Here is a 576,716-nt window from a genome sequence, read left to right as displayed (position 1 = left end):
TTTATGTAAAGCCCTTGGAGATCCTTTGTAGAAGCGGTGCTCTCGAAACTTACCCGGGATTATATTTAGTGGGCGCATTTTGAAGTAATAGCGAGATGGCAAAGAGTGCTTAATGGGGGAGGCAATGGATTTTTTTTTGCATGCACAAGAGAGTAAACACTAGGGAAACAGCAAGCCCCGCAAACCCCATCCCAACATGCATCCGAATATATAAGATGGAAATGTAGTTATAGTTCGTTGCTGTGTGGCGTTCAGCTATCCTTTTCCCATTGTGTATCCCAACAGGATTTTTTACCTGGCTGTATAATCTTCAAAATTACAAGGCAAAAAGCTTCCATTCACTGCACAGTGATGTAAACAGCTTGATTTTTTTCCCTCGAGGGTCACAAGACAGTTATGTTATGCCATACAGCAGTTACATCAGGCAACAAAGCTCCCCAGGACTAAAAGGAAACCTTGTCTTTTAGCATATTGCAGTTGTACAATTTCAAATGCTGCAGTTCTACCGAGGGCCCACCATTTTGGAAGAGCAGCATTTCAGTCTGGCATTCCTAATTTGTTGTAGCCAGAATACCAGGGAGATGTGTGTGTGTGTTGTGTGTGAGGCATAGGATTTAGCATTGCTATAACGAAAGTCAACTCTAGATTGGAAAATTCCTGGAGATTTGTGGGTGGGTGGGGATGGAGCCTGTGGAAGGCAGGCCTTGGGGAGGAGAAGAGAGGTCAGTGTGGTTTAATACCGTAGTAGTTCCCTCACTGAACAAGCCATTTTCTCTAGTTCTCTAGTTCTCTAGCTCCACAGGGAAACTGGTATGTGATACAACTGCCACCATTATGTCTCACAAACAGAGGTGGAGCGAGAAGAAACTGCACTTGAAGGGCGTGCACGCCATGTGCCCCTGCAGTGGTGCTGCCCACGCCCTGCCCCACCCCGGAATGCTCCCACCACACCTCCAGTGCTGCTCTGCCCAGAGCATCGAGCCCCCCCCCCCCCCGTCCCATGGGTGCCTCCGCCACTGTTCACAAATATACCCTTTTAGAATCTTCAGCTTGTTCAGTTGCTCAGAAAAAGTCAGCTAAATCTTTGAATGCCTAAATCTGGTGACTATTCATTTTGTTTATATTTTATTACATTTATACCTTGCCCATTTCTGGACAGAGCTAGACTCAGGTCAGCGTACAGTAAAGTTAAAATACTAAAACACTATCAATAACTTAAAACCTAAACAATTACGATGGTGCACGATGGTGCACGTTCTGCAAGATTATGATGCTAAAACTGGATTTTGATACTTTACACGGTAATCTGTTGTTATTATTCCCTTTGGACCTGCTCACAGGTATAATCATCTCTGACATATAATGGTACTTCTCTTCCTTTTGTGGTTTGTCTATATCTGAAATAGGTTATACCCCTCAATTGTTATATTCTAATCATGAGACTTATCCCACCAGGTTTCATTGACTTACCCCAAGGTTGTTTGCTCCACAGTGAGGTTTCCCTGTGTTTCTCAGTTTACTCACAAGGAGATGCCCTGATGATTCCTCCAAGCCCAGCCACCATTTTGTCTGCACCTGCTATCCAGTTGGGAGGTTGTTTGCTGCCTTTCCTTTCCCCCCTTTTTTCTTACTTAAGTGGTTTTAACAATCTATTGCTCCTGAGGAAGATCAAAAGTGTCAAAATTTAAAAACAAAAAAGCCCCATTGTTCTTCCGGAAATGCAGGTCAAGGGGTAGGAAGAACTGCTTCTGCATATGCAGGGGAAGGCGTGGGAGGGGGACTGAAAGCACAGAGGAAGCCAAATGCATACTGCTTTGCTTCACTTTCCCTGCGCAAGCAGGGAAAAAGTAGTACTTTGCCCACTTTCAGAACCCATGGGATTTCGCTGATCTGCAGTGCTGTGAGTTCAGGAGAGGGGAAAATGTGTGCAGAACCACGAATCTAAACGGAAGCAGTGGCGTTCCTGCCTAGGGACAGGGGGTACCCTTTGTCCCCGGGCGCCCCCCATTTGGTCACATGGGGGGGCGCCAGCATTCTTGTAAGGTCGTTTGTGTGTTTTTTAATGTGTTTTAAGTGTTTTTTTTTCCGCGTTCCGGCGCCTGCAGGGGGGCGCATTTTTTAAGGCTATTGGGTGGCAAACCAAAATTTCAGGGTACCCATCCGAGGAACTGCCCTGATAATTACCACCCAAATTTGGTGATGTTTAGTCCAGGGTAGCAAAGTTATGTACTGGACCCCGAAGCATTCCCCTATCCCCATTGTTTTCAGTAGGGAGCTAACCTGGAGATGTAGGGGCTACCCATTTGAGGGACCATAACTTTGGTCCCCCCTTGAACATAACTTCACTTCAAACTTGGGTGGCATCATGGGAAATAGTTAACAGATGATACCGAGGAACATTTCAGTGTCACTAACTTTAAAAAATACGCCTTCCAGGCACCCCAATAAATTTGCCCAAAGATTCTTTGTTTTGCATTTTGACTTTGCTCCATTGTAGCCAATGGGGAATTTCACAGATGTGTAGGCAGTCTGCACATTTTTTGAAGATAGGAGGCACCAGGACTTCTTCAGGGTGAATTGCTCCAGGAGGGGCCTCCTGTTAATAGCATCCAGAGTTTGGAAACCTTTTGCTTCTGGGGATTTCAATTTTATGGGCCCCTGAAAAGGCTTATTTTGTTTCAGCTCTTGCAATAAGAAAGCCTGTGGGCTGAGTTCTCTCAAGAACTCTCTCAAACCCCCACCTTAAATTCGCGGAAGAAAGCTCACCAAGCTTGGATGCTATTACTCAAGTGTCCTCTTGGAGCCACCTTGAGAAAGTCTGGCACCTCTATCTTCAAAAATGTGCAGCCTTGCCTCAAGGGGAATTCCTCATTAGCTAATGTGGAACAAAATCTACCGCAAAAGCAAAGAATCCTGAAACAAAGCCTGAGATACCTGGAGAAAGTGTATTTTAAAAAACTAGTGACACCAAAATTCTCAGGTATCATCTCGTTAAGTATTCTTATTGTGGTGACTCCAAGTTATAGGAAGAGCGTTCAGAGAGGACCAAAGTTATCGTCCCTCAAAGGTATCCCGCGATCTCAGGATTATTTTTTCAGCTCCGATGGCAACAATGATGGGAATGAAACATTCAGCTGGGCATCCATAACCCTGCTGCCCCTGAACCAAACATCACCAAGCTCCCGGGTGGTATCATCAGGAGGACAGTATCTGGATGATGCCCTGGTATCATGGTGCCGCTTAACTAAAATACGCTCCCTGGAAACCAAACTCCCCAAAAATACCCCCAAAACCCCAAATACCTTGCAGCATTAGCATTTATGTTCATATTTGGGCGGGACATAACCGGACAATTTTTGTCGAATGTGCTAAATTTGCTTGAATTCAAGCCAAATCTGCTATTTGTTTCATCTGAATCTCCAACCCTCAAAAGTGATGATGCTGTTTCAGGGGTGGGGAGAATCCACCCCAAACAGCATCACTTTCAATTTTGTTACAACTGGGGACCCCAGATTCTCCTCTTTAAGGTAGATTTAAAGAAGAATTTGACCTAGTTTAAACAATTGCCACCATTGAAAGTGATTCTGTTTGGGGGGTGGATTCCACTGGAGGTGTTTCTTTGTGAGAGATGATGCTGACATTTTGTTTGGTAAATGTTTTACTGGGGTGATTTGTGAGAGATTTACATGCTTAATTCCCACTTGCACTGGCTTGCAGTTGTTTCTCAGGCTAACAGCCTACCTCATAGGGTTGTTGTGATTAGGAAATTAGGAAAAGAGTTGGTGGGGAGAGAGCCATGTATGTTTTGATGGGAGTGGGAGGCGTTTTGTGAGCTGGTACAAAAATCATTGTTTGGTCATGAGGTGGGGAGATTGACGCCATTACATGGCTGGAAGGAAGGCCAGCTCGTGAAAGTTTTGTCCTCGAGCCAGTATTGCTTCCAGGGTAAGCCCTGAGCGAGGAAGGGAATGAGCATCACTGTGGGGCAGATTACAACTGCATAAATGGCCAGTATCTGCCCCAGGTTACCCAACAAGTTTTATGACAGGGTGGGAATATGAATCAGAGTCTCTTCCACCATTATACCACAATGGTACTTCTCAGTTGCTCAACTCTGCCTTTTCAGCCACAACTGTAAGCTTCTCCCATAGCTTTTAAATATGTAAGCAATTACTCATTGCAATGATAAAAAACCAGCCCAGCTGCCTGTTGTTATTGCAAGTGAAGAAGCCATGACATATCAATGCCTTAGTTGATTTCATGGAGTAAAGCCACTGCAAGCTGCCATGGAATACAACATTTTGTCAAATAAAGACGTTCTGCAAGATTATGATGCTAAAACTGGATTTTGATACTTTACACGGTAATCTGTTGTTATTATTCCCTTTGCGTCAAGCCTTTTCTGGGGATTATGTAGCAGAAAACATACTCTGAAAGATTAGTGGAAATGAAATTGGATGTTCTTGCTGCTTAGAACCTGCTCTCTGCATCAAGTCAGTGATACTTTCTTTTTCTTCTCTTCACTTCTCTCACTCTCACAAGTCCACTGCCACAACATGGAAATTTACAAATCATGCAGCCATAATTTACAAATCATGCAGCCATAACTACATGTAGTAGTTGGGACACACAGCAACACTTTATAGGAAAATTGGCCCAGAGAAGAGTGATGATTTCAGCTGGGCACATGCTGTTGCCTTTCTCAGTTGTGACTTCATCAATAGTAACTGCAACTCAAGAATAGAACAGGTGGGTTGATGTCAGCCTTCCCTGGGCTAATCAAAATCTTCTCTATAGGGGACTTTATAGGTTGGGGGAGACAAAAATTCACAGAGGAAACTAGTATGGCCTGTTACCAGACCAACCCACGGTGGTTTGGGGAGCCCTGTCTTGGGGTACCTGGCAGTACAATGCCAAAATGGGGTGCCATTCTCTGCACTGGCTCAGTGTTACCCACAAGGACAGAAAACCTGTCTGGACTTGTTTTCCCCAGCATCTGCCTTGCAAAACAGCCTGCCTCTCCCTTCCTAAAGGGATTAAAGGGGGGAAAAAACGTGCCTTCAGCTGGGAAAGCCAGTTCCCATGTCCAACCTTGGTCTGCCTCCTTGAGACAAAGACCATGTAATGTGGTTGCATCAAGGAAGTTCCTGCCAGATATTCTTCAAGAAAACTCATTTCATTTGTCTAAGCTCTATTTATTATTGCCTTACAGCTATGATTGTCAGCTTCCTCCCTTTCTTGGGATCTCCTGAGCTTAGCCCATTAAGCCAAGTGCCCAAATCATTAGATTAACTACCCCAACACTTAACTTCAGCAAACAACCTCCTTCCCCACAACAAGGGGATGCCCGTGAGGGGATGAGTAGTAGTAGTAGTAGTAGTAGTAGTAGTAGTAGTAGTAGTAGTAGTAGTAGTAGTAGTAGTAGTAGTAGTAAAAAGTGGTCTTTTGACCATGTTTAGACTATCTTTCTCCTATCCCCTTCAATAACAATAGCTTGATTTTATTCATCCAGTAGTACAACCAGTCCTAATGTTACCTTTGTACTAATAGGGTCCACCACATGCTACTAGGAATATATTCATCAAAAATAATAGTATAGATAGTATAATGAAAGCAAGCCTGGGAGAGCCAATGCTTGTTTCAGTAAAGACCTGGGACCTTTTCTCCAATAACTCCAGTTCTCAACGATTTTACCGTAAAAGTTCAAAACAAAGAAATAAAGCTTAAATGCAATTACTCAGCTGAATTCAGTCTTATTTGGAAGTTCTTTGTCCCCATTCCAGGAACCCATGGCCCAGAGATCCTTCTCTGACCACGCCTCAAGATGGAATCCCAAATCCTTTGTTTTCCCCCTCTCAGGAAAACTCTGTTCAAGCCACGAGGTAATTTAGGCCTTTGAAGTTGCATCCTGGCACCTCTGCATAGTTTCCTGTTCTCCCTCCAGGAGATGAAAAGGCAAAGATGCTTTTCACAGTCAGGTGTGATTTCCCTCTGCTCTAGCAATAGCATCCTTCCATGACACGCCCCTTTTAGAGATGAAGTCTGTAAACTCCATGTCCACATACTTCAGCTTCCTAATAATACTGGTTACATAATATCACATGTTTCTAGCTAATACATAGTTCAGCTAACTATTTTCCATCACAGATAGTATGAAGATTATTGCACATTCCAGTTCTAATATCCTTCAGCTCATCCTTTCTTGGATTTAATTGACAGCATCAGCCATTCTAAGGATGGCTTAAAGTCCAGTTTAGAACATTGTCTGTAGTACTTGCTAAAGAAGTGGTCAGATGCAAGGCAGTATGGCAGTGGTGTTTACCCATGGTTATCATAGGGAAGAACTCATAACTCTCTTTTTGAATAAGAGACTTTGAACAGAAACCATCTTTTCCGTAAGCACCTACTGATGTTCTATGCTTTTTCTCCCTTTGTAATGATTTGTTATTTGATACTAGATTAGATGAACCGTTAAATTAATTTCACTCCAGCACTGAACTAGATGGAGGGGGGGGGGGCTGTGTATGGCTCAAAAGAGGCATATTTGGAAACACCTTACAAAGAACATTGTTATTGCTGGTAGTTTTGATGCTACATTTTAGCATTTCTCAGCAATGTTTGTTGTATTTTTGCTTGCTTCCTGGCTTTTAAAAATCTCCACACCACTTCTCTGTCTTTCAAAGGACAGCTTGTACCAGTTTTACACCACTTCTAATTAAAGACAATCTAAAGTATAATTAAAATGAAGCAAAACTGCAATTTAGCAAAAAGTTCAAGCCTACATTTAATGGAGCTAAACCTTTGCTGGGTGACAGGACATCTTCTGGATCTTTGTACGGTTGGCTGCTGTGAGTTTTCTGGGCAGCCTGTGTCCCACCTGTGAGGTGGACAAAACATATACCCCACCATAACCCAATTGTTGCCAGAAATGTTAGGGTCTGTCCTTTTTAGAGTGGGGAATTAGCAGGACAGATCTTGCTTTGCAAGAGGGGACAACCAGAAAATCTTTACCAACTTTTGTTTACACTAGGTTTTTTCTCTTTTGCAGGAGTTGTAAGTGAAAGTTTAACAAGTTTTATTGAAGGAATAAAAATAATAAACTTACTCAAATGGTAAAACAAGCACACAAAGAGTTCACACAGTCCTAAGATATACAAAGGGCTGAAGGGATAGGTCTGGAATAAGTCAGGGTTTTGTGGGGAATGCTATAATTACCTTATCTAGAAGAAGAATGGTCCAAGAGAAGCAGAGTTCAATGTCTGTACTGAGCTCCAAAGAGATGGGGGTGAAAGGAGCTGGCACACAATGTAATAGATACTCTGGGCACTGACTGCAAGGTGGGTAGCTAATTTATAGGAAAATCAGACCCTCTAGCAATGTTAAGAGAGCTAATCTTCCCAAACAAAGAAAGTACTTGCCTTTTGAAGGAGAAAATGAGGTGGATACTTGACTTGATGGTTCAACCCCGGGGAGTGTCCAGAAATTGTTATATTTAAGGTGGAACTGATGCAATCAGTTCCAGGCCTTTTCCAATTCAAAATGAGGTAGTGTTTCCCAGAGGTTCATCAGAAGAAGGGAGATAGAATTAATGTATTGAAGAACCTAGTCGGAATAGCCTTTGTTGAATCTAAGGCAGGGAGGTTGAATCTTTGTTGAATCTAAGGCAGGGAGGTCCTGAGGCAGGGACTGGTTTTTCAGGCAGAGGCTTTTGTATTTCCTGATTGCTTTAGGAAAGGTGTAGATGGCTGTTAATGATTGACAGGGAGACATGCTCAGGTAGGTCATTCCCCCTATTGGTACCATTGAGCCAATACATGAGATGGCTTCCATCTTTAGCCTGCATTGCTAGGGCACCCAATAGGGAGGTCTGACAGACAGAGAAACTGCTTCCTAAAAACAGCCTCCCATTCCACATCAGGTCTGCACTGTGCCATGGAGAGAATCACATCATACCATGACATGCCTCTGAAGATGGCAGTCATAGATGCAGGTGAAACATTATGAGCAAACAGTACCAGACCATGGCCACTCGGCCCAGAAACCCAAAACAGTCAGGTTGTGCCGTGTATTATCAAAGAATTTCATGACCAGAATCAGCTGGCTGTTGTGGTGGTCTGGTAGTTTTTGCTTTACGATCATGGCCACACAGCCTGGAAAACTCTTTGCACAATGTCCAAGTGCTTGGGGCGAGGGAGGAAAGGCTCCTAATACCGTTTTCTCAGCTCTAGTTTTCATGGCCATTGGTGTGTGACCATCAAGCTTATTCCTAACTGCCTGCATGTACCAAATGTCAGCCATATGGCAACTGAAACCCAGCACCCGAGTAGCAATGTGATTACATTCTATATTTATGGCATCTGATTAACAAAGCCCTGTTCTTAAGCATATTTTGTCACAAAATTGTCCTAATATTGATATAACATCTGTACAGAAACCAGATTCTCTTCTTCAAAGGTTTGTGCTATACAGACGAAGGCGGCTAAATGGAAACAATCTCCCGAGCAACATCTGAGGAAGTCATTGAGCAGAATACCGGTGAGTTGTACTGCACAGCTTTGAAGCCATCTTTCTTGGACAGCAAAGAAGAACTTCAATATTCTTGTATGAATAATAGATGAGGTCTAATTCTCTTGTTAAGGGAGATACAGTGCAATTTCCCCCCCCCCCCTCCCTTACCAAAGATCCTACCCTTTATTTAGAATGCAATTTTGCATGTGCAAACACAAATGATTTGCTTTTTGGAAACCTTCTGACTGTCAGAGATGTTTTCAGTAAACCGTCTTCCTAGGCATTGTTTCTGTCCTTTTTGTTCTTATTGATAATTCAGTGTGTTACAGAGATTCTCTTAATCTGGAAATGAAGTCATGGCTTTTAAACAATTAGTTTAAAAATGGAATTGATTCAAAAGGGAATAAAGGCCTATAAAGGCACAGGAGACAAAACCAAAAATTGATTCCAAGGGACAGTTCCTAAAGGGTTCAGACATTTTGGTGCCTCAAATGAAGCATCCTGAGACTGTCGGTACAAAAACATAATGCTACGCGGTGAGCAGATCAAAGGCTAGGAGTCATCGCTTTGCATTCTGAGCTTCACAAGCAATTTCAATTACATTCTGTTTAGTTTGCTTGCTATTACCTTTAGATCTAAACAATGCTCTCATTATGGTTTAACCTAATGGTACAAAGTGATACAGAAGTCTGGTTCCACCCTATGCCATCCGATGATGTGCTAATGAGTCCCACATTTTCATATCCAGATAGCAGAATCATTAGGGTTGAGTTTTTTAAATGAAATATTCTCTCTCTCTCACACTCTCTCACTCACCCTCTCTCTCACACACACACTCTCTCACACACACACACACACACACACAAACTAACTACTGTTTCTTCTGCATTCTGCTAAATCAAGGGTGCCCAACCTTTTTGAGCCTGCAGGCAAATTTGGAATTCTGACATGGCATGGGGACCACAGCAACAAAATGGCTGCCACAGGCAGTAGAGCCACTCATAAAATGATTGTCACAGTTTTACTTCAGTGCTACAGTGAAGATCAGACTTTCTGAGCCTGTGGGCACATTTGGAATTCTGACATGGTGGGCACAGCAACAAAATGGCTGCCACAAAATGGAGGGGGAGTCCGTCACAAAATGATTGCCACAGCTTAACTTCAGTAACACAGTGCAGATCCTTATGTTGTGGTGGCAGCTGCTACCAGAGCAACATTTTAAAAACATCTGCACAGCCAATCAAGTTTCCAATAGTTAATCAGAAGCCTTGCTGAGCAAAAGCCCTACTCACTTCCTAAAAACACTTGGCAGATATCAGAAAAGACATTATGGCACCCATAGGCCCCACACCTGGTGATCTCTGGTGTTGATCCTTGTGTTGCGATGGCAGGTCCTAAATAGGCTTCCAAACATTCATCAATGAAAATCACAACATGATAACACATAAAGCCTCAAGCAACATTTTTATACTCAAACATATTTCAACTCATTGGTCTTCTTCAGTGGCCAGAAATCATGTTCCAAATATTACAATCTGACAAAGTGTTACAATATTGACAAGAAGTGCCTTTTAAATGACCGAGATAAGTATCTGTAAAACAAAAAGCAGAAATTAATTAATTAATTGTATGTGTAATCATGAACTCATAAAAACAAATGAATAATAATTTAAAAAAACTTACTGAAAAGTTTAGCAACATTTATACCCAGGTCTTCACTATGCAGCCATTGTTCATTCAAAAGGTATGAAATTGTGTGCCAATATTTTCAATCAGGTTCAATTCTTAAGAAAAAGTCAGACAATAAAATAAACTATAAAAGTATTTTGTTTAAATCCTTCCTGGAAAACCTAAATGGAAAAATGAATACCTCTTTAAAATGATTGTCCTTTCTAGACTCACAGGTCAATAACTTCAGCTGACCCTCCAGATGTCCTTGGATCATTGTGTTCCCATAATCCCCTGCCAGAATGATGCTGGCAGGGGATGATGGGAACTGTAGTCCATAACATCTGGAGGGCCGTGGGTTTGTCACCTATGTTCCAATCTAGACAGTTGGGGATTGAAAACCCTAGGGAACTTCTGAGCCTCTCAAAACATTCTAAGCATCTTTCTTGCCTATATCCTGCCTGAGTTTGCCACTTACCTTTCATTCTGTAGATACCTTCACCCTTCTTCTCCAGGATATTTGGTGCCCTACCTTTATTTGTCCTACTCTGGCTTACCTTGCAAGTCTACCATTAGTGGTAATTCCCCAACAGCCATGCATATTGAGGGCAAGTTTTACATTTCAAACTCCCCTGAGTGCTTACATTAAATATCTGTACCTTTAAATTTCTTTAGGAAAATAATAATAATAGTTTTTGAATTCTCTCATCCTTATCTCTCCAGGACTATTCCTAGGAGAACCTCAGAAAATAGCTTTCTGCAAATATCAAGGCCACCTTTCTGCTTCACCTGTCAACATATTGGGTATCTTGCTTATTTGCTAACCATTCCCTGGATAATTCTAGCAAAGTCAGCCAAGTAGTAGTTAACATACATGCTATCAGTATTTTCTCTATGACTTTTGAGAACCAGAGAAGACATGGAATTGAGTGTAAGGTTTGTTTTTACCCCTAACAATAAAGAGACATTCTCAAAACCCCAAAAAGAAATAAAAAGCATGGATGTGAACTTTCCCACCCCTCATGAAAATGTTATTAGAAAAAAATTATATTGCATTCTTTATGGAAACTAACAAAAGGAAATATAATTCAAAAATGCTTCTTCTAGTGGTATCCCATGATCATGGTCAACTAACTTTTGTATTCGTTTTATTTCACCACCATTGCTTGGCGTTCACTCTCAGGGTCATATAAGAACAATTTTTATATCTCCATGTTGCTCACAGACACCAGTCCTGACATAAGAACATAAGAACATAAGAACATAAGAACAAGCCAGCTGGATCAGACCAGAGTCCATCTAGTCCAGCTCTCTGCTACTTGCAGTGGCCCACCAGGTGCCTTTGGGGAGCTCTCACATGCAGGATGTAGAAAGCAATGGCCTTCTCGGCTGTTGCTCCCTGGATCACCTGGTCTCGCGAAGGCATTTGCAATCTCAGATCAAAGAGGATCAAGATTGAGAGGTAGCCATAAATCGAGCTTCTCACTCTCAATAAAATCTGTCCAAAGCCCCTTTTTAAAGCTATCGGGTTAGTGGCCATCCTGCACCTCCCTGTGGCAGCACATCTCCAAACACCAACTCACACGCTATGTGTGAAGAAATTGTTTCCTTTTATTAGTCCTAATTCTTCCCCCAGCATTTTCAATGAATCCCCCCTGGTTCTAGTATTGTGAGAAAGAGAGAAAAATAACTTACAGTGAGGTCAAGTGCTGTGTAGCAGCACTTGAAATACGTCACAGGTTGGTCTGTGCAACACAGCAGGCTTAGTGACGTGATACTTACAGTCATTTAGTAATTTTATTATCAGAAAGAGCTTGAGGGAGCAGCACAACCTTGCACAGTCTCGCCGCCTATGTGGCAGCCTGATGATGGTTCCAGGGAGCAAATGCGCCATGGCATCCAACTATCCCTCAGTTCTGTGATGACGACATCCAGAAATTGGGGCCACTGCAGAGCAATGCTGGCATCTGATTGGATGCCAGCATGGGGGGGGGAGGGCTGGAGCATTCCTGGGGGTGGAGCCGACATTAGTAAGCTTCCTACTGGGGTTTAGGGTTGGGTGTGCAGCATCTGAGCCCTTGGACTTATATCACTCAAAAGCATGGTTTAAGTCCATTTAGTCCCATGGATGACTTTCCAGTGTTTTCCCTGCTTCCCTCTGGAGGCGTGACATAGTGGTAGCTCTGTCCTGGCCGCCTTGGCCTCTGGATTGGACTGACTATGTCAGTGATGGTGAACAACTCTTTGCACTTCCAGATGTTATGGACTACAGAAGATTCCCATCCAGCCTCACCAGCGTGGTGACGTGGCGGCAGGGAATACTGGCAAGTAAATCTGTATGATCCTCTGCTATCTGGAGATGCAAAAGGTTCCCTCCACCGTACGGAGAACATATGTCATTTTATACCTATCCTCTTTTTAAGTTTTTTACCCCTTTAGTACTTTTGCTTTACTGTTTTAATATGTTTTGTTCTTTATGATATATCCTTTATTTAATTTACCTTATGCTAGTGTATGACCGTAATAAAGATTGATTGGTTGACTGAATGGTCGACTAACACACTGAGTCAGCATGACAGGATCATCAAGTGAATCGTTACTATCTAGCACACAAACAGGGTGAGATAGTGATCACATGGAGGCAGAGGGAGGGGCCAACACAATTGTGCCTGTTCTCCCCCTCTACGTGTCGGAAGGAAGAGGCTGTGCATGGAGGGCTACTGTGAGCTTCAGGAGTGAATTCAGACCTTTGTTCTATGACTCTGTAAATCTCCTTGTGGCAGTTTGAAATTAAAAGTAAATAGATTTCAGCAGCTGCATGAAAGACATCAGTGGATGAATTAACAGGGATTACTAACAATAACCTGTATAAATTCTTCTCTTGTACACTGTCCAGTAAATATCCTTGGGATAAGAGAGAAAACTGGGTTTAGTCCAAAGGGGGCTACACTGTATTGCTTTAAAGAACTGGATGAAAGTCAGTTTTGTAAGTTTGATAGTTATCCTTCAAGTGGAAAGAAAAGGATTCAGGCAGATATGCTTTGCCAGGTGAACTGATATTATGTATGGCTTGCTAGTGAACTTTTGCAACGCAAGGATATTTTAACAAAAGAAAATAATGAGATGTCAAAAGATTTCTTAAAACTCAGAAAACGAGTTATTCATGAGTAATTACTCTGGAAGCAGACCTAAGCAGATACGACACCAATATAGGGATTTTACAATACATATTAAGGCCGACTTTTTGCTTGCTGGGTATAATTTGAGAGGTGACACTATTACAAAATCCTTTTGCCCGTGTGAAAAAGTCAGAATTTCTCAGTTCAGAAGGGAGATGTCACTGCAATTAAATTATATTAAGGATAGTTCTCATTTCCATTTAACACTTCTCTTACTTCAACAGTCCTGGTTGTATTAACCTGAGTTCTCAGTTGCCCTTGGTCAAAACTCTTCCCAAATTAATTTGTGCATGCAATTCCTTCTTGAACTCTTTAATATACATATTAGATTTAGATGGAGCATACACCCCCCCCCCAAGCTCCTTACTGCCCCTTTGCAGAGGAGTTTGTGTCCCAGCATAGGTCACAGTATCCGGGTCAAATATTTGAAGCTAGAACTAAAGGAAGATTCCTCCTTTTAAACCCTCTGCCTGCTTAGGTGGGAAAAAAAGAGTTAGGGATCCTATCCCTCGTGGGAGATACCCCCAAATTCTCCTAATCAGGCCATCTCTCATGTAGTCTTCTTCTCAAGTTTCATATGACCAGCTTTCATCTTCTCTATTTGCAGTGGTGAAGCCACCAGGGGACAGGGGTGCACAACACACCGGGTGCACCATTTCTAGTCACATGGGGGTGGAAAAATCCCCCCTCCCCTCCCCTCCCCCCATGCCGCCGTGGTGCCCCCCGTGGTGCCCCCCCATGGCACGCCCCCCCTTGTGGCGCACCACCCCACTTACTTTTAGGAATGGAGTAGGCCAGAAGCCTGCCTGCATTGCCTGGGCCTGGTGGGAACTACATTTCCCAGGGGCTCCTGGGAAATGTAATTCCCACCAGGCCCAGGCAATGCAGGCAGGCTTCCGGCCTTCTTCTCTGGCCTGCTCCTTTCCTAAAAGTAAGTGGGGTGGTGCACCGCAGGGGGGCGCCATGGGGGGCGCTGCGGGGGGTGGGGGTGCTGCGGGGGGGCGCCGGAGGGGGGCGCAAAAGCCAGATTGTGCACCAGGCGTGCTCTAGTCTAGCTATGCATCTGTCCCTTTGGCATTTGATTAAAATGGGCTAACTCCAGAGGAGCCCAGTTCCTGTCACCTGACTCTTCTGGGCACATTTAAAATAAATGTGAAAATAAACAATTGCCCTGGTTTCACGGTCCATAGTCACAAGTCCCAGACCAAGCATCCCTCTATAATGGAGGTGCCTATTTCCAAATGGTTGTCCCCTGGGATCTTTCAAAGCACTTCCTACTCCTATAGTGACATTTAGGACTGGCTCTTTATTTTGCAGAAGAGGGGCTTTGAGAACAAAGCAAGATACTGATGGATGCCATGGTGACCATAGGAACAATGTGAGGAATAACTGTCTTATATTATCTCAAATGCTATTCTTTTCAGTGTTTCTGTCACCTCACACTCATTCAGCTGCAAACCATCAGGGACTTGACTATGGTACATTTATGATGACTAACAGCTGAATGTGTGAGCTGATGAGAAGCAGGCTGTGCCTCAGTGTTAGAGCATCTGCTTTATATGCAGAAAAAGTGACATTTGATTCCCGACATCCCAAGCTGAAAGGATCTGCAGTAAGTGATATGAAAGACCTCCATCTGAGACTGGATAGCTGTTGTCATTCGGACTACACAATACTGGCATTTGATAGACCAAAGGTCTGACACAGTATTATTTAGTCAGTTAATTTCCATCCCACTGTTCAAATGCAACCCAGGATGGGTTACAACCATCCAAAAATGTTTCCCTCATTACAATAAAAACAGCATCATAACACAGATAAAAATGCCTAAAAACTTACCTAAACTAAAAACAGTGGAAGGGCAACCTCACTCCAAATTTCACCAGATAATGATCTGTCCGTGACAATGGTTGTACAGCACATCCCTCCGACCAATCAATCACTCCCTGCCCAGTCAGTGGCAAAAACCAGGTCAAGGGTACGTCCTGCTGCATACATGGGGTCTAAAATATACTGAGGCAGCTCCATGGTTGTCATGAGTTTCCAAGACTATGAACATGAGCATCCTCAAAGTGAAGACTGAAGTCCCCCAAGATAATAATCCTGGGAGCCTCCAACACCATCTCCAAGAGTGCCCCTGCAACTCAGACAGGGATGCTGCTGGGCAGTGGGGTGACTGGTAAACCAACATCAGCTGTTCTGTCTCTCTGTCCCAATGTCAGGTACAATCCCTCTATCCCAGCTATAGAGTGGAAGGGATAGTAAACACCTCTTTATGAACTGCAGTGACCCCTCCACCCCATCCCACCTGTCTAGGTTGGTGTTGTTCAGTGTAGCCTGGTGGGCAACGTTGAGTCAGTGCAGGACCTCCCAGCTCTCCCACCCAGGTCTCCGTAATGCTCACCAGGTTGGCCTCCTCATTCATGATTAAGTCATGGATGGTAGTTGTTTTATTTTGGACTGACCTCACATTCACCAACAGATCCACCAGAGCTGTGGCCGATTGACATGTCACCCAAGACTCTGTGAGCTGAGTGGCAACCCAGACGGGGCAATAGCATGCAGGCATCTCATGCCCCTTCTCCAAAATTTATTTGGCTGCAGCCCATCACCAAATCTGCCCCTGCCCATAAGTACTAAGATGCTACCCCCATCTGCCTTGCACTCTTCCCACCCAGGCACATGACAGCACCACCAGCCACTGAACTGTCCCCTCTCACTCCTTTGGCCCTTTTATGGTAGTGCATTTTCCAGCTCTCACCTAGGGAACAAGTAGGGGTTCCACAATCCCAATCAGAAACAGGGTGTCCACTCTGACTGCCACTCAGTGTGGTGCCTGGCCCTCAAACTGATCTCCCACCTCAACCACTGCCTTCTCAATTTCCAGGCCCAACCTCCCAATATTGGAGTTTCAGTCCACTCTTTCCCATAGCCAGCTAATGCAATATTGGAGTTTCAGTCCACTCTTTCCCATAGCCACCTAATGCTTTTAAAACCCCACTAATACTATTAAAGCCCCAGTATCGTTCCATTATACCACACTACTCTACTAGAACCCAGCCTGCTACCATTTTTTCACTCAACCAAGCCAACTCCTGATCCTCTCTTCAGCCCCTAGCCAAAGCAGCCTCCAGTTGGAATGAACAGATAGAAGAAGCAGTGTCGTGTCCTTGGTGGCATGGCGTCGTGTCGTCTACCTGCTCTGCTCTGCAGATTTCCTCTCCTAGCAGCTCTTGGCCTCATCTGCCTCCAGTTGGAGGAGGCAGTTGGTAGAAGAGGCAGTATTATGTCCTCTGCCTGAGCAGTTCATCAATCCAGCAGCTCTCCTCTCCTGACAGCACAGTGGGTAAGCTTCATGCATTTGAGAAGACATAAGATATATCATACTTTGGACTGGAGGAAGTTCCTTTAACCCAGTGGTTCTCAACCTGTGGGTCACAACCCCTTTGAGGGTCGAACGACCTTTTCACAGGGGTCACCTAAGACTCTCTGCATCAGTGTTCTCCATCTGTGAAATGGATAAATGTTAGGGTTGGGGGTCACCACAACCTGAGGAACTGTATTAAAGGGCCGCAGCATTAGAAAGGTTGAGAACCACTGCTTTAGCCTAAGAAACCTTCCTCAAACTTAAGTGCTGGTTCCTCCGACTGAGGGAGATGGAGATGGCCTCTGGACAAAGAGCCACTGGATGAGGTCGTCAAATTTTGCTCAGGATGCAGGCCAATATGCAACTTCTACTTCTAGTGTATGAGTTTGTGAGGGCTTCTTTGATGGTACTGTCACCAAGCCACAAGCATGCATGTATGAATCAGACATCAGTATGACACAGATAGGGAAAAATGGTTTCACCTTAACAAGAACAGGTATTATTGGTATCTGATAATGACAAATGTAGAGGGGAAAGGGAATAGCTCTTGGGAAGCAGTTTTAATGCTCAACATCTCATGCCAACAGCATGTCAAATTATCGATGCAAAGCATTTGAAAATGGTCTTTACGAGTCTGGGACATGGGCTGTCTAGACGTGATCAGATATCAAAGCCTATGAGTTTCTGCAATCTGATTGTTTTGTTTCTCATTTTATGGAAGTAAAGAGGCATCTGTCAGGATCTGACAGGCTGCAGACACAGTGATTATAACAACCATAAGAATAACTACTCTAAATAGTGCTATAAGCACTGGAATAGTTTTGTGTTAAGAACGCTCTTGCCCCTCAGTAAAATGAAATCAAGAAATAAATTATTTGTAGAAGGAAATACTTGTAATTGGTGTTTTTTAATGTACAATTATTAGAAAGATTTGAAATAGATAAATTATCCCATGGTTTTGAAGACTCAAAGACTGGGTTTTAAGTTAAACGAAGCATGAATAATAATCATGTTATTGATAAAATGTAATACACTGGACAGCACAGTGATCGAGGACAAGAAAATGACCATCATCGACATAGCAGTACCCGGTGATAGCAGGGGCATTGAAAAAGAACATGAAAAGGTCACTAAATACCATGATCTGAAAATTGAGCTTCAGCATCTATGTCACAAACCAGCTGAGGTCATCCAGGCCTTTTTTCATGGCCAAATTTCCCCCTCGTAGATCCTGGATCTTACGTGCCACGGTGCTTTTCCCCTTGTTTCTGATTCGCCACAACTCCCCGGTTCTTCCCAGAAGTTGAGGCAGGGCTGGTGTGTTATACTCCAGCTGTTTCCACGCGAGCCCAGGGCTTTTCCTTTTGCACCATGAGGGGGGGTGGAGGGTACTGCAAACAGGAGTGTGCTCACTCTCCCAAACACACATTTTAGACAGAGGGAGGTGGTAGAGGGTGCTGCAAATGGGAATGCGCCCACTCTCCCAAACACACATTTTAGACTGGGGGGGCGGTGGAGGGCACCACACGTGGGAGTGAACTCACTCTGTCAAACACATATTATAGACAGGGTGGTGGAGGGTGCTGTGAACAGGAGTGCACCCACTCTGTCAAACACACATTTTAGATGGGGGGAGGGTGGTAGAGGGTGCCGTGAATGGGAATGCGCCCACTCTCCCAAACACACATTTTAGACCAGGGTGGGTGGAGGGCGCCACAAATGGGAGTGCGGCCACTCTCTCAAACACACATTTAGGTGGTCGGCCAGAGCAGCGAGGCAGGAAAAATGCCCCCGGTTCTGCTGCCATTGTGTTTTTCATGGTAGTGGAAGCACACAGGCCTGTTCTGCACAGGCCAGATAAACCGGTGTGGGGCCAGTAAAATCACCATTGTGGGGGAGGACTTCATTGTCATGACCATGGGGGTATGTCCCCTGGCCTCTCCAGTGTGACTGCAGTCAGTAGACAATGTAAGAGGGATCTGGGCCGGTGTGCTCATCCGTACGCGGCCCCATGGGCCACTGGGGCACTGGGCCTGTTTGCAGGGCACTGTGTGAACGTTCCTGGGGGTGCACTGGTGGCAAGCATGTCGAAGCACCCCCGCTTGCGAGGCCCGTGTGGAACGGACCACAGAGGGAAGCAGAGTCACAAAGGGGCATTTCAAAAGAACCTGCAATTTGGTGGGTTTTGAAAGTCACAGGGGAAAAAAGGAAAATGTCAGTGGAACTCAGGTGCAGACCCAATGCAGCTTCGAGGACCATGAAGAATTCCAGGCTGCACTGGGATATTCCCCATGCTAACAATTGTACAATTTGGCTGTGAAAAAAACAGCTCCAGTGGTAATCAGCACCCTGAGAACCATTCTGAAAACACTAGGGCAGCACTTGAAACATCTTCAAATCAACAAAATTAACATCTGTCAGATTCAGAAGGCAGACCTTCTGGGATCCACATGAATACTACACCAATACATTACAACTACCTAGGCCTCTAGGTGAAGCTCAACTTGTAATGAAAGGCCAACAACCAGCCAAAGAACTGGCAGCTGTGAAATGTATAAGCTTTTGTTCAGATGTGCAACACAAGAAGAATGAATGAAAGAGTATGTGACAAAATGGGCCATCAATTTTGGGGATAATGTACAAATGGAACAATGGGAGAATTCATGTCAGAATTGAGCACCAGCTCACAAAAGTACTTTCACGATAGGACAACTGTAAATTTAAGCTACTACTACTGCATCTGAATTATTAATGGCCTAATACTGGTTCCAAAACAGCACATGTTCAGGTGATAGAAATCTGAATTTTACCATAAGATAATGGATTGTGTGAGTTGATGTTTCCTTTTGGCTAGCTTGAATCTACTGCCAATCAACTTCATTGGATGACTCCGAGTTCTAATATTTTGAGGGAAGGAGAAATGGTTCTTGAATTCTCCCCCATGGAAAAAGTTTCCAGTGATAGTGAGGGCTATATTGAACATCCCTCCCAGATGTGCTATTGTTTGAAATTCAGAGACTTGGTTATGCAGGGGAGTGCTCAACCATGTAATCCCAGCTTGCAGTCGGAAGCAGTACAGTCCAAAAATTTGTCAGCTTACTAACTCATTCTGCATAACATGTAGCATAGCTGTTTGAATGACGTTACAGTTATGCATGCAAATACATCCAAATATTAAGTCATTACTCCTAAATAGATCTGACACTTCAGCAGTTAGCAGCAACATCTGTAGAAGTTGCATTCTGCTAAACTGCAGATCTTGCAACAATTTTAGTACGTCATCCGTAACATATTGCCCCTAGCATATTATCTGGGCTATTTACCTCTGATATTTGGTTAGCACTGAAAAATAATGATATAAAGTTTTCCAGCCGCCAAAGCCTCCATATTGATAGTAACTTTGAGTTCAGAAGGCACAACCCCCTTGGCTGTTTCCTCTACAAGCCACATTAACATCAATAATGAGAGACCGGAAACAACTACTGTGAAATGTGTGTAGAAGAGTCTTCCTGGTGGACAACGGGGCCAGACCAAAGGGTGCCAACTCTGGGTTGGGAAATTAATGGAGATTTTAGGGGTGGAGTTTGAGGAGGGCAGGGTTTGGAGAAGGGAAAGAATGGGGTACAATGTCACAGTTTCTACCCACTGGAGCAGGAGCAAAGATTTCTAGAGATTGATTGTTGTAATTCTCAGAGATCTCCAGACCTCAATGAGTGAGTAGCCACAACAGTTAATCCCTGATTCCTGTGAAGGCTGTGATGCTTTGCTAATCTTAGGTTTTTTTTAATGCATGCAGTTTACCAAGTTGATCAATTATTCTTTCTTCTCTTCCCAGGTCTCATAGATTTACAGGTCTATCCTTTTCTCATGAGGGTAGGCTGAACTTTGATAAGTTAAATCAAAGTCAGGATCAAAAGAAAAATGAAGGAGTATGAAACCTGTGTCTGGGAAATATAACACAATCCTCCGTTCACTTTCCTTTTTGAACTATGAGATTTGCGTGGATGGATTCTGGTAAAATAAATGCAGAAAACTTATTTCCAAGAGTCTGATTTGGTTTGAATGATGCTGTTGATGTTATTCAGGTGAATACCCATGAGCAACTGGATAACATTGTTACATACAAAAAAAAGGCATAAGTGATTGGATGTTGAAGAAATACATACATATAAGAATAAACAGAAAACGAAAAGGAGAATTGCTTTTTCTAATTCAACTCTGCACTTAATTCTACCTCATTACTAGTAGGGCTAGGTTTTTCTCTCAAAATCACAATGTAGTCTAGGACTATTTTATGCCTTTGGGCCAGATAATAATTGTTAATATTTGATACCATTATTACCTACTAATATTCTGTTATGATGTTTAGTTGAAACTAGTCACATGGAATGAATAAACCAAGGATAGTTCAGCCCAAGTTACTATTATAAGAAAATGTATGTTTCTAATTTTTTATTGAAATACTCCCTTTACCATTATCTGCTCAAAAAAGATACATTTACTCTGCCATTTTGGAATTCACATTTGAAAAGAGGTATCTCTGCCACCCTCTGGGTCTCATGTAAAAGGATTTATGAACCATTTAGGATTCAGTTGATACTTGTAACTAGGACTAGGTTTTAATGTTTGGTCAGGTTGGCCTTTTGTAGTTGCACCCACTGTCAGGACTACAACTCCCAGCATGCACCAGCTCCTGCCTTTTCCCAATCAGAGCGGGAAAACAAATTGAGAAGCTACATTCCAATGGAGCTTCATGGCCAATGAGAGGCCCAAGACAGGTCGTGGGGAGAAAGTTGATTGGTTGTTGTTGAGTTCAGAAATAAAATAAATACTGGAACTGGGGACACGAATCCTCAGTTCCAGCACCCTGTATTTAGGGTGACGCAAATCAATAAAGTTATTTTCTTTAATTTAACTGCATTTGAGTGTGTTCAGTCTTACACCCACAACCCTATTTCAGAATTCCAAAAGTGCTCACGGACTCAAAAAGGTAGAGACCCCTATGCTAGCTTGCCACTTATACTCTGTGCTAAGAAAAATACTCTTCCCTAATGTTATACTGCTCATATAAATAGACTGAATAAGCAGTGATTTCTGAGAATGTAGCAGATTCTTTACGTTCTGAAACAACTGTCAGAAACCCCAAATTTTATTAACCTAGTAACTGGTCGGCTCCATTTCGCCAAATTCCCCTCCCCCCTTCTGTTTGTACAGAACTTGTTTACCGGCAAGTAAATGTGGAAATTCCTTTTGTGTTGAACATGATAATGCAACAGACTTAAAACTTCTTTTTTGCAGAACACTTTAGGAGAACCTTTTTTGATCTGGCCAAAGTAGAGACTGAATCCCAGTTTACTACAGAACACTGAGATTTTCAATGTCCTTCTGACATCAGATTAATGGCCCAGTATTCCTTGGATGCTTCAATCCAACGTCACTTTTTGATGCATAAAGTTTCATATCTTTTCACTGTTCCTTGTAAATGGATGTTTTGACCCTTTCTTCCATTGGCTAGTATAGGATAAACTCAGGGACCTTCCGCACTTACTGTGTTGTACCGGTTTCTACTCAGGTTCAACTCAGTGTATCCGCACTACAACCGAGCTCGACGTTGTCTTGTCTCTGTTCCCCCCTTCGGAACCGCATTACATCCTCTGTCGCGATTATGAACTGGCTGACTTCGCTGGTGGAACAAGGCGTTACGATATCAGCCGAAAGCTTCGAAATGCGGACGCATCGAAACGACACCGCATCCATTCAACCAATCAGGAGCCGCTTTGTTCGCATGTGCAGAACGGGAGAGTCGTGACGGGCAGAGAGCGCGGCTTTTTTTATACAGTTTCCCTCACGTTTCGAAGCTACGATATCGAGATCGTTTCAAAGTGACGAGGAGAAATCACTGACTGGAAAAATGTTGGCGCCAAAACTTCGTAGCTCCGACTGCGCCGGAAGTAGTACAGAGTGTCAGTATTAACATTAGCTGCGACGTACTGAGAACTGCAAAAAAAACACAAAGAGCGTTCCCGTTTCCCTCCGTAACACAAGCGCCAATCACGATCGAGGAGCGAAACAGGTACCCGCCCACTTAGCTCAGTTCCAGGGGGCCAAGGAAGTTGCTGTGCGGACAGCCAGGAATCACCCCCCATTGAAGGGAACCGAGTCGACCTTCACTCCCTTTTGTAGTGCGGAAACACCCTCAGTCAGCCTTTGCCACATAGGGAGACATCACAGCAGGTGAGGCAAGGACCGATGTAGAGGCTTCTGGAAGGGCCAAACCCATTGCCAGGGTGTGGCTGGAGGAGCACTGGCTTGGGAGATCATGCCTGCTGGGCCCAGATAGTGACCCAGATAATAGAAGAAATCCCATTGGGTTGGAAAGGTCAGTGTGGCATAGAAGACCTAGGTCCTTTCCGTGGTTTTGAGCAGGGTGGTCTTGAGCAAAGATTGGCCAGGAGTTGGGAGCCCATGGGAACAGGCAAGAACCCAATGATGCTTGACAGGTGAGGAAACTAGGTAACCAGGCAAAGGTTGTGGAGCAATCCCCCTGCCCAGAAACAAGCTGTAAGTCTGGGCTTGAGCAAATACAGGACCTTATGTTTCTATTGGGACTTCCTTGCTATGAACGGGGAAGGGGGCCCCTTGCCAGTTGCTTGCTACTTCCATCCGTCTCAGCTCCCCCTGACTGGGCAACGCCCAGAAAGGACCAAGCTGCCACACAACTGCTTTGGCATCATTTCCTGTTTCCTGCTCCTTGTTGCTGTGTGCTAAAGAAACGTATTTAGAGCCATGCTTCAAGCAAAGAAAGAAGAAGATAAGGGTTGTGTGACCTAATCCCATTTCTCAATTTACAGTGAATGTATGTACAATCTGTGTATTGGGTACGCTTGATATTTCCTCAGTATGTGTGTTGACTAATTCTCATGTTGCATGCATTGCATCTATAGCTGAATGTGTGATTGAAACCACTTATTTATCCAGATACTGACCCCTGTTTTCATTTGTAAAGTGAAAACACATTGGATCTTTCTTCCAAACAGATTCACATGCCACTACTGCAAATTGAGAACTTAATTCTCATTAGACAGTGATGGAGAATGTTTGCTTTGTTTTAATTATTACTCCTTTGTCATTGTAGATATTTTCTCTTTTAACCTGTTAGTACAATTTACATGCTGATTTCCTTCTTTAGAAAATTGTTTAATGCTCTACCTACCCACATCCATGGTATGGTCAGTCACAGTCACAAGCACCAGATTCTTAGCCCACATAATATTGGGGTGTCTTTGGGTTTCCAAATAAGAAGAGTAATAAAAAGTGAAATTTCAACTGGTGGTAGATTATAGTTTTTTTTAAGTGAGTTTTGAATCATTGAGTAAACTGGAGGTACAGGAGTTTAGACTGGATGTACTCTGGATGTTTCCAGATGTTCAAGTTTGTTTCCTAACGGAACTCTGGGACCCATTAGGAAACAAAATGGTGGCTAGGGCATGGATTCCATTACCTGCTGTCTACTCACGCAGCACTGCACTGGTCAACAAGAACGCATACACACATGAGACTGAAGGGCAGTTCTTGTTAGGTTGTCTTATTAGGATGGACACTAAAATTCATTATTTATGTTTAGAAGTGGAGTAGAACATGCAGTAGAAACACCGCCATAGTTCTGAGGCCCACTTTTTATTGCTTTCTGCCATTGGGAAGTCACCACAAAGTGAAGTTGCATATCTGTTTCACACACTGTCATTTTAATGTACTTTTCCATAAACAAAGTTCATATTTTAGACCATGTGAGGGGAAGCTCTTAAAATCCTTGTGCTGCCCTGATAAAATAAATGTCATCTGTCACCATGTGAAAGAGCATTTCGTTATAACAACACAAAAGTGATAAAATAAAATTACCTTATGGTATCTTAACCATCTCAAAAAGAAATAATGTGAAAATCAAGATGAGCATACAAATTACTGTCAGTCAGTCATTTAGTTACTGTTGCAGCCAATAGGTCGTAACATCATTAAACAAATACATTACACAGTGCATATTACAAACAGTTAATACGAACGTATTACAAACAGTGAACAAAGCAAATAAAACCCACAAAACAAATCAGCAATCCATGAATATTAAAACATCACGTTTTGACTAGGATTCTCACAGAATTAATAGGTACTGATTTCTTCCTTTCATTAATTGCTAAAAAGAAGAAAGTAGTCACTTTAAAAGTTACCAGTGGGATAGTATCAGACAATAAAAAGCTAATGCATTTTCATTAGAAGAAAAAGAAATTGCCAGCAATTGGCTTGGCAGTTTATGGCAGATGGGCACATAGCATTATAAAACATAGTGGACAATATCTTCAACCACAGGGGCAAAGATATTACTCCGGAGGTGTTTTGGGGGATCTGTCCTGTAAGAACTTAGATGGCATGGTCTGAAGATGTTTGCTGAAGACGGCTTTTCTTAATGAGGCATTGGTGAGATTGGCTAAGTAATGGGAGAAGAATTTATTTCTTAAACCAAGTATACCACAAAAAAAATGATTGACAAGCCACACTAATATCATGAAGGGCATCTTTTCCATTTACAGATTTCTTTTAAATCCCAAAGCTTCACCACTTTTATGGAAGTCAGGGAACAGAACTGCAGAGTTGGAGACAGTAATTTAGACTATTGGTTCCCTTCTTTGAAGTGCTAGAAACTATATTTTACCAGATAGTCTTTGCTGATGCTGTCAAGTTTCCTATAATACTTTAATGATTTCAAATGGGCTCTTGTGGTAATAGAAGGGAGACCAACTTCTAGCCTCAGAAATGCAGCAGGAGTACCCTGGGGATTTTCCTTAAGAAGGTGTTTTGAATTATTTTGAACTGAGCAAGAATTTTCTCATGCCATCCCCAAATTTTAGCCCCAAACAAAAGCTGTGTGATGACTTTGCCCTGAAATGCTTTAATAGCTGAGGCAATGAGCTGTCCACCCTTTGAGTAAAAAAGTTTTAAAATAACTCCACTGAAAGGTGAGCTGTTGATGAGTTCGTATTAAGGGGCGCCTGCCGGAACAAGGATGCATGATAGACTATGCCAGAATATTTAAAAGAAGGGCATTGCTCAGTTTCATTTGCTTTTGATAGTCCATCTGTACTTGCATCTTTTGTTTCCAAAAGCTACAATTTTTTGTCTTATTATAAGTAATTCTCAGCCTTTATGCAATTCATAAATGTAACTTTGTGAAGTCTCAGTATACAGCAGAATGCAGTGGTAAAACCTTGAGGTGATAAAATGGGCTGTACCACTTTGCAGGTAGGAGCAGCAGTGGCGTAGGAGGTTAAGAGCTCGTGTATCTAATCTGGAGGAACCGGGTTTGATTCTCCGCTCTGCTGCCTCAGCTGTGGAGGCTTATCTGGGGAATTCAGATTAGCCTGTACATTCCCACACATGCCAGCTGGGTGACCTTGGGCTAGTCACAGCTTCTCGGAGCTCTCTCATCCCCACCTACCTCACAGGGTGTTTGTTGTGAGGGGGAAAGGGAAAGGAGATTGTAAGCCCCTTTGAGTCTCCTACAGGAGAGAAAGGGGGGAAATAAATCCAAACTCTTCTTCTTCTTAACCACATTTTTATAGGTAGGATTAACACTTGACAGCCAGCATGGTGTAGTGGTTAAGAGTGATGGACTTTAATCTGGAGAACTGGGTTTGATTCCCCACTCCTCCACATGAGCAACAGATTCTTATCTGGTGAACTGGGTTTGGTTCCTTGCTTCTACACATGAGACCTGCTGGGTGACCTTGGACTAGTCACGGTTTTCTGAGAACTCTCTTAGTCCCACCTACCTCACAAGGTGTCTGTTGTGGGAAGGGGAAGAAGTTTGTAAGCTGCTTTGAGACTTCTTACAGTTGAAAAAAGTGGGATATAAATCCAAATTCTTCTCTTTTCTTCTTTTGATGTTCCCATGTAAAATCTCCTGGTTACAAAAAAAAAGTAGCCCATGGGGGAAAGATTCTAGTCTAGCCCTTCACATTCTTTGCCAGTTTTTTTACAACTTATTATGGTATGAGGTTTTTGAAAAATGCAATCCCTGCCTTGCAGTGCGAAGTGCTGTGATTCATTCTACTACCTGGGCGCTTGGCCACCTCATTACCACTTTATTTTGTTGCATGTTTAGACCAGCCATAAGCAAATGCGTGAACAGGAATATGTTGTTCTCTTAGGGTCAATATAGTTGTTCCTCAGCAGCATAACAGACATGGCCCCAAGAGGGCTGGGACTGGATCTCTTGTTTTAATTTTCCATCATGATGGCTAATTTGATGAGGAAAGTGATTCTAGGCAGTCCGGGGGGGGGGGGGGGCATTTTCTTTCCACATCAGGGCTTGTCACACTTTCAGGAGAGCAATTTAGGGAGACTGCTTGCTTGAACCTATTTGGCAATTTCAGCTGCCTTCAGAAATCCTGAAGTGCACGCAGCCACTATCTGAAGCATGCCACTAACATCTGCATCTTATTTATTTATTTAAAACACCACATGCTGCCTTTGCAATGACCTGCTTGAGGCTGTTCTGTCTTCTCAGCTTCTACTTCGGTTGTGGTATACTATAGGCCTTTTTTCGGGCACCAGCTTTTGGAGCTTCAGTATGTTTCTGGTCTCCCAAGATTTGGTTCCGTTATCCCTCTCCCGCCTCCTCTTACTGATTGTGGGTGGTTATGGATATTTTGATGCTTTTGAATGAATTATTTTAAGTCAAATGATCATTGTCAGCCTCCTCAGAAATCTGAGAGGAATTAAGCAGGGAATCGCAAGGGAAACGGGTTTGTTTAATTATCTACTTCATTTATTCCCTGCCTTTCTCCGCAGTGAGGACCCAAAGAGGCTTACATCACAACAACCCTATGAATCAGTTAAGCTTGTAAGGAGGGTGTGAGTGACCCGAGGTCACCCAGCAGGATTCCCTGGCAGAGTAGGAGATTTGAACCAGGGGCTCCCAGATTCTAGTCTGACACTCTAACCACTCTATCATGCTGTCTGTCTGTTAGAGTAAAAGATTTCTTCCATTAGTGCCACTTCCTTAAGAAAATCACCTGCTTTTCCTCTGCTATATATGCCCACTATGACTCTTTTCCAGTGAAAATCAAGAGCTCACACATCATATCTATGGTGACTCTCATATGGGCTATACATTTACAACCTTTCTCTAGGGACTTCATGGTTCTCCCTTCTCCATGTTCTCATCACGGCAACCTTGTGAAGCAGGTTAGGATGAGAGAGAGTGACAGCCCAAAGTCACCCTATGAGTTTTTCCCATCATGGGCAGGAATTTGAACATGGGTCACCCCAGGCCTGGATCCAGGCCCAAACTCTAACCTCTATGTCACCCTGGCTCATTCCGCACATGCAGAATTATGCACTTTCAAACTGCTTTCAGTGCTCTTTGAAGCTGTGTGGAATGGCAAAATCCACTTGCAAACAGTTGTGAAAGTGGTTTGAAAACACATTATTTTGCGTGTGTGGAAGGGGCCCCTGATTCACTGACTTAAGAATTAGATGTGTGTACGTTTCAAGGAAAAGACAACAAGGAGCTAATTTTTTTTTCTCCCCACCTCCCCTCTCCTCCCTCCCAGAAAACCCCTTGTTCATCCAGTATTTTGCTTTTTCACTTTCTTTTCTAACAGGCTCAGAGAGTAACCTTACATCAGCATGTGGCGTTCATATTTTGAATGTTGTTTCTCGAAAGGTTTACAATGTCCTCTGGACTCTTGTCATAAGCAGGATTGTTCGGTATTGTGAGTAACGGTGGCTGAGCAATCGAGGAGAACGTTTCAAAATATGCCCTTACATCTGTCTTCAGGAACGAGCAAACTTCTGTCAGTAGGTATCATCATGTTGTCAATGCCTGTGGAACTACTTAATGGACCAAGACACCTTTTTATTTTGTTACACTCGCATTTCTGCAAGACATTTTTTTATCCAGAAAACACACATCTCTTAGTACCAAGATTTTATTGCTGAGATCTTACCATACAAGAAGCCAATAGGATTGTTCTTTTTTTCCCCCTCCAAAAAAGGATTAATTGAATCACAGGTCATTGATCAGCACCTTGAGAACTGGGACCACGCTGTCATTTATTAAATTTCGCCGGCTTCTTGGGGCCGCTTAGATCTGAGCCTTTCGGATGCCAATTGTGGTGTTCTAATTGAGCTGCCTGGACATAGAGGAATTGCTTTGAAAATGGCTGGCAGAATTACAAAAAAAATGGTGTTATGGGGGAGGGTGTACTTCCCTGCTTTTGAAATGTCATACTCCTGTGCACCAATTTATCTGACTTACATTATATTGCTGCAAATAGCCTATGAGTGCAACCAGGTCATTTTTCACAATAATGCTACTTTCAGAACTGCTATTTTAGTTCTGTAATGATGGTACAGATCTGTTTATTATGTATTTATGTTTTCTTCCTAACTAATACTTTGCTTTTGGCATGCAAAGGAATACATTGATAATGTTAATCAGAGCAGAGCACTTGTTTTCACTGTAAGCACTGAGCTTAGGAAGGAGGGCAAGAGGAGAGTGAACAGTCCAGAAAAGAGATGGGGGAGAATACATAAAGAAAATTAAGAAATATTTTGAGTGCTTCTAATTGGGTATCATTTTCCAGTCTTCTAATGCCTGTATTGATGGCACTGCCAAGACCACACTGATTGGGAAATGCAACATAAAATGGGTAAATGAAAGGTCAATATGGAAAAATAGCAGTTTGGCCGGCTTCTGTGTCAGTGCATATCACATTGCTTTTCGTTACAAACGTGGGCAAAGGTAGATCCACCACACTGCAGGGAACAAAAGGCAATCTGCTTTCAGCTGGCACAAAATGGAAATTCGCTCAACTGACATTAGAACTACGAGTCAAGTCCAGAAGAATTAGGGGAAGAGATTCTGCTTCAGTCTTGCTTGGCCTGGTTTTGAGTCCATACTCCTGCTACAATATTGATAGTGATAAGTCCAATGGCAAGAAACAAACACCTTTAGAAGAATATATGAGCACAAGTCTATATGAGCACAAGAACATATGAGCACAAGAATATATGAGCACAAGAAAGGATCTAGGAGGGACCCGGGAAATTACAGGCCAGTCAGTTTGACATCTGTCCTGGTAAATTAGTAGAATCTATAATTAAAGATAAAATTATTAAACATGTAGAAAAGCAAGACCTGCTGAGAAAGAGTCAGCATGGCTTTTGCAGAGGCAAATCCTGTCTTACAAACTTACTAGAGTTCTTTGAGGGTATAAACAGGCATGTGGATAAGGGGGAACCAGTGGACATTGTCTACTTGGATTTCCAAAAGGCTTTTGACAAAGTTCCTCACCAGAGACTATTGAGAAAACTCAGCAGTCAAGGAATAAGAGGGGAAGTCCTCCTATGGATTAAAAACTGGTTAAGAAACAGGAAGCAAAGAGTGGGTGTAAATGGGAAGTTCTCACAATGGAGAGATGTAGGGAATTGGTTGTCCCCAGGGATGCGTTTTGGGACCAGTCGCTAACTTTGGCAACCTGGTATTACCATAAATGACCTGGAAGTAGAGATTGGGGCTGTGGAGATGTAGCAGTGGTGGCCAAGTTTGCAGATGATACCAAATTATGTAGGGTGGTGAGAACCACAAATGATTGCGAAGAGCTCCAAGCGGACCTTGATAAATTAGGTGAGTGGGCTAAGAAATGGCAAATGCAGTTCAATGTAGCAAAATGCAAAGTGATGCACATAGGGGCAAAAAATCCAAGGGGCAAAAAAAAACAAAGGGGCAAAAAATCCACATACAAGCTACAAGGGTCAGTGCTATCAGTCACAGACCAGGAAAGGGATTTGGGCGTCTTAGTTGATAGTTCCATGGGAATGTCAACTCAATGCATGGCAGCTGTGAAAAAGGCAAACTCTATGCTGGGGATCATTAGGAAAGGAATTGAGAATAAAACTGCAAAGATTGTCATGCCCTTATATAAAGCAGTGGTGCGACCGCACTTGGAGTACTCTGTCCAGTTCTGGTCGCCGCATCTCAAAAAAGATATTAAGGAGATAGAAAAAGTGCAGAGAAGGGCAACAAGGATGATTGAGGGACTGGAGCACCTTCCCTATGAGGAGAGGCTGCAGCGTTTGGGACTCTTTAGTTTGGAGAGGAGACGACTGAGGGGGGATATGATTGAAGTCTATAAAATTATGCCTGGGGTAGAAAATGTTGACAGAGAAATTTTTCTCTCTTTCTCACAATACTAGAACCAGGGGGCATTCATCGAAAATGCTGGGGGGAAGAATTAGGACTAATAAAAGGAAACTTATTCATGCAACGTGTGATTGGTGTTTGGAATATGCTGCCACAGGAGGTGGTGATGGCCACTAACCTGGATAGCTTTAAAAGGGGCTTGGACAGATTTATGGAGGAGAAGTCTATCTATGGCTACCAATCTTGATCCTCTTGATCTGAGATTGCAAATGCCTTAACAGTCCAGGTGCTCGGGAGCAACAGCCGCAGAAGGCCATTGCGTTCACCTCCTGCATGTGAGCTCCCAAAGGCACCTGGTGGGCCACTGCGAGTAGCAGAATGCTGGACTAGATGGACTCTGGTCTGATCCAGCTGGCTTGTTCTTATGTTCTTATGTTCTTAAGTCAACAGTCATGAGCTGAAGAGTAGTGTAATGGTTGCAGTCCCAAGGCAGCTTGCTGTGAAGAAATGGTGAGGGAGAGATCAGTGCCATCAAGGACACTGGAGGAGGCCAGGGGAAAAGGTGTGGCACAAGGACCAAGGAAAGGAGGGAAGAGCACAGGAGCAGAATAGAGGGAAGTCATAGGGAAGCATAGGACAGCACCACCAGCTGAGAGGAATCAGGAGTGGAGCAGGAAATTGGGAAAGCAGAGAGGTAAAAAAAAGGAAATGCCAGATGGCCAGGGAGGATGGGCTGAAGGGTTTGTCAGAAGCAGCCACATTCGGTAGCTAGGGGAACCAGAACTTCTTCTCAGCAAGTCTGGCCACCATTCTGAGGATAGATGAAGACTCCAGGGACCGCAGAAGATGGTCAGGGGCTCACTAAGCCCAAGAAAGCACCTTACATTTTTTATTGTAATGTAGTTTTTGAGTTGTTGGCCTTTTCTTACATTGTAAGCCAGTTCTTGTACAGTATTGTAAGCAACTTTGAGGAGGAAAAATGTATGCAAATGAACTAAATAAACAAATTGTATGCTAACATCAAAGGCCTACCAATTGGTACCTTTGTCACTGCTGAATAAGGTTTGTGTAACAAATAGTCATTGTCTGACAACCAGCAGAAAAACAGGGAACGGGGGAACAGGAGGATGGCATTGTGGCATCATCGTGACGTCACTTCCGGATGTGATGTCACCTCGTCAAAGAGTTTGGAGGAGATGCTAGAGCATCATGCCAATGTGTTGACGTCCCTTCCAGGTTTGTGCCACAAATGACATTGTGAAATTTTCACAACAACTCTCTTCCCCCCTCCCGCCATTTTCCCCTACCAACCTACCAAATAGTGTCAGAGGTGAGGATTGCTATTACAGGTCTGCAGGGATCTTGTTGCTGCATGTGGTGATTGTACCTTTTAAAGCTGCTTCCAAGAAAACACAGACAAACCACATTATAATCTTATACTTTACATGAAATGAAAACAGTTATCTGATAGTACCAAAAACATGCGCCGGGTACTTAAAGCTCTGCTGCTCTGTGTGTGTCTATGTATATAAATTAGACATTTTAAAATAAACTCTGGGAAGATTCCACAGATTAATTAGCAAATAAAACAAGTGGAAAGTACCTCAGACTATGGTTTTGTATGTGAATAACATCCTCGTTATACTTTTATGCTGCAGATGTTCCTAACATATTCTTAGGGATGGCCTAAGGGCTCAGCCATTCAGCAACTGCCATAATAATAAATATGAGGGGAAATTAGAGAGGGAATCAGCAGAAGCTGAGAAGAAGTCACCAATAAAGAGGCTGTCTCTTTCTGAGGGAGCTGTGCATACTGTTCATCACACACAGCGTATCTGTCTACCAGAAATAACTCCCCTCTGGTAAATTATGCTCTGGTAAATGGGCAAGCATCATAATCAATGCCTCTGACTCTGATAGCCTTATGAAGAAGAATGGGTTCTAGATTACACTGGAGCGGGAGAGATTATTCAGTCAATCATGGAAACAGTGTTGAGTCATCTCATGGGGATGCTCCATATTGATTTTTATCTTGCAACTGGAATGCCAACTAAACTTGAGAAGGCATCGAGAAGTCCAGTGTCTACAGAGGGAAGAGTTGTTTGCCGAGTGACCCACGATTAGGTGTTTTATAGCTTTTATGTTGAGAGAGAGCACATGGCTGGATCAACAATTGCATCTGGGATGAATGTGCTCCACACAGCTCTCCCAATATGTGCAATCACTGTTTCTTCAGAAAGGAGCTATACACTTGTATTCCAGCTTCGGAACATGTGTGCCAAACCACAAAACTCATAAGTTGCTCTTTTCAGAAGGAACAGCGACTGCTTAAGAACATAAGAACGTAACAACAAGCCCGCTGGATCAGACCAGAGTCCATCTAGTTCAGCTCTCTGCTACTCGCAGTGGCCCACCAGGTGCCTTTGGGAGCTCACATGCAGGTTGTGAAAGCAATGGCCTTCTGCAGCTATTGCTCCCAAGCACCTGGTCTGTTAAGGCATTTGCAATCTCAGATCAAAGAGGATCAAGATTGGTAGCCATACATCGACTTCTCCTCCATAAATCTATCCAAGCCCCTTTTAAAGCTATCCAGGTTAGTGGCCATCACCACCTCCTGTGGCAGCATATTCCAAACACCAATCACACGTTGCGTGAAGAAGTGTTTCCTTTTATTAGTCCTGATGTCTTGGAAGGACTGGATTTAGTGCATCCATTCTGTACATAGGATCCCGGCGTCAGGAATGTAATGTCTGAAGAGGGCTGCTGTTATGCCTGCTTGCCATTTGAGTCAAAATAATTCCTCTTTCTGCTCCTGCTGTCAGGTTGTGGGCAGGTGTGATTATAGCCATGCCTGCTGTCAGGTTTCGCATGTTTCATCCATACGCTTGATCTGCTGTTCAGTTTGGTGACAACATGAGAAAACATCCCAAGGTGAAAAGGAGCAGCTGTCTTAAATTGCTTCAAGCTTGTCCACTATTACTACAGGATCCAGCTAACCACAATTCAAAATTTATTAAAATATATTTAATTGGTGTACACATTATACAGAAATAAAAAATGGATAATTAAAAACAGAGGTTCTAAAAACCAAATCCTAACTTTTTTTTTACTTTGGATTTATATATATCACACATAAATCACATAAATCACACAAATATACAACACAAGTGCTATTATAATTGATGGATATATCAAATGACCAGCAAAATCCGATGCATTTTGTCCCTTGCTGCCTTCCTCAGTGGTCAATAACATAACATTTCAAAAAACATATATTCAACAGTTGATGCATAAATCCACACCAGGAGTTGGTTTCTGAAAATTCAACAAATAAAAAACAAAAGGGGGGAATAAGTATAATATGAATCTGTAATTTCTATTTAATAATTTTAGAAGAAAAATAAAGATGTTTCTACCTTGTGCAATGGATAAGGATTTACAAAGTGGGCCTATGTCAAGGCCCAGGTCTGTAACTCAAATCAGACTCTGCAACTTGATGGTTTAGAAGTCTTTATTGGCAGACATCAGCTGGCCAGAGGGGAAAAAGGCCAATTCTAACTGTATAACCAAGCACCCCCAATATATCTTTCAGAGACTGTCAAAATGATATGTGTAGATGGGCAAAATCTACATGACAGATGTGTCCACCCCTAGTCACGTGCCAAGTGCAAAATCAGTGTTGTGTGCAATGTAGTAACGTGTGTATCACTGATAAGACCCGTGCACCTGATTGATACCTGTTTGTTTATAGTGGGCACAGAGTACACAGAGGAGTGTGCCTGAAAACACCTGTTGTTTGGCGGAGCACTTTGGTAATTGTAGCAATAAATAGAACTTCTGCACTGTTGACTGTGTGTCTGTCAGTTGTTTCTGCATTGCATGGTCTACTCCAGAGTATCCGCTGCTTTAACAATATCAACCTGTGTTCTCCTCCACGCTCCCTTTTCCCACTCTCTATCCCACACCACAGAAAGCAGAGAGGATAGGAATGCAAAACAGAATCAAACTCAGGAGACTGAGATACAGGCACCTGGCCCCGGGCGCCTCTACTTGGTTGCCAAGGCAGAGTGAAAGTAGTTGTCCATCAGCCCACCCCTCCTGGTGCTCCCTTGCTTGATGCCAGACTCCCTGCCTAAGACCTCTTTCTATAGTCATTACACAAGCAACTGGGATCTTCAAACATTTTAAATCTGAAAAGCCCAAATCCATTCAAGCTGGTTCAGGCCATGGGAATCCTGAACTGCCCATAACAAGATGACAGCTCCTCATGGAGAGCAGGGGGAAGACACCTGTTCCACCCACAGAATCCTAAACGTACTGATATAAAGACTACAAGCAGTTAGGTGATCTGCAGTTACAATGAATGGCAATAGACAACAGACTTTGGCTATTTATGCCTGCACTATTTACCCTGCATCTGAGAAGCACTTGATTCTCTAACTTTTCTTCCTGTTTTTCCCCCCACAGTTTTTTGTTTGCCTATCTGAGCCATTCCACCATTTTGCCCACCTGTCTCTGTTTTAACCTGCATTCTGGGAGGTTGCCTATCACCATTTTGGGTGGGGGCAGTGTCTAAAAGACTACTGATAGTTCATCCAAGTCACTAATAAAAACACTGAATAGCACTGTGCCCAGGACAGACCATGCGGCACCCCACTAGTCACTTCCTACTGGATGAAGAGGAGCCATTGGTGAGCACCCTTTGGGTTCTGTCATTCAATTGGCTACTAATCCACCTAATAGAAGCCTTGTCTAGCCCACATTTTACTAGCTTGCTTGCAAGAATGTCATGGGGGACATTGTCAAAGGTCTTACTGAGATCAAGGTATGCCACATCCGCAGCATTCTCTTCATCTTCCACAGAATCATGATTGGAATCATGATTGGACTTGCAGAAGCCACACTTCCTTCACTCCATGTGCTACTCCTGACACATTGATTGTCATGCTCATTCATCATGAGTAGAAGCTGCTAAATACCTGCCTGGGGACTTTGGTGATAATGGGATATAAATTTACAGAAATAAACAAAAAAAATAAAATCAATGCATATTGAATAGCCGCATCCAAAGCCTTCACCATTGCTTGTAGTGGGTTAATTCAGTCACCTTACAAGCAGGGATTCTCATAAATGAGGCAGACCCAGCAGGCCACTTAGATGCCTTGGACCGAAGTCACTAAATCTAGACAAGTGACATAGCTCAGATCTGGGCATGTGTGAAAAACTTTTATATTCTCATGCATCTCACGACAGCCTTTAAGGTGAAGGAAATTTTTAAAAAGTACATCACAACAGGGAGTGCTTACTTTAACTAGCTCTTGATGGGAATGACAGCCCTATTTTTGTTGTTAAACAGTGCATAATTAAAAGTCAATACATCCAGATCATAATGAGATCTATGCCACTAGTCAACCTCTCCCACTACACACAGGGGAGAGAACCCGATATACAAACTAGTAATGTGAAATTTGGAAGAAGAAAAAAAGCAAGCTTATATTTGAGAATATAAAGTTTCAGTCTTATATCAGAGCTTTAGATTAGTATCCATAGGCAAGTTCAGTGTAAGGTTATCTAGCCTGCATGGGGAGCACTATGCAGAGGAGATAAATGGTTGTAGTTTGCTTCTACAGGTTTTTTTTGTAGCATCCTGTGCAGAAACTATCTTAGCTCCTTTGAGAATATCTGTCATATTCAAACAGAAAAGACTGTCTTATTAGGCTGTGCCCATTTCATCATGAACAGAACTGGAGAATCTCCAGAGACTAGAGTGTTTCACTTACAAGGTCTAGAAACACTTCCAAGAAGATAGGTAACCATTTACAGAAAGCAAATGTAATCTATATATTGTCCATCTTGTTTACTGAATGCACCTCCCCCCCCCAATTTGTATATCATTTCATTAACCTTAAACGCTTCAGCCAAAAAAAGTTTTTAAAGTATTTTCATAAGAAGAAGATGTGTGTCAGAGTCAAAGAAGCTATGCAAGTCAGACAGGAGAGAACCGAGGTGAACCCTCCCGCAATCACATTATGGGATTTTGCAGTTTACTTATCTGAAAAATGGCAGAAATAGAGGCCTGGTATTGCAAACGTGACTTGTATAATTGATTGAGGACAGCAGTCTCCATGACAATGCCATAGGCTGTATGGCACTCTAAAATGTGCTACCAGCTACTTCTTCCATAATGTATCTCTTCCACAGAGCAGAGTCAATCCTGTCTTACATCCATTCCGGCAACACTAACAGAGGTCGTTTCCCCACTCACCATTTGCTGTGTGCTATTTGCATCAAATAACGCAGGGGCCTGTCGCAATCCGCACTACCTCAGCGGCGACTACGCAGTTACCCCGATTCTGCCGCTCTCCTTCCTCCTCAGCGCACAGCATTCTGGCTCCTGGATGGTCGAGCACCTTTTTGAAAACCCCGCACTGAGCGCGGGGGAGTGGAGAAGCCCGGGGGGTGACTCCAGGTTTGATTTTCCTACCGCTGCTGGTGACGTAGAGTCATCCGTCCAATTAGGACTGGGTTTTTATTTATTATTTTAAACGCTTAAAATGCACATCTGGAAGTCATTTTGAGCACACATGGGCATATTGTGTCTGCTCAAATTTACGTGGATTCCTCGGCAAAGCATGGAGACGTTGATTCGTCCTTTTCACAATAAAAAATTTCCTGCCTCAGCACAACACAGCAGCCAATCAGGACAGCCCCTGAGCGGATCGTGGGGAGTCCTGTGTAGCTGCTGTGCGGCTGCCGTATTCATTGGACCAAGGGGGCGGAGGCTGCGGTGGGGACCATGAACCCACGCTCAAAAGGTCCCGCAGCAAAGGAAACCGCAGCGTATGACCTCCATTTTGTAAGTGGGAAAATGTCCAGAAGTATAGCGTCCAGATCAAGTGAAGGTATCTCTTTCCTCTGCTCTGGTTAGGCCTCACTTGGAGTATTGTGTTCAGTTTTGAGCAATTCAGTTTAAGAAAGATGTTGACAAGCTGCAATGGGAGATCAACGAAGATGGTGAGGGGGTCTGGAGTCCTAGTCCTATGAGGAAAGGTTGAAGGAGCTAGGTATTTTTCACCTGGAGAGGACACGACTGAGGAGTGATAAATATTTGAAGGGCTGTCATATAAAGGATAGCAACAAAAGCAAGAACCGTGACTTTACCGCTTACTTAAGCAGATTTAAGTTTATATAAAGGATAGAGCAGAGTTGTTTTCTGATGCCCCTAGAAGGTCAGTCCAGAACCAATGGGTTGAAATTAATTCAAAAAAGTTTTCAGCTAAACATCAGAGCCCTCCGGGAGTGGGCGGTATAGAAGTCAAAGAAATAAATAAAATAAATAAATAGAACAGTTCCTCAGTGAAATAGGATTCCTTGGGAGATAGTGGACTGTCCTTTGGAGGTTTTTAAGAAGAGTCTAGATGGACATCCAGCAGCGAAGTTGATCCTGCGAACTTAGGCAAATTTTGAGTGGGAGAGCAGGAAGTGATGAGTCATTTCTTCAGTCTTGTTGCCCTTTCTTATGTGGAGGGTAATGCCGATCATCACTTTGGAGTCAAGAAGCAATTTTCCTCCTGGCTAGATTGGCCAGAGATCTTGGAGGGTTTATGCCCTCCTCTTGACATAGAACAAGAGTCACTGGGAGAGTGGGGGGAGGTAGTTGTGAATTTTCTGTGTGCGCAGAGTGTGACCCTTGAGTCCTTTCCAATTCTATGTTTCTATGTTTCTTTGTGCCTGCAGGAAGCATCCGTTCATAAACAGCTGCCTCCATCATAGGGGTATGTTGGAATTAGAACAATACTTGTCAACCAGCAACACCATTCAATGTCATCAAGTTCTCACAACATATAGAACAGAGTCTTACCCAAAACGGTAACTGTTTTAACCGAGGTAGAGAATAATTTGAATAGTATTATATGACAATATACAGTAATCTGAAGGCGCTCTCTCACAGAAAGAGTTCTCTCTCACTCCATTGTGTTGACCCTTAATGACTCTTGCATACCTGAGTTTTCCCCATTCTCTTGCTGTAGACTCTCCAGTGAGAAGCAAAACACAAAGACCTAGCCAAAAGTATATTATGAAACATATAAAAAGAGACTGAAACCAGAGAACCTGAAAGAATAATTAAAAGTCAGTTGGGAGAATTGGACGATGACACCATATTTATGCCGAAACTGTTAAATTTCCTGTATTTTATACCCTGTTTGATAATCCAGCTAGTTGACCACCCTCCATGAGTTTTGTTCACTGCTGTCGTCATCTTGATCTGGATTCAGGGTTGGATATTGTTCTATGGTTTTAACTGGATTTTAATGTTAATGTTTTGCTAGATTGGTTTGTATGCTGCCCAAAGCCCTTTGGGGATGGGTGGTCTATTAAAGAAAGAAAGAAAGAAAGAAAGAAAGAAAGAAAGAAAGAAAGAAAGAAAGAAAGAAAGAAAGAAAGAAAGAAAGAAAGAAAGAAAGAAAGAAAGAAAGAAAGAAACAAACAAACAAACAAACAAACAAGCAAGCAAGCAAGCAAGCAAGCAAACAAACAAACAAACAAACAAACTGCCCAGAGTTACTTGCAATTTGCATGCTTTGCATTCTCGGTTCCTGAATTTGGTGAAATATGATAGACAACAAACAAGGACGCATAACCCATACCTGTACTCCACTTTAAATGGGAGACAAATTTATTTTGCTAAGTCACAAAGTCATTTCATATATATGAATGTATGTATGTGCGATCAAGTCACAACTGACTTAATCCCAACAACTGACTTAATCCCAATGAGGAGATTTCCAAGACAAGCGCAAAGTAGAAGTGGTTTCCCACTGCCTTCCTCTGTAGAATCTTCCCCATCCAAATCCTAGGCCCCTTCCGCACACACAAAATAATGTGTTTTCAAACCACTTTCACAACTGTTTGCAAGTGGATTTTGCCATTCCGCACAGTTTCAAAGAGCATTGAAAGTAGTTTGAAAGTGCATTATTCAGCATGTGCGGAATGAGCCCTAGTTAGTTTCCAAGAGCTTCTGAGAATGAACTATGTCATACCATTCCATTTCTCCCCATTCCATACATACTTTCTTTTGTATTGTCGAAGGCTTTCACAGCCGGATTCAACTGGTTCTGGTGGGTTTTCCGGGCTGTGTGGCCGTGGTCTGGTGGATCTTGTTCCTAACATTTCGCCTGCATCTGTGGCTGGCATCTTCAGAAATGTATCACAGAGGGAAGTCTGTTACACACTGTGTCCAGTGAGGAGAGAATGTTTAGTGGGATATATATTGTCCATGCCCCACGGTGGGGAACAAATCAGTAAATGTTTGGGTGGAACTTTATTTTGTTGGTACTTTCTTTACCATTCAGTAAATGTGTCAGCAAATTTACAACCTGAGCCTGCCTTTTACAGGGGCAGTGTTGTTATCTGTGAGAAGGAATCTATTTTTAAAAAGATATATTTTCCCAAAATGTACCTAGCAATTAGTTGGCATCTTTATTATAAAATGAACTAATTTTATGGGGCTACCTTCTGGTTCTCATTTATGGCCATTTAAAGTCTGCCATTATAATGTATCACCAAAGGAAAGAGAAGGGAGCTTCTGGTATTCCAGCGTGCTAAGAACCTATTTAGGTGTTATAAAGCAAAAAGCTGTGCACAGATTAAAATTCAGGTGCAGTATAAGGTCAGCCTTGAATTGTATGTGTATTATGTTTGTCAGGCACCCCAAGCATACGACTGACAGCTCTTAACTTTCTTGCCACAGGCTGTTTTGTACAGTTGGGAATATTCTCACTTTTGGACCTGGGTGATGTACACATGAAAAGAAAATCCTTCTACACTGAGAAATCTCACCGAGGTAGATCATATCCAGGAAGGAATTACAACAACAACGTATCTAACTGAAGGGATTAAAAAAAAACCCAATTAATTCAGCCAAGAAAAAACACAGAGCATACTGAAGTCAGAGACAATTCCATTTTTGGCTGTCAAAGATGAGGTCTTTTTTGTGGAGGGAGAAGGAATTTGGTTCAGACTGTGAAGGGTTCATGAGGCCTCCTGCTCCTTGCCTAAGGCGAGTGAGCATTATAGAAATGGCACTGTTATATTTATTTAAAGCCACAACAGGAAAGAGTTCTGAATAAGCCTTAAAGAACTTTTCCATAACAGTGAGATGAGTAACTCAGTAGGTGTGACCAAACCTTGCGTAGGGCTCTATGATAGGCCCTCATAGGACCTGGACATCAGCAGCTTGTTGCAACAAATTCTGTAAGCCAGCTCAGTGCCAACACACGAAATGCTGCTGTAGTCTAACAAAGGTATTCTAGGGCCTTTCCCCACTTACCGTAAGCCCCGCGCTACTCTCCTCATGTAGTGCGGAGTTCCAGGGCACTCCCCACAACAGGGGCGGCGACAACGCAGCCGCCCCGATGCTGCCGCTGTCGCACCCCCTCAGCGCGCGGCATCCCAGACACTCTTCTTAACGGTGCCTTTTGATGACCCCTCACAGAGCGCAGGGTCGTGGGGACGCCCGGGCGCGCACCTGGGATACCGAGCGCTGAGAGCAGTGCGTGGCATAGGGGGGATCAGGGTGAGTGGGGAAATGCCCCTAGAGTAACCTGAGTAGACTTGCCTCCATGGTCATCTCTTTGAGTTCAGTATTCTCTTTACGACACTTGAAATCCACAGGTGAAGCAGCTGGACCTTTCTTATATTAACGCCGGTGATCTAAAGTCACTTCTGGCCTTCTCTTGTCTGCCTCGATACCTATGCTACCAGTGGGATTGCCATGATGAGGCAGAGAAGCACAAATTATTTATTTTGGATTCCTCAGACCAAGTCAGTCATTTCTTGTTCATGTGGAGAGCTTCTTATCAATAAGGAGGGTGTGGCCTGAACATAAGAGGTATGCAGCTATACTATACCAGATGGAGGAAAAATATATTCTTGGACAGCTTTTGATTGGTGTGCATAGGGGGTAAATAATTTCTTAGAATCATAGAGTTGGAAGAGACCACAAGGGTCATCAACCCCCTGCACAACCAAAGCACTCCTGACATATGATCATTCAGCCTCAGTTTAAAAACCTCCAAAGGAGGAGACTCCGCTACTTTCCGAGACACTGGATTCCACTGTCAAACACTGCTTACAGTCAGAAAGTTCTTAGGTGGAATCTCTTTTCCTGCACCTTGAATCCATTACTCTGTGTCCTAGTCTCTGAGGCAGCAGAAAACAAGCTTGCTCCCTCTTCGACATGGCATCCCTTCAAATATTTCAACATAGCTATCGTGTCCCCTCTTAACCTCTGCTTCTCCAGGCTAAACATCCCCAGCTCCCTAAGTCTCTCTTCGTAGAGCATGGACTCCAGACCTTTTACCATTGTGGTTGGCCTCCTCTGGACCCATTCCAGCTTGTCAATATCCTTCTTGAATTGCAGTGCCCAGAACTGTACACAATATTCCAGGTGAGGTCTAACCAATGCAGAATAGAGAGGTACAATTACATCCCTCGATTTAGACCAGAAGCGTAGTGCCAATGGGGACATCCGGGGCGGATAATCCCAGGTGCTGCGGAGGCGGAGTGTTGTCAAGCCATGTAGTGTTGTCGCATGTAGTGTTGTCAAGCCAACTGCCACCCATCCTATATCTGTGCATTTCATTTTTTTCTACCTAAGTATAGTATCTTACATTTATCTCTGTTGAAATTCATTTTGTTTGTTTTGGCCCAGCTCTCTAATCTGTCCAAGTCATTTTGAATTCTGGGGTATTAGCTACCCCTCCTAATTTGGTGTCTTCTGGAAATTTGATTAGCGTGCCCTCTATTCCATCATCCAAGTCATTGAAAAAAATATTGAATAGCATTGGGCCCAGGATAGAACCCTGTGGCACCCCACTAGTCACTTCTTTCCAGAATGAAGATGAGCCATTAATGAGAACTCTTTGAGTTTGATCAGTTAACCAATTACAAATCCATCTAATAGTAGCATTGTCTAGTCCACATTTCACTAGCTTACTTGCGAGAATATTATGGGGCATCTTGTCAAAAGCTTTACTAAAATCAAGGTATGCTATGTCCACAGCACTCCCTTCATCTACCAAGCTTGTCACTATAAAAAAAAAGAGATAAGATTGGTCTGGCATGACTTGTTTTTCAGAAACCCATGCTGACTTTTTGTGATTACAGTGTTCTCTTCTAAGTGCAGGCAGACTGTCTGTCTAATGATCTGCTCCAGAATCTTCCCTGGTGTTGATGTTAGGCTGACTGGGATAACATTAGCCCTCCTCCAGTTCACTGGGACCTCTCCTGTTCTCCAGGAGTTCGCAAAGATTATAGCAAGTGGTTCTGAGATCACTTCTGCCAGTTCTTTTAATATCCTGGGATGTAGTTCATCAGGTCCTGGAGATTTGAATTCACTTAAAATAGCCAGGTATTCTTGGACTACCTTTTTCTTTCTTTCTTTCTTTCTTTCTTTCTTTCTTTCTTTCTTTCTTTCTTTCTTTCTTTCTTTCTTTCTTTCTTTCTTTCTTTCTTTCTTTTTTCTTTCTTTCTTTCTTTCTTTCTTTCTTTGTATATGTGTGTGTGTGTGTGTGTGTGTGTGTTTGTTTGTTTGTTTGTTTGTTTGTTTGTTTGTTTGTTTGTTTGTTTGTTTGTTTGTTTGTTTGTTTGTTTGTTTGTTTGTTTGTTTGGCGCTTAATTTCTCCTACTGAATCTTCTGTTTCATTATCTCCTAGATGAGCACCATTTCCTTTTTGGGAAAAGACTGAGGCAAAGAAGGTGTTGAGTAGTTCTGCCTTTTTTCCATCCCCTGTTAGTATTTTGCCATCTCCTCCATGCAGTGACTCTATCCTATCATTTTTCTTCCTTTTGCTAGGGACATTACCAAAAAAGTCTTTTTTGTTGTTTTTACCTCTCTGGTGAGGCTCAGCTCATTGCAAGCTTTAGCTTTTCTGACTTTCTCCCTACACATCATGGTTATTTGTTTGAATTCCTCTTTGATGATTTTCCCCCTTTTCCATTTCTTGTACATGTCCTTTTTAAATCTTAGCTCAATTGAAAGTTCTTTAGACAGCCAATCTGGTTTCCTGAGACTCCTCTCATTTTTCCTCTCATTGGAACTGTTTGAAATTGTGCCCTCAAGATCTCATTTTTAAGAAACTCCCAGCCATCATGCATTCTTTTCTCCTTTGTTATTGCTTCTTTTAAAAGCCGCCTATTCTCCTCAAAAGGGAACAAGTTACCCAACAAGGTTTGCCATAGTGCATGGTTATATACCAAACCAGTGTCACAACTAGATTCAAGTGAAACCTTCTCCAAGCACTGTGATGCAGGCAAGAGTTTTACAGCCCACCTCCATTTGCAGTCCCAAATATACTTTCAACGTTTCACAACTGAGAATGGGTGACATTTGTAAGCACCAAGCACCCTAACCCTCTGTTGGATCTCAGTTACACTTTGTTATCTCCATTTAGTCTGCAGTACTTCACCCTGAACTGTTTTAAAAACTGTTATCTTTTAGGCATTAACTGGTCTGGATGTCATAGACCCCAGGCAGAGAGCAAAGGACCAAGAGTCCTTTGGATCTTGCCCTTTGGCATATGGAATGCAGAGACCCAGATGAAATTCCTACATGACATGAATTTGGACCAGTCATTCTCTCTTAGGCTGATTCCGCATGGGCCAAAAACAGCAGTGTGAAAACAGTGTGAAAACGGTGTAAAAGGGTTTAAAGCAGTGTAAAAGGGTGTATACTGTTTTCACACTGTTTTCACACCGCTGTTTTTAGCCCATGCGGAATCAGCCTTATCTTAACCAGTCTGATAAAGTTGTTGTTAGTATAATATGGATCTAAGCAGAACCCTGTTCATCCTGGATGTCTTGGGGGATAAAAATGCACTAAATAAGTATCTCACTTCCCTATTGTTAACCTTAGAAACTTCATCATTCATGGCAGCACCTTGTTGCTTAGGCAAGCCTTAGCTGCCCTAGCCTTGGCTCATCAGACTTGCATGTACACGGCATGACTCTGTTCTCCCTGATCCCATTTCCATAATTGTTTGTCATTCCTTGGTCTCTTCCTTTCAATTGTTCATCAAAAGTCTGTTGAAAATCCCCTAGCCAGAAACCACATAATCCTGGTACTGTGCAAAGCCCAACATTCATAGTAAATAAATAGAAACTTACAAAACGAAACTTCTGGAGGAATTCAGTGGTTCGTAAATTTGCGCTCTAGAGCTTTGAGAACATTTCAACATTGCATCATGAATTCGACTTTGAGACAGACCCTCTCGCCTTCCTAATCACTGTGGCAGGATAACCCCTCTCTGGCCATAATCAGATTTTTCACCTTTTTCAGGGACTGAGTTGCTTCAGATGGCAACATGAAGTAAAATATAAGCACTATCTCTCTGCCCTATTATTCTCCCAGAAGGTAACAGAGCCTGTTATTTTACTTTCTTGAAAAACTCCTTAATAAGGCACGCAAAATAATATAGAGGCAGATTCAAACAAAATAGAATAAAATATTTATTTAAGAGAGAGGAAATGGGAATAGCAGATAAATAACTTGGGGGGCAGAAAAGATAAGGCAAGGGAAATATATTTACCAGAGCTTTGGCTTAAAAGTCAGTTTTTATTATTCAGGCACAATCTTAGTGCTCATTACTCATGGAACATTTACCTCATGCCTTTTATCTGTGCAATGGGGCTGAAATGTGGTCTCCTTGCATTTCTCTGTTTACACATGAGGAAGCAGTCCAGTTTTCCCCTGCAGCTGGTTTCAACAGGCCTCTCTTTCCTGGTTCTCTTAACTCCACCTATCTTAAAGACATAGAGCTCATTTTTATTTTATTTATTTATGGGATTTTTATACCGCCCAACCCCCAGAGAGCTCTGGGCAGTGCACAACACAGATTCTACATATAATATATACAAACAAAACCCCATTAAGTTAAAATAATTTAAATTTAAAATTTAAAACACAGCGGTAGATTCAACAAGAAATGGGGTCAGCAAAACCCAAATTAAATTAAACCCTCCCAAGGAGGGGGAAACAAAACAAGAAAGTGGGTCCCCTAAATGGCAAGGGGACTCCGAAACCGGAGGAATAGAAGGGGCACCTCAGTCAGGGGCACCTCAAAGTCCCAATAGTACAGAGCTGTTATTCTCTCAGTCTCTCCTCCACAGGAGAGGCTTGCTTTATAAAACAGGTTTGTCTGGAAAAACATTTAAAAACCCTTGTCTGGAAAAAAAGTTTTAAAACTTTAAAACTATGGCTATCATTTACTATCAGTGGGAAAATTCCTGTAATAAACCCTGACCTCCTGATATAAAGGTTGTCCGCCTGTAATCCACCTGTTAAAAGCTGGTGAGCACTACCACCAGATCTACTCAGGAGATAGACAGCAGAGGAGTATCTTGGGTGGGGCCTTGTGACCTTGGTGCCAGTTTTAAAAGTCATGTGAGGTAAGTAGAGCTGAGAAACTTCTAAGAGAACTCACCTACTATGCTTCTTGGGGAGGAGAAGGGATACAAACCTGGTTCAGCAGATTAGAGTTTGCCACTTATGTGGAAAAGTGGGGAGTCAAATCTGGTTCTCCAGATCAGAGCAGGGGCGTAACGAGGCAGCCCTGGGCAAACTGTAGCCCTGGGCAAAACCTGAGTTGAATGCCCCCCCCCCACTCCCCTATGGGCGGCCACTCCACCAAGACCAATTTTTTTTGCACCAGGACATTGGTGCCTGCAGGGGGTGCATGTTTAGATATAGCAGCACCAATATTTCAGTGTATCATCAGGAGACTGTCCTTATGCTACTCCTCAAGTTTGGTGAGGTTTGGTTCAAGGAGTCCAAAGTTATGGACTCCCAAAGGGGGTGCCCCATCCTCCATTGTTTCCAATGGGAGCTAATAGGAGATGGGGGCTACAGTTTTGAGGGTCCATAACTTTGGCCCCCCTGAACCAAACTGCACCAAACTTGGGGGGGTGCCATCATCTCCAGATGATACCCTGAAATTTTGGTGCCAATACATCCAAAAATGCACCCCCTGCAGGAACATCCTAGAAATTTGCCCAAGAATCTTTGTTCTGCATTGAGTTTACTGCATTGCTGTCAATGGGGGTTGCAGGCTGTGGGGGGCACATTTCTGAAGGCACAGTCTCAAAGCTTTCAGAGTCTCATCAGGAGACTGCCCTAATGATACCCCCCAAGTTTGGTGCAGTTTGCTTCAGGGGGGCCAAAGTTATGGACCCTCACAACTGTAGCCCCATCTCATATTAGCTCCCATTGGAAACAATGGGGGATAGGGGCACCCCTTTTGGGAGTCCATAACTTTGGACTCCCTGAACCAAACCTCACCCAAACTTGGGGGGTAGCATAAGGACAGTCTTCTGATGATATGCTGAAAGTTTGGTGCCGCTAGCCTAAAAACTGCGCCCCCTGCAGGCCAAAAATGGAAAACCACTAAAATACCCAAAAACGAACCCAGCATTTTGATGCCCCCCACAAGGTGATGCCCTGGGCAGCTGCCCACCTTGCCCAATGGGCATTACGCCAGTGGATCAGAGTGTACCACTCTTAATCACTATACAATGCTTGCTGTCTTTCTTTTGCGATTGCTCTGAAATACTTCTTCCTCTGTGCCTTGCTAGTGCAGTTACTCTGTATACATCAACAAAGAACACTATAAAAAATCAAAATAAGCTGTGGACAGCTTAGTAGGTACATGAGAGAAGAAGAGGGTTGAAATTCAAAGTTCTGGTATCTAAGATGACCTCTGAGTCAGGGTGTGGAAACCACTGGGAAAAGTATATGGAGACTGTGGCAACTAACCCTACCTGTATGGTTGCACATATTCACATACACTTCCTGGTTGGGGGGGGGGGGCATGGCCCCACAGCAGAATTTTTTTTTAAAAAAAATGCAGCTTCATGGACTTATTGGAAAGTTATGCCAGAAGTGTCAAAGGGTAGCTCTGTTGATGGAGGGGGTGCAGCCTCTGCCCCTGTAGCTCTGAAGCATTGTTTGGAGGTGTTTGCTGGATGGTTGAAGCAGAGCAGGTTAAAACTTAATCCAACAAAGACGGAGATCCTTTGGCTAGGTTGCGGGGAGGGGATCAGGGATTTTCAGCCGCCTGTGCTAGAAGGTGTTCCTTTGGCACCAACCTCTTCGTCCCGCAACCTGGAGGTCCACCTGGATTCATCTCTTTCTATGGAGTCCCAGGTGGCCCCTTGTCACCCAGGCTGCTTTTTTCCATCCTTGCCAGACCTGGTGTCTGGCCCCCTACCTCTCCCAGGCTGACCTGGCCACGGTGATCCATGCAACGGTTACCTCCAGGTTAGACTATTGTAACTCACACTATGCAGGCTTTCCCCTGCGGCTGATCTGGAATTTGAAGCTGGTCCAGCATGTGGTGGTATGTGTCTCCTTGCAGGTGGTTCTATTTGAGATCACATCTCCACTATATTGAGCTGCCTGCACTGGCTTCCGGTGGAATTCCGGATCATCTTCAAGCTGTTGGTGTTAACCTTTAAGGCACTTTGTGGCCTGGGGCCTTCATACCTTCGTGAGGAATCCCAAGAAACCTTGAAAAGCATCTGAAAAGCCTAAACTTGGGCAGAACATCAGTCAGCATGCTGCAGAAAGCAGCACTTCTAGGAAGTGCACACATTCTACGCAAATACCCCTAATTTCCTATTGTTAGCATGATCTGGACACAGGCATTCAAAAGGGGGTCAGAGCAAAAAGATTATCCACTTGATTTAACTTACAGAGCAAAAAGATTATCCACTTCATTTAACTTACAGAGTCAAATATCCTGTTTGTTAGCTGACAGGTGCTAGCTTGTGTTAGCCCCATCCTATGACAGTTTCCAAGAAGATGTCTACCTCTCCTGTTCTTTGCAGTACTAAGAAAAGTTCTTTGCTCTGTAACATTCTGGGTAGCCCCCACCTCTTGGACATCATAAGTTGCTATGCAGAATAAGTATTAACCTTGCTAAATTAGCTTTTGTATGGAACTGTTTACCATATAAGGTAGTACTGGTGACATGGAGATTGGTAGGTTAACTGAGCTAACTGCACCCACTTGTATTCTCTATAAAAGTTTATGCATGCCTTTGATCTGGGTCCTGAACCCTCAGGTACCCAGATAGCTATCTGTTGCTGTTATCAGGCCTGAATAAAATATCTTCCTGACCAAGAAACGGTCGTGCAATTGCTGTTTGACCTTGTCTTGTTCGTGACGGCTTCCTTGAATAGAGGTAACACTATAGGGCATAACTTGACATGATATCCTTATGGAGCTCCATCCTCCCCAGACTATACACTCCATGGCACTAGCACCAAAATCTCTAGGAATTTCCCCAGTCAGACTTGGCAACCTTGGGTACTGTGAGAGGGACCCTGGTGCATCACTGCCTGTGGATTGGATAGTACCAGTCTAGATAGACAATGGACTCAACTTTACATTTTTCTTTGTGGTCCCCTCTTTGCGTGCCCACTCTGCCATTGCTAAACTGTTTTTCTTTTTCCAGTATTGTTCCTACAAGTAATGCATGAGGATGGGTCAACAATCCTTCATCATCAGAATGAGATGCATTTGCAAACTTCTATCATGTCGTCCTTAAATGTGCTCTCAATATCTTCTAAGCACCTTTTAATTAAAAAATGTACAACCCCTTATCATCCTGCTGTATTGCTTTCTCTAAACGGAACAGGGAATGCATTCTCTATGGACAGCAATCTGTTTCTACAGTAAACATTACTTCATTGTAGGGTACAGTAGTTATCTCTGTTGTTTTTAATTAACACCATGGTATGATTCATCATTCATCTATGTGAAATAAAGCTTCTTCTAAATTTGAAAGTTAACTTCAGTTTTGACTTGAACAGAGAGAGTTGTGATCGTTGCATAAAAAATGGTGACTTGGCCAGTAATTATCAGTGTATCAGCTTAACTTGTATTGTTGACTTATATACTATTGAACCATCAAGCCTACTATTGCTTTCTCTCACTACAGTTCTTCAAGGCTTCAGATCCAAAAGCCTCTCGAATTGTTCTAGTCAGGGAATTATCCTTCTCCCTCTCTGGCCCTTTTCGCACACACAGTTTGTTCTGGATTAAATATTTGTGGTCGTCATGGTTTCTGCTTGTTATTCACACATACTAGCTCTGGAATGTGGTTCGACCCCTACTCTGTTGCCCATTTGAGGCGTTGCCTCACATTTTTCCTGTCTCTCGGTGCCTCTGCAACTTTTTCCGATAAAACAGTTTCCCTCTGCATTTCTGCCCCATGTGAGAAACGTCACGCTATCGAGCAGGTTTTAAGAATCATGCCCCCGCAGTGATGCGATTTCTCCCAGCCAATCGGGAGGAACAAGGAATTTGCCAGTTGCGCATGCAGATTTTACTGTTCCGTTTCCATCTCACTCGCCTCCCGCCTCTCCTCACGCTTGGTCAGGCATTGCATTGTCTCGCTGCAGCAAGATCTTGAGAAAACGAGATCTCTGCGCAATAGTACCATGAGACTGTGAGATAATGCTTAATCAGTAGCTCATTGGCTGCATTACATCCACGCACGGGGAGATCAAATGGATGGGCCAAACAGCTCAGCCGCCAACTCAGACAAAGCTCTTGGTAGGGGTGTGTCATGGTGGAACAACGAGATGAGGGATCTGATTGCAGTACGGGGGAGGAGGAAGTACAGCGCTCCCTAAAGTCCAGCTACAGAAACTTAGATGTTTTGAGAAGGTGGCGGCGGAGATGCGCTTCAGGGGGCACAGAGAACTGCCCTTGAGTGTAGGATGAAAGTAAAACGTGACTTCAAAAGAGTTAATCAGCACAAGACTTCCGGTAATGGTCTTCGGACCATGCCTTACTTTGAAGAGCTGGAGCAGACATTGGGGGGAGACAGAAGCGTTAACCCGCCACACCAACTCAGAGCAATGGAATGTGTAGTGGGTGCTTCTGCCAACACTGTGTCGAGGAACAGCGCCATCATGTGACAACATGATGACGGGGCCAAACGTCACGAACGACACGCCCAGGAACGACCAAGCAGCCAATCAGAACTCTTGTTTGCATCGCATTCCGCAGCAATGCAAACTATCAGGGTTTCTGGATTCAGATGCGGTTCCAGAACAACAGGCCGAAGTGTGAATGATGTCGAGCGACGAACTGGTAACAAAAAGGTCGGGATGTCGATGTGCGTTGCAGTAATTCCAGAGCAAACCTTGTGTGCGAAAAGGGCCTCTGTGTCATCAAGCTATTTAAACCAATCAGAGTGCAGGATTGTGCAATCAGTCAGGTGGCTTCCCCTTTTCCTAGGCCTCTATGCCTCACTCTGAATGTAAACCCACGGGCTATGACAGACCTGCGCTTTTTAAAATCACACTCATTCTGTGCAGTCGATGACAGTTGCCTTTATAGATAAGCACCCCTGACCATGAATGGCCCAATGAGTTGCTTAGCAAGTTGGGATTTGAAGCTTGGTTCCAAGTCCTGATGATCGACTGCTTACAACAGCTCAAAAAGCAGAGAGAGGATTGATGCGTATCCTACAAGTGGGCAAAGACATGGTGACCATCCCAACTTGCTGTTACAATGAAGAACTACTCAGTTTACCTTAACATTGCTCCATTGCTCCAATAGAGGATACTAGCATAGATGGCTTTTTAATGGGATTAGGCAGCTCTGGGCATATAGGTTCATTAACGGTTATTAGCCATGCTAGCTAATTAGAATTTCCATACTGAGTTTCTCTGTATCCTGGATACTAAAGAACAAACAATGGGAGAAGAATTCATGACTTGCTTGCAGGCTTATATATTAAGGGGGGGAAACCCTCAATGAGATAGACCTGTTAACTGAACCCTTATTAGATTTTTCCATACTGAGTTTCTCTGTATCCTGGATGCAAGAGAACAAACAGTGGTAGAAGACTTCATGACTTGCCTGCAGGCCTATACATTAAGGGGGGAAACCCTCAATGAGACAGACCTGTTACCTGAACGCTGAGAGTCTGCATGGTGTAATGGTTAAAAGCAGGTGGACTCTGAGCTGGAGAACTGGGTTTGATTCTCCTCTCCTTCACATGAGCAGCGGACTCTTATATGGTGAACCAGGATTGTTTCCCTACTCCTACACTTTTACTAGATGACCTTGGGCTAGTCCAGGGGTAGGGAACCTGCGGCTCTCCAGATGTTCAGGAACTACAATTCCCATCAGCCCCTACCAGCATGACCAATTGGCCATGCTGACAGAGGCTGATGGGAATTGTAGTTCCTGAACATCTGGAGAGCCGCAGGTTCCCTACCCCTGGGCTAGTCACAGTTCTTTGAAACTCTCTTGGCTCCACCAACCCACAAGATGTCTGTTGTGGGGGGGAGGAAGGAAAAGGAGTTTGTAAGCTCCTTTGAGTCTCCTTATCGGAAAGAAAGGGGCTATAAATCCGAACTCCTCCTCCTCCTCCTCTTCATTCTTACTTAGACACTGTGCTTAACGCTGTTACACTAATAGAGATGATCTATCCCAGATATTCAAGAACTCATCAGCTTGAGTGCACAACTGAAATATGTATTTATTTCTTGGATTTATATCTTGTCCTTTCCTGACTATTATCAGGCTCTTGGCTGGTAGCAAATCAAACCAAAGTCAGTTAAAATAATATATATATAATACAATTTTAAACATCATGATAGTACACCCAAAGGCAACCTGAGCCCGCAGCCTGGTCTTCACCTGGCTTGTGTATCATGAACCCTGTACCATTTTGACAGCGAAATTATCTTCCCAACCATCATATTCAGTGGTTCTCTGAGTCATATTTTAAGATGTGCCCCCCCCTCACCTGACGTGGAGGAGGACCACAACTGCACAGATGGCAAGCCATTAGTCATGAAACTATTTTAATAATAAAGAAGAAAGAGAAACAAATGCACCCTGATTTGTTATAATGAAAAGGTTAGCTTCCCCCACACAGATACATATTTATATTCATTTCATGAATTCCTCCCGAGCAGCCCCCTTTCATGCAGTCCATATTGTCCTCCAACACAGATCTATCCTTTGAATAAAGTGATATAATAATTCTTTCTGCCTCCTGTGGATACAAGGTGTGGGTGCTGGATCTTATGGAACAGTTACGTTAACATTCTGAGGGATAAGTATGTTGGTAATATTTCATCTTTGGCAAATGTCTTGTGCCATTGTTTAAAAGTTTCACAGGAACTGGCTTGTGCTTTCAGAGCCCATATTCTATGGTATTTAGAACTGGGAACAGTAAATAGCTGAATTTCTTCTTATACCGTTTCTGTGCTGGAATACAGTATACAGTGACAAGCATATGAAAGAAACTCCTGCAAGGGCTACAATTTGGAAAGCTATTCAGATATCAGTTTGAGTGCTACTCTTCTTAATCTGGTATACAAGTGCTATCTTGTGGGACTGCCAAGAACCCACTGGGGACAGAAAATCTCCCACTCACAACTTTCTTTGCCCATCCCCACTCTGGTGGTTGGTGGGAGAAAAATAATTTAAAAAATCACCACCAACGTGATGGTATTATATCATTTCTGAGGAAAACATGGAAGTGACATCGTGTCTTTCTAAGGATCTCTACAAACTCTATGATAAAACTACCAGGTTTCTAATGATTCCTGCAGAAGCGTGTCATTTCCAGGTGTTCCCCAGAAATGATGTAATACTGTTGCTCTGACAGCACCTCCCATGTCCCTCCCTACTCAGAGTCCCACAAACCACACTCCCAGACTCCTGCTACCTCCCACTTACTTCTTTGTTTCTCCCAGAGTACAACTCTCAGGCTTAATTCCTACTTCTCTTTCTTACTTCTTAACAGCCATGTAATAGAAATCTCTTTATCTATCTAGTAGAATAACATCCCTAAAATAAAGTTGTATTACTCTTTAACTGCAAAGCATCTTCGGCACATTTCTTTACGAGCAAAGACAACTTTCAGCCCTACCAACATTCTCAGTTGGGAATGATTCAGAATTTTCCTTTGTTTCTACCCATTCTTCTTCTTCTTAGGGCCAAACCAGGTGACACAGCATTCCCAGAGATGCATTGGGGACACCACCGTCATTGGGGACATCATCATTTCACTGATGACCGATTTCATTTTACAAAAACTATGTGGATCCAATCCTGCTCAGGGACATGGTGTGTGGGGTGGCGGTGGTCTCCCCTACCACACCATTTCCAAGAGCCTCAGGAATGCCTTATTGTCTATTTTGACCTGAGATGTCAGGGATTCTGGGAACTATGTTTCTGAGAGGACACCTTTGCTTGGACAGCCTGGGCCTTATTGCTTCTGCCCCACTGCTCCTTCTTAGTAGAACACCTGGAGCAAAATGGGAGGGGGAATTGGTGTCAAAACCATACAGTTTTGGTTGAATCCTAACATGACACTGTGAAGGTATGGGGTAAAGCCCCTGTAGCAGAGTAGCACAATACACTGGAACGCAGCAGGAAGTCAGATGCACACAGCAGCTCAGCTTTACATTAGCGGTCCTACTTTTATTTGTTCACAAGTATAGCTCACACAGACAAAGTGCTCCGCCAGGCAATGCGAAAACAAGTGTCTCACAGACCTCAGTACACTGCAGCCTTATATCTGGCTTACTGGCCAATCACAGTTCTTTACCAATTAAACCCAGAATGAGGCTGTGTCATGTGATATCTGTCAGTTAGATTTTGATGATCAGACACCAGTTACAACAGTGCTCTGACAGACACTCCCACGTGGTGACATCAATTCCGGGTTTGCATCAGAAGTAACATCATTATGTTGGCAGGGAGCTGATCATGAGGATTCCATCCCTCCAACATCTTCCCATTACTATGTCTCAGACAAAAAACATAGGCTGTTTCCACACGGGAGGAATACAGCGTCCCAGGGAGGCTAAAAACAGCGTCCCTGGGGAGGGGTTCGCACGGCATTGCAGCAGTGGTGGCCTCGCAACCCCCGAGCAGTGCGAAGCCGCTGTTTCCAAACCTCGGTCTTTGAGCAAGGTTTTTCAGAAACAGCAGCTTCCAACTGCTGCCGTGCGAACAGCAGCAGCTGGAAGGCTCCATTTACCCCCCCTTCCCGAACGCCTTACCCTCCCTCCGACCTTACGGTGCGTTGCCCAGGCCAGGGGACACGCCCCCCCCGCCCTGCGACTCTAGAGCTGTCGCGCAGGGCAGGGGGGCGTGTCCCCTGGCCTGGATGACGTGCCGCAAGGTCGGAGGGACGGTAAGGCATTCGGGGAACGGCGCAGCCTCTGCACAGGCTGCGCCATCTTCCCCGCCCCTACCAGGACGTCCGTGCGAACGGCCCGGGGGGGGGTGCGTTGGCGTCATTTACGCCGACGCACCCCCGCAGCATGGCCATGCAGAAACGGCCATAGTTACCACTGCAAGGTAAGGAGCCAGTGAGGATGAAAAGGAGCAGGAGAAAGTGGGGAGGAAACGAAAAGTGTTATATGCCTGCTGAAGAAGGACAAAGAAATGGAAAAGAAGGAATATGAAATGTGACAGGAATGAAAGTAGAAAATGAAAGGAAATGAACATATAGAAAATGGAAATGTAAAAAGTAGGGTAGGGTTGCTGGTATCCAGGTGGTGACTAAATATTTCCTGGTATTATAACTGGTCTCCAGGTTGCCCTGGGGGAAAAATGGCTACTTTGGATTATAGAGTGGCATGGGGGCATGGTGCCCCACTGAGATCTATCCCCTTCTAAAACTCCTCCCTCCTCAGGCTGTACCTTCAAACTCTCCAAGTATTTCTCAACTCAGAGCTGGTAGCTTTAGATGGGAGGACCTGAAAAGGGATAACAAAGGCATGCGGAAGTGTGGCAGGAAGTGGGGGTGGCAGGCAAATATCAGGAGACAGACCAGTGGCTGCCTTCTGCTTGGTTAGAAGTTACACACCATGAGTTGTCTTCTTTAACTCTGCTAAGGCTGCCATGATATCTTTTTTTGTTGTTGTACATTTATCTCCATTTTGAATTGAATGAACACAGGCTGCTCATATAGGCTGTTATTTGGAGAGGAAACAAGACTGTACCCTTTTTTCATTACACTCAACACTAACCCCAATGAAGAAGGTAACAGGGAGAGAACAAGGATACAAACGTCCCTCAGTCCATGTTAGTGGGGAGGTGAGAAGGGGCAGCCCCTTTGACCCATTTTACTGGATTAAGGCCTGTAATCTAGGCTTGAACAGCTCAGGGTCTCTCTGGGAACTTCTCATCATTCATTTTAACTGCTGACTTGATTTAGACATCACAGCAAGTGTGGTTCCGCAGCAAAAGGACTTGCCAGGATTCCAGGTTAAGCAAATGGTTAATTTGAGTGATTATGGATTCATAGAATGGCTTTTTTCCTTTTATTTCATGAAGGAATTGTGGATTCTTTGTCGTGTGTGTGTGTCTAAACATGTGTGGAGCTCAGAGCAGATCTTTCCACCCTTCTTAAATAGGTTCTGTTCTTGTGTCTGCACCTCAGCATCACCAAAGCCATGTCAGCGTCCTACTTTCTATGGACACCTCTAGCAGGAAAACTCCAAATGTCTGACTGTTTTGGCCTGCAGAGCCTCTTGCATATGGCTTGGTGCAGTTACGTATAGAGAGATGGTGGTCAAGGGGTCAAGGAGGCAAGTAGAAATGCAGATAATTAATGAGGAGCCTGTCCAAACACCTTCTTACTTCCTTTTGTTTATTTGCTTATGCTCAAAAAAATTGCATGTGGACAAAAATAACATTAGCAGCTGCTTGGTTTCAGCTTGAAATAAAGAATACGCAGAAGGCAAAACCACCTGTGTACACCTAATCACAGCTCCTCTCAATCTGTTCCATGGCTACTGAGTAATGGGGGCAGGGGAATCGTGGATGGCAGTTTTTATCCGAGGATCACAATGAGCTTTACAAACAGGCATTTGTTAAACCTCACAAATATCCAAATGAAGACTGCTGGAGAAACGGCGCTTCATCAGGTCTCAGCTATTAGCAGCTCCCTGTCACACATCACTGAAAAAGGCGATCTCACTGGCTTGCAGAGCGACTGTAACTCAGCTCTTCCCTCCCCACGATCTGGGGATCTGACGAGCTTAAATTCGATAGGGAGGCTAGTTGGGTTTTGTTATTAGACTCAATAGTTCTGGAAACACCTAGGACAAGCAGTGTGCGCAAGATATCAAGCTCCTAGAAGTTGCTTTCTCCCCTCTTTTTTCGCATATATTTTTTCTCTAGTCTCTCTCTCTCTCCCCCTCTCTTTCTTTTATTTTTTTTATGTTTGGGGTTTTTCTTCTTTTTCTGTACCATTTCTATGGGTAAAATAATACAAAAAACTATTTGATATTCAGGTGAAGCAGCCACAAAGGACTCCAGGTTTGCTTTGTCCCTCCCTGTGCATCGGGTGCCTCTGAGAAAGCATCATGCTTTAACAGGTAAAAACTGAGACACATAAGCCATTCTAGCTTTAAAGAGGGCTTGGACAGATTTATGGAGGAGAAGTCAATCTATGGCTATTGGCTACCAATCTTGATCCTCCTTGATCTGAGATTGCAAATGCCTTTGCAGACCAGGTTCTTGGGAGCAGCAGAAGGCCATTGCTTTCACATCCTGCACGTGAGCTCCCAAAGGCACCTAGTGGGCCACTGCGAGTAGCAGAGTGTTGGACTAGATGGACTCCGGTCTGATCCAGCAGGCTAGTTCTTATGTTCTTAGTAGCGTAACAACGAAACACTATGATAAAGCAGCTATAGGACTGGGTCATTCTTATGTATTTTACCTTACATTTTATGGGACATATGTACAGAGGTATGAATATATTACTATACATAAGTATGGCTTGTATGGTAAGTGTACCTTGATAGCCTCAACAATGTCTTTAAAGATCCCACCACACCTATACATGATATATTCTGCACAATGGGAATTACATCTTCCATGATGCCAGCTGCTTTGTATAGAATGTGCATATACAGGTGCATCTGAGGCCTGTGGTTCTTTGTCCATAAACAATGCGTTCTTTCCTAGGTTAGGGATGGAAGCCTCTCTGCACACTCCCATCTTCAGTTGGTGAAATGAAAGGGAAACAGGAAAGTAGAGTTGCCAGGTCATGGTTGGGAAATATCCAGAGATTTTGAGGGTGGAGCCTGGGAAGAACAGGGCATAACATAGGGAGGAACCATCGCAAGGTGTAATTCCATACCCTCCAAAGCAGCCACCTTCTCCAGGATCACTGATTTTGGTCATCTGGAGATCAGTTGTAATAGTGAGAGATCTCCAGGTGCTCCCTGGGGGTTGGTGACCCTATATTCAAGTCCCCCATGAGTTTGGCTCAAAGCATGCTCTTCAGCTGCAAGCAGGAAGCCAACTGTGTGGCTACTCATGAAGGGACCTCTGAACAAGAAGGAGCCCCTTGGCAGTCTTCTGGTATCTCTCCTTCCTCACAGACCTTCTGCCATGGTGGGAGAGGTAGGAAGCATTCTGAGAGGTAAACCAGGATAGCAGGTGAGGGAGGCAGAGGGGACCTTCCAAGCCTAGCAGTGGTGGCAGTAACAGGTGGGTGAGATGATGGGGACTTGCCATGGCTGGCAACAGCAGGGACCTAAGAACTGTACTATTCTTGCCTGCCACTGGCAAGTTCACCTGGTCCACATCCACCTGCCTGTCTGTAGCTGCTTGAGGTTGACTGCAGCAAAATGGAGACCATGGGCTGCCATAGCAGCTGGGGATAGTATGCCTACAAGAAAAAGAGATGAGAGAGGATTGTATGCCCAGCTGCTACACCTCTCTCCAACAAAATTCACAGCATCTCTATGAGTGACCCTTAGATTGCAAATATGTTTCCAGAATAGAGATGAGACTTCAGTTCTGGAGACCTGAAATGAAATGCTAGCTCAGCTCTGAGGAAATCATTGCCTCTTAATTTCTATTCTCTGATCTGCATAAAGGGAATCACTGCACAGTATGGATACAGAGGCTTTAATTAACTCTGCACAACTGGTCTTTAATGTTGTATCCAATTAGGCACTCTTGAATTCAATTCATGTTAATTGGACTTGGTTATATTCTAATTCTACCCTCTCTGATAATGGTCAGTGAAACCAACCAGGGGTGATCCCATTTTATCCTTGTGAGTCAAAGACTTGGCCAAGATTACTCAGTCAACTTTAGAGTTGAATTAGCTGGGTATTTACAGGGGCTTGCAGAGGAGGGGGTGAGTCTCATCTGCTTGCTGCTATTACCACTTTCTATCATCAGCTCATGCAGCTTCTTCCCTTTCTCTGTTTCCATTCTTCTCCCACTTACTCTTCTCAGGTCCTTCCATATGGCACCTTACCTCCATTTAGGGTTGCCAACCTCCAGGTAATTGCTGGAGATCTCCTTGGATTACAGCTGATTTCAGCTTTGATTGTGTGTTCCTGCGTGGCAGGGGGTTGGACTGGATGGCCCTTGTGGTCTCTTTCAACTTTATGATTCTATGATCTTCAGGTGATGGAGATCAGATCACCTGAAGAAAATGACCTCTTTGGATGGTGGTCTCTATGGCATTATATCCCACTCAGGTCCTCTCCTCACCAAGCCCCACCTTCCTAAGGCTCCATCTCCAAAAGCTCCTGTTGTTTCCCAACCTAAATCTTGTTACTCTACCTCCAGTCCTTCAAGGATCACCAGCTTCAGGTTGGGAAATGCCAAGAGCTTTTGGGGATGGAGCATAAGGAAGGTAGAGATTGGGGAGGGAAGGCACAATGGGGTATAATGCCATAGATTCCCCCTTCCAAACTGGCATTTTCTCCAGATGAACTGAACTTCGTCATCTGGAAATCTCCAAACACCATCTAGAGGTTGGGAACCCTAAGGCCTTCCTTTGTTAATCAACAAAAGTGCTCTCCTTTCCCTGCTTCCATTAAAATCTTCAGTCCATCCCCCACCCCCATTTTACTCAATTTTCTTTCCTCCCTCCTACTGTAGCTTCATTTCGGGGATGGGCGGTATAAAAGTCCAATAAAATAAAATAAAATAAATAAATTTCATCTACGCAGTAGTGGCATAGTGGTTAAGAGCAGGTGCACTCTAATCTGGAGGAACCGGGTTTGATTCCCCGCTCTGCCCCCTGAGCTGTGGAGGCTTATCGGAGAATTCAGATTAGCCTGTGTACTCCCACACACGCCAGCTGGGTGACCTTGGGCTAGTCACAGTTTTTCGGAGCTCTCTCAGTCCCACCCACCTCACAGGGTGTTTGTTGTGAGGGGGAAGGGCAAGGAGATTGTAAGCCCCTTTGAGTCTCCTGCAGGAGAGAAAATGGGGATATAAATCCAAACTCTTCTTTTTCTATCTTTCTCATCTTTCTTCCTTCTCTCCCCCTGCAACTCACCACCAGTTTTAAAATGAAACTGTGGCAGCCATTTTTTAATTATCTAAGCAATACAAAATGGATCTCATGAAGAACTCTTACAAGACTGTAGAATTCATTCACCCCACCCCCCAATACACACACTTACTTTTTCATATGTAAGATTTTTTTTCCTGCAAACTTGGTTTGCAAAAAACTTCCCATGGCCCTATTTTGTATGTTTTTATCTGCAGTTTGGTGCCACTAGATATATAGACAAGGATCCATAGATTTTGATATCCTCAGGTAAATTGTTGTGCTCTAGTAGCCCTTTGCCAGCCTAGCTGCCTTTGGCATACATACAGTAACTTTAGACCTTAAGCTTAAGTGAATAAGTAACTAAGGGACTTTATGCATACTTAAGTTTTCTAGAACTACCTCCTGAGAACTTGTGTGGGGTAATATTTAGAGTGTCTGATTAGGGGTGTAGAAACCTGGGCTATAATTTCTAACTAACCATGAAGCAAACTGGTAGCAGTTATTAGATTCAATTCATGATAAGGGCAACAGAAAAATGGAAAGGCATAAAATTGCTTCACTATACGTTTCTGACTGAGTATTCATAATCTCAGCTGCAAGAGATATACCCTACTGTCTAACAGTGCCATCCAAAGTAAAGTTATACCCTTCTAAATGCAGCAAAGAAAATGGTCTTAGAAGAGTGTAATTCTGTGTAGGGTGGCATTGTAAAAGACTGAGATATAGATCAGAAAGTTCCAAGTTAGAATTGTACTACCCTGTTTCCCCGAATATAAGACATCCCCGGAAAATAAGACATAGTAGAGGTTTTGCTGAAGTGCGAAATATAAGGCATCCCCCAAAAGTAAGACATAGCAAAGTTTTTGTTTGGAAGCATGCCTGACGAACTGAATACAGAAATATAAGACATCCCCTGAAAATAAGACATAGCGCATCTTTGGGAGCAAAAATTAATATAACACACTGTCTTATATTTGGGGAAACACGGTACTCATAATCTCAGGAGGCAGCCTTAGGCAAACTATCCTAAGCAGTGTGTAACAGACTTCCCTCTGTGATACACCTCTGAAGATGCCAGGCACAGATGCAGGTGAAACATTAGGAACAAGATCCACCAGACCACGGCCACACAGCCCAGAAAACCCACCACAACCAGTTGAATTCAGCTGTGAACGCCTTCGACAATACATTATCCCAAGCAGAGTTAATGGTTCTCTCACCATCTGCAATATAGGTATAATGATAGCCGCTTGTGTGTGTGAAGCTCTGTCAAGTCATAGCTGACTTGTGGCAACTCCAGCATGGGGCTTTCAAGACAAGTGAAAAGCAGAGGTGGTTTGCCATTGCCAGGGGCGTACCTAGGCGAACTTGAGCCCTGGGCAAAACCTGAGTTCGATGCCCCCCCCATGGGTGGCCACCCTCCCCCACCATGACCAAACAATGATTTTTTCCACCAGGTCGTTTCAAAGTCACCATCACATTATAGAACATCTCCCAACTCACAAATCTGAACATAGCAATGGGCCATGCCACACAGCTAAAATAATATTTGGAAAACATTTTCAAAATGCTTTCAAAATGTTTTATTACTGCTATGAAAACATTTTATGGTGTTGTATCCAGTCCCCCCAATTGGGGGAAACAGTATCACTTTCAATGTTATTTAAACTGGGGGGGGGGGGCAGATTCTCCCATTAAGGTGGATTTAAAAGGAGAATCTGGGCTCCCTAGTTTAAACAAGTGATGCTGGAATCCACCCCCAAACAGCATCATTTTAAATGGTGTTTAAACTGGGGACCTCAGATTCTCCCTTTAAATCCATGCCGACGGGGGTAGATTTAATAACAACAACAACAACAACAACAACAACCTTTATTAGGCACTGATAGAATAAAAGAAAGAAAGAAAACAAGCATTGGTGGGAAGGGAGTGAATTTAAAAAGAGAATCTGGGGAAATTTAGGGGGTGCCTGTTGTCAGGGGTGCAATTATTAAGATAGCAGCACCTAAATTTCAGAGTATCTTCGTGAGACCCTACTGATGATACCACTCAGATTTGGTGAAGTCTGGTTCAGGGGGTCCAAAGTTATGGACCCTCAAAGGTGTAGCCCCCATCTCCTATTAGCTCCCATTGGAAACAATGGGGGATGGGGGCACTCCCTTTGGGAGTCCATAACTTTGGACTCCCTAAACCAAACCTCACCAAACCTGGGTGATATCATCAGGAGAGTCTCCCAAAAAAATCCCTGAAATTTTGGTGCTGCTAGCCTAAAATCTGCGCCCCCTGCAGGCCAAAAACGGAAAAACACTGAAAATACAAAATCCCTCACAAACCTGCAATTTTGTCGCCCACCACAAGGTGGCGCCCAGGGCAGCTGCCCACTTTGCCCAATGGGAGGTACGCCTCTGGCCATTGCCTTCCTCTGCAGAGTCTTCCTTGGTGGTTTCCTTTCAAGCACTGACCCTGCTTCTCTTTCAAAATCTGACAAGATCCGGCTGTACCATGCTGCCTTCCCTCCCAACAGTCATTTACCTTACCTGATTGTTGTGAGAATTACAACATGATTAAAAAAAACACCTCATTCATTAATTTAATATATTTCTACCTTGCCTTATCTCAGCGACCTGGAGGGAAATAACAAAGCAGCAAAAGCTGCAGAGCACAAGTTATCATAAGTGTCTACCAAATTAAAATCAGTATACAATCGAAAGCCCAAACAGAATTATTATTAAAAGCCACTATATACAATCAAAAACAGATACCGTTAAAACAACCACCTACACCAAATACCATTTGGAATAGACTTCCATGCCTTTTTGAATGTAGCAAATGAAGGGACCTTCTGAACCCACGCTGGTAGGGCCATTCTAAAGGAATGAACCTATCATACAGAATGGCCATCTCCTAACTGTTGTTAAATGGGTAAGTGAGGGTATCACCAGGTAAAGACTTAGCAGACCAGGCGCCTGGGAGCAGCAGCAGCAGCAGCAGGCCATTGCTTTCACATCCTGCACGTGAGCTCCCAAAGGCACCTGGTGGGCCACTGCGAGTAGCAGAGTGCTGGACTAGATGGACTCCGGTCTGATCCAGGAGGCTCGTTCTTATGTTCTTAAAGACTGTTTGAGGACTGCAACTGGAGCACAGGAATACACGGTGAGATGCAGTCTGGGTGTTGGGAGGGCCAAAGGTCATGAAGGGCTTTGACTTGTTACTGGGATCGACTGGGAATAACATGAGGATCCCAAGGTGTTGTTTCACCAATAAACACCCAAGAAGTCATGAAAAGTGTATTTTTAACATTCTTAATCAAGCATTAAGACCATCTGTATTAATGGGCCCGAGACACAGAAGGCAGGGTCGGCACGCAGTCAGCTCTGTTTTATGCTGGGTTGCTCCCAGGGCAGTGCAACATAAACTTTTGAACTTAACCTAATTATTGACCTACTTTGCAATGTAGCCAGAGCTTAATTAAACCATAACACCTATCTAATAGAAAGTTTCAAAGAGTACTATTTTTGCAAAAGCTTTTCTCCTGTCATTATTTTCAGTAAGCAATAAGCTGGGTTCCCCGCCCCCTTCCACATAAGGTTGTTGAGCTGTTAATCTAGCAAACTGACAAAGGACTATTTATGTTTCAAAAGTTTCCAGTCTGCTAATCTGTTAGCTGGCTACTATCTCCAACAAGACAAAGGAATAATGGCTCCACAGATATATTAATACACCTTTCAGCTGTAGACAAGTTACAGTCTTTCCCCGCTTTGGAGAGTTGGTTCATCTTTTGAACCAAGAGTCCATTCTATAAAGGATCCAGTTCAACATATTCTAATGTCATAAGTTTATTTAGAGAAAAGGGAAGAGGGAATCGCTTGGTGATTTTGCAGCGCACAACTACTCTCATCTGGCAAATGTCAACATTGGTCTCATTAACAATCTGCATAATTTCATTGAAGAATGAGCTAGTAAAGTTAGACAACCATACCAAAGAAGAAATCCCATTGCAAATTTGGTTCCTGCCGGGATTGCCTCTTTTGGTTTCCAGTTTCGGAGCTGCCCAGAGGGTAATTGGGACTGAACTGAGAAAGTGGGTGGCAAAAGGACTAGAGAACCGCACCCACACCATGTATCAGGTAACCATTTCTATGCTTGAGACCCACATATATACCAAGCTGATCCATCAGCTATTTAGTCCATTTGGATGCCTTTTGATATCTAGTCTGGCTTGAGCTAGGTGTGATGAGTAATATCCATGGGTATCAGTATTGCCATTTACTATAAAAGTAACATTTGTACTCAGAGATACAACATGTATGCATGAGCTATTTCCGGCAAAATTGACTCATATTCAATGTAATGGAGGACTGACTCTTAGTGGAATTTCCAAGAACCATAAACTCCCCATATTTGCAAGTCAGGTAACATTAAAACTGAAAAGGCACTACATTCTTATCAACTTCCACTGTTCATAACTCTGTAGATAGATAACAGTCAGTTCAAGTTCTTATGTAAGGCCTGAAACAAAATAATTAAAACATTAGAGAACAGAATAAAGACCAAATGGTTATGCCAATAAACAATTTGCACAACACATATGGGGAAATGGAACTATACTTTTTTTGGGGGGGCAGAGTCTCAATGAAACCAGGTGCCACGCTGAAAAGGAAAGCAGAGGTCTTTTGTGGTGTGCATGCATGGGTCCATTATTCCAGATTTAAGCCAGGAGGGCAGAAGGTGGTCTGCAGGGAGGTGGGGGTGATTCAGGCGGGCACTGCCCAGGAGCCAGCCTGCTGCTGTGGTGCCCATCCAGCCACCCCCAACCCCAAGGGCCTAGGGAGGGAAGGAGGCAGCTTGGATGAGCGCCACGGTATGTTGTATGCAGGGTAATTTATATGTAATATATGTTGGGATCTGGTTTCCAGAACTCCTGTGTTTAACTATTCATCATTGTTTTGCATAATGTGTATACTTATTAAATACTTATTTTGAATATAAAGCATTGGGGTTAGCTGGACCTTCATAGAATTACTGACATACCTGGGGTCAAGTTATTCCCCTCCTTTTTCCCCCCTATATATACTGGGATTCAATTGGATCTGGAAGATGAATGTTTCAAAGATCTAAATCCATACAGAAGTATCTGAACTGCATTCTGTACCAATTGAGGTCTTCTAAGAGGTCTTCAAAGTTGGTAGATGGACCCTAGGTAAGCACTCTGCTTTCCTAACCAACATAACTTCCATCTTGCCTGAATTATGTTCCAGGTCTTTCAACCTCAGCCATTTAACCATGGCCTTCAGGTCAGGCCAGTGCCCAGGGCCTTTAAAACTGTCTCTGGAAGTTTGGATTATGAGATACAAAACTGGGTGTCATCCACAAATTGGTGATAACTTCCCTAAAGCTCTTGATGATCTTGGCCAGAAATTTTACTTACAAATTAAAGACAATAAAATAGATCTTTGGGGCACCAAATACAATATGTTCCAACTAACTGCTGCTGCCGTTCCTTTGGAGAGTCAGCTGGGTGTAGTGGTTAGGAGCAGGTGGACTCTAATCTGGAGAACCAGGTTTGATTCTCCACTCCTCCACATGAGCATCAGACTCTTATCTGATGAACCAGATCCTACATTCCTTCTGGGTGTCCTTAGGCTAGTCCAGGGGTCTGCAACCTGTGGCTCTCCAGATGTTCATGAACTACCATTCCCATCACCCCATGCTGGCAGGGGCAGTTAAACTGTTTTAAGCTGTTTTAAACTGTTCAGACCGTTGAATTGTTCGAGCTGATTGAACTGTTTGAACAGCTATATTGTTAAGTTGTTTTAAATTATGTGACTGCTGCTGGTTTTAAGAGTGTTAAATTGTGTTGTTGAGTTTGCTGTCGGAGAACAGCCATGTTGGAAGCCGCCTCGAGCCCCTTGGGGAAGAGGCGGCCTACAAGTTCGAAATATAAAATAAATATAAATAAAATGAACATCTGGAGAGCCACAGGTTGCAGACCCCTGGGCTAGTCACAGTTCCCTCAGAACTCTATCAGCCCCACCTATCTTACAAGGTGTCTGTTGAGGGGGGAGGAAGGAAAAGCAGTTTGTAAGTCACCTTGAATCTCCTCACAGAAGAGAAAGGCAGGGTATAAATCCAGACTGCTCTTGTTCATTTGCTTCATGTCAGCAAAAAATGAGTGAATAGTCACTATAATCCCAAACACTGAATGTAACAAATCCACCAAAACATAAAGTTGATCAAATGCTGCTGATGTACCTACCAATATCAGCAGCGTAGCTTGAGATGCACAAAGATCAGTAGGGTGGTTTCAGTCTCAAGACCCGTCCTGAAGTCAGAGTAAAATGAGTCATCCAGAAATGCCTGCAGTTGCTCTGTGAGAACCTCCTCAATTACCTTGTCCAGAAAGGGGAGATTGGACTCAAGTAGTTAATTGCCCGCATCCCTTTTATCCCAAGATACTTTCTTAAGAAGAGGTCTAATCACGGTGCTTCAAAGTGTGAAGTGCTTTGGGCACTTGAAGTACTATACAAATGCTAATCACTCTTCCATGCTCCAATTCTATAGCTAAATGGTGGCTTGTTTAAGGACCATTTAAGCAAAAGAAAGGTGTAAGTATCTTTTAAAAATCCACCCTAAACTAAGGGGAAATGAAACTGGGAGATCAGGTACATGAAGATTAGAGTAGCACTGTTCAGTAATGTTTTCAAGAAAATAAATCGGAATTCTCCCAATTTTTAAAAAAGGGTGGATTCATATTCTTTACATGGCAGCTGTCAGTTCACCACCTTAACACTGAAATAGCAGCTGTTTTGTTCTTTAAACCATTGGGCAGTGTCCCACCAGGGGTAAAACTTGGGATCCTCCCTCTTATACTATTGTTTATTCACTTCCTTTCCTTCTGTGCAATGTACCTGGGCTGATTTTGTACACGAAATTGCCCCTCTGTTGGCACGGGAAATGCCCCGATGCAATCGGGAGTTTTGCACAGCCTCTGGTGCTGCAGCATGGCTGCCATGTTTCTGCCCCGGAGCCGCCCCACAGCAATGGCTTTGCTCCATGAATTTCCTGAACTGCAAAGGTTGAGGTACCGGTACTTTTGAAATGCCCCTTTGTTGTTCTGGAGGCTTCCACTGGCATGCAAAACTCCTCTTTAGAATAAACAGGGCCAGTCTTCCTGCCTTGCCACTCTGGCCTGCCCCACCAATGGACAGGTGCTGAGAAGCAGCACCCTCCCCCCGCCCCACTGTGAAAAAAAGGAGGGAGAAACATTGGTTTATATAAAGGAGAGAGAAACCTTGGGCAGAAAAATGGTATGTGTAGGCTCCGCAAACAGGAGGATTTTAGATTTACATTTTAAACAGAGGGGGGTGGAGAACGGCAATCCCATTGCACAGGCAAGGATTTTAGACGGGGCGGGGGGCACTGGCATAATGCCCATTGGGCAAGGTGGGCAGCTGCCCAGGGCATCACCTTGTGGGGGGCATCAAAATGCTGGGTTCGTTTTTGGGTATTTTAGTGGTTTTCCATTTTTGGCCTGCAGGGGGCGCAGTTTTTAGGCTAGCGGCACCAAAATCTCAGCATATCATCAGAAGACTGTCCTTATGCTACCCCCCAAGTTTGGTGAGGTTTGGTTCAGGGAGTCCAAAGTTATGGACTCCCAAAAGGGGTGCCCCTATCCCCCATTGTTTCCAATGGGAGCTAATATGAGATGGGGCTACAGTTGTGAGGGTCCATAACTTTGGCCCCCCTGAAGCAAACTGCACCAAACTTGGGGGGTATCATTAGGGCAGTTTCCTGATGAGACTCTGAAAGCTTTGAGACTGTGCCTTCAGAAATGTGCCCCCCACAGCCTGCAACCCCCATTGACAGCAATGCAGTAAACTCAATGCAGAACAAAGATTCTTGGGGAAATTTCTAGGATGTTCCTGCAGGGGGTGCATTTTTGGATGTATTGGCACCAAAATTTCAGGGTATCATCTGGAGATGATGGCACCCCCCAAGTTTGGTGCAGTTTGGTTCAGGGGGGCCAAAGTTATGGACCCTCAAAACTGTAGCCCCCATCTCCTATTAGCTCCCATTGGAAACAATGGAGGATGGGGCACCCCCTTTGGGAGTCCATAACTTTGGACTCCTTGAACCAAACCTCACCAAACTTGAGGAGTAGCATAAGGACAGTCTCCTGATGATACGCTGAAATATTGGTGCTGCTATATCTAAACATGCACCCCCTGCAGGCACCAATGTCCTGGTGCAAAAAAAAATTTGGTCGTGGTGGAGTGGCCGCCCATAGGGGAGTGGGGGGGGGGGGCATCCAACTCAGGTTTTGCCCAGGGCTACAGTTTGCCCAGGGCTGCCTCGTTACGCCCCTGGCGGGGGGCGATTCTCAGTGCCTGATTTGTCATGTAAAACTAAAATAGTGAAAGTGAGTGGGGGGAATGGGGCGAAATTCAGCCAATCCAAATGCAGGAAATGGAGGCTGCTCATGCATGCATGAAGGAGACTACGGAAGAGCTCAGGGTGCTTAAGCGGTGCTTATGGGAAAGGCCTGGGCTTGCAGGCAACCATTCGGGGCTTCCCTCACTGGCCCTGATTCAAGTGAAGGAAAGATCCGGCCAGCAATGGGGAACTACAAGCAGAGTGAGAAGTCCCGCAGCAAGTTTGCTCCCCAGCTAAGCCACGGAGCATTTAGAAAGTGCAAAATCAGCCCTAGTCTCCTTCTAAGTCCAACAGGTCGGGAAGGAAATTATCAACAGGGGTTCATTGGGGAACACAACAGCTCAGATCTCTGGGCTGTAATCTGACAACCAAAGCCGGCAGATGGGATTAGTGTAACATATTTCTTTTGCTGTTTGCTCTTGATGTACCATTGTAATGCTCACAATAATTTTGCCAGATTGGCTCTATAATAGTCTCCCATTAAAATAAATATGGAACTTAATGCCAGTGCAAGCCTAATGCTGAGTTTTATTAATATTATGGATTTAATGTAACTGAAATGATCAAGAATTATAGGTTCTCCAGTCAAAGTTTCAGTAGAATGAACTATTAATATTCATTTGTACATTGATATCATAGTGAATTCTATCTAATTGCTGCTATCCAGACTTTCCATCTGTGAATGAAGGCTGGACTATATTTTAACTACTGTAATTATATATTGATGCTCCTTTCCATGTTCTTAGTCTATGAAACCCTTTTTTGTGTAATAAACTGGGTTGGTTCTATACCATTGCACAAATTTTGTTCCACGCTCTTAGAATAATTTTTCACACTTGCTAACCTTGTGGGGTTTTTCTAAAACTGGACTCAAGTGGTCTTTTCTCAGAGCCTCAGGTAAACAAAGAACAAAGAAAGATGGATATTCTGAAGTACTAAAGTGATTCCAACTTCCTTGTGCCATTTTGACACAGATAATTTTTATCAGGACCACCTATACCACACAGAATATATGTCTAATTTTCTATATTTTGTGGTAGGGGGAATGTATTATTTTGGATCCAGTATTATCCTTCCAGTGATCCAGTGGATCCAGTATTATCATTCTGACTGGACATGGGACTTTAAGGACTCAGGAAGAAAAAAGACTTTCCCGATATTTGCTGTGGCAGAATAGGCCCTATATTTTGGTTTTAGCACAGGATATGGAATTTGCCCTGCAAGCCCAGTGAGTAAATAATAATGAGGAGTTTCCTACTTCAACCTAGTTCCACAAACCCAAACAAAAATAAGAAATCAGCTGATGGAAAAGACAGGTAGGATTATTTCACTCCCTTCTTCTTGTTGCTGACTCAAATGGCTATTTCTTCATGTGGGTCCCAATGATCACAGAAACCATTCCTGGGGGAAGGGAAACAAAGGAAAGATAGATAGCTGCCAGTGTCTATGCCTTCCACAGACAGCTCAACGTCTCTATTCTTAGTTTTGCTGGATGTCTTCTCTTCCCTCACAATTTTGTAGATTGTGAATTTTTCAATGTATGTCCCTTTCTACACAAACGCCCGAAAACATTTCTAAAACATTTTAATCCCCCCCCTTTACAATGATTTATGTCCTCATTCCAAACAATTCCTGGCTGCCATTTTGTGATTTTTGCATTTTATTCTGAGTTCTTCGCTTGAGTGCTTTACAGAAGGGTGCTGCAATTTTCTGCACCTTCTACACTCTCTCCTTCAAAAATTAGCCCCCCAAACTGGTCAAATGCTCCAAAATGCTCCAAGATCAGGCAGTGAGCTCATAAAATGCTGCAAATGAGGAAGTGCAGGGAAGGCAGAGATTCATGGGAAATGTCTTCATGGGGCCACACAGGCAAGTGAAGCTGTTTTCAAAATGCTTCAACCAGAGAATCATTTTAAAAGGGGATTCATTTGAAACATCTTGAGGCTGGAAATAAAATGTTTTGGGGTAAAAACAATGCAGAACTCCACGGAGAAAACGTTTTATTTCCTGCCTCAAAATGTTTTAAAGTGTCTGGGCAGAAAGGGCTAATGTTTAGATTACATGGTTCCTCCTAACGAATCAATCCTTTGAAAACCATGCAGAATAAAATACAACTATGTTATATTTTCATAATAAAAAAGATCCCATTAAAACTATTATGTGGGTATAAAATTATACTGAAGTATCTACTACCCAGATACTTAAAATGTTTGTGCAATTATTTTTAATAATATTATGCCTTTTTGCCGAGACTTTATATTAAACCAATAAATTGGGTGGAGAAAAAATATCAAGCACTAGTAAAGAAAAGGAAATGTATATTCTTCTCATAACTACCATGTTTCATGCCAGTGTGAATTCAATAGAATCAATCTATTTCTGCTAGTCTCTGCCTTGGCTGAAATCAATTTTTCAAAGGAGAAAACAATGAGAAAAATTGCGAATGTTAATGTCTGTTTGAAATCAATACAATTCATATGACAGTCACCTAAGGTACAATAAACCCATACTACTTTTCACCACTTGCTTTCTTTTGCTCCTGATGTGCAGGTGAAAACATTTCTTAGATATGGGTAAGTCAGCAACAACATGCCAAGTGAAAGTCAGTATTGGTGTATGTAAGGAGAGGCACACTGGAACAAACAAACGTATGTTTGTTTAAATATATGGCAATGGGGGCTGAACTTGCTGAGATCAAGACTGAAAGAGATCTGGATGCTGTAGTGGAAAGCTCAAAGAAAATCTGCAGTTGCAGAACATGTCTTAAACAAAACTGGACATAACATTTTATTTGAAAACACTGAAATTCTGGACAATTCAGAAGGTTACTATGTCAGACTGCACAGGGAGGCCATTGAAATTCACAAACACCAAGGCAACTTCAACAAGAAAGAGACTCTGAGAATTAACAAAGCTTGGCTACCAGTACTTAAAAAACAAGAAGCAAAGGCCAAGGGCATGCTAAATTCATGGACAATGGACTCCACCCAAACACAGGATTTGCATTCATCAATTCTGCTGCTGCTGCAGGGAATGCAAATGTGAATCATTCCCTGGACTGAAAACCCCCACCTGCAATACTATACTATCAACCACACCTTTGCATAGCAAGTTCCACCCAAACACTTACTGATTGGTTCCCCACCCAGGGGCATGACAATTTATACCCCACTAAAACATTCCCTTCTCACTGGACACACTGTGTAACAGACTTCCCTTTGTGATACACCTCTGAAGATGCCAGCCACAGATGCAGGCGAAATGTTAGGAACAAGATCCACCAGACCACGGCCACACAGCCTGCAAAACCCACCACAACCACAACCACTCAAGGAAAATGTTTACACAGTGTGCAGTAGCAATGAAAAGGGCAAACTTTACCCTGGGGATAATTAGGAAAGGAACTGAAAATAAAATGATTGGTAGGATGATGTCCCAGTATAGATGCTCCAGTGCAGCCTCCACTGGAATAGTGCATGTGGCTCTGGTCACCATATCTCTAAACAAATATTGCAGAACTGGAGAAAAAAAAACTGTAGAAGAGGGTAAACAAGATGATTAAGGGGCTGGAGTATTTTTCCTGTAATGAAAGACTGAATAATCTGGGATCGTTCTACCTAGAAAAAAAAGACTGCTAAGCAGGGAGGGGGATATGATAGAGGTTTATAAAGTTGTGCGTCAGGTGGATAATGTGGAAGAGAGTGCTTTTTTTTCTGTCTCACGTAATACTCAAAGTCAGGTACCCAGTGAAGTTGATGGGTTCAGACAGAAAGAAGTACTTCTTTACTCAATGAGTAATTAAATTACTGAATTCACTGTCAGGAATTAGTCATGGACAGAAGGGCAGATGGCTTTAAAAGGGGGTTAGACAGCTTAATGGAGGAGAGGTCCATCAGTGGCTACTAGCCATGGTCAACAAAGGGAACCTCCAGAGAAGAAGAAAAATATTTATATTCCCCCTTTCTCTCCTGTAGGAGACTCAAAGGGGCTTACAATCTCCTTTCCCTCCCCCCCCAACAAACACCCTGTGAGGTAGGTGGGGCTCAGAGAGCTCAGAAGAACTGTGACTAGCCCATGGTCACCCAGCTGGAGTGCACAGGCTAATCTGCATTCACCAGATAAGCCTCCACAGCTCAAGCGGCAGAGCTGGGAATCAAACCGGGTTCCTTTGGATTAGAGTACACCTGCTCTTAACCACCATGCCACTGCTGCTCTCTAGGCAGCAATCTTCTAAATGACAACCCTTTGAGGCAGCATCAAAGACAGATTTTGGCCTTTATGTTCTCTTAGCTGCTCATTCGGAGCAAATGGCTGGCTACTGCCTTAAAAGAGTATGTTGGACTAAATGGACCACAGATCTGATCCAGCAGGTTTCTTCTTATGTACTTAAATACTGTATGATTCTGTACATAGAAGATTCAGAATGTCCACCGGCTCAGAGGGACCTGTAACATCTTCAGCTGCTACATTCTTCAGATATATAAAAAAACAGAACATGCTGACTCTGTTAGCAGAGTGGAAGCTTCTGTGCTCTGTAGCTTGGCAAACCTTGCACTGAATTGGACTGCCTATCTCTCGACATGCAAAGGGAGGGGAGGCAATCAAAGTGATAGCACTTGGGTTGCCCAAGTCCCCTAAGAAGACAATTCATTTCATTTAGGAAATTCCCAAGAATTCCTGAATGAAAATGACGAATGAAACCCCCATTGGAAGCCACAAAATGCAGGAAAATCAGACTGCACAGGAACCAGCTCCCTTCCAAATAGCTTCCCCCCCGCCCCCCGAAGGACAAATATACAAAGCTCCCTTGTACCATTGGACCATCTAGCTAAGTATCCTCAGTACTAATTTATGGTGGTGTTTCCATTTCTGAGGCAGAGAAGGATTTTCCTTAATTGCTACCAGGGATCCTTTCATAGGTGTCAAACTCGCGGCCCTCCAGATGTTATGGACTATAGTTCCCATCATCCCCTGCCAGCATCATGCTACAGTTCCCATCATCCCCTGCCAGCATCATGACAGAGATAGAATCTTGCACATTCTGCATGAAATCCATGTGCTCCACCACTTTAGCAATACAAATGTTCTTTACAGCATAACAGCTGCAATTCATCACAGACATCCCAGCGATGAAAAGTCAATGTGTGAACCAGCCCCAAGCTGTAGTATGAAGAATCTTGGCATTCATAAAGACAAAAAACTATAAGGAAGTTTACCTAGGTTGGAGAGTTTAAGTTTGCAGTCTGGCATCCTAATGAAGCAATATTTTTGCTTTTAGCTAGTCTTCCTGCCTTCTAGGACTCCGTGCTGGACCCCAGATTCTTGGTGATTCAGACTTTATCATGCTGATAGGCAGGGCAGGGATCTCAGTTCCAGCCAGCAAGAGTGAGCAGAGCTTGACAAGTTAAATCCCCTTTTCTGTTCCCTTGCAACCTTGATTTGAACTGGGGCTGCATGTGTGCACATTCCTATTTATTCACAACATTTTTCAGCAGTCATCCTCCAAATACAAAGCTTAACCACTGAAGGACTTGACCTTTTACAAACCATTATCTTTGCCACTGCTATTTGTGCTCTTATTTTTATTTCTACTGTTTGATTTTATTATGTTAGTATTGTATTCTGTATTTTTATCTTTTTTTAAAAAAAGCTGCTTTATGTATTGTTTAATAGTAGAAGAAGAGCTGAACACACACCTTAACAGTAAAAAGAAGTGAAACACTAGGAAAGTCTTCAGCTGGTGTAACCCCTATGTTCAAAATGGGACACTGATTGATTTTTATAGCCCTTAACACCTTGTTTAAGGTACCTATATACTCATGTATAAGTTAGTTGTATATAAATACCATATATCCTTGAGTATAAGGCCCGAGTATAAGTCAAGGGAAGCTTTTTCAGCATAAAAATGTGCTCAAAAAGTCGTCTTATACATTTGGACATACAGATGATGAAGAGGAATCCAGTTTTGAAGGATTTTAACTCTTGTGTTTTAGCTTGGTTGCTGATTGAGCTAAGGTTTTTGTACTTTTAAAGTTATTTTTGATACCATATTGTTCTGTTGACCCTCTTTTCCACTTACAGAGCTAGTTTACTGTTTTTTCTTTGAAATAAATATTCAAAAACATTTAACCTACTGATGCCTCAATTAATGTAATTTTATTGGTATCTATTTGTATTTTTGAAATTTACCAGTAGCTGCTGCATTTCCCACCCTAGACTTATACTCGAGTCAATAAGTTTTCCCAGTTTTTTGTGGTAAAATTGGGTGCCTCATCTTATATTCGGGTCAACTTATACACGAGTATATACGGTAACTGCAATGTTGTTGGGAACAAGTGGGAAGGGAGTTGTTTATTTTTGCTATATTGTAAATGTTAGAATTTATTGTTTCAGGGTTTTTGTGTATGTAATGGGTGAAAGTTCTTTTGGAAACCTTGAATCCAGTTCACCAAGCCTCTGAAGCCTTCATGAGCCAACCACCAGCAGAAAGAATGGACTTGGCATTATCAGACTGTAATTAGAAGGACTTGGAATGAAACTTGAACAGGACCTTGGAGTGTTAAGTTAAATGTTAATGTTTGATAAGTGTCATATGTTAAAGAAAGTAAGCCATTTTGTTTAAAATTTAGTTGTTGCAAACTCCTTCCAAGTTCTACCCCACAGAACCCACAAGCAGAGGTTGCGCTGGCATCAAAGAACTAAAAATAGTTGCCTCCCAGAACTGCCTGGGAAAAGTGTCCCATATATGGGTTGGTTAGCACTACTAGGGAGGGGGGAATGTTGGAATGAAGGACTTTGTGCTATCTTCTGCCACTGTGACAGAGGGGGTCTGATCAGTGAATCGGATAGGTAGAGAGGGTTAAGACACTGTACGCCTTTTCTCTACTGCTCTGGCACTATCTCTTTGATGTGTAGATTACTACTCTCAGGGAACTTCCTTCCTTCCTGCTTCTCCTCCACTCTCCTCCATCTTGCACCATGCGTACAGAGAGATGCAAGACAGCATCCCTCACCATCCAGCTAACTTACATGAAAACACAGAACCTGTCTCTCTGCTTTTCTATCCCGAATGCAGTTCACTAATAAAGATTCCTCTGATTGGTTAGAAACTATGACGCTTCTTTTGTTTTCAGCACACAGGTGTGCCTGGGTAAGTTCTGCCGTGTTTTGCCTCTGTGCCCTCTGCTGTGATGAAAAGGTATCTCTTACCAGAGAGAATTACCAACAAAAAATCAACAACAAAAAACTCTCTTTGAGCAGGGGACAGTCACTCAAGTGCTCTGATTCCAAGTGATGTACAGATCTTATGGCTTGTCAAAAGATCTTGCACAGCTGCTCTTTCAGTCCCCCCATTCTCATGGTGGTGTTGTGAGGTTAAAATAAAGGTGACCTAGTTTTATGTGACCTAGGCTAGTTCTTCTTCACACAACGTGTGATTGGTGTTTGGAATATGCTGCCACAGGAGGTGGTGATGGCCACTAACCTGGATAGCTTTAAAAAGGGCTTGGACAGATTTATGGAGGAGAAGTCGATGTATGGCTACCAATCTTGATCCTCCTTGATCTCAGATTGCAAATGCCTTAGCAGACCAGGTGCTCAGGAGCAGCAGCAGCAGAAGGCCATTGCTTTCACATCCTGCACGTGAGTTCCCAAAGGCACCTGGTGGGCCACTGCGAATAGCAGAATGCTGGACTAGATGGACTCTGGTCTGATCCAGCAGGCTAGTTCTTATGTTCTTATGTGACCGGGGGTTGGGGGGGCAACATAGCCCAAGCAAGCCCAATCTTGTGAAATCTGAGAAGCTGGGTTGGCCCTGGGTAGTGTTGGGTTGGGAGAACACCAAGGAATATCAGGGTCTCTTTGCAGAGGTAGGCAATGGCAAACCACATCTAATGATCTTTTTGCCTTGAAAACCCTGTGGGGTCACCGTATGTTGGCTGCCAGTGAGATCCTTAGAGGAAGGGTGAGATTAAAAACTGTACTAAGAAATTATAGCCACTGATTCTCCCCTGCAAATGCCTCCAGGTCCTCTTCCTCCTCCCTTTGAGGCTCAGTTTTTTAAAGGATTATATTCAGAACCTATATTTCTTTTGACACATCCCATTTGACTATTCAGTTGCTGTTCGGGAACAAGGAACTGAAAAAACCACACCACAGCATCTGGAAAAAAAAACCCGACAAATCTTTTTACTTGGGCCGTTTCAAGACGTGGCGGACGCCTGGAGACGGTAAAATGCCCAGGCTGTTATCTGGCATCGGCGCTGTAGCATCAATCAAGGCCACTTCCGCCGCCTGGCTGGCCTGCAGTCGGCGATTCCGAGAACGCTAAGAAGCTGCTCTTTTGGAATACGCCGCCAGGAAGTCACAGCGTAGCTTAACGCTTCATCGGCGCTTCCCCTCGACCTCGGTATTCATTTCCATCCCTTGCTCGCCGTTATGCCTGGGACATGCCCTCTGCCCTGCTGCTCGGTGCGCTGCAGGGTTGGCGTGTCCCCAGGCCTCGGCGACACGCCAGAGGCCCAGGGACAAGCCGGTTGTGCTGGCGCCATGCGTTCGCGCCCGGCTGCCCGCCTGACCGGTCCGCGGCGGACGGTCCCAGCGTTTTCGGTCGGCGCTGAAGTTATTCATTGCCCGCCACCGTGCGGAAACGGCCTTGGATAAAAATACTGGAAAACAGTTGATTCCCTTTTTGATGCTAACGTGAAGTGGCTGCTTGGTGTTCCTATGACCGATGCAGCAAATTTGCTTCCCCCACCCCTTCCTTCAGCTGTACCTATTCTATTTGATGGTGGTTCCTAACCTGAGTTTGTGTTCAAAATGTTAGCAATCTGGAGATGCTGCCTCAGGTGCAGCTACCGGAGACGCATGTTAGCCCAACAGAAACTCCACATGAAACAGGATTGCATCATCTGCACAAGAGGAAAATATATATTTCTCTCTTTCTTACCGGCAGAAAGGCACACTGTTGGCAGCAATATGTCAGTAATGTAGTTCAGTAAATTTTCAAAATGTGGGCAGCTGTAACCACAGATTCAGTTAGGATTAGACAGCAATGCACACAACCCCCCCTGGCTTATAGAGTGGGCCTGTAGCAGTTTCCCGCCTGTGGCAAACAGATTGTCTGGCTTGAGCCAAGCATAGACTAGAATTTTGCATGCTGCTATAAACTCCCACAACGTGGGCTGAGTGGTGGGGTGGGAAATGTCAGGCTCTGCTTCTGATGAATAATCCACTGACCCATTCGCAGAAGCAAGGAAAAACAAAGTTTCTCTTTTGGAAAGGTATTTGCATGTGTCATCCCTGGGCCTGAAGAAAATACAGCATACTCAGAGCAGTCCAGTGGAGAAGGAGACTTTCTGAGTGAGTACAGCATAGAAGAAGAAGAAGAAGAGTTTGGATTTATATCCCCCCTTTCTCTCCTGCAGGAGACTCAAAGGGGCTTACAATCTCCTTGCCCTTCCCCACTCACAACAAACACCCTGTGAGGTGGCTGGGGCTGAGAGAGCTCCGAGAAGCTGTGACTAGCCTAAGGTCACCCAGCTGGCTTGTGTGGGAGTGTACAGGCTAATCTGAATTCCCCAGATAAGCCTCCACAGCTCAGGCAGCAGAGTGGGGACTCAAACTTGGTTCCTCCAGATTAGATACACGAGCTCTTAACCTCAGCCTGAGACCCTGGACAACTGCTGCCAGTCTGAGTACACAACAATGATCTTGATGGACTATTGGGCTGATTTAATATAAGGCAGCTTCATGTGTGAATTCATGTGTCAAGATTTCCACGACCGTTTTAAGACAAGGAAGACCTTCACTTCGAGAGATAATGGTCTTTTCTGCACAGCAGAAATAAAATGTCCTGCAGACGTTTTTAAAAGATCCATTTTGGCTTTTTGTGGGGGCTGTGTGACCAAAAAAAAGACCAAAAAAAAAAAAGCATTGCTAGCCAAACCGGTTCTTTTTCCCGCCTGCTGCCTGACAGGGCTCTTTCAGACCCTTTCCGCACCTACCTTAAGCTGCGCACTACTTTCCTCAAGTAGTGAGGGGTCCCCGGGCACTCCCCACTACAGGGGCGGCGACAACGCAGCTGCCCCGACGCTGCCACTATCGCGCCCCCTCAGCACGCGGCATCCCTGGCGCTCCTTGAAACGGCGCCTTTTGATGACCCCGCCAGAGATGACGCACGCTGAGAGTAGAGCGCAGCAAAGGGCAGCAAAGGTAAGTGGGGGAAATGCTCTCAGTTCCATAGTTGCACCCGCCATTTTCTCCCACTTGTGATTCTCCTTCCTGCCCACTATTTGCCACTTGAGGGCGGGATCAACGATGCTCAGAATCCCTCTGCACTCCCAATAACTACACCACACTCTTATCTGTGCGTAGAATGTTTTGGCACTAGCCAAACTGTTTTATTGACAGCAATGAAAGAAGCGTCAGGCACAGCATGGGACCTCATCTGAACACTGGGCAGTGAAACCTTTCCTCTAACTAGCCTGTTGGAGGAAACCGATAACCTTGATAGTGGAGCTCTGTTGGGCGAAAGGCCTCTTGCCATAGATCTGCTTTGTGCACCACAGCAGTCATGAAACTCAGCTGGGTGGAAGACCTTCTGCTGAAGAATTGTTTACCACTAAGGGGCGCAAACCTCAGTAGCCTCTCCTGGGCATCCTGACTCATGGCTTGCTCCACCCCAAACCTCATAAGGAGATTCCACCAATCTCCCTCACCGTCAGATCAGCTCCCATGCGCAACCTGCCAGGTTGGCTATGACAGAGAATGCATGCATTAACAACAGCAACAAATGGGGGAGAGGTGGGTGGGAAGCTCGCTGGCCTTGTGCCCCAAAGGCCAGACAAGGCCTTATATAGACCCCCAGCTGGCCCTTCCTGATGATGTCACAACGCTGCACTGTCATCGTGACATCCCTGTCCTTTTCAGGCATGGCTGCTGCCAGCCTCCTGCCCTTTCAAGAGTGAGTGCAACGGGGCTTCTCTGCCACCCCCTTCCCAGCCAGCAATGGTGGACGCAGTAAGTCACAGTAGCTCTTTGGTGAAGGTTTGCAATGGAGGTTTGCTCTGTTTAAAGGCTCGTCTGCATGCAATTTCACTGTTAAAAGTACATGAATAAAGTTTATTTTGCCCGGAGATTCTGTTCATGTGTCATTTTTTCCTTTTTTTTAAGGGTGTCTACGAAGCTACGACAACCCAAATATGTGCATATTGCAGATTCTTGTGTTGTGTTATCATAGCTTTGTAAACATCACCCTCAAAACAAAAGGGGGGGGGGTGACACATGAGCAGGATCACCAGGCAAAACAAACTTTATCCATTTATTTTTTTACAGTGAAATCAAATGGATGAGCTGCAAGCAGAGGAAACCTCCTTTGCAAACATTCACCAAATGGTGGAGGCAGGAAGCTCCTGAGGAGGGCAGAAAATGGTGGGCACAACTGCAGCAAAAACGAAAGTAAGAAGAGAGGAGGCAGGAGAAATAAAATGTCTCCTGACTGCTTTTGTTCCCAAAGGCAAGCAGGAGATGTCTTCTACCCTTCTACAGTAAAACCAATCTAGAGATAGGAATGAATTCAGCAACTTAAATTCCCAATGCAGTTCAATGTAGCTAAATGTAAAGTGATGCACATGGGGGCAAATAATCCAAACTTCACATACACACTGCAGGGGTCAGTGCTATCAGTCACAGACCAGGAAAGGGATTTGGGCATCTTAGTTGATAGTTCCATGGGAATGTCAACTCAATGCATGGCAGCTGTGAAAAAGGCAAACTCTATGCTGGGGATAATTAGGAAAGGAGTTGATAATAAAATTGCAAAGATTGCCATGCCCCTATATAAAGAAGTGGTGTGATCGCACTTGGAGTACTGTGTTCAGTTCTGGTCGCCACATCTCAAAAAGGATATCGAAGAGATAGAAAAAGTGCAGAGAAGGGCAACAAGGATGATCGAGGGACTGGAGAACCTTCCTTATGAGGGAGAGAGGCTGAAGCGTTGGGGACTCTTTAGTTTGGAGAGGAGACATCTGAGGGGGATAAGGATATGAACAGGAATCTATAAAATTATGCATGGGGTAGAAAAAAAAATGTTGACAGATAAATTTTTTCTCCTTTTCTCACAATACTTAAAACCAGGGGCATTCATTGTAGAAAAATGCTGGGGGGGAAGAATTAGGACCCCAATAAAAGGGAAACGCTATTGGTGCTTGGAATATTATGCTGCCACTGGAATTGGTGGGTGGGATGGCCACCTCAACGTGGGATAGCTTTAAAGGGGGGATTGGGAGCAGAATTAAGGAGGAGAAGTCGCATGTATGGCTACCAATCTTGATCCCTCCTTGATCTGAGGTTGCAAATGCCCTTAGCAGACCAGCGATGCCTCGGGAGCAGCAGCAGCAGCAGCAGCAAGGAGCTGGCCATTGCTTTCTACATCCTGGGTAATGTGAGCTCTCCCAAAAGGCATCTGGTGGGGCCACTCTGCGATGTAAAGTGGCAGAGTGTTGGACTAGATGGACTCTGGTCTGATCCAGCAGGCTCGTTCTTATGTTCTTATGACTTTCATGGATTCACAAACGCCAAACTGTTTTTGCCCATATTTTTCACTTCCTTTTCCTTTGGTTTAATTGGGGGGGCGGGAGTTACAATTGAAGTTTGCTGTTTAAATTGTATGTCCTGGAACAGGTTCACTTTGGTTTTGGGAAGCTATCTCGCAGCCTTCTTCAGTAGGGTATGAATATTTTGAACACATTTTCCATTTCAAATAAATAAATGTGTCAGTGAGACAGCAGCCGCAGGGTTATTCACTTGGTTTATCCACAGTATTTTTGGTTCTTTGCTTCCTTCCTTTGTGCACCAGAAAAAGAGAATATAGAATTGTATTATCAGCCCAGTACACTGCGCAGCTAATGCATGCATAGGGTTGGGGTTTTTTTTTTGCATAAATACATCACTACTAGTACTTAATCTATTGAAGCCAGGCTCCACCTGGTCTTACCTCATCCCCTTGCCACTGACTCTCAGCAGGGGCTGAAGCAACCAATTCTTCTTGTTCTTTCCCTCAACGCTCTTCAAAAGCATGGTGGCAAGCTGCCTGGATTGTTCAGGGCTTTCTGAACTCTTGCAAGATTTCTTCCTCTTGCCGGAGCCTAGTCACCATTTGGGGTCTCCATTGCAACCAAAATAGAAGCTAAGCTCTCACAAAAAAAAAAAGGAATCTTGTGAGAATTTAGGCAGTTCTAGAGCACAGGTGTCTTACCACAGTGCTTTTAAAAGGGTTTTGGGAAGTGAGATATTAGGCAGTGGAGATGGTCAAGGTAGAAATGGGCAGGAAGGCATGATGGGAGTTTGGCGACAAATGGGATGCTGCTGTCCCCACAACCACCACCTGAAGCGGCTCTGAGTTTTCTTTGTGCTTGCGTATGAAATGTTAGTTTACATCTTAATCCAACTCTTTGACCTAAATGGTGTATGTCCTTGAATTCCCTCATCCTTCTGTCCCTGCACCTCCATTAATCAAATCCAGGCATAGGAACCATATGTACATTAGGAGCTTAACAGGGGAATAACTGGCTCTGCAGTATAGCTTTCATCCTCTTTCATATTGATTTTGGTAGCTTTTGGGGTGATGGAAGGCCAAATATAGCAGTTAGTTAACTGAAGAACTGTTCCATGTTTCAGCCTACAGGCTTTGCAAGTTTCTTCTCCTCTTACAGTAACTTATGCCATTGCTGGAATCTAATTTAAAGTGTTCTATGAAGTTTGATTATAAATTATTCTGTATTATGCTCAGAAGAGTAGCGCTTGTGAAGCTGATTATTCTAAATTACTAAAATTGCCCGTTGACTCCAGTGTTTCGTAACAAAATTATCTGACTTACAATTGGCATCTTGCTGGTGTCTGAATGTAGGCTGGTGGGGGGTGGGGGCGGGGGGTGCTCCCATAGTATGCTTCAGAACTGTGAACATGGAATATTGCATGGGCAGAGACCCTGAGCGAAAATACATGTTACATTTGAGATGGGGCTTTCACCCAAAATATCAGCCTTTTGAGAAAGAAGAAGAAGAAGAAGAGTTTGGATTTATATCCCCCCTTTCTCTCCTGCAGGAGACTCAAAGGGGCTTACAAATCCCCTTTGCCCTGTCTCCCACTCACAACAAACACAATAACCTGCACAAGAAAGAAAGAAAGAAAAGAAAGAAAAGAAAAGAAAGAAAGAAGGAAAGAAAGAAAGAAAGAAAGAAAGAAAGAAAGAAAGAAAGAAAGAAAGAAAGAAAGAAAGAAAGAAAGAGCTGCTAAAATAATCAATGGGTTGTACATGTTCCCTAGGATGACAAAAGTCACTTTCAGTTTAGAAACAACTGAAGGGAAAGGAGATATGATGAAGCTCTGACAGGCATGATATGGAGAAAGGGTGAACAGAGATTTTTCTTTCTCTCTCTCTCCAGATGCTAGAACTTTTCTTTTAGTAATATTCTTGCACAATTTTAATACATCACTTGAATTATAATCCCATATAGGCTTCAATCTAATTCCAGTAGGTAGACTGGAGAGGCTATACCTATCAAGTTAATTGTTGTCTTGTGAAACTCACTCTGCAAGTAGTCTATCTTGCAAGGGTGACTTCCTTGACTTTAATTCCAGGCTTCTGTCCTTGGCTTCTGGCTGTCTGGGTAGACAAAGGGGAAGAAGGAGGAGGAGGAGGAGAAGGAGGAGGAGGAGGAGGAGGAGGAGGAGGAGGAGGAGGAAAAGTTTGTTGTTGTTGTTGTTTGGATTTATACCCCACCTTTCTTTCCTATAAGAAGGTGGATACAAACTCCTTTTCCATTCCTCTCCCCACAACAGACATCTTGTGAGGTAGGTGGAACTAAGAGTGTTCCAAAGAACTGTAACTAGCCCAAGGTCACTCAGTAGACTTCATGAGGAAGGTTGGCGAAACAAATCCAGTTCACCAGATAAGAGGCCACCGCTCATGTGGAAGAGTGGGGAATTTTCCCCTCAATTAGGCTACATATATAGAGATATAATTTTGCACACATTTCTGTCCAATAAGTGTAAGGATTCAGTGCAAGTATTGAACAAAACTGAATCTTGGCAAGCGTGCTGCCATCTCAGAAGAGCAAAGACATATATCTTTTCACTATGAATCCTACCTGATCTTCATGAAATAATTTATTTATTCACCTTCTTAGCCTGGTTGCCATAACTGTTAATACTTTAAAATCAACATTTGGGAGTAATATAGGTCTATAATACTGTGGTGATTCCGGATCATTACCTTCTTTATGGATTAATGTGATAGATGCTTCCTGCCAGTTATAATTACATAATGGCATTTTTTTCTTTTGTTAAATATAACATTAATAAAATATATATTAAATTCAAGAAGAGCAACAACATATCTGCCTCAGAGGAATGAACACTTCTAGGAAAGCACCTGCATTGACCCGCACATTCATATTCTGAAAACAAGATATGCTACTTGCTTTAACTTATTTGTTTCTCCTTATACAAAAGTATGCAAATTTAACCACTTAGGAATCCTCCCTCTTTAATCAGATGCAAATTGAGTGTTTGTACGTGCATCCCATCAGACACTCTTTGCGTGGCATCCTCACCAAGATTTCTCAATCTCTCTCTTCGAGTTGGGACCATATAGGGTCAACAGCACTGGGTAGGTTTGATTCTCCCCTCCTCCCATATATTCAGAAGCTTACACAGGGGAGAATATAATAGTTTATAAAAATTTCTGCTGGTAACCGACACTGCCTTTTTACAAGTCCTGGCACCTTGTAAACCTGTCTGCTTCAGAATTTCTCTCCCTGTCTGTTTTTTTTCATACCAGGGCTCTATTGTCATACTTACAAACTACGTACATGACAGGGACCACATAAATGGAACCCCAATCTGTCAGACTTTCTCCCACCAGCTTGTTGCACATATTCGCTGGGGAAGCAGGGAGGTTTTTCTAGCTGTTAAAAACAAAGACTTTAACCTTTAAGATACACAGGGCACAGAAGCGGCAACACTCAGACCAAAGGTGGAAATGGGGAGGGGGGGGGGGGAAGCATTCTGCATTTATTACAACCAACCCTTCAACATTCTATAAATAGTTCACACATTAAAAGTTGTCATACATATGTGTGTGTGTGTGTGTGTGTGTGTGTGTGTATGTATGTGTATATGTATATATGTATATATGTGTGTGTATCTATGTGTGTGTGTGTATATCTATATCTATCTATCTATCTATCTATCTATCTATTTTATTTTATCTATTTATCTATTTGTTCCACTTATTCTATCTATCTATTCAGGTTCATCTATCTATCTATATTTTCGCTTGTCTCCATAGATAGATAGATAGATAGATAGATAGATAGATAGATAGATAGATAGATAGATAGATAGATAGATAGATAGATAGATAGATAGATAGATAGATAGATAGATGATAGATAGATAGATAGATGGATGTATGTTTCATGGTGAGTAAAAATAAAACTAATTAGAGAAGCAAAGACTGTTCAGAAATGAATTGGTTAAATTGGTGAAATGAAGCAAGTAACATTCATCTGGTGATCAATTAAGCATGTTCTCCTTTTGATCTTTTCATCAAATAAAAGTCCCTTTTGATCTTTTTATTAAACAAAGGTTCCTATCTAATCAGACAGCATTTATATGCATATACACACAGACCTGTATGTCCCCCAACCCAACAAACATGGGTGGCAGGTGTTATCTTAGCATTCTACATCTCTTCCACACAGGAGGTGTTCACCACCGGGGAACTAGAGTTTCAGTAGTGCACGCCAATGCCTTTGTCGTGGCAAGTTTACTTCAGATTTCAGATTTCAAAGATCTTTAATAGGCATTAGAAAAAAGCCAAAACAATTAAAACTAGGGCTGAAAGTTATAGGATGCTTTCCCCCACTCAATTAGGACCCCCCCATGTCAGCAAGGCTGCTCTCAGTGTATCATCCTGAGCAAGACCTCGGGATGCCCCCATCACCCCACTGCTCTGCACTGGGGTCATCAAAGGTGCTGTTTTTCCAGCCAGGGAGGAGTGCCACATGCTGAGGGGGGGCTAAACAGCTGCAGCACTGGGGCCAGGCTGCACTGTTGCCGCCCCTGTCATGGGGAGTCCCGGGGGACCCCGCGCTACTTGAGGAGAGTAGCACGGGGCTTAAGGTAAGTGGGGAAAGGCCCATAGTTAATAGAGCATTATTACAAGGCATGCAAAACACGTATTAAGAATGTTGCTACAGCTTCGGATATTTCTACCACAAGTTCACATCATGCATCAACAATCACAGCCAACATGACCCACCTTACAGAGCTGCCTTTTATTTATTTGTTTGTTTGTTTTCATTTTAGAGCAGGTGACAAATGGGTTCCTCAAGTTAAACTGAAAACCATGTGGTTTTGTTCTTCAAATATTTCTGACTCTCTCTGTGTTCCTACATTCACCATCAAGTCACCCAGTGCTTAAGCAAGTAGCTGGTTTTTCTTCACACTTATTGTTCATATGCAAAATTAAATGACTGATTAATCAATAAAAACATAGGCATAATGGACTAATTGCTATGAATGGAAGACTCATCACCATCACCTGTAGCATTTATGATGATTATTTTAAAAAACTTCTCATTAAATTAGCTTAGTACAAAAGAAGAAAGAAGGCCTGTATCCCATTCCTCTATATGGTAGATGGGACATAGAATTAATGGAAAGTTGTGCTAGCTCAGACCAAAGCTCCATGTAGCCAGCACTACACCAGCCAATGAGAGGCCTCCAGAGGGCTTACAACCAGGGCACAGGGGTCACCAATATCAATATTCAGAAAGATTTTCATCACAAAAGTCCCCGCTTGTATGTTCTGCTTTCTTCAGCCATACGAATACAATGATGCATGCAAGGATGTTGATGTGTGGTGTAGTGGTTAAGAGCAGTGGACTCTAATCTGGAGAACCAGGTTTGATTCCCATTCCTCCACATGAGCAGCAGACTCTTATTTGGTGAACTGGATTTGTTTCCCCACTCCTACACGTGAAGCCTGCTGGGTGACCTTGGGTTAATCACAGTTCTCCGGCACTCTCTCAGGCCCTCACAGGGTATCTGTTGTGGGGAGAGGAAGGGAAGGAGTTTGCAATATGCCTTGAGAGAAAAATGGGGCATAAATCCAAATTCTTCTTCTCCAATCATCTATGATCCCTAGTAAAGGCTTATATGTACCATGTGGCATATGATGTCTCTACATCAATATTCAGAGTTTTATACTCCACTGGTTATATGGATTGAGAGGGAGGATTGGGAGCAGTACCTGGACTTTGTCACTGACTCTATTGATAGGGTTACAAATTAATCCACCCATTGTGCAAGAGATATAGGATTTCCATTCACTTCTTATCTTGCCAAGTAACATTCCCCCCATCATGGTGTATTTCTGCTGGTATTACATAGGTGCCAACTAAAGGTTATCTAATGTTAATGTAATCCCCACCCCCCACCCCAAGAATTATGTTGACCTCTGCTGGTGAAAGGGATTGAAGAATAAACCTATACAGACCTGCAAGTATAACTTGAGCAAAGAATCATTCTGCAAGCTGTTATTGTACAAAAGAACTCTCTTGTTGACACCCAGAAGTGTCAGAATTGGGAAATTGTGGAAGAGATGTAGACTATCATAATAGTACTATTTAGATATTCAACATGATTTGCATCTTCTTTGAAGAAACAGATTTTTATGCTAACACATGGGATTACACAGGCAGCCATAGTGATTTCCTTCTCCCTTTCCTGGTGCTGAAATGTATTCAGAATGAAATTGTAGACATTATTGAGCCACTCTTGATAGACAATTGTCTAATTACTTGCACAATAGAATCATTCAAAAGACAAATTCAAAGGGTGGAGGAAAATTGGATGTTGATTCTTCTCAGGCATGAAATCTATGATTTGGGAAGTGAAAGACAAAGATTGGGATAAAATCCCAGATTGGACTCAGCAGCAAATGACAAGGTAGATGCGTACAGACAAGAGCATTATTGAACAAGCAACAGACTGTGTGCGTGCAGGTCAAATGGAAATCAAACGAAAATAATTCAAGAAACGAAGCTGTCAGGTTTGAAGCATGTTTGGGAGCAGCGATCATCCCACTCAGTCAACGGAGGAAGGCTTACAGCCAGTGCATCTTATGACAATGACAAATGACTCTGACAACATGGTCTCGTGCAAAGAAAATGGATCAGAAACATCTCTCAGATGCTGCAGGAACCAGAAAGTGGGAAATGATGTCGAGCTTCCATTGTCATGCCATGATGCTTGTCAGTCGGGCAATAAATACAGAAAACTAAGTCTGAAGACCAACAACAGGGCACCACTCTGACTCATGTTTGCTTCTGGTATATCAGTTTCACATGTTTGTTGGTTATTTCAAACCCTATGAATCCTAACAGATCACAGTCAATAGTGAGTGGAGGGAGAAATGTATTTCTTCCATACAAGGGAAACCAAACACTTAATGATTGGTTCCCCACCCTGGGACATGGACAATATACCCCACTAAACTTTCCCTTCTCACTTAGACACAGTGTGAAACAGACTTTTCTCTGTGATACACCTCTGAAGATGCCAGCCACAGATGCAGGCGAAATGTTAGGAACAAAATCCACCAGTCCACGGCCACACAGCCCGGAAAACCCACCAGAACCAGAAACCGAGCCTCTTCAAAAACATGTTTCTATCTTTAGCTTAAATCACATTATGAGGGGAAGGCCAAATGGTGGCTCTACCAGAAGTAGTCTCATTATCAGCAAAACAGGCAAGGCACATTCTTCTATTGTGGGCATTAAATCAAACCACACTGCCCCATCAAGGCTGAAATGGGAGCTACAAATCAGGGAAACTATCTGCTCCTGGTTGGAAGGTATGCCAGATCCCTTCACCCTCCTAACTATTCTGGGCAGGTTCAGACTGTCTCCTAATTATGCTTGGCAGGTTTTCCTGTCTTTTCCATTACTGAGCTGTTTTGACCGTAGCCTATGAGGTGTTTAAAGCTTTTCTGCTCAGCCTTAGAAACTCCAGAAGGTGACTGGAGTTCTTCATTATCTATGATCCCTGGTCAAGGTTTATATGTCCCATGTGGTATATGGTGTCTCTACAGCAATATTCTGGATTTTATACTCCACTGGTTATATGGATTGAGAGGGCACCCCCCCCCCCTTTTCAAGGCACTAGAAGCAAGTTCATCAAACAGAAGTAAAATTTATTAAACAAACTAGAATGGATGAAATCAGGCAGGAATTAACTATAAGTATCAGTTTTGGCACGTGCACAGTTCTTAATTGAAGCTTTATAAGTTTTTTCAGTTGCTTAGATGTTATGAGAGGTTCTTTAAGATGATTTTGTAAACTTTTGGATTTGGATTTCTGTGAGTTAGTGTCAAGTTCCTTAACTGTATGTGTTAAATTTCTACTCTGAGGGAATTTCCGTCTGGGTGTGGATCTGACTGGAAATATAATGTCCATATGAGTTGCTCTCAGAGTTATTATCTCTCCCTCAGCAGTGTATAGGGAAAGAATCTTTTACAAGGAAGTAGGGATCCGTTACAGTGGTGGCAAGCAGTAAGGATCCCGTTACACTCAGCTTACCCAATCAGGGTGCTTTCCTGTTCCACCCTGTTGTGATTGCAAATGCCTTAGCAAATGCCTTAGCAGATTGCAAATGCCTTAGCAGACCAGGTGCTCAGTAGCAGCAGCAGCAGAAGGCCATTGCTTTCACGTCCTGCACGTGAGCTCCCAAAGGCACCTGGTGGGCATAAGCATAAGCATAAGCATTTTATTGTCATTGTGCACGCACAACGAAATTTACAGCAGCATTCCTCGATGCACACAATTTCAGACTCATACATCATACTCATACAATTTCATACAATACATCATACTCATACAATTTCAGACTCATACCCCATCCTCACTTTCCCCTTCCTCCACCCATCCCTCCACAGCCCTCTGCTGGTGAAAGGGATTGGGCCACTGTGAGTAGCAGAGTGCTGGACTAAATGGACTCTGGTCTGATCCAGCAGGCTAGTTCTTATGTGATAGAACCTTGTTCCACTGACTGACATGCACTTTTAAACCTCTGGTGTGTGTGTTTTTGTGCAGTCCGTCACAGAAGGGTTAGGGGAGTCTAGAACAGTAATCCAAGTCAATCAAGTCTAATTTCTATAGTGACTTCTTCCTTGCCAGGAGGAATGGTAATTTAGTAGATGTTAGCTGTTGCAGTGGTTGTTGGAGGGGCCTCCAGAAACCTAGACACATTAGACAAAGCCTACTTATGACCAATAGGCTCAACCTTCATATGGACATAATTACTTGATGAACTGCACCAATGATGTCTTGGTGGTCTTGCTGCTATCTGACCCAGCAGTAAAGAATCAATCAAGACATTGTCTCTATCCACTCTGAGGTGTCATTGCTCCCTTCCGTGGAAGACATGTAGCGACTTCAAGTCTGACCCAGTATTGTATTATCTTGTCCCAAGCCTGAAGTATATATGGAGCTGCTTGATTGTCTTAAAGGAAAGGACAGCTACAAATCTACAGAAGAAATGCCCACAGAGGCCTTTGCTAAAGTAATACTGACTTGGTTTTGTACAAATAAGACCTCTGGGTGCCGAAGTAGTAGTTCCCACCATCCAAGCCTTATGTTAATTCAGTATAGAATATACAGTTGAAAACAGGAGTTATTTTTTCAAGCTGTTCTAATGTAATTCTGAAAACTCACTGAAATATGGGACATTTTAGAAATTACTTGCAATAGTGCAGGGTGATGCTTTTGCAACAATGGGTCCTCTCAGTCTGCTTTATTAGGGACACAGCAAAAAGCTCCATGAACATAGTCCATAGTTGAGCTGATTTTTGGTCAAAGGTGTTCATCATGCGTGAGCTAATCATCCAGGGTGGTTTGGTTTGTGCCTGCTGAACAAGTTTTCACTGGATTTTTGCAAATCTGATTATGTGCTACCACTTTGTTGGGCAGCCATTTGTATCTCTAGGGACTATCTGGACAAATATCCAACAGAGCACAGCATTTATGTATGACTGATGGATATGATTTGTGATTGATTTAATTGCCTTTTTAAACAATTGCCTGCTGAGCAGAGCTGATAAGCCACAAGGGGGGTAGTAAACTGTGTGAGAATGCATGTGAACAAAAAGCCAATTGCACTGCAGTGCACACTTCAGAAGTAATATAGTGAAGCAACCTGCCAAACAGCCATTAACAGGTCAATGAACAGCTTAACTGATCATCAAAAAATCAGCACCCTGTTTGTGACTGGTGAACAGAACGTGAGCTGAATTGGTGAGTGTTTAAATAGCCTTAGTTTTGATTATATTCATAACAAGGCACAATTGGAGCACATTGGTATGTCGCACAACATGCCATGATAACCGGACAAGTCAGCTCAAGCTGACATTGGCATGTTAAAAGTGGCATAAATACACTGAGCACAAAGGCGAGCCTATCCAGCTAATCTTTCTAGAAATCTTCTTCTGAAATCTAGGGCTCATTCCGCACATGCAGAATAATGCACTTTCAAACTGCTTTCAGTGCTCTTTGAAGCTGTGAGAGTTTGGCAACCGATCCTTGCAAAACAGTTGTGAAAGTGGTTTGAAAAACACATTATTTCTATGCGGCAGCGGAAGGGGCCTAGGACGTGACTGAAGACCCATAGATATCAAGATCCCCTGGGAATTGGCCTTTTCTGCGCTGAGATGCAGTTGTGGAAGTGGTATCAGCCGTTCTTTAAGATTCTAGTGGAATATTGATCTCGGGCTTCTGAAAGTACACACACGACGATCAGCCATCTGAGCACCAAACAGTGGTAAACTGAAATATATGTTCATTGGTTCCTACTGTGCATTGCTATTGAATTTTCCAGCCATCATAGACCATTTTTTTCTCTCCTTGAATTTATGTAGTTTATTGAGGGAGTAATAGAGCCAGTGAATAAAATAAAAAATATTCTCTCCTATAAGTCATCCAAATGCAATCGGATTTAGTCGAAGGGTGAATAGAGTTCCACTCCTCATCCACAATGTTAACATTCACATCTCCCCACCAAGATTGTTTATCCGATAAAAGCTCCTCCATCTGGGGTCGGATATTAATGCATAAATCCAAAAGATGTGTCTAGAAAAACTCATATAATTTGAGCAAACAAAAAGATAAATAAATTACACAGAAGACTAAAAGCAGGAATAAAGAGCCTTCTGGAGACTCCGAAAAGCGTATTCTTCTTGGCCCCCTTTGGGAATAGGGGCATAAATAAAATTCAGGACAAGGGGAGCAAGTATCAACTCTGCACTCACAAAAGAACATAAGCATGGAAGGACATAGGAAAACCATTACAGAATCTCAGTGAATTAGACAAAAGGGGTATACAGAGGCTGATCACTGGTAGTTCCCATCAGCTGAAGAGAAGGGATAAGTGAGGGGCTTCATGGTTCTCTTTGGGGCCCAGTGCCATTCAACATTTGTATAAATGACTCAGTGAAGGAGTATGGAACGTGCTTATCACATTTGTGGATGATACTGGACTTAGTGGGTTAGTTAATACTTTGGGAGATACAAGCAGGTGCAGTTGGACTTAGATAAAGATGGAGAGCTGGACCCAAGCAAATAAAATGAAGTTTAATAGGGACAAGTGTGAATTGTTGCACTTGGATTGTAAAAATCAATTGGAAAAATATCCAATGGGTTGTATAAATATCACAACTGTAGCACCTCCTGTGAAAAGGATTGGAAGGTAGGCAGATTCTAGCAGACCATAAGCTTAATATGAGTCAGCAATGTGATATGGCAGCAAAAAAAAGTGAATGCAATTTTAGGCTGGGTTAACAGAAGCGTAGTATAAACATCACACAAGGCATTGATTCTACAGTACATTGTCTTGATTGGACCTCACTTGGAGCAACGTGTTCGATTTTTGGTATGACAGTTTAAGAAAAATGTTAGTAAGTGGAATAAGTTCAGCGTGGCGAAGACTGGAGGCCACGTTCCATGAGGAGAGGCTGAAGAAGCTGGGAATCTCTGTTTTGGAAAGAGACACTTTAAGTCCATAGTTGTACTACAAGTGCGCTCTCTCTCTGTGTGTGTGTGTGTGTGTGTGTGTGTGTGTGTGTGTGTGTGTGTGTGTGTGTGTGTGTGTGTAGGGGGTGGCTGTGGCTGTGCTATCAAACCACAGCCCTCTTAACAGCAATGTATTTCAGTGGCGGAGCTACAAGGGGGATGCGCCGTGCACCGGGTGCATGCCTGGGGGCACAGAAAATCGCCCCAGGCCCCTCCCCCTTTCCCCGCCCCTCGCCTCCCGCGGCACTCCTCTAGCAGCTCCCCTCTCGCGGCATCCCACCCTCACCCCCCTTCCCACCCTTATCTTAGTTCCTTTCCTTTTTTTCTTGAACTTTTCCAGGCTGCAAAAGGTCTGTTTGCAGAGTAAAACGGCCTGAGGAACTATTGGTTCCCAGGAGACCTTTGGGGCTCACAAGGTCTCACTGGCAAGGGCATAGTTCCCATCAAGCCATTTTTTACCGTGAGACAGACCTTTTGCAGCCCGAAAGAATGAAAAAAAGTCTCTAGGAAACTAAGGCCTGCAAGTGTGGGAAGGGGGCAACACAGAGGGGGTATGGGGAAAAAAAGAGAAAATATAGGAGCACCACTATAGCCATCTTAGTTGTGCTTCACGCTACTCTGGATGTATTGTCAACGCCTTTCATGGTCGGAATCACCTAGGACAACAGGATTTTTCCAATTGTATGGCCATGTTCCAGTAGTATTTTCTCCTAACGTTTCGCTTGCATCTGTGGCTGGCTACTTCAGAGGATCTGGTAACAGCAACCTTATAAGGTTTTTAAGGCAAGAGATGTTCAGAGTTGGTTTTGCCATTGACTGCTAATTGTGCAATTCTTTGAAGCGGGTCCTGTAAGGAGCTGAACTCTCATTGATTTTAATGCTGTTTCTCTGGCTCATGCTGCAGTTCTTTACATGCTATTCTGGTCTAAACTCGCTAACTCAAGCAGAGTAATTTGGGATCAATGAATCTTGAATCCTAACATGTTCAAGCCTGAGAGCCCTGAGTGTGTGTTACATCCTATTTTGATTGCTGTGTTTTTCAACAATGAAGCATGGCAATGTCAAAGACACTCTGCATAATTTCTTAGATAGAATAGAATAGAATAGAATAGAATCTTTATTGGCCAAGTGTGATTGGACACACAAGGAATTTGTCTCCGGTGCATATGCTCTCAGTGTACATAAAAGAAAAAATACATTTGTCAAGAATCATAAGGTACAGGCACTTAATGATTGTCATATATAGGTCTAGTAAGCAATCAAGGAAACAATCAATAGTAATAAAAACATAAAATGTAAAATCATAAAATAAAATAGAAATGTCAGCACCAGGCTATAGTCCTACAGTCATAATTGAGACGACAAGGGTAATAGGAATGATGAAAACAGTAGTGCAGTAATTATATAATAAATATATAATAAATAGTTTGACATTATCGTAGGGAATTATTTGTTTAACAAGAGTGATGGTATCTGGAAAAAACTGTTCTTATGGTCTTAGTTGTCTTGGTGTGCAGTGCTCTGTAGCGACGCTTAGAGTGGGTGGGCAGAGTTGAAACAGTTTGTATGTCCAGGGATGCCAGGGGTCAGTAAATATTTTCCACCAGCCCTTTTTTGACCCGTGCAGTATACAGGTCCCTCAATGGAAGGTAGGTTAGCAGCAATTGTTTTTTTCTGCAGTTCTAATTATTCCCTCTGAGGTCTGTAAGGTCGATCTTTGTTGTGTTGCAGAACCAAACCACACAGTTATAGAGTGCAGATGACAGATGATTGTGACTCACTAATGATTCACCTCTGTAGAACTGTATCAGCAGCCTCCCTTGGGCAGTTTGAGCTTCTCCTGAGTTGGCTTAGAAGAAAGAATATTCTTTGTTATTGTGCTTTTGATGACATTTTGATATTAGGTGTCCATTTTTTGTCATAAGAAATGATGGAGCCTAGAAATTTAAAGGTCTCTACCTGTTGATACTGTGTGTTGTCTAGTATTGTGGAGAGGGGAGGTAGGATGGGAGGAGTTTCTCCTGAAATCTACCACCATTTCTACGGGTTTTAAGTGTGTTCAGTTCCTAGATTGTCTCCAGTGGCACCACGAGGCTAGTTGTTCAACCTCCCGTCTGTATGCGGTTTCATCGTTGTCTCGAATGAGACCAATCACTGTTGTATCATCTGCAAATTTCAGTATTTTAACAGATGGATCATTTGAGATGCAGTCATTGGTATACAGAGAGAAGAGAAGTGGTGAAAGTACACAGCCTTGGGGGGCCCCTGTGCTCATTTTACAGGTGTCTGATGTAATTTTTCCTAGCTTCACCTGCTGTTTCCTATCTAAGTTAGGGAAGCTTGTGGATCCACTTACAAATATGCTCAGGTACTGCTAGCTGATTTAGTTTGGTTAGAAGAATGTCCGGTCTGATAGTATTGAATGCTGAACTAAAGTCAACAAAGAGGACCCTTGCATAGGTCTTTGGCGATTCAAGATGCTGTAGGATATAGTGCAAAGCCATATTAACAGCATCAGGTTAGCAGCAATTGTTTTTTCTGCAGTTCTAATTATTCTCTGAGGTCTGTGTCGATCTTGTTGTGTTGCAGAACCAAACCACACAGTTATAGAGGTGCAGATGACAGACTCAATGATTCCTCTGTAGAACTGTATCAGCAGCTCCTTGGGCAGTTTGAGCTTCCTGAGTTGGCGCAGAAAGAACATTCTTTGTGTTCTTAGTGAACCATGAACATAATGCAGCGCCTTGATATAAGCATATTGGTGATGAATCGTAGATTTTCATTAGCAATCGAGTTTTTTTTTTTTTTTAAATATTTTTATTGATATTTCGGAATTATTACAGATTTATATTGTATACTTTATATACATCCTCCATATCATTTTTCCCTCTTTCTCCCCCCTCCCTCCTTCTTCTTCTCTTCTTTAGATGCACAGCAGCAGGTCCATTCTTTTCAATCTTCTTATCCATTTTTCTTCTGTAATTCCACTCTCTCGCTTAGCCAGTCTTCTTTGAATTCCATCCAAATCTCCTTCATATCCTTTTTTGTTTTTTCTTGTACATATTTGATTTCTTTGACATTGTGTCATCGAAAATTTCTAATTCTATCTGCCCCCATACATATTCCAACCATTTCCCTGCATTGTCCAGATTTTTTTTGTCCTTCCCACCCTACTTGGCTACTAATTGTGCATGGACCTCGCCTTTGAACTATGAATTTGAAAGTTTTCTTTTTCTTGTTCTATTATAGTATAATCCACTATACCTATGAAATAGTAACTGCTTTATCTTTAGTTTCTTTACCTTTACATATTTTTCTATGTATTTTATCACATTTTCCCACATATTTTTACTTCTATACATTCTAGCCACATATGGGTATATATTGCATTTTTTTTCTCCACAATGCCAACATTTCGACTGAGCCCACTTATCATATACATGCTAACTGTTTCTGTGTTCTATACCATTTTAATATTAATTTCTTTCTCTTAGTTCTGCAAATTTTATCTATTTTATTTTATTCTATATTGTCTATAATCCTTTTAATAAGGCTCTATGTCTTTTCACTCCATCTTGTTGCCATTTTTCCATTATGATTCTTTTACTATGAATTCCTTGATCTTCTATCATGTTTTTGTATATAACTCCTAATATTATTTGTCCCTTTCTTTCTCCTCATATATTTTTATACAACTTTTCATTATACACTCTTCCTCCCTCCTCCTGAGGCTTTTATCTTTTCCCCAGACTCCTCTTGCATTAGTAACCAGTTTTCTTGCACTACCTTTTCTCTATAAAATTTGGAAACGGTATTACATTTCCTTTCATTGTACAGTTGTGCTACCTTTGTATATTCCTTCTTTGTCTGTGTAGATGATCTTATTGTTTGTGCTCCTTCCTGTCCAACCATGTTCTCAAGGAAGTGGTGCCGCACTCCAGTAGCCCTGGCATCCATTTTCCCTTCCATTTCTCCCAGATTTCCATTAACACCTTCTAGGGCCTTTAATTTTTATCTTTCTATTTTGAACAACTCTTGAATATATTCCAAAGCTACCCGTGTTCAAGTTTATTTCATTTTCGAACTTCATCCATCTGTCTCTCATTTATCTATTTGAATTCCCATCAAACTTTTATTTGAAATGCCTCTGCATTATTCCTGTAATTTTGGGAACCCCCAGCCCATTAGTTTTTTTAGAATATATAGACTATTTTATTCATCTACTGTACCTTGGTTTCTTTTTGATTAAAATGCCCATAGTTTAATTTTCTTTTTTTCTTATCCCATTCTTCAAATTGTTTTTCTTAATCTCCGAACGGCAAAGTAAATTTTAAAATAATAGATAGGAAGAGTTTCTTTGGCATTATAATAATATTTTAATGCTACTATTCTCTTAGAAATAGATAGATTCTTTCCCTACAGTTGAATTTTAATTGTTTCACATTTTTTTCCATATTACTGTGAATTATATTTAAACATCTTTCCTTCTTATTTGTTAATGTTATACCTAAATATTTAATCTTCTTTCTTCACCATTTCTTTTCCTCCTAGTAGTTTTTTCTATATTTATTCCTAGGATTTCAGATTTCTCCATACATTAACCACCAAACCAGAATGCTTTTGAAAGTCTTCTTAATATTATTTTCTCTTTTAATTCTTTTAAAGTTTCTACAGGGTTAGTTGTTATTAGTAATAAATCATCTGCAAATAAGTTTAATCTTATTTCTTTTCTTTATTGATTTTTATAGCCTTTGATCCCCCTACCATTATTTCTAATTCTATCATTAGGTATTCCATTGCTACTACAAATAATGATGGAGAAAGCTGGACATCCCTTTGTTTCACCCCCTCTTTCTATCCTAATTTCTCTTCCTGTAATTCATCCATTATTTATCATAATCTTTGCTTTTATTGTTTTTTATATAATTCTTTTTAATATCATTGTTAATCCTCTTTCCAAATCCCGCCTCTGTTCCATTATTTGGAATAAATATGTGGCTAACTGTACAAATGTTTTATAGGACATCTAATTTTATCATGGTGCATATTTTTTTATCCTTACCATATGTCTCCATCACATTCAATACATTTCTTATGGATAGCTAATACTCCCTATCCCTTCACTTTTAACTGCATTGATCTTTGGACCATTCATTTTTTGGTAATATTGCCTTTATTCTGTTCGGCTTATTTTAGTAGTAAATATTTTATAATCCTGGTTTAATAAACTTATAGGTCTGTATGATTCAACCTGTTCTGGATTATGCTCTGGTTTTTAATATAGTGATTATTTCTGTTTCTCTCCATGTTTCTGGTATTTTCTGTCCCTTTTAATATCTTATTATATAACCTCCTTTGTAATTCAGGTATTACTATTTCAAGCATTTCTTTTGTAATAATTTCAGTTGTAAATCCATCTAAAACCAGGAGACTTGTTGGTCTCTTAATTCTTTTATTACTAAGCCTATTTCTTCTTGTGTTATATCTTTCTCCATACCTTTGTTTCTCTCCCTCCTGTGTTAGATCTTTTTATGTATTTCCCTCTATCCCTTCTGTGTCTATCCTTTTAAATAATTTTTTTGATAAAATTCAGTAAACCTTTGTCTAATTCTCTTATGTTTCCTGTTATTCTTTCTTTGTTTTCACTCCTATTATTGATTTGACCTCTTGTTTCTTTTTCTTCTTTTTCTTTTTAAATAATTGGCTAGTTGTTTCATTTTGACTTTATATTGGTTCTTTGAAATTGATTTTTGGACCCATGTGTCTTTTTTTTTTTTTCTCCATAACTCTAATTGATCCAATTCCTCCAGTTGCTTCTTATTTAGTAATTTTTTAATTCATTATAGTCAGTTATATTATTTTTGTTCTTGGTAGTTTGTCCTCTGCAGTCTCTTTGATTTTTTCCACCAATTGATGTCTTTCCTTATTTAATGCCTTCTTTTTTTTTCTGTCTTCTTTTTTTTTGTATTTCTATACAATACCCCTCTCATTACTGCCTCTCGAAAAGTATCCCACAACATCCCGGTCTGAGACTCGGTGTTTCTATTTTCTAAAAAATAGTTTTTCATTCCTTCCTGTAAAATCTTCTTATTTCTTTCATTCTTCATTATAATATTGTCATTAGCAATCGAGTTAAACCTTAATGTGTTCCTGATCATTGGTGTGGAAAGTTAGTATTTGAAATAGTTCATGGCAGATATCTTGCTGTCTGTAGCTAGAACAACAGTGGACTCACTCTCCATCTCCTCCACCAGACAAATAGAGAAGCCAGGGCTGCAACTTGGGTTGAACTGGGCTTGTTTATTTGACATTTACTCTGCATTCTACTTACTGTCCTCTTCTTGATGCAGGCTACCCTTTCTACTGGGTTGCCCAACGGTATCAAGTGTTATCAACAATTCCACTCTGGCTCAAATCTATTCCTATCCTACACTTCAAAGGGCATGTCATGAGGAACAAAATACTCTGTGCCTCCCCCTGCCACCCCAGCAGAAACATTAAAAGTCAGATAATGAATATCCAACAGTAAAGGAGTTCCTACTACAACTGCTGTAAGAACATAAGAACATACGAAAGAGCCTGCTGGATCAGACCAGAAGTCCATCTAGTCCAGCACTCTGCTACTTGCAGTGGCCCACCAGGTGCCTTTGGGAGCTCACATGCAGGAGTGGCCTTAGGTCATTTATGCACTTATGACTCCCCCCGAGTTTTGCATCATATGTTCTAGAGTTTTCCCCCCTCCCCCCCAAAAAGCTTCTCAAATCAATACCTCACTTCTCCTTTCACTACTTCTCCTTGCCTTTTTTCCTGAACCTGTGGTGGAGCATCAATTAATCTCTGCAGAGGATTTAGCTTTTGATTCCCTGCAATCCCACCTCCTCCCCATGATGTCCACTTTAAAAAAATTGCATGAGGGCTTGGTATGCCCTTAGAATGTTCGCAGAGATGGGGTAGAGATGAGCAGTGAAAAACAGTAAATAGTAATAATTGGTAGGTAAGATGAGGAAGTAAAACACTATACACACTTTGCCGCAGGAGACGCCAGGGTGGGGGGTTCCCCCCCCACACACACATGCAGGTAACTTTCACTCTGACCAGGCTCCCACCCAATACTACCACACAACACACATGCTCTCACACACATCCACTTCATTCCCACACACCACTTCTGCTCCCTCCCTCACATCCAACCACCACTTACCCACTTTCACCTATATTCGGCCACAGCTCTCTTTTTTTTACTTCAACAGCAAGCTGAGTTTCACTTTTTTCTTTAAGAAAATCCGCTGGATAGGGGCTTAACCAACACTACTGGCTCCGCTTCTTTGCATCGTGGCTCCTTTTAAAACCCAGGGAGCTGGCTCCTCGATCTGAGCTCTTTCACCACCCTGCTCCCCTGCTGCTTGACTGGGATAGCCTCCTTGCCCCAGTTCTGCTTTTACCCAAGCCTGGATCTGTGCGTGGTCAACCAGCCCTTCATGGACAGTGGGATTCGCACTCTGGACAGTTTTGTTGTGGAATGGTAAAGGTTACCAGATACCAAAACCAAGACAGCACCATATGGACAATGTGAATTGAAAAGGGAAAGGGATTCCATTTGACCACCCCAGAAGAAGAAGAAGAAGAAGAAGGAGGAGGAGGAGGAGGAGGAGGAGAAGGAGGAGGAGGAGGAGAAGAGGGAGGAGGAGGAGAAGGAGGAGGAGTTTGGATTTATATCCCCTTTCTCTCTCCTGTACATGATACCTCAAAGGGGTTTGCAACCCTCCTTGCCCTTCACCTCCCTCACAACAAACAACACCCTGTGGGTGGGTGTGGCTGAGAAAGTTCAAAAGCTGCATCTATCCGGGGTCACACAGCTGGTGTGTGTGGGAGTGCACAGGCTAATCTGAATTCCCCAGATAAGCCTCCACAACTCAACCTGCAGAGCTGGGAATCAAACCTGGTTCCTCCAGATCAGAGTGCACCTTCTCTTAGCCACTATGCCACTGCTGCTCCCAAAAAGCTTTGGTGGGGATCATTGGACCTGCATGGACATCTGTGTGGGTTGCGGACTTTGATGAGAAGGACAATTGCCATAGCAACGTGTGGCCGGGCCCGCTAGTGTATGTATGTATATATATATACAGAAAAAATTAGCTTCAATCCATAAAAAGAAAAACTGGGGAAAAGAATTTGTGGCCCCGTCTGTTTAACTGAATGTTTAACTGAATGGCATTGGATTTTAAAATGTATTTTTAAAATTTCTCTCTCCCAAGCCCTCAGAGAGATAAGTGATATAAATTCAAATGAGAAATAAAATGAGAAAGCCACGCGAGTAGAACAGAGTTAAAACTACAAGTGCATTCTGGCTGTGTGGGGAAAATGTTCCCTCCATTTTGGCGACTTCAATCGGAAAATGGTCGCTGGTCCTTTCTCTCATTGTCTGCAGTGGACACATAAAATTGGCTGTATACTATTTTTCACAATGTGCTTTCTTCTTGTTCTTGGGTGGGATTCCTCATGTGTTCAATCTAGGAATGAAGAAGAAATAGGAGCCAAGGAAAAACAGCATGCCAATAGCAAACACTACGGGAGCTAAGAGTAATGAACAAATTGAACAAAGTTCCATGTTCACATAACTGAAGTTTTTTGATAGGGTGAGAAATATATCTTCCCCCACTGTGAATATTTATGGAGACTAGTCGGTGCATCTCTTTAATGATAATTTATAGACAACAATCTACCTTTTGGAAGACCAACAATCCAGCTAAAAGTCCAATGCAAAAAAAAAAAGTGTTTTAATGAAGTTAAGTTGCCCTCGTTAGCTCTTGTCTTTCCTACCGTGAAGGTTACAATTAAAACCACTTTCTGTTTATACAGCGCCAGCTGCTTGGCTCCTTGCAACTCACTTTATTCTTGACTGTAGGTTGTAATTAATGAGGCTTCCTGGATTATTATTGGAACGGCTGGCTTTCTGCAAATAAAAATTAGTTCCCTACTAAAAATGTCATTGTTGTTAATCAATAGAAGCTTCTCAAAATAGAGCTGGTATCTATCTATCTATCTATCTTACCATCACCTTTGAGCGACTGAGTAGGCAAGCTTGGTAATTCAACAGAATGATATACTGTCCACCCACTTCCAAAGATCCAAGTTCAACACAGAATCAAACTCTGCAACGTTTTGGGTGGATATGACATTATTCACGACGGCTTTCTCTTTTGTCAGGAAATTACTTAAATGTGTGCTGTATAAAATAACAGATAAGCTGTGCCTGTCTCCTGTGAAAACAAATCACCCTCTGTGTGTAGGAATTTAAGAATTTTCCTGCTGGACCAGGCCAAAGTCCTTGCAGCTGTTTAAACAACAATGGAATATAAACCTTTCTGACCAGGAGTCTGTATCTTTCCTGCCTTGAAGCACAGCATGAATTCCATATGTTCGTTTCGGCTGAGGGTAAAGATCAGAAGGGCATAGAAACTGGAGCAAAATTGTCAGGAGGTGAGAGTAGCATCATACAGTAAGAATAAGTAAGTGCATGAACATACATGAAGAGATTAAGCTGCCTTATGATGAGTCAGATCCTTGGGTTATCGAGGTTAATATTGTCTATTCCTGAGTCTCTGGGGTCTCAGGTAGAGGTCCTGCAAATCTCCCACTATTTGATCATTTTAACCAGAGATGCCACAGATTGGCTCTGGGACTTTCTGGATTCGAAAGGTGATGCTTACCACTCAACCACAACCCCACCTTTTAACCCATTGAAATCCCCGTATTCAATTGCACTGCCAACAATATCCACATTAAGATAAGTAAGATAATGAAAAGCCTTTATTTGTATTTCCCCCACCAATAACAGCTAAGATTCTCAGGATACCTAGTTCAGAGTGATATACTAATTGCAAGGTGTACTCATTCAGAATGCATGCATGGAGTGCATGTGCTATATGTTTGAGTCCCTTGAATTCTGTGCCCAGAAACATACATTTGTAATCACAGAGAATTCCACAGATCTTCCTAAATATAATTAATTACCCCCATTTGCTCCTATGTTTATTCTGCTCCTGTTGCAGATGCAGAAAGATATAGATATTGCAAACCAGATTTTGAGTTCATTAGCCAAGATGCATTATCTAAAAAACAAAAGTTGGCTGCAGCTTAGACAGGTGAGTAATGTCTCAACAGGTACACCAGGGTCCCCCTCATTTCCCTTCCAGCTATCCCCAATAATGAGTAATACATTTGTTTGTAATTTTTTTCTACATTTAAAAAGAGGTTGAGGAGGGAGGAATTATTGAATAGGAAATTCACAAAAAAATAAATGGCTGAAGGCAGAAGTGAAGTCCTGGGGATTCTGTACATCCTTTGGAAATTAGGTCAAAGGTATTAGCTGAATACAAATTTGCTCACACAAGAATGAGTCAAAGTTCAACATTTTTGAAGTTGCATTAGTTTTAATGGGAGACATAAGCATGTGCTTAAATCTCGCCCACTGAAATCCATAGAACTTTGGCAGTTCAGTTCTAATATCCCAATATATCTCCAGAGGGCACTACGCTCTGCTAATAACAATCCAACAGATTTTCAGCCCAGACCTGAAAAGTGTCTGGTTGTCTTCAACCAGGGCCAGGGCTTTTATTAACAAATGCTCTAACAAATTAGACCAGGGTCCTGCGGGAATGCTCACAATTCCACAGGGCATGCAAGGCAAAGCTATTCTGCTGGGCCTATCATCGACGACAGCTACAGGAGTTCATTGTCTATTGTGCCTGGCCTCCTTCCTTTCTCCCCTCCCCTTTCTCCTCCATTTTCCCTTTCCCCATTATTGGAATCTGAAATGAGGAACCAAAGTATTGTCCCACCGTTGATACACCATCTTGAATAGTTTTTAAATTGTTTACATTGCTTTTAAAACTGTACATATTGTATTTATTGTTTCATAGTTATATTTATGTAGGTTGTTAGCTGCTCTGAGCCAACCAGGTGGGGAGAGTGGAATAGCAAATAAACAAACAAATAAATAATACATTTTACACCAGAGGCAAAGCTACCAGGGGACTGGGGGGGGGTGCATTGTGTGTGTGCCTGGAGGGTGGAAAATCCCTCCTTGCCCCCCTCTCGCCCCCCCCCCCCCCCCCCCCCCACACACTTGATTCTCATCAACAGTGTGACTGGAGAAGCTGCCTCCAGGAAACCCATATACTTTCCAGGGAGACCCAGAGCTCCTGGGTCTCATGGGAAGTGTATCACTTCCCATGTAGTAGTAGTAGTAGTAGTAGTAGAATTATTATTATTATTATTATTATTATTATTATTATTATTATTATTATTATTATTATTTGGATTTATATTCCCCCTTTCTCTCCTGTAGGAAAGAACATTGTGGAATGAATTACCTTGATCCTGGTCACCAGTGACCCATCCTTATGTGAGCTAGATTACAGGTGTCGGGGAGGATAAGGTAACAGTTTTGGCCAGAACATTGAAGACAGGAGAGAAGTGAGTCTTGAAGCAGTCGGCTGGACCAGTTAGCCAAAATATGATGCTCCAGCCAAGTTTTGAAGATTCGATGTGAAAAACGACAAAGGCAAGCGAGAAACACACGCCCTAGAAATTAAATAAATAATATAAATAAAATGGTGTATTATGGGATAGTGACCACTAGTAGGCATGCATGAACTAAAAAATGTTCCTGACCAATTAAAACTACGTTAGATTGTGTTATCGAAAAGGGGCGAGGGGGGATGACTTATAACATTAAAGTTTGCTTCAATATTTTTTTGCCTCTGCCTTTTGCTATAGTAACTGCCTATCTGTAATCACAAATAAAACGTTAAATGTTTCACACTTGGTGTGTCTTATTGGCTCAAATGACACTAAGTGCTGAACCTGACACCTGAAAATTAAAGCAGCTAACCATTATACTTAAGGATCTTTTCTAGCTCCTTCATTGCTGACCTTTTCAGAGTCAATTTCCATCTGATTTCCTGGTTGCATTGATGGCTGAGCCAAGGAATAGAAAATCTTTAACAGTTTAAATGTTTCTTTGTCAGTCTTAAAGTTGTATAATTCCTCTGTAGTCATTACTTGTCTTCTTGATGTTTAGCTATGATCCTGCTTTGGCACTTTCTGCTTTAACCTTCATCAGGAGTCTTTTCACGTCTTCGCTATTTTCCACAAGTTATTCAGTGTCATCTACATATCTCACATTCTTAATGCTCCTTTCCCCAGTTTGCACCCCTTCTTCATCCTAACCTTTCCTTTTGATAGATTCTGCACATAGATTGAAGAGATAGGAAGATAAAATATATCCTTATCTGTTATTTTTGCTTATTGGAAACCAACCTCTTTCTCCGTAGCTGTCCAAACAGTTGTCTCTCAGCCAGAATACAGGTTGCACAACAAAATAATCAGATATTTGCCATTTCCTGAGTAAAACACTTCATACATTTCTGACTCAAAATGCCCTAATCCAGTCCACTTTAGTACACTTATGCCCAAGATTCCAATGTTTAGACATTTTATTTCTCCTTTTATGATTTTGAGCTTACCTTTGTTTTATAGTTCTCATGTTCCATGTTCTTGTTATATGTGCCAAGCAGCTTTGGGCTTTCTTTTTGCATCCCTTTATTGTCAACAAATAAACTGAGATTCTTTTCGACCTTAATCCCATTGTGTCATCTATATATATAAACGCGAAATACCACTGACTGACTCACTGACTCATCAACAGAACTCAAAAACCACCGAAGCCACAAACATGAAATTTGGCATACCTGTTCCTTATGTACTCCAGGTGCTCACTAAGAAAGGATTTCCCAAAATATTCACTTCCACTCAATTTATTACCTATTTACTGTTTTAACTCCTCATCTCTGGCCATCTGCGCAAACATTCTAAGGGCTAACCAATCCCTCAGTCCACAGACATGCTGCACGAACATTCTAAGGGTGACAGTTACACACCTGCAGCTTCATGTCCTTCACCAACTTCATTCTACCACCACCCTCCACAATGCACATGAACCTATTTGAAAACAAACCCATCAGTCCACAGACAGGCTGTGAGGAAATATGCTGCATGTCACCCCAAAGTTCACAAACAGGCTGCAAAAAAAAAGTGGCGCTGAATGTCACCCTGAAGTTAACAGGCAGGCTGTGAAAAAGTACTCCTCCACCCACCCTCACGTTAACAACACCACTACAGCCAAATTGTGGAAAGCCTAATTGGAGGCAGCAGGGCAGTGCTGCACAGGCGTCATATTCTGGGTTTGGATTGGCCTGCCCACTGTATCAGAGATTTCTAGGAAAACATTGTGCATTTTACGTTGATATGAAGCTATCATGTTGTACACAAAAATATTTTAAAAATATTATTTTAAACCATTAATGGCTTCAACACTGGAAGAGTTACCATGGGGAAGGACAGTTTGGCGTGCGTTTTATGACTGTCAAGCATTAGGATGAGAGACGTCAGTAGACTTCGTTTTCAATATCATACCGAAATAAAGTGATGATTACACGTATTGCCTATGGTTTATTCCATCTTTCCAATGGGTACGACCATGAAAAAATAGCGCAAAACTGGTTCTGGAACAATTTGTTGCTGTGAGGTTTCCGGGTTGTATGGTCAGAAGCCTCAGCAGCATTCTTCTTCTTCTCCTGATACTTTGCCAGCATTCCGTGTTTGCGAGTCTTCAGAGGATCTGATGTTGGGAAAGCAAGTGAGTATATATCTGAAGCGTCCAGGGTGGCGGGAGAGTCTGAATTGTGAGTAATAAAAGAAGTTGGCAACCAGGGTCAATGTTGAGGGTATTCGAATAGAGGTAGCGAGGGTCAAATGAAGACTATAATATTGGCGTAACACTGGAGATAAGAAGGTCACTGGTGGGAGCATCTGAATAGAAGTAACTTGGCCTTTGCTTCTTTTGTTTGTCGGTCATCCCAGGTTTCAGGGTATTGGTTGTATCGGACACTGTCTTGACTCTAGTATTTTTTTCAACTAATACTGGCAGCCAAGTTCTGCTCATTTTCATAGTTTCTTCCTTCCTGTTAAAATTCGTCCATGTGCTTATGTGGATTTCACCGTTTCTCCGTGTAGTCTGGACGTGAGTGGCTTTCTAGAGTGGTCCAGAATTTCTGCTCTTTTTCAAATAATATTCTATGTCCAGGTTGGTTCATCATGTTCTGCTATTGCTGGGATTTTTCTGGCTGGCTGAAAGAAGTCTGCAGTGCCTTCGTGGTTCTTTTGGATAATGTTCAGCGTAAGCCGCGTTTGGTGGTTCCTATGTAGACTTGTCCACAGCTGCATGGTATGCGATAGACTCCTGCAGTAGCTAAAGGATCCCTCTTATCCTTTGCTGAACGTAGCATCTGTTGAATTCATGTGGCTTGTTCTTGGTCTAGCCACATGAACAAAGATAAAGAGCCATCTAGAGGGAAAGTGTTCCTACCATACATCAAGGGAACCACTGATCGCATAGGAAAACTGATGAAGAAGCACAACCTACAAACAATCTACAGACCCACTAAAGTCAGACTACATAGAGAAGCAATTGAAATCCATAAGCACATGGACAATTTTAACAGGAAGGAAGAAACTATGAAATTGAACAGAACTTGGCTGCCAGTATTGAAAAATACTAGAGTCAAGACAGTGTCTAACCAGATCCACACAAACACAGGATGACCATAGACAAAAGAAACAAAGGCCAGGATACTTCTATTCAGATGCTCCCACCAGTGACCTTGCTATCTCCAGTGTTACACCCATGCTATAGTCTTCATTGTTACTCATACTTCTATTCAGATGCCCTCAACTATTGACCTGGTTGCCTTCTTTGTTACTTCCACAGACAAGGTTTTCTCCACCCAATCTGACACACTCCAACAGATATATACTCCACTTGCTTTCCCAACATCAGATCCTCTGAAGATGCCAGCCACAGATGCAGGCAAAACGTCAGGAGAGAATGCTGCTAGAACACGGCCATACAGCCCGGAAACCACACAGCACCCAAGTGATTCCGGCCGTGAAAGCCTTCGACAATACATTGGTTTGAACAATCTTTACACTGGGCACAAACATGTACACAACAGACACCTCTACCATCTAGCTTCCAAGTCCCTAAAAATGTACTTGACCTAAAGGCTGAATCTACAAATGCTGCAGAAGCCAGCGTTAAAACCATCTTTTTTTCCCTTTTGCATGTCAATTCAAATGTGTATCTAAATCTTTGATCTCTAGCCTCCTGATATATGGAGTGCAATCTATTACCTCCTCTGCTTCTGCATGTTTTTTTTTTAAAAAGATATGTGACTTCTCACTCTTGATGGTCTGAAAAGAACGAAAGACTTTTGAAGGGTTGCACTGAAAGATCTTCTAGCTGTATGCTATGTTATGTGAACAGGTATGTGTCTTTTGATGTCAGGCAATGCTTACGCAGCTACTTTCTATGCTTAGAGGAAGGTGCTGAAGAGCAAAAAATTATTTCTAACTTGAAGAAGCCCCCTTCAAACTGACGTGGATATCACTGTTTCAGTGATTCTTATTGTTCATTGTCAGTGTTTGTCACTCAGGGGGCCCCTTTGTGCAGCAAGCCACTCGGAGACATGGAAAGCAAGAATAACAGTGCAGTCGTAAGCACAGTTACACTCTTCTAAGTCCATTGAAATCAATGAAATTTAAATGGTTTCACTCTGTTTAGGATTATACTGTTAAGTCACAATTAATATTAGACCTGGCAAAGTTTCTTGGAACGTCTGTGCACACTCTGTAAATTTTTCAAATATCCAGCAGTTCTGAAATGGGTATGTTTTTAAAACTGAAATGGGTATGGTTCTTCTATTATGCCAATAAAGGGGAATCACAAGATTGGACAGCATCTGCTTTTTACTGATGGAAAAAGTAAGGTGGGGTCTCCTTTGACCACCCAAAAGGCAATGCTGGGGATCATAGGATCTGTGGAAGGAAATCGTGTGAGTTGAGACCCATAGAAAGGAGGAACTGGGTAAGATGGAATGAAAAGACTGACAGGATCCAGCTCACCTTCAAGCACTCCTGAGCTTAGTCCATTAAGCCAAGTGCTCAAACCATTAAATTAATTATCCCAATACTTACACTTATGTTCCTCTCTTGTCTTCCACCGGAAAGCAAGGCTTCCCTTGGTCTTGGGAGTTTAAGGGTCTCTTTGCATAACCCGAGGGCCCATTTCTCCTTATAACTAACCCCTGTGCAGAACACATTGCTTCTTCTACCAGAACGTAGTGTGGGTTGCTAAGCTCTATTCATCAGACAATTTCCCTTCAGGATCAGATAATATAACCCTTTCCCTCCGCTTTTCCACCCAATTCCCTCTGCTTTTCCAGACCTATCCCCTTAATTCTATATATATCCTAGGAGTGTGTGTGCATGCTCTACTGCTTTGATTATTGTGTGTGTATGTTTATTATTTTTACCTTTTCAATAAAATCATTAAACTTCATCTTGTGCTCTTGCAGATTTCTTGTGAAAATCTTTGTAAAAGTTGACAATCAAGATTCCGAGCTTGCTCAGCCTCTTGCTATGCAAGGCCTGCCCTTCGCTAATTCCTCACTCTAAAAGGGGCAGATCCCAGAATTTTGGGTAACAATATGTTTCTCTATGTTTGATTCAGATATAACAAACATCATTGTTTGTGCTTTTAGGACAGAAATAATTAGTGTAGCACTGGAATTGTCAAGACTGATTCCTCTGAAGTGTAACTAAATCAGTAAGTGGCCATTTAGTGTAGGCCATACAGAATCACTCTACCCTTGACAATTTTTGTTCATTTTTGAAGAATGCTAGATAAATAACCCTCCTCACACACACAAAACCCTCAAACATTATTGTAGTAACATTTTGCTCTTGGCAAAATATCACGGAATGCATAGAAACATACTTTGTAGAGCACATTTGTATACTTCCGTTGATAAGATGTGGAAAAACACTAGAGGCATTTTTAGGAATCTTTGGCTCATTCCGCACATGCAGAATAATGCACTTTCAAACTGCTTTCAATGCTCTTTGAAGCTGTGCAGAATGTCAAAATCCACTTGCAAATGTAACCCCCATGCCCAGAATGGGTTGGCCCAGAATGGGTTGACCCAGTAAGGGGTGGAGACTCAGAGCAGCAAGAGGCTGCAGGAGAGAGCTCTTTGGAGAAGACAAGGGTACCAGACTCGGACCTTGATTTCTATAAGCCCTTAACACCTTGTTAAGGTAATTGAAATATTGTTGGGAACTACTGGGAAGGTAGTTGTTGTTTTTGCTATGTTGTAAATGTTGGAGTTTATTGTTTCAGGGTTTTCTTTTGTGGTTGTAATGGGTGAGAGTTCTCCTGGAGACCTTCATCATGTTGCAACCTGTTCATCAAGCCCTTGGAGTCTCCAGGAGCCAACCCACTTGCAAAGAAGAATTGGACTTGGCAATATCAGTAGACTGTAAATAGAAGGACTTGAAATGCAACCTGAACAGGACCTTGAATTGTAACGTTAAATGTTGATGTTTTAAAAGTGTTAATTGTAAAGAAAAGTAAACCATTTTGTTGTTTAAAAATTGTTGTTGCAACTCATTCCAAGTACTGCCCCACAGAACCCACAAGCTGAGGTTACAAAAACAGTTGTGAAAGTGGTTTGAAAATGCATTGTTTTGCGTGTGCGGAAGGGGCCTTTGTCTCCCCTCTAAGAGGTCATATTTGCTTCCAATACCAGCACAAGTGAATAACGATGGGGTGACCACCATAAAAAAGATTCTTAGGGAGGATTATGGGTAGACTAACACTAAAGCCCATTTTAAATTGAAATAAAATGGGTTCAAGAAGGAGGGAGAGGTAGTTCCCCCTCCTCCTCCTGGGTTGAAGGAAAGTGGGCAAGGATGGAATGGAATGTCATGAGTCCTACACACCCATTGGATGGGGGTTTGTCATCAGACATTCCATTCCTCGGGCAATTATGTATAAGGATATATAGAATATATTCTGAATAGTTACAATTTCTGTACAGTGTGGTGCTCATTAGCATTTTTCAGCTTTGCTATTATATACTGCATTCCTTTTGTGTTGTTTGTTTTTGATCCAGACATAACAAGATTCTCTGTAGTTCTGATTTCCCCAGTTTGAAGGAATCTCAGCAACCCAGGATTTACTCAGTAGTACATTCCTAGTCCCTCCAGAGCTACAAGTACTTATCACAGAAAAGTGAACTGGTGGAGGAACACAGATACAGTGTGACTTGTTCAGTAACGCAGATACAAGTTCAGCTTACAGTTAACTTCCCAAGAAAGTATCTGAATTCAGCCATAGACTTCCTGGATGTTAATCATTGTAGTGAAGACATCCACCCCAAATTGGCAAAAACATTCTTGTTCTGGTTGTAGCCAGCTATGGCATGTATTGTTCTTTGAAACTGTAAGCTATTTTGTAAATTGAGGTGGAGTACAAACTTAGTAAATAACTACATTTAAAAAATGTATTTAAGAGATCGCATTTTTTCCCCAAATGCTAGAGTAGTCGCACTTGATTCTCTGACCAAAGCTTTATATTCGTGATAAGCAGTTTCACTAAGAAGATAAAATTCAGTCAAAATAAATGTCTCAAATAAGGAGCATTAAAATAGCGGAATAAAATAGTGGCTGGCTTCTTCAATGAAAGGTACATTAGGAGCACATTATCTAAATTTTATACATTGAATCTTCAGTGCCTTTTCAATGAGCTCCCCATTTTACATTCAATTTTATTCTTGGAACTTTCGAGTGCAATCTGAATCGTCCATCAGTTGTTTCTTAAAAGAAATCCAATTCTACATATGGCATTTATTTTTAATCTCCCTTGCTTTTTCACAGAAGGGGTGGGTGGAAGGAATCATTCCTCACGTACAAATTGACACTATAAAAATACAATAAGGAAGTCTTTTGAGCGCTTCCTTTTGTGCATCAAAAGCTTAAGAAGACCAATCCATATGCTGATTGGTGATTGGCTGGTAAACTTTTTAAAATAAGATTAAACTTGCAAATGCTTTTATTCTTTACTAACGCTGACTGATACTAGGCCAATAGGCATCCTGGAGGAATGTAAGAGAAATACGCCATTTTGTGGAGAATGCTTATACGGAGTTTCAATGCTTTTCCAACAGAGTCACAGAGTGAGATTTTTAATTTGCTAAAGAATGAAACAGCATTTTTTTTCAAAAGTGCCTTTTATATTTTTAACTTATGGTTTAGGGCAAAACTCATTACGTTCTATTTCTCAGTTTTAAAACAGGGAAGATCCATTTATGAGATACACAGAATGGCACTGTAACAGGTGGTTTGCCATTGCCTTCCTTTGCAGAATAACCCTGGTATTCTTTGGAGGTCTCCCATCCAAGTACTAACCAGAGCCAACCCTGCTGAGGCTCTGAGATCTGATGAGATCAGACTAGCTGGGGCCATCCTGTTCTAATCACACATGCAGGCAGATAAATATTTGCATCATAATGCACTTCTGAGGATCCCTTCTGAGAACTCCCTTCTGAGGATCAAGGAAGGCTGTTGAGCAAAATGAAATAAAGGGTGGTGGGGAAAGATTACTTCAGTGGAATCAAGTGACCCACCTCTTTTGGAATCAAGTGACCCACTTCTTTTGCCCTCCCCTTTTGGCCTTTCCACCAGAGTCATATTTACTTCCAACCAGGATCATCAGGATAGAGTCAGTCCAGGCAACCCAAACACATGGAATATTTCATAACTCATCATTCTAATCCAGGGGTCCTCACCTTTTTAGAGCCTTTTGGGGGAATATTTGAAATTCTGACATGTCATGGTGGGAACAGCAACAAAATGGTTGCCACAAAATGGCTGCCACAGGAGGAGGAGCTAGCCTCAAAATAATTGGTACAGCTTCACTGCAGAAACTGCCACTTAGTATAGATTATTATGCTGGGGTGGTATTACAGTTAGGACTAAGCCCTAACCCTAACCCTAACCCAACTTGACTTTTGTCTATGCAGATCCAATGATTACCAGCATAGCATCTTTGGTGGTAAAAGAGGATTCTTTTTTTCCCTTTTTTCACCAGTGGAAAAGCTGGTTACAACCCACCGACATACAAACAAAGCTAACATTTTGCCACTATTGCATCCTTCCAAGATACTCCTGCTATCATAATACATTACCCCAGACTTTTACACAACGAGAACAATAGAAAATAGAATATACATTTCCTACACCATTTTTGAAAGGGCTCCATAGGAAGCGGAAGGTACTGTTTTATTGTTTTTTTGTTTTTCATTCAAGGTCTTTTCTTATACATTGCCATTGTTACATGATGGTTGTGGTGGGGGATCTGGTACCAAGAATATGGAGTCCTTCAATAGATCAGATGGATTGCTGTGTCAAATCAAGGTCACCTGACTTGCAAATGAAATCTTGGCCTAAATGGCAGCCCCGGTGAAATGTCAATAAAAGAGAAATTTAGATCCATGACCCCACAAATATTGACCCATTCATTTTATAATAAAATGTATGAGACCCGAATTTTACATTTTAGTTCACTTTGTATCACTTGATTATTTCATCTTTCTGAGTCACGAATTATGATATTAGTGCATCCTACTCTACAGTGTTTAGCAAAAATGTAGAACAGGTCTCATACCTCAACTGGTTGCCAATTGTCATTCCCCAGCCTGGCGTAGTGGTTAAGAGTGGTGGGCTCTAATCTGGAGAACCAGGTTTGATTTCCTGCTCTTCTGTAATCTGGTAAACTGGGCTTGTTTCACCACTCCTCCACATGAAGCCTGCTGGGTGACCTTGGGCCAGTCGTAGTTTTCTCAGAACTTTCTCAGTCCTACCTACCTCACAAGGTGTCTGTTGTGGGGTAGGGCTGAGAGAGTGCTGAGAAAATTATGACTTGCCCAAGATCACCCAGCAGGCTTCATGTGGAGGAGTGGGGAACAAACCCAGGGAAGAAAAGGCGATTGTAAACCTCTTTGGGTCTCCTTAAAGGTAGATAAAAGAGGGTTATTAAAAATTAACTCTTCTTCATTTTCTTCTAAAAAGATGCACAAATGTTTTGATTGATGGATAATGCACACTGTTGCCAGCCAGACAGGCAAACTTCAGAACACAGGGAAGTTGGCACATCTACATTATGACTTTGAAAGTTGTAACTCTGAAAAGACTTCTAAATGTCATTATAAATTCTGATTAATTCGTTGTGAGATTGGGCCAACTAGACATTACACAGGGGATGCATCAACACTTTCCAACTGATTTTTTTAAAATCAAAAGCAGCCCTGGGAGGCTCTCAGTTTGAGAAGAGGAGCCACGAGATTTTCCCTTCCCACATTTGTTTGCTCACCTTTCTGAAGCTGCTTTACTCCCTGCATTTGTATTTGGGGTGAGGGGGAGTACTGTGAGTATTACTTCAGAGTTGGGGCTTGCCAGACTTTCCTCTTAGGTTCATAGCAAAGCCAACAACAGTGCAAATTGATTGTGATAAAAATTGTGCTTGTTAAGATTTTACAGTATGATTCCAATTACCTTATTGAACATGTGGGTGGGAGAGGGCCTGAAGAACTCTTTCCCATCCTGCTGTTCATCTTTCCTTGCTGCTCATTAGAGCTCATAAAATGCTGCCGTGGTCCCAAGCAGCCTCCCTTCTCCTCGACTCCTCAGCTCCACACACTTACTCCAGCCTGACATAATTTTCAACCCTTGCCCCATCCAAGACTTTCAGGCCCATTCCGCACATGCAGAATAATGCACTTTCAAACTGCTTTCAGTGCTCTTTGAAGCTGTGCGGAATAGCAAAATCCACTTGCAAACAGCTGTGAAAGTGGTTTGAAAACGCATTATTTTGCGTGTGCGGAAGGGGCCTCAGAGAAGTCGGACCATGGCACGGCATCTGTACTAATGAGGCAGTAATCAGCTGAGAAACTGGCAGTGCAGGCCTGAGCCCTAATATGGTGGGAAAGGGCACATAGAAGGTACTCATGGAGTTCTGTAAAGATTCATTGTCTCTTTGCCATATGATGATCTTCCACATGTAAATCTGCTGCAACAGGATGCATGCATCTTTCCCCTTGCATACGAGAAAGCAAACAAAAAGCAGTTTTGAACAGATGAACAAATGGGCTCCCACCCATTTCTCTTCCAATTCCCATCCATTTCTCTTCCAATCTGAGGCTCCATTCGAGTAAAGAAAAACCGGTTGGGAGTTGGTTGTGGTGGGTTTTCCAAGCTGTGTGGCCGTGGTCTGGTGGATCTTGTTCCTAACGTTTCGCCTGCATCTGTGGCTGGCATCTTCAGAGGTGTATTACAGAGGGATGTCTGTTACCCACGGTGGTCTGGACACAGTGTGTAACAGACTTCCCCCTGTGATACCCCTTTGAAGATGCCAGCCATAGATGCAGTCTGAACGTCAGCGTAGATCCACCGGAACTCCCCTAACCACAACACCACAACGCCAGTTGAATCCGGCTGTGAAAGCCTTCGACAATACTATTGGGAGTTCATTTATGCATTCCCCGTGTAACTCCCTTCTTGCACTTTTCCGTTTTCCAGCATCTTACGTGGCAGCTTTCCTCTCCGTACTGTTCTTCAGAAAACTCCTTGCTTTGTCTTTGTTAGATGACCTTTTCTTCCACAATTGCCTATAATATTTTAAAACCAGCTTCTTAACAAGCCTTCGAAGGGATACAGTCACATTTTATCAGTGGCCCGTACGATGAGAAGACATTTTCCTCCACTAGATCTTGCCGCTCAGATCTTAACACTTTTTACCTCCGTGGTCCTCTATTGTGTCTGACAGAAATTCAATAAAATTGTCTCTCTCTCCGCAATATAGAGCGTTCCACCTTTCTGAAACCAAGTGTCGGGGAGACTTGCAGCAAATCTCTCTCAATAGACTGTAGTTCCCTCCTGGCTTCATTATATAGCAGTCCCTTCACCGAAGATAATACATCTCTTTTGTAAATTGATGTGCCGCTTGTACTGTTTGCAGTCAATTCATTTCAATCATAATTACTGAGCTTGTTTCCTTTATATATATATATATATTTGAAAGTTCACAGAGCCTGATACCAAAAGAATGAGGGATTATTATGACTCTCTCTGCTCTTTCCTCTCCAGTTGTAAATCTTTTTTTAAAAAAATAAAATAAAATAACAAAGCAGTTCTTTCATTCCTGCTTCTTTTCGGCTTGATATTTTCTTTTGAGTGTTATTAAGTGTTCACACTGGATGACATCTTGGCTGTCTTGAGGGAGGTGGGAGTTTGAGTCATTGACTTCTGTGAAGATAGGATTTCACTACAGGGCTCTTCAAGGAGCAGCCAAAGGCCACTTGCATACAAAGTTATGTAACGGGTCACCTTATCCCACCTACTGCTACCTCCTCTTCAACAAGGAAATGTTACTTCGAAAACATAGATGTTTGCCTATCTATGGTGGGAGTCTCTCCCTTTTAGAGTAGGGAATTAGCAAGAGCAGACTCTTGGTTTATCAAAAGGCTGGGCAAGCTCAAAATCTTGTTTGCCTGTGGTCACACAAATCAGCTTTTGCAAGAAATTCCACTGGAGAGTGAATAAAGTTTAACCATTCTATTAAGGGATCACGGGGGTACACAAGAATCAAAACAGCAGAACAGACACACAGTCCTAAAATATAGGACTTTGAGTGGATAGGTCTGGAATAGATTAGGGGATTGGGGAGTAAAGGTTATAGTCACCTGATCTTAGAGCAGAATGATCCGATGAACAGAGCTGAATGGCCTGTGCTTAGCTCTGGTAGAAGACCAACATGTTGTGGAACAATATCTCACTCAGAAAGGTGTCCAGATATATTGAACAAGGGTACTGGGAGAGGGGACTTCTTACAGGGAAAAAGGGACCCTCAGTGTTATGCAGAATGGGCTTCAATCTCCCAGGACAAAGAGGAGTCCTGCCTTTCCAGGGAAAGACAAGAGACAGACATCAACCATAACAGTTGGGTAGTTAATCTAATGGATTGTGGCATCAGCTTGATGGTTCATGTTTGGGAGTACCTGAAAAGGGAAAGATAGTTGATTAAATTATAGCTGTAGAACAATGACAATGCAAATGAGGTGGTCATTAGAGATATTAGAGGAAGAAGCACTGGGTTAATACAACACTGGGCAGGAACACTTGGGGCAAATATATTAACATATCCTTTGTCTTTGCAGGGGTGTATGTTCTGAGGCTGGAAATGGGAACATTCACCAGGACAAGGTCATTGTGCTCTCTTAATCCCTTTAGGAAAAGTGAGGGCAAGTCCAGACCAATTTTTACTTACTGTGTGTCCTTGTGGGTACACTGAGCCAATGCAGAGAACGAGCTGCCCATTTTGGCACGGCACTGCTAGGCACTCCAAGGGTTTGCAGAATGGGCAGAGGCATTACTGTATTAAAAACGAGCCCCCATCCCTGACCATGAGTCAGTCTGGTAACAATACATACTGCCTGACTACCGAGATCTCCATGCATCACTAAGGCATTCATGATTTCTATCCAGTCGGTAGATAATAATACAAAACACTGAATAGCCCATGTTCCCCTGCTCACTTTCTACATTCATAACTGGTTAGTTGTTTTGTTTGGCAAATCAAAAGTAAGGTTCCTTACAACATGGAGGAAAAAAAATGTTATGTTCCTTTAATAAAAACCTGTGGTGTAGATATGGGGACATGAAACTTTTTATAGTATGGAGGTAAATGACATACTTGGCCAATAACATCCCCTAAAGCCTCTATTAAAGGGACAGAGTATTGTTTCTGCAGGCTGTTGGCAACCGTAGTCAAAGATGGAAGCAAGTCACCTCAAAACACATCAGTCATGTTGCTAATGAGGAACAGAACCCTGAAGGAGAGCCTTACTCATTTTGGCCTAAAGAATTCCCATTTATGCCATCGGGGCCAATAACTGGGAATCAAGCGCAACTGAGTTTGCTGTCTCTTTCATTCCAAACTGGAATATGGTTACCCAGAAATCTCCCTCTCCCCCCACACAAATATTCTCTGCTTCACTGCTGTAATAGCTGCTTTATTCTCGACATGTATCAGCAGGAGCTCTGATGGCATTCAGGCAACTTATTTATTTATTTCCTTTGAAAGCTCCACGCAGCCCTGCTGGTTATAATGAGTTTGTATTTGTCAAATAGTTTTTATGCTCAAATGAAAGGTTAATGATAAACAACATTTCTTGAACTGCTGGGCACACCACCCATATGCTGGCTATGACATTCATCTCCAGTAAATTGGAGTTCAGAAAAATAATTTATATAAAAGATATGAAAATGAGCATGCTATTTCAGCATTAACATGTACTGACCAGAATAAAAAGAAATGAGGCAAGGTGGGAACAGTGGGAAGGTGGTGGTGGGGAGTAATTGCTCTCCTTTCACAAAATAACAGTCTTAAATTATTTGGAAGGATGGAATTAAAGCTCAAGGTAGTTATCACACCTTCAATGGACTACTGCAATTCTGCTAAACCGGGTGAGGTGTTCAGGATTCAGGCTAAAGAATGTGGAAGGCTGCACTCCTGAACGTATTTGCTTGGAAGGAAATTCTGATTAAATCAGTGGGACTGGCCATTACACTTCCTCTTCGCAGCTATGGTGACCCTTGGGCTGCTCCTTTGTGTAGCCATGGGTTGCTGACAACCTAAAGGAAAAAAGGTCTTACCCCATTAATGTGTCCTAATGGGCAGCTGAAGCTTTACGTGGCATGGGAGTACATAATTTCATCTGGTCAATAACATTTATTAAAGAGGCAGAACACTGGCCTTTTACACATGAGTCTTTTACAGTATTTCTTGCTGCCCGACATTACATTTTATTGTCAGAATTCCACATGCTTTTTTTACATGTTTGGTGCCGGAAACATTTCTACTTAATGTATCGTTGAAGGCCTTCACGGCCGGATTCAACTGGTTGTGGTGGGTTTTTCGGGCTTTATGGCCATGGTCTGGTGGATCTTGTTCCTAACGTTTCGCCTGCATCTGTGGCTGGCATCTTCAGAGGTGTATCACAGAGGGAAGTCTGGACACCAGACCACAGCCACACAGCCCGGAAAACCCACCACAACCAATTTCTACTTAACATTTCTTCCCTTGTTCACAAAGACACTTTTACTATGATGTTTTCCCCTGAACCATTTCCAAGCCAGCTTCCTTTGAGCATGTGACCATATTGAATCAGTGTTTATTTCCCTGCCCCTCCAAACATCTGGCTCCTGTGTAATCATCCAACCTCCCTTTCAGCCCTTGGGTGGCCATTTCTCCCCATCCCCTCCTTCCTTTCATTCCCCCTCTCCTTTAATTTTTTTTTCTGAGAACAGATTAGCGATAGAGCATTAGTGCAAATGCATGGGTCAGCGCTATGCTAAGATTCTTTTTGCTGCAGTAAAAGACTAGGATCTTGGTGGCGAATTGGCCATGCTGGCAGGGGCTGATGGGAATTGTAGTCCATGAACATCTGGAATGCCATAGGTTTGCCACCACTGGACTAGGATCTTAAAGAGTTCCTTGTCTTTCCCATGGCTGCTGGAGTCCACCTCATTCCATATGGACCTCAACCTCACAGCCATTTTCCACTTCCCCTTCAGCCAATTTCCACTTCCCCTTCAGCCATTTCCACCCCTTCAGCCAATTTCCACTTCCCCTTCAGCCATTTTCTCCTTCCCTTCATCCTACAGTTTTGAAAGGAAATTTAAAATTTTTGTTCTCTTTGTCTTATCAAACTAGTGATGCAACACTGAGGCAGCAAATAAAAGCTGGGCAATTGAATCAGTTTTGTTAATTTCACCTAGAGCCTGCGATGTTAACAGTTCAGGCACAGATAGAAAGAAGCAGGGGCGATTGAATCAGCTTTGTCAATTTCTTACCCAATTAGTGATGAAACCTTAAGGCGAAGATACACTATGTCTGCAGTTAGCAGTGAGTGAAATTGACAGGGGACTGCTGCAGTAATAATTGTGTTGCGGCAGCTCTAATTCAGCTCCAAAATGTGTTTTTGGGTGGATGGGCTATGTGTTTCTGTTCCTTCAGGTAGTGGCGCCTGCTCCAGTAGCATTTTTGGCTTCCATTTTGTGTGGGTAGTTCTCAATAGAGACTGAGTCATTTTTTGAATTTCCACATCAGTGTAGCCGCACTATAACATCAGAGCACATGCGCAAAAGGGAAACAAAGGGAGGATTGTCCCTCTGTGTCATGGATGACATCCCACCACCATTGGGAATCATACATTTTTCAGCAGTAGAATGTGGAATAAATGCAACTGAAGAGACAAGGGAAAAAATAAGGGGGAAAAGGAGGTGTGTGGAATAATTTCGAGGAAAACATTTCCAAAACACAAGGTTTGACCACTGGGAAAATCTGTGATAGGCTGTGCATGGAGAAAAGGCCAACTTCACTGCAAGCAGCTGTCAACCTTAATGTTTTCTAGCATTGTGGGTGGTGGGCTGAATCACATGCAGGAAATGCGGAACAATTCCTGACAGCTCAAAATGATCACAAGGTACCAGAGCTGGGCAAAACCTTAGGCCGTTTCCGCACGGCCGTAAGGGAATTTCCGCGCCCGGCGGAATTCGCGCGGCGTGGAAGTGGAAGGCCGTTCGCATGCAGAGCATCGCGGGCGGCTACCTCTGAAAGGACTTGACAGGCGGCAGGCAGCTCCGCATGGAGCCGCTACTCTTCCCCCCTTCCTTTCCCATGTACCTCTGCGTGCATTATGCGCCGTCCCTGCTGGCCTCCTCAGGCCCGCCCACGCTGGCCTCCGCCCTCCAGGAAGTCGGAGGACAGCGAGGAAGGGACAAGCCAGCAGAGCCAGCGACGCAATAGAAAAGGCAACGAACAACATGCAAACGTGTTCCGGTGGCGTGATTGCGCGCAGCTACGCCCGGAAAAAACGCTTCCTAAACAACAACCCTTTAAAGGGTTGGCATTTGTTTTGCAGAAAGCGACTAACGCCGCCCTGGGGAGGGGGACGCCAGTCAGGTCGGCGCTGCTGCATACGCCTGTCTTGCGAAACGGCGGCCTGGAAGCCAGGCGATGCGTTTACGCCCAGGCCGTCGTTTTTGGCCCGTGCGGAAAGGGCCTTAGTCTCAAATTCTGGAGCGGTTCTGACCATCAGTGACCCACATGGTGCGACTGAGTATCATGTACCTTAATACATTCCTAAGCATTTCCAAGATGTTCAGACTGTACATGATGTCTGTCTTTCTCCTTGTTGCTATGCTTTTGCTAAACCAGCTTCAGGTGGGCTTTAGAATAGAGGTACATCCAGCCACTGAATAATTCGTTCTCCTTCATACTCAAGGCTGTGATAGTAATGACACTTTCAATGGAGTAAGTCCCATTGATCAAAATAGGACATTTTAAAGTAGACCTGCTTACCATTGTTCCATCAATTCTGCAACAGTGAACCTACTGCTAAAGCTAGCACAGGTTGTAAATGAATATCACCTATTAAAGACCACCCATTGATGTGAACTAATCCTGAATTACTAATGCTCCCTATGCCCACAAAGATTAACTCAGGTTAGAATTTCCATTTGACTTAGAAAGATGTATTGAAGGGGTGGAAAATTACATCCCCTCCCCAGTAGTTAATAGAATAGGAAATTAAATAATTTTAAGAGATAGTTTATATGAAAGGATCTTGAATACATGCTATAAAAAGCCCCCCTTCGTGTCATGCATCAGCCCAGCCAGCCTGGCAAAATAAACACTTTGGTGTATTTCACAAGAATAGGAAACATGGTCTCTACTTATGGGGTGATAATTACAGTGCAGGGAAAGTGTTGAGTATGAAAAAAGTAACCCTACATTATAAATGGAAATAGTAATTCCTACTGTCAGAAAGTGGCCTGTGTTAGCTAGAAAAGAGTTACTCCCGCCTCTTCCTCCTCATTTTTCTGAATTTTAAAATATTTGCATGCCAGGCAAACATTCAACAGGTATAGCTTTCCTTACACGCTGATAGAGACAAATTCTGTAAGGGCTGCGAGGGGAAAGAGATTTATCTGTAGAATTTCTTTACCACATATAGCAATTTAAGGCACTCGAAGTATACAAGCAAAAATGGCATCCCTATACTCTTTTCAGGATAAAGATGCCACCATTTCCTGGAGCCTTGGGGACAGAACAAAGTAGGCACCAGGACAAAGTGGAATATTCTAGAACAAAAACGGTCCAGGAAATGACAGATTAATTCACAAATCTCCTGTCATCTTTATCTTGAACAGGGTACAGTCAATGAAACAAGTAAAAACCCACACATTTTGCAATCCAGAGCAAAAGTCTAGGCATGTTTACTTGTCTTAGAGATTTCAGCAGGGCCTACTTACCCTGTTTGAGATAAAACAGAGAAAACTGAGGAAAACCCTGAAAGTGATTGACAGCATCACAGTGTTGTGGGGAACAGGGGGGAAAACACTTCTCCAAAGCACTGGACTCAAAGATAACCTGTGCAGTAAACATCTTAGTCTATCAAAGTCATTGCAGTCTACTGAGGCCAGCAGCGGCTCTCCTGGGTCTCAGGTAAGAAGTCTTTCATGTCACCTGCTACCTTTTAAATGGAAATGGGAGTAGCTGAATCTGGACCCTCAGGGTGCAACACAAATGCCCCAGCTACAATTCCAAATCTGCCTCTTTCTATCTCAAATCATTGCAAGCGAGAAAGCAACAGGGTCTTTGGCCATCCTCCTCTTGTACAGATGAAGGTTTTTAACCTTCACCAAGCGTGGATTTTAATTCTCTCACTTCCTTCGGTAAGCTGTTTCTGGGGTTGGGACGGCGCCCTGATCCCCTAATGGGCCGCCAATGTAAAATCCAACGCTCCGGCTTTTGCATGGCGCAGGGATCGGGGGATGCAAGTCCCGAGAAACTCAATGGGATTTACTCAGTGGGATTAGCATGCTAACGATTGCAATGTTGGAACTGATAGCTGCCCGATGCGGGAGGGGTGTGTGTGTCTGCCTCCCGAGCGGCTTCAAGAAGCCCTTTAGAGGTGGCATGCCTGCAGCCCGTCCGGGACGCACGCTGTGCAATGAAGCAAAAGCCAGGCTACCCTTTGGCTGGAGGCTGTTCAAGCCCTCCCTGGCGCTTGCAATGCTTTTCTCGCGGGGGCGGAGGTGGGGCTCCACCCACAGCCTCGCCTAGCTCTTGCTTCGGACCTTCCCCAGCAAAAAGCGGCCGCCTCCGTGGAGCCGGAGCCCTTCCCCTGGGCTGGCTCTGGGCGGGCCGCGGCCTCGACTGCATCACACGTGTGGTTACGCGAAGATGGCGGCTGCCGTGGCTGCTCAGGCCGGCTGCGCGCTGCGGGACTTGTCCGCGCTCAGAGCGGCTCTGCTGCGGAGGAAGCGCAGTGCGGTGAGTGCGCCGGCCTCGATGCGCGCCTCGTGGCTATCCCGCGCCGGGCGCTGGCTTGCGTGGCGCGCTGGCCTGCGTTGCAGAGCGCGGCTGGGTGCCCTGTCCCCTTCGGGAGCTTCGCGGTGTCCTCTGTACCCACCTCGTGACTGGGTGGCCAGCGGGATGGAGCGCCTCAGGCTCTCTAGTTTTCACTGTTCAGCACAATGAGCGCAGTTGTGGATTCCACGTTTTGCTCCCTAGGGCTTGCTTAGCCAGAAAGGGAAGGTTTCTTTACTTGCTCACCAGCTGGGGAGAGAGAGTGCAACACATTCCCAAAATAAATTCAATCAACGAGTAAAAAATGGAGTGAACTGGGAGGACAAAAAAAAAAGGTCCCTTGCTAGAGGGAGGACTGGTACAACCAGTGGCGGCCACTGGTGAAGGAAGGAGTGGCAGTACAGTACACCACTGTACACTGGTGAAGGAAGGAGTGGCAGCGGCCACTGTACACTGGTGAAGGAAGGAGAGGACACTGATGACTTGGTGGGTCCCATGGCAACTGCTGTGCCACTTGCCTGGTAGTGGCCTCCGTGCAGCCTATTTGGACCATCCTGGTTGCTGCCACCACACTGTTTATGCATCAGTGTCCTCCGCAAAGCTTTGCAGTCACTGCACACCTTTTCCCCAGTGGCAATAATGGTCAACCCACTCCTGAAAGGCTCTCTGATTTCAGTGAGTTACAGGGTGGGGTGACTTTCTGCATAGAGAGCAACACAATTTCTATTCTACAACAGTTTCTCTGGTACAACTCCTTGTTATTATTAGCTTGCATATTTTAAGGGTGAACCATAGCATTGCCTGCAGGGTTCTGGGGTTAACCTTTAATGATCCCTGAATGGCATCTAGGGTAATGGTACAAGGTGGTCATGATAACAGCCGCGAGAGAGCATTTTACTGTACCTGGCATACCATAGAGTGGATCAGGGTTGTAGATAGTCAAGACACGAGCTTTCTAATGTTATTTAATGAGATTGTGGAAAAGGAATCTTGCCCCGTTTCTTCTGACATGTGTTCGTAAGACAGGATCCCCAAAGGATAAATCCATAACTGCTTGAAAGGTATGCAGTACCATCTTGCTCCCCCCCCCCCTTTTAAGGTGTTTACCTCAGACTTTCTCTTGCACTAACACTTTTAACACTTTGCCATTAAAAGTCTGCGATTTCAGTGTTGGTTTGGATTGGAGGACATATGGAAAAATAGAGCAACAATTTAAGCATGATGAAAGGATGGTGAAAACTATGTACCACCTGTAGTTGCATAAATATAACTAATTGGTCTTGACTTGCATACAGTTATAAGAATGTTCGAGTCTAGGAGTATATTCAGTTCTGCAAACAATTCTTTTTAAAAAATCTCTTTTTAATTATTGTGTGTGGGAGCTTACATAGGGGTAAATTAATTGTGGCTTCAAGATTTCTTTTCAGTGGTGAAAAGTTTCACCCATTGACCCCAGAATTGTGATTGGCAACAGCTGATACTGTCATAAGAGACTGTAGAAGGTAATGTCCTGTACAGTATTATTTACAAGTGTCACCTCTTGATGTATATGGCACTTCAAGGAACTTAATCTTCTGATAGCTTTCTTGTAGTTAAAATATTATCATTTAAAGACTCCGAAGGTGGGACTTATAATGTCGTATTGAACAAATCTTAAGCATTACTTTTTTTTTAAGGTTGAAAGATGTTCTTGGCAAGTAGTTGGATACTGTGATATTCTGGTTAGCTATTGTGAAAATGTGCATATTTTGAAGGTGAAGAGACAAGAGTGAAATAAATGGGTTCTTCTCTTTTCTGTAAGATGTGCTATGGCTCCGTGGTGTGGCATTGAAGTTGCTGCTCATTAAAATTAGAAGTGTGACAGTTCTGTCCCATTCATGTTTATATGCAAGTAAGTCTTATTTTATTCAGTGTTTCTTCTTAAGAATTTTGTTCAGAGTTTCTTCTTAAGAATATGGACATAGGAAACTGCCCCTGATAGGATGTCTGGTGATTGGTCTATAGTCAGTATGGTCTAAGATGGCAGTCGATACGCACCGGTTTTGTTTGTTCCAGGACCTTTTGAGCGCAGGGTCATGTTCCCCACTGCATCTTCTGCCCCTTGGTCCAATGAACATGGCAACCACGCAGCAGCCAGGCAGGACTCCCCACGATCTGGTCAGGGGTGTTCTGATTAGCTGCTCTGCGCGATTGTTAACTAGAAGCGGGAATTTTTGGCAAAGGAACAAATCAAGCGTCTCCCACCGCGTCCCTATTTGAGCACCGCACTTAATATCGTCGGTCTATGCCTATCGTGCTCAAAGACTTCGATGCAGATGTTGGCTTTTCTGAGTGTTAAAAATAAAAAAAAAAAATTTGGAATAAACGGCATGCTTGGCGCATCGTGCACACCCCGCCATGGCCTGATTGGACAGGAGGGTCCACGTCACTAAGCGGCGGGAAAATTGAAACCCGGAGTCACCCCCCAGGGCTTCTCCACTGCCCCGCACTCTGCGCGGGTTTTCCCAAAAGGCGCTGTTCTGAACCGGAACTGAAATGACGCATGCTGAGGGGGTAGGAGAGTGGCAGAATCGGAGCAGCTGTGTTGTCGCCGCTGCTGTAGTGGGGAGTGTAGCTGGACCCCGCGCTACTTGCCGTGAGTAGTGCGCAACAAAAGGTGAGTGGGGAAACGGCCTTTGATTGGTAGTAGATCTCCAAAGTCTGGGACAGCACAGGGTCTTGGCATTTGAGATCTTTAGCTGGAGATGAATCTATCAACAACTGTTTCGGTTCCTGTTAAGCAGGACAACTTGCCAAGAACATTTTTTCAATTGTGATGAAGGGCTGGAGCTCCTTTCCTATTTTCCTCCATCTCCCAAAGTATTAGAACTCACGATCACCCAATGAAACTCATGGGTAATTGATTCAGGATGAACTTCTTAGGCAATGCTTCTTAGCACATAACTGAATTATGGAATTCACTGACAGAGGACACAGCGATGGTCCCGAGCACAGATGTCTTTGAGGGGGAAATGGATTCATGTAGGATGGATCCCTCAATGGCTACTAAGATGACTAAAGAGAGCATCATATTTAGCATCTGAATACTAGGAATCCTTAGGGGATGATATTGACTTCTGTATCCTGTTTGTTGGCAGGGCAGCTGCTTTGCCTCTATGTGTTATAGGATGCTGGACTTGATGGACCACTGGGCAGATCCAGCAGGACTCTTCTTATGTTCTTACCTTGGACCTTGGGTGTATAAGGCATGTACATCATCACTGATCCACATCAGTTCCACATTGCAACCTTAGATTATAATGTTTTGTAGACAAGTGAAAGATTACCAAATTTTGTGGAAGGTAATAGAATAATGGTTACTGCCTAATACTGTTAATTGGATTAAGCCTTTTTACTAGTTTCTTTTAACTGATTATTCAATAATATGCATGTTGTCAAAACATTATCATAGGTGCCTTTTTGAGGTATTGTAGGACAAGTTGGTTAACTTACAGTTTAATGAACCAAAGCTACAATTAATTTTCAGAAAGAAAAAGTAGTCTTTATTAGCTCCCCTTCCATTATATTCCGCAGCAATACATGAGATTGAAAAATAAACAATATATATAATAGCAGGATTGTTTAAAATTTACCCTCCCTGATCAGAATTGGCTTCCACTGACTAGCCAATTAATTTGTTGATTAATCTACCAATTAATAACTTGCAAGCCTATTAATATTTCCTCCCCTTAATGCCACTTTGGTTAGTTTGGAATAATAGTTGCAAAAATTTTCCATCCTTTTTTGTTTCTGTTTTAGATTCTTAGTTTTCAAGAGCCTTTAGGCATGCCCTTATCTATTTTCTCTGCTAATTAATGAGAAAAAATAATGTTCATGCTTCATCAACTATAGTATTAATATTGTTTTAAAATGAGATTAAAACAGTAATGGTTTTTGGGTAGCATTTATTTGTGATTAGTATTTCATCTGCAGGCTTACTCTCGGAGGTCAATTCCCTTCCCCTTTCTTTGCGAATGCAAAGTTCGGAGGGAGGCTTTATTACAATTAAGACAGCCATTAACTGTTTTAATGAAAGGCAGACAATCTCTGTGTAGTACACCAGTACATTTACTCAGTAATGCAATATAAAATATGTCTTGTAAATGATTCCTTGGTTTCTGGTAAAGTCTCCTTCCTGGGTAGATATGATAGTAAAGTGTGATCATACTGCAGAGTGAGGTGATAGGTCTGGACCCCTACAGACTGGCAAGAGCATATATTTGAATATTTTTGGTGTTGCTTCTCTACCAGGCCCGGGTAAGTTTTTTTTTTGGGGGGGGGAATTGGGAGGCGGGTGGCAGGCCTGGCCGGAGGGTGACTTGGCGCCACTTTTCCACTGGGACTGGGTTATTTTTTGGCACTGTGAGAGGTTGGCTGGGGGAATGGGAATGTGGGTGGCAGGCTTGGCAGGAGGGCGGCTTGGTACTGCTTCTCCACCATATTGGGGTGGGGTGGTGGGATGGTGGCTGGGGGAAAGGGAAGACTGGGGCCTGGCCTGGCGGGATGGGCAGCTGTCTCCTAAATTGGAGGAAGGCGGGTTGGGAGTGGTTGGAATTTCAGGATAACAAGCTCACTTTGCGAGTCCTGTGTGCCGATTGATGGGAAGTGAATTGTCACAACATTCCAGCATATTAACCCTGACAACTATAGATAAACTGTATTTACCTAAGTGGCACAGAAAAATACAGCATTGGAAAATTTTCTCCCCTATGTAATTGGTGTTCAGGATCTGTAGAATACCTTTGTTCCTGTTCTTAAATTATTCCTATATTATAACTATGATGGTTTCTGTCCTAAGGATACTAACATATTAGGATTGGTGTAAGGAATTCCATAGAAGCAGAAATAAAAGGCTCTTTGGTGTAAAAGACCGTTTATTCAGACATCTTAGAAAGCTCAAGTACACGCAGTGGCAGGAATAAGATCTCCCGCCAGAAACACAGGTTATAACTCTGTCCATCCCATCCCCCCCTCCCGGATTCCCATGGGAACGGAGGGCTCATCTCTCGCAGAGATAAGGTCTCCGCCGGAGACTATTGCCCATCGCCGGGCTGTGGAGATGTGCTCAAGAGCCCAGGCTGGCTGCCTCTCATCAACACCGCCATTGAATCCGTTACACTGCTGCCTCCCCCTAAAAAAAGACCCCTCTCCCTCCAGGTTTGCATGCGCGGAAGGCGGTGTTGAAAGCAAGAAATCCCAGAGTGAGGGCGTCAATATTTTCCGGAATAAACGTGATTATACCCAGAGGAATATCTTCCACCCAAGAGACTAAATATTACCCAAAGCGTTTAGCGATTAAAGCTGAGAGTCCAGGATAGGCGTCAGATTTACGTAATGCATGCTTGTAATGCCATCAATAATAGTCGGTGGGGGTCTCTCAGTAGTGTCGTGCCGAAGCATCGGAAGCAGGAGAATATCCTTAGCAGATAAGCTGGAATGGAAGACAGGATAAGATATTACTAAGAGAGTTAAGCAAATCCAATCCGGGCAGTGACATCATTAATCCCTTTAGTAATCTGAAAAGGTCCCACGAATCTTTTGCCTAGTTTGGAAAATTTATACTTGCGTCTCTCACAAAGTTTTTAGTGGAACAAATGCACTGAAGCCCCACACGCAGAGGGAAATCCGGCGTTACTTATCCGCTGCAGCTTTTAGGGAGTGCTTTAGCCTGTTGCTAAAGAGCAGTCTGGACGTTTTCCACCCCTCAACCAGAAGATGGAAATCCATTGTTGAAACTCTGGAGGATCAATACTTCCGCAGATGGATTTCGCGGCTGCTTGGCGGGGAAGGCGCGACCGGACACGGCGAATTTGAAGGGGTTTTGTACTGCTATGAACCGCATTGTTATAGGCGTACTCTGCAAAAAAGCGGGTCGCTTCGCACCAATTTGTCTTGGTGGTAGGTGGTGTAACAAAGTAAATACTGCTCTAGAGGTTCTGTTTACGTTCTCTCCGTCTCACCATAATGCGTGAGCGGCTGGTAAAGTGCGGCGACATGCGGCCCCTAACACAACCCTAGAAAAGCTTTCCAGAACTTTGGGAAATGAATTTAGGGGCGCGGTGCGGAGAACCACCTTAATGGCCGGAGTGCAGGCCGATAAGCGTGCTTCTGAATGAGCGAGACTGGCGCTAGCAAGGAGGCGGAGCGGATGGAAACGCATGGAATAAAATGGAAGCTTGTTTGGAAAATAGAAGTCCGCCACCATAACAAGAGCCGTGTTGCCATGACTTTCTGGCTTAAAATCTGTAATAAAATCCATGGAGATGAAGCTACCCAGGGGTGGGAGGCCACGGGAGAGGTTCCAACAGACCATGGAACTTTCCCGGGAAGCGATCTTGGCTTCTGCACAAACAGACGGCAACCTTTGATGTACAGTCTCAATGTCCTTGCGCATGTAGCGCCACCAAGAATTGCCCGGCCGGGCCAAATGCAGAGTTTTTTAGAAAGCCAAAATGTCCAGCCGGCGAGGCATCATGGCGAGCCTCGAGAACCTGTTTGCGGAGGAAGGCGATACCAACAATCCCCGCCATGGCATTAGCGCCAGTCGCGCCAATTGGGAGTCGCCTTCCTATCGCCCGAGAGCAGCGTAACTGCGCGCCTCCTCAAAGTTCCCGTAGGAAAAGGAGAGACCAGGCTGGGGAGCAGTAGGCGGAGAAGGAGGAGTGAGATGTCTGAGATGGGGTGACAGCCAGCCTAATTGGGAGGGGGAGAGAACAGTCTTGCGCGGAATGTCCCGTAAAGCTGGCTCCACCCCTCGGGTAGAAGCCAGCGCGTATCCAGCCAGTTTATTAGTTGTGGTTTCCGGGGAAAAAAAGTGGACGTGAAAAGAAGCGAGAAAAGAAATCATTTAACCGGAAGTTTATACATGGACGGATCTTGAACGCAGGGTGGAGAGGCCAAGTTCTTGTGATCCGGTAGAAACTTAGAAAGGGGTGTTTAGCCCCCCTCAGCCAGTGGCGCCAGAAGTGGAAGTGCTACTTTAACTTAGCGGCGCAGTCTCTTTATCACCCTACAAGTCCAGTTGAGTTCAGCACCTTTTGGGAGAATTTCTTTGATAAATAAGCACCGCGGAACCAGCCTATCATCTTTATTTCTCTGCAACAAGGCGCCGCTAGCTGGCTGTCGAAGAGCATCCCGTGAGACCACAAAAGCGGGAGATCACGGTTCAGAACGCTTTAGGATAGGTTCGATGGTAAAAGCAGACTATTTAAAAGCTGAAAGGGCTGTCTGACATTCTGCCGGACCAGGAAAGGGGGGGGCCCGGGCTTAGCGGACAGTGGATCTTTTACCCTTAACCAGTGCGTAAGAGGTCTGTAGGTGGGAGGAGTCAGTTCAAAGCCCGAATTGGGGGGTATAAAGTCACGATAGAAATTAGCCAAAACCTAGAAAAGATTGGAGTTCTTTTTTAGGTTGGTAGGGGCAGCGAACCGATGGAGGGACGCTTTATCAATCTTAGTAGGATCCATTTTTAGGCCCTCGATGAGATCCGGTAGCCAAAATGAGTCAATAGAGGTTTGAGGTGAAAACAGCACTTGGAAAGTTTGGCAAAGAGGGAGTTGTTGAGCAAAGCGTTTCCAATGCACTTACCACGGGAACCAATGCTTCATGTTCCTCCATGGGTTTCAATGGCGATAGAATTAAAAGCGTCATCTAAGTACCGCCACTACTCCACGCTTGTTACAATAAATCATGGAAACCTTCATTGATAAGAGGGCCATAAAAGCTCCGGGGCCCCACTTAGCAACGAATGGCATTATTAAGTATTCAAACTGTGGCTTTGTGTTAAAATGCAGTCAAGTAGTTCATAGCAGCTTCCAGCAATTCTAACTCTGTAGTAAGCTTCTCTCAAGAGTCCAACTTAGTGAAAGATGCGTCCGCTTTGCCTTTATCAATGCGTCCTAAAGGTCCTTGATTAAAGGCATAAGGGTACTTATTGGACAGGGAGACTGCATTGAGAACCTTTCGGTAATCTGTGCAAACACGTAGGACCCATCTTTCTTTTACAAATAATGCAGAGGAGCGGCATGTGTGTGTTTGAGTGGCCGCCCGTATTATGAACCCTTGGCGAGGTTTCTTATCCCTAAGAAACACGAAGTTCCCTTCTCCTCATTAGGACTCATAGCGGTGAGATTTACCTACCTTTGGGCAGTTAAGCCCCTGGCTTGTATTAACGATTTTGCAGTCAATTGTCTCTATGGGGTGGCAACTGATCGCGTAATTTCTTGCTCCACGAAATAACTCTGGCTTCTAGATCTTGAGTACGCCCGGTGGTTGGGATGCGGGTAAAGAATCGGAAGTGTCGCTGATGAAACCAGGGGGGGGTATTATTGGTAATCAGGAGAAGTCGAGTTTTCCACCCCAATTCATGTGTTCCCCGCAGGGGAAGGGTCAGTGAATTCCAAGATCCTTTTCTTTCCGAAGGAATTTAGGTTCATCGCAGCAACAACCATGGCATGCCCAGAACTATAGAGTGTTTAGCCACTTTAAGCGCCAGAATAAAACTAATTTTCTCCCCAATGGTGAGCGCTTGGCCCGAGAGAACCGAAACTCGCGTTTTTTTGAAGACTACGGGAAGCTAGTCCTTGGCTCCGAGGAAGCTGCCGTCCATTTAGAGTGAATGGTATCTGGAGCTTAACCAGGGGACTTAGTCTAGACCTAAGCTCGCTCATACACCTGGGGAACTTGCCGAGTAAAGCAGAAATGGGAACAGCCAGAATCCACAAAAGGGGGGGGGGGGGGGGGGGGGGGCTGCCTGAAAATACGATTGTGCTTGGCGGGGTTGGCCAGAAGCGGCTTGGATTAAACCAATGGCGCGCGCTACCTTCACTCACCGCGTCTGGGGTGAACCACACGTAATCGCAGCGAACGGGAACGGAGCAGACAGCTGCTTCCCCTCACTCGAATTCGCCTTCGATGACTACCTTAGCAAACCGAGCCCGTTAGGCCAGGTGGAACCCTGATTTCGTGAGTGGCTTGGCAGATGGGAATTCGCGTGGCGGAAGCGGTTAGTTTCTGTTTTTTCAGGAGCAGTTAGCGGCTAGATGGCCTGGACCTCCGCGAAGTAAAGACTTGCAAATCAATCGGTGGCGGCTCGGCGGAGTGTAGTCTTTCGGTAGAAGCTGAGCTGGACTTGGCTTGGTGGGCGTAATTGGCAGGCTTCGAGCGTGGGCGGCCTCAAATACGGCTTACTGGCGTATTAACAAAGCGAGGCGCCACCTGGGATCGAATTCAATCCAATCAGCAATAGATCTGCGGGGGGGACCCGAATTAAAGAAAACACCGTTCCATGCGGCGTATAACTTACCCGTCGACAGCATCCGGAAGTATTAAGCATTTTCATGCACTCCGAGGCCACTCAGGAGGAAGTGACGCCGCCGCCGCAGCGAAATTCACGGGCAAATTCTGCAAGCGAACTGGCGGTTGCCTTGCTGAATAGTTTTGATGGATGCGGATACAAAGCTTGCGTTTTCCGCTGCAGGATCTTTAAGAAGCGAGCCCTTATGGAAGAGCTTGGAGGAAAGCTTCGAATTTACCACGTCTTGACGAGTATCTTCATCTTACCAGGTTTCAAAGAGTCACAAACCGTGAATTCGGCTTGCTGCCCCATCCAGGACTGAGCCCGATGTAAATCATATTTTAGCTCGGAGCGGTATAATCCGTGATCACCAGCGTCCTCCATGTGGGCATCCGAGTTGCAGGATGAAGTAGGAAGTTTGGAAGCGGTCCCATCGAAAGCGGGCAGGTGTGGAGGTCTGTAGTAACCCTCTCCACGGCCCTTAGCACCCTCAGGAAATTGTGATTTAGCATAGGTTGAAGCGGGTTGAAGGCAGCGGTTTCGCGCAGGGGGGGCGAATGCGGTGGAGGAATATCAGCGCCCGGTGCAAAGCTGGTATTTCGGTGAGAACCCGGTCCCTTGGAAGAGTGGCTGGACCCAGCGGCGCATTAAGCCCCTCTGGCGCCCGGCTGTACCACATTGACAGCGTAGACTCCAACTGGGGAGTTGTCCTGGTCTGCTGCTTCTTCGAGTTCCCTCTCCGAGGCAGCCAGCTCTCTCTGCTTAAGTCAATGCCATCCCACAGAATGCGCATGCAAAGCTTCGCTTTCTCTCGTTCCGTTTGGCCAGTTCGTTCCGTTGAACAGCTGCGAGTAAAGTTCACTTTGAGTGCGCCAAGGGCTGAACACTTTCCGCGTTGGCGAAAGCTGTAAGTTCAGTTTGGAGTGTTCCAGGACTTTATCATGGACCTGATAGATTCTCGCGCATATTGCCGTTGGGCCGCATCAACAGCCTTGCGGTCCAATTCGAGTTGGATTTCTTTCAAACGCTGCTGCATACGGTCTCTCTGCCCAGGTTTTCACGCTCTTACTGCAACTGTTCCCGTTCCCTCTTCCCATAGCTGGCGTTTGGAGCCCATGCTTACGCGCGGAGCATCGCGCCGGAATCCGGCCCACTTCCTCATCCCCGTATACTCTCTTTTCGATGGGAGAGGGAACAGAATCCGGCTGGGGAGTGTAGAGCTTTCTCCGGATTCCTAAATGCGTCTGGGCGGCGAGGCATGGCCGATATACGGTGACTCCAGAGGGCATCTCAACGGAATGCCGCCAGCTAGTCGGGATCAGAGGGGTCGATCGGAGGGCGATGCGGATACCCCTCCCAATCCCTGTAGTATAGTCCCAGATGTAATCGCGATTGGCTGCTTTGGGCCCACGGAGCCCCGAGTGCTTATTACCCGCGGTGGTTCTTTAGAACATCCCGCAAAATCACGAGTCAAGGAATCGTTCGATGGACTCCTGGGTTACGCGCCAAGAAAGGTAGGTCAGGCCCGTCTCCTCCATGACAGGTTGCATCCCGAGGTTTGTAATCCATACGACAGCGGGTAGATATCCGATCCACGAAACATTTCGATCCGCAGATTGGCCGCCCCAAAGCGACTCATGTAAATCCCCATGAGTGCGTCTTCACGTCCCTCGTTCCATGAGGTAAAGGAAGACTTCGTGCTGATCACGAGGGCGGGGAAAAGTCACCAGCGAGACCCGTTCTCCCGCCCGGCTCCTCCAGATCCAGAAAGGGAAAGGTCGAAGACCCTCTTTAGGGAGCTACGCGCAGCTTCCCCAGAAACATCCAACCTCTCCATGCCGAGGCGCCAGAGGAGTCCACTGCACTAGGAATATAGATGAATTAAAGATTCCTGCCACAATGTAAAAGAATTCCATAGAAGCAGAAATAAAAGGCTCTTTGGTGTAAGGACCGTTTATTCAGACATCTTAGAAAGCTCAAGTACACGCAGTGGCAGGAATAAGATCTCCCGCCAGAAACACAGGTTATAACTCTGTCCATCCCATCCCCCCCTCCCGGATTCCCATGGGAACGGAGGGCTCATCTCCCTCGCAGAGATAAGGTCTCCGCCGGAGAAGCTGGCCCATCGCCCGGGCTGTGGAATGTACTCAAGGCCAGGCGGCTGCCCCTCTCATCAACACCATTGAATCCGTTACAATTGGTCTGTAAAATAGTTTGGGATAATTTAGTAAGAATTAATTCAAAGGAATGAAATATTATCCAAATTCATTAAAAGTTTAGTACCAGTAACATACCCTGACCCGGATGGCCCATACTTGCTTGATCTCTTCAGGTCTCAGAACGCAATCACTATCAAACCCTGATTAGGACTTGGATGGGTGACCAACAAGGAAATCCAGGGTTGCTATGTAGATTTAGTTATTTATTTAGTTATTTATGTTTGTCTCTTGCCTTGAGAACTCTGTGATTTTGCCATAAGTCAACCGTGACTTGACATCCCTTTCTACCACCCTGAGGCAGTATACAAGGTAGCTGAAAGTGGTTTGGTTCCTTCTAGGTCAGCAGTTCACAACCTGGGGGTCGTGACCCCTTTGGAGGTCAAATGACCCTTTCACAGGGGTCGCCTAAGACTCTCTGCATCAGTGTTCTCCATCTGTAAAATGGATAAATGTTAGGGTTGGGGGTCACCACAACATGAGGAACTGTATTAAAGGGTTGCGGCATTAGGAAGGTTGAGAACCACTGTAGATTAGGGTCAAAATCATAACATTGCATTAAGAAAACCCTGATTTTGGAAAATAAAATTCCAATCCCCTTAAAGTCTTGCATTGATTGGAACTCTGTTCTCGAGGTCCATATATATAAAATGTGTAAATGGATTTTTGGGGGGTCAGTATCTTAATTGTGCACAAACAAGTCAAGTTGTGATGAAGTTAATGGCAGCATACTGCTCTGAAAGCACACACTTAAGTCCTAGGATTTATTTGTCTTCTGGGACTATAAAGTACTTCTCCCTCCCCCCTTAAATGCTGTAATGTGGTTTGTTTTTATGGAAGAAAACATAGTCCTGTTTTCTAACAATGCTTTATTTGTGCAAAGGGGATGTTATGCTTGGTAAAATTGTAACTAGTTTTTAAAAGTTGCAGGAAGGATGAAGATGGGAAGCAAGTCTTTTAAAATGCATTTTCTTTGTTCCACAAATGCTCCAGAGCGTTTAAAGAAGAGACTAAGATACTAAATGTATTGATAAAACATTTCAATTAATTTAGTGTCTAATTACTCCATTCAAATGAAAAGACTCTCTTGAAGGCAATATTCTTCACTCAGCAGAATCACATAATATGAAAATGTCTATTCTGTTAATCTTAATTTTCCCAATTCCTTTTGTCTAGTTTCTTAAATACTGAAAAAAGTTGTGGGTTTTGTGCCATATCTGAAAGAGCAGATATATGACTTGTACCAAGGAAGGAGATGGTTCTATACACATGAGCTACGGGAAGCCCAGCAATTTTACTTTCCCCCAAATGGAGACCCACATCAGAAATCACAGGAAAAGAATAGTACAGTTTGAGTGCATGCTTTCTTAGTACAAAATCAAAATAATTTGGAAAAAAAGTGCACTCTGTTATTACTTACACGCCATTGTGGGTCTGTGTTCAGTTTCTTCTGTGTACTTATGCAGTTCCTTTTATAAAATGTCACAAGACATTATGTTAGCTAGGTACGCTTGTGACTATGAACTCCGCTTCACAACCCTGGTGTTCCCTGGAGGTCTCTCATCCAAATACTTGCCAGGGTTCACTTGTGTTTAGCTTCTGAGATGTGGCGAGATCAGGCTACTTATGGTTATCCAAGGTAGTCTTTAGACCGTCATTTGTTGGTGGCGTCAAAACCATGGAATTCCTGTCCCAGAGAGATTCATCTCTCCCCTGCACTCATTGGCAGATTCCGCATGGGCCAAAGACAGAGGTGTGAAAACGGTGTGAAAACAGTGTAAAATGGTTTAAAACAGCGTAAAAGGGCTTACACTGTTTTCACACCGCTGTTTTTGGCCCATGGTCTTCTAATAGCAGGTGAAAACTTTTCTGTTTTGTTGGGTGGCCTCTTACTGACTTGTAGACCCTCTTCCTCATTCACATGTCTCTGTGTTCATGTATTCTTGTTTTGTATGGAATTATATACATGTTGTATTTTAAAAGCTTTTAAAAATGTTTTGATTGTTCCCTGCCCTGAGAACCTTTAGTTGGGTGGAAAAGCCGCTTAAAAATGTTTTAAATAAATGTTTTAAAATGATTTACATAAATAATATAATTAGAACTGGTGATCTTTCAGACAACTTTGGGAACCCCCTAAGTTTATTTCTCTATTTAGGTAGGTCAATAAACAACTTTCACTCAGAAGTTGGTTCAGCAAATTGCCAGGAAAGGTCCTCCCTTTTATTTTTCATTATTATGAGTTAGATAGGTGTGATTTCAGCATGGAGGCCTCATACATAGGCTTGGCATGCACCTTTACCAGTGGTGTTTTGGGTTTTGTCTCTGGACTAAATGTGTCAATGCTTCTGTTAGTTTTGCCTTCCCGACATTTTAATAGACTGCAAGATGTTAGTTTCTTTGCCAAGACCTCTGTGTCAAAGTTTGAGAATATCTGCCCTAGCTCAGACTTGCCAGCTGGATGGGGTACTGAATTCTGCATTCAGTTCTCTGAGGACTCACCTAACCCTGCTAACTGAGCAACTGTAAATCTGGACATGAGGTGAATTAATCACTAGAAGGAGAATACTGCTATGGGAATTTTGGCCAACCACACCACCTACGTTCAGCACTGTACCAAAGAATCCCCAAACCAGAGAGATTGCAGATCATATGTAGGAGTTCACATTTGTACAGCATATGTGAACTACAGACCTTTTGCCCTAGTTTGCTCAAGCTGCAATATAGTGTAAGTAAGTAATTGCAATACTGTTTTAGTACTTCCTCATGATAACCCCATGAGAGGTAAATATATCTTGTTTAGCTGAATCTAGATCAAACATGTTCTGTTTTCTTCCTTTTCAATGAATGTATTTGTTGTAAAACATAATCGGAAGGCCTATAACAAGAGGTTTGAGAAAACCTGGTATAAAGTCTCCTGTGAACTCTGCAAGTAGAACATGCGCTTATGCTTTCTTTAGCAGTACCTATACTGAAATGGAATGATATTGTCCAGTAATACTAGCATAGCATTAGGCATTAAAATAGAGTACTTTTAATGTCCTGCTTGAAAATGCCCATGTTCTTTGAATGTGAGAGAATGCTTTGGTCCATTTTCAATCTGGAATAGGCAAACAGTGTAATAGGATCAGTTTGGAACACCTATTCTGAAATGTCCCTGGCCTTTGCAAAATAGTTTGAATTCAGATTTTCTGCCTTCGACTGCAATTTAGCAGTATTTGACCCATCTGCTTGTTAATGGATAGGATTCCCCAAACCTTATTTTGCATTGTGGGATACACTGAATATTCTTGGAGATATGAGATGTTCATTCATGATTCTTGTTGTTTTGGATTGTTCCACCCAGCTCTGAATTTTCACTCCCCCAATCACTGTGGTGGTCATTTCTCCCCTGCTCATAAGAGGGGGGGGGGGGGAGAAGGTAGCTGGTCTGAGAAAATGGTGGACTCAAAATTTTCTCCTTTAATCCATGGCATCTCCAGTTAAAAGATCACACAGGAAATGATATGGAAGACTGCTATCTGAGGTTGTCAGTTAGTCTGAGGAAGAAAATGCCCTGTCTTTTTAATAGAGGTTTAATGTATGCAAGTGGACAGTTGAAGCTTTTACTGGTGTGGAGATAAATATCACCTGGTAAATCATGTTCCAGTAAGCCTCTATTAAAAGTGCAGGACTTTTTTTCCCCAGGATACCACTCTGAGCCTGATTCGCTTCGGAAGAGAGGGATCAAAAAACTAACCAAAAAAATCGAACAAAATCAATTGGCAACTTTACCACTTGAGACCTTGGAGAGGCAGTTGACGTAGACAGAATTGACCTTGATATGTCAAAGGTCTATGAGGCAGATTCATTTATGCATGTGTTTCTAGTACTTTATAACAAGTGGTATATACTATGCTCCAAAATAGAAGAGTTGGATTTATATCCCACTTTTCTCTACCACAAGAAGTCTTGAAGTGACTTTACAACTCCTTCCCTTCCTCACAACAGGCAACTTTTGAGGTAGGTGGGATTGAGAGAGAACTGTGACTAGCCCAAGGTCATCTATACCATTAGTGGATCTCTTTGAAAGTGATACCTTTATTACAGAGACTTGATATTTTTTTCTTTGGGATCCACTTGTGTGTATTAGTCATTGTTTTGTTGTTGTTATTTATAATACGTATACTTTGTTGTTGATTAAGAGTTGTGGTTCTGTTATAAAAATGTTTTAATTATTTTCATTAAAAATCGAATGTTTAAGTTCGCACTAGAGCCAGACAGTGGAGGAGTGGAGAATCAAATCTGGGTCACCAATTTAGAGTCCACCGTTCTTTACTACTACACCACATTGACTCCTTCCTTGATGTTTGCAGATGCACATGTGACCTTCTGGCAACCATTAAAAAATACAAAAATCCTTTGGAAGTTGTTACAGACAAATAGAAGTGGAGGATGGATGTCTATAGATCTTTTTTAATTTTGAGTTATTTGAGAGCCTTGATGATAAATTTTATTAGATGTTTTGGTGCAGAATATGATAGGAAAGCTGTAATGCTGACTAAGTATTTATTAATGGCACAGAACATGATTGTCCTATTTCCTAATCCTTGGGCTGAGGATGAGGTCTTAAGTTTTCACCAAACAGTTGAACACTTTTGCCTGTGCAGATACCTCCTTAAAGTCCGTGGAGGTCTCCAAGACGGTTAAATGAGCATAGACGCAACCAGCAGCCTTGTCTTGCATCTGCTTTCCCCCAGCATTATTTGATAAAGTTGACTTCTTGTCATTGAAAAGAGACAGACAGATGCTCAGTTTAGGAAAGGCAGTCTGTGATACTGGGAATTATTATATCTTTTTAAATATTCTCCTCTCACCCATTTTTTCCTTACAAAATCCATATAGATTGAAACACGATAATATCAGATTGACACGAGCATTAATAGATTCAACTAAAGCCTCTGTATAGGTACACTGCTTAAAACTAACATATACCTTAAGCAAATTTGTGTTCCATTCCTGGTCCTCAGTTAACTCAAAAGAACGTTTTGCTATCTGATTTCCAAATAAGCAGTTGTGCAATTTTATTTCACTCCTCCTGTGCATATTTACCAGGAAGAAAATCCATGGACTTTAATGAGACTTGAACCCAAGTTCATACATGTGACGAATTCTCTAGGCTGAAATCGTGTGCCCACTTACCTAGGAGTCAGCCCCATTGAACCCTGACCCCGATAGCTCAGGTTAGCCCGACCTCAGTAGTGGAAGCTGAGCCTTGGTTAATATTTAGGTTAGGAGATCATTAAGTACTTCTGGGGTGACTGTTCAGAGGCAGGCAATGGCAAACCATTTCTGAAAATGGTTGCCTTGAAAACTCTGCAGGAATGCCATAAGTCAATCAGCTGTCACTTGATGGCAACCCCCCCCCCCCTTTGAACAAAGATTTCAGGTTAAATGTGGAAAAAGTTTGGTTTTAAAATGTCTTAACAATTCATCCATTCGGTGTAGTGTGGTGTATCGGTGAAGAGAGGTGGTCTGTAATCTGGAGAACTGGGTTTGATTCCTCAATCCTCTGCATAATTGACAGACTTTTATCCAGTGAACCAGGTTTGTTTTCCCAGTCCTACACATGAAGCCTGCTGGGTGACTTTGGGTTAGTTATAGTTCTTGTAGAACTCTCTTAGCCCCACCTTCCTCACAAGGTGTCTATGTGGGGGGGTGGGAAGAGAAATGTTCAAGGTGCTTTGATCCTCCTTACAAATCCAATCTCTTTTTCTTCTTCTTCTACTGCCCACGAGGAAGGCTGATAACTATTTTTTTTACGAAAAAACTTGACTGATTCTTATATTTGTTTCTTAATCAGATTTAAAGGTATCTGAAAGCACCCTGTGGCGTTACAATGCACCTATGATTATGGTTTCCTTTTGGAAGATTTCTGATCCTATCTGCAGGAATATTAGAGTTGCAGCATTCTTTATCCTCTTGTTTTCCCTTTCCTATACTATGTGTGTTAAGTCTATACCTAATCTCATAACTGGGTGATGATCACCCAGCAGGAGTTTCATTGTATTATTGTATCAGTTTCTGCCAAGTGGCCTGCAGCTTTTATTTCATGATTAATGTCTAGAATTTGAGATCTTAAAAGTTTTGGGCTTATGGGGGAAGGGAGCAGACAACTTGGAAAACTGCATTCGGTGATTGTATCTACTCGCAGGGACTTAAATGGACCTAAGAAACTTCATTGTTGGCACACCCTTACCTGAATAACCTTTCTTGCTGTTTGTAAAATGGATAAAATCGACTTGAAAACATTTCAACGCACACTCCTTGACGTGCGTCAATGAGAATTGTTACGTGTTAGTGGTACGTGTAATGCCTTAGAATTACAGAATTACCTTAGAATTATAGAATTACCTTAGAATTACAGAATTACAGAATTCACAGATGGTCAATTCACAGATGGTGGTGAATACACAGTGTTACAGGGGTTGTCTTTCTAGCTGTCGCTTCTCCTGCAGCTCTGCAGAATTCACAGCTGGCCAATTCACAGATGGTGGTGAATACATAGGGTACAAACTTGCCAAAGTTGAGCACTTTAAATCTGCCCGTTGAAATCAATGGGATTTTAATATATTTTGTGTGAGCTGGCTTGAGCTCTCAGGTACCTTTTGTTCATACTAAAAAACATTTAGTGCACTTTCAGTCCACTTTCAATGCACTTTAATGATCATTTACAAGTGGATTGTGCCATTCCACACAGTAAAATTTAGCAACAACGTTCACTGCAAGTGTATTATTTGGCATGTATGAAAGCAACCTGTCTCTCAGTTTCGATCCTTTTGGAAACAGCCTGGTAATGCAAGCAAGTGTAATGTATGCATGGTGAGTGCTAATGTAGTTTAGGCCAGCAGACCTGTTCCTTGTGGTCAGAGACCTATTCCGATCTGGTCTGTAAGTGGAGGTGCACTGTTTGGTTTCTTGCTGTTACCATTTCACTCAACACTTTGCAGATAAAATCTCTTGCGCCTGTTCCAACTTGAACTCAACCGCTAGCAATGACAGGGTCAGATGGTGCCAGGGTGCTTACTTGTCCAGCTGTTCCGGATATTTTTCCTGAAGTCTGAGGTCTACCACCATCTTGTGTAACCCTTTCCCTTTTTGGCTACTTAAATCTGCAGGGGGAGGGCTCGCTGGCTGGATCCAAGAGGTAGTTAATGCTTCCTTAGGAGAGAGGTGGATTCCCCAGTCTTGAAATAGATTGTTGGGAGCTACCATGGAAAAGTGTTTGGAAACTTGTGTTGGCCCAAAATGCTGTAGCCAGGATATTAACCAGTGTGGGTCATGCAGACTGTATCATATAATCTTTGGCATATCTATAACTTCTCCCAATCTGTTTCTGGGCACAATTCAAACTACTGGTGTTGACCTTAAAGGCCTTTATGATTTGGGAACAACATACCTGAATGATGGCCTATTCCATTATGAACCTACAAAGTCATCTGCAGAGGTGCTGCTTCAGGATCCCCTGCCTTCTGACATTGTGGACATCTGTCAAAAGGAAAGAGCCCTTTTGGTCATGGCACCAAAACTCTGGAACACATCTCAGGGAGACTTGTCTGTCCCCTTTCATGCCATCTTTTGCCAGTGGAGAAAGACATTTTTGTTTTGTTTGATGTTCCTTCAATAACCCCTCCTTCCTGCCCAATGTTTTGTTGTTGTTTTTTGTGTTTGTATCTATATTTTATTTTGGGGTTTTAGTTGTTTTTACAATGTGTCTTCTGTTGGTTTTAATGGTTTTAAAGATTTGATTTTATAATGTGTGTTTTACTTTGTTAGCAGCCTTGCTAACCCTTAAGTCAACCTTTGCAGGGAAGAGAGTAATACTGTGTATCCCTCCATAGGAGAAGAGCAAAATGTGAATCATATTAGATTGGCAGGAGAACTGCCGTGGGTTTTACTTAATGCTCATTCTTCTCTCTTTGGTATTCTTTTACTCAACTTATTCTGGGGTTTTTTTGGGGGGTGGGGCGCAGTGGAAGGAATACTTCACTGAGAAGGCTTCCAGTTTACAAGTGAAGATTCGAAGTTTCTATGTTTGTGTTCTTATCAGCTTGGTGGAGCTGCACAAGCATAAATGGTAAATGCTGGCAGCAACTTGGCGTGTGCTCGTGCGTGTGCGTCTTCCTTTTGCTCAGCAGAATGAATGTGACTTTTTATATAAAGTGTCCAAGCAGTTTAAGTTAATAACCCCTAGGCTTTATCTTTAAGAGCGTGAGCGGGAAGGAATACTGACCTTCAGAACTCAATGGACCTTAAATGATATCCCACTTTGTCCTAAATTGAATTAGGCTTTTATGACTGAACTGTAAATGAAAGAGTATGTTTGTCTGAAAATGAATGGTTGCTTCCCCGAGTATCACTTTCTGTCGCTTAAATAGAAGCACCCATTTGACTGCAGTGCGCGCCGAGTAATTCTGAACTGATAAGCAAGTTGATGATGGTAATAACTGGGGATGGTGAAAAATGAGAAGAGATTACAGTTTGTGTCGCCCAGAGGGCCAATCCATACAAATGCTGTGCAGGGATGAATAGCAGCCTCTCTGCTTTTTTCTTCTCCTGTTTCAGTGGCACCCTGCTCATGGTGAAGGGTTAGTTGAAGGGCTTGTCCTGATATGAGGTTCACTTCAGTGGGATGGTCTAGGTGCCATATCTGCTGTGAACGTGGCCCAATAAGGACAAAGAGACCAAGGATACGTGGTGAGTCTGTGGGCAGAGCGGGCTTGAACCCGGATCTTTGCAGTCCTAATCCAAACCTTAACCGAATGACATTACATTTTTGCCTGGATGTATTTAAAGAGCACAAGTCAGTCCAGGAATCTTTCACTGACTGAGGCAAGTGAGGCCTTTGACTTGACGGTGTGATATTGCATTATAAATGGTTCCTCTTGTTTGTAACACCGTAACTGAATTAAGTAGTGAGATGTCAGAATGAACAGGGGACACACCGGTTGAGTGCATTAGCCTGTATTTCAACTCAGCTTGGTTATCCTATTTCTTTTTAAGGAGGACAGGAAGCATTGTAAAACATAGCTCCATGTAATATCTTTTTTTTATAGAATCTGAGTGTTAATTACAATTTTGGAAGAAAACTTCATGTATATGCTCAGGACAAGGTACCTGTCAAGTTTTTTCCCTGTACTAATTTCCTGGTCACCTAGGAAAAAAAGATACACCACTTACTTTAATGAGATCTCTCATTAGCACTGAGACATCAGAACAATATTTCATGTGTTGACATGTTTGAATGCCTGTTATCAAAAGGGTGGGGAAGTAGAGATTAGAATACAGTGAGGTACTTGGTGTGAGGCATCTTGAACAGCATGTGTTAGTGTCTGTTTGTGTACACAATTTGTACCTGCTTTTTGGCCCCACCAAGGACCAGCAAGGCAGGTAAAAGTTAAAAGAAGCATTATTTTTAAAAATCCTCATATTTTCATTACAGCTGCATTGAAAACTTTAGTTCAGTTTGCTACATCCTGTTCTGATGTAAAATTATCATGAGATTTTAATGTCAGTTTCTCACTATATTTCTTCCAAATACACTATGAGGTCAGCTGGTATATGCAAAGTGAGGGAGTCTCCGAGGTAGATAAAAATTATCAAGCACAGGAAGCTCAGAGGGGTGTGGATCATAGAATCATAGAGTTGGAGGAGACCCCAAGGGCCATCAAGTTCAACCCCCTGCAATGCAGGAACACATAATCAAAGCACTCCTGATGGATGGCCATCCAGCCTCTGTTTAAAAACCTTCCAAGAAGGAGACTGCACCACACTCCGAGACAGTGCATTCCAGTGTCAAACAGCCCTTACTGTCAGGAAGTTTTTCCTGATGTTTAGGTGGAATCTCTTTTCCTTCACCTTGAACCCATTACTCCTGGTCCTAGTCTCTGGAGCAGCAGAAAACAAACTTGCTCCCTCAAAAACATGACATCCCTTCAAATACCTAAACATATCTATCATGTCATCTCTTCACCAAACTAAACATGCTCAGCTTCCTAAGTCTCTCCTTGTAGGGCACTGATTCCAGACCTTTTACCATTTTGGTTGCTCTCCTCTGGACCTGTTCCAGCCTGTCAATATCCTTCTTGAATTGCGATGCCCAGAACTGTACACAATATTCCAGGTGAGGCCTATCCAATGCAGAATAGAGAGTGACTCCCCTTGTTGAATGTTATCCTTATGATAACCCTGTGAGGCAGCTTGGGTTGAGAGTTTGTGTGACTGGCCCAACTGCACCCAGTGAGCTTCTATGGTAGAGAGAGGAAGATCTTCCAGAGCTCCTGCTCTGTATTCTTTCTTCTTCAGAATAAGCTAAGTGGTGATGAGAGATGAGTGGGGCCTTTTCTATTGTTTCACTTCAGTTCTGGAATTGCCTTACCTCAATGGGTTGCCTCATGCTAAGCTTGCTAAGCTTTAGACTGAGTATTTCTCCTTCCTCCATTCTCTTTGCTCCAGTTGCTGCCCCTCTATATTTTTCCACCTTCCAATTTGTATGCCTTGAGATCTTTTCTCACTCTCTTACGATACAGGGCTTAAGAAAAAAAAAACACTGCTTAAAACATTGCATTTTTTAATGCCAGGTTACTTTTATTGGTATGAGTGTTAATTTTTAACAGGTTGAATAGGAGATTACATTTCAAGTAAATAATTCTGAACGTTGAGCCTGTATCTTATTTTCCTTTTATGTACAACGGTCAGTTTTCAATGGTACATCTAGGATCACATAATAATCCTCGAGAATGTGTGCTTTCACAGTGAGAAGAATATTATTGCTTCAGTGCATTTCCAGTTAGGTGTGGTATAGTTTTCCTTAAGGACTACTGATTCCAACAAACATGTGATTGTAAGTTACTGTCGTGCTATCTGTATCCAACCAAAGCAGGACAGAGTTTGCCAGTGAAAACGATGAAGGTATTTTGCTCCTCAAAAATGTTGTGTGACATGTTAGCCCTACCTGTTTTTTTCTGAAATACCCATCTGTTTTGCATTGTGCTGTGATGGCAGAACATAATCCCCTGTATTACCTATGATTGGTTCTTAATAGATGAGCTAAGAAAGCTTTATTCCTATAAAGGAATACTGTTTCATATCTGTTCCGGTAGAGGAATGAATTAAAGATTGAGTCAAATTTCTTGTCTCGAATTTAATTGGAGTTAAAGTTAGTCTGAGGTTGATAGGTTGTTGCTTCCTAACTTGATTCCAAAATTATTATTATTATTTACCTTATAATTTGTACAGCTTTCCCCTGATTCCTTCACTCCCTCACTAACCACTGTAAGTCTTCCCAGGTCTCTGCTTTTTGTGAGTGACTAGATGAGCTGGTATTTGGTTTGGTGATGACCTCTATTACTATAGCTTGATTTGATACTGTCAGCAGACAGGTCACCTTCAAGAATTGTTGAGTACTGATGAAAGATTGTTCTTTGCTATTCCTTCTACTTAACTGATTTTGCTCTTGCAGTACAGCAGATGTTAGGACGTGGCTAAATAGGTTCAAATGGCTGAGGACAGGCTTGCATTTTTCAGGAAGGGAGACATCAAATATTGCTTTGTTTTGAAGAAGATTTCAAAAACGGACCTTCTGTTTGCTTAGGATGTTTGATCTGAGATGCTGGTGGAAATCTGCTTTAAGGTCAGTCTCTTTGATCATGACAAACAGAAGATATTGCTTATTATTGCTGTCTATATGGATGCTCAGAGATGTGCTTGATCTCAGCTCAGTGCCTTTCCAGTTTGTGATTTTCCCAACATGTTAGATTAGTAGCATGGATAAGGTAGTGGAAGATTGTACTTATAATGTGAGAACTGGAACTAATTCTTACCCCAATTTTTGTCATACTTTCTTAGTACTACTAAGCTACAATCCTTAGCACATTTCATTTGAAGAAAGAGCAGTTTTCATATGGCAGTATGCTGAAAGCTGATGTGTGTGTAAGCATCCAGGTGTAATTGCTTCTCCTTGGATGTTGTTCATTGAAACTAATGAAATTTGCAAATGTAAAATTATATTTGTAATTTGTGTTTTCTTGGTATGTAGCAGGATGGAACTATGGGGTAGGATCCACAATAAATTGCCAATTTCTTCCAGTTCTACTTTTATGATCTGGATTCCCTTCATGCTTTACTTCAGGGTTTCATATCCCTAGGAGCAGCATTTTGAGGCTATTAGTGAGTTGCAGTGAGTGAGGGAAGCAGGAAAGTTCAGTTCTGCTATTGGGAAATTTAATCTGGATCTAGCCCAGAGAGTGAACAAAGTTCATTATCATCTACTGGATTACTGTCAGGATTTGGATCCATAACAGCTCACAAATGAAGATGTTCTTCTCAAGCCCTGTTCTCTGTGCCCTTGTCTTCAGAAGTGAGATGGGTGGTGACCATACAGGGCATTTTTAGTGGTGGTGCCTTGTCTTCAACCCTTGAAGACTGCCTGGCTCCTACCTTGCTGACTTTTAGGTGGTAGGCTGAAATGTTTCTGTTTACTCAGATTTAATTAGAGGTTTTGTCGTTCCAGCTTTTTTTAGTGGTCTGCTGTGGTATTAAGTCTGTTTGATGGTTAGTTTTATGCTGCTTCTGTCCAATAGCTGTTGTGTATTTTAATTGTAAGCCATCTTGAGCAGGACTCTTATAAGGGGACATATTAAGTTCTGGGAAAAGATAAATAATTAATAAATTATACTTGTAGTAAAATTTAGACTGGCTGTTGTGGTTTTCCCAGGCTGGGTGGCTGTTGTCTGTAGTTCTTCCTCTGATGCAGGAGAACATCTTGACTGGGTAATTCCCACCCCTTCCTTCATGGAAGCAGGAACTAAGATCTTGAACATCCCCTCAATTTTTTGAAAGAGACCTCAGGAAGGAATGGAAGAAACTGACTGCTAACAAGAATTTTCCTTCTCTTGTGAAGAAGCTGAGTGTGCACTGTGCCTAGCTTTCCTAACAAGCTCCTCAATACTCCTTTGGTGGATGCACCTATCACAGCCCTACAGTGGTCTTCTTTCTGAAGATGGAAAGGGGAATGTGTATGAGTCTTTGGATAAAAGAACTCAATACACTCTCAAGAAGGCACACGAGGCTGCAACTGTGGCCATTATGGTCTCAGTGATGGCCTCAACAATTTCCCGGGCTGCCATTGTGTGGGCAAGAAAACTCCTACAATTACTGCCACCTGCCAGTCGCAGACTTCTGGAAGAAGCCAACAGAATCTTAATAGCCAGTTCTTTTACTGCTAAGGCTGCTCTGGATGCCCATATATTCTCACCCAAGACTATGGCCTGATCAATAACTGTATGTAGAAACACCTGATTGACAGCCTGGCTCATAGATCTACACACCAAAGCCACTGTAATTGCCTACTCTTTCCAGGGAGATCTGCTATTTGGTGAACAGCTGGCCAAGATCCTGGTTGAAGCAAGGAATAAAAAGTTATGTAAGCCGATCTGACAAGAAAACACCTGGAAATCTTACCTTTCGATCCCAACTCACTCTTCTATGGTCCACAAGAGATTCAAGACACCCCAGATGGGGTTTCTCCCATCATTCCTTTCACTATCAGTCATTATACAGGCAAGTCAACAAGACTAACAAGCTCAATTGTGACCAAAGAACGCCAAAACATGACTATACAGATTTGCCATTTGGGGGACGGGTTCTGCACTTTCAACATATATGACTTCAACATCAGATCAATGCCTGGGTACTAGAAATATTACCAAGGGCTATTCATGAGTGTTTTCCAGAATATCTCCACAGCGATCTCTACCTTCTCCAAGGTGCCAGAGTCAAGTCAAGGAACTCAGAACTGAGATGGCCCTCCAGCACCTCCAGGAAGTACAAGCAGTAAAGGAAGTTAGATTACATGACATTTTCATGTAGAAAAATCCATAGTATGGCACAAACTGACAATTGTTTTACATTTGGGCAGTTTATTAATTCACATTTTCTCTGTATTAAATATGAACATTTCTATATTTTGCTTAAGTGTAACTTTAATGTAGTAAATTTATGAATTCAGGTATTTTTTTTAAAAAATGAGAGCAAAAACATTAATCTTTCCCTTCAGGTACTTAAAATAAAAGGACTCTTTTAATGTAGGTGGCCGGGGGGGAAGGGGGAGGGGGATATTTCATTTTACTTTTTGCGTTAATGCATATTAGATGCAATCATATTTTATTTGCACATATGCTGAATGTATTACAGTATTTTCTGCAATTGATTATACAGTTGTACATAACAGTGAGGCTCTATTTTCATCAGATACTTCAAAGCTCTTATTTTTAGGCCATTCCTATCCCAAAGCTTTGAAGTTTTAAATAAGCAAAATGTTCATAAATTGATTTTAAGTTAATTACACGTGCATAAGAATTTCTCTTGATAGGTTGCTCGTTTCAATTAGGTCTGTATGTTCTTCAGCAAAGGTAGCTTACATTCACAAAACGTGCTTTGGAAATTCTTGAGAATCAGTGTCACTATTGTGAAGATTTCCGTTATGATGTTAGATTCTTGGTTAGGCTTGTAGTCCTCTCACCCCAGTTCTTACAAATGCTAGCTTTCTTGGAGGAAAAAGGTTATGGAGTTTGTTAGTTTAATTTAACAAGGTGTCCCAAAACTTATGTTCTTTGAACTATAGTGTGTGAATTAGTCCTCTTTTATCCTCAGCACCAAAAACTATAGTGTGTGAATTAGTCCTCTTTTATCCTCAGCACCAAAAGATAAGAGATGTATCAGACAAAATCGGTACCCTTCACTTAATGGCATCCTGTGTTTTGCTCAGCAAAATAAGTAGCCCTCATGTGGGGTTATCCACATGAGCGTTCTAGCAGGGGGAAGTGAGGACCCACCATTTATGCTGGTGTTAACTGCAGAACTTCAGGACCAGGTCATCATGCATTAGGAACAGGACACATAAGCCAAAGGATGGTCTGTCGGTCTGTCGGTCGGTCGGTCTAATTTTTCAAAAGGAGAAAACCATCAAGTTATCAATTTGGCCTACAAAATCTCCAAAGTCAAGTTGCCTTTGACTATTATGGTGACTTTGACTCTATTACAGTGACTCATGTATAGGTTCAGTCCCAGGAGCTCATCTCAACTCTTCAGTGGTTCCCTCTACCTCATCTACTGGCAATAACACAAAAAAGAGATAAGAACTGACACTAACAACCTCAGGCACATTCCGCACATGCAGAATAATGCACTTTCAAACTGCTTTCAGTGCTCTTTGAAGCTGTGCGGAATGGCAAAATCCACTTGCAACAGTTGTTTAAGTGGTTTGAAAATGCATTATTTTGCGTGTGCGGAAGGGGCCTCAGTCAAACAGAGGATGATCTGGTGGACCAATCCCAGCCATGTACTCTGTGGGCAATCTTATATTCAGAGGTATTTAATATAGATTTTCCCAGATACCAGTCTCATTGGTTGGAGAGCATCCCCACAAGGTCAGCCAGCTTTTTTGGGGACAGAGAAAGAAAAGAGACGGAAAATCAGTGTCCTGGAAAGCAGGGCTATCAGGTTGGCATTTCTACACTTCCAATCAGCAGCCTGGATCAGCATGTCATTGTCAGGACCAACAACATATCAGCCATGGCACAGATCAACAAAGAGGATCCAGGTTGTCTGCACTATATCAGAAAGTGAAGAACAGTCTATTACGGGCAGAAATGCATCTACACTCCATCTCTGCAGAGCACATCCAGGGACCCTTTAACACTCAAATAGACTGACTAAGCAGACAAACCATGGATGAGAATGAATGATCTACAAAAACAGAGACTTTCCAACTGAACATGAATAGATTTGGTTCTCCAATGGTGGTCTTTTCGCCTGGGCCTGCAATAATCGAATACCAAATTTCTTTTCCAGATACTTTCATCCATGGGTGGAGCAAGCGTATGTCCTAACATCCCTATGGCCATAGGAACTGCTATATGCGTTTCCGCCTCTGCCAGGAATGGACTCTGGTTATATTTGTGACCCCAGAATGGCTTCACAAGCCCTGGTTCCCATGTCTAGTGGAATTTTCAGTGCAAAGGCCTTCACATATTCTTGTGAACCAGGACATGCTACTGCAAGGTCCTTTCTGGCACCCAGATCCAGAATACCTTCATCTGACCACATGGCTGTTGAAAGAAATGGATTGCTAGAATTTGGTTATACTCCAGAAGTAACTGAAACCATCATGACCCCCAGGAAGCTGTCTACCTAACATATATACAACTCTTCCTGGAAGGCCTTTGTGAGGTGGTGTCGATACAAGAAAGTTGACCCTTTAAACCTGGGGCTGGAACAGCTGTTAACCTTCCTCCAGAATTGGGTCCAGCAACATCTGAAGGCTTCCTTGCTATGCCATCAGGTGGCAGCCATAGTGACCATAGTTCCCTGGTTATCAGGAGTTCTCATTACTTACTGAAATTATATATAGATAGAGAAATAGAAATCCAACTTGCTTGTTCTTTACTCTTCACCTAATGCAGAAATGTTAAGGTCATCTGCTGAAGCTGTATGCAGACTAGGTAAATGGCTGAGAAACAAAACATGTCTTTAAGGAGATGATTATATGTTGATCTCTCCTCACTCCTCCATTCTTTATTTGTGGCACATGAGTTCACATTGAACATAAACATAGTTGTCTAGATCTGGGTTGGGATATTTATTTCCTTCCTTCTATTATCTGACCCAAATAGTGAGGAAGTGGGGTAATCTGTTAATATTGATAACATTAATGTTGATGTTGATAACATTAATAAAAATTACATACACAAATAATAATTATTACACATGTGTATTTTTAATATTATATGAAGGATTTGTATCAAAAGGTGCATTTAACAATAACAGTGTGTGTGTGATATTTGTTCGTGGCTTGTGACTCTCAAACATCTGAAGTTTATTCTATGTGGCTCTTATATTTGGCTACTCCTGTAAAAGTATGGCCTGTTGTGCATGGAGAGCTTGCTGTGGTCCTAAATAGATTCACTGTGCAGTCTTTTGTTTTAGGTCATGTTGGTTATTATTACCCACTGCTGTTTTCCCCTGAGGTTTCTTGCCCTCTTTGCAGTGGGCCGGGCTAGTGGGCTTAAGAGGGTGAGGGGATCCGCTATTTTGACATGTCATCAATAGAGAAAAAGCACTAGAAAGCCTCTCCTTCACAAAAAGAATCATAATTTTTCCATTGGTACACTGTGTTTATATTGATTTATTGATACAAAACATTTGAACAAGGGATCACTGTTTGTTCAGCGCTGGGTCACTGAGTCTCTTCTATGGCAGGGAAGGGAGGGGAGAGTAATGGCGGCGTGCCAACTGCAAAGGGACAACACGAGCCTCCTTTCCCCAAACTCTCCAGAGCCCCGACCGTCCCTTCCCTGATGTGCCAGAGAAGCCCTGGCGTTTAATATTGTTAAAAGGAAGGAGTCAGCAACAGGGAGGGGGCTGAGTGGGAAAGTGTGGAAGGACAGCATGAGGGTGTGAGAAGTTGAAGCTAGGCAGGTTGACTGTGGGTGGAGGAAAAATGTGCAGGGTAAAGTTGTGCTCACTGACAAATCTGCCCCGCTCTGGCCACAAAAGACATTAAAGTCATGCTAAGAGTGGTCTCGCTTGCCGGAGGGAGAATGGGGACTGAAAACGGGACTCAGGGAATTATGTCCATACAGGAAATCGTGCTGCGACTGACATTCGCTCCTGGCGTGCGGCAGAGACCTTGTGCGTAATCAGCCTATAATCTTAATAAGATCACTGGGTGTTGTGAACTTTGTTTAGGTTGGTACTGTCAGAGTATCTAACAGCAGTATCTGTCCTCTCATCTCTGTGTCCAAGCAGCTGCCAGAGGAAAGCCAGTTGGCCTCAGAGAAGAGAGAACAAAACCATTACCACCAACATGGCAGCCACCTAGGGGGAAAAAAGTAAGCTGACCCAATTGAGGTGGTGGTGTTTTACTCAGTTTCCACAGCCACCTTGATTTCCTTCAGGCACTCTGTCAGTCTCACTCTCTCACCTGAACTACAATGCCTCACTGAGGAGAGCAGGACCGAGAGAGAAGTCCTCCCTTCACTCCAGATATCCAAGGTTCAACAATTCTATACACATAGAGCTGTGTTTAATAGTAATAATTATATCTTATTGTGGGCTTTGGGGTGGTTCACAGGGCATACACAACTCATGTGACTCTTTTGGTTGATGGTACTTGAAGGTATGGCGTTTGACGAGCTGTGGCGTGAGAACCATTGCTGTAGAAGAACCAATTGAAATGAATTGTCAATGGCACTAGAATGGAGCGCAGCAGCAAAAAACACTCAAGGACCCTTGAAGCTGAAATGTTTTCTTGCAGTAGGAAAGGACCATTAAGTTTAGTACTTATATTTTTATAAATAAGGTCTTGGTTCATTTCATTGTGATCAGTACCTGTGAGTGTATGTGTGTTTCCTTCTCTGACATCCAAGCCTCATTCTTTCATAAGTGATATTTAAATGAAGCAGTTTGCTGTTTTCCATTTTCTTCATTGTTGAGTATTACATTACAGAAACGATTTCTGAAACAGTTCAGAAGCTTGCTATTTGGAATGGATAATTGCCTCGTGGTTCATGACTTTAAAAACTCCTCTTGACCTTTTGGGCTTAGGGCGTCCACTTCCAATATTTCTTTTCAGATGTGTGACTTGATGTCTTTAGTAGAAGTATGTCTATCATAGCGATGGCTGGAGTATTTGTGAAAGGAAAGCTTTTATATGGTAAAGACCCCTGGGGCACACATCTCTCTTCTATGGCCTTTGTCTGTGAAGTATGGCTTTTCATTTCTTGAGTGCAACTTTTCCTCTAGTTGCAACAGCTACACCCAGGAACACTAATATTCACATTGAAATAAGTGGTGCTCATGTATATTATAGAAATAAAGGAGTTTGTGGACAGTTTTGGAATGGGGCTAGACCTGCTTGTGGTGACCTCCTGCAATAACCCTAAATATTAAAAGTCAAACTCCAGTTAAGGATCAGGTATTAGGTGATGTGAAAGATCTCAACCTGAGACCTTGGAGAGCCATTGCCAGTCTGACTAGACAGTACTGACCTAAGTGGGCCAGTGGTCTGATCTTCATTTGTGATCTTCAGTGAACCTTATGTGATCTTTCTGATAAAATGAAGGAGAGCGATCTCAACATGCCTCTGCCTGCACCCACCTCATTTTCCAAGCATAATTACAGTTTTGAAATTGTCTACTATATCAAAGGCAGCCGTTAGATTTAAGTTGTTGGTTATGGAGTTTATTAGTTTACTTTAACAAGGGTCGAATCCCCACTACCATCTTAGCCAGGTTTCAAAACACAAACTAACAAGGTTTGAGGGACCACCTCCCCATGGCTTGCGTGGCAGATTCCATTTCTGGTGCTCGTTCTCCCTGTTAATCCGCGTTCCGGCAGGACCTGGTTGCAAGTGACATAGACCCCATTAACACAGTTCAGAGCTGATCCGAGGGGAGGGATGAGGGTTGAAACCCTGACTCGTTTCCCGCCCTGGAGTGTGATGCGGAATTCGGGCAACCAATCAGCACTGCGATGCACATGCAGCCTTTCCTTGGTTTCTTTTCCACTTTTGTGATCAGCCAGCAGAAGGGGACACAAATGTTAAACAGTCAAACGTGTAACTTTGAATCACTAATGGTTTATACAGGTAACAATTAACTGTTTGCACAGTTAAACGTTAAACTTTTACACGTTGGTTTTTTGATCACGCCCCTACAATGTAAGTTTCTGCTGTGGGAAAAGGTCCCGCCCCATCAAGGCACGCCAGCCAATCAGGGGAGATCGGCGAAGCGAGCTTGCCCAGTAGTGGGGATTGCTAAGAGTTCTGCAACCAGGTGTGTCTGCTGTGTACTTGCTGCAGTGGGGAGGGAGAAACTCCGATGAAGAGGACACGGTTTCACAACGAACAGGTTTGGATCTGCGTGCAAATTTCAAGTGGGGATTCGACCAAGGTGTCCCAAAACTTATTTTCTCTGAACTATAGTGAGTGAATTAGTCCTGTTTTATCCTCCTCTACACCAAAAGATAAGAGTTGTATTATACAAAACCCTTCAACAAGGGGAGTCATTCTGTATTCTGCATTGGTTAGACTTCACCTGTGTACAGTTCTGGGCACTGCAATTCAAGAAGGATATTGACAAGCTGGAACAGGTCCAGAGGAGGGCAACCAAAATGGTAAAAGGTCTGGAATCCATGCCCTACGAGGAGAGACTTAGGGAGCTGAGCATGTTTAGTTTGGTGAACAAAAGGTTAAGAGGTGACATGATAGCCATGTTTAGATATTTGATAGATTTATGATGTTGAGATGTTGCGAATGTAGTTATTTGTACTTGTATCTACCTGGTGCCATGCTGTTCCTCAGAGAAGCTCGGAACAGCTTGCATAGAACTCCTAGTCCATCTTCCATCACAGAAGCTTACTGGATGAGATCTTCTTGTCTTCAGTAGAGTGCCAGATCACTCTTTGGGAGGGAGACCATCCTCCTATGGAGGTTACATTTGCCGACTGGAATATTTTGCTGTCGTTAGTCATGCTCAGTCTAACAGCAACAGCCGAACTAACGAAAAGGGAAGCAGTAACGCTTTTCTAACAGTCCACTTGTTATGCCTCACTTTCCTAAATGGAAGGAGTCATAATTACAACTTACTAGACAAAAAGTCCAGTTGAAGTGTTCAGTCTCTGAACAGTGCAGCACTACAGAGTGTTGGCAGGGAGGGTGATGCACTCTTCACCTGTTCCTTTCGTGTCGTTGGAGAAGGCAGATGGCTCTACCAGATCCTTTTTTTTTTTCAGTGTGTTCTCTCTCCATGTTCAAGGAGCATTTGATATGGGAGATTGTCAAGTTAGGTAAGACTTTGGGAGATAGATGAGTTGACTTTGACATGGTTAACTGGGAATGGGTTTTGGATTGTGACCATGTCATGGGAAGGAAGGGTTTTTCTGTGGTGTTTTCCTGTCTCAACCGTTTTTTTCCCAAGGCCAGGGTGTGATGGGTGGGGGGGGGGGGGGCACAGCCATCAGTATGGAAGCTATGGATTGGATCCAGTGATAATGTTTCACAAATACAAGAGCAGGGGCTCTTTGCGTCCCTCTGTAAAGTGTCTATTTTTCCCCCAGGAGCAATATTTCAGGAAGGTCAATGGAATGTATTGCGAAAGAAACAGGAAGGTTTTGTCATGCTGACTAAAATGCCCCTGTAAGTGAAAAATTACGACTAGATCCAGCCCTAGATGTTTCCCACAAAGGACAAATAGCTACATAGATTAACCCTTCCCCCAGACCCTTGCTCTGTGGCCTCTATCCAAGCCATACCAGCTGCTATTTACCATTAAAAAACTAAATTAGCTCCATTAACAGATCTCCCATTTGTTGTTTAACCCTCAGTTGTCTTCCGTGCCCTTTAAATTGCTTCCTGTCCTATAATTCACTTGTTTATTTTTAAAAATTGAAGACCTAGAAAGTAGGAATTGGTTATTTGCACTGACATTTCTTCAAAGATTTCGCAACTTCACTAAGTCCAAGCTGATCTGGTTAAATTGTTTGTTTGCTAATAAGAGGATAGATTTGTGTAAATCCAAATGTTTTGGTGAATTAGCGCTGAAGGTTGAACAAATGGGGATTCTGAATGGAAGCAGAGCAAATATTTAGAGCATAACATTTTTAGTTGCGATGGAAAAAATAAGCCAATTCATTATTAAATAATATGTTTTATGATGTTTGCTTGTTTAAAGATTTTGAATGTCTAACAAAATCTTCATTTCGTTTTAACAGAGAAATTAAAGTCTTTTTTCAGCTGGTATAACTAGATAATCCAGCGTTTCTCGGGATTAGTTAATACAGTTTTAGCTACATGGATTTTATTTCAACATTTAAGCATTTGTTTGGTAGTGGATATACAGGCAGATTAGCTTAGCTGAGCTTGACATTTGGATTTTTGTTTTGAGCAAAAGCTATATTGTTTTCTTAAACAGAGATTATCCTGTTTTCCTGTAGAATAGGGACAGTGAATTCCATTCCAAAAGACAGTTTCATGTTCTACTGTTATTCTTTTGTTAAAGGGGCTAGCTACTAAAGTGGAAACCAGATAATTTCTATGTTCATTCAGACATCAGATCAATTGGGAATTAACAGACCTTTGCCCATTTTGGACACAGCCAGAGTTATCTACCTGTGCTTGTATGTTCAGCTGAACACAACTTTGTTATGCTCAGGGGTTCCAGTTTCCCCTCCTGTTTTCTTCCTGTTGTTATACACAACACTTGATTTAAACTTCCCAGGTTGCTTCAGTTCATAGTGATGTCCAAAAGCATGTACCTGGCTGAATTGGGTTTCTTCTCCCAACAAGTTGAGATTTTTCAACACAAATAATTTGTGTCCAGCACTTACAAAGCTCAGTGTGTTTCCTGGTTTTTTTTTTTTAGTTTTGTTATTTGAGATCTCTTACTGCTTCTAATAGTTTTGGTGAGTAGTTTGTGGCAAGGGTATTTTGTTCAGTCTTCCAAACCAGAACACTCTACTCATGCGCTGTAAGTATATACCATAGTTACAGATTAAGTGTCAAGGGGCATGATTTTGGCTCTGCAGAAAAAATAGGAAAGACTGATACTACCTGTGGAATTTCTTGGGTTCTGTTTCTTTTGGCGTCAGTGTTCACCTGCAAAATTGAACATAAGATGACAATTTAAAGTTCAGTGCAGAATGCTCGTCAGGTAGAGGATTCTCCGCTGATCCAGGTTCAGTTATCGTAGAGGGCATGCCTACTTGCTTATTGTCTTCTCTTACGACCTAATCATCATCAAAGTTTTTTTGGGTTTTTTGTTGTTGTTGTTTTACTTTGCTGGACCAGCGATGTATGCAGAAAATCACTGTTATGTAACCTGGTCTGTCTCTTCATCTCTCTTAAGTCTCAATATAAGTTTATATATTGAACTTCACTTTTGTTATGCAATCTTTATTGGAGGAGTTTCTTGGTGACCTTTTGTGTCAGATTGCTTCCTTCTCCACTGATCATATTTTTGTAGAGTAATATTTTTGTGGGATTTTCATTTTTCTTTACTTTTTCTTTATCTCATGACCTGCTAATTATTGTGAACTTGCTTTATCTTCTGGATTTTTGATATACTGTCAAGTTAGATGAGATGGAGCCTAGAATAACCAAAATGACTCATCCAGTACATAGGTTTTTCTTGCATAGTGATTTGGGGAAAGTGAAAAAAAGATTACAGCTGACATGTTGTAATGTGTAGTAGGTGATATATATGATTGACCACATTGTAGTGATTAGTAGTTGTGTAGCTACCATTGGATGGAGGGGGTGAGAGGCAAGGTGCTGCAGGGGCGGGGCCTGTGGGGCAAGGCCCGGGCACCATTTTGCCCCAGGCATCATTGCCCTCCCCCCCTCCCCGATGATTAGACCAAGAACCTTGACTTCACTCTGGAACACCAACCCTCTGCCTTTTTAGATGACTTTTAAGTTTGGACAACAAGCATGAATTATTTTCTTGATGATGTGCTCCCTACCTAACTGTAAAAGTTCTGCTGTGCTATGGATTAGTAGTCAGCCAGTCTTTATTACAACCCACAGGCCATTCAGAAGATGGATTAGTTGTGGATAAACTCAGAAGTAGCTGCCTGCCTCTGATCTTATCTGAGGCTGATAATATCACTGGATCTTGGACTGTATTCCCATTGAAGGTAATAGGATTTTCTCACAGATAGTGACCAGCCTTGTAACCCCAGCTTTAGGAAATTGTGGTTTTCTGCCCATGAACGTACAAGTATTTCTGTGCTATGAGAAGTCTTTTTTTCTTCCTTTTATGTGTACAAACGGGTACATTTTGCTGGTGTGTCAGCTGCTGAAAACAACTAGGGATAATCCTCTACCTAGTTTATGAGTACACAGGTGTTTTGTTAGTACAAGTGAAAGGAAGATGAAGAAGATTTCTTCTTCTATCATTAATCTTAATTAGAGTAATGACATCCTTTCTTGAAACCAACTAAGGAACAAGCAAATACTTGGGCGTTACGGATGGGAAGGTTGGACTATTTCTGGGCAACCCAATCCACAAGCCCCCAGCCACCAGGGGCAGCGATGCCGCTGTGCTGCTGCACCATATCCAGAAGGCTTTCAGGTGATGGGGGGAGCAGCAGAAACAAGGCCCCCCTGCCCAGCCACCTGAAAGCTGCTCATAGTGCTAAATGAAGGCTGATTCTGCACAGGCCCAGGGAGTGGCGGAGCACTGGTGTGCATTACACCGGTGCAGCCCTGAGGCCCTTCACACATGGCCTGGGGGTCAGAGGGCAGGAGGCGTGTCCTGACAGAGCTACACAGGGACGAGGAGGTAAGTTTTTTTAAAGCAGCGTGCCAGGGGGACACTACTGTTTTTCAATAGACTCACTCATTTAGCGAGTCAAGAAAACACCGTGGGGGGGCGGGGGAAGAGTGGCACTGCCTCAATTTGGAGGCAGCAGCCATGGAAAGTTCCCCCTCCCAACCAGTGTTTTTACCGGGCCGACAACGGTGATTTTGGCCCATGCAGAGTCTGCCGGAGTTATACCACCCTTTTGAGTGATGTAAATCCAAGGCCCTGTCTGAAGCATCCCTGGCTTGAAAGCTTAGGTGGAGGCCAACTACAGTCAGCTCCACTTCCAAGAATGCTCCCCCCCCACCCACTGGTGTCTACTCTGACACCAGGGTAACTCTGTGGTGGTACCCAGTTCCAAGTTTCGCCACCATGGAGCTGTGGGGCATCTGGATGTTGGTGTCCTTGCTCTCTCCACCAGCAGCATTGCCCCTTATGCTAGGGGAGAGTGAAATACACTGACAGAGCCCCGTGTCACATCCGAGTAGCAATTCGTCCCCCACTCTGGATGGGTGCCATTAGACAGCTAAGTGATAGAACTGTATCTGTTTTTCTTGAAGATGGAGAGCAACAAGGAAATGATCATTTTGAGATATATGAGCTAGATTGTTATAGTAATTGATTTTTGTTGGGAATATTGAAGCAGACAGACGTATACTACGTTGTCATTTAGTGAGTTCGATGCTTTAAAAGAGTGTATACACCTTGCTAATGACTTGGGATATTTCCTGCCAGTTAGCATTCTTTGCCTGGGGGGTAGTAACTCAGAATAAAACACTTGCCATATACCAAAGGAAATTGTTCTGCTCTGGTACTAAAGCCAGTAGTAACCATAAAGATCTATTGCAGTAATAACATTGTTGTTTTAATCAGTTAATCAGCTAGAAGAGATTCCAGAATCAACTTGAATCCTTTTTCCCATTGTATATAAGTATATGGATATTTCTATGTGAATTTTTATGTGCCAAGACTAATCAATTTCCCTTCATAATACTGCAGCAAAAATGCCTGATTTTGCATCTGTAGAGGATGAACAGACCATTGAAATTTAAATGAGAAAATAATGTTTTATCCCACTTGAAGAAATTGCCTGTGAATACATGATAAAAATTTAATTGAAAGAATAATAAAGATATTGCTGCAAGTCATTTTTCTCCACATATGAAAAACCAATTACCTCATCTGTCTCACCTTCAGAGTAGTTCAAGTTAGTCAGATTTTAAAAAAAGATTAAAGAAAGACATGGCAGACAACCAAGGAGGTGAGAGGAATTAATGCTGAATGTCTTTTTGTTTTGTTTTGTTTTTAGGGTTCTTTAAAGTTGCAGTAGATTTGCTAGATTATATGCAACACATATGATTGTGGGACATCTGAGAGCACTTTCAATTTTGAGGGGGAAAAATGTTGCATACATCTTAAGATATACAGCAATGTTTTATTTGTTTTGTTGATTTGCAGTGCTATATGGAACTCTCAGTCCCTTAGACATTTCTATTTGGCGTTTTCTCACAGAGAGGAGTCAAAGTGGCTTGTGACATTGTTCTCCCCTTCCCCATTTTTTCTACGCAGCAGCAGACCTGTGAGGTAGGTTAGGCCAAGAGAAAGTCACCCAAGGTCACCCAGCAAGCTACTGTGTAAGACTGGGGATTTCAACCTGGCTCTCCAGGATCCTAGTTGAAGTGATGATATAATGAATGGCAACAACCTGCATTTAGTGATTTTTAATGGTTTCCATGTATTGATTATAAATGTTGTCCCAGCCTTTGTGGAGAGCGTATGAGAGGAAACCATTTGTAGAACATAATAATCTTGGATAACTATTGGGTAAGTTACTTTATTAGATAACATAACTAAAGTGGATTTTACTTAGCTGTTCAGCTGTGGATCAGCGTATTTGCTGAGTTCTCTCCCAGAGAAGTCCTACTCGTTCCAAGATTCTCCCTTATTCCAGAGCTAGACCCTAAGAAGGAAGTATATTCCTCTGTTGAAGGGGTCACAGTGCTCTTAAAGTGTCACATTTGTATTTCATTCTTTTGTCATCTGTACGTTCTTGGAGTACTGGGATGGAGGCCATCCTGTCATCACGCACAAGGTGGCAAGGGCACATTCCAGTATGTGGAAGAAATTTATCACGGCTGAGTCCTGTTCTGTTCCTTTTTGTTGGTGGGTAACGTTTGGTTGAGTTTGCTCCAAGTATTAATTTCTAGATCACTTGCCTTTGGTGCATTTTCAGTTACGCTGATTTCATAATAAAGGTGATTATAAGTGTGCCAAGTTGTCGATCACTATTAAAATAGGAGTGCAGGGAGGAAACTTAGAGCCTATCCTCCCCCGCCCCCCCCCCACCCACCATAACTTTATGGGATTTATATGAGTTGATAAATCCCTATATGTTTTGTTTGGTTATTTGTTTTTACATATTCCTGCGGATGTTCATAGAGCTCCAGTTCTCTCCCTTACGTGGCCTGGGACCTTCGTACCTTCGGGACCGTCTTACCCCATATGTCCCTACACGGCCTCTATGTTCGTTAGAGGCCAATTTACTGGTGGTCCCTGGCCCCTCGATGATGCGGCTGGCCTCTACCCGGGCCAGGGCTTTTACAGCCCTGGCCCCTGCCTGGTGGAACACGCTACCACCAGCTATCCGGGCCCTGCGGGATCTTGGAGAGTTCCGCAGGGCCTGTAAGACCGAATTGTTCCACCGGGCGTTTGGAGGGGCTGGCCGCTGATGCCCCCCTCCCCTTTCCCCCTCCTTTTCCTTACATTCTGGGTTCTCCGCTTCTCTGTTCTGTTTTCCAGGGTGGATCTATGAAGTTCTGTTTTTACGATTGGATGCCAATGTAGCATTATTGATTTCTGTTTTAATGGGGTTTTATTGTAACTATTGTTTTATTGTGTTGTTCACCGCCCAGAGCCCTTCGGGGGAGGGGTGGTATATAAAACCAATTATAAATAAATATAAATAAATAAATAAAACATGCAGTTAATGTAACAGTTGTATAATTGTACTCTCTGGAACTCAGCTATAACCACCGTGGAAGACTGACTTGTAACCTTGAGGTGAAAATTCCCTGTCAGAAACAGTTGAGTAAACTTTGATAGATTTTTTATTTAGATAAGTTTCTGGTATTTTTTTGTTTCAAATGCTTACTTATTTCCTTCTATATGTCTCTTATTTGTATATTATGTATGCCATGTCCCATGGTAATAGGTCTTCCATACCAAGCTCCAAACGTTAGGAATCATGATGTTCACCTCCAGTATACGTGAATTTAAACATATCAGGTTTGGTTCACCTGGCTCAGCACTGTCTCCTCTGACAAGCAGTGGCTGTCAAGCCTATGCAAAGTAGGTTGCTTCCCAACTTCCCTGCTTCCTGAGATCTTCTAATTGGAGATTCTAGAGACCTTCAACATGCAAAGCACTAAAGTCATGCCTCTTTCCTTTGCCCATTAGATTCCTAGCAATGTTCTGGTTCAAAGAAACATCCTTAAGTATTCTTTTTTGCTTGTAGCAAAAAAAATTAAGTGATGGATACTCTGGGAAGGACATATTTTGAAGCAGCATGGGGCCCATTAGATCTGTGACCGAATGTGTGTCATGTTTGGTTCATGTGAAAGGTGTATCGACTCATGTGACCTTTCCAGTGCTTTCTTTGGCTGTGAACTGTTCTGATAATGGGGTTGTCAGTTACATTTATTGAATAATTCAGTATGCAATAGAAAGGCTCTGCTCCTTATTGATGAATGGTCTGCAGTGAACAGGTGTCCATCTTGGTGTATTTCCTCTCTTGTAGTCTTGGAATTGCAAGAGTGCTTTGTATTACAGGTCATAGCATAGAAGCAAATGGAATAAAATGTGGAACAATGGAGATTATAATATTCATTTACCTTTCTTTTTTGGTGTGTGTGTGTGTGTGCTATTAGTACATTCCCAGTTCAGTTGTCTTTTCTTGTTAAGGCTGCTTTCTAAGTGTCTTTTTCCTCCCCCTGTTCCTCAGATGACTGAGTTTCCAATATGAGGCATTTTAAAATACTCCATATTTATAAACTCCAACGATGTAAATAATTGATAGGTAATTGGCAGATAATTTGCATTTCTGGAGCTGCTTCCAACGCAAGTGTAAGTAAACCCTGTGATCACAGGTTATAGCTATATTAGTTCAGTGAGGCATCATGGGGGTAGAGAAGGCTGCATTTCATTTCTCACATTTTTTTGAATGCTGCTGTCTTGATATTAATACTGGGATGCTGCCAGTCAGGGAGCTTCCTGTGTCTGCATTCCTTATGGCTGCCTTAATTTCATTCTAAGGTAGAAAATTGACTTTGGTGTATACATATATTAACCCAGGTTTGTATACAAAGTGGTGGTAGATCTTCTACCTTAAGAAGGCAGAAATGACTAAACATCTTCTATTTTGCTATTCAGATGTTTACTATGAATTTACACACACACACACACACACACACACACATGTTTGTGTGCATAAAATGGTGTCACCTAGGCATTGGCTACCTCATTACTCTGAATGTTTTTCCGGGTAATGGCACAGACTTACGCGGTTTTGGAAATTAACCCTAAAATGTGGCTTTTTGTCTCTGAGACCAGTTTAGGCAGATCAACCTTCAATGGGATCAGCGTTGACCTTATGGAGTCTCAAAACATTGAGCAGTTCTGTAGTGAAGAGGAGGGGCATGACTTGGTTCCTGGCTATTCTGTTCAGTGTTCTACCATTTTTATTTTGCATGTTGCTAGTATGGCCAATGCTTTAACGTGTGATGTTTTGGTTGCATTAGCCCAGATGCTTGCCTTCATCTGGCCTTCAGAAGCTGCTGTGCTGATAACTTCATTATGCTGACCAAACCTTTGTTGCACATTGCTCACTCTATATTGCTGTTTGTCCAGTGTTGCACAGAAAATGGAAATTTATTTTAACTGGGAATAAAACATCTCCTTACAGTACTTTGGGGAGGGGGTGAGATTTACTTTTCTAGTTCTTGCCCCTCTTGATGATTCCTCTCCATTTTACTGCTTCAATGACCACTGGACCACCTGCTGCCTGCTATGGTGTTAATTAAAAATGGTTTCTTAATGTTCCCATAGCCCGCTGACATGTTATGCTTTTAGGAATGCCCTTAATATTTGAAAGTGCATCCCTAAAAAACTGTGCTGACCTCGATAGGTCAGACTCGTTTGATCTGGTCAGATCTCAGAAACTAACCAGGGTCAACAGTGGGAAGTATTTGGATGGGAGACTCCCAAGAATAGTAGGATTGTGATGCAGAGGCAGGCAATGGCAAACCACCTATGAATGTCTCTTGCCTCAAAAACTCCCTCAGGGGTTGTCATAAGTCAGATTTGACTTGACAGCAAAAAAGATATTAAACAAGAATTCAACATTTGCATGTTAGGGCACACCCTTCAGGGTCCACTCAGTAATATCTGGGAATTGGCTAGTCCAGTAGTGGCGAACCTTTGGCATTCCAGATGTTATGGACTACAATTCATATCAGCCCCTGCCAGTATGGCCAATTTCCAAAACCGTGTAAGGCTAGCCAGTATGGTGGCTAGAGTGTTGGACTGGGATCTAGGAAACCCAGGTGCAGTTCCCCACTCTGTCATGGAAGCTGGCTGTACCACTCACTTACCCACAGCCTAATCTATCACACAGTGATGCTGTGAGGACAAAATGGAGACGAGGAGAATTATATAAGCTACTTTGATCCCCCATTGAGAAGAAAGGTACGTAAACACATAACTTGGTGGCTGACCTAGGTTTTTCCTGTGTAATATAGTCCAGCCCTGTTGGTCCCCAGCTACAAAAGCAGACAGGAATTGTTTGGCAGCTTAAAAATTGAATGAATGTTTATTCTAACATAAACTTTTGCAGAGCCCAGTTCATCAGAAGTGTCCAATGGAATCTCACTATAAGGTTCTGAAGATCTTTGTTAAAACAAACGACGGGTTAAAGAACGGTGAAAAACCAGAAGTACGAAGTGGGATGTAATTATGTGCAATACAAGCTTAATTAGAAAAAGTGCAGAGATAATTCACAGTAGTGCTAATTGGTGATAATGCAGTTTCGCAGTTTTGCTATAGTTAATTGGTGATAATGCAGTTTCCCAGTTTTGCTATAGTTAACACCTGCAATGGCTAAGTAATCCCAGGTTTTGTTGCCTGGCAATCCTTCCACAAATCTTCCAAAATGTGTTGCCTGCCAGTTGATTCTGGGTTGAAACCCTGTTTTTCCCCATAGTTAAACCTGGGGAAAGTTAGAGAGTTGTTCAATGGAAGAGCATCTGCTTTGAGTACATGTAAAGCTTAAGCTGAATCAGACCTTTGGTTCATTGCAGTCATTCTTGTCTACTCAAGACTGGCAGCAGCTCTGCAGGATCTCAAACAGAGGTCTTTCATATCTCCTACTGTCTTGTCCCTTTAACTGAAGATACTGGGAATTGAACCTATGACATTCTCCATTCTAAACAGAGGTTCTTTCGCTGAACCACATGCACCCACCTCTCTGCATGCGGGAGGACCCAGATTCAGTCCCACCTCCAGCTAAAATAATCTGATGGTACGTAACATGGAATAACTCCACCTGACAACCTGGAGAGTGACTGCCTGTAGATAACTCTGACCTTGATAAATCAGTGGTCATGTTCAGTGGAAGGCAGCTTCATGTGAAACTACTCCCATAGTTTCATGACACTTTTCAGCATGCTGAGACATCTCTTCCTATTCCAGCCATTTCTGGCACTTGTGGCAGAAAAATACTCCCATTCATTTACATTTCCCTGACCATCTCTCATTCTTAACAGGCATCCTTTGCCTTCAGTGATGTTGTCTCAGTGACAGATCTCTTGGCTTGTGTAGATTTGTGATATCATCTGATGCCCTGCCTAGTCCCTGACTGGGAGAGTGAACCACATCATCTATTCAGAAAGGAGAAAGAAGATGCAGTGGAATAAAGGAAAGGAAGTCGAGTAGAATACAACATTCAGAGGACACAGCAGTGCTGAACAAGATCAATTCAAGGTCAGGATTCACCCAGCCTGCTTTTTTAAAACCAGAAATCTTACTACCTAGGTAAAAACAGTTGCTTTTGATGGAGAAAAATACAAAGCTGTGACTGTTTGGTGCTTTTAGAACCTGCACGTAAATATCTAAATCCTTCCCTCACAGTATACTTTTTGGTACATCAATTTGCATGGCAACCATGCTCTGCATTTGTTTTGCAAGCCACAAAAACAACCCGTGCTATTAATATTTAAAGAATACACAGAGCGTTTAAAGATTAAAGTTCTTTGCCTTGTAAATGGAGACTAGAAATGCCTCTGAGTTTGTATGACAAGAGCAGCCTTGTCCCCCTAAAACAGCTTCTGCCGTTATCTCCTTTCAAAGCATCGCAGTCACTGCCCAATGAGCTGGCAGACTTTTTCTGTGCCAGGGAAGCTGGAAACTGACTTAAGCAGCCAGGGGCAACCACGGATATGTCAGTCAAAGAGCTTTTTTTTTTCCAGCTTTTAAAACCGAAAATCAGAATTCTTTGGGTGTGAAGCAGGCATATATAAATTAGACTGGGAAAAAATGTTGCCATAAAAATGAGTTGAATGGATGTCTTTACAGAGGGATACTTGTAAGTAAACGTATTGGTAGATTTTGTGTATCACAGTTCCCCCACCCCACCCCCCCACACACACATACACACTTTCCTGGGAGGAGCTCATAGTGACATGCATAGGCCTCCATTTTACCCAAATAAGAACCCTGTAAAGATAAACACTTTTGAGAAAAATAGTCAGGTAGGTCGAAAGAGAGCGCTGGATTCCCCTGGCAATTGTCAGCAGACATGAATGTTCAGATTCAAGCGCAGTAGGCAGGCCGGTTAGGCCAAGGTTATGGTGCTGTAGTTGTCTGACAAAGCCACCTTGCTATGTATATTGAGGTAAGCAGGTCTTGGCTGAGTCAGTGCTTGGATGAGAGATCGCCTGGGAATTTTATGCAGATCTTCCCACTGAGTTCTATCATGGGAGAAAATGTGATATGAATTTAAGAGCTCCATAGAGAGTAGCTCCCCCATCCCCAGCAGCTCTGCAGAATGTTCAGCATTTCAAAAAGGAGAAAAACATGTTTCCTTCTTGCAGCCTGGAGGAGTGTTGTGGTTAAGAGTGGTGGACTCTAGTCTGGAGAACCAGGTCTGATTCTCCAGACTTCTGTGTGATGCCTGTTGGGTGACCTTGGACTGGTCACATTTCTTTCAGAACTCTCTCACCTCTACATACTTCACAGTTGTTTTGAGACTGCTTAGGATAGAAAAAAATAGAGGTATATCACTACTATGACTATTTTTTCTCCCTGGTTCTCTTGTTTCTCCCCTTCCCTCTTTCTTTCTTTCTTTTTCCTTCTCATTTTGAATCCTGGTTTGAGTAAAAACTGCTATTTCTTTGCTTTAGAATGTGAGTCCTGTGGTTCATCCACTATAAAAAGTAGCTTACAGTATCATTAAAATATAATACAACACTTCTCAAAAATAGTCTGAACTTAGTGCTGCCAAATGTTCACTGTCTGGCAGTAGCCCTGACCCCAGACTCATTGTCTCAGACTTCATAGCCTGGCTGAGAGGAGGAGGAGGGTGTGGCAACAGCGAGAGCAGGGCCTGGGCCAGGCTTACTGGGGCAACCCCAACAGTGGAAGAGGAGACATTAGTGGCCAAGGCAGTCTCTTGCTTCAAGGCTGCAGTTCCTTTCTCCTAGGAATGTTTGGTGGTTGCTATTTTCTTACTGCAATAACTTTCACATTACTTCATCTTGACACCGTAAAGATCCATAAAGGCCAACCTAAAGATCCATAAAACATTCTTGTTCACATATATAAAGAGGACACTGAAAAAGGCAAAACTAGGAATGTGTCAGTAATGAGATGGTCACAGAATGATTGCTGTACTGGAAGGGATTAATGATGGCAAACAGAAGCTCTGCTGAAACGAACACTTACAGAAGTGTTAAAGAGTGAAAAAAATGTGTTTGCCTGTGTGTGAGGGGAAAACCTCTAAAGATTTTATTCAAAGACGGATAGCTTTTATTCTGTTTTGAAAATCTAAACCATTTGGAAGTTGATAAAATAAAGGTGTTTTGCTTTGTTTATTAAAGACTATTTCAGACACGACGTGGCCTGGCTTTTTATTTCTCCATATGGAACAGCGTGAAGTGTCATAACTGTGTGTGAAAAGACACGTCATTCAAAGATTTCTTTTTCTAAGTGCAGACATTTGGAGTTCTTTTGGAAAAGGAGTAAAATACTGATTTATGAAGCATTGTATCAGGCAGTATGAAGTGGTTCCTTGCAAACTGTCTGTGATCTACAAAATCCTCCTGTCATGTTGGTAAAAAGCTCTTTCTTTCATACCCTGACTCAGTGTGTGCTTATAGGGCCCATCAAATCCCAGTCAACCAGTCAGAGTGTCAGTAATCACTGTGGGGTGTTCTGAATTTGAGTAATTTGTGTGTTGCGTTCATCACGTGTACAACTGAATGTGTGATTTAAACTCCCCATTTATCCAGGTACTGAGTCCCAATTTCATTTGTAAGGTCAACATGTATTGGCTTTTTATAAGAGTCAGCTACACATGTTCAGATAGGATATACGTACATTCACTGTGTCCTGTCAAATAGAGCTGTTGGCTTAGCACAGCTGAATATTTGTGGACCTGAAGGCTGAAGATGTCCCTTGTACAAATTTCTGGTGTTTGCACAAAGGCATGATGATGAAAGGTCTGAGATGAAAGTATGTGCCCATGATAAGGATTTGCTTGCTTGGTAATTAAGCAAGAAAGAGGCAAATTGTTACAAAACCACACAGGAACCAAGCACATTAATAATCTCTTAATGTTTTATTTTTTTCAGTTGGTAAACATCTGACTAAAAGACACTCCTACAAATATAAAGTTTTCCAGCCATGTAGGAGGACATCTTTGGGTGGTTCCCACCACTTTGCCAGGGAGGCAGGACAAGACTTTCTTCTTCCTGTTTCCTGTGGGATCCACCCCCTACGCTTCGGTTATTTTCCTGCCTTTAGGGATAGAACATCTGAGAGTGAACATAGAAAGAAATCTGCTTTCTTCCTGTAAGCTTTCTTCATTGTCCAACTTTCACACCCAGACATAGTAATAGGGAATATTATGGCATGAATTAGTTTGATCTTGGTTGCCAGGGACACATCCTTACACTTTTCTAGCTCCTTTGTGGCTACACGGAGAGAGATGTTAAAAAGCCGAAAAACAGAGCGCACATGAAACACATGTTCTTTTCACTTGATTTTTTTTCCTTTTTCATAAAAGGGAATTTCAAATGACATCCAATGATCCTTGGTCAAACCCCAGTTTCCCCTGCTGTCCATCTGTCAAGGACTGGCCAGTATGCCTCTGGCATACTGCTACTGAGGAGGTCTGAGCTGTTGACAGCAGGCAACTGTGGCTTGGAGAGGCATTGTCAGGAATGAGCAGTGCAGCTGGCAGCAGGTATCTGGTGCAAGAGTCCGATGCACATGCTGCTTTGATTCCCTACCAGATTTTAAAAGCTGATTTAATAAGGCTCAGGGGAAAAGATGTACTGCCTTGAAATAGGGGATAGTCTCAGAAATCTGTGGCTTCTTTTTCAATTTAGTATTTCAGAGCCCAAATGGATGACTGAAGTGGAATGTCTGTGGTTTTTGCAACATCTTTCAGCACATTGTTGTCTTTTCCTTCCTCCAGGGTGCTCAGGATAGTGTATGTGATTCCGCATTACTCTGTTTGATCCTCACACCTGCTCTGTGAGGTAGGGCTTGGGTGAGAGAATGGCTGGCCCACAGTCACCCAGCAGAGTTCAAGGCTTAAGAGGGAGTTGGAACTGGTCCAGCACTCTTAACCACTATGACACTCATTCTCTGTCATACCTGACATGCTTTCCTGTGGTTTTTTTCTTCATTCTGCTTCATGTTGGTTTCAAATTGCAACTAATCAATTCGAAGAGATGACAGGGATTAGTGGGAAAAAATGCAGTCTTGAGTAGCACAGCATTTTGTGTTTGTGTGTGTGTGTGGGGGGGGGGGGGGGCCGATGGATCACCAATCAAAAGCAACACAACATTGTATAAGCTTTCAAGTTCTACAGAAGTATTGTCGAAGGCTTTCATGGCCGGATTCAAGTGGTTCTGGTGGGTTTTACCTGCCAGAACCAGTTCTACAGAAGTCTTTAACAGGCAGGGTGTTAATGAACAAAAACACACACACACACGCCCAAGGGGTGCCTTTTAAGGTCTTGTCTTGTATGTAATCATCCTGTGAGAAATGCTCAGTGGCTATGTAGACTTAAAATAGGGCTGGTGTCAAACTGTGTCCTTTGCATTCCTCTCAGGATTCTTATATAAAGAGCAGCAGTGGCGTAGTGGTTAAGAAGAGCAGGTGCACTCTGATCTGGAGGAACTGGGTTTGATTCCTTGCTCTGCCGCTTGAGCTGTGGAGGCTTATCTGGGGAATTCTGTGCACTCCCACACACGCCAACTGGGTGACCTTGGGCTATTCACAACTTTTCGGAGCTCTCTCAGCCCCACCCACCTCACAGGGTGTTTGCTGTGAGGGGGGAAGGGCAAGGAAATTGTAAGCTCCTTTGAGTCTCCTGTAGGAAAGAAAGGGGAGATATAAATCCAAATTCTTCTTCTTCTTCTTCTTCTTCTTCTTCTTCTTCTTCTTCTTCTTCTTCTTCTTCTTCTTCTTCTTCTTCTTCTTCTTCTTCTTCTTCTTCTTCTTCGACAAGGTCTTGAGGTCCTGACTCTGAGACAAGTTCCCAATTCCCACTCCTTTTTTGTTGTGCCGTGGAAAAATATCAAAAGCATCTACACTGTTTTGTGTTGTTTGATTGGCCCTGATAAAAAGGAACTTATTTATTTTATTTATTAAAAACCTTTCTGTGCCCCCTTTCCACACATGTAGGGTCCCCAAGGTGGTGAATGTTAAAACATTTCAACATTAAATCAACATTTAAAATTATAAAATAATTCAGTAAAAGCATCTAAGCACACACCAAAACTGGGGAGGAGGACCAATAGTTTACTGGGGGTATGCCAAACAAAACAAAACAAAAGTATTTACACATAGGCAGTAGACAGTGATAGAGGAAGAAACATGGGGATGGGAGGATTTCCAATGTTTTTGCACCATGACCAAGAAGTTCCATCTGTCTAGCCTCAGATGGTGGGACACCTGAAAGCAGAACCTCTGAAAATGACAGGAATGGGCAGGTCGGTATTACCTGGCTTTTGTGTTTGATTTTGGTTTGGACTGAAGTGGATACATGCAACTTCTTTCCAGCGTGCACGGAGTTTCTCTGTGCTGAGGGTGCTTGTGAAGGGAGGGACCTGACAGACCCTCAGCCAAGGCTGTCTTTTCAGATCGGCATGATACTGCTCCATACCAGTACTACTGTGATATCCTGCAGTCTACCTAGAGCTTACTTACAAATCCAAGGGAGGCAGTAACTAGCTACTAGAGCAGGGGTAGGGAACCTGCGGCTCTCCAGATGTTCAGGAACTACAATTCCCATCAGCCCCTACCAGCATGGCCAATTGGCCATGCTGACAGAGGCTGATGGGAATTGTAGTTCCTGAACATCTGGAGAGCCGCAGGTTCCCTACCCCTGTACTAGAGGCCTCTCCCCCACTTGTGGCAGAGACCGCTTAGAGCCTGCAGTATAAAGTGGGAGGCTTATGTGAGGATTCATGAGGTGGCCAGGGAGGATCTTACAAAGATTTTGAGCTATACTGATTGGCATGTAGCTGTATTTTGGCTGTTTGCCTTATCCTCCTCATGCACTCTCTGTTCCGATAAAAGTCTAATGGTAGGAAGGCCAGATGGCATGCTGAGATATCTCAGAATGACCATCCTGCCCTAAATCAAGAAAAGTACTTTTGAGGACAGGAAAATTTCCCTTAGAGTTCGTAAAAAAAATAAATCAGTAGTTAGTATGTGTAGAGACAGAATCAGTGGTGGGATTCAGCAGGTTCACACCACTTCGGCAGAACTGGTTGTTAAAATGGTGCTTGTAAACAACCGGTTGTTAAATTATGTGAATCCCATTACAGCAGGCTCCCAACACAGCCAAAGATCTGTCCATTCCTATTCTGTCCTAACTCAAATCAGTATGACCTAAGACTAAAACATTTCCCCTATGGTACCAGCATAATAACTAAGGTCAGTAACTAGTTCAAACAACCTCCCATACTCCCCCTCGATCTAACAGTACCCACAGATTACTAGCAATATAACAATTCACTAACTAAAATACTGACATACAACCTAAATGATAACTAGCAAATAGGAGGAAAAAATTTACTACAGCTAACTGGAATTCTATACTAACCTTGTAATTTAACTTTGGCCAGAAAGGAAGAGGCTGGACCAGCATGTTGTAGCTTGAATGATAAGTTGTCGTCTATATTTATTCATTTTGTAATTCTGATATTCTGTCAATAATTTTGCTGTTAAGATGTTGTATTATTATTATATTACTAGCGGGGCCCAGCCACGCGTTGCTGTGGCAATTGTCCTTCTCATCACAGTCCGTAACCCACACAGATGTCCATGCAGGTCCAATGATCCGCAGCATAGCCTTTTGGGGTGGTCAAATGGAATCCTTCTTTCCCTTTTCAATTCATATTGTTATATGGTGGTGCCTTGTGTTTTTAGTATAAGGTAACCCTTTCCTTTCCACAATAGAACTGTCCAGAGTGCAAATCCCGCTGTCCATGAGGCTGGTTGACACGCACAGTCCTGGCTTGGGTAAGGCAGAACTGGGGCAAGGAGGCTATCCCAGTCAGGTAGCAGAGGCAGGGTGGTGAGGTGCTCAGATCGAGGCCAGCTCCCTGGGTTCTTAAAGGGCCATGTGCAAAAGAAGCGGAGCCAGTAGTGTTGGTTCGCCCCCACCCCGTGGATTTTCTTAGAAGAAAAAGACAAACTCCAGCTCGCTTTTAGTAAAAGAGAGCTGTGGCGAATATGGGTGAGGAAGTGGATAAGTGGTGGTTGGATGTGAGGGAGGGCAGAGTGAGGTGTGTGAGGATTAGCTGTATGTGTGTTGTATGATAGCAGTGGGTGAGGCACAGAGAGTGAAAGTTACCTGCGTGTGAGGGGGGGAACCCCGCCTGACGTCTCACACGGCAAAGTGTGTATGTGTTTCACTTCCACTCGTATTACTTACCAGTATTACCTATTTACTGTTCCACTGCTCATCTCTGCCCATCTGCACAAACATTCTAAGCCCTCATACCAAGCTCTCAGGCCACGGACAGACAGGCTGCATGAACATTCTAAGGGTGACAGTTAAACAAAGCCAGCTTCATGGCCTGGTGTGCCAGGAAAAAGACATTTTACCTGGCTCAGATATGGACTTTTGGCGATTTGAAGGTCCCATTACCAGCCCGCAACAGGGAGGAACGTCATGTGAAAATTTGGGGGCAATCCGTCCAGCCGTTTTGGCGTTAGGGAGTGACTAACAAAGTCACTGTTTGCTTTTTATATATATAGATGTCATGATGCTATATTTTGTTGTTATATGATACTTGTTTACTTTTGCTGCTAAGATGCTATTGATGTTTCTGTTATGTTATGAAATGTTGTTATTGTTGATATGTTATGATTGGTGATGTTTTCATAGACAACTGTTGTTAAGCCACCTGAGTCCTTTGGAAGAGGGCAGGGCATAAATCTAACAATGAATGAATGAATGAATGAATGAATGAATGAATGAATGAATGAATGAATGAATGAATGAATGAAATAAATGTATGTCCTAAAATCGTCATTGGCGCCCACATAGATTTTCTTCTTTGACATGTTACTGGAACTCTCAAATATGTATATGTTCGTGTCTATAATAAAATGCCCATAAGTCACTAAACCAAAAATCAGGGAGTTTATAGACAGAGAATTCCCTCTTGTATAGCGCTTCTTACTTTACCCCAGCCTATGCCCATTGTGGGACAGGATATATTCCAATCTGCTCATCCTAAACTTTTGCTGGTTGCAGCCTGTGACTTTTCTCTGCTAGAGAATAATTGCAAACAAGCTAATTGAAATTAAATCCAGATGAGATTAAAGAGTGCAATACTGGAATGGTGGCCTTGAGTCCATTGGGTTCAGCATACACTGCAGTTGGCAAGAGGCTGTTCTTTGCCCTGCCTTGTCACCAGATTGATTATTTGATGTGCAGTAAAGAGAGTATATTTCCTTAGATTGTTTGAAGATCAGTCTCACTGGGTGCTAGAGCGGTTTAAATTGTGGTTTGGCTATTTGTTCACCTGTTATGACATTCTTGTACCTCAACATGGTGGATTCCAAGGCAGTTCTGTAACACATTTACTAGGGATAATGATTGTTAGCCAGAAATACATATTTATTCAGAGTACAGATTACACTTACAAACATATTCAAAGCAGTTTATAGCAAAATTTAAAGCCACAATTAAACCTAAAAGCAAACAAAAAAGAAATCGACAAACACCCAAATAAAACACTTTATAATGACTGTTCCAAAAATTTCATGTGATGGTCAATTAAAATCAGCCATCAGACAAGCCTGTTAAATAATCCAGTTGAATTCACTTCAGACCAGCAGGATGGGTCTTGGAAGATGGTGTGTGAGTACTAGTGACTTAGCCAGTTGAGCCTCCAGGAAACAGAAGTTCCATAATATTGGGCAACCACTGAGAACATTTATCTTCCTTCTTCCCTTGAAGAACCCTTTGGAGTATGATTATCAAACTGATCTCAAAGAGAAAGAGTGGCAGAAGACATTACCTTAAGCGGTGATGTTTGGCTGATCCTTGGAGTGGGAGTTGGCATGGACGTCTTAAAATCTTATTTGGTCACTGTGGTTGATAGCACTTCACCCATTAGTATCACTGGGAAATCAGGTTGAACCCACCACTTGGCACACCTGCCACTAGCCCCTATGTGATGACAAATATGTAATCATTGTCTCATTTTCTGATCTGATAAAATAATGTGCTCTCTCAATACTCCCCCCACCCTTTTGTTTGACTAATAATGAAGCCGCGAACCTGAATAGCAATGTTAGGAAGTAGCATCAGGGGAGGCCTTGGCCTCTACGTCCTGTTTGCTTGAATGTCTGTGGCCTCTGGTTGGCCATTGTGCAAAGCAGTATGCTGGACTAAATAAAAACATAAGAACTAGCCTGCTGGATCTAGTCCAGCACTCTGCTACTCACAGTGGCCCACCAGGTGCCTTTGGGAGCTCACATGCAGGATGTGAAAGCAGTGGCCTTCCGCTACTGCTGCTGCTGCTCCCAAGCACCTGGTCTGCTAAGGCATTTGCAATCTCAGATCAGAGAGGATCAAGATTGGTAGCCATAGATCGACTTCTCAATAAATCTGTCCAAGCCCTTTTTAAAGCTATCCAGGTTAGTGGCCATCATCACCTCCTGTGGCAGCATATTCCTAACACCAATCACATATTGCGTGAAGAAGTGTTTCCTTTTATTAGTCCTAATTCTTCCCCCCAGCATTTTCAATGAATGCCCCTGGCTCCAGTATTGTGAGAAAGAGAGAAAAATTTCTCTCTTGTCAACATTTTCTAATAGACCACTAGTCTGATCAAGAAGGCTTGCCTTAAGATCTTATGAGACTTAAAAAATTCCACTGAGCAAGATTTCTTTACCTCCATTCTGCCTGCTTTTGACAAAAGTGCTTTCTCTGGAGCTTGTAAAACACCCTTTAAACGAGGATTATATTACTCTGCAGAGTTTTTAATACACAGTCAATTTTCAGCGATTTCCAAAGTGTTCAGGTAATCAATGACTGTTGTATGCAGTGGTAGGCTGCATTAATTCATCTTCACCGAGAGAGTTCATTTTTCTCAGGGAGTTTGTGTATTCTGAAAAATCCTGATTGAAAGCCTGTCTCAGTTGAAATTCAGGCAGAAACGGGCGGCTGGATGCTCAGAAATTTGTGGCCTACAAAGGGAAATGATGATAAATAAGAATGTCTAGGATGTGTTTGTTTCTTATCAGTTGACAAAGAGTTAGACTTGCAATATTACTTCTCAATGCTATTCTTTCATTCTCTGGAATATTTACTTGCTTTTCTTTAAACAAGTCAAGGATCTGGCTCTATGTGGCTGAATTTATTGAAATATTCTATTGTAAATCTCATTGATGGTTAATATAGTAATCCAATTCATTCATCTTATTAATCAGAAGTGACAGACTGACATTATTTTCCTTGACCATGGAGTCATTTTGTTGTGCAGGACAGACAAATGGTCTTAACCAAATACATTCCCTTGATTGAAGAATGGTACACTTCTTCTATTTGGGATGATTGCCCTCTTCCAGTGAGCTCACAGTTTTGGGAGGGATGCACATGGAGCGGTGAGGGAGGTAAGGGATACCAGCCTCACCATACAGATCAGCCAAATCAACCCAGTGATCAATGGGGTGACAGATATCACATCCAGATTGCCCTCGCATCCAAATGCAGCCATGCCAATCTGTTTCAACCCAAACAGCATCTTACTGCACCATAATACATTTGTTGTGATTTGAACTTTTGTTGGCATGTGGTCTTGAGGGTACTGCATGACTGTTGGCTGGAAGAATCCTGATATGTTCTCTCCTGAGCAGCATTTATATAAAGCACTCACATTCACACAAGAAAACTGGAATTTTGGGGGAACATTGTGGGGTGGGTGGGGGGAGAACTTTGAGGTATTTTTTTCTTTTGAAGCAAGTAACATCCCTTTTCAGATGAAACTCTATCAAAATGCTTGTTTAGAAAAGGTGTTGTATTTAGATAATCTAACGTAACATATTTCCAGCAATTGAATAATGATCATTCTTGTGTCATCTGTAGATGTGTACGGTATACTTTCAAGGATATGTTTAATATGGCCAATTTTGTCCACAGTAATATGAAAGAATCTATGTTTGGTAATAATACACTGTGGGAGAGATCAGTGTGTTCAGTGTAATATCTAGGTCTGCAGATAGTCATTAGTGCTGTAACTTGAGGAAGACTTAAAATAATACATTTTCTTTCAGTTACTACATAATTTATGATTTCTATTTTCAACCCCCCCCCCCCCCCCGGCTACTTATATGGTAAAAATGAAGATATGTGTACTTCATCAGCACAGGGTGAAACCTTTTGCGGCTTCCCTTCACTAGTATAAGGGCTTTTTGCTGTTTGGTTAGAACAAAACTGAGGCATTTTTATTTTCTATAAATATGCAAATGAGTGTCAGTTTATGTGCTAACCAAGTAATGAATTATGCATGTTATGTTCTTAAAGCAGTAAGTTTTGCTGTGCAATCCAAAGGGGGAAGCTGAAGCCACTTTGTAAGCAGTGGAAGGGTTCTGCTGGTACCCATGCCACCTGCCCTGCAAAGTGGATTGGATGCTGACACCAGGGCTGTTTCTGCACAGCCAGGCTGCGGGGGTGCATTGGCATAAACGACGCCGACACACTCCCCCCGGGACCATTTGCACGGACGGTCCTGGTAGGGGCGGGGAAGATGGCGCCTGTACAGAGGCTGCGCTGTCCCCTGAACGCCTTACCGTCCCTCCGACCTTCCGGCGCCTCGCCCAGGCCAGGGGACACGCCCCCTGCTCTGTGCGACAGCTCTGGAGTTGTAGGGTGGGGCGACGCACCGGAAGGTTGGAGGGACGGTAAGGTGTTTGGGAAAGAGGGGGAAATGGCGCCTTCCATCTGCTGCCGTTTGCACGGCAGCGTTTGGAAGCCGCTGTTTCTGAAAAACCTCGCTCAGGGAGTGAGGTTCGGAAACAGCGGCTTCATGCCGCTCGGGGGTTGCGAGTCTGCGGCAGCCGTGCGAACCCCTCCCCAGGGACGCTGTTTTAAGTGTCCCTTGGACGCTATATTCCGCCTGTGCAGAAACAGCCCAAGAAATCTGCCCCGGCAACAGCGTGCTGTGGTGCACAACCCAGAAGTGTTCCTCAGTACCGTCATTCCTGCACTACAGGAGGCTGCACTGAAGTTCCAGGGATGTTCCGGGGGATGTTCCAGGGGCATTCCCAGGGATGGAGCTGACTTTCAGCCTTGGAACACCCCCCCCCCCCAATACTGTCTGGTGGTAGCTGCCTCAGCTGGTGAGCCTGCAGCAAGCTTGTCAGTCCTGATTGGCACTGGTGGAGAGGTGGTTCACCAGCTCAGATTGGGAGTGGAATGGGTGGGTGTGTGGTTCCCTGGACTGCTGAGTCCACAGTGGGAACATTACTTTAGCTGGCTCAAGGACCTGATAAGTTTCTGAAGGTGTTAGATGCAGTCCCCAGGCCATATGTTTGACATCCCTGCCCTAAATAGGTACATCTATGAATGTTCCATTGCAGGAGAGAAACACGAATAGCATCTTTACAGAAGATGTGCTGCAGCTGCAGGCTTGGACATATATTTTTCTAACTCAACAGCAAACTAGATCACAGCCAGCCTGTACACATCATGTTGTCTTCAGAAATAGCTCTTGGTTTATTGCCTTCTTAATCGAGTTCCTTATTGTCCTGTAGTCTATTTACTGATGAAACTGGGTTCTTTTACCTGCATGAACTTTGTAATGAAACTGGCAAGCTAGTGACTGGGATTTTCAGAGCTCCTTGTATAGTTATGTAACCCTTCATGTGCTTACTTATACCAATGAAAGGGACATATGTAATTGGAAGAGTCTTGGAATATATTTAACCAGCAGAGGGACATTTGGTTACTGTTGTACAAAGTGTAGTTCCTTGAACTCTATCTCAGAAGGACCTAATTTCTGATGGTTTTCTGAGGCCATCTATTTTGCAAAATTTGGCAAGCCATGTCTTGTCACTCATTCAAACCCTTGTAACACCTTCAATATCAGTTAAGGAAAACATCTGATAAAAGTAAAATGTAATTGGCTCTGAATTCCAGGGATTGCCATTCAGTGAGAAAGCGTTGTTCCTATTTTAAGAGCATGGTTTGATTAGAAACCACGGCAGTGAACTTCTGTTTTAGTGAAGACTCAAAACTGTACTGGGTTAGTCTGGCAATCTATTCAGCTTACTGAACTATCGCCAAGAGTATTAACAGTACCACAAACTAGCAGAGTGCTCTGTTTCTTACACTATACTCCTGCATTTAGGGATGACTGCTCATAATAGTAAATTGGATGTATTGGAACCTCTCACTTGGGTGGGGCTACCCACAGAAAAGGCGGCCATTTTGTATGCTCTACAGCAGCTGGTCCAAAACAGTGCTCTGCAGAGCACGTGGTGCTCTGTGAAGAATCTTCAAGTGCTCCGCAAAGAAATTGAAATGTGTCAAATAGTTTTGAGAAAACAATATTCAAAGTTCCAATTTTAAATGACTTTCAATAGGAAGAATTAAGTTTAGATAAAAATTTCAGCTATTAATTAATTAATTAAACAAACAAACAAACAAACTTATAGGCTGCCTCATCCCCGAAGGGCTGGAGGCGGCTCACAATACGGCTGTTCTAACGAACAGCAAATCAACAACTTAAAAACTTAAACCCCTTAAAAACCTATGCAGCATAAATTAAAACAACAAAAGTTTTTAAAACAAAAGTTGTTTAAAACAGGCACCCGAACTAAGGCCAAAAGGAGGGAGGGAATAGGCAGGGCCCGTGATGGCATCAGTGGATCAGGCCCAACCAGAATAGAAAAGATGGAAACAGGCAGCCTCAGATTCGGTTTAGATTTTTTTAAAAAAATTGTGCTTTTGCTATAGCTATGATAAAAGACTAACAACTTGAAAAGTAGATAAAAACAGCCAAGAATGCACATATGTGCCTCTGGCATAAGGGCGATGATAGTGCTTCGGGACAAATTTATCTCCTGAATAGTGCTCCGCGACTCAAAAAATTTGGGAATATCTGCTCTAGGGACTTCCCAGGCATGCAAGACAATATTATCCTATTAATGGGGAAAAAAACAAAACACACAAAAATAGGCTTGATTGATACTAAGCATGCTCCTTACTTGAGGAAGCTTAAACTATTAAGGCCTGTTGAATATCAGTTAAGGAAAACATCTGATAACAGAGGGATTCAGGCGCTCACATTCTTGTCATTTTTGAATCATTTTAAGAAAGTAAAATATTGTATAAATCCATTCCCTTTATTAAGTGGAGTTATTCAGGAGGACCTTCCAAAAATATGATTACATGCTTTAAGGGCTAAGGGAATTAAAGTTCTCTAGCCATTTGAATCTTTTGTAGCATATGTAGATTTTAACTTTTTTGTAATCCTAGTTGAGATGTGGTTTTAACGTTCTCGTGTAACTTGTCTTAATCTCTTTTCAGGAGAAAGCTGGTTAAAATGTTGTAAATCAATCAACTGTAAACTGTCATCCTTGACATAGAAAAAAAAATAGTCTCTGACCTGAAGAGCTTACCGTTTCCTCAGGATTATCTGTATTGGATTTCTTGGGAGTGATTCACATCAGGGCAGGCTTTCCATGTCATTAATTCATGGATCCCTTTTGATATGCTCTCTCACATGCGTTTTGATCACTGAGTTTACTATGGTTGAAGTTGTTATATTCTCACAAACGCAGAAGAAAAGTCTCCAGATGCCTGCAAAAAAGAAAGAAAGAAAAGAGAAAGAAAAATTGAATAACCCAGTGCCGGAATGGACCCCCTAGCAAAAGATAAAAGGCTTATGATTGGTTGCAGTTTTGTCTTAATCCCTTCTCCTTATTTCAGTCCCATCATGTTCAGTTAGTATCTGGTCTCACAGAATGAATACTTCTTTCTTTCCTAGGGCACAGGGGCTAGAACAACTTCCCCCCCTTCTGACTCCCATATTTTGCCTTCTTTGGGCCCATTTTATATTTTCCTCAGAGGTACAGGTTCCTGTTGCTTCTTTACTGTGAAATCAGAGAAAGAGCCTGTCAGAAACCCCAGCCCAGCTCTGTGGTGAAGTTGGCTCCATGCCTCAAGGTCACCTCTGACAGCTACAAGCATCTGTGCAAACCCATTCCCTACTGCAACAAAGGCTGGCTTTCACTGAGCAAGTATGTGTGTGATGGGGCAGACTTTGGCAGACAACCATAGATAGACCATAGATAGGTGAAGGATGAAAATTAAATAATGATTTCGGAAAGCTTGAAGAGATGCACTTTGCATCACTTTGTTTTGTGTGCCAAGGAGATGAACTGCTATCTTAAGGGCAAAAAACATAGCATAAAACAATGCATTGATTTTTTTTTACTGTTTTGTAATTTTGCCTTTGTTTTCCATAAAACTTTCGCCCTGCCTTCCCCAAACGGCTCTTACCTCCTGTTCCCTTCCGTTGCGTTGTGGAGGCCAGGGGACACACCCCCATGGCCAGAGCAATGGCTCTGGGGTCAGAGGCCAGGAGGCATGTCCCCTGACCTCCACAACGTGATAGAAGGTGACAGGAGGTAAGAGCCGTTTGGGGAAGGCAGGGCGAAAACGCCGCTTTTGAAAAACCTTGCTTGTTGAATGATGTTCAAAAGTGGCGTTTTCGCGCCATTTGGCTGGCACGAGCTTGATATTCTCTCTCACATGCGTTTTGCTATAGCTGCATCTGCTGTGTGAACAACGCCCCAGGAACAGTGTTTTTACTGTCCCTAGGCACTGTTATGGGGCTGTGCGGAAATGTCACTCTGACATTATGATGGTTCTTCCAACATTTCATCTGATATTAGGAACAAGACCACCATTTCTGACAGCCCATGGCCTGAGGATTTGTGGGACATGAAAAGCATGGCTTTGGAGGGGGGGGGGCGCAGATTTCATGGACAATTCACCATGCGAATCACGTTTGCAGTCTTTGGCACCTTTTTTCATCTTGTGCAGCTTATGCAGAATAGAGCACATCTACCTTAACATTTTTGTTTTGTGTGAAGGTTTGTGTGCATAAAGTATCATCAAGTCACATCCAACCCTATGAATCAATATCCTCCCAAACCACCTGTTGTTAACAACATTGCTCAGGTTTATTCTCTTCAAAATACCTTTTCAGTAATTTCTTTATTTTTTTAAAAAATCAGTATAGGATTCTGCACTACTTTTATTTTTGTAGGAGTTCCTTATTGTAGGCAATGCAACACATCTGTTTTTTGGGGGGCAGGGGATTGAATGGTTTCTACAGATTTATGTGGCTTTTAATGTCAGGTTTCCATTGTATAGATATAAAGCAGGCAGTAGCAACAACAGGAGATGGGTTGGATGTGACTGCTTATTGATATAAAGCTTTAATATTATGTAAAGGCCATACATTTTTGTAATGGTCAGATATTACATTTTTTTGTATTACAAAACTAAAGGAACCATCCATTTTTGTAGGATTCTACAGAATTATCAAGGTATTAATATAATAAATAATTCTGCAGGTGTTTTTTAATCCCAGCTGGTTGACACCAGCATGATACTGTAGTTTTTTCCTTGATGAACAGCTGTTGATTTTAGAGGGTTAGTTGCCAGAGGGGGACTGTTAATCTCTCCATAAGCAGGCGGTCTTCCTTAGAACGCTTGATGTAATTACAGTATGGTTGGATAGCACTACACTTGTTCAAGTTGTGTCATTGTTGTCATTTACTTTGGCTGATGTGACCATTAGAAGACCATTGTAACTGAGCAATGGAAATGGGCAGCAATTAGGGTGGAGATGTCAAGGGAAGAGTTTATAGGGAGAACTGTTGATAACAACCTGTGCGCCTGAGAGTCGAGCTTTAAAGAGGATTGAAATCCGAGGTGGGTCTTTGAAGATCTTTGATGATTTAATTGTTCTGACTGATAAGTCGATGAGAAAATCAGCTCGACATCCAGGCTGTACAAACTGTGGTTGGGTACAGGGATGCTTAAACAGGAGAGACTGAGAATACAAGTAGGGCTGCCAACAGCCCTGGATAAAACTTTTTTGTGCTTTTAATGAGGACTGTGTGGGAAAATGAGCAGGTGAAGTTTTTTGTGGCACAGAGGTAAATAATCTCCCACATCTTACCTTACAGGTCATTTTTTCCCATTTGGGATCCTGTTCCATGTTGCTCTCGGTGTCCCCCCCCCCCCGGGGAGAAATCTTCCTGCTTTTTTTTGCCCACATGTTTTCACTCAGCAGAACACCTACAATCTTGGCACTTTAGCTTACATCCAGAAGGCTCTCTAGAAACCTGTAATCACTCATTATTTAACCCTTTGCTTAACTTGAAATTCTAGCAAGTGCTCTTCTAAAGCAAGATAAAAGTTGTCCAGATAATTAAAGGGTTAAAGCCAGCAAATATGAATTTATTAGCCTTTTGTTCCATTAAGAATTTGTGAGTTCCTTTTCTCCTTCGTCATTGTCCTTCTTAAATTATCATTATCATTATCATTATTATTATTTATTGGGTTTATAGACCACCCTCCCCTGGAGGGCTTAGGGCGGTGAACAGCATTATGTATGTATGTATGTATGTATGTATGTATGTATGTATGTATGTATGTATGTATGTATGTATGTATGTATGTTGGGGAGGGGTGTAGAGTGGGATTTTTCCCAGGGGCTCTCAGCAGCTTTGGTTGGTAAGCATATGCAGTTTTTTGTTGTGGCCTTTAAGTTAGGACTCCATCATCTGTTTTAATGGCTTATTGACTCAGGGATGGGAATGAGTAGGTTAGATCCATGCCCAGGGCCCACATTTTAAGTCCTAGGCAACTTGGTCTTTTCGTATTATAGACAAAGTTTGAAATGAAGCCAGACTTGCAAACCTTTCCTTTGACTACAGAAAATAAATTTTAAATAATTGATATCAAATCACAAGGTGGAAAGAAACCATTGAGATTATAAGTTTTAATTTGGGGACAAGGTGAAAACCAGTGTGACTACAACGTCAGCAGTCCCAATATTATTGCATCCAGTGTGACTACAACATCAGCAATCCCAGTATTACTGGAATCTAGACTGAAGCTTGTCCTCTGTTATAACTGCCCAGGATTACGTTTGCAATTGTAAAAGGTCAGTACCATCATGGCACTATCTATGGATCTTCTGCACAATTTATGAAGTAAGGCACCAGAATCAGAAATATTTGGGTTATAGTGTTTCATCCTCCAGGTACATCCTGGAAAGCTCCCAGAATTACAGTTTATCTTCAGACAACTGAGATCAGTTGCTCTGCAATGTGAACTCTATGGTATTGTACCCCACCAGGCTCCTTTCCCTCCCCAGACTCTACCATCCCCAGGCTGCACCCCCCCCCCCGCAAATCTCCTGGAATTCGTTTACCTGAAGTTAGCTACTCTGTTGGGCTATCATTGTAGTTTGTTGGAGTCATGTACGGTGTGTAACTGCATTTGCTAAATCTTGCTTCCTGTAACATTTATGGTTCTGTGTACTCTAGCTGTATTTTATTTCCTTGTGTGACAGTTCTGCTAAACATGGTGGCTGGTGTGCAGCACTTGCAATGTATCATGCAGTTTTTCATCTCTCCCAACCACTTGGAAGAATGCAGACCTCAGTACCGTTCCACAGAGTGACCCAACTGAGTGATTAACTCAAATCACCTGGTAAACTAATGACTGAAGAGGAATGGTGTAACCTTAGGTGACTGTTCCTTTGGATGTTCACCTTTGGATGTTCATCATGCCGGCAGGGGATGATGGGAACTGTAGTCCATAACACCTGGAGGGCCGCGAGTTTGACACCTATGATCGACAGTTTTATCATACTGGTACTTGTGATATTTAAAATATCTTAATTACAGGCTTTTTGGATTTGTTGGGGGTTTTTTTTCTGGAAAAAAGAAAGCCCTGTAGATTTCTTGGGGAGCTGGATTTGATTTGAAATTCAAGACCTGAACAAAATGTAGTGGGTAAATATTTTTTATTTTTCATTTTTAAAATAAAAAATGTAATGAATGAAAAAGAACATGATTACAGAAAAGAGTAGTAAGTGGAGCTTAACATCTAAAACTTACATCATCAAATATTCTATTTAAAATTGACAGACCTAAAAGAATCGAAATATAACGTTGATTTCTTATCCCTGTGACCATTGTTGTCACTTATTGCCCCAGATTGTGGTCTATATAATCCAAAGAGACACTCCATTTCTTTCAAAATCTATGGTGATCTGTTATGTATCAAAGATGTTAACTTCGCCATTTTTGCGTATTCTGTTAGTTTGTTCATCCATTCTGTAGATTGCTCTGCTTTCTGGTATATATTTATTAGGACTGAAATGATCTACCAGTTTCTCCAGTGCATATCTTGCTGGTATGATTAGGACTTATCAACTTGCAACCACAGACACTGAAGAAGCTGATGATTCTTTTGTAGTTCAGGAGTACATAAAAGCAAAACCATAAATATAAAATGAATTTTATCGAGATGTGCTGTTAAGTTGCAACTCTGCCCATATAATATGTTGGAAAAATTCCATATACTTGTGTCGTTTTAATATCACTTAGGTTTCAGAATAGCTGGCACATAAAAATGCAGATAGGATGGTAGCTGCAAAATATTTAATATTTTTTCCAGTTTTATGTATTGCTGGTTGTGGGTTGCAACCGTGATACCTTAATAATCAGTTGACAGTTGCATGAACTATTCATAAAGAACATTATGCCTTTTTTTTCTTTCTCCCCCATTTTGTTCTCTAGGTTGTTCAGTTAACCCCTAGACGATGGTTAAACCTGCAGGAATACCAGAGTAAGAAACTGATGGCTGATCATGGGGTCACAGTTCAGAGATTCTTCGTGGCTGACACCGCAAACGACGCTCTGGAGGCCGCTAAGAGACTAAGTAAGTAGGCTAGTAATGGGATGAAATCTGCAGTGGCTGTAAACCAGCCTGGAAACTTAAAATTGCTTTGCTGTAAATACATGCATTGTGCTGTGCACCATCTTTAAGTCTGGGGCCGTTTATTCTCAAGAGATTAGGCGTATTCCATAGATAATGAGCAACATTTCACTTGCAATTCTATTCATTTATTTCTGTTTTCATCTCCCTTGATCCCTGAGGCTCTTAACAGGTTATAATAGAATATAATATGCAAATATAGTGTATCCAGCAACTTACCTTATTGATTGTGCGTGAATGCTTTCCAAACCAGACTTGCAAACAACAGTAATAAGGTCCAGAAAGGGAAAATAGTCCATGTTATACAACTATTATGCAAATCTGTTTCACGGGGTTTCTTGAACTGTGTTGCTTCTTTGTAACTTGCCCAGAAGGAAATACTATTTAGCTAAATGGCCAATTGCCAGCGATTAGTTACTAGGAGGGACAGCTTTTTCTAATGTGCAAGGCGAGGGAACAGTTGAAGAGCTGAGTGGCAAAAGCCAGTGGCTAACCGCCAATTTCCCAATCCTGTTGAGAAATTATATGTATCTCCACCATATACTGATAAGTTTACAGGTACTGTTGGTGGATGCTCCAGTCGCTGCCCTTCAGTAATTCAGCCTGGTGTTTGAGAATGAAGACACCGCCCCCCCCCCCCGGCCAGCTACACAATGGGAAGAGTGCTGCTACTTTTCCTATTTTTTTTTATCTTACCTTGCAAAGCAGCAGTGATTGGACTCTTTGCCTTTGCCCCCACCCCCAATACTACACAGTGAAGAGGGTGCTGCTGCTTTTCCTTTAAAACTCACCAATCACCAGAATGGAAAAACAAGACCTTTTCCCACCAACTGGCCCAGGAATCCCAGCACCCCCCCAGATACCACCCCCAAATTCCTCACCACCCCCTTTGTTATTTCCACCGCTCCCAGGGGAGCAGTACCACCCACTTTGTGAATCCCTATTCTAGAAGATGAAGAAGAAGAGTTTGGATTTATACCCCACCTTTCTCTCTGTAAGGAGACTCAAACAGGCTTACAAACTCCTTGCCCTTTCTCTCTTCACAACAGGTACCTTGTGAGGCAGGTGGGGCTCAGAGAGTTTTGAGAGAACTGTGAATAGGCCAAGGTCCCTCAACAAGTTTCATGTGTAGGAAGGGGGAGAAAAATCCAGCTCACCAGATAAGAGTCCGCTGCTCAGGTGGAAAAGTGGGAAACCAAACCCAGTTCTCCAGATTAGAGTCCACCTGATCCTAACCACAATACCATTCTGGCTCTCTACAATTCTATTAGGTGTTCTTTTTTTCTTTCCTCAATCTGTTGCCCATAAACTTTATCGGATTGAAGTTCAAGGATTATGGGGGAAAGAGAGAAGTTCTGTATTTACTTTCTTCAGCCATGTGTAAGTTTATAGGCCACCTTAGTATGTCCTCCCTGCCCAGTTGTGTTTTTTGTAAACTAAAAAGCTTCTGCCTCTTCAGCCTTTCTTCTTAGGAATGGTAATGTAACCCTTTGTACCTCTTGTTTGTCCTCTTCTGTACTTCTTCTAGCTCCCTCACAGCCCTCTTTTGTTCAGACCCCATCAGTGTGTTGTTTTATAAAGATTTTTTGTCTCGTTTTCTTCACTGTGCACTTACATTGAATTTCATTTGCTGCATTGTCGCTCGCTCAATTTGGAGCTCTTAGAGCTTTTTACAATCTGCTTTAGTTTTCACCATCCTGAATGATTCGGTAACATCTACAAACGGAACTGCTGATCGCCCCCAATTGGAGACAATTTATGAAAAAATTAAACAGCATTAGTTTCAACCTAGGGGTTCCATGCAAGCCATAATTTGTTACACACATCCAATAGATTAGTCAGAGTTTTTTTTTTTTTTGCAAGAATCCCAGCATAAAAATTATGTTTTGTGATTTTGGAATTATACCTAAAATTGTTAATTTAAAATGACAATTTAAAACTAATTACTAATCATGGTTTTGGACTGTGGTTAAAACTTCTTATTGCTGCAGACGTCATGGTAATATAGTCGGTGCTGAAAAAGGAAGAGTCAGGGAATTGTGAGGAAGATGAGTGTGCAGGGCTGAAGAAGATTATGTGTTCCTGCATTGCAGGGGGTTGGGGTCTCTTCTTGGGGTCTCTTCCAACTCTGCAATTTTTAGAAGAGGCTATTAGTTTGGAGAGCATCTCTGATTAGTCATGATTAAAAGACTTTGAAATGTTGTTGTGTTCTGTGTTAACTTTGCATTGAGTCAGTGACACAAATGTGGAGTAGGGATTTTATGGGAAAGTGGCATGAGTGGCAGCATAAGGCTGTAGCCAAGAAAACGATGCCAGTCCATATTTCATAGCCAGAAGTTTAGTGGTTAAAATCAAATCTGTGTTGGAAGTCACTGACGACGTTATTCTCACCATCTACAGTATTTACTACACTACTTGATTAATAGCCTGAATAGGATAGCTCAGGCCGACCTGGTTTGGTCCGATTTCATCTGCTAAGCAGAGTTGGCCCTGGTTAGCATTTGGATGGGAGATCACCAAGGAAGTCCAGGGTTACAGAGGCAAGCATTGGCAGACTACCTCTCTTGCTTTGGAAACCCGTACGACAGCTGTGACATGACAGCAAAAAAGAAAGAAACAACAATGAAGCTCCCTTGATTAATGGTTTGCGGGAAACATGTCAAAATGCACTAAAAAGTGAGAAAGGGGAATGAGCATAAAGGATTTGTAAACAAGTTTAAAGTGGCTGGTAGATTTTGGTTCTTTTTCCCCCAGACTAAGCATAGTGGATGCCTAGAAAATTAAAGTCATGCCGTTAATACTTGCTTTCAGAGGGACTTCTGTCTAGTAAAAGACGGAACCCAAGGGATTTTCTAGCTTTATACATTGCTAAACAATTCTCTGATGAAACTGCTTTATAAGAAGGCACTGCTTATGAGTCAACATTAAGTCATTTCATGCTTCAAGTCAAGATGCTGTTAGTAACCAACAAATAAAGCAAAACATATTCTGTACAATGTTGAAAACACTCTGTTATGCCTGATCTCCTTTATGAGGGAGACTCAGAATAAACAAATGTGCCTTTTTTTACATCTATATTTAACATTGAATAAGCCAAGGGATTTGAGAGGCTTTTTATGAAATTCCAATGTGAGGGAACAGCCATAATGTATCATTAATATTTGCTTTGGTTTTATTGTCTGTGTCGAATATGAGGCTGAACTTCAGAGGAGACAGATGGGATAGAGGTAACAGTCTAAAAATAGCAGTATCAGTGTATATTTTCACTGCCTTTAAATAAACAGCTACATTTTCAAGGAGTAGATGTATTTAATATTGGTAGCCCTTCTTCTGTGTGAAGAGTAACATCAGACTTCTTGTCACTTCTTAGATGCACCAAGGGATTCTGGAAGGTGCTTCTTGGAGTCATGAGAACATAATCTTATTGTGTGTTCAGATTCTGAACATGTTTTGCTTCATACTGAGTCAGGCTATTCGTGGCCAATATTATCTCCACTTGACAGGCAGCAGCTCTTTAGGATCTCAGGTAGAGGTTTTTATGTCACCTATTACTCAGTTGGAGATGCCGGGGATTGCAACTGGGAACTTCTTGGTCCCCATCTAGAATAAGTTTACATTCTCATCACTGTCTATTCTTGTGCTGTTATTCTGGGCCCCTCCCAGAGTCGGTCTAGTTTCTCATCACTATCCATGCCTCTTCTCTTTTCTTCTGGGCTCAATCTATCCTGCTACCCAGAGAGAGGAACAAGCTGCCACATGCTTTTCGTAGTGGAGGGAAACACATACAACGCTATTCATATATTACTTTTTATGCATTGGAGAGTAGTCCTCCACCCAAGAATTCATCCCTGAGGTTGAATTATTGTAACTGTTCTCTGCCCTTGGGCAAGAACCCAGCTGTAGATTATACTCTGTCTCACAAAACAATATTAGGAGATTGTAAAGTCCTCCACCACAGAACGCAATATGCTGGACCTTTTTTGTTGTAGAATGCTGTGCCTGAGTCCTAGTGCCTACCTAGCCCTGCTCCCCACCCCTATCCATTTGAAAGTTTGATAATAGTCACACCTAGAGCCATAAATCTGGGAAGGTTGCAGTGATAGAAGAAAAATGCTTCCTTTAGGACAGGAAGATCATCCCAAGGTGGAATGGAGAAAGATGGTATGATCAAAGGCTATTTGAACTTACAACATGAGGAAGAACTCTCTCGTCCATTTTGGGCAGTTTTTTTGGGTGGATACAAGCTGTGATGGACTAAACTTTCACCTAGAGTCTCCATTTTGTCAACAAGGCAGATGACAGTGGAGAGGAGTCCCAAGCAGATCTAAGGTAATGATGAACTACTGCAACTTCAACTAAAGCTGGCCTTTCTAAATTAAATGTCATTTTCAAAGTGTACTTGGTGTAGGGATACTTGGTGTAGGGATAGAAGACTACATGTTTTCACTTTTTCTTTGTTTCATTGGTCAGCCTGGAAGCTTAAACAAGCTGTGTATCTTTCTGAATGTATTTAATAAACTTTATTTGAGCTAAGTCTGCCCTCTGGAAACTCACCAATGCCTATTTGGTCTTGTTATCTGAAATGTAGCAGTGGAGGAGGGGCAATGGTGAAGCTTGTCGTCCATGAAGCGCTACAGTTGTAAATTGTAGTTTTGATCATACATACGCTTGTAGAAATATAGCAAAAGACGTGGCAAGCAAGCTGGAACTCTTAAGTGGAAACATATCTACAGAGTGCTCGGTGATACTTTCTGGCGGGAGATACTCTCAGAGTCACTGTTGGCAGTTGGTGGTTGCCCAGTTTGTAATGGACACCTTTGGGGAATGAGGGGAAGAGGTACCTCATCAAACTGAGACCTTGGGCAAGTGAAGGGATTTTTGTGACCACCTGTAGGCTAGTCAGAAGGGACAAGGAAGACCTTATGAATCACATATGCAATTTCTTCAAGAAGTCCTTTATATCTCAGAAAAAAAATGTGTAAATCAGATATTTGTGCAGAAAAGAGAAATGTTTCCCATCCTTGCCAGTACATCTTGTCTCGTGTCATCTTCACTAGGTTTCCATATACATGATCTTCTAGAGGTACCTTCAAATCAGTGCTTCATTACAGAACTTCCAAGCGATATATCGAACCTGAAGACAAGGATTTTGTGTGCCCCTCTTTGCTTCACCTAGACCAGTGGTGGCGAACCTTTGGCACTCCAGATGTTATGGACTACAATTCCCATCAGCCTCTGCCAGCATGGCCAATTGGCCATGCTGGCAGGGGCTGGTAGTATGATCCTGCTATCTAGATAAAAGTCCCTCAAACAACAAATGTCATATGGAAAAAAATGAGATGACTCATCCCACTTTGTGGGGTTCTGTGGGTGCCCACAGTTTTTGTCTCCCATTTTGGAAATATTGGTCCCCGTTTGAATTCTTGAGGTACTATAACTTGCAAGTAGAAAAACGCAAAGTCTTATTTTGTGTTGCTGATAAGCCTTACCTCCAACTTGTAATATGAACAAGAAAAGGATGCAGAGTAGAAATTTTTATTCAGGAGCGGTTCATCTCTTCAAAATTGGATTCCATTTTGTAATGGCATTGGTTTTTAACTGTTGTTTTCCCCTGCTCCTCAGGTATTTTGTTAGCCTCTTTGAACTGAACTGAATAGGAGGATGATTTTTTTTTTAAAAAAAAAATCAGGACAGTGATAAAAACGTAAAATGTATAGGACAAACAGATGCCACATGATTTCTGCTGTCTTGTCTGAATTAGAATGAGGGCATTTCCCACTTTTTCCTCCCCATTCATCGCTAAGGGAAGTCATTCTGCTCTGAGGGGCGTCACAATTCAAAACTGTATGAACAATACATTCTAAAGAAGGAACGTTAAACCATTTTGGGTATTGTATTAGCATTAAAAATAGGCTGTTCTGTGTGTCTGTCTGACTCCCTATATAATGGTATAGCTCCTGACAGGTAGGACTATGCTTTGTTTCCTGTAATTTTATGTTATGGGATATTTTAAAACACTGAAAGCATTGTAGTGATGAATTTTGAAACAAAGAATGCTTTGAAAAGTCTGTGCATAATATACTGACTTCCATCATGTTGTTACTAATTATGAAAGTACTATTTTACTGATATTCTTTATCCTGCTTTTCAGCCAAAGTTGATTCCCAGTAAAGTTTCTAACATTAAGGGGAAAACCCTCCACAATGACTTTAAAATTCAACATCAGTGTTCACTCAGGGCCCCTACCTTTAGTGGATACCAAGCTTGAATTCTTGAAAGTGGAACAGGACATTATCACAAATCTTATAGCACAGGGAAGTTTGTATAGGGGAGAACATTCTTCCAGATAACTATCAACTCAAAAGTATTTAGGATTTCACAGGGAAAGACCAGCGCCTTGAATTTGGTTTGCAAGGTGTCAAGGAAGTTGGTATAAATGAAGTATAATCCACTGGATTGGCCATAATTTCATAGTTGTAGCTCAACAGAAATTTATTCAGGTCTCTATAGTGGCTCTTAGTTGACTAGGTCTCCATAAATGGTTGCATTTTACGCAAGAGCCCTTTGTAGTCAAAGTAGAGTTCTCTGTTCAAATACATTTCTTCACTTAATTTAGATGTTACAAATCTTCGTAAGATGCTGAAGAAATGTATAGATTAAGATGAAAAAAAACGGAAAGCATTTAAAACTATTTTTACTTCTGGGAAGTTTCACTGAGAATGCCAATGAATAGTGAGCTTCAGCATACCTTTAGTTATTTTATAGCCCTTCTCTGCCACCAAATCTCTTTGAATCAAATAGATTTATAGTAATATGAGTAATGGATTGGGGGCTAGCAAATCAAAATCTCATTTTAGTTGTTGACACTAATGTTGTGCTGAGTTACTGTTTTCTGTGTTGGATTTTTGATCAAATTACAGAAATTGCTGTGTGGAAGTAGGGATGGAGACAGAAAAATACAAACAAAATATTGCTAAAAATAAGTATGAACTTCATAGTTGGCACATGTCATAGAATCAATTCTTTAATCCTAGCTATGTTAAAAAAATTGAGAAGTCTGGAGGCTTTGGCAGAAGGCAACATTTCAAATACATAAACATGATAAAACAAAATCATGTTACGAATAATATGGCTATGAAATTACTTTATTCCTGATCATTATGTGTTTTATCATTCTCCAACTGTAAAAAAAAAAGGTATTGCGGTTGAAGATAAATTGAAGGAACTATTCCTGTTGTAGTGCACAGAATGAGAAAGTATTCCAGATTAGCTTTGTGTGAAATACTGCACATGTTTTGATCAATACTGGTTTAACAGCAGTTAATACACTTTTACTGTCATTTAGAGTTGGCCTAGATGTTTTCAAGCCTATACACCAGCTGCTTCTATGTGGTTAAATCTCTACAGTTCTGGTTTAGCATACACAGGCAACCCCTGTATGATGTAAGATTACCACTGCATTGTCGAAAGCTTTCATGGCTGGATTCAACTGGTTGTGGTGGGTTTTCCGTGCCATGTGGCTGTGGTCCAATGGATCTTGTTCCTAACGTTTCGCCTGCATCTGTGGCTGGCATCTTCAGATCTGTATCACAGAGCTGGACACAGTGTGTAACAAACTTCCCTCTGTCATACACCTCTGAAGATGCCATCCACAGATGCAGGCGAAACGTTTGGAACAAGATCCACCACACCACGGCCACACAGCCCGAAAAACCACCATAACATTATCATGTTTCACATTGTTTTGATATCAGTGACATTAGCTGGTTGTCAGTCCCCCGCTCAAACAATAAAACGCTTGTAGGTTTTCAAGAATTTTATTGAAGACATTTGAGAGACAGAAGTGTCCAGCCTGGAGGCCCATCCCCACTGCAGAACTCCAAGGCCAGCACTGTTGATAGCATTGCACCTGCAAAGGCAAAAGCACTCCCAGACATATCCCCCCTCCCAACAAGAGCATCCTGACACTGGTAATGTATTTTTATTCTGCCCTTCTCTAACAAGCTTATGATGACATACATGATTCTTTCCTCTGTCTTCACACCCATTGATTGGCCCAAGAACACACAATGAGTATTACGGAATGCAGTAGGTGAATTTGGCAGCGTTTTTTGTTAATGGCGGAAATAACGTTATTTATTTTCTTTTTACGTGAAAGTTGTTTGTTGTTGTTGTTGTTGTTGTTGTTTTAACAATGTTAATAAAGATTTCATTTTTTTAAAAAAAAAGTATTATGGAATGCATGCCGAAGATCACACAATGAGTATTATGGAATGCAGGCCTCCTGGTCCAACATTGTACCACTACACTAGATTGGCTCCCTGATAAGGTCCACTCTGTGAAGAGAACCACTTTGTGTGATGTATGTATATCTTGTGCCAGAGTAGTGCAAATACTTCATGAGGAAGCATGGGAGTAATGAAGAATTTAGACCGGCACAGTGGAGTTAAATGAAAGGTGGAAAAGAAATATGGAACCATCTTTAAAGAAAAGTATGTAAACATTCTGTAGCTGTTTCTGTGCTGTCAATGCATAGGAAGTACAAGTCAGTCAAAATGTTAGAGTGAGGGATGTGAGCTAATTTTGGCATTTATGGACAAAATGCAAAAAAAATAATAATCATGGTTTGACACATCAGATTGTATGTTATTGCCATAAAAGGTTATTGCCATAAAATTGCCACACATACTTTAATTGAAAAACTGTTATTTAAGCACTGAACACGCAAAGGATTATCTAGAAATCAGATGTTAATCGTCTGCTGTCAAAAGCTGACCCATCCTGATATGGTTCATCTTACGAGTGATGTGTGTGGCAAACATGGATCTGGGAGTTTGAACTAGAAATATTTTAAAGTTTTTCCCGGTATTTTTGAATACTTTTTGGGAGAGGCTGAAAGCTGATTTCACCCAGTGGGGATTATTCCCAAGTTATTTAGTGACTCGTCTATATTTAATTTATAATGCACTTCAGTATTCTGACTTGGTTCCTTGGTTGGGGAGTCTGATCCCGTTTGCAGAGTAAATGATCCCGTTTACGTTTACAGAGTAAATGATAAGTAAAAGCTATTCTTGAATAATCCTGTTCCCTTTCTTTGATTGTTTATTGCCTAATGAGCAATTATCATTCTGTTCGTGGTGTCAGCCAGCCAAGTGGTTTGTTTATTTATTTACATTATTTATAGTTCACTCTTCTTACTGAGATTGGAGGTGGATTGCACAGTGTAAATCAATACAATCAATCGGATGGGACATCCAGTAAGCAGTGTAATCAGATTAGCGGCAGAAAGTGTCATCAAGATGCAGCTGACTTACTGTGATCCCGTAGGGTTTCCACGGCAAGAGAAGAACAGATAGGTGGTTTGTCATTGTCTGCCTCTGTGTAGCAACTCTGCGTAGGAGCAGCAGTGGCGTAGTGGTTAAGAGCAGGTGCACTCTAACCTGTGGTCCATTTAGTCCAACATACTGTTTTAAGGCAGTAGCCAACCATTTCCTCTGAATGAGCAGCTAAGAGAACATAGAGGCGAAAATCTGTCTCTGATGCTGCCTCAAAGGGCTGACATTCAGAAGATTGCTGCCTAGAGAGCAGCAGTGGCATGGTGGTTAAGAGCACGTGCATGCTAATCTGGAGGAACCGGGTTTGATTCCCCACTCTGCCACTTGAGTGAAGAGGCTTATCTGGGGAACTAAGATTAGCCTGTGCACTCCAACACACACCAGCTGGGTGATCTTGGGCTAGTCACAGCTCTATGGAGCTCTCTCAGCCCCACCCACCTCACAGGGTGTTGTGGTGGGGGGGGGGGGAGAAGGGAAAGAAGATTGTAAGCCCCTTTGTGTCTCCTACAGGAGAGAAAGGATATAAATCCAAACTCTTCTCTTCTGTTCTTCAACTGTGGAATTCCTTGGTGGCCTCCCATCCAAGTACCAACAGGAGATAAGCCAAGATCTGATGAGGCTGGGCTAGCCTGGGCTATCCAGGTCAAGGCATAAGAAGTTTAGGATGTAGAAATTAAAACCAAGTGACAAAACAAAAACAAAACCCAGAGCAAAGCTGAAACAAGCATAAGTATGAACACTGCATATTAAACTATGCAGAAATTACATAATAGAACAACACAAGCAGCAACAAATAGCATGTGCCGTACTGTACTGATGTAAAGTGGTAGGTAAGGTGCTTAATCCTGTCTTTTTTTTTCTTGTGCAGTGTCCAGGTCCTCCTTTTAATGTGATCAGGTAGATACCTGGATACACCAAAAGGAGGATATGTGGATACCTGGAATTGCAACTAGGGGAAAGTGGCTGGGGTAAAGGCAGACTATAAAATGAATAATGCCCCCGCTTTCTCAAACGTTCATGCCCCCCCTCCCCCCGGTATGATGAAATCTAAATTTTATACGTCTCCAAATGTATGACTGGTTGCCAGTGAGCTTTTAACCCCAAGATATTTGTGATGCAAAGCACATACTCACAGAGAGCTGTAACCCCCTACCTCTTTCAACTGGTTGGCTAACAGTTGGAAGAAAGTCATTTATCAGTGAAAGATTCTTTTTGACAAGCAAATGTTGCAAGAGACACCGTCCAACACTGAATGTAGGTCAGGGTGTGCCGAATCTGGTGTCTGTTAGTTCTTTAGGAAGTTGAGCGCTCTCGCCTGCTCACTTTGCTTGAGCCATCTGTCTCGGGTGCGGTATACGAAATGCTTAGTCTGTTTTCAATGTTGCTCTCCCCATTTTTTATTTTTAAAAATGCGTGTGAGGGATAAGACCCCCTCAACGTTATGGATTGTTAGGAATGGAATGAAAAATTAAACACGACCTGTTGCATAAATTTGCAGCTGCTTTACATTTTGCATCCTTAATATGGATTTAATTCCCACCATGTCAAGTAGGACACGGTAGAATAAAAAGGACACCTTTTAGTTAAAGGGCAGCTGAAGTGATCAGAAGATTGGAACACCTAAGAAAAGGGGATCCACTGGAAGGCTGGCAGAAAAAAGATGACCAGGTAGATGCTTGTTAGTGGTTTCTAAAATAGGCAAAGCCCATCATCTAGTACCAGAAGAAAATGGGAAAAAGCATTTCTCCACCAATCACATAATTTATGGAATTTTGTTTCACAGGTGTGGAAATGTTATTTGTTTTTGATGGTTTTATAAAGGGCTGTTCAAATACCAGACAGCTAAGGGCACAATCTGCTTAGGGCAGTAGCAGAGCCCAATTCTGGCATAACTTGACAATCTGTCGGCATAGCCTCCTGTTGATGCCTTACCCAATTAAACTTGGTCCTGGTTCAACTGTGGGGACCAGAAATAGGCTGTGCTAGGGATATATTGGGTGAGGAATAGGGCATAGTGTTTCTAAACCCCCTTGGGCCGAGTGCTGCCTGTAATTCTGGTATATACCCTAGCCAAAAATGGAAGTATGAGCCTCCCGCCCTGCCCCCCGAAAAATATACTCCTCCTCCCCGCCTTCCTTTTGCCTTCCTTAAACAACCATAGTTTAGTTTAAGGTACTAACAAAATCTGTAGCCAATCATAGCTCTCCAAGGCATTGGGTAATCTCCGGCAGGGAGTAGAATCAGTAGTGAACACCGTTCTTCCTGCTGTGCAAAACACCTACTGAACCTACACCACTACTGAAAGCTGCAGGGACCACTTGACTAGTTGTTCTGCTGTTCCTGTGCCAAATCTCTTGTTCCAGCCCAGGGGTAGGGAACTTGCGGCTCGAGAGCCGCATGCGGCTCTTCTGCCCTTGCACTGCGGCTCCACAAGCCAAGCCGCCGGCCCCATCCTTGCCCGCCCTGCACGCAGCAGGGCGTGCGCACCAACTGCTCGCTGTCGGCTGGGCTGCGCCACGGGCTTCCCCTCTCGCCCGCCCCGTTGGAGCGGGGCGGGCGCTTTCCTGGCAGCTGGCGAGGCCGAGCCGCCGGCTTCATCCTTGCCCGCCCTGCAGGCAGCAGGGCGGGCGCATCCATGCGCTTCTCAGAATGAGTGGAGTAAAAGGTAAAAAAAAAACCCAACATATATAGTGTTATCTTTATTTTAAATGTCAAAAATTATTTGCGGCTCCAAGTGTTTTCTTTTCCCGTGGAAAACGGGTCCAAATGGCTCTTTGAGTGTTAAAGGTTCCCTACCCCTGTTCTAACCTGTCTCCTGCACCATTGCAAGCTGATTAACCGACATTTATCTGATTGGTTGGATGTAGCATGAGCATTCAGCGATAAGGTAAGTTTTATCTAAAGTGTCTCAGCTCAGCTTTCAAAGGCATAGGAGATCTGCTAGACCAGTGGATGGACAGACCCATTCACTGGGTTTTCTATGTCCTTCTGTTTCGTTATCGGGATCGGTACATGGAAGGAGGCATTGATAGGCATTGGCTGACTTCTTCCGTGCATGGCTGACAGAGGGGCATCATTGGACATGCTGCTCTGTGATTGGTGGGTGGTGAGAGTGTTACTGTATGCCCCCAATGCAGTTTCTGTGCTCTCCATTCCTTGGAGCTGGGTCTTTTTTGCAATTTTATTTTTCCCACTGAAGGACCATAGGATATCTGCTAACTTCACCAATGACAGTGGTTCTTTGGCATCCACGTGGCTGTGATAATTACAGATGGAGTATGTTTCAGCATCTGTAGTCTTGGATTGCCAGACACTTGTCAGAAGGATGCTTATTTCCATGATGCCCTTGTTGCGAGCTTCTTGTGGTAATCTTGATGTGACGTGGTAGCTGAACATTTTGGTTTGATCTGTTACAGTGTTCTTCTATTCAGGGAACTGAGTGTACGAGATTATTAAGCTTTCCGTGGTGTGACGATTGTTATACTGTCTGCAAGCTGTGAGAAGCCTGTAGACTTTTTAAACTGCTACTTGATCGTGCTCAGTGAAATACAAATACCAGTGACACTATTGTGTAGCCTTATCATGTCTCCTAAGAAATGCATAAGCTGGTGAAAAAAGAAGGGGTGGGGCCATGCTTTCTACAGGAAGTAGAATTAAAAAAGAAAGTGGAGCTTAGACTTTATAAAAATGTAAGAAGGCTAAATGTGCAAATGTTTCATAATCAGTGTTTCTGTACTTTGACTGACAAATGAGAAGTGGACAATATACACATAACTATCTGCTTTGGAAGGTGAATGGGAAACAGATTTAAAAAAGCATCTCGATTATTGCGGAACTTTGGGACTTACCGGTTGCATAAATTTGCAGTTGCTTTACATTTTGAATCCTTAATTTGGATTTAATTCCCACCATGTCAAATAGGACACAGTAGAACAAAAAGGACACCTCTAGTTAAAGGGCAAAGTCTCTGTGCAACAACCATCTGTGAACCATCTGATAGAAAATGGAGTCTGTTTTTTTCTGTAAGAAAAAAGAGTAGAAATTTGGATTTATACCCTGCCTTTCTCTCCTTTAAGGAGACTCAGGGGCTTACAAACTCCATTTCCCTTCCTGTCCCCACAACAGACACCTTGTGGGGTAGGTGGGGCTGAGAGAGTTCTGAGAGACCTGTGATTAGTCCAAGGTCACCCAGCGGGCTTCATGTGTAGCAGGAGGAAAACAAATCTAGTTCACCAGATAAGAATCTGCCATTCATGTGGAGAAGTGGGGAATCAAACTTGATTCTCCAAATTGCAGTCCACCTGCTCTTAACCACCTCATCACACAGAAAGAATCTTATTACTGTGAAGTTCAGTTAGTAGAATGCAATACAGATGAGTGATGTCAAAAGGACTAGTAAACTTGTGCAAACAATAATTTACCTTCATTGAAGATGCAGAGTTTTCAACATTGATATGTTGTTTGAGATGTACTGAACGGAAATATGGTTCAGTTTGGAAGATAGTCGAGGAGCTTCTTAAAGTATTCAGTAGAAAAGATCCAGGAGTCTCTTGACTATTCTGTTTGGCATTGATTGTCTGCTATAAAAATTAATGGCTATAAGTCTGGTAAAAAAAAAAATCCTGGCATTTGTCTCCTGCTTTTATATAACTCGAACTGCTTATTATTTAAGACTGCCCTGTATAAATCATATCTACATTTTCTGCACATTCGATGTCACTGTTGCTACTGTTTACAATGACCCATTATTGAGTAAGGACTGTTGAATTATGGCTGCTCTTAACACCCAATTCCTAATTGTATGAATAAGTGAGCCCCTGTACCTCTCCTTAAAAGATGGAATATCTTCCCCACCCTCTTTGCCAGCATGCTATCCTCAGCCAGAAAACAATCTCCTTTTCTCCATTCAAACACACCCACACTAGTAGTACAGCCCATTTTAAAATGCAGTAAAATAGGCTCTAGATGGAAGAGGGAGAGTACGAATGGGGGACTGGGTGAGGTGGTAGCAGATATCAGGTTTCTCTGCCTTCCTGCCACTTTTGCCCCCCCCCCCACGCTCCTCCCGGGGCTTCTCCTCCTCCTGGCGCTTCCCCCCCACTTACTCTGGGATTGCTCGGGCTGAGCTTGCTTCGCAGCTCATCATTGGCTCCACTACCCCTTTGCCGTGCTGCTGTGGCCCCTTGGACCTTGCAGGTGGGTTGCTGGGGCCAGGGCAAGAGTCTAGAGGCCAATGCCTGGACAGGAAGGGCCAGGTAGGTTTTGGGGGTGGGGAAGGGTGGTTGGGGGAAATGAGGAGGTGGGTGGCAGGCCTGACAGAAGGGTGGCTTGGCCCCATTTCTCTGCCAGTCTTGGGTTGGTTTCTGGGGTGGGAGGAGGGTGGCTGCGGAAATGGGGAGGTGGGTGGAAGGCCTGGTGGGAGGGTGGCTTCTCCACTGTGCACGGGTTGGTTTTGGAGTGAGGGGAATGGGCAGGTGGGTGGGAAGCCTGGTGGGAGGGAAACTTGGTGCCGCTTCTTCTCCAGGTCCTGGTTTGTTTGAGGGCAAGGGGAAGGTGGCTGTGGGAATTTTGAGGCGGGTGGGATGCCTAGTGGGAGGGCAGCTTGGCACCACTTCTCTGCTGGGCGATTTTGAGCGTGACGACCAGCCCTCAACCAGTGGGGGAGCAAGACAGTGTCCTGCACGCCCATTAGTGAGGGTTCATCATCACAACATTAGCAACTGTCTCCCTTTGTTTTTGATACTCCTTCAGTGTTTTGTTTGTTGCAAAGCCTGGCTCTGCTTTCATGTCCAGGGCCAGGGATGGTGAGCACATCCTTGCTTCGGGTTCTTCTGCCAGCCTCCTTGCTCTCCCGCTGGTCCGCTCTTTACAAACTTAAAGACTCTTGAAAATCAACCCTGGCAGGAGGCAGAGGATCAGAAGGCATTTCAGAGGACAAAAGCTTGTTTGGAAGCGCTGGTGTGTTTATTTTGGGGGAGAAACGTAAGGGCAGGTGCACGTGCCAAGGTAGCTGCCACCGCTTATCAGGTGAGCTGAGGAAGGCGGGGATTCTGCAGTGGGGAAGCTGGGATTGGGTGGAAGTGGAAAGTAGGAAAAAAACATATATATTTTCTTAACAAAAGGGGATTCCTTTTTGCTATTATCTCCAGCTGAAGGATTATGGGGCTTGTGATAGAGTTATTGAGGCAGTAGCATGGTGGGAAACTATGGTGGCAGAGCAGGAAAGGAAAATGACAGAATGCTTCATCTGCCTCTCAGTGGGGACTGCACATCAGTTCTGTTTGTTCTCGTTCATCCTCTGAGGAGCTCAGAGTAGGATACATGGTCATCTTCTCCTTCCATTCTAAACACCAGTCTTATGAGGGACATTAGTCTGAAAGTGAGTGACTGGCCCAAGGTCACAATTGAGCAATCCTAAGCAGAGTTACACCCTTCTAAGTTAGTGCACTTAGAAGGATGTAACTGTTTAGAATTGCGCTGCCAGTGCTGGGGTCTCCTTCCTCAGTTCTAGCCCATTACTCTTAACCACTATGCTGCACTGGGAATTAATTTCCTATGGGGCTTGATTTCCTATGGGCTTGTCCTGTAGTATTTCAGTAACAGTGATGTTTTCCACAGAAAGGTCACCCTTCCAGAAAGGGTAGCACTATTGGCCCCAGGTCTCTCACAGTGAAATTCTAAACCTGCTAGATCAGGGGTCTGCAACCTGCGGCTCTCCAGATGTTCATGGACTACAATTCCCATCAGCCCTGTCACTTGGCCATGCTGGCAGGGGCTGATGGGAATTGTAGGCCATGAAAATCTGGAGAGCCGCAGGTTGCAGACCCCTGTGCTAGATTAAAAAGGTATAACTTGGGTTAGAATTGTGTTGTTTGTATCTCAGCAATATTGTTGTTGACCTGACCTGAATAGCCCCAAACTAGACTGATCTCATTATATCTCAGAAGCTGAGCAGGATTGGCCCTGGTTAGTGTTTTGATGGGAGACCTCCAAAGAATACCAGAGTCTTGGCACAGAGGCAGGCAATGGCAAAACATCTCTGAGTGCACTTTCGCACATTCAGAATAATGCACTTTCAATCCACTTTCACAGTTGGTTGCAAGTGGGTTTTGCTGTTTCGCACAGTGAAATCCAGCTGCAAAGTGCATTGAAAGTGGATTGAAAGTGCATTATTCTGCATGTGCAAAAAAAACCCTCAGCTGTGACTTGGTGGCCAAAAAATGCTGTTGTTTTAACTGTGTAACGCATACCTCGCCCTGGTAACCATAGTGGATGTTATATGTTAACTTCTATGGCTTAAAATAAAAAGCAGAGCTACAGCATCTGTGTTTCAGACTTACATCCAGCTTTCTAGTATGATAAAGTGTTGTGTCTTCTGCTGAAACAAAACAAAAACTTGCCTCCTTTCTTGTGGTGTTGAGATTTAAGTCCAGAGCTGAGTGTGGCAGAAGGGGACACGTTCTTTTCTTGGCTCTTGGCTGTTTCCAGATGGGCAGAGGTTTCTGTGTGTAGCCATTTAGGTCTGATTTAAAGCTAAATAAGGGGGGAAATTACATTACACGAATCTATGGGTGTCAGCACCATTGAAGCTTTACTGCTGAAACAATCACTGACGATTATATTTGAATTCCTTGAGGTCTGTATTGCTGTGAACTTTTTCAAGCTAATCTCTGTTCAAAACCAGAGAGCCATTTATAGAGCTAAAAATGTTCTGACATTTGCTTAATCTGCCACTTCAAATCTGAGAAGTCGCTGTGACTTTCAGATCTTCTTTGCATCCCATATTTGTAGATTTTACTTTTTTAAAAAAAAATAGGAAACATTTTTCCAGTGTACTCTTGAATATGATATTTTTTATAATACTGTATTTTTTATAACGCTGGATACAGTTGCAGGGTCCTTTCCTATATTTATTATGGAGTTAATTACATGTTTTAAAAATCTCTGGATGATGGGTAAGCAGAAGGAGACATGCTTCTTTCACGTCTGCTGAATCACGAACAACTGCACTTAGATCTTTTGGCAAAAAAGGGCATATTAATCTAGCTGCTTTTTTAACTACAGGAGAACAGAGGCATGTGTAGCTTGGTATCCTTTTATGTCTCACATAAAAGAGAATGCTGACCAGAAATCCATTCATTTCACAAGTATCTCAATAGAGAGTCCTTCCATGCAAAAGATAGCAAGTTATGGTCTGAGAAGGTAGATTATGCTGCTCGGTAGTATAAATACTGTGTTTATTAGATTAAATTTATTACTGGTTTAGTCTACCTCAGTTTGGAGATATTTCAGTCAACTCTTCACTTATTTGGTTGTGGTGGGTTTTCTGGTGGTCTGGTGGATCTAGTTCCTAACATTTCACCTGCATCTGTGGCTGGCATCGTCAGAGGTGTATCACAGAGGGAAGACTGTTACAGACTTCCCTCTGTGATACACCTCTGAAGATGCCAGCCACAGATGCAGGCGAAACGTTAGGAACTAGATCCACCAGATCACGGCCACACAGCCCAGAAAACCCACCACAACCAGTTGTGGCTGAGAAAGTCTTCACTTAATTGTTCACTGCTGTGGTTGCCAAGAGGTAGGAACTAGGAAGACAGCATGGTACAGTTCTTAGAGTATCAGCTAGGATCTGGTAGATCCAGGTTTGAATCCTATTCTGCCCTAGAAGACTGTTTTACCAGTTGCTCTGGTGAAGGGATTAAGGGGCCCATTGACCAGTTGAAACCATTCAGCTTCCAACTTCACTCCATTTCATTTCTGATATCTTGGAAGAACACTGTGCATTAATTTGAAGGGAATCCAGTTTAGTAGGATTCAAGGATGCTCTGGGATAAATATTCACTGGTCTGTTTCTCCACTAGCCATGCTCAGCAGAAAGAAGCAAAGGGTCATCATATGTATGACCCGGGAGAGGGGCTGCTGGACGGATGCATCTGAATGACCTCTGTTTAATTGCCTGCTCATGCAAGCACTTGGGAAACCACCTGGAAACCTCTGGATTCTTTGGGGGCTTCAGAATGGGGTAAAGCTAGATAGGAAGTGAAAGAGCAGCACAATACTTTCCTAGCTGCCCTTACAGCATATCTCCTTCAAGTGCTGCCCTTACAGCTCTGATTCCTTACAATTTTATCTCTTGCTTTAAAGTTTATGTCTCTCTAGTTTGGTAGGAAAAAAACCTTTATTGTTATCCATTTTTTAAATCTGGATTTTTAGTTGAGGTTTACCTATTGGACATATAGTTATGAAGAAGTTGTATTATACAGACTAGTAAAGATTTTTAAGGCTCCCTAGACAAATGAGGGAATAAGACATGGTAACCACAAGTTATTAAGACCAAAGAAGGCATCGGAAGGAATGGGTTCAGGCATCGCAAACAAATCGACCCAAACAATTACTTTGTTAAATGAATCCAAATTGAGCTTAACAGAATATTTCTTCCTCTTTTTCCAGTTCTGTCCCTATTTATGGTGCAGTGTTTCATAATTTTGTAGGTGTTTTGTAACCGTTGATGTCTCCTAAGAATATTTTCAGCATTTGGTCTAAGTCACAATTTTGGAGACCCCAAACTGAATTTGTTGCTGTTAACATTGCAGATTATGAAACTGCTCTGTTGAAGAGATCAGAAACTGGGTGTGTGTCTAAGAACCGGTCAAGCAAATTGCAAGCTTAGAACTAATGAATTATTAACCAGCTCACTCTCTTTCCACATTTGATGAAGTGACAGGCAAGTCTAAAGGTTTACACCTCAATAACAGCTGACACTGTGGTCGTGTTCCAGTCATACAGCTGCCACTCAAGTCCAGCAAAGCTGAACTTAAAGACCTAAATGGACTCTAACCATGAAACCAAATAAAGATCTACCTCTCAGCTTCTGCCAAGTTAACAACTCATTTGGTTGGGCATCTGGATGAGAGGGTGGTGTCAAAACACTTGGTCCATAATAAAATAAATAGCCCCAGTTCTGTATATGATGTCTTATGAGGATTGTAAGATGGTATTGCACAGTGCTGGGTCTGTGAAAAAGAAGATTGTAGCAATATCTGAACTGTTGCAAGGGGCACAGGTTGAAGAAGAAGAAGAAGAAGAAGAAGAAGAAGAAGAAGAAGAAGAAGAGTTGGATTAATACCCCCCTTTCTCTCCTGTAAGGAGACTCAAAGGGAGTGACAATCTCCTTTCCCTTCCCCCCAAACAAACACCCTGTGAGGTAGGTGGGGCTGAGAGAGCTCAGAGAGAACTGTGACTAGCCCAAGGTCACCCAGCTGGCGTGTGTTGGAGTACACAAGCTAATCTAGTTCACCAGATAAGCCTCCACAGCTCAAGCAGAAGAGCGGGGAATCAAACCCGGTTCCTCCAGATCAGAGTACACTTGCTCTTAACCACTATGCCACTGCTGCTCAGGTTGACCTGATTTGCTTCACTGAAACTTGGCTGGATCACTCTGATGTGGTACTCTGACACAGTGGCTGATTATCAAGTTCTTTACCAACCTCAAACTTGACAATGGGGGAGGGCAGCATGTATTTTCCTTGGACATTTGCCCATCACTAGGTACCTGATGCAGACAGAGACCGGCTTTAATTTATATAGCTTGAGTTGGGCACCAGGGACAAATTAGCTCCTGCTGGTATACCATCTCCCTAACTTATCAGTGGCATCTCTGGCTGAGCTGACAGAGGTGGTGCCAGCCTTGATGCTGAAGAACCCTGAGGATGATTGTCCATGGGGATTTCAACATAAATACCAAGGCTGCCTTGTTGGGTCAGGCATGCTGCCATGATGACTGTGGGTCTGCCTCGGATTGTGATGGACCCAGTGTATGAAAAAGGACATAGGTTGGACCGAGCAGCTTGCTGGTTATCTGATTAGAGGCTAGAGGTTCAGCCTTTGCTGTGGGCGTGTCATTATCTTCTGCAGGGACAGTTAAGCTTGCTAACTTCTCCCTGCAGGGGTGGAGGACTGATTCAGATGGTCCATCCTTAATGGATCTTGCTGGTTTCCAGATGACTCTGGAGGTTTTTTTACATCCCCCTCCCCCAGTGACTCTATGGAGGCCTTTATCGCTGTATGGATGGACTGACCGGGGCAATAAATGGAGTTGCTTTTTGCTGTCCTCTTCCATGCTCTGTGAGGCCTCAGGGTCCTTGGTTTGCTGGGGAGCCAGACCACATGAAACAGACTGGAATAGGACAAGAGCAACTGTGGTAGGATGAATCACACTGAGCATGTCATAAAGCCCATTTGCAGGCCTATAATGTGGTGGTGATGCCAGTGAAGGAGACTTTCTTATCTGCCACCATGATGTCAGCAGTCTCCTGCTCAGTTGTTTATAGTGGTGCACGACTTGAAAACACCTAAGTCTCAACCTTTGGGTGATGAAAATTTGGCTCCCGATGTAAGCAGTTGGACCCTTCCTCCCATTAAGGGGTGCCATGGAGGCACAGGGGCCAAAGACTGGCATCAGAGCAAGGTACTGCTCTCTCCAAAATGGATGTTCCTTAAAAAGAGTTTTGGGTTCCATCTTGAGCAGGAAGTAGATTGACAGCTGAGCTTTTCCCCTAGTCCAAATGTGCGCCTGGTGGACAGTGGGGCTAGGTAATCCCCATTGTGTCACCCTAAGGTGATTTAATGAGTTGTCCAAGCATGCTTTTATTTACCTTATCTCCACCCATCCCTGCAATAAATTAGTATTCAAGAGTCATTGTCTTGGGTTCTGACTACTCATCGAACCTCTCCTATTGTTGTGTTGGAACCCTGGGAAAGCAATCAATTTTTTGTCTCTGGCATTCCTACCAGCTTGCCTCATACTACCTCAGGATCCATTTTGGGCTATCAGTATTGGTCTTTTGGCCATTCTTTGTGCGTGCTGGTTCTGTACACCCGCCCCCCACTTGTACATGGGCTCTTCTTTTTGCTACTGGAAATTCAGGTTGTTGTTTTCTTCTTCAGTATTGCTTTCTCTGGACATCCCTTCAAGACTGGTAACTATCACCCATCCCTGAAACCCTATCCAATTTCCTCTTTTTTTTAGTCAACTCTTGAATACTTAGTGTATGTTTGTTGCTTGAAAATATATTTCTTGTTCTATTATTTTTATTCTATATTAAAAATATTTAATTGTAACTACTCCCTGTTAATTTAAGAGTTTTTATCTGGGACTACCCTGGTCTACATAGCAGCAGAAGAAGAAGAGTTTGGATTTATATCCCCCCTTTCTCTCCTGCAGGAGACTCAAGGGGGCTTACAATCTCCTTGCCCTTCCCCCCTCACAACAAACACCCTGTGAGGTAGGTGGGGCTGAGAGAGCTCTGAGAAGCTGTGACTAGCCCAAGGTCACCCAGCTGGCGGGTGTGGGAGTGTACAGGCTAATCTGAATCCCCCCAGATAAGCCTCCACAGCTCAGGCGGCAGAGCTGGGAATCAGACCCGGTTCCTCCAGATTAGATACACGAGCTCTTAACCTCCTATGCCACTGCTGCTCCCTGCTACATAGGTCATCAATCCCAGTTACCCCCTCTTCCTTTTTCTGTTTCCTGCTAATTCCTCCAACTTAAACGGAGACTGCCCTCTTAGGTAAACAAGAGCCAGTTCGTTAGGGTGTTTGAGGGGGTTTGGAAAGCAGATAGCTTACCTGAGTTTAGAGGGAGGGATTTAGAACTTGTTATTTTACCTTTAGTTTTAGCTGGGGATGTTTTAGCTATTATTGTAAGCACCCTTGAACCAAGAGGAAAGGTGGAACAAAAACGTTTTAATGAAGAAGTAAATAAATGTCATCCATAATGCCAATACAAAGGAATATCTGGTAACATCTTTGCACTTTTTCACAAGTACCAAGTAATTGGCTGTTCTTTTTTTTCTCCCCCAAATTACCGCCAAGTGTCAAAACAAAAAGCTGTTACATTTCTTAAGTGTCTCAAGCTAGTGAGTGTAATGATGACACTTTAGATAGATGTCAACATTTTTTTTCATGTTTGTTTTATAATTTTCAGACTAGAAAAACTAGTGACAAGAATGAGACTCATTCTGAGTCTAGTTTTGTTGTGCTTCCAGGACATTATTAGGAACATTGTGGGGTCTAGAGACATGCTTCTCCCTTTCCAACATTTGATAGTGGTGGTAGCATCACTGTAGTACCTTTGTTAGTATTAGACAATGCTGTAAAGGGATCCACGCCCCTTGACCTGCATCTTCCTGGCCTACATGGCTATTAGTCAACATGGGCCCCTTCCGCACGAAGGCGGAAGGGGTTGGGTCGGCGTAGAATACGCCGACCCGACAACGCTGGGACCGTCCGCATGGATGGTCCCAGAACCGGCTGGGACGACGGCGCCGCGGAGCGCCGTCACCCGGCCAACCCGTCTCTTCCCCGTCCTTCTCCCGTCGCCTCCGTCGCCCTGCTGGCCTCCGGAAGGTTTTTGGAGGCGGCCTGAGGCCGCCCTGGGTGAGGGGGAAGGGAGCCAGGTCGGCGCTGCTGCATTTTGGCAGCACCGCCTGTGCGAACGGCTCCCTGGGGACGGCGTTTTTGCCATCCCCGGGGCGTCGTTATTGGCCCGTGCGGAAAGGGCCATAGATTGTGTGACCCGGGCCCCTTCCGCAGAAGCAGAATAATGCACTTTCAGTCCACTTTCACAATTGTTTGCAAGTGGATTTTGCTATTCCACACAGCTGCAAAGTGGATTGAAACTAGATTGAAAGTGCATTATTCTGCATGTGTGGAAGTGGCCCCAGAGAATACATTTTCCTGGAGTCAGAAAGGACCGCTGGAGAAGGAGGAAAGCAGGAAGACTTGTGGTCCTGGAACTCATGGGTCTTGTGGTCCTGGAACCCCCTCTGAGGAAGCTTCCTGTGGTAATATTCCAGTCCTCGATATGACGTTCTTCTCCAACCAAAGTGCTCATATGGGGAATTGCCAAAAACATTTTGCTTTGTAAAATATTGCATTGCATCATGCATGTATTAGATTTAGGAAAATCATCTCCAAAATTTTAGATTTGTATATTTTCAGGTGGTAGGTCTTTCTTCCCTGGAGTGGGGTGGATATAAGTAGCTGATCCTTGAAAATAATTTTCTCTCCTTAGCTTGATACACATTTCGACCACGTTGAGAACTTCTGATGCACGTCATTTCCTTTTTAAACAAAATCCTTCTTGAGATCCCATTTTAGTGGCATCGTGATATTCCTTTCTGTAGTTTTTGAGATTTTTTTTTGTCTCTGCAGTGTGGCAATTCTGAGTGATTAGTAATTGCTATTTTGTGAATTATTCTACAGTGAATAAATTTCTGAGAGCGTTCCTTTCTTGTAAGCATGTTTTCAGAAAGAACAAAGACAATTGACATTCTTTGTGTATAAATAAAGAAATAGACTTTGTGGGAAGAATGAAGAATCTTTTAATAAAACATTGTTCCTTTGCTTTCTGTTCATCTGGGAAAATCAATTTTTGGTTTTTCAAAGTGCAGAAGAAAGATCAAAAGGAAGAACTGACAATCAAAACAAAGGCCAAGGTGTGAAATGCTGCTTGCACCTCTGTTCCCTGGTGAGTTTTGTGTAGGCATTTTTTCCAACCAGAATACATTTGCCATAGAATAAGAATTACAATACATACTGTCCCCTGAATCAAGCATACTATGAGTACAAGGAACCTGAAATGTACCAAGTGAGATAGAATAATAGAATCATAGAGTTGGAAGAGACCACAATGGCCACCAAGTCCAACCCCCTGCCATGAAGAAATACACATTCAAAGCACTCCTGACAGATGGCCTCTGTTTTAAAACCTCCAAAGAAGGAGACTCCACTTCACTCTGAGGCAGCATATTCCACTGTTGTACAGCCCTTACTATCAGGAGGTTCTTCCTAATGTTTAGGTGTAATCTCTTTTTCTGCACATTGAATTCATTAATCCTTGTCTTACTCTCTGGAGCAGCGGAAAACAAGCTACTCTCTGAAACAACAGAAAACACAGGTGAATTTTGATGTGACTTGTATCCTCCTTGGAGAGGGGAATTGGGCACTTTAATATACCAGACCTCTTCACCTAGGACCGTGGTGGCGAACCTTTGGCACTCCAGATGTTACGGACTACAATTCCCATCAGCCCCTTCCAGCATGGCCAATTGGCCATACAGTAGTCTTCAATCAGGACCTTCAGGTGAGTCAACAGAGCCCCACCTATTCAGCTGTAAACTCCTTTAGATTGGCCATCCTTTTTGAAAGGATGCTAATGCTACTGCAGATGTGTAGGCCTTTAGGGAACCATGCATTCTTCCTGTTTTTTTGTACATGACAATAGAAGAAGCTGGATGACGAGACAAGATCATCATTCAGTGATGGAGAGGATTATTCAGTAAGACAGGCAGGTTCAGAGGCATCCCCCACCACAGCACACTTAAAAGCTTGCGTTCTCTCTCTTCCCCTGGCCAGGCCTTCCTAACTCACCAGTTCATCCTCTTGTTTGTAGTATATAGACCAGTGGTGGCGAACCCAATTGGCCATGCTGGCAGGGGCTGATGGGAATTGTAGTCCATAACATCTGGAGTGCCAAAGGTTCGCCACCACGGATATAGACCCATGTCTCACTCTCAGTTTCATCACTGTGATGCTTCCCCTTCTGGTTATGTCACTCTGATACCATGTGACTTTCTGTCACATGTTTGCTGCTCACAGTCCTATCCATTAAAGATGGATCCTGAACCTGGAATGATTAAAGCCTCCTGATCTAAGACCGTGTGTGTGTGTGTGAGAGAGAGAGAGAGATTAATGTCCTTAATCGCCTAAACACCTATAGAGAACCGTTAAAATGAGGGGGGAATCAGTGTATAGATTGCATTTTGTCGAAGTGTTTCACATGCAAACTCTCATTTCCCTGTCTGGGATTCTACGTTCACCACTATACTCTGTCTCAGAAAAAGATGTTAGTGTAGTCAGTTGAGGTGCAGCAATTGAAAAAATCATATGCTTTTGCATTAGAATATAGTTCCAAATTAATATGAGAATTATCATTCATTTTTACACGCACCCTCTGTCAAAACCATTATTTTGTGCATTATTGAACATCTAATGTTGTATATGCCACTACGCAGTGGTGTAGTTTTTAAGAGCAGGTGTACTCTAATCTGAAGGAACCGGGTTTGATGTGGAGCTGTGGAGGCTTATCTGGGGAATTCAGATTAGCCTGTGCACTCCAACACACGCCAGCTGAGTGACCTTGGGGTAGTCACAGTTCTTCGGAGTTTGTAAACCCCTTACAGGAGTTTGTAAGCCCCTTACAGCAGAGAAAGGGGGGATATAAATCCAACTCTTCTTCGTCTTCTTCTTCTTCTTCTTCTTCTTCTTCTTCTTCTTCTTCTTCTTCTTCTTCTTCTTCTTCTTCTTCTTCTTCTTCTTCTTCTTCTTCTTCTTCTTCTTCTTCTACTACTACTACTACTACTACTACTACTACTACTACTACTACTACTACTACTACTACTACTAAACTGAATGCCAAAACCCATTTTTAACGGATTGGAGAGCAGGGCTGAGTGATAGGGCTGCACTGAATGTTATACTGTCCCTGTCCCTGCCGTAGGGACACAACCACCATGTTAAGCCTCAGAATTTCTTTGAAAAAACCCACCATGGAACCTGATCCTGTAAGCCTCAAGGGTACTTACAGGTCTCACTTCTGAATCCAGATACACCGTGTCATTCTTTTAAAGCCATCGTTATTGAAGTTCTGTGCTCTCCTGTTCAAATTGCGTTTGGACAACTGTAATCTGGGCGTTCTATTTGAGAACTAGCATTCTGTTGTGGGGTGTGTATCTGTGTGCGTTCAGGATGAAAGAATAGCTTGCGGTGTTGTCTGAGTAGTTTCATGCGACTCACTGGCTCGATAGCATCCTTGGAGATCTCAGTAGAAAATTGCCAATCGTGCCCCTTTGGTCTGAAGTGTCAAGGAAGTGGCAATGTAATATTTCATTGTTTTATGTCACTGAGGAAAGTTTCTTTTGGTTTAAAGGAGCCTATTCTTTCTTTTCCCTGTTCTAAATGCTTGTGGAACAAAGAGATGGGACGAGTGGAAACAAGTCTATTCAAACAGAATAAGTAATCAGGAGAGGTGCTGTGGCTCAGTGGCAGAGCATTGGCTTTGTATGCTGTAAAATGGTCATTCCTGGTGTCATTCAGCCAATTGTGGCTTCCTGGAATAATCTATGATGGCTGCTGTTCATAGATCCTGACTTGTATTTTGTATGGTGACCAATTGGCCATGGTGGCCAATGAACATCTGGAGAGCCGCAGGTTGCAGACCCCTGATCTAGATCTATCAGTATTGTTTGATTCATATTGGTTTGTGTGGCGTCCTTCTGTTTCTCCAAGTCTGTTATATTTTTTTGCATGGACTGCTCTGGCTGTAACTGCTGAGGTCTTCTGGGTTTAACATATTTTTATCATGAGTGATACTTACTGCGCACTTCTAAATTTGAAAACCAAACTCTTGCCATGAACTGGGCTGAGGTCTACATGCTATCATGAGCCATTAATCATTACTATCGGAAAGGGGGGGGAGCTGTGGTTTACACTCAGAAGAAGGTTTTAAGTACAGTCTCCAGTTAAAACCAATTTGTAGCTGATCCTGTGTCCCACCCTGTTTCTTGCAGTTGATTTTTTTAAACTGTAGTTCTTATGCTGACTCAAACTTGTCCTAGTGAGCGTGAGGAGTGGAAAATGGCTTCCTCGTGTTTGTAAGAATGAATATTCTGTCTGTATTTTTGGTGTAGTTGTGCATACACAGAACTGTTGAATCTGTGCCTGTGAATGACTGCTCCAGTGACTCAGAGTCTCTGAGTTAACAGTGAGACGCTACCAAACAACTTGGCAGTTTTTCTGAAGAGCAACTTCAAAATGGATTTCAGCCAGCTATTCCTTATCACAGCGTTGTTGGTTGAGTGTTATATTTAGTATACACATTACCATTTTGAAGAGCATTTTTATCATCATGTAATTGGCTGAAGACACTGTCATTTTTGCCTATATGGTCCTTATCTTCTTTTTTTTGGTGGTATGTGAGTGTTGATATTTATGAAGTAATGTGTTAAAGACAGTCTTGTACATGTTCTTTATTTATATATTACATTTATAGTTAGTGAATACTTCTATTTTCAATAATTCTTTGGTCGTTTCCCCACTGCTGCGCACTACTGTCCCCAAGTAGCGCGGGGTCCCCCGGCACTCCCCACTATAGGGGCGGCTCCCCCTCAGTACGCGTCATTCCTGGCGCTCCTCAAAACGGTGCCTTTTGATGACCACGGGGTCGTGGGGAAGCCCGGGAGCACGCCAGAAATGAAGCGCGCTGAGAGTAGCACGCAGCAAAGGGTGGTCGAGGTAAGTGGGAAAACGACCTTTGACGCCTGACCTCTAGGTGGGGCCTGGAGTTCTCCCAGAATTAGAATCCATCTCTTGACTATAGTGATCAGTTTCCCTGGACAAAATGGTGTTTTGAGGGGTTTACTCTACAGCATTATATTTTACTGAGGTTCCTTCCCAAACCCTTCTTTTCCCAGACTTCACTCCCAAATCTTCAGGAATTTCCCAGACTGGAGTTGGTAACCTTACTTCCTTCTCTGGTTTATTCTTATTGTACTTTTTTTTTTTTTACTGTGATTTGCTTTGGGTCCCCATTGTGGAGAAAAGGAAGTGTGCAATGAAATGAAATAAATAAAAGGGTCTGGTAGAAACTGATGTGGAAAACCCTAAAGAGTTGCTGCCAGTCCAAGTAAACAATACATGATTGATTCAGTGTGAAGCAGCTTAATGTGTTGCAGGCCATTCAGCCGCACGGGAAACTGGGAAGATGCAGGTTTCCTTGATGCCAAAGAATGTCCCCCCCAAAAAATGTTGTGGTAGTATAGACTATGTCCGTGGTGGCGAACCTTTGGCACTCCAGATATGGACTACAATTCCCATCAGCCCCTGCCAGCATGGCTAATTGGTCATGCTGGCAGGGGCTGATGGGAATTGTAGTCCATAACGTCTGGAGTGCCAAAGGTTTGCCACCACTGGACTATGTGGTCAACAACAACAAAAACCTTACTATATTGTAAACTGAGATCCTGCAGAGCTGTTGCCAGACAATACTGATCTAGGTGAACCAATGCTTTTCTGATTCAGTATTAGACGGCTTCTTGCTTTCCAGCTGATTTTGCCTTGACTCATAGTCGGGTTCAGAAAGCACCAGATCAATAGCACTGTGGTCCCTTCAAAAAGATGCTATTTGATTTCTTATGCATTAAACTGATAGGGATTTATCTGATCTTGAATTTTATGTACAGGAGCATGTTGGGATGGAAATTGAAGTATTGAGTGTGTATGAATTATCTTATTGCAATCTGAAATGTTGGTTCTTTATGTGCCGGAGTATTTATATTTAATCATAGCAGTTATTAAATTTTCAAATCAGCAGGCACTGGTTATGCTTATACGAGCCGTATTTGTTTCTGAAATCTATGTTTCTGAAAACCATCTCGAGGAATAATATGCTTTCCATTTATTTGACCAGAATTTGATATCTTGCCTCCCTCATTGCCGCTAAGGCAGCTTAGAAAAATAAAGGCAGTCCTTTAAAATCTCTCTGTGTTTGAGATGTGTTAGGAATGCTAATAAAGACTTGAAATATGATTATCTGTAGTTCCCCCTCCTTTTCAGAAGATTCAGTTGATAACAGTGATCTCTGTATCCCTTGCTATTTCTGTGATACAGCTGTTTGACCTTCACTTTGTCATAAAGCCATACATTACGCCCTCCTCGGTATTAAGTCATCCAACCCAGTTCTTTCACCTCATTCCTTTTCCCCATACACAGCTGTAACAATCTTTCTCCCAATGAACCAACAATCTGCTGATGGATTTTGGGAGCCAACGTGGAATCTGTTCCTGGATTTGAAGGTAGAGTTTGATTCCCCACTTTCTCCGCCCGCCAGGCAGAGATCTCTGCTATCACAGCCAGACTGGATTTCGCCACATGAAACCAGATGGGGGTCCTTGTGCCAGTTCTCTCAGAACTCTCTCATCCCCTCCTACCTCACAAGGACCCATTATTTTGCATTAGGAGGGTTTCGTAAGGGCGCGGGCGATGCTTTAAGATATGACTGTGGTTTTAATTTTATTTATTTATTTATTTATTTATTTATTTATTTATTTATTTATTTCATTTTTAAACCGCCCTCCCCTGAAGGGCTCAGGGCGGTGTACATCAACATCATAATACAATGCTCGAACAATCTATAGCAATTTTACCCAAATTAATGGGAATTTAAACGAATTTTAAATTTACAATTTACAGGATAAGGCGACTTATCCCAACCCCATTCCCGCCCGCGGGATACCACCAAGAGATAGTATAGAGGTCAGATTGGTCATCCCGGCTGGCCAAAAGCCACCAAGCCGGAACAAGGTCCGTTTTACAAAAGACCCTGCGGAAACTCTACAAGAAGATCCCCGAGATCCACCGTTATCGCCAGGGAGCCTGTTCCACCAAAAGGTAGGGGCCAGGGCGGTAAAAGCCCTAGCCCACTTGTTGAGAATTCAACCCGGATCTTTCGGAGCCAAGGATTTCCAGCAGCAGCTCCTCCGTGAAGCGGAGGAGGGCCCTATTAAAGACGATGCACGAGGAGATCGCGATCCCTCAGATATGTATGTTTTTAGCTGATGTTTTATCTGTACACCACCCTGAGCCCTTCGGGGATAGGGCGGTATACTAAATTAAATAAATAATAATTATTATTATTATTATGGGAGGGAAAGGGAAGGCGATTGGAAGCTGTTTTGAGACTCCTTACAGTGGACAAAAGCAGGGTGTACATCGAAAACTCTTCTCTCTCCACTCCTCCACATGAGCAGCCTACTCTTATCGGGTGATTGGATTTGTTTCCTCACTCCTTCACATGAAGCCTGTGGGTGCCCTTGTTGTGGGGAGAGGAAGGGAAGGAATTTGTAAGCCACTTTGAGACTCCTTACAGTTGAGAAAAGTGGGGCATAAGTCCAAAACTCTTTGGTCTGGAAATTAAACTTCACTAGCGTACAGGCTGCATAACTCCTGCTTAAACTCATGTCTCAGATGCATGATCAACTAGCTGCTTTAGGGCTTTCAACAATTCTGGTTGCTGCGTTTGTATCTCTCTAGGTAGCCTTGCCTTCTTTATAATGCACACCCCTAAGGACATTTGCCACAAAGGCTGTACTGCCTATGCACTTGGTTCAGATGCCATATAGGGCCTAACAAGATATGGCAGATCCATGGCAGGCCAACAGCATCCTCTACACAGCTTGGATAGGGTCATGTAGCAGGGGAGAGAAGGATTTAAGTTCTTAAACGGTCCAATCTTGGCTCAATTTCCTTAAATGCACTATTGGACTCTGCAAAATTGCATGAGGTGGATTGCTGTTATTATATGGACAGACTGTTGAGAATCATTGCCACGTAACTAGAACTGAACTAAGATACATTCAGAAGTTTTTCTTCTTCATGCCGCTAGTTTTGTGACAAAGATGCAGTGGGCCAAGTTTGGTGTATATGTCTAGCCCAGGAGTCTGCAACCTGCGGCTCTCCAGATGTTCATGAACTACAATTCCCATCAGCCCCTGACAGCATGGCCAATTGGCCTGATTTCCTCCCTCCCTTCATAAATTTTAGTGAGTATCCCTGCTGAATATCTGAAAAAGCCAAGGTGCTTATGCAAGCAGTCGAGAGCGATTTATTTATTTATTATATTTATATGCTTCATTTCAGGTTCAGATGCATTAAAAAACATGCTTCTGGTCACTCCCTGCAGCCTCCCGCCTTCCCATTCAGCTGTTGTGAGGGGGGCAATAGTTGGCAGTTTGAAGAAGAATTTGGATTTGTACCCTATTTTTCTCTTCCTCCCTTCCCCAAGTGATCTCGAGAGCGGCTGACCGGTTTGTTAGCTTCCACTCTCTGCAGCGGGCCGCATGTCTGAGAGAGTTCTGAGAGAACTGTGACTGGCCCAAGGTCACCCAGTGAGCAACACGGGTAGGAGCGGAGAAACAAACCCAGTTCACTCTCCTACAGTCTGTCTCTCATGTGCAGGCGTAGGGAATCAAACCCAGTTCTCCCGATTAGAGTCCACCGCTCTTAACCACTGCACCGCTCTGACTCTCTTATAGCCAGAATATTGAACATAAGAAACCTGCATTTCCTTTGCTCGTTCATATCCCACTTCCTCCCAGGAAATTCCAAAGCCAGTACGTAAGGTACAAAACTTCTGTGGAAAGGCGGGCGAAATGGGATGAGGGGTGGGTCTTAGTGCAGGAGTCATCCTTCAAGCTCTAGGCTGTAGTTATAAGGCTGGAAATGCAGCGTCTTTCTCAGAAGGTGCAGTCTTGAAGAACAATACGGAGCTTAAGTATCTGCAGGCAGATGGAAGAGGACGGCTCCGGTGTTTATAAATCCTGATCGGCTCCTAGTCATGCAGCAGACTCTTCCCCACTCTCCCTGCCAGCTCTTGCTAGCACAGTTCTCTTCTTGCCAAGCTGTCATTTCCCAACACACAACAGGAACTATTGTCCATGACAAACCTACAGGAAACGATGGCCAGGGAACATGACAAGCATAGTCCATGAGACAATGGCTGGTATGTTCTAAAATTAAATGCTCTTCATGGATGCCAGGAGGCATGGTGGTGGAGCCCTGTATCACATCTGAGCCCATCTCAAAAATGGGGGAGGCTTTCCAGATTTTTTGGGGGGAGGGGCTGTATTACGAGCTTTCCATTCAAATTCCATTGCATCATTATTTTGGTATCACTACGGACCCAGCGTGTAGTGGTCAGTTGTGTAGGGGTTAGTGTGTCAACTTAAGATCTGGCAGACCTGTTTTGGATCTCCACAGTTTGCCACAGAAGCTAGTTGAATGGCTTTGGGCCAGTTACTCTTCCCTCAAGCTAACCTTCTCCACAGGTTTGTTGTGCGGATGAAATGGAGGAAGAGAAAATGATTCTGTGCGGGAGAGTGTGTTCCTGCTTGGAAGAAATCTGGGCATAAATATCTAAATAAATCAAGGGGACATCAGTGGGACTCAATCAGGCCCCTCAGTCGCATTTCTTTCATTAAAACCAGTTCAAACATACACGACCCCCACCTTTTCAGGAGAATCAGGCATGGGGCAGTGATAATCCACAATTGCAGACAGAGGCTGTTGACAAGGATTATTGCTGCGATTGGGAGTTCTGCCTTTTCCAGCCATTGCATTCCCCTTTTCGTTACGGTGGGCTAAAACTTTTTCTCCAAGGAAGGAGATTACAGAACTATGCACATTCTGATTTTCTAACCTTTCCTCCCATTTTTTTTGAAGTTACAAATACACAAGCGGTGCTATTTCTCTGAAGATAGCAGTCTCTTAAGCTTTGTTTCCCTCTGATTCAGATTTGGCCTTTACAAAGAAAACTCCTACATTTCATTCTCAGAGGGTGGAGTTTTTCACTGTACATGAGCCATTAATTCTCAGTGCTCCAGGGTTTCGGTTTTTCAGAGAGAAGTAATCCATTTCTCTTTTAATACAATTCCCTTTGTAGAAGAACCAGGAATGTGTTGATACTTCAACTTTGCTTGAGGCTGCAACTAAGAAGCTAACCTCAATTTAATTCCTGCTGTTCACATGTTCCATAGGCAGATGCGGCTGGTCCTGCAAGTGTCTACTGAGTGAATATTGGGGGGAGGGGGGGGGGGTTGGCAGCCGGGCGGGGGGGGGGGGGGGGAGAAATACAAAGCCATTTAGTGTTACAATTGCTCTGGCTCAAGAAAATAACTTTATTGTACACGTTCAGTTTCTGAAGAGCGGTAATGAAGTAGAAGACAATTATTGTGTGCGTTATCTCATTTCATTTCTCATTTGCCCAGCAAAATTGGCTTTAAAACCAGATCCTAAAGGCAGCGTGCTAAATTGGCTTTGAAGAGCAATCTAGAGAGAGAGAGCTCACCAAGACATGTTTCATATTGCCACTACCATAATATTGCCTTTTATTAATTTGGTATCGTTTGGTTAGGGAGGGGGGAACTGAGCAGCTTCAAATCCCAGAAATGATTGAAAAATGTGGAACAGATATACATATTATAGAATCATAGAGTTGCTGGCTGAGGCTGATGGAGGGAGAAGCCATTCCTGTCTGGCATTCTCTGGGTACATAATAGCCTGCCTGGATCATATCAAGATCCAGCTTTTTGGGGCTGATTATGCACAAGGTGTCTATCGTACTGCAGGGGCGTGTGCAGTGGTGGGATCCAAAAATTTTAATAACAGGTTCTGATGGTGGTGGGATTCAAACAGTGGCGCCACCGCACACACGCACCTCCAGTCCCTATTGGGCAGGGAGATTGCTTTAGTAACCCCTTCTCGGCACTCAGAAAAAATTAGTAACCACATCTAGAGAAGTGGTAAGAACTGGTTGGATCCCACCTCTGGGTGTGTATTGCTGCAAGATTTCCTGTACGGATGTATTTTATGGAGCCCTACTTTCATTTGCCATTCTCTCCGCAACAAGCGGCACCAATTCTAGAATGACTTTAGTTTGCTTTGCCACTAGAGCAGGGAAGATTTTCCAGTGAATGCAGCTTTGCCCTGGACATCCACTCCCTCACACTTCCATCCATGCCTTCTCCCTCTCCACCTCAATGTTGCCAGATCCTTCCTACTTGACCTACTAGCCTAATAGCCTACTTGACCTACTTCCTACTTGACCTACTAGATGATTCCCCATTGACTTCCTCTGCAGAGTCTTCCTCAGTCATCTCCCATTCAAATACCAACCCTTCTTTGCTTCCAAGATCTGACTAGTATACCACTAGTATGCCACTCTTCCTCCTCTCCTTCTTTCAGCAGTTCAGTCCATTGTCAGGATGCTGTAATCAAAAGGCAACATAGAAAGAAAGTCAGTGTGAAATCCAGACTGTTCTTCCACAACAAACTTGATTGGCGTGCTGTGCGTAGATAGTTAATGTCCCTGGTTCAAACCTGTAACTTGAATCTCTTTCTGCATTGTCTCAATGATCTTCTAGCATAAGCTCAGGAACTGCTTTTTATAGTGTTGTGTTGTATTTAGAAAAATGGAGAGCCTAGTTGATCAGAGGATTGGCTGACCCGCAAGAGTTTGGAAGTGATCGCAACTCGGAGGCTCTGGGCCGACCTGATAATTGTCAAATTTAGGTTTGCTTCATGCTGGATTTCTCTTTTAGGCATATATAAGATGCAAGGGTTTTTCAGAAAACTGCCTCAGCATGCCACCAGCATATATGAAGACACGTGACTATTTGTAAGATATAACTCCTCAGCTCCTTAGGTGTCCTTAACATTTCCCCCTGTTTTTTTTGTTGGTTAATAATAATTTCAGATCTTTTCTCACCTACAGTGAAATTAATCCTGCTGAAATCAATTTGACAATTGCAGAAACAATTAGTTCCTATTGATTGCGAGGGGATTTGAATTCCCCCGTTCTTTTGATTATACCAAATATCGTTTGTCATTGCTGTGATCTTCGATTCCACTTGCTTATCTGGAACTAGCATTATTAACCCTCTTTAGATTTTGCCTTGTGTTGACCTTGGATGGTTACTCTTAAAAATGGCATGTGTAGAAATGAAAGGGGTTTCCTAAAACATATCTGAAATTCTGACCAAAGTTTCATTTTCTTCATGGTATGAAAACCATTTGTATTTTTTTTTCTTTAGTGAGTGAAGATTAGAAAATTAGTTTTAATTATTACTTATGAGGCACCATATGGCTACTCTATAATTTTGGCTTCCCATGGAGCTTTGTGTGCGTATGGAAAATGAAATTAATTAGTATTCACACTTTGAAATCTATTATTAACTTAAGCTGGCAGCTTGTAGGGTGCCTTCATACACAGTGTGATGTAATTGTTTAGGATAACAAGCCACTATTTATAAAGCCACTTGGGAAATCTGACAGAGGTGGAGGATGAAAGGTCAAGCTGTAAGGTAGACATTTATTCTATTTTTTTATCCCAAGAAGTGCTTGCAATTAAGCACCGGTACATATATCACCAAACCCCTTTCCGCAGATTTGACTTATATTCACCAGTGGTTCCTGAGCAGCTGGGAACTGAAAAGCTCCATTAAAATCCTCCTTTACAGCATTCCACACTGGTTTTTTTCAGACCTGCAGAATTCAGTGGCCTGCAATATTCTTCTAGTGGTGTAGTGGCTAAGAGCAGTGGCTAAGAGCAGGTGCACTCTGATCTGGAGGAACCGGGTTTGATTCCCAGCTCTGCTGCTTGAGTTGTAGATGTTTATCTGGGGAATTCAGATTAGCCTATATACTCCCACACACGTCAGCTGGGTGACCTTGGGCTAGTCACAGCTCTACGGAGCTCTCTCAGCCCCACCCACCTCACAGGGTGTTTGTTGTGAGGGGGGAAGGGAAAGGAGATTGTAAGCCCCTTTGAGTCTCTTACAGGAGAGAAAGGGGGGATATAAATTCAAACTCCTCCTCCTCCTCCTCCTCCTCCTCCTCCTCCTCCTCTTCTTCTTCTTCTTCTTCTTCTTCTTCTTCTTCTTCTTCTTCTTCTATAGTCTGCATTATTTTTCCTAGAGCTTTCCTTCTCTACCGATGTGTGTGAACTTTTACCAAGTAACTGTGTGCACTCATGAGTTGTTTAACAGTTAAGGCATATCTCAGTATAACTCCCCCCCCCCCCCCCCCCCCGTGTCCCCACTGAAGAGGCAGCAGTGACTACCGGTATCCAGTTGGAGGCCACAACAGCACCAACTACAACTATTGTTCCTCCTTCTCCCTGTGAGAGTAAGTGAAGACTGGGCAAAGTTGCTTCGTCCACCTCATCTGTCCACAACACTTCCACTGGTTCTTCAGCACGCAGAGTTGTGAGTGGAATTTCTGGGCAAGTGCAGACAAAAGTTCTCCATTGTGAGGCTTTGCAGCAACCCCCTTATGTTAAGTGTCAGATTTTTTTTTTCCTGCAAGCCTGGAGGGTCTCGCAAGTTTGCAGGAAAATCAGCCTTCTGTGGCAGTGGCCCAGGATCTGCAGACTGAGAGACTATTATGGTCAAAGTTGAAGAGGCTGTCCAGTATTCCACCTTGGCCTTGGAGAAAAGCTTTGAAAAGCTGTAATACCTGGAGGGTAAGTTGTTACCATCTCCACTCTTTCTGTCCATGTTATGGTTTGCCATACTTTTGGGGGCTTTTAAAATACAGCTGTGACAATAAGGATAAAAGATACTAAGGGAATATAATTTGTGCCAAGTGATTAAAGGTAGGTGTGCTTAACTATTACATGAATCCATTATTTAAACGGATTTCTCTATTAATTGCTTAAATTTTAAGGAAATTTTATGTTAGTTGAGAGCATTTTTTTTGCTGTCGTTCGCTCTGACTACACTGTTAAAGGGAGGCAGTTAAGGAAGCAATCTGAAGTTATCACACTATCATGAAAATACAGTGGAACCTCGGTTTTCATTGCCTTCGGTTTTCATCGATTTTTTCAGTGAAAAATTTGTCTCGGTTTTCATTGATTTGCCTCGGTTTTCATCGATTTGCAGTAAGGTGCAGGGGTTTGTGGAGAAAAATCACCGGGGCCAAGCTGTTGCAAGCCGTGTCTGCAACTTGTTTAATGACAATGTCTTGCTCCATTTCAGACAAATCTTAAAGAGGCGTCAGAAACAGACCTCTTTGGACAGCTTTCTGGTGCGACATTGGTCCACTGGCCCCAAAGCTATCCCAGTGTTATTGTTTGTTACCATTGCTTAAGCATTAAACACTAGGTTTATTCACCTAAAAATGTGTTTTTGGTATGTTTTTTGGAGTGTCTGGAACGGATTAATTGGATTTACATTGATTCCTATGGAAAAGTTTGCCTCGGTTTTCATAGGTTTCGGTTTTCCTTGATTCTTTTCGGACGGATTATCAAAGAAAACCGAGTTTCCGCTGTAACTTTCTGAGAACTCGCTACTTCCATGTCCTCGTTTTAGAGATAACCCTGAGATTCGCAGCTGTCAAAGGAGTATAAGGGTGAAATATATTAACTATTGTTGTAGTCAGACAGATTATGGAAGATCCAGTTGAAATTAATCTCTTGAGCTGTAGGAGGATGAAAGGCATCAATAAAAACTGAAAATAAATACTTTGAGCATTAAAATCATGTCATTATTTTTAATCAGTTTATCTCATGTGTGTGTGTGTGTTTTGTCCCTGTTCTTCAGTTCAGTTTTTCACTGTGTAGAAATTGCTGTTTAATTTTGGTAACTGGTGTTAACAATTCTGTGAAACAGTGTTGAAGGTTAAGTTGTTACGATGCAGACCTTGAATGAGCCCTTTTGTCTGCTAGTGGATCTCATAAGTTAAGTTGCCAGAGAAAACTTTGATAAAACTGACTTTGGTTTCATTGGGTGGCTTAGTGCTGAGAGTGTCTGACTCTTATCTGGGAGGCCTAGGTTTGAATCCACACTCTGGTGGGGAAGCTTACTTGAGCCAGTTGCTGTGAATCTAGCCTACCTCACAAGGCTGTGTTGAAAGTAACATATGTTTGTGTGGGGGGGGGAGCACTCTCTGAGCTTGTTGGATGAAGAATGGGGTAAATACATATAAAGGTATATAGGTACTTCAACTAGCAAAGCTGGACCTATCTATCCTGACGGAAAACAGGCCTATGAGACTCATATCTAAATTCCGTGCATGTAAGAAAAGTGTATGACTAGGCGCAAGATTTTAGCCTATTCTTCTCCCTGACATGTTGATTTTCTTTGTGCAAGGATGGATTTTTTTTATAGTGGCCCATTTTATTCAGGTAGACCATACCTAAACTGGTTGAGCCCAGATGCCAATTGACCACTTTAATGAGAAGTGGGGCTTTATGTACCCTATATACTCACATATAAACCTGCTTTTTCAGCACATTTTTTGTGCTGAAAAAAGCCCCCCTCGACTTATACACGAGTGAACGGGTGGCGAGCGGGTGGGGGGAACAGGTGGCGAGCGAAAAAAGGCTGGGAGCTGAGGGTGTTTTTCTGCACCTGCTCCCTGCTATGTGGACACAAAGGGAGCTCCCAGGTAAGCCTTGGGCTGTTGCTTCGCTGCACTACAGGTGGCCAGTAGCTTCATTCACAGTGAATATTCAGTGAATAGGTGTGAATATTAAATATTAAATTTATATGTTACAGAATTTTTGTTCAGACCAGGAATCTCCATGAATGCTAGGGAGCCATGCTCATTGGGAAATCCGCACCATTGGAGCCCATGGTGGCAGGAATCCCCCCCACACACACACACACACATACAGGGTGCCCTGGGGTGCCCCTTAAAAGCTTCACTGCCAAGCACTCTTTCTTGGCTCCCCCACCCTTTTGGAAAGCAGGTGCAGGACTTCTGTCCTAGCTTGAACGACTTGCAGACCTGCAAAAAGACTTTGCTTTGGGGCAGCTTCCATCACCATGCAAGCATCTTCATTGTGTAATGATAAGTTATCCATGTTGAAGGAGAACCTGTAGGGACTTTTTAAAAGGGGGATCTTGTTGAGCATCTTCCCTATGAAACTCTGAAGAGATACCGTCTGTGAGAGTTATATATTCCACTTCAGAACTTTTAAAGTTATTGTTGATACCATACTGTAAATATTTAAAAACATTTTTATTGGTATCTATTTTTATTTCTGAAATTTACCAGTAGCTGCTGCATTTCCCACCCTAGACTTATACTTGACTCAATAAGTTTTCCCAGTTTTTTGTGGTAAAATTAGGTGCCTCGACTTATATGCGGGTCGACTTGTACACGACTATATACGGTACTTTAAAAGGCATTATGGCAAATGCTGAATAATGGGCATAGGCTGGTTATGTCCATCCAAATGTCTCTTAAAAACTGTTCTTTCTTCGAATGTCATTTTGGAGCCTGGCACCGAATGTGCGTTTTGAAAAATAAACTGCCACACGATGCAAAGCCACTCTGCCTTTATGACTACTGCTTAGTTTATTATTGGTCTCAGCATTTATTAAATTATAAAATGGCACGGCATACTTTTGATGAGACTTCATCTCCTTACAGTAGTTAATATGTACCAGTTGCCCGAGGGCCCCAATATTTCTCTCTTGTACTGCTTAATGCAATAGCTTTTAAATGAAAGGCAGGGGAAAGCGGCGGTTGCGGGGGGGGAGGGGGGGGCTAGATACTTGGAGCACTAGCAAGTGAAACCCTTGGCAGATTCTTCCCACCCCCTTCAGTAAACAGGCCAATAAGATGCATTCAGGAATATGTTTCCATTTCCTTCTGCAGGGTTTTCTGTATTTTAATTCATTTTTTCCCCTCCTGCCTGCTGCTAAATCTAGCCAACCCTGTTTCTGTACACAATGATACAGTGCTGTCCACTTCTAGCTTGAATGAACTCTGCTACTTAAATTCTCAATGGCAACAGGGATGAAAATTAGGTTTTGACCAGCAATTTCCAATTATTCAGCCTTCAGTGCACAAGAAAGAGACATCATAATGAATTTCCATCAGACTTCCCCCCACACACACCTTTCCTTTTTATTCCTTTTTTTTGCTTTCTCTGTGTGAAATTTGCTCCTAAGCAAAGGGGTGTCAGCAGAAGTGCAGTGAACCAATTTAGTCTTATTGAGATCATCAAAAGAAGACTTAAAAGGAACATAAGTCACTTTTGTGTAGGGATGGGGTGGGGGAGATCTATCCTTTCTCTGTCATACCTGGCATTTCATCAGATGATGAAGTATTGACTTTTTGGTACAGTGTGTAGTGTGATGGAACTTCAGCTGCCCTGCCTGAAAGAGGCAAGCCAATAAAGACACTGTTTATAAATCTGGTATTGGATCACCTGAAAGCCTCTTTTTCTGCCACCTCCAGGTCCAGATGAATTAGTTGCTGTTAATTTATGGATTTTTTTGTTTAAACAAAAAAAAATCACTGGCCTGTAACTACTGCAGTCCCAGTAACTTAAGGGCAGTTAATATCACAGTTAAAGCCCTTGTAAGTCCAATGAAGTCAGTGGTGATAGAAGAGTGTAATCTGATTAAGAATGCATTGTGTTGTTCTCCAAGAGGTAGGAGGACATCTTGTCTGGGTGATTCTCATCCCTTTTGTTAGAGAAGCAGGATCAAATTTCTCACTTCCTGTCTCCCAGCTTTCAGTTTCTTTCCTACCTCAGAAAGGGAGAGAATTATAGCCTTAGGCTCTCTTAATTATGTCTTATCCTGTGTCTTTTATCCTATTTTGCTAACTTTATCTCCTTCCTCTTCTACCCTGACTTCTTTGCCAGGTATTTCACCTCCCCCCACCACACACTGTGGGTAACAGGTGGCTGAGTAGGAAGAAAGGAGAAATACTCTCATATAGTGCCATTTTCATTAGTGGCTGCTAAAATGGCATGAAAAGTTCAGAGAGAAAGCTTTCTGTCTGAGAAGAACTTCAGGATCCCCTAACTGCTGGCAGACAGCCTCATGCAGGACCTGACTTGGAGGCTTGCCTGGAAACTGGTGTCCTGATTGACCCAGAGGTTGGGATCAAGATGCTGGAGAATTGCAGCCACACTCCCCCCAGCCTATGAGGGATGGCACTGCCATTTTGAGTGGAGAAGGTGACTTTTCTACCTCTTCCCAGCCTGATAATTTGGAAGACAAGGCAGACTTCCCTGATTGAGACACCGATGAGAAACCAGGCAAGGTCCAGCTGACCAGTCTTGGGGATTATTCGATCATGTGTCCCCTTACCTTGCACATGAGTAGTCCATCTATTGTGCAGCAGATTTCTCCCCAAGAGCTGGTGGAGTTAATGAAGGAGATTATGAGGGAAGAAATAGATGTATAACATCATACAAGGGACTTGGGGTCCAGAGCAGTGTCCCTCTCCACTCGTTATTCTCCCTCTCCCTCAAGATGCCAGTAAGCAAACCCTCACCATACCCCATGGTTGACCAGTGCAGCACTGCAGGTGAGGGAGAGGAAGCTTCTGGGGAGATGTGATGCGATGCGATGCATTGAATGACCTAGACCAGTGCTCTCACAGTGAGGAAGAAATGAAATGAAGGAGGGAGAATTCCTCTCTGAGGTAGAAGAAGCTGCTGTCGAATTCCCGGAGCCGGCAGTCAGGGTTTTTAATCAGGAGTGCCTCTTGTATTTACAAGAACCATTGCAGCACTGGACTTCCAGAACTCAACTGCTGCAGAGAAGCCCTGTGAACCCAAGAGGCCAAAGGAATCCAAGAATTCTTCCCACATTCAAAGTCAGATTCTAAACCCTTTCCCCTTCCAGTGTTTTTCAACTGCAAGATTAGGAAAGAGTGGGTCAAACTAATCTCCAGTAAACAATTTCCACCAATTGCTAAGAATTTCTACAGATTCCATTTGTCAGCACCCCAGGAGCACTCTCCAATCCAATGGCTTAGTTTCTCCAGATGGAGAGGGAAACCTGAAGGACCCACTAGACAAGAGATTAGAATTCTCACTCAAGGGGGCTCAGGAAGCCAGTGTCATGGCAATGAAAGCTACAGCCATGGCTTCCATAGTGGCCATAGCTACCATCATGTGAGCACACAAACTGGTCCAACTGATCCTTGACTCAGAGAAATGGATGATGGAGGATGCCACCAGGATCCTCCAGGCCTCTTAGTTCGGTGCTTATGCTATCTGTGATTCCCTAATCTTCTCCTCTAGATCTATGGCATGCTCTGTTGCCACCAGACATAATTTATGGCTATGGACTTGGGAAGCCAACCTACACTCGAAGACCATCGTAGCTGGTTATACCTTCCAGGGAGATATGTTTCTCGGACAACAACTGGAACAGGTACTGCTGGACACTCAAGAAGGCGATGCCCAAGTTTATCAAATCAGACAAGCGCTCCTCCGGGAACGCCACCTTCCACATCTACATATATCTCCCTAGAGCCCCGAGGGATGGTTGGAAGTTCAATTGGAGCCAACAACAGTACTTTTGGAAACACTCCTCCTTCAAACCCTTCTATAATAGAGCTGGCGAGTGACTGAGAGAACAAACTCTCCAAGTTCTGACTATCTGGGCATTCTGGTGGGGGATGACTTCTCAAGTTTTGGGATATATGGAGGCATCACCAGGTGAACTCCGGGACAATAGAAGTGGTGTCCCAGGGATACTCCATCAAGCTGCATGTTTTCCTCTACACTGAACCATAATCTCCCCACTGATCATACAAGGCCCAACACACATTAGAGGCACTACACTTCTGGAGATGTGGACCATAGAGGAAGTGCCAACCCAGGAATGACTACAAGGGGTCTATTCTCCTTTCTTTACAGTCCCCAAAAGGAACGGGGACTGGAAAACAATTTTGGACATGTAATATCTAAGCAAGTTCATCAAACTAAGAAGATTTTGAATGGAAATCTTGCTGTCAGTCCTAGAGGCCGTGAGACCTGGGGACTTCCTCATATCCCTGGACCTCACTGAGGCATATAATGGCCAAGAGACACTTTCAATTCAGAGCAATCCCCTTCAGACTGTTAGCAGCTACAAGGGTTTTTTCAAAGGTCTTGCTGGCCCCTGTTATGAGGTTTTGGGTACAAGGCCTGCATATTCATCCGTACTTAGAGGATCTGCTCATCAGATCGACCTGCGCGAGCAAGTCCATTTCCGACCATTGCCTTCCTTCAGCAACACAGATTCTTAATAAACATGCAGAAGAGCTCACTAAAGCCAACCCAATGCTCAGAACTCTTAGGGGGTTTGATCGATTTGTCGCTCAGTTCCTTATTTCTGCTGGAAATAAGGGGCGAGGGGTTCCATTTGGCTTTGCAAAAGGCACATCCTTATTTGGGACAATAATTTACTTTCAGGAGTCCAATTCATGGTTCATCTACTTAAGTTTAATGGATGTTATCCAAAGATCTGTGTTAGTATGATATGCATGCACAGATCTCTACATGAACAGGGGGCTGCCTCAGTTTGTTAAAGGTCAGGAACAGTTCCATGCACACATGGCAGCTTACACTGTTGCCATGATGAATGGCAGTCTTCTTCTTTGATCATCATTCCACGCTTCCTTTGGAATCTCCAAATGCATGCTGAAGGCCGTTGTCCGGAATTTATTGGAAATCTTCTGATCTACCACCATTGTGTTTCTGAACTCTGGTTTACCATTGTAACATTGTCCCACGTATTTGGGGATGGGGTGTTCTACAAGACTTCTTGACCAGTTGTGGTCCGGTGTATTCTTCTGCTTTGAGTTGTAGCCAAATACTAGCAGTCTCAAGTTCAGCCTCCAAAAACTGTAACAGATATTGCCTTGTAACTAGAACCAACCAAAAAAAAAATCTTCAGACCTCCTAACCAGTTATTTGCATATATAGACAGACAGACAGACAGACAGACAGACAGACAGACAGACAGACAGACAGACAGACAGACAGACAGACAAGAAGAAGAAGAAAAGAAAAGAAAAGAATGAAAAGGAAAACAATAGACAAAAATATTTTCAGGGCATGATATAGGATGTATTCCAGCCAACTGTACAATTTATTCAAATTGAATATAGGATGTATTCCAGATTTGCTTGGATTAGTTACAGCTGGGTGCAAAACTATACACCTCCAGTGGGCAAGATATGCAGCTATCTATCCTTTACCGAGCTGGTGGATGGGCAAAGGATCCTCCTGCAAATACATTTCCTTTAGCCTGCCTTTTGTCTGCCTGTTTGGGTTTGAATCACAGATGTAGATTCACAAAGCAGTGCTCTGTTTGCTGCATGTGGCATTGCACTCTTTCTTTACCATCTATCTGGCAGTTCCGCGATGCTTGATGAAAGAGTCCAACATAGAGACTGGTTCCTCTCTCCCCTCCCCCTGCCCCAAGCTCCAGGATTCTGCACATAATAACAAAGAGAGACATTTTGAAAGCAGTCCAGGAACACAGGTGTGTTCATATTGTTGCAGCTTAGGGGCAGGAACCGTGCATGTTGTTCTTAATGACTGCTTAACTTCAGTACTGCCTGCTACTTGCGGCCTAAAAAAAGTTGTCCTCCAAGCTGCATTATAATAAATGCCATTATGATAGTCTGAATTTCCAGACACAGCTGAGTAGTCTTTCCCTGCTTATTTGCATTAATAAAACGAAAATGCAAAGTGGAGAAATATATACATTCCCCTGTGTATTTTGCCTTTGCCTGTTTTGTAGTTTGACACAGACTAAGACGAATATTCAGGCATACCTTCAGCGACTCAGCCTTGTAAGGTGTAAAGACTGCCATGTTGAATTTGGTGAAAAGACTATCGAGTCCAGTGTGGTCACCAAGAATGGCTAGCCAGATCAACCTATGAAATTGCTGGGGCTGGGCGGGGAGTCGTTGCTGTGGACTGGAGGACTCCTATCTAGTTCTCCTATGTTGGATTTGCAGAACTGCTCCAAAGCTGGAGTATTATGACAATCTTTGGGCAACCACAGCAACAGTAATTTTTTTTTGGGTGGGGGGGCTAATCTTTAAAGCTTTGAGTATACAAGGTGTGGAGAATTGTAGCATGAAGTTGTGAAGCAATGAAGCATTTATTCCAAATCTAGCTTTTTAGAAAGTGTGTGTGTGTGGGGGGGGTGTGTGTGTGTGTGTCACATTATGGCATCCAGGAATTGTTTAAAGGGGATTAGTTCAGACATACATCATAGCAAAGGGGGAAACTGAAAACGTTTTCCAGACGTTTTCAGTGATTTGCGCAGAAAGGGCCATACAATGGAATCCAGTGATCAGCCAGTGGAAGCTGCTGACAGTCTCTTGTTTTCCCAATTGTCCTATCCCTTCCTGCTGCCTCCCCCCACCCTCTTCCCATCTCTTCTCATCACAGGAATGGTGATTCATATGAAATAATAGCCATGTGAGTCAGAGGCATAGCAAGGGGGGGGAATGCCTGGTGCACTGGTGCGTCCCCCGCCCCAGAATGCCCCCACCCTGGAACACCCCACCCCCACCCCGGAATGCCCTCGCCACACCCCCACAGGGGCGTGCCCCTGGTGCGTTGTGTGCCCCCCCTGCCCCCTTGGAGCTACATCTCTGGTATGAGTCAGTGAAAGAAAAAGAGGAAGATAAATTGATTTTGTCCTTTCTTTTAGTTACCGCAGCCCATTTCCCGGCACACATACTATTTGATGTGGGTCCCAAGTCTGGTTTCCCATGGTTGGGAGGGACTGCTGTGGGGAAGCAGAATGTGGGGGCTATATTGCTGAATCCAACCCATCTTATCGCTAAGGTGCCAAAAAGGTAACCACGTGGTCTGAATATATCTTTGTGGGTGATCTTGCATGGGGGCTATTTAAGATTCCAGTTGTCAAGGTAAGCCTTACATGTTTTATTTACCTTTTAAAAAAAATATTAGTGACAATAACATCATTTGTCAGGATCAAGACACTGGGTAATTTGTCACTATAGGTTTTAATGAAGCTTGTAATTTTGTAATAAATATACAGTATTTTTAAGGAGTACTGGTGTTGAGAACATGAAGATTTATCTGTCTTCAAGTTGCGGAACTAGGCAGGAAAAAAATGTGAGGATCTGGAAACTTCTCATGCTTAAAGGATGGCTGCACATCCGGGGGATGGAATTAAAATGGAACTACAGGGATGGGGGGGACTTTAATTTAAAGGTAAGACTCACACAGATTTTGCGGCTGTGCAGAAAAATTCCACATAATAGGTGGTGCGGCTGAATTCTGGCCGTGGGTGGGAGGCTGCTCTGTGTTCTATAGAGAGGCCTCAGTTTCACACTTCAATTTCACATCTCTGTTTACTTGCTTGCTATTTGTGGGAGTGCTGTCTTTGAAACCAGAGGCTGCTTTGAGAGCCGGCGGCTCTTTTTCTGTTGGAAGGGAGAGAAACCCACATTCTTTCGTAAAGACTAGTGAACACATGAAGCTTCCTTAGATTAAATCAGACCATCAGTCCGTTAAGGGCAGATTGTCTACTCAGACTGGCAACGAGTCTCCAGCATCTCAGACAGAGGTCTTTTCACACCACCTCCTCCCTGATCCAGCAGTGGCGTAGTGGTTGAGAGCAGGTGCACTCTAATCTGGAGAACCCGGTTTGATTCCCCGCTCTTCCACGTGAGCTGTGGAGGCTTATCCGGGGGAATAGATTAGCCTGTGCACTCCCACACACGCCAGCTGGGTGACCTTGGGCTAGTCACAGTTCTTCCAAGCTCTCTCAGCCCCATCTGCCTCATAAAGTGTTTGTTGTGTGGGGGGGAAGGGAAAGGAGATTGTAAGCCTCTTTGAGTCTCTTTACAGGAGAGAAAGGGAGGTATAAATCCAAACACTTCTTCTTTTAATTGGCAATGCCTTGAATTGACCTTGGGACCACTTGCATGCCAAACAAATGCTGTGTCACTAAGCCATGACCCCTTGATAGGCCAGGCTTTCTAACATGGCTATGGGCAGCCCAATCCAGGGGGGCTGGACCCCTCTCTGGAGATATGCCACATTTTTTGTGGTGTATCTCCCTTATCCCCGACGGGGGATTCTCAGAGGGTTTGGGGGGAGGGGCTTTTTTGAGCTTCCCATACTGGGGGAAAGCCCTTAGGAAAGGGTGGGGCGGTGCCGGAGTAGCACTGTTTCCTGCTTAGGACTGGACTGTCGGTTAGCCAGTCATGGCTGCCATGGCTGATCCCACACCTGGGCCTTTGGTTGTGTTGTGTGCTGGATGCAGAATTCATTAGGGAATCTTCCTTCTGCCATATATGCCAATGCAGGAAGGGAATCCATCTGTTAAGTGTTTGTGCATCAGGCTTCTATTAAAGATAAAAGATGGCAGCCCATGGGCGGGACAGGGGCACTGTGACAGAGGTTGATGTCATCAAAAAGAATGAGATTGGTGTAATTGTGCTAAAGTGGCAATCGCCAGAAGTGGCACGGAACGGCGAATTCCAATTGAGCAGTAATTCACAAATATCACATAAAGAGGGGCTGGACAACTATGAGAGGTCTGTATTATTATTTATTTTCCACTTTTATCCAAGGTTCTTAGGATATAGTGCATTCGCACCCCTTCCCATTTTATCTTCGCAACAGCCACGAGATGTATGGTAAGTGACCCACAAGCCCCAAGTCAGTGCCAAAACTGGGAGGAGTTAGGACCCAGGTCTACATAGATTTTATCGAATGCTGTAATCACAATGCCATCCTGCTTCTCTGTATATGAAGCAAGAATCCCTGACAATTAGAAACCTAGAGGCTAAGAGGTCAAGGAGGTACTCGTTGAGTTGAACAGAGATTTTGACTGACCAACAGGAAAGTCATATATGCTTTTGGGAGCCCATGGAATTATCAGCAGGAGATCCAGATCCAGTGCCACCTCCTCAACTTCTGAGGCCAAATGGGTCAGCCCAGTAATACAGCTAAGCCCAGCAAATGTTCAAGGATCTCTTAAGCATGGTAGCATTGGTGAAGGAAATATGAGGATCAGTTTCCAGTGGAAGACTACTGGGGATCCCATGCCCATTGCTTTGAACTTTCTTTAATGATCTACACCAAATAAATATTTGAGAACAGGCTGCTATAATAACAGCTTTAAATCCAGGACAGGCTCAGTCTGGGATCCGGGACCTGTGTGCCTTAAGTGTTGATCCATCTCAGGGGCTTGTTTACGCATTCTTGACTAGTTGATCAGAGAAACCTGACTTTGCCTGTTCTAGATCTTTAACAACAGTTTGAACTTTCCAAATCTGGCAAAGCAAAATCCAAATCTGGCAAAGCTTTTCACTGAATGGAGACATGCAGAATTGCCTGTTAATATATGTGGCAGTAGATAACAGAGGTTATAGGAGCAGGTCCAGGTAAAAAATGGACTAACAATCCTCTCAACATGAGCATGGTTTCATCATCTCGAAGGTGGCAACCTATGTGAACCTGAGACCCCGGAATATTTCAGCCGCACCACCTGAAGAAGATATAAAAAGTCATTTTTAGCTGGGTGACCTTGGGCTAGTCACAGTTCTTCAGAGCTCTCTCAGCCCCACCTACCGCACAGGGTGTTTGTTGTGAGGGGGGAAGAGAAAGGAGTTTGTAAGCCCCTTTGCATCTCCTTGCAGGAGAGAAAGGGGGGGATATAAATCCAACTCTTCTTCTTCTTCTCCTTCTCCTTCATTTGATATGGTGATGTCCTCTGTGAATGTCTTCTTGGTGGCCTGGGACTGACTGTTTTTTGGAAGATAGGTATAAAAATATCTGGGGGTTGTGATCATTTGTGACGGTGTTGTAAAACGAGAGTCATAAGAGATTTCTAAACTTTGATAGTTTGTTTGGCTTATGACAGAAAGATTCTGTGAGAACAGCTAAGTGACGCTGTTTGTGTGAGTTGGCATTTCTTTTTGTAGAGCAAAATGTATCTGTTACTATTCTTGATGTTGCCTCCAAACTCCGTCAGGGTAAATGGAATATTAGAACAATTCACAGGTAGGTAAAATTAGCATCCCGCTTCAGAGCTGTAATCGCTGTTCTCACCCAGCCATATTGTTTCGTGATCAGGAATCCAGTAGTTAAATATACACAGCGGTGGGCTGAAAACAAGCTGCTCGTTTCTGCTGCAGGCGTTTCCAGTGGACCAGAGCAATCATCGTTCCTAAAGCAGGTCCCATTTTTTATTGATTCACAATAAGCTTTCATTATGGGATGGAGGGCTGTTGCAATTTCAAGGTGCAGCACCTCCATTTGTATTCACAACGCTAAAACACAAGGAGATGTATTGTAAAATCTAATACCAAAGGTGTTTTCCCTTGAAAGAATTGCTCTTGATATAGATTCAATTCATTTGCTGTTGTCTCGGGCTGTGTTACAAGACTTTTGAGTTGGGCACAGTACCCCGAGCGCCTCTTTCTCCTAGCCTCCACTGAAGTGAATCTGAACTATGGTTTGCAGGAGGCTCACACACCTGGCAGTTTATATGGATTCTCAGCAGGCCAGGAAGGTAGACTATATTGCAGCTGAGGTGAAGGGAGGGTGGCTTACCTAAAGCCACCTGGTCAGTTTGTGGTAGAGATAAGATGTGAACGTGAGACCTCTTCTATCATAGCATACATTTATTGCTGCTGTGCTACTCCAGTTTCTCTTTGTGGACATTCGTTTTCCATGCATGTGTATGTATATAGTGCATCAAGTCGCAGCCAACTTCTAGAGGAAGTGCTTTCAAGGCAAGTGAGAAACAGATGTGGTTTGCTGTTGCCTTTCCTCTGCAAGGTCTTCCTTGGTGGTCTTCCTTTCAAGTACCGATCCTGCTTAGCTTCCCCGCTCTGATGAGACTGGGCTGTGCCATGCAGCCTTCTATCCCTTCTCCATGCATAATTCACTCAATTTTTAAAAATACACAACGTGTTGTTTTGATGTGATGTTTGCTTTTGTCAAAATTACAAAGTGATGTTGAGGGGGGAACACTTTGGGCAATGCCCTGAGACAGAGATTTGACTGAGACGTTGCAGGCCGACTCCAATTTGTCCATGAAAATAATGAATCTGCTCGGTCCTTAGGTTGGTGCGCTACCTCCCCCATTGCCACCCTCAGCCTGCAGAGCTGGGGGTGAAGTTGAGCTGTCCAAGCTTTTTAACAACCTGAAGAAGAGTTGATTTTCATACCCCCACTTCTCTGTACCGTGAGGAGTCTCAGAGCAGCTTACAATCACTTTCCCTTCTCTCCTTCTCCCCCCACCCCCACCAGCAGGCAGAGAACTGTGACTAGCCCAAAGTAACCCCTCAGTCTACATGCGGAGGAGTGGGGAATCAAACTTGATTCTCCAGATTAGATTGTGCCGTTCATTCGAGGGAGAATCAAACCTGGTTCTCCAAATTAGAGTCGGCTGCTTGTAACCACTGTGCAACCCAGCCAGTTTGATCTTGCCTACAAATCAAAATTCTTTATCCTAAATCAGTTTTTCTAGATTTTACCTACAGGACAAAAGATGGCACCTCATGGATCTCCCTCAGGAAGGAATTCCAAAGCCAGGGCACAATTATTGATAAGGCTTTGACTCCACTTCCTCTCCTGAGGTAACTTTTGAAGGAGGAGCACAGTGTGAAAGGTCTGTAATGAGTAGGAAGCAAGTTCTTGTCCCTCAGATACTCTGGTCCCAGATCGTTTAGGACTTGTAAGACCAAAAACTAGACTGTGTTCCTGGGGGCAATCTGGCAGCTAATGAGATCTCTTGTATACTGGGTGGAGTGATAGCCTCACTTCAGGGAATCCTGATTACCAGTATAACCCCCAGGTCTTAGATTTGTAAGTCAGTGAATACATCTCAAGTATACCCCCACATAAATGTTTTGTCCTGGGTGTTACCGGCTGTGTCCTTGCAGTGGACAGAACACCTACCCCTTCCCCAGCAAGGGCTTGACAGCAAAAGTTCTACCCTCTGATCAACCATCCCTGCTTTCAGCCACACACACCGTTCCCCTGAAAAAAAGGATAAGATAGTTAAGAAAAGACAGCCCTCACACCCAAGACCAGCATCCTAACCATTGGTCCACAAAGGGAGGCTCAAAGGAGGCAACTATGCCAGGCAGTAAGCACTTCACAGTGAGCATGGCTCAGTACGAAGGCCCTGGGATAGTATGGCTGAGGCTACTGGTTCAGTCGCCACATGGGGAGAGGTAAGATGCAGACAAAAAAACTTGGATGATGTTGTGCTGATGTTGTGCCTCCACAAATGGGGGATGGAATGGCCTGGCCCAGAGACTTATCAAATGGGTTGCGACACCACTCCACAACCGTCCTATGCTGTATTAATGACAGCAACTCCCTTGCATGGGTTGCTTGCCAAGCTGCATTTCTTATCAGATGTCAGCAGTGCTGAGGGGGAGTATGAGACCCAGAGACACCACTCCATTCATGACAGACCCCCCCCCCCACACCCAGACCACTCACTAGTCTGTTCTTCATGCCAGCTGCATCCAACAGTGTGCGAAAGAAGTGGGGACCAATATGGGGGGGGGGGGTGTCAGTCTTCACAGTGCCCCTGGACCCCTGTTGTGTTTTGTGATTGAACAAAACAGAAATCCAGTGGTTCCAGAAAAACCAACAACAATGATGACAGCATGGTCACCCTGTAGTCAAAGCCCACCCTTCCAAGACATGTGAAATCACAAATGGAGAAGTTGGGTTAAGGATGGGCATGGAACTTGTCTCATCTGGTCATGGGCAGGGACAAAGTGGTAGAACACCCCAGACTTCATTGAACAGCAAACCAAGAAGATGTTGGTTGAATTGAGTTGCCAGTTCTCTCTGTCCAGTACAGGCATACAACCAGGTGGGCCTGGGTTGGGTTGCCCCCATACACACATGCTGCCAGTCTAGCATTGTTGAGGTGGCCACTGGGTTTATACCTGGAGAACAGGAGAGGCAGGTACAAACTTTTGGGTCAGAGCAGCTGGATCCCCGCTTCTTATCTTCTGTCAGTACATTACTCCCCCTTTGGTTTGAGTTTCTGGAGATTGTGCTAACTGGTTGGGTTCTGATGTGTGAAACATTAGCTACTTAAAGGGGGTTCTCCCTTTTCCACTAGCTGAAAAGTTGGCTGAATCCAACCCTTTGTGGCCTGTTCCTGTGTGTCAGGATGGCCTGACTATTGGGGGATGGGATCTCTGTCCGGTGTGATTCTGCTGTGTGAAAATATTTCCCTGTTGCTCTCTGTCTCCGCTTATCTCTCCCGCTCTTAGTGAAGGCCAAATGCTCTGGCTCTTAGTAGTACCGCTGAGAAACTGCATGGTGGGAGGGGGAAGGGCTGTCTCAGTGCTTTATGATTGAGACATCTCGGCTGAACCAAGCCAGAGGCGTCTCAAACCGTGTACGGAACTTATCTGACCTACAATAAAGAAATCATTTGTTCAGCACAACTGTCTCAATTGTTTGGTTCAAGGAGGTTCTGACACTGTGGACCTTGGAGTCTGTATCTATAAGCGACTGTGCAAATGGAGCACTGATAAGCGACATAGGGGATGTAGCGAGCCAATTTAAAATATCCCGCGTTAAAATAATAATATTGGCCTGAGGCTTTTGTGCTGTCGAGGATTAGTCGGCCCCACATATGTCTAGTAAATCATCTTTTGATTGCACTGGAAAGCAGGAAGAGTTCTCTGCAGCTGGCAGTGCCGTCCCCTTCTTTTAATTTTACAGTGTAATGCTTAATGACTAAATTAGTGACAAAACCAATACACTTTTAACAAGCATCTGACTTATCTTACTAATTTGTTTTTAGTTGGTAGCTGTGAAGCAAACACCCTAATGAATTTCACACTAAGTCTTATCGGCCAATAGATGGGACTGGGAATTGATTGAGAGGCCTTAATTGCAAAGTGAAGTGTTGTTGAGAATGCTACATTATATTACACTGCAGAGTGTCCCGTGGCTGTAAATATTGACATGACACTTTATTCTTCGTGCTTGGCCTTTCAGAGCCCCGCCCCCCCCCACTTTCTCCGTTTACATATATAGATGTACTCCAATGTCTCTTGGAGTGGTGTACAGGATGGCTGAAGCCACTCTGATAGGTGCTAACCAAAGAGATCCATTTTAATGTCATTTTCTGATTATGGGCTTATTTCATATCCATATAAAGCCTGTTAGGCGCTGTGCTTTCTTAGTGGCGTGCTCCCGGGAGTATAGTTAAATCGTATATATACGTCAGGTATAATTAAATTTCCTGGTGTGGAGCACTCTTTCTTAATGTGATCTGGGACTTCAGGCAGGAGACATTCAAAACAAACCAAACAGGAGGAATTGGTTGTTTGTGCTTCGCGAGAAATCGGATCTTTAAATAAAATGGAAACAGCGTGACTGGAGAAGTGGATCAACTTGGCAAATGCTAAACCATTAGTCCTGGTTACTGTAGAATAAGATTTGTCTGGTTTACTTCATTTTCCAAAGCTTGGGCAAATAACTGTGGAATTAAATTACTTTGTGTCACTCTCCCCTCGGGGGCGAGGAACCTGTTTGTAAAGTGTTGCGCTAAGTCGCTGTATTGATTAGAACTTGAGGTCTAACCTTTACATAGTCATGCTTACTTTTCCTTGCTCACTTATTTATGTCTTTCATGTTTGTTCTGTACAGGGTCTTTTTTCCCCTCCACCTCCATGTGCTTTTGGCAGCTTAACTAAGGGAGGAGGGTGGGCGAAGTGGAAGGATGCCCGTTTGTTTGCTGTTGGCAAGTGAAAAGTCATCAGTATGCAGGCTCCGAATTCAACTGACTTGGCCTGAAGAGCCTGTGGCACAAAAGGGTAATGATCGCAGTCATAATTGACAAGCACTTATCAAGGAGCATACAAGGCTTTCATTGTTGGGATGGTTAGCGACTCAAAGCAATCTAATTAAATGCTCGTAGTGTCCATTAACAGTGCCAAAATAGATGTTTTATCACAGCTCGTGGAGGGATGTCTGGATTTTGCTGTTGTCGCCCATAAAGTGATTTATTTTTAAATTCATCTTAATAATTTGGACGCTTAGATGAAGCAGATATATAAACCGGGGGATTTTTTTGGTAGCTGTTGCATTTAAATTTCCTTTTTATCTTCCTTTTGGGCAGCATGAATTACAAAGGGCTAAGAGTCAGAAGGGGTGCATTGGAAGGGACGGCCTGTCTTCTCAGAGAAGAGTTTAATGTCTAAAATACTGTACGTTCACAGTAACATAGATATTTTCAGTCCGTGTCTTGTGCAAACTGTGAAGGAAGTAAAATATGATTTCTTTACCCTTGTGCTTAAAGAAAAGAGATGTCTTTGTGTGATAACAATTCAATGAATCCATCTTATAGTTTTACCCCTTGTATGTATGGAACTTCAAGCACTGAGTTTTACCAGACAATTTAAAAAATCAACATAGAAAGGAGGGACAGATTTCTTTTGTTCAAAGTGCTCCAGGAATTGAGTCCTGCCCTTTAACTTCCATATCCTCTGTATTGTCTTATGTTGCTCTTACTTCCCATGTCGCACTGGAATTATTTTTTGTACATTTTGGGATGTTGCTAATAGTGATAATGCAGTTCACCTCTTTGCCACTACAGGTTGAAAAATGTTCTGTTAACACTGGCCAATTACGGACTGGGGAGCTTACCTCCTCTCTGCTCCACCACAGCATCAGGTGCACACCTGAAGCACTCTAAAGTGAAGACCAAAAGCAGGAGGTGCGCAGCAACTTCCTTGTATGTTAGTACAAGGAAGTTTGCCACGTGCTACTTCTGCTCCCCGCACACGGCAACGTCCTTGTACATCGCAGTATACTGCTCAGTTGCCGGCACACAATAATTGGTCGCTGCGTAATCAGCCATTAGTTTCTGGGAACATCACAGGTAAGAAAGTTCTGCATAAAGATCTATAATAAAAACAAATCAATCCCTTGATGTAGTTCCCATGTCGCCCCTCATTTGGACATAACTTTACAGATACTACCTTGGCACTTATGAGGAGCGACAGCGTGTTTCAGAAGTACACACTTGCCATGTGCTATTCCTGTTTCAGAAGTACACACTTGCCATGTGCAACTTCCCACCTAGCTGTTTTTCCATTCAAAATTGTGCTGTTTAGGGGGCACTTCTTGACTCTTTTCCTAACATTTGTTTTGTCACATCTGAATTACACATCACTAAAACTGCTTTTTCTACCTTATGCTACGAGTAACAACTACTTTCCCCCTTAGTTATTTTAATAACCAAGGGAGATATAAGAATATCAATCCCAGCCCGAAAACCCAACTCTAGAAAAAAAAGTGTAATAATGGAAATTAAATACTGTGATTTCATAATGAAAAGAATATATTTCAAATTTAAACTCATGCAATATCTTCAAGGCAATTCTTAAGATCCCCGTCTCTGTTAGCTACATTAAACATTTCAGTTCATGTGTTGAGTTCCTTGAAAGCCTTTTGTGTCAAGACCTTTTATTCTGCTATGTTGCCATGTCATGTCTCCAGGGGAGGACGTGGCATCTGGATAGTCCTCACTTGTTCTAGATTGCTCATGTTAGGCCTTTGCTATGCAGGAACGTGCAGGCTTCATTTGAAACATCTTTCTCATGCCAGCGCTGGGAATGTTATCTCCAGGTGGCCTTGAGATGGGAAGCAAATTTGGGAATGGGCTAAGTCAGTGGCTCTCAACCTTCCTAATTCCGCGACCCTTTAATACCGCTCCTCATGTTGTGGTGATCCCCAACCCTAACACTTATCCATTTTACAGATGGAGAACACTGATGCAGAGAGTCTTAGGCGACCCCTGTGAAAGGGTCGTTCGACCCCCAGGTTGAGAACCACTGGGGGAAGGGAAGAGCTGTTACCTAGCAGTGGGGTTTAGAAGGGGCACAGCCTTCCTTAACTAGGCAGTTTGGTACCAAACTTTAGCCTTGGCAATGATCTTGTAGTGTAACCTGCTGGACCTACAACCCATAAATCGATTTCATTCTGATCCAAGTCTATTTATTGGGAAGTCTACGGAACACAACACTTTGTACTGTTAGGGGAGCATTACGAATTAAGCTCTTTATATCACATGTGCAAATCCATGGAACTCTTTTTACGAGAACGGGGAAAGGCTTTGGGAGACTGCAAGTATGAGCAGGAATGTTAGGGAGGGCAGGAGTACACTCCATTTTCCCTTTGTTTATTATTTTTCCAGTTGTCTCTTCAGACCACTGAAACCCCGCATGGGATGTGGAAACAGAGCTAAGACTCTGTCATTGATTTTCATACTGAGTTGATGTTGGGTAAGATGGTGCTGATGGGTGCCTCTTTGGTTACAAGTCTGCATTCTTTCTAGTGCCATAAAACTACAGTTGTTAATCTCCTGGCCAGGAACCTCCTGCCCCCAGTGTAAGCTGCCACTCCAAATGACGTTGGGAATAAAATTAAAATGTTGTGTCAATGTGTGTGTGGAGAAATGGCTCCCCCCTCCTTTTCTGTTTCTTTCCTCCTCCCATCAGGTATCATAGTTTTGGAGGACTTTAGAAATTCCAGAGACACATCAGGAGAGGGGAACGCAGGGGGAAACAGAGGCAGAGGCTTCATGTTTAGAAAGGAAGCTGGGAAATCCTGATCTTCCCCAGCGGGCAGTCCTCAAATTATCAGGTGGTGGCAGCGGTTTACCCCGAGAGAAAGCTAGCTCTCCCCAGGAAAAGTTGGCAACTTCGGGGGGCGGGGGGGTTGCAGAGATCGGGATAGGGCCTGCCAGGCAAAGCAAGCCCATTCCGCCACAGTGTGCACTAATATATCATTTCTAGTGAAAACCTGAAAGTGATAGAAACTCTGTGGTTTTACAGTAGTGTTTCCACTGATTCCTAGAGTTATCCAATGTCTCTTCTGGGTTTTCTGCAGAATTGATGTAATGGGACACATGCCATCATGGCCCTTCACCCAAATCTCTACCTCCGAACCTCCTGCCTATCTGGCAACCCTGTATATGATGGTTGACTTCGGTCCATGCTTGGGAACCTCAGGTCACAGAGTCTGTCCAGCTGGACTTCAAATCCTTAAAGAACTTCCTTTTGTCTGCCGTTTAGAAGGACCTGCTGGGTGTAAATGGCATTGGTGCTTTCTTTGTATGCTGACAGCCTAGCAAGGTGGAGATGCTTCCATAGTTCTGACTACTGGTTTGTTCTTCACTACTCAGTACTTGCCTTGAGTTTCCGGCCCCCAGCTCTTCTGGTCTGCTGGCCATGATACTGCTTTTGACCAGGACAAGTCATAAGGCTTGTTCACCCTTTTCATAGTGGTCATGCTTTGTGATTTGTTGATGGTTCATTATAATTTTAAAAAATCACACTTTTGTCTTTGGATCGTCCCCCCTATAGATCAAAAAGGGTGGTTACAACTTAAGTTATTTTGCTTTGCTCATGTATCTGTTGCTTGACCTTTTAAAAAAAAAGAAAACGAGCAGCATACAAAATTATGTGGTACATTTAGCTGTAGTTTAATAAATAATGGTAATATAACATTATGAAAATGATAATATAACATTGTGATCTGGATGTTTCCTCTTTTTTCTTACAGAGGCTGGTGAAATTGTAGTGAAGGCTCAAATTTTGGCTGGTGGAAGAGGAAAGGGTGTTTTCAGCAGTGGACTCCAAGGAGGTGTGCATCTTACTAAAGAGTAAGTCTTCAGATGTGACATTAATAGGGGAGGTCCCATGCAGAAAATCAATAACTTTTAAACAATGTCTGTATATTGATGTGTTTGGGAGGGAAGGCAGTATGATGTCGCCTGATCTCAACAGCTCTTTGTAGCTAACCTGGATAGCTTTAATGGAGGCTTGGATAGATTTATGGAGGAGAAGTCGATTTATGGAGGAGAAGTCGATTTATGGCTACCAGTCTTGATCCTCTTTGATCTGAGATTGCAAATGCACTAACAGACCAGGTGCTCGGGAGCAACAGCAGCAGAAGGCCATTGCTTTCATCTCCTGCATGTGAGCTCCCAAGGGCACCTGGTGGACCACTGCGAGTAGCAGAGAGCTGGACTAGATGGACTCTGGTCTGATCTAGCTGGCTTGTTCTTATGTTCTTAAACAAGGTTTTTTCTTGGCTGGGAGAACACCAAGGAAGGCAAAACATCTCTGCTTCTCACTTGCCTTGAAAGCCCCTTGTTGGGGTTGCTGTAAGTTGGTTATGCATCGACACCACATACAGTTGTATGCATTGATGTGTTTTTCCTCCTTTTCCTTTTTTTCTTCTTTAGGCCTAAAGTGGTAGGAGAGCTTGCTCAACAGATGATTGGATACAATCTCACAACAAAGCAAACCCCAAAGGATGGAGTTAAAGTTAAGAAGGTAAAATAGTTTTGCTTCTTAAAGCTATTGGGCATACTATTATATCTTATTTCCAACATTCCCTGTGAGCTGTGTGGTCATTCAGACCTTATTGGTGCCTCACAGATTGGTCGGCTGCCAGCAGTGGGAGCTCTTTCAGAGCTTCTGCAGGCAGTTCCCCACCACGGTTAAAAGGACCATTGCTTACTATTCAACAAATCTTTATTTATATAAGTTAATTTTCTTTCTTCAGAATTCTTAAAGTATTGTGTACTGTGCATCTGAAGCAGAAAATTGATTTTTGGTCCCTGCCCTTAACTGTTTCTTAAAAATGATTGATCATCGGCCATTGGATGAACCCTTTGGGTCAGTCCAAAAGTCCACAAGTTCCTATTTCCTACAGTGGCCAATCAGATGTCTCTGGGAAGGCCACAAGCAGGCAATAAAGGCAACATCTCCTATTGCTGTTGTCCCACAGGAAGCTAACATTCAGAGGTGCTCTTCCTGGGAACATGGAACACAACTGATATGCTGGCTGTTCACAGATCTGTACGCCTTGAATTTGAGTAATCTTCTTCTAAAATAATTTAACTGTCATTGCATCTTGTTGGGGAAGTCGAACAGTGTATTTCATAAGTTATTTATCCATTACATTAGGGAGTGCGTTCTACTCCCCATCATGTATGTACTATCCACCAGCACCATTGGGTGCCAGCACCTTCTAGTCTTAGATAAAGAAGATTTGCTTTTTACACCCTACTTCTCTCTGCCATAAGGAGTCTCAAAGCAAAGCAAAGCATTTTATTGTCATTGTGCACGCACAATGAAATTTACAGCAGCATTCCTCGATGCACACAATTTCAGACTCATACCCCATCCTCACTTTCCCCTTCCTCCACCTATCCCTACACGGCCCCAAACACATCAACACGAAGCCACGGAGTTCAGCATTGCCACAGCTCTAGAGTAGAAGCTGTCTCTAAGTCACTTTGTCCTAGTTTTGATAGACCTGTATCGTCTGCCGGATGGTAACAGTTCAAAAAGAGAGTGTGCTGGATGAGACGGATCTCTCAGAATATTTTGGGCTTTCTTTAGGCTTTGGGAATTATAGAGTTCTTCCAAGGAGGGGAGAGGGCAGCCGATAATCCTCTGTGCAGTAGTGATCACCCTTTGGAGCGCCTTCCTATCTGCCACTGTGCAACTGGAGAACCATGCACAGATGCAGTAGGTTAAGACACTCTCTGTAGCACAGCGGTAAAAGGACACCAGGAGTTTTCCATTCAGTTGTTGTTTCCTTAAAAGTCTCAGATAGTACAGTCTTTGCTGGGCCTTCTTAACCACCGCGGCAGTCTGTACGCTTATGCCTTCCCTCCCATCACAACCTGCACCTTGTGTGTAGATGGGAATGGGAGAGTTCTGAGAGAAATGTGACTGGGCCAGTGTCACCCAGCAGACCATGTGAAGGAATGGGAAAACAAATCCAGTTCACCAGATTAGAGTCTGGCACTCATGTGAAGGAGTGGGGAATCAAACCCAGTTTTCCAGGTTGCAGCCCATCGCTCTTGACCACTATACCACACTGGCTCTCAGCCAGAGACTAGAAGATTCCCTCTCATTTTCTCTTAGGGTGACTGTTTTTCGGTGCACCATGTTTTTTTTCTACTTCCCTCCTCTTCCCTCCTTAGCTCCGTGGGGACTAGGGGACACGCCTCCTGGCCCTGACCCCCGAGGCATCGCCATGTCCGTGGGGGCATGTCCCCTCGTCTCTGCAGAGCTACAGAGGGAAGAGGAGGTAAGTTTTTTTTAAAGTGTCACACATTCATCTGGAGGTACCTCCACACACCGCAGCAGCTCCTGTGCTGCACACACAGAAGCATGCGAACGGCCCTGACGGTGCACCGCCGCTCTTGAGGCCCGTGTGGAGTGGGCCTGAGTTATTCCCCAAGATCCCATGCCTGAAGGCCTTATCAGGTTTGAAACTATCTCCCAATTCTTTCAGTCTCTTGATGAAATCAACAACTCAACGGTGTAGCTATAGTTCATATGTTCAGAAAGTCCTTTGTGCCTTTTACTTAAATGATTTCAGTTCGTAGAGCTAGGATATATATCTTCCTGAGATCTTGAAGTGCCATTGCTGGTGAAAATGGGGCAGCGCTGGAATTATCGGACCATGGATCTGACTCATTGAACGTTGTCTTCCAAGTTGGACTCCAGCATAGGAGGCTCTCAGTTGTCTGGATTTTTCTTACCAATGGGTAGCAGCTAGGAATATGTGATCACGCTAAAGAAGCATTGTTGGGTATGTGAGTCACTGCAAGGAGATTACATCTTGAAACCTATTTAGAGAGACTTGGCATAATATAAAATGAAATGCTGTGACCACCTAACTAAATTATGCCCAACATGCAATGCAGATAAGAATAAGGTATTCTTCAGAACATTATATCAGAGGCAGCAGCCAATTCAATGAATGATATGCATAGAAAAACGTACTGATTTTAGTTGATCTTCTGTGCACATAATAATTGTACTCAAGATTTTTGTTAGAATGTTTTAAGCACATGAATGCTGTGCCTATCTTTTCTAAATTGTCTAAAATCTCTCCTGATATTATTTAAATTGTCTTCAGTGCATTGACGGAGAAAAGTTGTTCTCTTATGATTGAAATATTGTGCATCCTTTTAGAGACTGGATAAGCTTGGAAATCAGGCTTCTGCTTTGCTTCAAAAATCAATAAGGAATGAAAGGCCTGTTCAAAGTAAATTATTCCATTGAGTGAACACTGAAGTGCCCTTTGGGTGTTCTCCAGACCACATGGAAGCCACATATCCATGAGCTGCTCCTGCGCAACAAAGGTCCTTTCCACATTGGCCATATACAGCATCCCAGGGACGGCAAAAACGCCATCCTTGGGAGACTGTTTGCACAGGACGCGTTGCTGCTTCACAGCAGCGCTATCCTGGCTTTCCCCGGGCGGCGTGAAGCCACCCCTGAAAACCTTGCTCAATGAGCGAGGTTTTCGAAAAACAGCATGTTCCTGCCGGCGCGGTGCAAACTGCACCGCTGAGAAGACGCTGTTTTCCCCATTGGCTCCACTCACCATTTTGTGCAGCGTCCCTCTGGAGGGCTGCAGAGACCCGTCCACACTGCCTCCAATCTCTGGAGGTCGCAGGGCAGCATGGGCGGGTCCCTGCAGTCCTCCAGAGCGACGCTGGATAGGACAGTGAGTTGAGGGGGGCAACCGTATGGAGTGGACGGTGAGTGGAGGGGGGCGACCATACAGAGCCGCCTCTCCGGCTGAGGGGGAAGTGCCGGCCCCCAAGCGTCCGCCGGTGGAAGCTTGGCTCCACGCGTGTGTGGAAAGGGCCTGAGATAATGTTTAAATGACCCAAATGCATTTGTGCGAGCGTGTGTGTGTTTGTTTTAAATAGCGACTAATTTGAGTAGGAAGTGACTGAGAGATGTAAGATCAAGTTAGTGAAATTTGAAGGTAATGGCAAGGTCTTTGTGACCTTGCTAAGCCTTTTGTTTGGGCAGTAAAGATGAAAACATCTCAAGATGTTGGTGGATCAAGAGATAACTATGAGCTGCAAAGAGGCCAAATACAATCCTTGGAATGTGTCAGTTGAAGAATTTATAGCACTGATGGGAAAGTTTTGCTGCCCTAGCAATGTCACATCTGGAAAAGTGTGGTGAAAGGAGGATGAATTCCAACTGGAATAGATATAAATAACTGCTTCAAAAGAGAATTTATCTCAGGAGTACATCATAAAAAAACTCTATATCTGAGAGAAGCTCTAGTAGCATTCTACAAATAGGATAATTCTAGCCAGTATTGTTATGGGTTTCCAGATCTATGGGATGAGATGGCTCAATGAATGGAATCAAGACATCTCTTTTGTCCCTGTGATGGACTTCATCAATAAATAAAGTTTGGAAGTGCAGCCAAAAGCAGTGGGCAATCACAAACAGTGCAAGGGTGTAAAAGAACTTCCTGTGCTCTGATTGGTGGAGCCACCATCTGATTAATAGAGGCAGGAGGTATCCTGTGTGTGAAAATCTACCCTGTGAAGTTCCTTAGCTGTGTGTGAAAATCTACCCTGTGAAGATTTGAGTCAGAGAGTGAATCTGATCTGAAACATGGTGTGTGTCAGTGTATTCTGAGAGCAGAAATACATGGACAAAAAAACTGAAGGTTTATTTATTATTCAAGGTAGAGGTGAAACAGTGAGACTTTCCACAGTGACCATAAATGAATGGTGAGGGGAATCAATCTTCTGGGAGACAGAAGGATTTCTAATAAGACAGTTGGGAAGCGAATTATTCTCAAAGGAGGGCCATTTCCGCACAGAGGCGGAAGCGGCTAGGTCGGCGCATTTCGCGCCGACCCGACGACGCTGGGACCGTCCGCATGGATGGTCCTGGAAAGAGCCGGACGCCATGCGCATTAATACAGAGCGCTACATGCCCGTCTGCCGACCAGTGTAGCCGGGTATCTATTGAAGTTCGGTAGACGCCTCCTCGAGGCCTGGGAACACGCCCCCTGGCCCTGCGCGCCTGCTCCAGCGGCGCAGGGCGGGGGGGCGTGTCCCCAGGCCTCGGCGACGCGCCGGAGGCCCGGGGACAAGGTAAGTGCCGGGAGGGAGTGTGGGGGGGGGGCGTCTTGAAGCCGCTGCCGTTCGCTCGGCAGCGGCTTCAAGGCGGCATTTCCCCAACAAGTACGCTTCTAAACGCACTGGGGAAATGCCGGCTTCGCGGCGGTCGGGCGGCGCGAGGGTGGCGCGGCTGCGATGCAGCTGTGCCCCCTGTGCGAATGGCGGTCTGGGGACGGCGTTTTTGCCGTCCCCAGGCCGCCATATTCCGCCCGTGCGGAAACGGCCGAGGATTCCCTGTCTGGTGTATTATCAATTTGCTTACCTCACAAAAGAGATTTCTGAAGAGTGGTTGTCTAACAGTGGAAAGGCTGTGTGTATATTGCTAGAACCCAGAGTCTTTTTGAATTCATAAGTTAGTAACAATTAGGAGTAACTCAAGAGAAAACTGCACCTTCATAAGAAATATAACGTCTAAGAAACTGAGCAGCCTAGAAAGCTTGCTAAAATTCTGTACCTGTGACAGAAACCTAAGATTGTACATAGCTTACCCCTGCCTGATTTCCATCTGCTGATTTTCTTCATAATTCCAACTTCCTTTGTTCAATAATTTTTCCTTTTAATATGTCTGAACCTGCCTCACTTCTCCAGTGCCATTTTTAAGGGGATTGGTTTGAAAAAAATGAAAGACCTTTTCCCTTATAGTGGGGAAATGTTAGAACTGTAGCCTGAAACCATCACATACTACCAGAAAGACTACCCAAAAATACAAAAGGCAGGAAAATCTGCTCCACGGTGATAAAAAACTGTAGAGTGGCAAGGAGGGTTACCAGAATCCCATTATCAGAAGACAGAGAGAACGTGTTCCCCTTTCTGTTTGTAGTGTAATAGTCCAATCAGCTGCCCACCAACTTTGATTTCAAAGTCAAATGGATACATCCATGATGAACAGTTCCTCTTTACATCATTCTCCTGAAGAAGACTTAAATTCTCAGTATATTTCTCATGATTCCCATGATTCTTCCCTTCTCTGAGTTATCCAAGGATACCTGATTAGAGCACCTAATGACTACTCAGTTCAAACACACATGGGTGTACCAGGTGCTACAAACTAAGACACAGTCCTGTGCTGGTCCCGCGTAGTAAATTTGGAGCCGTGAAGTTCTCAGAGAACAATGCTGGATATTATGAACTTACTATGAAGTGAGAATTATTAGAAGGGAAAGAAAATGTAGGGAATGCTATATTCCACGTACACAGAGTTTCACAAAGCTATCCCGCCCTCATCCCATATCCCCAAAGAATCCTGAGGATTTTGGCTTTGCATAAATGAAATCTCACATAGAAGATTATCAGCAGCCCCATGAAACTACAATTCCCAGCATTCAAGGTGGAAGGGAATTGAACATCATGGTTAAGTCCATAGTAGAGATATGTTCTTATCAACAAACGAGTGTTGGAACATAGACTCCCTTTTCCCTAGGCTAATATATAAAATATTGGTGCAAGATGAATCTGTCTTAAATAAACAGAGCTCCCTCGGCTCTTTCAGAAGCTGGCAACTGTTTTATAGGTTTACATAAAATTCTCTGAAGGCATCATTTGAAGGACTTGCTTATCTGCGAAGACAGTTTCTCCTTATCAGAACTTGCTGTTGTCCCTTTTCTCTGAACAGTAAAAGAATTAACCTTATTAATATTTGAATTAAGGACCTTACACTTTACTTTAACGGTGGAAGTTTCGGTAATTTAACCGGGGCCTTCATTGTACTAAGGTTTTGCCAATTCTTTCATGTAAGAAAATTCATAGCCCATCTTGAAGGCTTGAGGCAATTAGAAAGGTAGCATGATATAAAATTGACAGCCTTTGTATCCTTTCAGATGGCAAACAGCTAAACAGTTGGGCTTAAAATGCTTCCAAACAGTTCTAAAACTGGCTGTTGTGGGTTTTCTGAGCTATTTGATCGTGGCCTTGTAGTTTTCTGCTCTTAACATTTTGCCCTCCTCTATGGCTGATGTCTTCAGAGTCCCCGGTTCAGTCCCAGGCATCTCCAGTTAAAAGAGCCAGGCAGTAGTTGATGTGAAAACCTCTGCCTGAGACCCTGAACAGCCACTGCCAGTCTGAATAGACTGTAAGTGATGGCCCCAAAGACCGAAGTGGGTCAAAGGTCTGGTTCAGTATAAGGCAGCTTCATATATATGTCTAAATCTATATTGTTAAGGTTCCGGGGGGGGGGGGGGCACTGTTCTTCAGGGTAGAAAAGCATTTAGATGAGGACACCATGGCCCCTTCCGCACACGCAAAATAATGCGTTTTCAAACCACTTTCACAACTGTTTGCAAGTGGATTTTGCTATTCCGCACAGCTTCAAAGAGCACTGAAAGCAGTTTGAAAGTGCATTATTGTGCATGTGCGGAATGAGCCTATGTTTGTCTTGTTCCCAAGTGGTCCGTTTCCCCAGACTTTGTGCTTTTCGGAGTAGAATTGCCTAACATTCCACTACACTGTGACACACTGGACAGATTGCAGGGTCAAATAATGACCAGCGTAGAGACAAATGCACACAAGCAGTTACACACACAGCCTGCTTCGGAAGGCACTGTTCTGGCACTTTTCCGCAGGCAGTTGGGCCATGCAGTCGGCTCCGAGGTGCATTGCCACATTACGGCCCTATCTTTCTTGTCTGAGTGTGCTAATTGTAAAGAGGTGGGGGTCCCAAGCCGTTCCTTTGATCTTCAGTCACCTCAGGAAAAAAGACATATTTTGCAGTGGTTGACTGCAGATGTGGAAGTTCATTTATCTGCCAGCTTGCTAGCACAATTTGGAAAGGAATTGGTGTAGTTGTCTCTCTACAAAGAACACATGGGTGTTTGGCGTATGTTCCCGAGTTGCAGAAACTCTGTTTTAAATGCTGAAGTTCATAAAATATTGCTATTTTTGCAAAATGACTTTTGCAAAATGACTTGAAGCATCTTCCTCTTGTCCTGTGGCAAAAGTTCAAAGCAAGAGAAAAACAGAGCAGGCAAAATCTTCCAAAGACAAGGGAACGCAGCTGCTCCTCTTCCAACCCAGTCATGACTTAACCCATTTTAAATTTCAAGTCTTATTTGAGCTCTGGTGGGATTCTTGTGGCCTTTTTAGCAACTCGGCGATCCCAATCACTTCCATTTGATCATAAGCGTAGGCTGAAGTGTTCCTTTCTTGGCTTGCGGCAAAAGAAGGTCGCTGTTGGAACTCGTTCAGTCCCAGGAAAAGAGGAACTAGTGCAAAATGGACACAGTGGGTAACAGACTTCTCTCTGTGATACACCTCTCAAGATGCCAGCCACAGATGCAGGTGAAACATTAGGAATAAGATCTACCAGACCACGGCCACACAGCCCAGAAAGCCCACAACAACCAGTAGTGCAAAATGTTTGATCAGCTCTTGGCTCCCCTTGGGGCTGCTGTGACTCATGGTATTTTAAACAGCATTGGGTAAGGAAGGAGCCCAGTTTGGGCCTATGTGGCCCTGAACACACAATGAGGAAAAGCACAACTGCAAAGAGCAAAGAGCAAATTTTCACATGAAACCATCTAACACTGAATCAGGCCATTGGTCCATCAAGTCCAGTATTGTCTGCTCAAACTGGCAGGAGATGATCAGGGTCTTAGGTGGAGGTTTTTCCCATCACTTCCTGCCTGGTCCTTTAACTACAGATACCAGGGATCGAACCTGGGGCCTTCTGAATTCCAATCAGATGCTCTACCACTGAGCTTCACCCCCTCTCCAACTGACTATATTCTAGACCAGTGGTGGCAAACCTTTGGCACTCCAGATGTTATGGACTACGATTCCCAACAGCCCCTGCCAGCATGGTCAATTGGCCATTCTGGCAGGGGCTGATGGGAATTGTAGTCCATAACATCTGGAGTGCCAAAGGTTCGCCACCACGGTTCTAGACTGTCTTTCAGGACAAGGAACTAAACCACAATGTATGTATCAGTAAACAATAACCCATACAAAAAATAAAATGCAAGTATTTTAGCTGTATATTTCAATCGTATCCATAGATATTAACTTATGTTCAACCTATGTAATTTCAGGTTTTGTATGGTTTATTGTTTACTGGTACATATGTGATTTATAGCGGATTAGTTCTTTGTGTACCACCTTGACGTTTTGATTGAGTGTTGTCGGGACAGGGAGGCATCACTTCTGTTTGGAAGACAGTTCCAGAAGGCGGAACTGGCAACTCTAGCTCTTTTTCTTGCACTGTGGGATTGTTCAGGGCTCTATTTTGTTCCCGGTGTTTTTTGACATCTTCATGAAACTGCGCATGAAGTCTTAAGGGTATTTGGAATTGAAGCACCATCAATGTGCTGATAATAATCCATTCTGTTCTGTTTCATCTAACTCAAATAGGGCAATGGGTAAATCTAGACGGGGTTAAAATTAAAATTCAGTTTGCTCTAGAACAGGGCTCTCCAGATGTTCAGGAACTACAATTCCCATCAGCCTCTGTCACCATGCTGGTAGGGGCTGATGGGAATTGTAGTTCCTGAACATCTGGAGAGCCGCAGGTTCCCTACCCCTGCTCTAGAAACAAGATTACTTAAATTAAAATTCAGTTTGCTCTAGAAACAAGATTACTTGCCTCCTGATGGGATGGCAGTGCCCTTAGGTGAGCAGGTGCACAACTTGGGGGTGGGGTGGGATGCTTTTAGATACAGCTTTATCTTTGGATGCCCAAATAGCCTGGGTGGCTTAATGTTACTTGTTCAGCTTTGGTTGGTGTGCCAGCTCAAGGCTGTAACCAGTGCAGAGCCTAGACGGTGGTAAACCTTTGGCACTCCAGATGTTATGGACTACAGTTTCCATCAGCCCCTGCCAGCATGGCCAATTGACCATGCTGGCAGGGGTTGATGGGAATTGTAGTCCATAACAACTGGAGTGCCAAAGGTTCGCCACCACAGGCCTAGAGAGTTGTAACCCCGGCAGAGTAGGTCAGAAAGTAGGATTTATTTACCCTGGTCTGGATAACCCAGACTAACCTGAACTCAGTCAATTCTCCTAGCAAGTATTTGGATGGGAGACTTCCAAGGAACACAGGGTTGAAATGCAGAGGAAGGCAATGGCAAACCATTGAACATTTTTTTTGCCTTGAAAACTCCACCAGGCATCACCATAAGTCAGATATGACTTGATGGCTAGACAAAAATAGTTCTCTTATAGCAGAGGGAGCAGTCTTTTTCAATATTGAGTGGGCAGATCCTCCCTGTCCATGGTGTCATATCTGTCTGCACATCTGTGACATTTGTCTGGGGAAGGCCTGGCCTCATCTCGATATATTTCCACTATATTTATCAATGAAGGCTATCTATGACTCTGTGCCATCTGTTATCTTCTGTATTTTGACCACATCAGAGTTTCTGTGGTTTCATTGGTGCTTCTCAGAAGCTTCTGCTGGTCCCAAATTCTGTGTGTGGTACAGATGTTGAATGTACCACAGTAATTGATTCACCTTTGTGTCACAAGAGCTGCAGGATCCCACCATGGGTGTTTCCCCACTCACCATGATCCCCCCTATGCCGCGTGCCCGGGCGTCCCCACGAGGGTCATCAAAAGGCGCCATTTGCAAGAGCACCAGAGATGCCGCCTGAGGGGGCGCGACAGCGGCAGCGGCGGGGCAGCTGCGCTGTCGCTGCCCCTGTCGTGGGGAGTGCCGGGGGAACCCGTGCTACTCGAGGAGAGTAGCGCGGGGCTTAAGGTAAGTGGGGAAAGGCCCTTTGTTTCCAGACCCAGTTTTAAAATTAAAGCCCCATAACTTTGGACCCAGGATATCTGATCATCCTTTTTTTTTTGTGAACTTCCCTTCTAATTGGATTGACTCATGCACCATTTCAGTTTTTTCTGTTACATGAAAGAGATGTAAATACTTAACTCTGGTGTCAACAGTGGAATGACATGAGTTTATTACATTAACAGTATCAAGTATGAGCTCAGGTTTACAGTGCAGCTGGGTTTCAAATGCTATGTTTAAATGTATTGATTTATTACATTTAAACAAAAACAATCCTCTCAACTAAATTATCTTCTTAACCCAAATATCTTACAAAGGGTTGGCAATGACAAATGTAAAAAGGTCTGTAGATTATGCTTTTTGTGTATGTGCATTAAAGTGCATCTCTTTTATGCCAGACTCATTATTATAGTTTCAACTGCTGGTATTTATTGTCCATTAACATGATTACCTTGATCATTAGCTTTCTCAAGATCACTTTATAGAGTTGGTTAATCCGTTCTTCATCTTAAAAAGCTAAATATGGCCACAAAAGGGAAGATGTTAAAATAGGGATCTCCTTCAATTTCAGAAGGTTTATCTGAGGAATGGTGACTCTAATCCACGTTTAATTATTGTGAAGACAAAAAAGGGGAACTGTATTTAGTTTACATTTTTCCAATAGATTGCATCCTAAATGTTTGCCATATCATCTCTAAAGATGCTTGGCTACATTATTATACCAAAACAATCTCTATTGTTTTGGTATAATAATGTAGCCAAGCATCTTTCTGGTCAGCAAGAACTTAATTGCTTTTCCATATTCCACAGTGAAAGCTGAAGAGAATGATTCTGTCATAGACTAGACAGTGTGAAAGAGATTGTCAGCTGAAAATGGAAACATCTGAATTTTGAATAGATTGAGCAGGAATAGCAGAAGTGAAATCTATGTTTCATTATTCACTCTGCCAGCTTCTAGAATTCCTTACTGCACCATCCAAACTTGTAGGTGGCATGACACAGTGCTGGTGTACGGTGCCACCCCACTGCCTCCATTAGGGTTTTCAGCAGTGCAGGGAGCTTGGGAAAGCCCCAAAACTCCCCTACCACTGAAAAGCCCCATAGAGTTCAAAGGACATATGCCACCAAAAGGGCAGCGTACGTCTGAGGCCCTAAAGGGCAGCTGGCCCTGAACCCTGGGAGGGAACTGACTAATGTTGCCTCTGCCCCCAGAAATGCCCCGCTGATGCTGGCACCCAAGCAGGACTTCAGCGCAGTCCTTCCATAGCCTGAATCTCCAGGTTTTGCCACAGTGGGACTGCTGAGCATATGGCCATTGGCATGACTGCCCCCTCAGCTGGGGGGCAAATACTTGGGAGGGCAAATACACTTCTTGGGAGGGCAAATACACTGGCAAGAGGTCATGTCACTTCCATGAGCCCTTTTAGCCCCCCCCCCTTTTGGATAAGGCTATGAGTCCCCTTTTTCCGTAATAGCATTCCATAAAATATTTATTTATTATTGAGTTTTGTTTACCGCCCTACCCCCGAAGAGCTCTGGGTGGTGAACAACATAAATCACATATATACAATAACGCTTAAATACATTAAAACAATTTAAAACACAGCGATCAGTAACAAACAATGTCCGCAATAACCCTCATTAAAACCCTCCCAAAAGGGGGAAGAAAACGGGTCCCATAGATGGTAAGAGACCCAAAAAATGAAGAAGAGGAAGAGGAGGGGGGCACCTATCAGCGACTGGACACTCCAAAAGCCCGGTGGAACAACTCCATCTTACAGGCCCTGCGGAACTCACCAAGATCCTGCAGAACTCGGACAGCTGGAGGAAGAGTGTTTCACCAGGCAGGGGCCAGGGCTGTAAAGGCCCTGGCCCACGTGGAGGCCAGCCACATCATTGAGGGGCCAGGGACTACCAGCAGATTGGCCTCTGCTGAGATGGAGAAGTAAAGGGGAGAAATAAAGGGGAAACAATCAGAATGCTGATCGTTGGAGCTACACTTTAGGGACTGTCGAAGGCTTTCATGGCCGGATTCAACTGGTTGTTGTGGGTTTTGTGGGCTGTGTGGCCGTGATCTACCAGACCGTGGCCACACAGTCCGGAAAACCCACAACAACCACTTTAGGGACCTTTTTGGGCTGCTCTGAGAAGGGAGAACTGCTGATTTAAGTCACAATTTTTGTTACCATGTTTGTGATTTTTCTGTTTTTATTGTTTTATTGGTTATTTTAAGTCACCTTGTGTGGTTGAAAAACATATTCAGCCACTATGTGGCTGAAAAAGTACACTTAATTTTTCTAAAAAAAATAAACTAATAATTTCTTTACTCTCCCCAGCTATGGGAGAAATATCAAACTTGGCTGTTAATTTCTTGTCTCTTATTTTTATTTCCTTGCATTGTAAAAAGTGCTAATAGGAATAAGGTAAGTTCATTAACAGTGTATTAATGTTATGTATCTTGTGAAAATACATAGCCTTAGTTTGTAGTGATTTTGTTTTTTTCTTCTAGCAAATAGAAGATTATGTTCCTAAATACTTAAATTACTATTATGGGTGCTTTCTGTAATTTTGTAGAAAATTAAATTGGAAGGAACAGTGTGATATCTATAGTCTAATTAAATGATCGATTTTCATTTGTGACGAGAGAAATCAATGATGGATTTAAGAATGTGAGTCTGTCCTGTCTGTACATTTATTACAGTACAGTGGAAACCTCTCAGACTTCTGAGTAATGGTTGTATCTTGGCCATATCCATCTGGAAAGCCGAACATCTAACATGCCAGATGCACTGGTTATCACTGTTGGCTATTGTCAGCCATAGCTATTGTCAGTCATAGCTTACTATTTGAATGTTGCCAACTGCAGGTTATGGTGGCAGAAGCACTGAACATCTCAAGAGAAACATACTTTGCAATATTAATGGATCGTGCTTGCAATGGACCGGTTCTGGTTGGCAGCCCAGAAGGGGGGGTTGACATAGAAGAAGTAGCAGCTAAAACCCCAGAGCTCATCTTCAAGGTACTGAAATTACTAATAACCTTTCAACTAATAAGGTGTGGCAATCTTGACATCTCAGCTTTCACTGACAAACTGTGACTTGTTTCAGACACCATGAAAAACATTGTCCTACTGAAGCTAGCTGTGGATAGTGCAGTTGTTGGAATGTGGGCCAGTCTACTAACTGTAATTAGTGAGGGTACATCAACACAATACAAATTGCTTTATTAACAACAATTAGTTTTATTTCTGGCTTTTTTGTGACTCATGAGCATGGACATCCTGGCTTGTTCTGTGGCATCACCCGTACCACAGTGCAAGTTTGGGGAGCAAAAATGTTTGCACCCCTGCCTCCCCCTTGATCAAGTCACCTTTGACTTATGGCAACCCCATAGGGTTTTCAAGTCAAGAAACATTCAGAGGTGATTTGTCATTGCTTCCCTCTGTGTTAAGAACCCTGATGTTCCTTGGAGACTTCCCATCCAATTATCAGCCAAACTCAACCCTGCTTAGCTTCTGAGATCTGACATGATCAGTCTATCCAGGTCAGGGCATCCAACATGTTAGGACCATGTCATGCAATCAGTCTTCAATGGCTTATCTTACGCTGGATTGTAGCACTTCTGGCTTTATATGACGTTTGGAATGTTTGAATTCCACGCTTGATGGGGAAAAAAATCCTTTGATCTTTAAGAAAACTAATATGTCAGGGAGCCCTTTTTCAATATCAAGGAAAGTTTTATTTGTGAGGAGAGCACGGCCGAAGGACTTCAGCCATACTGTAATTCCCCTGTAGCGATGCAGTCCAACAGTGCTCTGCCATTTGGTTCTGCTGTTCTGTAAACTAACCCTTACTTCCTTAGGAAGTGAACATTTTTCTCCCGTGCCAGTAACATGTTTATCAGTGATTAGCAATACAAGCGGCTTCCCTATGATTAACTATCGCTATTTTCTCTTTCTTTAGAGCTAGCTATTGTTTCAAATTACTCTGTTGAACCTGGTGACTAAATTATGACCGAATAATGGCTAAAGTGGTAAAGAATTAATAACGAGAAAAATTAACAGGAAGGGAGCCGTTTGTCCGTTCGGGGAGCTAACGGGTACACGTTTATAGAGAGTTCTGCAGCGATATTTCTTGTACGTTTGAAATGTACATAAAGCTAGAATTATTGCTGGGCAGTGGCACTGCTGTTCTGGAAGCTGGCCAAAAGAAGTCATAAAAATCACCAGACTATGTGTTCATCAACACCATCTGCACAGTAATTAAAAGTGAAAAGTGGTGTCAGATTGTCTTGTCAGCATGCCACCCTGAAGAATTACACAGTTTTTGGAGGTAGCCTTTTCCAAGGTGGCGTGGTAATTATAACATGCCCTATAGGCAGCTTTGCCTCAGCCACAGAAATCTGGCAATTTTCCACATTTTAATTACTGATTGGCAAATATCAACCACTTTATTTATTTATTTTTACTTTTGAAGTTATAAATCTTTCTTGAGACCCTGTGGTCGAGTCCCCACTCACGATTAGATGCGTGCTCGTCACAGAAAATATCCAGGTTTCCAGCAGAACTCCCCACTACACCAGCGCCGAAAACAGATTGACCCCATCTCTGCCGCTCTTCCTCCCCGCCTTCCCCCCCGTGCGTGTTATTTCAGAACCTGGAAGAAAGTAGACCTTTTGAAAAAACATGCACTGACTGTGGAGCAGTGGGAATTTCGGGAGTGAATCTGGTTTCGTTTTCCTCACCGCTGGTAGTGACGTGGAGTCTTTCGTCCAATCAGGAAGCAGTGGGCTGTGCGCAATGCGCCCGCAGTCTTGTAAAAAAAATTTCACGGAGCAAAGATTCACGTCTAAACGAAACAACATGGGGTCAGTTTGAATGTTTCACAGAGTAAAAGGCAATACATTGAAACGCTAAACGTATTGTCGTATCCACGTATGCACTACCGCATAGGGTTGTTCTGCGCATGCTCGCAGAGATGTGGATCCGTCAGTTTGAAAATTAAAAAAAATCCCACCCCAGCACAATGCAGCAGCCAATCAGTATAGCCCCTGGGCAGATCGCATGTTTGATCCGCCGACAGTAAGTACTCCTGCCTGGCTGCTGTGTTGCTGCCGCTTATGGGGTAGAAGCTGCAGTGGGGACCTTCAAACTGTGCTCAAAAGGCACGTGCTCAAACCTACCCAGTTTGTATCTAGTTTCATTTTTGAAGTGGGGAATCAATCTATATGTTAGATCCACTTTAATCTTTGTGTCGTCACAGGAGGAAATAGATATTTTCGAAGGTGTGCGAGAGGCTCAAGCTCTGAAGATGGCAGAAAATCTAGGATTCAAGGGGGCGCTACGACAGCAGGTAAATTTCACAAAAGTTTAGCCATGTTCGCACGTAAGGGGCACTTTTTGGCATATAGCCACCATGGTGTTCAGGGGGCCTTTTGGAGTATGGAACATGTGAGGTGGGAGAGCAGGGAGTGTGGCCTGTGCATTTTGGTAGCCATGTGAATTCTTGCCTAATTGACACATCCAACGGCTGGGATTTAAGGCACCTATTTCAAACCCCAATGAGAATGTGAAGACAGTATTGCCCGAAAGTGATTGTTCCATCCTGTCGAAAAGAAGCCTGCTGTGCAATAAGTCTTGAATTGCTAGGTCCTACTGAGGAGGGCCCTCTAAATTTGAAGTGGCCATCAAAAATCTTTGACGGTTTGTGAGTGTGGTTTTACAGGGGCAATGCTCTTGATGTGTAGCACCATTAGGAGGTGTTTGGCTGCAAGGTTAGTTTGTATGTCAGGCTTTTGGCCTCTGCAGGGTCATCTTGGACATAGATGCTGGACATAGTCACATGATGTACACATAGTGTGAACGGTGTTCCATTCCTCTCTCCAACACTCAAGAGGTTCACCAGTCGGGGAAGATGCTGGTCTGGTTTTTTTTTTTTCAATAGAACGCAAACACTGATTTGAATTCAGGCAGCGCTGCATGTTAAATTAGCAATTCACCTCTGCTTTGTTTTCCCACCTACTTTCTCCATGCCTCTGGCAGCATTCTTGCATGAAAAAAGGCAAATGACAGACCCAAATCAGATTCCCCTAAAACTGCTTTTTAAAGGAAAATATGGGCTGAGAGAACAGGCCATGGGGTCTTTTAAATTGGGGTCCCCAGCCTGGGGCTTGTGGGTGCCGTGCCACACATTTTTGGATAGTGAGTGGTACCAGATCTCTATGTAGATCAGTGGTTCTCAACCCTTTGGGGGCCGAACAACCCTTTCACAGGGGTTGCCTAAGACTCTCTGCATCAGTGTTCTCCATCTGTAAAATGGATAAACGTTAGGGTTGGGGGTCACCACAACATGAGGAACTGTACTAAAGGGTTGCGGCATTAGGAAGGTTGAGAACCACTGATGTAGATCTTTTAAAATGTTGTTTTGACAGCAGCTGTACTGTCACCACAGTACAAGGATCTTCATTGAATGACTAAAAGTAAGCTGTGTGTATTAAATAAATTATTTTGAAACAGTGTGTTCATGTCAAGAAACTAGCCTCGTTTAGCTGTTTGTTAGCCTTTTAGATTTTTGGTTCGGGCTTATGTGCCTACTTCAACTGCTGAGGGCTCCACTCTTGGAAATGAATGTTACTCTGGCTTTCAGTTTCCACAGTGAGGTAAGAGTTTTGATGGAGTGAGGCACAGGTGCCAATGAGATCCCATGCTTGGAAGCTTCAATGCCACAGATCAAGAGGGAGTTCCGTCTCATTAGGAAGGAACCCTAGACATTGGAAAGTTTCTTGTTTGGAAATGGGTTGAAGCTGCAGCGGTATGTGTTGCATGTCCTAGCAACATACTTGATTGGCCAAACAGGATCAAGCTAGCCTGAGACAGTCTGGCATAAAGCAAGACCATTAATTCTAGTTTGGCTCTTCTGGTCACACTTTTGCCTATAGGTTGGACCTGGTATGGCCAGAGTTCCTGCTTCTGGGATTTTGGACTTAGGAATCCTATTTGGGCTTTGTATTTTCAGTCTGGCTAGGTAACATCTGGGTCAGAGGATGAAATACTGAATAAGCATTCTAGGTTAGCTGTTTAGTTTTATATTTTCTTCTTTGTTTTGAACTACTTCTATATTTGTATCCTTTTGAACATTTCTTTTAATAAACCAAATTAATCATGTTCTTGCGGTGTTACTTGGGTTTGGGGGCTCCACTCCAGTATTTGGCCTCTTTTGGCTACAGTTGCCAAACTACAATTGTTTCTGGAACTCAGTGTACATGTGCCCTACCTTTGGGGCTGAGTACTAAATTAAGACCCAGAGGGGTGGAGACTTGTTCCCTCAGGATTAGCTCAGAGGGGCTGATGGTAGTATGTTACTCTGGTCACTGAGGATTCACTCCTCAGTTTTGTGTGAATTTGCTCTTGACCTTCACCCCTAAGCCTTGTTGTGGAACAAGGGGGCTTTGACAGTTCATTTAAAGAAGCATCCTGTTAAACAGATCTTCTATCTGAAATGCTGAAGGTTTACTATAGAGTTATGCATAACCACACTTCCTGGCGTTTTGTGGTTGGCTCTTCCTTCTGTGGCAGACATTTTGTGGTTGCTCCCATCACCCTGTGTCAAAATTCCAAAGGTGTCCACAGACTCAAAAAGAGCTAATCAGCCACCTACTCTAACATGGGATTCAGTGGGGTATGTACCCTTTTGGAGTGCGTGAGGATACATGGCTCCATTCTGATGGATGGGATCAAAAACAAACGTGGGAGGGGATCCACCCAAAGAACAGCTTAAGTGAGCAAGCCTCAGAAATATATACCAATGAAAAACAAAACTAAAAATTAGTTTTAATCAACCATTATTTATCCATCCATCCATCCATCCATCCATCCATCCATCCATCCATCCATCCATCCATCCATCCATCCATCCATCCATCCATCCATCCATCCATCCATCCATCCAATCCATCCATCCATCCATCCATCCATCCATCCATCCATCCATCCATCCATCCATCCATCCATCCATCCATCCATCCATCCATCCATCCATCCATCCATCCATCCATCCATCCATCCATCCATCCATCCATCCATCCATCTATCCATCTATCTATCTATCTATCTATCTATCTATCTATCTATCTATTCATTCATCTATCTATTCATTCATTCATCTATCTATCTATCTACTCCTATTCCGTCTATCTATCTATTCATCTATCTTATCTATTCTATCTATCTATCTAGTCTTATAGACCACCCAACCTCGGCTGACTCTAAGCAGGTGAACAAATATAAAATTACTTCAATCACATAATAGACTTTAAATAATTTAAGTTAAAATGCAGCAAATAATAAACAACAATGCCCTCAACAATTCCTATTAGACCCTCCCAAGAGGGGAGAAAAAGAATGGGTCCCACAGATGGTATTGGGCCCGAAATACAGGAGGATGGAAGGGGCACACATATCAGCGGCTGGGCACTCCAAAGGCCCGGCGGAACAACTCCGTCTTGCAGGCTCTGCAGAACTCACCAAGATCCTGCAGGGCCCGGACAGCTGAAGGAAGAACCAGGCAGGGGCCAGGGCTGTGAAAGTCCTGTCCCGGGTGGAGGCCAGCCGCATCATTGAGGGGCCAAGGACTACCAACAAATTGGCCTCCGCTGAACGCAGAGGCCTAGTAGGGACATATGGGGTAATGCGGTCCCGAAGGTAATAAAATAATAACCAGTAGACTACACAAACCATACACAACCACTCTGCTGGACTTAAATCCCTTTACTAAGAAATAGAAATCGATCACTTTTGCCTTCTCTTTGTCACCTGTCAAAATTTTCCCACCCTCACTAAGCAGTGAGCCTGCGGTTTCATTTATCTTCCTTTAGAGATACCTGATAAAGCCCTTTTTCTTATTCTTAGCATCACTTGCCAGCCACAGCTCATTTTGTACTTTTTTCCTCCTGTCCTTACATGTCTGGGCTGCTCATCTGTAATTGTCCCTCGTGACCTGTCCCTTCTTCCATTTCCTGTGCGTGTAAAATGCCATAAGTCACAGCCAACATGTAAAGACCCCATAGGATTTTCAAGGTGAAAGACGAACAGAGGTGATTTGCCATTGCCTGGGTCTGCATAATGACCCTGGACTTCCCTGGCAGTCACCCATTCAAGTGCTAACCAGCGCTGACCCTCCTTATGTCCAAGATCCTACAAGATTTGGCTAGCTTTGCCCATCTATATCAGGACTCCATTACTTATACTTGTCCTTTATTATTTTTGTCCCGCCACATGGCTTTTTACACATCTCTATTGGCATCTTCAGATGTTAGTTACCTGGGGTGGGAAGGGAAGGGAAGGGAGGGAGGGAGGGGTGGAATGCAAGGGAGGGGGAGGGGCCTGGTATCTGGACAAGGCCCACCCACCCTAGCGGAGGGAGGGGTGCCATGCAAGGGAAGGGGAGGGAGGGAGGGGTGGCATGCAAGAGAGAGGAGGGAGGGGAAAAGGCCAATTGCACGGTGCACCAGGCCTTGGACGTATGCCCCCCCCCTTTAGTTGCCGTATATTTGCAGTTGTGCCTTTAGCAACTTCTTCTTTAAGAAACTCCCACTGTTGTCCTTAACTCTGCTACATTTACAGATGGCCTGTTATTCTTTAATGCTAAAGGAAATGTTAATTGTGGCCTCTCGGAAACTAATCCTGAAAAGGAAAGCACTTAAGCAGATTGCCACGTCCGTTCAGTTTTCAAAAGCGTAACGTGCATTCGGCATGTTTCAGTTTTGGGGGAAGCAAAAGTGGGAGGGAGGGAGTTGCCCACTGTACAGTCTTTATAAAATCTACGTCTTCTTTAAGTCAGTTGGAAAACATTAGGACATGGGTTTGATGGCTCTCTGCTGTGCTAACAGATTGCTTTCTCCCATTTTTCTACTTAAAAAATCAATGGAAAATAAAAGTTTGATCTAAAAAAACCCCCATAAATGCAAAATCAAATGTGACTTCTCAGTATGCATTTGTCTCTTCTAAGCGTTGTCCTCAGAGTATCAAAATGGAACATGAATTTTCAAGCTACCATTCTATATGATTTGTTTCATAACTACCTTAATCTTCCTTTTGCTGCTGTCAAGGAGAGAGAGAGATAATAAATTGGTTTTTTGCACAGATTTTCCCATATCATCAAAATGCCACTTCTGTAAAAACCTCTGAATTTTTAATACACCACTTCTAATTAATTTCTATCCCAGCTGTGCAATTAACAAATGCATAATCATTAAGATGATTAACACCCATTTGAAGATTTAGCAGTATCTTTAATAAGAGAGAATTATTATTAAATCTTTTCAGATTTGCATGTTCTAGCGCTTAATTATTAGCACAATGCACAAACTGCTTAACCAAACAGCAGCCTAATGCATTTCTTCCCATGTGCTGTAACCTTTTCAGCGTGATTTACTGGAGCATAGAAACATAATGGCTACATCAGTACAATCAAAGGTCTATTTAATTTGGTTTTATCATAATCATTTATATTGCCCATTATGTAAACACCAGAAGAATTCCGGTAGTACAATGAAAACTGGGTGTCTCTAACATGTCATGATGTCATTGTGATCAGTTTTGATCAATTGCTCACTTTCAGGATTTTGTTTTTGCTTTTTTAATTAAAACGTTTCATCATTCTCTAGATTCTCTTCAGTAATCAACACAAAGAAATCTGCTTTGAATTAACTTCTAGGAACTAGGTTGTGGATTTTTGTTGTTCTTCACAGGCAGAGTGTTGGATTTTGCTAGGAAGACATTAATTCAAATGAGACCATGGTAGCTTGTCAATCCATAAATCCATATGTCCCGAACCGGCCTCTGCGCTCGGCGGAGGCCAATTTACTGGTGATCCCTGGCCCCTCAATGATACAGCTGGCCTCCACCCGGGCCAGGGCCTTTACAGCTCTGGCCCCGGCCTGGTGGAACGCTCTCCCACCAGCTGTCCGGGCCCTGCAGGATCTCAATGAATTCCGCAGGGCCTGCAAGACTGAGCTGTTCCGCCAGGCCTTTGGGGAGACCAGCCGTTGATGGCGGCCCCTCCTCTTCCCCCCTCTTTTATAACATCTCTTATAACATCAAATGAATCCTACCACCCCCTCTTAGGGTTGAGGGAATCTGATAGTAGGTGCCATCTTTTGTACTAATTTTAATGTCGTTTTAATGGGGTAGGGCTTATATATTTTTAATTTTAGAGCCTGTATTAACCAATATTTAACGGACCTCATCTGATATATGTGCTCTATGTATGTGCTGTTCACCGCCCTGAGCCCTTCTGGGGAGGGCAGTCTATAAACCCAATCATTCATTCATTCATTCATTCATTCATTCATTCATTCATTCATTCATTCATTCATTCATTCATTCAGGGACCAGGGATCACCATTCATTCATTCATTCATTCATACATACATACATACATACATACATACATACATACATACATACATACATACATACATACATACATACATACATGAAATAGTCCGAAATTGACAGAGCTACAAGTACCAGTGGAATTGATTTGATTTTAGAGAATCCAATTAGTAATATGTGCAGCTAATGAAGATACCATGTATGGGATGCAGGAAGGAGCAATATGTGTCCACAATAGTTGTGCTCATACGTCCTTTCCAGAAGGATGTGGTTTTTATCTGAGAAATATGCAGGGTTCTCCCATCAAGCACTTCAGTTGCAATGATATCATAATTACCCAGCACTCAGATCTCTAAATGGAGTTGCTGGAAACATTGTTTCTCGCCCAAAAAATGAATCCATTCTCATTCTGAGTGGTGTGTGGCCGTGGCCCATCACTTTCTGACACTTTTTGGTACCTTCTGGCTAGAGCCTATGGCATTGCTAATGATTCGTTATACAGTTGCTTTTTAAAATCTGGTGTCATTTTGTGTTATTTGTAAAAGGGCTTTTTAAAAAATTGCGGTGTCTTCACTGCATCAGGGAAACAATCAGCTCATTCTTTAGACAAACAAAAATGAACTAAATGTGGAGCCAAATGCCATAAATGGGGGAAAGAGATAACCTTCCTTCCGCATAAAGTCTTGTCTCCCTTAGAGACAGGCGATTCCCTGAAAACTGGAGTGGAAAAGAAGTGATTGGATTTATACTTCACCTTTCTCTCCTCTAAGGGGTCTCGGAATGGCATAAAAACTCCTTCCCTTCCTCTCCCCATAACAGACTCCTTGTGAGGTAGGGGATGGGAGAGTTCTGAGAGAACTGTGACTAGCCCAAGGTCAACCATCAGGCTTCATGTAGAGGAGGAGGGAATCAAATCCAGTTCACTTGAGAAGAGTCTGCCATTCATGTGGAAGAGCAGAGAATCAAACCTGTTCTCCAGATTAAGGTCCACTGATCTTACCACTACATCACTGTGCTCAAGATGCTTCCTAGTACCTATGGAAGGGCTTTTTGTGCTGGATTGTATGAACTACTATCTTAGTATAGTGTACATCAGCAACTGGCCACCTGGCCTTCTCACAAGTTTCTTGCCCCTGAATTTGCAGTTTGTAAGGGGCAGCTATTGCTCTCAGATGCTAGGGTTACTAATCCTTATTGCAGTAATGTGACAGATCCCCTCGCTTTCCTAACTTCTTCAGGCAAGCAAACTACTTTCTGACCAGGCTTTTCAGAATTCTTGCCTTTTTACAGGGACTGAGCTTTTCCAGATGGTAGCGTGAGGCAAAATAAAACCCTTTTGTTCAGCCCTATTACTGTCCAAGAGGACAAAAGGAGCCTGTTACTTTTACTTTTTGGCAAATCCCTTCTCTAGGCACACGAAATAATATAGAGGCAGGTTTAAACAAACAGAATTAAAGTTTATTTAACAGGAGATGAGAATGGGAGATAACTTGGATGGAAGGGGAAAAAGTCAGGAGAAATATACAAACACACATATACAGGAGCTGTGGCTTAGCCAGTTTTTCAATTTTGGTTGTAGAAACAGGCACAGACTTGTTCTGTTTCAGTTTGTTTAGATGTTATTTTAGATATTGCTTAGATGGTGGTGGCTAATGGACAGGCTCGTACTTTACACAGTACCCTCACTCAGCCTTCTCAGTTAGAAACCCTAAATAAACATAAAAATTCACTCTCTGAAGGAAAACAAAGCAAAAAACCCAATATCTCAGACTACTAATCCCAGGAATTCTTCCTCTCGCTCTTTCTAGAGGATCTATTCCTCTCTCTGGTTTATGTATATGGCCCCACCTCTGCTATGACCCCTCAATAAATCACCAGTTCTATCAATCTGTGTGTAATATTTTGCTTTCTCACCACGCTCAGGCTTTATAACCAGTCAGGTTAGCCACAATCACACTAACTGAAATACTTATCAGAGATTATATGTTAATGTTCTCAGATGTTTCCTCCAAGACATCCAAAAGCCCCTTCTAACTTCCTTGTCAGGGAGTTATCTTTCTCCCTCTTTATGTCATATTTAACCAATCAGAGTGCAGGATTATGTGTCCAATCAGATGGCTTCCCTATTTCTAAGACTTATTCCCTACTCTGACTTGTAACAAAAACAACCTTCACTTTTTAAACTCACTTTTCCTGTGCAGTCCATCACAAGTGATATACTGGATAATTAATTTTACTACATTATGGAATGTAAGCAGTTCACACAGAATTTTCTGCATAACTCCCATCTGGATAGACATGCTTAATTTCCACAAGGTAGCTGTATCGCGTGCCTTCCAACAACGCCCAGAGTTCTTCAGCAGAGAGATCCCTACATAAAAGATTCCTTAGAAGTAAAAAGTGGGAACATTTAGAACCCATTAGAGTATTTTATTTGTTTATTTATTTTTGACCCCAAGCCTGAAAGGGGAGGGGCAACAATAACTATCTATAATCGTGGTGGCGAACCTTTGGCACTCCAATTGGCCATGCTAAAATACAAATGAATGCATGCAAACAATAATTAAAACATTGGTCAGGAATGATGGATTGCTGAGGGAATGTCTAAACAAAAAAAAAACCCTTCATCTGCTGGGTGGAAGATGACAACAGAAGGGGACAGATGAGTCTCCCTGGAGAGTTTCATAGCTTTGCGAACACAACCAAGAAGGCACGAATCTCAGAAGGCAGGGACCCCCAAAACAGGGCCTTTGAATGTGACAGTAGTAGGTCAGATAGCAGGCAGTAGTAGAAGAAGAGCAAGAACAACAAGGCGAGTTAGTTTTTATACCCTGTCTTTTTCAACTGTAAGGAGTCTCAAAACAGTTTCCCTTCAGCTCCCCACAGCACACACCTTGTGGGGTCAATGGGGCTGAGAGAGTTCTGAGAGAACTGTGACTAGTCCAAGGTCACCCAGTAGGCTTCATGTAAAGTAGAAGGAATCAAACCTGGTTCTTCAGTTTAAAGTCATAACCACTACCCCACGCTGGGTCAATGATTTCCTTAATCAATAACCCTGAAAATACTGGGAGATAATCACTGAGAGAGTTTAAGCTGCTGTTTCATGTCAGTAAAATAGCGCAAAGCGTAGGCAGGCATAAGCCTCTGTCCCACTTCATGCAACAGTCCTGATCAAAATTGAGCCACTGGACACCTGATTTTTTTTACATGGGGTGGGAAAGGAACGCATTAACGAAACCTTTAGCTTCTGTGCAGTTAGGCCTGAGTCAACATTCCTTCCTAAACCTGGAGAAAGTTAGTAAGGTAGGAAAAACCATTTAGTATGACAAGTTGGACTTAATTAATAGAGTTCCACTGGGGCGGAACTGTTGAATTACTACAGGTCAACACTCAAAGAGCGTGGCAGGTAGGAAGGGGAAATTTTAACAGCTCAACAGATCACAAGGGTTCCTTGCAAGTGCCGATCTTTACCCACCCACCCCCTGCAAATCAGATTAGCCTCTAATTAAGTGAACAGGCAGTGGTTGCTTAGCCGTTGTTATCAGCAGCGCTTAAAGGAAAATGAACAGAGCTGAGTTTTGAGAGCAAATAACCCAATTTTTCAACTGCTGTTTGGACCATGAAAGTAACGTTTTGATGTAAGAAGGGAAGGCTCATGCGTTTTCCAAACAAATTCCACAACTAATCTGCATTAGTCAGCTGAATATTGCTTCACAGTTTCTGAATTTAGCCTCATTAAGGTAATCACTTTAACTTCAATATCAGCATAATGTATTCATTACAAACTCTCAAACTTGGTTCATTGTGCTTAAATTAAGTTTGCTTGAATTAATGATGTTGCTCTCACTCACTGCAGAGCCCCATTTAGTGCACTGTGAAGAGGGAGTCTTTATGCCGTGTTCAACGCCAAAAGAAGGGTTCAATGCTTTTTGGCGATTCCATTGGTCAGCTGTTTGCAAGCAGCATATGGAATGTCCATTGGATCAAGAAACGTTAACTTATTTTGCTCCTTTAGATACTTTAGATGCCAAAAAGAAAAGCTGCTTCAGTTTACGTTCAATTTAAGACAATTCCTTTTTTTCCCGTTTCTGAGTAATCGCACATACGTTTTTCTTTCCTTTTCAAATGTAGGCTGCCGATCAAATTAAAAAGCTGTATAATCTTTTCCTGAAAATTGATGCCACTCAAGTGGAAGTGAATCCCTTTGGCGAAACCCCAGAAGGACAAGGTATGAAAGTGAGGAAGGAAGAAAAACAAACTGCAGAGTAATCTAAAAGAGAAAAGAACATTCTCCATCGGCTGATCTGGAAATTGAGGAGTGGGGCAAATTGAAGCAAATATACCATTTCTAGCCTTCTGAGCCCAACTGGGAGTGTGCCTTGGCTTTGCAGTTGTTCTCTTACTCCCTGCTATGCTTATGGACTGTGTGCTTTATTTGTTACAACTTCATTAGTATTAATTACTGCTAGCAGGATTGCCCTGGTAGCTATATTTTCAACCTAGTAATGCTGACAAAGTTTTCTTATCATGGGGTCATAATGCACACTTTCACAGCTTGTAATACTTGTTTTATATTATGTATCAGACGGTCTGAACATGAAACTTATTCTGTTCATAATAATGATACAGTAGCCCCCTGTTGTTCCCGCATGCTTGTGGCATTTCTCAGACCAGGGAACTGAGTCCGCACCTGCTGTTGGATACGCTCTTGAAACTTAACTTAAATTAATTTTTACCCTTCTCCCAGACCTGGTGAGAAGCTGATCTTCCTTTCCAATTGCTGAGGTTTTGGAATGGGTCCAGACAATGGCCCAACTCTGACTGCTGCTCAATAGTGTGATCATAACCATGACAATGTTGCAGAAGAGGAAGAAGAGTTTGAATTTATGGCTCCCCGTGCCTTGGGGGATGCCCTATCAGAGATGGAAAGTTTGCTAACAAAAAACATGGCATTGCCATAGGAGTCAATTGCATTCAGAAGTCAAGTGTGACCGCATTGCGGTGGCCATGTCCATGCTGTAAAGGATTCAATGGTGTTGATGGTGAAGTAACCTTGAGTGCATTCCACAGCCCGGGCGATGGGCCAGCTTCTTCGGCGGAGACCTTATCTCTGCGCGGGAGAGGAGGACTCCGTTCCCATGGGAAGCAGGAAGGGGGGATGGGGTGAATGGTGTTATAACCTGTGCTTCTGGCGGGAAGTGTCATTCCTGCCACTGCGTGTACTTGAGCTTTCTAAGATGTCTTAATAAATGGACTTTTACTCCCAAAAAGCCTTTTATTTCTGCTTCTATGGAATTCCTTACATTGTGGCAGGAATCCTAATACATCTATATTCCTAGTGCAGTGGACCTCTGGTGTCTTGACATGGAGAGGTTGAATGTTTCTGCGGAAGGTGCGGTAGCCCCCAAAGAGGGCTCCGACCTTTCCCTTCTGGATCTGGAGGCACCGGCAGGAGAACGGGCCTCGCTGGTGGCTCTTTCTCGTCCTCGTATCAGCACGAAGTCTTCCTTTACTCCGTTGGAGCGAGGGACGTGGCGGCGACCATGGGGACTTCCATGAGCCGTTTGGGGGCTGTCTATGGATCGAGCGCCTGTGGATCGGATCTCTACCCGCTCTCGTGTGGATTACGAACCTCGGGTGCAACCTGAAATAGAAGGGGCGGGCCTGACCAAGTTTCAGGGGGCAACCCAGGGAATCCATTGAGCGTTTCCTGGACTTCGTATTTTGGTGATGCTCCCAAAGAACCACCGCGTGGCACAGCACTGGGGCTCGTCCAAAGGACACCGGGACTAAACCTGGAATTGGGAGGGGTATCCGTGCTGCTTCCCAATCGGACCCTGATCCCGGGCCAGCGACCGCACCTGGGGTGCCTGGGGGAGCCACCTGTGGCTACGGCGGCTACGGTGTCTCCGATGCCTCGCGTCCAGATGAAGAAGAGTCGAAGAAAGCCTGCACTCCCAGCCGGATCTGTTCCCTCTCCCTTCGAAGGAGACCTGGGATGAGGAGGTAGAGGCGACTGCGAGATGCCCAAGAAGCATGGACCCGTGAACGTCAGCTATGGGAGGAGGAGCGAGGCACAGTTGCAGCAAGAGCGCGAAAACCTGCAGAGGGACCGGGAGCGGCAACGCAAAGAAGTCCAACTCGAGTTGGACCGTGCCAAAGATGCGCTCCAACGACAATATGCCCAGAATCTGTCAGTCCATGATAAAGTCCTGGAACACTCCAGACTGGATTTACAACGGCAACGCGAAAGCGTTCAGGCCCTCTTGCGCACGCAAAGTGAGCTCACTGAAGCCCTTAAGCGGGACGAACTGGCTAAATTGGAACGTAGAAAAAGCTGCTTTCCATGCGCACCAGGATGCATTGACCCGCAAGGAGAGGGAGCTGGCTGCGTTGGAGAGGGAGCTAAGGAGGCAGCAGACCAGGAACCCCCAAGTTGGAGTCTATGCTGTCACTGATCACGCCGGTTCCAGGGCGGCCACGTATCTGGGGCCTGCCACCCAGCGTAAGCCAGCGGCACCGCCAGCACCCGATTCCGGCCCCCCGTTACAACAGCTGCCTGCCCAACCTGCCCAACCAGCGCAGCCACCACCCCAGCAGGCACCAAGAGCCGTCAAACGGGGCTACTATCGACCCACGATACAAGCCCGCTATGATGGGCCCGCTTCCCAACTTACCTCCTTCATCTTGCACCTCAACGCCCACTCGGAAGACTATGATGATTTATACCGGTCTGAGCGCGAAAAAATACGGGACATCGGCCCCGTCCTGGATGGGGCAGCAGCCGACTGGTTCGTGACTCTTCTAGATTTGCAGGATGAAGACTCTCGCACGGTGCCCGCATTCCTCCAAGCCTTAAGAGCGCGCTTCCAAGATCCAGGCGCTGGAGAATGAAGCTATCCGCACCATCAAAACTATCCAGCAAGGCAACCGCCCGTTTGCAGAATTTGCCCGTGAATTTCGCGGCGGCGGCTGCTCGACTTCCTCCTGAGTGGCCTGAACGCATGAAATGCGAATACTTCTCGGATGCTGTGGACGGTAAGCTGCATTGGAAACGGTGTTTTTTAATTCGAGGGTCCCTCGTACTATTGCAGATTGGATCCAGTTGGGATCCCAGGTGGCATCTCGTTTGGAATACGCTTCGTGCCGGTGGCCGCCACGCCCAAAACCCACTACTGTGTCCACCAAGTCAAGCCCAGCTGCCCCTACCGAAACCACCTCGGAACGCCGTCGCCGACTGGGATTGTGTCTTTACTGCGGAGGGCCAGGTCATCTAGCCGCCAACTGTCCCAAGAAACAGAAACCAACCGCTCCAGCTCCGGCACCCCATCTGCCAAGCCACCATGTAGGTCAGGGCGCCGCGACGGGTTCGTCTAAAGCGGTCATCGAAGGCTGACCCAGAGGAGGGGGAAGCAGCTGTTTGCCTTTCTTCCGCCCCCATGGACATGGGCCCGACTCCTGACGCGGTGAGTGAAGGCAGCGCTCCCATTACTGTCCAAGCATTTCTGGCCAACCCCGCTAAACACACTCGCATCATAGCCTCGGCCCTTGTGGATTCTGGCTGCTCCCACTGCTTAATGCGGCCCCAGGTGGCAGAGGAGCTAGGTCTGGACCAAATTCCCCTGGCCAAGCCCATACCATTCACCCAAATGGACGGCAGCCCCTTGGGAAACGAAGGACCGGCCCAGTACAAAACACAGCCGGTTCTCCTCCGTTGCGCCGACCATTGGGAGAAAATTAGTTTTATCTTGGCACCAGTGGCCAAACACTCCATAGTTTTGGGCATGCCTTGGTTACTGTTACATGAACCAAAGTTCATTTGGAAAGAACGGATCTTAGAATTTACTGACCCTCCCTGCGGGGAACACATGAACTGGGGGGAAAACCCAACTTCTCCTGACACACCCCCCTCCCTGGCTTCTTCAGCGATTGCTCCCGATCTTATTGGCATCCCACCTGCATATCATGATCTAGCCAGAGTTTTTCAGGAGCAAGAATCGCGATCAGTTGCCACCCACAGAGACACTGACTGCAAAATTGTTATACAACCAGAGGCAACTACCTAAAGGTAGAATCTATCGCATGAGTCCCAATGAGGAGAAAGAACTCCGTGCCTTCTTGGACAAGAACCTTGCTCACGGGTTCATACGGCGGGCTACCAAACACACACACGCTGCTCCGTTTTGTTTGTAAAAAAAAAAAAGATGGGTCCTTACGGCTTTGCACAGATTATCGAGGTCTCAGCAGCGGTCTCCTGTCCAATAAATATCCTTTGCCTTTGATCAAGGACCTTTTAGATGCACTTTCGGCAAAGGGCGCATTTTACTAAATTGGACTTGAGAGAAGCTTACTACAGAGTCAGAATTGCTGAAGGCTATGAACACTTGACTGCGTTTAACACAAAGTTTGGACAGTTTGAATACTTAATAATGCCATTCGGGTTAAGTGGGGCCCCGGGGGCTTTTATGGCCCTTATCAACCAAGTTCTCCATGATTTATTTTACAAGGGAGTTGTGGTATACTTAGATGACGTTTTAATTTACTCACAAACCATGGAAGAGCATGAGACATTGGTTCGGGAGGTATTGAAGCGCTTGCTCGACAACTCTCTCTTTGCCAAACTCTCCAAATGCAGTTTTCACCAGACCTCCATTGACTATTTGGGTTACGGATCTCGCCCGAGGGCTTGAAAATGGATCCTGCTAAAATTGGACGCCCAGTCCCTCCAATAGCCTGCCCCCACCAACCGCAAAGAACTCCAATCTTTTCTTGGCTTTGCTAATTTCTATCGTGACTTCATACCCCAATTAGCTGAACTGACTCTCCCTCTCACAGACCTCTTATGCACTAAGGGTAAAGATCCACTGTCCGCTAAGCCCGGGGCCCCCCTTTCCCTGGTCTGAGGAGTGTCAAACAGCCTTTCAGCTCTTAAAGTCTGCTTTTACCACCCGAACCTATCCTAAAGCACCCTGACCCAGACCTCCCCTTTGTGGTTCCCGTGCATGCCTCGGACAAAGCACATTGGGCAGCCCTGTTGCAGAAAAAATAAAGATGGTAGGCTGGTTCCGTGTGCTTATTTGTCTAAGAAATTCTCTGGTGCTGAACTCAACTGGACTGTGGGAGATAAAGAGACTGCGGCCATCAAAGTGGCACTCTCCACTTGGCGCCACTGGCTGGAGGGAGCCAAACACCCCTTTCAGGTTTGGTCGGATCATAAAAACTTGGCAGCTCTTTCCACCCCCCCCTCAAGATGTCTGCAAAACAACTTCGTTGGGCCGATTTCTTTTCTCGTTTCTCTTTTACAGTCCATTTTCCCTGGAAAAAACCAATAAACTGGCTGTGGCGCTCTAGCGCCTACCGAGGGAGGGTGGAGCTGCCTCACGAGACATTCAGCGCACTGTTCTTTCCCCACTCCCAGTTGGGGTTGGCTGTCACCCGATCTCAAACGTTCAGCTCCTCCTCCACCCCCCATTCCTAGCCTCGTCTCTCCTTTCCTGCGGGAACTCGAAGAGGCGGGGCTGCACGAGCCTTCAGCGGAAGAAAGTGACTCCCAATTGCGTTTGGAGAATGGAGTTTGGCGGAGGGACTGTTGGTAATGCCTCCCCCCTCCGCAAGCAGGTTCTTGAAGCTTGCCCACGCATGCCCGTTCGGCTGGACATTTTGGCTTTAAAAACTCTGCATTTTAGCCCGCCGGCGCTTCTGGTGGCGCGCACTGCGCAAAGACATTCAGACATCCCTTCAGGGCTGCTCAGTTTGTGCAGAAGCCAAAACCATCCTCGGGAAAGCCCCATGGGCTGTTGCAACCTCTCCGGTGGCCTCCCGCCCTTGGGAAGTCATCTCCATGGATTTTATTACAGATTTGCCCGAAAGTCATGGCAACGCGGTTTTATGGGTGGTGGTAGACTTATTTTCTAAACAAGCCCATTTTATTCCATGTGCATCCATCCCCTCCGCTCCTAAGTTGGCACGGCTGTTCATTCAACATATTTACCGTCTCCATTCCGCCCCCATTAAGGTGGTCTCCGACCGCGGCCCCCAATTCATCTCAAAGTTCTGGAAAGCGTTTTTGGGGTTGTTGGGGGGCCGCCCCGGCCGTCGCCGCCCCCTACCACGTTCAAAGTGACGGCGAGACGGAGAGAACGAACAAAACCCTGCGTCTGTATTTACGTTGTTACACCAACTACCACCAAGACAATTGGTGCGAGCTTATTCCGTTTGCAGAGTACGCCTACAACAATGCAGTTCATAGTAGTACAAAAAAAAACCCCTTTGAAATTGTGTCTGGTCGTTCCTTTCCACCGTTGCCACAACTACCCGCAGCAGCTTTGGACCCCCCAGAGTTTCAACAGTGGATTTCATCCCTAGCCGAGGGATGGAAAACGGTCCAGACCGCTTTACAACAAGCAAAGGACTCCCAAAAACTGCAAGCGGATAAACACCGCTCGGATTTTCCTCTGCGTGTGGGCTCCTGGGTGTATTTATCAACAAAAAATCTCAGAGACGTGCATAAATACTCCAAACTTGGCAAAAGATTTGTGGGACCTTTTCAGATTACTAAAGTGATTAATGATGTCACTGCTCGCTTAGATTTGCCTAACTCTCTTAGTAACATTCAACCAGCCTTGCATTCCAGCTTGCTCAAGGAGGCTCCCGCTTCCGATGCCTGGCACGACCGGCCGGAGAGGCCCCCACCGACTATTATTGATGGTCACAAGCACTACGAAATTGACGCTATTCTGGACTCTCGCTTTAATCGCAAACACTTGCAATATTTAGTCTCTTGGGTGGGATATTCCTCTGGGTATAATCAATGGGTTTATTCCGAAAATATTGAAGCCCCCACCCTTATTTCTGCTTTCCACCGCGCCTTTCCGCATAAACCTGGGGGGAGGGGTCTTCTTTAAGGGAGGCAGAGTGTAAAGGATTCAATGGTGTTGATGGTGAAGTAACCTTGAGTGCATTCCACAGCCCGGGCGATGGGCCAGCTTCTTCGGCGGAGACCTTATCTCTACGCGGGAGATGAGGACTCCGTTCCCATGGGAAGCAGGAAGGGGGGATGGGGTGAATGGTGTTATAACCTGTGCTTCTGGCGGGAAGTGTCATTCCTGCCACTGCGTGTACTTGAGCTTTCTAAGATGTCTTAATAAATGGACTTTTACTCCCAAAAAGCCTTTTATTTCTGCTTCTATGGAATTCCTTACACATGCAGCCTAAAGCAGCTCAGAATGTTTACTACGGATGCAGCCAATCACCTCGCTCCCCTGCAGCATCCAGTTCCCCTCCCCAGCACTTGACTTGCTTCAGAAGCCCTGGCCAGGATGCCTCACAGTTCATGTGGTCAGGCCCATGGCACAGGATTCCACCACAGAGTTTGCATCTGTGAGGACTTAGAACAAGCAAGCAGCAAGGCAGTTGGGTGGCTGGAAAAATCACAAAAAAGGGCACTTAGCACTACTGAGCGAGCACTCTGCATCTGATGGCTCCCATTGCAGAACCGAAACAGGCTCCCCATCTCTGGAGATAGGACTCAAAGGGGCAGCTGCACACTGACAGATAAGCATAGGTCTGTTTCCAAACCTGCTTCCTCGTTCCCCTTGCGTGTGGCCCGGAACCGCATCAGCAACACCAACTCCCATAGCAAACTCTCAGATTCAGAGTCCAAACTGCCATTGCTTCTCCTTCCAATGTTGTATTGCAATTGTAGTATGGATAACAAGGATCATGTCAGCCCGTTTTTTCATTCATTCTCACCCATCCCCTCCTTGAGTACAGTCCCAGTCCAACATGGATTTTGTCCATAATAAAAAGTCTCATGATCTCCAACACAGCCTTTTATGGCTGACAAATGGAACCCTCACTCAATTTTTCACCTGCAGAGAAACAGCTTGGATCCACCCATTTTCACACAGGAAATCCCACAATGTGTCAGGTTATTTTTGCTGAATTATCTTGCTGCTATGAATCTCTATCCCACAGAGATTCCACAAAGATTACCTGACAGTATAAAAGGTAAAGTTTCCCCTTCAGTCAGGTTTCGACCCTGGGGTACCACTGCAAGCAGTGATTTCATAGGCAAGCCGTTTTTGTGGGGTAGTTTGCCATTGCTTTCCTTGACCTGACAGTATACTTCAAATATCACTGTAACAAACCGTGTGGTTTTTTTTCACCAACTGAGAGAACCACACCATCTCCTGTGATTTTTGGAACCTGGATTTATTTTAAACTATAAGCCTGCCCCTCAGTTACCAGGTGTTCTAAAGCTAGCCAGTGTATGTAGGCTTTGGTTTGTTGCCGTGAGGTAAGTTTTGTGTGCGCAAGGAGATTATTCTGATCACGGAGGCAGGATTAGTATAAAAACAACTAAGAAGCTTTATTTATTTACAGGTTGGTTTCAGGGAGCAGATCAGCAGCGTAGGTCTCCTGGTAAACAAAGGAAAAATCTGGCGGAGGCACAGAAATTTTATCTAGTCATGGCTTCAGACAGCAGCGGAAAGTTTTCTTTAAAACTTTCAGGCACAAACAGGCTTTGGCTGACTAGCCACTAGGTTGGATCCTCTCTTACACACAGGATTCCACCCACACCAGCCTCTCAGACTAAATTGTGCAAAATCTGCCTACTCCCAGAGATGGGACTAATAATTGGGTACTCTATTCTCTCCCAGAGATAGAGGTAAACCACTCTGCTACACGGCCAGGCAGAGCTGTCTTGCGCTCTGTCTGATCTTTTGCTGAGTCAGACCTGAGCTGTCCCTGCTCTTTCCCTGAGGCAGACCTGAACTCCTTTTCTTTGTGCTTTCCTTCTACATCTCTTCCCCTTTTTCAAGGTGATTGGATGCTTGCGCTGCATTCCTACAGGCTTATCTGAGTGGCTGATTTTCCCTTCAGGGCCACAACAGCCTCTTGTCTGGCACAATTGCCTACAGTTCCTTCATACATTTCTTCAACGCTATATTAAAGAAAAAAACTCAATGAAGGCTTTATGAGCAGTGATTAAAAAAATACAGACTTAGCAAATGATTCTTTGAGTCTGGTCGTTTCCCCACTTACCATCTGCTGTGCACTACTCTCCCCAAGTAGCGCGGGGTCCCGCAGCACTCCCCACTACAGGGGCGGCGACAACGTAGCCGCCCCGACACTGCCGCTCTCGCACCCCCTCAGCACGCGTCATTCCTGGCGCTCCTCAAAACGGTGCCTTTTGATGGAGCATACAATGTAATTCATGGGGAAGCCCGGGAGCACGCCAGAAATGACGCGTGCTGAGAGTAGCGCGCAGCAAAGGGTGATCGAGGTAAGTGGGGAAACGACCTCTGATGGAGATGCTGCAAACCAGAATGGGAGGTCTGCAGAAGCAAGGATGTTTCCGTTCATTTATACTCTTTCCAGATCAGACTGGGAACACACACTAACAGTTGAGTCTGGCAGGCTTTTCCTGCCATTCCCAGAATCCCATTGGAACCCCTGAAAACCTGGAGCTGGGGATTGAGGGGATCTCAGGGCCAACTGCCATTTGGAAGCGGCTACAGGAGTCAGGGGAAGCCCCCCCCCCCCACTTCTTCCTCTTAAGCTAGTATCCCACCCTGTGTTGTGCATTCAGGTATGGAGCATACAATGTAATTCAGATTGTTACAATGGGGAATGTATTATGGGTTTTCATCAGCATTGCAATCCAGATGTGCACCTATAACCACCAGTTGCTATTCTGGACTTGTAGTCAAATGCAGGATACCATTTGCAAAGGGAGCAGCAGTGGCGTAGGAGGTTAAGAGCTCGTGTATTTAATCTGGAGGAACTGGGTTTGATTCCCAGCTCTGCTGCCTGAGCTGTGGAGGCTTATATGGGGAATTCAGATTAGCCTGTACACTCCCACACACGCCAGCTGGGTGACCTTGGGCTAGTCACAGCTTCTCGGAGCTCTCTCAGCCCCACCCACCACACAGGGTGTTTGTTGTGAGGGGGGAAGGGAAAGGAGATTGTAAGCCCCTTTGAGACTCCTTACACAAGAGAAAGGAGGGTTATAAATCCAAACTCTTCTCTTCTACCGGTTGTGGTGGGTTTTCCGGGCTGTGTGGCCGTGGTCTGGTGGATCTTGTTCCTAATGTTTCACCTGCATCTGTGGCTGGCATCTTCAGAGGTGTATCACCACAGATGCAGATGAAACGTTAGGAACAAGATCCACCAGACCATGGCCACACAGCCCGGAAAACCCACCACAACCAGTTGAATCCGGCTGTGAAAGTCTTCTCTTCTACTCTTCTTCTCCATGCATTAAAGGTGATAGGTCACTAACAGTCACACATAGGTGAGTTCCACTGAACTCTCAATGAAGAGGGAGTCCAGATTCATTGAGTACAAGAATCCACCCTTCATTTGTATGCTGCTAGTATATCTCAGATGACCTAGAATCCAACTGTAAGGTAGGGTATGATAATTACAAATAATATTTCCTTCTTTATTGTACAGCTTCTACTGCAAATCTATCCAACATGCCGTAGGGGGTTTCGAGGAAGAGGGAAGTGGAAAGTCTCTCCTCCACGAAGGCAACAATATAAATATGGGTCATTAATCATTTTCCCCTATAATTCAGTTTAATTTGACTATTGTACATTATAGTCAGAAAACAAACATACACTTGATCATGACTGTAATTCAATCGCTGAATTATTGTCGTGTGTTACAGTAAATGAATTATTTTTATGACTTTTTTAAAAAGTCACTTTACAATATTTCTTTTTTTTCTAGCCAACAGAATAAACCCCCAAGGCAAAGGAAAATGCAACTTGTCTACATCCCCAAAGATCTGTGGCTTTTGAGAGAGTCATTAAGTAACCAAAGAATTTCACTCTAAAGTATTGAACATTCTGTTTAGTTCACTAATATGGGCAGTTGCTTTTCTGGATTGATCTACTAGATAAAGGATGAAAACAAAACTACTGCACGCAATTAATACCATTTGATTGAACAAGATACAACAACAATTGTTTGGGAGTACTAAAATACAAAAACATTATTTTGCATGCTAAATCAATTAAGAATCTCCTCGTTTTAGGAAGATTTTTCCTATGTGCTTCAGATTTTTTAATATATGTATTTATGTTGGTTTGTACACAGGTCTTTTTTTGTGTGTGCGACAGTACTCAGCAGTACTGAGTGTGGACACCTTTTTAGAAGCTCTCTCCAGTCTTGTGTGCCAGCCCATACCACTGATGCAAAGAGAGGGTGGACCCTCAGGGGCAGTTTAGTGTGAATCCGCAGAGGAAAGGAAGGGAATTTGTGGAAATTGGTGTCCTTACATATGATTCCTCAACACACACTTTGGTTCCTTCCTTCTGCACACGCAAAATAATGCGTTTTCAAACCACTTTCACAACTGTTTGCAAGTGGATTTTGCTATACCGCACAGCTTCAAAGAGCACTGAAAGCAGTTTGAAAGTGCATTATTCTGCATGTGCGGAATGAGCCCAAGTGAACTCACTCTTCTTACTGGGATGCTACTTACTATACTACCACACCATACGAAAGAAAAACAAAATCACGCTCTATACTTTTTAAACAGTAAACTTAAGATTTACATACACAACACATTCAGCTCATATTGTTTAGTAAGAAACTCGTACTGTTTAGTGAGAAAGTTATTTTTTATTGTTTACCGTTTAATTTTATTTTTAATAAGAAAATTACAATATTGCCCTCAGTGTACCTCTAGAGCATTAAGATTTAAGTGAATATAGGCCCTGACGCACAAACTGCCTGCAGTTTCTTAGTTACACAAAATGAAACACAAAGACTCTCTTCATAATTTTCCTCAACATAATTTTGAGAGAAAATTGAGGAAATGCGTAAACAAAGCAAAGTAATAGATGGAAGATGCTTTGGCTTCAAGACGAATGGCAAAACACAACTCTTAAAAGAAGATCTGTCTAGAGATGAAGTAAAAAGAGACCTTGCAGGGATTGCTAATCATGAGCGCCATTCTAGCAGAGCTATGCCTTATTAAATCCACAGGCTCAGCAGAATATACCGTTGCTTGAGTTTGCAATGTAAGAGAGCAATCCTAGATAGGTTTACTCAGAATCCAGCTCAAGTCTATTCCTACTTTAGCTCTCCCCCCCCCTTTCTTCTTTTCACTTAGCATAAACAATTGAATTAGCACTATATGAACATCCTGTCACTACCCAAATAACAACAACATAATGTTTCTATGAACATAACTGATGGAGCTCGCTGAGTGATTTGTTCAGAAGGGGGAAAATAATCTACCATGCATGTAACAAACAGCGTGCTTTTGAAGATGGGCTCTGTTGTATAAATATAAATAGTGGGCATTTCTATTTTATACACAGTACTGCATTTGATAAAGGCAAATGTTCTGCAGAGTTGAGATTTCAGCAGTAACACTGAAACTGGAGAGTTGTGAGGTTTCCGGGCTGTATGGCCATGTTCCAGTAGTATTTTCTCCTGACGTTCCGCCTGCATCTGTGGCTGACATCTTATATTTATATATCAGATTTAATATACTGCCCCATCCCCAAAGGGCTCTTCAGAGAATCTGTATATTTATACGACACTGGAACCTTTCCCCCCCAGATGTCTAGTTGGTAACATTGAAATGGTTTGAAGGTGAAAATTGGAGAGGTTCCATTTTCTGGCCATCCATGGGGTACAAATTCTGTTCACGTTTTTTGTAGTCATCCAGGGAGCTCCTTGTTGCAAGTGTGGTCCAGTGGCTCCAATTTGTGTACTGAGCTCTTTATATGAAGCAGGTTTCCTACCAAGGCTGTCCTTCCAGTGAAAAAACAGGAATACGCTGTTTTGGATGGTGAACAAGGCCATTCATATACTTATCCTTGCTCAGACAATTGTGAGGGGTGGTTGAATCTCATTCGAATCTCACTCTCACAATTGTCTGAGCAAGGGTAAGTGTATGGATGGCCTTGCTCACCATCCAAAACAGCATCTTCACGCTCTTGCTGAACCAGATATTGATCTGGAAAGCCTTATGCTGTAAGACCATTGCTCTGTAGTCCAGCTACTGAAACTGTTCACCTAGATCTGGACCTGAGCAGTATGGGATGCAAGAAGGAGTGGGCAGCTGGAGATCTGCATGCATCCCTGAATCCTAATTTTGTCTGGTTCTGGAGGGTTTTCCGGGCTGTGTGGCCGTGGTCTGGTGGATTTTGTTCCTAATGTTTCTAACCACCAGACCACGGCCACACAGCCCGGAAAACCCTCCAGAACCAGTTGAATCCGGCCATGAAAGCCTTCAACAATACACTAATTTTGTCTGTTCGCCTCACCCCCCACTCCAGGATGCCTTAAACAGTTGGCAACTCTGAGGCTTTGCGGCTAAGGGAATCCTTGGGGTTTAGATTTTTCATCAAAACCAAATCCACTGTCTTTTAGCTTTGAAGTTACTAATAATGCAACCCCTGGGTATGGAGGCAGAGGGGCAGGACTGAGAGACTTTGCCTCATGGTTTCTAGGATAGTATAGTCTGTAGAGTACTGAACTATAGAGGCTGAGTCCTATCACAGGCCCTTCTTTCCAATTGACACTCAACTACCCTCAGCATTATCTTAAAAGAACAACTAGCATGTTTTGTGTCATTTCTCTTCCTACGCATACAGTCTGTTTTGTTTTGTTCACACTTGTGCCGTCCCTCAAACATGCAGAAACCCCTGGTTTTTTTCTGAGGGGATGTCCTGATTTTCTACACCCTACTGGCAACCCTCCAGCAATGCATTATGAGGAGTTCTGAAACTGGAACCCAATCAGAGCCTGAAGAATGACAAGCATTTATGTGATGCCAGTTAGACAAAGAATGGGTTTGGAGATGCGTTTTGTCTCGTTGATCTTCTCAGACTGGCCCCTTCCGCACACGCAAAATAATGCGTTTTCAAACCACTTTCACAACTGTTTGCAAGTGGATTTTGCCATTCCGCACAGCTTCAAAGAGCATTGAAAGCAGTTTGAAAGTGCATTATTCTGCATGTGCAGAATGAGCCACTGTTTTAGGGGTAGCAGAACCCTAACCTTATGTGGAGACTGAAATTTGCCAGATGCCAGTCCTGCCTGAGTTGATCACAACCAGGTTCAGTCTCTGCTACATTTAAGCGGTGAAAACAGCCGTTCCCCTAAAGGCTATGTTCATTTTGGCTCCCTACAATATATGCGTGTGTTAAATAAGCAAAATAAAGCTTTGCAGTGCAGTTGGTTTTATGATTCTCCTGTGTGTGTGACATAATCCTTAATTTAACATTAACAAAAAAATGTGTGTTCTGTCTGAAAGCTGCTTTTGTCACTTCTGCAATATCCCTTGGAGATTGTGAGGATATATGTAAGTCTCGTTTGCTAGGTTTGGTCTTTAGAGAGTTTTGTTTATTTTGTTTTGTTTGAAATATCCCCCACTGTCAGCAGTGCACTCTAGGCGGCTTGTAAAATTTAAGACATGGCACATAAATGCATTAAAATCCATAATCAAAACAGAATCAATAAAGCCATTATAAAGCTACCCGTAGCTGAAAAATAAGCTGTTAAATTCTGGTGTAAAGAACAAAGCTGTGCTTTGCTTCCTAAAAATGAACAGTCTTCAGTTCTGTTGCAACTTTCCACAGGAAAGGAAGTCTAAAATAGTGGCAAGCGAGTCCTCTTCTGCGTGAATTGTTTTAAGATCACTGATTAAAATAATCCTATTTTTTGCTGTCTGAGAGTTCTCAGTTGGCGCATGCTTGTCTCACAAGGGTGGAGCCAAGTAAAAAGCGACACGTTTCCCAAGGAACTGTATTGACGGACTATGGACTGGGAAACCAAGATTTGAATCCCCCTGTATTGCTGAAGCTCGCTGGGTAACCTTGAACCAGTCACTCCTCTCTCTCAGGCTCACTTCCCTCACAGGGTGATTGAAAGGATAAAATGGAGGGAAAGGGAATAACGCTGTAAGTTACCTGGGTCCCCATTGCGGAGAAAAGTGAAGTATAAAGGAATAAGTGCAGTGGTGGGATCCAAAAAATTTAGTAACAGGTTCCCATGGTGGTGGGATTCAAACTGTGGCATAGCGCCAATGGGGCTGGGCGGGGCACGATGGAAGCGTGGCTGGACATTCCGGGGGCAGGGCTTTCCTAAGCGGGGTTGTGGCAAGGACGCAGCCGCTGCGCCGGTCCTTGGGCAGGAAACGAATGCACGCAGGCGCAGGCTGCCACGCACGCCGATGCACCTCCTGCTAGACTGCTTCAGGTTCTGTGTGCTACTGCTGGTAGGAGGGGCATAACTAAGGCAAAAATCACGTGGCAAAATCACCAATTAGTAACCCCCTCTAGGCACACACAAATAATTAGTAACCTACTCTCGGGAACCTGTGAGAACCTACTGGATCTCACCTCTGAATAAGTGAGCAGTTTCCCTGGCCTATCATGTTTATAGGGAACTGCAGACAGAGCCAATTCTTTGCTGTGTAGATTACAGTGCCATTTAAACAAAATAAAATAGTCATTTTTTGTTGGGGATGGAGTGTGTGAAGGTAGAAAATGTGCCCAGATGGCCCCCTCTGGTTGTTTTAAAAAAATTCCATATACTGTTATTCAAAATGGTGAAGTAGAAATCCAATCCATATTGTTACAAAAAGGTTACTTGTGTAAACACCACGCAACAGCTTTATTGCATTAGTTTCATTCTGCTAGTACATAAACATATCCTCAAAAGGACACTCAGATGTATGAAGTACCTACAATAAAATTTGAGCAAGGTAGAAAATATAGGCAGCTATGCAATCATATTACGATAATAACATTAATAGTTCTTGGATCATGGTACTGGTTTGGTTGCATTGCTTGGGAATTCCTCTGGATACTCATTTCTGTTTTACATGGAGATCGATCCTGTGGTTGTTTTTACTTTACCAGTAAGCAGAACAAACCAGGCAGAGTTTTATATCCCATTTGTTTCAGTGGAAAAGATAAGCACATGTTTAAATATTTCCCACTTAAATCTGTGGCTCCTGTCTTTGTGGTACGTATGCCATCAACACTTTCCTCTAAAAGCTGAGATTTGTTTACAGCCTATATGAAGATGTTCACTTAACCACTCTAGAGAACAGTCATAAGCCTACTCCGATCTATTCAATGGAGCTGACTCTCAAGAAAACATTCTTACAGATTCTAAGAACCCTTTCCTGGGAGTAAGCCCCATTCAGTAGACTTCAGTATAATCTCGTTTAGGATTGGACTGATAGGTTTGCATTGATAATCACCTAAGATAAACCAGGTGGCTTAATAGTTAAGGGTTTACATTTGAAGACAGAACACTAACTTTGTGGCTTCAATACAGTGATCATACTGTGTTTCCCCGAATATAAGACAGTGTCTTATATTAATTTTTGCTCCCAAAGATGCGCTATGTTTTATTTTCTCAGGGGATGTCTTATATTTCTGTATTCTGTTCGTCAGGCATGCTTCCAAACAAAAACTTTGCTACATCTTACTTTTGGGGGATGCCTTATATTTCGCACTTCAGCAAAACCTCTACTACGTCTTATTTTCCAGGGATGTCTTATATTCGGGGAAACAGGGTACAATGGTTTTAAAATTCAACTGAAATATTAAAACACAACTACTAAGACTCTATCCCACTATTTCCTTATTTTAGAGGCCAACCAGCCAAATTTTCCACCTTAAAGATTACCTCCAAGACCAGCATGTAATTACATAAAATACGTTAAAACACAAATTTCACGGCATTAAAAAAGCCCTATACAATACAAATATTAAAATATAGCTACTAAGGCACTTCCTGGGGCTGGCTGTCACACAATTTCCTTATGCTAGAGACCAACCCAACCAAATTTTTCCACCTTAAAGGTTTTCTTCTGACTTTTATTAGATAAACATTTTATTTATTTATTTATTTATTTATTTATTAACCTTTAATAGGCATAGATATTAGATAAACATAGTAGAAAAGTAAAACTGTCCATCTCTCCCTGGAAGACCTTCCATTATAGGAGCAATCAGGTCTTCTCTAATATGTTTCTACATTTTACAATCAAAAACAACATGTTCAAGGGATCCTATGTTCCCATCTCCACATGGACATACACTTTCTCCTAGCGGCTTCTTCAGAAGGAGGAACATTAAATTTAATTTTTGTGTGTGTCATTACTTTCATTATGTATAGGTTTCAAGGCACTATGCATCCTACACAGGCTCTGACATCCACTAGCTTTGTGGACTATTAATTTTTAATGTTTGCAATTCTAAGTCCCGCTTCCGTATAATTCAGCAGAATACATAACATTGATTTCTCAGAATACAGGAATGTACATTCTCAGTACTGAAATGTGCTTCGGTTGCAATTTACACAGTGCCAGTCCGTTTCAGATTTTTGAAGTGTTGGGTTGGGTTTTTTGCAATGTACTAATTTCATTTCTATTTCTCATTTAGTTGTGTGCTTTGATGCCAAAATAAACTTTGACGACAATGCTGAGTTCAGGCAAAAAGACATCTTTGCCATGGATGAGAATGAGCCTATCGAAAATGAAGCTGCTCGTTATGACTTGAAGTACATAGGCATGGATGGAAATATTGCATGTTTCGGTGAGCAAAAAAACGCCGTAATATTCAGATTCACACCATATTCAAAGACTGACATTACCACACCCTCAAAGAAACCATTGGCCAATCTAGCAAACTTTTTTTGAGGAGAGTTGTGATATGGATGATTGGACCAATCAAAAGATGAAAAAAATCTCAGCAAGTTACACAAATTATTCTCAAGTCATTGTCAAAGGCTTTCGACAGCCCGAAAACCACATATTCTCAAGTCCTTGGGCATATTCGATGCAACTCTATGGATCTTGTTTTCCATAATTCAAGGCTAACAGCTTAACATACTGTTGGCCAAACTGTCCTTGGAAAGCCACATTAAAATCTGAAGGTCAAATAGAGACTTTCACATTTAAGTGGTCCATGCGGTCAAGATTATGGGCGCATGATTACCATGAGCCAGAAAGATTATAGACAGCAGTTTGGCAGTCATGTTGTTTATTCTACATCTTTATTTCTGAAATTGTTGCCTAGTGAATTTGTGGTGGCGTCATTCCTAGTGGTGGTTGATTGTTATAATTCAGATTTAGATCTGCAGCGTGGTACCCATGTGTGAATGCACAGGTGAGCACACCATGAACGACTGTAAGTGCAACTGTGCTTTCTCAAGTGCTACAAAAGTGCCCCAGTAGATTGTACAATTCATGTTGCTGGTATAGATTCTATTCTTCAAATGTTTGTAAGGTACAGAGAGAGAGCAGAATGAACCCTTTGTTCTATGTACAAACAGGCATTCGTGCGTAAATATGTGGTTTTGTGTGTGATTTGCCAGTCACGCATATTTGGGGTGAACGGCACAAGTCCAAAACTCAATCACTTATGTAGTCATTATGTTGGGGGAATGTGTGAATCTGACCTCAGACCACAGGTGTCAAACTCGCGGCCCTCCAGATGTTATGGACTACAGTTCCCATCATCCCCTGCCAGCATCATGCTGGCAGGGGATGATGGGAACTGTAGTCATAACATCTGGAGGGCCGCGAGTTTGACATTTATGCCTTAGACTGTAAGTCATCTAGGCAGAGTGGAGATTCTGTTCTGTAAGAGTATTCAGTAGTATATGCCCTACCTACCTACCTACCTACCTATCCATCCATTTTAATACTGTTCAAGTTTTCCTTACTGAGACCCCTTCCGCACATTCAGAATAATGCACATTCAATCCACTTTCACAATTGTTTGAACATGGATTTTGCTATTCCGCACAGTAAAATCCAGCTTCAAAGTGAACTGAAAGTGCTTTATTCTGCATGTGTGGAAGGAGCCTGAGCTTCTAGGCTGAGCTGGAATTTGACCCTGAAACCACCACACCATGGCTTGAAAAACACAACGCACAAAGTCTATTTGGGCAGAATTTGCTTACGTCATTTTTTAAATTATGTGTATATTTTCTTCTTCAATGTCAAACAAACTTGTATTGTTCAGATTTTCATTCAGATGTTTCATTTTCAGAGTGGGAGTGAACATTTCCCCCAGAGGAGAGCGTAGGCACTACATTTCATTCATTTTAAACAATCACATTGCATAGAACTATCCATTTGAATCTAAAATTGATGTGTTGCGTATCACTTTCTTTATTAATCATTCAAGTGGTAAAAAAGAGAAGGCCTTATAGACAGTGATGGAAATTTCAAAGACCCTTCATCTAGGGGATCTGTGGGCTGTTTTGCAGGCATTATTAGGATATCCTGTCTTTCATATATTCCATAGGCTCCCCCATGACTTGAAAATATTGTGCAAAGGGCTATTTCTTGGACGTTCTGGCTTCCCTCTGTCCATATAGCCATCCTGTGCTTTTACTAACTGTCCCCTACAAGCAAAGACCCAAGGCAGCCTTTATAAAATCACTGTAAACCAGGGGTCCCCTATGGTCTTCGCCAATAACTTTCCTAGCACCTACCAAGTGTTTTTAGAAAATAGGTGGTCCATGTGGGGCTCTTGCCCATCAGTTCTTCTGCTTGGTCACTGAAGATCTGACTGGCCGTGCCAGTTAAATAAAAGTAACATTGTTTCAGTTGAAGTTGCTACCTCAGTTGTTTTGTGCTCTCTAACTCCTCTGTCCCAGTGTATTTTTTAAAAAATTATCCCTCTTTACCCCTGCATTTGGGCTTGGTTTGCGTGAGTGTCTCCACCTCCCATAGCAGCTGTTTTGTGGTTGGCTCCACCTCCTGCAGAAGCCATTTTGAAGTGGTGCCCACCACCCTGTATCAAAATTGTAAAGGTGCTCACACACTGAAAAAGGCTGGGGACCCCTCCTCAAAATTAACACGGTACAAACCTACATGACAAGAGAGTCGTAGCCCTTTCCTCTCTCACAAAAGTTCTTTTGGGATTGAGCTGCTAGTCTCTTTCAGTCCTAGTCTCTCTTCTCTCCAAGTAGTAGCAGGCACTGTTCTTGCAGTACCTCAGAGGTGGATTCCGCATGGGCTAAAAACAGTGGTGTGAAAATGGTGCAGAGTGGTTTGAAATGGTGCAAAAGAGTTTACTCTGTATTGTCGAAGGTTGGCTTTTCACAGTTGAATTAGCTGTTAAGGACTGTATGGCGTGTTCTAGCAGCATTCTCTTCTGATGTTTCGCCTGCATCTGTGGCTGGCATCTTCAGAGGATCAGATCCTCTGAAGATGCCAGCCACAGATGCAGGCGAAACGTCAGGAGAGAATGCTGCTAGAACACGGCCATACAGCCCGGAAACCACACAGCACCCCAGAGTTTACACTGTTTTCGCACCACTGTTTTTGGCTCGTAGAATCCGCCAGAGAGAAAGGTAGGGCTATACAGCAGGTCTCCCTCAACCCTGGCTGCATCAAGTTCTCTCCTTTCCAGTACTCTAAACATAACCAAAAATGTTTGAGATCTTTGTTTCCAAAAATGGTACAATCTTAAAATGTTTGGATTTCTTTGTCTAACAAAATTAAAATTGTATCAGTCTGCATCCTTTAAGGAAAGGCTAAATATAAACTCCCTCTTCTTTGAGCAGAAGGGAGAACAGTAATTTCTGTGGCAGACCGCTATGTTGATACTCAGGGGTGAATTTTTGAAGGCCAAAAGAAGGCAGGCTGAAGAGGAAAGTGGGAAATATTTGGAATCCATCCTCTAACTTTTTGATTAAAAAAAAAACACCACTAGAAGTATGTTCCATCAAAAACCCACGGCAATTTGTGGCCAGCATGATTTGCAGTGGGCCGTTAAGTCCCTTTGCTTTGTAGTGATACACGTAAACTACATTTATCTTGCAGAAGTCTGCATTATGCCAATTACAAATTCACACCTCTAAACTCTCTTAATTACAGTCAATGGAGCTGGGCTTGCTATGGCAACCTGCGATATAATTTACCTTAATGGTGGAAAGCCTGCCAATTTCCTGGATCTGGGTGGAGGCGTGAAGGAAGCGCAAGTGTATCAAGCATTCAAATTGCTCTCTGCTGATCCCAAGGTAAAGCCTGTTGTCTTTGTATAGAAAGTTCCACAACACCGTTGTACCATTGTCTTCGCGAAGCCAAGAATGTGCTTAAAAACCTGAACTGTGGAAATGGTTTTTAATGCAGCAGTCTCCTGCAGGTGTGGTGGTTACGTGCCTCATCCATTTAAACTACTTCAGTCGCTTACTTCACAGCTTTATTGTGAAGAGTCGCACCCCGAGCCAGAAAAATAGATCTGTTTACTTAAGCGAAGGTACATTGATTATGTGGATAAACATCTTGCTGCACAGTCTCGTCTGTTTCAGAGTAGTAATCCAAATCACATCGAACGAGCTGGATGGAGATACGCCTCCATATTTAAGGCTGTCAGCTCCCCCACATCTGTAGCCTTGTTTGGAATCTCATGTAACAAATCACCTCCTTTTGAAATTACCCTTTCGAACGGGAATCTCAAGTCTATAATATCACACAATGCCTGGAATTCTGATTTGATTGTACTTCAGTTTCATCGTCTATCCTCTAAGTGGAGATACTTGCTTTTCTCACCTCTTGAGCAGCTCGGTTGTCAGCCGCCAGTGGCTACTGGGAATCTGGATTTTTTTTTCAACCACATTGGTAATTGAGCCCCCTGATAGTGAAGTGATAGTCTTTCTGTGGTATAAGGGATCAAAGGTGTTGGTGTAACTAAGCATTGTCTGGTGTTCTGCTGTGCTGTGGTGATATTACTTTTTGTTGTTGTTCTAATTTGTATCTTTATTTAATAACCCCGTGTTGTTTCCCCTCATATTCTCCTCTGGATTTGTTCTTTTATTTCAGTTTTCTTTTTCTCCCACTGTGAATGGACTGCTGTTTTCTCAGCCAGGAGAAAGCACCTCTATTTGAGATTTTTTTTTTGCCCCCTCTGGCCTTTTGTTCTTTTATTCTCTCCTTCAAAAAAGAAATCTCAGTTCTTGGTCCTTCTTGTTTCCTGCTGCTTTTCAGTATCCTATTGGGTGATTTGGACTCTCTCTCATTTCTCCTTTCCATTTCTTCTCTTTGTAAAATGTGGCCCTCCTAAACACCCTGTCTGCCCTTGGGCACCTTGCTAATAGGAATGTCAGGCCTTGACGTGTAGGTACAATTGGTGCCTCTGGCTTTGTCCACTATAGATGTCAAATCAGGCAGAAATTATTGCCATCATCCTTCTCTTAAAGTTGTTAACCTCTGTTGCTTTGACAGGTTCCTCTGCACTATGGTTCCCTAAGTTTAATTTCTGCTGCAGTTCCCTTTAAATGAGCTGAGTGACTGGTCCCTTGGCCACATGGTGTGACTGATTTTAAGCTTTTTACCCTCTTGGCACAGCTGCAGCCGTGGGTGAAGTTGGTTTCGTGTCGACAGGCCAGTGGGGAAATCTTCAGAGAAAGAGCTATCATCATCAGTGCTGAATTATGAAGACTACGTTTGGGGAGGGGCTTAAAGTGGGATTTCAAAAGATATATTGCCGGGGATTCGTCTCCTGTTAAAGGCAGGCATGCATCAGCCATCCAGGGTTTTCCAGAGTATTACAATTTGCCTTCTCTTCATAATCACCTTTCCTGCCATGTAGTTTTAAGGCCAAATGCCAGCTGCTAGGAAGTAATGATGCAGGTTTTATATGCAAGGCTGCTTTAAAAGCTGCTTGCTCTTCTTCTCTCTTCACTAGCCCCACTCACTGAGCCAGGTAAGCCCTTTGAAAGCTGGGAGAGATGACTTCATTAGCAAGGGAAGGTTCCTTCTCTGGGTCAAAGGAAGCAGTGAGGTGCCATTACAGCTGCCTGTCTGAGCAATGAAGGGCCATGCAAAACGTCTCCATTTTCTTCCCAGCTCACCTTTATACCATCCCATCGGCTTTTCACAAATCTCCCCCTCCTATTCTTTAATAGGCCAAGACAGCCTCCAGTCAGGTTATTTCTACCAGGGGAAATGCTGCCGTTCAGTAGAGAGAGAAAAAGGTACCAGTTGCATTTCTGAACTGGCAAGTCACCTTGCATTTCATGGTATGTTTGTAAAAACATTAAAAGCCAGTCTGAGTTATTAAGGCTGTCTCTAAAGGTACCTGTGCTTCTGCAGGCAGGTTAGGGCACTAGTCTAATGGGGATTGTGTAGATGGGCAGCCATCTTGGTCTGCTGTACAAGAGCAAGACTTCAGTCAAAGACCAACAAGATTTCTAGGGTGTTGTTGAGCCGATAGGGAACAGCGACCACAATGCTGTCAGATTCAGTATCTCTGCATGCGAACAAGTGACAACTACTAATGTAGTTACATTCGCCTTCAGAAAGGGAAATTTCTCAAAGATGAGGGGGATAGTGCGCAGGAAGCTGAAAGGGAAAATCAAGAGAGTCAAAAATGTCCAAGGTGCTTGGAGGTTATTAAAAACACCGTCTTAAAAGCTCAGCTGGAATGTGTTCCGCAGGTTAGGAAAGGCAGCACACAGTCCAAAAGAAAGCCACCATGGTTAACAAGGGAGGTTGAGGAAATTATTAGGAAAAAAAAGATGTCTTTTAGAAAATGGAAGTCCAACTTAACTGATGAAGAATACCAGAGAGAACACAAATGGTGGCAAAAGAGAAGCAAGTTAGCTGTAAAGGAGGCAAAAAAGGATTATGAGGAACGCATGGCTGCGAACATCAAGACTAGCAACAAACAGTTCTTCAAGTACATCAAAAGCAGGAAGCCAGCTAGGGAAGCGGTAGGCCCATTAGATGATGAAGGAACAAAAGATGTGCTAAAAGATGACAGGGAGATTGCAGAGAAGCTGAATGAATTCTTTGCATCTGTCTTCACCCAAGAGGAGGTGAGGAAAATTCCTGCATCTGAACCAAGCTTCTTAGGAGGTGAATCCAAGGAACTAGCGAAGATAGTGGTAGACAAGGAAGAAGTTCTGGCAGCCATTGATAAACTAAATGCTACCAAATCCCCTGGCCCAGATTGCATTCATCCAAGAGTTCTTAAAGAGCTCAAGCATGAAATTACTGATGTTCTCACATTAATATGCAACTTATCCCTGAAATCAGGCTCCATCCCTGAAGACTGGAAGATGGCCAATGTCACACCAATCTTTAAGAAAGGGTCTAGGGGGGACCCAGGAAATTACAGGCCAGTCAGTTTGACATCTGTTCCTGGTAAATTAGTAGAATCTATCATTAAAGATAAAATTATAAAACATGTAGAAAAGCAAGACCTGCTGAGGAAGAGTCAGCATGGCTTTTGTAGAGGCAAGTCCTGTCTTACAAACTTACTAGAGTTCTTTGAGGGTGTAAACAGGCATGTGGATAAGGGGGAACCAGTGGACATTGTCTACTTGGATTTCCAAAAGGCTTTTGACAAAGTTCCTCACCAGAGACAGTTGAGAAAACTCAGCAATGAAGGAATAAGAGGGGAAGTCCTCCTATGGATTAAAAACTGGTTGAGGAACAGGAAACAAAGGGTGGGTATAAATGGGAAGTTCTCACAATGGAGAGATGTAGGGAGTGGTGTCCCCCAAGGATCCGTATTGGGACCAGTGCTCTTTAACTTATTCATAAATGACCTGGAAGTAGGGGTGGGTAGTGTGGTGGCCAAGTTTGCAGATGATACCAAATTATGTAGGGTGGTAAGAACCACAAAGGATTACGAAGAGCTCCAAGCGGACCTTGATAAATTAGGTGAGTGGGCTAAGAAATGGCAAATGCAGTTCAATGTAGCTAAATGTAAAGTGATGCACATAGGGGCAAAAAATCCAAACTTCACATACACGCTACAGGGATCAGTGCTATCAGTCACAGACCAGGAAAGGGATTTGGGCGTCTTAGTGGATAGTTCCATGGGAATGTCAACTCAATGCATGGCAGCTGTGAAAAAGGCAAACTCTATGCTGGGGATAATTAGGAAAGGAGTTGATAATAAAACTGCAAGGATTGTCTTGCCCTTATATAAAGCAGTGGTGCGACCGCATTTGGAGTACTGTGTTCAGTTCTGGTCGCCACATCTCAAAAAGGATATCGAAGAGATAGAAAAAGTGCAGAGAAGGGCAACGAGGATGATTGAAGGATTGGAGCACCTTCCTTATGAGGAGAGGCTGCAGCGTTTGGGACTCTTTAGTTTGGAGAGGAGACGTCTGAGGGGGGATATGATTGAAGTCTACAAAATTATGCATGGGGTAGAGAATGTTGACAGAGAGAAATTTTTCTCTCTTTCTCACAATACTAGAACCAGGGGGCATTCATTGAAAATGCTGGGGGGAAGAATTAGGACTAATAAAAGGAAACACTTCTTCACGCAACGTGTGATTGGTGTTTGGAATATGCTGCCACAGGAGGTGGTGATGGCCACTAACCTGGATAGCTTTAAAAGGGGCTTGGACAGATTTATGGAGGAGAAGTCAATCTATGGCTACCAATCTTGATCCTCCTTGATCTGAGATTGCAAATGCCTTAGCAGACCAGGTGCTCAGGAGCAGCAGCAGCAGCAGCAGGCCATTGCTTTCACCTCCTGCATGTGAGCTCCCAAAGGCACCTGGTGGGCCACTGTGAGTAGCAGAATGCTGGACTAGATGGACTCTGGTCTGATCCAGCAGGCTAGTTCTTATGTTCTTATGTTCTTATGAACTTTTGTAAACAGGTGGGTCGCGTAAATTTGCATATGGCGTCACCATGTGGTATGTGGGAGGTGCTTTTGAAAGGTTTGCTGTAGACGTATCTGCCAGTTTCATTTTTACCCCATCCTACATGCAAAAAACCTCAAAGCGTGAATTATTCGGTTTAGCCTTACAACAACCCTGCAAGGTAGGTTAGACTAAAAGAGAGGGATGGGTGCAAGGGCACACACCATGTTTCATGACAAAGTGGGCATTTGACACTGAGATTTCTTCCCCAGTCCTCATACAGCTGTCTAAGACGTCCTCCATCTTGAGTGGCTCTTCCTGGAGGAAGACCTCCAACTTTGCTGAGCACAGTGGCTGGATCCACCTTGCCACCTCTCAAGATGAATATGCATATAGCACCTGATCTTAGCCATGCGCTGGAAATGCTCAACATAGCACTCTCTGCCATGATATATAAAAAAGAGTAAAAGTTCACAGAAAGGGTCATTTCAAGTTAGCAGAGGTTTGCAAACCCAGAGGACAGAGACAGTCAGTCTAGGGGCAAAAGTAGCAAAGATTGACCTTTAAAATGATTGGTGAATTCAATTGTGATTCTAGGCCAATGAGAGGCTGTTGCGTGGGCGGGGAAAAGTATCCCTGATCTATGCATTTGTATATGCTGAATTGAGATAGAGTTGAGACTGAGTTTAAGTTCTGTTTATGCTGAACTTTGTTATTACTGAAGTGTTCTGTATAGCATTATAGTCTTGTATAGCATAGACTTGTGTAATCTTGCAACTGCTAAAGTAAAAGCCTTCCTATGGAAAGAACATCTTGAGTGGAGAGTATTCTTTTCCAAGGGTGATAGAAGGTTGCAGTGAGTGCAAGAAGACTCCGCTTTATACTCTGCTGATACTCTCAGTATTTGGCTGTGGTCAATTGTGATATATGGTTTAAAATGAATCTTTGAAAGAAAATATTTGGTTTAGGGGCTGTTGTTTTTGTGTACTGTTACTTGACATTCCAGTATCCCTTACTGGTAAAATGTAGACTGGACTCCAAGATTTGAGAAATGAGACAGTTTAGAGGCATGAGCAGGGAGGAATTTTTTCAAAGCTGATGAGAGGTTTGCTAAATAGACCCTAGTAGGCTATTCTTCCCAACAAGGAAATCCAAGAATCTGTCAACAGGAGAAACAGATCACAAAATCCAGGATGATTGTTAAAAGTTGCAGAGGAAAAAAAGTAGTCTTTAAAAGATCATGAGGTAACAAAAGCTTTTTTAAAAAAAATTCCATTCTTATTTATAAGTTACAGTTTTGAGAACAGCAAGCTCAAACATTGTAAACATCGAAAAGGACACTTGCCCGTGGAAACGCTCTGTGGGATCCGAGCCACTAGCTGGCTTCTCTAAAAGTGGATTGAAAAGAGATGGGAAAATACAGTTTTCTTACTAAAAGAAGCTTCTCCATACGTTGTTTTAAAATATAGTCGATAATACCCTCTGATTATTAATAACTGTTTACTTGCCATACTGAGAGGAGCTTATATTGACTGACATTTCTCCGGCAGAGTAAAATGTTGGCTATTGGCATCTGTTAGCTCATATAAATGGAATAATTGATGACAAGCTGAATTTGTTTTCTTCTACAGCCATGCCTCAGTCCAAATACAGACGGCTGTTTTATGAATATGGAATAAGCAGTTCTTATTCATGTCACTTTTCTGAAGCTTGTTTACTTCTGTCCAACGAATCACTTTTGTCCAATGCACCAAAGCTAAAGTAATGGCAAGGGAACATCAATGCCATTATGTTGTGTGCATCTGAAACGGAGCTCTCATGGCTCTCCATTTCTTTAGACATCTGAGACAGTGATCAGAATCCTTAAGGAAGTTATCATTAAATATTTCTGCTCTTTGTTTATTTTTCAACTGTCACCGGTATCAAAATAATAGTTTCCTCTTTTCTAAAAAGAAAAGGACTACTACCGTTTTTCTTTTTGAGTTGATGAATTCTTAGGATTTGTTTTCTTAAATTGTAGCCTATTTTTCAGCATAACAGGTGGCGTTCGTGATTACCTATCGTAACGGAGGTCAGAGAACAAAAAATTATGGAGATCTGTGGCTGGGATGGGGAGAGACAAGGAAAGCGGCACCAGAAATTTGTGGGTTTTCACAGTACCTATAAAAGCTTGGAAGAATCTATCAAGCTTGTTTAAATAACTTGGACTGATTGGAATCCATACAGCTTATCTGGAAGTTTAGCGATACACCAGCAATGCCCAGTGTGGCTCTTGAGGGCACCATAGTATCTGCTAATGTGTTTTTTTTATGCTTACGATCTCTTCAAGCAACCTTTTCCCAAGGCTGATTGAGGGACTGGAGCACCTTCCCTTTGAGGAGAGGCTGCAGCGTTTGGGACTCTTTAGTTTGGAGAGGAGACGTCTGAGAGGGGATATGATTGAAGTCTATAACATTATGCATGGGGTAGAAAATGTTGACAGAGAGAAATTTTTCTCTCTTTCTCAAAATACTAGAACCAGGGGGCATTCATTGAAAATGCTGGGGGGAAGAATTAGGACTAATAAAAGGAAACACTTCTTCACGCAACGTGTGATTGGTGTTTGGAATATGCTGCCACAGGAGGTGGTGATGGCCACTAACCTGGATAGCTTTAAAAGGGGCTTGGACAGATTTATGGAGGAGAAGTTGATCTATGGCTATCAATCTTGATCCTCTTTTATCTCAGATTGCAAATGCCTTAACAGACCAGGTGCTCAGGAGCAGCAGCAGCAGCAGAAGGCCATTGCTTTCACATCCTGCATGTGAGCTCCCAAAGGCACCTGGTGGGCTACTGCGAGTAGCAGAGAGCTGGACTAGATGGACTCTGGTCTGATCCAGCTGGCTTGCTCTTATGTTCTTATGTTCTTAAGGCTTTTTGATATGGAGGGGCAATGTGTTAAGGCAGGTTTCTTCTTTCTTTTTTAATATAAAATTTTATTAAGGTTTTTTACACCCAGAACTACAAAACTAATACAAAAGAGACACAGCAGTGGTGATCCAGCAGGGGTGTATCTGCCAGAGGGACTTGAGGGTCAATTGATCCTGAGCACCACCCAATAGGTCCTGTGGGGACGCAAAATCATACCTCCTGTGTGACCTGAAAAAGCAGCCAGGCCAGGAGCTTGCTGGGCCCCTTGGCAAGCTTCCTGGCCAGCTGTGGGCCCACAGCAGGCTCCCAGCTGCCGCCCCAGTGGAAGTAAGTAGGGGTGGGGGGAGGGTATTGGAGTAGGTGTTGCCCCCGGGCACCATTTTATCTATGATTCTGCCACCCTAATCTACATCAGAATAACAGAAACAAAAATAATCCTAAAGACATAAAAACGTATACCTAAATACACCTATGTAACTTCCAACCCAAACACTCCTGTCAAAATTATTTACCACCTTTTTATCTTGTTTACAAAAATGAAAAACCTGAAACCCAACATCACTGCTTCGTTTTACCTAATCCTTTCTTAATACATAGATTAAATTGAAAGCTAACAGCCTTAAACCGTATTAAAACTAAACAAAAACAAACTCGCTAACTTAATGTCCCCGCATTTAAAGTTGCAGCTATCCCTCATTATCCCCTTTCTGATATTCTACATGTCACATATCACTATTCCATTTTAGTAATCTTTTCAAAAAATCAATTCAAAAACAACCTTTGACTAGACTGACTGCCCATTTTTAAGTAGCTCTTTCTCTATCTTCTTGTAGATCTCCTTGGCACTTGCTACAGATGTAATTCTCTGCTGCTGTGCCTTATAGTAAAGAAGTCTTCCCATCTGGGCCAAGAGAATCTGTTTTTTCTTTAAAATGTCTGCCAAAAAAGCGTATTCTTTCTGTTCTTTAGGACTCTTAAAAGGTATATCTCTCATCACAATGATGTCTTTATCTTCTATTTTGATTGCAGTTTTCCTGTGAATTTCCAGGATTTGATCTGTCACTTCCTTGGAGGAAAAATAGATGAGAATATCTCTACACAGTCTTTTTGGCTTTGGATTTTTTTGATAAGACTCTGTATATTTTTTTCAATCCGCAATGCCAGTTCTTCTGTTTTCTTTAGATAGTCCACTAAGGCTGAGGGGATCTTCTTTTAATGGGTGTTTTTCCTCAGTCTTAAAGCCTTCTCTCTGATGAAATATTCTAAGCAAATAATGGCTTGATCCTTCAATTTAGCTTCAGATTGTACACAGTCCAATTGTACTATTTTTGAAACCCATCCTTTATCTCTTTGATTTTCTTCATATGGTCTGACATCATTGTGAATATGTTCTTATTAACATTGCCATTTATTGAGTCTACTTCTGTTTTAAGACTCTATAAATTAGTGGTTATCATTTTCACCTGCTGCCACACCACAAGGATCTCTACTGTGCTTCTAAAGTTAAGCTGTGGCAATCATATCATGGCTGGCCTCGTCTCCTGTGACAGCCATTTTGTGGTAGCAATATTTGGTTAGCTATGCAGATTTTTTAAAACGTTGCTTTGGCAGTAGCTGCTGCCATCACACAGGAATCTTCACTGTGCTACTAAAGTTAACCTGTAACATTTATTTTGTGGCAGCCATTTTGTTGCTGTGTCCACTATGCCTTGTCAGAACTCCACATGTGCCTGCGGGATCAAAAAAGTTAGGGATCCATGTGTTAGGGATCACAGATCATACAGCATTGCTGTAAACCTAAAATTAAATATATCCATAAGTAATTGAATATACATTATGAGTTATTCTTACTGTTTTGTTTCATTGTCAGCTGGGTTAGAGTTGTTTTATTTTTCAAGTTCAGCATTAGGCTTTGAAATAGCAGTTCTGGAAAGGGGAATGATCCTTTACTTCAGGTTCACAGTGATGTCCGTAATGGTAAAAAGAGCTTCATCCTTAACAAGCACTGTAACATGCCTTTGAAGATGTCAGCCATAGATGTGGGTGTAATGTTAGGAGCAAAAACTACTAGTCCATGGCCATACTGCCCAGAGAACCCACAACACCCTGTTGATTCTGGCCGTGAAAGCCTTCAACAAGCCCTGCCTTCATTGTTGGCACATCCATGTTGAGTGAAGTAAAATGCAAGTGGCATTTAGTTCTAAGTTTAATACACGAGGTTAGCTAGCAGTAGATTTATTTGAATTGTCAGATTGCATGCCGTTAGATAATAGGAAAACAACTACATTTTTCTGTGGTCATTAACAAGCCTTTTGCATCCCGATTCAAATCCCATGCCTCCTTCACATGCCTCATTGCCTCATTCTTTGCACAGGAAGACAAAGCCTTCCCACTTAGGACTTGAATGTAAAAAAAAATCTCCATCAGAAAAATGATGCAAGGAAATGCATTTGGTAGGAACCAAAGCGATGCTGGCAGAGTTATTAGGAAATTAGCAGATTAACTTGGGATAGTGAAAAGAAAGCTCCGTTGTTAAAATGGACACTAATACTTTGAAATGATTTTCAAAATTCAGAGATAATTTAAGCATGCCCAGGGGCACGTGTTAAACCGCAAGGCCATTAAGTCAGTGACAGAAAATATATTTTGGATGTACATGTTGTTCCCCACCACCTCTCGATAGTATAGGTAAGAGAGTTGGAAAAGACACCTTCCTGAGAATAGTCAGAAAATGGTACCATTTTGCTGTTAAACTTTTTTTTAATTTCTGGACTTGATCTTAGCCCTGTGAAGGCAGAGGATCATGTGGGGTAAAACTCTCACCTCCCTTACACCCAAAGGCAAAGAATGTTCCCTAATTCTTCAAAGATCTTCTTTTCTTCTGATCTTCCTAGCTGGAGGTTTTCTTCTGTTGTCCCATCCTGTTCTTCACTGAAATAAATGTTTAACTGCACCAGGTTAGGAACTCAGGTGATCCCCCTTGCCTTGCTGTCTCTCTGTTTGACCTCAGATAACCACTCAAGAAGGTTTTTTAATGTTAATAAATAGTAGAATTTTATTACAGTTTCGGGAGAATAGGATAGGAGGGAACACTGGTAAAGAAGCAGTTTTATGTACAAGATTCAAAGCAGTTTTATGTACAAGATTCAAAGTTCAGCACAGATGGTATTTAGCTGATTGTTAAGAAGAGTTTGGATTTATATCCCCCCCTTTCTCTCCTGGAGGAGACTCAAAGGGGCTTACAATTTCCTTGCCCTTCCCCCCTCACAACAATCACCCTGTGAGGTGGGTGGGGCTGAGAGCGCTCCAAGAAGCTGTGACTAGCCCAAGGTCACCCAGCTGGCGTGTGTGGGAGTGTACAGGCTAATCTGAATTCCCCAGATAAGCCTCCACAGCTCAGGCGGTAGAGCTGGGAATCAAACCCAGTTCCTCCAGATTAGATACACGAGCTCTTAACCTCCTACGCCACTGCTGCTCCTTTTAATTAGTCCTTTATGCTTTAAAATATGATAGACTTTCAAGATGCTTCACAGGTTTAATCCAATCTAGCACTCAGAAGTTCATGTGCCAACTCTGGTGCCTGTAAACTATATAAAAGGAAATATTCTTGTAACTCACTTTCCATTCAAATTTCCCAAACTTTATGATCACTTCACAGCATTTGAAGTAAATCCTTCTAAAGAACTGGGGATCGAAATTCTTCTTTCACATGCAATGTAAACTCCCCTTCTGACTAGAACATGGTACCTCTCTGACATTAACTCTTTCACGGCCGGTTCCCTCAGTTCTATCCAGTCTGTCCAGAAGGCAAACTAGCTCTGCTGTTTGGCTAGAGTAGGGTCCCTTTTCTCCCAATACTCTTTTCCTGCCACCACCAAAGGTCTTTTACAGAAACTAAACATTTCTGTTCTCCCAAGAACTCAGAGTTGAACTCCTTTGAATCCTTCTAAACTCTGCCCACTTCCAGCATGTCACTCAGATACTCTGTGAGGAATTGACATGTTAGAGTCTGACTTTTCTACCTCTGCCTGCTGCTGAGGTCCATCAAAGCCCTCCCTCCCCTCCCCCCGTTAAATGTCAGGTGTTCTGTAAACCACAGTTTGCTAAATGCACTGTGGAGGAACTAGAGGACTAAAGATGAAAATGAACTGGGCAGAGATTATCCATCTATACCTATTTTGGGAGGAGTTGGTAACACACCCCTCTGCCTGAGTAACTGTGGCCCCAACTTTTACCCCAAAGACTGATACTTGCAGAATCATTAAAACAAAGACAAGCCTGTAAAAAATTCTAGTACTCCCACCACACAAGACTTTCTGTGACCCAGGCCAGTTAAGAGTTTGGTCCCTGACTGCTTTAAACTTTGAAAAATCCAATGAAACAAATCATATAAGCATTCTGACTTTTATCTATGACTGAGCCACAATGCTAATTCTGATTTTTACAAGCAACTGTGTGTTAAAGCAGGCAATTTCCCTTTACGTTGCTGTCTCATGTTGCATTTAATTTTGCTCCCTCCCCGCCCCCCCATTCCTCCCCAAATCCTTTACAGAGCAAGCGTTTTTTACCATGATTTAGTGCACTGTCCTTCCTTATTACAAGGTAGAACCTTCATTTGCTGTGTGGGCATTTTTCAGCACATTGGAAAGAGAAGTGATTTAATACCTTTTTATTTGATGAATGGAGATGTAGTAGTTTGCTTAAAGAGAGGGTGTTAGTGGAGGCTTAGTCTAACTTAGTCGCAAAGTCCTAGGCCGGAGGGAGTGTATAACTAGGGGTTTTATGCCAAGAATGTTTAAATCAACCATTTACATTTTGTAAGTACTGGATTCTCTTTCTATTTTGCTATGTATCAGGTATCCTACACAGCCTGGATCTGGTACACGCTTGCAAGGATATTAGTTGATCGTGATGTGGTACAGCAGATTGTACCAGATGACAACATTGGTGGGGGTTTCTAACTTATACCCATCCCCCATGCCCAACATATGGCTGCTTGAAAGCATCATAAGCAAGCCCACTCCCCTCAATTTCTAAATATTTATTCATATCCCACCTTTCTTCCTTTGTGGATGTTGTAATCCGCTTTTGGGTTCTTGTTCGCTGAAAAGCGGGCTAAAAATATCTGACTTTAAAAAATCAGTTGAGTTCAAGGCAGTTTGTGTCAGTTTCTTGGAAACTCTTCCATCCAGACATTGACCAGGGCCAGGCCTGCTTCACTTTAGCAAAGATATTACACTCACTGCCCCACCCCCCACTGCTAATACCGTGTTTCCCCGAAAATAAGACAGTATCTTATATTAATTTTTGCTCCCAAAGATGCGCTATGTCTTATTTTCAGGGGATGTCTTATTTTTCCGCTCCACAGCTGCATGCTCTGGTGTTCTGTTCGACGGGCATGCTTCCAAACAAAAACTTTGCTACGTCTTACTTTCGGGGGATGCTTTATATTTAGCACTTCAGCAAAACCTCTACTACGTCTTATTCTCAGGGGATGTCTTATTTTCGGGGAAACAGGGTACTCTCTCTGTGTCACATGTGCATCTCTTCCTATCCTTTTAATATGCATCAATTCCTTGCTCTTCCATTACGAAAATGTTCTTCCCATTTTCATCCTGTCATGGCAGTGCTTTCAAAACACACAACATAAGAACAAGCCAGCTGGATCAGACCAGAGTCCATCTAGTCCAGCTCTCTGCCACTCGCAGTGGCCCACCAGGTGCCTTTGGGAGCTCACATGCAGGATGTGAAAGCAATGGCCTTCTGCGGCTGTTGATCCCGAGCACCTGGGCTGTTAAGGCATTTGCAGTCTCAGATCAAAGAGGATCAAGATTGGTAGCCATACAGTCACTTCTGACCTTAAGATCTGCATTTGCAACAAGGAGGGTGCATCTGCATATCTCATGCTGTAGAAAGCCTGTTTCCTGTTGCCAGGCCAGAAGCTGCTGTTGAAGCTTCTGAGTGAAATGGGTTGCAGGTTAGACTGTGTCAGGCTAGGATCTGGGAGACCCATGGGCAATACCCATTCTGTCATGAAAGCCTGTTGTTATCTATGTTGGTAAGCCTCCCTGAGCCCATGAGGGGAAGGGCGACTTACAAGCTAAGTATTTTTTTTTTAAATCCTACTCTACTCCTATCTTACTTGCAACATTATTCTTTTTCCAGATAGCTCCTTTTAGCAGCCCAGTTTGCATTGCCAACTACCACAGATGACACTGTCTCCCCACATTTCTAGAAAGCTTCCGAAAGGCAACTTTTTTTCCTTGGGTGCTGTGTGGTTTCCGGGCTGTATGGCCGTGTTCTAGCAGCATTCTCTCCTGACGTTTCGCCTGCATCTGTGGCTGGCATCTTCAGAGGATCTGATGTTGGGAAAGCAAACTTGCTTTCACTTGCTTTCCCAACATCAGATCCTCTGAAGATGCCAGCCAGGAGATGCCAGTCATACAGCCCGGAAACCACACAGCACCCAAGTGATTCCGGCCGTGAAAGCCTTCGACAATACATTGAACTTTTTTTCCTTTGTTAGGACAAGCCCTGTGATACTGTTATGGAAGTCCGAGTAGAGGTACTACATGGCTTGTGTTATTGTATATACGGGGCTCCAACCTGGACTCTTTGTCAGTTTAGGGACATCATGGAGAAAAAGGGCCAAGTGGCTCTGCAGAAGATAAGATTAATGCGTTGAAGAATAACTGAAAGGAAATGATAATATTAATTAAGATATTCTTTGTTGAACTGGAGGCTGCTAGGGACTGGTTTCTCAGGTGTGGGCTTTGTCTTTCATGATTGCTTTAGGAAAGGTGAGGCTGGCTATTGTGCAGTTCAATGACTGACAGGGAGACGTGCCTGGCAGGTTTGACCCTACCAGTACAACTGATCCAGCACAGGAGATGGCACTCATCTTTGGCCTGTAGTTTTAGGGCACCCTATAAGGGAGATGTGACAGGTAGAGACACTGCTTTCCTACAACTCCCCGCTCCGACCCCACCCCACCCCACCCCACCCCATCCCATCCCATCTCATCTCAGGTCTGGCTGATAACAAAGTAGTAAGAATAGATACAAAGCAGGCCAGGCAGCTGGTGAGATGGTTGATAAGACTGCAAACAAGTTGACTCCACACTGGCTGCAAGCTACAGATGTCACTGGTTCCCATATTAGGCTCTTCCCTGCAAGCAGCTCCTCTACTCATGAGGAGTACTGGGGCCTAGATCCTATAATAACTTACCAGTCTCTTCCAGCATTTCTGCACCTGATCCATACCTCAGCCCTAGCACTTCCCTTACTCTGCTCCTGAGGTGCTTCGAGAGACCCTGTTTAGTCTGGTTGTGGGTAGGTCCTTGCTGGGGCCTGAAGGCCCTGCTAACTCTGGTGCTGGCTCAGGGTTTCTTAGGGTGATTCCGCACTCACCAATTCAACCTAGGTTCCACCTAGGTACTCCCCACATCTGGCAAGTTCCACGTGGGTCCGTTCCTGCTGTGCTCCGTCCTGCCGTTAAATTTCCGACTCCACCAGGGAGATACAGTTTTTTTGGCAAACCCAGGTTGAAGCTGTTAAAGTGGGGAATTTCCATCGCCTCGATTCGCCCGTTCAGCCAATCACAGACTAATGTCTTGGGCATGCGTGGAACGGGAGACTCACGGTGGCGAAAAGCACACACACACACACACACACCCCGCTTCTGTATAGAAGCAACAGCCATGTGCATAAACGGAGGGCAGATTACACGCTGCTCATAGCAACACAGCAGCCTATCAGGAACGAGGAGTGAATGATGCACCGAGGTGATCCCACCCTCTGAGCTCGGCTCCAGCAGGACAACCTCAGCTGCTGTGCGCATTAAAGGAGGAATTGACCTAGGTCGGAACGAACCTAGGTTGAGTTAGTGAGTGCGGAATCAGTCTTAGGGAAGACCCTGGCCAAGGCAGGGCTTAGGAGTGGGTTATTCTCTACTTCCAGAGAGGACTCATTCTCCCCTGCTAAGACTGGGTGGGCCATGATGGGATCCAGACAATGATCACCTTACAGAAAAATAAAACTGTTTTTGAAAGCCAGTATTTGGAGGGGGGAAGGAAACCCTTTCATTTAGTTTGCAAGCACATGCCACATTGAGCTGTATTCACAAGTGAACTCCAGCTGAGACTTTTATTAAGCATGAGAGTTTGCAAAGCTTTATGCTTGTTGACAAGGTAATGTCACGCGTACGTGATTAAAGCAAGCACATAAGGCGAAAATAAATACTACTCCCATTAGAGAGCGGTTTTTTTAAAAAATTATTTCAATGTGTTCCAAAGCAGGAAGCTTGTTAAGAAATTGGGTTTCTGTTGTGTTCCTTTTACAATACCGATTTTTTTTTTTGGGGGGGGGGTGTAGAGTTAACTTTTTTTCTCTCTTAAAATAAGTCCTGATTAAGCTATCCTTTCTGGATCCTATTATAGGGCTCTAAGAGGCAAGCCTTTGAAAGAGGAAAAAAATCAATTACTGTTAAGAGTCAGGGGAGAGGGTGCATGGAGGGAAACGAATGTGCAGAGTCAATATTTTATAGTAGGTGATGAAACTTGAATGCCTGATGCCCAGCAAATCATTTGATTTAAAGGTTTGGGACTGCAATGCATGACTTTTCATTGAAGAAATATAAAAGAGCAAATTACTGTTTGCTGAAAAGTCACAGAAACCTTATCAGAATTGTTTAGTTCCTGCTGTTCCCTGGAGGTTTTCCTCTTCAGCCACTGATTGAGTATGTGCTCTGTGGATTGTGAAAGATTTGCCTTTAATCAAAACTTCGATGTGGCCTTATATTATTTCTCTTTTCTTTTGTTCTTGGTGTGGTGTGATACTTCGAAGAAAACGTTACAATGCATTTGGGGAGGATTTTTAACTTCTTCCCTGTATGTGGCAAAAGGCAATTAAAAAAAAAACTTGCTAAAAGTATCACCCCTCCACTGCTGCTGACAGATCTAGAAGAAGAGTTGCTGGTTTTTTATACCGTGCTTTTCTCTACCTTTAATGAGTCTCAGAACGGCTTACAATCACATTCCCTTTCCCCTCCCACAACAGGTTCCTGGTTGAAGGACAACAGACACAGGTTGCAGGTCAGGCAGGGGAGAGGCATCCAGCATCCCTCTGGAGCGCCTTCTCCCTTCACCTTTTATTATGAATCTTATCAGGTTAAAAGTCAATGGGACCAGCAGGGGGTTACAGGCAAAGGGTTGCGCCACCGTGGTCAGTGAAGGCATGTACTTGCAGGAGCCAGAGAATCTGCGAGTCAGCAGCTTCTGTCCAAATACACATTAGCCCAGAGGAGAGGGTGGGCACGTGAACGACCCGTGAGCTCGGCATGTCGAGCTGAGAGGGACTCCTGGCCGAGAGTGTGCTCACTGGGCGGGGCGCCTCCCGGCGTCCAGCCTTCCCTACACCTTGTGAGGTAGGTGATACTGAGAGAATATCTGAAAGAACTGTGTCTGCCTATGGTTACCTAACAGGCTTCACATGAATGGGTGGGGAAACAAACCCAGTTTATTGTTGAAACTGAGTCTGCCCAGTTTTTCCCAGATTAGAGTCTGCCGTCTTAACCACTACACCCACGCTGGCTTCCTTTGAAGATTTTTTTTTCAAAGGAAGAGATATTACCACTTGTGCATGAAAAATCACATTCACGTTAAACATTTCTCACAATTCTAGAACCAGGGGGCATCCATTGAAAATGCTGGGGGGAAGAATTAGAACTAATAAAAGGAAACACTTCTTCACGCAACGTGTGATTGGTGTTTGGAATATGCTGCCACAGGAGGTGGTGATGGCCACTAACCTGGATAGCTTTAAAAGGGGCTTGGACAGATTTATGGAGGAGAAGTCGATTTATGGCTACCAATCTTGATCCTCCTTGATCTGAGATTGCAAATGCCTTAACAGACCAGGTGATCGGGAGCAACAGCCGCAGAAGGCCATTGTGTTCACATCCTACATGTGAGCTCCCCAAGGCACCTGGTGGGCCACTGCGAGTAGCAGAGAGCTGGACTAGATGGACTTTGGTCTGATCCAGCTGGCTTGTTCTTATGTTCTTAAACATTGATCTGTGCAGACACTGTCCTGCTCCCTTCCACAGAGATACTCAACCTATGTGAAGCTCTAATGAACAGGGGCTTCTTCATCCAAGGCAGTAGGGTTGTGCTTGCTGCTCCCTGCCATTGGAGTCAATGCAGAAGTAGCCATTTGCGTAGAACTCCTCCACGGGTATGCACTTAAAGGTGATAGCTCAGAGGATAAGTGCATTTCCTGTGTGTGAGTGCCGTCAAGTCACAATCAACTTAGCAACCCCAGCCAGCGGCTTTCAAGTAAGAGGAGAGGGTTTTTTTTGTCATTGCCTTCTGCAGAACCTTCTTTGATAGTTTCCTATCCAAGCACCAATGCTGCTTAGCTTTCAAAATCTGACTATCCCATGCTGTCTTCTCTCCCAAGGTTTTTTTTTCCTGCTTAGTATAATACATTCAGAATTGAGAGTGTAATGAATCAGTTTTTCTCATTGCATAAAGAACGTCTTGCTTTGTTTCAAAATCAACGTGTTTCCTAGGCCCAACTGAGATTAAGGCATTCCAGGTCTAAAGATATAATGCAGCTGGCTGATCTGACTACCTCCCCTGACTCTGTGAATAAGGATTTTCCTTTCTATTCAGGTGGTCTTAAAGAAGCTGTTGGAATAGAGCCATAGAAATCCGTAACCTAATCCTTTGACAGGTACATCTCAAATAATTTAAACAGCAGTGTTGTCATTTAGCCTGTAATTTCCTCATCACTGCTTCTAGAGGGGTTTTTTTAAAAGAAAAAAATCTACCTAAAATAAGATCATGCTTATTCAGTGTATGTGTATCTCTCTTGTCTCCTGAGATTTGAGGCAACTGACAAAACACATTCCTGCAAAAGATACACAATAAAACCAAGATGCCAATATTGCAATTATATCCAACAAAGCAAAACGTCATTATAAAAGCACCACAATATATTTAAGTTAGCAGGAACAAATATAATCTTAGCAGTAGCCTCCACAAAAGGTTGCCCAGGTGAACCAACCGCAAAATCTATACCGGTAATATATCTTCTATGAGGTCTAACTCTGTGACACATAACAGTATGCAAGTTTTTGTGGTCCTCAGAACTCTTCATCAGGCCAGATGTTGAAACATGAAATAAGAGAGAAAAACAGATTTATTTATTTATTTTAGTCATCATAACTTTAAGATCTTGGCATACCAGAGTATGGTGGGAATTCTGGCAGGCAGAGATGAAGGTGTCAGGTTATGCACCATTGGCCATAAAAGCAAATTCATAAAACATGTAATACACCAACAACCAGTGAGGATGTGTTGTCAGGAGACTGATTTAAGATATAGCAAGGTACCGTGTTTCCCCGAATATAAGACAGTGTCTTATATTAATTTTTGCTCCCAAAGATGTGCTATGTCTTATTTTCAGGGGATGTCTTATTTTCCTGTGTTCTGTTTGTCGGGCATGCTTCCAACAAAAACTTTGCTATGTCTTACTTTCGGGGGATGCCTTATATTTTGCACTTTAGCAAAACCTCTACTATGTCTTATTTTTCGGGGATGTCTTATATTAGGGGAAACAGGGTATATATAGTCTATTGAACGCAAACTGGGCAGTCATTGGAAAAGAGGAACCTTCCTTGCCTTGTGTCCCACTGTCTTTGCTCAAGGGTTTCTTTCCCCCATCCCTCTCTGCTCACTCTGCTCACTTTGGTAACCATCACTACCAAAGCTATTCCCATTATTATTATTATTATTATTATTATTATTATTATTATTATTATTATTATTATTATTATTATTATTATTGTTATTGTTATTGTTATTGTTATTGTTATTGTTATTGTTATTGTTATTGTTATTGTTATTGTTATTGTTATTATTATTATACACATAACAACACAGCACAAGTGTCTGGAATTCATCTCTGAATATCGAGTCCTTCCCAAGGATCTAGGATATTAGAGGTATTTTTGCAGAATGTGTGCAGTCCCTCGAAGAGCTGCTTTCTGAAGCATGTGGATTGATGTTCTGTACAAGTTTAGGCCTTCCAGATGTTTTTCAAGAGAACTTGGGATTCCTCCTAGAGCACCGACTACTAGTGGGATTACTGTTGTTCTTTTCTGCCACAATCGTTCAACTTCAATTTGTAGGTCCTTGTATTTTGTGATCTTTTCCAGCTCTTTGTCCTCTACCCTGCTGTCACCTGGCACAGCAACATCTATAGTCCAAACATGTTTTTTTCTCTATCACTTCTGGTATGTCTGGGGTGTTTGTGTGCCAGGTGTCACCATCTGTTTAATACATTCTAAAGAGTCTAGAGTATTTTTGCTTCTTCATTTTCTGTGTGGTCTTCTCTGGCTTGTTCTCGTACCAGGTCTTGCTACAGGGCAGGCCGTACTTTTTGCAAAGGTTCCAGTGCACCATTGCTGCTAGCCTATTGTGACGTTCAAGATAGTCAGTTTGGGCTATTTTCTTACAACCAGCCAGATGATGTGCTCCACAGTTTCATCACCCTCTTTGCAGAGGCGGCACTTTGGGTCATTGTAAGACTTTTAGATTAAGTTTCTTTATTGCATTTGTCCGTGTGCTTGCTCCTAGACGGCAAAAATCAGACCTTCAGTTTCCTTCTTTAGAGTTCCCCTTCTGAGCAACTCCCATGTTTTCTTATGTCAACCTTCCCTTCAATGTTCTTAAAGTTACTGCTTGTGGAGTGGCTTGTTTAGCCACTGCTCCCTTTAGATGTTTTAAACTGTTGGGACTCTATACTCTTTTTGATTCTTTTGGCTTTCAGCATCTCAGCCTTGTGGACTTCTTTCCAATGCTGGCTCTTGACTTTCTTGGATGTATTCTTTCCAGGCCTCGTTTCTCTTCCCTCCTACCCAGTTGCTTGATGTGGAGCAGTCCTCTTCCCTCCTTCTGACCTTATAGGTAGAGAGTCTGTCTACATCACTTCTTGGATGCAGTGCTTTCGATTATTGGTCATAATTTTCCTTGTTTTTCTGTCCAGGATGTCCAATTCGGCTTGTGTCCAGTTAATTATGCCAACAGTGTGGCATTACTACAGGCACCGTAATTGCCTTTATTGTATTTCCTCCATTTTAACTTTGATTTCAAAATTTTTCTTACCCTTTTAAGATAGCTTTCTTCCTAATTGTAGCTGACTTCTGCATGCTTGATGTTCTCTGCTTGCAGTATCCCAAAGTATTTGTAGCTTTCATTCACTGGTAAGCTCTTTATTTCTATGTCATTTAGAATATTCACACCTTAAGCATGTTGCAAGTTTACCTTTACTGAGTTCCAAAGTTGCACACTTGTCAAGTCCAAAATCCATTGCAATGTCAGTGCTAAAGACTCTCACTGTGTTCAGTAGTGACTCAATCTCTGCTTTTGATTTTCCATAGAGCTTTAGGTCATCCATGTATAGAAGATTAGCAAAATTTTTTGGGTGAGTTTCTTGCTGTCTGATATCCTTGACCTGTTTTCTTCAGAATTATAGAGAGCGGAATCCTTGTAATGATGAAGAGTAGTGGGGACAGGGAGTCTCCTTGGAATATTTATAGGATGTTGGTTTCCCCTATTCCTGCTCCATTGACTAATAATTCCCTGTTTTTTTTTTTCAAGTGTGCATTGCATTTCTTGACCAATTTCTTGATGTTTTCACTGACTCCAATTATCTCCAGGCAATGGAAATTATCCAACTGTGTGGCAGTAGATCGAATGCTTTCCTGTAATCAATCCAAGCTACATGCAAGTTGGTTTCCCTTCTTTTGCAATTCTCAAGGATCATTTTATCTATGAGCAGTTAATCTTTTGTTCCCCTACTAATTAGTTTGTTTCCTTTTTTTTTTGTTCTACCAGCAGCCTTAGTTCTCTTTCCCTTCCAATTGGTCTTGTATTGCATCAGCTAATATGCCAGTAAAAAGCTTAAAGGTTGTTGTTGAGCAAGTGATTGGCCTGTAATTGCTAGGGATTGCTGCTCCCCTTTTCTTGGTCTTTCATTATCAAGAAGCGTTTTCCCTGTTGTCATCCATTCTTCAATTTGGCCTGTTTGCAGCACCACTGAGATTCAACTGTTGGGCAATTGCACCATGCAAGTTGGGGTCAGTTTCTTCAGCCAGAGTCCATGTAGTTCATGTCACTGCCTAGGGCAGTCCAGTTCTTCACCTTTTTTGCTCGTTTTCCAACCATTTTAGTTGTTATTGCAAGGTTGTCCATGTGTTGTTTGCTGCTCAGTTCAGCTCCCACATCTTTTGGCCCAACTTTGCATTTTGGTTGTAGCCAGTTCTTTGGGCTGTCCCAAATGTTTCTCCAAGAACTCAATGCGTTTGTTCTCTGTCTGAGGCTCTCTCCTGTGTTTGGTTTCACATCTCCACTTACATTCCTGGGTAGAATGGTTTCTGGTTGGAGTAGAAAAGTTGATTCCGCTTGAAATGACCAACCCTTATTCGAATCTTGCAATCTTCTTTGAAACTGCCACTATCTGTTGTTTGACCACCTCTATTGCCTCATTGGGTTTCCTCTCTTGTCCAGGTGGTACCTCTTAACTAGGTCTGCTTTGATTTTTGTCATTTTCAAGCTTCTTCTCCTTCATGATTTTCAGTTTGTTGGCATCCGATTGTGGTTTGCTGATTTTTCTTCCCCAGTCTGATTTTCCACTTTGGAGTATCTATTTTTCGGCCTTCTTTCTGGGTGATTAATTTTTCCCCCTAGCTTTTTCGTAATAACTACTGCAGTGCTGTACATAAGCTGGTTTGTTTCATGCAGGTGACATTGTTTGGATTCCAGCAATGACCTTGTTTGCATCCTTCAGTGAATTGAGCAGATCCTTCCTTGGAGACAATCTTCAATGGGTGGCAATCTTGTGGATCATTTTATTATTACTCATGTGTTCTGGGATCTTCTGCATCAGCAGTTCTTCTTGCTTTTTTGTCAATTGGGAACTTTGGGTTTGTTTGGGTTGGCTCCTTTGGAGGTGTGATGATTGTTGTTTCTTCCCTCCTCTTCCCTCCCTCCTGTCTCTTACCAGGTCCTTGAATTATTTGCCAATTTTATTTGAATTTCTTTGGAGTGTTCCTTGGTATGTTTTCCAAATACCATTGTCTTGTGCTTTCTGCTGGATTTCTGCTAGCTCTAGTGCACTAAAAACTTTGTTCCTTTCAATATATCTTCTTTGATCAACAAGTCTTTGCTCAGTAATTTCTGTGTCTGGGTGAAGTTCTTTCCAGACTTGGTACGATGGATTTGAGGTATCCCTCTTTTTGATGGGTTTGATTTGTAGTAGCAAGCCATAATTTCTCTATTCTCTGCCTACGAATATTTTTCGGCGTTTGTTTGGTACTTCCAGTAGATCCTACAGTCACAGCCCTGGTTGCTCAATGCAGAATCCTGAGTCCTAATAGCCCATTTTCCATGAAGTGCCCAGATTTACTCCAGCACTAGGCAGCGGTCCTTGTTGACCAATTGACGACCGATCCGATTATAAAGTTTCTTTTTCTTGTCTTCACCCATGGTTTTGGGTTTTGGGCACATTTGGTGCTTCTCATCAGAGGCCTCTCTGGTTTGGGTGGCCCTCCAGCACAGCCCCTCCTGACTCATTGGAGCACCCACAAGCCCCACCACCACACCAAGGTAGCGCCCTTTGGGGGGTTGTTGTTGTTGTTGTTGTTGTTGTTGTTGTTATTATTATTATTATTATTATTATTATTTTATCATCATCATCATCATCATTATTGTCGTTGTCGTTGTTATTATTATTTATTCAATTTGATAAACCGCCCTACCCCCGAAGGGCTCATGGCGGTGTACAACAGCAATATAACAAGACAATAAAACAAATCGAATAGCCTCAATTAAAAGGTAATACAAAAAACCTTAAAACTATTAAAACTATAGCAGCAGTAACCTACAAAAATGAATAATAATAAAAGGCGTCTGGGATCAAACCCCAGTGGACAAACCCTGGGGGTCAGTCAGGTGTCGTTGCTGAGGTTCTTTGATCACTGCCTTCCATCTTTGAAAGGCAAATACCTTTATGTACCAAAATACAATCTCAAATCACTAGATCAAAGGATCATTGAAAAACTATATCAAAGCAAGACAGGGTGTTAAAGAACTAAAAAAAAAGAAAGAAAACATTTGAGAATGTTGTATGGTCACCTTGGCATTCCCTTCCCTAGAATGGACCCCAAACCACTGGAACTTTGAAAAATAGAGACTGGTCAAGGCAGACTTTGCTTTCTCCCCTCTTCCCTGGACCTTGCCTTGTGCATTATTTACTGTGTCTCCAGATCTTATAACCATGCCTATTCCTGGTGGAAGAATTGCACTTTAATCTGTCATGAAACTGGGAATGGATCCTTGCATGTGCCTTTTCTCCAATCAAATCAAGGCACATCTCCCAGAGACTTTATGGCCCAACTCAGGATATCCAAAAAGTCATCTATTTTGCTCCTTCCTGGCAGATAGGCAGATGTTTTTCTCTGTGCTGCTTATTTGTTTCCATAAAGTAGGGATACCCAAAGTGGGCAGTACCCCTAGTGGTGGTGGAAACATCAGAAGAAGAAGAGTTTGGATTTATATCCAACCTTTCTCTCCTGTAAGGAGACTCAAGGTGGCTTACAAGCTTTCCTTTCCCTTCCTCTCCCCACAACAGATACCTTGTGAGGAAGATGGTGCTGGGTTACGAAGAACTGTGGCTAGCCCAAGGTATCCCAGCAGGAATGTAGGAGTGCAAAACACATCTGGTCTCATTTTGATAGAAACCTCTGTCATTCAGATTGGAGGTGGGGTGAAACCAAAACCCAAGTTCCTCCAGATTAGAATTCACCTGCTCTTAACCACTACACCATGCTGGCTCTCAGGAGGGACATTGAGGAATTTTGGAATGGTAGGAGGCAGTACAGACATTCCTAAGCCAGCTGCTGAGAAAAAAGTCTTGTCCTTCCATCCTTGCTGTGTGGTAATTGATGACTTTTAAAGAAAAAGCAGCAGCACTCTCTCTGCTTTTCAAGGCAAGACTTCTTTTGCAGCTGCACTGTTCCTGCTCTGTAGCCTGGGGTGGGAGGAAGGGGAGCCAAGGCAAAGAGCCCTGTCACAGCTGCTTTGCAAGGCAAGATGTTTTTTAAAGGAAAAGCAGCCCTTTCTCCACTGTTGATTTGAATTTTCAGGAGATCTAATACCAAAAAAGATGTGTGTGTATTGTCGAAGGCTTTCACGGCCGGAATCACTTGGGTGCTGTGTGGTTTCCGGGCTGTATGGCCGTGTTCTAGCAACATTCTCTCCTGACGTTGCATGTACCATCGTGGCTGGCATCTTCAGATGATCTCTGAAGATGCCAGCCACAGATACAGGTGAAGCGTCCAGGAAGAAAATACTACTTCTATTAACTCAGCCATACAGGCCGAAACCAATACCGTTAACCTGGAAAAGATGTGTGTTTGTATGTGTGCTGCGAGGTACTAGGGATGTGGCCTGGGAACCCAGGGGGTGACAGTCCAAAAAAGTTCAGGAACCACTGCCATAAAGGAAACACACCTCCTGCAAGCCTGAAATCTGAGAGGTTTTAATTCTTCGTTTTGCGGGGAAGGATGTTTTCCCTGAAATCAGGGACTCTGTCAGTGTAAAGGTATCTGCATCTGTTTATTATAACAGTCATTTCCTCGTGTTGCATTTTTATATTTACACTCTCTTGTTCGTTCATCAGCCTTCCAATGTGATAGACCTCTCTTAATCACCTACATCCAAGTACCATACAAGTAAATCTTGCATGGTTTGAGGAAAACACACAAGGAAGGTGTCCTTGAGATGTCCTTCAAAAGTCCATTCCCAAGACTGAGTGCTTTCTAAAATCTGTGGACCCTGCCGTTCCCCCTCCCTCTTCTTTCCTCCCCCCCTCTTTTCTTAGGGGACTACGAGTAGGACGCCATCGGTAATTTTGATAGATGCTGCATTTTAATGGGGGTCGATTTTAACATATAGAGCCATATTTAATAACTATTTAAAAATTTGGTTTTATTTGTGCTCTATCTATTTGTTTGTTCGCCGCCCTGAGCCCTTCGGGGGAGGGCGGTTTATAAATATAATTAATAATAATAATAATAATAATAATAATAATAATAATAATAATAATAATAATACAGGAGTGAACCATGAATAGATGTTATTTTGCAATGATAATCTCAGAATTCCCACACATAACAATATGTGGCGACCATTGCTGATATTATATGTTACATTATGAAGAAGTCGTCATTCACAACGGTTCTGTTGTTCTGCGCCATTTTGAGTGCTGATGGCAGAAGACCAGTAGGATAAAGATCTAGCACGTCTGTGTATGATCATAAGCTTTGGTATAAAATATTCCGTGGAATTTGTGTCTTTGTCATGTGTAGCAATGGTGATATACTGAAAATCTGTCATTACCAATGGTAGTTGCGGTTTTTGCCGTGTTGTATGCTGTTTAGAGTGCACATTGAGTGGAGAACAATAGAATAATATTACTTAAATGAATAAATTGCATTGTATTGTCGAAGGCTTTCATGGCCGGAATCACTGGGGTGTTGTGTGGTTTCCAGGCTGTATGGCTGTGTTCTAGCAGCATTCTCTCCTGACATTTCGCCTGCATCTGTGGCTGGCATCTTCAGATCCTCTGAGGATGCCAGCCACAGATGCAGGCGAAACGTCAGGAGAGAATGCTGCTAGAACACGGCCATACAGCCTGGAAATCACACAGCGCCCCCAATAAATTGCATTGTTTACTTATTTATTTCTTGGCAAACATATGAATTCATCTGTGATGAAAAAGCAGGATCATAATCACTTCCCAGAGGAAGTAAGTGAGATGAGATAAGGGGGAATACTGTTGAGTCATCCCATGGTCCATCTAGCTCAGCATTCTGTCTGCAACTGATGCCTAGCCAGTTACCTCAAGGGAGAGTCACAAGCAGGCACTGTTGATTAAAGTTTCCAAGTTCCAGGAGCTAGCTGGAAATTTCCATACATTACAACTGATCTCCAGACAACAGAGAAAAGTGGCTACCGTGGAAGGTAGACTGTATGACGTTATACTTGACTTGAAGTTTCTCTTCTCCAGCCCTTTCTTCTTCAGACTCCACCCATCAAATCTCCAGGTCTGTCCCTACCTTCCATCCTCAGTTCTCAGCATTAAGTATCAGGTAGCTTAAATTGGCACTGCTGACCAAGAGAATATAGACACCGTTTTATTTTCGGCTCTTGTGTGTCAGTATGCATGGTTGGGCCAGACAGAAGAAGAGATGATACTTAAGCTATGAGTAAAGCACTGATTGCCCAGTCAGTCAATGCTCTGAGGAATGTAGAACTTCACAGATTGATGCTTGACAGAATAATTAGAAAACTGTCACTTGAGGTAACCACTCCAGTGTTCCCTAAAGAAATGTGCCTAAGCCAAATGTGTGCTGTCCAGATCTGGAGGTTAAATGTTCAGTAAGACAAAACGCAGCCTGTCACTCGAGAAAATTGCTCCAAGCGTGCTGTGGAAGCGATGCCCTCGTGCTTCTCAAAAATGACTGCACAGTTTATTGAACTTACCTGCATTGATCTTGCTCCACTATCAAAGAGACTTTCAATCTGTTGCAGTTTATCCACAATATGAAAGATTCAGGATCTGGCGAAATTTCTGTTATTTATGTCGGTGTTAGGCTTGGATGTTTGAGCAAAGTTTAGTCACTTCTGCCTGCTTCGTGATGTGGTGGAGAGGTCCTCTGCCTGAGACGACGAAGAAGAAGGAGGAGGAGGAGGAGGAGGAGGAGGAGGAGGAGGAGTAGTTTGGATTTATATCCCCCCCTTCTCTCCTGCAGGAGACTCAAAGGGGCTTACAATTTCTTTGCCCTTCCCCCCTCACAACAAACACCCTGTGAGGTGTGTGGGGCTGAGAGAGCTTCGAAAAGCTGTGACTAGCCCAAGGTCACCCAGCTGGCGTGTGTGGGAGTGTACAGGCTAATCTGAATTCCCCAGATAAGCCTCCACAGCTCAGTCAGCAGAGCTGGGAATCAAACCCGGTTCCTCCAGATTAGATACACGAGCTCTTAACCTCCTACGCCACTGCTGCTCCTCCTACACCACTGCTGCTCCAGACCCCATGCCAGGCAAAATAGACAGTGTTGGGATTTCTGGATTCATATGCAGACCAGTTCTGGTTGTCTACATTTTGGCATATTGCAGAATGATCTAAGTCCACTATCTACCAAAATTTCTGAGTGGACCACAGAATCTTAGATGGGATGCAGTTTTAGCAGACCTATGCTAGATTTTCCCCTCTGAATTATATTCTTCAGTCCATTGGCTGAAGTTGCATACTATTGCTGACCTCGCTGGCTTTGCCCCTTCCCCCCAGCAGTCTTTTCAGACACCTGGGAAAGTTTATTCCTGCAGTCATGGGACCAGAGGTGGGATCCAGCAGGTTCTCACAGGTTCCCGAGAGTAGGTTACTAATTATTGGTGTGTGCCGAGAGGGGGTTACTAATTGGTGATTTTGCCACGTGATTTTTGCCTTAGTTACGCCCTCCTCTCAGCAGTAGCGCACAGAACTTGAAGCAGTCTAGCAGGAGGTGCACCGGCATGCGTGGCAGCCTTCGCCTGCATGCATTTGTTTCCCACCCAAGGACCAGCGCAGCAGCTGCGTCCTTGCCACAGCCCCACCCAGGAATGCCCAGCCCCCGGAATACCCAACCCCGCCCCCGTCGTGCCCCACCCAGCCCCATTGGCGCTACGCCACAGTTTGAATCCCACCACCATGGGAACCTGTTACTAAAAATTTTGGATCCCACCACTGCATGGGACCCATATGGAATCACGCAATTGGGGGTCTGCAGTAGAAAGAGGAGAGAGGGCAAAAGTACTCCCTTCTGCTTCTTCCATGAGCTGACAAAAGAGGCAGAACGGAGAAATTTCTCCCCCTTCCCCCACCTCACTATAGTCTGCCACCCTGCATAAAAACTGTTAGGTCCCATGACTCCTGGCGAAAGCTTTCCTGGGATCCCAAAAAATTGCTGAGGAAATCAGGAAGCATTGCCATTCTTGCTCTGGATCCAACCCAACATCTGCCTTCCTATATTTCCTCCCAAGTCATAAAAGAGTAGCAATTCCTTCCTGATCCTTCTTGCTTCCTTACCTCTTAAAAAGAAATAATGTGTGGACAGTGTAGCAGTGGGGTAATTAGGGTGAGGCACGAGGGGGCTAGAGCCCCAGGTGCCACTTGGGCAGGTCACATGGGGGGCTACCTCTTCTACTTGGAGTTCGGGGTCAGGTGCCCAGTTGAATGCTGAACCAGCCAGTGTTTATATGGGCTCACTCCACATGGAGATCAGGAGCAAGGTGGGCCTGTTTGATGCTGGGCTTGACATGACCGGGACCAGCTTTAAACTGCAGGCTTCAAGTTTAAAGCTCGACACAGCCACGTTGGCCCCAGTATCAAACTGAGTAGTTGGGCTAACTGGCTCCAGTTTATACTGTTGGCTCTGCCCCCAACATTGGGGGTGGAGCCAACATTAGAAAACTAGGGCTCAAAGCCTGCCGTTTAAAGCTGGACCTGGCGTCCCCATCATGAAGTTCAAGATGGGGAGATCTCAGATAAGTGCTTGCCAGTTCAACTACACTCCTGCCCCTGAACTCCATGTGGTGTTTGGGGGAAGGGCGCAGTTGGAAGGCGGCCCATCCAACATTCCTCCATGTGACCTTCGTGATCAAGGTGTCTCCCCTGCCATGTAACCTGTTCAAGTGACGCTTGGGGCAGGATAGCCATTGTGCTTGCTCTGGACACAGTTTGGGGCAGTTACGCCAGTGCTGGGACCCTTTGGGAACTCTGAAGAAGTTCTTTGTCTAGGATCCAGAGCAACAACACAAATTCTTCTTTATCTCTGCTGTTCAGGAGAGGCAGCTCACACACTGAGCCCACAGACTCATCCAGGGATGCCATGTGCACCTTCCCTTGAAGGTGGAAGAGTCCAGCTTGGAGAGGAGTGGATTTTATATGATAGAGGCAGACCCAAAAGACTCATACTCTGGCTGTACATCTTGAGGCTCAAACAAATCAGCGTTTCTAAAAGGGGCAGTTCTGTTGGGATCAGTTCTTGGATCACTGCTCTTGATTGTCTTCATTGAGGTTTTTTGGGGTCAAAGGGGAAAATGAAATTCTTAGTGATGCCATGGAAATAATTTATTTGTTTGTTTATGTTATTTATAGTCCGCCATTCTCACAAGGCATCAAGGCCGTTTGTACGTAGTGAGTCAGTGCAATCAACAATCTAAAAGATGGGCGTCACATGTTTGGGGAAGGCACAATATCACTGTTTGCCTCAGGCGCCATTTTCTGTAGATAGCCCCATGCACTGTAGTACAATGACTACGGTTCTCCCTCAGAAGATAAAGCACTCTAGCTTCTAACTCAGGTGATATATTTAAGCCATTAAACAACATGCTAATTCTGCTTTCTCAAGTCCGCTTTAAACACAGTGTGGGTAAGGCATGGCATCTCCTTAAAACTAGACTGCCTCCTGTGGAAGGCAACTTGTGCGTGCTTGGTTAGCACGCTGGAGACTAGCAACTCCGGCCGCCATAGGTGCTTTGCATGGTTAGCTACTCAGTTTGCATGAAACATTCTGTGAATGCAGAATCCCACAGGTGGCTGATTTTGCCTCACTACACTCGTTTTTAAATCACTTCATAGTGAGGACAAAAGAGGGGCTGAAGCATGTTAAAAATGCCCTATGCCCAGTGTCGGTGAGAACATCGCCCGGTACTTGTAGATGAGAAAAATCGTCTTGTAATAAGAATTGGCATTTGCAGCTTCAACACAGTGCCAGCAGGATGTTGGGTCCTATAGCTGTCTTTCTCTTGCATGTTGTCGTCATTGGAAATGGTCAGGCCTGAAGCAGCCAGCTTTCAAGGTCTGGAAAAGTGTGCTGCCAGTTTCATGGGACCAGAGGAACCAGGAAATTAATAGGAAAAATTGCACCAAATAAGCAGCATCAGTAAAATATTTTCAGGCTGTTGGAAACCATAAAACTGTTGTCAGTCGGGCAGGGGAAATGTACGCAATTCTTATCACTACAAACACCCTTGGGTTTGGAAGCCAAAGTGAAAAGCTGTGTTCATAAAATTTCTTTAGGGCCCAATGCTGATCCACTTCATACATATCCCGTAATTTTGTTTCTGCCAGATAACCAATTTTCCACACATGTTTATAGGCATTTTTTAATCACAACAAATACAAGTAAACTTTATCTTGGAGCTATACACCAGCTGAGCGAAGCTGTTGGTGTTTGCTTTTCCCCCTGAAAAAATTATATCTCCGTGCTCGTGTATTTTAGGTTTGATATATAAAATATTCCATTTTTTCTTGTAAATATTTTTAAAGGTTTGGTAAATGGGATATCTTGCCTTTAAGCTTTCATATACAGTCTCACTCGTTTTTGGCTTCCAAAATAATATGCAAGAATGACTTGACAAGTAACGATGATGTAGGGTGGATGCTATCCCATAGTGTCACTGTGCACTAAATAGGGTTTGAAGCCAATGTAAAAGCCCCTTAACTTGAGGGAAATCACTTTAGGCTTCGATCCATTTTGGTGTTTTCCTCCATAAACATCTTTTCTTTTCCTTTTCTTTCCCCCCCCTTTTCTGGGGATCTATATTATCTATATACGCAAAACAGAAATGTAATCTATGCATATAGTTGGGGGAATAGGGTGGAACCACTTTCTGACTTCTTCACCAAAGAATCTCAAATAGCTGTGTCCAGAAAATTAAACTTGTTAAAGTTTATCAGTGTAAATTCCATCTGTTTTTAAGATTAAAGCCTTCAACCAGCATCTGAAACATTTTAACCCTGATTAAGCCCCCTTGTGAGGCCCTCCACGGTGTCATCTCTGGCAGTGCCCTATATTAGTTCCATCTGGCGCTATGATCCCTCCCAACCAACAAGACTGGGTGCCGCTAAGATGGGTTGTTATGCTGCATATTGATCTTAATGTTTTTAGGATTTTATTGGTTGTTATATTGTCTATGTTGTGAACCGCCTAGAGCCCTCTGGGGATGAGGCGGTCTATGAAGTCCAAAGGAAGGAAGGAAGGAAGGAAGGAAGGAAGGAAGGAAGGAAGGAAGGAAGGAAGGAAGGAAGGAAGGAAGGAAGGAAGGAAGGAAGGAAGGAAGGAAGGAAGGAAGGAAGGAATAATCATGGCAGAGAGCAGAAAAAAGGAAACAAGGGTGCATTAGCGATACGAATCAGCAGGTAAACCCTGAAGCCCTAACTAGCATGGTGTAGTGATTAAGAGCAAGTGCACTTTAATCTGGGAAAACGGGTTTGATTCCCCGCTCTGCCACTTGAGCTGTGGAGGCTTATCTGGTGTTTAGCTTGTGCACTCCAACACACGCCATCTGGGTGACCTTGGGCTAGTCACAGTTCTTCCGGGTTCTCTCAGCCCCACCCACCGCACAAGTGCTTGTTGTCAGGGGGGAGGGGAAAGGAGTTTGTAAGCCCCTTTGATTCTCCTTACAGGAGAGAAAGGGAGGATATCAGTCCAACTCTTCTTCTTCTTAATGGAGGTTTTGGGTTTTGGAGATGTCAGCAGACACTGCTGATAAAAAAGGTTTTCAGTTTATTAACTCTGGTGACTGGAAGATAGCTTTTGTTTTAAATGGCGTCAGAGTGTTTGGGCTTCTGCTTTCATTGGGGAAATTGCTGATGTCCTGCCTTGATGGTATAGTTTATACCACAGGTGTCAAACTTGTGGCCCTCCAGATGTTGTGCCAGCATGATACTGGCAGGGGATGATGGGAACTGTAGTCCATAACATCTGGAGGGCCGCTAGTTTGACACCTATGGTTTATACTCTCAAAACATGGTTCTTACATTAACATATTTTTGTCTTCAGGAAGATGGAGCCTTTTTTTTTGCCATGAAGTCACATCTGACGGCTTTTTGAACATGTCTACAGTCATTATAATTATAACATCACTAACCTGATTGGCCCAATGTTGTCAGATCTTAGGAGCTAAGCAGGGTCATTCCTGATTAGTATTTGGTTGGAAGACCAACAAGCAATACCAGGATTGCAGTCAACGGCAATCCACCTCTGCTAGTCTCCTGCTTTGAAACAGGAGAGGAACAGGAAAGCAAATGTCCTTCTAGTCTGGCACCTGCTACACCCAGCCTGCAGCCTGCTTAGTATACACAGCTTCTTCTTTTGCATGGCAGCGCCTTGTGGTATCACATGTTTCTCAAGAGGCTCCTGGCATGTTATGCTTCATGCTTCCATCAGAAGTGAGTGTTCTGCCTCATTATCGGCCTCGGCGTGCAGCGCTGACATGGGATGAGTGTATGTTGTTGCCCAGTTTATGCCCCTTGTGTGTGTCAGATTTTATCCACAACCCACCATTTTTATCTAAAATCAATGGGCACTTCAGTTCTGCTTTCCCTGAAATACCAGGCACAAGGAGGTCACTCAATATCAAGGGCTCAATTGGATAATGTTGGCTCTCACAATCTCTCTGCGGATGCATGTCAAGTGAGTAACATCACCTGGTACTGATTATTTACTTCCCATTCTTTAAGCACCTATCTATACTTTTTTAACCACTTCTTGGACATTGCATTTTTTCCTAAACTGTTTTCCTTTTCAATCCCTTTACTTGTACTCTTTATTGCAGTAAAGGATAAAAGTAAAGGGATTCAAGGGAAAAATGGAATGTTGGAAAAATATTGCTCTGTGGGCTTGTTAGAGCCTCCGCAGAATGTTTCTTGTGGCAGACAAGAAGTATATGTCACAGTTTAAAAAATAACCTGTCCTTTATTAAATGTATCACACATTTTCTAATTGTGTGCATCCAGCTGGTGTTCTGAGTGCCAAAATAGATAAGAACATATCACAGTTGCATGTGCTGAAATACAGAACTAACCCAGTCACGTAAAATAAGAAATGAAAGTCCACTTTGGATAAGAATGTATGGGTAAAGAAGGTAGAATCCTTCCTCTGCTATTATCGTAGCCTGACAACAGAAAGGATTCTGGTGAAGAAGCTCTTTGGTCCCTTCCACGCATTCAGAATAATGCCCTTCCAGTCCACTTTCACAATTGTTTGCAAGTGGATTTTGCTATTTCGCACAGTAAAATCCAGCTGCCAAGTGCATTGAAAGTGGATTGAAAGGGCATTATTCTGTATGTGCGGAAAGGGCCTTAGGGAAAGAGGAGCCGCAGATAGACGAACCACAGGAGGAAAAGGGTCTCAAGTCCTTTCACCTGCATGCCCCTCTTGCTTTGAAATCTAACTCTCCATTTGGCCCCATATTTCTCTTTACTTGATCGGTGTGTTGAGATGCCAGCATGATATCCAGCTCGTCTCTTATGACTTTCTACGTTCCAACAATGGATTGTTTGACAAATAACCAACCAACCCCCCCCCTATATCTCATGCTACCTGAGTATCAATATTTGTGTACACCATGAAGATATTCCAATATTATGTATATTATTTTGCTAAATATAGAGGAGGAGGAGGAGGAGGAGTTTGAAGTTATACTCCCCCTTTCTCTCCTTAGGAGACTCAAAGGGGCTTACAATCTCCTTTCCCTTCCCCCCTCACAACATATACATGTATTGACATTAGTTGTTAAATAATGAAAGTGTTTTTGTCAATGGCAGCAGCAGAAGGCCATTGCTTTCACATCCTGCACATGAGCTCCCAAAGGCACTTGGTGGGCCACTGCGAGTAGCAGAGGGCTGGACTAGATGGACTCTGGTCTGATCCAGCAGGCTCGTTCTTATGTCTGTCCTGTTTGACTTTAGAGCAGTGGTTCCCAACCTGGAGTGCGCACTAGAGCATTTGGGGGTATATGTAATGAGTTTGCTAATATGAGGGCTCAATGCATCCCTATTTTGGTCTGCTATTCATTGTATAGAGTTGAAGCTTGTGGCTATGCTAATTTTATTTGTATATTTTGTTTTCATTTTATTTATATCACATGCAAGGTGGGCTTCACATTAGCAAATAATATTTCCATGACTGTGTAATTTTGGATTTGTACATCAGATGGCTTCTTGGCTATTCAGATTTGGTCACTCTTTTCTTAGGTAAAACAATTACTGAAATTGTCAAAGAAGGTTCTTTTTTTCCTCTTTTAACTATTTAGATTCTTCCTAGAGCCAACATGGTTAAGAGTGGCTGATACTCATCTGGAGAACCAGGTTCAATTTCCCACTCTTCCACATGACTTCCGTTGACTGACTTTGGGCCAGTCAAAGTCCTCTCAGAACTCTCTCAGCCCACACAGAGGCAGGCAAACCACCTCTGAATGTCTCTTGCCTTGAAAACCCTGTCGAGTCACCATAAGTCAGCTCTGACTTGACAGCGCACACAAACACACACACAAAGTGTTAATCCTTTCTTTTACAAAGCTGATGAGAATGTTCAAGAAAAAAAGTAACTTTGGTTTGATTTGTTCTGTTATCATTTGAGTGAAGTAGAAGGGAAAGTTAGTTTTAAGATTTAAAAACCAGAAAACGTACATATGATGTCTAAGCAATAACAATTGAGGCGTTAAAGCATTTCTTAGAGATTAATGATTGGCTGGGAGGAGCTGATGGTCCAAGCATAGCCAGTAAAACTCAGTTGGTCATTAATCTCCAGGGAGTGTCTTGGTTGATCTCATCTCTGTACTGGGAAAGTAAATATAAGGAAATAAAGATGGAGGATTCCATAGCTTCCTATTTTAAATTTGATCAAAGTAGTACTGCCACCAAGGCTTGGCTTGATTGGCCTCCACCTTAGGCCTTGAGACTCCAGTTTGAAGACTGGTTCTGAAGAAGAAGGAAAAGAAGAAGAAGATGAAGATTTGGATTTGGATTTATATCCCCCCTTCTCTCCTATAGGAGACTCAAAGGGGCTTACAATCTCCTTCCCCTTCCCCCCTCACAACAAACACCCTGTGAGGTAGGTGACTAGCCCAAGCTGGCGTGTGTGGGAGTGCACAGGCTAATCTGAATTCCCCAGATAAACCTCCACAGCTCAGGTGGCAAAGCGGGGAATCAAACCCGGTTCCTCCAGATTAGAGTACACCTGCTCTTACACCACTACGCCACTGCTTCTCCTATCTATAGATCTATCTATGGCAGCTGGTTGAAATCTCAGGGCCCTGAGGTAGCCCAAACTTGAATGCATCTTTGAAAACCTTCACATATGCTTGCTTGTGAGAACACATGGATATTGGAGATGGGGAGAAAAATCTTGCACAGTCCAAGTAGCTATATTTTGTAGTTAGCACATATAAGGCATCAATCCTTTTGGGCTCAATCTCTGTTGCGCACCCAGGGCAAGCAGGGAAAAAATGTTTTAACAAGTTGTGTCAAGCCAACAGTATGACATCAGTTCCAGCAGATACCCAGAAGTGACATCATGTCACCAACATGACATCAACTGTAAGATGAAGGCTAAATTCTATCGTTTCACCAACATTTTTTGTCTGAATAGTATTGGATCAATATCACATCAGTAATGTGGTATCACTACCAAGTATTCATCAGACAGGATTGTGTGACGTCGTCGTGACATTTCCTCAGCCCTGCTCCATCCATCTCCCATTTATTTTTAAAAGTCTTTGTATGTGATGGAATAGTCTTATCTTTTTAAAGTCATGTGAATGTGATTATAATACTCGCAGTCACCACTATTCCTAATGTTGAAGTACAATCATGTACTTGTTGGCTGGGACATAAATTATCCTTACAAGGCAGAAAGCTGAGCTGGCAGGACAGGAGGCATACAGCCCAATCCAGATGTGAGGGTGAAGCGGGTCTTGGAACATACATATGAAAGCCTGTGAGATTTCACACTCTAACATCTTCCATCTTTTATTTTATTTACTTAAGCATATCCTGCCTTTCCTTTTGGCTCAAGGTGGCCTACAAAACCTGTGAAAATGTTACAAATTAAAATCAAGTAGAACAAAAGACCCTAAGCCCCCCCCAAAAAAGATGGGGTTCTTACCCCCTCAAAACCCTTGGCAAACATCCGAGCCTCAAAGTGCCCTCTAAAGATCTCCAATGAGGGGGGCTCCCCTTAGCTGTTCAGCAACTGATTCCACAAAACGGGAAAGGGCCAAACTCTGCTCGATTCCAGGAGGGGTACCCTAAGTGGGAAACAGCCAGCAGGTGACAGCTTGAAGACTGATGTTTGGTGCATGGAAACATGCGGATATACACAGTACTTCAGAGACTTGGATCCCAGGCTGTGAAGGGCTTTAAAGGTCAAAATTTGCAGCTTGAATTGAACCTGAAGCTCTTTAGCTTTCACCAGAGAAATAACTACCATGGTAGGTGTTTTGTGACTTTTGTCCCTTGCAAATCCTTAGCAGCAACACTCATCACCAATGGACTGCAGCAATTCCCTCTAGACCAGTGGTTCTCAACCTTCCTAATGCCGCGACCCTTTAATACAGTTCCTCATGTTGGGGTGACCCCCAACCATAAAATTAGTATATATAACATATGAAAAGACCGTTTTCCAATGGTCTTAGGCGGCCCCTGTGAAAGGGTTGTTCGACCCCCAAAGGGGTCACGACCCACAGGTTGAGAACTGCTGCTCTAGACCTCAGATTCCGTTGAAACCCAGGTTATCTTCATGACTTGGGTGTTAAAACAAACTTTTTTTTTGAGATCTGTGTTGTTTTCAGGGAACATTATTCATAATATTTGCTTAGTAGCTTGATTTTTTTAAAAAAAAAAATCTCTAATGATTTTGTCCCTTTCTATTTGGCAAACATTGATTTCCTCCCCACCCTCCGTGTCTCTAATGGACCTTGAAATTACCATTTCTCTTTCCTTCTCAGTGCACCATCAGTGCCCGAGTTACAGTCACTCTCCTAATTGACTCTATTTTGGCAAACGGTATCCCGGACTAGATCAGCAGTTCAGTGCAGACATCTGTCTGTTCTAAATGATTCTCTGCCCACTTTGATTCTTTAGGATGCGCTGTCATCATCTATCGGATTAAAGATCTGCCATTCTTTTTTAGGATTTTCTTTTTTGGTTTGTTTGTTTGTTTGCCAAGCTGTGTAGTTCTATATTCAGGAATGGGGTTTCTGAATCACATGGGAGGGAAAAGAAGCGTTTTAAACAACAAAGACATGGAGGCCGTGGACCAGCTCCACAGCTAATGCAGATTAGCATAACTCAGGAGATATTGCTGGAACTGAGATGGTTCACACTTTTGAACATTTGGCATTGAATCTTATTCATTTGTGGGTATAGCCATTGTCACTTTATTCTCAGCCTCCCCCTCATCTTTTAGTCATGTGTCCCCCCCCCCCCTGCACTGTGTTTGAAATATAAATAAAAGCCATGGTCTTTGGGGTCACTGCAAACAGAGTGACTTGTGTCAATGGCACAAAGTGGGCAAATGTCTTTTCAGATGAAGGAATGCATCTAACAGGTTTGATTTATTAGGTGCAAAACTTTGCTCAGCATTAGCAGAAGTAATCTGTTTATTCAACACAGTAGCTCATACGTTAGTTTGCAGCTGCTGAAAGGAAGGGCAGGCATAAGCGTGCTGGCCCTGCCCACCCCATCCCCCGTTTGATTACCCGTTCATCAGCACAGCCCCACGGTTGTGGAGGGTCCCTCCCTCTGATAAGTAACATACATTGAAGTATCCCATGTGTGAATGTTTCCTCCATTTATAAATGTGAAATGTCAACCTCACAAACTGGCACTTATGGGGGGTGGGGTAGTGTAATTGAGCTTGCTGTCCTTCTCGGCGCCTTCAGCCAACACATAGATAGGCCATCAGCGCAAGGCTACAGTGAAGAGAATCCTGTGGTAACACTACTCTTAAGCCTGGCCTGCAAATGCCTCAAAATGGTAGAATTCTGAAGTGGCAGAACATTTCCTCATGTAGAAACTTTTAAAAACCTTTCCCCATAAAAACTCCCTGCAAATAAAAGCTAGTACACCAGGGAGGGGGGGAAATCTACCCATGACTTTCCCACACTGTTCTTCTTTTCCGCTTACAGGAAATTATTCATGTCAGGGAATTTTGAAAAAAGCCATCTTTCCCTCTGCAGTCTGAAGTGGTGCAGTACCTTCTAAATACCTCAGCACACTATCACCTTTTTGGGATTGAATTCTGCCACATATGTAGGCTGATTGGACTGTTTTAGGTTAGAGCAGTAGTTGTGGGAGAGAGGGCCCAGGGTAAGCTATACACTCTGATTCTGCTGCTTGTATAAACTTACTGCCATCCATACTTCTTTGCCCTAATTGGTTTTGCCAGACATGCAAGTATTCTCATACGACTATAAGAATTAAAGACCCCCTCTGAGGCAGAAGAGTTTTTCCACTCTCATATAAAAAAGAAAATGCTCAATAATTTTCTTTGCTATTCGCTATTCACAACCCAATCCAGGGTGTGTGTGTGTGTGTTTGTGTGAAGGGACTTGGGGAATCAGCATGGACTTGCACAGACACAGGTACCCACCTTGCCAGCACAAGTGCAAATGTGCTGGTAGAGTTGGCAAAGAGGGTGGCAGGTGAGCATTGCTCAGCTTGGCAGTGGCCAACCCGGAAGCAGGCTCAGACCTCAGAGCTGCAACAGCCTGAATTTGACTGTTGGCACAACTGCGGGCAGGCTAGGGGCATTCTTGGGGCAGACTTCCCTCAGACTTTCAGACTGAGAATGCCCCCTGTGTAGCCCTTGGACCATTTTGGGCTATGAGGGCTTTCAGACAACTGTCTCACCATGCCGCCTGGAAGCCCTCTGGTGGCGGCATGGCAGCATAGCAGCAGCACCATCCCCGGCCACTGGAACCCTGTGGATTGGACTGTAAGTGGTATCCCTGAGGATATAGATGAAAACGTTAGACAAAGGATTATATAATCGCTTTGGCATATTTTTTAATAATCTCAAGATGAAGATATGGAGATCAACGTTGGTAAAGGCTACAGGCTAAATTCTAGATTTCCTCTAATGAGACAATTCCCAAGAGATCCTCTGTTTCGTTTTGTAAGGAAGAAGAATAGAAATTAAACCTTTCAACATCATTTTGGAACAAGACTGGTACATTCAACAATTCAGAAGAATTTAGAGATTAATATACAAATGAAACCAGAGGTTTTTCTTTTGGGCTTTGTGGACAGACATACATTGTCATGATGCAAATTAGTAGAAATAGTGCAAAGTTTTGTTTTTGTTGATCGGGATTGGCTTCCATTTTTAAAAATTTATAATTAGATTTATAAACTGCTCTCCCCCAAAGGGTTCAGGGCGTTGAACAACAAAAGATACAACAATGAATTAATCCTAGTAATCTATATATATAAAAATCTAACAGTTCGTTTTTCTCCTGACAAGTGAACTCCCAAACTACTGGACCGATTGCTTTGAAATTTTCACACAATGTCGCACTCACGTGCGACCAGGTTTGCATACTGTTTCCACACATCCTGTTGTGTACATGTCACAACTGTGGCCGTTTTTGTGAATCTGCCACAACTGTGACAGTTGGAACCACAGTTCTGTTCCGCAACAGCTCCATCTGCTGGCTGTCAAAGCAACACCCTCTGATACAAGGGAAACAAACATGCCTTCTATTCCAGACTATTCCAGCCTTTCTCAAAGCAAAAAGGACTTTCAAATCCCCACAGGCTAACCGTATATATGACCGCCTGGAATGTGCATTAGTACGTGAGAGAATTCACACCACCCGCAAAGAACTTGCAGCCATAGACAAGGTGTTACTACTTCTCCTCATCCACATCAGTCAAAAAATGAGAAGCCAGGACTGGGACAAAATTGACAACCTTACCTACAGAAAAATGGAGAAAGACATTGCCAGCCACGCAAACAGCAGAGGAATTAAGAGGAGAAACAGCAAGAATATTGCGAAAAGCAAAACTTCCCCCCACTAATATTACACGAAAGGAAAGAAATGCTATTAAGAATCTCAGCTCAGATCCAGAAATCATCATCCTTCCAGCAGACAAGGGAAATGCAACAGTAATCATGAAGACTGAACAATATAAAGAAAAAATCAGAGAACTCCTGAATCCCACAACATACAAAAAACTGAAACAAGACCCAACCAAGAAACTCACTCACCAAACCATCACATTGATTAAGAGCTCCTCCATTCAACCAGACACATGCCAACGACTCTGCAAGTCAGAAGCGCTTCCACCCATTTATATGGACTCCCCCAAATCCACAAGGAATCCATCCCACTCAGACCTATTGTGAGTGCGATTGGTTCCCCCACATATGAACTAGCAAAATTCTTGACTTCACAGTTACAAAGCCACATTGGACACACAGCGCATTATGTTAAAGACTCAGCCCACTTCATTGAAAAAATTAGCAATCTCCATCTCAACCCTAGCGACAGACTTATCAGCTTTAATGTTGTCTCACTGTTCACCAAAGTTCCAGTGAAAGACACACTTGCACTCATCAGCCAAATGTTTCCAGATGACATCACTGCTTTATTTCAACACTGCCTAACAACCAGCTACTTCCAAGGGGACAATGATTATTATGAGCAGACCGATGGGGTGGCCATGGGAAGCCCCCTCAGCCCAGTGATAGCCAATTTTTACATGGAACATTTTGAGAAAGAAGCCCTCAACACAGCATCCAGGAAATCTGCAACTTGGTTCCGATTTGTGGATGACACTTTTACAATCTGGAGCCATGGTGAGGAGGAACTGCTGAATTTTCTGAACCACCTTAACAGCATCCACCCAAACATACAATTTACCATAGAAACTGAAAAAGAAGGGAAACTGCCTTTTTTAGATGTCTTGGTCTTTCGCAGACCCAACCACCAACTGGGCCACACAGTATACAGAAAACTGACACACAGAGACTGGTATCTACATAAAAACTCCAACCATCATCCACAACAGAAAAAGGGCATAATCAAAACTCTGACAGAATGAATCAGTGAACCTCATCTCCTCCCTGATGAAATCAACCATCTAGACTGGGCTCTGCAGGCTAATGGCTACTCCACAACAGAAATCAGAAGAGCTTTAAGACCAAGAGAAACCAAGAGGACTAAGGAGAAACAGTCTACTGCAGGAAAAATATTTCTACCATACATCAAGGGAATCACAGATCAAATAGGGAAACTGATGAAAAAGCATTACCTACAAAACCATTTTCAAACCCACCAGGAAAATACAGCAGATGCTACGCTCAGCAAAGGACAAGAGAGACCCCCTCACTTCTGCAGGAGTATATCGCATACCCTGTAGCTGTGGAAAGGTCTACAGAGGAACCACAAAACGCAGCATTCAGACCTGTATTAAGGAACACGAAAGACACTGTTGGCTTAACCATCCTGAAAAATCTGCAGTTGCAGAACATGTGTTAAGCAATTCTTAAATTCTGGACCATTCAGAAGCCTACTATGTCAGATTGCACAGGGAGGCCATTGAAATTCACAAACACCAGGACAATTTCAATAAGAAGAGACTTTGAAGATTAGCAGGGCCTGGCTCCCAGTACTTAAAAAAATGGACTGATAACCCCATCTGCAATACAATGCACTCAACCACATCTTTGCATAGCAAGTTCCACCCGAACAGTTAATGATTGGTTCCCCACCCTGGGACATGGACAATATACCACACTAAACTTTCCCTTCTCACTTAGACCCAGTAAGAAACAAACTTTTCTCTGTGATACACCTCTGAAGATGCCAGCCACAGATGCAGGCGAAACGTTAGGAACAAAATCTACCAGACCACAGCCACACAGCCCGGAAAACCCTCCAGAACCAACCATGCCTTCCTTGACAACTGCTGCCATCTGGAGTGAAAGGGATGGGGCCCGCAATCTGGACATGGCCCACCCACCCTAGCGGAGGAAGGGGAAGGTGAGGGAGGGTCTGGGGATTTGCTGGACCAAACGCTCTGATAAAACGTAGCTCATGCCTCCCAGTGTGTTTTAAGTTAGGTAATTCGCCTGCAAGGGAAGGGAGTGAAAGGGACAGGGCCAGCCACCTAGACATGGCCCACCCACACTAGCAGAGGAAGGGAAACGTTAGGGAGGGATGGGGCGGGGTGCCATGCAAGGGAACGGGAGAGAGGGAGGGGAGCGAGGGGCCCCTTGCCCCTCCCCTCCCTTGCAAGCATTGTGCAATGATACATGTTCGAACCGTTCGCTTCCCCTTTTCTTTCTTTTCCACCTCACCAGACTGAGCCACAGCAACGCGTGGCAGGGCCCACTAGTCATATAATAAAAACCTATCATAAATTATAAATCAGTATATAAAATATAACATAGGAGCAGTATTATAGCAGATGGAGACAAAAACCACCCACCACCCACCGTGCCCACAGAGGGCCTAGATGGAAATGGGACTAAACAACCCAGCTGGCCAAACGCCTGGTGGAACTGGTCCATTTTGCAGGCCCTGCAGAAACTTTGCAAGTCCTGCAAGGCCCTGGTCTCTCTAGGGAGTCTGTTCTACCAGGTAGGGGCTAGGGTCGTAAAAGCGTTGGCCCTCGTAGAGGCCAGCCGGATGTCTTTCGGGTCAGGGACCTCCCATAGGTTCTCCTCCGAGGAGCGGGGGGATCTAGTGGGAGACATGGTCCCTTAGACGTGCAGGCCCAAGGTCACTCACAGCCTTGCAGATTAGAACCAACACTTTGAACATGATCTGGAACTCAATGGGAAGCCAGTGAAGGTGGTGCAGGACCAGTGTAATCCAGTCACAGCTGGATGTCCCAGTAAGGAGCCTGGCTGCTGCATGTTGCACAAGTTTAAATTTCCGGATCACAGGCAGGCCAGCATAAAGTGAGTTACAATAATCAAGCATGGAGGCTACCGGATCACTGTGGCCAGGTCAAAACGGGAGAGATATGGGGCCAGTTGCCGTGCCTGCCACAGATGATGGAACGCTGCCTGGGCAGTCTGAGTAACCTGGGCCTCTAGCGATAATGCCGGGACCAACATTACTCCCTGGATTTTGACAGACGAGGCTAGATGTAAGGCCTCGCCGTCCAGCATAGGTAGGCAAAAGTCCGCTGGTCGCTTCCCCCGACCCAGCCACAGAACCTCCGTCTTTCAGCCTACTCGCTCTGCAATGGCCTCTAAGCAATGCTGGAGAGCTCCAGGAGCTGAGGGCGGACTGCCCTCCAGTAAGAACACAAGCTGGGTGTCATCCACATATTGGTGAACTGCAGCCGAAAACTCCGGACCAATCTCACCAGAGGGTGCATGTAGATGTTAAAAAGCATTGGAGAGAGGATCACCCACTGCAGCACCCCACAGACTATGGGATGAGGCCTGGAGTTCTCTCCCCCCAATGTCACTTGCAGTCCCCGGACTCAGAGAAATGAGGCAAGCCAGCACAAGGCTGACTCCCGAACTCCGATTTCGGCAAGGCAGTGGACCAAAAGGTCGTGCTCTACTACATCGAACGCTGCAGTGAGATCTAGTAACACCAGCAGTGAGATCTAATAACATTTTGAACCTATAGACATGAGAACCAGAAATTTTAAAATGAGAAGCTGGTTTCTCAGTAATCCAGTAGATATTGTTGGATACTGCAGTTGTTTTTACAAGCCATGGTATGAAAATGGCAGTATTATGAAGTGGGAGCCCTATTTCTGTATGTTATTAATAAGTTATGCAGGAATAGTGAAAAATATTTCCCTAGAGTGAGATTCCATTTTACTTGCACAGGACCTCAATAATTTCTGTGGGTCTCACATCATTTGAATGTTTAAGGTCAAGCTGAGTTTATTTTGTTTCCCAAATACTGCCTTGACATTCACATAAAGTTAGCTATAACCCACCAAGTAAATTGTGTGCATATTTAAATTCAAGTGATAAGACTCCTACAGCCCTGAACTTCAGGAAGCCAGTTTCCTCTAAACAGGCAACTTCCTCACCATAAAGGGCCTCCATTCGAAAGAGGTAAAGGCCTGGAGAAGAGCCCTAATTTACAATTTTTTTGCATAGTAAGGGCTATATCAAGGGCCTTGAACCTCACTAAATTAATTGATTTCTGACATTAGGGATGGGGAAAGCAATGGAAGGGGACTCCATAATCAGGTTCCACCATGTTTTGCGAAGCTAGACTTTTTTTTTTAGATAATGTGACCTAATTTGTTAAGAAAATTACACATATTCATGCAAGATAGTTGTAAGGGTGGGGGTTAGTTTCTGCTCTTTCTGCCTGGCCTTGGCGCATTCCTCGTTCTGGGCTTCGTGCCCGGGGTGGTTGTGGCCTTAACCTTGCTGTGATTATCTTGTGTGTTTGAAGCTTGTTTCTGTTCTGTCGTGGGAAAACTGCTGGGACGTTTGGGGGAGGTGGCTGAAGGTTCCGTAAAAGCGACACCTGAAGCCCGGGAAAGTCAGAATCCGCATCCCGTGTATTGCGATCATTAAAGTTTATGAAATAAACGTACTGAACTCAGTTCCTTTGTTTCGAGTCCTTTGAGGTTCCTTACAATAGTTCCATCAGTGGTCATAGAAGAATGGGCAACTGACTTAGTGAAGGACCCTTGCAAAGTTTGCTTCAAGGATTGAAAGAGGACACAAGTTTTTGGAATACCATCATTGACTTTTTGTCTGGCTTGAATCTCTGTGCCTGTCTGTTGAATCCATACAGAAACAAGAGAGATAGTCTGCATGTGGTTTATTAAGCAGACTACATACTGTAATTATTTATCTTTCCTGGTTATAGCTACATTGGTATTAGGATGGTACTTGCTTGTTACATTTTAATACAGGATGTGCACTTATTTGCACTATTCAACTTTTACGCTATTAAAAATTGCACTGTTTTGTTATAATTTTGGCAACTAGGGTACAGCGGCTTTCCTGTTTTCCATCATTAAATAGATCCTCTGTGTCCAGAGGCAGTAGTCCTCTCAGTACCAGTGCTGAGCGACAAACAATTGTGCCCTTGTAAGTCTTATGGAGACACTTAGTTGGCCACTGTACAAAATAAGGTGTTGAACTGGATGCGTTCGACCTAAGTGCTGCGCACAACCACTGGGATCGACGTGGTTTTGTACCAGCTTCGCTTGTACCAGTAACGGTCAAATTTCCGACTCCAGTTGGGAACTACTACTTTTTCAGGGAACCACGCTCGAACTCAGCTCAATTCCAGTAAAGTGCGGAATCTCTGGTGCCAGGAGTCCCCCATTCAGCCAATCACAGCTGAGTGTTTTGGGCATGCGTACAGCTGGCCAATCAAAAAACGCCACCTTCGTCCCTCTACTCCTGTGGCAGTTTTTTTATAACGTGTGTGGGGATAGACGGAACATGGTCTTAGAACAGTAGCCAATCGGAACGGAGCGGCAAAGAGGCACAGGATGATTCTGCCCTCCGAGCTGGGATCAAGCTGGTTGCAGTGGGGAACAACAATGGCTTCGACCTAGGTCAGTACCCTTCTCAGGGAACTGGGTCGAACCTATTTTACTTGTGTGCGGAATCGCCCCATGACTGGTTCCATCTTGAGTTACGTTAGCCAGTTCAGGTTAGAAATTTCTGTTGATTTAAAATGCCGTTCTAAACATTGAGACAATATAGAAAATATAGAGTACCTGAGAAAATTTAAGAGCATGATGCAAAAATTAAATATTTGGTTAGAAACAAGCCCAAATGTGTGGTTGTTTACATGTCTTAAAAATATAAAATATGTATAGGAATATCACTTTTGTTTTTAATCTTGACTCTGCAACCTTGTTATCTGTTGAATAACATGCTGATCTTCAGTTTTCATGAGGCTTCATCACTTCCCACTTCTTATGGCAGGGGCATGGTCGGTTCAGGCACAGTGGCTCATAACGTTTCAGATATCTATTCAACTGTGAGAGTTACAATTTTTTTTAAAATCAAGGTTATGAAGGCTGAATCAATCCACTTTCTTGATTGTTTGCAAGTGGATTTTGCTGGTTTACACTGTAAAATGCAGCTGCAGAGTGCATTGAATGGGCATTGTTCAGCATGTGTGAAAGCATCCAAAATCTTCTGGACATTGTTCATTAGACCACATCTAAACTGCTCTGTGGTAACTGAGCATGTACATATGAGACATGGTAATTTTTGTCAGCGAGTAGATTTTGTGTGCTTTGAGAGGATAAAAAAGAATACCGAGGTTTAATAACGTGCTTACCAAATTTGGTTTTCCAGATTCTTTGAGGAGTTTTCTGTGAAGGATGGGGATTTAGATTTATGTCTAAATAGCTTAGTGTGATAAGGAGTCTATTTGCTGTTGTCACTATCCCTTTTCTGACTGGATGAACGGACTAGCTTCTAAAGACAGGTTTACGGGTATGTGGGAGGAAACTTTTGAACATTTATTGAGTGTACTAGAATTAGAGTGCATTGAATTTCTAATCTATTAGAATTAGAGTGTGCTATTTCCACCTATACTAACTTGGTTACCTTTCTGAAAATATCTTGTCTGCCCTATAACCAGACATTAGCTGCCACAATTTACAAATAAAGTTTATTTCCTCCCTTAGAAAGGGTTAAAGGCTTATTTGGCAAAGAGGCTTGAAACTATTTACAGTGATAACACACGGCACCTATACCAGCACTTTTGGCAGTTAATCAATGTCTGACTGAAAACAAGCAGTTTAACCATTTTTTTCTTACAACTTCTCCCTTCCAAGTTCTACAGGCCCTGATTGGCTGTCATCTACTCTTGATACTCCTACCAGGCACAAAGATTATTTCTCTCAGGGGCTTTCCCCACTGACAGAGTTGAACTGGTTTCTACCTAGGTTCGCCTCAGTGAATCCCCACTGCCACTGAGCTCAACATTGTTTTGTCTCAGTTCTTCTTCCTTCAGAACTACGACATAGACCTTATGCTTGGAAGTTATGAACTACACTTTTCTGCCGGAACAAGGTCGATACCGCTTCGAAGCTTCGAAGTGGGGAAGCATCGAAACGACACCTCATCCGTTCAACCAATCACGAGCTGCTTTTGTGGCATGCGCAGAACGGGAGAGTCGTGGCGGGCAGAAAGCGCATGTAACTGTAAACTGTAAAAACTGTAAAAAAAAGAACGCTCCCATTTCCCGCAGTAACACAAGCTCCAATCACGATCGAGGAGCGAAACAGGCACCAAGATGATCTCGCCCTCAGAGTGCAAGTATGTGCTTGAGGCAGATTTGGGGGGGGGGACACTCATAGGGTTGCCGTAAAGATTACAACCAGTGTGTATTATGAAACATTCTGATCATTTAAGAAAAAGCAATCTGTAATGCAAGCATTAAATCTTGCACAAGTTGAGAACAGTAATAAAAATTATAATGCACATTTGCCAGTTTACACATATAGGCTTGAAACCAACTGAGTTTTCTACAGAAAGAGGGGATTTCTGCCTATGGAGCACAACTCAGCATGAGAGCCAGTGTGGTGTATTGGTTAAGAGTGGTGGACTCTAATTTGGAGAAACAGGTTTGTTTCCCCCCACTTCTCCACACGAGTGGCAGATTCTAATCTGGCGAATGGCGTTTGATTCCATACTCCTACACATAAATCCTGCTGGGTGACCTTGGGCTAGTCATAGTTCTCTCAGAACTCTTTCAGCCTCACCTCACAAGGTGTCTGTTTTGAAGAGAGGAAGGGAAAGAATTCTTAAGCTGCTTTGAGACTCCTTATGGTTGAGAAAATCAGGGTATAAATCCAAACTCTGCTTCATCATCATCTCCATTCTCCCCTGCAGTTCAAATACCCCACAATGCCACTCCTAGGGAAAAGGGGCCTGCTGGAAACAGCATGGGGGAGAGTCTCAGTTTTGCAGAGGAAGGAGGAACTGGCAAAAATCGTGCACTTCCAACAGGTATCTTCCATGGTTTCCAAACAGAGGTGGGATCCAGCAGGTTCTCACCAGTTCCCGAGAGTGGGTTACTAATTATTTGTGTGTGCCGAGAGGGGGTTGCCAATTGGGTCTGCTTTTCCGTTAGAAATTCCATTAGGTCCAAAAACCATAAAGTCCTGTTGTTTCCTATGTGGCTGGTTAGCGAAGGTAGAAAACGGGATAATTCTCCCTGTTGGGCTGTTTTAAAAACATGTTTTAGTAATATGGTAAAGTTCCTTGTTTAAGGAAAGTATCCTTCTTTTGATTTCTAGAAGCAAAATTAAGTATTTGAAAGTGTTAAGTATTTGACAGGCAGTCAATTAGAGGAGAAGTAGTTGTTTCTGTTGGCAGTAGATGATAGGACTTGCTATAATGAGTTTAAATTATGGACAGAAAGATACCAGCTGGAAATTAGGAACTTTTTTTTACAGTAAGTTTTTTACAGTAACAGAGAAATTATTAATGCCCCGCCCCCGGAATGCCTGGCCTTGCCCCTGTTGTGCCCCGCCCAACCCCACTGGCGCTACGCCACTGTTTGAATCCCACTACCATGGGAACCTGTTACTAAAATTTTTGGATCCCACCACTGTTTCCAACCCATGGTATGCTAAAAGGCATAAAAGGAGGAATCTTGTTGAGTTGCCGAATACTCAGTAATAGCACAATTGACCTCCAGATTTCTGTCAGTTCTTAACATTTCTGTGGCGAGAACTCCAAAGTGGAATGAAGTGCTCCAGTTGCAGCCCTGTCACCTCATATACAAAGGTTAATTCTTTAAGGAAGAGTGAAAAATGACCGAAATGTGCCTGAGGTTATATGTTGGAGAAAGCTGATAATGTTATCAAGGTAAACTTACAGGAGATGGTCACTTTAGCACAAGAATCAAGGCTGTTGTATGTTTTTAGGTCGAGCAGTTCAGGATACTGGGGTTTTTTGTTTGTTTTTTTGGCCAAGGATAAAATATCTCAAAAGCTTACCTTGTTCACAGAAGCTGCTTCATCCTAGGGCATTTAAAATGGAAGACTTAACCATAAGTGTCAGATGAATTCATCAATTTAAGCCTTAGGCAAGCCCAGGTATATGTATCTCCCCACCCCCCCCCGGCCCCAACTCTGTCTCTTGCCTCAATTGATGTCCCATAGGAAAATCATGCAATAGAATTTAAAACTGGAGAAAGAACAATGAACCATCACAAAAAGGGGCTTGGGGAAAAGTTTACAACAGCACTCACCCGAGAAAATTTTAGATGCAGAGAATAAAATTACAGGAAATGAACAACAATTTTAGCATCATCTAATACTGAAGGCAGCTGAGCCTTTCAGTAACTGGAAGACCCAAATGGTATCCAACAAATCAGAGAAAAATGGCATGTATTTCGCTCAGATCTAGCCGGCAGTGTAAGATTTAACTGCATGCTCTTGGGTATCTGGCATGATTACGATATTTTCCGCTCCAAAATAGATTTCTGTTTGCAGCACAGATGGGACAGCATGGTTACAGAAACCATTTCATGGATATGTTTCATGACCTGACTTGTAATAGCAAGCCCTTAACAGTCCTGCCCACACATTATGTCCAAGAATGATGATAGAACACAGATGTCCCCACTATGCTAGACTGTACAGTTATGATTTGTCTTATGGATGGCCTGAATACTTCCCTCCTTTGTCAAATAGCGCATTTGGTGAATAAAGCAGCAGAAATTTTGAAGGATCCCCTCCTTATCAAATTAAAGTAGCAGTGCTAAAGTTGTCAGGTGTGAGAAGCTAGAGATGCAAGAATGCATTGCAGGTGCACCCTTTATGAAGACCAGGATGGGTAAACTGTAGGATTGGCTTGTTACATAGTTATTCACATTCTGCTTTGCAGAACTTCCATGTTCTGTTCAAAGCCAACGCTTCACAGATGAAAGTATCAATAGGATCCGTATTGCTGAATTTCACTGATAACCTGATTTATCAATAGTTTGATAGCACAGTAGTTTAATGGAATGCCTTGTTTATACAATTCCCTCTTGGATTGACTTTGGGATGCGAAGAACAGAATAAAATGAGCTCCAGGATTCACTGATAATTATAACGTAAAAAGAGGATGGGTTTGAACTGTGAGCCTTTCCGCACTTACCTTAAGCCCCGCACTACTTGAGGAGAGTAGCGCGGGGTCCCCCGGCACTCCCCACGAGAGGGGCGGCAACAGCACAGCCGCCCCGACGCTGCCACTGTCGCGCCCCCTCAGCGCAAGGCATCCCTGGTGCTCTTGCAAAGGGCGCCTTTTGATGGGGACCAGCGCAGAGGCGCAGAAGTGCAAGTGAGGACACCCTCGAGCGCTGCTGGCCTGGGATGTCGCGACTTCGCTGGGAATTGCGTGCAGCGACGGCGGCCGAGGGAAAAGTGGGGAAAGGCCCTGTTTTGTATAGAGAAATGTTAAGCCTTGCACAGGGATAATCAGACAACAGTTTGCAGACATGTATGTGGATTGTTTCTCTGATTTTCTGAGTCAGCTAGTCAAAAAGTGGTAAAGAGGGTGTAAAATCATGGCACAGTTTTAGGAAGTCTTTGTTCAGAGCATTAGCTTGTATCTCTGTCTTTGTTACAACAGTCTTCCTCCAACGTAACTGTGTCCAGATAGTTTTCCTCTGCACTCAGTTAATTTAGCTCTGTAATACGAACAAGGTGTGAAGTAATATCCCTCAGGCAATGATTCTTGCAGGTTTTCCGAATGATCCCCATTTGCCACGCACATACTGTGACCATCCTCATGTTAACTGCCTATTGTCCAAGTTTAGCAGGAGACATTTATTATTGTTATTATTACATTTGTTGTTCTTGTTATGCATTGAGATCCCGCTTTGTGGCCTGAATGTGTTTTCAAACTATATAATCAAGAACAGACTGAGGCACAAAACCCCACATGCATTTTATCAAAAGCAGCAGCAAAATATTTGGTCCATATTTGATTCAGCAGTGATATTACACCAGGTGGGAGGGAGTGACCACTAAGAGGAAGGGTTTTGTGCAGCTGTCCCTGCTTTGGGTCATCACCCCATACTGATCCTCTAAATCCTCGCTTTCTAACTTGTTTATTACATTAGTATGTTGTCCTTCTCATTGCAGTCTGAGGGAAGCTTCCAACAAATATTAAACACAGTAAAATTTCAAATTTAAAAATGAACAAACTACCTTAACTCTCAAAGATCGGTGTACAACTAAAATCTCATATTAAGTAACATTGAGTTGAGTAAAGAGCTAGTGTAAGGTAGTGATTAAGAGCAGTAAACTCTACTCTGGAGAACTGGGTTTGATTCCCCACTCCTCCATGCGAGCAGTGAACTCTAATCTGGTGAACTGGATTTGTTTACGCGCTCCTATACAGGAAGACCTTGGGCTAGCCGCAGTTCACTTCTAACTCTCTCAGCCCCACATGCCTCATAGGATGCCTGCTGTGTGGGGAGGAAGGGAAGAAGTTTGTAAGCCGCTTTGAGACTCCTTGTGGTTGAAAAAAGCAGGCTATAAATCCAAACTCTTCTTCTTTCTTCCTGCCATTTATAAAAGAGGTGGGAGAGAGGGAGAGGTCATTTGATAGTAAACCATTATTGCTTCAACCATAAGCCTGGTGGAACAGCCTTGTCTTACAGGATCTGCAGAACTGTGTCAGATCCTGCAAGGCCCAGTTTTCATCAGACACAGCATTCTACCAGGGGCCAAAAACACCATAGTTGAGGCCAGCTGGACACCAGTAGATTGTTATTTTGCTGAACCAGGAACATAGGTATAAATTTTTAATGGGGGGAGCTCAGGGGGCAGGTCCAAAGCCCAACCTGCCCCTGGGGGCATGTCCACACCTCCCCAGGGCCCACCCAGTCAGCTCCGCCCCTGCCTGGCTCCGCCCCCTACCCCACCCCACTGGCTGAGCTCCCAGCTGGCAGTCCCTTCTGCCCTCCCCTCTGGGGAGGCCGCAAGAGATTGCTGTCCCTAGCCTCGGAGCAGAGGCGTATCCAGGCAAACTGGAGCCCCGGGAACAAAACCTGAGTTTTGTTCCCTCACCCTCCCCCACCATGACCAAACAATTATTTTTTGCAACAGCTCACAAAACACCTCCCACCCCTAGCAAAACATACATGTCTCTCTTCCCACCAACTCTTTTTTCTAATTTTGTCCTCACACCAACCCTATCAAGTAGGTTGTTAGCCTGAGAAACAGCTCCAAGCCAGTGCAAGTGGGTATTAAGCATATAAATCTCTCACAAATCACCCCCAACAAAACATTTACCAAACAAATGTCAGCATCATCTCTCACAAAACACCTCCAGTAGAATCCACCCTCAAACAGCATCACTTTCAATGGTGTTTAAACTGGGGAGCCCAGATTCTTCTTTTAAATTCATCTTGAAGGGAGAATCTGGGGTCCCCAGTTAAAACAACATTGAAAGTGGTGCTGTTTTGGGGTGGATTCTCCCCCACCCTGAAACAGCATCACTTTCAGTGTTTAAACTGGAGACCTCAGATTCTCCCTTTACATCCATGCCAAAGGGGGTGGATTTAAAAGGAGAATCTGGGGAAATTTGGGGGGTGCCTGCTGTCATGGGTGCAATTATTAAGCTAGCAGCACCAACATTTCAGGGTATCTTTAGGAGACTCTCCTGATGATACCACCCCGGTTTGGTGAAGTTTGGTTCAGGGGGCCCAAAGTTATGAACCCTCAAAGGTGTAGCCCCCATCTCCAATTAGCTCCCATTGGAAATAATGGAGGATGGGGGCACCCCCTCTGGGAGTCCATAACTTTGGACCCCCTGAACCAAATCTCACCAAACCTGGGTAGTAACATCAGGAGAGTCTCCCGAAAAATACCTGAACGTTTGGTGCTGCTAGCTTAAAACCTGCGCCCCCTGCAGGCCAAAAACTGAAAAATCACTAAAAATACAAAAAAAACCCACAAACGAGCTGAGGAGCTTCAGACGTTTAATGGAGGGGGGGGTTGAACCCAGGAAACCCCCCCCCCTTACCTACCTCCTTCTGCTGAACCCAGTTCTCTTCGGAGAACATACTGGGAAAGCTTACCATTTCTGGATGCTAGCTGCTTCTTTGTTAGTGTAGCCTGCAATACTTCTATTTGTCTTTTTGGCCTTGGACAAGCACTCTGAACTGGCATTCCTAACTCGTCCCTCCCCTCCAAAAAAGAAATCCTTCTTCCATCTAAAAACGACCTAAGAAGCTTCCTCTTCTCCTGCTTCTCCACACAGTCACAATTTGTGTTTGTTTTGTCAGCTTTTGAAAATTTTAATGTAATTTAATTAGTTTCTTAAAACATAAATTGAGTCAGTTGTGTAGCAAATGTTTTGAAAAATTCCATCAGTCTCTCTGTTAACTGAGGTTTTGTTGTCATTTCTTTAAAAAAAAAGAAAAGACAATGCTCAGTAGCTCCAAGCAAAGTTTTGAAATGTTGCCCAGTCATTTTTGGAAAGTTGGATTGGATAGCTCAAGTTTTAGGAGCTAATTCAAAAGAATTTTCCAGTCTTTGACGGGTGGGGGATTATAAATGGGTCTATCTGTCAGTTGCAGACACTTAGACAAATGACAGTGTGAAGGCTACGATAATGAATGTATTATCATCTGCTGTTATTCCAAAATAAAATTGTCCTCCTTTGCGGAATTCAAGAGAACTGTATAATTGAACTGCTGCTCCTGTTCTTCTCATACAACATGATTTGAGAAAAGAAAACTTTTGAGGGCTTCTAGAGGGCTCACCAAAGGCATCCCAACGACACAGGTGTTGCTTCACAGACCTGCAGACTGCCATAACATCACAGCAAATCTTCATGAAATTTGGGGCAATGCTTTGCTGAGTTAGGTGGACTACTTATGGCTTAAGAGATGAAGTAAGGAAACTTGGGGCGTTTCCCCACTTACCTTGGTCCAAAGCTTGCTACGCGCAACTCCCAGCGTGCGCCATTGCTGGCGCGCGCCCGGGCTTCCCCACGACCCCACGCGTATTTCCCATCACACTTAGAAAATGCGCGGGGGTCATCAAAAGGCGCCAGGAATGACGCAAGCTGAGGGGGCGTGACAGCGGCAGCGTCAGGGCGGCTGCGTTGTCGCCGCCCCTGTAGTGGGGAGTGCTGGGGGACCCCGCGCTACTTGAGGAGAGTAGCACGCAGTTTAAGGTAAGTGGGAAAACGCCCTTGGTGTGACTCTGTGCTGAAGTGTGTAGGGCCTGCCATTGGAACTTTGCCATGGGAACTTTTCCATTGGAAAGAGCTGAACACCCTTTATGCCTTGAGGCTTTGGTTCACATACTGATGGGTCTCCACTGGGCTACCAGGGGTATTTCCCATCACACTTAGAAAATGAATTAGTTTCCACTCTCAAAAGCGGGGAGGAGGTTCTGGGGATGTTATCATCACCGTAGAGGAAGGGCCTATTAGTGCTTCATGAGAAGTTCACAGAAATAGTATCAAACTGTTCCTTTAATAATGTGTTGTGATCTACAAACTACTGCTGTTTGTTCTCCTCAGTTTCAGGGAGGGGAAGCGTCTGCGATTTTATTTTGTTTTGTTTTCAGACCAAATGATTTTCTCGGAAGCTCAAACAAATGACACGGCTCTCAAAGAATTCATCTTGACCCCTGACTTTTAACATTTTTGCGCAACCAGATTTTTGAAAGGAGTTTTCAATTAATAAAGGGTTCCCGTCTTTGGAGGGGAATACAAATAGAGAAGCCTGCAATTAATAGATAACCTAAAACAATTGTTTTAATAGCCCATGACAGAGAGCATTTAATATGGAAGGGGATTTTCTTAGTTTCAAGTCAAACAAAAGGCTGAGCGAACATGGGTGAGATTAGTGACACGCATCAAGGGTATGGCATTGTTTGAGCTGAAAAGAGCGGCACATGTGTAGATAGTTGATAATGCTGATAATCATTCATTTGTATATAGCTGACTTTCATAACGGGAGAGGGCTACAACTTCCGTTTGTCCTTTTTCTGTGTGGTCTGAATTAGATAGGGAAATGATTAATTACAGAGCTATATTTCTTGTCAAGTCATGAATAAATATGTTTAGCATCAGTATAGCTGTTTACAAACAAGAAACTGGCATGCTGGCAAAGACTTGATTAAAAAAAAACAACCTCTAACATTCCATTCATCTCAGTGTTCTCTGTAGGAAAAGATCTTTACATTTGCATAGTTTGGCATGTTGTAATTAAATGGCACTTAAACATTTTAATTAGACCAAAGGGAAGTAAAACCGCAGTAAAAGAAGAAGAAATAATAATAAAATCAGCTTTGCTCTGCTTTTTTGTGGGGAGGGCTTTCTGGATGCCACAGAGTGCCGAGGCAATTGATACATTGCAGTTGGAAACCCTCTTGACTGTTTTCCACATGGCCTCCAGCCACACAGTTGAACTGTACTTCACCATAAGGGAAGTACAAGATTACCTGGGTTAATCACATGCTGTGGAGTCTGCAGGTGCCAGTCCTACCAGAACAGGTGCAATATATGGTCAACTCTTTAAATGACTGCCTTTCTTTTGGTCTATCTGCTGATCGAAATGCAAACCCTAATTGAAGTCAGCTGTAAGACGGGCTGGACCATTTGCTTGAAGTAAAATTGAGTTTTAACGAGCGCAGAGGAGTTCTTTTTGACATAGTATATTTCAGCGACACACAGGCCAACTCCTGGTTGAAGTCTAAAATTAGCCCCTGTGTAGGGCTGACAAGCTGGTCTGGATGGACCAGACTAGCCTGATCTGGTCAGATCTCAGAAGCAAAGCAGGGTCAAACCTGACGAGTATTTGGCTGGGAGATCTCCAAGCAATACCAGGGGCATAACACGGAAGCAGGCAACGGCAAGCCACCTCTGAACATTTCTTGTCTTGAAAACTCCAACAGGGTAGCCGTGAGTCATCTGTGACTTGACGGCACAAGAAGATAAGGCAGACAGAAGAGAAAACAAGAAAGGCAAGGTTAACAAGGGATGAATGTGAGCCATGTGGTAGTAATGGTTAACATATTGAACCCGGACTGCTGAGATCCAAATTCTGGCTGCCCTCTCATGGGTGATCTTGGGTCCAACTCTTTCTGTCAGCCTGTAGCATTAGAACATTAGAAGGGTCCTGCTGGATTAGACCACTGGTCCATCTAGTCCAGCATCCTGTCTCACACAGTGGCCAACTAGTTCTTCTAGGGGGCCAACCAACTAGGCCAGGGGTAGGGAACCTGCGGCTCTCCAGATGTTCAGGAACTACAATTCCCATCAGCCCCTACCAGCATGGCCAATTGGCCATGCTGACACGGAAAAACTGATGGGGTGCTGGACCCTGGTATCGGAATTGTAGTTCAAGGAACATCTGGAGAGCCCAGGTTCCTACCTTGAAACTAGGCTAAGACCTTTCCTTAATATTTCCCTTCCTTGCACTGGTATTCAGAGGTTTACTGCCTCCAAATGTGGAGGTTCCCTTTAATCACCACGGCTGGTAGCCACCGGTAGACCTCTCCTCAATGAATCTGTCTAATACCCTTTTTAAAACTGTCTGTGTTTGTGGCCATCACTACATCCTCTGCATGTATTGTGTAAAGAAGTATTTTCTTTTCTTCAATCTGGATCTAGTGCCAATCCATAAAATAACTGTAGAATGAGAGAGTTAGTTTGAATGTTGGTGCTGCCCTTCTGATGAGAAATGGAACCTATCAATGTTTGGGGAAGGGTGGATTTCTTTTAGTCATGTCTGAAGCTAAACTGTAGCAAGTTTTTGAATTCATGCAGGAGCGGCTAACAAAAAAGGATTTAACAGGAGGAAGGTGGTCAATGTAACACCAATCAAAGGCATGCCTGTCTCCCTCCATTACTTGTTTAGTCTTCAAACACACCTCCTGGCCTTCTCCCTTTCCCCTCCCCCAGCTCTCTCAAGTTCCTGTGTTGTCCCTCCTTAGTCATTTCTCACCCCTGTCCCTCACTCACCGTTGCCAGTTCTCAATCCCATACGTTAGTTCCAACTTTCTGCCGCATTTTTAACTACAAGTTGTTTTTCATACAGGCAGTTGCATCTCAGGGCCATACAATACATGAGGGTGAAATCTTCTTCTGGTACTCTAATATTTTGCCTGCCGTCAGTTTCTGCATCTGTTTAAATTGTCACTTCACTTTGTTTAACCAACTCACATTGTTAAAGCAGCTGCTTAGATTTGGGCAGCCTGGCAGATAGTTCAGTGCATGCCATAGGGGACATCCACAAGTGGCAATCTCCCCCTCATGCAGTATTGCTGAAGACATTAGAAAGTCACCTGGGAATGTTCCCCATTTGGGCCTCAGTGAAATAAATGAGAGCTGTTCCATGATTCCCATTCATTTCAAGATGGCTTCCTTGAATTGTACGTCAGCATCCAAATCAAGACACACAAACCAGCTGACACCAGTTTCCTCAAATTCTTTCTCAGCAAGCGCTCTCTCTCTCTCTCTCTCTCTCGATGCCTTCCTGTTAAGACTTGCCAAAGCCCAAGACTATCTTCCTAAGGCAATATACCACATTCTTATTTTGACAGGCAAAAAGAAATAAAGATTTATGGTGTTACTTATAATTTTAAAGTGGTTTTGTTACTGATTAATTTTATTATTTTATAATTGGTCATTAGGATTTTTTTTTATGGATGGGGGCTGCTTGCTGCCCTGGTATATGTGGTTATCATATCAGGTTATTTCTTTTTTTTTTAATCTGCATTTTCAAACTGGGGATCAATTAATCCTCTAACCCCTTAAAAGTACATAAACTGAAGAAGAATGCACAATACAGTATAGGCTTCAGCTGTTTGCTTGCACAAGTCACCTTTTGTTTAGAATAGATCTGCAAGCTATAATCCATTGTTTAGATTGGAAGACATTCACATGCTGCTCTAGAGATTTCATGTAAATACTGCACTGCACTGAAGATTGCTGGACATGGGTTAGTTGACAGATATGCATGGGCCAGTTGACCATTGGGTTGTATGCTATTTTAGTGTAAATCCAAATTACGCATACAGCCATATAAGGTGATCCATATTGGCAATACTATAACAAGTTAGCTTGCAACGTCCAATCTTTTTTGCCCAATTGGGTATATATCCCTCTTCTGCTATCTACATCTGTCTAGTTATAGTCTACTCATTACCCTTTGCGGATGATACATTGAATACGTATCCACGTGTATATCTGGATGTGTTGGTTTTTATGCCCGTTGCAGATGTGGACCAGAATGTTACGTCTACAATCTGATTTGTTTTAAAGCTGCCCTGCAAATTTACAAATATTATAGCTTCAAATTGGCAGTGATAAAAGAACTTCAGACTCATTACTAAGCCTGTGAGCCATCCAGTTCATCCAGTAATATAAATTCTGAAGTTAGCACTTTAGTTGCATGAATGTTATTACTGATCATTAATTTTTAAACTGTCACAGTTATTCAATTTTTAAAAAATCAAATTAGTTTTATATAACCCTGCAGAAGATAAAAATGAACATTCATCTTCCAAAAACTTTGCTCACAATGGATTGCCTTTAATATACTCAGCAAGTCAGCTGGAAGACCCTGCAGGTAACTTTAAGCAGAAAAGTTATTTGAGAAGGTCTTTTTACTCTTACTTACACCTAGATTAAGGAACAATGCTCTAGGTAGGTCTTCCATTGTTTTCACAAAACCAAAATAACTGTGTTCTCCTTTGCTGGTAATCTGAAACTGATGAACTTTAATCTCTTACCCCAAATGGGAAAAAAATAGCCAGAGCTCTGCATATATCCCTATCCCACCTACTCTTTGATCATTTTAAATATTGGACACAGAGTATTCCAAATAAGACTGCTGCAGTTGGAGCGACTAGAGAGAATGCAAACAGAAATAGACAGAGAGTGTTGATGGATCACTAGAAATATTTATTCTAGTGGTTCTGGAGGGTTTTCCGGGCTGTGTGGCCGTGGTCTGGTGGATTTTGTTCCTAATGTTTCGCCTGCATCTGTGGCTGGCATCTTCAGAGGTGTATCACAGAGAAAAGTCTGTTTCTGACACCTCTGAAGATGCCAGCCACAGATGCAGGCGAAACGTTAGTGACAAAATCCACCAGACCACGGCCACACAGCCCGGAAAACCCTCCAGAACCAGTTGAATCCGGCCGTGAAAGCCTTCGACAATACATTTATTCTAGTCCCCACCACAAAACACCACTGAGAGTGGATTTGACATTGTTACCGACAGCGTTAGGAGTAGGCAATGGAACTGCCTGGGTCACAGATGCCCAGCTAGTGGAAGTAACATCATGTGCTCATGCCATGTCCTGCCAGCCTCTCAGTAGTGATGCTGCAGCTGTGACCCCTACAGCTCAATCTCTGCTTCCCCCTCCCCCATTTAGCTGCTGCCAGGAGGCTGGGATGTGCCCTGTGACCCCCTCTATGAACAACCAGTGATAGAGACCATTGTAATGTTTAATGAAATCTTTGTTCATGAAGCTCCTGTCTTCATAACAGTGAAGTCTGGATACTGACACAACATCCACAACAGAGGAAAAAGAAAGAGTTTGGATTTATACCCTGCCTTTCTGTCCTGTAAGGAGCCTCCAGGTGGCTTACAAAGTCAACTTCAGCTGACCTTTACTAGACATATCAGTAAAAATAAAATCCAACCCCTGGTTTTCCATAATTGAAGAAAAAATGGCCTCTATTGGACTGTCAGTGGATTCACTTTGCCCTTTGTCCTATTCAGAAGCTTATAGGAAATTAAAAGATCAACTATTGGATAGAGAGTTCTCTACCCTAATCACCGCAGCCAAGAAAACGTGCTTCCCCCTGTATTTTTCTCTCCCATTTGAACAGGGCCACTTGGCACACTACCTGTATTGCTTAATAAACCCTGTTCAAAGGAGAGCCATAATGCTCGCCAGGTTTAATGTTATGCCTTCTGCCTTGTTACATGGCAGATTTAATAAGCAAGAAAAGGCCAAAAGATTGTGCCCATGTAACAATGGCTCAGTTGAATCTCTGGCCCACCAATTACTACACTGTCTCAGATTCAAGGAAATCAGATCCAAGTATGTGAATCTTACTCCTTTACATTTACCCCATCTCCCCGATTTAATTAGATTACACTACTTGTTGGACAACCCTGATCCGTCTCTCTGTACGATAGTGGCAGACTTTCTCCTGGAAATTACTAAACGCCAGTAGATTTCCTTCGCCCTGTATTGTATATGCTTTTTAATCTGTTTTAATCTGTTTTTTATTACTGTTGTACTGTTGTCTACGCCAATAAAGGCTTGCTTCTAGAAACAAATGTAAAAATAAAACAAAATACAGGACAGAGTGAGTGTTAAAACAGGACATAAAACTGGACAAAGCACATAAGGTTGGTACAGAAGAGGTGATCAAGCGTCCATTATGTCTTTGACTTGAGCAAGCTTGCAAACTCCTTTCCCTTCCTCCCCCCACAACAGACACTCTCTGAGGTAGGTGGGGCTGAGAGAGTTCTGAGAGAACTGGGACAGACACAAGGTCAGCCAACAGGCTTCATGTGGAGGAGTGGGGAAACAAATCTCGTTCACCAGATAAGAGGCTGCCACGCATGGGCAGGAGGGGGACATAAATCCTCACATGTAGATTAGAGTCCACCGCTCTTAATCACTCCGCCATGCTCTCTCTCCAGAACCACAACACCATACCTTTGTAAAGACTAGTGAAAGTGTATGAAAGATGAAGCAATTGAAAAGACCCAGGAACTGAAGATTGTCTTCCGATGGCGCCAGTGACTGGAAACATTTAATGAAGGAACCTGATTTATTTGGAAGTAAATGGGCTAATCAGTGGCAATACCTCCGAATATTACAGGAAACGCAGATGTCTAATTGTAATTGGACCATTCATAAACTGCAAGCTTCTTGTTTCTCGAAGAAAAATGAAACTTTTGAAGGCGCGCATTTCTCGTTCTCCTAATTTTGGGGCAATGTTTTTGAAACATGGGATATCAAGTAAACACTTGAAAGCTAAGGACTAAACAGCAAGTAGGGCGTAAGAAGGAATTTCTCTGCAGTTGTCCCATAATTTAGAGTTCTTCTCCCCTTGGGAAATCACAAGCACAAAATTTAGGCTGTGCATATCTCAGTTCTTTATAAGACCTTTCTGTTTGCAGTGGCTGTTAGCAGTCAAGAGAGAATTAGGACTGTTAACCATTTTAATAGGAGTTTAATTTTTTATTTGCTTTTTGATCTGCAGCTACACAACCCGTGTTCCTACGGGGCCTGTCAAGCTCCTGTGCAGCTCGTGAGATGGTGTTGTGCCGTGATTGGCTAGAACGTGAGACAGAATCCTTTGTTACGATGTGTCTGGCTTGTGGTGGGGTAGGAATATATGTACAGTGGACGTGTTTTGAGTTTAGGAAGGCTTTTTAAAACTTTGTGTAGTTTTATAATACCATGGAATCACAGAGTTGGAAGTGGCCATAGTCCAATCCCCTGGTGGATGCAGGATCAGCCTATTTTGGTTGGTTGGTTGGTTGGGTGGGTGGGTGGGTGGGTGGGTTTATATTCCGCCCTCCCCTGGAGGGCTCAGGGCGGTGAACAACATGTAAAATAGAGCACATATATGAGACTAAAATCCATTAAATATCGGTTAATACAGGCTCTAAAAAATAAACCCTACCCCATGAAAATGCAGCATTATTAAGATCAACATAAAAGATGGCACCTACTATCAATTCCCTTAGAAACCAAAGGGAAGGGGCGGCAGGATCCACTTGATGTTATAAGGAGGGGGGGGCATCAGCGGCTAGTCTCCCCAAAGGCCCGGCGGAACAGCTCAGTCTTACAGGCTAGAGCATCCCAGACAAGTGCTCATACAGCCACTATTTTAAAGGCTGCCAGAGAGATACCATAGAATCACATAGTTGGAAGGGGCCATAGTCCAACCCCCTGGTCAATGCAGGATCAGCCTAGAGCAGGGGTAGGGAACCTGCGGCTCTCCAGATGTTCAGGAACTACAATTCCCAATTGGCCATGCTGACAGAGGCTGATGGGAATTGTAGTTCCTGAACATCTGGAGAGCCGCAGGTTCCCTACCCCTGGCCTAGAGTATCCCGGACAACCACTATTTTAAAGGCTGCCAGAGAGAGGGGACTCTCCAGCTCCCTAGGCAGCCGATTCCATTGCTGAACTATTCTCACTGTTAAACAAAAAATCTTAATGTCCAGGTGGTACCTTTCTGACCATAATTTATACCCATTATTGTGAATCCTATCCTTTGCTGCCAATAGGAACAGTTCCCTGCCTTCTTCTAAGTAACAGTCTTTCAAAAACTTAAAAGAGAGCAATCATGTGTGCCCCCACCCCCACCCCCACCCCCAACCTCTTCTCCAGGCTAAACGTTCCCAAGTCCCTCAGTCTTTCCTTGTAGAGCTTGGTCTCCAGGCTTCCCTGGCTCCTCAACAATAAATAGTACTTCTGCCCACAACATCACTTTCTGTATGTTCTGTGTGGGTGTAGCTGGAGTGACCTAGCTTGGTTGTCACATCGTTGTAGCTATACAGATGCACGTAATACTACACAAGACTTTAAAGAGTTTTGTCTGGATCCCCTTGGTTTCCCAAACCCAGCTTCCTTTCCTGACAGCTTCACATCAGCTGCAATGAACATAAGAACATAAGACCAAGCCAGCTGTATCAGACCAGAGTCCATCTAGTCCAGCTCTCTGCTACTCGCAGTGGCCCACCAGGTGCCTTTGGGAGCTCACATGCAGGATGTGAAAGCAATGGCCTTCTGCGGCTGTTGCTCCCGAGCACCTGGACTGTTAAGGCATTTGCAATCTCAGATCAAAGAGGATCAAGATTGGTAGCCATAAATCGACTTCTCCTCCATAAATCTGCCCAAGCCCCTTTTAAAGCTCTCCAGGTTAGTGGCCATCACCACCTCCTGTGGCAGCATATTCCAAACACTAATCACACGTTGCGTGAAGAAGTGTTTCCTTTTATTAGTCCTAATTCTTCCCCCCAGCATTTTCAATGTATGCCCCCCGGTTCTACTATTGTGAGAAAGAGAGAAAAATTTCTCTCTTGTCAACATTTTCTACCCCATGCATAATTTTATAGACTTCAATCATATCCCCCTCAGATGTCTCCTCTTTAAACTAAAGAGTCCCAAACACTGCAGCCTCTCCTCATAAGGAAGGTGCTCCAGTCCCTCAATCATCCTTGTTGCCCTTCTCTGCACTTTTTCTATCTCTTCAATATCCTTTTTGAGGTGTGGCGACCAGAACTGAACACAGTACTCCAAGTGCGGTCGCACCACAGCTTTATATAAGGGCATGACAATCTTTGCAGTTTTATTCTCAATTCCTTTCCTAATGATCCCCAGCATAGAGTTTGCCTTTTTCACAGCTGCCCTGCATTGAGTTGACATTCCCATGGAACTATCAACTAAGACGCCCAAATCCCTTTCCTGGTCTGTGACTGATAGCACTGACTCCTGTAGCGTGTATGTGAAGTTTGGATTTTTTGCCCCTATGTGCATCACTTTACATTTTGCTACATTGAACTGCATTTGCCATTTCTTAGCCCACTCACCTAATTTATCAAGGTCCGCTTGGAGCTCTTCGCAATCCTTTGTGGTTCTCACCACACTACATAATTTGGTATCATCTGCAAACTTGGCCACCACGCTACCCACCCCTACTTCCAGGTCATTTATGAATAGGTTAAAGAGCACTGGTCCCAAAACGGATCCTTGGGGGACACCACTTCTTACATCTCTCCATTGTGAGAATTTCCCATTTACACCCACTCTTTGCTTCCTGTTTCTCAACCAGTTTTTAATCCATAGGAGGACTTCCCCTCTTATTCCTTCCCCTCTTATTCCAATGAATGACATTGACTGAGGTCTGCAGAATAGGGGGAGGGGCTCCTGTCTTCCCCCTTTACCAGGGGTCTTCAAACTATGGCTCCCCAGATGTTCATGAACTACAATTCCCATCAGCCCTGCCACTTGGCCATGGGTCTTTTCTGAATTGGGGCCTACAGACTTTAAAAAGCTGCTGTGTGGCTGTGAGGAAAGCAAATCAGGTCCAGGGAATTAGGTCTCAGTTCAGAGCGGTTAAATTCCCAAATAAAAACAGAATCTATGCAAAGAATGCACCTATCTTTTGCAGCCATCTCTATCCCCTGCTGACCTGGCTATATTCAGAGAGCCCGGCTCTGATCCCCGCCTGCGCAGCTGGGTTTTGGGTGTGCAACCACCAAGCCACAGCAGCAGCGGAGACCAAGAACCACTCTGGTACCATCTGCAGCAGAGCCTAGAGCCCCCTGGCAGGCCCATCCACAGTGGCAGCAGAGCCTGCTAATTGCTGGCAGGCCTATCCATGGTAGCAGTGCCCAGGAGCTGCTCTGGGCCTGTTCATCTAGGCTGGGGAGAAGATGGGATTTGCCCCCCTGCAAGTTTTGTGGGTCCCCACTTGTACTATTCTAAAACCAGGATGGGGACACATTTGTAGAGGCACCAGCGTGTGCATTTCTCCCTTGTTTCCTGCGATGTTATTAGACAGGGGAATGTCTTCAAGAGACAACATTTTCATAAAAACATAACACAGTGAGTGAGAATAAAATGGGGAAGAGAATTGAAGGAAGAACAAGATAAAAATGTAAAGGGGAAACATTTCAGGTTCTAGAACCATTAGAGACTAACGGATAGGAGCACATTAAGAACCGTTAATAAAACGTAACCCATTCCACCCTCTGACTGGAATAACTTAATTATGATGGCTACATTCTTATTGTTAACTGAACAGGTTTTTAATTATTTGCAAGGTTTAAATGTCCGATATAACAAATGCAGTTCAACACTCCTAACAATGTGTTTTAGTCTTAATTACTCCTCTTCTTTTTCATTCAGAACCCTTCTTTCAATTAAAAAGTGGCCTGACCTAGATAGGATTACTGTAGAACTCTATTTTCTACTGCACAGGGAATAAATGTCAAAGACATTTCTCAGGTGACAAAATGCTGAAATTCCCAAATCTCTCTCATAGCTGGTGACTAACCATTTCTCATATGTTTTTACGCTGGTGAGTGGGTATCAAAAGTAAATGTTTTGACGGGTACAGCAAGGAACGTTGTCAAACATGGAATGATGTTACTTCGGAGTAAGCTTTTGGTATTCCCTTGCCATATGTCCTTTAAAGTGCATTGCATGCGTGTCTTTATGCAAGAAGGAAAATGTAAAACTCTGTATGTCAGCCAACTTCCCCCTCCATTTGCATTTTGCATAAAAGTAATTTTTAGAAAGGTCATAGTACAATACTAGGAGGATTGTATTCGCTTTTCAAGCTGTATTTCAAAACTGGGCTAAGCATTACCAATTCCTAGAATTCTGCTGAACAAACTCCTCTCTGCCAAACACGTTGTAGTGAAGATTTCATATGAATCAGGTAGCTGTCCTTAAGTCTTCACAAAATCCTCCTGGCACAAATCCATAAAATTCAGCTGAAATTTTACAGAAATTTGCACTATTGTCACGGTACGTTGATAAGACACTGGTGAGACTCACAGTCTGTTGATTAAATTATTAATCCAGAACTTGGCTTTCTGCTCTCTAATACCACTTTTATTCATTTATTTATTTTTTTTGGATTGCTGCATATTTAAATTTATTATGTATCCATTGGTACATTTGGTAAATTTACAGCCAGTTGTTATATTGGTATTTTTGAAATAATGAATAATTTGATTGATGGCTTGATTTTAGCAACATGATATCTAATTCTTGACATGACTATATCTGGGGATACTTAAATCTAGAGATTCAACCATGGACAGACAATGCCCCTGAAAAAGCTCCAGGTTTGCAGAAGTATCTGAAATCTTTAAAAAAAAATTGCACTACCCCTCCCCTACACACAAACCAACAACAAAAACAGTAACAGCAGTGCATATGGTTTTAAAAAACAAATGCTCTCAGTGCCTGTTTCTAGGCAATCACAACCATGTAGCCAACCGTTAAACCCTGGTTTCTGTCAGTAAAGGGCAGGTGTATGGACAGCTGTTCTACCTTTTGGGAGGACTCATCTGGGCCAAACCCAGGTGGCTTGCTGTTACATGACTAGATGATTCATCCAAGCCCAGCTTCTTGCTACTATTCAAGAGCAGCTGTCCCATAGTCAGTGTTGTGGTTATGTAAGTAATGGGAGAGCCAGGTTTGATTCCTCACTCTGTCATGGAAGGTCACTAAATGACCTTAGGCCAATCACACACTCATAAACTACTTCACAGGATTTGTTTATACACCAATGGCCAATTATCAACAATAATATAATTGATACAGAGAATATAGCATTACTAATTAATCACCACAGCATTCACAGACAGTGATGATCTACTACACCTTTTGGCAAGGAATTATGCTTTTCATGGATTAAGTACCAAAAGTTTGCAACCCGAAATGAGGTCTTGGGATCTCTGTCCTGCAGCAAAATTTTTAATTTTAGACTGTTCAGCTCTGTCCCCATTACCTGTCAGATGTGATACTAGAGGGTAGATTAAGGTGTTTCTTTCATCTTGATACATTTCTCAATACAATAACTTATGGGTTACAGATTCTACCTCCTTCGACTTACAGTAACAGGTTCTCAGATCATACGACACCCTCACAGTAAGTCCAAAGTGTTGTCCTAAGGGACCCTAAGGCAGCTAACAAAATTAAAACATACATAATAGACTCACATCTTTAAACATTAAAACAAACCAAGAACATAATTAAATCAGTTCAACCCACAGGTAAAGTATACATACGAAAACTAAAAACAATTAAAACACTGGACAGGAAGAAGGAATCACAGAGGAAATGCTACATGAAGCAAAAATAGTCTTTAACTGCTGGGTGAAATAACAACAAAAGGGGACAGACAAATCTCCTTGGGGAGAAAGTTCCAGAGTCCAAGAAGGCCCTCTCCCAATTTTCCACTCTCATAGAAGGTGGGGGTACCCGAAACAGAGTCTCAAAAGAATTTCACAGGAGCCGGGTAGGTTCATTAAGAGAATAGGCTGTTCTCTTCTCTCCTTTTTTTCCCCATTCCCAAAAACATTTAAGGCAAAGACCTCTTGTAAACAAAGCAAAGCATTAAGTGTTGCTGCCAGTACATGAAGTATCCTGCTAGAAAACAGATATTGAAGGTGGCATGACAAGAATTGTGGACGAGTCACTTGGGTACTCATCATGTTGCTCCTGAACTTTGTGGTGGCAAGGGAGGACAGCCTTTTCGCCTTGTTGCTACTGTAGCAGCAACCTCTGGCGATTCGGCTGAAGGAAACTCTCCTTCAGCTGTTATCACTAGAAATCATGCATACCAACAGCCATGATTATATTGAGCCTTCTAATTGCTGCACTGATTATACCAATTATACAGTAGGGTACTGATTACACCATACTGAGCTGGGATTAGGGCGGACACACGAGTCAGTTCATTACAAGGTTTTGCCTGATGCTGCTTCCAAGCAGGAAAATAAGCTATTAATTCCTGAGTCTGTCCAAATGACATGACCACTTTAGAGAAAGAGGGCAAATGGGAAAGGAAGAGAAAACATTTCAAGTGGATTCCTTTAAGAGCCAAGCTGGTCAGTCTGTGTTTATGGCAAAGAAATTCTTCATTACAAGACAGGCTGGATTCGAGCCATACTGGAAAGAAGCCCTACTTTTGAAGGAAGCACATTTTACTTGCAAGGGGCAGCGTTTCTGCACCATTTGCTTGTGTGAAAGGTGCCAGGACACAACTGAGAGATGTGTTTCACTTGTCCTGGTAATGCTTTGGAAATGTTAACTTCAAATAAGGAAACATTTTGAGGTAGTTCCACCAGTAAATCACAAAACGATAATAAAATCGGAAAGAACCATGACTTGGGGGAAGGGGTGATAAAAGTTGGGTTCTTTTTCACTTTCTTCTCTGATTCTAAGGGAGTAGGGAAATGAGGAGGACAGTTTCAGCTTTTTCATTGGAGTGCAAACATCGTTCCCTTTCTTATTTCCCTTTGACCAATAGAATTGAACAATTTAGACTACAGTGGAACCACGGTTTTCATTGCCTTCGGTTTTCATCAATTTTGGTTTTCATCGATTTTTACAGTGAAAAATTTGTCTCGGTTTTCATTGATTTGCCTTGGTTTTCATCGATTTGCAGTACGGTGCAGGGGTTTGTGGAGAAAAATCACCTGGACAAAGCTGTTGCGGGCCGTGTCTGCAACTTGTTTAATGACAATGTCTTGCCCCATTTCAGACAAATCTTAAAGAGGCATCAGAAACAGACCTCTTTGGACAGCTTTCTGGTGCGACATTGGTCCACTGGCTCCGAAGCTGGTCCTAGTGTTATTGTTTGTTACTGTTTTCAGCATTAAACACTATGTTTATTCACCAAAAAAATGTATTTTTGGTATGTTTTTTGGAATGCCTGGAATGGATTGATTGGATTTACATTGATTCCTATGGAAAAGTTTGCCTCGGTTTTCATCGGTTTCAGTTTTCCTTGATTCTTTTCGGACGGATTACCAACGAAAACCGAGGTTCCACTGTACTACTACTTGAATCTTCAAGCAAATTACTGTACATGCTTTTAAATTTTGCAGTACTTTGGACAGATCGTGCCTCAGGAGAATTCAAAAATCTCAGAGTCTACCTTTTGAGTGAAAACAAGAAAACATGGTCAAGCGATCGATATAAGATTTTGCCTCCAGAGAAGGGGGCTGAAAGAAACCCTTTGCCATGACTTTGTGGTGTCTTAGAATCTAGTTTCTGGGTGAAACATGGCTGTTAGCTGCTCTCTGCACTCCTAAATTTATCAACTGTAACCTTATAAATGAATAGATCCAGGAAGACTGTGTTACGCCTGAAAATAGCTTCTGTCCTCTTTTCTGAACTATTTTATTCCCATATCCCTGGAAGATAAATAAAAAGTGGATGATGAACTTACGGCATTCAGAAGCTACTTGGGTTAAGCCTGTCAAGTATACAGTAAAGATGGGGTAGAGATGACACTGGTCAAGCTTTACATCACCCTAACTCTGTTTCAAGATCATTTAAGATGCCAACTTTTATTGAATTCACTGTTAGGGAACAATGACATTTGTACATTGTCTAACACCGAAATCCTCTCCTGGGGATGTACAGATAAATGTACAGATACCGTCAGTGTAATAAATTGGAAGAATTATCACATAACACCATTTGGAATGATAATGCTGAAATCTGGAGGAGGGGGCACTATATCACTGCTCAATTGTTCCTCCCCGGAAACTTTTTACCAGAGAGCTAGAATGTTGCTGAGCTAAAAATCTTATGCAGTGCCATCACCCTGTAACTTCAGCTATTGTCTTCCTTTCCCTTTTTCCTGTTGGGCCAACTGCCATGCTTTGCTGGAAACCACTGTGTGAAGCTTAACTTTCCTCTTCCAACTTCCCATGGTACTTAGAATGCAGCAAGGAACTGTGGGACATGTAGTTTCCAGGCTGCTACCATCTGTGAACATGAAAACTCTGGAGAATTATGTTTCCTGCCCAGCACCCCTTAGTATCAGAGCTGTTTCTGTTTCAGTATTCCAAGCAGCAGGAACAGAAAGCTTCTCATTCAAGAGATGTCTAAGCTGCTGCCTTTTTGTTGATGATGACAACTAAAGATTTGGAAGAAATGAAATGGTCAAGAATAGGACCAGATTTAAAGCCTTTCAGCTATATGTTTGTGTAGTGTAGGAGGTACATAGGCTCTGTCGCTCTTCTGACTATACTAAGAATATTTGCAGCTTACATCATTTTTACTGTATATTTATCTAACAATGTTAGCATCTGCTGATCAGGTCTTGCTTTGAATGCTATATTCGCAGGGGGCATTCCATTTTAGACTCAGCTTATCAGATGTCTTATTCTTTTGACCGCAATGACTTACATTGTGTAATTTGCCTTGAGTCTCAATGAGAAGAAGAAGAAGCAGAAGAAGAAGAGGGGGAAGAGGAGGGGGAGGAGGAGTTTGGATTTATATCCCCCCCCCTTCTCTCCTGTAGAAGACTCAAAGGGGCTTACAATCTCCTTGCCCTTCCCCCCTCACAACAAACACCCTGTGAGGTGGGTGGGGCTGAGAGAGCTCCGAGAAGCTGTGACTAGCCCAAGGTCACCCATCTGGTGTGTGTGGGAGTGCACAGGCTAATCTGAATTCCCTAGATAAGCCTCCACAGCTCAAGCGGCAGAGCGGGGAATCAAACCCTCCAGATTAGAATGCACCTGCTCTTTACCACTACGCAACTGGCCATATCTATACAGTTGGTCGCGCGGGAGAATGGAAGAGGTGGTTGTGTTGCATGTTGACTTTTTTGTTTGTTTGTCTCAGATTCTGAAAATCTGTGATGAAGAAGTGAAACAGGCTTTTCTTTTTTGGGTATTCCCTTCCTAACGAAAGTTATGAGAAAGTGTTCTAGCAGCATTCTCTCCTGATGTTTCGCCTGCATCTGTGGCTGGCATCTTCAGAGGATCTGATGCCAGCCACAGATGCAGGCGAAACGTCAGGAGAGAATGCTGCTAGAACACGGCCACACAGCCGGGAAACCACACAGCACCCCAGTGATTCCGGCTGTGAAAGCCTTCGACAATAGTTATGAGAAAGTTATGAGAAAGGTAGCTTATATTTAACACAGATAAATAGTGTAATTAGGGTGTTGGGATTACTGCCTAGGAGATCCAAGTTTGAATCCCTGCTTTGCAGTGGGAGTTCACTGGCTGACTTCAGGCCAGCCACTCTCCCTTAGCCCAATCTACTCCACAGGGTTGTTGTGAAGATAAAACAGAAGGAAGGCAATGTGGTAAGCCACTTTGGGTCCCCATCAGACAGGAAAGTAGAGTACAAATAAAAATAAACGATGCAAAAGCAGTTGCTGTTTGGGCACAGGCTTTTGCATGCTCATAGTGCATCTTCATTCAGCCTGTGTTGAACTTTTCCTGTGCTGATCTGTGGGGATGTTGCAGTGCATATGTAAATCATCAACTTGTGCTGAATTTAGTGGGGTTTTGCATCTTCAAGATGGGCTGGCTAGTGGTTCAACACAGGTAACCTCCTTCCATGAAGAAATTAAACCTGGTACAACCGGCCATATCTATACAGTTGGTGTCGGGGGAGAATGGAAGAGGTGGTTGTGTTGCATGTTGACTTTTTAATTTGTCTCAGATTCTGAAAATCTGTGACAAAGAAGTAAAACAGGCTTTTCTTTTTTGGGGCATTCCCTTCATAACGAAAGTTGGGCTTCATTTTCTACTCCTTTTTCTTGCTGAAATGATACTGTCCTCTAGTGGCTATCTTGAGTGATTGTATTGCTGTGCGATACAGTGATCGCTGAGGTGAAATATGTTCATAATTGGGCTGCTGAAGAAATCTGCAACGTCTAGTATTGCGTTAAGCCTGCTTCAACATTCTTGGTGTTTCTCAGGGCCTGTGGGACCACTTTGGCACTAACATCTGTGGGAAACAAACGATAGGGGGGGGGGGAATCTTTTCATGCAGACCTTTGGGGTACCTCTGCTGCCAGGGAGAGGGTTAAGTGGAGCTTGTTCGCCTTGGCAGGGGAGGCCTGGTCCACAAATGCTTTGAGGATACTTGGAGGTATAAAAAGGTTTTCGTCAGATTTCAATCACAGCAAGCTTGAGGCCAAGATGTCGCTTTTAATTCGCTGCAGATGCAACTTTACTGACGGTTATAATAAATAGATCTAGCTGTAGAGCAACAGGCAACACGATTGGTAATTTTAGAATATATTTTTTTTGTGACAGACTTTTACTCATTTATTTGCTTTGCGCCGATTCGAGACTAGCAGCCGATGATGGGTGGGGAGAGAAATTAAGCAAGAAAGAGTGGCTTTTCTTACTGCTGCAAGATTAGATAATATTTAATTTGTTTCCAGGAGGAACATCCCACAAAGAGAACATTAGCAGGAGCTTTGATTCTCGGGATCTAAGGACTCCTGTTAATTAGCCCCCTCAATTACTTGTCACACTCTGTGTGTGTGTGTGTGTGTGTGTGTGTGTGTGTGTGTGTGTGTGTGTGTGTGTGTGTGTGTGTGTGTGTGTGTGTAGATTCCACAGAAAAGTTCTTTCCCCCACTTTCCCCGAGAAAACCCATTGTGTGTGTTGTGAGAAGTCTTTTTTCAGAAGAATGCAAAAGCACCTGGGCTTGTTTTTCACCTGGCAACGCTGGTTTGGTTTTTCACCCTGTACTAAGAATAAATGTATGTCATGGCTACGAAGGCAAAACTATGTACTGTTGTACTGTTTGATGTTTTCCGGGAGTGTGTGCCACATGAGACGAGTCCTTTTTGAAAATTCATGCGCTGAATCTGCCTTGGCATGCATACACCTTTTTCTCGTGGTATACAATATTCATATTGGCAGTGTAGGATTCAAAGGATACCTGGTAGATAGGATTTCTGCCACAGCAGGCAGCCAGGTATCTAGTATGTAGGCTTATGAATGAGTGATAAAGCTTTTTTGTTTTGCCTTTCAAAATGATTCTAAAGCTTGACTGTTTGCTGGCTTCTTTTTAAGTGTTTGCACAGACCCGAGTGAGAGACGGTGCTGGGCTTTTTGAGTGTTTACCATCTGAGTGTGTGTCTTTGTTTTGCTTTTACTATCTGTTTTGTTTGTCGCACTTACTGGTGAGAGTGATGGGTTGAGAAAGTCGGGGAGTCATGATTAATAGTGCATCAAAGACGGAAAGTAAGTATGGGAAAAAACAGACCGGGAGAGGGAAAGTAACAACAGACATTGGTCGGCTGTTTCTCTTTCTGGGTGATGTTGATGATCATAGCAACAACCCACTGGACTAGAAAATCTTGGTGCCAATCACCGGAGAAACAGTAGCCATTTGTAATGTAACCCTGGATGAGAGAGCTAGCTTGGAATGTATCACTGAGACCCGGATGGAGGAAATAACCCAGATGATTTGACTGACCGCTAGCACAGTCCCCCTAGTCCACAATACTTCCAATTTTGAGACTGCGTACTTAGTGTGGGGATTACAGGACAGGTTTGGGATTCTGTGGGCACTCTGCCCACCCCACTGCCTAACAGTCTCCCTGCCTGAACTGGGAAAGGTGATGTTGGGCGATACTGAGAACCCTTAGGCTTGGGGACCTCAACGTTCATGCCCAAACTGCCTTGTCAAGAGCAGCTCAGGATTTCATGGGCTCCACGACAACCATGTACCTGTTTCAGGTAATAACCAGCTTCACACACTTCAGTCTTACCTGTAAGTTAGATTTCACACACTGGGGTGTTGAAGGAACACTGCTCGGCTCCTTGACCTCTGATCTGTGGAGTCCTGTGGAGTATCATTTTGTCTTCTGTTCTCTGGGGGGAAACTTTTTCACTCAAGCCTGACCAATTTCCCACCTCTTATGTATTGTCGAAGGCTTTCGTGGCCGGATTCAACTGGTTGTGGTGGGTTTTCCAGGCTCTGTGGCAGTGGTCTGGTGGATCCACCATTCCACGGCCACACAGCCCGGAAAACCCACCTCAACCAGTTCCACCTCTTACTTCAGCACCCATCCCACAAGACCTTTTGTCCATTTCAGTCCCATGATTCTCCAGCATAGCATTTTGTGATGATCAGATGGGACCTCTCATTCCTTTTCTACCTCCTGGAAGCTGGCTGGCTCATTGCTTCCTTTGGACAGTTTCGGGATACAAATGCCAGAAACAAATATACTGTTAAATTTCATTCAGGACAGGCAAGTATCTTAGATGTGTAGCCGGTTTGTGGCCCTGAAAGCCAGATACGAATGTATCCGCACAGAGAGCTGTGTGCAGCACGTATGAGTGGGTTATATAGGGCTGCTGTGAAAAGTCCTTGCATAGCACCTTAGTTCCTAATGCTATTCCTCAGTATTGATGATTTGTACATTGGCCGTAGAAGCAGAGATGATGTCTTCACATATTATCATTAGCTCCCTGCCTTTGGCGCAAGGGCCGTCCCTTCCTTTGATGGATTTTTCATGTCTGCTGTGTCAGTAAAAGCAAACAGTTACCGGACAAAAACGCTTACATCTATACTTCTTCCTGCTTGAAACGTAAAGCTCTGACTTGGAAGGCACAAATGTTAGGTGGAAATGTTAATCATTAATATGCCATTCAGGGCAGCCTCTCTCCTGTGCAGACAGGGCACTCTGTTCTCAGTGCGCACATTATGTTTGGTGTTTCTCAGGTGCTGGCTATGCTAATGAGGGCTTGTTTGCAATATGCAGTGGATGGTTTTCTTTTCCCCCTCTGGGCACCTTTTCCAGCCTCTTTCTTTTCTGCACACAAAAAAATACCCGGCGTAAACCCCTTCATTGAAATGCGTCTCCTGAATGTTAAACCAGTTACAAGGAGAAGCAAAAATCCATTTAGAGCAGCACAGGAACAATAAACAATGTTCACCAATTTTAGCAGAGTTTGTAACTGAATCGCTTTATTGTTTGAAGTGATCTTTTGGCTTATTTATAAGATTACGGCAAAGCCCAAGATTAAATTCCTTACCTGATTCAGTTTTCCGTTGATTGAACTCATTCGGGCTGCTTTCTTGTCTAACTGATTTTATTTACATTATTGTTATTATTAAAGCCAGTCACACAAGCCTCGGTTATTCAGCACTGAATCTAATTTCCTTCAATATGTTTTTCATGAAGCTGACAATGGATAAAAGGAACTAATTAGAATTCAGCCCGAGCTCAGAAAAGCAGATCTTTAAATGAGAAGGCCCACAATAGGAAGTAAAAATATCTATATTAGGCATAATATCCTCTCTCTTATCTTTAATGATGTAAACACATGGCCTAAAGTTGATCTGGCTCATGGCTGGTATAGTTACTATTACATTAGGAACTTATTGTAGAAAAGAAAGAAAACATTCTCCCACGGTTCTACCAAAACACTGTCAGGACTTAGAATCATAGAATCACAGGCTGTTTCTGCACGGGCGGAATATAGCGACCCAGGGACGCTAAAAACAGCATCCTTGGGGAGGGGTTCGCACGGCCGCTGTTTCCGAACCTCACTCCCTGGGCGAGGTATTTCGGAAACGGCAGCAGCTGGAAGGCGCCACCCCCCCCTTTCCTGAACACCTTACCATCCCTCCAACCTTCCGGCATGTCGTCCAGGCCTGGAGACACGCTCCCCCGCCCTGCGACTCCAGAGCTGTCGCGCAGGGTAGGGGGGCGTGTCCCCCGGCCTTGGCGACGCGCCGGAAGGTCGGAAGGAAGGTAAGGCGTTCGCGCTACGGTGCAGCGCTGCGCCGTCTTCCCTGCCCCTACTGGGACCGTTCATGCAAACGGTCCCAGGGGGGTGCGTCGGCGTCGTATATGCCAACGCGCCCCCCGAGAGTGGCCGTGCAGAAACAGAGTTGGAAGAGACCCCAAGGGCCATCAAGTCCAACCCCCAAGTAGTATTAGTACTACCTCTTTGCGTAGTACTAATAATACATTTGTATAGTGCTTTCTATGTTTGAAGTTCTTCATATATATTATAGGAGTATTATTTACACCAGTTTAAAAGACCTAAGCCCTCAGTTTACAAGACCCCAGAGCAGGGCTTTTAACAATAGGATGTTTTGAAAGACATTGGTGGATTCCGCATGGCACAAATATAATGTCTTCAGGATGTTATATATAGCGTTTCGGGGAAGAACTTCACGCAGGTCTCTTTCTCAAAATGGCTCATATTTCTCTCAGCCTGGGTTTTACAAAAATTGCTAGACCAACAATTTTTTTTTTTGCAAAATCCCAGGTTGAAGGCGCGCATGCCCAAACACAACAGGCAATAGATGCTTTGTTTTCCTCCCTGCCACCCTTTCACTTTAGCTTCCGCTGCCTTCCACCATTTCAGGAAGAATCTGTCCACCAGTTTGTGCAGTATGCCAAGCACGTTGTAGGCTGATTCTAGGAGCGTCCGCCATTTCAAAAGTCCCGCAAGAACATTTTCTAGCCGTGCCAGTGAGTATGACCGCCATTTCACTCATAGAGACACAGCAACAAATGCCTTATTGCCTGGCCATTGCAGGGAAATGCGCCAACACACCCCGAATTGTTTCCATGGGCTCAAATAGTTTCCAGACCAAGTGAACGGCACACATGCAAACAGAAAAAAGGAAAATGGGTTCATTTATAACGACTGCAACTCATTATAAATAAGCTGTGTGGAATCCACCGTTGATTCATAGGCTCTCCGTGAGACGGCACTTCGCACACACATTTATATCAACCCTACAAGACGGATACCCTACAACCCTACAAGACGGATAAGTATAATCAACTTATGGGTGCAGGCATGCAGCTGGGAAAACATGGCTCTGCTGAAGTCTGCCTCTTAATAGGGTGTCTGTGATTGAGATGAAATTTGGACTGACAACCTAACATCTCATTCTCAAAGCCATTATAACAGTATGAATAAAACAGTATGAATAAAACTGAAAAAGGCATGAAACCTATGGGTTTCTATCCTATCAATAGAAAATGGTGTTCTACTCACAGAACAGGCTTCCAGCTTCCCTTGTCCTAAGACAGTTATGGCGAACCTATGGCACGGGTGCCAGAGGTGGCACTCAGAGCCCTCTCTGTGGGCACACACATACAGAGTTTGTATGTGGGGGGGGGGGGGGGCGGCAGAAGAACTGAAGCTTGATCCTTTACCTGGGAGTAAGCTAGGTTGCTGGCAGTGGAGCTTGCTTCTGAGTAAACCCTCCTAGGGTTGTGATTCACCCGTTCAAAGTGTTGCACGGTTGCTTCACCAAGCTTACTCCCGAGTAACACGTGCCGTAGAGCCAAGCATTTTTTATAAACTGAAACCTGAGTATTTAGGTTAAATTGCCGTGTTGGCACTTTGAGATAAATAAGTGGGTTTGGGCTTCCAACTTGGGCACTCAGTCTCGAAAAGGTTCACCATCACTGTCCTAAGACAACCCATGATACCCATTGGAATGGCTCCTTGTAGGTTCAGGAGACCCTCAGGAACAACCCTTGGCCCAATGTTGAATCTACAATGGAAGGAGTGAACTGGTAAAAACTGCTCCCATTCTACCAGCACAACTTTTTTCTCGTGCCCTGGAAAGCACCAGCCATATAAATGTTTTAAATAAATAAATACAGTGAGAGAGTTTGTGCAGGACCATGTAATTGTGCATTAGGTGAATTTTGGTTCCTTGAAATTGATGGGTAGCTTTTCCCCCTGTGGGACTTATCAATTAATCTGTTGTAATGAATTCACTTACTTACTTCTCCTGGTCAATTATAAAGGATTTTCCTACTCCTATTTATCAAGTCAGGACAAGTATATTACCTCTTGGTCCATGCTGCTTTGAATATGGAATATGTGCCAGTGGTTTCATTAAGAATCTACATGCTGAATGGTATGGCTTGGATGATTCAGATGAAGTTTTGAAGGAACGGTAGGGTTTTTTTTGTGTCTAGTCTTCCCGCTGTCATTCTATTCAAGTGATGTACTGGAATTGTTCTGTTCTTTTCATTGCTGACAGAGTGACCAAGAGCTCCCTTCCCACACACTAATGTGTAACAATGATGTTCCTTCAGTGAAGTGGCGTTGCTGTTTGCAGAAGAAGGGGTGGCGAATTTCACCTGTTTTCCTTCTCCCCCTGAAAATGCCAGCTTGGCCCCTGGTGCTGTTCCTGGAGGGTCCACAACATTTCAGGGGGCTGAGTGGACTACATCAGCGAGAGAAACTAGAATGGGGATCAGCAACCTTTGCCACCCAAAGAGCCATTTGGACCCGTTTTCCACAGCCCTGAAGATCTACTGAGTCAGAGAGGCGGCTCCGCACAAGAGCCGCCTCCGGTTCAGCCCCTCCACTCACCTTTCCTTCCAGTGCTTCTCTGGAGGGACACGCCCACGCTACCCTCCGACCTCCACGCCACGTGGAGCCGCAGTATAAGGCTGAAAGAGCCGCATGCGGCTCTGGAGCCACATCAGACCCCTGAACTAGAAAGTCCTGCTCTCCAAAGTTCATTTTTTAAAGTAACAAGTAGATCTTTCCTGATTGTCTGCTGTAGGACCCATCTGATTTTGTGGCACGAGCTCTTGCTAAGAGCTGAAATATGAATCTCAGGACTCAGATTTGTATATATTTCTAACAAGATGGAGCTTTGATTCCCTTATGGATAGTGTGTTATATCTCTAAAGGGTAGGAACTTGCTGACCTTTAACCTTGTTGCATCAGAGAGCACCACAGCCACATTCTAGCATTCAATACTCTTGCAAATCCTCTCTTAATGCCAATAGTACTATAATTTGAACACCCTTACTAGATTGGGAGAATGGTCATTTTATTGTGCCAGCTTTGTTTTCTTTGTGAGGGAGTGGGTATCCTCACTAAATGTTTCTTCATGTACTAGGAGTTAAGGAGTGAACAACATCCTCTGGATAATAACGTTATTAATGCAAGGGAAAGCTTTGTGCAGTGACGCAGATTTGCTTCTGAAGCTTACCTTGCTGTGCCCCATTTTAAAATAACCGTGGCTTTAGATTAGCTGTTCTACAGTAGAAGGTACGTAGCACAAGCACAAAGTCTCAAAACAACAAAGGAGAAAAATAAAACCTCTTCGCACGTTGATGCAACTGGAGCAGAGAAGGGATAATTCCAAACTCAGGTTGCGTCCCAGATTTTTTCCAGTGTGATCCTACGCAGTCGTTCTAGTCTAGGCTTTGACATCATCCAATTCCACAGCTCCAGCCAGTTTTCACAATGTCTGATTGCATTAATGATCACCAACCCTGGTGCACTGTCTGTATTTGAAGTGATTTCAATGTTTAAGCCTTTTTTTCCCCCTAATGAGGTGAGGGAGGACACAGCTTCCTAAAATTATTGGAATTTATTTTCTTTTTGAACTCTAGACCTTCCCCTCAGTTTACAGGTAGACCTTCCCCTCAGTTTACAGGTAGGCTTTGGGTTCACTGCGGTGAGGTAAGTTTTGTGGTGTACAAGGAGAATATTGAGGTCACTGAGGCTGGATTAATATATAAGCAACCGAGAAGACGTATTTATTTACAGGGTAGTTTTAAAGGAACAAACCAGCAGCACAGGTCTTCTGGCAGAGGCACAAAAATTTAACCTGGTTCTGACTTAAGGAGAGTAGTTGGAATTTTCTTTAATGGTTTCAGGCACAAACAGACTTTTATTGACTAGCCACTAGGTTGGATCCTCTCTCACATACAGGATTCTGCTCACCCCAGTTTGCCCTTTCCCCAGAATCAGACTAAATGTTACAAGGTCTGCGCATCACCAGAGATAGGCCTAACAATCAAGCACTCTTTTCTCTCTCAGAGACAGAGCTAAACTGCTCTGCCTCACTACCAGGCATAGTTACCCTCCACTCTGTCTGTTTTTTCCCCTCGATCTAGACCAGAGCTGTCCCTCCTCTCTCCCTGAGCCAGAACTCAACTCTCTTCTCCCGTGTTTCCTCTAACATCTTTCTTCTTGAAGTTGATTATGTGCTGCTGCAGCATTCCTGTGGGCTCATCTGAATGGCTGATTTTGCCTTCAGGGGCAGGACAGCCTCCTATCCATCACATTTTGCCTCGTGGCATCTCCCTCACAACCCACTGAGGTGCGTCGTTATTACCATTTTATATGCAGCAAACAAAGGCTGCAAGTCTGTGCTGTGCTTGTGGCGACCCGGTTGGCCCACGTCTGAGCCTAGATGTCCCAAAGTCAAATCTAGCAATGTCAGGCTTTAATAAAGCCCCAAAGCCTCAGGCATCTGGTTGATATGGTACTGTGATGCTAGCCCAGCTCCATTTGATTTATTTCCCCCCACTCCATTTGCTTCAGAGAGTCGCTGGAATCACAAAATAGAGGTCTTGTCCCTTTTCTTCTGTGTCCTTGTTTGTGTATCTCTTAGAAAGGCTGACAATATGTTGAATTTTTCTTTCTTGCCCAGGTTGAAGCGATTTTAGTGAATATTTTTGGTGGGATTGTGAACTGTGCCATTGTTGCCAATGGGATCACTAAAGCGTGCCAGGAGCTTGAACTGAAGGTACCGCTGGTGGTCAGACTGGAAGGTGAGTAGCTAACATTTAGACTGTCTTCCATTCTTTCATTTTCAGTTGAACAGTTTTCTCTTTTTCACCTGATGACTCTTTTAGGTCGATTCCGCACTTGCGTTATCGACCTAAGTTCGAGCTGCGTTCGACTTAAGTGCTCCGCACAACCACTGGGATTGACGTGGTTTTGTACCAGCTTCGCCCCGTGTAACAATCAAATTTCCGACTCCAGTTGGGAACTACTAGTTTTTCAGGGAACCACGCTTGAACTCAGCTCGATTCCAGTAAAGTGCGGAATCTCTGGTGCTAGGAGTCCCCCATTCAGCCAATCACAGCTGAGTGTTTCGGGCATGTGTACAGCTGGCCAATCAAAAAACGCCACCTTCGTCCCTCCACTCCTGTGGCAGTTTTTTTTATAACATGTGTGGGGATAGACGGAACATGGCCGTAGAACAGTAGCCAATCGGAACGGAGCGGTGAAGAGGCACAGGATGATTCCGCCCTCCGAGCTGGGATCAAGCTGGTTGCAGTGGGGAACAACAGTGGCTTCGAACTAGGTTAGTACCCTTCTCAGGGAACTGGGTCGAACCTATTTTACTCGTGTGCGGAATCGCCCTTAGCCAGGTCCAACTGAAATTACGGTGTAAACATTCTGTTTTACCTCAGCCCGGTCACACTTCATCCTTGGTTCCCAGCCATTGCTCTCTTCACCCATTGATTACTCGTGGGATCCTTCGCAAGTTATACAGCCATTCCTTCAGTCTTTTATCCTCCCGTTTTCTTCCAGATTGTTTGACCAGCAGAGGCTCATATAAATAAGTAGCTGCTCATTACGAAGTGCTCATGGCAATGGCAAGCCGCCCTTTCCCTTCTGGTAGAGAACTGAGCAACTCATTCAGAGAGCTGTCTGCGAACTAGTTGATTGTGGACCTTTCCTGCGAGCCTTCATCGAGTAATAAAAAAGTGAAATTGTTTTGAGTAAATAACGCCAAAGTGGGGGCCGAGGGGGGGGGGGAGCTGATCCAAAGGCATGGGATTGGATCCTATTATGCCTTTCCCCCAAATCTCCTACCAACAAAGAAAGATTGTCCACTGTCCTCCACTGGAGAGAGCCTTTTCCCCTTGAAGGAAAAGGATACGAAAAGAGTCATGAGAACCAATTAATGGAAGGGAGTCACAGCACGCAGTGCGAGCTGTCCTAGCGAATATTGTTATTCTGTCCCTAAATACAGGGACCTTCCCTGAGGGACTGAAAGAGGTCTCTTTTTTAAAAAAAACACCGTTGATTCTTTAGATCTTTTCAACCACCTCGTGGTGTCCCATCTTTCTTTCTTGAGTAAAGTTCTTATGTTCTTAAAGTAGTTGAGAGAGCGGCTGCAAAGCAGCTCCAGGCTTTTCTGGAGGAAACTTTAGCCTTGAACCCACTCCAATCCAATTTTTCCCCTGACCATGGAACAGAGGCAGCTCTGACCTCCTTCACAGACAACCTTCAGGGACATCTGGTCCAAAGCAGGTCAGCACTGATGTTCCTACTTGATCTGACAGCAGCATTTGACGTGGTCGATCATGACGTCTTGACCAGCTGCCTTACCAACACTGGGATCCATAGGTCAGCCTTACAGCGGCTGCACCCATTTCTCCAGCGCCAGAGGCAGAGAGTTGCAATCGGTGAGAGGACTTCCACACACTATTCTTTAGTGTGTGGAGTCCCACAAGGGGTAATTCTGTTGCTGATATCATTTAATCTCTACATGCAACCTCTTGCTGGGCTAATCCAGAGGTTCAGGCCGGTTTGTCATCAATATGAGGATGACACCCAGCTATATGTATTGGCAAGTAGCATCCTTACTGACAAGCTGCCTGGAGGCTGGGGTGGAATGGCTGAAAAGGAGCTGGCTGAAGCTAAATCCAGCAAAGACAGAGATCCTGTGGCTGGGCTGAGGAGGCTCGGGAGGAGGATGCCAATTACCAATATTTGATGGGATGCGGTTGAACTCTACATCATCAGGAGTCTGGAGGTCCCTTGACAGTGAAGGCTCAGGTTGCATAAGTAACTTACCTAGCATTTTATCATCTATGCCAGATGAGACAATTGGCACCTTACCTTTCCCAAACTGACCTTGCCACAGTGTCCCATGCAACTTGCTCTACGCAGGGCTACCCTTCAGCCTGCTTTGGAGGCTCCAACTGGTGCAGAATTCAGCATCACGGGCCCATACAGGGACCCCATGATGGGCACTGGTTCAGTCGGTGCTCCATCAGCTGCATTGGCTCCAGGTGGAGTACAGGATCAGGTTCAAGATCTAAACGGTCTGGGACCAGGGTACCTACAGGGTACCATCTCTCTTGATACATTTCCCAAAGAGCGTTGCAATCGGCAAATGAAAACCTACTGGTGATCCCTGGCCATAAAGATGTCCAGCCCGTCTCAAACGAGGCCAGGACTTTTTTGACCCTGACCCCAACCTGGTGGAATGGTCTGTCCTGTGAGACCAGAGCCCGGTGGGATCTGATACAGTTCCACAGGGCCTGTAAGATGGAGCTGTTCTGCCAGGCTTATGGTTGAGGCAATTAAGGGTGTCCATCATTTTGGCCTCTCTCCCCCTCCCCGTTACATTATGTATATATCAATGCCATCAGACTTAGAATGCTTTGAAATGTTTTTATCTATATTTATATTGGTTTTATGTGGTATTGAATATGTTGTGAGTGGCCATGAGCCCATCAGAAAGAAGGGCGGCATACGAGACTAACAAATAATAATTGTTATTATTGCAAAAGCCAGCAGATCACAGTTTATTTTCATAAAATAGTGACCAGAGGTCCAATGCATTTTGTGTTGTCTGTTTGGTACCTTCTTCAGCTGCAGATTTGTGATTATTCCCATAAATCTTAATAGATTGGTGGCCTGTGCTTTAAAGGCTGTATGCCCTCATGCAATATATTACAAATGTCTTGATGAGTAAAGTTTTAATCAGTCAGGTCTGTCTTGATTTAGCAGGATTTTCTGGACAAATCTTTGTTCTCAGCAGTATAATAATTGCAAGCTGTTTACTAGTGGATACTAAAGGATTACTCTCCTGTTGGAAAACGGACACCAACAATTCCTTAAAAATAAATAAGTAATCAATCAGCTAATAATCAAGGGGTGGTTTGTTTTGTTTTTTAAAGAAGAAGAAGAGTTTGGATTTATACCTCACCTTTCTCTCCTGTAAGGAGACTCAAGGCAGCTTACAAGCTCCTTTCCCTTCCTCTCCCTGCAACTGACACCTTGTGAGGTAGGTGGGGCTGAGAGAGTTCTGAAGAACTGTGACTAGCCCAAGGTCACCCAGCATGAATGTAGGAGTGCGGAAACACATCTGGTTCACCAGATAAGCCTCCGCCACTCAGGTGGAGGAGTGGGGAATCAAACCCAGTTCTCCAGATTATAATCCACCTGCTCTTAACGTGCTGGCTCTTTAAGGAACAGGGGTGAGTAATGTTATGTTCTGGATTTTAACAGTAGCCTCCAGTCCAGAGTTCACTCATCTGCATGCTCACGTATATTCACACAGAGCTCCAATTCAGTTCAAGTCTCACTGTTTGTTCACTTTAGTGGAGGAGCTGTCCCATCTGTGAATTCTTTCATGGATCTGTGCCTCTTCTCCTCCACGGAAGTGAACTGAGGCAGTCATAGTGGCTATATTTGGTCACAAGAACTTCTTCCTATTAGGGACCACTGGACCAGATGAACTCTTGGGCTTAGTCCAGTGGTGGCGAACCTATGGCCCTCCAGATGTTCATGGACTACAATTCCCATCAGCCCCTGCCAGCATGGCAAATTGGCAGTGGCTGCTGGGAATTGTAGTCCATGAACATCTGGAGTGCCATAGGTTCGCCACCACGGGCTTAGTCCATGCGATGAAGCAGAATGAGACTATTAGAATTCCCAAGTGGAAAGCATAGAGTGTGCCACTTCAGACTGCAGGTGGCAGTCACATTTTTAACCACACGAAAAACCTCCATGCAAATAGAAAGTTAGCAGATCAAGCAGAAACAACAAGCCACAGTCTTTTTCTCCGGTATGCTAGTTTTTAGCTTACAGCATTCCACATGGGCAACATTTAAAAAAATATATACTTCCCACCAACAGCCTGGTAAACTCCCCTCCACCAGCTAGACCAGCAGGGTCTGATTATCATTTATCTGATTCTTGTATACATTTATACCTTGTTGCCTATATACACACAGCCCTACCCTGTTTCCCCGAAAATAAGACATCTCCTGAAAATAAGACGTAGTAGAGGTTTTGCTGAAGTGCTAAATATAAGGCATCCCCCGAAAGTAAGACATAGCAAAGTTTTTGTTTGGAAACATGCCCGTAGAACAGAACACCAGAGCATGCAGCTGTGGAGCGGAAAAATAAGACATCCCCTGAAAATAAAACATCGTGCATCTTTGGGAGCAAAAATTAATATAAGACACTGTCTTATTTTCGGGGAAACACGGTATGTGAAATAGATTAATTGGGTTGAGCCTCCCCCCCCCCCCTCAAAAAAATCCCCAAGAATCATCAGTGTTCAAGTTAGGTCAGGGTATGTGCAAAATACTTAAGTCAGATCCCCTTAGTTCCCCCCACCCCACCCCAATCCCTAGTAAGTGTGCCCAGTTTAAACCCTGGAGCCCAGATCTCTTCCTTCAGAGATTATAACTTTTAACAAAAGTGACAGAGGTTTATTTACATTGGAAGATACATGTTAGCCATATTGTACAACGGCTAATTCCAGTTGGATAGCCCCCTTTCTGTTTCACCTCTCTGTGTTGGTACAATGTATACATTTTATTTATTCATTTATTCATACTCTTCCAACAACCAGTGGGGACCCAAAGCAACTCTGGCTACCAATCTTGATCCTTCTTGATCTGAGGTTGCAAGTGCCTTAGCAGACCAGGTGCTCGGGAATAGCAGCAGCAGAAGGCCATTGCTTTCACCTCCTGCATGTGAGATCCCAAAAGGCACCTGGTGGGCCACTGTGAGTAGCAGAGTGCTGGACTAGATGGACTCTGGTCTGATCCAGCTGACCTGTTCTTATGTTCTTATGATATTTTTAATGTTTAAGTTTTAATGTTTAGGTTATGTTGTTGAGTTGCTGTTAATAACAGCCATGTTGTTGAGCCGCCTCAAGCCCTTCGGGGAAGAGGCGGCCTATAAATCTAAAATAATAAATAAATAAATAAATAAATATTGTTTTTTCGCTTCCATTTTGCCCTCACAGCAAACCCTGTCAGGTTAAAAATGTGTGACTGGTCCAATGTCACCCAATAAACTTCCATGACTGAGTAGGGATTTGAACTTGGGCCTCCCAGATCCTAATCTGACACTAAACACTATGCCATGTTGACTCCTGTAACATTTAATAGAATCATATTGGTAGAGACCCAAAGGGCCATCAAGACCAACCCCCTGCAATGCAGGAACACATAAGCAAAACACTCCTGACAGATGGCCATCCAGCCTCTCTTTAAAAACTGCCAAAGAAGGAGACTCCACCACACTCCGAGGTAGTGCATTCCACTGTCGAACAGTTCTTACTGTCAGGAAGTTTTTCCTGATGTTTAGGTGGAATGCCTTGATTGCAACCTACGTGTACCAGAAACCTCAAAAAATACTTCAGGATAACAGCAATGTGAATTTGAGAGAGAATATATAACATAAGCACAGCAGCTCTCTCAGCTGCATAGTAGGCATCCTGAATCCAGGTAGCTAATGTGCAAAGAAATACTTTTGTAAATACATTGGTCCCTACTGTTCCAAACAGCAGCTTTGTTATTGACTTAAGGAGTGATACCTGCAGGGTATGAGTACTCCATGCTGAATTGTTTGGTGAGGCTCTGTAGGTCTTATAGATGTATTATGAAGGAGTCACCAACTAGGTTAACCCTCACTGAGCTAATTCACAATTAAGGCATAACTTTGTCAAATGACTGTGTAACAGCAGCATATCGGGAAGAGAGGGTTGAAGACTCATTGGAGTAATTTTTAGACAGCCAGTTGTATCATACTTTCTGCTTCCTGGTATCCCAGTGCTCAGACAATTCTGTCTAAAACAAAACGCCCACATTCTTTTAAAAAATATATTTTTTTTATTTTGTGGCAAAAAACTCCAGGAGAGGAAGAAAGATTAAAGGAATGAAAAATAGGCAAAGAGAAAACTGAAATAGGAAAGGAAAAGAATGATATGGAGTTTTAAAAGGAGGGGGAGGCTACTTCTCAAAGTTCATGGCTCACACAAACTTGCTGATCCTAGATTTTTTCAGAACTAGTGGATCTATATTGAACGCTTTCTAGTCCACCTGTTGAATTTTAGGTCTCCGATATCTGGAAAGGTGGGAGCTGAGAAAACAAATGCTCGCTCCACAAGCCAGCAAATATCTCCTTTTTGCAAGAATGGTTAGAACAGGGGTCTGCAACCTGCGGCTCTCCAGATGTTCATAAACTACAATTCCCACCAGTCCCTGCCAGCATGGCCAGTTGGCTATGCTGGCAGGGGTTGATGGGAATTATAGTCCATGAACATCTGGAGAGCTGCAGGTTGCAGACCTCTGGGTTAGATGCTCCCAGAGGCTCAACTGAAGTGAAGTGCCATTTCCCCAGAAGTCCAACAATAGACCAAAATCCATTCCTTTGATCTAGTAATATTCTACTGGAATCTTACCATTAGGTAGAATTATTATGTCAACTACTTACTAAATAGTATTTCAGTTTACCTATACTCTGTTGCACAGAAAGATAATAGCTTAATGTTGAGGCGGAGCATCTGAGAAAATTGTATGCTTCCACATTCGAATATAGTCCCAAATGAATATGAGAATTATCATTCATTTTTATGTGCTGCCTTTGTCAACACCATTATTTTGCGCATTGTTGAACATGATACGTTGATACAAAAGCATTTATGACAAAATGTATTTTTACTTTTAAACAGATGGGGGGAGGTGCACTGGGTAGGCACTAGGACCCAGGCAGAGCATTCAGCAACAGTGAAGGTCCAGCATGCTTTGTTCTGTGGCGGAGGAATATATGACCCTACTAACATCTTTCTGTGGAAGAAAGGATAGTGCTTATCATGTTCTCTAGTTGGGTGCAGAAATTCAAGTGTCAGACTAAGATCTGGGAGACCTAGGCTTGAATCCCCTCTCTGTCATGGAAACTTGGACCAGTCACACACACACTGCCTAATCTGCTTCACAAGGAGGAGGAGGAGGATAAAATGGAGGAGAGAGGAATGTTTGTTTTTGTCGAAAGAGGCTAGCACAGGTAGCCCCCTGAAAAGACATTCTGCATTCCTAATTGTCAAGGACCGGTTGGCCCGTTATCACGTAGCTTCTAAAATTAATGTGACAAGCGGCTTCTGATTCATTTTTCACTATATCAGTGGGAATGTCTGGAGCCCAGATTTATAGCTTGCATCATACAATGTCTTGTCTGGCCCTTCATAGGTCCACAGCCCAGGTGGGTCTGCCAACCGCTCTGTAGGACTGCAGCCCTATGCAGAGTTCCTAACCTTCTTAAGCCCAGTGACTTCAATGAACATAGAATGGTGTAACTCTGCTTAGGATCACACTGTAGCTCTATCATCCTAACAGTGTTTTGAAAAGCCAGCATTTTTTCTTAACAGCTTATTTTAAAGGACAAGAGATCTTTCTCCAAACTGTGCCCTTCTAAGCTCATCAACTTCCATGGTCTTAAAAGAGTATAACTCTGCTTAGGATGGCACTGTTGGAGAGTATTTTGAAAAATCAGTGGCAGTGTTGCAGATTCTTCCTACCAGCCCAGTCAGGATTTTTCTTGGTTCAAGGTGGATGCTTGAAGGTCTCTGTGACTTTATTGAGCTTAAGTCACTGTGAACAATTTCCCTATAGCTACGTAGTATACTGGTTAAGAGTGGTGGACTCTAATATGGAGAACCAGGTTTGATTCCCCACTCCTCCACGTGAGCAACAGACTGTTGTCTGGTGGACCATATCTGTTTTTCTGCTCCTCCTGCACATGAAGCCTGCTGGGTGACCTTGGGCTACTCTCAGTTCTTCAGAATTGTCTCAGCCCCACCTACCTCACAAGGTGTCTGTTGTGGGGAGAAGAAGGGAAAGGAGTTTGTAAACCGCCTTGAGTACGAAATCTTCTTCTTCACACTAAGCATTGCAGTAGACTTAAAAAGGGGTGGGACGAGTCAAGATGGCGACGGGACGGCTGCTTTGATTCTCTCTCCGCTGCAAGCTAAGTTTATTTGATTCTCTTATCTCTCCTTTTGGCTCACTTCCCTGGCTCCAATCTGTTCTAACTGCTACAACCTGTAACTAGATGCCACTAATGCTCCAAATTACCGAGCTGCCTTGGTGTGTTTTGTTGGTGAACTTTCCTCCTGTTTCCTCTCTGCTTGTGAGACCGCACTGACTGCTGCAATTACAACTACTGTAATAAAGTAAATGGGGGAAGAAAAGACCCTTTCCTCGCCTAATCAAACAGCCAGAAGCAAAACAAACAAACCAGAATTGGACCATTTTATACAAAACACAGGGACTGACCTCTGTGAAGATTTGGAACAATCAAACAGATTTGCAGCCTTTGAGCAAGCTTTACCCGATGTTGCGGTCCCTTTAACAAACAATAACTTATCTCTTCCGGCAAGCCAACAACTGGGGATGAGCAGAACTGAGCCTTTGAGCTTGTAAATACAACTGGATAATGAGCCTTTAGCTCCAAAGAAGCTGTGATAAGTGAGGAATAATTATATTAATAAGCCGGAACTCCTTACCTGACCCGCATGAGGGAGTCTGGTCACGTTAACTGAACTCCTATCTAAGGGAAGCAATTTTAATATCTAAATCCTTTGAGCTGCTGCTAGCCAAATTCAGCAATATTGGTTCTCTAAGCTAGATGTATTGGAAAAAATACTTTTCCAAGGTTTTATGCTCAACCATCCTGAGTGGACCAGAGTCTGAACTCACATCAATGTGGACAAGTGGCTGACCTTAATGGACCTATTAACCCTCAAGCCAAGACTGCCCCTCATTGCCTGTGGATCAAAACAAAGCCAACTTGCCTTGGTGCTAAAGGAATCACATTGTAATATCAATAGGCAGGAACAAGCAGAACCTTAATAGATGGTCCAGCTTCTTCCAGTAATAAGAAATTCCTGAGCCAACTACTAGATTGTACATCAAGGGAGACTCAACTAAGGTCTTACAGAACTCTTACCTACTGCACGGGTTACAGGAGACTCTTGTTAACTTTCCAATGCAGCAGAGTCCCCATCCTTACTCCTGAGTTCTAGAACATTTTATTTACAGAAGTTCGACATCAACATAAGAGTTTTTAATAACCTTAAAAAGTCCCCACTCATCAGCATGGTATCAACTGTGCAGAAGACCACCAACTTAAATCTTTATACATAATGCTCCAAGCAGGTATTTACACAGACCTTACAAAAAACTATGGAAGAATGGAGCCAACTTGAGTCACTGTCCAAAGATATGGCAACTTCCCATCAAATGATCTCTCTAAGGCACTCAACCTCATTGGCTCAGACAAGCTCCCTTGAGTCGTTTAAATAACTCCCCAGCTAACTCAGCTGATATACAACCTCTGCCAGCTCTTTGCTACCCTCCAGCAGCTGACACTGAAACTCTTCACCAGGCCAGCCGATCTCGCCTCTGCTAACCACTCAATCAGACCGGAGTTGAACTCCCAAAATCCCAGGACCAATGAAGAACCTGATGGAGCTGGACATCACCTGTTGGTCCCTCAAGGGTTCTTCAGATAGAATCTCATCCATCGAACTCTGGCAAATCCTGGGCTCAAGAACTGGAAGAACTAAGCAGGCCCCACCTTCAGAATGCTAAGGCAGCCATGTAAGTCTCCCAACATATCTCCAACAACTCCTCATTGTTTTAGAATCTGCTACTACAGAGAGGGTGCTTCTCCATCTCAAATTGACTCCAGCAAGACAGGCGGATCAAGGCCCTTGTAACCCATTGCCCAGCTGAACAAGCAGGTAACAGAGACAGACTGGAAACATCAAAGAACATCTCAAACCAGCCCATGCTAATACACTCCTGCTGCCCGGCTCCTAAAATCTTTAGGTTACAAGGAAGCAAACAAGGATGAAAATACTATAGCTCCTGACAACCAGACTTCAGGGGTCAATAAACAACAGTCACCCCTCTGAACCTACAACACTCCACCACAGCAGCCAATGGCTGCATCATCTACAATGATAATGGGACTGGGACAAACTGGAACAACTGAGCTGACTGCCCACCGTCCACTACCACCAGCACAAGCCCAAATATTATCAGTATACTCTCTTGGAATATAGCTGGATGGAGATCTAAAAGAGAAGACTGCGATTTAATGGATTTTCTTGCTAACTTCTGACTGTATCTTCATAAGAAACCTGGTCACAGGATGCTCCCAAATTAAAAGGCTTCCAATTCTATCATTTTACCAGGTTATAAATCCAACCCTAGAGGACGCTGCTTTCGGTCTTTGCTTTTTTGATCATCAGAGAGATCAGCTATCCCCTAAAGTGAAACACCTTGCTCAATGTATACCTCTTGCTCAGACTTTACTCATTGACGTATGCACAAAACCACTACTACTACTAATGTATACCTTACCTCCAACAAACTACAGACCCACTTAGACTGACTAGTCCAATGGAGATCCAATTCTTACTAAACATTATTTCCAACATAGGAGATGGAATATCCTGACACCTTTTGCCTCATGTTGGGTGACTTGCTTAATCACCAGAATAAGCAAAGGAATCAACGATCCCAGAAAGAACTGTAATTGCGAAGGACTGAAAAGCGGCCTTTAACTTACCCGGATCCAACTTAACTTCAAGTTGATACAAAATCAAAATAGAAAAGTGGTCATTTCCTAACTCGATTTTTTGTCTGTGTCAAGAAATAAATCAATAATTTAATGGCTCCCACCCACTTTCCCTGACTCTGGCTAGTTTACAGCTGCTTCTTCTCCATCAGGGGATGCAGCATAATAGATTATGGAATTTGGTACACCTAACTTCATAGAACTCGGCATCCACTCCTTCCAAGATTGGAAACGCATGCAGAAAGTGACCACTTACCTACTCTTGCTATCCCTGAAGGACTCTTGTACTTCTACACAATGGGGTTTCAACTATGGAAAGCTCTCTGAAACCAAAAAAAGTTATACAGAAAAATCCACTGAGTGGCCTAGGGATTGGCAAATGCAACCCTTATCATCCACCTTGGTCAATGATCACTCTTACCTAATTTGAAGAGACCTGATTATTAACTCTTGATCCAAGCCCACTCTTACCATGGAATGCTTCTCTGAGGATAATTTACCAGACTACATTCACTAGCAATGCCGACTCAATTCCAATATGGCTCCTAAAACAAGCTGGTTCGACATTTGACTGCTTAATCCAGTCAAAAAAGACTGGTTGAGAGCGATATTTAAGACTTCACGTATTAATGTCACCAATCCACTCGCGTTATCCCTAGTAACCCATCTACAACGGGAAAAGGAGACACCAAACACTACCTACTACAAACTAAAAGAGACCAGTTTGCCAATACTCAATGGACAATATTATCTGATGCCCTAAAATCAGATCAACACCAAACAATTCCTGGGTACAATGAGTGAAGCGGACCTTCCTACAATCATTACTTGCATAACCGCAAATGTAAACTTGAACCCTAATGGACCAACTATTTCTCAGTTCTCCTTCTGCGGATCCCACTAGCACATCTGATATATATAGGAGAAACTGGAACAGAGGACAACATCTCCGTCATGGCCATCTCACTACACACTAGAGGGACATACATCATTTAATTCATCAATGATTAAAGAAAAATAAGGCCCCAGGTCGGACTGGGATCCCCATGGCGAGGGTATTCTTGGAACACAATTGACTGGTAATGGGCCCCTATTTTAGTCACCAAGCTGTTTCTCCTTCATTGACCAGTATGGAATAATTCCTGAAACTTGGCTCCTCCTCATCAATTATCAGTGCTAATCCATAAGAAAGGTAACCAACGAACAGACCAGAGGAACTTCAGGACCTATTGAAGCTTACTATCAACTCCTGTAGGGGAACTCTATGCAGAAGATATCTTGAGGAGCAAACTAAGAGACATGGCAGCCAAAATAAGAAACAGGATTATAGGTCCAGAACAGGGATGGATTTAGGCAGCCGGGAAATCTACACGGTTGACCACTGTCTCACTCCCTCTCTTTTTTCTTGTGGACAAATATACCGAAACCAAGGACAAAGAGAGCTATCATTACACGTAGCATTTTTTGGGATCTGAGAGTAATGCCTTCGACAGATGTCTCTAGGACCCTTCTCTGGTCCAAACTAGACCAAATGGACATGGATCCCTCAAGCATTCATGTACTAATCCGGAGGCCGAATTGGCATTACAGTGCAATTTTCCTCCTGCCAGGTGTAAAATTGAACCATTCAGGGCTCACTCTCCAACAAAATACCACCTACCCCAAGAGTGGAGTCACCAACAGGGGTGTGTGCCACCTCGCACCTTTTATTTCAACCCTATATATAAATGCCACCTGTAAGACTATCTCAACACTGGTAGAAGGACATCCACCTTGAGAAGCAGGAGGCCATCCCTATTCCATTGCTACTGTATACGACGATACTGCTATCTCTATCGCGAAAACCAGAGTTGGTCTCCTATGAGGATATTTAAAGCATTCTTCAACTACTGTGATATAAACTGAACTGAAGGTTAACTACATTAATTGAGAATCCAAAATAGTAGTTTTCTCAACTTCGGCTTTCGCTGGAAACAGATGACATGGAAAGATCAATAGCATCCATCTTAATCAGGTCCAAGATCTTTTTAAATATGTTAGGCCTAAATTTCCTTAAATACATAATTTGTGCAGTGGATCACTACAAAGATCTTGCTCCATAACTTCCAGGAAAAGAACGCTGCTACTCAGGTAATTTCATGAATTCTATTATGGGAAGGGTTTTTCTAACCCATCATTGCTGCCAGAAGATTTTCCAAGCAAAGGGTGAGTCCTAAAGATATTTCGCACTTTACTTTGGGATCCCACATATGGATCAAATAGCTTTCAACTCAGAAATTTGATCTAATCCAAGCATCATTTCTGAAGGAAAGAGAGTAATGGGAGTCCCCAATAGGTATCACTCTCACCACTCTTCGTGTCTTGAATGTGGGACTCATCCACAGCTCAAAACCCTTAGCTTGGATTTTCAAGCACAATAAAATCTCCTGGGCTCAAGGATCCACTTTAGATCCGTTGGGATGGCTGACATTAACAAGACACCTACTTAAAGATAATTACGTCTCCCAAATGGTCCAAGGTACTACCAATGATTACCAACAAAATTAGGAGCATTGGAATAGATCTAACTGTCCTTCAAAAGGCAGCAATGAGAGAACTTTATCTTCTACCAAATCAAAGAGACAGACTGAAGAGAGACCATAGCAAACGCTTGGCTTTCTATTCATTCAAATTCCAGTCTGTTCTCTCCTCGAACTTTTAGGCATCCTTCCTGGGCATGGAGTTTCTAGCCAATTACACTAGCAGCTACTTTGCACTGTTGCTCCACCGTCGGGCATTTATATTTAGCCAGATCTACCAGTCTTCCCTTCTGCCTCTACTGTGGGAACTTAGCATCACCTAAATTCCAAAACAACAAAGACACTGTCGCTTGTGGCTCCATTACGACTCTCTTACCCATGTCCCTCCTAGAGTGTGTATCCGGAAATAGAAATGCAGAATGCTTGGCGATCTCAGATTAATTCACGCCCTTTTACTGGTAGGCGTAGGAAAATTTCTAATAACCTACCACTGTTGCCATACCGTTTCTTCTTGGAGATTACAATGCTCACATACAACCGCATGATGGTAGCTCTATACCTGATACAACCATTTTTTAAAGTGCACTAATTTATTCCCATTTTTTATTACTTTTTAACTGTATTTTTAAATATATATATATATTATACTGTACACTAAACCAAATTGGTTTTTTATTATTTGGCACAGAATCAAATTTTTAAATATAAAATATGATACATAAAACAAACGTAGAACTTCCTATAAAAGATAGGTATCGTCTCCAATCTGTCTAATCTGCATGGTAGGATACCTATTGCTGTATCATTTTGCTTTTAACTTGCTAAACAGATCTATTTTTATTGAAATTTTATATTTGAATGTATTTTTGCATTGATGTGTAGGGTATTTGTTGTTTGCTTCTGCTCTGGCTGTTTCTTTTTAAAAAAGGAATCTGAAGTGATTTGAGCCCCTTGGGGTCAACCGTCAGGTTATGTGATCTGTTTTCTTGCTGCTGAACTATACTTGAGACTGAAGAATGTGTCTGTGTAAATCTTGATCTATTTATGCCTATTAAAGGTTAATAAAGATAAAGATAAAAAAAGACTTAAAAGGGGGGTACTTTAAGGAAGCTAGTATTTATTTATATGTTCATTATAAGTATATTCATATTGGGTACTGTGAGTTCTCAAGGCTGTGTGGCTGGGGTCCGGTAGATTTTGCTCCTAACATTTCTCCCGCATCAATGGTTGACATCTTCAGGGGCATGTCACAGGAAGAAGAAGAAGAAGAGTTTGGATTTATATCCCCCCTTTCTCTCCTGTAGGAGACTCAAAGGGGCTTACAATCTCCTTGCCCTTCCCCCCTCACAACAAACACCCTGCGAGGTAGGTGGGGCTGAGAGAGCTCAGAAGAACTGTGACTAGCCCAAGGTCACCCAGCTGGCATGTGTTGGAGTGCACAGGCTAATCTGAATTCCCCAGATAAGCCTCCACAGCTCAGGCGGCAGAGCAGGGTTCCTCCAGATTAGAATGCACCACTACACCACTGTTGCTGCTCTGAACATTCCTCTGAAGATGCCAATCATAGATGTGGGCGAAACATTAGGAGCAAAAACTACCAGACCACAGCCACACTGCCCAGAAAACTCACAACACCCAGTTTATTCTGGCCACTAAAGTCTGCTAGCATTGTGTTCACTGCAGAATAGAGAGAGAGCTTGGCAACAGCGTTCCAGTCTGTCCATTGTGAGGGAATCAATGACTTTCCCCCCTCCTGTTCATTTCTTTCGAAATTCATCTAGAAAAATGTCAGGAGGACGGCCGTAAGCCATGCTTGTAGTAGACTTTGAGGGGAATCAAGGGGAATCTTTTTCTGTTCTGTAACAAAATTGAAATAAGAAAAAACAAAGCTCTCCTCAAATCCCATACTTTTCCTCCGTTAAACACCTGTTTCAGTGCAAGTGAAGTACAGATTATTTTGATAGCCTTGTTGGGGAGTCTGTTTACAGTTCTCTGACACCATCCAGTGGCAGGAGGTTAATGTTCAGTGAGGGATTCTTTTTTTAACCACTTCCAGAGAGAATGTCTTTGTCTGACTTAAAGCCTCTGTCCAATGCTCTTTGATGACACCCTCATTCAAATTCCACTGAAAGAAAATTGATTGTACTCCCTATCACTGGAAACAGCCCTGGAGTCGGTTTGTTCAGCTATTTTTGATGATGAGGAACACAGTCCATTTGCTTTCAGTACAATTAACTGTCTTCAGCGGCTTTAGATATGTCCGTCCTGCTTTTAACAGTATTGATTTGCCAAACGTTCCGTCGGTTCTCAAACTGTGAGTCGGGAGAGGACCCAGAAGTGGGTCACAACTCTCTGACGGGCTGATGAGGGAGAAGGAAGAACAGGGAGAGCGAGAAAAGGAAGCTCAAGGGCAGATTTGGCTTTGCCTCTGTAGGACGTGTAAAATGGCAATGAAATACAGTCTGTTGCTCAGTCGTGATATATTTATAAATACCATCCATGAAAAGTGTGATCTGTTGCTCCTTCATTTTACTGTGTGGAAGAGGAAAGTAGCATGGAGTTACTTCAGGGTTGCCAACCTGCAGGCGGTAGCTGGAGATCCCCTGGGAGTACAGCTGATTTCCAGGCGACAGATCAGCTCACAAACTTTGGAACGTGGACTATGTGACATTATACCCCACTGAAGTCACTCCTCTCCCCAAACCCCGCCCTTTTCAAACTCCACCCCAAAAATCTCCAGGTATTTCCCAACCCAGACTTGGCAACCCTGTGTTACTTTGCAATTGGGCTCTGAAAATGATGGTATAGGACCCACATAAAATGTGTGAATAAGTAAAATCATAAGGCCTCTGCCAGATCAGCCCAGTGGTACATAGAATCATAGAATCATAGAGTTGGAAGAGACCACAAGGGCCATCAAGTTCAACCACCTGCAATGCAGAAACACACAATCAAAGCACTCCTGACAGATGACCATCCAGCCTGTCTTTAGAAACCTCCAAAGAAGGAGACTCCACTACTCTCCGAAGCAGTGAATTCCACTGCTGAACAGCCCTGACGGTCAGGAAGTTCTTCCTAATGTTTGGGTGGAATCTCTTTTCCTTCACCTTGAATCCATTACTCCGTGTCCTAGTCTCTGAGGCAGCAGAAAACAAGCTTGCTCCCCCTTTGACATGGCATCCCTTCAAATATTTAAACACAGCTATCATGTCCCCCCTTAACCTTCGCTTCTCCACACTAAACATCCCCAGCTCCCTAAGCCTCTCTTCATAGGGCATGGACTCCAGACCCTTTACCATTTTGGTTGCCCTCCTCTGGACCTGCTCCAGCTGGTCAATATCTCTCCTGAACTATGATGCCCATCTAGTCCAGCATCCTATATCACTCGGTGGCCAGCTCGCTGCCCAAGAAAGCCAGCGGAACTAATGGCAAAAATAGTGTTCTGGCTTGTTTCTTTCATGGCAGCAAGAATATTCATTTTCTGCTGAGCTTGGCATGCTCCGCCCCCCCCCCCCCGCCCCCAGCCACCACCAAATCCTCAGGATTGAATGAAAGGAGCTAAACAGTCTTTCCTGCTTGTCCCATTCGTTTTAAAGGCCCCATAGAAATCAGAGTGTGCAGTTCGTTTAAGTTCGGCCTGAATACTTTACACCAGTAGCTCTACTTGTGGTGCCAGTTTTGTTCTCATGGGCTAACTGTCCATTTCAGTCCAGCTGGAGAGAATGAACTGCTCCCTGCTGAGGCAACCATTCATATTGGCTCCCTGCTCGTTGCGTGGGCACTGAACTGACTGGAAGACCATGGCTCCTGCTCTGGGAAATTACCATCCGTGTTCCAGAGTGATTTTGGCATCCGTTTAGAACAAGGCATGTGTGAATGTTCCTGTTCCAAACAGAAGGGGCAAGGAATAGTTTCACGGGCCTTTGCCAACTTTTTGAAATACACTCTCATCTCTGCAGGACTGGAGGCGTCACTGATCTCTGCATGCCCTGCATTCAGTTTTAAATATTTTTTTACTGTCTTGCTTAATAGTACTCTCAATTGTCCTATGTGTTCTGGACACATTGTCAACACAGTAGAAAGCATGCGTTCTTCATGGTTCATAATTGAGCGGTGCGGTCAGAAAGGAAACTGCAAATATAATTAGCATTATTTTAGGAGAATCCCTCGAACAGTTGACCAGTTCAAATTTTGCCCTGGCAGAGAGGCAAGCTGTTTTGTATTAAGGATAGAATAGTGCATGTTCTTGCTTGGTCATCTCATGATGCAAGACAACATGTTTGAACTGCACCAGTGTATTCCTGATAGGAAAGGGGCTCCAGGCCGGGAGGCGGAAGAGTCCTTGTCCTTAGTCTTTAACAAATCAGTCAACGGAAGGTCCAAAATGGCACACTGTGGAATAAAGTCACAATAAAAGTTTGCAAAGCCCCAAAACAATTGCAACTGCTGGCGGGTCTTGGGGGCGGGCCACTGAACAACAGCCAAAACTTTAGCAGAGTCCATTTCCAACCCAGTAGCCGAGACACGATAGCCCAAAAAGTCCAATCTTTCCTGGTGAAAGGCACATTTGGACAGCTTGACAAAGCGGGAATTATCCAGAAGCCGCTGCAACACAGTAGTCTTTGGAATGACTAACTATCTTCTGCTCTCATTTAGGACAAGCTGTGATTAAATGGCCAAAGCAGCTATAATATGAAGAGGATATTAATTGCACCCTAATAGCAAAGGAAAACAGAACATGAGGTCAACGTGATATTTGTCTTTTGGAAGGTTGCATTTGGGAATCCTTTATGGACACAGAAAGAAAGTGACAGAAAACAAACAGAACTAGGGAGTGCCTTTTTCTAAGGGTTTGTGAGTAAGCAATTGAGGATCCGTTCACTTTTGTAAATAATTTCTTTCACCCCAAGGCCTAAGTGCTCTGAGAAGTCGCCAGGCTCCAGGAAAGTACCTGTCATCTCTGCATTGATCTCTTTTCCTGGCATTAGTATTTGTGATTTTCGAAGCCGCCAGAGTTTGGCTACTAGGAGACGGCCTGTCCTACGCTGTCAGACCTTTTGTCTCACCCATCACCTTTCCGACTAGCGAGTGACAAGGTGCCACTGTTGTCAGGAGGTGCTCGAAATGTGCAGCATCCGAAGGCAGAAGAGACTGCTTGGGGAGAGGTGGAATTTATGTGATCGCTCTGCCAGAACGATTCAACTGGGCCTGTCTTCTGGCAGCATTAATGAACAAAGAGCTACAGGATGTGAACAACAATCAGTCATCTCTTTTAATTAATCTCCTCTCATTTAGCTATGCATTTGCCTTTTATAGGAGTTTGACAGAGTGTAACGCACACTTTCCCAAAACGTCTCTTTTAATTTATGGACCCCCTACCCCCCCCCTTTTTTTAGCAGCTGCAAGTCTTGCGTTGTCTGAACTTGATGTATCAGCTACCACCACTCTGAGTTTCAAAAAGGCTTGTTTTTGACCCCAGAAAATGTATTCCATCATGATCATTCTCTAGATGATTTGCAGCCCAACACAGTTTAGAAGTTTCATGAGGCATCTGAAAGGTTTGTTGCTCAGAGTACCGGTTCTGCGTGCCGAAGGTCCAAAGTTCAAGCTTTGGCAACTGCAGTTGAAAGAATCTCATATACCAGGGATGGAAAAAAGATTGACCTTCACCAGCTGGAGTTATTCAGAGCCCCAGAAAGTCCTTCCTATGTTGACAGGACTGCAGCAGTTCCTAGAAGGGCCAGACACTACCCACAATTCCTCAGTGGGGAGGGAGAATGGTGATATCATGGCTGAGAGGTCTTGCCCCCAAGCAGCTTAACCATGGAGGAGTCAAGCACACACACCCCCACCCGTCGAGCTGATTGAGTTTGTTATCCATGTCTTGATAAAATAGTATTTGTGGGGGGGTGGGATTTTACCTGAAAACAAACTCTTATTGTTTAAATTGAAATGATATTAGAAAATGCTACTGTGGAGTGAAAACTGTTTGGGGGGGCAGTCCCTAAACAGAGAACAAAAGAACATAAGAACTAGCCTGCTGGATCAGACCAGAGTCCATCTAGTCGGGAGCAGACCAGGTGCCTTTGGGAGCTCACGTGCAGGATGTGAAAGCAATGGCCTTCTGCTGCTGCTGCTCCTGAGCACCTGGTCTGCTAAGGCATTTGCAATCTCAGATCTAGGAGGATCAAGATTGGTAGCCATAGATCGACTTCTCCTCCATAAATCTGTCCAAGCCCCTTTTAAAGCTATCCAGGTTAGTGGCCATCACCACCTCCTGTGGCAGCATATTCCAAACACCAATCACATGTTGCGTGAAGAAGTGTTTCCTTTTATTAGTCCTAATTCTTCCCCCCAGCATTTTCAATGAATGCCCCCTGGTTCTAGTATTGTGAGAAAGAGAGAAAAATTTCTCTCTGTCAACATTTTCTACCCCATGCATAATTTTATAGACTTCAATCATATCCCCCCTCAGACGTCTCCTCTCCAAACTAAAGAGTCCCAAACGCTGCAGCCTCTCCTCATAAGGAAGGTGCTCCAATCCTTCAATCATCCTCGTTGCCCTTCTCTGCACTTTTTCCAAAGAGAGAAACATACAGGATTGCATGTTGCAGTGCACTTCCAGTAGCCCAGATGAAGGGCTGCATTTGCAAACTCCTTCAAATCAAAGATTCTGTTACTGTCAAATGAACGTACTTGATTCACCTGTACGTGTGCTTTTAATTCTGTTTGGGGGGTTTTTTGTGAAGGTTTTTACGAATAGGCATATGGCCTGTGGGCTGTTAAACTCAAACTACGAACTAACACATTTATTAAAGCACATTTATTTGCAAGCTATTCCCTTGACCAACCTAAGCCTTTTCCTTTCCATGCAAGGACGTAGGTATGGGGAGGGTTCTCGGGTTCAGATCCCCCCATTGCAAGTCCGAAGCTCCGCCCCCCCCCCCCCCCCGTTTGTGGGTTTTTGTATTTTTAAAGTGTTTTTCGGTTTTTGGCCTGCAGGGGGCCCGGTTTTTAGGCTAGCGGCACCGAAATTTCAGGCTATCATCAGGTGACACTCCTGATGATACCAGCCAAGTTTGGTGAAGTTTGGTTCAGGGAGTCCAAAGTTATGGATCCCCAAAAGGGGTGCCCCATCCCCCATTGTTTCCAATGGGAGCTAATAGTAGATGGGTCTACCCATTTGAGGGTCCATATCTTTGGACCCCCGAATCAAACTTCACTAAACCTACGTGGTATCATCAGGATAGTCTGCTGCTGATACCACCCCGGTTTGGTGAAGGTTGGTCCAGGGGGTACAAAGTTATGGATTCCCAAAGCGGGTGCCTCCATCCCCCATTGTTTCCAATGGAAGCTAATAGGAGATGGGGGCTACACCTTTGAGAGTCCATAATTTTGGACCCCCTGAACCAAACTTCACCAAACCAGGGTGGTATCATCAGGAGAGTCTCCCAAAGATACCCTGAAAGTTTGGTGCTGCTAGCTTAACAATTGTACCCCCAACAGCAGGCACCCCCAAATTTTCCCAGATTCTCTTTTTAAATCCACCACCTTGGGTATGGATTTAAAGGGAGAATCTGAGGTCCCCAGTTTAAACATTGAAAGTGATGTTGTTTCAGGGTGGGGGATAATCCACCCCAAAACAGCATCACTTTCAATATTGTTTTATCTGGGGACCTCAGATTCTCCCTTTAAGGTGGATTTAAAAGGAGAATCTGGGCTCCCTAATTTAAACACCATTGAAAGTGATGCTGTTTGGGGGTGGATTCCAGCATCACAGCAGTCGCCCATCACATTTTGCACTGAGCTCCATTTTCCCTAACTACCCCTCTGCCTGGAGGGGAGAGAGAAGGGACTGCCGGCTGCCAGCTGGGAGCCCAGCCGGTGAGGGAGGCAGGGTGGGCGGGTCACGGGAGTCTGCCATCCCTTGCCTTGGAGAGCTGCTTTTATAAGCACTTAGGCTGGGGGTGGGGCTTGGGGAGGCATGGACATGCCCCCAGAGGCAGGTGGGGGCGTGGCCTCGCCCCCGAACCCCCCCCCCAAAAAAAATCTATACCTACGTCACTGTTTCCATGGAATTTGCAGCACACATTATTTATGTTCCCCCACTTCTTTCCTAGGTACAAATGTCCATGAAGCCCAGCGCATTCTGAATGAAAGCGGACTTCCAATAACTTCAGCAAGTGACCTTGAAGACGCCGCTAAGAAGGCAGTGGCCAGCGTGTCAAAGAAATAAAAGCACTACCAAGAAAGAGATCTCCGGTTCACAATGTATGACATTCCCAATGTTGCCTCAAATGATATATTTAGGATTTTTTTTATTCAACTTGAGTAAGGTTAGACTTGACCTCTCTGCCCTATATTGAACTGACAAAATGTTCCACATGTAGAATTTCAGATCTGTGTTAATACTAAAGTTGCAGGGTCTGTGCTTTTCAGATTATTCTGACTAGCCTGTAAGGAGCTATGAGGAATAACTTCCGCGATTATAATTCGGGTTTCTATTATTAATGCTATTATTTTTTCTAATTTTTCTAAAATATTTGGTATATCTTTATGATCCAAGAGCAGTAAAAGGCCAACAATTCAGCCATGTCGATAGTCATGGCCAGGTTCTAAAGAGTTCCACCACTAGTTCCTGACACGCAAGGGGAATTTGGCCTCAAAAATCAGCCGTTGTGGTAAATTGCTTTCAGAAATAGCTTATGGTATAGCATGGACAGTGCTGGCTCCAGGTTTTGACATGATGCCTTCAGTGGATCATGCTATCTGACAGACCCACTGTTTTGCTACGCATTTACCCTCTAATCCTTGATCCCATCCACAGTGAGAAGGGGAGGTGGTCTCTCAGATGGGACCAGGAAATGCAAACAAGAGAAGTTAGAATCCATCAGGCTTGTTTCTTGATATGGGTCATTTGCCAGGTCATGGCAGAGTTCTGTACAAAGCCGGCCACTTGCCCTAGAGACAAGCCTTTTGCCTTCAGGAGAAAAGGGAACAGTTTCCCTGGATCTGTTCATTAACTTGGGCAATCCAGGAGCAGCTCTTTGGATCCCAACCATTAGGATTTGAATGAACGTTTCCAATTGTCACTTGAGCCAAATTAACGGCAATAATTTGTTGTTGTTTTCATGCTGACAGTGTCTTTGTTTCTCACATGCCTTAATGAAACGTGTGTGCTTTGATGCTCAATGTATACCTCATACCAGATGAAAAACAAGACGCAGTTGTGTGGAAGAGTCTCTTTTGTCTGCTGTATCATGGATGAGTTTTAGATCTTGGGAACTCTTTGAAATATTGAAGGAGAAACACTCTAAATCTTTACATTGTGGTACCACGTGTGGCCATCTAATAACTGATTGTGAGCTGAGCTTCCGGAATCAGTGTGCGTAGTAATAGAATTACCATTCATTTAAGGACATTTCCTCTTTAGGGGGGAGACCTGTAATGTGAAAAGGTAAACAATCATGGAAAAATCTGGAGTGTGATCCAGCTGAAGATAAGCGCCTTCTAAGTTCCACTGGTTCCAGTGGAATTGTTAAACGTATGTGCTATGAAATTATTTTAACTGAAAAATACTTGATGTCGGCTCGATTGTGCTTTTGCTATGTGGCAAAAAAAAAATGCATGCAAAGAAAAGATGCAGCAAAACCTGTTTTTCATCTCAGTAATTATATTTCATCATGCTTATGAGAAAGACTGTGAGAAGGGGGAAAGAAAAAATGTGTGGAAATCAAAGGTTTGACCCCGGTTTGACGGTGTCATACATGCTGGTTTGCAGAGGCGTAGCTGCAAGGGAGCGGGGAGTGCACGACGCATCGGGGGGGCGCCCCTGTGGGGGTGTGGCGGGTTGGGGCGGGGGCGTTCCGGGGTGGAGCGGGACGGGAGCGGAGAGTGCACGGGGCACTTTTCCCCCTTGCTACGCCTCTGCTGGTTTGTTACACAAGAAACCCAAACAGGAAATAGAGATATAAGCTACATTGTTCTTCTGACACAAACCAGAAATTAGGCTTTGAATTTTTTTTCAATGATATTTCATAAAGATGTGAAAAATTTGTAATTTAATAAAAGATGAAATTTATCTATTAAAGTTCTAATTGTTAAGTATCTGGTTGTTGTCAGTGCTGTGCTTTTGGGAACTGTTAGCTGCAAATCATTTTGAGGAACTTCTACATCTATATTTAGCTCTTTCATAAATCCAACAGAATACAGAAACAATTAGAGATATCCCTACTTGGGCAGTGATCAGTCTTTCCCAAATCTTGGGTCAAACGAGACAGCCTACAAAAAGACCCTTAACCTACTTTCCCACTGTATTTATTTGCTTAGCACATTTACATCTCATTTGTTTGTTATTTGTTAGAGGCAATATGTGCAGAAGCCAATCTGAGGTGATTGGTTGCATGGAACAAATGGCTTAGATTAGGGGCCGTTTGCATTGGTCAAGTAGCAAGAGGGAACTCTCTGCCAGTACAAGAAGGAGGAAGAAGAAGAAGAAGAAGAAGAAGAAGAAGAAGAAGAAGAAGAAGAAGAAGAAGAAGAAGAAGAAGAAGAAGAAGAAGAAGAGGAGGAGGAGGAGGAGGAGGAGGAGGAGGGGGGGGAGGAGGAGGAGGAGGAGGAGGAGTTGGTTTTTCTACCCTGCTTTCCTCTACCCTGAAGGAATCTCAAAGCAGTTTACAAATTCCTTCCCTTCCTCTCCCCGCAACAGACGCCTTGAGAGGTAGGTATGGCTGAGGGAGTTCTGAGAGAACTGTGACTGGCTCAAGGTCACCCAGCAGGCTGCATGTGGATGTGGGAAACAAACCCAGTTTTCCAGATTAGAGTCTACTGCTCTTCATTACTAATATATTCTAATTTAGGTCAGTTACGCACAAGTTCTCTCCTTGAGGCAAGCCCACCTTCACATCGGGTCTGATTTTTAACTACAGAACACATCCGCTGAACAATCCGGGTCTGCTTTTCATTTATGTAATAGTTCAAATGCCACCATGCCTTTTATAGGCAGAACCATGAATTTTCCTGATGCTGGCAATCTCTGACTTTTTCATCCAATTCATCTAGAATCCTATATGAGTGTTACGCCTGCCTATCTTAATATATGAGGCATACTTTTTCCTTTCTTGCAGGTGAATACAATAGTCCTGATTTGATTGATACCACTGCATTTGAATTGACACCACTGCATATACCCATGGTTGAGGCAGCAATGATTTACCACCAAATGGCCTCCCACTTTCCCACCCACCCTTTCCATACTATTTCTTTTTACAGAGTACAAGAACTTACTGTATTTAAAATAAATCCTTTAAGTTGCCACCTGGTCTTTTAGAGGTAGAGTAGTTTGTTGATTTTAATCCACAATTTTATGGTATTTATTATATGTTGAAAGTCCCCTCGTACCTTCGGGACCGCATTACCCCATATGTCCCAGTTTGTCCTCTGCGTTCGGCAGAGGCCAATTTACTGGAGATCCCTGGCCCCTCAATGACGCAGCTGGCCTCCACTCGGGCCAGGGCCTTTACGGCTCTGGCTCCGGCCTGGTGGAACACTCTACCACCAGCTGTCCGGGCCCTGCGGGACCTTGGAGAGTTCCGCAGGGCCTGTAAGACCGAGTTGTTCCGCCGGGCCTTTGGAGGGACCAGCCGCTGATGCTGACGGTGCCTCTGCCCCCCTCTCTCTGATTACAGGGGTCCTTAACATCATCAGGACCCATTATTATTATTTTTTTTCCTGGGGAGGGTCGTATATGGGTTTCGTGGGACGTGATTTTAGAATGTAACTGTTTTAAATTGTATGTATGTTTTTATATATAATCTTATATTGTTCACCGCCCTGAGCCCTTCAGGGATAGGGCGGTATATTAAATCAAATAAATAAATAAATAAATAAAAGTCACCCTGAGCCTGCAAGAGGAAGGGCGGCTTACTACATAAATTGGTTAAACCGCGGTTTTACACAGTGTCTAAACTGTAATTTCATTATTTTGGCTGCAATGAGCTAATACTCAAGCATTCCTCACGATGGAAGGTTTGGAAGGAAACCTCCCACCCCGCCCAGGAACAAGATTTTGGGTGGCATTTCAAGCTGCCATGAGAGAAAGACTTTGAGAAAGTTGTGCTCCATGAGCGGATTTCCTTTCACTGTTGAAAAACTGTGGGGTTTAAGTCACTATTTATATCTAGTTTACCAGTCCACCACACTATATATTTCCTGCCATTAAAAGTTTGCCTGACTAAACTGGACCATAGCAAAGCTATTCCTCTAGATCAGTGATGGCGAACCTTTTCGAGACCAAGTGCTGAAATTGCAACCCAAAACCCACTTATTTATCGCAAAGTGCCAACATGGCAATTTAACCCAAATACTGAGGTTTTAGTTTAGAAAAACCGGTTGGCTCCGAGGTGTGCGTTACTCGGGAGTAAGATTGGTGGTAGTGGCTTTGCTTTGAAACAACCACACAACTCTTCCAACGGGTGAATCACGACCCTAGGAGGGTTTACTCAGAAGCAAGCCACATTGCCAGCAATCGAGCTTACTCCCAGGTAAAGGATCACGCTTTAGTTCTTTGCATGAAAATCAGTGGGGTTTAACAGCGCTTAACAGGGTTGCCTACACTGCTTCCCCAAAACTAGGTCTTAGGTTTAATGCTAATAATCGAGCCCAGCAGCCCAGGCCAGCCTAAATATGTGGGGGGGGGGGCACTCTGTTTGCGTGTGCCCACAGAGAGGGCTCTGAGTGCCACCTCTGGCACCTGTGCCATAGGTTCGCCAACACTGCTCTAGATTCTACCTGAAGGAAAAAGCATAAATGTATTCCCTAGGACGGAGGAACCAAGACCGAGTTGAAAAGTGGAAGGATAATCTGACACAAAATTCCTATTGAAATCAAGACTAATTTGTTTGAGAAAGTATTAGGGGATGAGTATGTGATAGAAGGAGGTTACTCTATTGATGAGCTACAGTTTGGGGAGATGACATGATGGGATTTAGAGAGGCGTCTGCATTTCCTAAATGGACTCTTCTGTTGCCATGCCAAGCTGAAGCAAGTAATCATCAGGAAGGCAAGACAGTGACAAAGTATTTGCAAATGCATCTAGGATAGGAACGCTCAGAGGACCTTTCACATAAGATGGACTGCCTCATATAAGATCCATCAGTGAACAAATGAGAACTCTGATCTCTCTATTATGAGAGCGCGAGAAGTTGTTGAGGAAGAAGGTCAACAGCCAAACACACCAATTCCCCCCCCCAAGTCTTTTTAAAATAAATGTTGAGTCCAAAGGATGTACGCTCACGTTCTTTTCATGTATTCTTTAAGAGAACTTCAGCATTTCCCTGTAGCAGCACCCTCCACATCTGCCTCACAACAGAACTGTGAGCGATTTTATACGAATGAGAATCAGCCCTGAGCACATAATAAGCTTAAGACAACTGTATGGCTTTTCTCTATCTTGTGGCCAGGATCCACACATCACGGGGCCTACATGTAGGTTGGGGGGGAATGATGGTGTTCATTTTTTGATGGTTGATGGTCACTGTGCCACATATAAAATAACAACATTGTGGTCGGCTGGAGCATGCTTTCAGGTCTTCACAATGCAGACCAGTTTGATAACAATGGAGTTAATGTTCCAAATGGTTTACTTGTCTCTTCATTATTATTATTTTCAAAATGTGGATCTGATTGTGTTATGATTTCAGGAACAACATAGATGAATTTCTGGTTTGAGCAATGAAAATACTCAAAAATGGAAGTATTTTCAGTTTGCAACTAGACTGCTAGCATCTCCAATGAGAATATCATGGACTAAACCTTTATGCTCTGTTTTCCCCTTTAGACCAGTTCCATGAAGTATCACCCTCAGTTCAGAAATTTACATGCATAGGGCCAATTATCCATGAGACAGCTGCAGTGAACTGGCAGCTGGAGTGCGTCAGGGCAAGAAATCTCTCAACATGCTTCCTCCCTGCAGCACACCAAGAGAAAAAGTGTGTCGGGGCAAAATTTCTTGTCCCAACACGCTTCCTCTTGCCCCACCTGTGCTTCTCGCTTTCCCCACGGAAAAACGAGTCTTTTACACCAGTGCAGGGCAAGGGAGGGGCAAAGCTGGCCATGCATTATCAGCCTAGGAGTATTATTACAAAGTTGGTTCAGAAGACCCAATCCAAGGCAGAGGTTTGTTTCATTACCATGTACAGCAAATAAAAACATCCTGTCAAAAGAGTCAATGATCCATTGAGTCCAAACACTTCCTGCATCTGTTGACCTTAGGTCAAAATAAGCTGGTTAATCTTTAAGGTGCCGTCAGACTCTACTCGGGATCTTTCTTCACTGAGGCTGTTTCCGCACAGCCAAATAACAGCGCCCTAGGGACAGAAAAAACGCAGTCCCTAGGGTGCTGTTTGCACTGCAGTCCTAGCCCCCCCCCCCCAAGCAGCGCGAAGACGCAGCTTTTAAACCTCACTCGTTGAGCAAGGTTTTTGAAAAGCAGCATCTTCCCACCGGTGCGATGTGAACCGCACCGGCATGAGGGTGGCGCTTTTGGCCCCTCCAGTGTCTGTGAGGGACTTACCTTGTGTTCCTCAGCAGCTCCAGGCGGCTGGAATGACATATCCACGCTGCCCTGTGACCCCCGAGGGTCGGAGGGCAGCATGGGCATGTCTTCCCAGCCGCTCAAAGCCGCAGAGGAACGCAAGGTAAGTCCCTCGCAGACACCCTGGGTGGCTCTGCAGGGAGCCGCCCCGCGGGCTGTCCGCATGGGACCATGCGAATGGTCCCAACGCTCCACCGGCTTCATCAAAGCTGGTGGGAAGCCGCTGCCTCTGGCCATGTGGAAACAGCCTAAGTGTTTGTGTAACCTCAGCTTGTGGGTTCTGTGGGGCAGAACTTGGAATGAGTTTGCAACAACAAATTTTAAAAACAAAATGGTTTACTTTCTTAACACATAACATTAAACATCAACATTTAACATCACATTTCAAGGTCCTGTTCAGGTTGCATTTTCAAGTCCTTATATTTACAGTCTACTGATACTGCCAAGTCCAATTCTTCTTTGCAAGTGGGTTGGCTCCTGAAGACTCCAAGGGCTTGATGAACAGGATTCAACATGATGAAGGTTTCCAGGAGAACTCTCACCCATTACAAACACAAAAAGAAACCCTGAAACAATAAACTCCAACATTTACAACATAGCAAAAATAAACTACCACCTTCCCAGTAGTTCCCAACAATATTGCAGTTACCTTAACAAGGTGTTAAGGGCTTATACAACCAAGGTCCAAGGCTGGTAGCCTTGTCTCCTCCAACTACATGAGGTCTGCTGCAGCCTCTTGCTGCTTTGAGTCTCCATCCCTTACTGGGTCAACCCATTCTGAGCATGGGGGTTACATTTGCACCACACTATCCTAGGGATATTCATAGCTCTTGCCTGTGTTACCCAAACAACCAGGTTCCTGGAAGAAATTTGGGGCAGTGGTCATTCTTTTTGGTTTTCTGTGAGCAATAGCCAGCACCAAAGAATTTCACATCTAAATCCAGTCACCCTTGCTTTTGTGTCTCTCAGGCAGCAGACCCTTCGGTTTTGTTTTATTTTTTAAGCGAGGACTTTTTCAAAAACTGACTGTATCCTGGCATGACAGGTTGGGTCTTCTCTTCAAGTGGAAAAAAAGACAATCCTGTTGGGCACACACAAGCCCTTAGGCATGCTGAAAACAGTTCTTTGGCACCCAGCCAGCGAGTGAGATTTTCCTGGCAGCACACCAGTAACAAAATGCTAATTAAAAAACTGTAAAAATGTATCCTCTCATCATATTTCCATCTGTTCTATTTAAACTTTTGCCCCTTCTAAGCCTTGCCACTTGTAAATGGAATAAATTGTAATTATTGGTGTCCCATTTTCTTTCCATTCGCTAAAGCGATTCTTCTAAGCACTTTTAGAATTCAGAAAATAGGGGCACAAGAATCATTCCTGACATGAGGAAATGTGCGGAAGTGTGCACGCTTCATGAATGCGAGCTAAATCACTGCAATGCAGACAGCTGTGGTTAGTTTGGCAAAACTCCAAAATTTGCTCATGTTGCTGACTTGTTCTTTCACCGTGAGGTAAAAATGTTAGTTCTACCTATTCTTCCACTTCGAGGCTAATAATGATTTTTTTTTTATCATGGTAGATTGTTGGACAGGTTAGAACAATCCCCCTATACTGCGAAATGTAAATTCTTCACACATGTTCTCAGTCTGCATGGTTTCCTAGTGGGCTTTGCAGCTTTTTGAAACGGTGCCACAGTGTATGTATCTATGCCCACTACTACCTGTATAGACTGCCTTACCACAAAAAAACTGATCCCTCTGGCTCATCCCACAGTGCTGTGTACAAACATAAGTCAAGTTGCAATTGACTTCTGGTGATCCCAGCAAGGGGCTTTCAAGGCAAGGGAGAAGCAGAGGTGGTTTGCCTTTGCGTTCCTTTGCAGAGTCTTCCTTTGGGATGTCCCATCCAAGTACTGACCCTTCTTAGCTTCTCAGATCTGACAAGAAGAAGAAAAAGAGTTGGATTTATATCCCCCCCCTCTTCTCTCCTGTAGGAGACTCAAAGGGGCTTACAACAGTGGCGTAGGAGGTTAAGAGCTTGTGTATCTAATCTGGAGGAACCGGGTTTGATTCCCAGCTCTGACGCCTGAGCTGTGGAGGCTTATCTGGGGAATTCAGATTAGACTGCACACTCCCACACACGCCAGCTGGGTGACCTTGGGCTAGTCACAGCTTCTCGGAGCGCTCTCAGCCCCACCTACCTCACAGGGGGTTTGTTGTGAGGGGGGAAGGGCAAGGAGATTGTAAGCCCCTTTGAGTCTCCTACAGGAGAGAAAGAGGGGATACAAATCCAAACTCTTCTTCTTCTTCTCCTTCTTCTTCTTCTTTCCCTCCCCGCACCCCAAAACAAACACCCTGTGAGGTAGGTGACTATACCATGCCTCCTCCCACACATATACAACACTAGGATTAGTGAAAACAAAGGATTCACACTGAGGTAGGCTTCAGTATGCAGATAGTTTCTAAAGATCTCAATATGGAAAGCAGCTCATAAAAAGGGAGACATTTATTTAGATCTTTATACCGTGTTTTTCTACCCAGTGAAGAATCAAAGTAACTTACAATATCATTCTCCTCTCCTCAACTTTATAATCACACCTTTATGAGGTACATTAGACTGGGAGACAGTGACTGGGTCAAGGTCACCTACCAAACTTCCATGGCGGAGCTCGGATTTGAACCTCTGTCTCCTAGATTCTAGTCTCAAACTCTAACCACTACACCACACTGGTGTCTTTTTCCAGTAGTCAGTCACAAAAAGCCTCCATCTGGTGCTAACACTCAGTGGTGAGGATTGCGGTATTGAGAACTGTTTTTCCACTCTCTCCTCTCTGCACCCAGCTCAAGCATTGCTACAGTGTTCGGTGAGTAATTATCTTGCTTGGCTCTCATTCTAATTTAGGCAGGGGAGCAAGACAACAAAGATTAGTGAAACAGCAAAATCTTTCAGCAGAAAATCTTTCCTTTAACTACAAACTAGTGTGGGCTAAGATGGAGATGAATATTCTTGTAGAAAGTCACATAATTGTTTCAAGTAAAGTTTCAAACTGGACAGCGAACTGCAACACTTTCCTCAAACCAGTCGCACAAGTTGTCCTAACAGCAGCTACCAATTATTATTATTATTATTATTATTATTATTATTATTATTATTATTATTATTATTATTATTATTATTATTATTATTATTAAGGTTTATATACCGCCCTCCCCTGGAGGGCTCAATATAATCAATATAATATAATATAAAATCAATAACAATAAAACACCTCATAATAAATCCAGAAAAAATATTAAAACTAAGTTGTTTAGCATTTTCACAATGAGAAAAAAGGCAAGTTTCAAAATCAGGCAATTATTTACAGGGTGATTTTGCTGTTTCAGTTTAAATACTGTTACAAGAGTTGGACACGTTTCTCCGTTACTGGCAATAGGTTGCAAGTGACTTAATTTATAGAATGTGAGGGCAATCAGGCTGTGACATCTGTCACTTCATTGATCGCCAGGGTTGATTCAGCTGATCTGGCTGACTATGCAGGTGTCCCCTACCCTCCACACTGTTCCATGCTCATCCCTCCTGAAGATACATACTCAATGGAAGAGGACAACCATCCCAGATCAGAGTGTACCATTCTTCAGTCAGTATACAATAGCTGTGCTCCCCTGCTAGAACCTCCAAATAAGATCAAGGTCCATTTGTAGGATAACTTAATTTACAGAAAGCTTTAAATACTGTCAGTTTATAATTCCAGTTATGTCTGTGTACCTCTTGATGCTAGAGTTACTAGAATTTCTTCATCTCTAGATAGCTTGAGAGCATACATTTACCCTGAGATAAAATCTTAGCAGTTTGACCTAGCACCAGACTAATGACAATCTGCCATATGATTATTCCTTCTTCCCACATATTATGATCAGCATTTTCCCTTCTGTCCCTCAAAAGAATCCCCCCCTCTTTGGAAACTGACTGAATTAGAAGCCTCACTGCCTCTCCCCTTCAATGTATCATTCCCAAAGACAACCAATATCCCCTGAGTGTCTGCATTAAACTACTACCAGAGAACACAGATCGGCCTAGCCATATCTGTCTGACAATTTCCTCAGAAAGTGAAGCTTTATGTCAAGAATACAGATTTATTCACTCAACCTCTGCCTCTCCAAAACTCTACTCTGACTGACTTTTCTGTTCAAATTAATCTTCCACTGATTAACTGGCACTCTCTCCTCTGGCCAATCAGAAGTGATCTCTCTCTCTCTCTCTTATGCTTCTAGGGGCCACTCCCCACTTACCTCTTCTAAGTGCAACGCCGCAGCGATCCCGCATAGAAAAGCCTCCGCGGCTTTTGACAATGGAGACATTTGTTCCCCACTCATTTGCCATTCAGGAAATAACACGGGGGGTAAGGAGCAAGAGCAGGGAGTTCCGCGGCAATCGAAATGCCGCTTGATTGGCTGGCACGCACCTACACCAGAAAGGTTTAATTGATTGGGCAGGAAAACGAAAACGAAAATCAGTTTCGGTTTCCACCGCCCACAACCTCATGCGCTCAGTGGCACTTTGCCGTGAATGGGCGCTGCCAAGCCGCAAAGCCGTGGAGCTTGAGCAAAGGGAGCAATGTTGGCATGTCGCATTGTGCACACGTCTCAATTTCCGCGAGTGTGCATTGTAAAAGAGGATGTCGCCTTGTGTCGACATCATCACGTAGCTTCATGTCATGCACATTTCTGACGGAGACACCCTCCCTAAACAAAATGGCAGTTTCTGTTTCCTGGTTGACCAGAAAGCTGTGCGTCGCAGCGAAACAGCCGAGGTTCTCCACCACCCCGCGTCACCCATGGGGTTTTTGAAAAATGTTGCTCTTTTCAGAGGACCTAATTTGCCGCACGGCAAAGAGGTGGGAGAGCGGCAAATTCTGGGCAGCTGCGCAGTGGCTGCTGGTGTTGTGGGGAACGTCCAGAATCCCCGTGTCTTATAAAGAGGTGACCCCGCGGCTTATGGTGAGTGGGGAGCGACCCTAGATTTAACTCTTTATATTGAGGCTAGTTCTGTTTAATCACACCTTAGCAAAGTTCTGGAATCTGTCACAGGTGGATCTGTCTCGCAGATGCGATGGTTGGTCCCAGACTTTTAAGAGTTTTAAATGTTACTAATACTATTAAATGTATTGTTGAAGGCTTTCACAGCCGGAATCACTGGGGTGCTGTGTGGTTTCCGGGTTGTATGGTCGTGTTCTAGCAGCATTCTCTCCTGACGTTTCGCCTGCATCTGTGGCTGGCATCTTCAGAGGATCCTCTGAAGATGCCAGCCACAGATGCTGGTGAAACGTCAGGAGAGAATGCTGCTAGAACACGGCCATACAGCCCGGAAACCACACAGCACCCCAATACTATTAAAACCTTGAAGTAGATTTGGTACTCCACTTGCATCCAATGCAATTAATAGAGAACAGGTCAAATATAGGCCCTCCTGTGACACAAAATGCATTTGAATGAGATGGAACTTCCAGATTGGACCTAAAGGCTGCCCTGCATAGAACAAGTTACAGTAATCCAACCTGGAGGTTGCATGGATTGCATTGCATGAATCACCATAACAAGGCAGATAGGATGCCCCAGTTGCCCCAGTGAAGGCAGAAGAATGCCAGTCTGACCACATTTGTGACCTTGGCCTCTATTGAAAGACAGGATCACAACCAGGCTATTGACAGCTGAGGTGTCAGTTGCACACTGTCAAGGGCCACGAGCTGGCACCACATTCCAGCATCTCCCTGGCCCATCCACCAGACCTCTGTCTTTATTGGGTTTAACTTTAGCCTGCTCTGCTTTATCCACTTCATTATGGCTTCCAAACAACTCACCAGATTATCTGGGATGACAACTGGCTGTTAGAACTACTGATGATATCCATTGACTGCAACAAAAATTGTAAAGCAATAAATTGGAAAAGTGAAAATAGGTCAACAAAATCAGAATGTTTTAATGTGATTTGGAGGATGATCTTGATGATCAGATTAAAATAGAACACACGTGCACAAAGTGCATTAGAGGTTAGGATGAAATGGCAACTTCACTCCAAAATTTGGTCTTGAATTAATACAGCATCCATATGCATTTAATTCTGGGTGCATCTGTGCTCTAGTTATGCATTCCATTATGAGTGGGAGATCTGTCTCAGTTTGCTAAATGTTTATGCCTGATGAAAGTAAGCAAAGGATTTATATGAACATAATGGATTAGAATTTTAGTCTGTCAAATGTCAATAGGCAGAGCAAAATGCGTTACACTGTAGTTTTAGGATCTAGCAATTAAAGCATTAGAAGAAAGCATTTTTTATTGGAATATGCATCACCATTTGCTCCAATTATTCTGCCATTAAACATTAAGACTAATTGAAGCAAACGGTACCCAATAGAAGGGATACATCTGCTCTGATAAATTCTAGCCAAAAAAAAAAAGTACTGAGGGTTTTCCCCCTAAGCAAGATATTTCATTATTTATATCTAATAGAATATATTTTCTGAACCTTATTGAGATAAATGAATTAGGCTACTTGATAACAGTAAGAAATCATTACCCATCAGAGTAACAGACTGAATAACAGATTAACATGGATAGCCTTATATTACACACATTGTCATGGAATACAACCCACAGAACATTAAGCAAAAAACCTGGGCCTGGATCCTGCACTATTCTTATGGTGCTAATATTTCTTGCTTCTCCAGCTACAACCTGCCACAACACCCCAAAAGCTGCTCTTGAGGATGGATGCAACAGAAAATGCTATGTTTGAAGTGGGAAACTGAAACAAACAAACTGAAACAAACTGAAACAAACAAACTGAAACAAACAAACCTTTCCTTGCATGAACAGAAGTACTGTAGAGCCCCCAGGACAGGATCCAACAAGGGGATTAGTAACAAGGAAATAAAAATGAAGCTAAGGCTCTGTGATGAATCTCTGTATGCAAGGAAGGAAGGAAGGAAGGAAGGAAGGAAGGAAGGAAGGAAGGAAGGAAGGAAGGAAGGAAGGAAGGAAGGAAGGAAGGAAGGAAGGAAGGAAGGAAGGAAGGAAGGAAGGAAGGAAGGAAGGAAGGAAGGAAGGAAGGAAGGAAGGAAGGAAGGAAGGAAGGAAGGAAGGATGAGGAGATGCAAGCAGTCCAGTCCAAATATTTTTGAAATGATTTGTTGCTCCATCCAATTGACAGTCCTATGCTATGTCCTTATTGCTTAGTGTTCTAAATGGACAAGGATGTTCAGTCATGGGGTCTTGTGACCAGTGGTGGGATTCAGCAGGTTCGCACCACTTCGGTAGAACCATTTGTTAAAATGCCTCTTGTAAACAACTGCTTGTTAAAATATTTAAATCCCACCACCAGAACCGGTTGTTAAATTATTTGAATCCCACCACTGCTTGTGACTCATGTGCATGGAAGCATTTATGTATTTAGCAAGTATGATTTCTTAGGTGGGGGAAGCACATCTGAGGCTCTCTGGCTCATTCTGCACATGCAAAATAATGCACTTTCAAACTGCTTTCAGTGCTCTTTGAAGCTGTGCGGAATGGCAAAATCCACTTGCAAACAGTTGTGAAAGTGGTTTGAAAATGCATTATTTTGCATGTGCGGAAGGGGCCTCTGACTGCCCACACAGGACTCATGTGAATCACATATAGAGCTTTCACACAAACATCAACAACAGTTCTCGACAATCTCAAGGTATAGGGGGGATATTGGTTCCCAACCTTTTTGGTATGATGACCAACAAATCCAAATTTACTTGGTATGATGACCCAGCTGAAGGTTTTTTGCACCCTTGTTGAGCTATGACTTTGGCAGCCATTCACTCTAGCATTCCATTTTCTGCAGTATCCAACCAGACGTTTGTGAGAACAAAGGCCACAGCTGCCCCCAAGAAAAATGGCATTCCGAAGAGCATAGCCTTTGCATATGGACATTACATTCCAGCCTTTGACTATCATTTTCTACTTCCTCTAATCCACTTTAAGGTTCTAAGAAATGTTCTCTGGTAACCATTAGGACATGTTTTACTTGATTCCTTATCAATCACCAGGCTTGTACAGACAAAGGACCAGCTAGTGGTTGACATGGAAGATACTGTTTCCAAGGTCAGGTCTTGCTTTCAAAAAGACAGTTTCAAGGGAAGATTAAAAGGCAGCGCTGCAAATTAAGTACTGAATGTGAGAAGCCATTAGGGAAAGTTTATTTATTTATATCCCGTCCTATCCTTGCAGGGCTCAGGGCGGGTCACAACAACAATAAATACAATCCATATAAAACATATTCTCTGGGAAACAATTAAGTTAATTTGCGTGTAAGTTTTTCTGAAATTGTAACATTTTGAACAAGAAAATATTTACCTCAGCCATGGCTATGAAATTATATTTTTCTATAGTCTGGATGCTAACCTCCCAACCTCTTAATTCCATTAGCCATTTTCAGCAGAAAAATAATGTATGTACGATGCTGAATTCTACCCAGAAGAGATTTTCCTCTTCATAGCATTGGAAGAAGTGAGCTCCAACTGACGAAAGCTCATGTTGGAATTGTTGGAATATTCAGCCTTGTTTGCATGCAATGGCAGCAGAAGCAGCAGGGAATTTTGGGTAACTGCACGCATATTCTAAAGGTGATAGTTAAAAAACGTTGGTAGTGTTCTTTCCCTCACTAGTTCCCTTGCTCTGACTGCCTGACTAACTAACTAAGTGAAAAGATGTTCTCTGTGCTTTGTAAACCAAATTCTATGTAAAAGTGCTCTGACAAAAAATATTGTTATCGCAACCACACTGAAACAAACTATGAGCTGTGCGTGTAACTATATATGTGATACTTTGTTAAATGTGTATATATGTGTATATTGTTTTCTCTCTCAGTTAAGTAAAGTTCCCCTTATGTTTATGAACTTCTGAGGTAAAACGGCTGGTCTTTTGAGAGATAAACTATTCTAATTTGATGTGCCGCACAATCCACATTTCTGCTCGTTACTTTGCTTGACAGGGGCCATTTCCCCACTCGCCTTTTGTTGCGCGCTACTCGCTCCAAGTAACGTGGGGTCCAGCAGCACTCCCCACTACCGGAGTGGCGACAATGCAGCCGCCCTGATTCTGCCACCCTCGCAACCCCTCAGCGTGCGTCATTTCTGCCCCTGTTCAGAATGGCGCCTTTTGCAAAAAAACCCCGCAGAGCACGGGCAGTGGAGAGCATGACTGCACGCTCAGAAACACCTGCGGTTAACAAAGCCCGGTAACCTCGCTTTTCTTTTCAAAGTAGGGAAACAGCCTGGATTATATTCTAAATATACCTGTTGCCCTTCAGGAATAAACTGTGTTAGTCTTTAAGGTGCTACTGGACTTCTGTTTAACTTTCCAAAAGAGCCTACTGTCTTGAACTGAACTGGATGTCACTCATGACAGATCTGATAGCAAGTGCAAAATTCCATCCCAGCATTTCAAATTCAGTTATTCAGTGAACATGTGGCCTTAAAAACAATGTCACTTCATAATATCAAACTCATAATTCATCGGTCATCTTAATCATGCTATTCAAAAATATCTCAAAGGAAGGGGAGGAGGAAGATATGCTAAATGTACACATAATTCCCCCAAAACTGAGGAAGGCCATTACATCTTCAGCAGCCTCATGGATTCCTTGTTACTTCTGGCTAAATTTGAGGTTACCATACCATAGATCAGCATTATCATGTCAGCAGAGACCAAGACGACAGCCAATTTCCATGCTACATTTCTTCAAAAACAGCACTGCAAACAATACAAGCCCAGTAAGGCTTCTCAAACTCTCAAAAGTTTCCTTCTTCTTGTAGCCATTTATCCATCATTTTTGTTGCCTGACCAACCCCATTGGTAACCACAGTCACTTAGGTAACTAAAGTGATGGCCAAACCATTTAAAGAGTGGGATGGAAAGTTAGCGTTTCCTAAAATGTACTGAGGGAGCCACTGCTTCAGTTGGCCAGATGGTAGAGCCAGCTCTGTCCTCAGTCTTAATGGAGAAAACCTGCCAAGAAGTAGGATTTTTTAAAAAAAATGGAATCCTTTAATTATTTGTTTTCTGCTTGGCTTTGGGAAGTTCTTTGCTGAGCTTGGAAAGCTAGGCTGGTTCTTTGGTTCGCAATTATGATAGGATGAAACTCCTGAAGGTGGTTGGAACTCATTAAAAATGTGGAAAGTAGTTGTGTAGCCTCAGGAAGATGGTGTGGAAAACATGGAGTCTGCCAAATAATGATTTTAAAAAACTGGCAGCCTGAGCTATACATTAGCTAAATAAATATTGTGAGGAAGCAATGCATTTTTTACAGGATCTTTTAAGTGCCCCAGAAGGCACGGTGGTAACTTGATATAGATCCTGGATGTTCTCAAACATTCAGAGTTCACTAAGAATATATTCTTTTTCATCCATTTTCTGTAGGTAAGCTCGCATCTTTCACATGCTTTAGAAATACTGAGCAGACTTGATAGTAATCATAAAATGGATGAATTATTTTAAAGGCAAAGTTTTTGAAAGAAACGAACAGAGGTAGAAATAAATAACGAACTGGAAATAAATAATTTCCCATAAAAGTTTCCTAAACTACTTACCTTTCTTTGGATAGAACACAGCATTGGAAAGGCCAAGCTCATCCCCTCAACAAGAAGTCCAGACTAGGGTTTTTCCAACAGATGACTGTCTATCCTGTGCTTGAAAACTTCCATGGAGGGAAAATGCAACAATACAACACAGTTCAGAAAGATGTCTCCAGAGGTGGGATCCAACCATTTCTCACCACTTCTCTAGAAGTGGTTACTAATTTTTTCTGAGTGCCGAGAAGGGGTTACTAAAGCCACCTCCCTGCCCAATAGGGACTGGAGGTGCATGTGTGCGGCAGCGCCACTGTTTGAATCCCACCACCACTGGAACCTGTTAGTAAAATTTTTGGATCCCACCACTGGATGTCTCTCACCTTTTTCTTAATCATTCTCTCTCATTCTGTTCCCAATCATATCCTTACCAATGAGCTTTTAACAAATTAACAAATTACAGGACCATGCAGCAATACTGCCCAACAAGTAACCTAGTCATCCTGTTGGCTGTAGCAATCCTATTGACAGGACAGAATCGGCAGCCATAACTTGACCTTGATATCTGGAAACATCCAGAAAGCAGGGTTTATCATACATCACATTTTAATTCTGAATGTTCTTGGGGGTTTTACCCACTTGACTGTATTTGGCAGAAAGTATGTCTAATGAAAGCACATATTGTTTTCCATCTAAAGTGTCCTTTGCAGGTTTTTTGATTTGCAGATATTATGAGTGTCATGGAATGATGCTATCACTACAGCAAAGGGAAGTCACATATAACTGTGAAAAGCATCTTTGCCTTTTGATCTCCTGGAGGGAGCAGGTAGTCATACAAAGGTGCCAGGATGAAACTTCGAAGGCCTAAGTTACCTCGTGGCCTGAACAGAGTTTTCCTGAGTGGGGGAAAATGAAGGTTTTTAGATTCCATCTTGAGACGTGGTCAGAGAAGGATCTCTGGACCATGGGTTCCCGGAATGGGGACAAAGAACTTCCAAATAAGACTGTATTCAGCTGAGCAATCTCTAACTGCATTTATGTTTTATTTCTTTGCTTTGAACTTTTACAATAAATTGTTGAGAACTCAGCTGGTTGGAGTTATTGGAGAAAAGGACCCAGGTCTTTACTGAAACAAGTGTGGCTCTCCCAGGCTTGCTTTGCTAATACATAGTTCAGATAATTATTTTCCATCACAATGAGCTACTTTAAAAAAAAAACCAGAAGTTACCAAAATACACTATTTTTCACATTTTGATATTTAATGGAACAGCTGTCCCTTGGATACAAGTTGATGGTTTCTCCGCTTTTCCACAGATATCTGAAATGGTGTCTGTGACCGAAATGTGAGGTTTCTGGGAAATACATTTGGTTGCTTATTTGTGACAATGGCACCTTTCATCTTGCCATAACAGTGGCCTGTTTAACTTTTCAAGATATTCAGAATATTGTTACAGCAAGGTATACTTGTCTCCGAAAAAGATGTTAGTACAGAGAGTTGAGGTGCAGCAGTCGAGACAATTGTATGCTTCCGCATTAGAATATAGACCCAAAGAAATATGAGAATTCATTCATTTTTACATTTTATTTATTTATTTATTTATTTATTTATTTATTTATTTATTTATTTATTTATTTATTTATTTATTTATTAATTATTTGATTTAATATACCACCCTATCCCCAAAGGGCTCAGGGCGGTGAACAATATAAAAGCATATATAAACATAAACATATAAAAGTTTAAAATTTTCATTCTAAAACAGTATCCCACGAACCCATATGCAACCCTCCCAAGAAGAATGATGGGTCCCGATGATGTTAGGGACCCTATACAGCAGGAGGGAGGATGAAAGCAGGGCACCCTCAGCGGCTGGTCTCTCCGAAGGCCCGGTGGAACAATTCGGTCTTGCAGGCCCTAATGAAATTTCCTGTCCCCGCGAGGGGTCTGACAGTTGGTGGTAGAGTGTTCCACTTTCAGGGCAGGGGCTAGAGTCGTAGCGTCTCTGGTCTGAAAGTGGAGGCCAGCCGCATCATTGAGGGGCCAGGGATCTCCAGGGTAAATTGGCCTCTGCTGAGCGCAGATACCTAATTAGGACAGATGGGGTAATTCGGTCCCGACGGTGCGAGGGTCCCAGGCCGCGTAAGGTCTTAAAGGTCAACACCAACACCTCGAAGATGAGTCGGACCTCCACTGGGAGCCGATGCAGCTGGTGCAACACAGGCTGGATATGATCCTGTTATTGGCACTGCCTGTGAAAGCAGACGTGCAGCCGCATTTTGGACCAAGTTTTAGCTTCCGACCAGACGTTAGCGGGAAGGCCCGCTGCGAGAGCGAAGGTTACAATAAGTCTAGGCCTGGAGGTGACCATTGCATGGATCACAGTGGCTAGGTCAGCGTTGGGAGAGGAAGGGAGCCAAATCGGGCCTGTCGAAGACGGGAAAATCCAACCCGGGTTGTAAGGGCCACCTGGGTCTCCATTGGAAAGAGACGAATCCAGGTGGACCCCCAGGCTGGGCGGATCGAGGAGGTCAAGCACCAATGTGACCCCCTCCCACACCGGCGGCTGGAATTCCCCAATCTCTCCCCCCCGGCCAAGCTGTGAGGATCTCCGTCCGCTTCGATGGATTAAGCTTTAACCTGCTCTGTTGTAACCAACCAGCGACCGCCTCCAAACAATGCTGTAGAGCTGCAGGGGCTGTGACAGCTCCCTTCCATCGACAGAATGAGCGCTGCTGAGTGTCATCAGCATACTGATGGCAGACTGCAGCCCAAAGCCCCGTACCAACTGAGCAAGGGGTCGCATATAGATAAAGAATAACAGTGGGGACAACACGCCCCCTGAGGCACACCACAATGAAGCGGGCACCTCTGGGAAGCTTTGTCCCCACACCACATCTTTGCTGACCTCGCCTCCGGAGGAACGGTGACAATCCATTGAAGGATATCAGTGCCCCGGACCCCGGAGGCGGCCTGTATGTAATAAAAGGTCGTGGGTTCCACATCAAACGCCATGTGAGATCTAACAACACCAGCAGCGCCGATCCGCCTCAGTCAAGTTGCATACGGAGCGTATCTGTGACAGCGACGAGAACCGTCTCCGTCCCATGCCCAGCACGGAAGCCGGACTGGAAGGGGTTGAAAGCTGATGTTTCATCCAGGAAACCCTGAAGCTGCTCCAACACCACTCTCTCAATTACCTTCCCCAGAAACGAAAGATTCGAGACGGGGCGGTAATTGGCCAGATCTCCAGGATCTAACGATGGTCTTTTCAAGAGTGGGCAAACCACTGCCTCCTTCAACCCATCTGGAAAGACTCCTTGCTCAAGAGAGTCATTGATGATCTTCAACAGGTGGGGTCGTAACTCCTCCCGGCAAGTTTTAATTAGCCAGGAAGGGCACGGATCCAGAGGACAGGTAGTAGGTCTAACAGCAGCCAAGATCCTGTCAACAGCAGCTTCGGAGAGCAGGGAAAACCGGGCCAAACAAGGGCCAGAAGACGGCAAGGGAGCCTCCAGTTCACTAACTGTAGTTAAGGTGGCAGGAAGGTCCTGGCGGAGCGATGCGAATTTGTCTGCAAAAAAGCTCATAAATGCCTCACAGCTAATAGCCAATTCACGATTTGTAGAACCCTCTGATAAAGAGGTCAAAGATCGAATTATCCGAAACAATTGAACCAGGCGAGAGCTAGCAGATGCGAGAGAGGAAGAGAAGAAAGCCCTCTTCGCCTCCTTCGTCGCCATCTCATAGGCTTTCATAAACGTCCTATAGGATGTTCGCGCAGCTTCGTCACGAGCTTTCCTCCACACTCGCTCTAGACGTCTGAGCACCCGTTTCATCTGGCGCAGCCCCTCTGTATACCATGGAGCCTGCCGTGAACGGGGGCGCAGAGGACGCCGGGGAGCAACAGTCTCGATGGCATCAGAGAGGCGGGAATTCCAATCCTCCACTTGCTCATCGAGTGTGCCGGCGGGTTCAGGGTCCCGCAGAGCATTCAGGAAACCAATTGGATCCATAAGTCTCTGTGGGCGGGCATAAATCGACCCGTCGCCTTTGTCACATAATTTTGTGCATTATTGAACATGGTACTTCAAATGTCAAAATGTATTTTTGCTTTCAGACTTCCAAACGAATGGGGGGAGCAGGGCTAGATAGGCACTAGGACCCAGGCTGAGCATTCCACAACAAAGATATCTCATGTTGAGTTCTGTGGTGGAGGTGTCATGCCCCCACAGAGGCTTTTGTTATTTCCCCATTCAGTTTCCCCCTAGTTAGCATGGGTTTAGTTCTTTGTAAAGTCTTCTTAGGGAGGGAACTTTAGTTAGCCCCTGTCCCTTTAAGACATTTTCCCAAGAGGCAGTCTTCCTTCTTTACCCAGCAATCCCCTGTTTTAGCTCTAGGCACTCAGTCAGAGCAAGGTGCCACAAGGATAGCTGGAGACTGTCGTATTTGTGACGTATATGGTGGTCCATAGTAGTCTATGGTGATATATAGAGCACAAGTTAAGGTTAACAGCAATAAGAATCAGACAAAGACTGAAGGAACTAAAAGGAAGCAAGGCACAGTGGACTTTCTTGAAAGCAGCCAAGAGAAGACACAATCTACAGCTTCAAATCTGTTCAAGACAAGCAAGTACTTTGATTTAGACAGACCCAAGGGAGGAGTTAGGGCCTTAGTTCTCCTAAGTAATAAACCTATTGTTTGCATTGATGAACCTGGCATGTGTCTCCCTCTGTCCTAGCCAAGTACAGGGCACCAAAAACAGATTCACTTGGGGGGCAGAACAGGAGGAATATATAACCTTATTAATACAGATTATAGCTATATCAGCACTGAATAGACGAACTGGTTAGTATGCCTCCTTGCTACAGTTTTGAAATAATGGGAATTCACAGAAGGTTCTTGTGAAAACTGCCTTTGTCTACAAGCCTTTCTTGACTAATATATGACAACTGACTCTTCTAAGGAGGGGGAAAAAGGATTCATGCCAAACCAGAAGATTTAAGGCATATTTTCAAGCAGAGACCCTTCTTTGCAGAACATCACAGGTTCAGTCCCTGGCATTTCCAGTTAAGGGTTTCAGGTACAAGATATTGGGAAAGAGCCAATCAGAGCATTAGAATGTGACCATGGATCACCGATAAAGTACCTGCTTTGCATATAGAAGGTTCCAAGGATGCAGATCACATGACAGACTTCTTCTTAACTCTCTGGAGAACTACCAGCAATCATGGGCAACCATCCTAGGCTAGACTGACCATTGGTCTGACTTAGTACAGCGCAGTCTATATGTTCAGTACCGGGCTAGATGAATTAGTGGCCTTTCAGCCCCATCCATAAGTCCAGGCAGCTGACTGCAGCACTATAGTCATGTCACTCCATTGCTCCCAAAGAGGCTCCCAAACAGCATGGGGAGGCTTCAAAGTGTGAAAGCCTTCCTACTGCCCACTGCCTAGAAGCCCCATTGGGCTTAATAGACTTACACCACCCCAAAGGGTGGCTTAAGTCTCCACTCAAAGCTGCTGGCATAATGGCCAAATGGCCAAAAGGAAGCCAACTAACATCGGCTCCCCCACCCACCCACCCCACCCCAGCGGTGGCAGCAAGTGTACTGGGACATTGGTGCCCTCACTAGTGCCACATTCCAGTGCTGGAAGAGCCGCAGCGGCTGCACATCTGAGGAATCACCACTCTGCCGAGGTAAGTGCCGAGGCAGGGTGGATTTGGCCCCCACCCCAAAAGGGACTCTGATCCAGTATAAATCAGCTTCAATCTATTTTTGTACATCAGTGAACAAAAAGAAGTTCTGGAAAACAATGAACTAAGTGTTGTCAATATCTTCAAAAATTCAAGTCAATATGCATACCAGAAATTTACTTTATTGACTCCACTTAGATTTAACTTTCTTTCTTTCTTTCTTTCTTTCTTTCTTTCTTTCTTTCTTTCTTTCTTTCTTTCTTTCTTTCTTTCTAGCAGATTATCATAGCAGTAGACTATGGCTCATTCCGCACATGCAGAATAATGCACTTTCAAACTGCTTTCAGTGCTCTTTGAAGCTGTGCGGAATGGCAAAATCCACTTGCAAACAGTTGTGAAAGTGGTTTGAAAACGCATTATTTTGTGTGTGCGGAAAGGGCCTGAGTGACTAAGATTTTAATGGATTAGAAAGTTTCACATATGCAAAAAAATCCAAATAAAACTGAAATGTAAAAAGTCATTGTGTGTGATTATTATGTTGCTTGCTGGTAAAGCGCTGAAGATAGTTTCAGAAGGTAGCTATGTTGGTCTGCAGTAGAAAAGCTGGATTCATGTCCAGTAGCACCTTATTGATGAACATGATTTTCAGGGTATAAGCTTCCAAGAGTCAAAACTCCCCTTGCCCCTGACAGATGGAGATTTGATTCGTGAAAGCTCACACTCCAAAAGTTGGTTAGCTTCTAAGGTGCTACCAGACTCAAATCTAGCTGGTTAAAGGTCATGTCCCATTGGGTTGGAAAAAAGATGGGCTTATAAATATTTCAAATAAATACATAAAATTGTGAATATACCACCTTAATATTGTGCAGAACGGTAACAGTCATGATTATGTACAACATAGATCAATAACTTCCCCTTCAGGAGACTTTATTCTTATTTAGTATGGGTTAATTGATCTGATACAAACATTTCATCAATTTAATGCAGAATTTAGAGCCCCCTTAACTGGCACAAAATAGCCACAAATAAAAGACCACCTTCCATCCTCAGCGTGGAGATCATTAAGCCATTCTTATTGTGGCATTAAAATGACATCATAAAACTGGAATAGAGTCATTCCACACTAATTTCAACTTGTATTTTGAAAATTTAGGAGGAATGTAAATGTTCCACGGTATCAATGAAAAACAGCAGCTCACATTCTAATTATGAAAAGGGCGACTGGCTAATTGAATTTGCTCACATTCAGGCACACTCAATTTTCAGTTTGGATTGTTTCCATCATGTCTTCTTTTTATATGTATCATAATGCTGCCTCACAAATGCATGCATGTTACTCAAAACCTGATGAATTGCTGATGAAAGTGTGAACAGACACCAGGAAAGTACTGTATTTGAGGCGTCACCTGATCATTTGAAAATTCTACTGTTATTGGTAGATAGTACATTCACACATGCAAATGATGCTGCGGTTATCAAGAGAGTAACATGCATGAGCAAAGCAGCCATAAGTAATTGTTGAGATTTACAACCCAATTTAGATATTGAAGGAGCTGCTATGTAGCTGGGGATGACACAGGAAGGGATCAGATGAGCCTGTCTAGGGAGAGAGTTTCAGTGATTTGGTGACCCAAGCCCCCCTTTTTGGTTGCCACCTGCCTTATCTCAGAAGGCGGGCACCCAAAGCAGAGACTAAGAAAATTATTGTAGTAGATTGAAATTTCCTTAATCCAGGACAGGTTTTTTAATCTTTGGTGTTAAACACTGGGAAGGGACTATGCAAAGACTGCCAAAGATTACTGTTCCAAGAAACACTTTTTCTGCTATCCCACAGAAATTAAGAAAAAAATTCTATATGCATCTCCTGTTTCTGCACATAACATCTGCTAAATTACATCTGCTAAACTGTTTAAAAACATTAGAATGAAGAGCAAAGGTGGGAATAAATTCAGGTTAAACAGGAAGAGGTTTTTTTGTACTCTGCTTTTCTCTGCCTTAAGGAGCCTCAAAGCAGCTTACAATTTACAATTACAATTTGGCTACATGCTTTAGAAGTAGCTGAGTTGCAAAGAGAAGGTGGTCACTAGAATTCCTTCTGTGTGTCCATCAGGGATCTGAGGCTTGTGTTTTTCAAACAGCACTGCCTCTATCTACACATGCTCCATGATGATTCACTTTTAAAACTCAGGAGTCTGCTATCTTGGAAGGGAGGGAGGGAGGGAGGGAGGGAGGGAGGAAGGAAGGAAGGAAGGAAGGAAGGAAGGAAGGAAGGATATGCTCACTGGGTCTTTGGTTTGCAGTCTCAGGACCAAACTAGACATGCTCAGAGATTTTCTGTTCCTCCTTCCCAGCAATTTTTAAAAACTTAACTTTTGGGTGCATGTGAGCCCAGTTGAGATCCTGACAAATGGAGAGGAATGGGAGTTAAGCCTTACCCCCAAATGTTGTTTTCTTGGCCTGTAATTGCCCCAGGAAAAACACCACCCCACAGTCCAGATCCAACTCAGTACACTGCACAGCTGAAGAATCAATGTATAAATTGCTGTCAACTCTCAGCGTTAATTTCTGTGAAATGGGCACTTTCATCTCCAACCCCTGGACCCAGGCTCTTCCCACCCCTTCCGGCTTCGCTGTCCTGTAGCAAAGTATGGCAGCATGGTCAAGGGTAAGGACATAAACAGTGAGGGACAGGCCAGGTGAGGGGGAGACCCACTCCACCAACCAGTCTACCTGGCTGCAAGCCGCAGATTATGTGGCAAAGAGCCGCATATGTCTCTTGGAAGCAATTTGGCCACCCCTGGTCTAACACATAGGTGGTTCTGGTGGTTCATGGAGCAGCAGGACAATGAGGTGAGGGGGAAAGTGGGAGAGGGTTCATTTTAGCACAGGTAGGTCCCTACCCTTCTCACAAAAGTGCTCCACAGCAGGCAGAGCTTGGTTTGGCTGCCTGCACCCCTGCCAGTTGGTCCTCCTATCTGTTTTCAGCATGAGGGCTCCTCTCCCTGAATCTACCTGTGCGGCTTATTCTTTGCTATAATACACATTCTGGTGCTTGGGCTGTGTTCCTTATCCTGAGCTGTCCTGATTTGTTACTTACATTCCAAGCCTTGACACTGGTGATGTGAGGGGATAACTCTGGTTCCTGCTCTTCCTGTCATGTGAGTATGACATCACATAACTTCCTGTTACATGCTTACAGTTCTCTGGGTCAAATCCTGTCACCTGGGGGTTAAATAGATTTAAAATCATGGGTCCAGTAGACTCTGTTTTCCCATGTGTGGCAGTGATGCCTGACAAAACAATTCAGGGTTTAGCGTTAATTTAATATATGTATATTTTAGGAAAGAAGAAGAAGAAGAGTTTGGATTTATATCCCCCCTTTCTCTCCTGCAGGAGACTCAAAGGGGCTGACAATCTCCTTGCCCTTCCCCCCTCACAACAAACACCCTGTGAGGTGGGTGGGGCTGAGAGAGCTCCGAAGAACTGTGACTAGCCCAAGGTCACCCAGCTGGCATGTGTGGGAGTGTACAGACTAATCTGAAATCCCCAGATAAGCCTCCACAGCTCAGGCGGCAGAGCTGGGAATCAAACCCGGTTCCTCCAGATTAGATACACGAGCTCTTAACCTCCTACGCCACTAGATTATGCTTCAACATAATCTAAATAAATATGTGCAGGGGTTCCAGGGCAAAAGTGAGGGAGACTTTCTTTTTCTTTTTTCCTTTGGCAACTAAGTTGTCATGAGAAAAAAAAAATTCCTTCAAGGTAGAAAGTTTGAAAACTACTGGTCTACATCAGCGGACGTGGCAATCTGAATCCAGAAGGGGCCAGGAACCCACTTAAAGCCTGTTCCCCTTCTACAGCCACAGCCAAATCTCTGTGAATGATGGATGCTCAGCATTTCTAAGTGAGGGATGATTTCACCATCCATCATCTATTCCGTTCGCAACCCCTTCCTTGATTTCAGATCATGTGAAGCTTTAATTCTCTCGGTCTTAATGCAATACAAAGATATATGTCAGATCAGCTCAAGTGCTAATCAAGGTCTCAGCAGCTCTCAACTTCATGACGGTTCACTTTAGAGTGGAAATACATCAGATCCAGGGCAGAAATGGCACTTCTCAGCACTGTGTCATAATGATTGGTTGGACGGGTCTCAGACACTGGCAAGAAATGCACTGCGTTTCATTCCACCGTCAGGCCCGCTGTCTCACTGGGAAACATTTGTAACTAAAACTGTTGTTCATTTGCAGAATGGGCGAGAAGAATGGAGCCTTGACTGAAAATATGCTGAGGAGCTGCTGTAATAAATTTGATACTATATGCATGACGTGGATGGATAGGCCATTGTTCGGAAGGCCTGGCAAATAAAAATGGTGCGGCAGAGTGAGAATTACGGAGAGGGGGAGAAACATTGTTCAACAAGGCATGCTTCAACTAGAAACCAAGTCTGAAATAGCCATATATTATTCCACTGCTTTTTTTAAAAAAAAAACAATACCTGAATAATAAAGAAGTCTCCCGCTCAAAAGAGATTGTATGGTTGATTGATGGCCATTAAGTGAACTTCCAAAAAACTTTCTAACTAGTAAACAGAAACTTCAGCATTCTTTCTCCCTTTCCTCTGAATGTTCAAGGTATACAATACAACTTCCTTGTTATCCAAGTCTCAAGAACTGAGATGCTCGTGGACTCATAGAATCATAGAGTTAGAAGAAACTACAAGGGCCATCAAGTCCATCCCCCTTCCATGCAGGAATACACAATCAAAGCACCCTTAGCAGATGGCCATCCAGCCTCTGTTTAAAAATCTCCAAAGAAGGAGACTCCACCCCCCAGAAGGCAGTATTTCCCACTGTCCAGTAACAGCCCTTACCATCAGGAAGTTCTTCCTAATGTTTAGGTGGAATCTCTTCCTGAACCTTGAATCCATTACTAGTCTCTGGAGCAGCAGAAAACAATCATGTTCCACCTTCAACATGACATCCTTTCAAATATTTAAACATGGTTATCATATTATCCCTTAACCTTCTCTTCTCTAAACACACCGAGCTCCCTAAACCATGCCTGACAGGGCATGACATCCAGATTTTTGACCATTTTGGTTGCCCTCCTCTGACCTTCTTCCAGCTTGTCAATATCCTTTTTGAATTGCGGTGTCCAGAACTGGACACAGTATTCTAGGTGAGGTCTGACCAAAGCAGAATAGAGTGTTACGATTACATCCTTCAGTCTGGTCACTACACTCCTGTTGATTCTGTCCGGAACTGCATTGACTTCCTTGACTGCTGCATCACACTGCTGACACATGTTCAGTTTACGGTCTAACTAAGACTCCTGACATTTTGTGGTTGGCTCCACCTCCTGTGGCAGCCGTTTTGTGGTTGTGCCACCACCCTGTGTTAGAATTCGAAAGGTATGCAGCTCACAGGCTGGAAAGGTATGAAATCCCTGCTATAGGTATGAAATCCCTGCTATAGTGCAAGCATCATATCACCCCTTAACGTGTGATTGGTGTTTGGAATATGCTGCCACAGGAGGTGGTGATGGCCACTAACCTGGATAGCTTTAAAAGGAGCTTGGACAGATTTATGGAGGAGAAGTCGATCTATGGTTACCAATCTTGATCCTCCTTGATCTGAGATTGCAAATGCCTTAACAGACCAGGTGCTCGGGAGCAGCAGCAGCAGCAGCAGCAGGCCATTGCTTTCACATCCTACATGTGAGCTCCCACAGGCATCTGGTGGGCCACTGCGAGTAGCAGAGAGCTGGACTAGATGGACTCTGGTCTGATCCAGCAGGCTCTTTCTTATGTTCTTATGATCTTAACATAGCATAAAATCCAGAGATATGTGCATGCTATAGTATGCAGAAAGTCTCAGATTGACGCCATGGCACCTCCAATGAAAGTTTCTCAGCTCTGGCAAAGATCTCTGCTTGCAACACTTCAGAGAAGTGTTTAATTCAAAGAATTGTTGTAAGTCCAGGCTAGATATCGGTTAAATACAATGTCTGATGTGATATGTCATAGCTTGGTATAATTACTTCAAATCACCCTGTAAAAAGAGTCTGTGATGTGATGTCAGTAATGACCCAGTGTTTGCACAGGGGACCATCTTTATCTTTATAATTACTTCATAATTACTGAATGCTCCTCATATGAGATATCCGCTGCTGGCAATGATCGTATCATATCAAAGGCAAGTAGGGTTGCCAGATCTCTCCTGGCCACCGACAGGGGGTGGGAGGTAGGGTTGCCAAGTCCAGGTTGTTAAACTCTTGGAGATTTTGGGGGTGGAGCCTGGGGAGGGCAGGGACGTCAGTGGGTTAAAATGCCACACAGCCCACTGTCCAAAGCAGTCATTTTGTCCAGGCGAACTGATCTCTAGTCTGGAGATGAGCTGCAATTCCAGGAAATATCCAGGTCTCACCTGGAGGTTAGCATCCCTAAGAGCAAGGCATGGTATTTCAATCCTAGCTATCCATTTCCAACTCTAAATAGGGCAAGACAAGAACACTTTTGCCATATACTCAGTTTAGGGTGCCCAGCTTTTTAAATTGCTTTCGCTCCTGTGTATTTATCTGTACATATAATGCTCATAGTCACAGCATGAAAAGAGTTCATCTGGACTAGATGACATTTGAATCAGCAATTATTTTTTTGTTCCTGGATCAGTTGGTCTTCCTAGATTTGCTTCTAGTAGAAAGCAAATATGAGTCATTCCAGCTTGTCACACAGGAAACTCCTGGTGACCTGTTATGACACATCTCTGTTTGATCTGGCCGTGAGCTGACAACTCAACCAGAAGTTGTAATTCAGCAATACCCATCCCTATTCTTTTTATGCTCAACCGTTGGATCATTCCTCTGACTCAGCCTTGTGTCCATAATAAACTCCAATAGAATCATCATAAGCAGAAGTGTCTCTTTACAAATGAAATGCGATCAGTTTTTAATAGCTGCGGAGGCCGATTATTCTGTCACCTCGGTCTAACTTCAGGCACAGTAAGTCATACAAACTGAACCAAATCTGTTTAAAAAAAGAAAAGAGGGATTTCCTAAACTTCTAATTTGTGCTACTACTTTTTTTTTGGGGGGGGGGGGGTAAAATGTGCACTAACATCTGTTCAGTCTTGCTGACAGCTGTGTATTTTTTAAGCACTGAAAAGAACGTATTCACTGACATTTACTAACAGAAATGAATAAACATATGATGCTGTCTTATACCAGGTGAAAGTGCCGATCCATTGAGGGTTGCTGGCTCCAGGTTGGGAAATACCTGGGGATGTTGAGAGTGGATCCTGTTGGAGAGTGGGGTTTGGGGTGAGAAGGGAAGGGAAGGGGCCTTAGTAAGATATAATGCCACAGAGCAGCAGTGGCGTAGTGGTTAAGAGCAGGTGCATTCTAAGCTGGAGGAACCGGGTTTGATTCCCCGCTCTGCTGCTTGAGCTGTGGAGGCTTATCTGGGGAATTCAGATTAGCCTGCTGCTAGAACACTTTCTCATAACTTTCGTTAGGAAGGGAATACCCAAAAAAGAAAAGCCTGTTTCACTTCTTCATCACAGATTTTCAGAATCTGAGACAAACAAACAAAAAAGTCAACATGCAACACAACCACCTCTTCCATTCTCCCCCGCCACCAACTGTATAGATATGGCCAGTTGCGTAGTGGTAAAGAGCAGGTGCATTCTAATCTGGAGGGTTTGATTCCCCGCTCTGCCGCTTGAGCTGTGGAGGCTTATCTGGGGAATTCAGATTAGCCTCTGCACTCCCCCACACGCTAGCTGGGTGACCTTGGGCTAGTCACAGCTTTTCAGAGCTCTCTCAGCCCCACCCACCTCACAGGGTGTTTGTTGTGAGGGGGGAAGGGCAAGGAGATTGTCAGCCCCTTTGAGTCTCCTACAGGAGAGAAAGGGGGCTGGCAACCCCAAACTCCTCCTCCTCCTCCTCCTCCTCCTCCTCCTCCTCCTCCTTCTTCTTCTTCTTCTTCTTCTTCAAAACAGGTATTTTCTCCAGGGGAGCTGATCTCTGCCACCTGGAGACCAGTTGTAATTATTGAAGATCTTCAGCCACTCACTGGTGGTTGACAATCTTGTAGTATAGTTCTGCTCTGACTGAAAATATGAGCGATCATTTTAAACTCCCATGTCAGAAGTTCTTACGAGGATAGGATGGCTGCACTGTCCAGGGGACAAGAGTTCTGTGCTTCTGAGGTCTCTACCATCACAGGCCTCCACAGTCAATTCCCTCTGAAAACCTGCCTCATATTAAGAAGGGTGCATTTAGAAAGTAAACAAAAATGAGCTGCATTTCTATTCTTCTGGAGCAAAACAGGGGACAAGCAGCAAGGGAAAATGTGACTCAGCATATATGTACTTGACATACACACTGGTCAATCAGAACACTTAGTTCATTTCCCTGTTGAATATGATTAGCCTTGATGGTTGTTTCTATGCCCAGCATTTTCCCCAATCACATTGCTGGCACACTGGACTGGGCATGAGTTTCCATGCGCTGTGCTCAGACATGTGTGCTTGGGCTACGCTACTATGTTAGCTTAGCTAGATGCCTAATTGCCCCAATAGTATGAAGCTGAGTTAAGCACAGACTAGAATAAAAGAACTGAAATGACTTAATCTTTCCAAAATTTGTGCACAGCTGGGTGCAGGGTCTAGCTCCCCTTACTGTTTCTATTCATACAGAGGTGTACATAAGGTGGAGAAGGCAGGCCACGTATATGGGCACCACCCCTTGAAGCATACCCCCTGCCGCTCAGTCTCCAAAAATGAGAGGGGAGTGCAGGAATCTCCTGCCCTGCATCTGACAACCCTAACCCCCATCCCCCTATCAGTGACTGAGGGGACCTGGCAATGCTATAGCAAGGTCTTCATTCCCACCCCTACCATGTTAGAATCCAATCAGCAGGAAAAGCTGGAGGGGGGGAATTTCCTTCACATTCTTGCCCTGCAAGGGAGAAATTTAATTTTCCGTATTGAAGGAATTATTTTCCTCAGCATTTGCAAGTTCCAACTGGGTTGCCAACACGAGATTAGAAAATTCCTGGAAATTTGGGGGTGAAGTCTGTGGAGAGGAAGGTTTGAGGTGGTAGGAAACCTTAGTGTGATATAAGGCCATAGAGCCAGAGGTGGGATGCAGCAGGTTCTCACAGGTTCCCAAGAGTAGGTTACGAATTATTTGTGTGTGCCGAGAGGGGGTTACTAATTGGTGATTTTGCCACGTGATTTTTGCCTTCGTTACGCCCCTCCTCTCAGCAGTAGCGCGCAGAACTTGAAGCAGTCTAGCAGGAGGTGCACCGGCGTGCGTGGCAGCCCTGCAAGTGCCCTCACGCGTGCATTCGTTTCCCGTAAGGACTGGCTGCATGCTGCGTCCTCCCTGCTACAGCGCCCCGCCCAGGAACACCCCGCCCCAGAATGCCCGGCCACGCCCCCATCGTGCCCAGCCCAGCCCCATTGGCGCTACGCCACAGTTTGAATCCCACCACCATGGGAACCTGTTACTAACATTTTTGGATCCCACCACTGCATAGAACCCTCCAAACCACCATTTTCTCCAGGGGAACCGATCTCTGTAGTCTAGAGATGAGTTGTAGTTTTGGGAAATCTCCAAGCCCCGTGTGAAGGTTGGCAGCCCTAAATTCGGAGAAAGGATTGTTTGGGTGAGGGATGCTGTCACGAAGAACTTCATTACAACTGAAGTGGGTGGGAAGGGAAGTGAAAATGTGTCGTGGCTTGTTATAGCCTCTAGAATTGGGATGATTTACCTGTCTGGCTGAAATTTGGGAGAGAGGCTCCATTGAAGTTGGGTGTGTGGTCCCTGATAATTTCATCCTAATGAAAAAGGATAGACGGGTCATAACCAGTGGTGGGATTCTAATAATTGATCCCCCACCCCATCCCCGCCACACTGCCCCCCACTTACCTGGCTCCTGTGCCCCCCCTAAATTCTATGTTGGGGGGAGGTGAGGGATGGCAGCAGCTGCCGGGCTTCTTTCAGAAAGAGGCTTTAAGAGTCCTGGAGCAGCTTTGCAGCCAGGCTGGTCAGGGCTCTGAAAGTCGGGGCTCTGAAAGCTGAGCCCTCGTTCCTCCTCTCCTGGGAGACTATCTCCCAGGAGAGTGGGGCTGAGGGGGCTTTCAGAGCAGAGGCGTTCCTCCCATTGGGCAAAGTGGGCAGTTGCCCAGGGCACAGCCCTGTGGGGGGTGCAAAACTGCAGGTTCGTTTGTGGGATTTTTTGTATTTTCAGTGGTTTTTCATTTTTGGCCTGCAGTTTTTAGGCTAGCAGCACCAAAATTTCAGGGATGTTTTTGGAGACTCTCCTGATGCTATCGCCCAGGTTTGGTGACGTTTGGTTCTGGAAGTCCAAAGCCTTGGCAAGGCACCTGGTTGCTCGGGGTTCTCAAAGCCCCTCGCTCCCCCTCCCCTGGGGTGGTAGGATTCATTCAGCTGGTTCATGGAACTACAGAAAAAAATAGTTACTGGTTCAGCCGAACCAGTGCGAACCGGCTGAATCCCACCATTGGTCATAATATGTTTTAAATGAATCAAAATGATAATCACATTAATAAACTTGAACACATGCTGCTTTAAAAATATTTAGCTAACAAAACAAGTTGAATCCAAACCTAAATAACATGTCTGTACATACTTTTCTTCCTACTGACTATCCTTGCTCAATCTAGAACCGGGGGCATACATTGAAAATGCTGGGGGGAAGAATTAGGACTAATAAAAGGAAACACTTCTTCACGCAATGTGTGATTGGTGTTTGGAATATACTGCCACAGGAAGTGGTGATGGCCACTAACCTGGATAGCTTTAAAAGGGGCTTGGACAGATTTATGGAGGAAAAGTCGATTTATGGCTACCAATCTTGATCCTCCTTGATCTGAGATTGCAAATGCCTCAACAGACCAGATGATCGGGAGCAACAGCCGCAGAAGGCCATTGCGTTCACATCCTGCAGGTGAGCTCCCCAAGGCACCTGGTGGGCCACTGCGAGTAGCAGAGAGCTGGACTAGATGGACTTTGGTCTGATCCAGCTGGCTTGTTCTTATGTTCTTATGTTCTTAATCTCTCTTCTTGTCACAGAACTCCATGAAGCTGTTATCCAAATTCTACAACAGCCTCATCTAATTCTGAAAATGAAAAATACAGAATTCAAAAGAAGAACATGTATTGCAGATAAGCCAATTTACATTGATCAGCATAATTTTGTTGTGAGTTTTAAATTAGAATTTTCACCTTGTAATGATTTTCACAGTACAATCCTATACACATGCATACGTTTCTATGTAGAGGCTCCTACTGTAAAATTTATGTTAAGTAAAATTTGTTCTTTAACGATCCTCCTAAGTGCAGTTTTGAGCTTCAATACAAATTAAATGCATCATATAAATTCTCACAACAGTGACTTTTAAAACCATAATCAAGATGTGCAGATTAGAAAAATAAAATTACTTGCATAATTACTGTTAATTTCAACAGTTCAAAAGAGCTTGGATGTATATTCTGCCTTTCTCAACTGTACAGAGTCTCAAAGTGGCTAACAAACCCCTTCCCCTCCTCACAACAGACACTTTGTGAGGGAGGTGGGGCTGGGAGAGTTCTGAGAGAACTGTTACTAGCACAAGGCCACCCAGCAGGTTTTATAGGGAGGAGTGAGGAAACAAACTCTGTTCATCAAATAAGAGTCTGCTGCTCATGTGGAAGAGTGGGAAATCAAACCCGGTTCTCCAGGGCCCTTCCCCCACTTACCCTTGTTGGAGGGTTGCTGCGCGCAATTCCCAGCGCGCGCAATTCCTGGCCCGTGCCCCGGCTTCCCCACGACCCTGCGCTCTGTGCGGGGTCATCAAAAGGCGCCATTTGAAAAGGCGCCAGGAATTACGCGTGCTGAGGAGGCACGAGAGAGGCAGCCTGAAGTGGGTAGTGCAGCTGGACCCCGCGCTACTTTAGGAGAATAGCGCAGGGCTTAAGGTAAGTGGGGAAAGGGCCCAGATTACAGTCTACAATTCTTGACCGCTACACCACACTGCATAGTGTTGTTAAGCAATTATAACATGTTTTTTCTGAAGTAAATGCTCATAGGATGCAAAACTGATTTTGGGGGGGCATGTAGATTTGAAAAATAGTTTCAGGCTTACATTAAGATAAATAACCACTTGGTTATTAAGGTAATTTCTGCACCCAGTTCAACTGAGGATTTTGAAGCAAGCTGGGGCCAGGTTGTCTAACCAGGAGGATGGCGTTCTTCTCTTACTGAACCTGTTGAGGCTCTTAGGTTACCAACAGATGTCATAATCAAAGATCTCCAAGGAGATTTTTGTGTTTGTAGCACACTCTGCCAAGGAACATTCATCTATTTCCCCCTCATTATCGGCATTCTCCACAGAATTAAATTGATTCTCTTCCAAAACGATCTCGCTGCTATTTGTTTGGCGGGTTTCTTTTGGTGCTTAGTTTGTTTGTATTAAGGGAGGGGGTTTTTAGGCTGTTTTTGTTCTTTTTAATTTTGTTGGGAAGCCATTCTCAAAAGGAAGGGTGCTATATATAAATATTTTAAATAAGTAAAGGAACTCATTATCTTAGTCACTTAAAGGAAGTTAGGGAGCGAATTGACAGCAGTGACTCACAATAGTGGGTTTAAATTACCAGCAGAATGGTTCCAGCTGGATATTAAGGAAGAACTTTTTACAGCTGGAGTAGTTCTGTAGTGGAATTGGCTACTTAAGGAGGTGATGAGCTTCCTCTTACTAGTAGTCTTCAAGCAGCAGCTGGACAAATACCTGTCACAAACGCTTTAGGCGGATCCTGCATTGAGCAGGGGGTTGAGCTAAATGGTTTGTATGGCTCCTTTGAACAAGGGCCATCAAGTTCAACCCCCTGCCATGCAAGAATACACCATCAAGGCATTCCTGACAGTTGACCATCCAGCCTCTGTTTAGAAACCTCCGAAAAAGGAGACTCCACCACACGCCAAGGCAGTGTATTCCTCTGTCAAAAAGCCCTTACTGTCAGGAAGTTCTTTCTAATGTTTAGGTGGAATCTCTTTTCCTGCACCTTGAATCTGTTACTCCTTCTCCTAATCTCTGGAGCATCAGAAAACAAGCTTGCTCCCTCTTCAACATAATATCACTTCAAATATTTAAACATGGCTATCATACCACCTCTCAACCTTCTCTTCTCCAGACTAAAAATACCCAAGTCTCTCCTTCTAGGGCATAGATTCCAGATATTCTACCATTTTGGTCATCCTCCTCTGGACCCATTCCAGCTTTTCAATATTCTTTTGAATTTTGGTGCCCAGAACTGGACACAGTATTCCAGGTGAGGTCTGACCAATGCAGAATACAGTGGTACTATTGTGTCCCTTGATCTAGACACTGTACTCCTATTGATGCAGCCCAGACATGCATTGGCTTTCTTGGCCACCGCATCACACGGCTGACTCATGTTCGTTCGTGGTCTACTAAGACTCCCAGATCCCTTTCAGTTGTCAAGCCAGGTGTCACCCATCCTATATCTGTGCATTTCATTTTCTCTGCCTAAGTGTAATATCTTACATTTCTCTCCGTTGAAATTCATTTTGTTAGTTTTGGTCCAACTTTCTATCTGTCCAGGTCATTTTGAATTTTGGCCCTGCCCTCTGGGGTATTAGCTACCCCTCCTAATTTGGTGTCATCTGCAAATCTGATTAGCTTGCCTGCTATGTCATCATAAAAAGGGAGTTTTATTTTTAAAAAGGTAGTTCTACTCCTGAAAACTAGGACTGTTGCAGGAATTACAGACTAACTCATGGCCTAATGAAGGGTTAACCAAGATGCTAATACTGAAAAAAAAACCTTGTTCAAATGAGAAGAACAACCAGCTCCTTTTCCGCTTTTTATACAGCCCCTCGGAAAGGGTGGTCAGAAATGCTGCAGCTTCTAATGGCAGTTGTGACAATTAAGCAGGGTCCTTCTCTTCTTACAACCCAGCCATGCGGCATCCAATAGCAGATCCAATAGAAAATAATCCAGGATCCATTCATAATAATTAATAATTCTTGGCCCTAAACTTGGTTCTGGTGTTAGGTTCAAGCTACCACAAAGCCTTTAGAAATAAGTGCCCTTTCTGGAGTGAAAACTGACCACACCCAGCTGTGTCACAAGTGACCACTAATGACCACTAACTGAATCACTGTTTGCTTTGATTTCTCCCTGTACTGACTTTTTAAAATAAAAGTAAGAACCAAAATTTAAATTCTCTGCTCTAGTGGGCAGTAGGAAAGGAGCAAAATGGGTAAGGGTGGCAGAGAGGCAGAGGTGGGATCCAGCAGGTTCTCACCAGTTCCCGAGAGTGGGTTAATAATTATTTGTGTGTGCTGAGAGGGGGTTACTAATTGGGTCCGCTTTCCCATCTCCACACCCTCGCTTCCCCGAGAGGCATACTGCCTTTGAACGTGAAGGTTCCATATAGCAATTGCGACTAATAATGTAACTCCCTGAACTGGGTTAATCCCTTTCAGGTAAATTGCCCAGTCATTGGATTCTCAGCCTTCTTCATACCTTTATACATCCTCAACCTAGTCCCTATCAAAGAACCTGTGTGTTTCACCATTGCTGTGTTCAGATTTGTGAGTTGGAGCATTTTCTATAATGTGATGATGATTTAGAAATGACCTGGTGCAAAAAAATTTTGGGGGGTCGTGGTGGGGTGGCTGCCCATGGGGGGAGGCATCCAACTCAGGTTTTGCCCAGGGCTCAGGACACCTAAGTCTCGCCTCTGCGTCCCTTACCTCTGGCTGAGGGGCTGGCCGAGGAAACACTGGTGCAAAAATTTTTGGATCCCACCACTGCAGAGAAGGCATTCCCTAAATTGATTGTTAAGCAGACTTACAGGGCTGTTTCCCTACCACTTTGGCTTACTGGTCTGCCAGTGTCTTAGGAACACAATGGAAGTCCACACCCTCATTATGAGGCTTGGAAATCCTGACTGGGTGTTTGCTTTTCCACTTGGTAAACTACCGGTAAACTTGTGAGGGGCTTTTTTTTTGGCATTGTTTTCTGTTTCTTCGTTCTGATTTTTTTCCTCATTAAACATACCCAGCTTGTAAAGGTTTTTGTGCCAACATCCTTAAAACGTTGTAAACAGCCTAAAAGAAATACGCTAATCAAGAGCACCAGCACTGAACATGGCTGAAAGGTAAAAGCTCGCTACAGTGACTATGAAAACCAAACGAAACATTAACAAGGCAGATTCATGCATCACTAGCTACCTTGCCCGGATACATAACTGAGGATAATATTGGCTGGTGTTGAAAATAAATTGCCCTTGGACAGTCTGCAGTGGTGACGTGTATAGAAAGACTATTCCCTACACAGAACAACAAGCCAACCTATATCTCATCATCCCTGTGTTTTTACAATGCACACATTTGACAAGGAGCTTAAGGGCTGCCGGAACATTCCAATCTCTCCAACAGAGCATTATTCATGTTCAAGTCTGTGGCACTGCAGTTGTTTTCAGACTAAGTAAAATGAAGCGGTAAACCAATAAGCTGTAGGGATTTGTTTTGTTTTGTTTTGTCTGTTTCTACTTTCGGGGGGGGGGGCGCATGCAGAAAGCAGGTTCTCACCTGTGGCAAAATGTCATCGAGATGGCCTGGCAGTAATATTCTCTAAAAGTTTTATATCTTCATTATAAAAAATGTCAACACTTTTTTGGTATGTGGACTCTAAGGCAACCTGAGCTGAAGTATGGATGCTGAAGGAGTGAAACACCCATGAGGCTCAGAATCTATGTATATAGCTCAAAATGAGGGACAGCAAACACCATTTGGATAATGAGGAAAGGTGAGATACAATTTCTATGAACTTTCCATAATGATTATCATTTTCAAGAAATGTTGGGAGTATTGATATTATTTTGTAAATTTATTTCAGGATTTTTTTTTTCATTTTTAGTAGTATTTAGTATTGGCCTCATTATTTCCCATGGGGAAATAAACTCAGAAGGAGCCCCGTGGCACAGAGCAATAAGCTGCAGTAATACAGTCAATGCGGTGTTGTGTGGTTTCCAGGCTGTATGGCCGTGTTCTAGCAGCATTCTGTCCTGACGTTTCACCTGCATCTGTGGCTGGAATCTTCAGAGGATCTGATAGTAGGAAAGGAAAGCAAGTGGAGTATATATACCTGTTGGAGTATCCAGGGTGCGGGAAAGAACCATTGTCTGTTAACAAGTAAAGAGTGCAATTAGCAGACAATGGTTCTTTCCCCCATCCTGGATACTCCAACAGGGATATATACTCCACTTGCTTTCCTTTCCTACTATCAGATCCTCTGAAGATGCCAGCCACAGATGCAGGTGAAACGTCAGGACAGAATGCTGCTAGAACACGGCCATACAGCCCAGAAACCACACAGCACCCCAGTGATTCCGGCCGTAAAAGCCTTCGACAATACAGTCACTGTTCTATTCACAACCTGAGTTCTATCCCAACGGAAGTGGATTACAGGCAGCCAGCTCAAGGTTGGCTCAACCTTCCATCCTTCAAGGTTGTTCAAATGAGTACTCGGCTTGTTGTGAGGGGGGGGGGAAGTGTCAATGGGAAGACCAGAGCAAACCACCCTGTAAACCATAGGTGTCAAACTCGCAGCCCTCCAGATGTTATGGACTACAGTCCCAATCATCCCCTGCCAGCATGATGCTGGCAAAGGATGATGGGAACTGTAGTCCATAACATCTGGAGGGCCACGAGTTTGACACCTGTGCTGCAAACAAAGTCTGCCTAATAAATGTCATGATGTAACACCACCCATGCATTGGTTGTGACCCGATGCTTGCACCTTTACACTTACTTAATAAATTCAGCTTTCTGGTGTAGCAATCAAATGGAATCACTTGGGTGCTGTGTGGTTTCCGGGCTGTATGGCCGTGTTCTAGCAGCATTCTCTCCTGACGTTTCGCCTGCATCTGTGGCTGGCATCTTCAGAGGATCCTCTGAAGATGGCATCCACAGATGCAGGCTTGGGGGGGGGGGGGGGTGGGGGGGGGGGGGGGTGGGGGGGGGGGGGGGTGGGGGGGGGGGGGGGTGGGGGGGGGGGGGGGTGGGGGGGGGGGGGGGTGGGGGGGGGGGGGGGTGGGGGGGGGGGGGGGTGGGGGGGGGGGGGGGTGGGGGGGGGGGGGGGTGGGGGGGGGGGGGGGTGGGGGGGGGGGGGGGTGGGGGGGGGGGGGGGTGGGGGGGGGGGGGGGTGGGGGGGGGGGGGGGTGGGGGGGGGGGGGGGTGGGGGGGGGGGGGGGTGGGGGGGGGGGGGGGTGGGGGGGGGGGGGGGTGGGGGGGGGGGGGGGTGGGGGGGGGGGGGGGTGGGGGGGGGGGGGGGTGGGGGGGGGGGGGGGTGGGGGGGGGGGGGGGGGGGGGGGGGGGGGAGCCACAGATGCAGGCGAAACGTCAGGAGAGAATGCTGCTAGAACACGGCCATACAGCCCGGAAACCACACAGCACCCAAGTGATTCCGGCCGTGAAAGCCTTCGACAATACAAATGGAATCAAAATTTCAGGAAACCCAGTTTCCCTTTCTAGTAAATACCCCCACCTCAATTCTCAAATGGAGTGGACAAAGAGGTCCAGTTTTACAGATGTTTGAGGAAGCTGGCCCAGCCAATTTTTCTATTGTTTCTTTGGGGACAATGTCATGTGTTCTCCAGGTTGCCCTTGATTGAATCATCCATCACGCTGCACTCGAAATTAGAGACAGTCTCCATCTCCATTAAAGATCCCCAAAAATATTGATATGGGAATCCTACTCCATCAATATTATGCCCCTCCTCTTCATTGAAAAAAAACCCCCAAATGATCTAACCCTGACAGGGGCTGATGGAATTTGTAGTCCATGAACATCTGGAGAGCTGCAGGTTGCAGACCCCCGAACTAGGGCTAGCCCAGAGCTGCTGCAGTTGCTACTGTGTTTCCCCGAATATAAGACAGTGTCTTATATTAATTTCCCCGAATATAAGACAGTGTATTATATTAATTTTTGCTCCCAAAGATGCGCTATGTCTTATTTTCAGGGGATGTCTTATTTTTCTGTGTTCTGTTCGTCAGACATGCTTCCAAACAAAAACTTTGCTATGTCTTACTTTCGGGGGATGCCTTATATTTCGCACTTCAGCAAAATCTCTACTATGTCTTATTTTTAGGGGATGTCTTATATTCAGGAAACAGGGTAATTATGAGAATGCACAGTGAAATCTGCACTGCTGGTTAGGAGACAAAGTTCATTCCCAACCTTTTACCTTGAGTAAACTAATATGAGTCCTTTATTACAAAGAGCTCCATTTTGGGCAGAATAGAGCACAGATGGCATTCTAAACTAACTAGCTAAACTGGGAAAGGTGGAGACGCAGGAAAGCACGTCCTGCCGTCACAGCTGCAAGATGGAGAAGAGAGAGAGGGAAGGTGTTAGCCAGAAGGAAGGAAGAATCTCTTAGAGTTGCAATCTACACATCAAAGAGACAGCATCAGAGCAGTGGAACGGAAGGATACAGAAGGTCTTGACCCATACATCTCTTGGGGTTCTGTAGTCTGAGACTCAGAGATATCGAAAAGTCCTTTATTTCCCACACTAACAGCCTGGCCAGGCAGAAGGATTACGTTTCCAGGAGATGCAAGTTCAAAGTAAAATCCGCCCCTAAACAAGCACACAAAATAGTGCAAACTTTTGTCCCCCAGAATTTTAGTTCATCAGGCTGGAGGTTTGTCTAAAAAAATCTCCCAAAAGGGAACGGGAAAGCTTTCAGGTCCTGATCACTGGGGTCTTGGGCAAAAAAATATTTTTGCCATAATTATTTCAGGAACACATTCCATCTGGCACATTTATTCTCCATTTTAGCCACGAGACTGAGAAACAATAATCTAACCACATTTAGGCATGAAATAAGAATCTGTCCCAATGAGCCTTAGAGCATTTTCTATATGAAAGGAAATTGGTAATAGCCCATACATGTTTTCAGGAAGCAGAAGGTATTTGAAGTCATTATGGCAGACGCAATGAAGAGACGAGACGCAGCGATATCATCCGGTGGAGAGAAGCCAGTGGCGGGCTAGCACGATCCGTGGATCTGGCTAATCTGCCGTACCACGGTCCCTGGCACCTTTTATTAGGGTTTGGGGAAGGCGGGAGAGCGGGAGAAAGTTGCGCAATTCATGGCCTGCGGGGGCAGTGTACGTGCAGGAAGAAACGTCTCCGTCTGGGTCAATTCCACATCTGGGGGTCTTGTGACCCATGACTCAGGCATCTGGTGACCTGTGAGTCAGGGGGATCTCGTGATGTGCATACGTGGAAGCCCAGGAGGGCACAGATGGCGCAGGCATTCCTGTGCACTTTCTGAGGCTCGGCATAGTCCGCTGATGCATCCCTACAGGTATTTCCATGACATGCCTTTCTCATCCCCGCTCTCTTTAGGAGCCCAAAATAACACCAGAAATGATGCTGGGGGAGGGCCTGATTGGGACAGCACTGGATAAATGGGGAGTCTTTAGACTAGAGTAATGGTTCCCAAACTTTTTTGGGCTGCAACCCCCATGGCTCCTAAGTCATATTCCTAGTGCCCCGCTACATGTATTAGGGCACACCTCTTTCTTGGTATTGGGTCTACTGCAAATTCAAAAACACTTCTAACACAATAAAATCATGTGTGTATTTCACAAATAAAACATGACCTACATTTATTGAGCTGTTTTAGCAATATGCAAGGGTATGTTTGCTGAAAATCACCAACTGCACTTCACCCCTGAACTCCCTGTGAAGTTCGGGGCAGGGGTACAGCTAAGCACTGATCAGCCAGGCTGGCTCAGCCCACCAAACTCCACGTGGAGCTCAGGAGCGGGGCCAGCTAGCTAGCCTGAACTACATATGGAGTTTCAGAGCAGCACAGGCCCATTTGATGCTTGCTTCAGATCACCTGGGTCCAGCTCTAAATTGCAGGCTTCAAGTCTGCAGTTTAAGGCTCAACCCAAGCCTCACTGAAGCCGGGATCAAGCTGAGCTGACCAGCTCCAGTTTCATACTGTTGGCTTTGCCCCCAAGATCCACGTCCAGTAAGGTAGAGCTTAGGGCAGTGATGGTGAACCTTTTTGAGACCGAGTGCCCAAAATTGCAACCCAAAACCCACTTATATATTGCAAAGTGCCAACATGGCGATTTAACCTGAATACTGAGGTTTTAGTTTAGAAAAAAAGTGTTTGCTCCAAGGCGCGCTTTACTCGGGAGTAAGCTTGGTGAAGCAACCGTGCAATGCTTGGAACGGGTGAATCACGACCCTAGGAGGGTTTACTCAGAAGCAAGACCAGCCTAGATGTGTGTGTATGTGTGTAAGGGCCTAGTACCCCAGTCAATAACAAGACTGAAGAATGGCTTCAAGAGCTTTATTGAAACAGTGTCTGACCCATATGGCCAGGTAGCTGAGACTGAGGTCCCAGCTCCCTGGCTCCCAGTATAAACCTTACAATTACAGTCAGGAAGCCCCCACCCTTGCATTCCCCATATCAGCATTAGAAAGGACAGTTGGAGACAGTTGGAATAGATACATTGTTTTGGGAATGGCCTGGCCATTCCCGGAAGAGGAGAAATTAGGAGGAATCAGTAAACTCTATTCACTACCTTGCTGCAAAGCAGGAAAGCTGAACCTCTGGCCTGGGGCAATGCTGATGCAAGACCAGCCACCGAAGGGCATGCCCAGGCATGTCTCAGGCGTTTTGGCAGGTCCAGAATGGTGGAACCTGACAATGTGTGGGGGAAGATCTTCTGCTCCCCCTACATGACGAACTCTGTTCTTCGAGACCGCATCACCCTATATGTCCCTGCACGGCCTCTCCGCTCAGTGGAGGCTAATTTATTAGTGGTCCCTGGCCCATCAATGATGCGGCTGGCCTCCACGCGGACCAGGGCCTTTACGGCTCTGGCCCCGGCCTGGTGGAACACCCTTCCTCCGGTTGTTCGGGCCCTGCAGGACCTTAACGAATTCCGCAGGGCCTGTAAAACGGAGTTGTTCCGCTGGGCCTTTGGAGGAACCAGCCGCTGAAATGGTGCCCCCCAGCCGGCCTTTTTATCTAGGCCACCATCCAACGTGGCTCGCCGCCCTCCCCCCGCCTTTCTCCTGGGGAGAATTTTAAAGAAAAGATGGGGTTGGCCAGACGCCTCTATTATTATCATTATTAGTGTTACTGTTACCGCTGTTTTAAAGATTTTAGTAATCTATTTTACCTATATTTTATGTTGTACACCGCCCAGAGCCCTTGGGGATGGGGCAGTATAAAACCCTAAACAATAAATAAATAAATAAATAAATAAATAAATAAATAAGTAAGTAAATAAGTAAGTAAGTAAATAAATAAATAAATAAATAAATAAATGAACACTGTGCACGCGTGCCCACAGAGAGGGCTCTGAGTGCCACCTCTGGCACGCGTGCCATAGGCTCGCCACCACTGGCTTAGGGGGTGGAACCTACAGCATAAAGCTGGAGCCAGTCAGCTCAGCTTGCCCAGTTTGATCCTGGCCTTAGCCAGGATTGGCTTGACTTTTAAACTGCAGGCTTTGAGCTTGGCCCCTGGTGGCCCCAGGTGAGCGAAGTCAATACCAAACAGGCCTGCATCACTCCCAAACTCCATGTGGACTTCAGGGGTTGTGTGAGCCCAGATGGTCCTTCTCCCGAGCTCCACGTGGAGTTTGGAGTCAGGGCCAGCCCTACTCGTTGGCATTCAGGGGAGGGGCAGTTGCAAGGGGGCAGCATCCAGGGTGAGCCCTGGGCACCATTTTGCTCAGCTACACCCCTGCTCCAGACACACTACAGGAGAATGCAAATGGAAGATATACTTCCGATGATGTTCAGTCCCAAACATCCTACTTGTTCAGCTCTTCTGTCCGGTGTCTTCTCTTTATATAGCACCAACCACTTCAAGCTATTCTGAAAAGCTACTGTATAATATAGGAATTTGTAAATACCTTGATCTTTTTAATATTCAAATGCCAACTGACTTACGTTCAAGATCTGTGCATTTGTGCTATACATGCCACTGTTCTTTGCTGTAAACAAGCCCATGGGATAAATGAGAATCTCTGTTACAACAGAAAAACAATGCAAATGAAATTCAAATAATGTAAAGCATGAGATTGCACCTTTGCATCACTGCCTGAAGTGACAGTGAGCAGCAGAGACTATCTAGATATCACAGGGATGCAGAAAAATGTAAATTAAAACTGTTAGATGAAAGCAGGCAGAAAGGAAATCTCCAAGGACCTTCTAAATCCAGGTCATGCGATTTGAAAAATCTTGTTCATGGTATATAAGCATGGCTTTCTCATTTATTTTAAGCTTTTTCTTTAACGGCAGGTTTCTATTCTTCAAAGTGACCTGCCAGGAAATACCTAGCTAGATACCATGAGCAAAATACTTGGGAACTGATGAACTGAGTTTTCAATTGGCCAATGAGCAGTTCATATTAAGGTTGTTCACTTTATTTAGTTTGGGTCTGAACCTTTATGATTTGGACTCCGAACTACCTAGTGTTTTTACTCACTGCCTGATCTCCTTGCTACTCTGCTCCCTCCTCCATACTATCACCACCAAATACCCTTACCACCTTTATTTTCATATGTGTTTATATGATTAATTCAGCATTGGAGTTGGTCAAGTTTAGAATACAGTCCCAGACCCCAACCTTCAGAGTCTGCCTAAACAGAATCTCCAGGCTCCCTAATTGCTTCCTCCTCATAACATCTGATCCGCTTTGTACAGCGACTGTCGTATGAAGAGGGCGGACGAGGATCTGTGTTATATGCTCTTTCCAATCTGTTGCCTGTGCGTGAGGGAAAAAGAGAAGGTCACCTTCCAACAACTAAGAGCAATTATCTGAAGGAGTTTAGCTCCGTGTCCTCTTTCTTTCTATTATTCTCATATGCCGCATTCTGTGGCATGGCTTAGAAGCAGGGAACATATCAGACCTGCAGATGTCAAACGCTATTGACATCAAATACCTTTCATCCAGCCCCGAGCCTCCCCGACGTCTTTTGAGCCCTTCACCCACGAAAGTGGCTTGTCACAGCTGATTTTTCCAAGCGGGGAAGTATGTGGCATAATGAGACAATGTAGTTCTGGCGCATACCTTCCAACTCATTCCCTCCACAGTTCAGGCTCTAAACATGAGCCTGCATAGCAATTAGACTCTCAAGAAACACGGGCAGTCATCCCATTAGGCACCCCTTTAGTTTCCTCCAAGTCACTCTTGAAACACATATCACCTCTTGCACTGCAGGGAGAAGTGGGATGCTTTTGTCAGCCACGATTGTTTTTGGGCAACAAATACAAAAGAGACTGGCTCTTTTATTATTTTGATTAATCATTATCGGTGTAGTCAGTGGACTGTGGGGTCCAAACCTGAAATCCTCCCACCCCCATCCCTTTGTCATGACCTAGGATGTGCCTCTTTCTCAGCCTAAATTCTTACACAACCGGAACTGTAACCTGCAGTGTCATCCTAAGAACACACCATTAGGAAAGTACATAAGAACATAAGAACAAGCCAGCTGGATCAGACCAGAGTCCATCTAGTCCAGCTCTCTGCTACTCGCAGTGGCCCACCAGGTGCCTTTGGGAGCTCACATGCAGGATGTGAAAGCAATGGCCTTCGGTTGCTGCCACTCCTGAAAATCTGGTCTGCTAAGGCATTTGCAATCCTAGATCAGTGGTGATCAAAGATTGCAGCCATAGATCGACTTCTCCTCCATAAATCTGTCCAAGCCCCCCCTTTAAAGCTATCCAGGTTAGTGGCCATCACCACCTCCTGGGGTAGCATATTCCAAACCCCAATCACACGTTGCGTGAAGAAGTGTTTCCTTTTATTAGTCCTAATTCTTCCCCCCAGCATTTTCAATGGATGCCCCCTGGTTCTAGTATTGTGAGAAAGAGAGAAAAGTACACCTCAAATTCAAAAGTGTGATGTGATCATCATAGTAATACTAATTAATACTAGTGGTAGCAGGCGCGCGTGTCTAGTGTTGACTGCTCTGAGATGGGAACGTTTTATAGATTCAGGGGGTGGCAGAACTTAATTTAATGCCATAGAATCCACCCTCCAGAGCGACCATTTTTTCAGAGAAAGCGATGTATGTTGTGAGTTGTAATTCTAGGAGATGTCCAAGCCCTATGGGAGACGAGCAACCCTACCAGATGCCATACCTGAAGGAAATGTAACTGTATCAGCAGTGCACAACGGATTAGGTTTAGAATCTTTGCTGAGGCAGAGAGCGGTTAAGCAGCCTTGAACTAGTTTCTGCCACTCAAAATGGCTTTAAATCTTGTAAGCTTGACACCTGTTTCCATAATGTCCCTGCGTACACGTATTCTGAAGACAAAACAGAAAGGGAGAATTACTTATTCTTGAGGGAAGACCTGACAGGAAGAAATATTCTCCAGACCAATTCATTCTCCCATTCAGACACTGTGTGGGCTTGAGAAAGGTGATGATAGTTGCAAAGCACTGTCAATCAGTCCACGTGTTAGTGATCAAACATACAATCTGCCCAGTGGTGGGATCCAAAAATTTTAGTAACAGGTTCCCATGATGGTGGGATTCAAACAGTGGCGTAGCGCCAATGGGGCTGGGCGGGGCACGACGGGGGCATGGCTGGGCATTCTGGGGGCGGGGCATTAATAATTTCTCTGTTACTGTAAAAAACTCTTACTGTAAAAAAAAAGTTCCTAATTTCCAGCTGGTATCTTTCTGTCCATAATTTAAACTCATTATAGCAAGTCCTATCGTCTACTGCCAACAGAAACAACTACTTCTCCTCTAACTGACTGCCTGTCAAATACTTAATACTTTCAAATACTTAATTTTGTTTCCAGAAATCAAAAGAAGGATACTTTCCTTAAACAAGGAACTTTACCATATTTCTAAAACATGTTTTTAAAACAGCCCAACAGGGAGAATTATCCCGTTTTCTACCTTCGCTAACCAGCCACATAGGAAACAACAGGACTTTATGATTTTTGGACCTAATGGAATTTCTAACCGAAAAGCAGACCCAATTAGTAACCCCCTCTCGGCACACACAAATAATTAGTAACCCACTCTCGGGAACTGGTGAGAACCTGCTGGATCCCACCTCTGAACCTGCCGGTATGCGTGTGCACCTGTTTGTAAGAAAGAACAAACTTTGCACCACTTTGTGCCTGTAAATTACATCCACCATTTGAGTCAATGTGGGGTTTCAACTACATACACGATTCATGTGGACTGTCTTCATCGTAAACAATGATAATTGTTCAACGCTAATATAAAGAAATCACCCATATGCTGTGCACAGTTTGTGCATGAGTTCTCTGTGACCAAGGCTTGTGAGACACAGCTACTAGGTTAACATCTGGTTTTTGTGTTGCTTCACTACTGTAGCTCAAATTCATGCTTCTTGGAATGTAAAAATACAGATATCACATGCATGTACATGTACATAATGTGTCATGTACATAATGCATTACGTTACCAAGAGGTGCACTACACCATGCATTATTAGTCAAGGCAAGCCCTACCACCCGCGATGCTGAATCCCTATATTCTTTTATTTTTTGTCTCTTGATGTATTGCAGATTCCAACATATCAGGGTTTTGGTGGGAGGGTTTTTAGAAAATGGTTTTGAGCCATAATGCAGCTGGAGGTTTTTTGGTTGAGAAACTGTAGCAGCCACTCTACACCTGTGATTATATGAGATGCATGACATTCCATGGGAAGAAACACACTTTGGTGCTACTCCAGCTAGGTATCTAGTATGGATCTCCCAAGGGATTCCTCTCTTTCAGCATATAGGCACAGGAGGAAGGTGCTATTGGAGCACGGTCATCCCACCACTCCCATAAGAAGAGACTCAATGGCCAAGCAAGTCTGCCTGAATGCAAGTACATCTATCATGCACTTACAACGACTGGCAATCTAGGCACAGATTTGTTATCAGCAGCCCTTTGCAGAGAATTGTTGTGTAAGGAACAACTCTTTGCACCTTGACCAACCAAAGGAGCAATGCAAACCCATCACGCTTTGCCACCGCTGAGTTATGATAACCTCATAGTGTTTTGAAGACGAGAGGTGTTCAGGGATGCCTTGCCATTGCCTGCCTCCGTGTCACAACTCTGTTATTCTTTAGAGGTCTCCCATCCAAATAATTGGCAGGGTCAAGGAAGAAAGTGTGTGACAGGCCCAAGGTCATCCAGCAAGCTTACATGACAGTGCAGATTCAGACATGGGCTTCCCAGATCCTAGTCTGACATTTTTAGCTATTTCACCACACTGGCTCTCATGTGTTTACAAGAATATATCTGTTTACAATTGCAATGTAAGTGGATCAGCATGTAAAGGTTGTGGATTTGGGCCATAATTTTTTCTCTGCCTGGGAAGGGGTCCCATCTGCTAACTAGAGGCAAGGGGTTGGGCTAGAAAGTTTGTTGGGATCCTTCCAATTCTGTGCTTCTGAATATTGCTACAACGTTTTATAGCTCACGGAACTGTTAGGACAGATGCAATAATAAGGATCCTATAATTACTGGAGTGTTTGGTGACTGTGTTTGACCATTCTTCAGAAGTGGCCTCCATCCTATAAAAAATGTGCTTTGAAAATTCTGTTTTGTAAGTGCACTTTTAAAAAGTTGTGGATGGCACCGAATTGGAAGGGACTGTGAGCAGTTTGGAGGATGATAATTCAGAGTAATCTCAACACATTGGAATGGCAGCCAGAAATAAATAGCCTGAAATTTAATAAAGAGAACATCTTTGGTAGTATATTTGGCAAGCACACTTAAATTATTAACCAATAAGGCAGCAATCTCTGTTCGGCTGGAGTTGATATATTTTAATATTAAAAATATACATCATAGAATTAAGTAAGGGATCTAATAATACTGAATCAAGCGGGGAGAAATGAAACATAATCAAATAAAGGAGCAAAATGCGAATAATGAGCAATCAAAAGAAGGAAAAAAATCAAATATGAGGCAATAATACAAATGGTTGCATCCTTTGCTTATCATTCCAGTAATAAACCAACAGTGACCAATAAATGTGTTGAGCAGAGCACTGTACTCCCCTCCCCCCCAAAAGCTATCAACTTCTTTATCACTGTTGTCTCTCAGACTCGTGTGAACATGTAGAGGGTATTTTTGTATCTTTCCAAATTGTTGCCGTTGAGTATACCATCCTTTGCTTCTGATTCCTTAAAAGGGTAGTCACCGAATCTAATGATATCTTGTCACACCCTTAATGACCCCAACACTGAGTCCATGTTGCAATATATTATGATAATGGTGAAAAGCTATTTGGTAGAACGCATATAAAAGGTGCCATGTTCATCCCCTTAAATCTTCATTGGGAAGTCTTTGGGTAAACAATGTGGGGAGGGGTCATGGATTCTATCCTTTGGACAGTAGGTAAAGTGTCAGACTGTAAGGCTCATTCCGCACATGCAGAATAATGCACTTTCAAACTGCTTTCAGTGCTCTTTGAAGCAGTGCGGAATAGCAAAATCCACTTGCAAACAGTTGTGAAAGTGGTTTGAAAATGCATTATTTTGCCTGTGCGGAAGGGGCCTAAGTTACAGGAGACCAGGTGACCTCAGGCCAATCTCTCTCCATTTCACCCCCCACTCCTCTGTGAGCAGAGACGGGAGAACCATGTACTGAGCACTTTGGAGAAAAGAGTGGATTAAAAAAATCACTAAATAGACAGCATGACCAGGAGAGCTATTGTCAGTTAGCATCAGCAACCATTGGCTAGGTGGTCCAACGCTAGTAAAAGGCAGTTTGATGTGCTCACAGACTGTGCCTACAAAGCCACTGAAAGTCAGTGTGGTATCCTGGCTAAGATGACTAGGCCCTGGAAATCCAGGTTCGAATTCCCTCTCGTGACATCATTGACCTTGTTGAGTTACCTTGGGCCAGTCACACACCTCCTCAGCCCGGACCCTGGCTAGTATTTGGATGGGAAACCAACAAGGAACACCAAGGGTGTGATGTGGAGGTAGGGAATGGCCAACCCCCTCTGACCCATCTCTTGCCTTGAAAACCTGACAGGGTCACCTTAAGTCAGGTGTAACTTGACAGCAAAACAAAAACAAAACACACACACACACACACACACACACACACAAGTCATTTCCAGTTGCCCACGTCCAGCCGAATGGGTGATCGTCGATACATTTTATATCGTTCTCCAGGCAGCTTGGATGAGTCACACTGTGCATAGAGCAACATATCCCACCTCTAGTGATATGCTGAGGTTGTTCCCTAACCTGGAAATGCACTTGAAATATTAAGCATCATGTTTATTTCCCTTTTTCTCTCTGACAGCACCCTCTGCAATGGCATTTTTAAAAGCTGGAGGGGGAGGGTTGTGTGTGTGTCAAGGACTTGTCGGATCATTTATTATTAAAAAGCGAAGAACAATCATTCTGCGTAATAGAGTGCTGATGTGCAGCAAGCGCTTTCCCTTTAATGTATTCATAAAAAGGCTACAATTGTAGATTTCTCTTTGATGCAGGTCAAGCGAGGGCAATGAGTGCCGAATCGATGTCTCTCCCCCCTCGAAGGTCCAAATTTACAAAGAATACATTCCGGCTAAGGTTTCAAACAGCCTTTTTATTATTATTATTGTGTCTCATCAAAAGAAAATTCACATCAGGTGAACTTTCAGAGGGGGAAATGGAGTGATTTTTTACTGTGCAAGACACTCTGAAATTAATGAATAAAAAGAAAGAAAGAAATGCCTACCAGGAGCAGCAGCAGTGGGGCCTTCTCGCTATATAAATTCTTGCAGGTCAATTCAAAAACAGTTCAGGGTCAAACTCTCATCTAGTCTCCTAGATTAAAACCTAATTTTGCCAAAAGACTTTCCTATTCTGAAGCTTTTTCATGCAAATAAATAGCCCGGGGGATCATTCTGTGGAGCTTTGCTAGCTATGCATGTCAGGAATGAAGAGCAGGGCATGCTACTCTTTTCTCAAATTTCATGTGCTATATTTTTCGAGGGGGTGAGGTGTGGAGCACCATTTCTTTGCCTGTGTGTCACTGAGAAGCATTCCTGTTCTGTCAAGGCAACCATTATGACCTCTTTATCAGAGAACAACTGATTTTTAAAAATCCATTCAAGATTAATAATAATGGTTACTGAGTGTGTAGCTGCTTTTCAAACTGCTTCACATTAATTTGGGTTGAGTACTACTAGGTCTGTGAAACCTTCCTCTGGTAAAAGGAGATTTCTTTCAACTGTAGGCTCCATGCTTAGCTGAGTAGAGTGGTAGAATCCAACCGTAATGTTCACACCTGATTTTGACAATCCAGCAAAGAGGGCCAGTATCGCTAAACAAGCAATCTTTTTGAAAAAATCCCTGGTTGGAGCGACTCCTGAGTGAAGTTGCCCACCATTGCCCGGCCATTGGCCTCCAAACGCTGCCTGCATGGAACACATTTGAACAGGAAAATAGGAAAACGTGTTCCTTTATCATGACTGCAACACTTTATACGTTTGCTGTGTGGAAGGGGCCAAAGCCTGAGAGAGTGAATGACAGGCTGGGAGTGGGTGGAGTTTTAGAAGAAATCAGAGTTTCTGACAGGATTAGGAGTATAACTCTGAGTTCCAAAGAGATCAGATGCATTTAGTGTCTATGAAAGACCTGTGGTGTTGGTGGGGGGAGAGTTTTAGGGAAAGGGGGACCCTACTCTAGCCAAGAAGGGAAATTTACTCTAAGGAGAGAAGAATTCCTAGGCCAAGTTCCAAGAGCAGAGCTAGTTCATTTTTTTGGACACAGTGAGTAGAACTGAGGGAACTGACAGCCAAAGAGTTTGTGTCAGAGAGGGACTATTCTCCAGTCTGAATGGGGATTTACACTGCATGTCGGAGAAGGATTCCCATACCTACTTCTTTAGAAGGATTTTCTTCAGACAGTGTGAAGTGATTCTAAAGTTTGCAAAGTTTGAAGGGAAAGCAAGCTGGGAGACTACTCCTTTCTGTATCATTTACAGGTACCACAGTTACCACATGAACCTCTGAGTGCTAGTTTCAGTTAAATCTGTGAAACATCTTGGAAGTCTACCATATTTTAAAATAATTAGGAACTCTGTGACGAACTGACATCTTTTCAAAAAGTCGATTACCATCTGTGCTGAACTTTGAAAACAACTTCATACTTGTGTATAGAACTGCTTCTTTCCTTATTAATAATATTCCCTTCTATCCTAGTCCCCTGAAGTGTTTTATTGAATCCTGTTTATTTGTTAAAGTTTGAAAAAAGCTTCTTGTGTGGTTATCTGAGGTAAAACAGAGAAAGAGAGTGAGGGAGAGGGGATCAACTCAGCTCCCTAAATGCAAAAATGGAGGCGAGAGCAGGGAGAAGTATGCATGAATTTTAGGAGACCTTCCCCCCAACTTATTTATGTCTGAACCAAACCATTGTTCACTTTGAACCAGGTGGTGTGTATCTCCATTCCCTTTTATGTCTTCTCCTTTTTGTGGTAGAGTTGCCAGCTCCACATTGGGATATTTCTGGAGATTTGGGAGGTTAGGGTTTGGGGAAAGGAGGAATGGGATGGGCCAAGATGGGATCTCAGCAAGCTGTAATGCCAGAGTCCACTCTCCAAAGTAACCATTTTCTTCAGGACAACTGACCTGCATAGTCTACAAATTAGATGTTCTCCAATCCTGGGAGATGTTCAGACCTCACCTCAGATTGGAACCCCTACTTGGCTGCACTGTAGGGTTGCCAACTCTGGCTTGAGAAATTCCTTGAGATTTAGAGGTGGTGTCTGGTGAGGACAGAGTTTGGGGAGGCCAAGATGTGATTCCATAGAGTCTGTCCTCTGATGCTGCCATTTTCTCTAGGAGAACAGATCTGGAGATTAGTTGTAGTTCCAGGAGAACCCCTGGCATCACCTGGAGGTTGGCAACACTACTGCGTTGTGAAATCCCAAGGGTGCTTGCATGCACTACTTTGTACAATATTACCAGGATTGGCTGCAGTGGGCCATTCCAGATACATCTCTGCTGATGTGACAAATTATGCAGTGCCTGCAAAAGGCAAATGCATGTGTCTGGCCAGAGCACTTGATGGCATATTGAGGAGAGGGGTAATTGAGGAGAGGGGTAATGTTATCATACTCCTGTACACTCATTCCCTGTGTGCAAACACGTGACATCCATTTTGAGGTGCTGTGAGATTAGTAAAACTGAGGGCCTATGACTGCTTCAAATCTCCTATGTGATCCATGCCCAGGTAGCAATTTGGCCCCAGCTCTGCCCAAACCAAAGTGTAACACTTTAACCACTCCAAGGCTCTCTCTGCCTTTCTGTTACCTATCAAATGTTGCAAAGTCCTTGCATTGTCTTGAGGAAGGAGAGGCTTCCATTTTACAATGAATGTTGTCACCGCTGAAATATATTTATTCGGCCTGAAATTATTGGAGCCGTCACCTTTTGCTCGGCTAAAACCGGCGGGATAGCCTCTCTGTATTTGCACATTCCTCCCAGATAGGAGCAAGTTATTAAGGCAGTGAAGTGGGAGCTTGTCTCTGCTCAACTAGAACTATTATGATCGAGCAAACAAATTGCGATTGGGGAACTGTGGGGTGGAAGACTGCAAGCAAACGATCAGCAGCATCGGGCACATATTTTCATACTAACAGAGCATATCTCATCATCTTCAGTGAGCAAATACTGGCTTCCTCTCTTGTAAATAATAAAGGCCCATTACTTTGATTGATGCTGGTGAGGAATTTGTCGCCGATATAAGAGAGGCTTAGATGTTTCAGAGCTTTGCGCTTTCTTTTTCTCGCTGGGAACTTTTTGTTTGTTTGTTTTATGATACCTCCTGGATTATCATTTCATTGGAAACAGAAAATGATCCTGCTGTGTTTTAGCTTTGCATCTTTTGATTTAGCATTTGCCTTGTTTAACAGACCTCTATCCAAATGAGTCTGTCATTGTCCAGTTAACACACATGGAACGAGTTAGCTGCATATGAACTAACTAGTGGGCCCGACCATGCATTCCTGTGGCTGAGTCTGGTGAAGTGGAAAAGAAAGAAAAGGGGAAGCGAATGGTTCGGACATGTGTCATTGCATAATGATTGCAAGGGAGGGGAGGGGCAAGGGGCTCCTCACTCCGCTCCCTCTCTCCTGTTCCCTTGCATGACAACCTGGCCCGTCCCTCCCTAACGTTCCCCTTCCTCTGGTAGGGTGGGTGGGCCATGTGCAGGTGGCTGGCCCTGTCCTTTTCACTCCCTTCCCTTGCAGGCGAATTATCTAGCTTAAAACACGCTAGGAGGCATGAGCTACATTGTGTTCAAATTTCAGAGCGTTTGGTCCAGCAAACCCCTGGACCCTCCCTCACCTTCCCCTTCCTTCGCTAGGGTGGGTGGGCCATGTGCAGATGGCCCGCCCCATCCCTTTCACTCCAGATGGCAGTGGTTTTCAAAGAAGGCATGGTTGTTTCCCTTGTATCAGAGGGAGTTGCTTTGACGGCCAGCAGATGGCGCTGTTGCGGAACAGACCTGTGGTTCCAACTGTCACAGGTGTGGCATGTACACAATAACGGGCACAGTTGTGACATGTACACAACAGGAGGTGTGGAAACAGTATGGAAACCTGGCCTCACGCAAATTCGATGTTGTGTGAAAATTTCAAAGCAATCGGTCCAGTAGTTTGGGAGATTACCTGTCAGCAAAAAAATGCACTGATAGATTTTTATATATATAGATTTAAGTTCAATTGTTTTCAACAGAACTGATCGATGGGCAACTTATTCACAAGTATTCACACAGGGAGCCACAGATACATGGGTTAGCATCACAGGGAAACGTGACTGTAGAAGTGGGTATGAAGGGATATCTTAAATGTATATATCAAAATCAAAGTCCCAGTTGCAGACAGATGTGGTCCACCCTGCTCCTTACTCTTGCTTTGGCCATTAATGCCTCTAAAAACAATAACTGAAGTTTGACTTGCCCAGTGATGTCTTTGAGAACATGGTCTACATTTGTTTTCAAGTTTCCTTGGTTAACTTTGCAGAACTCATTAATTTGAATTATATATGTGTGTGTGTGATAGTTTTTTTAAAAAAAACACGTTTCAACACTTCATGACCACTGTGTCCTAGCAATGGGTTAAACTGAATAAATAAACAATTCTCATCTTTTTCTTATCCTTCACCAGCCACTCATCTGTTTTAAAATGATAACATTTCTTGGGAGATCAAAGCTATGATTAAGAGCAGCAAGTGGTTACCTTTAGCTGTGTAGGTGTAGGAATAGGTCCAGAGATTAGATCAAATCACTGGAACATAATGATGCGTGAGAAAACATCTAATGCCCCCGTGAATGTTTGAGCAGAAAGGGCAAATGATTTATCATCACTGATTTAAACTCCAGATACCCTCATTGTAAAATACAATAGTGGGATAGAATCTTATCTATAGCCTTGAAGCTAGTCTTGTTTTTGATGTAACGAGAAACTGTTTATTGGGGCTCTCTTAAGCATATGCATTTAGTTAAATTTACCACCCCATACTAAGCGAGTCTTCAAGTATTGCTATGGAATGTGGAGATGATGTAGGTCTCCATTTTCAAATAAAACAAACCAATTAGCCATATTAAACTAATTAGCAGACCGTTCAAATTACCCGAGACTGCGAGGGTAATTTACTTACAGGATCATTTTAACCAAGGTCACCACTGTGTACATGAAGTGGAAATAAGCACAGTGAAAATTATACAGGGATCGTATTCATCAGCAGTCAGGACGCTATGCAAATTCCATGGGAAAAGTCACCACAGAAAAGTCATTAACTGTATTGTTCAAATCCGTAATGGATTCTGTAAATCATCTTTAAGTGACGTCCATTTGTGTGAATGAAGGTGGCTTTGGAAATTGCCCAGAACATAAGGGAGACAAGAAATCAAAAGCTACCCAATGGCCAAAGCAGAAAACTTCTCTTCAGTGTTTAGTCAGACAGATAAAACATTTCTAGGACCCCTTTTATGGAAAGAAAACATTTAAAGGCTTGTGAAAATACTTTGTCATGCTATGCATTTAACTGAAGAGATTTGCTCTCCGTAGGATGTGCGGATTGTCAGTAGCTTACATTGATTGATTGATTGATTTTGATTGATTGATTGATTGATTGCATTTATATGGGCATTCATGGAAGATATGTCTATCTATAGCTATTAACCAAGATAGGTAAATGGAACCTTGGGTTCTGTCAGGCCTGCGCCATTCTGCGCCTGGCAGTTTGCATGTTCACACCTTAGCTGCAGATGACCCAGCCATTATCATCACTCAAAGCTACGGAGGCCTCCCCCCTGCTTGCATGTTACTAGTTCAATAGAGTTTAACTGTTCACCCTTATCTGCCTTCCTGAAGGAGTGAACTGTCTATCCCAAACAATGCTGCTATTCCCACTGTCCTTTCACATGCTGATATTATGGGAATGCAAGGGTGGTGGATTTCATGGGTTGAACCTAACTGTAAAGTATATACCAAGGGTCAGAGAGCCAAAACCCCAGTTTCCGCTATCTGAGCCTGGGCTGACACAGTTCCAATAAAGCTCTTGAAATCTTCCTGAGTCTCATTGATGGCTGGGGTCACAGATCCTTACAAGTTCAGAGGCACTATATCTCTAAATATCAACTGGTGAAAAGACTTTCAATGTCTATTTGTGAGCTTCCTGGTAGATCTTTGTGGTCGTTGTGGGAAACGGGATCTTGGACTTTCTGACCACATGAATCTTTGCTCTACACCAGCCAGGCTCTTCTTATATTCTCAGCAGTCTTGAAGGTCACTTTCCTTTCTTTCCCAATTATTACCCAGTTAACACTGAGGAAATTATTGACAATCATCCTTTTTACAATATATGGTATTATTTCATATTCATAGAAAGACCTCTGAGTCTTATTGTGTCCGATTGTGCTTAAAAACTGAAAGCAGCATTAAGTTATTTTTCATTAAGGATTACCAGATAGTGGTCTGTAACTCTGAGCATGGAACAACTTCAAATCATCATAAAGCTTTCTTTCTAGTAATGGATGCCATATTAAGGATTATGCTTTTAAAATGTGCTGATTGTTTAAAAATGCTCTTGAAAAAGTTGCTACTTTTTAATAATACTAAAGTACATGCCTCTATGCCAACTATTCTTATTAGACCCCTTAAATTTCAGATTTACAAAAGCGTTGAACATGTACCCACCGTCCATTTTATGTCAAGAACAGAATGTTCTGCAAATGTCCTTTACATTAAGATCTGTCTAGATATTGTGTTAGAGATTCACTGGCTTCCACAGTTCCTTGATTAAAGATGATTTGAGCTGATAATGTCAGCAGCTGATGATGGAATTCTACTTTATGTAGACGTGAAAGACAAACAAATTCAAAATGACCGGCATGGTTCCTTTTTGTGAGCAGAGCTTTACATCAGAGCTCCAGCATTCCACATTTGGCATTTGCTTCAGAAAGAACAATTTATTTTGGTGAAAATTGCTATAACCTATTCAGTTATATTGCCAGTAGGAAATCCAATCTGAGAGTGACTTTAAGCTTCCATCCCTTGTCATTCAAGTTAGGCAGTTTGTCACACTTTTGGAATAATATTGTACTGATGTTAGCATCCCATTACAATCTTTGTCATGAAAATGAGGCACCAGAGATTTAATGCAGCAAATACACTGTGCAGTTTAATGGAACATTGCCATGTGGTAGCTATACGAGCTCTCTGTCATTTGGTTGTCTGTTCCATTTGTTCTTCTTGTTTTTGAAGAACAGCGACAATCGAGAAACAGAAGGAAGAACCACAAAAATAAACAAGAAATGCTGGACAAAACCCAGGGGAGTTTAAATTTTTCTCCTGAGATTTCCAAACCTTTGAGTCCTATATGGAAGTTCAGTGGTTCAAGGTATCTCCTTGGGGAGACCTGGGTTCAAAACATCCCCTTTTCTTGAAGGTCGCTTGGGTGACCTTGAGGTACAGACTCCTGTTCTTTCATTCTAACCTGCCTCACACTGTTTTTGTCAGGATAAAACACAGGAGGGGAGGACCACAGAAACAGCTTGAATATACAGAAATAAAACTCCATCCCGAAGTCTAGAATCATGCTAAATTACAGTGATTTATATGAAAAGTAGAAGTATCCAGACTAATCTTGAAACAGTTAATTTATTAACATTACACCTCTACACATGCTGCTAGAGGTACTGAAATCAACACACTTAGAGGAGTGTTCTCTGACTATGCATGATTGCCAGCTTATGATCATGGAGTATTTGCATGTGTGAAACATGTTCACATGTAGATTCCACCCACAATGTTTTTTGAACATCCCTGACCACATGTATAGACTCTGTGTTCATGAGCCAGCAGTAGTGCATTGGCAGAGAGCAGCATGAGAGCTACTTCCCAGCGACAAAGGGAGGATGAACTGTGCTCGAAACATGAACTGCCTGCATGCCCCCCCCCCCATGTGAAAACCAAATCTGCGCATGAAGCTGGCTGAGTGACTTTGGGTCACTCACTGTCTTGCAACTCCACAAGGTTGTTGCTAGGATAAAATCAGGAACGGAGAATCATTTACAGGGCTCTGTAATGTGAGCTGCTCCAAGCAGATCTCTCAAGAGGCAGCATATAAATGCTACAAACAAAAAACAAACAAACAAACAAATAATGCCCCAACCGCCTTCAACAAAGGGCAGGATAAAAGCACAGATAGGGAACAGGAGAACAGACTTGATCCTTCTCTCTCTAGTTGCCGCCCATGCGTATATCCCAGCAATATCCGAACCCAACCTTACTGTAACATTTTGTTTCTTATTCTAGTTTTCTCCCCAAGGCAGGCACAATATTTCTAATTGCCTTCCAAACCATCGTAGGTCATTGCCGTTGTAAAGCCGTCTCATATTTCTCTGAGTAAGTCAATACATCCTCGACTTAATGTAGACGGCTGTGCTGTTGCCACTGGAGAAAGGTTGACAGTGAAAAAGGTATTTGAAAAATAAATTATTTGCACTCGTTTCTATGCAGGTATTTGTACCTGCTTGGCATTTAAAGATTATTTAGATTCTGTGTTGGTGTGTGGTTAAAACAGGATACTTATGTCGTACAAAGCAGCAGTCGAGAGGTTTCAGTCCTCACGCGACAATTTGCAAACCAAGAAAGATGGACCAGTAATGATGCTGACAGTTTTATTGTACTGACACAGGCAGAAAAATAGGCAAGGGGGGCGGGGGGGATTGCAGAGGCGGCAGGACATAACACCACATGAAACTTGAGAAAAATATTAACCGGTTGTAAAAAGAGGGGGTGGATACATTCAAAGCACGGGCATTTCAGTTACAGAACAGCACTTATTACAACACCCCCCCCCCCGAGCCAAGTTATACCATTTCTTCTCTTGCACTGTATCTTTGGAACTGTGACTTGGGGCTGGCAGTAAAGAATTCTTGGGTGAGGGATAGAAGTTTTATCTGGCAAGAGAGAAGTACAACAACGGTGAATCACTCCAGGCTGAATCAGCCTTATTGATCTCAGTGACAATCCTTTGACAATTGTGTTCATTTAAAAATATATTCGCTTGTTTTTCTTTTACAGATCTGAGGCCCCCCTCCCCATCCTATCATTCCCTTGCCAGGCTGTTAGTGTACACCTGTAGAATTATTCAACAAATCATCGTAACTGGGATGAAGAAGTGTGCTGCAAATGTATTTCGGCAGTGCACCCTTTGCGCACTCCCTTGAGCACCTCCATTAACTCATTAATTCCAGGTTCTACCAGGCTCATCCATAAAAACACTCAGGCTCATTCCGCACATGCAGAATAATGCACTTTCAAACTGCTTTCAGTGCTCTTTGAAGCTGTGCGGAATGGCAAAATCCACTTGCAAACAGTTGTGAAAGTGGTTTGAAAACGCATTATTTTGTGTGTGCGGAAGGGGCCTCAGAGAGCCTCATATGATATCCAGATGGACTACCATCCAAAGTAGCTTGTAGGGCCAGACCTACTTAGATTTGTCATTGCTTCCCTTCAGACTATTATTGGCTGTTATTTTACCAAGAAGATGAACCCAAATTCTTTCCTCATGATAAATTATGCAGATTAAGCATCCTGAAAGCAACCTAGAACCTATGTTGTTTTCTAGAGTCTAGATCAGGGGTAGGGAACCTGCGGCTCTCCAGATGTTCAGTGGGGGTGGGGGGGGGGGGGGGTGGGGGGGGGGGGGGTTGGGGGGGGTCGGGGGCTGGTGGGGGAGGGGGGGGGTGGGGGGGGGGGAGGGTGGGGCGCGGGGGGGGTGGTGGGGGAGGGGGCGGGGTGGGGGCGGGGGGGGGTGGGGGGGGGGGGGGGTGGGGGGGGGGGGGGGTGGGGGGGGGGGGGGGTGGGGGGGAGGGGGGGGGGGGGGGGGGGGGGGGTTGGGGGGGGGGGGTTGGGGGGGGGGGGGGGCGGGGGGGGGGGGGGGTGGGGTGGGGGGGGGGTGGGGGGGGGGGGGGGTGGGGGGGGGGGGGGGGGGGGGGGGGGGGGGGTGGGGGGGGGGGGGGGTGGGGGGGGGGGGGGGTGGGGGGGGGGGGGGGTGGGGGGGGGGGGGGGTGGGGGGGGGGGGGGGTGGGGGGGGGGGGGGGTGGGGGGGGGGGGGGGTGGGGGGGGGGGGGGGTGGGGGGGGGGGGGGGTGGGGGGGGGGGGGGGTGGGGGGGGGGGGGGGTGGGGGGGGGGGGGGGTGGGGGGGGGGGGGGGTGGGGGGGGGGGGGGGTGGGGGGGGGGGGGGGTGGGGGGGGGGGGGGGTGGGGGGGGGGGGGGGTGGGGGGGGGGGGGGGTGGGGGGGGGGGGGGGTGGGGGGGGGGGGGGGTGGGGGGGGGGGGGGGTGGGGGGGGGGGGGGGTGGGGGGGGGGGGGGGTGGGGGGGGGGGGGGGTGGGGGGGGGGGGGGGTGGGGGGGGGGGGGGGTGGGGGGGGGGGGGGGTGGGGGGGGGGGGGGGTGGGGGGGGGGGGGGGTGGGGGGGGGGGGGGGTGGGGGGGGGGGGGGGTGGGGGGGGGGGGGGGTGGGGGGGGGGGGGGGTGGGGGGGGGGGGGGGTGGGGGGGGGGGGGGGTGGGGGGGGGGGGGGGTGGGGGGGGGGGGGGGTGGGGGGGGGGGGGGGTGGGGGGGGGGGGGGGTGGGGGGGGGGGGGGGTGGGGGGGGGGGGGGGTGGGGGGGGGGGGGGGTGGGGGGGGGGGGGGGTGGGGGGGGGGGGGGGTGGGGGGGGGGGGGGGTGGGGGGGGGGGGGGGTGGGGGGGGGGGGGGGTGGGGGGGGGGGGGGGTGGGGGGGGGGGGGGGTGGGGGGGGGGGGGGGTGGGGGGGGGGGGGGGTGGGGGGGGGGGGGGGTGGGGGGGGGGGGGGGTGGGGGGGGGGGGGGGTGGGGGGGGGGGGGGGTGGGGGGGGGGGGGGGTGGGGGGGGGGGGGGGTGGGGGGGGGGGGGGGTGGGGGGGGGGGGGGGTGGGGGGGGGGGGGGGTGGGGGGGGGGGGGGGTGGGGGGGGGGGGGGGTGGGGGGGGGGGGGGGTGGGGGGGGGGGGGGGTGGGGGGGGGGGGGGGTGGGGGGGGGGGGGGGTGGGGGGGGGGGGGGGTGGGGGGGGGGGGGGGTGGGGGGGGGGGGGGGTGGGGGGGGGGGGGGGTGGGGGGGGGGGGGGGTGGGGGGGGGGGGGGGTGGGGGGGGGGGGGGGTGGGGGGGGGGGGGGGTGGGGGGGGGGGGGGGTGGGGGGGGGGGGGGGTGGGGGGGGGGGGGGGTGGGGGGGGGGGGGGGTGGGGGGGGGGGGGGGTGGGGGGGGGGGGGGGTGGGGGGGGGGGGGGGTGGGGGGGGGGGGGGGTGGGGGGGGGGGGGGGTGGGGGGGGGGGGGGGTGGGGGGGGGGGGGGGTGGGGGGGGGGGGGGGTGGGGGGGGGGGGGGGTGGGGGGGGGGGGGGGTGGGGGGGGGGGGGGGTGGGGGGGGGGGGGGGTGGGGGGGGGGGGGGGTGGGGGGGGGGGGGGGTGGGGGGGGGGGGGGGTGGGGGGGGGGGGGGGTGGGGGGGGGGGGGGGTGGGGGGGGGGGGGGGTGGGGGGGGGGGGGGGTGGGGGGGGGGGGGGGTGGGGGGGGGGGGGGGTGGGGGGGGGGGGGGGTGGGGGGGGGGGGGGGTGGGGGGGGGGGGGGGTGGGGGGGGGGGGGGGTGGGGGGGGGGGGGGGTGGGGGGGGGGGGGGGTGGGGGGGGGGGGGGGTGGGGGGGGGGGGGGGTGGGGGGGGGGGGGGGTGGGGGGGGGGGGGGGTGGGGGGGGGGGGGGGTGGGGGGGGGGGGGGGTGGGGGGGGGGGGGGGTGGGGGGGGGGGGGGGTGGGGGGGGGGGGGGGTGGGGGGGGGGGGGGGTGGGGGGGGGGGGGGGTGGGGGGGGGGGGGGGTGGGGGGGGGGGGGGGTGGGGGGGGGGGGGGGTGGGGGGGGGGGGGGGTGGGGGGGGGGGGGGGTGGGGGGGGGGGGGGGTGGGGGGGGGGGGGGGTGGGGGGGGGGGGGGGTGGGGGGGGGGGGGGGTGGGGGGGGGGGGGGGTGGGGGGGGGGGGGGGTGGGGGGGGGGGGGGGTGGGGGGGGGGGGGGGTGGGGGGGGGGGGGGGTGGGGGGGGGGGGGGGTGGGGGGGGGGGGGGGTGGGGGGGGGGGGGGGTGGGGGGGGGGGGGGGTGGGGGGGGGGGGGGGTGGGGGGGGGGGGGGGTGGGGGGGGGGGGGGGTGGGGGGGGGGGGGGGTGGGGGGGGGGGGGGGTGGGGGGGGGGGGGGGTGGGGGGGGGGGGGGGTGGGGGGGGGGGGGGGTGGGGGGGGGGGGGGGTGGGGGGGGGGGGGGGTGGGGGGGGGGGGGGGTGGGGGGGGGGGGGGGTGGGGGGGGGGGGGGGTGGGGGGGGGGGGGGGTGGGGGGGGGGGGGGGTGGGGGGGGGGGGGGGTGGGGGGGGGGGGGGGTGGGGGGGGGGGGGGGTGGGGGGGGGGGGGGGTGGGGGGGGGGGGGGGTGGGGGGGGGGGGGGGTGGGGGGGGGGGGGGGTGGGGGGGGGGGGGGGTGGGGGGGGGGGGGGGTGGGGGGGGGGGGGGGTGGGGGGGGGGGGGGGTGGGGGGGGGGGGGGGTGGGGGGGGGGGGGGGTGGGGGGGGGGGGGGGTGGGGGGGGGGGGGGGTGGGGGGGGGGGGGGGTGGGGGGGGGGGGGGGTGGGGGGGGGGGGGGGTGGGGGGGGGGGGGGGTGGGGGGGGGGGGGGGTGGGGGGGGGGGGGGGTGGGGGGGGGGGGGGGTGGGGGGGGGGGGGGGTGGGGGGGGGGGGGGGTGGGGGGGGGGGGGGGTGGGGGGGGGGGGGGGTGGGGGGGGGGGGGGGTGGGGGGGGGGGGGGGTGGGGGGGGGGGGGGGTGGGGGGGGGGGGGGGTGGGGGGGGGGGGGGGTGGGGGGGGGGGGGGGTGGGGGGGGGGGGGGGTGGGGGGGGGGGGGGGTGGGGGGGGGGGGGGGTGGGGGGGGGGGGGGGTGGGGGGGGGGGGGGGTGGGGGGGGGGGGGGGTGGGGGGGGGGGGGGGTGGGGGGGGGGGGGGGTGGGGGGGGGGGGGGGTGGGGGGGGGGGGGGGTGGGGGGGGGGGGGGGTGGGGGGGGGGGGGGGTGGGGGGGGGGGGGGGTGGGGGGGGGGGGGGGTGGGGGGGGGGGGGGGTGGGGGGGGGGGGGGGTGGGGGGGGGGGGGGGTGGGGGGGGGGGGGGGTGGGGGGGGGGGGGGGTGGGGGGGGGGGGGGGTGGGGGGGGGGGGGGGTGGGGGGGGGGGGGGGTGGGGGGGGGGGGGGGTGGGGGGGGGGGGGGGTGGGGGGGGGGGGGGGTGGGGGGGGGGGGGGGTGGGGGGGGGGGGGGGTGGGGGGGGGGGGGGGTGGGGGGGGGGGGGGGTGGGGGGGGGGGGGGGTGGGGGGGGGGGGGGGTGGGGGGGGGGGGGGGTGGGGGGGGGGGGGGGTGGGGGGGGGGGGGGGTGGGGGGGGGGGGGGGTGGGGGGGGGGGGGGGTGGGGGGGGGGGGGGGTGGGGGGGGGGGGGGGTGGGGGGGGGGGGGGGTGGGGGGGGGGGGGGGTGGGGGGGGGGGGGGGTGGGGGGGGGGGGGGGTGGGGGGGGGGGGGGGTGGGGGGGGGGGGGGGTGGGGGGGGGGGGGGGTGGGGGGGGGGGGGGGTGGGGGGGGGGGGGGGTGGGGGGGGGGGGGGGTGGGGGGGGGGGGGGGTGGGGGGGGGGGGGGGTGGGGGGGGGGGGGGGTGGGGGGGGGGGGGGGTGGGGGGGGGGGGGGGTGGGGGGGGGGGGGGGTGGGGGGGGGGGGGGGTGGGGGGGGGGGGGGGTGGGGGGGGGGGGGGGTGGGGGGGGGGGGGGGTGGGGGGGGGGGGGGGTGGGGGGGGGGGGGGGTGGGGGGGGGGGGGGGTGGGGGGGGGGGGGGGTGGGGGGGGGGGGGGGTGGGGGGGGGGGGGGGTGGGGGGGGGGGGGGGTGGGGGGGGGGGGGGGTGGGGGGGGGGGGGGGTGGGGGGGGGGGGGGGTGGGGGGGGGGGGGGGTGGGGGGGGGGGGGGGTGGGGGGGGGGGGGGGTGGGGGGGGGGGGGGGTGGGGGGGGGGGGGGGTGGGGGGGGGGGGGGGTGGGGGGGGGGGGGGGTGGGGGGGGGGGGGGGTGGGGGGGGGGGGGGGTGGGGGGGGGGGGGGGTGGGGGGGGGGGGGGGTGGGGGGGGGGGGGGGTGGGGGGGGGGGGGGGTGGGGGGGGGGGGGGGTGGGGGGGGGGGGGGGTGGGGGGGGGGGGGGGTGGGGGGGGGGGGGGGTGGGGGGGGGGGGGGGTGGGGGGGGGGGGGGGTGGGGGGGGGGGGGGGTGGGGGGGGGGGGGGGTGGGGGGGGGGGGGGGTGGGGGGGGGGGGGGGTGGGGGGGGGGGGGGGTGGGGGGGGGGGGGGGTGGGGGGGGGGGGGGGTGGGGGGGGGGGGGGGTGGGGGGGGGGGGGGGTGGGGGGGGGGGGGGGTGGGGGGGGGGGGGGGTGGGGGGGGGGGGGGGTGGGGGGGGGGGGGGGTGGGGGGGGGGGGGGGTGGGGGGGGGGGGGGGTGGGGGGGGGGGGGGGTGGGGGGGGGGGGGGGTGGGGGGGGGGGGGGGTGGGGGGGGGGGGGGGTGGGGGGGGGGGGGGGTGGGGGGGGGGGGGGGTGGGGGGGGGGGGGGGTGGGGGGGGGGGGGGGTGGGGGGGGGGGGGGGTGGGGGGGGGGGGGGGTGGGGGGGGGGGGGGGTGGGGGGGGGGGGGGGTGGGGGGGGGGGGGGGTGGGGGGGGGGGGGGGTGGGGGGGGGGGGGGGTGGGGGGGGGGGGGGGTGGGGGGGGGGGGGGGTGGGGGGGGGGGGGGGTGGGGGGGGGGGGGGGTGGGGGGGGGGGGGGGTGGGGGGGGGGGGGGGTGGGGGGGGGGGGGGGTGGGGGGGGGGGGGGGTGGGGGGGGGGGGGGGTGGGGGGGGGGGGGGGTGGGGGGGGGGGGGGGTGGGGGGGGGGGGGGGTGGGGGGGGGGGGGGGTGGGGGGGGGGGGGGGTGGGGGGGGGGGGGGGTGGGGGGGGGGGGGGGTGGGGGGGGGGGGGGGTGGGGGGGGGGGGGGGTGGGGGGGGGGGGGGGTGGGGGGGGGGGGGGGTGGGGGGGGGGGGGGGTGGGGGGGGGGGGGGGTGGGGGGGGGGGGGGGTGGGGGGGGGGGGGGGTGGGGGGGGGGGGGGGTGGGGGGGGGGGGGGGTGGGGGGGGGGGGGGGTGGGGGGGGGGGGGGGTGGGGGGGGGGGGGGGTGGGGGGGGGGGGGGGTGGGGGGGGGGGGGGGTGGGGGGGGGGGGGGGTGGGGGGGGGGGGGGGTGGGGGGGGGGGGGGGTGGGGGGGGGGGGGGGTGGGGGGGGGGGGGGGTGGGGGGGGGGGGGGGTGGGGGGGGGGGGGGGTGGGGGGGGGGGGGGGTGGGGGGGGGGGGGGGTGGGGGGGGGGGGGGGTGGGGGGGGGGGGGGGTGGGGGGGGGGGGGGGTGGGGGGGGGGGGGGGTGGGGGGGGGGGGGGGTGGGGGGGGGGGGGGGTGGGGGGGGGGGGGGGTGGGGGGGGGGGGGGGTGGGGGGGGGGGGGGGTGGGGGGGGGGGGGGGTGGGGGGGGGGGGGGGTGGGGGGGGGGGGGGGTGGGGGGGGGGGGGGGTGGGGGGGGGGGGGGGTGGGGGGGGGGGGGGGTGGGGGGGGGGGGGGGTGGGGGGGGGGGGGGGTGGGGGGGGGGGGGGGTGGGGGGGGGGGGGGGTGGGGGGGGGGGGGGGTGGGGGGGGGGGGGGGTGGGGGGGGGGGGGGGTGGGGGGGGGGGGGGGTGGGGGGGGGGGGGGGTGGGGGGGGGGGGGGGTGGGGGGGGGGGGGGGTGGGGGGGGGGGGGGGTGGGGGGGGGGGGGGGTGGGGGGGGGGGGGGGTGGGGGGGGGGGGGGGTGGGGGGGGGGGGGGGTGGGGGGGGGGGGGGGTGGGGGGGGGGGGGGGTGGGGGGGGGGGGGGGTGGGGGGGGGGGGGGGTGGGGGGGGGGGGGGGTGGGGGGGGGGGGGGGTGGGGGGGGGGGGGGGTGGGGGGGGGGGGGGGTGGGGGGGGGGGGGGGTGGGGGGGGGGGGGGGTGGGGGGGGGGGGGGGTGGGGGGGGGGGGGGGTGGGGGGGGGGGGGGGTGGGGGGGGGGGGGGGTGGGGGGGGGGGGGGGTGGGGGGGGGGGGGGGTGGGGGGGGGGGGGGGTGGGGGGGGGGGGGGGTGGGGGGGGGGGGGGGTGGGGGGGGGGGGGGGTGGGGGGGGGGGGGGGTGGGGGGGGGGGGGGGTGGGGGGGGGGGGGGGTGGGGGGGGGGGGGGGTGGGGGGGGGGGGGGGTGGGGGGGGGGGGGGGTGGGGGGGGGGGGGGGTGGGGGGGGGGGGGGGTGGGGGGGGGGGGGGGTGGGGGGGGGGGGGGGTGGGGGGGGGGGGGGGTGGGGGGGGGGGGGGGTGGGGGGGGGGGGGGGTGGGGGGGGGGGGGGGTGGGGGGGGGGGGGGGTGGGGGGGGGGGGGGGTGGGGGGGGGGGGGGGTGGGGGGGGGGGGGGGTGGGGGGGGGGGGGGGTGGGGGGGGGGGGGGGTGGGGGGGGGGGGGGGTGGGGGGGGGGGGGGGTGGGGGGGGGGGGGGGTGGGGGGGGGGGGGGGTGGGGGGGGGGGGGGGTGGGGGGGGGGGGGGGTGGGGGGGGGGGGGGGTGGGGGGGGGGGGGGGTGGGGGGGGGGGGGGGTGGGGGGGGGGGGGGGTGGGGGGGGGGGGGGGTGGGGGGGGGGGGGGGTGGGGGGGGGGGGGGGTGGGGGGGGGGGGGGGTGGGGGGGGGGGGGGGTGGGGGGGGGGGGGGGTGGGGGGGGGGGGGGGTGGGGGGGGGGGGGGGTGGGGGGGGGGGGGGGTGGGGGGGGGGGGGGGTGGGGGGGGGGGGGGGTGGGGGGGGGGGGGGGTGGGGGGGGGGGGGGGTGGGGGGGGGGGGGGGTGGGGGGGGGGGGGGGTGGGGGGGGGGGGGGGTGGGGGGGGGGGGGGGTGGGGGGGGGGGGGGGTGGGGGGGGGGGGGGGTGGGGGGGGGGGGGGGTGGGGGGGGGGGGGGGTGGGGGGGGGGGGGGGTGGGGGGGGGGGGGGGTGGGGGGGGGGGGGGGTGGGGGGGGGGGGGGGTGGGGGGGGGGGGGGGTGGGGGGGGGGGGGGGTGGGGGGGGGGGGGGGTGGGGGGGGGGGGGGGTGGGGGGGGGGGGGGGTGGGGGGGGGGGGGGGTGGGGGGGGGGGGGGGTGGGGGGGGGGGGGGGTGGGGGGGGGGGGGGGTGGGGGGGGGGGGGGGTGGGGGGGGGGGGGGGTGGGGGGGGGGGGGGGTGGGGGGGGGGGGGGGTGGGGGGGGGGGGGGGTGGGGGGGGGGGGGGGTGGGGGGGGGGGGGGGTGGGGGGGGGGGGGGGTGGGGGGGGGGGGGGGTGGGGGGGGGGGGGGGTGGGGGGGGGGGGGGGTGGGGGGGGGGGGGGGTGGGGGGGGGGGGGGGTGGGGGGGGGGGGGGGTGGGGGGGGGGGGGGGTGGGGGGGGGGGGGGGTGGGGGGGGGGGGGGGTGGGGGGGGGGGGGGGTGGGGGGGGGGGGGGGTGGGGGGGGGGGGGGGTGGGGGGGGGGGGGGGTGGGGGGGGGGGGGGGTGGGGGGGGGGGGGGGTGGGGGGGGGGGGGGGTGGGGGGGGGGGGGGGTGGGGGGGGGGGGGGGTGGGGGGGGGGGGGGGTGGGGGGGGGGGGGGGTGGGGGGGGGGGGGGGTGGGGGGGGGGGGGGGTGGGGGGGGGGGGGGGTGGGGGGGGGGGGGGGTGGGGGGGGGGGGGGGTGGGGGGGGGGGGGGGTGGGGGGGGGGGGGGGTGGGGGGGGGGGGGGGTGGGGGGGGGGGGGGGTGGGGGGGGGGGGGGGTGGGGGGGGGGGGGGGTGGGGGGGGGGGGGGGTGGGGGGGGGGGGGGGTGGGGGGGGGGGGGGGTGGGGGGGGGGGGGGGTGGGGGGGGGGGGGGGTGGGGGGGGGGGGGGGTGGGGGGGGGGGGGGGTGGGGGGGGGGGGGGGTGGGGGGGGGGGGGGGTGGGGGGGGGGGGGGGTGGGGGGGGGGGGGGGTGGGGGGGGGGGGGGGTGGGGGGGGGGGGGGGTGGGGGGGGGGGGGGGTGGGGGGGGGGGGGGGTGGGGGGGGGGGGGGGTGGGGGGGGGGGGGGGTGGGGGGGGGGGGGGGTGGGGGGGGGGGGGGGTGGGGGGGGGGGGGGGTGGGGGGGGGGGGGGGTGGGGGGGGGGGGGGGTGGGGGGGGGGGGGGGTGGGGGGGGGGGGGGGTGGGGGGGGGGGGGGGTGGGGGGGGGGGGGGGTGGGGGGGGGGGGGGGTGGGGGGGGGGGGGGGTGGGGGGGGGGGGGGGTGGGGGGGGGGGGGGGTGGGGGGGGGGGGGGGTGGGGGGGGGGGGGGGTGGGGGGGGGGGGGGGTGGGGGGGGGGGGGGGTGGGGGGGGGGGGGGGTGGGGGGGGGGGGGGGTGGGGGGGGGGGGGGGTGGGGGGGGGGGGGGGTGGGGGGGGGGGGGGGTGGGGGGGGGGGGGGGTGGGGGGGGGGGGGGGTGGGGGGGGGGGGGGGTGGGGGGGGGGGGGGGTGGGGGGGGGGGGGGGTGGGGGGGGGGGGGGGTGGGGGGGGGGGGGGGTGGGGGGGGGGGGGGGTGGGGGGGGGGGGGGGTGGGGGGGGGGGGGGGTGGGGGGGGGGGGGGGTGGGGGGGGGGGGGGGTGGGGGGGGGGGGGGGTGGGGGGGGGGGGGGGTGGGGGGGGGGGGGGGTGGGGGGGGGGGGGGGTGGGGGGGGGGGGGGGTGGGGGGGGGGGGGGGTGGGGGGGGGGGGGGGTGGGGGGGGGGGGGGGTGGGGGGGGGGGGGGGTGGGGGGGGGGGGGGGTGGGGGGGGGGGGGGGTGGGGGGGGGGGGGGGTGGGGGGGGGGGGGGGTGGGGGGGGGGGGGGGTGGGGGGGGGGGGGGGTGGGGGGGGGGGGGGGTGGGGGGGGGGGGGGGTGGGGGGGGGGGGGGGTGGGGGGGGGGGGGGGTGGGGGGGGGGGGGGGTGGGGGGGGGGGGGGGTGGGGGGGGGGGGGGGTGGGGGGGGGGGGGGGTGGGGGGGGGGGGGGGTGGGGGGGGGGGGGGGTGGGGGGGGGGGGGGGTGGGGGGGGGGGGGGGTGGGGGGGGGGGGGGGTGGGGGGGGGGGGGGGTGGGGGGGGGGGGGGGTGGGGGGGGGGGGGGGTGGGGGGGGGGGGGGGTGGGGGGGGGGGGGGGTGGGGGGGGGGGGGGGTGGGGGGGGGGGGGGGTGGGGGGGGGGGGGGGTGGGGGGGGGGGGGGGTGGGGGGGGGGGGGGGTGGGGGGGGGGGGGGGTGGGGGGGGGGGGGGGTGGGGGGGGGGGGGGGTGGGGGGGGGGGGGGGTGGGGGGGGGGGGGGGTGGGGGGGGGGGGGGGTGGGGGGGGGGGGGGGTGGGGGGGGGGGGGGGTGGGGGGGGGGGGGGGTGGGGGGGGGGGGGGGTGGGGGGGGGGGGGGGTGGGGGGGGGGGGGGGTGGGGGGGGGGGGGGGTGGGGGGGGGGGGGGGTGGGGGGGGGGGGGGGTGGGGGGGGGGGGGGGTGGGGGGGGGGGGGGGTGGGGGGGGGGGGGGGTGGGGGGGGGGGGGGGTGGGGGGGGGGGGGGGTGGGGGGGGGGGGGGGGGGGGGGGGGGGGGGGTGGGGGGGGGGGGGGGTGGGGGGGGGAGTGAGTGGGGCGGAGACGGGAGACAGTGTCTTCCCGGCGGCGCGGTTCGCACCGCGCCGCAGGGAAGACGCTCCCTCCCCAACAACAACCCTTTAAAGGGTTGTTGTTTAGGGCGGCTTGACGCCGCCCTGGGGGGAGGGAAGAAGAGTCAGGTCGCCGCTGCTGCAACGCGGCCTGGGGGCCTGTGCGAACGGCAGCCTGGGGGCGCCTTTTTTGGCGCCCCCAGGCCGTCATAAATGGGCCGTGCGGAAACGGCCTTAGAGTCTCAGAGAATACTATGAGATTCCTAAGTTTGGAGAAAGGTCGAAGATTCAGCTTTGGCTGATAACTACTCTCTGCTCTCCTACTTTGTTAACTGAACTGTTATAACTTCTTGGGCTCAGCAAATGCTTTGTATTACACTTGTACACAGTTTCAGGCTTCTTTACTGGACAACCTTATTCCTGATGGAATAAGTGACTTCTGCATGCCTGGACACTGGGGGGTGCTGTGTATCTCACTCTAACTGTGATGTTGCCTCTCTTGTTTGCCCTCCTTGTCTGGGCCAGGAGACCACCCACTAACTTCCTTTCTTCCCCATGCTGGTTTCACTTCTGTTCTAGCCTTTGACCTGAGTGCATGGTCAATGGCAGCCTGCTCAGTGGGGCTTTCCCACTGTAGCATCCTCTCACCTGCACACACGTGATGGCGCGTTAGTTGTGCCCACTTGTCATAGGGAAAGTAATCTCTTTAGACTAGGGTTTCTTTCTATCTACCTTTTTTCCTGGAACAAAGCTGTGAACTGGAAATACCTTTATCTCTTGGGAAGTTTCTATAAACTGCACTCACACACACCACTGGGCAGATCCATGACTCTAAACTAAACTAAATCTAACAATTCCATCCAAGAAAGTTAACTAAAATTAAAAAGGTAAAGGTAGTCCCTTGAGCAAGCGCTGGCGTGATGTCACATCATGACATTTAATAGGCAGACTTTGTTTAAAGGGTGGTTTGCCATTCCCTTCCTTAGTCATCCACACTTTACGCCCAGCAAGCTGAGTACTCTGGAAGGATGAAAGACTGAGTAAACCTTCAGTCGACTACCTGAAACTGACTTATGTTAGGATCAAATTTGGGTCATGAGCACTGTTTGGACTGCAGTACTGCTGCTTACCACTACACCGTGGGGCTCCTTAACTAAAGTTACTATTGTTTTTCCTTGTTTACTTCTCGCCTCAGCCAGAATTGCTGCTTTCAGAAGCCACTCAGGGCCTGTGTGTGAGGTAGAGGAGGATGGGGTAGAGTCAGTACTGGTCAAATAGAATGCCACCTCTATTTAAATGGCAATTAATACCCCAGCCTTAAGTCTTACCATGCAACAAGCCTGTGAACTACACCCAAGGCAATTTGATGCCTGAAGCTAAAATAATCTACTGCAGTCTACCCATAACTGACCATTTATGCACTTGTTGACAACCCACTTCACTTTGCTTAGTGCTGGATCCAGGACATACCCCTACTCTTATACGTAGAATCATAGGCCCCTTCCGCACACGCAAAATAATGCGTTTTCAAACCACTTTCACAACTGTTTGCAAGTGGATTTTGCTATTCTGCACAGCTTCAAAGAGCACTGAAAGCAGTTTGAAAGTGCATTATTCTGCATGTGCGGAATGAGCCTCAGAGTTGGAAGGGGCCCTCTAGTCCAATCAACCTAAAATATAGGATTAAGTAGCAGAGATTGACTGTCTCTGAAATTATTTATCACATTTTTATCCTGTCTTTCTCCATTGAGCTCAAGGTGGCATATACAATTCTCCATTTATCCTAGCAATAACTCTGTGAGGTGGGTTAGGCTGAAAGAGACTGAACTTTCCCAGAGTAGCCCAGTGAGTTTTATGGGGAGTAGAGATTTGAAACTGTCTCCTCGGGCCCAGACTAATACCCTAACCCAGCAGTTCTCAACCTGTGGGTCGCGACCCCTTTGGGGGTCGAACGATCCTTTCACAGGGGTTGCCTAAGACTCTCTGCATCAGTGTTCTCCATCTGTAAAATGGATAAATGTTAGGGTTGGGGGTCCCCACAACATGAGGAACTGTATTAAGGGTCACGGCATTAGGAAGGTTGAGAACCACTGCCCTAACCAATATACTGGGATTCTTTTCAGGGTGCAATCTGTTATTGAATACTTTGTCAATAACGGGGAAATTATTTGTTTTATTGGCAGAATTCACTTTGAACTGTGGAAGTGGCTTCCCGAGGACCATTTTGCACATGAAATTTGTGTTTGTTCTGAAAACATTTTACAGATTCCTGTAAAACTGAAACATGGCCATATCCCAAGTGTGTAAGCTTCTTCATGTGTATCTAACAAATATTTAGGCCAGAGTGTTTGGGTTAGCTATGGTACCCTGTTGCACATTTGGTCTCTCACAGGTATGATCACTGAATGGCAAAAAAAAAAAAAAAACAGTAGGAGACGAATACATTTAAAAAACCACAGAACAGTTCTTTAAGAGGATAATGAGATGAACTGCATTGGGAAAAATGGAATGTACAATTTTTCAGGTCGCTACTGAAAGCCGAGGGGTTATGAAAAGGATGCCCCATAGATTGATTCACAACCATGTTCCTTCATACACCGACAGACTCTGAAATATCCAATCTTACATTCTCACCTGCCTCTTTTCTCCACCTGCTCTGCGGAATTCTAATTCATCTATTCCTCTATTGCTCACCATCTTTGTGGTGCCTATAAGGAAGCAAAGTTGGTTGTGTCTTTTCAAATACCTTTTCAGCTTTCATTCCCTAATGCATAAAGATCCGGCTTTCATAATGCGAGGTGATGTGCTGAAGGGCCAACAGGCAAGAAACCTTATCGACTTTCAGCTATTCTTAAAATGTGCCACTTGAGCTTTACTATATAAAGCACGCTGAGAGCTGCAGTTAAAGGTCCTCTTAAGGTACCTCTCAACAGCACTAATTTCAAGGAGTCACTTCAGAAATGTAGGGTGTTCCAGTTCAATCTGGCTCTCTCTGAAAATCGTTCATAGATTAACAGTGCAGCATTAAGCAGGTCTATTCAGAATCCTACTCAAGTCAACCCAGCAGGATTTACCACCAGGAATATGTTCTTAGTGTTGCTGAAAATGGTTTATCAGGTCTGGATGGCTGGTTTCCCATGGTGAGAATGGGGCACCTTGAGAAAAGGCAATGATCTAAATTACTATTTAGTAAGAACCTGCTGGTGCAGTGGTTGAGAGCAGGTGGATGCTAATCTGGAGAACCGGGTTTGATTCCCCACTCCTCTAGCTGAGCAGCAGAGGCTTATCTGGTGAACCAGATGTGTTTCCGCACTCCTACATTCCTGCTGGGTGACCTTGGACTAGTCACAGTTCTTTGGAACTCTCTCCACCCCACCTACCTCACAAGGTGCCTGTTGTGGGGAGAGGAAGGGAAAGGAGCTTGTAAGGTGGGGTATAAATCTAAACTCTTCTTCTTCTTAATCAGTCTCACCATCAGAAGCTGACAAAATCCAGCATCTTCAGGGGAACAAGTGGGATGTTATAGCTGTCAGGTGCCGGCTAATGGCTGTCAATCACCCAATGATTTTTGCTGCTGCCTACCAACACTCACCTGATTAGCAGGCAAAAGCAGGCAAGCAGAAAGGGGGAAAGTGACCAGGCTGTGATGACATCATTTCCACTGCAGTGAGGAAGTCATGACATCACACATGGGGGAGGCACTATCACTCTCCCCAAAACTCTATAGAAATAGAGTTTGGGGACACATACCAGAGCGCCCCCTTGGTGTGATGCCAGCACTTCTGCAGTGCACCAGAAGTTACATCATTGCGCATGCCCCAGTCACCGCCTAACTCATACTCGAGCTCTGGCAACTGCAGAACCCATCCCCAGTTAGAGCCCTGCAAATTTTTGCCTTTTTTTCTGGAAAAAAATGGCTATGCAGTTTGAACAGACCCAGCACCAAGGGCACCCTCTCTTGGCTTCCCCTGCCCTTCTCGAGATGGGGATTTGAGCAAGTCACGTGGTCATCAAGTGTTTTATCTGCTTGCTGGTTCCTTCTGATAGAGGCACTGCATTCCTGAAGAAAAGCAACAGGGGAGATGTGAGAGCAGGAAACGCACCAGTTTAAAAGAAGATCCAATTCGTAATACCTCCCATTCCCATGCAATTGATAAAATGAGCTTTGACTCATGAAAACTGACCTTGGAGTATATTTTGTCTGCATTTACAATGCACTGGATTCCTCTTTTATTCTGCTGCAACAGACTAACATAACTGTTCATCTGGCATGTGAATGATTCGTACTTCCCCCTTTTAAATGAAAAGGGTACCACTGAATACACTTGAAAGAAGCTGAGCTTGATCTTTGGGTAGCACCTTTATTCCGAGCAAAAATACTGATCCCTTGTTTCCCTTGGATATAATTCATTACAGCTTTTAAGAACTCAAGAAGCAGTTGCTACAGACCAAGGTATTCCCTTATAACATCTGCATGTACCCCTCTTTTGTGTTTTGCTACTTGGAGCTCTTTATGTCTGTGGTAAAATATTGCCCTCTTTCCGAAGAAGTCAGAAGTGCAAGAGACACTAGGCCACTTAGTGTAGGCAAGATAAACACATTTTTTTTCAAGACTGCATCAAAAGCTTGCTTTTAAAGAGTATTCTGTTACAGTTTTCGTTTGTTCTCAATTATTTATATCTACCTCTCTCTCTTCCCCGGTTAGGTAGTCAAATTGGTTCTGAGGCCAGACTTTGTCAAAGGTCTTGGGCAGAGAGTGGAAATATTATCGGCTAGTCCATTCGTTTTTTTAAACCCTTTTAAAAACATTTAAATAAGGGTTCTTGTATTTCAGGATGGGAGGATCTCTGCTTTAAAAAACATCATTGTATATTTATAAGAAAATATGTCAAACATATTTTTTACGCTAATATTTCTTGTGCAAAGCGAAACTCCCCCACTGTTCATTTTTGATAAGAACCGCGGAATGGAAACAAGAAGCGTATTTATTGACCAAAACTATTTACACTCCACTCTCTTTAGTCAAAGTTTCTGAGGCAGCTTATACAAATGAAAACAAAAAAACTGTAATAATAAAGAAACAAATTAGCTAATCAAAAAGCTTTAAATTAGAAATAAACATGTGGTAAGAACCAATAAGGGCATGCAGGGAACATTTCCCCGTGTACCCCCTCCTACACTGTTTCCTTAATCCCTCCTCCTCCTGACAGCCTTCTCTTCTCTTTACCTGTTCCCATCTCTCCTTCTCACCTACCCCTCAACCTACCTTTAATCTGGACCCCATCTTTAGCCATATTCATTTACTTCATTTATACCCAGCCTTTCCCCACAATGGGAATTCAATGCAGCTTGCAACATTCTCCTGTCCTCCATTTTGTTGTTATCATTTTATCATCTCTGTGAGGTAGGCTAGGCTGGGAGTGTGTGACTGGCCCACACCCATAATGACCATCCTCAGCAGAATATGGCTCCAAACCTGGTTCTTGCAGATCCTACATCACACTGGCATTAATGCTGTGATGGCTGTTGAATAGTAGTGAACATTCAGGTCTGCCAGTGGTTGCTGCCAGTCTTGGAATCCTGATGGATCCCCTTTCAAGGGTCAAAACTGGCACAAAAACTGTCCTGTCCTTTCACCCTGTCCTTTACTGCTAAAACCAAGCCTTGAAATTGGTAACAATATTGTGGTTTTCTAGCAACACCCACAATGGCCATTGCATATGTAATTTGTTCCTGAAAAGTTCAGGCATTGTTAGGGCTCTCAGGCTTGACCTGGTCTCTGGATGGAGTCTAGGGGTAGTGACATGTGGAATGGCATCATCAATGGCATGATGTCACTTCAAGGGGAAATCTGGAAATGTCATCACACTTCTCTAGGAAATAGGGTTGCCTGCTCTGGATGGGAAAATTAGGGTTGCCATTCTCCAGCCTGAGGTGGGGGATTCCCCGCTCTAAGCCCCCTTCCCCCATTGCTATTCAGCCAGTCAGCTTGGGAATACTAGAAGCAATGGCCATTCAGCATCAATGTATCACTTCCAGAAGTGACATCATCACATTGCTGAAGACCATGGGGATGCTCTGGTATTTGGGCAAAACTCTATGGTAAAACCAGCTTCTACCATAGAGCTTTTTCCCAAGTACAACAACATCCCAGCAATCATCATCAACATGATGACTTCACTTCTGGAAGTGATATTGACATGTCATCGCTGGTCTCTGGTGGCAACTAGTAAGTCCCCCTCCCCTCTGGCTACCCGATATATACTCATTGGCCAGAAAGCTGGAAGACTGGGGCAGTTTTACTTTACAGTTGATCAAAACATGATTGTGTATGTTATATATATATTATTATATCTTCCTCCACAGAGACTTATGAAAAGCACATCAAAGGTGACAATTCAGAGAAAACCTGAAATACCAATAATGAGTTAAGACCCTCACAGTTCTCATCCATCTGTCATTGCTGTTTCTGTCCTTACTATGAACCTGACCCAAATTAGCATGTTTCTGGACATTCTTGTTTGTTTTCTATTCAGCGGAAATGAATGAAGAATCCCCACTTTCATTGCCTCACCTAAATCTTGTTGAGGTGCTTGCTGAGGTTCTTCATGTTCTTGTTGAGGTTTCTGTTGAGGTTCTTCTTGTTCTTGTTGAGGTTCTTGTTGGACATCCATGGTCTTTAATTCTAAGTTTGCAGAATGTTTTGTGCCGCTCTGATCTTGTTTAGGATCTTTATGAGTGAAAGAGCCGTGATTTAAATGCACGTGATGTTCTATGTTACCAAAGGCTTTGTGTTTTTATGCACGCAGAAGCAAGATGTCTGAGGGCAGACCTGTCTCATCCCCACCCTGCAAGCTGGTTCCTTCTTTTTTTCTGTCTTACTTTTGGCATTGAGATCAAGCAGATTTTACTGCTCAAGGCCCCCAATCCCTCCCGTAAACATTTCAGCTCTGTTCATTTTGAATACCTATTGATAAAAACCTTCCTCTCAAAGGATTCTTAAAGCCCTTTGCTGTTATTTAAGGAGCAGCTGCAGCAGTAGACCTTCCCTCCCACATCTGGCAAGAACGATCAGAAGGTGCATGCATAATGCAGAAGGAAGTGGTGCATTTGGGACACTGATTTCTAGATGTGGCTTTTCTCCCTTTCCTTTCCTTTTTTTAACAATCAAAGATTCTACAGGTGCTTGCACAGAACTGAAGTTAGAAACCACAAGGGGATCGGCTAGCCAGATGCGAAGGCTTACTGTTTTTAAAAATGCACGGAAGGACATTCTGATCAACTCAGATTAAAACTTCCCTTTAAAATGTCATAGTTGTTCCAGAAACTAGGCAGAAATGGAAAACTCCAGCTGTACCTACAACTATCATCACAGTTTGTCACACTTGTATCATAGGGCCTAGCTGTGAAAATGCAGAGCCAGGTGCAAGCCACAGCTTCCTACACTACCACCCTCCTCTATTTGTAACAGTGTAAGCAGTCTGCTTGGGTAATTTGTGATCTGGCCCTGGTTGGCACTTTTTGGAAATCATATCTGTACTGTACCAATGTGAAGTGGAAGATACGATTTCCAAAAGTGCCAACCACGGCCAGACCACAAATTACCCAAGCAGGCTGCCCTTAGTTGAATATACCTTAGTTGAATATACCTAGAGTTGAAGGAAGAGTCTGAAATAACCGTGAAGACCAATTGGCAAATCTCAGAAGCTACATATGTTGTGCTATCATTAGAGGCAACATTCCTGAAGTCTTATCATTCTTAATTGTTGCCACATAGAGTTTATGCATCCATGGTTGCCATAAAATCATTCAAAGAAGGTAATCTATTGAGATAGTTTCCTCTCAAGACATCTGTGGTCGATTCCGCACTTGCGTTATCGACCTAAGTTCAAGCTGTCGACCTAAGTGCTCTGCACAACCACTGGGATCGACATGGTTTTGTACCAGCTTCACCCCGTGTAACGGTCAAATTTCCAACTCCAGTTGGGAACTACTACTTTTTCAGGGAACCATACTCGAACTCAGCTCGATTCCAGTAAAGTGCAGAATCTCTGGTGCCAGGAGTCCCCCATTCAGCCAATCACAGCTGAGTGTTTAAGGCATGTGTACAGCTAGCCCATAAAAAAACGCCACCTTTGTCCCTCCATTCCTGTGGCAGTTTTTTTTATAACGTGTGTGGGGATAGACGGAACAGTAGCCAATCGGAATGGAGCGGTGGAGAGGCACAGGATGATCCCACCCTCCGAGCTGGGATCCAGCTGGTTGCAGTGGGGAACAACAATGGCTTCGACCTAGGTCAGTACCCTTCTGAGGGAACTGGGTCGAACCTATTTTACTCATGTGCGGAATCGCCTTGTGTGTCTCTAGAATGTTCAGTAATGGCAGAGTTGACATTTTTCACACTTAATAGACCATCCACAGAATATGGAAGAAAATCAAATGTCTTTTGGGACTACATAAGCCAAAGACTCAGATAACCAGGGACACCAAGGACAAAAGGTACAAGAACAAAAGTTGTGATTGTATCCTATGTAGACTTGGAAACTGTAATCGGAATTTGAGAGGCTGTAAGCTTGAACATTAGTAGATGTAGTCAAGCTTCACATGCTACTCTATTTGTGATAATGAATTTTAATTTTATGAAATAAAAAGTTTTAAAAGTCTTCTGTGTGTTTTTGCAGATGATAGACACATTAGCTATAGTCTGTCTTAGAAAAAAGATGTTAGTAGTGTTATACATTCCCCTGCAAAACAGAACAGAACTCAACATGCTGGACCTTCTTTGTTGTGGAATGTTCCACCTGGGTCCTAGTGCCTACCTAGCCCTGCTCTCTCCCCCCCATCCATTTGATAGTCATTTGATGAACTATAAATGCTCTTATGTCAAAGTGCCATGTTCAATAATGCACAAAATAATGGTTCTGACAAAGGCAGCACATCAAATAAATGCTAATTATCACATTTGTTTGGGACTATATTCTAATGCAGAAGCATACAGTTTTCTCCCCTGCTGCACCTCAACTGACCCTAACATCTTTTTCTGAGACAGAGTATAGCAGCATAAGGCCTGATCTCCACAGAACCTGACACCCTTACTATAAGAGGAGCTTGCTTAAAAATGTTCATAAATAAGATTGTCTAACTAACATGCACACAGGATCTCTAAACATAGGACTGAGAACATATAACTCTCACGTGGGCTCCATTGCATTAAATCAGTGGCGTAGCACCAACAGGGGGTGCGACGCCCCGGGTGGAGCAGTGGTAGAGGCGTGGCCGGGCCATGGAGGGGGCATGGCAGGGGGCAACTTCCAGGTGGAGTCTGGGGGCATGGAAGGTTGCCAACTTCCAGGTGGAGTCTGGGGATTTCCTAGAATTACAATTGATCTTCCAGCTATAGAGATCAGTTCCCCTGGAGAAAATGTGTGCTTTGGAGAGTGGGCTCCATTGCATTAAATCAGTGGCGTAGCACCAACAGGGGGTGCGACACCCTGGGTGGAGCAGTGGTGGAGGCATGGCCGGGCCATGGAGGGGGCAGGGCAGGGAGCGCATGTGCCCCAGGCGCAGTTTCTCCTCGTTCTGCCCCCTGCATTAAATATTGCTGTACTCCCTCCTTACTTCAAGCCCCACTGTCTGCAGGTCCACATCCCAAATTTCAATCCGGAGTTGACAACCCAAGAGTTTTCTGAAGCAAAGACGTACAACCAGTTTTAGGAATTGTCCCAAGTCATAAGGGGAGGGGTGATACAGACATTCAATAAATGAATGAAATGAAAGGGTCAGCAAATAAATCTTTTGCATTTCCTAATAGGTGTATAGACTCTTCAGGCACTGCGGCCTGTTTCAGTTTGGGTTCCTACCAAATTATAAAAGAAAACAGGTGCCTGATGCATGTGGGAGAGAATTTTTAAGAGCTCAAGTTCTTGATTACATTCCTCTCTCCCTTCACATCCTATTCACACTTTATTCACCCCACTCACAGCAAAGAGCAGATATAGAATTCTTCTCTAGCAGAAGAATTTCTTTTCTTATATTAATCTGTCAAGCCAGTCGCCTCCTTTCAACGACACACAGACTTAGCCAGGCAGCTTGTAGATGGCCCTTGAGGCTCCCTTTGCCAATTGGAAATACACATTGGCTCTGTTAACCACAGGCAGATTTAATGTGATGGTTATTTTTCTGAGTCACAGAGATAACATGCCAAGAAGCATTTAACATGTGCAGCAAAACAAGCCGTGCACGGTGTGCGCCTATTTTGTTGTGAAGATTCGTATGAAATATGAAGCACTGTTTATCAGGGGAGAGGGAGAAAGAGCAAGAAAATACGCTCACTTACTCATATCTGGTAAACATCCCAGCGGTTACTTCCCCTGGTGCAAAATCCATAATTCATTGTGTGGGGTTTTTTTAAAAAAAGCGAAGGCATTCAAATTATAACTCAGGATCATGTATCACTTAAATGTGTGAAGAATAAACACCACTGTGCATTCCACTTACAGAGTGAGCTGAATGTTCGCCTCAATAATTCATTCGGAGGTAGCGCTCTTAATTTTAAACTTCTTATAAACGAGAAGTAAATATTTTAAATACCATCAGCAGATTTATCTTACAGAAACTCAGGGCAGTTATCCTTTATAAAATTCAGTTTATGAAAGCATACTTTGCCAAGTGCTGGAGAAGGTCTCTGGGATTTATTTGCAGTAGAGATGGTATGTATTACGACCACCAATAAGAATATCAGTAATAAGCAAAAACCATCTCTCATTGTTATTAGAGAACACATAAATAATGGCAAATTAACCCCAGGCATGTTCTCTATCATGTTTCAATGAAAATAGTTTCATTTGGTTACTTATTTTACTCCCATTTTGGGTGGGCGCTGCGGGGGGGTGGGCATGATTCCCCCTCCACAGCGCCCCCCCTGCGGTGCCCCCCCACACTTACTTTAGGAAACCAAACCGAGCAGGCTGGAAAACAGGCCTGGGTAATGTACCCTTTGAACATTACCCTGGGAAATGTAGTTCCCACCAGGACAGGCCTCCAGCCTGCTCGATTTCCTAAAGTAAGTAGTAGGGGGGGGCCACAGGGGGGGCACCAGGGGGGGGTGCGAAAAAGCCAGAGTGCGCACCAGGCACACTCTGGCACAGCTACACCTCTGTAGCCAGGCAGATAGGTGGGGAAGTCACTTTGGTGGCCACAATTCAGGCAGACACATGCAAGGGAGAGGGGAAAGGGTGGGGGAAGGAGCAGGAGCTGTTTCTCTCTGCCTCCCCTCAGTTGCTCCAGCAAAACTGGAGAGGGGCAGGAAAGTGTGGGAGTTGGTGGAGGCCGCTCACAGGTGGTGAGGCGGGTCAAATGTTGCTAGCAAAGCTGTAGGCAGTGTGGGGGAGGCACAGGAGTTGTCCCTACTTCCTGCCCAACCTAGCAGAGCTGCAGGTGATGAGGGTCATCACTGCAGTCCTCCCTCAAGCTTCCAGTGTTGGAGGCAGCTGGAGTGTAGGTGTCATTGCTGCCCCCTGCCTAGTTGACAAAGCTACAGGTGGTGGTGAGGCATGAGAATCATCCACCTCACTGGATGACAACAGGGGAAAGTGCAGAGAATAAGGGAAAGAAAGGGGGGGTAAAGTGTCAAAATGGGGAGAAAGAAAGAGAGTAGGTGGTAGGATAAAGGGAGATGAATGTGAGAGAAGGAGTGGAGGAGACAGGGCATGAGTGAGAGAGGGATTTGTGACAGAGAAGAAATTCCCTTTCCCCAAAAGTTCCTTGGGGATACCCACTTATATCTAATCCTGTTTTAAAGCCAATGGAACTTGTGCATATCACTATATCCTGTGGTAGTGAATCTTATAAGATAATAACCTTTGAGAGAAAAATTACTGAATTTTGGCTGCCCTGAATGTATGATTTATCAACATCCCTGGGCATCTGTGGGAGATGGAGAAAAGTTCCCTTTTCCCATTTTTCCCATGCCATGCATAATTTTATAAACCATTATCACATCTGCATCCAGTCATCTATTCTCTAAACTAGAATGTTCCACTTCCTACTCCCATTTCCCATTGCCCCTCCAAGCAACCGCAGGAGAAAACATTAAAAAAAACCATAATGTTGCTTGTGACAATACACCACTTCTAATAAAATAACCAGAAGTGGCATAGGTTTGCTCTAGGAAACGCAATGGTGTTACCATTGAGTTACTGGCAATTCCTAGAGCTACCTAAGTCACTTCATGTTTTTAATTAGAAATGATATGGTCCCTAATATGCACACCCACAACAATCCCACCAATACTGCTTGGCAGTCCTACTCATTTCTGACAATTGTCCATTTATTCTTCTTCTTTGCCCTTGTTGCTTAACCAATTTTCACTCCATGAGAAGAGCTGACTCCAACTTGGTTCTTCTTAGCCCTTTCTGTGGAGCACCCCATAAGATCTGCTCAGCAGCCCTCTTGAGAGACCATGATTAGCCTGTACTGAGAGCTTCATGGCAGACCAAAAGAGGACTTACGCCCGAATCGCAGTCTGGCACTCTGATCATTATATTGTACAGCAGTTCATTAAGACTATATCTTCTTTTGGGTAAATTACAAACCTTAACTGTTAACAGGGAAAATGGCTTCCATTTTGGTTCTTTTCTGAAAGCGTAAGTAATTTGAAACCAAACTGTATAAACAAATAAGAAAATCCTGCCTGGAAATCATCCATCTGAAGTAAGAAAGCGTGGGGGAGGGGGAGCTCGCAACTAAAATTTGCATGATTATGCTTTGCCGGCAGCAGACTGAAACAGTACAGAGTTTTTAATTATACATTAAGACCCCCAGTTACTAAGCCTCAGCTGGCTAATTTAAACATTACTAAGGACTATCACAGCGAAGGAAGAACTTACCACAGAGTTTCTGTTTCCTCACAAAGGGTAATATCTTTTAGTCTTTTGTATTTTTTTTAAAAAAAATCTCTCTCAAATATTTATGTAATGTATTTTGGGAATGAGTGGCTATCAGCAGAGGTTTATGGTAACTGAATGATTTGATACGGCCTCTTTTTCCCAGAGAAGTGTGCACTGCGCTTCAACTGCAATACATCAATCCAAACTTCAGTTGTCACAAATGGTTGCAGGTTTTGCAGTTCAGGGTGAAGGGTACAGCTTTCACCGCTGAAAAAAGTTGACTGACAGTGAAGTCCTAAACAGAGGTGATACCTTACTAAGTCCATAGAAGTCAGTGGGCTTAGAAGGGTGTAACTCTGTTTAGGATCGCAATGGGAGAAAGTGTAACCTCTATCTGTGGGTTCTGTGGGGCAGAACTTGGAATGAGTTTGCAACAACAAATTTTAAAAAACAAAATGGTTTACTTTCTTAACATATAACATATAACATATAACATCAACATTTAACATCACACTTCAAGGTCCTGTTTGGGTTGCATTTTCAAGTCCTTCTAGTTGCAGTCTACTGATACTGCCAAGTCCAATTCTTCTTTGCAAGTGGGTTGGCTCCTGAAGACTCCAAGGGATTGATGAACAGGCTTCAACATGATGAAGGTTTCCAGGAGAACTCTCACCCATTACAACCACAAAAAGAAGCCCTTAACAAGGTGTTAAGGGCTTATACAACCAAGGTCCGAGTCCGGTAGCCTTGTCTCCTCCAACTCCATGAGCTCTGCAGCCTTCTGCTGCTTTGAGTTTCTGGGTCAACCCATTCTGAGCATGAACAGAACAGAAAGCAGAACACAAGCTTCCTTGGCAGAGCAGGAATTTGTATCCAGCTCAGCAGTCTGACCGCTACACCTTACTGAAATCATAACACCATACTTAGTAAGAAAACTGCCTAGCAAGAAAAAAAAGAACATTGTTTAATGAAGAAAAAAGCAGCAGTGGTTAGAAGGCTACACAGTCAATGGGAAGAGCAGCATCAGGGCCAAATCTGAGCTCACCAGCATCCTTGGCTAACCAGAATTGCATTATTCCTAATGGTGAAAAAAGCCAAGTGAAGAGAAGAAGCGTATAATTTTAGCATGTTCGGAGCATTTTACTACCCTGCGCTTTCTATTTTGCATTAGACTTCTCTGCTACATACAGTGTTGAAGAAAAGCATCCAGTGAAGAATTTTGAATGAAGCAACATAGGAAAATCTCTGTTGTGTGAATGCATTGGGCAAGAACTGTCTGAGATGGACACACAACTCTTCCTGGCCAGCCACCCAACCCATATTGGAACAGCATTCCTTGAAGCTGTTGGCTCCATGGTGCCCAAAAGAACATAAGAACATAAGAAAGAGTCTGCTGGATCAGACCAGAGTCCATCTAGTCCAGCTCTCTGCTACTCGCAGTGGCCCACCAGGTGCCTTTGGGAGCTCACATGCAGGAGGTGAAAGCAATGGCCTTCTGCGGCTGTTGCTCCTGAGCACCTGGACTGTTAAGGCATTTAGGCCTTTAGAATGGCAAGGGAGTATCTTCCCATTGTCCTCCCTTCCCACCCTTCCATATGTAATATTTCTGAGAATATGCTGCCACAGGAGGTAGTGATGGCCACTAACCTGGATAGCTTTAAAAGGGGCTTGGACAGATTTATGGAGGAGAAGTCGATGTATGGCTGCCAATATTGATCCTCCTTGATCTGAGATTGCAAATGCCTTAGCAGACAAGGTGCTCAGGAGCAGCAGCAGCAGCAGCAGGCCATTGCTTTCACATCCTGCATGTGAGCTCCCAAAGGTATCTGGTGGGCCACTGCGAATAGCAGAGTGCTGGACTAGATGGACTCTGGTCTGATCCAGCAGGCTCTTTCTTATGTTCTTATGAGCTTGCAGATAAAGACTACCAGAATGTAGACTTGCTTCATACAAGAATAGAAAAACCCCTGGTACATTTGTCAGCAGTGGCACGTCAGATTATTTTGCCTGTCACCCAAATCCACATCTCTGGCCAGGCAACCAAGACATTTGCAGTGCTATTGGGACCAGCAGTGTGGGAAAAGGCAAGATGCACTTCCCAGCTCCGCATGGCTACCAACTTAGTGCAAGGGAGCATCCTGAGATGTAACTGGGTTGCTCAAGCATGTTTATATAGACAACCCTTGCCTTCTCCTCCCACCCATTTTGCTTGGTGACACACCAATGTCTCCCATGACAGAAGGTGTTTTGTGTTGTTCATTTAGGATAAAAACATTGCCTACCCTTAGCTTTAAACAACTTTGATAATATAGAAAGCAACAAGAACATCATGCTCAGCAGTCTGTAGGCCCTAGTTCTTGAACGAAGGTCCCATGCTCTGAGGGCATGTCTGCAAACTACCAGTTTCCTCCCACAGGCTAAATTACAAATTCTTCCACTGTAAGATCCATCTCTATCCTTTTCTGTACGATCCATCACAACCTCCACCATGGCATGATCCATCTCTACTGTAAGGTTGAACGCACTCAGACAAAGTCGCCTTTATAAAAAAGGAACGAACTTTATTGATTTGTGTCGCCCTGATTATAGGATGCTGGAACTGAGGGTTCTTGCCCTCAGTCCCAGTATATAAAGGGTGTGTTGGTGGTGGAGGAGGAGGAGTTTGGATTTATATCCCCCCTTTCTCTCCTGTAAGGAGACTCAAAGGGGCTTACAATCTCCTTGCCCTTCCTCCCTCACAACAAACACCCTGTGAGGTGGGTGGGGCTGAGAGAGCTCTGAGAAGCTGTGACTAGCCCAAGGTCACTCAGCTGGCATGTGTGGGAGTGCACAGGCTAATCTGAATTCCCCAGACAAGCCTCCACAACTCAAGTGGCAGAGCAGGGAATCAAACCCGGTTCCTCCAGAGTGGGTGGTTCTTAGCTGTGGGTGGTTCTTAGCTGTGACGGGAACCAGGGGATTCGGAGAAATGAAACTTACAGGGGATTACAGAAATGAAACTCGGTCCTGACATCTACTCATTTTTGCACTGTGTAACTGCTGTACAGGCAGACACTATGGGGATGACAGCAGTATCCAGAGTGATGGGCCAGAGCGATACACCAGCTCAGCCTCTAATGCCAATTCAACATTTCAGTCCTGTCAAATGCATTGAACTGACAGCAACAAAGGCTCGTAGGATGTAGCTCCTAGTCACTACTTCGGGGGCTTCCATTTGTGTAGCTTTTTTCTTCCCTCGCAGGTTCTCACGTGTCTATCAACACCTGCACGACAGAATGAACTTGCTGAGTCCTTCACAGGTCTCTGTGTGTCACTTCCAGAGTGTATCTAAGATGGCCCCACTGGGAAAGAAAAGCTGTTGGATGCCACTGTACATTGCTGATATTTATCATCCATAGTTGGGTGGTTTCAAGAGCTCTCTCTCCGCTTCAACACAGTTCAGCTGAATATGAGAAGGCTTTACAAGACCCATCTCTCCAGTAAATGTCAAAACCACAGAAGCCCACATCCTAGAAACAAGAAGCATGTCTTCTAAACAGAAGAATTATAGTATGGATTCTGGCACTTTTCTAATCTAAAAGCATAAAATCTCACTGGGTTCAAAGTGATTTTCCTTCTGCACTTTTTAACGTTGCAACACAAATAAAATGTCTTACAGATGTTTTGAAAAGAACTGTTTTGGCTTTTTTTTTTTTGCCTGAACAGCATCTCATGTGCACAATATTTAGAGCGAGTCAGAGTAAATCCACAGAGTTCCTAACATCTTGTCGGTTTAACGCCTTGGGTGGGGATTTGAAACAAGACCTACCAGGTCTGAGTCTGAAACGCTAGTCACTACCCTGTGCAGGATTCACTTGAAGACCCCCACTGATTTTACATGCCAGACTCTAAACATCACTGTTCCAGGGAGAGAAACACATCTTATGGTGACATACCTCTGAAGATGCCAGCCATAGATGCAGGTGAAACCTTAGCAGCAAAAAATGATCAGACCATGGCCACACAGCCCAGAAAACACACTACAGCCAGACATCACGGAATTGTTAGCAACAGGGGCCTGGCTGGCAAAATGATAAATAAAATGCACATCAGAATTTCAAATTCCACACCAACTTGAAAAAAGATGGGAAAAGCCTTTTCCGGAATTCTCTTGTGGGGGTGGGGGGCAAGGGACGGGAGGGGAATGACTGTGGAATTTATATTAAGCTTGAAATACTGATAGACTCTGTCTAGCCAGCAGACATGCTAAATGAGAGCAGGGGCCAATGAGATGTGCAATTTCTTTTGTGCCAGGGAGATGAGGAAGTGTGGAACACACTGATTATCATCATATGTTAATGTAGCCCTCGGTGGAAGAGGTTTACGAGGTAACAAAGTATCTCATCACAAAAGTATAAATATTTAATTTTACTCTAGCTTATGCAAAAGCATAGACCATAGTGATGTGAATTTAAGGTAGAAATGGTATTCTGCTGTTTGGGTTCAGAGGAAGGGCATCATATTTAGGATATTTTAAGCCATTAATGGGGTGGGGGGAGTTGTTTGCATCGGGCCTTTCTGCTTCAACACTTAATTTCAAACTTCCTATGCTCCCTGGGCATTAAAATATGCAGACTGAGCTAATCATTTCCAATTATGAGATATTTGCAACTGATGTGCAGCTTGAAGAAGAGTTGGTTTTTATACCCTGCTTTCCTCTCCTGTAAGGAGTCTCAAAGTGACTTACAATTGCATTCCCTTCCCACCCACACAACATACACCTTGTGAGGTAGAAGAAGAAGACTTTATTTGGGTCAGTGACCAAATATAATACAAAACTCCAATTTAGCAGAAATATCTACCACAAAGCAAGAAATGCAGATTTCTCCCCAGTACTCCAGCACTACCTTGTGAGGTAGGTGGGGCTGAGAGGTCCAAGGTCATCCAGCAGGCTTCGTGTGCAGGAACAGGGAAAACCAACCCGGTTCACTAAATAAAAGTCCACCGCTCTTAACCTCTACACCAGTGGTTCTCAACCTTCCTAATGCCACGACCCTTTAATACCGTTCCTCATGTTGTGGCAGCCCCCAACCTTAACATTTATCCATTTTACAGATGGAGAACACTGATGCAGAGAGTCTTATGTAACCCCTGTGAAAGGGTCGTTCGACCCCCAAAGGGGTCGCGACCCACAGGTTGAGAACCGCTGCTCTACACCATGCTTGAATGCCATTTTGTTAAATGGAATATTTCTATAAGATAGAAGTTGCCCCATCAAGTACAACATAAACACTAACAAATTTGGGAGGCTAGGAAATTCCTGAAATTAGTTTGTTGTGTTCCCAGTTGTCAGACTGAGCTGTACCTTAAACTGAGTTGCACCCTTTGAAGCCTACTGAAATCAGTGAGCTTTGATGGGTATAACTCTGGTTAGGGATGCACCGTTAAACGCTTTCATTCTGAGTCCTGTAACCTTGGCATACGATATATAAAAACAAACACACACATGAGGATATTTATTTAGAAGATTTGTATACTGCTTCTCCAGACTTCCAGATCTGTTTGCATTTTGCCCAGAAATACAGGGTTCCTGACAGTGCATATAGAGTCATATATTACATACATTATATATGAGAGGCATATGCACATGTGTGTGCATTATATGCCTTTAAGTCGCTTCCAACATATGGCGATCCTATGAATTAATGAAAGCCAGCACAGTGTAGTGGTTAAGAGTGGCTCATTCTGATCTGGAGAACCAGATTCAATGTCCTACTCCTCCACATGAAGACTGCCATCACGCCAGCAGCTTGGATTTATGCCACCAAAAAGGTCGCTTCAGTCCATTAAGCCCAATGGGGGCTTCCCAGCAGCAGGCAGGCTTTTTCACACTGCAAGCCTCCCCACGCCTCTGAGGCCCCTTCTGCACATGCAGAATAATGCACTTTCAATTCACTTTCACAACTGTTTGCAAGTGGATTTTGCTATTCTGCAAAGGGCGTTGAAAATGCATTATTCTGCATGCATGGGAAGGGCCTGAGAAGCCTCCATAAGAGCAGCAGCCTAACATAGCTGTAGCTGGGCACCTGACCCTTTGAATGAGGCTGCGGGTCTTCAACTTTTTCTAGCGTTGCTGTCTTTTTCCATTGAGTCTTGTTTTCTCATGTTGTGGCCAAAGTACAATAGCCTCTGTTTAGCATACATACACACATAACCATATTTGTCTGACCGTCCATCTTGCTCAGAGACGAACTTTACCACTGCAATCCTTTTGTCTCCACACACGTTCTTTGTATATGGCTTATTCCGCACATGCAGAATAATACACTTTCAAACTGCTTTCAGTGCTCTTTGAAGCTGTGCGGAATGGCAAAATCCACTTGCAAACAGTTGTGAAAGTGGTTTGAAAACGCATTATTTTGCGTGTGCGGAAGGGGCCTATGTTCTTACAACCTCTGAAATAGTCTTAGCAGAGTGATCATTTGCAACAGACAAAGGCTTCCTCGTTTCACTAAGCTGCTTTAGCAAGAGTTGTGGCGGCAGAGGAAACCTCCATCTCAGCAAAAGATCCCAGTTACCACCATCAAACTTCCTGATCAATTATAATTTGGCAGTATCATGCAGGAGTCTCTCTTTGAAATTTATTCTTGTTTCAAAACTTCAGTCTTGTGCAGAGAGTGTATTTTTTTTTAAATATAACTAGCCCTGGAAATGTATGCACAGAAAACACCTGCCAAAATAAATAAATAAAATGTCTTTACTTGGGATTACAATGTACATTCATTCTTAAACTGTGTTTGCAATTAATGATGTGGCGGCTGTGTTACTATAATTAAGATTAATTTGCTAAGGTGGCTGGCAAGCTCATTCATCTACCTTTCCTCTCTAAATTAATACGGACTCAAATAGCAGGATTTACTCAGTGTATTGTTGTGCTAACTTGCAAATTAGTCTGCAAACAATTAACAGGAGGGAGGGGGGAGATGCTTAGACAGATGTGCTTTAAACACTGCAGAGTCACCCAGAATGAAAGTATCTGAAAAAGTGTGCGTACGCACAAAAGCTTATACCAAGAATAAAACTTCATTGGTCTTAAAGGTGCCCCTGGACTCAAACTGTTTTCTGTTGCTTCAGACCAACATGGCTGCCCACTTGAAACTATCAGAATGGAAGTGTTATACAGCTTATTAAAATAGGTTGGATGTGATTCAGGAGAAGCCATGGCTTTGTGAAGAGCATCTGTTTTGCACGTAGAATGTTCCAGGTTTAATTCCTGGCATCTCCAGTTAAAAGGTTCAGGTGGTGTGGGATATGAAAGACTTGCAACTGAAGAGCTGCTGCTAGTCAGAGTAGACCAATTGCCTAGCTCAGTGTTTCCCAACCTTTCTGATGTCACGGTACCCTTGACCTCACTCGTCATATCTCACAGTACCCCATGGGCAGTACGCCCCTGCCACCACCACCCACTTCCCCTCCCCGTGCCCCTGTTTGCCACCCCCACCTTCCCCTCTCAATGCCGCTGCTTGCCACCCCCACCTTCCCCTCCTAATGCCCCTGTTTGCTACCCCCCACTTCCCCTCCCAGTGCCCCACTTGCCACCCACCCCCAGAGGCATATCTAGGCACAGGGGGACAAGGTGCTGCTGATGCTACCGGCTTCCAGGTGCCCTCAGGGCTGCGGCTGGCTGGACCATTGGGAGACACTGCAAATTGAGGAGGGTGGTAGCATTGTCGCGGTACTCCTGGGACGTGCTCACAGAACCCCAGGGTACCACAGAACCCAACCTGGGAATCGCTGGCCCAGCTCATTGTTAGGCAGCTTCATATGACCATGTGATAGGAAGAGCAAGGCCCCTTCCTTACCTGTAGAATAATGCACTTTCAATCCACTTTCACAAATGTTTACAAGTGGATTTTGCTATTCCACACAATAAAATCCAGAAGCAAAATGCATTGAAAGTGGATTGAAAATGCATTATTCCACACGTCTGGAAGGGGCTATTGGTCCATGTAACTCCATATATGTAACTCCATATATGTAACTCCGTGTAACACCATATTGGTCCATGTAACTCCATATTATCTGCTTTGACAGGCAACAACTCTTTGCAGTTATATTCAGAGAGCAACTGAAAGGCTTAAAATATAACTTGAAGCTTTGTTGATGAACTGGTGAAACCTCTGCTGTGCATGCAGAAGATTCCAGGTTCAGTCCCTGGTAGGAGGTGATGTGAAAGACCTCTCTAGGGCTCATTCCGCACATGCAGAATAATGCACTTTCAAACTGCTTTCAGTGCTCTTTGAAGCTGTGCGGAATGGCAAAATTCACTTGCAAACAGTTGTGAAAGTGGTTTGAAAACGCATTATTTTGCGTGTGCGGAAGGGGCCTTGGAGACCCTGAAAAACTGCTCTCCATCTGAGGAGACAACACTGACCTTGATGGACCAAGGGTCTGGTTCAGTAGAAGGAGGGTTAATGGGTTGGTATGAATTGTTTATTTTATTATTATTTTAAAGTATTTATATCCCTCTCCACCATGGGGACTTAAGGCAACTCACAATATCATCTCCCTTCCTCCATTTTATTCTCACAAAAATAGGTAGGTAGATTAGTCAAGTCAAGACAACCTTTATTGGCATATCAGCATAAAGACAGACAAGGCGAAAAAGTCATCCTTATACATAACTGCCTAAGGGATGGAATGCCTAATGACGAACCCCCAGGCAATGGGTGTGACATTCCATTCTATCCCGTTCCTGCCCACCTTCCCCCAACCCAGGAGCCTCTCCCGCCCCAAATAACATGAGCGGAAGAGGGAGCAGGAAGAAAGGGGGATCTCTCACCCTCCCGCCCCTTCTTGAGACCATTTTATTTTCATTTAAGATGGGCTTTAGTGCTAGTACATAATATAACAGAGTTTGAGAATTAGCTGCAGTGCTAGAGAACTCCTCCCGTTCATTTGAAAATGCATCATGATGGTGAGATGTAGAAATGTGGCTGTTGTCTCGGTTATATTAGCAGCATCATTATTCAACAGGTATAAGATTTTTTGTTGGTCTGACAAACTTTCTTTCTTTGCCAGAACCTGTTGCAAAAGATTTAATCTGGTTGTCTCATAGAGACAGCCGTACAAAAGCATATGTTTGAACGGTTCTGCACAGTGCGTGTGCAAACTCTCTCATGATGGGGAATTTTCAACTGTCTGCCTTGCAATAAAGCTGATGGGAGTACGTTACATCTTGCACGAGTAAAGGCTTGGCTCTGATTGGGCTCTGTTAGTTGTATTAAATACTTTGCCATACAAGAGGTAGATTAGAATGTATGGCCAAAGTCACCTAGGGAGCTTCCCTAGCAGAGTGGGGATTCAAATATGGGTCTCCCAGATCCTAACCTGGTACTCTAATCACTAATTCCAAAATTGTAAAAGATGGCAAAACACTCTCCAAGATCTTAGGCTGGAAATTTTCCTCAGTGCCTGCTTCCTGGGATTCTTTCAAAGGATAGTGCTAGGATTTTAACACCAAGATGTGGTTTCACCTTGGAACACATAGCTTGGGAGTTGTTAGTTTAAGGCTAACACCCTTAACAGGATATTTCACTGGTACTCTGGTAATGCTCTATTGATACGCTGATGAATATAGAAGCCTTTTTTCCCTGACACTTAGTGATATTGGGAGAATCTACATAATTGTTTGTGTCTGCCAAATTTCAGCACTGCGGATATGATAGGTTGAAAATAGTGATTTGATGCTAAGTAAATGGTTGATGAAGGTACGATTAACTTGGGTTTCCTAGGTCCAAATCTATCTGTTGCATTTAATTATATTTGGGAAGTGAAATATAATTACTAATAGCAAAGAATGAAAACAAATTAGAACAAACCAGTGACTGGAATCAAAAGGGAACAAATGTTGAAAAAAGCCAGGGGGAAATCGATCTAAAATGTCCAACAGAATGAGAGATAATGAAGATCAAGAGATGCCAAATATTAATAGATGGGAGGATTGTATTAACTGTGTGTCTGAATGCCAGGATGCCAATACCTTCCTTGACAAGAAGTCCAGAGGTGCACTGATATCCAAGAAAGGGTTTTATATGGCTATGAGGGACTGATGAGACATGGCAGTCCTTAAAAATACCTGTGTACACACAGAAGGCCACATGCATCCCACTGGATCCACCCTGGCCTGCACGTTTAGAAGGCTTTGCACTGGACTTTGCCTGTACAACAGGAGGAATTACTTTTGTTTCGTTCCTTGGGAGGTTGAAGAGAAAGAGGTAGCACACAATTGACATTCAGATCCCACCTTGCCATTCACAGGTTTACTTGATCAAAATATTTAGCCTGCTCATACATTAGGTTTCCAGAAAGAACTCCTTTCCATTGGCCTTTGAGTTTTTCAGCTGCAATTTCTCATTACTGTGATAAATTGTGTATTGGGAGCAATGTGAAAAGACAGCTTCCGCCGCAGCAAGCAGAGGGCGAACGGTGCCATCCAGAGGAAGGTGATTTTTTGCTTTCGTCCAGATTGATTTACTTCTAGTGGAGCAAGTTCCACAAGGTTGCATCTTTGGTAAAATTCCATCTCAGTGGAACAAATAGGATTTCTTTGGCTACATCCCAAGGTGTTTGCCCTGAAGGATATCAAACTGCAGATAGACAGCAGCATCATTATTGCATCATTTCAGAGGATCATAAACAGCATTGAGCACAGCAGTATTTATCATAAAGCTATTTCTTCTTTGTCCCATTCTCTTGGACAGAATAGAATAGAATAGAATAGAATAGAATCTTTATTGGCCAAGTGTGATTGGACACACAAGGAATTTGTCTCCGGTGCATATGCTCTCAGTGTACATAAAAGAAAAATACATTTGTCAAGAATCATAAGGTACAGCACTTAATGATTGTCATATAGGTCTAGTAAGCAATCAGGAAACAATCAGTAGTAATGAAAACATAAAATGTAAAATCATAAAATAAAATAAAATAAAATAAAATGTCAGCACAGGCTATAGTTATACAGTCATAAGTGGGAGGAGATGGGTAATAGGAATGATGAAAAAAGTAGTGCAGTAATTATATAATAAGTATATAATAAATAGTTTAACATTATCGAGGGAATTATTTGTTTAACACTTTGAGGGAGGGAATAGGCTGGCTTGCTGATAAAGCCTTGAAAAGAAGGCCTCAGACATCATTCCACGTTTTCCTGTTGCAATGGACAGGTGGCCAGCTCCATACAATTCCCACCACTATCCCTTTAATCTCCAAAGTCATTGGGAAAAACTCATGAGAGGGAGCTTGACACTTGGGGAACAAGACCCAAATCCATACTTTGCCACAAAACCTAGTGGATTAGACCAGTCTCCCTCTCCTTCCCTACCCCACCCCACCCAATCTACTTGATAGGATTGTTATGAGGTTAATACAGAGGAGGGGAACCATATTGCTTCTTCGGTATTTGGAGAAAGGCGGGGGCAAAAATGTAGCAGGCCGCATTTACAAGATTCTTTTTGAGGGCACAGAGGTCTTCACTTAGGCTGCTTCTGCACAGTCCAAAAACAGCGCCCTAAGGACGGTAAAAACACCATCCCTGGGGCGCTGTTCGCACAACTGCCACTACTGCAGCAAAGCAGCACCGTACTCACCCCCAAAGGTGCAAAAATTCTGCTTTCGAAACATGCTCCATGAGAGTGTTATTTGGAAAGCAGTGTCTTCCTGCCAGCGCCATGCGAAGCACACCGGCGTGAAGGCGCAGCTTTCAGTTTACCTTGTCTTCCCTCCAAGGCTATGGAGGGAGAAGGGTCATGCCCACACTGCCCTCCAACCCCAGTGAATCAGAGGACAGAGTGGGTGTGTCACTTCCTCCCTCTGGAGTCTCGGAGGGGTGACAAGGTAAACAAAAGACGAAGACTGGAGGCGGCTCCATGCGGACAGCCCCTTGACTCCACCGGCATTAATTATGCCAGTGGACAGCCGCTTCTGCCACTGTGCAGAAACGGCCTTACATTACGTCATCTGATGCAAGTATCTGATGAATCTTGAATGGTAACCCCATACAAATATTTTTTTGTTGGTCTCTAAGGTGCTACTAGACTTAAATCTAGCTGGTCTGCTGCAAACCAATATGGCTACCCTCTGCAACTACATTACCTCTGTAATTCTTTCACTAGACCTAATGCAGTTGGAGTATTGGAGCTGAGAGATGGCAGCTTCCATAAGGGCCATCTAAAGTATTTAGCTTGTCTTCCTTCTCCCCCTCTCCCTCCCCAGAGCTCAGGAGGGCATACCTAACTACCTTGGGAACCTTGAACTGAATGGAAAAGTAGCGATGGCCGATTATGCACAAGGCATCTGCTGTGCGATGGGGGCAAATGTGCATCGCTGCAAGATTTCTTGTATGGATGTATTTTTTCAAGCCCTGCTTTCACTTTCTGATCTTCCCACTGCAAGCGAGACCACTTGCAGCACAAATTTAATTTTTGCTTCGCAACCAGAGTGGGCAGATTTGCCAATGAGCACAGCTTTGCCCCAGGCTGCTCCACCCACAGCCAGCCCACCTAGTCTCACCCCCCCACTCCCTCATGTTTCTTTGCATGCTCCCCCCTCGCCATCCTCTCTGTTGCTAACCCCTTCCCACTTCTCTAAATGCTTGTATTGATATATCAATAGGAACAGCATAAAAAGCATCGCTTTATGGCTCCACCCGGAGGGCATTTTTAAAACCTTCGTTCAGACAAACTTCTATTTAAAAACAAGCTCTTGCAGCAGCAGTGAATGTGAGTGAGTGAGTGAGTGAGTGAGTGTACATGTGTGTAGGGAAAGGGAGGGGAAGAGAATATCAGCGATATCTGTCCATTTAAGGCTATTGACGGTTGGAGTTAAGAGAAGTAGCAAAAGGGGAGGCAGTTGAGACTTCAGCAAGCAGCTGCGAGGCAGGCACTGGGCTGCCTCCTTATATGTAAACAGAGAAATACGAGGAGAAACCTCTGCAAGCCCAATGCCCAAAAACGAATCTCAAAATAAGCGTTCCCTGCGAAATCAGCCATAGAAATGCTTTATGTAAATAAATACATTATTTTGCCCCTCCCTGTGTGATAGGTTAGGCTGATGGATATCAACCTGTCCAATGTCACCCTATGACCTTTGTAACTGAGTGGAATTTTGAACTTAAATTTTCCCTGTCTTAGCCCAACACTCTGCGAGAGAAGCTCCTGCTTCAGTGGTAAATGGGAAGCCTCAATTGGAAGGACTTCTAAGAGAAACAAGAGGGAAAGAATAGAGTTTAGAGTTAGTTAAGTTCTACCAGTCTGAAGTTCTGTTCTGTTCTATTTTCTGGTAATGGGAAGAGTTGGAATCTTTCAAACCAGATGCCCTAATTGCCCAGCTAACAATGTACACTCTAACCACAACACTGTACTATTCACTTCTGGGCTTAGCAAATAAGTTTGCAGATGAGGTGAGGTTTGAGCAAGGGAATCTTGGCCAGTATCTATATCTAGTAGAGCATAGGTAAACTCGTGGTAGGGGATGATGGGAACTGTAGTCCATAACATCTGGAGGGCCGCGAATTCGACACCTATGTAATAGAGCCTCAAACTTGAAAGAGTCAAAAAAGTCAATACATGTTATGAACAAGGCCTCCAGGCTGAACATCTCTAAGGTACTGTGACATCTCTATCAGCTTTTTGGAGGGGTGATGTAGGCTGACACCTGTTTTAACTGGACTAGATAGTCACTAGTCCATAGTATGTCAAATTGTTGTAGGATTTAGAGGCAGCAGAGTTCCACCTAAATGGAATGGAGTAGCCAAAACTCCTGAAGCTGGTTCACAACCTCCCCCAAAATAATTGCTTTGAAGACCCATTCGCTGGTATTTTGGAGGAACGGGAAAGTGTTTTGTTATCTGGGTATTACTTGTTCCTCTGCTAGTGAAAAATATCAGCAGACAGGCCTTCATGAGCAAATATATGTAGATAAAAATCACTGGCTTGACTGAATATTAATAATTCTTTATGTTGAGTGTTTGGCCCTCAATACCAAAAAGCCAACTAGCTAATACAACGCTGCCCAGAAAATGTAATTACTAATTTATCCCCTTTCAGCCGCTGAAGACGCATACAGTGTCTGGTGCATTTAGATTTCTCCGCTGGAAACTTGCTCACCTATGAAGTTCAAATGCCAAGACTTTCTTGTGTCCTCAGCTGGAAGCCTTTTCCAAATGAGCTCTATGGAGGGCGGCTGCATGTGAACGTTTCTCCTGACTGACCCGCATTTCTGGGCACAGAGAAATGCCAGTTTTGTTCAGCTCACATGCTTGACACTTGACGACTGTTTGCCAGGTTACATGCTTGACAGCTGTTCTGGGGTGGTTTTCTTTCCTGACCATCAGCTGGACTAGCCTCCTAAAGCCAATTATAGTCACAGGCAATTAATGACACCCATCTCAAACACTTATGGAAATGGTAGCATAATGTGGCAGATTAACATTAAATCCATGACCTTTGGAAATATAAGCTTACAAGGGGCACCGAGGCCGAGGGAGCATCGAAACAGATTCAATTAAGCTCTTAAGGAATGACAAGGAAGGCAGAGACTATATGCATATGTTGTTGCTGTCATTATTATTTTTAACTAGCCGATTGTTTTCAGACGGGATTTTTTTTCCCCGACTGCACTAGCTAGCTGCAGCTCTTAGCTGCTGAACCCATCCATTTGATATTCTTATTTATCACTACTCTAACAGCAATTAACTCATTTCTGACAAAAGCTGGATATCATATTTGTATTCTCCCTTGCATTCCATCCTTTCTTCAAGGGACCCAGGGAAGCATCTGTTCATACAGATATGTATATCCTGCCCCAATGGAACTCCCGCTCACAGCACTGTTCTCATCTCCATTTTATCCTTACAAAATCAGCCCTTAGACTTAAGAGAAGAGTCACTGGCTCAAAGCCACCTAACAAGCTTTCATAGAAGAATGAGGGTTTGAACCTAGGTGTCCCCACATAGGGTTGCCAAGTTCCTCCCAGCCACCAGCACAGAATGGGGAGTAGGGTTGGTAGATCCAGGTTGGGAAACTTCTAGAGATTTGGGGGTGGAGCCTGGGGAGGAGAGAAGTCCGCAATGAGGTCCAGTACTATAGACTCCACCCACTAACACATGCATTTTCTCCAGGGGAACTGATCTCTGTGGTCTGGGGATTGTGGGGGATCCCCAGGGACCCCATTGTAGGCTGGCATCCTGATGCTCTAGCCGCCATGTAATATATGCTCTCATACCTGATTCTATCTTCTTTATTTTGGCTTCAAGGCAACCAAAAAGGTCAATAAGACTGAAAAAGGCTGTCTGCCCCAGGATAATCCAACTACACTACTCTGCTATCAAAGGGTGGAGTAAGTCCGAGGGACTGGGCATCACGCTCCAAATCCTCAACCCTGGGAGGGAGCCAACTAACTTCAGCTCAGAATGACCCTGCCTACCGCCCCTCCTCCGGCTGGCATCCAAGCCAGAAGCCAGTGCAACCTCACCATAGACTAGACCTCTGGGTTGTATGGTAATGGGACTGTGGGACAGGTGGCTGCCAGTGCATCTGCCCAGTGGTGGGATCCAAAAATTTTAATAACAGGTTCCGATGGTGGTGGCGCTGCCACACACACGCATCTCCAGTCCCTATGGGGCAGGGAGGTTGCTTTAGTAACCCCTTCTCAGCACTCAGAAAAAATTAATAACCACTTCTAGAGAAGTGGTGAAAACTGGTTGGATCCCACCTCTGCATCTGCCCCTTCTGCTGGATTAAGTGCCCTGGGGGAGGCAAATGCACCAGCACAAGGCTGTGCCAATCCCTAGAGCACCTTTCCCTCCCCATTTGGATGGGGCTGATTGTTTGTAGGAGATATATGTAGACATCTGTGATGCCTACAATTTTATTGATTTAAAATGTTATTGCATCAACCAGGGTAATAAATGGCCAATATAATCAAAACAGCCATCACTTTTCACACTAAAAGTATCATGTGAGGTCATTTGAAATATTCCCCACAGGGCAGCCAGAGGCCCACTCCACAAATTCCACATGAAGATTGCCACTGAGAACACAAATGGTGAGGGCCTCGTTCCTCACAGCGGGTCATCAGCATGAACGGGCTTCCTAAATTAGAGAACATATGGCGGTTTCATAGGAAAGTAGACCTTGCCTCCCTGCAAATGACTATTTTACAAGATTATTGTTTGATTGAAGCAATTCTTAAGGAAACGACATAAATAAAATCATAGAACTGCAGAATGAAATAAAGCAGAAGGGTGGGGGAGGACCAAAGGATCTCTGAAGGAATCTCAGTAAAATTTTGCAATCCAGTCCCGATACAGTTTGTTAAACCCCAAAGCACCTAGCGATTTAATAGGCAGGTTCATTGTTATGTAACTGCAGCACTGCGTTCAGCCAAGCTGCCGTGCCCTCTGACTCAGGGTCCCTTTGGAGCTGTAGCTGGTGGCAGGGCAATGTCCTACAGCCCCAAACGCTTGATTGTAGAGTTGATACCTGATGTGTCCAGCCATAGAGGCAGATGGCGAGGAAAAAAATATTCCTGAACTTTTCAGAAATATGCCACCCGAGAGTCCCACAAGGGAGGTAGCTAAAACCGGGAAATAATGTAATAGAATATTTTATTTTACACAAAAGGTTTGAATGCTGGGAAGCATGCCATTCCCGATAAGGCAGTTTTGGCTGAGTGCCCTGTTCCTCTGCTTGGTGTAATAAGGACATGCATTGCCAATGGCACTCGGTTTTAAGAATTAATCTGAAGCAAAATGTTGGGTCCCACTCTGCAAAATACCCCCAACAATAGCTGAAAGGGACTATGATTAGGATGGCAAATGGATGCAGCATTTTTTTTTAATCAATGCTGCTGTAATAAAATGGACCTTTTGTTTCTCTAAAGTTTTATTTATTTATTCAGTATGGCCGATGATGGTCCATTCCATACAGCCTAAATAAGATGTCCTGAGGACACTAAAAAAGGCATCCTGGGAAGGCATTTCACACAGTTTTCTTCCCAAAACATCCTCAGGACACCTTATTTTTAGCTCAAGGTATCTTTTGGGAAAATGCTTCAAATTGCACCTTTCTCCCCTAAGTCTCCTACAAGACATCTCCTACCTGGCTGTGTGGAATGCAGAGCTCAGGAGGCATCTTATTTTTCCTGCCCGACCATTTTGATCTCTGGTCAGTTTCACCCTCAGCTTTTGCCCACCATTTTGTGTGTAGCTGAAGAGATTCTTCCTGCCTCCATTTGCTGACGATCACCCCAGGACATTTGCTCTATAACTTCTGATCCTAGGTGCCTTTTCAGCCCAAAAAGTACATAATTGTATTCAGCTGGTTCTGTCGACTCTGGCAATATATAGCTCTCCTTTAAAAAGGTTTTTCAAGGAGCTATCTTTGAAGATATGCAGACATGCATAAGAGAACCTTAGCTGCTTGGAGGACTCCTTGACACATTGAAAAGCATTGGGACCACTGGCGTTCCTGCCTAGGGACATGGGGTACCCCTTGTCCCCGGGCGCATCGATTGAGGTCACGTGGGGGGCGCCAAAACATCCTCCTACACAGCGAGGGATTGAGCAAGCCTTAGAAAGCAGGCACAGCCGACTGCTCCCAGTGCCTGTCGTGAGTCTCCGCACTCCACACTCTGTGTAAGGGTGGCCTGGAGTGTCTCAGGGGGCCGGGGGAGAAGTCCCACTGGGCTCCCAGGAGCAGGACTGGGGAGCTCCGCCTCCCCTCCCTCTAACCCAGCATGCCTTATTCGCCTTAAATTAAGTGTGGCATTTCTCAGAAGCCTTCTCCCCGGCAGCCGGGCGCCGGGAGGCACAGGAAAAGGCAAGCTGAGCAGGGAGCCCAGAAGCAGCAGCAGAACTGAAGATGATGCTGACGTTTGCTTGGTAAACCTTCAGATGGGGGTGACTTGTAGAGAGGATTTTACATGCTTAAAAGTTAATTCCCACTTGCACTGGCTTGGAGCTGTTTCTCAGGCTGGCAGCCTCACCTCACAGGAGTTGGGTGTGAGGACACAATTAGAGAGGAAAGTGGTGGGAGAGGAGCCATGTATGTTTTGCTGGGGGTAGGAGGTGATTTGTGAGAGATGATGCTGATGTTTGCTTGGTAAACCTTCACAGGGATGGAGGGGTGACTTGTGAGAGATTTACATGCTTAAAAGTTAATTCCCTCTGCACTGGCTTGGAGCTGTTGTTTCTCAGGCAGCCTACCTCACTGACAGGGTGGTGTGAGGAGACACAATTGGGAAAGTGGTGGGGAGGGAGCCATGTGCATGTTTTGGCTGGGGAGTAGGAGGTGAGTTGTGAGAGATGATGCTGATGTTTGGCGAGTAAACTAGCCTTCGAGATGGGGGGGTGAGCTGTGAGAGATTTACATGCTTAAAGTTAGCATTCCCCTTGCACTGGCTTGGAGCTGTTTCTCAGGCTAGCAGCCTACCTCACAGGGTTGGTGTGGGGACACAATTAGGAAAGTGGTGGGGGAGGGAGCCATGTATGTTTTGCTGGGGGTAGGAAGTGATTTGTGAGAGATGATGCTGATGTTTGCTTGGTAAACCTTCAGATGGGAGGTGACTTGTGAGAGATTTACATGCTTAAAAGTTAATTCCCACTTGCACTGGCTTGGAGCTCTTTCTGAGGCTAACAACCTACCTCATAGGGTTGGTGTGAGGACACAATTTGGAAAGAGAGTTGGTGGGGAGGGAGCCACGTATGTTTTGCTGGTGGTGGGAGGTGTTTTGTGAGCTGGTGCAAAAAATCATTGTTTGGTGTGACTTAGAGAGATTTACATGCTTAAAAGTTAATTCCCACTTGCACTGGCCTGGAGCTCTTCTGAGCCAACCCACCCCACTGCTAAGCCAGGTGCAAGGCTTCCTGATGCCTGCCAAGTGGCGCCTTGCCTGCCTCCGTCATTGTGGGGGAGGGTGGTCGTCCATACCTGGGGTGGGGGTGGGGGGCACCAAACTCAGATTTTGTCCCCGGGCTCCAGTTTGCCTAGATTCACCCCTGATTGGGACCGCAGAGGACAGGTTTACCACTCATTGAGCAGCTTCTCAATGGGCGGAGGACAGGCTTACAACAACATTCTTCCTTCCACTATTTTATCCTTGTAACAACCCTGTGAGGTAGGTTAGGCTGAGAGACCGATGACCCAAGGTCACTGGTGAGCATCCATGGCAGAGGGTTGATTGGAACCCAGGTTTCCCAAATTCCAGTCTGATACACTGACCCCTGTACTATGGCAGGGTTGCCAAATGGCTTGAAGCAAAAAATCCTGTCCATTTAATAGGGGCTTACTGGGATGTTATTTGCGAGGTGATGTTATCTACCTTCACAAACAGCAGGAGGAGGAAGCAAGCAGCAGCAGAAGGCAAGATTTCCCCTCCCTTACGAGTTCCTTGTGGGTCTGCACTTGTTCATGTCTATGGATGACTAACCTCATTGACTGAAATGCTGTGAGCCTATCCAGTTCAAGAGGCAAGGATCCAAAGACAGGCTTCTTAAGGATCATGTTATAATTATTATTTCACATTAATAATTTTCCATACCTAACTGAAGAGACATTTTAAAAGTTATGTACATTTACTTTTTTCCCCCAAAAAAGTTTACTAAAATGATGAATTTATGAGTGGTTTTTCCAGTACTTCAGTTGGTTTTGATGGTTCTTCAATTCACAACCAGAAACAATATTTCAAATTATTGTCATTTATTAATTCTTACAAAACTAATTAAGGCAGTGTAATCTGGGACCAGATGAGAGAAAAACCTCCAGATAGATGCCAGCCAATCAAAGACACAAATTCATGGTGACATCATAATGACACTGTTGTGAGGCCAACACATGACTGCTGTCTAGCCCTTTATTATGAGAACGCAGAAAACTGACAGAGCCTACAGCAGTTACCTCAGTAATAATTTCAGGATGGATCAAAATTAAACTGACAATCTTGCTGTATTTAAAGTCATGATTATAATATAAATGTGTTTTTTCTTGAGATCTGCTACTTCATTTTGTCACATAAATGATAGGAATTATTCATTCTCTATGTGATTCCAACAGTAATATAAATGTAATAGCTAATCTGAAATGGGACGGAAGAAAAGACTTGTTCGGTGTCTCCAACCTCCTCAACTGATTCTGTCATCCTAAGCTTAGGATTCAACAACGTTGTTAGAGCATTTGTGCATACAGTTGCACTAATACACAGAGACAGTCACATTTAAAACATAGAACTAGTTGCAAAGAACTTGTTTAATTGCTCACTTCCCATAGCAAGAATACTCAAGAATTATGAATGGGATAAAATATATCCAAGGAAGGAAGAGTTTACACAGTAAAAGGTCAGTTTTTCCCCCCAAAGTGAGGCTTGATAATTAATTGCAAAATGACCATTTCTTGCACAGTGTGGGAAAAGGTTATTCATAAATTCTGTGTAGCTTTTAAATTTAAAATGCATTTAATCGGGGCACTGAAATAGTACACCCTATGTCCAGGCTGGCTTCTATTCCCAACTTAGCTTTTTTCAGAGAAGGAGACAGAGGAAAGAAGCTGTGCCTCATCCTTTTAATCCTCAGGAGGAAGAGCAAAGGTTTCAGCCCTGAGAGTGAGTATTCCCTTCCTTTTATCACTTCCAGGAAGAAGTGGGCCCAAATCCTGATTGGAGCCATGGTCCAGGGGGTGGAATTAAGGGTCATATATAATGGAAGCTGCGAAGCCAAACCAGGGAGAAAATACTGGGTGGAGAACATAATTATGTATCTTATACAAGTTATGTCAAAATGTCTTGTAGTGAAATGGGGCAAAAAGAAGCCACGAGATTTGGGCAGAAACCATCATCTTCTAGGGACCAAGAGGAGCCAGGTGGTGCTCTTCACGAGGAGGCCTGGGGATAGAATTGCCAGACCCCTGCCTGGCAAGCCTACCTGAGGATGAATGGGGGGCCTCGGCGGCCACTGATTGAGCTCCAATAGGCCTCCCCCGAAGGCCACGCCCTTAGCCCAGAGGTGAACAGCCTGGTTGGTGACTGGCCAGCCCCCTGCAGCCGCCGCCCCAAAGCCACTGCCTTCCTTTGCCTCCCCCCACCCAACATTGGAAGGGGGCAGAGTGCAGCAGCCAGGTAAGTGGGCAGGGGGGGGGGGCGTGTAAGTAAGTAAGACTTTATTTGCGGTGAATGACCAAATATAATACAAAACTCCAATTTAGCCAGGGGGATGTGTGGCAGGGGGGCAACCCGGTGGTTGATCATTTAGAATCCCACCACTGGGTGCATCTACCCCTCCTAATCTGCCTGACTATGGGTGACCTCGGGCAGCCAGCCTCTCTGAGTCGAAACCTACCTCAGAGATTTGTAGTGAAGATGAAATGGAGAAAAAAATCAAAGGACCCCTCCACCAGTTCTTTGGAGGAAGGCAGGACAATATCTATATAAACACAAAATTCCACTCACTGACTGACTCATCAAAAGAACTCAAAAACCACCGAAGCCATACACATGAACCTTGGCACACCTGTTCCTTATGTACTACAGGTGCTCACTAAGAAAGAATTTCCCAAAATATTCACTTCCACTTGATTTATTACCTATTTACAGTTTTCACTGCACGAACATTGTAAGGGCAAACCAACCCCTCAGTCCACAGACATGCTGCACGAACATTCTAAGGGTGACAGCTAAACACCACCAGCTTCATGTCCTTCACCATGGTGCGCCAACTGCTCTCTAACACCGCCCTCCACAACGCATGCGAACCTATCCCTTCTGCAAAAACCGCTAAAGGGAGAAGAGGAATTAAACGCAGAAAGCACTTTACACACAGCATTAGAAAAAGACAACTACAGGAAGCTGCTACAACATATGCGCAAACCAACCCCTTAGTCCACAGACAGGCTGTGAGGAAATATGCTGCATGTCACCCCAACGTTCACAAACAGGCTGCAAAGAAGTATGCTGAATGTCACCCCGAATTTAACAGAAAGGCTGTGAAAAAGTACTCCACCCACCCTCACGTTAACAAAACCGCTACAGCCAAATACTATCAAAACAGATTACAAACCACACTATCACCTTGGACTACTAAACATTTGTCAGGTTTTGCATATGGACATCAGATTGATTACTGTGCAGACAAGTTTACTGCTCTCAGCCTCCGATCAACCTGTGCTTGGTGTTGTGCTCTGAAGTGGCAGAATGAGTCCCCAGGAATGTGCTGCAGTGGCAGTACAGTCCAGCTCTCTGCCCTTCAACCCTACCCTGAACCTCTTCACAGCCTTCTCACTCATCAGCATCCAATGGCAGAACACTTCCTTTCTGCATCCCCAAAATACAATGGCTGCTTCCAAATGACATCTTTTGGAGCCCACCAGGTGAAAGAGAGCAATAACACATTGCATTAGAAATAGACAACTACAGGAAGCTGCTGCAAAATATGCAAAAACAAACCCATCAGTCCACAGACAGGCTGTGAGGAAATATGCTGCATGTCACCCCAAAGTTCACAAGCAGGCTGTAAAGAAGTATGCTGAATGTCACCCCGAAATTCATAGAGAGCCTGTGATGAAGTATGCGTAGCAAAGCACGGGTGCCCTGCTAGTATTAAATAAACAAGACAAGCAAACCTTTCCCCTGTCTGGCTAATAATGGAATGGCCCAGACCACCAGGCCCTGTACCTGCATAGAACACAAAGCCAGTAAGAGGGTGGGATGCTTAGGGAAAAGTCAAAATGCTAATCACAAACAACCCATGCATATCTGCTGGCATTTGCTGAGTTTCTTTCTCCTCTTCTAGTTGCAGCTGCTTCTGCCTTCTGCTGCCTTTATCAGACTAACAGTCAGACTGGAAAATTTCCAACCAGACTCCAAGGTTGGAAATGATTTTATTCTGTTTTGGAATATGCCAGACATTTACAAAAGGCTGCTGCTTTTTACCAAAGGCTGCTGCTAAATTCTTACTGCACGTTCATGTATTTGCTTGGGAAATTTATTTATCTCCTCTCCAGAGACCTCCTTGAGGCAGCTGACAAGTAAAAGCATAACCATAAAACCATAAAAAGTTCATAAAATCTCAATATAAAAACAAGCTACTAAAAAGCAAGCTAGGGAACAGAAGGCATCAGCCATGGTGTAGCCTTAAAACAAACAAACACACACACACACACACACATACACACACACATACACACACACCACCCCATAAAGGGGACCTCAGATGAAATGTAGATCCCTGAAAAGCTAATAGGATAAAAAGGCTTTAGTAAAAAGCTTGGGTTAAAAGAATTTTTTTGGCCTGCTACCTAAATGCTAGAATGGTAAAAATCAGATAAGCCTCAAGTTGGATGGCATTCAAAAGGTATGGAGTCAATGTCTTATCTCTAGTGGCCACCCACGAACACAAGTAGGGATACCAGCCTGCAGATGGGACTCGGAGATCCCTCAGAATTCCATTTCATCTCCAGACTATAGAGATGAGTCTCCCTAGAGAAAATGGCTGCTTCGAAGTCTGGTCTCTATGGTACCCACAGAGGTCCCTGCCCTGTGGGGAGACCCGGGTTCAAATCTATGAAAGCTTGTTGTGTGACCTTGGGCCAGTGGGGGAACTTGGCAACCCTATTCATGAGGGAGGCTTTTTCACAGTAAAAAAAAGTCATTAATTTTAAGTTGTTTGCATATGGGAGAGGAGCTCTCCTCCGCATCTTGAGGACATTTACTGGCAGTCATTAATCCTGCTTTTCAGGTTTAAGCAGGAAAAAAAAAAAAAAAAAAAAAAAAAAAAAAAAAAAAAAAAAACAAAAAAAAAAAAAAAAAAAAAAAAAAAAAAAAAAAAAAAAAAAGAAAAAAAAAAAAAAAAAAAAAAAAAAAAAAAAAAAAAAAAAAAAAAAAAAAAAAAAAAAAAAAAAAAAAAAAAAAAAAAAAAAAAAAAGAGAGCAAAGCAAGCCTGCAGAGGTATTGTTTAACAGCAGTCCCTTGATGATTTGATTGCTTAATTGCTGGATTTGACCATTTGTAAATCCGAGAGTTATGCCAGTCATACCAGGATAGAGAAAAAAAACTAATTAAACATACTAATAAAATACAGCCCAACAGGGTGAAAATGTAAAAAATAAGTTAAAAATGGAGGTTAAAAGAAATTAAAAAACCAAGGAAAGGAGAGAGATGCAACCTTACTGCTAATCCCTGCACCTGTTTCTCCGCCCACCAGCTCACTCAGTGTTACAAAAAACATTAACTGAAATAAAATAAATATCTAAATGTTTTCTGTGGGAGCCCCTCACCTCTGGGATGCTCTCCCCTCTCGAGACTCACCAGGCGCTATTTATATTTATCTGGAAAAACAATGTGTTGACATAATTGTCCCCATAAATAATTTCCATCTCAAATGCAGATTTATGAACTCAAATGACATGGCTCCCCCACTCACACCTATTTGGAGCTTGTCAAGAAGGACTTATGGATTATTTACTGTGAAATCTTACTCAGTCCAAATCAATTGGCTTAGGCTACAGTAACTCTGAATAGGATTTCAGTTTTTTTCAATCTGTGGTTCTTCAATGAATAGCAAAAATAGTCATGTCCTAGTAAATCTTCATTATTTAGTATGAGAAAGTAACCGCTACATCTTATTTACTCAAATCCTGCAAATCAATGTTCCCCTCCCTGCAAAAAAAACCAAACAAACCTAAGACTTGGTTCCTGCGATTTAGAGAAGTCTTTTCTTCCTCATATATTTTTATCTTCTCTCAAATGCCTCAATCCCCCCTTTCCCTATCATTACATTTTTCATCCACTGACCTTTTTCTTTCATTATGAGTGTTTTCAGAAAAAACACCGTGGCCTGGAGAAGTAAAACTCTCAACTGGGGAAATCCTTAAAAACAAGATTAGCAGCAAAAGGAGTAATTGCCAGAATAGTTTTTCAAAACACACATCAACACCCCCTTATTCCCTCTTTTAGGAATTCTTGCTTCAACAGATCCTCATTACCCTCATACGTTGACGCTAATAATGCATCAGCCAATGAACTGCAGCCTGCTTCAAAGAAGCTGAACAACAGCCTGACGGGAACCAATTTGGACAATTCCATAAATATTGTTGAATCTATCAATGCCTCTCTGGCAGACTATGACATAATAGAAGCAAATGTTAAAAGCTCCTTTGCGCGTCTTTCTCCTGAAGAACAAGATGGAATTATACAGAGACTACAGTTACTTTCAGAGGGCGTGGCCTAAAGCAAAACTCTAAAGGGCCCTCTTTTTAAGAACCAAGTGACATCCGAGCATGCTTCTTTTTCATTATCCCTGGAAGTATCCAGAATCATGGAAGCCCTCATTCAGCAGCTACTCAACCTCCTCTCTTCCCAGCCTACGGTGGAAAACTTGAACTGGATCCTTGTGCAGCAGTGGCGTAGGAGGTTAAGAGCTCATGTATCTAATCTGGAGGAACCGGGTTTGATTCCCAGCTCTGCCGCCTGAGCTATGGAGGTTTATCTGGGGAAATCAGATTAGCCTGTACACTCCCACACACGCCAGCTGGGTGACCTTGGGCTAGTCACAGCTTCTCGGAGCTCTCTCAGCCCCACCCACCTCACAGGGTGTTTGTTGTGAGGGGGGAAGGGCAAGGAGATTGTAAGCCCCTTTGAGTCTCCTGCAGGAGAGAAAGGGGGGATATAAATCCAAACTCTTCTTCTTCTCTTCTTGAAAGTTGGAAAGTAGAGAACGTTCATTGCACAGTTTTAGGCTTGTGCACCATTACTGAGCCACACCATCTGTTGTGCACATTATGATTTAATATCTTCCTCCATTATCCTCAGACAGGTAAGGAGTCACAATAAGCCCACTGCAGCTCCCTGCCTCCCTCCCCGAAGAGTGGCACTGGGGTCCCTCCTGACCTCTGAGAGCCCTGCCACCCACCCATTTCACCTTCTCATGGCTCAAGGCAGTCTGACCTGGCTGGCTAACAGGAGCCTTCTTCATTTCCAGCTTGCAGATATGTATGGAGGGGCAGTACCCTTGCTTGATATGAACTATATTCCTGAAGACCATAAAATTACATAAGAAGAAGCATATGTTTATTTAACACATGACTTGAGCTATTAGATTGCTTGAACCAGATGGACGATTACAGACTTGACCTTACCCCACCATGATACAGTCTGTTAGGTATCATAAATCTTTAGCAAACCTGGGAAATCAACATAACAAGAACCCAAATATACAGCGTGGCATACTAGGGACAAAAGAACAAAGAGATATAGAATAGCATAATTGCCCTGTTGACATTTGGGATTACATGATGGCATATTTTTGATGTTTTGGGCATGAAAGCATGCCCTGCTTTTCTGTTTCCTATGCATCCCCAAACAAGAAACATCACCTCTCCGCTCAGGTATTGGAGTTGCTGGGTGAAAGATAATTATCGGAGCAGAAAGAATATTTCCCTGTGTTCTCTTAAGGGGGTAGTCAGGAAAGAGAAATTGCCGTTCCAGCAGCTCTTGTCTGGTGTTTCCTACCTAGAGACTCTTAACCTCTTTACTGCAATGTGGATATATGCCACACGTCAAAGCTTACTGCACCTCTGGTGCAGTGTGTGGAACACACAGTCCTGCCATTTGGCTGGCCCCTTTTTGTAACTGTAATATTGCTCACTGTGGAGAAATTCTGTCAGTCGAGCAATGTTGTACCTTGCTCTCTTACTCAGTTCTATTGTAGGTCGATGGGGGGCTGAGCTACAGTACGGTTATTTGTTTTGTCTGTAAAAATATCATCACTGGGATAATGATGTGCGCTTCGTTAGACAGCTGATTTGTACTGACTAGGGCCTATCAAAGCCGTCCTCGAAGCTCACTTCTGTAATGCCTCCACTGGATCGCAGAGTATGCATGGGCACAGAGTATCAAGTATAGATTCAGATTCATTAGGCATATACAGTATGGGGACAAAAGGAAAAGGTAAATCCAATAGAGAACAGTGAAAATAGTGTGAAAAGAAGCCAAGGAAACCTAGTTCAAAGTGCAAAGCAAGAATTTGGCTTCGATTTCCGTTATTTCAGCCTCAGGAATGTTGAGCAGAAGAATCATCTTTGCATTGGTAGAGAGATCCGTGAACCCAGCCGAGGTTAGGGCAGAAAAATCGGGCCTAAATCTGTTGTACTTTGGGCAGGACAGCAAGATGTGTTCAAGAGAGTCAGTATAGGAAAGGCAGAGAGAACAATGTCAATCATGCCGAGGGATGTTTAAGAACCGACCTTGAAGTAAAGGCGATGGAAAGAAATTGCATCTTGTTCTTGAAAGTTTCCATTTAAGTTTATGGTTTGGGAGTTGATTCAGATAGTGCCCATCTAAGTTTGTGGTTTGGGAGTTGGTTCCTTGATCTGAGATTGCAAATGCCTTAGCAGACCAGGTGCTCAGGAGCAGCAGCAGCAGAAGGCCATTGCTTTCACATCCTGCACATGAGCTCCCAAAGGCACCTGGTGGGCCACTGCGAGTAGCAGAGTGCTGGACTAGATGTACTCTGGTCTGATCCAGGAGGCTAGTTCTTATGTTCTTATGTTCTTATAGTGGGCAACACAGAGCTTTTGGGGAGTGATCCCAAAGTACAAGGGTGACCAATGCCTTGGTCAGATTAATATCTACCAGGGCAGACCCTTCTCCCCCTAATATTTCCGCTATGCCTCTCCCCCCATGCCTTGCTCAAAAGGTACTGAAAATCCTGATCAAATAGCTTATTTTTTAGTTGGCGAAAAACCTCATTAGCAGTAAACATGAGCAGGGAGTCCCAAGCAAGGCCCAATGAGGAGATCTTACCATCGATTAGTAACCATCAGTCAGAGGTCTGGAGCTCATGCATCACTAGTTGGACCAAGCTGGGAGAGTCAGTGGAAATAGAAGCATACCCAGAATTTGAAAGTGGTGACCCATGCCCTGGTTTTCAAAAGGTGCTGTCCTGCCTCAAGGCAAAGGACTGCATAGGGGACGCACTGTGGAAGTCCAGAGATTGTATATAGGAAGCTGGACTGCAGCTGTTCAAGCTTGGATTTCCACACATGGATCCATATAGGAACCCCATATAATAGCTGTTGAACCACTTTTGTGTTAAATACTTTCAGGGCCGCCAGGATGAATCTGCTGCCGTTGGAGATAAAAAAAACTTCAGGACAGCAGCAGAGGCACATTTGCTACCCTTCAGGGTTTTATCTCTATGTTTAGCCCAGCCAGGCTTATGTTGGAAGACAACTCCTAGGTATTTAAGGGATCTGACTTGCTCAATAACTGAGCCCTGAATAGACCAGATCATAGTACTGTGGGCATTTGAAAAAAACATGACCTTAGATTTTGATGGATTTATTGAACGCTGATTATATGTGCAGTAGTTGTTGCATTTAGGGCAGTGGTGGCGAACCCGTGCCATAGGTGGCACTCAGAGCCCTCTCTGTGGGCACTCGTGCACAGAGTTCATCATGTGGAAGGGGGTGGAAAATCACCCCCCACACATACACATCTAGGCTGACCTGGGCATGATCCTTTACCTGAGAGTAAGCTCAGTTGCTGGCAATGGGGCTTGCTTCTGAGTAAACCCTTCTAGGATCGTGATTCACCCATTTGAAGCGTTGCACAATTGCTTCACCAAGCTTACCAAGAGTAATGCGTGCCTCGGAGCCAACCGTTTTTTAAAAACTAAAACCTCAGTATTCAGGTTAAATTGTCGTGTTGGCACTTTGCGATAAATAAGTGGGTTTTTAATTGTAATTTGGGCACTCGTTCTCGAAAAGGTTCGCCATCACTGATTTAGGGAGTCAGTTCTTGAGGCCGACCCTTGAGCGGGACAGCAGAACTGCATAGTCGGCATACAGAAGGATTGGGAGCGGAACATTATCCAAATAAGGACAATGAGAATTTATGCTACTCAGGGTTGGGGCAAGATCATTTAAGAAGAGATTGAACAGAACAGGGGCTAACACGCAACCTTGCTTGACTTCCCGGGAAACAGTGATGTTGGCAGTTAAGTGGCATAAAGGATTAATTCCAATTTGACAGGTTTTTATGCAGAGACATTATTAACATAAGGAGCCTGGGGTTCATTCCAAGATTCATCAATTTAGACCACAGGAGGCCCCTGTCAACGGAGTCAAATGCCCCTTTTAGGTCTATGAAGGCTGCGTAGAGACTAGATTTATCTTTCTGTACATATTTTGAGATGAGCATACTAAGAATCATGCAGTGATCTGGAGTAAACTTCCCTTTCATAAAGCCAATCTATTCAATGCCAATTGTCCTTTTTGCAGAGATCCAGGAAATATGGTGATTTAATAGAAATTTGGTATACAATTTGCCAGAGCATCAAGTATAAATAGAAAGGATGATAGATGTGTATTTTGGACTATATACCTCTTCTTAAATGCTAACAACTGAAGTATGCTATGCAAACTGCAAACATTTCTTCTGCTGATGATGAGGGGATCCTACCCTACCCTACCGCTCCTCTGATGAAATGTTTTCTAATTAAAATATTTATATCCCACCTGCACTTTTGGCTCAGGTTTGAAGCTTTCCTCCAATCTAAGGAACCTTTCTCCAAGGCCCTTTGTGCACTTGGTGTTCTCACCATGGCTTTGTGCTTCACAGTGGGGTTTCCTAATGGTTTTCTGTTGTTTCAAAAACCTTTCAGATTGCTCTGTAATGTAATGGCAGGACTACTGGCCACCTACCACTTCTTGTTTCCATTGCCTGATACTTTTTGTTTTGCTTTGCTGACTTTTGTCCAGTGTTACTTTGCTAGCAGGGTCCTTTGCTTCATCAATAGACCACAGGACTTCAATCAAAAAAATTAAAAAGCCCTCCAGTCGATCTGAAATGGTGAAGGAAAATCTCTGCTTGAGACCTTGGAGATCTGATGCCAGAAAGACCTATATGGGTGGAGCAATGGGCCCACTTCAATCCAAAACAATTCCATATTGGTTAAAGATTAAAGATTCAGGGGGTAAGACCTGAAATTGTCTTCTCATGTGAAGAAGGCATGAGTTGTTGAAGAAAGCTTAGGCTATATTATCATTGTATGGTGTAGTTGTTAAGAGCAGTGGACTCTAATCTGGAGAACCAGGTTTGATTCTCCACTCCTTCATATGAGCGGCAGAGTATTATCTAGTGAACAGGATTTGTTTCCCTTCTCCTACACATGAAGCCTGCTGGGTGACTTTGGGATAGTTCTTTGGAACTCTCTCAGCCCCACCAGCCTCACAAAGTGTCTGTTGTGTGGAGAGGAAGGGAAAGGAGTTTGTAAGTTGCCTTGAGTCTCCTTACAGAAAGGTAGGGTATAAATCCAAACTCTTCTTCTTTTTCTTGGTATACCCTCATACCTCTGGAATTCTCACAAGGAACAAACTATAAACTGGGTGCCAGAGCCGTAACAAGGGGGAACTGTGCCCCGGGGCTCGTGTGTGCCCTGCACTCCCGTCCGTTCCCACCATGCCCCCACCATGCCCCCACCATGCCCACACCACACACTCCCACACCGACATGTGCCTGGTGCAAGACGCCCCGCCCATCCCCTGGGCGCTATGTCACTGCTGGGTGCTGTGGCTACTCTGCCTGTTTGGTCTGGATGTGGACAGTCCAGCCCTCAAATCCCTTTCAGTTGTACAGTTTCATAAGTTTTCCCAGTATTACAAGAATGTATCCCCCACTTTAAGTGTGTGTAGTGTCTGCCTTGATAAAGGTTCTAGGAAATCAGATCTTTGCTGTATAGATTTAGTATATTTCCAAACATCAGTATGCAATCACTGAGTTCTAATTACGTCCCAGGTCTCCACCCCAATTTCAGTGATAAAGTAATTCCTGAAATTGAACAATTAATAAATAATGATCACATCTGTATTGATCACAGAATATACTTTGTAGATTTTTTTTAGAAAGAAGAAAAGAGGCAACTTGCAATTGCTTCCTGTCTCCCCCGAGGTCTAGTTCCAGCTCCAGCAAAGAGACAGCCTTTCGATTTAAGGATGGTCTCATTAACAGACAATTAAGTGAGATCACTGATGAAGGGCCAAAAAGGAGAAGTAAGAAGAAGCAATATTGGAGCAAATGAACCGAATCCTGGGGGTGACTTTGCAGAGGACGCTTTTTGGAAGGTTATTGAACATTGTCACAAAGTACTTGAGACTTCCTTACTTCTGTCTCAGCTTTTCTTTTGCGCATCCTTTTCCCCCCTTCCAGGGTAATAAGCACAGGCTGGTTACAATTTCCTTTAGCAAAACTGTGTAGGATTGGAAGTATAGTGGGCAATTCGGCCTGAGAAATCCCTGGAGTTTTAGGGGTGGTGCCTATGGACAGGGGGATATGGAAAGGGGTTTCATTTAGAATCTGTGGTATACTATAAAGTTTGCCCTCTGAGGCTGCCATTTTCTGTGGGGGAATTGATCTCTGTAGACTGGAGGTTGGTTGTAATTCTGCCAAAGGTTGGTAACTTTTGCTGAGGGAGTTAAGACCTCCCCCTTCCCTGTCTAGGTCTAACATGAATTGCACCTCAGTGTAGCTGTTTGTTTATAAAAGTCTAGGAAGATCTGATCAAAGAATTTCCAAGTATGTTCTCTCATTGGACTACCCTGAACTGTTGTTACATTTGCAGAACTTTTGTGCACTACTGATGACCCTTTTTAACATCAAAGCACAGTGACAGTTTATTCAAAAACTGCCATGTTGCTGATGACAAAGAACTAAGTTTGCTGCCAGTAAGTTTCCCAGCTGGCTGGCTGAACAGTGCTGCGGGGAGGGGCTCCAAAATAAGGTATCCTTGTTGTCTGTGGGGGTCTGGCAATCCTAGAAGGATGTGACATCACTTTTATGTGATGCTCTAGGAATTTCCCCTAATCATAGATGCATGAGACAATTTCTAGAGCATCAGTATGGAGACCAGTTTTTTGCCCACTCCTCAGTTTCTCAAGGGTGGGGGACTGGGGCCAAATACGAAGCTACTTACTTAAGACTGGAGTCCACAAATCCATAGCAAATCTCACTTTACAAATAAGATGAATTTCAAAAATTTCTAGGTGCCCTTTCTTAATTTGTGGTCCTTCTGGATTATCAAGCAGGAGTCAGAAGAACAGGTTTTGACTGTGTCTGCTACAGTGAATTCTTCATATCCTGTAGCAAACCTGCACTGAACATAGTACAGTTTTTAAAAATTGCTGGTGTTAAATAAAATCTGACCAGAGAACTTCCCAGTATGTCCTCTCATCGGAATACTTAATGGGAAAAATGGTCATCATTTATGACCCTATTTGAAATATACTTTTCCCTCAAGGTCTCAGATGGACCATTTCTTTGGTGCTTTCAGTTCAGTTAATATGTCTTTGATAGGAATATGTTGAGTTTATTAAACTGAAGTGATACTAAAAACGCAGAGGGAACAAAAAAGATACCACTAGTCCACTAGTATGTATAGCTACTGAAAAATAATCAACATGCATTTGCAGTACAATCCCCAAAATTTGTCAGAAGCCTTCCCCAGCTGATAGATAAACTGTGCAAACTAATTTATATGCATTCTAGCCTTTCTAATTGGAGCAGAGCTCCAAGACTATTAAATCTGAAGAACCGGTGCAGGGCACATTTTGTGCCAGCCTCTTTAGGTGTCACTAGACTCCTGTTTATTTCTGGTGCAGCAGACTAACATGGCAGCGCCTTTGGATTATAAAGTCTTAGGAGGGCCTGAACAGATTCAGACCTGTGTAGCATATTTATTTATTTTATTACTGCTGAGTAATTTGTATTCTGATTTTCTTCCTGATGGGGACCTGAGGAAGCTAACAATAACACGAGAAAAAATTACAGCAACAAACAAGGGAAGTTTCCAGTTGCTTAGTGGGTCTTCCCTCTCCACTTTGTGCTCATTTGCCCAGCTATAAGATCTGACCCCTCAGGCTAGGAACTGAAGGCCAGAGCCCTTGGGTTTACACCTCTGGGCATGCCTAGGTTTTAAACCTATGTGTGCAGAAAGGACAGCAAACTCAGTAAGGTGTTGTTAGCTGCCGCTAACTAGCAGGATCTTCTGTGATTCCCTCAACCTCGCCATAGTTGCTACTAGGGTTGGCAGCTCTGGGTTGTGAAATACCAAAAGATTTTATGGGTGAAGCCTAAAGAAGGTGAGGTTTAGAGAAGGGAAGGGCTTCACTTGAGTATGATGCCATGAAATCCACCTTTCAAGGTAGCCATTTTCTCCAAGTGAACTGATCTCTGTCACCTAGAGAGCAGCTGTGATCTCAGGAGATATCCAGCCACCCCCGGAAGGTTGACAACTCCTATAGCTGCTATATCATGTGACTTCAGGCCACACCCTAAACCAAAGGCTTAGGTTGCATTGATCCAGCAAGAGTTTCTACTGAAAAAAAAACCTGAATTGGCCCTTGAAAAGTCTCGATTTATAGAGTCATGGTATATCTTTCATTTGCTTCATTACTGTAGAAGTGAAGCCAATTTGCCTTTTCCTCCAAAATCCCCTTCAGAATTCTATCTGGAGTTTGATGGTGAATATACCATCTGAATGATATGCTATATCAGTGGTGGCGAACCTATGGCATGCGTACCAGAGGTGGCACTCAAAGGTGGCACTCTGTTGGCACGCGAGCACAGAGTTTGTAATGTAGGGGGAGCGGAAAATTACCCCCCCACACACACACACACACACATCTAGGCTGACCTTGCTTCTGAGTAAACCTTCCTAGGGTTGTGATTCACCCATTCAAACCGTTGCACAGTTGCTTCACCAAGCTTCATCCCAAGTAACGTGTGCCTTGGAGCAAACCGTTTTTTCTAAACTAAAACCTCAATATTCAGGTTAAATTGCTGTGTTGGCACTTTGCGATAATTAAGTGGGTTTTGGGTTGCAATTTGGGCACTCGGTCTCAAAAAGGTTCGCCATCACTGTGCTATATGATACTGGGCACTAAATAGTCAGCAAATATTAACCTCCTGTATCTTTGCTTGACTCTGTCTGACACCCACGGTACTGTCAGTTTCCACAGTTCTTGACATAGAACAGTCAGTATTTAACAGAATCTGAGATGTCACAGTAGGAATATCTCAGAGGTTTTGACAGTTGACATGCCCTAGCAGTCAACTCTGACAGAATCTGGCAGGTGATGTGCAATAGGATTTAATGCATTTTATATGAATCTCTTTCATTCATGAAACATAAGGAAAACCACTTACAACAACAAACTCTAGCTCCAGAATTCAAACTTTTTAAAAAAAATGGTGGACAAAGCCTGCTATCAAGCTGCAGTTCTGAACATTTTAAAATTATCTCAATGTACATATGTAAGCGGCAATTTCTGGCAATCCTGTCAAAGGGTTTCCAAGACAAGTGAGAAGCAAGAGATGGCTTGCCTGTGCAGAGCCATCCTTGGTGGTCTCCTGTCCAAGTATGACCCTGCTTAGCTTCTGAGGTAGGACAAGATTGAGCTACACCCTGCTGCCTTCCCTCCAAATTATCTCAAAAGAACGCAACGTTCTGTTGTCCATTTATCTTAGGGCTGCTGCTATAGTTCGAAATACATTGCGGCAATTCTGAAGACTGGAAACGCGCTTCTGAAAAGGAGCCACCAACTTTTTCATCCCCTCATATATACCTTCTGTAGATCGTCCCCAGGGGCCCAGCAAAGTACAAGTAAAGCTTTACAAAGCCCTATTTATTCAGCCAGACATATGACAGCTATGGCTAGCACTTGTTTTAGCAACGGGACGTGTAGTATCTATAGCTACATCTGATTCCAAGCAGCAATATTTTAAAACAAAAAAAAGCGGGTAGGATGTGACATATGCATGGAAGATACAAACTACATTGAAATACATCTCAGATTCAAGACATCTCTTCCTTTCCTGCCAAGGCAAATCATTTCCACAACTATTCTCGACGTGGCAATCAGACGCAGCATAAATTTGTATTCCTCGCGACGGCTCTCCTTTGCTGCGCTGAAGCGCTGAATATTCTCCCCATGCACACTTCCACGGTGGCATATGTTTGGCAAGAAAAGTGCCAGCAATAAGACACAATAAACAAACCAACTAGTCACAGCTACAGACATCTCTGGCTCCAGACCAGACCCTATTCAAAAGAAAGATGTACACTCTGATCTACTGTAGCATGTGCAAGGAAAATAACCAAGAGCATGGGAAAAAAATATTCCAGTCATGCTGCAGACATAGGAAACTTTGCTCAAGGGAGCCCTGGCTCAGTGCCACCAATGGCAGACATTTGCTAAAAGTTGGTTCAGACAACACTCCAATGGGCAGGAGGAAGAGTGGGAAGCACACCTTTCCTTCCTGCCTATTCAGCATGCCAACCTCACATTAGTGGGTATCCATATGCTGCTGTAACATCCATCAGTGCATAAACTCCATATGTGCAACTAAATATTAGGTTCATGATAGGATTTCAATTGCTCATATGGAGCCTAACTCAACCCAAGCAAACTGTGTCACAGGAAGGGAGACTGCTCAAAGCAGGCAGAAAGTCAGGTGCTGTTCTCCCTATCTCCTGCTCCCCACCAGGCATCTTAAAAATAAGAATCCCTTCACTTGAAGGGCTGGCTTGCACATACGTGTACATGGCTTGATTTTTGTACACTTGATTGTTATGTATGGATTTTTAAAAGCTGAATGTACGAACACACTCCCCTGAAAAGCATTGTGTCGGCAATGATATGGAAGTTGCACCTGTAGTCTGACACCTATGACAGACATTCACCCTTGGCAAGAATCATTTGTTACCACAGTTGTCAACTGACAAGTAAGCAGGTGTCTAGCCCTGGTGGCACTGTTGTACCTAAATTACTGCAGCCAGGGTGAACTGACTCTTAGGAAGAAAAACATCAGACAGGCAGTTCTTACATAGCCCACTCTCACAACTTCTAATAGTTGGTGGTCATATGAGTAGCTCACATGAAGCTGATTTATGCTGTCCCCCTTCCCCTCCTTCCCCTTCCCTTGCATGCCACCCCTCCCTCCTCTTCTTCCCCTTCCCTTGCATGCTATCCCTCCCTCCCTTTCCCTTGCATGCTATCCCTCCCCTCCCTTCCCTTCCCTTGCATGCCACCCCTCCCTCCCCTTCCCTTGCATGCCACCCCTCCCTCCCCTTCTTCCCCTTCCCTTGCATGCTATCCCTCCCTCCCTTTCCCTTGCATGCTATCCCTCCCTCCCCTTCTTCCCCTTCCCTTGCATGCTATCCCTTCCTCCCTTTCCCTTGCATGCTATCCCTCCCTTCCCTTCCCTTCCCTTGCATGCCACCCCTCCCTCCCCTTCTTCCCCTTCCCTTGCATGCCACCCTTCCACCTCACTCCCTTCTCTCTCCCTCTGCCAGGGTGGGTGGGCCATGTCCAGATGCCGGGGCCCCTCCCTCCCCTTCCCTTGCATGCCACCCCTTCCTCCCCTCCCTCCCCTTCCCTTGCATGCCACCCTTCCCCCTCCCTCCCTTTCCTTTCCCTCTGCTAGGGTGGATGGATCATGTCAAAGTCAGTATGGTCTCCTCAGGCTAGCAGTGGCGCGCTAGGGTCTCAGGTGATGTCCTTGACATCACGTACTACCTGATCTTTTTAGCTGATGAAGGAGATGAAGGAGGTTGAACCTGCCAAGCAAATGCTCCACCTCAGAACTACAGCTCTACCCCAACGTGCACCTGAACATGCACCATCTACAGTGTTGCCTTGCCACATTGATGCCACTTCTGGTTCATGCTTGAAGTGACTTTGAGATACAAGAAGAAGCACTGAATTCCCCCAACATTTTTCTCCTGCTGGCCTGTTGAGTTGGTGGCAGGGAATGGGGAACATGTCTACCAAACAACAAATGTCATATGAAGGCCTGAGAGATTTTAAAGGCTGCTGCTCATCCAGTCCACCTAAATCCGCTTTCAGAGAGCTGCCAGGATGTGGAAAAGAGCAGGCAATTAACAGTTAATATGTAATTGTTGGAGGGAGCAAACAAAGCATAATAGAGGGCTGTCTTGGAGAACTGTCTTGAAGAGGGAAGAGGGAATAAAAAGGCCTGTTTTGGGGAGTGAGCAGAGATGGAATATATTTGGAGGCCTGCAAGTTGGAGGAAGCAGACAGATTTCAGCGAGGATCTGACTCTTAAAGAGAGCTGCTGAATTCTGGAAAGGTTCTGTCTCTCAAGATTAGAGTCTCTGGTGGATTCTGCATAGCATAAATATAATGTCTTGAGGATGTTATAAAAAGATCCATTTTGGCATGTTGTGTGCCCACAACATGGGAGAAAACAAGTGTTGCCAGCCAAAATGGATCTTTCCCCCCACCTGCTGCACAGGCTCTTGTCAGTTCACAGTTGTACCCACCATTTTTTGTGCTGCTGCAGATTCTCCGTGAAGATTTCCCGTGGAGGTTTCTTCTGCTTGCAGCTCATCTCCATGCGATTTCACTGTGAAAAGTAGATGACTGACGTTTGTTTTGGCTAGAGATCCCATGCATGTATTGGTTTTCCTTTTTTGTTTTGAGGAGGCTGTCTGAGAAGCTATATGCACATATTGCAGATTCTCTGATCATGTTGCCATAGATTTGCAGGCATCCCCCTCAAAACAGCAACAAAAAAAAGGAAAACATGGCATGTGAGCCAGATCTCTACATTTGGGTGGGAGAAATACAGTGTTTCCTGCCTGCTTGGGTTCACTCAGCTGGCAGGTAGGTCTTCAACCAGATTTGGAGGAAAAGATAGCTAGTTTAATTATTTTTGGGGGAAAAAATAGGTTGAGAGGAATATAACAGGCTGAATTCATTCAGGGAAAGAGAGCTGTGCAAACTCCTTCCCCAAAATACTTTTTATAACATCCTAAAGACAGTGACATCCCAAAAACAGTGAACCAGCCATGACTGAGTATGCCCTTTATGTGGTCCAGAATGCTTAATGTATTTGAGCATTCATTTTGGGGGGGGGGGGGAGAGAAAGAGAGAAAGAGAGAGAGAGTGAAGGGGTGGAGAAATCAGTGTTACATACATATGATCTTCAAAATGGATTGGATTCCGTGAATTTAACATCATATCTTAAATTACATAACTTGCAAACTGAACCCTTTACACTTTTAACCAGGGCTCCTTCCACACATGCAAACTAATGTGTTTTCAAACCACTTTCACAACTGTTTGCAAGTGGATTTTGCTATTCCGCACAGCTTCAAAGAGCACTGAAAGCAGTTTGAAAGTGCATTATTCTGCATGCGCAGAATAAGCCCAATGCAAATAATTGTTTCTCCCACCCTGGACATTCCACAGGTATATATACTCCACTTGCTTTACTACCATCAGATCCTCTGAAGATGCCAGCCACAGATGCAGGCGGAACGTCAGGAGAAAATCCTACTGGAACATGGCCATACAACCTGGAAAACCCACAACATCCCAAAGATGTTATTTTTGTGCTGTGTGGAAACCACCTATGTGTATTTCTGTGATAGCACCCAAGAATCCATGGGTCACTTGGACAGTGAAGCAGCCCTCACTGAGTATGCCCTTACGGCAGAATGCTTAGTGTATTTGAGCATTTGAGAGGGAGGGAGAGAGAGAGAATGAAGGGGTGGAGAAATTGGTCTGATGAAGCCCCTAGCATCTTATTGTGTCCTGGAGATTTAGGTCAGAGGGGAAATTTATCATCATTTACCCTCCCATTACTCCTTTCAGGTCTCCAGCTGGTGATTTTTTTAAAAAGCAACTTCTTGTCATTCTACCTAAAGTGTAAGGTTCTGCTAAGATACAAAATCATCTCTCCACCATTCTGGTGGGGTTATGTGCTTGAAAAGGAGCTTAATAATGTGTGCTTGTGTGATTTATGCCTCTAAACAGCAAATGGAAAACAGGCTTTTAATAAAAGGACATAACTCATCAACCTGAGAAGAAGGCAATTTTGCTCTCCAGTAAATTCTCCTGATTATCTCCAAAACAGAGAGGTAAATATTTCTTGCGGTGTATAAGGTAAAATGGGGCTGTCTTGAATTGTACTTGATAGACCCCTGATATAGAGCGGTCTCTACTCCTTCCTTGTCTCGCTAAATTGCCTTTGGAATGGCACAAGATTCCAGTGTTGGCAATTATACAGCCATGGTAATTTTATCGATGTCACTTTAGCAAAATAAAAAATGATGAGCCAGCATAGTGTAGTGGTTAAGAGCAGGTGGACTCTAATCTTGAGTACCGGGTTCTATTCCCTCTCCTCTGCATGAGTGAAGCAGGTTTGTTTCCCCATTCCTACACATGAAACCTGTTGGGTGGCCTTCTCTCAGAACTCTCTCAGCCCCACCTACCTCACAAGGTGTCTGTTGTGGGGAGAGGAAGGCGTTTGTAAGCCACTTTGAGACTTCTTATGGTTGACAAAAGCAGAGCACAAATCCAAACTCTTCTTCTTTTCTTCTTCAGATCCCTGTCTGTCATGCGCATACATTTGGCCCATATTCCGATGTACATTCCTGGCTGCCATTATACATTAATTTAAACACATTTTAAATATTTTAGCCCACTGTCTAGCCTTTTGAAGTCCGCAGTATAGCAAGCAATACTTTTTTAAAAAAAATCCATCTAGTAGAAGCAATTGAATAGAAGAAATGCAATGGGTTAAATCAGATCAGCACTACCAAGCTGAATGCAAATGATCAAAAGAAGCACCGGCTGTTAAAATGGGGTCTGAGTGTAATTTAAACAAAAGAGTCAGCTCATCATGTATCTGGAACAATATTGCCTGGATCAGCCATCCCAAAGCCAGAACAGATAAGGCAAAACAGGCTTTCCTTAGAAGATTGTGCCCATGTGCTCATTTGAATCTCTGGCCCACCAATTACTACACAGTCTCAGATTCAAGGAAATCAGATCCAAGTATGTGAATCTTACTCCTTTACATTTACTCCATCTCCCCGATTTAATTAGATTACACTACTTGTTGGACAATCCTGATCCTTGTCTCTGTATTATAGTGGCAGACTTTCTCCTGGAAATTACTAAACGCCAGTAGATTTCCTTCGATCTAACATGTATTTCCTGTATTGTATATGTTTTTTAATCCGTTTTTTATTATTGTTGTACTGTTGTCTATGCCAATAAAGACTTGCTTTCTTTAGAAGACTGTCCAGAGGTCTTGGTGTCACCACAGGGAACATCTAATTCCATGTGCCAAGTGGCCAATTATCAACAGCATGAGCACATGTAAAAGAGTGTGTCCTGAGGCCCTGATTGAACATATACGATAAGGCAGGGAAGACAATCCTTGAGATATCCTGGTTCTAGACCAACTAGAATTTCAAAAGGCAACAGAGAACTTGGATTGGGCATGAAAACCAATTGGAATCCAGTTTCATGTGGTTCTATTAAAGCTACAACTTACAAGAAAAGGGTAAAGGAAAATCAGTGCAAAACACTAAAGGTGTTATTCTTCAGATACCAGGAAAGGAATGAAAAAGTTATTAATGAAAAGTATGAAATGCTGTACAATATTCTCAAGGAGATCTCCACAACTTTTTTGAGCCTTCAGGCCTATTTGGAATTCTGTCAAAGCATAGTGGATGCAGCAACAAAATGGCAGCCATAAGTGGTGGAGCCATCCGCAAAATGATTGCCACAGCTTAGCTTCAGTGTTGATCCTTGTGCTGTGCTTACAGCTGCTGCCAAAGAAGCCTTTTAAAAAATCTGCACAGTCAATCAAATTTCTAATAGTTAATCAGAAGCCTCCCTGGTCAAAGGCCCTACCTACCACCTAAAAACACTTGGCAGCCAACAGAAAAGGTAGTGACGGGTACCATGTCACTGATACCATGACACTGATGGTCACCATGTTGGGAACACTTGATTTAAAGCATTGAAAGGAAGGCCAGTATCATTAACCCCATATTGAAGGCACAGGGCTTAGAAATAGTAGCCTGTCGATAGTCACTTGGGGAGTTTCTGGGGCCTTCTCCTGATTCAGAACTCAATCTCTTTGTAGTCTTAATTTTCAATATGTATATGATCACTGCAGTTGAAAAATGGTCTTTTTTCTAACTTTTAAAAAAACTGTCAAGGAAACTGGTTCATAAACAAAGTTTAAGTTTCAGAATATTAATCTTTATGTGACATGGCTAAAAACATCTTTTTGAAACTTGAAGGAAGACTCTTGCCTACTTTATGCTTCCAATTTTAACACGCCAACCCGACAGAGGGTGGATCATCAATTCAGGGATGATTTATGTACCTCTTCTGACACTCGTGATCAGATCAAATTTTCTGGGAGACCTTAGAATAGAATGAACTTTCTGGGAAGACTCAAACAGCAATTGTTATTTGGAGGATATTTTCCTCACCGCGGAACTGTCACGAGCCATGATAACTTTTGTTAGACGAGGTAAAGTTTCCTAAATATATCATCCAGGGCAAATAAAGATGTGCAGAGGACAATAGAAATGATGGATGGAGCAAAGAAAGTCGCAAGTGACTTCGAGAGGGTGGAATCTCACGTATAGACTCCTACCTGTGCTATGCTACCACCAGCATAACTATTGCAGAGTTATATGGAATGCCTGCGGGTGCTGCCTCGACTTCTTTGGTGTGTGTCACTCGGAATCACATCATAATAAGTTGCTCTGATTAGTAAAGTGGGAGTGTTAAACCCTCATAGCTGGCTTTGCAAGAAAAGTCTTTTTAAAAAACTGCTTGAACCGGGTTCCCAGCCAATTTATATCTTGCAAAATTGGATCCTAAGTGACTTGTCTCTTCTTTCCCACCAGATCCCCAGAATTATGCTCCTCTGTTTGTGTAACTTAACTGTGCCTCCAGTCACCAAACCTAGGATGACAATTAAGCATTTTCAAACCTTATTTCATATTTTAAAAATAGGAAATGCGGTCAAGAGGTCAGTGTCTAATAATACCAGAAGAGCTTGGCACTTCCTTCCATGGTGTTTGAGAGCAAATATAAGAAAATCCCATATTCTGAAAGGTTATGTTCATGCCAGTTGAGTGAGGCTGAATCAATTGAACATATGCTGCTAAGATGTCCTCATTACAAGATGACCTGCTTATAAACCAGCAGTTCATTGTTGGATAGAAGTCCTGGTGAAACCAATAAAATTAGTGTATTGTCGAAGGCTTTCACGGCCGGATTCAACTGGTTCTGGTGGGTTTTCCGGGCTGTGTGGCCGTGGTCTGGTGGATTTTGTGCCTAACATTTTGCCTGCATCTGTGGCTGGCATCTTCAGAGGTGTATCACAGAGAAAAGTCTGTTTCTCACTGTGTCTAATGCCAACCTAACCACCCCCCCTGGGACTGTTCACACGAACGGTCCCGGTTGCGACGGGGAGGATGGTGCAGCATTCGCACAGGCTGCGCCATCCCCCAAATGCCTCACCGTGTCCTCCGGCCTTCGGCATGTCACACAGGCCAGGGGACACGCCCCCCCCTGCCCCCTGCCCTGCGTGACAGCTCGGAAGTCGCAGGGCAGGGGGGTGTCCCCTGGCCTGTGCGACACGACAAAGGCCGGAGGACACCGTGAGGCGTTTGGGAAAGGGGAGGGGGAATGGTGTCTTCCCATCGCTGCCGTTCACACTGCAGTGGCTGGAAGCCACTGTTTCCCAAAAACCTCGCTGGGGAAGCGAGGTCGGGAAACAGCAGCTTTGTGCCGCTGGGGAGGCACGAGGGCGGCGCGGCTGCAATGCAGCTGCGCCCCCCATGCGAACAGCTCCCTGGGGATGGCGTTTTTGCCATCCCCCAGGCGCTGTTTATGGCCCGTGCGGAAAGGGCCTAAGTGAGAAGGGAAAGTTTAGTGTGGTATATTGTCCATGTCCCAGGGTGGGGAACCAATCATTAACTGTTTGGGTGGAACTTGCTATGCAAAGGTGTGGTTGAGTGCATTGTATTGCGGGTGGGGTTATCAGTCCATTTTTTAAGTACTGGGAGCCAGGCCCTGCTAATCTTCAAAGTCTCACACTTTGTTTCACACAGGCTATTTCCACACGAATCCCCTAAAATGTTTCTAAATCCCCCAGAGGCGTAGCTGGGCCAAACTGCACCTGGTGTGCAGTGTGTTTTTCCACCACCCCCATGGCCCCCCAGGGCACCCCCCTGTGGCACCCCCCACCCTCCTTCCCACACTTCCCTTTGTTCCTTTTCTTTTTCTAGTACTTTTTCAGGCTGAAAAAAAGCAGCCTCTTCACAGTTCAGGCTAAAAACTGCCTGAGGAACAATAATTCCCAGGAGACCTTGTGAGTCCCAAGGTCTCCTAGGAACTGTAGTTTCTCAGGCCGTTTTTGAGCCTGAACTGTAAATAGGCTGCTTTTTTCAGCCTGAAAAAGTACTAGAAAAAGAAAAGAAACTAAGGAAAATGTGGGAAGGGGCAAGGGGGCTGCACTGGGGGGGCGTGGGGAGGCCCAAGGAAAAGGGGGGGCAGGGGCAATGCACCCCCCTGTCCCGTTGCCACTCCGCCACTGAAATCCCCCCTTTGCTTATAATGATGTGTTTCTGGACTCACCCCCTTGCAATGATTCCTGGCTGCCATAATGTGATTTCCCCCTTTTTTAGTTCTATATTGAATTGATGCTTCAATGCTTCATAGCTTTGAGCTACATTCTATACTCCTCGTATAGTCAACGCTTTGAAGATTTCCCCCCCCCCAATAAAAGAACAGAGAAATGCTGCAAATTATCAGGCGATGAGGAACTGAGTAAGCTCAGAAAATGGCACCAAGGAAGAAGTTCAGGGAAGCAGAGAAGCGTGGGAAACATGATAGATTGCACAGCAGTTAAAGATGCTTTCAAAACATTTCAACCAGATAATTATTTTAAAAGGGGATTCATTTAAAGTGTTTTGAGGCTGGAAATGAAACGTTCGGGGGTTAAAATAATGCAAAATTCCATGGAGAAAGTGTTTTGTTTCCTGCCTCAAAACATTCTAAAAGGTTTGTGCGGAAAGGAGGGCATAGAGGCCAGGGCATAGAGGCCAAAGTCACCCCCTCATGTTAGCTCTCAGCACTGGTTTGTTGCCTCTTGATATGAAGGTTCTCCTTAGTCATGGTAGCTAATTGCCATTGAGGGCACTCTTCCTCATGAATCTATCTAATCCCCTTTTAAAGTCTTCCATGCTAGTGGCCATCATTGTGTCCGCTGATGCTGAATTCTACAATCTGTTAATTCATTGAACATATAGTCTATTATTTTGAAATCTGCCTAACATTCATCTTTAGGGACTCATTCAACCAACAATGGAAAGAATCCTTCTTTAGCTTCAGCGGGTTCAAAGATTCTGGCTCCTCCTCCTCTTGTCCCATGTGATACCATGTGACTTCCTGGCATATACTAGCTGCTCAGCTAGTCCCACATGGGGATCAAATGCCCAGCTGTTTTCCATCTGAGCCAGTCTTTCAGGTCTGGCACTGGCTTGGTAGAATGCTCTGTCAAATGGGACCCAGGCCTTGCAGGAAATGGAAGGAATCACAACTGCTAAGATGCTTTCTCAGCACATAGAAAGTTGCATCTACCATGTTTTTTATTCTTCCCTTCCTCCAAGAAGTTTGGAGCGGCTTCCTTGGCTCCACCCTCTATTCTATCTTCCTACCAATCCTATGAAATACTATAGGTTGACAGTGAGTGATGACATAGTTATACCAAAGGCTGACAGTTACAATAGCCTTAGCCAGCCAGCAGAATGACATGTGAATGGTTTCCCATATAGCTTTTGACAGGCCCATGAATCCCCCCCACCTGCCCTGAAAGATGGGATATAAATCTTTTTGCAGTGACCATTCAGCCTTCATTTTGATGGCCCAAGTCTCTACCCCTCCCATCTGTAAGCATCCCACCCATCCCGTCATCTTAGAAAGATGTCCCACTCCAGTCTATGATCTGTCTTCTCATAAGTGAGCTTTCTTCAGGCAAAAGGTCAGAAGGGAAAAAAATCAGCTGGGAAAACAGGAAGGACCACAGCATTCCGCATGACTGGATTTTAATGATGAAATAGAAAGGCCAGCTAATTTGGCCACAGAAAGGTGAAGTCTTGGCAAAAAGGAATACATCCAGGGAGATATGATTGAATCAGGCACAGCTGGCTCTGTATTATTCTAACATTTTCATCTCATTCCTTGTCATCTGGTCTCAGTCGTGTCTAACAGAAAGGACCTCTGGTTATCTTAACCTGTAACCAAAAGAGGCTATTCCCAGAGAGCCGTGACTTTTCATTGTTCCTGCAGTATGTAACTTGGAAAACCTTCCATTTTAAAAGCCCCTTCCTCCACTCTCCTTTCTGCCTTCACCTTTGCTTTCTCTTTCCTCCAATGCTCTCTTGTTTAAGATCTACTGTGCAGTATGGATAAATATTGTGGGACTCTTTGAATTGCATACAGCTGCTTTAAGGACCGCTTAGTTTGGAAGCCTAGGGCTCATTTACAGAATATTCATGTCTAACAAAAACAAGCACAGATAAGCTAGCTCTGAGTCTAGAAGACGCCAGTATGTGATCAGTTGCTCTTGAAAGGTTACACATTGAACATTTTTTTGGTCTCTAAGGTACTACAGCCTAGGAGTCCCATAGTGCAAAGTGGCAAGCTGCAGTACTGCAGTCGAAGCTCTGTTCATGAACTGAATGTGATCCCAACAGAAGTCAGTTTCAAGTAGTCATAGTCGTAGTTGTAGTCGTAGTTGTAGTCGAAGAAGAAGAAGAAGAAGAAGAAGAAGAAGAGGAGGAGGAGGAGGAGGAGGAGGAGGAGGAGGAGCTGGATTTATATCCCCCTTTCTCTCTTGTAAGGAGACTCAAAGGGGCTTACAAACTCCTTTCCCTTCCCCCCTGACAACAAACACACTGTGAGGCAGATGGGGCTGAGAGAGCTCCAAAGAGCCATGACTAGCCCAAAGTTACCCAGGTGGCATGTGTTGGAGTGCACAAGCTAATCTGATTCACCAGATAAGCCTCCACAGCTCAAGTGGCAGAGTGGGGAATCAACCCCAGTTCCCCAGATTAGAGTGCACCCGCTCTTCACCACTACACCACGCTGGCTCCCAGCTCAAGGCTGACTCAGCCTCCCTTCCTTCTGAGGTTGGTAAAATGAGTACCCAGCTTGCTGGGGGTGATGTGTAGATGATTGAGGAAGGCAATGGCAAACCACCATGTAAACATTGTCTGCCTAGTAAACATTGTGATGTGTCATCACCTATAAAGTGCCTGGCACTGCCATTTATCCTCCCACCACTGCCCTCATCCTCCTTGATGGTTTCTAGGTCAAGCTGGGAGGCATTGGCCTCAGAATGGGATGCAGAGAAGATGGGTGCCTAGCTCTCTCTGACCCTGGTAGGGAGATTCCTCAGTGTGATGTGGAGTCTCCTCTGCTCTATTTCTCCCCAGCCGTGTCTCTTGCTGCTTCCTTTATAGGGCTTGCTCCACGTTGGGCCTGGCGTGGAACATAATCCTATGGGTCAGTAATGACTGGTGCTTGCATAGGAGACTGTCTTCACTATTTAAGGTACTAGTGGACTCAAATCTAGCTCTTCTACATAGCTACCCTCTGAAACAATGCATAAAGTAACACCGTAAAAATGTTTGGAATGACATCAATTTTATTACCAGTTGTTCCCCAAATATGTTTCAGGACTTCTTCATCCTTGGGAGACAAAAACCAATATCTGACGACAAAAACCAGAGTCTTGTCACACTGTAAAGACTAGCAAATTTATTGCGTTATAAGATTTTGAGAGTCAGAGACCATAACATCACATGTGACCACCACCATCCTAAGACTGAATGAGCACCAAGTGAAGAACCACCAGGCCCAGCTTCAGTGAAAACACAGCCCATCTTGAATGCTTCTGAATGTGTAAGCAAAGTCCAGGCAGAAACCTTGAACTGGAACCTGAGGTAGCACAAGGTAGCAGCCCTAACCGAGGAGCCTTCCTAATATCCCTAGCCTTGCCCAGGCATATGTCTCCCTTTCTGGATGTCCCAATATTCCCTTTCCCCCTGCACAGCAATTCTTTCTGCTGCATAGAATGCATATGCCTTCCTGACTTAACATTCCTTACAACCTACAATGTTACCCATTTTTAAAAGACCTGATTCTGAATTTTAATGGTGTGGTTCTAAGTCATACCAGATACAATTCCACTAGGGGATTAATTAACGTCATTAGATGTCCTGGCCACTAATGATAACTGTAATCATCATCCCTACGAATGAGAATTTCAGAGACCAAGATTGATGTCTTCTGCCCTTTGTAAGCCCTGTCGCATGCTAATGGCAGCTCCCCAAAGTCACCGTCTTCTGTCAGTTCTGTTCCTATCAAGCAGGTGGTGAGTGAAAAGTTACTCAGGGATGGTGTTGTGTAGCCTTCATGAATTATGCATCTTAAACAAACTTACATGATCTGAAGCGCTCGAGTGGAAGCCTTTTAGCTAGAAGCTGGCCACCGGAGAGCTCAGCTACAGATCTCTGGCGATGGGTTAAAATAGCGTGCTGGAGTAGGTTCGCTATCTGTCTCTTTTTTCACTCTGTGTCCCACAGTTCACTTATTTGCTTACCCAAACCACTTCTGGGGAGCCTTTGGAAAAAAAATCCCTCCAGCAAAGAGCCGGCTTGCAGCTTCCTTAATGATAAGAAGCGGTTCTGTTTGTTGAAGCTTCGTCTTCGTATCTGCTTTTATGAGAGAAAGAAGAAATCTCACCAAAACTTTTTTTAAAGCTTTCCCTGAAGAAATAATGGCTGTTTAATGTTTGCCCTTAAGAGAAGGGGAATGCTTCCTCTTTCTTGTCTTTGTTTTGATTGAATCAAGACATTTCCCCCTTTGTCACTTGTCTACAGTATTGTCAAATATTGTTGACATTGCAGTTGAAAATTGAAAATAGTGCTGTTTGGGGGTGGATTCCAACATGACTTGTTTAAACTAGGGAGCCCAGATTCTCCTTTTAAATCCACCTTAAAGGGAGAATCTGGGGTCCCCAGTTTAAATAACATTGAAAGTGATGCTGTTTCCCCCAATTGGGGGAACTGGATACAACACCATAAAATGTTTTCATAGCAGTAATAAAACATTTTGAAAGCATTTTGAAAATGTTTTCAAAAATATTTCTGCTGTGTTCAGATTTGTGAGTTGGGGCATGTTCTATAATGTGATGGTGACTTTGAAACAACCAGGTGGAAAGAATCTTTGTGTGGTCATGGTGGGGGAGGGTGGCCGCCCATGGGGGGGCATCAAACTCAGGTTTTGCCCAGGGCTCCAGTTTGCCTAGGTACGCCACTGAAGTTGGGAGCTCCAGCAAAATTCCATTTAGCTGAAGGCACTGCTCAGCCTGACAGGAAAGAAGCAGCCTAACTAGGACCGATATTCCACTCAGCTTGAAAGCACTTCCCAGCTGGCTGTTGTGGGTTTTGTGGGCTGTGTGGCCATGGTCTGGTAGTTTTTGCTCCCAACACTTCGTCCACGTCTATGGCTGGCATCTTCAGAGGCTTGGGAGAGAAACACATCGTGACAAACTTCTAAAGATGCCAGCCATAGATATGAGTAAAACGTTAGGAGCAAAAACTACCAAATCACGACCTCACAGCCTGCAAAACCCAAACAGCCAGTTGATTCCGACTGTGAAAGCATTTGACAGTACACTGCACTCAGGGGCATAATGCCCATTGGGCAAGGTGGGCAGCTGCCCAGGGCACCACCTTGTGGGGGGCATCAAAATGCAGGCTTCGTTTTGGGGTATTTTAGTGGTCTTCCATTTTTGGCCTGCAGGGGACGCAGTTTTCAGCGTATCATCAGGAGACTGTCCTTATGCTACCCCCCAGGTTTGGTGCAGTTTGGTTCAGGGGGGCCAAAGTTATGGACCCTCAAAACTGTAGCCTCCATCTCCTATTAGCTCCCATTGGAAACAATGGGGGATGGGGCACCCCCTTTGGGAGTCCATAACTTTGGACTCCTTGAACCAAACCTTACCAAACTTGGGGAGTAGCATAAGGACAGTCTCCTGATGATACACTGAAATGTTTGTACTGATATGTCTAAAACTGCACCCCCTGCATGCACCAATGTCCTGGTGCAAAAATAATTTGGTTGTGGTGGAGTGGCCGCCCATGGGGGGGGCGGGGCATCCAACTCAGGTTTTGCCCAGGGCTACAGTTTGCCTCACGCCCCTGACTGCATTTTGCAAAGCATCCCAACCAATGGTGGGATTCAGCAGGTTCACACCACTTCGGCAGAACCTGTTGTTGAAATGGTGCTTGTAAACAACCAGTTGTTAAATTATTTGAATCCCACCACAAGAACCGGTTGTTAAATTATTTAAATCCCCACACAGATCCCAACCCAATCCAAATTCTACTCAGCTTAAAAACTCTTCCCAGCATAACAAATGAGAAACAACCTCCTTTGAGGCATCACCTTTGCTTCTATGGTTTCCCCACCTGGCAGTTAGAATCTGGCTGGCTTGTAAGATTCATATGTTTGGGCTGCAAACCAGTTGCAGTTTTCGCGCCCACTTGCTGCTCATCTTCCAACATTTTTACAGTATAAATATAGCCTCATATCACCCCAAAATTTTGCTGTAGTAGTAACAGCAGAAGCTATTCTCCCAAACATCCTCCTCACTACTGTCCCTATGTAGCTTAAACAAGGAACTCTTGGAGACTTGGAGCTGGCCTTGATATCTGCCCTGTTTCTTCCTTCTTAACTCTCACCCCGGGCACCCCCACTATGGGCGTTTCCCCACTTGCCACGACCCCCCCTATGCCACATGCTGCTCTCAGAGAGTGTCATTTCTGGCACGCGCCTGGGCTTCCCCACGACCTGGTGCTCTGCGCAGGGTCATCAAAAGGCGCCGTTTTATCCAGCGCCAGGAATGACATGCGCTGAGAGGGCGCGACAGCAGCAGCATCGGGGCGGCTGCGTTGTCGCCACCCCTGTAGTGGGTAGTGCCAGGAGACCCTGCGCTACTTGCCTACAGTAGCGCGGGTCAGAAGGTAAGTGGGAAAACGCCCTATGTCAGACAGGCTTGTATGGTTTTATCTGGCCTCATGCTACAGAGCTGGTATGGTACGGTGATTTAAAGTGGTGTGCTCTAATCTGGAGAACCAGATTTGTTTCCCCACTCCTACACATGAAGCCTCCTGGGGTGACCTTGGGCAATCACAATTTTCTCAGAACTCTCTCACTCCCACCTACCTCACATGATGTCTGTTATGGGGTGAGGAAGGGAAGGAGTCTGTAAATCACTTTGAGGCACCTTACGGTTGAGAGAAGCAGAACAGAAATCCAAATTCCTCTTCTTCATTATTGTGTGTTTCCATTAGTTAAGTGTTTGGTTGTCTACGATTAAGGATTGCTCTGTGTATGGTTGTGTACATGCACAAGCCTACAGCTCATGAGAGGTGTCAGAGGCAGTGCCGTGTGGGGGGGGGAATGGTGCCCGGGACAAAATGGCGCCTGCCCCCATTCCCCCACATGACCTGACCCACGGTGCCCCACCCCCTCACCCCTCCCCATGCCCCCGCGCTTACCTTAATACTTTAGATGTCCTAGCAATTCATAAGTTTGCTGCTAAGAGTTTGTTGCTACCTTAGAAAAAGCAACCTGGTAGAAACTACACTTTCTAGGAGACCTTGGCTGTAACAGGGGACAGAGATGGTTGGCAGTGTCTGCAGTCAACACCCTATACAGCTTCAGGCCCCATGGGGCGTGGCCTCAGTGGAATGGCAATTGATTTTTTAGTCCAATTGATGAAAGTGGGTTATGTCGTGTTTTTTGTGGGCATAACTTTCTGCGTCTGATGGGGTGTTCCCAGACTGAAAAAGCTTAGGGAAACTGACAACTGACTCCAGTTACACCCCCAGAACTGCCCTCAAGCATGTCTGCACAAGAACCTATGACATAGCTGTGCCAACGAGCAGACACTGCAAGGCTGCGCTGGCGCTTGAGAGCAGGAGAGTGGGGCTGGCAATCGGTGGTGGCATAACTGGCCCTTATGCCAGTGCAACTCAGAGAAATGTCAGGGTAAAGGTCAGTCAGCTCTCCAAGCTCATCCCCTCCCCTTAGGACTGCACTCTCAGTGTATCGATACAGCTAAAACCACAGACTAAATTAAAGCCATATATTTTCTTTAGTTGATCACAGAATGGGGAAACAGTACTTAATACCATGAATAAACAAAACTGCCTGCCCTGATGATTCAGAAGACAAAAAAAACCCCTTTCTTAAATACTTCAGCTTGTCTTCAGAGAAATATGGGCGATTTAAAGACTGCTGATCTTAAAAGATGCTCTAAAAATGATCAGCATAATCTCTCTGAAATAAACAGGGTGACAGTCCAATTAGCTGAAAGAGGAACAGATTCTAGAAATTATAGTTCAGAGGATATAATGAGAAGATGAAAGGATGCTTTTATTTACACTTGTAACCTGGGTCAAGTCAATCTGGATAGCCTCAAAATGCAGACCACTTGGTTAGACTACCAGTAGAGCACCCCTGGATGACTACTTCCATTGTTACCCAGATCGCTATATAAATGCAGTTCCTGTAATTAGCAAAAGCAAACCTTGCTCAGTCAGTGAAGATAAGTTTTTTGCAGGGTATTAGATACTGAGATCTTTAACCCTGTGTATACCAGAGACGAGATTCAGAACAACTCTCAAAAGAATGAAGAGGATAAACTTTTTCAAACTAGAAGAGGGTTTGTTAACCTAGTGTGTGTGTGGGCGGGGAGTAAGTTTTAAAGCAGTGGTTCTCAACCTTCCTAATGCCATGACCCTTTAATACAGTTCCTCGTGTTGCGGTGACTCCCAACCCTAACATTTATCCATTTTACAGATGAGGAACACTGATGCAGAGAGTCTTAGGTGACCCCTGTGAAAGGGTCGTTCGACCCCCAAAGGGGTCGCGACCCACAGGTTGAGAACCGCTGTTTTAAAAGGTTAAGTGGTCAGCAAAGAAAATGAGAATTGTACAGAATGGAAAAACAAGTTTGTTCGTACAACAGTGAAATCTTTCCCTACCAGGCTGCCTGCCTATTGAAGGGGCACAGACACAAAATCATACAAGCCTACTCCCAAAGGCAACTGAACTCACCCTTCAGGCTAATATCCTGTCCATTTCCCCCCTCCATCCCCACCTAAGTTCTTCTGCAAATGTTCAGCATCTATGGTTCTGTAATATGAGCAGAAGCTATGCCTGTATAAGCGGCGAAGGAGAAATTCCATTCTGCTGGAAGCTGGACGTGTTATAAATGGCGGCTTCATTTCTAAGACAAATTTCAGAAGGCAGAAAGAGCCCCACTGGCACTTAATTGCCAATATGTACTCGAGAGCCAAGCTATCTTTATTGAGTGTGATTTTTTTAAAGCGCAAAAAGAACAAAGCAGTTCAGCCTGACCATTTATGCTGCCCCCTTAATCACTTCTTTGATCGGGATTGTCCCCAAGGAGTATCCGTAGTCTGCCAGAGCCTCTTCCCTGGCACGCAAGCTGTCTCCTTGTGGAATAAAAAGCAGTGATCAGTCAAACACCCAGCACTGTGCACTGTGCTCTTTTAAATTATTACTCCCAGAGTTCTAGCCTGTCTGACCCTCCTGATTGTCCTTTTGGAGTTCTATAACTTTCTCGACTGCCTCGGATAAGGATGGTAAATCTATACAATCTCTTCCAAGCAATGCTCCTCAGCTAATGGACTTGTTAATTAATAAACACTAGAACAGAATGCTCTTTTATCCTAATGATCTCTTTGGAAGTTCAGTACAGTTTAAAATAGAGATCCTGGGAAGTGGAGAATGGGAAAGCAACCAAAATGCATAACAAGAGCTAACAATAGGAGAGATGAATGGATGCGTTCATCATACATTTTGTTTTGTTTTACTCACTAGCTACGCTAGTTTGTTTTGCTGGAGTAACTATACCAATCCAAAGTAAGTTGACTCAAAGAAGTTTTCACTGAGTTCAGAGGGACTTACTCCTGTGGGAATGGGAATACGATTTCCTATTATACTTTATAACACAGTTCCTCAAAGCAATTCACCCATTTCAGAGAACATACATTATGCACATGGTCCCCACCCTGTATCCTGTGTAATAGTCACATGTAAGTTGCAGCACATCTGCAACTGCTTTGCGGTCTGAGTCAGACTGTGATTAAGTCCAGCATGGAGAGAGGGCATCAGCCGTCTAACCGGACAATTTTCCCTGGGTGGAGGGGTGGTGTTTATAAGCTGAACGAATTTATTTAGCACCATCAGAATTTGGATTGGATTTTAATGTAATTTTCTACATGGTTTTATGATGTGTAAGTTGCTCCAAGCCTGGCTATAGCCGGGAATAAGCAGGGTGTGAGTATAATAAAATAAAAAATAAACATGAGAACTGACAAGTATACTGTGGGTCACCCCAGTGGGCCAAATAGCATAACTCCAGAATTGTGGCTGGTCAGGAAAATGGAACAAGGGGAAGGTTGAAGCTCTTCTTACTTCCGTTGCATAGGATTGCAATGGTATGAAACGTAGCAGAATTACATCCTTTCAACTCAGCCGACTTAGGAGGAATAACTGTGCTAAGAATTGAACTGTGGAGGAGGAGGAGTTGGATTTATATATATAAGGTCAAGTTTTCCATAGCTGATCTAGTGACAAGCTTGAGGGTGCTCCTGGATCTAGCCTTGTTAATCGATAAGCAGTTTGGTGGTTGTCAGGAAGGGAGCCTGGTATATGCAACCTGATTGTAACTCTCATGTAACCTGATTGATGTGCACCTTGATTGATATGCAAAGGGGCCTTTCTCTCTTTCCTTTCTCTGATGTTTATAGCTTTGACACCGATTGTAGATAGCTAGACAAATGACCCTGAGGAGTGGCTCTGCCTCAAAGAAACAGGATGTGCCCAGTGGTGGGATCCAAAAATTTTAGTAACAGGTTCCCATGGTGGTGGGATTCAAACTGTGGCTTGGCACCAATGGGGCTGAGTGGGGCACGATGGGGGCGTGGCCGGGCATTCCGGGGGTGGGGCATTCCTGGGCAGGGCTGTGGCAAGGGCGCAGCTGCTGCGCCGTCCTCAGGCGGGAAATGAATGCACGCAGGCGCAGGCTGCCAAGCACGCCGGTGCACCTCCTGCTAGACTGCTTCAAGTTCTGCACGCTACTGCTGAGAGGAGGGGCGTAACTAAGGCAAAAATCACGTGGCAAAATCACCAATTAGTAACCCCCTCTCGGCACACACAAATAATTAGTAACCTACTCTCGGGAACCTGTGAGAACCTGCTGGATCCCACCTCTGGATGTGCCTGTTGGCCTGAGGCAAGTAGGCAAGGCAGGTGGCTGCATCTATCCCAATTGTGCGGCCTTGAGGCGCCTAAGCCTCCAAACAACTCTTTTCACACTTTCTTTGGAAATTCAGGGGGGGGGGGACTGGGCAGGGATAAAGGGACCCAGGAAAGCCAGGGTGCTCAGAACTGGCTTTCTCAAGCTAGGTACTAAACCTTTCAATAAACACTACTGATCAAGAATCCAGAGTCTGTTTATTGGGTGTAGGTCCAAGACCTAACATTGGTGTCACTAAGTGCAGCATCATTCAAATCACACCTTGCAACTAAGATTGCCTCATACCTAGGTTATTTACTTATTTGCTTGTTTGTTTATTTGCAAATCACTTCCACATAGTGTGGCCAGCAGGCCTGGAGAAAAATATCCTGACCTTTTAATAGTGGCTTTATGTGAGGAAATGGACAGGCGAAGTGTTTTATGGCATAGAGGTAAGTCTCCTGGTAAATAATATCCCATAGTTCTGTTAATGGTACAGAACATTTCCCTCTAGGGCAGCTGGCAACCCTTCTTGTGATAAAAAAAATTATTAGTACTTAGAACAGCTTAACAACAAATAGAGCAACCAGAGAAAATAAAGAAAAACACCCCAAAGAATTAGTTCATTTATCTTAAGAACTCTTGATTTCATCTGCAAGTATTAACTCTATAAAATTTGCTCTTTACCAGCACACCTAAAATTGTGTCTTTATAGGCATTCCTGATAATAATCATCACACTGTTCTCCATTAGCTCTTATTTTCACAATTCCCTAGCCTTCAAAACCACTAATCATCAGTTTATTTTTGTTCTGTTTTATCCAAATAATCTATCAAGGGTTTCCAATTGTCCAAGAATTTGACTATTTTTTTCTTTAAATAATAAAATGAGCTTCGCAATCTTCATCAGCTCTAGTATTTTACCCACCATTCTTCAATTGTCAGTATAGCTAGAGTTTTCCATTTTGTGCACATAATATTCTAGCTGCTGTCATATGTGAAAAGAAAGTTCTATGTTTTCTTTCCAATACTACATTCAATATGTGCCAATTAAAAAGTCTCTAGTTTCATTTGAACATTTACCTTTCAAATCTTATGAACTATTGAATGGATTAACCCCTCAACCTCCTCAGTGGCTATATCTATTATTAAAAGCATAAGGTCCGGGGAACATTTTCTTATGTAATTGGTGGATATTATATTACAGCAGAGCTATTTCAGATTCAATAACAAAGAAAAGGTATTGCAATGGGTTTGAATTTGGCACCCTCCGTGACCAATCTTTTTATGGAAAAATAAGATTCTTATTTATAAGAGATACATAGATGATCTTTCCTCCCCATAATTAAGAAGAATGCTCAATTAACAATTTTTTTAGAGTGGATGAATTCATGTCATACCTCTATTAAATATTCTCACAAAAAGGCCAGTGATCAGATTGAATTCTTGGACACTGTTGTGTACTTTAATTCTGATAACAAGATAGCATTTAAGCCCTTTCGTAAACTTACTGATAGGAAAAACACTTTGCATTTTAAGTCATTTCATCCCAGGCACCTTAGGTCCAATTTACTGATTAGCCAACTGGTGAGATTGAAGAGAATTTCTACATCAGAACAGGATTTTGATAGAGAGGCAAAGAAAACCTTACATGAATTTAAAGCTAGAAGTTAGCCCAAACAGGTATTGGATGGAGCCTGGAATAAAATAGGTCAACATAGCAGAGAGACACTCTATAATAAGCCTATTATAAACAGAAGGGCTTCCATCACTTTTAGTACGTAATATACCCAGTTAGCCACTCAAATTAAACACATTATAGATAAACATTGGCACATTGTATCTGAGATTCCTGGTTGTGAAACCACACCTGGAGTTGGCTACAGGAGGACAACAAATTTAGGACAAAAGTTAACCCATTATTTATAGATACCACACCCCAGATCTTCTAAAGTAGGTATGCACAGATGTGGACATTGTAGCGTATGTTAAATGGTCATGGAAACTAAGAACCTTTAAACATCCATTTACCAACTTTGGCACTTTACGGAATTCTTGTCATGTTCTACATCTAAGTGCATTTATTTTCTACAATGTAAGTGTATGTATCTTTATGCAGGCAAAACAGAAAGAATGATCAGAACTACAATATCAGAACATTGCTCAACTATACGCACTGGTAGAATGGGTACCTCCTTTGTTAACCACTGTCTGGAATATGGTCATAATGAACATGATTTTTATTTTTGTGTGTTGTATCAATACAGACTGAATAAATATAGAAGAATAGACATTCGTAAACATTTCTTGCAGATGGAATCAAATGGATCTTTAAATTCTTCTTTATCTGTTTAGTCGTGTCTGACTCTTGGGGCATGATTCGTAAACCACACCCCTCCATGCTTCCCTGTTCGCCACAACTTCTTTCAATTGGTTGATGTTCATGCCCATGTGTATCCAACCAATGAGTCCTTGGCTTACCCTGTTTCTGTTCACCACTGACCATTCCGAGTAGCATCTCTTTTCCCAGTGAATTTGCCCTCATCACATGTCCAAAGTAGGTCAGCTTCTGTCTAGTGATCTTGCCCTCCAGGGACATCTCTGGGTTAATATGCTCCATGACAGCTTTGTTGGCTACAGGAGGCTATCCCAAATAGGTTATCTTTAAATTACAAACCTTTCTGTTTATAATTTCTGTTACATATAAATTTTGGGCTTCTACATTAATTTGTGGTTTTTGTTGTTGTTTGTGAGTAATGCCTGAATCTTTTATTGTTAAGTTTAAGCTTCATGTAGGAATGGGTTATACGACTTTAGGGTAAAAGCCCAGTCAGATGAGCTTTGCACCTGATACTAATTAAGGTCTATAACTAGCCAAGAATATTGTAGCAGTACCTCTTTGAGAGCATTTGCTTGCCAAGATGCCTTGTGGCATTACTTCCAGAAATACATATGAATATGAATCAAGTAAGTTGTATTTTTTTGGGAGGGGAGGTTTGGGTATGTTATATAAATAAACATATGTATATTTTTAATGTGAGATTTATGTTTACACCACAAGTCACTTTGGTTATCAGGATGGTTTACAGCTTCAAACTCAAGAAAGCATAGGGATGTGATTCAACTCAAGCTACGTTGGTAAGGAGGCTTTGCGCCTTAAAGAAAAATATTTGAAAGCGGACTTTATCGTGAAAACCGCTTGTGCTTGGCTTCCAGAGTCTTGTTTACTATTGGACTAATTATACTTGACTCTCAGCGTCTTGTTCAGAATGAGATTAGAATATTAAGAGAATTATGTCTCTAGTTGTACAACTGTAAAACAGCTGTACAACAAATTTGTATAACTGTAAGATATGAATATATGGAAGAAATGTTAAATTCAGAAAGACTGTAAAATGTAATTGAGTATTTAAATGTTATCTGTTACGTCTGAAATTTTAAATGTTAATTGATATGTTTTGAAATCAACAAATAAAGTTATATTTAAATTTTAAAAAGGATATTAAGAGAAGTTGTCTTGAATTGAGATGTGCTTTTCTTTCTGTGTTCTGAGTTCTACTGTCATTTGAATGCTTTATATTATAGTTGATATTAGTTTTTTAATTGCACTGACACTTTATTATAAATTTCATAAATATTTTTGGTTGTCTTTTTGTATGTAGCAGGGAGTGAATTGCATTTGTATTTCACTTGTGCTTGCCACTCCCAGGTTTGGTGTTTTTCTTTACGTTATATACCAATGGTACATCGTTTTATAAAAAGTCTTTTTCAGGTTAGAGCTTAAAGTATATTGAAGCCCCCTTTGATCACATTTGTTAGAATCTTCACTAACTTTAACTTTATTATACCATAAATAGGCATGCCATTCAAATTTTAGGTCATGTCCTTCTAGCTCCAGCAGTCTTATATTTCTTAACATAACCCATTCTTTCAACCAAACTAAACATTCTTTCAACCAACTAAACATTCTTTCAACCAAACACATACACACACACGCCCCTTCCTTTCGCATGTTGCAATATCTTAAGTTTAAGTCTCGATCTTCTCCCCATTAAACAAAGTTTGATATATCCTTCTGCCATAGTTTAAACAAGGTATCTCTCAACTGTATCGGTATTGTTTGGAACAAGAATAACATTCTTGGTAGAACATTTATCTTAATCATTGCAGTGCTTCCCAGAAGTGATAGCTGAAATTTATTCCACTTTGACCAATCTTTTCAAACTTCATTCCATGTTTTAACACAGTTTTTGAAGCAAAATGCAGTTCTTATTTGACGGCACCACACCTGGATAGATGCTATCAACTTGACTTTGCTGTTCCATGCAACCCTAACGTCCAGCTTGGACTTCTATGGCATGCTGTACATCTGAAGTTGTTTCAGAATGCCATTTGGTGTAGAATACAGAAGCAAGGCTCCTGCCTGGTATAAGCCTCTCAGAGCACACCACCCCAGTGCTGTGGGTTGGGGGTTCCTGTCTAGCCTTAACCTGCTGGTGGAAAGTGCATTCTAGTTCCTTGTCCCCAAAAGTGAGGAGATGCACCACACCCAGTTCCTCCCTCTCTTTCAGACATGTTAGTCTGCTCGGTTCAGGCCTCAGTCTTGAAGTGGGCTGGGTTTATAGTACTCAACTCCTCTACCTTCCCTCTCGTCCAGTTTATTGCTCAAAGAAAATGAGGGAAGAGGGTCCTTCTTTTTTTTTAAGAACATGGTCATTTGCAATCTTATCACATGAAAATCTTTTCACAGGATGAGACGAAGATTGAAAGAAATTTAGTAGACTGAAGATGCAAATTGGGATCTAGGACTCACAGTTCCTTACCAGTAGGTTTCGCACGGTTCATCCCTTATTCCACTCTGATCAAAATTCTACCACCCTTTATATGTGGCCGTTCTCCTCAGCCCTGGTCAAGACCTACACTGGTATCAACCTTAACCATGATCAGCTGCAACTGGGATGCACTTTGAACCAGGATTTCAAAATCAGCTTCCAAAATCTTCGCTTCAAAGGACAGTTAATAACGAACTGTGGTTAGCATTGCCTATAGCTAACTATGGTTCAGGTTTTTTAAAAAACAAACAAACAAACAAACAAGAGTGTGGAGGATTTTGGAAGCTGCTTTTGAAATCCTGGTTCAAAGTGCATCCCAATTGCAGCTGACCATGGTTAAGGTTGACATCAGTGTGGGAATATTCAGCATATACTCTTGTATCACAATCCTGATCTCAAGGACATCTGTGCAAGCCCTCAGAAATACATTTTAGGTCTATAATTAAAAGCAACGTCTACCTCATGTGGCATTATTACTGGATGGACATGACTGAAATCTGTGATGCTGAAAGTTTATGGGAAGGAGGAGTCAAATCTTCCTATGATATTTGGAAAAAACATTACAGGCTTCTCTGCTTCTGCCAGCCAATGCCATTATCATAGACTGCAGGCAAGAAACTCATAATGGAATGGTTCCATGATGAATGAGAGGCGGGCAAGGTGGAGGGAGAAATGCTGTGACAGTTATGGTGATGAAAAGGGACCCTGGTGCTTCTTTGTCTGGGGAGAGTCATAGAATCATAGAGTTGGGAGGGATCATATAGGCCACCTAGTCCAACCCCCTGCTCAATGCAGGATCAGCTGACAGCATCCCAGACAAGGGTTTGTCCAGCCATTTCTTAAAGACTGCTCACCACCACCCTAGATAGCTGATTCCACCATTGCACATCTCTTAATGACAAACGTTTTCTCCCCTCATATCCAGTTGGAACCTTTCTGCCAGTAATTTAAGCCCATTATTGCGATTCCTATCCTCTACTGTCAACAGGAACAGCTCTCTGCCCTCCTCTAAGTGACAGTCCTTCAAATACCTGAAGAGAACAATCACATCCCCCCTCAATTTTCTCTTCTCCAGACTAAACATTCCCAAGTCCTCCAGCCTTTCCTCATAGGGTTTGTCTCCAGGCCCCTGAGCATCCTTGTCGCTCTCCTCTGCACCCGCTCCATTCTGTCCACATCCTTTCTGAAGTGAGGCCTCCAGAATTGCACACAGTACTCCAGGTGTGACCTGACAGTGGGATTATGACATCTTGCAATTTGGAAGTTATGCCTCTGTTGATGTACTCCAAGCAGAGGTGGGATCCAGCAGGTTCTCACAGGTTCCAGAGAGTAGGTTACTAATTATTTGTGTATGCCGAGAGGGGGTTACTAATTGGTGATTTTGCCATGTGATTTTTGCCTTAGTTACGCCCCTCCTCTCAGCAGTAGCGCCGATGAACTCTGATTGCCTTCGAAGATCTGGCAGTGAGGTGCACTGGCGTGCAGTGGCAGTGCCTGCGCCCTGCGTGCAGACTTCTGCTTTCCTGCCCAAGGACTGACCGCAGCAGCTGCGTCCTTGCACAGCCCGACCAGGAATGCCCCACTCCCTGGAATGCCCTGCCACACCCCCCCCATCGTTGCTCCGCCCAGCCCCACTTGAAGGGTGCAAGCATGCCACATCTTTTGGATCTTCCCACCACCATGGGAACCTGTTACTAAAATTTTTGGATCCCACCACTGACTCCAAGCCTGCATTAGCCTTTTTTGTTGCTGTATCACACTGGTTTAGAATCTGCAATCAATCTTACCCATTATTTTTTTAAAAAAATCTACTAAAATGGGTTTCCTTTAGATCAATCTTTTAATCAAAAATGCTACAAAGCTATCCCATTTTCATTTGCAGATGAGGACTTCATTGCGGTAACTGCGTACCCCTGTTTTCCAACTGTGAGTGACCAAAACTACAACCAATCCACAATGATATACTGTGCAGGGACAGGACATAACATGTTACTGTCTTGTCTTGCCAGATAGCTTTTACTGAGTGCAAATCTGTTACTTCTTAATAGTATCTTTTAAAATATTTAAATAGAACTGCCTTCATAATCCTTCACAGGCTCTTAGATGTAATCATAAAAATGCAGTTAAAGAAAAGGAATTATGTATGCTAAATGGCATTTGAGTATATAATTGTCTTTCAAATGGATGGTTAAAAACTCAGCATTTCACTTTTGTAGTCAACTACATAAGCTAAACTAAATAGGAAAATAAATCCACAGTTACATACCAGGGTAGCATACAAGAAGGAAGGAAGGAAGGAAGGAAGGAAGGAAGGAAGGAAGGAAGGAAGGAAGGAAGGAAGGAAGGAAGGAAGGAAGGAAGGAAGGAAGGAAGGAAGGAAGGAAGGAAGGAAGGAAGGAAGGAAGGAAGGAAGGAAGGAAGGAAGGAAGGAAGGAAGGAAGGAAGGAAATGGACAAAAATATGCAGTTGCTCAATTCAGCAGAATGAAATCTCAGCAGTATAAGTGAATCCACATGTAGTCATCATCTATGGAACACACTTGGTTCTAGTAGAGGTATCATTAAGTAAGTTGGACCCAGGAGGGTACCACCCTAGGGACATGGGGACACATGTGTCCCTGGGCGCACACCTTTCGGTCACTTGGGAGGGCGCCAGACACCCCCATGTGACAAAACAGTGTGCACTTGAGCTGCTGACTGCAGCATCCTGCCCCCCTCCCGGGCTCCCTGCAGGCTGGCTTCTGCCTTCCCCAGGCCCTGGGGAGAGCAGGAGCCGGCATCCAGGGACATCGGGGGCAGGGCTTTGCAACAGACGGGGGCATGGGTGTAGGGGGGAGCCCAGAGGAGGTGTTGTCCCCGGGCACCATTTCCCCACGATATGCCTCTTGTTGGACCTTACATTGTGTGAACTAAGGCCTCTTCCGCACATGCAGAATAATGCAGTTTCAATCCACTTCCAATGCACTTTGCAGCTTGATTATACTGTGCAAAATAGCAAAATCCACTTGCAAACAATAGAAATCCACTTGAAAGTTAATTGAAAGTGCATTGTTCTGCATGTGTGGAAGGAACCAGAGTGTGCATTGTACAATATACCTAGTGCCTGGATCAGCTTCAGGGTTTGGGAAACCCTAAGCAAGATGACCTCCGTTATCCCTCCATTGTATGCTGTCTCCTCATATGCACACACAGGCATAGTCAACTTCCTTGGAAATGAGTGTGGTATCTGATGCCACTGTACTTCTTTGAGTCTTGTGCTCATACTTCCAGAGCTGTGACAGATTGGTCCGTTCTGCAGAGCACAAATAAGATGTCCTGAGGATTCTAAAAAAAGGTGTCTTGGAGAGGATCTCTGCACAACTTTTTCCCCAAGTCATCCCCAGGACGCCTTATTTCCACTCATGGTGTCTTTTTTAAAAAAACACTTCAAAGTGCACCTTTTTTCCTTAAGCCACCTGCAAGATGTCTCCTGCCTGGCTGTGCAGTGTGCAGGAGCTCAGGAGGCATCTTATTTTTCCTGCAGGGAGAACCCCTTCAGCAGCCCACAAAATGTTGGGTGCAAGCTAAGGAGGAAACAGACCAGAGAGCAAAACACTTGGGTTGGGAAAAGTCACTTTTCTGTCTGGAAAACAACCCCTTTGCTGCCTGGAAAACAAACCAGAGGCCACCTCTTTTTAAGACATCCCCTGGATGGGCGTTTCCCCACTCACTCTGATCCCCCCTATGCCGCGCATTTCCCCACTCACTCTGATCCCCCCTATGCCGCGCGCTGCTCTCAGCGCACGGCATCCCAGGTGTGCGCCCGGGCGTCCCCATCAAAAGGCGCCCTTTGCAGGAGCGCCAGGGATGCCGCGCACGGAGGGGGCGCGACAGCGGCAGCATCGGGGCTGCTGCACTGTCGCTGCCCCTCTTGTGGGGAGTGCCGGGGGACCCCGGGCTACTCTCCTCAAGTAGCGCGGGGCTTAAGGTAAGTGGGGAAAGGCCCGATGTCTAACAACTGTTTTATTCTCCTGAAATTGTTCCTTGTGAGCTTCTAGTAATCTGCAAGATATTTTTACTGTCAATTAGACTTATAAACTTTAAGCGCAAACTTGTTTTACTAAGACATTATACTTTTAAGGACCCTTATTATCATGCTTAAATGGACTGATTTATCTCACTCAGGTTAGTGGAAATGAACCTCCAGGGAAAAAAGGAATATTGCCTGGGCGTTGTCCTATGAGACATTCAGTTATTTATGTTTCTGATATTTCATTTTGTTGGCATTTTGTGAATGTCAAACAATATACCAAACTCATTGATTTCAAGATCCCTGGGTAGGGCTTCTGTGTATTTCTCACATGGAATAAGCAGTATTGTGTTAAATGTTGTAAGTCAGACTGCTGTTGATAACTCCACCTTTTTCTCTCCACCAGGTCCCACATTCAATTCAACCCCCCCCCCCGTCCTGCCATTGTCCTGTCGCTAGGGGCACAGATAGAATGGGAAGCAAAAATGGTATTGAAAAAGGCCCCACCCTCTTGCTGGCCCCCATTCTCCCAGATGGAGGGGGAAAGGAACAAGAAGCTCAACGTAGCTTCTGCTCTCGTTGTATGGGACAAAGGGGGGTTGTGGTTCCTGTGTGCTTGGTGTGAGGGCTGCTGGCTTATGGCAGTGGAATCTCTTTTTTCCCTCAGTTGTTACCCAAAGTGGTGGGAGTCAATACCTTTTAAAGTTGAAGAATTAGCGAGAGCAGACCTTCTGCTTAACGAGGGGTCGGGCAAGCTCAGAATCTTGGTTGTCAACGTTTATGGAGAGTTGCTTAAGCAAGAAATCTACAGGAGAGCAAATAAAGTTTAACGGTTTTATTAAAGGAAAATAATAAAAGTACAAGCACACAATAATCAAAGCAGCAGAGCACACACACAGTTTCTAGGAGGTAAGCAGTGTCGAGGGGATAGATTTGGGGATAGATGGAGGGAACTGAAGAATTTTTAGGGGTAATACTGTATCAGATCCTGAAGTGGCTTTGGGTCCAAGAAGCAGAGTCCAGCACCTGCCTGAATTCCAAAGAGGCAGGGGAAGAAAACAGATGGCATGATATGCAACTGAATCATAGGCAGACTCAGAAATACTGGGCACTTAGTACTTGGATAGAGGCTACTTTATAGGGAGAAATGGGTCCTCTGGTGATACAAAGAGACCCTTAATCACCAAGGACAAAGGGGAGCCTTCCCTTTCCAGGGAGAGACAAGACAGAGACATGCAACTTAAGTATTGGGTCATTTAATGGGTTGAGCACTTGACTTAAGTGGCTAAGATGGGAGTGACCAAAAGGGGAAAGGTAGCTGATTAAATTACAGCTGTAAAACAATGATAATGTAAATGAGGTGGTCTATTGAGAGAAGTTAGTCAGAGGAAGAAATCAGGATTAAAGATGAGCTGGCAGGAACAGCTTGGAGCAAATACATTAGCAAGTTCTTTGTCTTCAGTAAGATCAATAGACTAGGGCTGGAGATGGGAATGCTTTCCACAGCAGAAGGCATTGTTTCACCTTAATCGCTTCAGAAAGGGGGGGAGGCAGGTATTTTTCAAGGCAGATATGGGCGAGGGCAAAGGGTGGGGGAAATGGTGCCTGGGCAACACCTGGGCAACATCCAGGCATCCCCCCCCCCAGCATCCTCTTCCCCGTACCCCCCTTACCTTAGTTGGCAGGAGCCTGCCGCAGGACGCTCCTCAACCTAGCCCTTCTAGGCTGCTCCTTCGGCTGGTGGAGGCTCCGTTGGCTGAAGGAGCAGCCTGGAGGGGCGGGGCTGAGGGGAGGAATGTGAAGGGCAATTCTCTGCCCCCCACATGACCAGCTGGCATGCATCCAGGGACATGTGACCCCACATGTCCCCATGAGCGCTCTGCCTCTGGGCAAGGGCAAGACCACACAAGATTTTCTGTCCTTGTGGGAACACTAGCCAATGCGTAGAATGGGTTCCCCATCGAAGCACTGTACTGCTAGGCATCCCAAATGTTCGCAGGAGAGGTAGAGCTGGAACACAGGGCTCCCTCAACACACCATGGGTCAGTCTAGCAACACAGTGGGGCTAACAACTTGCAGAGGCATTGGCTCTTACCCACCCTGTCTGGGAGCACCTGAGATTGGGAAAGCCATGGCAAGAAAGCAACCCTCCAAGGCCATCAGCACACTGGGTCTTAATGGCCAATCTACCGCAGATTATAGGGATTCCACTGAACCAAGCTTCTTCCGGTATCATGGAACTGCTGTACCAGCCGTGTTCCACAAGTTGAAGAGAATTTGATTTCAACCTTATATTTATGCAGCCATCATAAGATCATACAAGTCATTTTTATAATAGCAACAATGTATTGCCATGATTAATTAAACCAGGGGTTGGCAACCCTTATCACCCAAAGAGCCATTTGGACCTGTTTTTCACAGCCCCGAAGTTCTACCGAGCCGGAAAGGTGGTTCGGCCCCTCCACTCACCTTTCCTTCCAGCGCTGGGAGGCGGAGGTGCCAGGCAGGGAAACCCCCTCTGCCCGACGGAACAGGCAGCCACCTGCTCCGAGGGGCAGAGGGGGGGTGGCGGCTGAGGCCTGCCCAGTGCCACCACGTCTCGCGCTGTGGGAGGCAGCGGCACCGGGCAGGGAAACCTCCTCTGCTGGATGGAGGAGGCAGCTGCCTGTTCTGTGGGGCAGAGGGGGGATGGCAGCTGAGGGAATGGCAGAGGGGAAATGGTGGCTGCTCTGGAGGGACACACCCACACTACCCTCTGACCTCCAGGGGTTGGAGGGCAGCATGGGCGTGTCCCTCCAGCCCTCTAGAGCAGCACTGGAAGGAGAGGTGAGTGGAGGGGACGCTAAAAGTGGTGCCCTCACACACGGTTCGGCCCCTCCACTCACCTTTCCTTCCAGCGCTGCTCTGAAGGCCCCACGCTACCCTCCCACCTCCAGGCCACGCGAAGCCGCAGTATAAGGCTAAAAGAGCCACATGCGGCTCCGGAGCCGCGGGTTGCAGACCCCTAAATTAGACCCTCATTAGAGTGTTAATCTGAAGAATATATAGTCACTTTATTTACAGCAGAAGTATATGTTATAAGGTAGCTATCGTATATCACACCCACAATCATTTTTCTACAGTGGGGGGAAAAAATCCCTCAGCCATTTCAGGGAACAAACAAAGCTTTCTCAGATGTGCTGACCTGCTGATTGATTCTTTTTTTAATTGCTCGAAGAATATTTTATACTTTTGTAGTGGTATTAAAAATTAAATAAGTTCAGTCGGCAAATAATTTATTTGGTGTGGGGCAGACGGTCCCCCAAGTATAACAGCAGACAGAGGACTGAGCAAGAGATACCATATATTAGGCTTGTCTTTTGAATGCCAAAGCACCTTGTACAGTCCTGGAGGGTGAAAAACAGACACGTTGATACGCTCCTCGTGGTTTATTGATCCTATTAACATTATCTCACAGTAAGATCAATGTGGGAGTTTCAGTCTTCCAGGAGACATGTAAACGAGGAGGTGAAAAATAAGCCAAGACAAATGGCTTCCTGATGAAAAAATGAGATGTGAAAAGAAACAATAAAACATGAGGTGACAGAGGGACAAAGTAGGCACCGCAGTGACAGTTTTGTGTGTTTAAGCACAGGACTGTTCAGATTGCAGAGGAAGACTGGGAAGGATGCCTGATTTTAAAAATAAAGGGAATATGCCAAGGAGGAGTGCAGAACCGTTTCCCTTCCTAGGGTGCTGATTCCCAAAGCTTTTCTTTTCTTTTTTTATAATATTTATTGAGTTTACAAATTTATACATCAGCATCTACAGTTACAGTGTTGTTTAAAATAAACAGTTAAGAAAAAATTTATAATGTATTCCCCTACTTGGGAATTGTCTTAATCTACAAATCTTACATACAACCTTTAGACTTGAACTTCGTCCGATCGTTGTTATATTTCTCTAAGTTAAATCATATACTCAATACTAGCCTATCTTATCATAATTTGTTAATTCTTATAACTAAATAATTTTTTTCTTTATTTACATGCCTTGTACCAAATTGGTAATGCAGGAAAGGAATAAACATATATACTTTTCATCAGGTATTTTTTTCTCAACTTGGAACTTTAATACCAGAAATAATAATGGCTTTGACAAAAGGCTTTGGCCAAGAAGTTGAAGAGGTGTGCAAAATAAAAAGTCACATTTGAAACGGAACAATACTTGATTTGGATTGCACAACAGCAGAAATTAAAGTTAGGAAATAAATCAGTTTCTGTTATTCATAGGAAATGCATTTCAGGTATAAGTTTCCTTCACACAATGGCGATAAAATTCTCAGCAATTGCACCGTTCCCCCGAGGGATTTTCCCATTTAGATTCCAGTCAGATAGATAGCCCATTCTATAAGCAATTATATTTTCACATACTCAGAAGGCACAAAAAGGGTGTAAATTGGTATGACTGAACTTTCTCCTCAAGCATGGTATAGTAAGTAAGAGCAGTGGACTCTAATTTGGAGAACCAGGTTCGATTCCCCACTCCTCCACATGAGCAGCGGACTCTTATCTGGTGAACTGGATTTGTTTCCCTACCCCCCCCCCCACATGCAGCCTTTTGGGTGACCTTGGGCTAGTTACAGTTCTTTCTGAACTCCCTCAGCCTCCCCTACCACACAAGGTGTCTGTTGTGGGGAGAGGAAGGGAAGGGGTTTGTAAGCCACTTTGAAACTCCTTACAGAAGAGAAAGGCGGGGCATAAATCCGAACTCTTCTTCTTCCCTGGGATCCTGAAGTAGCTAAGAACAATCTTTTAAAAAACTAAAACAGAAAATATGGTGGAGAGCAGACCTAATAACACTTCCCCCTGACTTTCTGTCAGGTGGACAAATACTTACTTAGCAGAGTTAATGCAATAATGAGGCAGAGACCAGTTGCTTAACTGAAATAAAGTTTACTTACTACAGGGAAGGGAAACTTGGAAGAAAAACAATAAACATCTTTCTTGCTAGCTAGCACCAACAGCCAGCTTGCTGCTTAGACTATTACATAGCTACTAAGCTACAGACCACGTGCAGAGTGCAACACAAAGAACATATATCTAAAGCCTACGTGCAGAGCTGCATGTAGCCCACCCAACCAATAGGTATCAATTACCTGGTCACTGGCTTCTGACCTCACTAACTAATTAGCATACAACAATTAACTCCTTCATTACTGGATTGTGGGACTGGCACTTGCTAGATCTTGCAGCTAAGCTCGCTGCAAGACTGCACTGCAAAAGGCGTTATAATGGTTGACACTTGTCATTGTGAATGGGAGAAAACGAGTAGCAAGTTTCTAGTACAGAAGCAGAATAGTTAGCTGCTTTCTGCTACAAGATTGGTGGGGCAGTGGTCATTGCCAGATCAAATTATTTTTATTATTAAATCTGATAATAAATAAAAATAAATAAATTGGTTATATTAATATGTGGCGTAGATGTTTCAATAATGAAGCTGGGAAGTGCTTCATGGGCAAACATACACACTGGACAGATGTAAACATGGTTGGTGGAAGATGACAGGGAATGGCAACATCAGTATGGCAGGGGTCTTCAAACTATGGCCCTCCAGATGTTCATAGACTACAATTCCCATGAGTCCTACCACTTGTCCATGCTGGCAGGGGCTGATGGGAACTGTAGTCCATGAACATCTGGAGGGCCATAGTTTGAAGACCCCTGGTGTATGGGAACCACCACGTCCCTCACTAGAGCTCAGTTAAGGAGTAGCATATCTGAGGAGAAAGAAAATAGGAAGACGGAAGACATGGAGCAAAAAATGTGGGCAGAAACAAATACACAGGGGGAGAAAAGGTTTTGTATGGGAGTTCACAAAGATTGGCTGAATCTGGGAAAGGCAACACAAGGTATCGTGCTTCATTTTTAAAGTATGGAAGTAACAAATTGCCATTATGCCTGCAAACATTAAAACATTTTTGTTGCTAAGGCAAAGGACTCTGTGGTTAACCCAGTGGCACTCCCTGCAAAAGGCCAGTGACATTCTTCCAACTTTATTTTGTTTTCAATGCAGAGACCCAAACATGTGATACATTCTGTCAACTGGCAATCATGCTGTTGGAGAGGGCAATTACATTCCACCTGATTGGCCCATTTCTCCTCTCTGCTTTCTATGAACTTGGGATAGTTGCTAAGCACACAGGCTTTAAGAGTCCTGTTTGTTTTCACTGATTGAAGCCATTCTTTTATTTCCTATCTCCTCCCCCCCCCCCTTAGGAGCGAAATAAAAGGTCATGTTTGCCTAGAAACTCATTCGTCAGGAAAACCCATTTTCAGCCTTGATTTTCAAGTGAAAGACCACGCTGCCACAAATTCTCCATACAGCATTTCAACCGGCACTTATTTGTTCATTTATTACTAAAGTATTAATATCCTGCTTTTCAATTTACAATCATCAACACCCCTAATGTTCTGTTAACCAAGTGTGTTATGTTCAGCATTTTCTGTGGAATGCTTGGCACAGAGGGATCCAATGGCTAATCATATAGTCTGTCATATTCTCACCCAGTTGCCAGTCTTCCTGGGACAGGACTGAGAGCAAGTGTGCCCCATTGCAGCTACGCCTCTGCTCTCTGGCAACAGGAGAATCTCACACTACCAGTGGCTCCTTGGCAAGCCTGATTAGAAATCTTCATTAAGAAGACGCAGATTATTTTTAAGTTAATGAGAAAAAAGGCAGACTGTCATGCTAGTTCTGATGGAATTAGATGCTTATAGGAATGCAGATTAGTTCAAATACCGCAGGTGTTATATTCCAGTATACTTCCATCATGAGAGGAAGAAATAAACAATGAAGGCACATTTCAACTGGAACAATGAAGACCAGCGAGATCTATAGCAAGATCTGTCTGCACCCCCTGTTTACAGCGCCTTCATGCAGTGGTGGGATCCAAAAATTTCAGCAACAGGTTCCCATGGTGGTGGGATTTAAACTGTGGCGTAGCGCCAATGGGGCTGGGTGGGACATGATGGAGGCGTGGCCCGGGCATTCTGGGGGTGGGGCATTCTTGGGTGGGGCTGTGGCAAGGATGAAGCCGCTGCACCGGTCCTTGGGCGGGAAATGAATGCACACAGACGCAGGCTGCCACGCATGTCGGTGCACCTCCTGCTAGACTGCTTCAAGTTCTGCGCGCTACTGCTGAGAGGAGGGGCGTAACTAAGGCAAAAATCACTGGGCAAAATCACCAATTAGTAACCCCCTCTCAGCACACACAAATAATTAGTAACCTACTCTTGGGAACCTGTGAGAACCTGCTGGACCCCACCTCTGTCTTTATGTAAGCACAAGCTGTGAAATCTGTTCAGGCAATGCAAAATGTATCCAACTTATGTACATACAAGAGTGCAGAGTGACATTTTTAAACATTGCAAGCTGCCTTGTGCTTATGCAATAGAGAGGTGTGCATATCCATATTTTGTTAGCATGATCATCACCTTACGGCCTGGTGACATATGAAAAAAAAGCCATCTAAATTGCTTCAGACCCTTCTTGCTTTTCGAGGGAATTAATTTCTCTTGTAAAAACGACAGAATTCTGCCGTTCACAGTCCTTAACCAATGTCATCGCTTTAAACAGGACAAAAGCCTCCCGCCACATCCGCATACACAGACGAGGATGACCCTCTTAGAGCAACTGGCCCCGGAGCAATTTATTCCTGAGCAGTGGCAGCAGCAGAGTGAATTGCCATGAGGGAAGCACTGATTTGCTCCAGGGCACTCCACTCATCATGCGGAGCGCTCAGCCGACTGCCGGGGGCGAGCCTCGTTGGCTCTGGAGAGGGATTGCCCTGTGCAGAAAAGACCTCAGATTTCTGATGGATTACAACAACCCAGCATCTTTGTTGCAAAGACCGCATTCCCATTTCCCATGTACTTGTGCTCTCGTAACTATCGCTGCAGCTCACAACCCACCCCCTGCCTAACCACTTTTTTCTTTGAAAGCTCTGGCATCCTTTGTTTCTGTAATCTTGTCTGCACCTTTTAAAACTTTCAGATCTTGCCTCAAAAGGCAGCTCTTTTGTCTTGCTTATGTTTACTTCTTACAGCTGGCTGGAGCTCCGTGCCCTGTCCTTTAACTATAACATCAGCCACTTCACAATCAAAACCACTGGCTGGATTTGTCTCTTCTCTTCAATAATTTCCCATGTTTGACTGCTTCCTTCTAATTGCCATCCCTGTTCATCATCCTCCCAGCCAAATTCATTGTAAATCTTTTCTTTTTATTCTGCCATGGCATCAGGGTTTTCCTTCGTCCATGGCCGTTTCCCCACTTCTAAAAATGACGGTTTCATCCGGTGTGGACCTTTTCAGCGCGGGGATTGTGTCCCCCGCTCTGCGTGGGGTCATCAAAAGGAGCCATTTTCAGCAGCACCAGAAATGATGTGCAATGAGGGGGCATGAGAACGGCAGAGTCAGGGCGGCTGCGTTGTCGCCACCCCTGTAGTGGGGAGTGCCACTGGACCCCCGCGCTACTTTGCAAGAGTAGCATGCAGCAAACGGTGAGTGGGGAAAGGCCCCATGACCCCTATCTCTCACCCATTTTTAACACCATCATTTGTTTAAACTAGGATTGCCAACCTCCATATAGAGGGCTGGAGATCTCCTAGAATTACAATGGATCTCCAGTTAACAGACATCAGTTTCCCTGGAGAAAATGGCTGCTTTGGAGAGTGAATTCTATGGCATTATATCCCACTCAGTTCCTGTCCCTCTTCAAATCCCATCCTCCCCAGGTATTTTCCTTGTCAAAATTTCCAAGAACTTCACAATGCAGAGTTGGCAGGCGTAATTTAAATGCTTCTACTCCTTCCTTTTTGGTGGGAAGATACTCGGGGAGGGGGGCGGTATGCAGCTTATTGGTGTCCCTATAGCAGAGTTCATTAATTCACCCTCGTACTGTGGTAGTATCCCAGCATTTGCTTTAGAAGAAAGAAAAAGAGACTGGCAAAAGGAAACCCAAAAAGGGAAACTTGCATTTTTTTTAAAAAAAGAAATGTTCCATTTTAATCCAATTACTCCTATCAAATAGTATTTCTACAAATGATCCCTGATAATGTGGTGGAAGAATATGTATGCAAGGCCTGCTCAGGCTGGTCAGCCCTCCTCAAGGAAAAGGTGCGTGTGCATGCTTCTCCTGAAAGAAGCACCTCTAGAGACAGAGAGAGAGCAAAAACATGGAGGAAGGACTGTTGGAGGGAAAGGAAACTGGTTGTTGTGGGGTTTCCAGGCTATGTGGCCATGGTCTGGTAGTTTTTGCTCTGCCCGCATCTATGGTGAAACCTTCAGAGGCAGGTCATGGTGAGATGTGTTTCACTCTATGACATCTTACCATGACATGCCTCTGAAGGAGCCAGCTAGAGACGTAGACAAAATGTCGGGAGCAAAAACTACCGGACCACAGCCACACAGGCCAGAAAACCCACAACAAACAGTTGATTTTGGCCATGGAAGCCTTTGGCAATATAGCAAAAAGAAAACTGTCAGGTCGTATTATTGAGAGGCATCTCCCTCCAATGTAATAAATTGGGAGAAAATACCTCTTTCCTGATTCTGGTCCCAAAATGTGTCTCCCCTCCCCAAAGAATTGAAAACATGCAGAGTTGTCCTTTTTCCAATACCCCTACTGTCACCATCTGTTTGATTCATTCAGACTTTCAGGAGTTGCAAAACACAATTTCAGGTAGGGTGTGTGTGTGAGTGTGTGTGTGTGCAAGATTCACAACAATATCTTGAAAGCCTACTCAGATTTAACAACTAAAAACCAAAAAACAGAGATTCAGCCCAGGCAGAGTAATAGATTTTTGTAGAAATCTCCAAAGCAAGAGTTGGCAGTCCCATTTCTTTCTTTCTTTCTTTCTTTCTTTCTTTCTTTCTTTCTTTCTTTCTTTCTTTCTTTCTTTCTTTCTTTCTTTCTTTCTTTCTTTCTTTCTAGGGGTTGCCGTTTCTTTTTTCATCTATCTGCAGCAGCTTCGCATCCAGAAATTACTTACGTTACATTTTACCCACTAATTATCTCCCAGCTGAGAAAAATTTCAGTCCGCTGATGTTAAAGGCAAAGAGCAGAGCCAGGGAAAATACTGACAACTGTATATTGCTTGAACAAATACACAATTAGTCAGGCCAACCAAAATGTCCCTCAAAACTACCTAAATTGTGTTTTCTATCTTTTATGTGTTTTGCCCTTATTCAGGCACAATACAGCACACGATACAGTTGCTGGCTGTCTATCACCGCATTTGCATTTGGGTTTTGAGTGGTACAATGAAATCTGATTTCCCTGAGATACGGGAAAGGGACTTCAGGATCTGATCCATTGCACATGAGCATGCTCAGTCACATTTAGTCAGAAAACATGACATCCAAGCAAAAAAAAAGGCTTTGCGTTAGTGCCTCACCACAGATGCACATAAATTACTAATTCCGCGTTCATCCCCCACTCGCCCAATAATCTGCTTGCTGAATATGTGCTCCTCTGCTGTGTCTGTTGCTTCTCACAGAGAGGTACTTCTGGCTTCTCAGGTGCTGATTCCTTTTGATGAAGATATATTCTGAATAACAAATGACACCCATGTTATATTCATCTGTCTCCCCACAATATTTGATGTGCTCCCAGGATATTAGTTAGAGGACAGATTGAGAAATATCTCAAAGAGAATGTGAAGGCAATAGAAAATCATATACGAAGAAGTGGCTTCAGTGAGAAATTTGCACATATTCCCATTCCTGACTGGATGTTTTTTTTCTTCACATTTTGGAATAATTATTATCTGCAACTGCCCTCTGGCAACTCCTGACCTAAACTCTAACTTACCTTAAATTTTCTCTCTGACTTTGGTCGTATTACATAAGGAACACTTTTCAAACATCTAAACAATGCTTGATCTCCAAAGTATTCAGTAGCAGTGATGTTGATGTGCACTATGGAATCCTGCTTCCATTGGACACTGTGAATGAAGTTTGTGGATGTTTTTTGTGTATGAAGGTGTCAAGAATTTTGTAATGTGAGAATGACTATGTACCAGTGTCTCCTTTGGCACACAATCAGAAGCAAGGATCTAATTCTAGGATTGGGTATTTTGCCTTAAAAAGAACACAATCCATGTTGCCAAGCCTACAAGTTGTGTGAATGAAACAGGCTTTGTTGCTTGCATTCTGATGCTGGAATATCATCCTGCAAGTTCACACAAACCAAGTATGGTATCCTGACATTACATGCTGGATTGTGCCAGCATTGACCTTGTTACTGGAGCCATCTACTGGACAAAACAGTAGAAGACCAGGCTGAGTTGAGGACCTACAGGTATTGAACTCTACTGATAAAATGCATTTAACAGTCTGACCCTTATATTCTGCAAAGGCATAACTTCTATGGCAGTGGGGGATTGAACCAGGATCTTCTATATCCTGGTCTGACACTCTAATGTCTACACCACACTACATCATACTGGGAACCAAGGTCCACTCTTATACTCTGCTCTAGTAGTTCTGTCTCTATGTTCATTCCCACAGTCTCTTCATATCTCAAAATTACTCCCTGATAGAAACAAAGTCATTCGATGTAACCTCTATCTGTGGGTTCTGTGGGGCAGAACTTGGAATGAGTTTGCCACAACAAATTTTTAAAAACAAAATGGTTTACTTTCTTAACATATAACATCAACATTTAACATCACACTTCAAGGTCCTGCTCAGGTTGCATTTTCAAGTCCTTCTAGTTACAGTCTTGTAATGCCAAGTCCATTTCTTCTTTGCAAGTGGGTTGGCTCCTGAAGACTCCAAGGGCTTGATGAACAGGATTCAACATGATGAAGGTTTCCAGGAGAACTCTCACCCATTACAAACATAAAAAACCCTTAACAAGGTGTTAAGGGCTTATACAACCAAGGTCCAAGTCTGGTAGCCTTGTCTCCTCCAACTACATGAGGTCTGCAGCCTTCTTCTGCTTTGGGTCTCCACCACTTTCTGGGTCAACCCATTCTGAGCATGGGGGTTACACAGACATGAGCCTCTCCTAAAGGAACTTTCCTAACAAGCATTCTAGTTTTGTTCTCTTTCCAACTGCTGATATTTTTGTTTGGCCTGCAAGCTCTCAACTGTGCTTCTTCTATGACTGTTTTGAAAAACATCTTAGGACAAAACAAAGAAGAGTTATAACATCATAGAGAAATTCCAATCCTTTCATTTAGTGAAAAGATGTTATTGTAAAATTATTTAATTACAGTCAGAGTAGCATGTTTAATATTGACTCGGAACAGAATCCTTCAAGTTTTAACTTATGATGTACTACCCTACTTCAGTCCATTTTAAACACTGCCTCTTTGAAGAATTGCTAGATTATATAATTTTATTGTACAGCGAGTTGCCTTGTAAAAAATTATTATCTTTCTGTCTGCGTAATTAAAATAAAGATGTAATAAAGAATTTGCAGCTTTAATTAGATCATGGATCTAAAAGCTATTACAGTGTGATTAATAAGTTTTTAACAAGAGATGAAGAATAAAAGGTCTTAGTCTCATGAAAAATCAATAGGCATTACCCAATTATGCTAACAGAGTTATACACAGCAATCTGGGTCCCAATTGAATGGCTTTTCTTGTTCAGATGGTTGGTGGAGCTAGTGCCCGGCCACGCGTTGCTGTGGCAATTGTCCTTCTCATCACAGTCCGCAACCCACACAGATGTCCATGCAGATCCAATGGTCCCCAGCATAGTCTTTTGGGGTGGTCAAATGGAATCCCTCTTTCCCTTTTCAATTCACATTGTTATATGGTGGTGTCCTGTTTTTTTAGTATAAGGTAACCCTTCCCATTCCACAACGGAACTGTCCAGAGTGTGAATCCCGTTGTCCATGAGGCTGGTTGACACACACAGTCCTGGTTTGGTTAAGGCAGAACTGGGGCAAGGAGGCTATCCCAGTCAGGCAGCAGAGGCAGGGTGATGAGGCGCTCAGATCGAGGCCAGCTCCCTGGGTTCTTAAAGGGCCATGTGCAAAAGAAGCAGAGCCAGTAGTGTTGGTTCGCCCCCACCCCGCGGATTTTCTTCGAAGAAAAAGGCAAACTCCAGCTCGCTTTTAGTAAAAGAGAGCTGTGGCGAATATGGGTGAGGAAGTGGGTGTGGTTGGATGTGAGGGAGGGCAGAGTGAGGTGTGTGAGGATGAGCTGGATGTGTATTGTGTGGTAGCAGTGGGTGAGGCACAGAGAGTGAAAGTTACCTGCGTGTGAGGGGGGGAACCCCACCTGACTTCTCACACGGCAAAGTGTGTAGATGTTTCACTTCCACTCATATTACCTAACAGTATTACCTATTTACTGTTTTCACTGCTCATCTCTGCCCATCTGCGTGAACATTCTCATACCAAGCCCTCAGGCCACAGACAGACAGGCTGCACGAACATTCTAAGGGTGACAGTTAAACACAGCCAGCTTCATGGCCTGGTGTGCCAGGAAAAAGACGTTTTACCTGGCTCAGGTATGGACTTTCGGTGGTTTGAAGGTCCAATTATCTGCCCGCAACAGGGAGGGACGTCCTGTGAAAATTTGGGGGCAATCCGTCCAGCAGCTTCTGAGGGAGACCATCAGGGACAAACACACTGTCAGTCAAAAGATAAGAGTATATATTGCATGAACCATATCATATGTCACAATGGATAAAGTTAATTTCATGTTTGCTTCCAAACAATGTTACAGAAATATACATCAAGAAACCAAGGTCTGCAATGAAGTTCAGTTTTTCAATTACCATGACCAATGGCTTCAATCCATTGAAAAAATTAAGCACACTTAAACCCCATTGATTTCACTGGATTTAAAAGTATTCATGTGTGTTGAATTACAGCCAGTAACATTAGATCTATTTATCAGGTTTGCTTTATGCTGTCAGATGCCTGCCCTAAAATCATATACTTTGGAAAATTTCACAGTCTCTCTTTGGATCAATGGATTTTCAAAATGACAACGGAAAACTGCAGGAGAATAATCAGTCTCCTTGGACACACTGTTTCTGGCCTCCAAGTTGTTAAGTAAAGTCACTCAGAACACTGCTATCTGTTTGTCATTGGATCCCCCAACCTTCTATTCTATATTCAGGGTCACAGTTGCTTGTTTTGAGACCTCTTGCTTGAGATCTTTTGAATATGGACACCAAGGGCTGGTAGCATACAAGGAATGGATTCTGACCCTGGACTGTGGACAGCCCTGTAAAAATGGGCTATTGCACTGTGAAGCTAAACTGATTGCATATCTCTGAGGGCACTTTCTCACATGCAGAATAATGCACTTTCAATTCACTTTCACAATTGTTTACAAGTGGGTTTGCTATTTTGCACAGTAAAATCCAGCTGCAAAGTGCATTGAAAGTGGATTGAAAGTGCATTATTTTACATGTGTTAAAGTGCCCAGAGTTTGACTGAGGATTTATTACTATGAATTTATTTTATTAGACTTTTTATTAGACTGAGACTTTTAAGGAAAGAACAACTGAATGAAAAACTGCTGGTGACCTTCTATCACTGTGCTATAGTGTCTTAACATACTGCATCTGTGCATGGTTTGCCAGTTGCACAGTGGCAGATAGGAAGGCGCTCCAAAGGGTGATCACTACTTCCCAGAGGATTATTGGCTGCCCTCTCCCCTCTTTGGAAGAACTTTATAAGTTCTGTTGCCTAAAGAAAGTTCAGAATATTCTGAAGGACCCGTCTTATCCGGCATACTCTCTTTTTGAAATGTTACCATCTGGCAGACAATATAGGATTATAAAAACAAGGACGAATAGGCTCAGAGACAGCTTCTATTCTAGAGCTGTGGCAATGCTGAACTCCATGGTTTGGTGCTGATGTGGTTGGGGCTGTGTAGCGATGGTTGGAGGAAGGGGAATGTGAGGATGGGTGTGAGGTCTGAAATAGTGGCAATCGGGGAATGCTTGTAATTTCATTGTGCGTGCACAATGACCATAAATTACTGTTGTTGTTGTTGCTGCTGCTGCTGTTGTTGTTATCCCAAAAACACTAGGGCAGCACTTGAAACATCTTCGAATTGACAAAATTAACATCTGTCAAATTCAGAAGGCAGCCCTGCTGGGATCCGCACGAATACTACGCCGATACATTACAACTTCCTAGGCCTCTGGGTGAGGCTCAAATTGTAATGAAGGCCAACAACCAGCTAAAGATCTGGCAGCTGTGAAATCTACTACTACTACTACTGCTACTACTACTACTACTACTACTACTACTACTACTACTACTACTACTATTATTATTATTATTATTATTATTATTATTATTATTATTATTATTATATGCTGTTCTTCCCCTTTCTGGCTCAGGGCAGCTTGAAACATTGCCTAGGCTAAATCATTGCTTTTCATTCTCTTTTCATTCATTACCTTTCCAGCTGCTTTTTCCTAGCTCCTTATAGGAGTACCAGCAGACTTTTCAGCCTGTACCTCCTCCTGCCATGTCCATACATTTTGGCAAGCACCTCACTGGCAGATGTCACTGTATTATGAGTGCCTCTTCTCCTCGAAGCAGTCTTATCTAGCCAAATGTCAGTGACCTGCAGGGCATACTTGGGGACATGCTTATGTTCATGCAGTCTGTGATAGATTGCTCAGGAAATGCCATGACTGATGCACATGTTAATCTTTTGCAGTTCAGCACCGTAGCTGCCAGGTGATTAAGTGCCCTGGAAACGAACGCAGCCAAGAAACAAATTCCAGTCTAGGTATGAAGCTAATACTACGAGCTAGAATAGAGATGGAATAAACAGTCTGATACATCTTTCATTGCTGATGCTAGATAGATTCTACTTGGGAATGTGGAATTCATTGTGACTCTGCTTGACAGAGATTTTCCCCAACTATATGAAATTAAAATTAATTGCTTCTTATTAAGGATTGTTGATCATTGTGTTAAATTTGGTTTAGAAGATAAGGGTCAGAATCTCTGCTCAGCCACAAATATCACAGGGTATTTTCATCTTCCTCCTTCCCCTCTCTTCAAATTCAGAATAGAGAGAACCTATCTCAAAGAGATGACCAACTAGTAATACACCCAAGTTTAGGCATCACTGAGCCAAAATTGTGTATTTTAAATTCCCATTCATTTTAAACAGAGAATTTAAGACATGTTTAAATCCCTCCCACTGGAATCCATGAGGTTGCTAGCTAAGTCATGCACTTTTTGTTGTTAAAGAAGCGATCTGCTGATGTTCTAAAACAATCATGTTATCTGTGGTCAAACTCCGAGGAGTACTTCTTCTGTAGAACAGCACCAACAGTGAAATTATTGGCCAGGGAAGGTGGTTCCCTGCATGGCATGGGAAGTAGCCAATGAAAAGGAATGAAGAAATTACTGAGAGGAATTCATAATGATTAGATTGTGGCTACTCCAACTGTCAAGAGCCTTGAAGTGTTCCTTGATGCTTCCTTGATGGAGGCTAAGGCAAATCACGCCACTCGTATGGCATTTTACCATCTCCACTAGGCAAACAAGCTGGCTGCCTACCTTTCTCAGACCAACTTAGCCACAATGATCCATGCCACAGTCACCTCTAGACTGGATTACTGGAACTTCCTCTATGCAGGGCTATTTTCAAAGTTCTGATGTTGATCTTTAAGGCTGTGAGCAGTTGTTGGACCTACACCGCTTCAAGACTGCATCTCCCCATATTGCCCTCAAAGACCGCTCCGTTCAACAAAGGGGAATCTTTTAGTGATCCCTGGCTCGAGAGACATCCAGCTGGCTACAGTGAGAGCCAGGGCTTTTACAGCCCTGGCTCCGGCCTGGTGGAACAAGCAACTGACTGATGTCAGAGCCCTGCGGGAGCTATCGCAGTTCCACAAGACATGGCTGTTCCACCAGACCTTTTCCATTCTAGTCAGCCAGACTAAATGTAAGTTAGATAATCTCCTTTTGGCCTAGGGGTGGGGTGGGGAGGGGAGGGAAAGAGGGTGAATTGGTGATGATTATTTGTTATCTTTTAGCTTTGCCATGGGCCTTTTGACAACCATTGACCATTTCCACTGAATGTTGTTTTAATGTTCTATTTATATTGTTTTCTTGTTTGATATTAGATTTGTTTTTATGGCAATGGTTTTATTGATTATGTAATTGATTTTATGCTGTGACCTGCCCTGAACCCTGTGGTTGGTTGGTTGGTTGGTTGGTTGGTTGGTAGGTAGGTAGGTAGGTAGGTAGGTAGGTAGGTAGGTAGGTAGGTAGGTAGGTAGGTAGGTAGATAGGTAGATAGATAGATAGATAGATAGATAGATAGATAGATAGATAGATAGATAGATAGATAGATAGATAGATAGATAGATAGATAGATAGATAGATAGATAGATAGATAGATAGATAGATAGATAGATAGATAGATAGATAGATAGATAGATAGATAGATAGATAGATAGATAGAAAAAACAATGCTTATCTCTGTACACGCATGACATCATAAAGGAAACATGGTCGGCATGAGCACAGTAGACTTCATCATGATCACAGCAATCTTAACCCAGAATAAAAAGAAATTGAGCCAACATTCACAATGTCACAAACAGGGGCAGCTCTCAAGCTGAAACTACTTCATCCATCAATTGTGTCTTTCCCCTCCTTACCCCCACACCAGATTTCTCCATTCCAGAAAGATTAAAGGCTGTTTGTTTGTGCTTCTCTGTAATGCCATGCTCCATTTGTAAGCTTAATAGCTCTCCGGGGATCATAAGAAATATCTAAACGATACTATGCCACCTTTCAGAAGAACTGCCTACCAGACCTAATTAATAGAGCATCCTAGTTAACACATACAGACTTGGCATTATTAGTCTAATTAAAAGGATTTTAGCAATCCCAGTTGCCCTCCTTCCCTCCCCCCATAAGCAGTCCGACATATGCAACTCAAGTAAATTAAACCCATTAATCACCATTGGCGTAAATGATATACATTCTCCGAGCGCGGTCCTGTTTCTGAAAGAGAGAGACACTAACAGCCCTCATTACGTTTAATTTTGTTCCCCAGCGAAGCCTAATAAATACAAATTGTAACATCACAATAAAACATTTAATTATTCAAGAATAGGTAAGGAACATTATAATTAGTGTTTCTGGTATGTATCTTCATTTATGCAATAATGGAAGCAGCTTGGGAGACTTGGCGTTTTTCTGGTCAAATGAGGGTTTACGGGAACTTTTACTGAGCAGAACAACCTGACAACTCTCCTGACTAAAATAATATCTTAAACTGAACCAACGGTGTAAGGGAGAAATCAAAGGTGTGATATAGGTGCAGAGTTTTCTGACATGAGCAACTTAAGAAGGGAAGATTTCTGTTGTGCTTCCTGGTCAGTGCTGTGGCAGCCATGATAATACAGCAGAAACAGAAAAGAAAGGTTAAAGGAAAACATTTCTTCGTTGCCTATAAGAGAAGCTACAAATGACTCTCACATAATTTAGTTCGTTTAACAGTGAACGTTTCTCCATAGGCACCCTTGTGATGATGAATTGTTTGGAGAGTGAGGCATTTCTAACCCCATCCTTGCCAAATTACCATTTCCAGGATTCTTTGAACTATTGTTGTATAAAATACTGGTAGTTTAGATGTACTCCTGGGGTTAAAGATTCCAAACCTAAATTTACAGGACATTTTTTTTGCCATTGACTTATGGTGACCCCTCGAGGGTTCAGATGTGGTTTGTCATTGCCTGCCTCTGTGTTACGACTCTCATATTCCTTGGAGGTCTCCCATCCAAATACTTGCCAGAGTCAACCCTGCTTAGCTTTTGACCTCTGACAAGGTCAGGCTTTAGCCTGACCATAAGTATGAATAAATGGCATAATCAGCTGGGAACTCTGAGGGTTGGATTTTAGGAAGTACTTGTGAAGTACAGAACTCCATCCTTCCATCTCACCTTTGCTGTCTGAAATTTGGTAGGTCATTGGAGGTCGCATGGGGAACAATATTAGATCTGTTGTGGGAAGAGGGAACTGGCAGAATTCTACCCTCTCATGAAAGTGGAAATGTGACTCCCACAATCAGAAGATGACTGAGGATCCCACTCTTTATCTATTCCAATCTTTATAATGCTGAGAGTTTTTTAAAAAAAGAACAAAGATATGAAAACCCATGAATAGGTCCCACCAAGCAAGCAAATCACCTTTTACTATACTGTGAAAGGAATTCATTAAGATCAGCAGCCCTCTTAAAAAGTGCATTGGTAAAATGTGAATGCAGAATGATATAAGGGAATGCATTGCTCAACAAGTCATGACAGCAGCTTTCAGTTGTAATGTATCGTGTGGGAACACCGATAGCTTATGCTCAGCATGTGGACTCATGCTCAGAGAACATCTGAATGTGAAAATCTGTTTCCAATGCACATGGCAGACATCCCATCACTGTAAACTTGGTGATAAGAACAAACCTTTGGATGGCTATGTCAGAGGTACCGGTAAGCACTTGAATGAAAAATGTGGATTGTAAAGTTCAAGCAAACCCATAAAGCAATTAGAGGCTGCATATATTTCCTGATATGCCACAAAGAAAGTATGTGCACAAGGTTAAAGAGGACTGTAATTTGGAGCAAATTGAGATTGCCAGCAAGAGGGTCGGTGCAACTTTTGGAAACACATTTTTTCAGAACAGAATAGATTCCCTTGGCTTATGGACATGAATGATAATATCCTTCCTAGACACACAGCTGAATTAGTCTAAGGAAGTATGAGAATGTGGATGGGCCATCAACATAATAAATGCACGGGGGGGGGGGGGTGTCCTTCCTTGACTAGCTTTTCCCAGCAAGATTTCCCATCTTTGGGGGGTGTTGAAAATAAATTGAATATAACTTGAACCAGATACTGGCTCACAGGGAATGCTCAGTTTAAGGGCTCATTAATCACTGGCTTAAATCCTAGAGTCTCTAGTCAGGCTAATTAATGGAACAATGCTGAACTTTTGGAACACAAGAGTAGCAAAGGGGAGCAGTTGCCAGCCTTGGCTGACAGGGATCATGTCGGGATTTGTTTTCCTTGAAGAGAAAGGAAAGTAAGCTGTCATTTTAATTCCAACTCAAGAAAAGAAAATATCCCGAAACTTGCATACATCTCTCTGTGTAATACAGCCTGTGTAATAATGAAATGTTTGAAGCATTTCCTGCATGAGCAGCCAAGCTGCAGCATTGCTCTAGAATCCCATCAGAATTTAACTCCAATCCCTTAAAATCAGAAACGTATCAAGGGGAAATGGCGCCCATGAGCAACACCTCCTCTGAGTGCCTCCATGCCCCCGTGACCCTGGCCCCATGCTCAGGGGTGGGGCTTGGGGTGGGGCTCGAACTGAACCCTGCCCCCGTCTCTCTGCAGGCTGGCTCCTGCCGTCCCCAGGGCCTGGGGAGGGCAAAAGTCAGCCTGCTCAGAGGCCAGGGGCAGGGCTCAGCAGCAGCAGGTGGCCCAGGAGAGCACTGCGGCTGCCCACTGCTGAGTCACATCCCCCCACCTCCCTGCAGGGGGGTGGGGCTCAGTGACATGCAGCTGGGTACATTCCATTTTGTTATGTGTGGTGGCGCCAGGCAGAAAGGCGTGACAGAAAGGCATGCGCCCGGGGACATGCGTGACCCTATGTCCCTTTAGGTCATATGCCTCTGCTTGAAATCCTTTGCAGCACTGAAATGCTTCTCCTCTATCATTGTCTTTTGCCAATGGGTGAAGACTTTCTTGTTTGGTTTGGCATTCCCCCATTAACTGCCATTGACCCTTCTCCCCGGTTGTGTGTACATTATGCGTATTCCTATGTTTTACTGAATTCTTTCAATATTTTATGTGGATTTATATTTTGTACGCTGTGTTAATGACTTGATGTTGTAATGTTGAAATTCTTAATGTTTTGGTGTTTGTCACATGGGAAACCCTGTTTGGGTGGAAAGGTGGCATGAAAATGTTTTCAATCAAATAAAAAATAAAGATAATGGCAGTTCAGTTCCTGATTATAGCCATTTCATTTGCAATTTCAAGGTGAAAACGGAAGGTTGGATCTAACTGACTTTTCTGCTGGTGAAAACAGGTGAAAGTGTCTCTTGAGAGAGCCAACATGGTGTACTGGTTAAGAGTGGTGGCCTGTAATCTGGAGAACTGGGTTTGATTCCCCACTCTTCCACATGAGCACTGGACTCTAATCTGGTGAACCAGGTTGGTTTCCCCGCTCCTACACAGGAAGCCTGCTGGGTGACCTTGGATCAGTCACAGCTCTCTCAGAACTCTCTCAGCCTCACCTACTTAGGGTGTCTGTTGTAGGGAGAGGAAGGGAACGGAGTTTGTAAGCTGCCTTGAGTCTCCTTACGGGAGAGAAATGCAAGGTATAAATCCAATCTCTTTTTCTTCATGGGTCCTGCCTAGATCAAAGACATGGGAGTTGTAATAAGGAAATAGAGTCATTTGGTGACATCGAGCCCCAAAGCTACCTGGATCCATGCAGATATTCCAATGTGTTGCAGAAGAAGTTTAGATACACATTCTACTGTGTGTTCTAAGTGTTTGTTTTCAGAGCAACAACTGTGTGTCCAAACCACCCTCACCACACCTAGAAGACCTGCCTGTCTTCACACTACAGTATCTGAATTTCACAAACTGCAGTTGGCAAGGTTAATTCAGCACTGTTCAACATGATGATTAGAGGTCTATTACACTTTTCTAGTCTAACTGAAAAGGGAAACACCCTCTTTATTTGGAAATGATACAAGGTAGGCAAAAGCAAATTAAGTCCGCATGCATCACGTAAAGAAGAAACTTCTGTAGTGATATGGAGCAGAGAAAAGGGGTTGCTCGAGCAGAGATATTTGCCCTCAGAATAGGTATATTACAAATACAAGGTTGTCTTCATTTTCATTGGCATATATTTTACAGGGAACCAAAGTGCACAAAGACCCTGCAATTGATCATGTGATTGCTTCCTCAGTCTTTTGCTGGTTACTAGACAAGGACTAAAGACCCAAGTCCTAAAACCCCAAGCCTTCTCCTTCCTATGTCAGGTAAGCTTACATAGATTTCTCATGCACTATCCATAAGTGAGATATACATGGGCATTTTAATTATTAACGATTCCTGGATTTGTTTGAAACTTGCCAAAGTTAATTTGAACCTGGCAAAGTCGGTTTGTTCAGATATTTGATTTGAAGGTAATTTGCAAAGGCTAATTTGCTAAAGTCATCTACCAACGTATCTTTTCCATTTGGAATCTGTCTCTTCTTCCTTGCTTTTAACTGTCCCCTTTTTTTGTTATTCCAATAAAATTAGCCTAGTTGAGTGCCAACGCCTCTTCTCTTGGAAGGGAATATCAATTCAAGTCATGGCTATGCAAACAGAGAGTTGACTCTCGTTAGTATTTGGATGGGGGACCACCATGGAAGTGCAGGGTTGCAATTCAGAGATAGTCAATGGCAAACCACCTTTAGATGCCTCTTTCCTTGCAAACTCTATAGAGTTTGGCTGGGACTTGACAGTACTTCCCACTGTCTGCTTCAAATGCTATCAAATTACAGCCAATTTTATAGAAGCCCTAGCATGGGGCTTTCAAGGCACATGAGAAGCAGATGTCTTTCTCTAAAGTCTTCCTTGGTGGTCTCCTTTCCAAGTACCATCCCGTCTCAACTCCAAAACCCCACATTTGGTATTTACATTCATGGGGCCTCACTATGTATTCTGAGATCTTTAGGCCAAATCTAGCCCCATCCCAAACTGCCTATCTGACAGTAGAAATGCTGGCAGTAGAGAGTCAATGCCATTGGTGGATCATTCAGCATCTTATCTTGTTTGGCCCTGAGATATTGCCTAACATCAGAAAAAGACCTCAAGATGGTGTATGCCAACAATGACATTGCTTACATGTCACTTGAACACCCAAAAGTCTGAGGTTACTTTTTGGATTCTGAGTGTTCTTCCTTTCCTGCCTTCTTAATCAAAGGAGCAGCAGTGGCGTAGGAGGTTAAGAGCTCGTGTATCTAAACTGGAGGAACCGGGTTTGATTCCCAGCTCTGCCGCCTGAGCTGTGGAGGCTGATCTGGGGAATTCAGATTAGCCTGTACACTCCCACACATGCCAGCTGGGTGACTTTGGGCTAGTCACAGCTTTTTGGAGCTCTCTCAGCCCCACCTACCTCACAGGGTGTTTGTTGTGAGGGGGAAGGGCAAGGAGATTGTAAGCCCCTTTGAGTCTCCTGCAGGAGAGAAAGGGGGGATATAAATCCAAACTCTTCTTCTTCTTCTTCTTAACCTCAGATCATTGTGGTTGTGGGTGAAAAAAGATATCTGTTTATTCTAAGTGGGGAAAAATGTATTGGATGCACCCCCAAAGTAGTTTCACAAACCAACAAAGACAGTGTCACTGAGGCAAATTCTGGAAGCTTCAAGACGCAACAAATTGATAAGCGTAGATGAAATTCCTGCCTCTCTGCATAACAGCTAATATCGCCCATGCAAAGTAGTCTGCACCAGCAACAGGAAAGAGTACAAAGCTGATTTCCATTACAATGCTGTTTTGCTTTTGTGTCTGTCTGTGAAATGTCGGCAACAGATTCCACAAGCATAACATAGCCTTGGTTTTTGATCCCTGAAGCACAGGCTGAGGACCCAAAAATAAGCCGGAGAATAAATTGCAATCTCCTTTGCCCTGGTCTGTCTCCACCATCTGGAAGTTAATTAATTAGAGGGTCTTGAAGGGTTCAACTTGGCTGTCATGAGGGAAAACCTTTTTTTTTCTGGCAAAAGGTAAGCTGTGCCCGCCTCAAGGAAATTGTCCAGGGTCTGCATGGAAATTCTTTATAAGGCAGCATCCGGAAAATTCTCTCATTAATTTCAGCTTTGCAACTTGTTTCATTTGGATTGTAAATTGACTTCACTGGGGCTCTGGTTTTCTTTGCATGAGTTCAGGGGCTTGCTAAATACGGCAGCATTGTTACTATTGTTTATTTGATTTGCTACATTTACAGACCACGTAAGAACATAAGAAGAGTGCCCAATGTGATGTACAAATTTGCATTTGAATCCACTGGAGCGTTTTTTCACAGATAGAAGCAGTGGGGGGATCCAAAAATTTTAGTAACAGGTTCCCATGGTGGTGGGATTCAAACTGTGGCGTGTATATGGTGCCAAAATGGGGCTGGGCGATATTTCCGGGGAAGTGAGACACGACGAGGGTATGGCAGCGGACTATTCAGAGAGCTGAGGGCAATTTCCTGGTGGAGTTGTGGCAGCAGGACGCAGCAGCTTGCTCCCAGTCCTTAGGCGTGGAAACAGATCGCACGCAGGTACGGTAGGGGCTTGCCACGCATCACCGGTGCACCCTCCCTGCACTAGATCACTGCCGCTTCAGCAGAGTTCTGTGCATAGCTTAAGCTGAGGAGGAGGGACGTAAACTACAAAGCAAAAAATCACATGGCAAAATCACCAATTAGTAACCCCCTCTCGGCACACACAAATAATTAGTAACCTACTCTCGGGAACCTGTGAGAACCGACTGGATCCCACCTCTGGATAGAAGGATTTCTGTCAGCAAAGTATAACTTACCACCTTCCCTTCAGGGCAGTCCAAAATGCTGGGGGGGGGGGGGGGCCCCCCCAGAAATTCTCTGGTGGATCCAATCTCTGGTGGACACATGTTTGGGATAGTTATTAAATTCAGATAACATTCCTGCTGGTTATAATGAGGAACACAATTTAGCTGGTAAATGTTTCAGATTTCATGAGAGGCTAGCCCTTTCAAGGGGCCTTCTCTTTCAGTTCTAGGGTGACAGACAGAAGAATATCCACCCTCAAGGTGGCTTAAATCTTTATTTTAGAATAGTTGGGGGAAGCCTACTTATCAGTTCATAGTTCTTCCCCTGATCCTTGCTGTTCTAGTTTAGTTGGTGTAAGTCTGAGATTTGGAAGCAAGTCCATGTGGATTGCTTATCCTTCCAAAGGTAACAAACAGGTGGCTATTGTGGATTTTCCAGGCTGTGTGACCATAGGGCCTTTCCCCACTTACCTTAAGCCCCGCGCTACTCTCCTCAAGTAGCACGGGGTCCCAGGGCACTCCCCACAACAAGGGCAGCGACAGCACAGTGCCATTCTCGACAAATTTTGGCTGGCTCGCTTGTCAAGCGCCCCCTCAAAAGCTTGATGGCATCCCTGGTGCTGGGAGAGAAAATAGCAAGCCTTTTGATGACCTACTACAGAGCTTGAAGTCGCAGGGGATGCCAGGTGTGCTGCTCCAAGGGATGCCGCTTGGCGCTGAGAGAGCAGCTCAGCACGCGGCATAGGGGGGATTGGGGTGAGTGGGGAAACGCCCATAGAGGAGTTGTTTTAGCTCCCAACTTTTCACCTACATCTATGGCTGGCACCTTCAGAAGCATATTATAGTGAGATGTTTCTCTTTGTGGCAACACATGTTATTAGAACATGCCTCTGAATATGCCAGCCATACATACGAGTGAAACCTTAGAAGTAAAACTATCAGACCATGGCCACAGAAAACCCCCAACAGCAAGTTGATTCTAGCCATGAAAGTCTTCGACAATACATTAGCAAACAGGGTTGAATTTTCATACATTATATTCCAAATGCACATCCCCCGTACAAACAAATGCATCAAGAACATGTCCCCACTCATGCCACATTCTTCCCAATACTTTCCATATTCTTGCCATCCTTAATGTTCACCCTTTCCATGGCACGTGAAGCATTCAGGAGCTGTGGATGTGCATTGCTGCACACAGAACACATACACTGCGATCCTAAGCAGAGTTACATCATTCTGAGTCCATTGAAGTCAACGGACTCAGGTGTAACTCTGCATAGGACGACAATCTGCATAGGACGACAGTGATGCGGCTGGCCTACATGCGGGCCAGGACCTTTACGGCTCTGGCCCCTGCCTGGTGGAACGCTCTCCCTCCAGCTGTCCAGGCCCTGCGGGACCTTGGTGAGTCTTCCCCTGCACTTGGGCCTGTACAAAAGGTGGAGGCTTGTTCCACTTCAGACGCCTCTCAGGAGGAACCGGCCGCTGATGGTGCCCCCCCTTTTTTGGCCCCTTACATCTGGGCCGTTTGTCATCTAATGGGACTCGCCATCCCTCCCTCTTGGGGAGAGGACTTTGAAAAGGGAGCTGCTGGACGCCACTCATATTTATACTGGTATTTATTATATTATATTTATTATACTCAGCTTCTATTGTTTTTATCGCTGCTTTTAAAGGCTTTTAGCCATCTTAAGATTGTACTATGTTTACATGTTGTACACCGCCCGGAGCCTCTCAGGGATAGGGTGGTATAAAAGTCTAAGAAATAAATAAATAAAATAAAAATATGAGTGGACTGATTGCTTAGAAATACAATCATTATGAAATGTCAGATCCAAGTGGCTCTGTGCTGTCAGGCCGGAAGTGTCAAAACCGACCTGTGGTCAGGAATGGGGGGGATATAAATCCCGTAAAATAAATAAAAATATAACAATGCAGTATGCAAAAGGAACAATTTGCACAGCAACCACTCAACTACTCCAGGAGAAGAGATTCTGAAGCTGCACAAGAGAAGTCTGATGAGATCCTTCGGAGATGTCATTCTGTAACCAGGACCTGGGAAACACAGGTTCAAATCCCCGCTTGCTCCACAGAAGCTGGTTGGGTAGCCTTGGGCCAGTCACATTTCTCTCCTCCCTGATTCTGGCATGTATTTGGTTGGGAGACCTCCAAGGAATACCAGGGGCATGATGCAGAGGCAGGCAATGGCAAACCAACCCTTAATGTCCCCTGTCTTAGAATCCTACAGGATCATCCTAAGTCAGCTGTGACTTGATGAGGGACGGGGGTGAGGTTGGGGTAGAACGGGACATGGAACATCAATTCTTCAGAAGACTTTAAACTGAGGCTCATTCTGCACATGCAGAATAATGCACTTTCAAACTGCTTTCAGTGCTCTTTGAAGCTGTGTGGAATAGCAAAATCCACTTGCAAACAGTTGTGAAAGTGGTTTGAAAACGCATTATTTTGCGTGTGTGGAAGGGGCCTGAGATGTAGGGGAAAGAGTGGTCATGTGGGAAAAATGTTACATTAGTTACCTTGGATCCAAAATATGCGGGGTTCTTGTCGTCCACATTAGAATGCTGCAGCATTCTAACCCAAAACAGGGTCTCTGCTGAGCTCTCTAAGCATTCTTCCTATTTACTGTTAATCCAAGGAACCGAGAACTCAAGCATACCTCATTTGAATGATTTCCTGAAGGATTAGACATTTTATTCCTCTCTTGACTGAGGCAAACTGGTAACATGAGACCATATTAAGGTTAATATAAATCATATTACCAGGAGCATCAGTGAACTGAGAAATTGGGCAAAAAATATACAGGTTTTGCTTCATTTTGCATTAAAAATTGCTCTGCAGTCTGACAGACATTAATCTTAGGCCTGAAAATTATTCATTTGGTGCTGTAATAAAACACGAGAGAACTATTTCAGGTGTGTTATAAACATTAATTCTTGTCTGCTCCCCACAAAAAGAAGAAGTTTGTATGAAATGGAATTGTTTGTCTTATCTCTTTTATTATTTGTGTTCCAATTCATGTTTTAATCTTCTTTTTCCTTTCGCACAACCAGTGACATACCAGGGGCATGATCAGCTCCCTGTGCTTCCCCACCCAGCCTGCGAGAGAACAGGGGGGCAGGGCTCAGTAGTGCCCACCTGGGTCGCCTGCTGCCGAGCCCCACCCCCAACCTCCCTGCAGGCCAGCTCCTGCCCTCCCCAGGTGACAAAACGGTGTGCGCCCGGGGACATGGGTTACCTACTGAATACAACCCAGATCAGAGTGCTCTCTTGGGGGTATAGCTGTCCCATAGATATGAAGGCCCCAAGTCACTTAGGCTTTAAAGGTTAGAACCAAAACCTTGAACCTGATTCAGTATTCTACTGACCACCAGTGCAACTAGTGGAACATTGGCTTTATTTGCTCTCCCAGTGAGGACCCATGCAGTTGCATTTTGTACTAGTTGGAGTTCCCAGGACAGTCTCAAGGGCACCCCAGCATACAGTCAGTTTCAATAACCTAACCTGGAGGTGAACACTGCATGGATCACTGCAGCTAGGTCAGGATGTGACAAGTAAGGGACCAATAACCTGGCCTGGTGAAGATGTTAGAATGCCAGTTTGGCTACTTGTGTGATTTGAGCCTCCACAGGGATGGAGGCATCAAGTATCACACCCAAACTCTTGATAGTTGGCAGAGAGGTTAATTGTTCCCCATCAAGAATTGGGAGGTGGCCATTAGCATCCAAGTCTCCCTGACCCAGCCACAGGACCTCCATCTTCACTGGAGTTAATTTCAGTCAGCTCTGCTTCAACCACAGCCTCCAGACAACTGGTCAGAATATCTGGGACAGCATCTGGTCAGAACTAAAGATGGAAGTTTTCTCTTGAACCAAAAACACACAATAATGGACAAGTTGATGGGTCTGAAGGATGCCAAAGGTGTAAACACTCCACTTGAACCAACTACCTCAAACTAGAGAATGGAACATTGCTCGAGAACAATCAACAGTACAAAGAGGCAACTGACAGACATTCGAGCCTGAGTACAGTGTCAAGACCTGATATTTCTGCAGCTGCAGGAATCTTTAGCAGAAAAATGGATCCACCCAGTCACCATGACTGGAAAGTTGTAAAGAGGCTGGTTAGATACCTCAAGCAAACAGCTCATTTGAACCAAAAGATCTTGTGACAACCCACAGCAAATTGAATACACAGACTCTGACTGGGGTGAAGACAAGATTGATTACTAGTGAACAAGCGGATACCTGTTCTTCTATAGAGACAGCCCGATCAGCTGGACTAGCAAAAAGCAATGGCAAGTTGCCGTATCAACCACTGAGGCTGAATACATCTCAGAAAGCAGACTTTGCAAGAGGGCTATAGAAATTTCTCTGGGTTGTACAGAAATAGCTCTTTTTCCTCTTTTGTTTTTAAATCCTCAAATGGCAATATGGCATTCCCACCTAATGAGGACAGCTGGCTATGGCCCTTCTACAGAAAGGTTGTCAGCTTCCGGGCATTTGGCAGCTATTTTAGTGTCCTTGTCCAACCAGTGTGGTTGTTAGTCACAGAACTGCATTTAACATGCCCGCCTGCTGGCATTGCAGGACTTTTTGTATTTGCTAGAAGCAGAATCACAGGTTTCAGTACAGGAGGACAAACCTAAATCTTGCACATAGAAATGCTACACTGTTGATGCTACTGAAATATTAATTCAGCAGTGTGGGGAAAAGCCTGGCTTCCAAAATCATGTCACCTTCTTTAAAACGTGATACTGGTGAATACAGATTTGATTTTATCCCCTAACCTGGTTACCTAATTCCTATTTCCCCTGCATAATTCAGATCCTCATTCCTAGAAATACATGGGCAGGTATACCTTCCAAATCTTTCATCTTTCTTTCATCTTTCTTGCCCATTAAAGGTCTATGAAGCTTTACCTAAGTCTTTTACCTAAGAGGCATACCTCTGGTCTTCTGCAATGACAGCAGAAGGAAACAGAAACTGGCAAACACTAAATCTCAAGTCTGCTGAAACCGGCAAAGTAGAAGAGAGTTGCAAAGTTACATGGCACAACATACCATAACATGGCACAACACGTGTCTCACTCTATGTGCATTTCCAATTGCTTGATGCTAATAGCTGTACCTCAAGGAATTTAGTGCCAAACCAAAAAGCCAAAACAAACCATTTCATTGTATTCTTGAAGACTTTCACAGCTGGATTCAACTGGTTTTGGTGGGTTTCAACTGGTTTTGGTGGGTTTCCCACACAGGCTGTGTGACCGTGGTCTGGTAGATCTTGTTCTTAACGTTTCGCCTGCATCTGTGGCTGGCATCTACAGAGGAACAAGATCTTCCAGACCACGGCCACACAGTTAGGAAAACCCACCAAAACCAGTCAAACCATTTCATCTCTACATTTCAATACATATCTGATAGTGATGTGTTTGAGGCACCAAACAATTCAAACAAGCTAATGGAGTTGTCTTCAAGCATGCTGCACCCTACTTCTACAGTTGTGGGTGTGGCTCTTTTGAAGAGTATTCGTAGTGGTGATTCTTTGGCACTCTAGATAAAATATGGATTCAAGCAATTCCTACCATCGACTGATGGGAATTTTAGTCCATAACATCTGGAGTGCCAAAGATTCGCCACCACCGGCCTATATAGTAAAGTCCTAGTAGTTACGGTGTATATTCCATGAGACTCCAGATGTTCATGGATTATAATTTATCAGGTTCCCTGCCAGCATGGTCATTTCACCGCTTCGCTGGTAGGGGCTGATGGGAATTGTAGTCCATGAACATCTGGAGTGCTATAGGTTCGCCACCACTGTCCTAAGGCAACTGTAAGAAATACCTTTGTGCCTTCCACGTTAATTTTTTTCTGTTGTCCAACCCCATTATCCCAGCCTTGTTTGTCAGTTGTTGGTGGGCTTGCAATTTCTTATATCTGCCAAAGATATTTCCAGAAGGGAAAGAGAATGAAGAAAAACCCCAAATACAGCTGTATAGAAACAAGGTAGGGATCATCTGTTTGATCCAGCACAGGGACCAGGGAAGGTTCACACAGTTACCTGGTTTTCCACTCCCTCAGCAGCCATTTCCAAACACAGTCAAGTTTATTCCTGGTGGTCACTGGACTCAGAAGGTGCAGTTGGAAGTGGGAGAAGTGGAAACCACTCTATTCTTCCTGCTCTGTCATCAGAGCTCTGTTCATGGAAGAGCCTTGGAGAATTGTCTCCTTTCCCCTGCAGTTTTCTCTTCTGCATGGCTGATACTTTCCTGGGGTCAGAAACAGTTGCTGAGGGTAGGAGACAGCCGATAGGTCTGGTGACTATCAACACATTCTAATGATATTTTACTTTGCCCACATTGAACAGAAATATTAACCAAAGTAAATAAACTCAAATCTAAGTTCTTTCTAAAGCCGGGGCCCATTATGCTATTTTTAATGTGGATGTATTAGTTGAATATATGGCTTGAATAGAGATTAATAATCCAAAGATAATTAATTTGAATTTATTCCCACCTTGTGCCTTCAAAGTTGTACACTTCTTCAATGAAAATTGTTCTATTAAAATATATTACCTTACTTTCAAAAGGAGTTTTTTTAAAATGTTCTGGGACCAATAGAGCAATTGCTGTTTCTATGCCAAATGTGCAGGTCAAGGGATATGGAATAATATTGAATAAATTATATTTGTATAAGTGCCTATGAAATCCCCTTTTCGCTATTCTCCTTAAGGAATTGCACTGATTATTAAAATTGTTCCCTCCGTTCTTCAGCAAGTTCGGGGGAAATCGTCCATTTTGAAATGAAAACTGTAACAAAAAACATGTCATTTTAAAAATGTTTAATCATTTTTTTTTGCTCTAGCAAAAATGTAGATGTTTTTGTTTTGACAGGCCTGGCTCAAAGAGCAGTGGATGCTTTGGACATTTCACAATTCATTCTGATTTAGAATGAAAGTAATTATGAAACATCAATGTTTCCTTTCCAAGAAAACCAATTTCTTGTCAAAATGTGAAAGAACGCATTTAAATGCATTGTTTCCGGGGATGCTGAATTATGGTCTGAAATAGCAGATGAGGACAATATTGCTACGGTTTTTCTCTTGTGTACAACAGAGAATCTCTTTGGGGAACAGAATGTAAGTCTCTTTAGTGTACATTTGTAGCCCATGAGTCCATATGATGTATTTGTGAGGATAGTTACCTGGAAAACACATTTGTGTGTGGTCCAGATAATCTCCTACCTAAGAACATAGATTGTAATATCACCAAGACCTCATAACTAAACCGACAGTGCCATCCTAGGCAGAATTATACCCTTCTAAGATCGTTAAATGGACTTAAGGTGTAACTCTGGTAGTGAGTGTGACCTAAAAAAGCCAACATTGCTAAGGCCTGAATAAATACCTGAATTAAACTGAATGTACAACTCAGAATCACTGTGTTCCAATAACAATAAAACCTGCTGTGATACTTGCACCATGCCTTGCCTTGTGACAGCTGACAAACCATAGTTTAAAACATGTAAACTGCAATAAAACTTCCAAACTGTCGGAATGAACGTTGGCCTACATGTTTGGGCAGGTTTCTGCATTTCAAAAACACAAAGCCCTGCCATTTCAAATGGTCCAGAAAGAATGAAAGGGCAACAAATTCAGACAGAAAAAAAGGAGTGCCCATTCAGAATAACATTCTTCATTTCAAGATGAATCCCAACGTGACTCCAGCACACATTTCCAGGGAGAAAGAAAAAGTATAAAACTTGACACACTGTAATCTCTGGCATGAACACTGGGAGATTGACAACAATAGAGTATGTTAGTTGGCAACAATATTTGGGCTCCTTCCACACATGCAGAATAATGCACTATCAATCCACTTTCACAATCGTTTGAAAAGGGGTTTTTGGTATTCCGCCAGTGGTGGGATCCAAAAATTTTAGTAACAGGTTCCCATGGTGGTGGGATTCAAACTGTGGCGTAGCGCCAATGGGGCTGGGCGGGGCACGACGGGGGCGTGGCCGATATCATTCCAGGGCAGAACATTCCTCAAGCGGGGCTGTATAAGGACGTATTACTCGCGCTCGTCCTTGGGCAGGAAACGAATGCACTCAGGTGCAGGCTGCCACGCACGCCGGTGCACCTCCTGCTAGACTGCTTCAAGTTCTGCGCGCTACTGCTGAGAGGAGGGGCGTAACTAAGGCAAAAAATCACATGGCAAAATCACCAATTAGTAACCCCCTCTCGGCACACACAAATAATTAGTAACCTACTCTCGGGAACCTGTGAGAACCTGCTGGATCCCACCTCTGTATTCGGCACAGTAAAATCCAGCTGCAAAGTGGACTGAAAGTGGATTGAAAGTGCATTATTCTGCATGTGCGGAAGGGGCCTCGCTGTTAGAAGTTCAAATACCTGCTAGAAGCACATCCATTTTCAAGAGATAGGAAGAAGAAGATAAACATTTAGAGAGTGAAAGGGGGCAATACTATGAAATGGGTGAGAGGCTGAGCTTTCTTCTGAAAATTGACACCTATGGAAATGTATTCTTTTACCATCTTATAAAAGATGCTGGAGGCTTGTCCTCCTTTGATGCTGGCCCTGAGACAAAAGCATTTGATGCATGTAAAAGTATCTTCTTAGCTTATGGCATTTTGAATCACCTGAAATTTTCCACCCCCTTCATTCCAACTCGTGCTAAGAATTCAATGGTAGTTTTGCAGCAGTTAATCTGATCAAGCGGAAATATGACAAGAGGGAAAAGTCGTGTAACAACTGATTTAGCGGGGAGGGGGAGTGCATTTCATGAAAAATGCTGGATGGATCCATAGGCATTTGAAACACCATAGCTTCACTGACCTGTGCATAGAGGATATGTGTGAATTAAAGGCAAAGGGGGTTAATAAAAAGAACTTCACAACGTGCCTGGACAGCAATCAAGGAAATCAGCTAGTATTTAAAGGGAAATTACTCACATTCAATCAATAATCTAAGTCTCTCAGGCGATATTTGGGTTCAAAGGAAATTGCAGAGGAAGCGTGTGAGGGAAAGTCATGCGTCTGAAAGCCGGAAGGCTGTCCCTGAGGAAGCATAGGCGGGGTACCACTTGGTAATGAGGCATGTGAGCATCCAGATGGAGGAGAATTAGATAGAGCTCAAAGGGGTGAGAAGGTTTGTGCCCATGAAGGGTACAGAATGGCCATCTACCTTCTCGGGTCATCAAGCGTGGATAAACCAGATCTGTACAATAAAGCACTTTCTTGGATAAGAGTTCTAAATAAATAATAAATCAGCAGGATACCAAATCAGAAATGAGGAAGAGCTGTCAAATATGATCATTTTCGAAATGCACTGGATTATTCTCCAGTGGGCCCTGCTCACTTGAATCTCAGTCCGGGAAAGTGCCCCTTGAATGATACATCTGAATAAAAATGTCCAGTGTCTTTAGGGTTTGAAGGTTTGCTTGGGGCTAATATGACCTTTTCAGGATTGCTTTTTTAGACTGATGGACTATTTATTTACCTCTTCCTCCCCCTCAAGGTTGTAAACAGAGGTGAAGCGGAATACCCAGCCAAAATAAACGCAGCATATTCCGTAAGCGAAAGAAGGTTTGGGAGGATTTTATGGAATGTAACATTTCAGTGCCTCATTCTTCTCATAAAAACTATAGGGAGAGCATAATGTGGCATAAAAATCAATCCACTTTCATTGAAAAGATCATTAATTAAGGCAAGAGGAAAATATATCCTGCATATCGCCCACTCATTAAACTCAGAGATGATCATTGAATTTTACGTGTCCCAGAGTTGATAGGAAATTCTTCCTATTTGAGACAGAAGGATCATTTCAAACAAATGATCCTTCAGACCTGCTATATTTCAGCCCATCAGCGAGGTAAAATTTTGTAAGATTTGATGGAAGTTTAAATTCCTGCCCTCAATAAAGGAATTTAGAACCTATATTCAGAAGATGCATATGTTGATAGATTGAGAACTGGTTGGATGGATGGGTGCATTAATGCGTATTCTGAAGAGAGATGTATACGTTTCATGTGCCCTTAAAAGACAGAAAATATTATACACTGAATATTTCTTACTTACAGTAAGGCAACCAGAGAAGACTTGAGTAAAAACATGTTTGTCTGGGTTTTTTAAAAACAAACAAACAAACAAACAAACCCATTCATCTGGTTGTAGTGGGTTTTCCGGGCTGTGTGGCCGTAGTCTGGTGGATCTTGTTCCTAACGTTTCGCCTGGATCTGGAACCTTCAGAGGTGTATCACAGGGGGAAGTCTGTCACAGACTTGTGTAACAGACTTCCCTCTGTAATACACCTCTGAAGATGCCAGCCACAGATGCAGGTGAAACATTAGGAACAAGATCCACCAGACCACGGCCACACAGCCTGGAAAACCCACCACAACCAGATGAATCTGGCCGTGAAAGCCTTCGACAAAACCCATTCATGTTGCAATATAGACATTTATTATACAGATTTTTATTTCTACTCAAATTACCCTTTGATTCCCTGATCAGTAAATTGTGGCTTTTATTTTGGTACTGATCTTTCCCCTTATTCATATGAAAACATGCTTAAGAACTTGTAAGAATGATTATTAATTCATTCAAAACTAGTAGTAAAACCATGGGGAAAATTCAATGGGCTCTAGAAAAGAGGGGCAAGCAAGCATTTCTCCCCACAGTGGGCTGAACCTCTGCTTTGCCAACCCCCTCCTTCTCTTCTGGTCCACTTCTTACGTACCTGTTGATGATCCTCTGGTCCCAGGACACTTGTAAGTGTGGACGGCTAGTGGGAGGAGGGTGGTGGAACGGGGTTGTTTGGGGGGGAGGGGCGGGGGAAGGGGAAGCTGGTGGTGGGCCTGATGGAGCAGTGGGTGGCAAGGCGCCACTGCCCCAGAGGCCCCTCACTTGTTGCCTGGGGTGGTGGGAGGGCAGGAACAGGGAGGGTGGTGGTGGGTCTGATGGGGCAGCAGGTGGCAAGGTGTTACTGCCCTGATGGGCCTTATTTGTTGTTTGAGGTGGTGGGAGGGTGCATGGGGGAATGAGAAGGGTTGTGGTGGGCCTGAACGACAGCAAGTGGCAAGGCGCCACTGGCCCACCGGCCCAGCTTGCTTTTGTGGGGGTGGGTAAGCACATGGAGGAATGGGGAGTGTGGTGGGAGGCCTGATGGGGCAGTAGGTGACAAGACCCTACTGCCTTGCCAGTCTATCATGGTGGTGGTGGGGGGGGGGGGTTGGATTGAGAGACTCACTTTCCACCAATTGGCACACAGGACTCACTTCCAGTCTTGTGCACCAATTGGTGGGAAGTGCATTGTTGAGTCATTCCATTCCTTAGTGAATTATATAGAGATATTTCTGTCCTACTGTAGATGGAAAGTAATCCCACAGAGCCCCAAACCCCTATGACACCTTGAGCACCCAGCAATAAAACATCTTGAGCCAGCATGTTGCAGTGGTTAAAAGCAGGTGGACTCTAATCTGGAGAACTGGGTTTGATTCCCCACTCCTCCTCTTGAGCAGCAAACTCTTATCTGGTGAACTGGGTTTATTTTCCTGCTACTACACTACACACAAAGCCTGCTGGGTCACCTTGGGCTAGTCACAATTCTCTCAGAACTCTTTTAGTCCCAGTAATTCCATCTTCGTGAGAGGGTGTCTGTTCTGGGGAGAGGAAGGGAAAGGAGTTCATAAGCCCCTTTGAAGAAAGAAGGAGGGTATAAAACCAAACTCTTCTTCTACTTCTAAAAACTCGTTTATCCATTTTTTCCTCTGCAATTTTTGTGTTAACTGCTGTAGGTTTGAAATCTTCCTCAGTTTGTCTGGCTAACTACAGAAGACTCCCAGAGCAGAAACAGATAAGGGCCACACCTAGGCTAAGATATCAGCACCCTACAGGATGGCACAACTAATGAAGCCTGGGATGATGACTGAAGATGTTGCATAGCTGCACATGGGACAAGTCGGATTGATCTTCATAGCATGTAAAGCACCCAGTCCATGGAAATCTAACTTGTTAGGGATATAATAATTAGTTCAGTTGCCCTGATATGCTTGTGTGTGTTTGTTTTGGCAGGATGTTGTAAATATGGGAAGCTCATTCATATTGAGATGCTCTTATTTAGATTGTGATTCTGCTGGTTGTAAGGTTAGCTCTGATTTTTGACATGTCAATCTGCCCAGGAACCGAGCTATTGAAACGAACTCTGGCTTGCCT

The 576,716-nt window shown here is 44.4% G+C and overlaps 2 protein-coding genes and 1 non-coding gene across 3 annotated transcripts; 1 reads left to right on the top strand and 2 right to left on the bottom strand.

Moving 5' to 3' along the window:
• The first annotated feature begins 123,054 nt into the window (after positions 1-123,054).
• On the top strand, positions 123,055-394,833 carry SUCLG2 (succinate-CoA ligase GDP-forming subunit beta). The gene is made up of 11 exons (XM_048490767.1): positions 123,055-123,210; positions 185,838-185,979; positions 243,352-243,451; positions 244,037-244,127; positions 257,347-257,499; positions 259,742-259,831; positions 270,004-270,100; positions 287,304-287,456; positions 290,756-290,898; positions 371,229-371,349; positions 392,847-394,833. Exons 1-11 carry the CDS (start codon positions 123,121-123,123, stop codon positions 392,960-392,962), a joined length of 1,296 nt encoding a protein of 431 aa, XP_048346724.1. The 5' UTR covers positions 123,055-123,120; the 3' UTR covers positions 392,963-394,833.
• TRNAS-GGA lies at positions 252,392-252,463 on the bottom strand. The gene has a single exon. It is a non-coding gene; the product is annotated as a tRNA-Ser (tRNA).
• A 59,309-nt stretch (positions 394,834-454,142) lies between the features above and the next one.
• On the bottom strand, positions 454,143-455,645 carry LOC125429121 (basic proline-rich protein-like; the record flags this gene model as incomplete). The annotated part of the gene is made up of 1 exon (XM_048489915.1): positions 454,143-455,645. A coding segment is annotated over one exon (1,503 nt), but the record flags the coding sequence as incomplete, so codon positions are not given.
• Between the last annotated feature and the right edge of the window lie 121,071 nt (positions 455,646-576,716).

Source organism: Sphaerodactylus townsendi, linkage group LG03 (genome assembly GCF_021028975.2).
Source record: "Sphaerodactylus townsendi isolate TG3544 linkage group LG03, MPM_Stown_v2.3, whole genome shotgun sequence".
Lineage (NCBI taxonomy): Eukaryota > Metazoa > Chordata > Lepidosauria > Squamata > Sphaerodactylidae > Sphaerodactylus > Sphaerodactylus townsendi.
This window is presented reverse-complemented; position numbering and strand designations above follow the sequence as displayed.

Excerpts from the sequence above, each read along its gene's own strand:
- SUCLG2 (XM_048490767.1), top strand. The coding sequence starts at position 123,121 with ATGGCGGCTGCCGTGGCTGCTCAGGCCGGCTGCGCGCTGCGGGACTTG. Across the intron at positions 244,128-257,346 it reads ATGGAGTTAAAGTTAAGAAG|GTTATGGTGGCAGAAGCACT; the intron begins GTAAAATAGTTT and ends TGCCAACTGCAG. Across the intron at positions 270,101-287,303 it reads CGAAACCCCAGAAGGACAAG|TTGTGTGCTTTGATGCCAAA; the intron begins GTATGAAAGTGA and ends TTTCTCATTTAG.